Consider the following 576,716-nt stretch of genomic DNA (forward strand, 5'->3'; position numbering starts at 1 on the left):
CTCACTACTGAAAGGATTTACCATAACCATATAAACGTCCACAAACATATAAACTTTTCTAGCATTTTAATATATAGATTATTCTCTTTATGATATATTTCTTCCTCATTTGATGTGTAACTTTTCCAGTTTTTCGTGATTACATTTTTATGAAAAATGTCTTCTTCCTTTAATTTCTTCTTAGTTTTTGTGAGCAAGAATTGTACAATACTACAAATCTTAGTGTGAGTGTATGGTACCACCTTCCAACATTATCTCAAGTTTTAGTGGGCTGACTTCTTATTCTTCTGCAGTAACACATTTCTGTATAAGTCCAACTTTAAAAACCATTTATCCCAGTTTTAATAGGATGACTGAAAGAATGACTGGGGAGACAGACAAAGGGGCAGGAAAACATCGGGAGAGACATTAGAGCCATAGGACATCGGGTCAGATGAAAATGTAGGCATCGGACTAAGTATTAGGGCGCTGATGAAGGGTTGGTCAAAAACTTAAAAGACAGCAAAATATAATGTCGTGTTTCTATATTTGTATACTTACCTGGATCACTAACTGATTTTTAAGAAAATAGAATAAACTACTTCTATCTGAAAATACAGAGTATCCGGGAGGAAATAGTATTCCTCTGGAAGAATACAGGAGAGGTCATTTTAAGCAAAAATTCAATGTCCCAAGGAAGGTTGTCAGCATTGGCTATGCATTCCATCGAAAAGACATGATAATGAGAATACCAGACTTCAGCCAGCATGTAAGGACAGATTTGCTGCAATCAAAGAGAGGAGAATAGACCTATTTAAATAAGATAAGTAATAGGATAAAATGTTCTGCATTATTTTTTAGTTTTTTTAACAGAATTTTGTTTATTTTCACGTGTCACATAGCATTTGCATTTAAAATTGATTAGCTAATGAGTCCGGTTTCTATCCTCTGTCTCCGATCGTTCGTACTGCAACACAAAAGTCCATAATCCACTGGCCGCCACTGATTGTAAACACAGGTCAGTATTATACTTCGTCCACATACAGACGGTTAAGGATGTACGAGCATTCATAGGTCTCTGTTCATTTTATAGAAGGTATTTGGAAGGAAGGATTCTCGTGTATACCAATCAGTTCTTTGGTTAAGGCCTTGTACACAGAACCTATCTACATAAGACTGATTTTCCTTGAAATTTCTCTTAATTTCTTTAAGATTTCATGATAAAAAAATCCTTTATATTCGTGACTAAAAAGCACCATAATTATTTTATTAACAGCTTAATATTTTCATACTACATATTGGACATGATCCGCACAGGAGCACTAGATCAATCGATTGTAGCAGATATGCTAGCAAGCTGTTCATTTTGTAATTCCTTACATGGAAGAGATATACTATTTTTCGATGGGTAATTAATTTACCGTAAGTTATTAATTATATGTAAACTTTGTTATTTTTAAATGACTGAAGCGAGGTAATCTTACGACGATATTTTAAAAGCTGGCCATTTTGAGGGTCCAGAAAATCATTTGGAAGGGCTGGTTCCGATGGGACCCCGTGACTAAACCTCTGCATGAATTTTACCTTTAGTACGTAACGTCCTTCTTGATCTAGGTAATGAAAAAAAGTTTCAAACAAACATACAAATCAATGTAATTGAAATAAAATTTCGTATCAAACTAATTCAAATGTTTTTATTAATTTATTCCTCTCAGTTTACAAAATAGATTACAAAAGCAGAATATTGGCAGTCAATAAACTCCGCATATGCAATTGGTCTTCAAGATGGTAACAATAAACAATCGTTAGACAAGTGGAAACGGAAAGCTCTGGGCATTTACAAAAGCACTAAAATAGTAATAATAAAAATAGCAGACAAATATATCTTCTTCATCCTTTGCCCAGGTTTTTTCACTCTTTGATTTTAGTTAAAATTTAATGCAAACAATTCCACAAAAATATGATTTTAGTGTGATCAAGAAATCACGAAAAAATATGAAATTTTTTTCTAACAGGGTACAAAAGTTATTAAGTAGACGCAAAAGTTAACTCTGGCATTTTCGAGATGGTATACTATTGTGACCAAACCTGCATCGTATGACGAAGAAAAACGTTTGAACAAGAATAGTAAAATATGTTGAGACTCTAAGGACAAGATTCAAATAGTTTCAGAACTATCAAAACACCTAGCTGAATCTAAGAATTCCATTAAACAAACCCAACATTTCGCACACATCTTCTTCGCTTATAGAAAGACAAATATACGAATCATTATTCATTAGGACCAAAATTAAATCTGGACAAAGGTAATTATAATTACTTTTTTTTTCACTCTATTCTGTTCATCTTAGGATCCTTTCTGTACGTTACTTTTATACAGTGGTATGTATTCCTGGTATTACTCCTTTTATCTCCTTTCCGTTTTAATCCTTTTTACCTTGCCACTCAGGAAGGAACCAGCTGTGAGTTCCGAAACGTCAAAATGTTTAAATTTTTCAAGGGAGGATTCATTGGTAAGTACCCATTCTTTTGTTAATCTGGTCAAAGGTAGTTTAGAAAAGTAATAGCACTACATCATAAATTACAACAAATAATGAAATCTATATCTACTGTTATTGCACCAAAAAAAAAAGAATCTATAGCACTCGATTCAACACAATGCACCGAAATTTCCACAGTATTTGATTCAGCATACTTTACCAAACATGCACCTAGTTCAGTCCTAATGGCTATGTTAACACTGTTAGTTACAGTAAGGAAGATGGGAGTTCTGTGTACAGTTTTCCAATTCTTCAGAAAAATCAATACTAAATTTCGATCTTAAGTGTTAAAACTGTTATTATTATCGAAAAGAAGAAGAAGAAGAAAGAAAGAAAGCAAATGAATTGAGAAGTAACTCAGAGGATTATATGAATAAGCATATAGTGGGTTTGCGAAATAAATTTATATAGTAGAGAAATAATACTTGACGCACCACACGGGTAACAATATTCGCTCTTTTAAAAATGCACATGGCAAAGATAGGATTTTAAGGTTGCTAAATAAATGATTACAGTGCTTTGTTTTATTTCACAGAAGTGAATATTGTTGTATTTTATCTCGTTACTGTGTTGCATTACACTATTAGTATAATTTTCTGGAAAGGTAAATCAGTACTTGAGAACCAGCATAATACAAAGCTTAAGCTTTTTATTTGTCTAGTATTATATACTATGTAATTTTCATTGCAAAGCGAATTTAACATTTTCCATATAGTCTTATATACGTTTTTTCCATTGTTAGTCATCCCTACTCTATAAACCAAGAAAATGTATCTTCTGAGAACACTTTATACTTCCTTTTATCAGAAGAAATGCCATATATTTATGGCACTTGACCATATTTTACAACGGTCAAAGTCATACATGTAAAAGATTGCGTTTTACCTTGTCAAATGAACTCGGCAAGTCAAGACGTGTGCATTTTTTTTTAATTCGCTATTTAAATTTGTGTGAATTCTTAGATAAAACTGTGAAAAAAGAACTATAATACTATAAAAGAACTAGTAAAAATACTAAGAACAATTGACCTTTTTCACGTCACATTTTCATCCAAAACTGCTACTATCTCTGCTGGTGTTCCTCAAGGCTCAATTCTTGGGCCAATTTCTTTTATTATTATTATTATTATTATTATTATTATTATTATTATTATTATTATTATTATTATTATTGACATAAATGTTCTTGTTCAATTTATGTATCCACAATATATTGTACTATATGCTGATGATGCAAATGTCCTTGTAACAGTGAACAATGCAGATAAACTAGAACAAATTAAAACTAACTGTGGATTGTTTAACAAAATGGGCATCTCAATCAACTGATGATAAATACAAAAGAAAACAAAAGCACTAAATTTTCATTACTCACGTACACCTCGAATAGTACCTCCCAGTTTGATAAATTCAACTTTTGTAGACTATTCAAAATCCACTAAATTTTTAGGAGTTACAATTAACAACAGACTTACATGGGATGCGCATACTACTGATCTACATAACAAATTAAGCCGTATCTGTTTTGTGATTTATAGACTACGTGGTTCTGTGTCAAAAGAAACCTAGTTGTTGTTGTACTATGGTAAGTTTCAATCCTTGTTAAGTTATGGAATAATTTTCTGGGGAGCTTCTTCTTTCAGTGTTACTATTTTTCGTCTACGAAAAAAGGCAACAAGATCTATTTTTAATTTATCACCAAGAGCCTCATGCAAAAGGGTCTTTCAGTCAAATAAAATTTTAACTGTGAATTGCCTCTACATATACAAAAGTACTATATATGTAAAGATAAATGAAAGTAGTTTTCTTCGTGTTAACGATGTACATTCATACAACACACGACGAAAGAATAACATATTCACATCCTACGAAAACTATGCGTGCACCAAAAGAAGCATCCTTTCTATGTCCATTAAGTTGTATAATAAGCTCCCGACTTACCTGAAGGATATCAAAACCATACAGAAATTCAAAAATGAACTCTTCAATTTTTTATGTAACAAAATGTATTATGACATTAATAAATATTTGGGTGATACTTTGTAAAATTAATGTATTGTCAATAATATTAAAGTATCTTAATATTATTTGACAAGTTCTATGTACTGATCTCTGACTGATGATGTATAAATGAAAGAATAAAGAATGAATGAATGAATGAATTGAATAAAAATATTCTTCATCTATGTTCAAGTTCGAAATTACAATACGTTCATCAATAATAATAATAATAGTAATATGCCTTCACCAAATACGTTACCAGATACAACAATGGGCTTCATTACACACAAAATTATGTCTCTAACTATAATACTTAAAATGTAACACAGTTTAATAATATATCTTGAGAGAAATATTTATTTATTTATTTATTTATTTATTTTAAATTTAGGTGTTGCCCATACGTACGGTATAAATTCTAGCATGAAGAAAATTTAAATCTTATATGGAATTACAAGAAGAGTAAAGAAAAATAATAATGTAAAAAATAGTAATGCACATTCCCATTAGTATAGGTTCCTCATCAAAAATTAACTGGTGGTAGTGAAGAGACAAATTAAAGAAAAAAAATATGTCCTATGTCGCAAACTATTGTCATCAGGAATATATAATTTTATTTGCTTTATCACTAATTTTGTAGGTCTGCATGGTTTTATTGATTGATTGATGACGTAGATTGTATTGCGATCGCAATAATACAAAAAAATATTTTCTCTAGACGATTGTTTATATGATCACAACATGACATTCATGGACTGTTATGGCTCAGTGATAGAGCGTTCACCTCTGCTGCATGGGATCTCTAATTTGGTTCCAGTGGGATTTGTAGTGGACAAACACCGTGTGCGTAGGTTTTCTCGGTGTTCTTCTATTACATTCTTTTTTTATTCCAGTATTTCATTTATCGTCTCCCTTAGCATAGGTATATATATATATATATAATCATGGGACGTTAAACTAAGAAAATGATATCCCAATTTCAATTTCAGTGGAATTTTAGTCGTGAAATAACGTGACTTTCAGTTATACTTGTTTTCAGAATCACACACATATCATGAAAAATATCACAAAAATCTAAAAGTTGCCTCTGTAGAGCTGCTGCGGGACCGCGGTGGCTCAGTGATAGAGGGTTCACCTCTGGTGCACGGGATTCTTGTTTATATCCCAGTTCGCGCCGTGAGCTTTGTGGCGGACAAACACCATGTGCATGGGTTTTCTCAGGGTACTTCCGTTTCCTCCCACTTTCTTCATTCCACCACTTCATTCATTTTCATCATCACTGTCTCCTTTAGCCTATCCCACATAACCGTGGGACGTAAAACTTCATTTCGTAAGATTTCATTTTCGTTTTTGTAGAGTTGTTGCTTGTAGAGTTCGATTTTTCAGTTTTCATACTGACTCGTATTTTTATGTTTCATTTTTTTTATTTACATTTCATTTTTTGACGCATACGAGGATGGTTCACAATTCTAGGTATACAGCGGCGGCTAGTGCTATAGTTTGCATGGTTGAGCAACCGCATACAGCAAAGAATGTTAAGTATTAAAGTAGTGTTTCAGTAAAAATAAACCTTTATTTTCAGCGCAAAATTGTATTGATATACCTCTGAAGCATACAATATCTCGATTCCTGGAGTCAATCCAATTTGAATACGGACAATTAGACGCACAGATGTTATAAGTTTCCTTCACTCATAAAGAATAGTTTCAAGATTTATACACAGAGTAGTTATATATATGAAAATAAAACTATTTGAAGTAAATTTTATATCTTACCTTAAATTACGGCTTCTCTTAATTGTTACTGTTTTTACAACCCCCCCCCCTTAAAAAAAAGAAACTGTTAAAGTTGAAATTTAATTCCGTTGACAAAGGCTAGTTGCAACAATGAGCTCCACACTCTTGATATTACTAATTTTCATACATTCTGTAAATGCTCAAATAGTACTATAAATTACATTGTACTATTGTCAGTTATTTAGAGGTTCAAATTATATGCATTCATATGTTAGGATGTGTTTCTATGAATATACTACTTGTGCTAGAGTTGGCAAATAACTAGTATTTTATCGGCAGATCGGTGTTTTTATCATGCTCAACTATATCAAAACACAATTGTTCATAATTTGTTTCGAGGAGTATGAGCGAATACCCGTAATTTTGTTTTTCTGAGTTGCCAGCCCCAGATACTGCACAATCTCTGACAGACGAAGATAGCATATTTAGTATACAAATTACAAATAAAGTATGGTATTCACTTTCCTCAATGACTTTATGTATCGTATATAATAGTCTATACAAGAATTGTGTTGCATTACAAATAAACTACCGAACCAATTTAAATCAATAGGATATTTTAAAGAAAGGTAATGCAGTGAATATGGGCTAGGAACATTTGTTTTTAAAGTTTTGAGTTCTAAATTAACTTTCGATTCAGATTATGTAAACTAATGCACTTTTATTACCTACCGTATTATTATCTACCATATTATACATGAAAAGTAGTGATCGCTTAGCTGAAGAATTATATAAGGTGTCCAACGAACTTAAAAAGTTCGTTACTGAATTCCCTATGTGTCTCTGTGTGTATGTGTATATCTGTTATTTGCGAATTTTTCAATTTTGAGCCCTCCATTCGATAGATCATCAAAACCTATCTGAAAGAAGTGGTGGAATTTTTCGCATCACTCTTACCGTTCCCGAGATATTGGTAAAAAAAAGTTCCGATTTCGGAAGATTTAAGAAGTCATATCTTGGGAACTGTAAATCATAGAGAGATGATATTGGTGTTGATTAATACCAATTATTGATTCAATAATTATATAATTTATATTAATATAATTATCTATTAAATTTAATCTTTAATAAATTTAAGAGCCGTGTTGGCTCAGTGGTAGAACGTTCACCTCTAGGGCATAAGATCCTTGGTTCGATCCCAGCTCGCGTCAAGTGAGCTGAGCTTTGTGGTGGAGAAACACCGTGTGCGTGGGTTTTCTCAGGGTACTCACGTTTCTTCCCATCTTCTTCATTCCACCATTTGATCCATTTCTCATTAGCCTAGCCTCTCTTCTCTCTTCCTTAGCCTAGCCGGCATAGCCGTACTGGAATATTTTGTTTCAAATAAATTTAATATACAATTTCATACAAATTTCGAAGAAAATTAATTCCTTTAAAGTTCGTTCTGGCAATGCGTTAGTAGTAATGGCAGCACTCTGCCTAACTTTGGACTTTGACCCCGACCTTTATGACGTCATAGGTCAAAGGTCAATGACCTGGCCCGGGGTCAATGACCTAGGGGGTACCTAGGACCACCCCCTCTAAATTTTGGCAGGGGTACCTTGGCCCACCCCCTAAATTTTGGCAGGGGTATATAGGACCACCCCCCTTAAATTTTGGAAATTGCCAAATCTAAAAATTTGGTATGGTAGCCTAGGACCATAGTATGTACCTCTATCAGTATTGGGTGTCTATGTCGTTCCCTTTCATGGGTAAAAAATTGCCAAAAATTCAAATTTCGGAGGTTTTTGACCTAATTTATCCCCTTTGATGAGGTGTTATTACCCTATATGGTTATATGGGCGTATACAGGAGTTCATTCCCTTTCATAAGACATGGGTATATTAATGCACCCCTTGAAAATTTTGGAAGGGGTACCTTGGCCCACCCCTTAAATTTTGGAAATTGCCCAATTTAAACATTGGGTATTATAGTACAGGACCCTAATATGTATTATGATAAATTTGGGTGGTCCACCTTGTTCCCTTCTAGGGGTACAAAATTGCCAAAAATATAAACGTAAGCAATACGTTATACCACGTGTTTGGTTTTCGGCCTAATTTATCTGCTTGGATGAGGTCCTATTACCTTATATAGTTATATGGTCATGTATAGGGGTCTATTACCTATCATAAGACATAGGTACATTTGTGCACCCCGGAAGGGGTACTTTGGCCCACCCCTTTAATTTTGGAAATTGCTCAATTTAAACATTTGGTATTATAGTATAGAACCCTAATATAGATCACTATAAATTTGGGTGGTTCATCTCGATCCCTTTTAGGGGTACAAAATTGCCAAAATTTTAGTACAACCACGTGTTTGGTTTTTGGCCCAATTTATCCCCCTTTGACGAGGTTCTATTACCTTATATGGTTATATGGTCATGTATAGGTGTCCATTCCCTTTCGTAAGACATGGGTATATTGATGCACCCCCTCGGGAAGGGCACCTTGGCCCACCCCTTAAATTGTAGAAATTGCCAAATTTAAACATTTGGTATCATAGTATTGGACCCTAATATATATCACTATAAATTTGGGTGGACCATCTCGTTCCCTTTTAGGGGTACAAAAAATTGCCAAAATATAAACGTTGTACCACGTGTTTGCTTTTTGGTCCATTTTATCCCCTTTGATGAGATCCTATGATTACAAGGGGTCCATTTCCTATCATAAGACATGGGTATATTGTTGCACCATTCTTAAAATTTGGCAAGGGGTACACTGAAATTGTCCAATTTAAGCATAGTACAGGATCTCAATATGTTTCGGTGTTCCTATTGCCAATTTTTTTTTTAGTACAACCACGTGTTCGGTTATTGACTCAGTTTATCCTATTTGATAAGGTATGGACGGGTATCCCCTTTCAATTTGGTAGGTCTTTTCGGGTGTAGTACGGTCACGTGATCGATGATTTGGTTTTGATGCGCGACGAGGTCCCTGGTCAATGTTCTCTCTTTCAAACTAAAAAATCAAACGAAAGTTTTTAAAACAAAAATTGAAACGAAAACATTTAAACAAAAATCTTGAAATTAAAAAATTTTCAACAAAACAAATTTTGAAACAAAAAATTTTCAAACAAAAAATTTTGAAACAAAAAAAATTTCAAACAAAAAATTTTGAAACGAAAAAATTTTCAACCAAAAAAATTTGAAATGAAAAATTTTCAAACAAAAAATTTTGAAACAATAAATTTAAAAACCAAAATTTCAAACAAAAAATAATTGTAACCAAAATTTTGAAACAAAAAAATTTTCAAACAAAATTTTTGAAACAAAAATTTCAAAAATTTCAAAAGAAAAATTTTTTCAAATAGAATTTAAATCAGTTATCAGCTTTTACGGTTAACCGTTAAACTTTATCCGGTTTTAAACTATTCGAATAACAAATAAACGGTTTTCAACTATTCGATTAACAAATAAACGGTTTTCAACTATTCGATAAAGAGATGAACGGTTTTTTTCCTTTTCACACCAGTGAGTGCAAGAATTTACAAACTAAAATAAAAAATTTTTGTACTCGCTTTAAATACGCATCATTTTTGAAACAACATAGTATGTACCTCTATTAGTATTGGGTGTCTATGTCGTTCCCTTTTATGGGTAAAAAATTGCCAAAAAGTCAAATTTCGGGGGTTTTTGACCTAATTTATCCCCTTTGATGAGGTGTTATTACCCTATATGGTTATATGGGCGTATACAGGGGTCCATTACCTTTCATAAGACATGGGTATATTAATGCACCCCTTGAAAAATTTGGGAGGGGTACCTTGGCCCACCCCTTAAATTTTAGAAATTGCCCAATTTGAACATTTGGTATTATAGTACAGGACCCTAATATGTATTATGATAAATTTGGATGGTCCACCTCGTTCCCTTTTAGGGGTATCAAATTGCCAAAATATAAACGTAAGCAATACGAAGTACCACGTGTTTGGTTTTGACCTAAGTTATCCCCTTGGATGAGGTCCTATTACCTTATATGTTTATATGAGCGTATACAGGAGTCTATTACCTTTCATAAGACATGGGTATATTGGTGCACCCCTTTAAAAATTTGGGAGGGGTACCTTGGCCCACCCCTTCATTTTTAGAAATTGCCTAATTTAAACATTTGGTATAATAGTATAGAACCCTAGTATGTATCACTATAAATTTGGGTGGTCCACCTTGTTCCCTTTCATTTGTTTTCTGAGATTCACAAGTTACTGTATAAATCACTTTGACATTAACATGAAATTTATAGTAACAAAAATTAGGTCAAAAACCTCCAAAATTTGAATTTTTGGCAATTTTTTACCCATGAAAGGGAACGACATAGACACCCAATACTGATAGAGGTACATACTATGGTCCTAGGCTACCATACCAAATTTTTAGATTTGGCAATTTCCAAAATTTAAGGGGGGTGGTCCTATATACTCCTGCCAAAATTTAGGGGGTGGGCCAAGGTACCCCTGCCAAAATTTAGAGGGGGTGGTCCTAGGTACCCCCTAGGTCATTGACCCCGGGCCAGGTCATTGACCTTTGACCTATGACGTCATAAAGGTCGGGGTCAAAGTCCAAAGTTAGGCAGAGTGCTGCCATTACTACTGCGTTTCGAACATTGTCAACTGGTTTTGTGATTACCTAAGTACAGGTGCGTGTTTTCAAAATGTGTAGTATATTACGTGTAGAGAATTGTTTTTCGGTTATTGTTTTGTTTACAAAAATTAAAATATTATAAGCACTAAATTTATAGTAACAATATTAATAATAATCATCACATGGAATATTGATTCATTCTAGAATAATAAATGAAAGGTTCAAATTCAGACTAATATATTCCAAACGACAACAATACATTCCCAGTTATAATGTTTATCTTTTTGATTTAAAGCTCTCAAATGATGCTGTTGTTAGATCTTCCACAATTTTCACTCATTTTTCATGTTAATATTTGTTGTAGAGGTTCCAGTAAGACAAAGTTTATATGTAAATACGCTAGAAAACATGCACTGAGAAAAAAATGTAGGTGGCGTACTTAAAAAGATAGGTTACATGCGTAATTCCTGTAGTTTTTGGACTTAACGTACAGCAGACGTATAATTGAAAACGCATTTTTATGATACTTTCTGTATAAGTGTTCCATCTATACGTACTTCCCATACGAAACAATGCAGACGGTCAGGATCTCACATACAAATGGACGTATATAACATATAGCCGACGAAAGTAATAGAAGTATATGTATGTGATATACGGAAAACTGTTAGATGTCAGACATCCTGCAACGTCATGATGTAACATCTAAGGGCAGTGCCTATGTAGCATACGGATAACGTATGCTCCGTACTGATTTCCATAGTAAGCAAGAGGATACCGTATATTTGTACAATATACCGCTATCCGGAGAACGGATTTTTCTCTGTGTGCATTCCTGGTACTACCATAACTGTGTGCTTCAAGTTTTAAAACTAACAAGTAATTCATTGTATTATTATTATTATTATTATTATTATTATTATTAATAATAATAATAATAATAATAATAATAATAATAATAATAATAATAATAATAATAATAATAATAATTTTATTATACGGACTAAAACGGACGAAAGGTTAAAATTTATAAGTAATTTAAAAAATAAAATATTTCAGCATGTAAGGAGAACACTTCATTATCATCTCTAAAACACACCGGTTTGCAAAACTTAAGGACTAAATAAAGTATTTAAAATTTTGCGTGGTCGATGGAAATAAATGAAAGCCTAGCAACTTTTTGCCAGAGGTCTCCCACACTTGCACAAGGAGTAAGACGTTATATAAGGTGACGTCAGCATGACTGTAGCGCGCAATGGACATTTTTCCCGAACACAAAACAGTTGAATGAAAGAGATGAGACAATGTATGTCAGTCAGAGACCTGTTAAGGTGCATCGTTGTGGTATTACTCACAAGAACATGGCCCGAAGACAACGTTTAGATGACTTCACACGTTGCAGAACTTTCGGGAAACTGGAAGAAGGACGAAATGGGATGAGTGCTCAGGAGTTTAGTGTTACCCACAACATTGTTTTACGTGCATGAGAAGCATGATAAATTACTGGAAATGCTGTTTGTAGTAAATGTAGTGGTTAACCACGTTCAACTAAGCAGAGGACCACCGCTGCATTGTGAAACAGCAAAAAGGGATCGACGTCAAACAGGGGGTGCGATTGTAAACACATCTAAGAGGACTCCAAGTGGTCAAACTTCACGTTCCACAGTGGAAAGCTGACTGTATGGTAGGTGGTCTCTTTGCCCCGTGGTCATTCCTTTGACACCCGTACATCGATAGTACCGTTTAATATAGTCCCAAGAACATCGGGAATGGACCAAGGAGGAACGGGGTCGCGTTTTCTTCTCCGGTGAGAGTAGATTCAGTCTCAGTAATGACTGTACATGTACATTCGTCCGGTTAGAGGTAGGAACGCGCAATGAATCCAAGAACATTGTCGAACACGATCATTTTGGTGGGCCAATGTCCTTGTGTGGAGAGTATACTTGAGCACCCAATGTTTGAAACCGGTAGACCTACTGACCAACGTTGTTATGAGACTGTACACCTTCTCGACATGCAGTTGGTCCCGATTTCTTCTGTATGCGCGATCGCATAGAACATCTCAAGTGGTTCAACTCTTAGAACGAGAGGATATTTGGCGAATGGACTGGCCTGCCTCTTCTCTTGACTTGAATCCCATTGAACACGTTTGGAATATTATGGGGAGATGTTTTGCAGCACGTCCGGACGCACCAAGCACCATAAAGCAGTTATCAACAGCACTGATAGAGTAGTGAAACTCCATATTAGAAGAACTCATTACCAGCTATGTGAGCAGGATGGAAAGACGTTGCAGAGCAGTCCGTTGTGATCACATGCCTGTTTCACTCCTTTTGTAATATTAGCAGGGGGAGAGCATCATAAGTCACAGTGCTTTCAGTGTAAGTTATGGTTCTGTCTGTTCTTTTAATCAACTGTTTCTTTCTTGTGTTTCCTGTATCATACTGCAGCACTACTTTCTATGTATGGTTCAAATTTCAACAATCAATGCCACTTGGAAATTACTAATTTTCTTAGCTTTTTTCTTTCTTTTTTTTTCTACCAGGCTAACTCTTTTTATTCAGTTTCACTTAGGTTTTATTTAACGGGCTGCACACCAGTGTATTTAACAACTAAAGGTAGGGTCCATATATAGTACCAATATAGAAAAGCAGTGTATTTTTCGATTGGAAGCTATTTAAGGCACGAGTACATCTGGCTTTGAAATGAAACGAAATATTTCAGTTTAACGTTCCACGATTATGCCGTTTAGGCTAAGGGAGGTGATGATTAAAGCAAGCGAATGATGATGAAAGAATTGGTGGAATGAGAAAGTGGGAGGAAAGTACTGTACCCCGAGAGAACCCACGGACACGATGTTGTCCATCACAAACTTACTTGGGTGGGAATCGAACCAGGAACCCCACGCACCAGAAGTAAGCGCTGAACCACTAACCCATCGTGCTCCCTCATCTTCGGCTTTCTTGTACGATTTTCAAAAAGGGAAATATTGGTGAGAAATGTCTTGAGGAAGATTACGGGTAAGAGAATTTCAATGTGGAAAAAATTGCAGGCAAAAAGATATGTAAGAACAAAAATATTAGGAGAGAACAGAGCGTTCGTACAATGTTGAAGGAAGAAAAATAGGAAATCTTCTTCAAGAAGAGAAGAAACAAAATAATCTAAATTAGATACATCTTTTTTAAGGTTATTTCGAAATATATTGTGGTGAGCATGTAAAATTTTAGCAATAGAATGAAAATGGAGAGAATTTGGTCAACTTCTTCAGACGCTACTCAATTATAATTGGTAACACTTGATTTTGAAACAAAATAAGAGGAGAAGATACACATGAAAATTTTCAATAGATGGAAGAAGTCATCAAATATAGAATAGAGCAAAAGTCAATTTATCTGTACACAAAATTCAAGTTTAATTACAGAGGTCAGTTACGTTGCAAACGCATACATAAAATTAGTAGTTTCACTGATATTTTTCAAACGATTCTTCATTCTTAACATAAGATTGCGTGCAACGATTAGCAACAGAATAAATTGTATGATCAACTAAAGTCCGTATTGAGGAACATTTTGACTGTGTTAACCATGACTGATTCCTATAACGGTAGAAGCAGGGGTAAAAGTGAGGAGGAACGCGAGTGGACGTCGTCCCCCACTTCCAAAAATATCTATAGCGTTTCCCTACTTATAAAATAAATACAGTGGGCAAAGATAGGCACAGGAGAGGACACGACGTCCAACATTCCCTTACCTTTTCAGATCCACTTTTACCCCTGGGTACAAGCAAGTCACGACTTTATCGTAAGATTGTCTAAATACAACAGAAAAGCATAGGAGAGAATATTAAACACCTTTCTTACATCTTTTCTCATAATATATTTGGATAACCGTATGAAGCAGTCGTGACTTACATCTCTCGATAAAAGTTGTGGATAATATCAGAAACTGTTCAATATGGAAATTAAAATCATGTGTTAGCCAAATCCTTAGTACGGCGCTAATCACACGAAAATTGCTTCTGACTATGACTCTAAAAGTTTAAAGGACAAAACAGTAGAGATTGAAACCAAGCAATTTGTATGAAATGTAGAAGTAAAAGTAAAGTAGAACAAGTTACTACTATGTAACCAAACGGTGAGACCAAGGAATACCAGGAAACCTGACATTAAGAATGATCAATGGTGACAGGTAAACAAAAATATCCGAGACTACACTACACTACCCATACTAGCATCTTCCACTCTTTTTTTTAACGTATTCGCTCCTTTCCGTTGCTCAACGTGTGTTTGTCTTAGACATTTCTCGTCATAGAGTAGACCCTTACGTCATAGAGTAGCCAGCTGAAAATGGCTGTTCTTTGATTATAATGATCTGAAAATAGTTTCTTGCTATTGTCACGAAATTGAAGTTATATACAAGGTGTCCAATATACAATGCAACCCGGAGTTTGGGATAGTAGAACTTTTGAACCGGAAGCGATACACAAATAATGGTTATACCAAAATGAAGCATTGTCCATGCATATATTTTTAAACTAAGAAGCAACGATTGAAGTACAATATGAACCGCACAGTGTTGCTAGATGTAACCGAAGGTGTAAATCAATATTTTTTACAAGTCACGTAAATTGACTCATAACTCATATGTATAGATTACTGCCGTTAATTTTCAGTTTGTATAGTTGGAGTAGCTGGGAAATTATGGAATGGAAATAATTTTTCATTTCCACGGATAACTAATCGGATGAGGTCTCTGTAAGGGGTTACTAGGGGAATGGTTTTCATAAATTAACATTCTGAATTGGTAACAGTGCTGATGTTTCAGTGCATCAAAAGGTGAGTTAAGGTACTATCTACATTATCCAATTCCTGAAAACAATGAAAAAGAAACTACGAAATTATCGTGATAAAACTTTTACTTACATGCACTCGGCAACACTGCTATTCATTGAATCAAAACGGGAGCCCTTCCAGAATCTGCCGTAGAACTGACAATTCAATTCATGATGAATAGCAATGTTGCCGGGTGCGTGTAAGTAAAAGTTTTATCACGATCATTTCAAAGTTTCTTTTTCGTTGTTCTCAGGAATTGCATAATGTAGTCAGACCCTTAACACACCTTTTGATACACTGAAACATCAGCACTGTTGCCAATTCAGAATGTTAATTTATGAAAACCACGTTTTCCCTAGTAACCCCTTACAGAGGCCTCATCCGATTAGTTACCGGTGGAAATGGATTTTTTTTTCATTCCATAGTTTCCAAGCTACTCTAACTATACAAATTGAACATTAAAGGCGGAACGTCTATACGTATGAGTTATGAGTCAATTTACGTGACTTGTAAAACAATTGTTTTACACCTTCGGTTACATCTGTCAACACTGTGCGGTTCCTATTGTACTTCAATCGTTGCTTCCTAGTTTAAAAATATATGCATGGACAATGCTTCATTTTGGTATAACCATTATTTGTGCATCGCTTCCGGTTCAAAAGTTCTACTATCCCAAACTACGGATTGCATTATACATTGGACATCCTGTATAAGGTTATGTTAGGGAAATATCAAGGTACATATCCCTGTTTGTAAGCTTAGCACTACCGCTTCAAAGTGATCTCCGAAACCGTGACTTCGAAGGATAAACCTCGCCGAGAACTTTTCAAGCAGATTGGTCTCATAATATCCTTAGTACGATTGCCGAATTCCTTCACAGTAAATACGGAGCGCATGTTGAAAATTAAAAAAATAAAATAAAATAAAATAAATAAATAAATAAAGACATTCTAAACAGGCATACAGTACATAAGTTGTCATTTTGGAATTTACAAATATATTAACTTAGCTTTTTTAAAACTGTTTACTTAATTGCTTTACCAGTTTGATTAATAAATGCTTTATGAAGTTCATAACGTCGTTTCTATCTCAGTTATTCATATTCAACAACGGTCTTCAATAAGTTAATGGGTTTTTCGCATTTCTCACAGCAATTGTTTGTTTACAACACTAATAAGCAACTACGTCCACTGTCGGTACTGCATCATACTTACCTTATCAAGAAACCTAGCCTGTCTTGTGTTTGTTAGTGTGTCAGCGAGGACCAGGTATTGCAATACGTACCTGAGAGCAAAACACACATACTGCACTTACAGGATTGACGAAAGTTATCGCTTTCGAAGGGTTCCTTGTCTTTTGAAACTCATTACACTCATCTTATTTTCTTTCTCATCTCATTGTTGCTCATCTCTCATTTCGACCAATGGGCCTTCGGCCCATCACTGGTTGACCCGATATGGCGACTGGAGGACAACATGTCGGACTTCCTACGGTAATAGCTGGTCCTACCGTATCCTCTGCAGATTCGGATATCAGACGTAGGCACCGAGATTCACACCGTACCGACAATAGCTCGGAAAGATCACGATCTCCAGTTATAGGTCACCATCACGCACCATCTCCGAAACGTCATCGCCGAGATAGCATCTCAGACTCTGATAGTGAGCGCCTTAGAATCGACGACACGGAGTTCCCATCGCTATCTGACAGTACAAAACAACCAATCTATTCGTTCTTGCTTACAAATTTCGACGCAAAATATCAGAACGAAAAGCAAATATATCTCCAACTCACTAAATATTATCGGCGAGCTCAGATCTCTCAAATTGTTGCCACCAGAAATGGGATGATCATCAAATCTCCTGATCAGCATCTCGCTACCACCATTCGTAACAAGTTCAGTTATGAAATTTTTGGCAAGAATGCACAACTCTCTAAACTGACTGACCGGAGAATCAAACAGCCGCCTCCGCCACCTCACACGCCTGCTTTTTCCGTGGTCATACGAGGTGTAAATCCTGACTTTACGGACGATGAGATTCTACAAGAACTCACAGAGGAAGGGCACAAAGTTTCCAAGTGCATTCGCATTAGAAACGACCGAGGTCCCACTTACATGGTTCGAGTGTTATCTCAATCGCAGGACACCATCAACCAGCTTCTTGATAACGGAGCTTATATATATCGCAAACGGCATCGTGTCGAGCCCTCACGCACTGCACGACCAGTACCAATCCGCTGCGAGCGTTGTCAAGAATATAACACGCACACCAGCGCCAACTGCAGGAATAATTTGAAATGCGGATACTGTGCTGGAATTCATTCCACACGTACCTGTCCGAACCTGCAGCGTCCACCGCAGTGTTCCGCTTGTCCTGAACAACATCCGACTTATAGCTTTAAGTGTCAAGCTCGACCCGCACCTTCACCGGACAAACCTCACTTAGTGGCACCACTTCGCACTCAAAGTGAACCATCGACCGACCCCACTCCTTCCTCCAATGTACCACCTGATTCTCAGCCTGTTACAGTATCTCAACTTCTTCAGTTCATCACATTAACGCTACAAAACGTTCATCCTTTTCTACGGCCGCATGTACTACAACAAGTACAGTATGCTGCCCGCTGCACATTCCACGTTACCTTCAATGCCACCTATACAGGCCAACGAGTCCACTTTCACACCACCCGCTTGGAAACATCTGTTTAAAATTATGAATTTCTTCATGGATATCGTTATTATCTTTCTCAGCATCAGTTCCCTCAATCAACATAAACCTCTCTTCGAACAACTTCTTCTGGAAGAACATGCCTCAGCGTTTCTACTAAACGAAACGCATCTCACACCTCTCATGTCTTGTAAGTTCTCAGGATACCAGATCTTTCGAGCCGACAATCAAATACCAGCCCTCCGCGCCAATGGCGGCGTACTCATTGGATTTGCTTCTCAGTTACCTTATCGTACTTTCCAAGCTCCTATTTCCAACCTTCCAGAATATCTTATCACAACCGTCTATTTCAAAACTTTATACATCACCTTGGCGACCATCTACGTTCGCCCCGGCCATGCAATACCATACTCCTTTCTTCAGTATATCGCAAACAATTTTCGCCACTTCATTATCATGGCCGATATTAACATTCATAGTAGACCCGCTTACCAGAAGGCTCAATTCCAGGACTTCGTTACAACACGCATACCTTGCATTCTGCATAAACTTCCAAAATCAACACGCCCTCTCTCAGATACCACACCGGATGTTGTCATCACCTCAACTACCCTTGCCGGCAAATGCCATATCGAAGTCTTAGACCCTCTTGGCAGCGACCACCTTCCAGTCAAGTTAACTATCAAACGTTCCTTTCGACATCACTGTTCTGTAAACATTCCACCGAGGGAGGTCCCTAGATTTGACAAAGCTAATTGGGATAACTACAGAGTTCATCTCACTTCTAAGCTTGAACATCTCGAGCCACCAAATACGGAGGATGACCTATACTCGGCGCTGGATACTATCACCTCTTCTATCCATACAGCATCTGCCGAGAATATACCTACCTCGCAAGTACATCCATGGCGTCCTCGATTACCACCTCAATACCTTCACATGATCAGACGTTCTCGACAATTTTACCGAGATTACGTACGTTCAAAGAACGAGGAGGCTCTCCGCCATCACCGACAACTCCAACGTACGGTTCGAAACTACGTTATAGCCTATAAACTTCGAAACTGGGTCAAAACGTGCAATACACTGGACGCAACTTCACATCCTACCAAATACTGGAAGAGATTTAATGCATTGACTGGCAAACTCACTCGAACACCTTATCCTCTCATTGACGGTGATCATCCACTCACCTCAGATAGTGCCAAAGCTGATGCCTTTGCGAATCACCTCCAAACCATCTTCACGCCATTTCCTCCTGAAAGATCTGAACGACGCCATCCGGCATATACGTTTAATGTTGATTCTCGTCATCTTCAACCCAGTACAGAGCATAACTTTCCAGCTCATCACGAACTTACCACACCTATCACAGTTCCAGAAATTCGTGAAGTCACAGCTCGCAAACGTAACACTGCTCCAGGCATGGACCTTATCACCTACCGTCACATTAAAGAGAGTCCTTTATGTTTACTGCTCCTGTTAGCCCATATTTTCACTTTCATTTTAGTACCTGTTTCATTCCCGTCAATCGGAAAACCTCTAAGACCTTAATGTTTCTAAAGCCTAACAAGCCAGCTACCTCAGTATCATCTTACCGTCCAATCCAATTAACCACTGTTTTCTGCAAAATTCTCGAACGCATTCTTGTTAACAGACTTCATCCACATTACTCTCGCCATCGCATCATTCCACTCCATCAAGCAGGTTTCCGTCCTCGCATTGGTGTTCATGACCAGCTCTTACGCCTTACCAATCTCATTACGAATCATTTTAACCGCTCACAGCCATCATGTTTACTTCTATTTGACCTTGAGAAAGCTTTCGATAAGGTATGGCATCTTGCGCTTTTCTTTAAGCTTCTGTCCTGTAAACTACCGATGTGCTACATCCGATTCATTTTCAACTTTCTATCATGTCGCATAACATACATATCTGTAAACAACTCCTTATCACACCCTGTCTTTATTCATTCCGGAGTTCCACAGGGCTCAGCATTATCTCCACTTTTGTATCTGCTCTTCGTTGCCGATCTTCCTGCACTTCCTTCAAATGTACATCTCTTCCAGTTTGCAGACGACACGGCCTTTCTTGCTCTCGGCAAAACGATCCATCAATTGAACACAGCACTCCAATCTGCCATCGATATCTTTGTTAGTTGGTGCTCGAAATGGCGATTACGCCTAAATTCTGAGAAGACTCAAGCAATAGTTTTTCTTGACCCTAAGAGACGGTCCCGTGTCCATAGAAACCCAACACGCCTGAACCTTACTGTTCTTGATACTCCCATCAAACCTACCAAGCACGTTAAGTATCTAGGCGTTACATTCGATACTCACCTCACATGGCGTCCTCACTTAGCTCAGATTATCACTAAAGCCTACAATAGACTGAATTTTCTTCGCCGACTTTCTGGCACAACCTGGGGCCTACGAGCAGATACCATTCTCACAACATATAAGGTGTTCCTACGACCCGTCCTAACCTATGGGTTCACAGCTTGGGTCGCTGCACATTCAACCTTTTACAGCAAGCTCAAGATCCTAGAACGACACGCCCTGCGTATTGTATATCGTATAAAGCTACCCAGCCCTACACAAGATCTGTATGATCGCATCCCCTTTCCTCACATCCTGTACCACATTGAAAAGCTTCGACTTTCCTACATCACCAATAGACTGGCTCAGAAGCATCCCCTTTTCCTCGATATTCTACACAGTGATATCGATTATGCTCCACAACATCCTGTTCGCCACCCGCCACTCTCCCTCCTCTTTACTTTATACCGTTATTCACTCCCACCAAATCATCCAGATCAAGACATCGCAGCTGCCTTTGCCATCCATTCAGATTCGCACTACATCTTCCCATCATACGCACAGTAATCCATCTCTTCTAACAGGGCTCATTGTGTCTCTCATCATGATCCTGAGCAGCCCCAGGATCGGAAGATAACATGCATTCGTCTAACTAACCCTTCCCTTTACTGTGTTGTGGCGTTCAGTGCACCTCACTCTCATCTCCATCTCATCACCTATCCTAATGATTATGGCTAAAGGCCATAATGTCTGCTATGGTACTTTAATACTATATAATTTATAATCAATAAAGTTAATATAAATTATTAAATCGCATAGACCATCCCTGCTGCCTCCTTTCTATGTTAATATTCCTTCTCTTCCCGAGAAAAGGGCGTAACCCTTGTAAGGGGCTAGCATGCCTTCAGCATGCTAGCATTGTGTATTAAAAAAAAATGTCGGTACTGGTAATCAAATGTGCGTCCTTCATAGAGGACATGAAAATAGGTTGTATAGTACAGGACATCTGGCAACCCAAATTCTTAATTAAAGACATTTTAATTAAAGACCCCATCACAAACTGCATGTCATACGGGAACACACAAATAGACAAATATTCACAATCAGTTACAATGGTGCCCATCCACCCAAGGGGTTGCATAAACCCAAATTTGGCATTCTTCTCCCAAATTTACCTTCCTTCCCCTCCCCAATTTACAATTCTCCACTATGATTACACCATTTTCAATGAAAAATAATGTCACTCAAATAATACCAATGTGTGCAACCTGCGCCCTAAACTCGCCTTCTCATTTACCCATATACCAATATCTTCTTGGTAAACTTGTAACGAGCTTGTGCTACAATTAAAAAAAAAGAAAAAAAGAAAGAAAGAAAGAAAATAATGTTTGATATCATATCATGGGAAACACCCAAAATGTATTTCTTTCTTTCTTGATTGTGTGTTTTATTGCTCTATCTGCTTACTTTCAATGTAACCTTTCGCAGAGTATCTTTGGTGAAAGTGTTCCTATATAGATAATGTGTTTACGTATTGGCAAGTATTGTAATCGTGTAACATATTTAGAGAAAAAATACTTAAATATGTACATGCTTATGAAGAATGAGATAACATATCCATGTTTGAAAACACCAATTCATGTTGTTGGCGCTCTGTTTTCTTTTGTGTATTTTTGTTAGTTCTTATTTATTTCTTTTGTTAGCAGGACGCTTCACTAGTTTTACACGAACGTAGCTGAAATTGGTAAATACCTGTGTTCCAGCTCTTCAATTTTAATGTTCTTCTTTGTAAGTGTGACTTTACTATACTTTTGTAAGTGAAACTAATTTAATTTTATTTGTGTACAGTGCTATATTTTTTCTGAATGGATTTAGAAAATGTTGACGTTATGAATGAAAAAAAAAATATTTAATAGGCTGATAAATAGGTTGTGTTTTGGAGTACCAATAGTAAAGCCTTCTAGAGTGTCTTTTAGAGTGTCTTTAATAGTAAAGCCTTCTAGAGTGTCTTTAATAGTAAAGCCTTCTAGAGTGTCTTTAATAGTAAAGCCTTCTAGAGCGTCTTTTAGAGTGAGCACATGTGCGGAAGATCAACATTTAAAGAAGCGGCACGATACGAAATTTCTACCTTTGATAGAATACCAGTCCATCGGTTTATGTATCCAGTTTGAACTCCCATTTTCGTGATATAACCAGACTAAATAGTTACTTATATGATGTTACTAACAGGAGTGTCATTTCAAGTTTTCCTAGGAAAAAACAAGATTCTTCTAGGATAGAAGTAAAGATTCATCTTTTTCATCAGTTCAGCACGTTACTGTAGACCCACTCTATATATATTTGCCACTCTGTCCCCTAAATGACGCCCCTGATGACAATACCATGATGCATAAAATTCCATATAGATAGGTATAAATATAGATATATATAGATATAAATATATATATATACAGGGAATTTAAAAGTATAAGGCAGTTTGAAATATGCGTGTCGTTGGAGCCAATCATAATAAAATTAATCTATAAAATGAATAAGATAAAACGCATGTTAAAGTTTCTTAGGGCTCTTAGGTTTCAATACGTGTTCCATCTTTACGGATATAAAGAGTTATATACGCGAGACATTGTGAGGTCATTCTGTGAAATCGTATTACTCATTGGAAATTGCATTATATCTAATGGTCAATGTTTACAACTAGTTGAATAGATGTCAGTTTTTCAATGTCCCTACGAAAAGAAATCCAATAGTTTCAAGTCCGGAGAGTGGCCTACCTCTCACCGTCCAGCCGTTAGGAAAGTTTTGATTGAAAAACTGTTTAGCTTTTATCATAAAGTGGTATGCGCCATCTTTCTGAAACGCTGTATGGTTTATCACTCTTATTTTGTTCAATTTGGTAATGAACTAATTTTGATCCCACGCATAAATAACTACAATCATTAACAACATGTTCTTGCTACTTTCGTAATGGACACTTTACATTTACTTTCAGAGATTCTCTTTCATGTTCAACCAATTTATTTGGGTTCTGAATAACCTAGAAAAGACAGTTACACTATTTACCTTCTATTAATGTGAAAATATTTTCTTCTGTCGGAAAGCCCTACATTGTTTGAAAATGCCACACTGCAAACATACTTTTCATTGAACTGATAATAATTAGTTTGCATGCAAAATAATCGTCTCCTTGTTACACTTAATGCACTTGAACTTTAGTTCCCTTTCAAGTTAAGTTTCGTTCCTAGAATTTTGCATCTAAGTTTGGAAGTTCTAGCTCTAAACCAAGCTCGTAACCAGAGCACTAAGGCAGGAGGCCCAGACAATTATTGGGAAGCTAACTCACTTCACCACTGCTCTCCACTGTTTACTGTTAGAGAATATACAGTATTTATCTAAACAAACAACTGAAACTTTCAGGGGAGCTAAAGATGATCGCAGGAGGGATGAACTCCAATGGCACCTTCTAGCAGATGGCCTGCTGTAAAGATGTCCATTTTAATGCTTTTCTTGAACTTGCCACAAAGGCTTGTTGAACAAATGTTACACTTTTATCACTTTGACTACACTTATTCTAGGGGGGCGCGGTGGATCAGTGATAGAGCGTTCACCTCCGGTGCTTGGGATCCCTGGTTCGATCCCAGCTCGCGCCGTGTAGACTTTGTGGTGGACAAACACCGTGCTCGTGGGTTTTCTCGGGGTTTTCCCGTTTCCTCCCACCTTCTTCATTCCACCATTTTCACTGATTTCTCATCACCACCGTCTCCTTTAGCCTAACCGGCATATGGCGCGGGACGTAAAACTTAAAGATTTCATTTCATACACTTATTCTATCAAGTTGTGGTTTATCATTGACAGAGCTCGTTTATATATATATATATATATATATATATATATATATATATATATATATATATATATATATATATATATATATATATATATATATATATATATATATATATATATATACTTTTCTCGACCAGGATGATCAGAATTCTTGTGTGGATCACCTTTATTATATTCTTTGGATAGCAGAATCAGATTTTTACCGCAACCAACGAAAGAGCATATTTTATTTCTTTTCCAGTTGCAACGTCAACAGGCAGTGATGTTTTCAGGGGAATGACCCGGGGGAAAGACTTACTCGTCAATTCTCTTAATTATCATTTCACCTAACTCTTAGCTGTCATTCATAGATAAAAATCACATCCGCTATTGTATCAGAAATATGAATTCATCTTCTTCTGAATTCGCATTCTGGTAAAGGATGTTACCAAGAAGAAAATATCCCTTATACGGCAGATCTGACAGTATTTATATACCTATATTTATACATGAATAAGCCATATAGGCCCTACATAGTGAAGACTTGTTGACCTAAACAAAAATGTCAATTAGAACGATAAAAACTATTTCATATATTAACTTTTATTTCAAGCAACTACAGCCTACATGTATAATATACATTAGTTCAAGTGCACAAAAATCACACACATTAAAAAATACTCTAAATGTAGACTCTTGGTTATTTATCAGAATGAACCACTGGCGTGATAGCCCCATAGTGGGCCTGAGTCTCTCCAACGTCATCTGTTAGCGAACGGTTGAACTATGTCCCAACGAACTCATGATCAGAATGTTGCATCATTCTATCTCCAACAGTTGTATCAGGAGTTTTCTGGGTCTAGTGGCCGTCATGTCTTTTATTCACATGTCTCGCCAATTTGCCTCACAACGCTGGGTGGATACCAAAAATTGGGATTACCCGTCTGGACATCAAATCTGGAACTACATAGACATGAGTCCAATGCTTTAACCATTAGATTAAGGAGCCTCTCATGAACAACTAATACCACCTCAAATTGCAATGCATGCTCAGAAGTATGTTATTTTATAAAGGTAACCAAGAAAGTTCTTTGCTTTTCGCCCACCACCTTTGAACATCGATATTTGACCTAAGACGTACCTAAAAGATTAAAAATAGTTCCCATCAGCATCGACGACTTTCTGCCAACGTCCTGGAAGGTCATGGATTCCATCGCGGTAAAACTTAGTGGGCCGTGAAGCGAAGAAGGCATCAAATACATTTTGCATCTCTACTGGGGATTTGAACTGGCGTCCTCTAAGATGATTGTCTAAGTAATGGAACAGGTGATAATCGGACAGTGTCCGGAAAGTATGGAGGATGCAGTAGTGTTTCCCATCCAAGGCATAGAATGGTGTCCCAGGTCATCCTAGCGACGTGGAGCTTAGCATTGTCCTGTAACAGGAGGACCCCTTTGCGATTCAGAAGTGCTGGCTCCAGACTTTTGAGTTTTTCTTAAACACGGTTCAACTGCTGACAGTACACAGTTGCATTGATGCTCTGACCAGCTGGTAGCAGTTCCCGATGCACGATGCCGCGAGCAGTCAACCAAACACACAGGAGAGCCTTCTTCTGGTGCAATGCTGGTTTCGATTCTTTCAGTACCGGTTCAGGAATGCTAAACAATGATTACGGCGCTGTGGAGCTTCATACAGAACCCACTTCTCATCACATGTCAACACCAGTGTGAAAATTGAAGCACTTCGATGTGGGGGGGGGAGTTAGTATGTGCCTAAAATGTATTAATTTCTCAAAACATTGCAAAACAAACTTTTACTCGCAGGAAAATAGCCCTGTACAATATGAAAAAGATTATGATTTCTGTTCACAGTATATTTCTCACAAAAGACTTGAAAAATCAGTTTTTCTAATGTACATAGCGTATTAAGGTGCTTGGGTACCCTCTGTGAGAGCATCTCCATAAAGTATGCTCATAATTGTAATTTATGTAATCACTAAAACACCACGGAAAATTTAAGCTTCAAATATGCATATCTGCAATTATTTCAAATATTATGAATATGTCATCACCAAGTTCCTATCCTTAGAAAGCACAAGGAGAACGAGATTCCAGGGAAGTGTTCAGAGGTGCCTGGGAATTTCCCCCCTTTCCCCCTTAAATTACCGTAATGCCTCCTTCCCCAGACGAGTCAGCAAAGGAACACAGGTGTCTGCTCGCGTTGCCTTCTGGCCCGAAGCCAAGTCATGTGGGACCCATCGACCCAAGTTGTAGTGCTTTCCAAGTTGATGGAGGTGCTGCCGAATGGTTTCTCCACTCACACTGAATTGTAGTCCTAATTCCTCACATGTTTGGCCACTGTTCGCCTCAATTGCTGCCTGAAGATCTTCATTTTGTACATGTGTTGGTCTTTCGGTACGTGGTGCTTCTTCAAGTGTTTCGTCACCGTCCTTAAACTTGTTAAACCACCGCTGCACTGTCCGCGTATTCACGACACCCTCAGCAAAAATCTGGCATATCTTCTGCCCCACTGTAGCGGCGTTTGACCCCAGTTTGAACTCGTACAACACTCACGCCCTTATGACACTCTGTAGAGGCCCCATGTTCCTTCTGTCCTTACGCAAGTTCACGGTGTAACTGAACTGCCCCAACCATGCAGTATGTTGGATATACCCACACCAATAACTGATATTCGCGTTATCTCCAATCGCATTCAACTTACGATGTGAGGGCAGTAACAGACCTCCACAAAAAGCGACAGAACTTTCTTGGTTACCTTTATAAAAGATAACGGATGAATAATAAGAGTGAATGACTATGAAATAATTCGTGGAATGATAATGTAGAAGGAAACGGGAGAATAGCTCCTACAAAAATTGATTTGATGTACATATTTCATTTGAAGAGATACCTATAAGTTACATCAAATTAGATGGTCCATAAAGAAACAAGACTTTATTTTTTATTACTGTTTTTACTGATTTAGTTATTTAATATTTTACAGGAGTAACAAAACTAATTTTGACTTCTTCAGAACACAAGAAATCATGGTCAACACGGAGGTAACGTGTATGCTCTTCCGAATGTTGTTAATGTTTGCATTTCTTCTTGTGGTGAGTATTATAAGCAGCATTATGCGTATTGTTTCTCATACGCACATAAAAATGCTTATATTTCACAAAATTCATATTGTACAGAACGTAACTAATAATTTTAAATTTTCTGGTTTCTTCTTGTAATATGATCCTGTAAAACTTGTTAAATTGGATTATTATTATTATTATTATTATTATTATTATTATTATTATTATTATTATTATTATTATTATTATTATTATTATTATTATTATTATTTTCGGCCGGTTTCTTACAGGAAAAGGTAATAGCATATAATATAAAGAACAAAAAACCTGTTTTCTGATATAACTTAATCTTGTTCTTACACGTTAATTTTTTTCCTGTTGTAGTATCTCGGAAGATAAAAGTAAAACACTGAGATAATTATAGTATTGTACAAAACATTAAGGCCCTTCATCTCTTGTCATTAACTGTTATAAGCAACAGAAAAACAAATTAGTTTCGTTTCACAGTGTGAAACTAGAGTAGAGCTTCAAACTGTGCGAATTCAATACTCAAATTTGAATTGGTAGGTGACCAGACGTCCCGTTTTAGCCGGGACAGTCCCTTTTTTCAAGCGTTTTCCCGTTTTTTCTGATTCTCAAACGGGACCTAGGTGTTCCGTTCTTAAGCAAAAATGACCTAGGTGTCCCGTAATTATTATTCAAAATATTAATGGTCGATGCAAATTCTACATTCTTCCGTACCAACGCTCATTGGGAAAGATCAGCCGTGTCTGGAAGTGCTGAATGTTCAAACGGAAATTGAGTGTTCTCTAGTTCAAGTGGGAACTGACTGGGAATTCTGAGTGTTGAAGTAGTTAAAAGTATTATTGGGTAGTACTTAAGTTAGAACCGCTGTGTTATCACTCTTATTTGTGCATTTTGTAAATTAAAACACTACTGAGTCCCAAAATGCAATCTGGAAGTCAGATATTTAATCCCCCCCTGATTCGTATGCGTCCCGTTTTCGCAAGTAAAAATTCTTGCACTTTGAACTACTGGTTGTAATAAAATAATAAGATCAAAGATGCAACCTGTTTTTCGTACGCTGAATCCATATCAAAAAGCCGTTAGGCCTACTTGCTTTTCTCCTTACTGTTTTGTTCTATTGTGATAAAGGTTGAAACCGAAAATCGTTAATTTGAACCACTTCCGGTTAGAAAAATGAAATGAAATCTTTGAGTTTTACGTCCCACGGTTATGCCGGTTAGGCTAAAGGAGACGGTGATTATGAGAGATGAGTGAAATGGTGGAATGAAGAAAGTGGGAGGAAACGGGAGAACCCCGAGAAAACCCACGAGCACGGTGTTTGTCCACCACAAAGTTCACTTGGCGGGGGCTGGGATTGAACCCGGGACCCCAAGCACCAGAGGTGAACGCTCTACCACTGAGCCACCGCGCCCCCTACTTCCGGTTAGAATACAGGGTTAAGGGAAGATATAGAACCTATTCTTGTGACGCTGAATCGACTGAAAAAAAAAAGCACTTCTCGGTATATCTTACAGTTTTTTCCTAACTGGATATCAGTATTGAAATTGGAAGTATAGTAGTATATTTCAAACACTTTGGGTTTCGGTAAAAATTTGTAGATTATAGGGTGGGTGCGCCATATATGGAATACGTTCCTAATATGAAATACCAGACTATTTTGTGTACTATGTGCTGCCATCGAGAACACTTTACATAAACTTGTACACAATGACGCCCTCAGGCTGCACATGAGTGGTTTGCTGCCGAAAGATAACTTAAGATTTTCTTTTGATGCAGAATACTTTTTTCAAGAACTTGAGTTTTTCTGGCATATATTTTCGGGCTGCTGAATGTACGCATAGAGGCATGTATTATTGTTGAGTTAGTGATATTTAGATTACATATATAGTGTACCATAAGGGCATAAAGATTCAGTACACAGAGAAGCACGTAAGCGTGTGTAGGTAGAGAACTATCCAAAATGGCGATTTTCCTAATATAGAATACTAGCAGTATCCTAATATGGAATATTCCTAAATAGGTTCATATGTATGTGAACTAGATGTGAAGAAGAATAACTCAATTGTAAGTTATATTAGACCTTACATATTTTAGACCGAGCGTTAGCGAACGTCTCCTAGTCGAAACGTTTGGCATTTCTGTTGTTTGTTTATGTGTGTGTCTCGCGTTAACTTCTGAACACGTGAACTGATTCGAATGAAATTTTCACAGATTACACTGGCTTACAGTGGTTTTGGTGCCGGGTGTTTCTTAGCTGATTTGAAGTAGAATTGGGACGCTGAATCCAAATATGGCGTTAGTTTTCCCCTAACAGCTTTAGTTTTTGAGATATAGGAATTGCAAGACTGACCTGCTACAACGTTGAAAATTGCATAGGTGCTGTTTTACTGTAAGTGAAAAGAAAACTATGACATTTAAATCTGTTATTTGGAACATTTTGAAAATAATGAAAACCATATAAACACAAACATCAAGTACATAATAACTCTGTAACTATATTTTATAATAGTTTTTATGAATAAAAAATCAAATAATTTGTTCAAAACGATCTATTCAACACTTCGGAAGCTTCGTTTTCGTGACATCCTTGAATGTTTCTTTGCACAGTCTCTTTTTAGGTTCCAGCAGTAATCTGCCATCATATGGGCATCCCATCTTCCTTGGTAGCGGTCCTCCATTGTTTTAATATCTTGGTGAAATCTTTCACCTTGTTCTTCACTCAGACTGCCTACGTTGTCTGGGAAACGGTCCAAATGGCTGTGCAGGTAATGAATTTTGATACTCATATTACATCCAAGTTTTTGGAATGCATTAAGCATCTGGTTCACTAGCTCAACATAGTTATCAGCTTTATTATTGCCAAGGAAATTCTTGATAACTTCTACAAATGAGGTCCAAGCTCTACGTTCAGTCTCATTCATGGACTCCACGAAAGCCGGATCTTTCATGAGTTGTCTTATTTGGGGACCATCAAATATTCCAGCTTTTAATTTTTCTGTGCTGATCTGAGGTAGCTTGTTTCCCATGTAAGCAAAGCACGGCCCGTCCTTATTTAGCGCCTTTACAAACTGCTTCATCAAACCGAGCTTGAGATGTAGAGGTGGCAAAATGATTTTGTCACACTCAACAATAGGCATGTTATTAATATTTTTCTTACCAACAACCATGTCGTCTCTCTGCGGCCACTCTTTTTTTGACCAATGGTTTGCTTTGTCTCTGCTATCCCACAGACATAGAAAACAAGGATATTTTGTGTAGCCACTTTGCTGTCCAAGAAGAAAGTTCACCATCTTTAAATCCACACAAATCACCCACTGATGGTCCTGATATTTAATTTTTTCCATAACCAAAGCAATTGCTTCATATTCTTCTTTCAGTCGTGTTGAATGAGCGATTGGAATTGAGCCATATTTATTGCCATTGTGTAGAAGGACGCATTTTAAACTTCGCTTGGAGCTATCAATAAACAGGCGCCAATCATCTGGATTGTATTCTGGAAGACCCATGTGTTCTAGGAGACCTCTAACATCGTGACAGAATACGAGATTTGTGTCTTCAGTGAAAAATGGTAAAAACTCCTTTTCCCTTGTTCGGTAGAATGTGATTTTAGTTCCTTGTTCTAGTACGTTTTTCTCCTTCAATCTGGAAGCAAGTAATTCAGACGATTCTTTTGAAAGATTAAGGTCCCTAACTAGATCATTTAGCTCATCTTGATTAAACTGTTGAGGAATTGTTGACATTCCCTCATAATCACTGTCACTTCCATCATCCATGTCACAAGAATGTTCACTACGTTCGTTTTCAGTCTCACAAAGCTCTGGCAAGTGGTGAAACGTTGGGATTGGTATTTCATCGGAATGAACAACTGGACGTCTTGCTGAAGGCAGATCAGGATATGTCCACTTGTTCCGGTTATTTCTATTAATACCCGTAACATTTACCAGGCAGAAATAACAGTCATCAACATGGTTTGTGGGTTCCCTCCAAACCATTGGAACACCAAACTTAAGACTTTTTCTTTTTCCAGTTGTCCACTGTCGCAAGTGTTCAGTACACATTTTACACACAATATGTGGAGCCCACGTTTTATCTTGGTCCCCTAGGCGTACACCAAAATATGCATGATATGCTTTTTTTACAAAGTCACTGATATGTTTTCTATTGTCTTTAAATGTGTACTCACCACATATGTAACAAAACACATCAGGATGGTTAACACAACTTCTTCGACTTGAACTCATTTTATGTTCAGGCCACTAACACGGATGTTAAATATAAAGCCTTAGTATACGCGATACAAGTTATGATTTCAGAACAAAACTCACATGTTCCAACATGTCACTCCACCTGCAAGACAACAACTATGATCCACTAGCCAAGTAGAATACCAATGCAATCTAGTGGACGTTCCTGGAACTACTATATGACTAGTTTCCGTTTAGTACCGACAGATAGCAGCACTAATGAGAAAAGAGCGCCGTTCTTCCAAATAGAAATCTCTATAGAGCACAGTAGGATTTATTTGAGTTGCAGAGTTTATAAGATCATATTCAAACTTGTTATTACGAGAATATTTGTATTTCTTTTGCTTATTTTGTATACTATTGCAAGAAGCATGCAGAAATAGTGGTTACATCATTTATAATTTACATATTTATTTTGGATTGTAATATTTCTTCCACATACATTGTAACGTAAATAACACTACTGGTACAGTAGCCTGTATCTACCAAAGTAGAGCTGATAGAAAAAAACTGCTTACATTATTGGATTCAGCGCCCCACACATAGTTAAAATCAGCTCTAAAATTTTAGGCACCAAGAAAAAAATTTTTTTCTGTAGGCCTGTGTTATTTATTGGTTCAAATGTCCCGACTGCCGTATCATCTACAGTGCAAAGTGAACAGAACAGCCCGATAGTACCGATTGAAGTAGTGAGTTCACTACAGAACTACAGTCACAACATCGCAACACACGTGGTCTGAAGCCAGATGAGGCGAAAGTAGTTACAAACGCTCTACACATAAACTATTTAGAAGCTGCCTGTACCTCATTACAACGGGCCTTTACCTCATCATTGCAAGTAGTTAAGAAACGATTAACTTTCTATGCCCCGCCCAAGAAAACCCAATCGAAACAGCGAAAGGAAAGGACATCACGCAATTACAAGTTAGAAATTTAATCCGAAGAGTCAGTGAGTGACTTGAGCGAAGATCATGAAAGTTTAAGTGATTCTACTAATGATGACGATGATGAAGAATGTGGACATTGTAGTAAATTGTGGTCGCTCAGTGCAGGGGAAGAAGATTGGTTAAAATACCCAATTTGTAAAAGGTGGTCCCACGAAATATGTCCAATAAAAAGTGGAGAAAAATATGTTTGTGGCCAGTGTTTTGTAAAGTAAAACTGGAATCAAAATTTGGACACCTTAAAACACGCTAATGCAGATGTTGAACTGTTTCTTTTATATATGTCATTTTTTTTTTTACTTTATGTATCGCACGTAGTTTGCTTCACCGAATATTTCGTTTTATTACTTCTATTATTGGTCGTATCTAGTAAATATGCTTACTGCAAGGTAAAATGTATTATAGCTACTCTAAAAGTTAAAATATGTTGATTTTACAGCTTATTTCATCAATTTAGAAACATAGGTCTAATAGTGAATAAGTCCAGTCAAGTTCGATAATTATCTTTGTACTACGTAGAATTCTGGTATTTCTCCTCTTTATGTTTTAATTATCTTTAAAATGTTATGTAATTTTTGTTTACCTGTCTTATACTCCAACCAAATATGATATATAGGCCACAATGCCTACAGCCCGACATTTGGCTAATTCAAGCATGGGCATGATCTCTCCTCAGACCGGTCATCCTGAGTGAGGTATTCCCTGGTTTTCCTAAGCCCCATCAAGCGTATGCCGGGACGGTACATTTCCTGAGGTCAGGGCCGAGTCTTTTCCAATTCGTAGACTTATCTTAAGGACCGATGTGATCTCGAAATTCAAAGCTCGAACACTTCCTTTGCTCCTTTCTTTGAACTAATAAATAAACTTATTCCTTAAATAAACAAATAAATTGTTCGAATGCATTGCGCATGCATGAATTATCTAAATGTCACATTGTAGGCAGACGCGAATATTTTGTTGTAGTATTCCATTTTAAGAACAGGTAGTGTTCCATATTACGAGCGGGGTGTGCCTAATATGGGAAATTGAGTTTCTTTCAATTTTGTAATATTGTAAAAAATCAATAATGTAGAACAAACTTTCGTACTTGTATTTTGTTTTGCAAAGGTACCACAAGTATTATGATGTATAATATTTTTATTCTGGAACACGCATTTCTGAGAAATAAAGAAGAAACAAAAAGTATTCCATATTCGGTACCTTTACCCTATCTATTTTTAATACACGTATCGGTTCCAGAAACCCGTTGTAGCTATATACTACTGTTTCTGTTATATGGCAATGTGTTGAAACCGGAAATGGTTAATTTGAACCACTTTCAGTTTGCATAGGGGCAAATGGAATACATTTTATATTAGAAATCAGTATTGAATCCGACAGGACTGGTAAATTTTAACCACTTACAGTTTTGGTAGACTTGCTGCAGGTTGTGATAATATATTCTCCTAAGATGCTGAATCGATTGCGGGAAACAATTTGTTGCTATCTGTTACTGTTTTTGTTTTGTTGGTAAATGTTGTAACGGTTAATTTGAATCACTTCTGGCTTGAATAAAGGCTTAAAGGAGGAGACGGAAGCTATTCTTACAACGCTAACTCGATTCCATAAAACCGATCTTTACTATATCTTAGCGTGCTTGCTCTATGTAGACTTGTATTGAAACTGAAACTATTAGTAAATTTTTAACCACTTCCGGTTTTGGTAAAGTGTTATAGATATAATTATGATATCTTGTCTTGAGACGCTGGATCGTTCATAGGAAACCGCTTCTCGCTATCTGTTACCGTTTTTATGTTACGGAGGTAAACACTGAAACCGGAAATGGTTAATTTGAATCATTTCCGATTTAATTAGAGTGTTAACTGAGGAAATGGCATTTGTTCTCGGGACGTTGAATTGATTGCAAAGAAACCGAATCTTGATATCTTTTACCGTTTTTGCTCTATGGAGACCAGTATTCAAATCGGAAATAGTAGTAAATTTCAACCTTTACTGGTTTCCGTAAAGTGTTACGGGTTATGACTATGTGTTCTCGTTAGACCCTGAATCGGCTGCAGAAGACCGCTATCTATTTCTTTTGTGGACTATCATAAGAAATAACTTACGCTATATATTAGAGTTATTAATAAAATATTTGTTTGAGATATAAACTAAATCACATGAATCGTACTTGAAGAAATTATAGATAAATAAATAAAATATGCTTTGAGGATATTTTCGTGAAAAGTGATTTACGCAACATTGAGGATAACTAATGAAATGTGAACAAAATCATCGAAAAATAAATTTACCCTAACAACAAGCTACTCCTTGTGAATTTATTCATGATAAATTACTTAACCCATATTGTAGGCTTATTTTTATTAATAAAATATGGACAAAATTGTTTGAGTCATTTTTGAGAAAATAGTTCGAAGAAAAATCATCTTAAGAGTAAACTACTACTTTCTGGACTTTTTTTTTTTAAGGACAAATGAGTTATGCCATATTGTCGTTATTAATGAACTTTTATTTATGAAAGAAAAACAAAATCGCCTGAGTCGTATTTGAGAAAATCGTTTGGGAAAAAGTAATCCCCAATAGAAACTACCCCTTTGGAATTAGTTTTTCAGGACAAATGAGTTTTTCATATTATCAGGTATTAATTAAACATTCAATTACGAAATATGTACAAAATCAGCTGAAATTTTGAGAAAATTATCCGAAAAAAGATAAAAAAGAAACAAGATCCCTACCCTACTTCTTCTGGACTTTTCAGGAGAAATTAATCATTCTATATTATCAAGTTATTAAAGAAACGTTTACTTACGAAATATGAACGAATTCATCAAAGACGATTTTGAGAAATTCGTCAAAAAAAAATCCCCAAGAATAAACTACTTCTTTTGGAGGCTTTCGGGATAAACGAATAATGCCACATTATCAGGTTGATAATAAAATATTTGAAAGGTACAACGGGAAAAAGGCAAGTGCCAATATCTCTGTCTCCTTATCTGTTCCCTCGCTTTGTTGTTGTTGTTGTTGTTGTTGTTCTTGTTACAGCTTTTTTTACGTAATGCAGAACATAAAAGCACTTTCGTCCACATTTTCATCAAAAGTAGTCTCTCATCTATTTTTCTCTTTACCCTTTATTTATTCATGAAATATGAACAAAAGTGCTTGACGAGAGTTGTTTTTCAGAACGTTAAAAAAAACACCTCAATAGTAAACTACTCCTTGTGGATTTTTAAAAGATAAACTACAGGGTGCGGCACGTAAAACCGGCCCGTCGTAATATTCTGGTATATTGTGTTTTTGGCAACACTTAAATAATCTACCTTCCTACCAAGAGATAGCGTGTCGAGGTCGGGTCGACTTACGTGACCTGCAGCAGTCACGTGCAGCCGCAGCCAGTGAAACTTGTCGAAACCAGTTGAGAAAAAGGCCTCGTTGTGTTAAGCCGGGTGAGTGTCAGTGTGTGATAATGCCGTATTCGATATCCGAGCGTGTTGCCATTGTTGAAGGGTTCATTCTCACTGGATCTTTTGTGAAAACAAAGAATTTGTTTCGGGAGAAATTTCCAGGACGTTCTGTGCCAGCAAAAAGCACTATTCAGGAATTGATTGAAAAATGGCGGCGTACAGGATCGGTTCAAAATGCTCCCAAGAACAGACGACCATCTGTCTGCACACCTGAATTAAAGATGCAGGTGGAGGAGATAATGACAAGAAGTTCTCGAAAGTCAACTAGGAGATTGAGTCAACAGATTCATGCGAGTGAGAGAAGTTGCAGACGTGTTTTAAGGGGACTGAAGTTAAAACGGTACCGGATAAGTGTTGTGCAAGAACTGAAGGAGCCTGACCTGCAGAAGAGGGTGCATTTCTGTTCATGGCTGTTGAGCAATGTTGCCAGTGGTTTCTTGGATCCACTAATGCTCATCATGAGTGACGAGGCGTGGTTCCACCTGTCTGGGTACGTAAATTCCTAAAACAACCGGTATTGGTCGACAGAAAATCCACACGCAATCCACCAGGTAACCTTGCATGATGAGAAGATTGGTGTTTGGTGTGCCATTTCCGCCACACGCGTTATTTGGCCCATATTCTTTGAAACGACAGTGAACAGTGACGTGTATATGGGAATCCTGGAGGAGTTTTATACACACTTGACCGAAAAGGAGCGTCAGTTATGTTACTTTCAGCAGGACGGTGCAACATGCCACACATCAGCTGCATCATTGTCCCTTGTGCATGAGATGTTTACACCAGAGAGGACAATCAGCAAAGGCTTGTGGCCTCCTCGGTCACCAGACTTGTCCACGTGTGACTTTTACTTATGGGGACTGTTAAAGGGAAGAGTATACGAAACAAATCCACACACAATTGAAGAACTCAAGACCAGGATCCAGGATGTCACCAATAGCATTACAACACAAGAACTGACAAGGGTATATATGAATCTCCTCAATCGTGCTCACATGTGTGTTGAAGTGGGCGGAGGACACTTTCAGCACCTGCTGTGAAGGTGAGTAGTCATATTCAATGCATTACATTTCATTTATGTGTTGTAGTTAATCATATTCAATACATTACATTTCATTTTATGTGTTCACTTTACGGGCCGTTTTACGTGCCGCACCCTGTATTTACACCATAGTATAGTGTTATTAGTAAAATGTACGAGCATTTATGAAATGTGAACAAAATCGCCAGAGTTGTTTTTGAGAAAATCGTTCAGAAAAAAACAACCTCCAAGAGTTAAGTACCTCTTCTGGATTTTTCTAGAAAAATGACTTTTATAATATTATTGGGTTGTTAATTAATAATAATTTATTTTTATTTAAAAAAATGCAATATATTATTTGTTTGTTTTGTTTAATTATCTGTCCACTTCAGTTCCCTATACCTTTATCATTGCTTCTTGGGAAAAAAAAATATTGCAACCTTAATAATAGAGCATTGAAAGCTTATCTCAATCCTAAGCTACTGACAGTAGAATACGTGCCATTACGGAAGGGATGATGACTCATATCAAGCTTACAATTTAAAATTTGCAATGTGTATGACTTTAGAAAACTAATATTTTGTTTAAAATTATCCCTATATTTTCTCTTATATAGTTAAATATTCTGATTACATTTTAACATTTTTTTACTTTGTTATATAGTTAAATATTATGTGCTTACATTCTAGCATTTTTTTTTAGTGTAACGTCCCACGTCTATGCACCAAAGCCGTGATAGACGGTGACGATAGATGGATGATAATGCTAGAATGAAGGCAGTGGAAGGAAAAGGGAGAACCACAACAAAGCCCACGCATATGGTACCGGTATTTGTCCACCACAAAATCTACTTTGTGGGAGATGGGATCAAACCAAGGACCCCACGCACTAGAAGTGATTCTAGAATTTATTTTCGTTATTATACTTACTGTCATTTCTTATGTTTTACTGGGGTTAAAATTTGTGTTCTTAGAGCAAAATTACGATTTATATATATATCCTAGGTCATAACATATGATTTTCGCACTCAATAGATCTAATTATTTGTCTAATTTTAAGTAAGTTTAGTTAAATAGAGCTTGACTATTCGCTTCTTCCCTTCTTCTCCCCTTCGCTTCTCAAAACCGAAAATTTTGAGCTCATGCGTGGCTAAGCGGTTAGCGTACTCGCCTTTGGCGTGGGTTCGATTCCCGGCGGGAGCTCATATGGTTCCGATTTCACGTTAATTAGTAGGTCCACGTCTCATATAGTCTCGCTGCTGAACGGGACGTGAAACCCAAAATCAACTCAATTCAACTCAAACCGAAAATTTGATGCTGGGTAATAACCTCATCTGAGCATACACTGAATCAGCTTTCCATGATGTAATACTAGTCACTATACAACAATGAAGAATATGGGATGAAAATAAATGTTAGAAAGACAAAAGTCATGGTGATTGGAACGAAGGGGTCTGTGTCAAATATAAAAATAGGAGGGGAGAAAATAGAACAAGTGAATAGTTTTCGATATCTGGGTAGTATTCTTAGTAATAACATGAAGTGCGAACGTGAAATAAAAGAAAGGATAGGAATGGCGAAAGAAGCCTTTAGGAGGAAGAAAAGTCTGTTTTGTGGGACCTTGAAGAAAGATTTGAGAAAAAGACTCATAAAATGCTTCTTGTGGAGTGTTGTACTGTATGGGGCGGAAACGTGGACATTACGTAAAGGTGATGCAAATCGACTGAAAGCCTTCGAAATGTGGGTGTGGAGAAGAATGGAAAGAATTAGTTGGGTCGAGCCCAAAACGAATGAGAGAGTGTTAGAAATGGTGGGTGAGAAAAGAACACTTTTAGATATTATTAGGAAGAGGAAGAGAAACTGGTTGGGACATTGCCTAAGAAGAGATTGTATTATGAGCGACGTGGCAAGTGACCTGTCAATAAAAGCAGAATACCTATGATGATGATACAACAATGAGTCATAGCCCAAAATTTTGATTTACTCTCTCTCTATCCTAAGATAAAACATATATATGAATCGATAGATCATATATTAAACTGAACACATTGATATACAAGAGTATGGATTTTCATGCGTGGTTTTAGAAAAAATCGGAACTTTTATGGCGCTAAAAAGTATGTCGTACATTACCAATCTGATGGAGTTGATAAGTTATTATTCTACTAGAATAAATTATTTATTTCTCTATGTACTCTGCAGTGCCGTGAGGGGAAGAGGCGAGCGAGGCGACGGACCCTGGCGCCGAAGTAAGGGAGCGCAAAATTCCGGAGGAAAAAAGAATAAAATGAAAGGAAAAAGTAATAAAAATTGCTCAAATTCAAGGAAAAGTAGGGTTTATTTTTGAAAATTTTCTTATGCTTCGCGCCAACATGGTGGTGGTTCGCGGCTCACTCATATGTACAGGGGCACTGTCGTATATTCTCGCCCCGGACATTGATTTTCCACGGCACGGCACTGCTACCCTATATGAAAAATATATATTAAGTAGCAGATCGTACGTATTGCGCTTGATTTATCGTAACAGTAACACCCATAGCCTTAACAGTTACGCTCATACTACGTGTGTTTTCTATAAAACAAAAAAGTAATAAAATAAGCTCCTAATTATCAAAAAACAAAAAATGCGACAGAAAATTTTACAAAACTAAAACTTCTGCTGATAATTTGTTTAATTTTAAAGTCAAATTGTGTAAATGCAAAGATTTGAAAATAACGAGATATGTCATTATTCCCAGTGTAAACTTGAGAATTTAGAAGTGTGATTCCTACTGCGAATATCACCTCCACCGCCCCCGATCTAAATCTTTCTATCTTTTCTTTTGTGTACTACACCGTAAATATTTCTTATCTGTGTTTTACTGTACTTTATTATTATTATTATTATTATTATTATTATTATTATTATTATTATTATTATTATTATTATTATTATTATTATTATTATTATTATTTTAGGTTTTTGCATCACCTGGAACTTCACGATTGTTTAATCGAAGAATTCGTGCAAATATTAGGTCAGCGCAGGATGATACAGTTGCTGGTAATGTTATGTTTTAGTTTATTATTATTATCATTATTACTAGTAGTAGTAGCAGTAGTAGTAGTAGTAAAAATGAAAATGAAATCTTTGATTTTAACGTCCCATGATTATTCCTGTTAGGCTAACGGACACGATGATGAAAGCAAGTGAATGAGGACAGAATTGGTGGAATGAGAAAGTGGGAGTATTCTATATGAGTACCTCGAGAAAACCCACAAGCACGATGTTGTCCACCACAAACTTACTAGGCCGAGGATCGAACCAGGTACCCTACACATCAGAGGTAAGTGCTCGACCACTGAACCACCGTGGTCCCTTATAATAGTAGCAGTAGTAGTAGTAATAGTAGTAGGAGGATGAGGAGTAGCAGCAGCAGCAGTATATTTCTATCCGAGTTTCGTAATTAGTTCCAGTATACATATTCCCAGTAGAAAATTATGAAGTTCGAATTCCACGTATGTACATGTATCATTTACCTTAGATTCACACAGTCACTAGACACTGAGTGAGTAATTAATTACATGCACAACCATAACCACAGAAAATGGCTGAGCGTAACTTGGCATTTAATTTTGTTTCTCCTTTTCAGCTCTCGAAATGGAGTGAATAACACGTGATTCAAGTCGGGATCTTTGAGTCACTCTCAGTTCCATTCTCGAATGAGCATCAGCTTATTTCTAGCAGTGATGAACCCAAGGTGACAGAAAATTTCCACAGAGATTCAAAACTCTCCACCTCCTTACTGGATGATTATATTGCATTTTGTTCTTTTTATAAATCCAAATTTTAGGTACAGTCTTATGCAAAGAAACTTAGCCACCCACCTCTCTTTGAAAAGCCTTGCACCCTTACCTACAGTTGAAATTAGATCAAACATATGTGAATTTTCATTGACCAGTTCAGAGTTTTATTTCGAGCCGAAGTATTAGATTTTCTTATATGGTTGCCAATATATCGCCTTCTAAGGCAAGGTGAATGGCCATAAGTTTTCAACAAGACTACGTGTCATCAAAAAAGGTAAAAAAGAAAAAAATCTGTATGACTATGTTTGCAGGTGATTAGCTATATTGTCTTAGCTCAAAGGCAGATAATCTAAAACTGAAAGACTATTTTCTTAGACCAGTAGGAGTCCCTATTTAGATAAAACAATTAGTTTTGGATCTCTAGTCTCTGATTTAGATTATTAGATCTTCTTAATTTAGAGCTTTAATTTCAAATCAGCATAATTCCAGTCTCCAAGGTATGACTATAGAAAGAGATTTTGTTTTCCATTTTCTTTGTTCAGTGTGAAGTTTCTGTTGCAGAAACGTTAATTATAATTAGCTAGTGAAGGCTGATAGCAATATTTGTTTCCGCTCCACGAAGGAAGGTGGGCTCATCCTGCCTATGGTCTAAGGTTTCACTACCAATTCTGATTTTTTTTTTTTTTTTTTTTTTTTTTTGAAATCTGACAATTGATAAGATACCCATCATGAAACTGCGAAGAAGAGCCATTTCTGAAATCTAACCAGGGATATTAATAACGAGGTCAAAAGTAGTAGGCCATATGGCAGTTGCAAATTGTAAAGATAAACTGTTTCAAGTTTCCTTCTGTGCATCGGTTTGTGATATACTAGATATGGTTATGAAGAAGAGAAATATAGTTAAGGTGAAACTTTCTTGCAGTTAATTAACTTCTTAAAGCTCACTATCGATACTATAGATATTACAGCATAGCTTTATTTGTTTGTTGAGTTATAAGGGTCAGTTGGAATGCTGAGAAGGTAAAATAAAATAATTATTTAAAAATTCGTACTCTCATGTTAACCTTAACGTTACATGAGTCTAGTCAAAGTTAACTATTTCAAAGAGTTACAAGACGCTCATAACAGTCTTTGTCTCTTAAATCAACACGGAAGTCGAAAAACTCACGTTGGAAATGTTTTTTGTGTGTAGGAACTCTATTCTAACTCATAAAGTATCCGCACTTTGGATTGTATATAGCCAAGTTGAGCAGAGATAGCGAGAATAATTTCTTGTCTGCAATTTTAAAGAATCCTTATCTGAGCGAAAAAGACAAAAGACATTATTTTATCTCTTATACATGTTTCATATTGTAAAACTACTTACATTCTTACGGTTTCCAATGTGAGTAGCTTTTTCTTTTTTCCTCCAGGGTGAAATATAAATTATTGAAACTTGTATTTGTCACAATATTTGAAACTTGTATTTGAAACATGTAACTTACAATAATTTTCTGAGTGTGACACAGCATTCTTCTCTTGTAGATCATTATTGGAAAATGATGCGACCTTCTATTAATGGATATGGAGGAATGTTAAGTGGGTTTTCACAATCTATGGACGAAGGATATCGATATTACCTGGGTTCCCCACAACAAAACAATAATGAAGACTATCCGCAACAGTAGCAGAATATCAAAGACTCGCTTAAACCTGACGTCACTTTCAGTTTTGTTTCCATGGAGATAGTAACAATAAGATTTGTGTTCAATTTTTGATAAAAGCATGTGTTTTCGTCGTATGTTTTGGGTTTCAAGAGATAGGTCTTGTCTTTCTCCTTTGTATTAATAACCAATCATCACATTAGTATAAAAGAAACTGGAAAGTAGAATTATTAGATATTCTTAAAATCTTACAAACTAGGAACTAATATAAATTAATTCTAATCCTTTATTCATATTATACGGACAGAAACTTAAAAATAACGTTATTTACCTAGAAAATAATCAATGCTAATGTTCCTGTCGTTAAATATTTTCCCCTAACTTTCATATTTAGAATCCCGTCAAATTGAATAAATAGCGCTACGATTAATAAGAAATGGTCAATAAAACGATTTAATATACTAGAAATCATCAAATAAAAATAGTATAATACTTAACTTTAAAATGTCATACAGTAGAGTACCGAAAACTCGACATAATGTGGAGCGAAGGGTGGCCGAGTTTGTGAAAATGCCGGGTTATCGAGAATTGGGTTAAAAAAGAATAAGTACGAGTGTTTCCTCAGAAAATACAGTACTGTACTTGTACGTATTGGTTGTTTGAAAATACAACAGAGAATAAACTGCCCAATTACCCTTAAATAAAGGAAAAGCACGTACCTTATGAAGGCATAGAACCTTTACTATACATGAAAATGAAAATTAATGAATACACACTGTACAATAATTTACGTGATAAGACAGATCTCAGAAAAAAAAATACTTTATGAAGGCATAAAGCTGTCTATAATGAAAATTAATTAGCCGACTTTGCAAAAACTAGCTACTTTTTTTAATGACCTTAAATAGGTCTTGCGCGCGGGGATTTTTCGTCCTGCCAGGATGTGGCCGAGTTATACGGACTGCCCGGTTATCGAGTATCGAGTTTTTAGGGACTCTACACAAACTAAGCATGATCAGAAATGACGCAAAACTTTCTTGGATTGATTATCCAACGTTTATAAAAGTTTAATTTGTAACAAGGATATTTATTTTGTAAGTAATAAATATTACTGTCTCTAGACAACTTTCGAACTTTACTAAACGTTACTTTGGCATAATTTTACACGATTTACGTTGGTTCAAAGCCAAAGCAGAGTATATCTTTCACTATATGATTCAGCTAATCATCTCTTCCCATCAGATACTATTAACTTAATCAAAAAAATAGTTTCTTAGTGTCAACATTTTTGGTTGATATATAACAACTTAAAATCTGTCTGAAAATATATCAAATCGTCTTGTACTTAAAATATCGAAATTTATTTTATTTAGACTTTGAGTTGTAGGTTTGTAAACAGAACGTCATTTTGCTTAAATGTACAAGAACAAGCCTCATTCGCGAATACGAATTTTGTCTGCCTCAAGATATGATACTTTTATATGTATCAAGGTTTTCCTTTATCTGAAATTGCTACGATTATATCCAAACTTTATATCGTTCTCTTAATAGCAGTTATGTTGCAATTTGTAATGCTTCGATGATCGCGTTCATGTTCACGTTGATCATGTTTCGCATATTTAAGATAAATTTTCTGTTTTCCTTTCTTATTCATGTTTATTAAATATGTTTTACATAATGAACGATCACAATTAATATCATAGTAAACAGACAACTTTAATTTTAATTCATTTTTCTTTATTCTCAGTGATTATTAAATGGAATGAAAGTTTCGTTACATTTCTTACTTTTAACATACAAAAGGGGAATAAGTGATTGACTGGACCGAGACTCTAACCCTGATCTCCAACATATCATACCGATGAGTTAATCATTGCGCCACCCATACTGCTTCCTAGAACGGCCAAACACCCTCTCACTCATGTAGTCGGTGCTCTGATCTTAGACCACACTACATGAGTGAGAGGGTGTTTAGATGTTCTAAACAGCGAACTGGATGGCGTAATGGTTAACTCATCGATATGATATGTTGGAGATCTAGGGTTCGAGTCCCGGTCCAGTTAATTATTTTTCCACTCTGTATATTACTGAATTCGCACCTACAGAGGATTTGGTGTGTAAAAATAAGTTTAAATCGGTTGTTCCCTCCTTTCATTATTTCTTACTTTTATTTCATCACAAGTCTAAATGTTTTTATAATAATAATAATTTTATTTTTCTTGTTAAGAATATTAAAAAAGTATATTCTGAAATAATCGTACAATTTCTTTTTGAAACATATTGTAATACTTATGTCAATTTTGGATAATTGTTGTGTCCAGTGCCTTTGTCTCTACTATAACATTGTAGAAGAATTATCATTGTTAAATATAAAGGAAGTTTAAATTTACAGCTTTCAGTGTACACTTAACGTTCTCATATTTTCTTCACTTTTATTATTTTTATACATACAAAATACTTTATTAAATGAATTATAAATAAAGAAGAAAATATTTTGTACTAAAATTTTTAGTAATAAAAGACATAAGAAGATTATGTTGTGTTTTGAATAGATATTTAGAAAGATTCATAACCCAGTTCGTATATGATACAAGTTCGAGTTTTTGTGTTTTGCAACCTTATATAACACAAAAGTTTGAAGTATCATCATCATCAGGTTTTCTGTCATTATTGACAGGTCACTTGCTACAACTGAGAGGGTTCCATGCTCCACAGTCTTCCGCTAAACCTCTTTGTCTTCACGTACGATTTTTCTCTTGTGATATCGTCCATTAATTGTAGTCTCCTTTGTCTCTTCCCTCTCTTTCCTGCCACCATACCCTCTGAAACGTTCTTCATGATACAGTTCCTTCTTAGCGAATGTCCCAACCAGTTTCTCCTCCTCTTCTTAAAAATATTTAAAATTGTTATTTTTTCCCCCACCATTTCTAAACCTTCTCATTATGTTTTCCCCTCCAGCCAGCTAATTCGTTCCATTCTTTTCCGCACCCACATTTTGAAAGCTTTCAATCGTTTTTCATCATTTTTGTATAATATTAATGTTTCTGATCCATACAGTACAATACTCCTTACCAGACATTTTGCGAGTCTTTTTCTTAACTATTTATTCAAGGTCCCACAAAATAGTATTTTCTTTCTCCTAAAGGCTTCTTTCGCCATTTCCACCCTTGCTTTTATTTCACGTTCACATTTCATATCACTACAAATAATACTATCCAGATATCAAAAACTAGTCACCTGTTCTATTTTCTTCCATCCTACTTCTATATTTGACAGCAACCCCTTCGTTCCAATCACCATGGCTTTTGTCTTGCTAACATTCATTTTCATCCCATATTCTTCACAACCCTTCCTCAAATTTTCTTAACTTTTTTTTTTCTTCAGATTCCGCAACAAGCGCCACATCGTCTGCAAACCGTATACATGTAAACATTCTACTTCCTACTAAAATACTGTCGTCATTTTGTAAGCTCTTTTTCACTCTCTCTTCTAGATAGATATTAAATAATGTAGGCGAGAGATGGCATCCCTGTCGAACTTCCCTTCCAGTTGCACTCTCCTGTCATTTCCTCCCCTATTCTAACATTTACTTTTTGGTTCATATATGTTTCTTATGAGTCTTCGATCTTTCCATTACAACCCAACTTTCTTTATGAAGTATAGATCCTACTATTAAACGTGGGTCCCGAATCACAACGAATCTTGAATTCGGTGCAGTTGGCGCGTGTATACGCGATCATGGAAGATCAACAGTCACGTACGGGCTTTCTCAACCACCTTTCTTCTCCAAGCGATATCTACACTGTACGCATGGAACAGTGGATCGAATGGAACAAACCTTAATTCAATAATAGCCAAGAAAATGTTTCTTTATGTTTGAATCTACTCACGCTACAGAACAAAACAATTGTTAAATAGTACGAAGAAACTGTGTATGGCCTTTCATGATTACAGTGGTCTTTCTGTCTAAAGTGCGACACATACAGAAATCTTATTTAGGCCGCGGTGGCTCAATGGTAGAGCATTCACCTCTGGTGCACGAGGTCCTTGGTTCGATCCTAGCTGGCGCCAAGTGAACTTTGTGGTGGACAAACACCGTGTGCGTGGGTTTTCCCGGGGTTCTCTCGTTTCCTCCCACTTTCTTCATTCCACTATTTCACTCATTTCTCATCATTACCGTCTCCTTTAGCCTATCCGACAATAGTCGTGGGACGTACAACTTAAAGATTTCATTTCAAATCTTATTCCAACTTATTTTACTTTAGAGAGAGAGAGAGACAGACAGACAGACAGAGAACATGTCGCCCACTGATCTTTTTAGATTTTTCCATTTCTCGTAATTTCTCACTGAATTTATTCTACCATCATCACCACCTTGCCTTATTCTTCATATTCTCTTTAGTGTACACAAAAAGAAAGCGAAGTAACTATGGGAATGGTTAATGAAAATTATGCTTTTTCAAATTATGAGACCATGACTTTACCTTTCTGATTCTTTTCTTTTGACCTTACCTCAATCTGTAGGTGATTTATTGATGTTGATTACACTAGAAGGACCGGATGGGTTAAAATGACCCATCACCATATTTTAATATTCCACTGTAAACGTACTTGAAATACTAAGTGAATAATATTTTATGAATTTGTTAATGCTATTGGCCTTAATAAATTCATAAAATATTATTCACTTAGTATTTCAAGTACGTTTACAGTGGAATATTAAAATATGGTGATGGGTCATTTTGACCCATCCGGTCCTTCTAGTGTTAATTGTTGTTATTTCTCATATTTCCTTCAACTAATCTGGAATCTAATGTTATTAATTGACTCAAAGCGTTTGTGATGGAAGGACTACCTATATCACATTTTTAAAGTTTACAAATTTGTGAAATTAGAGGCGACTGACTAATTTCTAATGGCAAAGTGTTACGTCTAGTTATACATATGAGCTGACCTCATTTGAACATCCATATAGAGGCATACATTGTATAATCAGGTTTTGAACAACGCGAATTTTGTTCTAATATGATTTTTATTACTATATATATTTATGGATTGTAGATGAAAATACTGTATAACTCGAGTTTAGTATTGACTTGTGCTATGACGAAAAATAATTTATGCAGAATAGGTTGAAATTTTCATTTAATACGCCATTGTGAATGATAAAATAAACAAATAAATTCCACGTACCTGTGTGTATTATTTCTATTTTTAATCCTATTTTTCAATACTTTGCATAGTACTCATATCTTCTTCAGGGAGAACTTCACCATTGAATATTAGCCGAGTTCATAGTTACATATACAACAAACAGAGAAATAACAATTCGATTCATATTCAAAATTCTTCCTGAAGAAGATTCCAGTACTACGCAAGATATTGAAATAATACGATTAAATATACAAATAATACACACAGATACGTAAATTTATTTATTTACTTTAGTTGATGCAGAATAATCAAAAAGTAAATTTAACAGTAATTGAATAAATACGAGGCGTGTTTTTTAAGTAAGGCCTGTTGGAACATAAGTACACAACGAAAGGTTATTTCAAAAAAGTAAATGTATTTTCAGAAAGTACATACTTTACTCTATTTTTCGACATAGTTGCCAAGTTTGTTCAAACACTTATCATACCTCTCAACCAATTTCAAAATACTCTCTTCATAAAAATTTGCCGCCTGCTCTGATAACCAAGAGTTCACTGCCGTTTTCACATCGTTTCGGGACCCAACGGGAGCACAGTTTCCTAAACTTTAGGTGTTCAGAAACAGTTTTGTAAAGCACTGATCTTGACACGTCAGGAAATTCGTTTGAGAGACCTGTTATTGTGAAGCGCCTGTTCTCACGAACCCTCGCTTCAACTGAAGCCACCAAATCGTCTGTAATCGAAGAAGGGCGACCGAAGCGGTCTTCATCATGGACGTTGTCACGGCCATTTTTGAATTCTCGTACCCACTTACGCACTTTGCTTGCACTCATAACAGTATCACCGTACACTTCGCAAATCTGTCGATGAATTTCTGCAGCAGACAGGTTTCTTGCTGACAAAAACCGTATCACTGAGCGAACCTCACACGCGGCGGGCGACTTGATAGTCTTAAACATTGTGAAAGCACAGAACACAACCGTACAGGTCAGCTACAGAGCAGAAACTGAGCACAGTTGTTCCCGAGGCATGCCAGTACACGACGCACACGCTCGTTGCGGTAGGCCTGCGAACTACTAGTGTCTACAACAAAACGGACCTTACTTTAAAAACAAGCCTCGTATTTTTGTTTTGCTTTTTCTTTTCAATTTAAACCCATCGGAAATAGACTTCAAGTTTCGCAAAGCGAAGACATTTCTTGAAAGTAGTTATCAGACTATAACACTTTACGAGCTGTGGAGTATTTATGTATTAAATCTAAGGATATTTCTCCCGAGTTTTGGAAAAAAAATTATAACACTTATCTCTCCAACTACGGTTATACATATCTCGTAGAACTAAAATAATAATAAAATCTGACCAAAGCTACCAATTAGAATTACTAATCTGTAATATAATTTTAGAAATATTCCATTGCCTTCATCAGACATATTATGAAGATACAATCTAAGGCTACACCATTTAGTATATTTCAAAAAAAGAGAAGAGATCGTTCCTAACCACCAATAAGATCCTTCTTTTCATTCCTACACTTATATATTTTTAAAGTTGAGATCTATTAGAAATTTATAAGTGTGGAAAGGAAAGGCAATAAAACACACATGCATGTCTAATTATAGCTAAGATCTTAAAAAGTGAAAGTTTCATTCATTAAAAGTTGAAATCCATGCCTAATTAAAAGTGTATAACTGTGAAAATGAAATGAAGGAACTTATTGATCATTAGAAGTGACTTCCTTTCATTTTCTGTAGTCTTAGATTGTGCCTTCATAAACTGTCTGATGAAGGTAACGACATATTGCCGAAACTGTAACTTTGATTACTAATTATATATTGCCGAAACTGTAACTTCGATTACTAATTATATATTATTGCCGAAACTGTAATATCGATTACTAATTATATATTATTGCCGAAACTGTAAGATCGATTACTAATTATTGCCGAAACTGTAATATCGATTACCAATTATATATTACCAAAACTGTAACATCGATTACTAATTATATATTGCCGAAACTGTAACATTAATTACTAATTATATATTGCCGAAATTGTAACATCGATTACTAGTTATAAGTGATCGCTTTGGTCAAATTTTATTTTTATTTTAGTTGAGCGTAATTTCAAAGATAAAGCAGCGATATCTTGTAGAGGTTTGGTAAGTCCAATAAATACTCCACACTTCAAATCAGAATGATGAGCACATAGAGTACAGGCATTTTCCTGTGCATACCTATGCATAGCTGTCGTAAAAATAATTTTTAATTTTATCTAAAAATAATAAATCAGATCAAAATAACTGTTGCTTAATAAATGTTTCAATGTCAAGGTTTCTTCTGACAAAAGAGAACATTCCTCATTCTTATAAAACGCATTTATTATTGGTAACTGTACAAAAATACAACAATATTTTACAGTGTGTGTCATACCTAGCTTACTCCAACAACAAATGAAGAGAATACCTGCAGCAGGGTTTCTTGGGAAATAATGCCACAAGTATGTGCTGATGTATATACTTATTTCCTGTAATAATTATTATCACATTCATGCAATATAGATAAACTTTACGTACATTAATTTAACAGATTTGAGGGGGGGGGGACAGAGAAAAAGAATAAATCTTACATAGTTATAGCCTGTCAAAATAGCATTTGACTTGAGATCTTATTTTAAAAGAATTTTATACAAACAAATCTTACATGCATATATACATAATGTTGACGAATTTACACATATTTTGAATTGTATGTATGTGAATATGAACATTGATTATCAGTCTCTTTATTGCAAATAACATTAATGGTATTTTGAGCTTTGCTATTTGCAAATTTGTGTGAATTTAAAAACAAATTCACACGTATTATTTAAAAATACAGGCCACTCCACAAAAACATTGACTTCCAGCTTTAGAAACAGACACTAAAATATGTCACATTTAATCCAGCTAAAAATGGAGTTCTACGTAATTGCACACTTTCTATATTTAGCTCTATATTTCTATAAGATAGCCATTTAGTTTGAATGACACTAAACACAGTAAAAATCATGTAAAAAAAAAAACTGGTTAGTAGTCATGTCTTCATGTAAAACATTGTGACTAGAGAAACTGTGATTTTTGTATTTTTTTGGTTGTGACTGTGTTATCACTATATAAAAACATTTTGGTTTCACGTTTTGGCACACCACATTCTCAAAGCACTCTTTCATAAAATTCAGTTTAAAACACACACGCACACAATTTCCTTATTTGATATTAGTTATGAGCTAACATGAAGTATAAAATGTACTCCAACAAATATGTACGTTAGAATAGAATATTGGATGAATGATTGAATATATTATGATTTGAGGATCAAGTGTCTTAGATACTCTTCAATACACATGTCTCTGAAGGGATCGCACTTGAATTAATTCAAAAATATTGTTTTGTTTCAAGTAATGAAGTATGAGTTTAGCTACAAAAGAAATCAGCGTAGATAGCACTGCTTTTTTGGTTTTATTCACTTTGAAATATGTGTTGAGAGTGCTTTGAGTTTTGTCACTGCTACACTTGGGTTATATTTCTCTTCTTCTTGTCACTGTTGACAGAAGTAAGTGAGCCCTGTAGACTCGGATTGAATGGTACAAGTCCCGGCTTGTTGTTAAGAACTGGCTTTGGCAATGTAGGCGGAGGGATTTTGATGCCATTTGCTGTAAGAGGTTTCTGAACATTATCTTCCTCCACACAGGGTTCATAGTCCCCAGGACTCATTCTCACCCGAGTTGGCTGATTCTGTTCAGAATTAAGAGACATGAACGAACCAGTTGGTGGCGTACTATGTATGGGTGTTCCTCCATCGTACATGGCTGGATGAGGAATAATGTGTCCATTTTGTGAAGATGGATGTCTGCCATATATAGAATGTTGTTGATGTTGTGTGCTATTAATTTGATTTCTGTAGGTGTTGGAGCCGTAAAGAGCATTGTTACTCGGAGGAGGTGGTATCGGTGGAGCATTATTTTGATTTGCCTCATTTTCATAAGCTGCTGGCCCATAGTATGATCCATGGGTTCCATATGGACTGTGGCGTTTCTCGTGTTCATGAAGTAACTGGCTGGCGGTCCAAGATTGATATGGACTTAATATTCGTCCATTACTAATTGTACTGACAGTGTGCGTTCCATTAGGAATATGTACTCCACCATTACTAACAGGGCTTTCTTGGAGGCTGTAGCGTTTCTCAGGATACTGGAACAAATGCTCTTTAGAATCTTGTGGATCGTATTCCACAGACTGTTGGTGTACAGGTGACAATCCACCGTTCTCACCGGAAGGACTATGATTTACTTCACCGTTCGATATTCGTGGTGAAACATTCTGTGGGTATGTCGTTGTAGTAGTTGGTCCTGTAGTCGATGGAGGGGGTGTTGGCTGTTCCTTGGCGGGCTTCTTGCGACGATGTACAAAAACATAGAAGTAAACGCCCAAACAAATAGCGAGAACTACAACACCAATCACTATGGGTAAAATTATTTCCAACTCTATATCAGCTCCTGACGACACAATTCCAGGCACTAAAAGAGGTTCTGTTGACACAGAAGATGATGACTCCAGGGCCGTGCTGCTCTCTGTTGTGGTGGGAGGGGGCGAAGGAACCAATACTTTCACTATGTTAGAAACATCACCAGGAATTACATCATTATCAAATGGCCGAACAGCGAAAAATAGGGGTACATCCAAAAGCCGGGGTTCATTACTCATGTCAATGGTGAAGGTTGTTTCTGATCCTGGTCCAGCCGCTAGAGGGAAAGGAAAGTTGAATTCCCAACGGTGTGCATTCTCGAAGTCGTTTATAAGGGTTGCCATATCCTGAGCATATCGAACTTCATAGTAGTCCACTGAAATAAAAAAAGAAAATCATATTTCAAAATACAGAATTTTCGAAACTACAACCGCAAAATAAGCAAATGATTCTAAGATATTAAATCGTTAAATTCAGTAAAGAAATTTGGTTAAAAATAATATTCCTGAAAAACTAAATATTTTAAAAAGTTGACAACATAGGAAGTTTAAACATAACTGGACTTTCCAACCTATAGAATATCTCCAACTTATAACGACATTAATTATTTTTAATTATTGGGGAAGAGGTCTTACTCAAAAGTTAATTTTAATTTCTAATATTACAAGTTGGAAGACTTGAAAGTAGGTGATTACAAATCACAAGCTCACTGTACCACATTGATATTTTATGAAACAGAATCACAGGTTTAACTAGTCTACAGACTTTGGTAGTAACTCTACGGAGTTGCAGCTAGTAATTTGCCCTTGAAAGCCAAGAAATGTAAATTTGTAGACTAGTTAGTATTGTATAAACAACTATTACTAGTGTATTAGTTTATCTTAAAAAAAATAAATAAGATCCTGAGCATTTCTTAAAAGGAGAAAAAATGTTTGAAAATAATTATAAAATACTTTTTTCTTTTGTAGTAGTAGTACTAAGCATTATCATCTTGGAAATTATTTTCCCAATATGGAAATCTTCTGAATGATGCGAACCTTTTATGTATTATTTTCGCTTCTCTCAACATTCTAACTTGAGAACAAACGCACTTATAATATTCAAATATTGCACAGTGATGTTGCATATTGAAAACAAAGTTTAAAAATAAAGAAGTTTCTGTATATTCGTGTCCCAAAACCCTAGTCGTACTGTTTCTGGTAAGATCAGTGAAGTCAAGTAGTTGCAGGTCTGGTCAGATAAAAGATGGGTGACCGTTCGTACTTATCAGATTATATTGGCATTGCGGCGTCCACTCAGGGTCGTGAGGATAACTGGGGAACTACTTGAAAGAAAGAACTAGCGAACTCCGATCTATAAGGTCAGTATTAATGAGGAGAAGAGCATATGTGCGAATCACACATCAGCCTAAAGGCATGAATGCCACAAGCAGGCTGGTAGGCCCTGGTTTCTAAGAACTATTTCATTTTTTAAAAAGATTATTCGTGTTCTTGTGGAATAGTAGGCTGCCACAAATGCTTATACGTACTGTTGAATTACATAAACGTTTGATGTACATATATATGTATTGTATATATATATATATATATATATATATATATATATAATTAAATGTTTCATAATGACATTCTTATTTTATGAATTTTTTAAATGCAGCCCTACCCAATAAGCTAGATGTCAAACTTCCAGTAACTGCCAGTTCAGAGGGATGTTTCTGATGGTTTTGTTTGCCACTGTGAAACGGCGAGAAGATTTTATTTACTAGTGTAAATATATATATATGCATATATAATTTCATAAATTCATATGTAGCTAAGTCCCATACAGACTAGCCCCACTAAAATCTTTTCTTACCTTGTCTTGACTACATTCATGGTTTTCAGGGCGTTTAACATGTTTGCTTGAACTTAAGTATAAAATCTTTGAAATTAACTGTAAGATTACTCTTCAAGCGGCTTACGGCAGTGAGATATTTCAGGTCTAAAGTCAGCTAATGATTACTTTAACTACATTTGAAGAATTTCTAACGAAAATCATGAAACAAAAGTTTCATAAGAATTATCCTTTTTAGAAATTAAGCCTTATCCTGCGCATCAATCTCATATTATCAAAAATTATTTTAGTAAAGTGAGAAGAAACTCACCTGTGCCTACATCGCCATCAGCCCCTGGAGAAGTCCATGTGAATCGAACTTTCATATTGGCTGGAAGCACTTCAGCTCTTAGATCTCCAATTTTGTTTGGAGGAAGATTTCCACCCGAAGGAAAGGACTCCACCATTACCGAAAATGCAGGCAGAATCCTTTGGAATGGCACAAGTGGTTCTACGTTCTTTGGCTTAATAACACTTCCACAGCAAGATGACACACCTGGAATAATACATTGAAAAGAAATTCAATTCCAACTATCTTATAGACAAACAATAACATTGCTATTACTTTTAAAATCTAGTAGATAAACAAAAATAGGAGCATTTTTTGGTCTCAAATTGTGTATAAATAGTACAAAGAAATACGCTTTATACGGTAATGCATATTGTAATATAATGTCTAATGCAACTTAATGTAATATACTCTATAGCAGAGAAAATTTAAAATATTGACTGAATTAGTTAAATTAATGACTTATCAACAAAAAAATATTTCTGAATAAGTAACTATACAGTAATCACACATTACATAATATCTTATTAACATATATATTATCAAGCATTAAATCATATATTTATAGGAAGACGAAACATTAAATTCTGACTTCGTAAATAAAACAAGCAATACAAAGCGAGGTGATAATGTTGTACGAAATCTAATGTCTTGAAATATATGTGTAAATAGAAATAAATGATCCGAAAATAAGATTTATACATCTAAATTGATATTCTGAAAATACATAATTAAGATATCTAATGTGTTTTAAGAATATACAGTAATTATTTGTCCCAAATACTCCGAATAGCGTTATTAATTTCAAGTTGTTTGTAAGATGAATTAATGATAAAAATAGCATCTATTTTTTTTCAATGTTCTTAACCTATCTAAAACTAGATGTAAGCAAATACAATAAATAAATTATCATAAATGCTTCCTATACATAATACTACTCTTTTCTATAAAATAATACGTTATAGATTTTAAACTGTATAACAATTTTCTTATAATGTCAGAGCTCCTAAAATCATTTATTTGAACATTTTTTTGCACAGCACTGCTTGTGTAGGTTGAAGAATATTTATCTAATAATTACTACCGAAAATACATCGTAAATACATTTCATTTAGTTTTAGAAAAGATATGATGCAAATAGTATATTTTGTGATGGTAGGTATGAAATATTGTTTTTGTGAATTTAAAATGCATCTTAATAAACTATTTCAGGTCCTTCTTATGCGTTATTAAAAGTTATTACATTATTAAAACAGTATTGTTGAATGTTAATAACAAATAATACTGTAATAATTTTTGGTGGCTTATACAATGACATACCTATTGATTTATTAATTGGATTCCAAATCTCAACAACGAAAAAATTCGACAAAAGTAAGAGGAAAGAATTTTATGCATCTTACCCATTTGTTCTGGAAGTGACCGTGTTAATCTGCGACGCCGCTCTGGGTTCTGCCATGTATACGCAGTATTTCCATTATCCGTCACAGTGATTTCAAAAGTGTACATACCAGGACCTCCACGTTGTCCACTGAAGTAGCGGGAATATACGCCATCTCCCTTCGTAATATCAGGATCTGATTAAAAAAATAAATAAAATAAGAATACAGTGTTAAACAATAACGAGGTAAAAGTATTCATGGCACATGATGAAATAATATTATTTCAGTTCATATAATAACTGTATGATGAAGCTCAGAATTCATTTGTACAATATAGTCACGTTCAAAACTTCTGCAATCATAACTTCAATTTTGTGTAATAGCAATGTGTTTATACCCTTATGCAGAACTATATAAGATTCTTCAAACTTCTGTTTTACCTCTTGAAATAAGCTCTTTCATGTAATGGCGTCACGTACATCTGTTTAGAAGCCGTAAATAGACTTTAATGTAAGTTATATTCATTAAATTAATCAGTATACATAAGAGTGGAGGAGAGTGGGGTATATCTGATGGTGTTCAATGTTTATTACCAGCATTTTTTCAGCATTTCTTTCACTCTCTATGCGTTGAAATTTCCCCTGAAGAAAATCTGAAATCATCAGTTGTAGTGATGCAACCCAGGTTTTGTGATTGTTATTTATTCTCTTTAAAAAATAGTTTTAAGACTTTTTAAAAAGTGTGACAATGAAATATATATGAGAATTTTTTATTTTCGGAGAACCTGAGAACAAGAGTAGCAATCCTACTGTCCTTCTGCCTGTTGTCACGTGCATAAATGGTATAGAGCAACTTTTCACGCAGGTAACACACCCGCAAAAGAAACATGTGCATATAAGGGCTGTGATAGTAAGATGTTTATCAAATTAGCATATAACAACCCAGTTATAAAAGCTTCATATTTAGCACTTCACTTAGCAATATCTAAGCGAAAATCAAAATCTCAACAAAATAACTTTAGGAAACTAAGAATATGAGAATTCTAGAAAGAAAATAAGTTTCTATGTTAATCGTTTGACAGTTGCTCTTTTGTTGCTCACCTCATAAAAGAGAGATAGGATAATAATGATAATATTCAACTGATATGTCTCGAGTCTTGAAATAAAATACATTTATACCTTCATTTCAATACGAAAATATATTTTAAGCATTCTGTTACTTCCGGTCTTTCTTACCTCCATTTCCAGAGTCCAATAATTCAAAATGCTTCTTATATGCTTGCACGGAATCGTTTCCTGGCATCGTCACCCGGACTTCAACTTTCGCACCAACAACAGGCCATCTGCCTTTCTTCACCTAGTAAGAAAAAAAATAAATTTTGAATTACTTGCTCTTTAGTTAAATTTTAATTACATGACATTATTATGTCCTTCTCCTTATGAATTCTTGCCTTGCTGAGTAGGTAAGGTAAGACATACAGACTACGGAGTAGTTTGATTGCAATACTTTTCATATTTGTCAATTACAACAGTTTTACCAAAAATATCTCATTTCTGTCACTGTTTAACAAATTATTAATGAATAATATCTTTAATGTAATCCTTCGAAACTCAGTATTTATATATTTATTATAATTCATTGAAATTGAATAGTACTTGAAAAATAACTATCCTGAGAATGGAATCCTTAAAATTAGTGTTGAATATTTAAAGATTTCCAAGTTATTTCACTATTTGGTGTATATTAAAAAAAAAAAAGCTTTATAATACTTCTTTTGGTCAGATTCAAATGCGTATTATGATTTTATTGTCTTCAATGCGTACTCTGAATCATGTCAACAAAAATTTACATGTTCTAAAACTTACTTTTATTTTATTTTCAGTACGAGATTGTTTCCCATTATCACTAAAGTAACGAATAGTTTTTGACTTTCAAAACAGAAAACAGTAAAATATTTTCCATTTAAATTGACATTCATTGTAATTCAGAAATAAAGTGTAATATTCAGAAGAATTTTAACTACAGTTCTAGGCAGTACTGGACCAACTGCTACGTAAAAAATCTTAGCACTTTATTACATTAAATCAATAAATTCAAACTATTTTTCAATTTATTTTTAAATAATTAATAGCACTTACTATATAACGTGTAATAAAGTCAGTACTATTTTTGTCGAAAAATCAATTTTCAACAAATACCCTGCTCTTACAAGAATAAACCAATAAATATGTACGATAATATTATTTTGGAATGTATATGTAACAAAATAGCTAAATAATACAGTAATCTTACCTCTACATAAAGAATTAAAGGCTTAGAGTTGTTGTTCATACGTAAAGATGGATTATTCGTCCATACACGAGCTTGAACAATATCAGAGGACCGTGTCTTTGGTGTGGCTGTTACGAGGACATAATGAGGCTGAGGGTTGCCTAAAAATCTGTCAATTACATATGTCCATGTTCCAGTCTGAAAGAAAATGAAAAATTACATAGTATACTATATAGCATTTAAACTGGTTAGTAAAAGTAGCAAAATTCATATTACTTGTGGGTACTACTGTAGCACAATTTCCTGGACACTTTCAACGAAAGATTTGTTTACATCTGTATCCAATGCTGGAGTTTAAGAGAAGGTTTTAGAATTTTCAATTGTCTACCTAGTTATATATATATATCGAATAAATAAGCAAAAAACAAATATTATAGATAGCAATGCAATATAACGTTCGTTGAAAAAGTTGTCTATGAAGTTAACTAAACTAGGCTTGGATTTATATAAGAGTGATTTCAGTCAAGCGCACTAGTCAGAACGCTGAGGAAAGTACAAAGTCAGTCTAGCATTCAATACTATCTGAATTCTGTATCATTCACAAGATTTCTGTATTGTAAGTCCAAAAGTAAAGCAAAAATTTTAGAATGTCTAATCTCTCTCACCTGCTTATGATTAGGATAAAAAGATCGGTTAAATTATTAAATCCACTTGCTAATCGTATAGGAATGGCGCGATTTTATTGTTTATTGTATTAACCATCACAGTACATTCTGTATATTCAAAACGCATGCGTATACTTCATAGCTTTAGAACCAAACGAGTCTACCGCATGTTTCATATCTGTACTAAGGAAATCAAGACCAACCTACGTGTCAAATTTGGTCAATATTGGATGATTTATCCTGACCATTTCATTCGTTTTCATTTTTTTTTTTTTTTTTTTTTTTTAATCAATTCAAGGACAAACACGCGTTTCCCTTTAAAGAACAGAAATCAGGAAAATTAACTTTAAAAATGCACATAAATATCCATAATTACTATAAAAGTAATGGAAATTTTAGCTTTACATGGAACAGAAATCATTAAGCGGTCTAATAGTTAAAGATGCACATTTCTACCACGATAGTTGATCGAGACATCAGCATCTTCTCTTGCCTTTTTAAGAAAGTTGGTTGTTAATGCTAGGAAGAAGACATTCTATGGGAACAAAATAAACCCTGTAATCGTTGTACTGCGACAATTTTAGAGCACTATACAGTAAATCGCCATCGAAAAGACAATTCAGTTACAATTGATACAAAATTCTTTCAAATTACAGATGTATGTATAAACGGAAAAGATATGGAAGATAATTCGTGCGTTGGTCGTGCAATAGACATTTATTGTCACAACGAAGTCGGGATCCAATAGCATGCAATCTCTTCTGTAGGGTACCTTGAAAAGAGATACCATCTCTCAACTTCCTACATATTTGCACGGACAGCATCCAATATTTACAAAACGAAAAAGAAAACTTAATCGTGCGTGATGTATAGAAAAGGTACCGTACAATTTTGAAATGTACCATACAATCTCTACAATTTTGTATACAGTACATGATTATAAATTCCATAACATTTTGAAAATATTTATATGCCATTCTTTTATATGTTCTAAATATATATTTAAAAAGTACAAAATAAATCATACAGTGCTAAATCACTGCTAAGTACTCACCTCATTCAGAGAAGCCTGAAGAGTAAGAATCTTAATCGGAACAAGTATATCCAATCTAGTATGATAAACTGTCTCGGAAGGGCTAACTAAAGTCATACTTCTTATCAAAGGATTGTCGGTGTTGTGAGTAAATACCATAAATTGACCTGGTTCACCCAAAGCTTCATCAAGGTAGAAACTTCCCCTTACACTATTCCGTCCATCATCTGTCAATTCTTTCTGGTGAACCTGTAAGAATGAATCAATGTCTAGTAAATTCAGAAATTTAATATTCAAGCTTCGGACGTGGTATTACATCTTCTAATAATTACAACATGAAGAATTCTATTAATATTGTTTTATTTTTCTCATAACCATCCTTTTTTTCGTAGTATTGTGAATGTCATTACTTTGGATATTTTCTCTGAATGTTAAATTCAGGTATTATTTTGCTTCAAATTATTTTTCAGTTAATGAACATTGTTGCAATGTTAGTAGGTATGCTTTTTCTTCAAAACCAATCTACTCTTCTCCAACTAGAATTAATTTAAATGAATAAAACTTTTTTAAAAAAAACCTATTTTACATTGAGAAAACATTAAATATATCAAACAATTGCACAAAACAAAAACTATATTGGTACTCAAAATTGTTTTCAGGTTTTATTGACGAAATATCTATGTAAGAAAAATACATTATTATTATTATTATTATTATTATTATTATTATTAAACATCAATAACAAAGGCAAATACTCTTCTCTTTAACAATTAAAAAATTCTATTGCAACCATGTGAACTTATTGAAGCTATAAATGCCCAGAACCGGATATTCGAAACGTAGATTCAGATTTCAAACGGATTCAAGATTCGACTTTGGATATGAGACCTAGACTTGGATACGAAGATTTGGCTCTGGTTCCGAGTTCCGGATTTCATTAAATTAAATATAACATAGCATTCAAATATAGTTCAGTATACTCTATGTACGTATTTGGTAAGGAAAAGCTAATAATTTACTGAGTAATGTGCACATGTGAATTCCTAATAATGATAGACCCAGTCGGAGATAACCAGGACCTCAACAGAAACCTGATATTCACGATCCGGATAACAGAACTCTGCCTGATCAGCAGATCTGGATCAGTTCGGGCATCCTTAATTGGCCATCATGTAAGCTCTCCTTCAATCCATTCCCACACTGAGAATCAACGACATATTCTTATGAAGCTTCACAATAGAATAAGGAAGATAAGTTTAAGAATTTCATATTTTTTTAAAAAAATAGTTGTTACATCACGAATGGGTTTCTTTTTGAAATATTAGTAATGGAAAAATCGAATCTTCAATCTAACAATTTATATATATCATTAAATATTAGTGTTTCCTAAATTTAAACAACTGAAATAAATCTTTGTTGATAAGCAGCAGAAAAAGAACTCACCACAATAGGAAGATCAGCCCTATTTCCTTGATAAAACTCGGTTTTAATGGTGAAAAACACATTAGTGAGACTGAAGTAAGTAGAAAGGAACGAGTTATCCCTATTGTAACGGCGTTCAGTGACTGTAAATGCGAGGCCTCCTGTCGCATGTGCCAACGAATCAAGCGGACTTTGTCGTATAACACTGGGATAATTTATGGAAACAATTTTGATATCGTGATCTCTGGCTCTCTTTACTGCTGCATCTAAATCGGAAGACCTGTCAGTCCCTGGGGCTACCATGATCACTACTGAACCAGCTGGTCGATTTGATTGTTCCTCTAACATCTGCAAAATATTACATAAAAATAATTATATACTGTTTACATTCAAATTTCGTTTGGCGATAAAAATTAACTTAATAATATGTGAAAATAAAAAGTGAAAAAAAAAATCATCATAATTCTAGGTAAAGTATTCTATTACATTTGAAGAATTTTCAAATTGAGCAAAAATTTGAGTTTCGGACAATTTTGACGTTAGAAATTGAGCTTTCAGATTTATGGCTTATGAAAAACAATCACAAATAATTGTTACTTTATAGCATTTTGTGGGTACTCTCTATCTTAGTTTTAATTTTTTATACTTTTCATTGTGTCTTAAGTCATCTACTAAAATGCGAAGGAACAGTTGAAAGCGTAGTGAAGACAATGTATATTCGTATAATGAATTACTTACCAGAAAATATATAAAAATCACATACACATTGAAAAATAGGGATGTCTTCTAACATGACGCTAACCTGTACGTTTCACAGCTCTGTTCTCTAATTCTCTTATCTATTCCCCCTATCCTTCCCTTCACTTTTGGATGAAGCAATTATCGAAAATACTCCTAATGTACTTTTCTAGCGCACGCAATCACCTATTAAAATCTATGTTACTTATTAAAATGTGTTATTGATGAAAAGAAAAGAACAGAATATAATTTGTTATTGTCCACCAAATTCGTTTCATATTTTACAGATAGACTTACACTGTTTAAAAAAAAATAAGTAAAATGTTAGGTTTCATTTTCTTTCTTACTTACATTTATGGCTTCAGAGAGTCCACAATGCAGACAAGGTGCTGCTTTCTCTAATATATTATTTCTCGAATCACCAGGGTTGTATGGTATGCTAGAAGCAATTGCGTCCCGTGTGGATTCAGTAAGTCTTGTGAGGGATCTCAGGCGAACTGCACTGGTTTCATTAGCCACGATAATACCAACTTCTGTGTTGTCTGGTAAATCATACACCACGAACTTACGAATTGCTATTCTTAAGAAACTCCACGATTCCTGGAAAACAAATATTTATTGTTATTGAACATAATTATGTATACGTGATTTAAACGAAAAAAGAAAAAAACTTATAACTTCTTTAAAGAATTAGTTCTTTTTCAATTCTTTCGAATTTTAACGTGAAAGAAGCAAATTCCAATTGGACGACCAGATAAGAAAATTATATAAGTAACATATACAATATTATCTTATTCTTTTAAGTTGAACTGCGTAGTTTTCATTGATTAATATCTCGTACACATGTGTTATTTCCTAATAATACGTTTCACTAAGTGACTTGTTCATTGCTTAAAAAGGAATGAATTCTTTCAATTTTTAACATTTTAACTAATTTTGTTACGCTTCATATATTTAATTCTTCAAAATTTCAGTATCCCACGTCTTAACTACATACTATATCTAACCAATTTTTATCATAACAAACTTTTAGATTCATTTTTTATATCTACTTCGTTTCATAAATAGAACAAAGCATTTCACTCTAGCCTCCCCATATTGAATCGAATTTCAAGAAATGTGATCTCACTAGAATCTGTTGTAATGTATATTTAGAACTTAAATTTCTTTTCACGAAGTAAAATATCAATGATATATATATATATATATATATATATATATATATATATATATATATACTTAGTAAATCATAGTAAAATGGAACATTTAGGAACACCTGTAATGTAATTTTAGTATCGAATTTTCAGGTTTCCACTGCAACGTTTTAACAAATCAGATTCGATAAAGGGGCGCAAAGAGTGCATTGTTAATTGAAAAGAAAGAAATAAAAACTTACTAATTTAATTTTTTTAAAATTACTTCTGTTCGTTATTTAATATCATCAGCATGCATTTAAACAGCGTATATTATAAACTTTTGCTCTGTTCCTTCTCATATTACAAACTAACTTTCCCAATAACTGATTTGGTAGTAGGCTTAGTGAACAAGTGAATATTGAAGTTGTTAAATAAGTTATTTTATAGTTTCAAAATTATTTTCCAGGTAATAAATGATTGAATTAAGAAGTCTATATATAACGAATTGAATAGATCAACTTTTGAAATCTTCTTAAAGATCAATTTGTTAGAAATTCTAAAATTATATTGATAGTATGATGGGTAATTTCCTATCAAATATCATACAACAGCATTTCTCAAACTGTAGTCCGAGGACTACAAGTGGTTCTCGAAAAATATACAATTTTGGTCCTCTTCGATTAAACATTAGTCCATAAATAAATAAATAAATAAAATTCAAGGGATTTGTGTCTGACACACTATAGTTATAAATTTCAAAAGGTACAAATTACATATATTCTGCATATTCCAATATCTTACAAATGTATCATTATAAAATATTCTTGATAGCATTCAATTATTTTAAAATACTCTTCATTCATTATGGCCATTATTTTAATATTGGTTACTATTAAAATAGTATTTTCTTCTATTAATTCCATTACCCTATAAAATTAATAGAATTGAAATTAATGCTATTTAAATAATGTAAACACACATGCTCAAAACCCTTAACAAAAGCAATAAATTGTTTCAGAATGAGACAAGAGCAAAGGGGTTCGTAGAACATTTTGATTAATTCAGTAAAAGTAGTCCCCACTTGAAAAATGTTTGAGAAACACTGTCATAGAATATATGAAGAAAGACATGAAGAATGAAAATAGTTCTTACTCTTATTAACATATCTCTCGTATCTTCAATTAGCAGAACATATCTCGTTAGCATTTCTCGTTTGTAAGTTATTAATGGACTTGTATCCATTCCCTCATCGTTAAATATGCTGGAAAGAAAGGAAATATAACAATTTTAAATAAAAATGAAATTATTTAACAACATGAACGAAGACATTGAAATTTGATTTTGTTCATTTATTTGAAAAGAAAGCATTCTAAGTTATTACTAATATTTTATGGTGCTTCTACCAAAGTTTGATCCCAACAACTGCATGATAAGATAAACTATGGCCAACTTTAATTTGAATTTTACTTAAAATTAGATTATGATCACATAAGCAGAAGTTACATAGAGCCAAGAGCAATATGAGCTTGCCGCTAATGAATTAAATTAAATCTAGTCATTCTAGTGAGTTATCTTTCAACTACTAATTTAAATCAATTTTGAATCTGACTATTTTACAAAATATTGATCTCTTTTGTTCTTTAATTTAAAAATTAATTTGAGAACTACAAATCTACGTTGTAAAAGAAATTAGAGAACTGAAGAAGAACTTTATTTCATCTTTATACCCATTTCATTCCAATTAAAATCATAAAATAATGGTTTTTCATGGCAATTGTGTACTGTCATAACAATTTATCTTTCAAAGAAATGAAACAAGACGGTATATTTTCCCTACAACTACAAAGAAAAAAAGTACTATCGTACTTGTTCTGATGTTGATATATATTTACTTCTACAGATAAAAATGTACACGATAAATGCATTTTATACTCTTCATAACATTCTTTACGACTGTTCATTGGTTTATTTTCCCAAACACAAGGGATTAATGGGAGCGAATATAAAATAATTGATATATTAACATATATAACAACTTGGGCCTCAATTTTGGTTCCACGAGAGGCCCCAAATGTTCGATCGCGGATATTATTTGCACCTAACAAAATATTGTGACCATAGACGCAAATTTGTGAAAATAAATTTTAAAAATCCACCAAAAAATCTGCCCAAAAGCATAGTCACTTAATTTTTTTGCGTGTGTACTTTTGTCAGCAATGCGGCAAATCTTTCGTACAACAGGACATAAATTTGCATTCATTAAAAAAAAAAAAAAAAATCTCGTTCAGTTTACTTTCGGTCATTTTGGACATCTTTCATCTTTAAGATCTCTATCTAAATCCTCTTTCAGAGGTTAAAATATTCATGTCCGGGTATTGTAAATAAGTCTTATAATGTTCAACTTTTCCATGTTCTTAAATGAACGGTACAAACTTTACGTCTCTTTTCCTCACAACTTTGGCAATGGACTTGATTCTCTTGTGCTCTGAAAGCCCCATATTTTCAACGAAGTATTTGATAACTGGTGTAACAGATAGCTTATTCTGCACCAGTAATTCATATGACCGCCATTTGTCTTTGTACACTAACAGGCTTTGAAACCATTCTGCAGTTAAAAAAGTTCCACACCCATATACAGTTAACTGATTTGGCGACCTTACAGATTTTTTGTCAATTTTAGGTGGATTTAAGTCGGTTTTTCAGACCTAGTTACATTATGAAAATAACGAACATTTGAAAAATAGTGCTAATATTGCTTTTTTTTCAAACTACTCTAATTTCGGAAGAGACATGTTTAAGAATAGAATATTATTGATTAAACCTATATACTTCATCATAAAATACAAAGAAACAAGTAACCATACCTGTTTTCGAAATCTTCATGTTGTCGAATTATTTCCATGGTACTTTTCCTGTTACATATAATATTTTGTTTTGTAGGAGCATATCTATTGTGAGTATCTTGATCACAGAATTTTGTTACCTATATAATAGACATAAAGAAAGATTAATCATAGAACATAACAACAAGAACTATTCAAAATTATGGATAGTTCAGATACTTAATAAAGTAATACTCAGATAATATAATGAAAGATTTTTTTAAAGTACTTTTTAGACTCCTGATACTATGCAAATCTGTTAGCTTTATATAAAATTAAATTATGACATTTTATTTACTTTAATGTAAGACGAGATGTTGAGAAATGTATTTGCATCTATTTGAAATGGAAATACTTTGTACTACAAAGAAAATAAGCATCGTGACATATCTCTTGATTAGTATCTATAGAGTTTAAAAAATATTTTTGGAATTATTTAAAGATGATACAATCTTATTCTAACTTCTGTGTAAAATTATTACTTCTAATTAACTACATCTTTGCTAAAGCAATACAGAAAGGAAAAAGTATAAAATAGCAAAACTACAATTATTCTTCATTAAAACAATATACAACTATCAACAATCTGTAAGTATCATTAAATACAGGGTTATTCAAAAAGAAAGAACATGTTTGAAATCTGTTCTTTCTTTTTGAATAACCCTGTAGTTAACATTCCGTAAATGATTGAATTTGCCATGAATTGTTTTTACTTTGAATAAAAACTTTATCAAGTAGCTATACTTACCGCTGGCATAAACTGAGCAAACATAATTGACGAAGTTGCATCTGGATGAATAGCATTTGATATATTTCTGAAGTAATCATTGTTCGTTAAATTTTCACAGAATCTGAAATTATACGCACACAAAAAATGCAGTTTTTTAATATTTTGAATCAATATTTTACTAAATTAATAAACAGCCTTTGTTCAACTCCAGCTTAAAAATAAAGAAAAAATTCTATTTGCAACAGATACCTTTAAAGGACAAGTTTAAATTGCTTCACCACGTAACCTTATGTACATCAACTTCACCAGAATACTTTCATTTTTAACAATTTTGATAGTTCTATTGCAGAAGTGTTAAATCTGGAGCTTATTTCAGCTTAAACGTGGCACAAATGATGGAATTATAACAAAATGGCACTTCGAAAGATTTCAATCGCCTTAACTTATGTTATTACTTATATTACTTTATTAGTTTTATTTCAACGTATGGCAAAATTTACTAAATCAAGAACGAAGTTAATGTAGATTCAAGAAGAGTGAATACAAAAGAAGTAACTAAATATATTCTTTCAGTGACTAACACTTATTAACATATAGTTTAGAAAGGACTTAATTATATACTTTTATAATGGTATGATTTTATATTTCCATTGCAGATATTAAAAATTTGCGTACAAATATATTGAATTATTATTATACAAAATAGTGCAGAAATTTGAAATAAAAATTTGACTGGTACCAACATAAATGTTCCGTTTCTGATAGATTTTTTTTAACTAAAACAAATACTATGTGTAAAATTCATAAACTTATATTTTAATTACAATAGTATTACAAGAAATTAAAATGCAACATACAATTTCATCTTTTTATCGATTTTGACACTTCTAAATCGTTACAATTAGTACTAGACAAGATATATATTTGGTTTGTTTTATTGCAAAGAAAAACCAGAAAGGATAATTTTATTAAAATTTCTTATACAATTTGAATGAGAAGAACAACTTTACAACCAGTGGCGGATCTAACCCCCCAATTTTTGAATGACAAAAATAATTTAATGTATTATTTATATATTTTTGAAAGTTTATTGTAATCTCATGATATACCTGTCATAGTCTGGGTTCTGGCTGCCTCCGCCCCCAGTTTTAAGCTTCTAGATCCGCCTCTGTATACAACAAATGGTTCTAATACAATAATTTATCATACATTGCACTACACTCTCAGTACCTGTCGCGCCTTTGATGCACAGGGTCCTGGGTTCGATTGCCGGAAGGAGCCTTGAAAAATTTGAACGCATTGTGGTGGTTCGGATTCCACTTTAAAGTAATATCCACGTCTTATATTATATATGCACTGTATAGCCTCGGTGCTGAACGGGACGTTAAATTTTAATTGAACGAATAATTCTCCTAGCCTGCGACCGTTTAATTAGATTAGTTTGTTGGAATTAAAAGAAAGCGTTTCGAAAATGTGTAGAAATTCTATACAAATACGCAGATAGAATTGTATGTAGATACGCAGATGGTACGTTATTCATATTAATTAATAATATCAAAACACAAGGCGCCTTTTATGGGATAAATGGTAAGTTATTTCAATGTTTTTGCTAAGCTCTTAATAATTTAACTTTAACTTACCCAGAAGTATCCATTGGTATATTTGTGCAGCTGGTCAAATGGGAAGTCCTATGATCATGATAGCATTGAGGATAAATTGGATCATCTGCATATCCAAATTCATCAAAGACTCCATACCTATATTTTGCCCATTCGTGTACAAATGCTTTTCCTGAAATTACAAAAAGAAAAAAAAAATCATTCATATTAATAAAAGTGTCGTTTTCTTCGGCGGGTAGAAAATAATATAACAGATCTCAATTTCTGAGAAAACTATTTTTCCATTTTCATTATTTTACCTTTATTAACTACCAGTTTGTGTACAAGGAAAAATAACCTGATTTTTGTGTATTTCTTACTAATCTTCATTCTAGACGATAAAAGGGTTACTTTTTTCTGTTTAAGATTCACATTTGAAAGAGATTCTACATTGGGCATAGTTACAGAAAAGATTCCCATGTCATTTCTTGCTTCAAGATATTGAACAAGGGAAAAAAAAAAACTTACAAAAGGAAAATCAAACCTTGTGATTCCAATTTCCGAACCACAAGAATTAAAAAGAATTCCCCGCAAGCATGGTCGTTCTGAATTAATATAGCTACCAGTCTTACTTAAATGGAACGAACCCCCAAGAAAATAATCTGTATTTCAAATGTGTTTTCTCCTAACCTAGTGTCCTTTCCCAAACGAATCATCGCAAGTCAGATGATGATAATTTGGTTAAATATGCAAATTGTATATCTCAGAAACATAAAGAGAAGTTTGAATTACATACATTTACATCGTAGAAATATATGCGTTTTAGAGATTTGTCTACTTGACTTACCAAGGTCACCAAATTTGTCTTGAAGGTCTGTATTTAAGAATAATTTATAGCTCAAAGAAATAAAATCTCCTGGTTCGCCACAGCCCTGGCTCTGCTGTGTCCACGGAGCGTCGCCGAATACGGGATGTGTGGTTTCCAGTTTGATGTCAGCCTGTGGAGCTGTCTCGCCGCTTGAACTATGAGTTACTCTTGAGCAGTCAGGCCAAGTGTCCGGGAGCAATACTGTAATAGACCGGAAGTACGCTCTTCCTTCCAAAGCTGAGTGTAGGAACGATGAAGCTCCGCGCAAAGTTACCTGAAAAAAACAAACCAAAAAACAAGAAAATTAGTCACGATTCATTGAATACTTTTTTTTTTTTTTTTTTTTTTTTAAGTTAGACATACCAAACTGTTGTCTACAAGTTTGTAAAGGTAAACGTGGTAATGTTCCGGAAAGCGATTTTTTGCTCCTATGTTAAACTTAAAAGGTACAAGAGAGAAGTACAAGAATACGATTTCCAGTTGCTACAAAATTGCCGATCTGTATAAATGCAAAATCGCAGTATAGAACAATATTTTTTAGGGTGCTTCTTATGTTGCGTTAACTGTAATGATCGTTTATTATATTATTATTTTTTTTATTAACGTTTAATCTTAACTTTTTTTAGTTTACTTTTTTCTTTCAGAATGGTGAGATGGCAGAGTTACCACTGCTATAACCAACTACTTAAGAAATTTTGATGATGCTATCAGTCTTGAATATATTTTTCAAAAAGAAAAAAAAGAACAATAAAATAACCACACACACACACACACACACACACACACAAAAAAAAAAAAAAGTTCTGTACACCGGACCCCAGAGTAAGGATTCGATGTACTTTATTACACAGAATCCAAGTTTCGAAACCCCAGGACGACTGACCGTCTCAATTTTGTTTTATGGGCGAAAACCGTATGTGCTGTCTTCCGTACCAAAATTCCCTGAAGTTCTTTATAAAAAAAAAAAAAAAAAAAAAAAAAAAAGTTGATCGTCTTGGGGTTTCGAAATTTGGATTCTGTGTACCAAAATATATCGAATATCTGGTGCACAGAACTTTTATTGTGTGTGTATGTGTGTATGTAGCTGTGTAATTAATGCTTCTAAATATTGTTATGGTTTTCATTGGTTTTGGGTTTTTGAAGTGTTTTACGGGGAAGAAAAGCGAATGTAGTAATTTACATTTACATAAAATAACCTTTAAATAATCAGGTTACAATTTATTCAGTATTGTCATCAATGAGAATGATTAGAATTAATTGAAATTTACAGAAAATAAACAAAAAAAGAAGAAGAAGAACGCCAAATCTTTTTAGTATAGTTCTTTTGTCAAACTGTTCAAAATATTGAGGATAACATTCAGTAGTTGACAGACTAATGCTATATTAAAGTTTGAATGATCCCCACTTTCGGTTCGAATAATTAATCGAGAAAATAAACGCAATTGTTCAAATATTATTTAAGTAGCAAAAATTTGAATAATGAAAGGAAAATTCATAACGCCAAACGGAAATTTTATAGCAAACACACCGTATTGCCTTTAAGATTCTACATATATGAAAGAGAGTTTATATTTAGATTCAAGTTTCGCGGACCAACAGTAACAAAAGAGATTGTAATCACGCAATATAGATACTACGCACTCATCCTCATGTCACTCCATGATAAAGCGCCCCCTTTTTTTCTTTTATCAGTTTATTTCCATATATCCCCCCCAGTTATTTGCGTGCACCATTGTTCGTGATTTGAGCCTAAGGATTATCCTCTCGTGCTCTGCTCTTTATTTTCAGTGATAATTGCCACGAGGGGATCAGTTAAGTCCGTTTCTCCTGACAGCCATAATGCTTTTTTAAATGGCTCAGATCTTCACTTAAGATAATAAAAACACAAAAACCATTCGGTGATTCAGTCAGTTTTGCCCAGTTTTTATAGAACGCGATAAAAATCAAAGAATACAAAGCTTTCATAAGCAGGAAAAAATCGTGAGAAAATTGCAGATTTTTGGTGCTATATCCAACAGCTAACTCACTGATACGAACTATATTTATGTAGTTTAAACATATATATATATATATACAAGTATATATTATATGAGAAAAATGCAGTTGTACTAGTGTAGGTAGCATGTCTGTAATGTGGAATAGCTACAAGGCTAGCTATATACTGACTACGAACAAAGTTTTCATTGTTGCCTGTATGTTCATCGAAATAAAACTTCCTTTATTTTAAGATTACTGATTCATTCTTTTGATTTCACCGCCAGATCGCATTAATTTGCATAACATGCGAAACAATGAAGGATGATATTCATTCAGATTCCGTTTTTAAAACGATAAACTGGCAATTCAGTAGCGTATTACACCTGTGGCTCAGTGGTATAGCGTTTACGTCTGGTGCATGAGGTCCTGGGTTCGACCCCAACTCGCGTCAAGTGAACTTTGTGATGAACAAACATCGTGGGTTTTCTCAGGGTTCTCCCGTTTCCTCTCACTTTCGTTATTCCACCACTTCATTCATTTTTCATCATCACCGTCTCTATTAGCCTAGCTGGCATACGCGTGGGACGTAAAACTTAAAAGATTTCATTTCATTTTTTCAGTATTGCAGAATTCTGATATTACCAGGAATTTCCAACACGCCCTAAGAGAATTGTATAGTTTAGCCCAAAGTTAGTTCATTGTTAGAAACTCCACTCAACGTAAAACAGACGAATTAGTTATAACGTGTGAATATTGATAAGTTGAAAAAATCTGAAACTTCATGTTTATGGCGAATAAGGCCTATTAAGAAATTTACGTTATACAAATAGAGCAATATTAAAAATTTTTAACATTAATATGTTCTGCAAACACTAGTCAAGAATCTATTTAAATATCTATATGTTGATACAAACATGAATTCCGGAGATTACTTAAGCATACTAATATTTTGTTTTAAAGATACACCAGTATATTTTATTTTTCGTCCAACTATCTTACTAAATAAATTATTAATATTTATTTCGTTTCCCTTGTAAACGGTTTTAAAAACAAAAACTAGAACAAACTGGTAAATGTTTACTATCTTCATGGATAAAATAACTGCCTTAATTCACTTCATATAATGTTAATACTTAAGTTGTAATGAAACATCTCAAATATCAAGAGAAATTTTAGTTATTATTTAAGTGTGGTCTATTGTGTAGATATTAGAAATTGGAAATACCGTATTCTGTCAAACGTAGGGCTAAAGTTTCGTGTAATAGTTTTTTGATGAAGTGTTACATCCTTTCTCAGATTTGAACACTATAGATTAATATGAATATCCAATATAATAATATAAAGGAAAATCTATTATGATTACTAGAATTATTACGTTGCAAAAATTACTTGAAAATACGCAAAGTTTTGCATATTAGTTATTATAATGAAGTCAAATTTAATATTTCTAGAGTTGAAAATATTTGACTTCAGTAACAGGTTGTAAATTGCAGTACATAGAAAACAATCAGAAATCTCCATTTCATTAACTATGATGCCAGAATGGCTTGAGTTGATTTTGATAACTCGAAAAAAAACATACATAAAGCTTAGAAATTGATACTCTATGGTTCAAGGCAGTGGCGTATTTAGGGGTCTATCTGCCTCAAGTCCCCCCCCCCCCCGAAATAAATTTGTTATATGCACAATTTCATTAAAATTTGTCGGCACCGAAAAGGAAAAATATATGTGTTTATTCACGTGTTGTGCATAGTTCCCCGAAACAAAATCCTAAATACAAAACTCGTTCAAGATATTATGACAGATCACAATGCCAAATTTAGTCACTCGTACATTATTACTTTATCTCTTATAATCTAAGGTGTTAATGATGTTTTCTAGAGTAGGAAATATAGCGTTTATTATTTAAATAGGCCATTTACAACGAAACACCAAGCACTATAAAGTGTTGAAAAAAGGTATGAATCAGTGATCTAAGAATCAAGGCCAGGATAGAGCAATAACATGCTGATCACTTGCATATTATTAACTTGACTAATTAAGGACAATAAAAGAAAATTACTCTCTTATCTACTTCTTTTAGTAACATCCAAAGTAATATAGGAGTAATCAATTTCGACAAGAACATAATATGCTCATTCATCTCCAAATACAATTTAAAAAAGAAAAAAAAAACATAAAATACGTAATGACAATAATCAAATCTTACTAACACATATAATCAATGAAAAATTATATGCATGATATATATACATATATACATAGATAATTATACGGTAAATTCCAATGAATCATGCTGTAATTTTGTCCATATATATCGTGACTCGTCTCGTCTGGACGTCGCGTGGTCAGATTGGCTTATCGACTATCTTCGCCGGAAATCTTCCAAATTCTCGTTGCTCGAAAGTCACGCGAGGGGTATATGAAAACAGCAAAAGGAATCTGAAAATCTGTAACATGTAAAAGGAAAGCATAAACGTAAGGTGGATTTCTTTTACGAAAAAAAAATGCTTTTTGTTCTTGAGATCTAGTGTTTTTATTATTATTTATAGGCTGGTAAAATTAAGTCTTCATATTCCGCTTGTTACTTCAGCAATATCCACTTTGTTAACTAAACAAATCTGCATATACTTATTATTTTTTAACTTCAATTCAGGTTTTATATTTTCAGGTGCAGACCATGGTCCTAACTACCCATATCACTAAGTTATTAATAATTATTTTGTTGCATAGTGAAAGTAATGTAAAAATTAATGAAAATGGCCAGTGATTATAAACGATGATGCAAATATTCTTTAAGTTCTTCAGTTTGTTTTATTGTTTGCAAAAATGATGAATTAATAGTGAATTCATTAATACTTTGACGATCAATTTATTTGTTTCTAAGTTGAACGTCCTTTCTCAGCACCTTGACTACATTAGGCGTAGATATAATGCGGGATGTAACTAATAGATGTTCGTTTACTAGGCGAAATTTGGTCGTTGTTATAGAGACAGAGAAGATGGGAGAAATTACGAGTCTATCGACTTCGACAGGGTACAACACATTTATTTAATATTAAATGGATTATAGTTTCAACAGAACGATGGGAGTATAGTAATTTATAAGTCGGAGATGCAGTATCAATTATTTCGTTAGTACATTATACTTGATGAAAGATAGGAGTACCTCGTTTCGCATACTAAAGCGTTTAATGTTTACATCTTCGTGTATTTCTATACATTTTCTCTTGATATCTAAGAGCAAGCAAAACTCATAATTAAGGGTTCTTACATGTATTAGATGCAGAACAACTGTGAACTATATATTACGTATACACCCATATATTACATTAGCTTCTAAAAGACTATACAGCGTCTGCACGATTTCTTAGAACTCTTTATCCCCCCACTGTCTTTATATTGTTCACTCTTTCATGATGGTTCACTTGTATTTATCAGCCGTTTCTAGCCTAACGTAATAGCCCTACATTAATGGGTTAACTACCCGGCCATTTGTTTTTTAATTTGTAGTCCATTGATTGATATTGGTTGACCACCGGCGCCATCTTTGATTTTAGTCCGTTGATTAGTATGAGGAATTATTTATTTGTTTTCTTTGAAATGAACTTAAAAATTAATTGTTTAATTCTCCTGATCTCTTGTTTAATCTATTTAAATATGCTTTACTTTGTGAAAAAATTTAAATATTGCTGTATATGGACGGGTTGAAGTTAGAGTGGTGTGTAAGTCACAATTTTCTTTTGTTTTCCAGAATTAATGCAATACATATTGTAATAATTTTGGGTAGAAAATAGCTATTTCCTTTTATTACTATAACACCTCGTGCCATCTGTTGGCAGTTGAAAGAAACTCTAAGTCTATTTATTTATTTAAAAAAAAAAACACCATTATAACTTTAACACCATATATTTTTAATAGACTGCATTTAATGATAAAATTTAATTTAAGTAATATTAAATATATTTATAATGCAAATTCATTTCAGAAAAACAAGAGACATTTAACTACACTGAAAGAATAAATAATCAGTAAAATCACATCATTAATAGTATTCTAGTTCATTTCAAAGAAAACAGATGGCGTAGATATGCAACACTCTTAAACTAAAGATTTTATTTCAAAGGCTTTGCATATCATTACTTGCACAAATCCACATCACTGTTTGCTTGGATTGAATCAAGCAAGCACCAATTAGATTATATCGTTATGGCATAGCCTTCTACTCTTTCATCTTAATTAATTCAAATTTAATTAAATTTATTGTTTGTTATTCGTTTCTCTTAGGATGTTGATACATTATATTCATCTTATAAACCACTTATACTTATTTCCAACTTTCCCTTACAATTGTTTTCAAAACCAGCCTTTTTTTTATTAACTATACTGTGTTTTATGCACTCAATATTATTTTGTCCTTTCGGATATGACCACTATCAAAAGACGTTCATCCACTTTGTAATTTGGCTTCCCGATCCCACCTCTTCTGTTTCCAGAAAGTCATCGCTCTACACATCCGGTCTCCATGTTCCAAACTTACATATTATAAGGTTTCACACTAGCTCCTGTCTAAATCGATTGTGGTTTAACAGTTTAGTCTATTATCAGCAGTGACTTGGACTCAAATTACAAGCGTCTTCCGAATTCAAGGTTGCTGGTGCGGTTTCAAGACAATTTACCATCACCAGACTTTTTTTAAAAAGCTGTTCGTTTCTTTGTCCACTTCTGCGGAAATTAAAATAATAAAAGAACAAGTAAAACATAAGCGACTTGATAATACTAATAATACCAATAATAATAATAATAATAATAATAATAATAATAATAATAATAATAATAATAATAATAATAATAATAATAATAATAATAATAATAATAATAATAATAATAATAATAATAATAAATAATAATAATAATAATAATAATAATAATAATGCACAGCACAAATCGTAGTCAAAGAAAGCAAATTTATTTCTTACTTAAAATGTTTTTCATGAATGATACTTTCAAAACTTGTTTAATATTATTCTAACTTTTAAAAAAATCACTTTTGTGAATTAAAATTCATACTTTGCAACAAGATTTTTTATAGTTGAGTTTGAGATTTGGTTTTGCCTTCCAATGCCATACCAAAGTTATGAAGAACGAGGCCTACTATTAAGAGTCTTCATCCCGGCGAAATTAAAATACCGCTAATTTTACAGTATTTATGTGATATCTTCAAATAGATAAAAGATAATTGAAATATGGAACAAGAGCGCCCTAGACAATATTATTTTGCTTGAGGTACCGATATCACAAGTCACCTAGTGGCTTTCCGTTTTCAGCTGTTTAGAAACGCGAAAATAAATGCCGATTTTCAAAATGGCTCGAAATCGAAAGCAGATGAGTCGTGATAACGGTATCTCATGTAAAATAATATTGTCTAGGGTGCTCTTGTCCCACATTTCGATTATCTTTTATCTATTTGAAGATATCACATAATTAATGTAAAATTAGCGGTATTTTAATTTCGCCGGGATGAAGACTCTTAACGCGTGATCAAAAAATAAAGTGATTTCTAATTTTGGTTTAAAAAAAAACTTGAACAGTTGTTAAAAAAGGTTATTGAGTACTTATGTTACGACTTGATAATGTGCGTTACGAAGATTAAACCGCATATTGCTGCACTATAGTGAAATCACGCCATGCTCAGGTATCTCATTAGCTGTCAATTTTAATTTTATTTCAATATTCAGGTTTTGCTGCATTTACATTTTTCTAGTATTGCAATATGCAGTTGTCGTTAGTTTCATATCGTACCTCTTTCATTTAAATTGGTTTTTCAATAACTCTGCTCCTGCACTAAAAATACACCTACTTTTTGTTGTTCATAACAGTATGTACCTAAAAAAATGCCTTTCAGAACTAAATTCAAAATAATATTTAAAAATGTTTTCTGGTATTAGATTCAAATAATAATTATATTTTCCGCTTATCTTCGCGATCCCCGGGTTGAGAAACCCTGCGCTAGAGTGATATCTTGCTACATTTCGTAATAAAATCCTGACGTAAGAATTTGCATCATGGAGAAATAGAACCTGAGCCAAGTAGCGACGCGATAAGACACATCCATACATCTACATCCCACCCAGGTGTCTAGAATAAGCGGAATAGTTAATATTCCGCCTTGCGATCGGGAAATTCTAAAAATTCCGCGACTGGGCTTCCTGACTGAATTTTCTTCACGTTTTTTTCAGGTCCATCAAGCAAATGAATTCCGGGGTAGTACCTTTGTTATGTAACATCTCACTGATGTCCAAAAAGGCATTTCCATCATCATTATCTTCTCCTTCTTCATTTATTATTATTATTATTATTATTATTATTATTATTATTATTATTATTATTATTATTATTATTATTATTATTATTATTATTATTATTATTATTATTTCGTATCTTCGCCTAAGATTGACACCATCGTATACAACCATTAGAGATGGTAATTTTGATGACATAATATAATTACAAGTTAAATAAGTGTTCGAATAATAAATAAAATAACAATAAATTTCAACATCATTTTTTACTTCATAATAGTTATGTAATGAAAGAGTTAAAAAAAATATGTTTTTAGGTCATAACTACACTAAGTCAAAACAAATATAGTATGTATGAAAATAAGATGTAAAAACGAGATAGAATAGAAAGCATGCCTTAAGCTGACACTATTCTGTTATTGGCTATAATTTTCGTGTTCCATCTACGTACACTGAACAATGCAGATATGCTTATATGTACGCGTATAGTGTAGACAATGTTCATTGTACAAGTATGAAACATTCCAGTGACTCTCTGGCAGCGGAACTGACCAAAGCAGAATTGTGAACAATGGAAGTCGTCAACTGTGATACAGAATGAAAAAAACCAGGCATCTCTTTCAAAAGCGTTCCCATCAGGTAGCCTCCCTCTATTGTGTACGACCACTAAAAAGGTCTCTATTTCAAAATGCGATACGATTTTTCAATTACAGACTGCAGGCGTTGCCCACCTATGATGCCTGTATTCAATTTAGGAATATAATTATGCGCGTCTTATCTCATTGATGCAAAAACATCACTTTTTTGAGAAGGTCGAAGGCCCCGGCAACACATAGCAGCCGCATCATCCTCCTGTCAGCAAAATTATCTTGACAGCTCACCATGTTACGTCTTGCCCTGCGGTTTTGTTTTTTTCTCTTGTCGCGTTAGTTGCGCTGCCACTTATTAAATTAGAAACCTTTTGTGAAATTAAATAGATCATTGTTCTTTCCCTAAGAATTTTGTTTAGAAACTAAAATTCAATAATCGATCTTTCCGTTTAACAGCTTTTTATGAAGATACCCAAACGTAAAAATCGCTACATATAACGTAAAAGAAATTATTATAATTGTGTTATTTACCTTTCATGAAAGTTGTAATAAATTAAATAAGTACTATAAAAATAGAATGAGATATTGCTTTATCTATTATGCTATCATAAATGAACATCTTTCGCCTTCAAGCATGGAAGGAGAAAGAAATCAGAAAATGCCGATACAATGGTGTTGAGTACCTACACATCTTTTATTATTATTATTTCTTTCTACATGATTGATTTATATGAGCGAATTATTTTTTTTCTTTTCTTTGAAATGAACTGGAATTTTCATTGTGTCATTTTCACTGATTTCTTCTTCAAATCCAGTTAAATCAGCTTATTGCTTTCTCAAAATGAATACATACATACACATCATAAGCATATGAGTAAATGTTCTCATGTATACCCAAATTATATAAGTGGCACCAGGTTTGATCTCTTGCGAAGGAACACTCATGTCCAGAATGATTGTCGCATATCTATAACTGTTTTCTTGTAAGAATATAATTTGATAATGATTTTGCAGGGTACTTTTAATACTGACATTACGTATATAATCGCGAAATATATATTTGTGTTAAATTTCATAACAAAAGAATTATAAATACGAAAATTAGAATGAGTAAATCAAAATGTTGCTAAATAGATAAGAAAGATTTTATTTTCGTTTTGTTGTTCTTATTTACTGCTCTTTTGACTTGAAATTTGCCACATACATGTCTTTGCCGATTATACACATACTAACATTACAAGAAATACCGGGCGAATTCGTTATCAAATTATGTTCCTACAACAACATATTTATAGATATGCGACAATAATTTTGGACATGAGTGTACATATTTATGACGTTCGCAGGCATCATGAGGCAATTTGTAAGCTACTTCAATTAAGATATTTGTGCTGGACAGCGTCGTATTTGTGAGTTTTCTCTGGGTTCTCCCGTTTCCTCCCACATTCTCATTCCGTCAATTCTTTTATAATCATTCATTTTCACTAATCATTCGTCTTCTGCGTTACATTAAAGGCATTTATTTTTTTTAAAAAAAAATAATTATGAGCTGACCAACTCTAGCTAAATAAATAAATAAATAAATGAAATCTTTAACTTGTACGTCCCACCGACTAGGCTAATCGAGACGGTGATGATGAGGATAAATGAAATGGTAGAGTGAAGAAAATGGGAGGAACGGAAGAACCCGAGAAAACCCACGTGCATGGTGCTTGTCCGCCACAGAGCTTACTTGGAGCGAACGGGGATCGAACCAAGGACCTCATGCACCAATGGTGAACGCTCTTTCACTGAGCCACCGCCACCTTTCAATTCTAGTTGAAAACACTAGTAATAATAGCAATAGGAATGAATATGCTAAACTAAAAGATATCTGTCAGCTGTAGAGCTATATGCTGTCCACAAGTAAGGCGTCTTTGGTATTTTAGTAAGAGCAATGTAAACACTGAGATTTACAGCATGTAGGAACTAAACATTTGATAAAATATGTATAATTTATACAACACGCTTTAATCAAGGATATACTCTGAGAGTAAATGCGATTGTTAAGAGATTAGAACTGTTGGGAAAATTTAAATACATATATTGTTTTGTGGGTGTTATGAGGATATAGTGGATGTCTGAACCGTGGTAAGAGTACGTAAGCATAACGCAGATATCCTATCAAGTTTACTGTCATCATACTTCGACTAACAAATACTTTTTCTGACAATTATTACCTACATATTGAAAAAAAATACCGTAGTAAAAAAAAAATAATAATTGAGTCGAAACCTTCGTTATCTAAAACTGTGATCACGAATTCCTTTCTTAAGATTATAAATTAAGCATCATTGACCATAAATAAATACATAAAATAAAAAGGAAAAGTGACTGGTATATACCTTACGTGTATTTCCTATAAAAGAAGCATGCATACTAATTCTCTGAAGCTATTACAATATTTGTACTGCCAGTAAGAAAGACTCGGAGACTGGCAGTTATTTCAATAGAAATCCTAGACATTAAGGAAAATGCACACTATTTCGTAGCTGCATGAAGTACATTTAATATGAGGGACTTTTCCTCAAACTATATATAAAGTTTGAGTAAAAGTTTCTCATTTCAAATGTATCTCATTGAGCTACGAAATAGGATGCACTTTCCTTAATGCCTAGGATTTCTATTCTAGGAATAAAGAATTTTTTTTCAAACTAAATACAGTATAAAGTTTGAGGAAAAATTCCTCATTTCAAATGTATCTCATGGAACTACGAAATAGTATGCATTTTCCTTAATGCCTACGGTTCCCCACTTAATATTCAAACAGGGAAAAAACAAAAAGAAAGAAAATCGATTCCAAAAGTTGAAATCACGCAATATATGATTCATCACGCATCTTTCTTTTCGGAATGCTTGCGGCAGCTTCTCTTACAACAATCACACACATTTAGAAACAGAAGTAGTCAAGTAAGTTGTTTTCATTATAAACAGAAAACTAATTGTTAGTTTTCTAGCAGACAGACATACACACACAGAAACGAATACATAACTCCAAAAAGAAGAACAAAAGAATACAATTCGTACATATTCTTCTTTTAATATGCTTTGTAGTGTGTGTGTGTATGTTTGTGTGTGAAACTATAGACAGTCTATAATTATGAAAAATTTAACAGTCGAATTCTTTTCGTGTTTCAGTCTTTCCAGCTTTTGACTTTTCTCAAGCTTTTATTTTTAAAAATTCTCTTTTTTATATACCTTTTAATTACCACCTAAAATTCTTATGAAGTCTTTACTCAGTTTCCTCTAAACATTGTTGCTTTTATTTATTTTTTTAAAAAATACTGTAAAAACACTAAAGTAAGTGCTGAAGATTCTACCTTTTTTTTCCCCCGCTTCGTATACCTAAGGAAAGGTTTTACATGTACTGTAACTATAGGAACGTGCTAAAGTAATTTAATAAACAAAGGCAAGTTTAAAGAGCGAAAAATAGTATTAATTAATAGTAATTTCCTTCGTAATTTTCTATAATTTTAAGTAAAGAGTTAGAAAAAGAAATAAAAATAGGCTTTTTTAACTGCAGAAGAGTTTAGAAGATGCAACAGTACAAGGAAGATTTTTTTTTTCTTTGTTGCTTTGTGGTTGGTTATGACTAACGATACGCTCCTTAGTGGATAACGACAAAGGGCAGGCAGATCGTTGGTTTATCTATAAATTAGCTACTGTTTATTAATACAATACTTGTTTAATTTTTCTCTTCCAAATACAGAAAGCAAGTCGAGCCCTCCTCACTAATTTAGTGCCTGACGCGCATGCTTTTGCTGCACGTGGTCTCGATTTCGATTCTCTCTTTCTCGGTGAGAAAGCATTGAGGAAGCATTGTGGTAGTTCGGATTCTAGCTTAAACTGTAAAGTCTACGTCTCATATGGCCACAATGCTGAAAATGGTCGACAAACGAACAGACGGTCAACCTTTTTGCACAGTGCAATAATTGTAAAATTCTTATATTTTGTAAAATTTGTACGGTTTCTAATTACCATGATTTCTCTTGAAGACGTACTGGCCTAGTTCTGGCTTCGATTCCTGTAAATTAAAGAAGTTTCAGTGTTGATCAGCACCTTACATTCCAGCGCCTTACTTTTTCTCCTTGGTGAATAACATAAAGATAGATTAACAATATTTAAGTTTTGAAAAATAAGCTGTCTAGAGCAGTGTTTCCCAAAATGTTTTGACAAATGACACACTTTAGCCTATTGTATGCCTAGACATCACGACACACATTATTATTATTATTATTATTATTATTATTATTATTATTATTATTATTATTATTATTATTATTATTATTATTATTATTATTATTATTATTATTATAATCAGCATACTTAGAGTTTTATCAAGGACTGGGATTCAAGCACTCAAATCTCATATCCTTTCCGAATACGCATAAGCCCTAATATAATAAATGTTTATTTTCAATTGAATTAAAACACCGAAATTCTCTTGCGTACGCCACTGATAATAGTGTAAGACTATTGTAAGTTTCTATGAAGTAGTGACTCTATGTAGGTACAAGTAGTACTGGGCATTGCTGCTGGCGTTGACTGGTACAGTCTGTCTCAAAATTGATTCTAACTAATTGACTCATTAAATTCTAAAATCTCACGACACCCCTATGGGAAGGTATTATACTAATGAAAAATGTGAATTATTCATAGCGGTAGAAAAGCTTCTACCCCCACCTTACCCCTCAGAAAAACCTTAAATGATACTATTGGGGAAATTTCAACTTTTGAATCCAGACCTGGCTATCTTGAATGAGGTGCTTCCAGGGCTTTTACCTCAGTTTCAACAGTCAATGCTTGGATGATGTATCAATATATATACACTAGGCAACTTACGTTGATCTTCTTTCGATTTTTTTTTTAAATCGTTGATTTGTGTGAATTGACCTTGCAGATATCATTTGGAAGTTAGTTTCTTAATCAAAAATTACAAGAAGAATACTTTAAAGCACAAAAGAACTTTTTTTTTCATTTTAAACATTATTTTTCTGTAATATATATAAACACCTTAAGATAACAAGAGCTAAATAAATTAAGAAAGTTATTAATTTTTAAGTATTTATAACCTACCCCAAAAATGATGTAATTAATACAATACGAGAAGAAGGAAGAATACATCGTGGCAGTAGTTAAAATAATTTACTAGAATAACGATCAGGAAACCACATACATATCATACCAATTAGGCTGCTGGCTTCGTTCACAAAGTTGTCCTAATTTATTCAAAGAATGTCAGCAGCCTGGCTGGAGAACGCGCTGGAAGTAAAGTAGTTTCAATGATCTAACGAAAAGTTCAATTCGTGACCTCATCAACAAACGGGAAAAGTATTCATTCGTTCGTTTCGTGCGTGCTGGAATCGCCTCATGCGTTCATTACATTGAGAGTTGGTTGGCACCAGCCGAATGAGCAGTTGCGGTCACGTCTGCCCGACGACGGTCGATTCTTCGGCTGAAACAGTTCGTCTGCTTAGTTCCTGTTTCTGACGATGTTAGAGACTGGTACAGTATGGAATTATTCTAAAAAAGACTAGATCTATTTTTCAACAATGAAGAGACAACTGGTATTTCCACTTCTTCTGCAAAAGGAGTCTTTTTAAGTGAACATCACGTGCGTTTGATTGACTTCTCTAAAACTCGAGCGTAACACTGGAAGAATAATAATTGTCCAGTGTTACATCATAAGATGTGTTTACACATTATATTCTTTCGCTTCATTGACATTAAAAAGCAGTTAACCACCAGTATTTGCTAATAAGACAGTGTTCCTTTTGTAGTTGTTAAATAAAACAAACAAGATTTTAAAATAAAATATAATTTTTAAAAAAGGAAGACGAAACATTTCATAAGAAATAGCATAAGTTAGTTCTAAGTATTTCAATGCAAGCGATCCGAGTAATTGAAACTACTCACCAAAACCGACAAGCTTTTAGTACTTTTAGCTAAGTTTTGTTACGTTTTCAATTTCTCAGAATTCTACATAGTTGAAAGAACTATATTGACATTGTCATTGGATTTAATATTTTTCTTTTAGTGAGCCTCCTTTAGCATATTGAACATGACTACATCTGGCCATGCATACACCTCTAGTGTAGGGGGTCCTTTGTTCGATCTCAGCTCGCGCCAAGCGAGCTTTGTGGTGGACAAACATCGTGTGTGGGGTTTTTCTCGAGGTTCTCCCATTTCCTCCCACTTTTTTCATTCCTTTCTCATCATCACCGTCTCCTTTAGCCCAGCCGGCATAAACGTAGGACGTAAAACTTCCAAGATTTGATTTCGTTTTTTTTTTTTTTTTTTTTAATCATGCATAGTTTGGAACTATTTTTTCTCGTACTTCTAGCCATATTTACAAACACTTCAAATGTAGTAATGAATTAGTCATTTGTCTTCTTTCTAAGATGGAAACAGCCACGCTCTCTTTCTCTGTATGTTTCTCATTTGTTGTGCTTTCATAGCCCTATCTGTCATTTTGTCTGTGTCAACTGCCATTTTGTAGTATGTGTTCTTATCTCCTGTTATCAAAAATAATGGTTCTCTCTTCTCTCTCTGTAGCAAAAAAAATAAAAAAAAATACAAGAATTTTGTTAACTACGTGATTTAACAAATAAATAAAAAGAACTTCAAACTAGACTGTGTAGACCCTGTGGCACACTTACTTTGAAAGAGAAAAAAATATATATACACTTTCTTTGACTTTTTTCTCTTAATGCGTGATTAGATCTACAGGTGGAGAAGTAGATTGTTCAACAGAGCATAACATCTTATAACTCTGATGACTGAAAAAGACTGTAACAATACAATCCCGTGGATCCGTCTTTTCTTCTTCAAGAAATAACTTTTTTTGTCATTGCTTTCATATCACTCAGAGTCTCTCAGCAAGAAGTAAAATCATGCTTATTTCACGGTTCATCAACTTAAAACAGTTTTCACCCAGTCTAGCTTTGCTTTCAGTTTTTACCTTTTTTCCTTCTTTCAATTTACCCACTTGCCTTTGTCATTGTTTTGTACGACGTTGTTCAACAAACTACTATGTTCATGCTGTATAATTGAACGCTGGAGATTTCAACACCTAATTCGCATGTGTGCATAACCTAGACGCAAAAATTACTTCCTTGTCTATAAACGAAATAAATGTACAGATCTTTTTTTTTAAAATCGATATTGGCCTGTACTGAAACAAATCAGTTCTTTTTTTAAAAATAATAATAATAATAATAATAATTGTTTTTATTCTTGCTATAACAAGCGCTACTAGTACGCTTGAAATCACTGTAAAACAAACTCAAACAAACCGTGCTGTGTCAAAATTTCGGATACAGTTTTCAGAAGTTCTGAACTTGTAAGCTGCAGCTAATGTGAAGTTAGGAACTAAAGTGCATTGCTACTTACCAATTGGCTCATAATAAGACATTTTAGCAGAAAAATCTTTGACAAACGTGATGGTTCATTGTTCCTTTATGAATTAAAGTGCAAATTTCCAAGTATCTTGACTTAGTACAGGATTTCCACCTACTTCAGGTGATCACCGTGATTGCACTTCCCTTTCGCTATTACTTTATAACATTGTTATAGCAGGTAACAGGTTTGGAATCCGGAGAGTGCAGCTATTTCAATTCATAATTTATGAATAACTGTCCAATTTGGGAATTTTTTCACGTGGTGTATATCTTCTGTAATTTAAAATGTTATGTATTCACCTCTAAATTGTAATACGTTCTTGGCCTTTTTTTCTCAATTTCATGAGAGTGTCGTGGCCCCGCGTGGCGCAGTCACTAACGGGCGGTCCTGGGTTCAATTCCCGGTGAGGGTACTCGGTCGAAAAAGTGTATAAAGCTTTTCAGGCCAACCATTCTGAATGAGGTTTCGCTAGATTTTCCTCATTCACACCTGGCAAATGCCGGGGTGATATTTAACGTATACTATAGGTTCCAGGCCTCTTTCTTTCTTCTTCATTCGTACCTTCCTCCCAAAATCCCCGACTAGTGTGATCGCTGAGGGACGTCGTTCCTCATACGTGACGAAACTTCAGCAATATCAAACATAGAAAACGTAAAAGAAGGAGCTCGGATCATTTTAATTCATTCAAACATCCAATCGAGAGAAGTTATAATGGAAGTTGGATATGAAATTAACTGAAATACGTTTGAAACAGTTTTCAATTAACTGATACGATTCCAAAAGACTAAAGACTAAAAGTGGAGATCTTTGTCAATCACAATGCACAATATAAACTATCTCGAGAATGACGTACGAGAAAACATAGGCTACAATAGTCATTTGAAAAATTATTCCACCAGATGGCATTGGTGGCTGTTGATACTAAAAATAGCTAAAAGCAGAATAACGCAGAACTGAACTTAACGGTTTGGGGGGGAGTGAAGGTTGTATAATACCATAAATCGTCAGTACATTATACTACCGATGTCAATAATGATCATGTATTTTCCAAGTACTGTAAGTTCTTTTGATACTGGACTACCATCTCGGTTTTAACTTTTGCAATAGAAAATATCTGAACTACCAAGTTGTTTGTAGTGTTCTTAAATTCGTGCATAACGTTCAACAAAATAATTCCGAAAGAGTTATTTCCACCCAAAAATAAACATTCTGAGGAAAGTTTGGGTCTTTGTTTCACGTTCTCCCAAAAGCAATATTAGAAATACGAAAAAGGTCTTCTCCGGAAGATGCAGCAAACAGAGACATCTTCTTTCACTATTATTTAAATACAAATTTACATTTCAACAGAGAAAAAATTCTTGTAGCTAATGGCAGTTTCTTCAACACCTACAAACTCTTATGAAAGCTTTCCCTTTCTTCGGATCTTTTAAGTGCTTAGCAGATCCGGATTTTGCTAATGACAATGCCAGATCGTGACAAGGTCAGCGTGATTGTATTTACCAAACCATCTTAGAGACATTTTCACGGCATTTGTCAGGTAATAAAGGCCAACACAAGCATCTCTTAAATCACGAAAAAAATTCGTGGTTTCCTAAGAAGAGCAGAAGTGGGTGAACTTTGTGCTTGTTGGAAGATTCTTCTTTTTTGCATCAGTAAATAGCCAAGTTCTTTATCTTGGTGTATCAGTGTTAGTTCCTTTTGACCTAACAAATCAAGGTTTATTTTTTAAAATTTTATTTATTTTTTGTTATATTACGTACTAAGTTTATATATAAATGTAGCATTAGTTAGCAATCGTTATTAATATTGATAAAACAGAAAACAGAGGAAATGGCATTGTGTTCCTCTTCATATGATATGATTTAGCAAAAAGAAGTAGCACATGTTTTGAAAAACTTAACATTTTTTAAAACGCCATGATCTCTTCGCTTGTTCAGTGCAAATAAGCACTCAATATGGCAGACAGTTGACTCTACGTGAGCCCAGTTTATTCGCCTTATCTTATTAAATCATAATTTTTTAATTTTTAATTCACATTTTGGGTATTCCTGTCAACTTATTAATGCATGTTTACTTGTCTTTGTGTACTTCGTAACAGTTTTGCTTAGCACTCATGATAAATACAACTAAACATTTGAACACAGGTGTAACTTACACCCCGCGTTGTAAGGGGTGAGGCTAGGGGTTCGAAAACATCTATATATATAAAAGAGAACGTACAAAATCCTTTGTCCGCTCATCACGCTAATACGGCTGAACCAATTTCTTTCATTTTTGGGGGGTTGTTAGGATTTGGACCCTAGATGGTTTTTATCATATCACTTTAATTTTCAATTACCAGTGTCTTGAGATAATTGACCATTCAGGTGTCCATACGTACAAATCCTTTGTTATTAGTTCATCATAGGTAAAAATAAACGTATTTATATGCAACCCGCATGACCGTGTGACTCGGCGGGTTAACATAAATGACAGGCGCTATAATGTTAACATTTACTGCAATTTGAAAGCGAAAAAGTAAAAATTATCTAAGTAACAAAGTTTATTGCGTTCCGGGGTGACCGCAGCGAAGCGGGGCGGGTTAACATAAATGACAGGCGATATAATGTTAACATTTACTGCAATCTACTATGGCTTTTATCATATCACTTGAAAGCGAAAAAGTAAAAATTATCTAAGTAACAAAGTTTATTGCGTTCCGGGGTGACCGCAGCGAAGCGGGGTGAACGCTGCTAGTATTGTATTAATGAAAGAAACTCAGGTTATCATTTCTGCTGGGGGTCCAGTTAGAAAAAGTTACGCCAGTGTATCTGAAATATACTAACTGCTTCTGATTACTTCTTTTCGAAAAATGATAAAGATAAGAGTCATCTTATTTTATTTTTATCGAAAACGTGACTTTAAATATTTTTGTTTTGTAAAAATAATCATCATTGGAAATAATGAGGAATGGTGGCTAAAACTTTATATAATTTTATTTGTACATAATTAAGTGTTCAAAAACTAAATGTTCACATTGCATTCAATTTGCCATTTTATGTGCCCGAAATATTTACCCTATATACTCCAACCTTGTATGCAATAAACTGTTTAATCATTGTTGTCACAAATGCTACTTGGAAAGGCAATATTAATGCTACTATTAGGAAAGAAATTTTGATCTTAATCTCTTGATTTTTCAAAAGAATTGGTAAATCCCTTTTTTATTCAGTATTAATCATCCGTATTTCACTGAATTATTTGTTAAATAACTGGACCGTGAATTGGAAGAATTAGGAGATTAAAAAGAAGAAAAGGTCCCTGACTAGATCTTTGATAACACATCGTACATTTTTTGTTATTTTGTTGATCTACAGCAAGGACTTAAGGACTGTTTCATCCTCTGGTTTTTATTATCAGGATGACACAACACATTTCCGAGGAACTCGCGCCACTGCGAAACCAGGTGTGCGTCCGTCGACTGAAGAAAAAAACCTCCATGAAATTGGGTTTCAAAAAAAAAAAAAAATCTTTCTTTTCTTCGTAAGCAGAGAGAAAGGAAGATTTCTGATCAAAAGAGAAAAGAAAGAAAGAACGAAAGAAACGAAGAATGTTTCCTACTACTTACAAGCTTAAATAGCCTTTTCAGAATCTAGTGGTATGGTATCTTCCGAATACTTGGACCAAAGAAGAAGGACAAACAGAAAAACTGATCAATGAGCGTGGCTACCCAAGATTGAAGAAACGGGTCGTTAAGGACATGGGATGATAATGGTCATGTAGGAACTACAGTGAAACTTATGCATAATATACATTTTAGTATTTTGTAAATCTTTCAATTTTCTAACTGGGACCAATGCCTTGGTCCTATAAAATCCATCTCTCTTACCGTGGTTTCTTATGCAACACCACGGTTATGAAGGACGGCTGAAGCTTGAATCCGGAGTAGGAGAGGGTGCACAGAGCATCATGCTAGATCGACTCTCACAGTACATGTACTCCACCACACTATCTCACCTCCAATTACAGGACCATGTCACCAATTTGGGCTTATTTTTGAATGTCTTTCGGAGCGTATACCAGTTACATTTGATGTTTGTTTGTTGTTGTAATAAATTATGTTTGTAACAATTATGTTTGTAAATAAATAAATAAAATAAACAAATAAATAAGTCGTTGTTTCTCATATTTAACTCGCAGATATTACGTATAATGTATACAAACATGATATTTTATTTTAGTCATATTTTAGACAAGATTGCCACTAAAAAATATTGTGTTTGCCTTAGTCAGTAGTGGTTTTTGAACTTGCATTTAGACATATTGTTTTCTGACAAAATTTGGATCAACATACAGATTATTCGCGGTGCGGATTATCTGCGAGTGCCGCAATTTTTTTTTTTTTTTTTTTTTAACTATACTGCAGTAGCGCTCAATTATTTTTCGTAAGTAGTCGCTGCAGACTGACAATCCGCACGCAAGTAAGCACTGTATCTTTTAAAACTGCATTGTAAAAATCAATATTTCCAATAGTGCACGTTTTGAAGTGCAACTCTACTCTGATAAGAAGAAAACTATTGTGTTATTATGCTTTTTGTACAACATGTATTCTTTTTGTATTTTAGCATAAAACGTAATTTTTATGCTAAAATATTTTTTCTCAGTGTTTGCACCTCATTTTTTAGTCCCTTTTCGGGTTATACGTGGTACCCTTGCCACCCAGTTCCGCGGATAATCGGGGCTTTACTGTAATTGAATACTAAATTGTCCATTTTCTTGGTCCACTTGTAAAGTTGCGTTTGTGTTACTGAGGACCCATTGGTCTCATCAGTCTTCCTCTGTGAGGTATTGCAATTATTTCTTAGTCTACATGTTTGGCGCCTAATACAGCAATTATGTATGGGGGGGGGAGTGAAAAATCTGTTTTATTGCTTGTACTAACAATTTAACTTTCCCTTAGAGCCAAAGACTTGAAGGTGGAACCGTTTGCATATTCCAAACAATGACTAATTTAATATTATTGTAATATCATTTTCAAGTAATCAGTGATTTTGCATGAAAATATCGTTCCCAAAGTACATAGTAAACTGTGCTAACTCATTCACTAATTCAATTGGAAAACGCCCTTGCTTCTGAAATAAATATTCTTCCATTGAGAAATTACTACAATTTTTTAAAAAATAACTATGCAATGCTCACGTTAAACAATGTTACTTAAAATTACACAATCTAAAAACATATTTAATCAAAGTTATTTCAATATACCTATTTCAAAAAGATATGAATGCTAGTACTATATAAATATTATGTGACACAGAATATGTGTGGTTGTCATAAATTTTAAATGTGAGAAGAGTGAATTGCAAGAAATGAGGTATGGAATTTTGCAAGCTAAGCACTAGTTCGTTGTAAACAACCTTTTGAGAGCAGAAAAATGCGTCATGTAATTCAAAACTTAAAAAAAAAAGATTAAGAATGGCAGTAGTAATGAAAGCAAATATACGAAGCTCAGCAGAACGGAAATAGGAATACGTTCTCACCGCAACACCATATCATGACACCAACTGTATTCAGCGGAAATGTTTTCTATAGGCTGTTCCGAATCATTTTGTTCATTGTCAGCAGGAACAAAGTACTACATATCTATGTCAACATATAGAAGTAGTTCTCACGTTGCATGAACTTCAAAATTCCCACAACAAACGTTCAATGAAGTCCATTCAATACACATAGTATGTAATCAGTTCATTCTTTTAGTTTAACATCCCACGGTTATGCGTTGTACCGGGAGGAGATGTTTAATAAAGGTAGTAAAATAGTTACGGAAGAATTTGATGGAACAAAAATGCGGAAATAAAGAAGAGAAGCCCATGGTTACGAGATTGTCCACTACAAAATTACAAGCCTAGCATCGATCTTTTTGAATTACTTACTTTGTCCCCTCACCCAAGTTTATTTCTATACCTGTACTTAAGGTAAAGGCTACCACTGATAAAAAATAATTTACTTATTTCGAACATGAAATCTTTAACGATTAAAGCTCGCATTCAGGAAAAACACTTACGGTATGATTTGAACACAGAGTTAAGTCATGAAATTCCAAGCACGCACAATCCAGTTTCATTGTTTAAAATTCATTATAAACACACTACACGATTTTGAAAAACAGTCTATTTTCTATATTTAAGTAACTTACAGCTATACTAATGTAGTATTTTTTGTGCAGCCAAATCGCTGGCACACATACTTTAAGTCTGCGTAGTACCGGATCCGAAAACTGTCAGCGCTTACTTAACATCATGAAACAAATAAGGAATGTCTTGAATTAAGATTATATCAATCTAAGGCCTGAAAAGCCACAAACAATGTTGAAAGAATTGAAATGAAATAAAATCTTTCATTTTAACGTCTCACGATCATACCCTTCAGCACGAGCTTCCGGAAAAAAATCTAGGGTGGGGCTCATCTCTCTGGTTCGTATATTACATTTGGTATTTTTTATTTGTATTAAGAAAAATCTTAAGAAATGTAATACATTTTCGTGGGCCAGAAGGAAGCTCAGGCCCCACCCTGTCCCATCTTTTGGGCGCACATGCCCTTTAGGCTAAAGGAGACAAATGATTAAAGCAAGTAAATGATGATGGAACAATTGGTAGAATGACAATGTGGAAGGAAGGGGGAGAGATTACCTATAAAACCTACGAACACAATGTTATCTACCACAAAGTCGCGTGACCCAGAATCGAATCAGGGATCACTGTAAATATAATGACACGTGGTCAAAACTGTTTTTAATGATAAATTTTCTTTCAAAGTAGATAAAAGCCTGTGAAACGTGAGTAATAGAAGGGGTCCTTACTTGGAAAATGTCAAGAGAAAGGCTGCTCAGAGAAAACGTGGTTTTTAATTCACGATTATCGATTTTTTTATGTTTCATAACTAAATTATGAACAAGGAATGTGTCTACCATGAGTACAATCTTCTTTCAATATGAATCTTCCAGCATAGCTAGCAACCCTGTTTGTTTGGATAATGCCTCAACTACGCTTCATTGAAGTGCATCATCCGTTGATTGAAGAAAGTCGCGTAGAAAAGAGAGTTGTACGAGCAGTGCACACACAGGGTGGGAATCCTTTTCAAAACACTTCAACAGGAGGACAAGTTGGAATTGACAATGGCTCACGCCCGGCTGGTTCCCTCAAAGAAAAATATTGGTCAGGTGGTACCGCCCTTGGACAGGTAGAAGAAGAAATAATGAAAGGAGAGTTGCGGTCGCAGGTCGCGACAGAACCTCGCCTGTACTAATAGCTGGAGCCGTAGCCATTACTCTTTTTCTATTGTAGATATAATTTCGTTAGTTCTAGCTGTCTTCACAACATATGGACGTTCTTATGCGTCGTATATTTTAAAGCTCACCCGACAGATCTATACTATAACCTGATGAAGCAATAATAACGACAAATTTCACGAAGGAAAATGGAAAATTTTATGGCAGGATGTCTTGTTGTCAAACAAGGAGAACATTGGTACAGTCGATAACAAAAGTTCTGTTCCTTCTGAAAGAAATTCATTTCGTCAAACAGTATTACTATGTTTTGCGTAACGGTTTTGAGCAACACGGGTTCTGCTCTAACCATAATTTAAGAACATTATTTTATTATTTAACATAATCTACAAATTGACAATTGGAATTTTTTAAAATGAAAGCAAGAAATAATACGCAAAAAACAAAAAAAATAATATACATGTATACATGGAAATACAGTGAAATATCACTAATCCGGACACCGATTAGATGGACTTCGCTTAGTCCGGACAGGCAAAAAATGGCAGAACACAAGGTTTTAAATGTGGCTAGAGATCAACAATTGCATTTGTCATATAGCTCCATGAGAATTAATAGTATTTTAGTGTGTTTGCTCATTGTTACCAAATACAAAAATGAAATGAAATCTTTGAGTTTTACGTCCCACGCATATGCCGGTTAGGGTAAAGGAGACGGTGATGATGAGTGATGAATGAAATGGTGGAATGAAGAAAGTGGGAGGAAACGGGAGAACCCCGAGAAAACCCACGCACACGGTGTTTGTCCACCACAAAGTTCACTTGGCGGGTTCTTACCAAATACAGTACCTGTATATAATACAATTGGCAGTATAGTACAGTATAGTAATTGTATATGTATTTAGGCCCATTCCCTTTAAATGCACCGTAAATAAGCGTGTTTCGTTGCTATAAGCAGACTTTAAATACCATTATACTGCTCTTTTATCGATTTATGCCCTCAAATGGCTCACTGATACGGATCTCAGTGTATTTTTCATGGCTTTATTCATAACACTGTGCTACGGATTTCAAACTACATAAAAGATAGAATTACTCCATTAGAAACACAGTTAAATGTATCTTATGTAATATTTATGTCACATGTTCATGCTTGAAATCTTACCGATGTAGTTCAGATTCTGCGTCAAGTTAGATACCTTGAAACAAAATTTCAAACTTTTTTTTTTAATGGGATATATTCTGGAATATTTAATGCGTACGAGCAAAGATATAATGAACACATGGTATATTTGAAAGGAATGTTCCTAGTACACTTCCATAAACTATATTCCATTATTAGTATTGGAATATTTCCAACATAAGTGTAGGGAATATTTTGACGCAAGCAAGTGGATGTACGTAAATTTGCCATAGAACATCTCAAAGGGTGCATACAATATTTTTTTTTAGATTGTAATATGTCATTAGTACCTGAGTATACGCATATTCCTATGAAACCCAATATGGGAAATACCTCAAGGGGTATTGTAAAATCCAAAGACAAACCCGTATATCACGTCGGTCAAGTATATAGGTTTCTCATTATTTTTTTTAAAAAAAAACGGCACAAGCAATTATGGTAGAAAAGATAATAACGGATTAAAAAGTATATTCTTTTTTAACGAAATTGCCTTCAAACAGCACTTTTTCTTCAGAAAATCCACAATATTTTAAAAGTATTTTCCTTAAGGTTATTCATTACGTCCAAATAGTTTGTGTCTAAAACGGTAGATGGCGCCACCGTCACCAATGTTAACATATACAACTAATAAAATTAAAACAATCAAAAATAAAATGAACAATTCAAAAATTAAGCAAAAACGGATATAATCCGGTTAATGGACGTTACAAAATCTAGGGAATGGTACGTGTCGATTTCACTTATTGTTATTAGTTTCATTGTTAGAGGCCACCATTGTTAAGTAAACAATCAACTTTATCTGCCGTACTTTCTATCAGAAACTGACCAAACTTTACACACCCATTTAAGATTGAAATATCTAGGGAATGGTATGTGTCGATTTCACATATTGTTGTTAGTTTCATTGTTGAAGACCAGCATTGTTAAATAAACAATCAACTTTATGTGCCACACTTTCTAAAACAAACTGACCAAACTTGGCACACCCATCCGATTAGCACAGAGACATCTAGCGAATGGTACCTGTCGATTTCACATATTGTAGTTAGTTTCATTGTTCGAGGAAACCATTGTTAAACAAACAATTGCTGGATTTTTCCATTGTTAAATAAACAATTAACTTTATCTGCCATGCTTTATACTACAAACTAACCAAACTTGGCATACTCATTTACAATTGAGACATCTATGGAACCGTACGTGTCGATTTCACTTATTGTTGTTAGTTTCATTGTTAGAGGACACCATTGTTAAATAAAGAATCAACTTTATCTGCCATACTTTCTATCAGAAACTGACAAATCCTTGCACACTCATTTAAGATTGAAATATCTAGGGAAAGATATGTGTCGATTTCTCATATTGTTGTTAGTTTCATTGTTCAAGACCATCATTGTTAAATACACAAGCGTTGGATTTCTACATTGTTAAATAAACGATCATCTTCATCTGCCATATTTACTAACACAAACTGACCAAACTTGGCGCACCCATCGGATTACCACAGAGATATCTACTGAATGGTACCAATCAATTTCTCATATTGTTGTTAGCTTCATTCTTCGAGGCCACCATTGTTAAACAATCGTTGGATTTCTCCATTATTAAATAAACAATCAACTTTATCTGCCATACTTTCTACCACAAACTGAACAAACTTGCACAATCATTTACGATTGAGATGTCGATAGGACGGTACGTGCCGATTTCACTTATTGTTGTTAGTTTCATTCTTAGAGGCCACCATTGTTAGAAAAACAATCAACTTTATCTGCCACACTTTCTACCAGAAACTGACCAAACTTTCCACACGCATTTAAGATTAAAATATCTAGAGAATAGTACGTGTCGATTCCACATATTGTTGTTAGTTTCACTGTTCGAGGCCACCATTTTAAAACAATCGTTGGATTTCTCCATTATTAAATAAACAATCAACTTTATCTGCCATACTTTATACTACAAACTAACCAAACGTGGCTTACTTATTTACGATTGAGATATCTATGGAATGGTACGTGTCGATTTCATTTTTTGTTATTAGTTTTATTGTTAGAGACCACCATTTTTAAATAAACAATCAACTATATATCTGCCATACTTTCTACCAGAAACTGACCAAATTTTGCATACCCCTTGAAAGTTGAAATATCTACGGAATGCTATGTGTCGATTTCACATGTTGTTAGTTTCATTATTAATGGCCACCATTGTTAAATACAGAATCGTTGGATTTCTCCAGTGTTAAGTATACAGTTAACTTTTGTCTGCCATATTTTCTACCACAAACTAACCAAACGTGGCACACTCATTTACGATTGAGATATCAATGGAATGGTTCGTGCCGATTTCACATATTGTTGTTAGTTTCATTGTTGAAGGCCACTATTCTTAAATGAACAATCAAGTTTATCTGCCGTACTTTCTACGAGAAAATGAAGAAACTTTTCACACCCATTTAAGATTGCAGTATCTAGGGAATGGTACGTGTGGATTCCACATATTGTTGTTAGTTTCATTGTTGAAGGCCACTATTCTTAAATGAACAATCAACTTTTTCTGCCATACTTTCTAAAACAAACTGACCAAATTTGGCCCACCCATCGGATTTGCACAGAGATATCTACTTAATGGTACTAGTCGATTTCACATATTGTTTTTAGTTTCATTGTTCGGGGCCACCAATATTAAATAAACAATCGTTGGATTTCTCCATGGTTAAATAAACAATCAACTTTATCTGCCATACTTTCAACCACAAACTAACCAAACTTGGCACACTCATTTACGATTGAGATATCTATGGAATGGTACGTGTCGATTTCACTTATTGTTGGTACTTTCATTGTTAGAGGTCAGCTTTGTTAAATGAACAATCAACTATATGTGCCATACTTTCTACCAGAAATTAGCCAAACCTTGCACACACATTTAAGATTGAAATATCTAGGGAAAGATATGTGTCGATTTCTCATATTGTTGTTAGTTTCATTGTAAAGATCACCATTGTTAAATAAACATTCGTTGGATTTCTCCATTGTTAAATAAACGATCAACTTTATCTGCCATACTTTCTACCACAAACTAAGCAAACTTTGCACACTCATGAACGATTGAGATATCTATGGAATGGTATGTGTCGATTTTATGTTGTTGTTCTTTCATTGTTGAAGGCCACCATTGTTAAATAAACAATCGTTAAATTTCTAAATTGTTACCTAAACAATCAACTTTATCTTACACTCTTTCTACCACAACTAATCAAATTTGGCGCACTCATTTACAATTGAGACATCTATGGAACGGTACGTGTCGATTTCACTTATTGTTGTTAATTTCATTGTTAGAGGCCACCATTATTAAATAAAGAATCAACTTTATCTGCCATATTTTCTAGCAGAAACTGGCCAAACCTTACACGCTCATTGAAGATTGAAATATCTAGGGAAAGATATGTGTCGATTTCTCATATTGTTCTTAGTTTCATTGTTGAAGACCACCATTGTTAAATACACAATCCTTGGATTTCTACATTGTGAAATAAACGATCAACTTTATCTGCCATACTTTCTACCACAGACTAACCAAACTGTCCACACCCATTTAAGATTGAAATATGTAGGAAATAGTACGTGTTGATTTAACATATTGTTCTTAGTTTCATTGTTGGAGACCACCATTGTTAAATAAAGAATCAACTTTATTTGCTATATTTTGTACCAGAAACTGACCACACTTGGCACATCCATCGGATTACCACTGAGATATCTAGGGAATGGTACTTGTCTATTTCACATATTATTGTTAGTTTTATCGTTTAAGGCCACCATTGTTCAATAAATAATTGTTGGATTTCTCCATTGGTAAATAAACAATCAACTTTATCTGCCATACTTTTTACCACAGATTAACCAAACTTAGCACACTCCTTTACGATTTAGATATCTATGAAATGGTACTTGTCGATTTCACTTGTTTTTGTTAGTTTCATTGTTAGAGGCCACCATTGTTAAATAAACAATAAACTTTATCTGTCATACTTTCTACCAGAAACTGACCAAACTTTGCGTACCTATGTAAGATTGAAATATCTATCCTATGGTTCATGTTGATTTCACATATTGTTTTAGTTACGTTGTTGGAGACTACCATTGTTAAATAAACTATTCACTTTATTTTTCATACTTTTTACCAGATGCTGACCAAACTTGACATATTTACGATTCAGATATCTAGAGAATGGTACATGTCGATTTCTCATATTGTTGTTAGTTTCATTGTTGGAGGCCTCCATTTTTAAACAAACAGTAAACTATTTTCCATACTTGCTACCAGAAACTAAGCAAACTTTGCTTACCTATTTACGATTGAAATATCTATGGAATGATACATGTCGATTATCAAGGGCTAACAAGCCCTAGCCAAATTGTGTGTAATACATCAGTATGCGTTGGGATCAAACGATAATTATTCGTGATCAAACGAGCTGGACAAATTCCGATTGAATTTGTTTTCATGGTGGCTGTGGTGGAGGGGCTAACAGGTCATCGGTAAATGTTATTGTTCGGAAAATGGAATAGTGAAAAAAAAATAATAAACACATTTCATTCAGAATTTTGTTGCGGCTGTTTTATAACCAGTGTGAACTAGTTGTATGCCTCCAGATTTTTTTTTTTTTTTTTTTGTCTCAGGTGGAACGGGATGGCCCCCTACAGCGTTCTTAGAATTACACTCTAAAAGCCCACAGTGTTCCTAGAATTGTACTCTAAAAGCCCCTCCCATACAACTGACCTGTGCTTCCCAGCAGACACCTCACATTTGAACTCTGTTGAGATTCTATGTAAGTTTGTCGGCTGTACGTACAAATTTAGAGAATAAACATGTATTAGGGAATGAGAAGTTCTCGAAATAAATTTGCAAGCTGAATATTTTTTCGCGACATAAGTGAAGAGTATACCCTTGAAGAGTACCCTGGAGAGTAAGAAAGCTCTAAGCAAAATAATCATTGAATAAATATCAATGTAATCACAGTAATGTGTATATATATGGCATGTTGTGTTTCTACCAAATTGTCAGAGCACTAATTCTCTCATTTTTTCATGTGAGCGATCTCGCTATCGAATTTCCAGAAGAACATACAAACGTGTCTCGAAAAATATAAACACAGTTTCTGAATTTGCTTAAAAATTTATTAACTCGGAATAAATTATTTGCCTTCGAAATGTATACCATCTTTTATTATTTCAAATGATTGAAATGATTCAATGTTTCAAATCCTACAAAGAACAGTGAATACCTAAATAATTTTTTAAAAATGATTCTCACAAACAGCTTTTACTTCCATTTTTCAATCGATTCAAGTTTAATTATTTTGTGATAGTGCTCCAGATTCAAATACAAATGTAAAGTGTTCATTGAGATCAGTGTTTCAGAAGATTTTATTCCGGGGGCTGGTGGAGATATCTACGTATAAAAATCCTGTTATAGAAGTACAAGTAGAAGTGGTAATTTTATCAGTAACTAACTATTGTTTCATGGTCTTTCTCGTTCCGAACCAAGAAAGAAACGTGTCAGCCTTTATCGATACTGAGTCTTGAAAAGATGCTGATTTGACAACAAAATTTATATTTTTTATTGTTTTATGATGTTATTCGAAGCTAAACCATTTTTAAAATGGGAAAGTTACATAGGCCTCCTTATTTGTTGAAGTGGCGCCAGGGGTTCTGAAAAAAGGATATCAGAATAAATGGGGAAATCTTGCCTTTCGACTGTACTGACGATATTGACAAATGTTCCTATCGAAGTAATTACTGGTTCAGTCGAATCTAAGCAGTCGTTGCTGGAAGATTGCAGTCGTGTTGTGTGTTGTGCTACCAAACAAAACTTGGTTAAAAGTTGTAATTTTAATTACTTGGTATAACAGCTCTTTTTGTGGGCCTCAGCCTTTCTGGTGTTGCCTCGAGACGAGACAGAACCATTCGATACGAGACGAGACGGGCACATCTTTTCTGGACGAGACGACACAGCCATAAGTTTCGTCTTGTCTCGTGGCAACACTAGACTCTCTAGATATATCAGTAAAAGGAATGACAACGTTCCTCACGGAGCACGTGTTAGCTCTCAGCCTCTTTCTTTCACTGATGTTTGTTTACATAGTAGATGAATATATAGAGAGTAACAAAAGGATGAGATATGCAGATTCTCCTGAAACCACATTAAAATTGTAGCAGTATTTGGAGCTTTTTATAAATGGATTTACCGGGGAACTAAAATAATTCTTGGAATTGATCATACAATATTGATATATATATATATATATATATATATATATATATATATATATATATATATATATATATATATATATATATTACCCGACTTTAATTGTAAACGAATTTTGAATAAATTTGCATTCCCTGAATTCTTATACATAAAAAATATAAATCTTTTAGCGTACGAATGAGAGGCTTTAGGAAATTAGGCCAATATAATTAAAATGATACTGTCCTTTACAAAATTTAAGAAGAAGACCATGATCGAAAAAGCATCAGTCAAACTATAAAGGCCAATGGTAGCTTTTGTCATTTCTTACGACCACTATATGCACCTTATTGCGAAAAAATATTCGTATTATAAAACCGATATCGTTCAATAAGTGTCAAATTTAATAGATCTTGAGAGATGAAATTGTCATTACATCTGTAGCATAATATATTCTAGCTTTGGGACCCATGTCATTATATGACTTTCGCGATAAGTGACAAGAAGAATATAAATCCCAAGTTCAAAACGTAAGGAAAGAAACCGGCTGTTCGCCCTTCAAATTATGAAAAATGTACCAAAATGGTTGAAATTATGATTTTGTATTTCTTTACGAGAAAGAAGAATAAAAATAAAAATTGGAGCAATTATGTATGTATAAGGCCATTTTTCTTCATCCATCTTCTTCAAAGGCCATCTTCTTCAAGTTACTAAACTAACTTCAAGTGTTTCAACCATTTTTGACACATATCTCGAAAACTTTTAGTGATATTAGAGGCAAGAATACGTGGTTGATAATGAACTTTTTAATTATGTCACAATACTTTTGAACTTTACATTATGAGAAATGGCATATTCCAAAAATAATTCAGTACCACCCTAACCTGAATTTTACCAAAATATTAGCGAAAGTGATACGGTGTGCGTCGTCCAGGGTTTAATTCCCGGTGTGGCACTCAAACATTGCTGTGTTGACCAAACATCGAGAAAAAAGTTGGGAAACTAAAAGATAGCGGACTTCAATCTAGACAGCCGGCTACGTTGGGTGTAGTTGTGCTGACCACTAACACAAGCCCGCTGCAGACTCAGATCACAAGGGACTGTTGCGCCAGGAGTTTATATATATTAGTGTTATTATTTTACCTTACCTCTCAGTAGCGTAAGTAAGGACGAATGGGCCTCCCCGCAAAAATGTTAAACGGACCCCCTCTATCCACATCCATGAGTCACGTAAAATTTACAGAGAACAGTTTTGGCTTTTTATGTTCTATCTAGTGAGTCACAACTTGCTTATATGCAAAAAAAAATGCACATTATTATTATTATTATTATTATTATTATTATTATTATTATTATTATTATTATTATTATTATTATTATTATTATTATTATTATTATTATATTGTACTTTAGTTTTCGTCTATTCTGCTGTACCAACCTCGAGAGTCTACGACATCCGACATTTTTAATGAGGTGTAGTCGCCCCACTTTTTGTTGTTTGGTTCGATGCTGGTTTCACTGTCCTTTTCCCACCTTTGAAATACATAAGCACGGCAGATCGCGAAAACTCGACATGTCGCGCTGTTTCCGAAATGAAGCTCCCAGCCATTTACTCACCCTGATATATCGTCGTCCTTCCCCATTCAAGGCACAAGCACCACACTGACTAATCGAGTGAGATTCTTGTCACGTTTGGCGCGCGGTTGTGTTATGCCTTGTAGCTCTTATCTCTGCACAATGATTTCGTTCAAAAAGTAGCGAGTGGTCATAATGTTTTCGCTGGTCAGTATAAGTTTTGTTGGCATTTACTAAATAATCGCTCAGGTGTTACCGTCTTCACAGGTAAAAATGAGATATAGTTGGAACATCACAAAATTTTTAACATCCTAACATTATAAAGTTTAACTTCGAAACTGAAATGGGCCTCTTTCTGTTCTGGGCCTCTCAATGTTGCGGGCCCTGCAGGCCCTTTAGTTGCGCCACAGCATTCTCTCTACTCAGAAGGATAGGGACACATAGAAAAGTCAAAATTCATTCTGTCCATTTTTCAAACATCATACACTTCAGGGAAAAAAATCATATAATACTGATATGTAAGAAAATATTGGTATTATTTGTTTTCTGTATACAAAGAACTATTTAGGTTTTTTATCTCATATTCTGGTAATAATCGAAAAAAAAAAAGAAAATAGCTTCATGTGATAAACGGACGAAAGAAAATTTGTCAACGCGATGCGAATGACGTTCTCTGCAACCTAATTCACGTTTTTCGTACAAAAACTCTATTCCTATCTGCAAAAAGAAAAGATTTCTGTTACCCGTCAATGGGTGATATCAATAAAACGGAGAAGTTACTCATTACGCCCAATTTTGAAGTAGTTACTCGCATTGGTATCAATAAAAAGAGAACTGAGCACTAGTCGTCTCGGCTGACCTCAAAGAAGCCCCGCCCTTTTGAAGTAACCACACCTCTATTCTCGAGCCGAGTAACTACTCCGCGTTTGATATCAATAAAAATCAAAGACTCTTCTGTAATGCTAGTAACTTCTCCAAATTTGTGGAGCAAGCTAAATAGGTGACTCCGTGCGAAATATGGCAGAGTTTATGATTGTTTTGCTATGTAGCAATATTTATAAATTGCACAGAAATGTTGCAAATGGAGATTACAAAAAACACAGGTTCATGAAAGAAAATGTAGAGTAGTTAGCACAACATTTTTTAGGAGAATCAACGGAAATTTGGGGTGATGCACTACGTAATGATGAAAAGATGCGGGTTTTCTTGCTTTACGTGAGTGATACGGGATTCCAGGTCTGAATGTCAGGGGATTCAGTTGTGGCTCAAAATACTGTGTCTATGACTGCTACAAGTGTAATGGATGCGATTATTGCGAAATCTGAAAATTGATTGTTTCCGAAGGTGTGTGTAATATTCAAACAGCAAAAGGCAGAGTGGCAAGAACAATATACATTTCCGGGTGCTATCGGAGCACTCGACTATAAACACGTGACAATAAAGAAACCTAGTATTTTGGAGACGAATACGCTAATAGGAAGAACTCCTTCGTGGCTAAGCGGATAGCGTACATGCCTTTGGCATGAGAGACCCGCATTCGATTCCCGGCGGGAGCTCATATGGTTCGGATTCCAAGTTAATCAGTGGGTCCCGTCTCATATAGCTTCGCTACTGAAAAGGACATTAAACTCAAAATCAACTCAACTCAACGCTGATAGGAAGGGTGTATACATGAGAATGTATATTTTTTTATGCTAAGGTGAAAGAGGACATGTATGGTGTGAAAAACGCAATCAGATGGACGTGCTTTACGACGTGACTGGCTGGACTATTTAAAAAAGGAAACAAAGGGACCAAGTGTCTGATTTCGTTCTTAAAGCCAAACAATCTTGGATAAGACCTTGGACAACACGTGATATGCACTTGTCGTGTTAATCTTTATATTGCTGGATTCCAATCAACAGCCATTAGTTTCAAGAGGTTCGTACCCGTGGTTTCGGTATTACTTTCTTGTTGCCCGTTTTCTTTTTCAAATTATTATTATTATTATTTTTTAAATGCTCGCTCGGATATTAAAGATTCTCTTTTGGATTTGTGTCTCATTTGTAGATGTATTTGATATTTCGTTGCATTGCATTTCACTGTAATTGCTTCGGCTTTCCTTCGTTTACTTTCTGGTAATTGTGACTTTGAAAGTACCACTGGAACTTTTATAATATCCACAAATGCACTTTAATTGAAACTGTCGTTGCTACTTGTCCCTTCCATGGCGTTTAGGATACTGCGCCAAAAGTTACCCACACCGAAATGACCGCCCAATAGATGGGAGAAATGAGTAACTACTTCTTTTATTGATACGACTCAGTGCTACGTGCAGAGGAAGCGCGAGTAAACGTTCATAAATCTGGAGCAGATTAGACCTGAGTAGTGGCTTCTTTTATTGATACGAAATTGAGGGAGGAGATTACTCCAGGTGTAGTTACTCCGATTCTCAAGCAGGACTTCTCAGGAGTAGTTACTTATTTTTATTGATATCACCCAATGGCTGAGATTTTGCCCTGCGGCTGAACAACACGGCTTGTATAAATAGACTCTGACTGACCGCAGGTGCACGAAGGAAAAAAAAAAACTGTTGGATTCCTCTCCCCGCCCACTTCAATTGTGGATATCCTGGACACATTTAAACTGAGCGGTACGATCTTTCAGTTCTTCCCAGTAGAGGCGCCAGCAGTGACTGCTAAAAGAAAAAATAAGCATCTGGTGGCGAAAAGGCGAAGTGCTCGGACAAGGGAGTGGGCACAGTAACCTTAAACCTGCCATTTTAAACGAAGCTATTAAATAGGGCCCTACGGGTAAAGCAAGCACAAAGAAATTGGTATTGTACAGAAAGCCCTGGATGTAAACTCATAAGCCACATACATAAAAAGCCATGTTAGTTGGTGTTGCCTAGGCTTGAGGCAAGGTCGGAAAAGGAACTATTATTATTATAGGAAAGAAAAGAAAAAAAAAGGCAATGTGATAAGTTATAGGTCATGTAGCCGATGGCATTCCGTACTAATGGTTACAAGGAAGAGAAGAGACAGACAGGTAAGAAAAAGTTTTTCGTATCAAAATCATCTTTCTTCGAGTGGTTCTTCTTATTTTCCTTCTATCGTCGGGGGTGGATCGACATAATGGTTTCTTAACGACTGTTCCACAAAGTCTAAATGGTTATTGTACCCGGTGATCTAGTGACGAGAAATGATGGATTTGTTTTTTCTTCTTATTATTATTTTTGTTTCTTTTGGAGGGTAAGAGCAATCGCCACACTGTTAAAAATATGTGGCGTTTTCGTGTTTTGCCGTTCGTATCTCTCACGTTCCTGAGGTTTATGTTCGAATTGCTGAATCGCCATTGCCGAAGGAAGGAAATACCACAAAGGGTGTTATTATATATAGGCAAATACGGATAATTTTCTAGTTCAGTGTAAAAAACAGGTCACAAAGTAAGCTTGGGTAGAAATGGAAAGGAAATATTGAACATATATAATGGAAGAGAAAAACTTAAAATATACACGTATAGCGTGTACGTTACGCACAGCAAACGCATGCAATATGTAGATTTGGTGTGTGTGTGTGTGTTTTTTTTTTTTTTTTTTTTTTCGTTTTTCAACAGTCAGCAAAGCATTGAACGAAATCGTAGCAAAAAAGTAAACTTTTCCATGTTGTGTTATATTATTATTTTCATTAACGAAATAAAACCTTTTTCTTTTAGTTTAGTTTAACGTCCCACCTTTTAAGGGAGATGATGATGAATAAAATAGAGGAATAAAGGAAGTAGGAGGAAACGGGAGAACTCCGAGAAAACCTATGAACATCCACAGGAGTGATCTACTGGGTCTGGACTGGACCCCCTCCTAAACTTTGTAACTCTACCAATGTTTCTATACTTTCTTAAGAAAACTAGGATTGCTCCACGAGAGAAACGTTACCTTAAAAATATGATCTTACATTACATCTGTACTCTTTCATTTCTAATAAAAACAATTTAATTTTATTATTTTTGCTGAGAATATAGGTAGCAGTACTTTAAAATTACTTATTGCTTTATCGAATGTAGGTTATTACCAGTTCTACTACCTAGACATAGTGGTGGACCTCTCCCCTTAAACTTCGGACACTCCGCAACCCAAATTTCTAGGTGCGCGCCTGCACACCTTGTTTGTCCACCACACAACCGATTTGACGAGAGTTAGGAACAAACCAGGGAGTCCACGCGCCAGAAGTGAGCGCTCTACCCCCTGAGTTATCGCGACGTCAACGAAAGAAATTTTACAATATTATCAACGTTAAAAAGATGTCCAAAGATATCAATCAATAGAACTCACTGAACTGAACAAACTGATATGGACGACTGAAAATCCTCATGCGTAGTTTACGAGAAAAACGATTTTTTTGTAAACCTAAAAATTTATGCTGTACGATAACCCTTTCACTATTAAGAAACTAAAGGATGTACTGATCATGGCTTCCCTTTGAACACAATCAAGACGACAATATGATTAATGAGATGTAGCCCAAAATTATGATCAATTCTTAATTCTATAGCCGAAAATTATGAACAACTCTTAACCCTATACTATAAAAAATTTTGATCAATCTAATGTTTGATTAACTATAATATGCAAAAGATTAGAAGTAAATCAATTGATAGATGACGTTCAGTTGAAGAAAATAAAATTCTTGAGAGTAAATTCTGATGCGTAGTTTTGGACAAAATCGAAAAGCGAACTTTATGGAGCTAAAATGCCTGCCATTCGTTGCCGATAATAATTTACAGTTCTTTCCCCTGAAACAGAAGTCGAAAGTCATGAGAATATCCCGTGGAAACACGCCCTTACGGATCAGAGTAGAACAAAGAGAGCTTGAAGAGATCGATAATTTCAAGTATCTGGGAAGTATTTTGACGAGAGACGCTTACTGCACCAAAGAGATCAGGTAAAGAATTGCCCAGCTAAAGAAGCATTCAACAAGAAAAGGTCACTCTTAACTAGCAGGCTCAATATTGGACTTAAGAAGAAGTTGGTCAAGTACTATATATGGAGCATTGGACTGTGTGGTTCAGAGACTTGGACATTACGGAAGTTAGAGAAGAAATATTTGGACAGCTTCGAAATGTGCTGTTGGAGAAGATAAAATGGACAGAGAGAGCAACAAACGAAGATGTTTTAAAACGGATAGGAGAGAAGAGGACACTTCTAGCCACCATCCTTCATAGAAAGGCCAATTGGATTGGACACATCTTGAGAAGAAATTGTCTTCTTCACACCGCCATAGATAGGGTACAAGATTTGAGACTGTCTCGTCTCGAAAATGTGCTGTAAAAGTGATGTCTCGACTCGAAAAATGTATATTTTTCTATTGAAAGAGCTGTGTCGCGACTCGAATTTTGTCAGGAAAATTCTGTCTCGACTCGTCACGTGCGCATCTTTAGCCATAGAAGGAAAGATGGAAGGGAAGCGAGGAATAGGAAGAAGAACACAGCTGATCGATGATTTGAAAGATATGAGAAAATATTGGGAGTTAAAAGAGGAAGCTGAAGATCGACAACAGTGGAAGAAACATTTCCAGGCCCAAATCTAATTTTTATTTAAATCTCATTAGTCCCAGGACCTGTCGAAAGGCAGAATACCTATACCCCTAATAATAATAATTAGAAAGCATGGGATTTTTTTAAAGAAAAAATGATGTAAAAGAAAAATAAATAAAACATTTAAATTCGATTTTTTTAAAAAAGTTTTCATCTGTAGGGAACTGACACCCATTAGAAAAATAATGAAATGAAATTGAAGCACAACGGTTAAATTGAAATGAAACGAAATTATATCTTTCAGTTTAACGTTTTACGATTATGGCTTTCAGTTTAAAAGACACGATGATAAAACAAGTCATTGATGATGGAAGACTTGGTGGAATGAGACTGTAGAAGGAAATGACAGTACCGTGAGGCAACCCATGAACACGACGTTTTCCACCAAATTTACTTGACCGGGGATCGAACCCGACTCCACGCATCAGAGATAAGGGCTCCAGCACCGTGTCCCCAATGGTTAAACTCAAAAATATATTCAACATAAAACAAGCTAAGATATGTACGAATACAAGAAACACTTTTACTTGATGAAGGCATAGGCCTATAATTCAACCCCATTAACTATTTTTTTTTTTTTTTTAACAAAACTTCCCAGCAATAAGTATGTGAATTCGTTTAAATTGCAAAACAAGAAGTATGCCTATTAATCGTTCCACTAGTGGGTTACAAGGGAATAAAACCCACTGGAAAAGACCAATTATCAATCTTTTTTTTTTTTTTTTTCGTTTTTCAAATTAAACACTTGCAGAAATTAAAATCATCTGGTGGAGTGGAAGGTCAAGAACTATTCAACGCAAGAAAATAACCTCTAGGAGGGTTATTCGTAAGGTTACCATCTTAGAGTTTTTAGTTGCTTGTAATGAACTTTAAAAAAAAGAAAACAACTTCCCCGAGAAAATAACCCTTAAAAATGTTTTATATATTTTTGTCCGATCTTCCAGCAATATAGAGGGAGCCCATCAGCCAATGTTTGGAGGAGGAGTTGAAAGACATAAAACTCGAGCGCTGCGGTCGCTTGTATCCTGGGAACCACCTGAGGCTGCAACCTTGATTGCAGGAAAAGTACAAATCTACAAAAGCCTCGAGGAATCCTATAAATGTTTGTAATGGCATAATCATGTGCTTTGGGACTTACCTTCTTGGAAACAATGATGGGAGCGTTTTGCGAATGATTGTCGTTTCTTCTTTTCGAAATGTCTTTCAGACAACTACAGACCTATATTTTGTTCTTTTCCCCCCTTATACGATTACAGAGGGAGGAAATGACTGAACCAGCAGTAAGACTCATGCAATAGTATATGATCACTAAGGGATCTTTGTTGAGTCCTGTCCTGCTAAGAAGATTGACTAATATTTGCTAATACCGTATTCTCTTTCGGCAACAATTTCATTGCAGCAAATGTACTGAAGTCTAAAAGTAGATCAGGGCTCCCAAATAAGACATTCAAAGGAAATAATTTACAAGTACCATATTCGTCCTTGTTAGGAGTATTTGTGTATTTTTAAGAGTATCTGTGTCATTGATAAGAGTATCTGTGTCATTGATAAGAGTATCTGTGTTATTGTTAAGAACATCTGTGTCAGTTAGAATCACTGCACCACTGTTAGGAATATCTGTACCACTATTAGGAGCACTGCGTCACTGTTAGGAGTATCTTGTCACTATTATAAGTATCTGTGTCACTGTTAGCAGTATCTGTGCCACTGTTAGCGAGTATCTCTGACAGTGTTAGCAGTATCTGTGTCACTGTTAGCGAGTATCTCTGTCACTGTTAGGAGTATATGTGTCACTATTATAAGTATCTTTATCACTGTTAGAAGTATCTGTGTCACTGCTAGGAGTATCTTTGTCATCGTTAAGAGCATATGTGCCACTTAGAATCACTGTGCCACTGTTAGGAGTATTTGTGTTACTGTTAGGAGTGTATGTATCACTGTTAAGAGTATCTTGTCACTGTTAGAAGTAACTATGTCACTATTAGGAACAGCTGTATCACTGTTAGGAGCATTGTCTGTATTAGGAGTATCTTTGTCACTGTTAGGAGTATCTGTGTCACTGTTAGAAGTATCTGTGTCACTGTTAGAAGTATCTGTGTCACTGTTAGAAGTATCTGTACCACTGTTAGAAACACTGTGCCACTGTTCGCAGTACCTGTATCACTATTAGGTGGCAAGAAACGTCATACATCATAAAAGTTCGTTTTTCTTAATTTTCCCGAAAACTACGCATGAGAATTCACCCTGAAACATTGTCTGGATCGATTGATTTATGTCTTAACTTTGGATAGTCTTATACTTGAACAAAAACCAAAGTTTAAGACTTAATTATAATTTTGAGCTATATCTCTTCCTAGTATTAAAACGAACATTTGATGAGGGTATATACTGTATCTAGATTTCAGTTTAAGTTTCATCTTAACAGGTAGCGTGGTTTTAAATTTTTGTGTTTATAAAAGAACTTGTTTTTCTTCTTGAGAACTAGGCGTGACGATTCCCATTCACCCATATCATTTTGTTCAGCTTAATTAGATTTATCGATTGGAATATGGATAATCTTTGAACTCCTTTATATCAGTGTTCGTAGGTTTCCTTAACAAAATTTCCCTCAGCTTACTCTGAATTTTCCCTTTTCTTATCAAATTTTCCCTAGTTTGTTGGGTGTCCAATACCTGTGACAGAAATTATTTGATAATATTAATTTAGCTGTATTAAAGAAAGTGCCAACCACATTTGTTTTATGCATTTACTTTTTCCTTCACTTTTTTAAAACAAAAAATACACTCTGTTAACAATGGGTGCAATTTATCCTATTTTGATCACACACACACACACACACACACACACACATACACGCAAACTGTTCCTGTTGTATTGATTTGTCTCTGAAGGACAAAAAAGAATTAAGCATTTGTATTGGTCAATCAATCACTGCAAGAATTTCCCTGGATTTTCACATTTTATTGAAAAATTCCCTTTTTGCTAATTTTTTATTTACAAAATTTCCCTACGTTAAGGAAATTTCCCTCAAACTACTAAAACTGCTTTATATGATACTAATGTTGTAAGATTTGTTACAAGATACAACATTAACAACAATGTACCGGTAATAAGATTTTATAAAATATGAAAAGAAAGATTAGTCAGCCAACAATGGCATAAAAAACAATCTGCTTTTTTTTAAAAAGTTGTCACTGTTTATCTGAACTTTATTTCCTGTGCTTCTTATACTGATGATTTAGTATATAGACCCCAGAAAAATCTCTTGGTTTGAACTGAGTTCCATATCTTGCTTGTTTCGTTTGTCTACTTATGACATTTATTTCTTAGCCTATTTGCATCTGCAGAATTTCTTAGCCTACCAGTAGTCTACATACTTTATGTAAAAGACATTTGTTTTATTTATAAACGCAGCAAGTGGAACATTGTAGTTCTCATTTCTACACAATAGGACATCAACAAACAAATATCTAACAATATGCGGAATGATATATGTTTGTATTTTATATATATAATGGATGCAAGGACAATGGGAGAGGGAAGTAGCAAATATTTTAGATCTCTGAACTTTACAATATGTTAAGTACATCCCCCATGTCTTATTTCTGTTCTGAAAAGATGTTTCAGAAATTCAACAACACTGCATGATTCTCCTACAATGTTCTTCATCTTGTTTGTGTTATTGGACTTTTAATTCACCTTCTGGTCTCTTGAAGACAAAGATTTTCTTAGATCAAGAAGAAAAAGAAAAACAGGTATAGTTTGGGTGAAAGAAGGAGTGAGTCTTTTTTTTTTTTTTTTTTTTTTTTCTATCCATCGCCAACAATGTTTAGCGAAACGCAACAAGTTATTTCCACTTGACTTGCAAGCTAGCGTCCGTTGTCAGCTGACGAACGCCACACACGGGCAAGGTGCGACCTGCGACCCATCTCACAGCAGGTGATTCTGCTAAAGAAAGAAAGAAAAAAGAAGAAGAAAAGGTATCTATCTATGGTCGGAGGGGCAGGCGATTATAATGGAAATCGAACAAAGCTTTGCACAACTATTATGTAACAAATACTTTTTTTTTTCCTTTTTCGTTTACGATGTAACAGATTTCACTTCTCAGTTGCACTATATGTTAGAATTATATATTTTTCAAGGTTGTTCATTAGCGTATCTCAAAAACTTTTTTCAAGTGAGATTCAAATTTACTAGTCAGAATGTTAAAGACCACAATACTTCGTTCTCTTCGAAAGCAAGTGTATGATTTATGACAATTAGCCTATTGCAGGGTTTCTCAACCTGCGTGGTTTTGACCCCTATAGGGGATCGCGAGACGGTTTCATGGGGCTGGCGAAGATAAGCGGAAATGAATGAAATGACCAAATTTGGTTCTAATTCATTCGCTTTTAGGGAAGTTACCGTATCCACTATATAGAAGAAATGAATCTACTATTATAGAAATTGATGGGTGAGATCTCTGCAATAGGTATATTAAAAGTTCCACACAAGCTTATTACAAACCACAAATTATTATGCCATTGTGCTACAGCTTAACGTGGGATCCGACCACATGAACTTCCGCGGGTACATTTTATAAAATGTTAGTCCTGGAAGACAAAGTGAAAGATGCTTTTTACGTAATTTCCAAACTCTGTTTGAGATTCTCAACCATCTTTTCTCTCTCGTTTATTATTATTATTATTATTATTATTATTATTATTATTATTATTATTATTATTATTATTATTATTATTATTATTATTATTATTATTATTATTTAGCTAATGTTCAATCTAAGAGAACCATAAGGGCAGACCCCAAGAAGTACTTGTAGTAAGTGGACTACAGTTTGAGAAACGCTGACCTAAATATTTATATATAAGTCTGCCGACCAAATAATTGTTGAAATTGGTTATGGTAATCAGGAAAATGTTTGGAAATGATCATAATTCCAGACTCCTATTTACATCTGTGGCGCCAACCCTGAGAAATGGTGAGTTTGTTCAAAGTGTTTTAAGTAGTTTAAGAATGAAGTTCAAGATCATAAAAAGAAAGAATACTACTTATCATCTACCAATTTTAAAAAAAGTAAGAGAAAACACTCGACAGACCTACTTCGACACCCACGACTCGGAAAAGAGTACATTTCCTATCTTGAGAGTGACTGTGAATATTATTAGTTCAGTTTAGTTAATCTTCCAAAATAGCCACCACATTATCACAGTTAATGGCTAATAGAACGAACAAAAACATGTAGGCAATATAATAAAGAGTTCATTCCTTAATAGCACGACATTACTGGAGCGTGTTTGACAAGCACTCACTCTTACTGTTAAATATACGATAATAAGCTATCATTTTAAAGTTTTTAATGATATAATTTTCTCTGCTCCGCCCCCTGCTCTTTTAAAACAAGCACTCTCAATTAGAAGTGAATTCGGCTCGTAGAGTGTCTGTTGACAGGACATTTTAATACATCAATTACACGAAAAACTACAAGGGAGAAGGTTTCTTTTCTCGGTAAGTATACACGCAAGTTTGTCATGAAAGAATACATGTGTCAGTCTTGATAGAAAACAAATCGTGCCTAAAGAATGTTTATCTGATAGTGAGTTCCTTATTATTAAGAAAATTATATTACTTTATAATGGTTTCTGATTATCAAAAAACTGACTTTTAGTGTAATATAGCGGGAATGATTCAGGTCCTGATAATATATAATTTACTTAAAAAAAAAATCTCTTTCTTGCATCGTACTAAAAATATAATACAAGATTAACAATTACGTTGACACTGGGTACATGTACCTATACTGAACTGAACTTAGAGCTTCCTGCGAGACAACAGTTGAGGCTGTCTCGTCTTTAAAAAAAAAAAAAAAAAAAAAAGTCAAATGTTTCGTCTCACGGTCAGAAAATATACGTTTCTATTGACAGAGTAGTAGCGTCATTTCAGGTTTTGCCAGGGGGTGAGCGGGATTGACCACAGACATAAGCAAATGAAAATAAAATGAATTTTTTTAGTTTCACGTCTCACGGTTATGATGACTAGGTTAAAAGAGACGGTGGTGATGAAAAATGGATGCAATGGTGGAGTGATTAAAGTGAAAGGAAACGAGGTAACCCCGAGAAATCCCACGCACACGGTGTTTGTCCATCACAAAGTATTTGGCGCGAACTGAATTGAACCAGGGACCAGAGGTAAATGCTCTACCACTGAGCCATCGCAGCCCCATAGACATAAGAGTATCACGTTTTTTTATTAGTATTCAATTTAATAAAAAGCATAGGGTTCTCAAACTCAGGGGGAATAACTGCCCTCCCTGTCCCCTTAAATGACGTCGCTTTGACAGAGTTCTATCTCGCATCGTTTCTCGTCTAGAAACTTCTCTCTCTTCTTGTATTAGTGAGCAACGTTACCGATTATTGAGCCAAATCCCAGCTCATCAAGGGCCAGACGGTTCTGAATTGAGTGATGTGTTATCAGCTCATCGGTTATTTGTGGTTTTCTTTCTTCGAATTCACTACCTTTTAATTCAAGTAGATTCCCAAGTCTCGTATCTAAGTCAATCGGTGTTATATTTGTCTATATAAGTGATTCCCATACTTTTTATTATTATTATTATTATTATCCACGATGCGCTTAGTGTACCATGATTTTTCGAATGCATCCCAAGTCAAAGCAGAATTGTATCTAAAACAAATACATCAAGAAGTAAAACATATGTTTTAAATTCACAAGAAGTTCTTGATGCGAAGCTTTACTGTGACAGAAAAATCTTAATAACTGGGATCATATCTGCGACATTTCTAAACCTGTCATTGCAGTAAAATACGAGGATCATTCAGGAAAAAAGGAACGTGTTGGTGTAAAACAAAAAGGGAAAACGATGTATTCAGAAGATAATGTGGTACAGAAACTGAATACCTTACCTTTATCTTTCAAAATATTTGCCGACCATTTATCGTGATACCAATTTGTCTATATCGTCATTGTATTCTACAGCGTTCAATCTATTTAAAATGTCTTTCAGTTTACCAGTAGTGGGAAAATGCTTTTCAGAAAGCAGGAATATTTTCTGCAGCACACAGTATATTACATTTATAATCACTCAACTTGAGCCAAGCAGCAAAACGGTGCAAATTTGAACATGAACGGTCTATAGAGTTGTGAGTCCTGAACACGTGCGACAAAATTGACAATCCTGTCAGTATGAGGTGCGGAGTGTAAATAGTGATTTTGATTTCCATTTATTCCAGAATTTGAAACACTCGCTATCCGGAAAGCACTTTCCTCCTCCGGAGATGAGCTTAAAGACGTTTTCGATACATCGGCGGTAACAGAATGCAATGACAGTAGACCTATAGACAAACCGGTATCACGCTATGGTAAGTGCTTGAATGTGTGCTGCAAATATGTTGAAAGCAGAGTATGAATCTTTTGAACACATCCCCTGTCGCTTTTGTTTAACACAAAACGTTTCTTCTTTATCTGGATGGATGGTCCCTTAAAGTCTGCATCAGGGCATCGCGGCGCACAGTTTGGTTAAGCATGATCTACATGAAAAGAGATTTTACAGAAAAAGAAATGTCAACGTTTCCAACGCATCTGAACACAGTTACGTTCGAAAATAATCAAATTTGATTTTTTCTGAAGGCACCTTTGAGCTTGAAGCACCCAGTAGGAAATCAGATTTTACTAGGAGGAAACAAATAATGTATTTCCTTATAGAAATATGCATATTGTTTCCATGGCAAATAAAAATAGGAAACGCAGTTCTAAATGCTCATTTTTGCACAGGATAACTGAATTAATTCAATTTAATCATATATTGGCCTTGAGAAACAGAAGTGATGTCCATGGCTAAAAGGTGACCGGAGCTGCGACGTCTTCAGCCCCTTGAAACTTTCAGTAGTTTGTTTAGAGAAATATAATAATAATAATAATAATAATAATAATAATAATAATAATAATAATAATAATAATAATAATAATAATAATAATAATAATAATAATAATAATAATAATAATAGTAGTAGTAGTAGTAGTAGTAGTAGTAGTAGTAGTAGTAGTAGTAAGTGAAGAATGTAGATTAATTCAAGTTAACCCTTCGCAAGAAGCTTCTCTCAGACGTCGGCCCTCATGTCTTACAAGTTAATGTTCCGGCTACGGGACTGGTTAAAGAATAAAAATATTTTATTTAATTTTCATGTACAGCGAGCACATATCCCACACACTAATAACTACGATGCATGCTCTACAACTAAAGAAATCTGGTGAAGGGATTTACTGGAATACGCACATCTTTGTGAGGAAAAGCAGTTCTGTTACCATTATTTTGAGATTTATTCGCATCCTGTAGTACAAAACAGTACGCTTGAAATATGACTTGATATTCATTAAGTGACATTGTCCTTAATTTGAGACACAGGAAGAATAAACAATTAATTGAATTCTATTTGTGTAACTCACTGAATTAGATACATGAATACTAAACATGAAATATGATGTCAATTATACTAACGTAATCCTTCTCATTGTCTAATAGGTTAAGAGTGTACTGAGGTTCTTTTTTGTTTTCTTAACTGTTGTTGTTAATACTCGTGAATAATAAAAAGAGATCATACGAGAGAAAGGATTATGGCGACCTTTCATGACTGGCACGGTGACCTCACTTGGAGGCCGAGGACAAGCGACCTTGGAAGAATCTTCCTCCTGCCCATCCTCGTTTATTTTGCACAGCCTCCGTGTTCCTCTTACTTGTTGATATCTTCACGAGTCGTGTTTATCAACGCTGTTCGCCTCTCTTCTTGAGGCTGGTCGGGTCAACTTTCTCTTTTCAACATTCCATTCTGATGCCAAGACTGCATAAGCGATAACATTGAACATATTATTAACGCAGCGTTATAAACACGAGGAACCTGTCTGTCAAGCTTCCTTTGTGTAATACAAATTTTATAACATTACGCTGTACGAAATAATAATAATAATGGGACAGTTTTTATGCTGATGTTGCTAAAACATTTTTTAAAAAGGATGAATATACGCTTTCCCATGCAAAAACAAATCTTTATCACTAAAGAGTTGAGTTGAGTTTAGCGAGGCTATATGAAACGTGGACCTACTGATTAACGTGTAATCCGAACCACATGAGCTCCTCCGGAAATCGAACCCGAGTCTCATATGCCAAAGGCGCGTACGCTAACCGCTTAGCCTCTGTCACCAAAGAGATTAACATTTAAAAAAATGGAATTTCCATCGGACAGATAACGCACAGTTGGGTAAAATGGGGTAAGCGCATCGTTCCCATCCAATTCGTTTCTACGGCGCTCAGTTGCCTTTTAATAGATACGAGGGAAAAGCTTGTATACCAATATACGCTTTTCCGTCATATCTATTCGGTCTATCGATGCAAAATTTGGTACACGCATTTCTTAACTCCTATAGTATTTATCCCGGATTGTAATTTGGATTGTATGCTTTTACCCGGGGCCACTCCAGAGGGGCCCAAAGTTGTTGGGAGGGATTTCTGGAGGGAATTTTCCCGACATTCTCTCAATTTTTGTTGTTCAAGTACGTTAGGGGGCCCAATACATAGCACCTCTGCAAAGCCTGTTTCATGCTGAAAAGAATAAACTAAAAGTTATGACTTTTCAATGAACAGTGTTGATGCAATAGCTATTTCACTGCGAGTCTATGATTTTTAAATAGTAACAGGGTTAATGGGCCCCAGGGACTTACTCTGTAGTACCTAATGTTTTGCGCATGTACATCTTTGTTATGTTTATCGAATAGACTAAGTTTGATTCGGATGTCAGGATGATAGGTTCATGTCCGTTCCTTGTGAATAAATACGAAATGTTTGATCCGCCGGAAATTGATCACAGGACAATGATAATCAAATCCACATTTGCTAACTATTAGGGGAGAATTAATAACCCCTATACCAAATAAAAATCAGTATGTCCCTGCATTCACAAATTACTTGCAATTCACAGTGTATAAGGAACCGATCCCCGATCCCTGTCAAGAGACATGAGTTTACATTGGGTGATTTTATTAAATCAGAAGATCAACGTTTGCTAATGATTTCTTTCTTCCGATATATGGGATTTAATCATAACCAAATGCTCAAAGTACATAGTGCTCCACAAAGGAGCAGGCCCTAGAAATCACTTGATTTAGTTACAAGTGGGGAAAATTGTTTCTAGGAAATGAAATATTTTATAGATTTGAATACTTTCCAGTTTTCAGAAAAGCTGTTTGCCAAGGTAAGCAAAATAACACATTAGAATAACCTAATAATGATTCAAGAATGCTGCAGAATATTACAAATTATTAAATATTCAGAATAATGCATTAAAATAAACTTCCCCCAAATAGAATACCATGCTACGCTACTAATATTTTCCTCGGAAAAGAAGCTTTCTTACTTGCGTCAGTTCGTCCAATATAATATTTGCTATTCCTAGGTAAACTTGCATGGCATTTAGAAAATGTTTACTTCTGCATTTGGAATTTCCCGGAACATCTTTCCCAACACCGAGACTATATAATTTAATATGAAATCCGAACAAAATACTCTATATATGGAGAATCGAAGCCTGATCTCCCGTACTAAAAACGATACCAGTAACTATTTGGGCAAGAGATTGATCTAGAAAACTTGTAGTTAGAACAGTGACGAACTCTTTAAAATTATTAAAAGAAAATGAAATGTGTATCTCTTAGTGTTGAATGAGGTATTAAAACAAGGAAACGCCTCATCGTGGTTATGCCTTGCAGACCATAGATGTTCATTTTACTTCGACCTCACTCACCCTCGCCCTCGCAGTAGCAGTTGGCCCTCACCCTCGTTCACCCTCGCCCTCGCGAATGGAATTGTCCATCGCCCTCGCGCGCCCTCACCCTCGCTGTCGAAACTTGTCCTCGTCCTCGCGCACCCTCGCCCTCACCGTCGAAGCTTGTCCTCGCCCTCGCACACCCTCGCCCTCGCGGCCAAAACTTGTCCTCGCCCTCGCGCACCCTCACCCTCGCCATCGAAGCTTGTCCTCGCCCTCGCGCACCCTCACCCTCGCCATCGAAGCTTGTCCTCGTCCTCGCGCACCCTCGCCCTCACTGCCAAAACTTGTCCTCGCCCTCGCGCACCCTCGCCCTCGCTGTCGAAGCTTTTCCTCGCCTTCTCGCACCCTCACCCTCGCCATCGAAGCTTGTCCTCGCCCTCGCGCACCCTCACCCTCGCTGTCGAAGTTTCTCCTCGCCCTCGCACACCCTCGCCCTTTTCGTCGAAGCTTTTCCTCGCCCTCGCGCACCCTCACCCTCGCCATCGAAGCTTGTCCTCGCCCTCGCGCACCCTCGCCCTCGCGATAGGAGTTGTCCATTATCCTCGCTCGCCCTCGCCTTCGTGCTCAAAACTTTTCCTCGCCCTCGCGCACCCTCGCTCTCATTTCATTGAGGGCGAGGGTAATTGAGGGTGAGGAGACCTGGAGAGGGCCTCTTTCTTGAGGATCAGAGCATCAATTATTCAACCTATTTGTTGAATTATTTCCTTATCGTCAGTGGCGGATCCAGGGGGGGGGCGATCGGGGCGATCGCTCCCCCCCAGAAGAGGAAACTTTTTTATTTCATATATACAAATAAAACGCATCCCAGAGTTTGGAGCTCTTAAAAGCAGCTCTAAGTAGCAGTATTACAACCCACCACCCCCACCAGAAGTCCGTTCTGGATCCGCCCTTGCTTAACATTCGTCCTAAAGAAAGGAAACTAAACATATCATCGTATAACTTACTGTGGAACACCTAAAATGGAACAACTGTTACAATGGAGATCTCGGTCGATAGTGACGTTTACATCATTTATCAACAGTATCCAATGCCTTTACTTCAAAATGTTCCTTGAACTACGATGCAAGTATAAGTATTCAGCCACACAAGGGCGGCTCTCGAGGGTGAGGGTGAAATCAAGGTTTGATGAGTGGCGGTAGAGTGACTGCTGCGGACTATCTGTCAGAATTTAACAGTCAACACGTTGGTCATCCCTGATGTATGTAGCGTAACTGAGGAATTTGAACAAATTCAAAGGGAAAGATCTAAAGAGCTTAATTTTGAAACTCTGTCAGCAAACAAATAAAATACTTCAGAACACTATTGTTGAATTATCACTCGGAAATATATACCCACTCTAACCTATAACATGAATGACTTCATTGATTTGAATGTGAATCTAAGTTAATTGGTATTTTAAAATATAAACTGAAATGTGTCAACGTGCTTGTGAGGTTAATTTCGATGCTCAAATATTGTTAATATTCACCACTAATAGAGATACATTTGTGCTACCTTAACAATGTTAAAATTTTGATTTTTTTTCAATAATTGCCATAAATATGAAACTTTGTCTTAAGAAACTACCCTAGGGGCCAATTTGTGCACTTTATCACTTTGGTCTTGGTTCATTTTTGGCAGCTATCATTGTTGGAAAGTTTATTTTCAGTAATTCCCACAATTATGAAATGATATCTTTCAAACGTTGTCTCAAGGATTCCTTACACTACAAATACGTAAAGGCAAATGAAAAATGAAATCTTTAGTTTAAGATCCCACGATTATGCAAGCTAAATGCTAAAGGAGACAGAAGTGAATGATGAAAGAAATAGTTGAATGAGAATGTGGTAGGAAATTGGAGAATCCCCAGAAAACCCACGAACACGATGTCCTCCACCACGAACTTACTTGGACGGAAATCGAACATACGACCCTTCGAACAAAGGTAATTTCTCTATCGCTGAGCCACCGTTCCTCCCTAAATGGCACGCTCAGAGCTTAGCGCCTCCAGGGGCCTTGGAAAGATTATCGAGCCTAAAATGATTTAGCACTGACTTTTATAAATTCAACAATTAATAATGTCGTGCAAACTTTAATACGTGCAAACTTTAAGATTGTAGTAATGAAAGAAAAGATGAAATCTTTAGTTTAGCGCCCCAGAGTTATGTAACTGCTAAAGGAGATGGATGAAATTGCAAGTGAATGATGATGAAAGAAATGGTGGAACGGGAAAGTAAGAGAACAAACCTTTATTTCCTTTAGCACAAATAATTAAATGTGTAGATTAATTGATTTCCAGAAATTTTATTATAATTAGCAATTAAAAACTGAAAGGGCGATCACAAACTTTTCTTGCCCAGGACCTCGCAACAATTTGTTACACGCTGCCATACGGTACATCATTAAAACAGAAGTAGAGTGACTGAATTATTTTGCTCTGTGGTTGAAAAGTAATAATGCAAAACAGACAATTATTGACTTGAAGAGATAGGATAGTTTAAAAATTCTGACTAGGGAATAAAATCTTCATTTTTACGTCCTACGATTATCACAGTCTTGTAGCCAACCTGGAACGAAAGAGATTCAGCCCACTGAAGATTCTTTGCGAATATCATTTCAATGTGAATTTCGAACAGAGATCTAAGCATATCTTCATGCTTACGTTACGTCAAACAACTAACATATAAGGTGGAAATTATTTAACTTTTTTCATAAGATGTAATCCAGCTGACTAATTAAAATTTTATAAGCTTTATGTGTTATATGTTGATTGATTAAATGTTACACCTGATAATATATAGTCGTTACTGCTTGTTACATAGTATTAGCGTGTGTAATGGTTGTATGGGGGAGAGGAGTATTTAAACGCTAATATTCTAAAGTGAAATATTTACATAAAAATTAGGAAAATTAAACATTTTCAATAACTCCCTCTTAGACTTCGACTCTGGTTATAGGTCGATTACCGGTGATTACTGAAAGTTAATGATATTGAAATATACAAAGGAAGTTAGTATAGTGTCTAGCAAGCATGTCTGCTTTGCAGCAAAAGTCTCAGGTTCGATTCCCTTGAGTGAAGTTTGAACGCATTATGGTGGTTCGGATCCTACCATAAACTATAGATTCACGTACCATTTAGCATCGGCATCGGTGATGAATTATAAAGGGACATTAACTCTAATACGTCAAAATACAGAGAGATCGACTGATTCCCAGATATTAATAAGTAAAACTTATATTTTCCAAAACAGCAAATTACGTTAGTAGAGTGCTATTTTTTTCTAAATATAGATCATGAAAGGTTTGAAATTGTTTATTCTGTTGTGTGAGAACGTTTCTCTATAGTTAGAATTGAGGACATCCTCGAAAGTTCCCCTTCGGGAGGATGAACACTAAGAATCATGAAATTATAGGTGTAAACCTGAATGCAGTTTTACCCACTTATCTCAATAGTAATCTATGAAAATGTAAGGTCACTTGACAGATCCAAATGTAAGGTCACTTGACCAAAGGCTTAGATAATGTCCCCACAACCTCCACGATGCGGGGCCACCAACTCCAGGGATGTAAAATATATAGAAAATGTTTAGAAAGTAGAGGCGAATAACTAGGGGCTGCAGCGGGCAGGGGCTGTGTTGCAATAATAGACTATCAAAAACTTCCTGCTCAAGTCCTAAAATTTCACACGGCGTACACCATAGTCTTAAAATTTTCTCAGAGTATACGCTAGTCTTAAAAATTTCACAGGTTATATATGCTAGTTTTGAATATAGTACTACACGCCTTGAAACAGAAAGTATGCGCAAATGACTAAGATTGAGCAATACACCTTCGTATACTCTCGACTACACCCCTGAATATATGCTTTTATTTTCTTAGTTTGCTTACATACGTGTGACGAAAATCTGGGAGGAACGCGACCACCCAAGCCCCTCGTTACGACGCCCATGATTAGATGAACCATAGCCGAATACTTCAGGTAGTTTTGCTTCTTTATTTCTAAGTTTTCCTATGCTTTGCTGACTAAATATCAGTTGTCAGGGAGCTTTAAAACTTGCGATATAGAACCAAATCATTCTATTTTAATATCCTATTTAGCAAATAATAATAATAATAATAATAATAATAATAATAATAATAATAATAATAATAATAATAATAATAATAATAATAATAATAAAAACGTCGATAATGAAGGGTAACAGATCACAGAAAGAAGCCTACTGGACGCCCAAAATAGTCTCCCTTTTCAAGACTGTGCGCTGCATATTCTTACACTATATTAAAAACGCTTTCAGAGATATCAATCTTAAAAAAATAAAATAAAATAAAATAAAATAAATCTTTAGTTTAACATCCAACGGTTATGCCTTCGATGGCTAAAGGAGACTGATGGAATTGCAAGTGAATGATGATGAAAGAATAGGTGGAATGAGAAAACGGGAGGAAACGGGAAAATCCCGAGAAAACCCAAGTATACGCTATCGTCCTCCACGAACTCACTTGGCCTGGGATCGAACGAGTGACCCCTGATACCAGAGATTGGCTGTAGCACTGAGCCAACGTGCTCCCGTCCAATAATACCAATCGTGTTAATCGTTTAATTGCAATAAATATTTTCGTTTTTAGTTTTCAGTATTGACTTAATAGTTTTGCAACTGGGTACTTGGAAAACGGATAGGATTTCAATTAAAAACAGTTTGTGGGCTGGTCTAGATAGTTGCGATTTACACTTAACGTAATTATCTTAGAATGAGATTTTATTTACAAAATTGACAATTCAATTAAACCATTAACAGTAGTGATTTATAAGATAATCCTAATTTAAGATCAATTAAAATTATTGATCAACTAATAATTGACTTCGATGAAGTGGATTACACTAAGTGTTATCAATTTACGGTGTCTACATTTAATTCATTTAAAAAGTTCGTTACTGAATTCTTCGCCCTCGCGCCTTCGCTTTTCCTCGCCCTCGCGCACCCTCACCCCCGCCATCGAAGCTTGTCCTCGCCCTCGCGGATTCTCACCCTCGCTGCCGAAACTTGTCCTCGCCCTCGCGCACCCTCGCCCTCTTCGTCGAAGCTTTTCCTCGCCCTCGCGCATCCTCACCCTCGCGATCGAAGCTTGTCCTCGCCCTCGCGCATCCTCGCCCTCTTCGTCGAAGCTTTTCCTCGCCCTCGCGCACCCTCACTTTCGCCATCGAATCTTGTCCTCGCCCTCGCGCACCCTCGCCCTCGCTGCCGAAACTTGTCCTCGCCCTCGCGCACCCTCACCCTCTTCGTCGAAGCTTTTCCTCGCCCTTGCGCACCCTCACCCTCGCCATCGAAGCTTGTTCTCGCCCTCGCGCACCCTCGCCCTCGCGGCCAAAACTTGTCCTCGTACTCGCGCACACTCACCCTCGCCATCGAAGCTTGTCCTCGCCCTCGCGCACCCTCGCCCTCGCGGCCAAATCTTGTCCTCGCCCTCGCGCTCCCTCGCCCTCGCGTCACTGTGGGCGAGGGAACTTGAGGGTGAGGATGCCCTCGAGAGGGCCACCCTTGCGAGGGTGAACATCTCTGTTGCAGACTGAAAGAAGATACATGTAATTAAATGAAGATATTAGACCTCCTAAATTGAAATATTTTTAAAACGAGTGGATATAAGATTGTGTATCAACAACATAAATTTATTGCTCATGCGCCAATGCAGTCTAGAATTGCACGTTTCGATTAAGGCATTGGATCGTTCTAAGTAAACATAGCTGTCATATTTAGTGACTGGTAGCGTAGAAATGCAAATTCATAATGAATTTACATGATATGCCTCTGGTTCATATAGTCTATCCATTTGATTGAATTTTGCAAGGTGTTAGTGACCCTCTGGAACAAAGTGTACAGCACTAGGTGGTCTACACTTTCTGTGAAGCATGTATGGGAACACATAAATCTGACTCTCTAAAGGAAAAGCAATATTAACAAATACGTCCAATACTTGCTTTCAGATATTCGGATGATCTAAAGGTTAACGAACTTGTTAAAATATCTCTATTGCTACAAACATGAAAACAATACGCTCTGTACACTGTAGCAAAGACTCTAGAGAAAAAAGTACACAAACATTTTTTTTCCAAAGAAAAGGTAAAAATATTTTTATCGACCAATAGTCACGGCAGCTGTCGCCAAAAGACACGCACGAACAATCACGTGATAGGTTCATCTCGAAAAGGTATTGAGGGATGCCAAAAGGCTATTTTGTTCGGCTCGATATTTCTTAACTTTCTCACGTGGATTGAAATTAGTTTTGATGGGAGAAAAAAAACAGAAATCGAGTCCTTCTCCTTTCTTTCTTTGCGGAATTTTGAACATGAATTTTCTCACAGAATCCATATTGAGAGAATAACGCGGTAACAGTCCCATCACGGTAAGTGCTGCATGTATATAGGAGGATATGATGAGAAATTTTTATCTTTTAGTTTTGTTTGTACTCTTATTGTTCCTTACCGAATTGCAAACAACGCCTTCCACATGTGAATTTCAGTGGTATGTTAAGTATAGTAATATAATAGTAGAAAGAATAATAACAAAGCATGTATTTGGATCGGTTTCCACGACATTTCATGTTTTGAGAATACCCATACAGTGGAAGTAAATATTGGATTATTTCCTGAATCTTCATGAAATTTGCTTGTGGCTTTCGTTTTTTTTTTTTTCTCACACAATCTGGCAACATAATGAAGAAAAGAAAATAGCAGCAAAGTCTCAATTATTTGCGTTTATGAACGGCACGGCAAACATGAATAACGAAAATTGTACCAAGTAGCAATTTACAACAGATTTGTACCGAGTATGTAATTACAATAAACATCTCTATTAACGTATTCAATGTGTTATTTCTTGACTTTATCCATAATTCACCTCTAGTGTGAAGTGTTCCTGGTTCAGTCCCAAATCATGTATAAACTTGTAGTAGATGATAAGTTCTAATGGGTTTTTATCGCAATTTTCCTGTTTCCTTGATCTTCCTTGCATTAATTCTCACACTACCTAGTTTTTTTTTCTTTTTCGTAACACAGACTATGAAGGGGGGCCCCATCTTTTAAGATGAAATATATCTAGCAAAATAAACAAATTAGAAAGTTTTACAAAAATCAACAGTGACTGAAGTGAACAGCACATCGGAAAAGACTAACAGCTATTTATTATGCTGCCATCTAGGAGTGACACTTGTAAAAGTCAGTCACATCACCTACCAATGAGGAAAAGGGGTAATTTATGCCAACTTATTTAAAATAGCAAATTTACGAGACACACTGACGTGAAACTCTCACCAAAGAAAATCTACAGTGACTGAAGTGAACAGTACACGGGATAAAACTAACCGCCAAATTCAGAAGAGGCGGGATAGAGTTATCGGGATAGAGTTATTCATTATACTGCCATGTAGGAGTGACACTTCAAACTGTCAGTCCCATTTTCTACAAAAGGGAAGGGAGTACTTTGTGTCCACCAACTTAGAATACCAAATTTATGAGAGACACTAACGTTCAATTTGAACCACCGTAAGGTATACGCTTTAGCTAAACATGTTGAGCAATAATATATTTTATTGACAATTTTTAAAAAAAACATAACGTGATGGGCATAAAGCATCCCGTCTCCGTTGGTAGTGCGAGGGTTAATTTTTCGCCATTATTCACGGCATGGAAGACCTGGGTTCGATTCCCGGTGGAAGTTCATGTGGTTCGGATCTCACGTTAAACTGTAGGTCCACGTCTCATATAGCCTCGCTGTTCAATGGGGTGCTAAACTCCAAAAAATCAAAATCAAATTGTCATAATTCACTTTGCATTTGTTGTCCGAGCCTGCAGAGGATAATTGGCTTTTCGCATAGCATAAAGTCTCATATTTCACTTCATTTACTTAGACCAACCTAGTCATACAAATCGAAATTAACTTTTATAAAAGAAGAAGAAGAAGAAATGAAAATACTGTATCAAATGTTAGTCAGCAAAGTGGATAATGATAGATACATATCGATGTTTTTTCCTTTCATGTAATTTGTATAAACATTCAATATGTTTCTAAAATTATTCATGTGTAATCTAAATTACAATAGAGCTTTCATTTTTTTCTTTTAATAGCCTCTAACGTAAAATCTTTTCTTAAAACTTTCTCAACAATCTTGAAGATATAATTTAGGTTAGGCCAGTATAAATGAATATACTACTACCTTAACATGGTATTCAATCCAAACTACCATACGATAATGAAATTTGTAGTTTTATGTTCCACTAATATGCCCTATAGACCAAATGAGACATGTGATTGATAATAATGAATAATTAATTATAATGAAATAATCGGTGGAGTGCGAATGTAGGAGGAAACGAGAAGAAAACTCATGGACAATATGTTGTCCACAAACTCGCATGGACAGGAATCGAACCATACCCTAGTAGCAAGGTTGATTGGCCCACCGTGGAGATTGAGTGGGATTTGGTCAAAACGATGGGTAATGGTTAGGTGGTAAAGCAGCCATGGCTGAACCTCGCCCGCTTCAATAAAGACATTTTCATTTCATTTCATTTCATTTCATTTCATTTCATAATGGTCGTTGCGAGCCTATAGAGGAAAAACTTACGTTGCCCAACGTTGGCTAAATGTATGGTTGGCCGATCAACTATTCTCCCGACCTTCACGCAACGATACTAAAGTTGACTGTTTTCCCAACCAAGAAATGTGTTAGTTTAGTTTTGGCTAAACGTCGGGGAACCGCTCTTTTGGGTAGGAAATGGTTGCCAAAAGTGGCCAAACCTGACGTTAGGCCAACGTTGGTACGTCACGTCGCCACCATTTTCCCAACGTTGGACCAACCGATCTTGCTACTAGGGTAGGGAGTGCTCTACCACTGAATAATCGTTGTCATTACAATAGAATAGATGGGGAGAAACGTTTTATCATGCTTAAAAAATCGCAAAGACCACCGGAGACGAAAAACATGCATTTGTTTACTTATTAATGGACACGAAATAGAAGCAGCTCGTTTCCTACAATCAAAATTAATATATTTATATCGTAAAAACTACACATTATCGAAAAGCTTAATGAGATATTTAACAGACTTGTACGTGCTTATTTGATGATATATGAGTGAAAAAAAAAAGACTAGCTCAGTACGGCAGCACTGGACTTTTTATGAAGTAACTTTCCTTCGTTTGTTTCAAAATACATCAATACAAATGAACACGTGATGACAGTAGAGATGTTTTTCTTAATTATTTGGTACTTTAAAAAAGAGAAAATGGGAGGAGTTACGAAAGCGAAAGAATTGACTTTCGCTAACCATGCGAAAATGCGTGATCGAAGTGTGCAAGTCTTTCAAAAGATTTACATTAACATATTGCATGAAGATTGTATCTGGTTTCTTTCTTTCTTTAGTCCAGTCATAATTTCAATGGAATGTGGAAAAAACTTTCGACTAACCTTGAAAGATTATTGTATATTGTATTGCTTTCTCTATTGATGATATACTAAGAATAATACTAATCGAAAGCATTCAAAATTATTTCATCGCATGTGTATTAGCTTTGAAGTAAAACTATCTAGCAATTAATTTTTAGAATAGGTCTTTCCATACGCAGACTATAAAGAGTTTTTTAATCGATATGTAGGCAATCGTGCTGAAAAATGATACCAAATCTTCCCAATTGTGCTCTACCCAATTGGTATTTGATATACTTGCTTATATTTATATAGTCCTTTCTCAGTCACTGCACATTCAATTAAGGACCGTTTTTTTTTTTTAATTCGACAGAGCAAATTTTGAGCAAGGGAGGTATGCTGTTTTCTGGTATGCTTTTTATGCTACCAATCGAACTGTGAAATTAGAATTCACAAATCTTGAAACGTGCCATGTGTATAGAATATCAAATCATGAACGTTGTGTCAGAACTCGAAGATTTTGTGCTCTACGAGTTTTGAAAAAAAAAACGCTCCTCAACTGAATTGAACCAGGCGAAGTAAGTATTTGAATTTTGTTTTGTATTTATATGTTAAAAGTTTAGACGAATAATCAATAATTATTTCACATTGTCAGATCTATGGTCTGAAATTTCATTCGGAGGTGGGGGAGGTGTTCAGCTTTTGCCATTTTTAGAAGTTAAATGTCCTATTTTTCGTGAAGTCCCTACTTTGTCAGTTTCTCCTTGATTTTCGGGGATGTGGACCCCATCCTACCCCTTGACTACATTCCTACAAACTATAACAAATTTTATTTTAGAAATATTATTAAAAATCTGAGGAGCACGTATCTTCAATTAAGTAAAACTAAAAAGTTATGACAGGCTTAGATACTGAATATAACTTTTCAATATAAACTATTTAAAATAAAAATCAGTTTATCACAATGAGTATTCATTCAGTCCAAAAATGGCTATGTAATATTAAGCCATGTTTCTCATTGAATTACTGTCACCCTGATGACTGCCTTCAGTCCAACTATAAAATATTTACCTATCTTTCCCATACATTTTGTTTGATGAAATATATTTATCATTCTGTTTTGTTTTTTCCCGTTGCGTGACCCTACAATATGGCGCCATCATGAAGTCATTCATCTCTGTTCTTCATTTTCATGCGCTGACGTATTTTCCGTTCTTGGTGGTCAACAGAAAATAAAAATGAGCTTGGAAAACAAAGGTCTATTTAAATTTCACAATCTACTTCAAATATTGTCTTCAAAATAAATTTGCTTTATTTTCCGCAGACCTCCCACAGGTACAAAGTAACCACGAAGATCCGACATGTTGAAAGAAAGAAAAGTTTATATTCGGAGCATTTATCCATATGTTGCCAATTTCTATTGTAAATGTTTCTGTATTTAATATTGTCGGCAACAATCGTGATCACTGCCATAGCTTATATTAATGAAAGATGGAAATTCTATTACTTAACGATATATGTTAAAGACTAATTACCTTAACGTGGCCCTACTGTAACCTAACGAAACGAAGATTTTTGGAATCACATTGTTTTCACAGTAATATAGTATGTGTTAGATGTTTGATCCAACAGCATCATTTCAAATTTTGCTTCGGTGGGGGAATGTAGGGTTGCCAATTCTAGCAAAACAAAATTGCCGGCACCCAGCTCATAATTTTCAAAACAGATAAAAATAATTGTATTTTAAACATTGAAATACACAGATAGTTAAGCCTGACAAAATTATCGACCGACCAGCCGGTAATACATCGGCCAGTTGGTAACGATTTTGGACACATTGTGTATTTTGTTATTTGGAAACATAGTTGGCGCTCAAAATGCAATCTGAGAATCAGAGGTTTACGATCACTCCTAACTTTATATGTGTCCCGTTTTCACAAGTTCACCTTAGGCTACATGGGTAGTATGCGAGACTGGAGATTTGGGTTGAATTGACGGTGGGCGTTTATGTGATTCGGTAGAATGAGTTAAATTTCGCACCCCACTGGGAATCGAACCCATGACCGCCCAGTTGGTACATAAGCGCTTTACTGTTTAGGCCACTACAGCTCTGTTTAGGTTGACTACTGAACAATATACCGAATAATAAGTCCTTCCCCAAGCACGTGAGCCGTTTGTGCATGAGGTCCCGGGTTCGAATCCAGGTAGGAGAGGCTTGAAATTTGAAAGGATTACTGGTTCAGATTCTACGTTAAACTGTAGGTCCACATCTTACAACTTCGCTGCTGAAAAAATGAAAACGAAATCTTTCAATTTAACGTGCCACGATTATGCGAGTGTGGCTAAGGGAGACGATCATTAAAGAATGCGAATGATGATGGAAGAATTAGTGGAATGAGAATGTGGAAGGAAACGGGGGTACCCCGAGAAAACGAACGGACACGATGTTGTCCACCAGAAACTTGGGGAACACGGGGCCGGGGATCGAACCAGACACCCCACGCACCAGCCCTCTCAGTGCTGAAAAGAGACGCTGAACTCCAATTAACCAATATATTGAATATAAGAGATACAATTAGCCATAAAGAATATTGATTATTCAACCCCATATAGATGTAACTGAACATTTTACTATCAATGAACAGAACAACCTCAAAACCATTGGATTTCGAAACGCCAAAATACATCAATCACCTGAAATAGCCAAATATTATCCCACTTTACAAAGCCCATTCTTTCTGCTTATGAACAGTAGCAATACACATTAGCTTCTCACCATTATGGGCTTCTATTTTTCTCCGGAGAGAGCACGACCGAAGCGCCTTCTTTCGAAAACAAGATACAGGTATCGTGGTATTAATGGCATGATCTATTTTGTATTTGTGTGTGTGAGAGAGAGCCCCTCGTTTGAAATGTTGAGACTCAAGATATGCCGCAGACAGCATGAGTCGCTTTTGCCGCGTGGTGCGATATGACCTTTCGGAAAAGGTCAAAGTACTGCCCGCCCAGTCTGAACCGAAGAGGATCATGGGAAAAATGCGTAAAGGTAAGATCAACAATGTTGGCTATCTTTCTCAGACTCTTTCGAAAAGAAAAGGAAAGAGATAAGAATAGGAACAGAGCGCATTGATTATGTCACCATTGTTTATTTTCTCATAAAAAAGTTTTTTTTTTTTTTTTTTACTTAGTTTCACTTTCGAACAATAATTATAAATGCCCTTCCAAATGAAAACAGCTGCCTACTAATATGTGATGAAGATATTAATATGTTAAAATACCAAACTTTACGTTTTATTTGAAAATATATTGGTATTATACATTACTTATTTATAAAAGCCATAGGCGCTGACTTTTATAATAATAATAATAATAATAATAATAATAATAATAATAATAATAATAATAATAATAATAATAATAATAATAATAATAATAATAATAATAATAGGCCCCTATTATTATTATTATTTTCAAAAGTGCCTTTGCTTCGGTACTTCTAATATAAATCACATCTCGAGCCTGGCATATTATTTTGGATCGAAAGATTCAATATAGGCCTATTTCAATCAAAAAGTTTCTTGTACACCTCACATCCGGAAAACTCCATATAGTGTAGGCAAACCCAAACTATCATTTAATTCAGTATGGTGTGCTTATTCCGTAAAAAATACGAAAAATTAATTTAGGGGCCCTTCAAAAAATTTTTTGGCCCCTGATTCAAAAACTAATTATTGGTCAAGATCGCAATCTTTTGATCATTTTTTTTATGATTCCTAAAATTGTTTTTTAACAGTTCCAATAGACAAGTGGTTTTCAAATTAAGGGGAGAGGGTGGTTTCTGATAGGCATGAACAACCATCAGGGGAGCACAGGCTACTGTAATGAAATGAAAGGCGTAAGGATTTTCATTTTATTTTAATTTACGTATTTATTATTATTATTATTATTATTATTATTATTATTATTATTATTACCATGATCACCTAAACTTTCTTGCAAATGCGTTTGTATTCAACAAAATTCTAACATTGAAATTTTTGTTTTCCTATTGCAAATGCGTTTAGCAATATTGGCCAAAGGAAGAGAAAAAAACTCAAATGGGTGCTGAGCACTCTTTAGAATCTCCAATGAGTGATTTGATTCCCGGAACACCCCTGTAGTCAGCACCTATGACAGTGATAGTTTCTGGGGGGTGTCCAGGGGGTATCCCCGAATATTATTTCTTTATATCCTTGTGTATTGAAAGCCTCCCAGGGAAAATCTGACATCTCAAATGTTTAATGTTAGATGTGCACAGACGAATTGTTGTGGCTAATGAACAATTTGACACTGCGAAAATCAACCAGTTCTCGGAAGTTGAAGGAAACTGTCTGCATCCTCAATGTTAAGCCACGTTTCCACTTTACATGAATCTTGTAGGTCATAAAAAAAGACCTTGCTACCCGATCTTTCTATCTACTGTTTAGATTTTACAACTTCTTGTAAGCAAGAAAGGTATCACCACCCATGCAGCACTGCAGTCTAGTGGACAAACAATTAACCTCCTCATTAAAAACGTGTACTTTGGCGCACTCTCCCTCCTTGTCCAAAAGAATCCGTTGTTTCGGAAGCGGCAAAACTGTTTTTTTCCTTTATGTCAGCGGGAGGGCGATAACAGGTAGCAAGCAAGACGTCCCAAAAAGTTGGACACTGTTCGACTCCTTGCAAGATGGAAAAAATGTTTTATGACCCTTTCAAGACTATGTGTACACGGTGAAATATGGTAGAGTTTCAAGATTTTATTTTTTTTTATGACAGCTATAAGTTCTTCTAACGTGGCAACCCATCTTTAGGTACCATCCCGGCAGCCTTATGTGAATGAGGAAAACGCAGGAAAAAGCTCATTCAGGATTGCTGGCCTGAAAAAGCTATTACACCTTTTCGACCGAGTATCCCCATCGCTTGAACTAAAGGCGAGCAATTAGTCTCTTCAAAAACAGACGAAATAATTTCTAAACTTATGATTTTTCTTATAGAATTCTATTGGAAAACAAATAAAAAGAGAAAATGCTTCTTACTGTATACATTTCTATAAAATAACATAAAAAACAAGTTTCAGCACATTCCAAGATAGCACGAACATTAAAATTTTCCCACTAACAAGTGTTTATTAGTTTTGCCTAAAAGAGGAAGGAGGAAAGATTAAAAAAAAAAAGAGAGAGAGAGAGAGAGAAAAGAACACCATTTGTTAAGTACAACGATGAAGGAATGAGTAAATATCTTCTTGACTTTGGCCTTATCTTGACGACTCCTAATTTAAACTCTTTCAAACCTTCAATTTACTCACCCTAGGGTCCCAAATGTTTTAACCCACCCTCAAAGCTTTTTTCGCGTGTCGGAAAATGTTTTTCCCACGCCGCACGTTTTGTTATATTCCTTCTCTCGGAAAGAACTCTTCGTTCATTTCCGAGCCTCTTCGGTTCTATTCGATTTTTGTCTTCTCGTTCGTTAGGAAATAGTCAGTGCTGCCACATCAAAAACAACAATGCATGCTACAATATTTACTGTTTTCATTTGTAAGTTTAATTCATTTGCACTATTTTTCTGCATTTGCTTATGCTGTACTTAAATGTATATTGTGTCGTATATTATAGTGTTTTGTTGTGCCTTCCTGTTTACTTTATAATACTTCCGCACTCTCAGCAAGTAACTTACTCAAATAACGAAGCACAATTATTCAATAGTAGGGCTGTTCCTAATTCCGGAATTCCGGAATTTTTCGGAACGGAAATTCCAATTCCGGAATCGGAACACAGTTTCAAGACGTTCCGGAATTCCGGAATTTCGGAACATTCCGGAATTTCGAAACATTCCGGAACTTCTTATTGAAAATATAATTTTTGCTGTTACCCCGAACTGAGAGGTGTGCGCAAAGCTTAGCTTTGAAACTGGATATTGATTCCGCTGTGCTGAAGGAAAGAGTTTTGGTCCACGGCAACTGGTTTGTTTCATTCTCTAGATCCGTTCACTGTGAACGATTGCGCATAAGATTTGGAACTTTGTCTGGTTATCCATAAAGTCTCAATCATAAGTGATTCAGTGTAAATTCTGTGATTTTGTTGCAGAAATCGGAACATAGAAATTCGAGCTAGTTCTTCCCTTTAGTTTGGTTTATCTTCCGAGAAACACCTTTTTTATAAACCACTTTGTATATTCTTTTTTAAATGAATACCGACTGTATCTTTTCCATTTATACGAGGCAACCCTAACAAGAAATTGAACTGCATATCTTTTGATGTATGGCCATTGTACCTGAAGGAGGGGCAGAGAATAATTTAAAAGAAAATACGATTTTCAGTAATTAAAGGGATAGGATAGTCTGAAATAAAAATGTACAATTATTATGCTGCTGTCCGTATTATGTAAAAATATGCATTATTGATGTTACATGAACTTTTTGGAAACTAGAATCAGTATTTCATATTTTCAGGTTCAAATCACGCAAAGCTAAAATTATTAATGCATCGCTTGTATTGTATTTAGTATACTGCATGCTGCAAACAGCAAAAAATTTCTTAGAACAAGGGATTACTGTTTAATGTTTTTTGTAACTTCTATAATCATGATGCTACTGCTGTTTTTTTTAAATGAAAGCTTTATCAAGCATTATTTGCATAACTTGTCAAAATGTACAATGAGAGTAAATCGAATAGAGGTGCAAACTTTACATAATATCTTATAATTATTCACATGTACGCGCTACTCGTTTCTTGTCCTGCGACACTTATTTGAATAACTAACTAAATAAAGGTGTCTATCAGTTAAATACTAAGCATTGGAACCTACGTATGAAGATTAGTTCTAACTCTACTAATCAAAATTTTATGCAAGGTGATAAATGAATTGTGTGAGTGAAAAACATTTAAAATTGTTTTGTTGAGAAATTGTATTAATCACCAATATATTATCAATGTTGTGAAATTCTGATGTAAAAGCATGTTACTTTCTTTAAACAATTACATCGATACAAGCCAACAGAATATGTACATTTTCATACAAAGCTGCAATATGAAGGGTAGTTATGCATTCAGATGAAAGGGTCTGCACCGATGACTAACTAACAACAAGAAAGGTAAATGTTCAATTAGTATACCCGAAATTGTGAGTAGCGATGGTAAAAGTTAAAAATGAAAGAAATCATTTCGTAAATGTTAATATTCACATTAAAAGTATTAGCCTAATGTTCATATTTCGCTCTTACCAAATAATTAATTTATATCAAAAACTATTCGTACTTCGCGTAAATTGATCTTTACAAAAATTGATGTCTTACTTTCCTTGAGTAGAAAAGTTGGCGAAAACTTTCTTTCTCCTGATTTCTCAAATAAATCAGATAAAAAAGATCAATGAGATAAAAGAAGTTTGTTAAGCTAAAAGTCCATAAAGCCCATTTTATGCGATGCAATTTTCTATGCAATCTTGCATGCTAAGAGTCATGCGTTCAAATTATTTCGTGTAATAATAATTAACATTCAACTTTCCATAGTAAATTGCACGTATTTCACCTTGTTCGGAGATAGAACATGTGCAATCTACCATGGAAAGTTGAATTCTAATTTTTATTACAGGAAATAATTTGAATGCGTGTCTTCTAATTTTGCATACATAATTGCCTTGTCTAATATCGTCTAAAGTCTACTTTCCCCTAATTTTTTAAAAAAATCATCTGGGCATTTATATGAAAATTGACATTTAATACATGCCCTTATAATATTTTATCAGCATCATTGTTCTCTAACAGTATTATTTTGTAGCACAGAAATTTTGCTTTTTCTTTCAATAGTAATTTACATTTACATTTTTGTTGCATTATTTGATGACGTCTCAGGTAGCATCAGTTATACCATTTCAGGGTTTCAGTTGTCAAAATTTTCACAATTATGTATTACTCATGTGTACTCCTTGTACTTTAGATTAAAAGTTCATTAATATAATTCCAAATGACATGACTACAAATGTTTCGTGTGCTCTTGTATTGTTTGCTTAATAGTAAAACAAATATTTTGGAATTAAAATGCCAAACATGTAAATTGTTTCCTTGTTGGTACTTCAAAATACAAAATGGCAATGATTGAAAAAAATGTAAAAGATAAAGATAAAATGCTGTACTTTATTCCAATAATTGTAAATACGAGAATGCATAACTGTTTAAGACATGTTGCTACTATATTCCATAGATACCATAGTGAAAACGAGAAAGTATTTGCGAGAAAATTTGTGGGATTAAAGCCTTGTAATAATGTTTGAGAACCATTGCCTCAGGACTGTTTCGAACTTTTATATTCAAACTTCGAACTAATATTAATATTATGATTCCAGAATCAACAGTGAGCTTCAAAATTTCAGTCTTGAAAACAATTCCGAAATTCATACTTTTGAGCATTCCACAATTCCAAACTTTTGGAATGTTACGGAATTTGCGGAACATTCCGGAACTTCGAAACGTTCCGGAATTTCGGAACATTCTGGAATTTCGAAACGTTCCGGAATTTCGGAACATTCCGGAATTTCGAAACGTTCCGGAATTTCGAAACGTTCCGGAATACCGAAATTCCGGAATTCCGGAACTAGATGAATTCCGAATTCCGGAATACGAAATCGAATTCCGAACACCCCTATTCAATAGTATGTAACTTTATTGGTTGGGATCCAATTAAGAGCCCCTAGTACCAGAGGTGAGCTCTACAATTGAGTCACCATCAGCGTCGTAACTTAGATGTTATTACTCTGGGGGGGTCAAACATTAATATTTGGGCCCCCTAGAAAAGGTTATTAATATTTGGGCCCCTAAAACTAAAATCGCATATGTCCTCCTGCAAAATTCGAAAATAGGCCCCTTCTTTCCATCTTTGTCTTATTCTTTGTGCCCCCCTCCCCAGAGCCTGTGGGTCCTTCAGCACGGCAAGGTCTGTGGCATAGGTGGCGCCATAGTGGCTGCAGCTGCACCCACATTAACTTCGATTTTTAGATTTCCTACCATAATCCTTATATTAATTGTTTCCTATGTTTGGATATATTTGAGTGACTTCTTAAGTCTCTCATAAGTTACTTGCTATCATACTGTATTTTTCTTTCTTCTTCTTTTTTTTAATAGTAAAACTTAGGGATTATTTTTGAGATCATAAGGCTCAATAGTGCAAAGAGTTTTGGCAACAATGTAGGATGTGTTGTCCCATCCTAGCCTGCACCCACATTATCAATATCCTGGCGCCGCCTATGGTCTGCGGGGCCGTTACTTAGGTCCCTGGGCCCGTTCCATAAATGTAAGAGAACAATATTATTAATTCTAAAGCTCCTAATACTAGACATTTTTTTACTGAAATGGGCCCACGATTCATTTTTGTTTTATTTACCTTTTGTGTGCTGTTTTGTTTATGTAATGTAGTGAACCTGTTTGATGCTTCATTTATAATTTTATGTTCGTATCGTACATGGAGTAAGAAAATTTTGTCTTAAAGTGAGCCCCCTCGAACGGCGGGGAGTTTCCCTGGGAAGGGGGGCAGTTGCCTTCCTGCCCCCCCCCCCACAAGTTACGGCCGTGGTCACCATGCCTCCATTATCTTGACAGCATAATCGTTCAAAAATGTGTTTACTTTCCACATACACAATGTAGAGAATTTTCTACGAAATTAATTGTATCAATGTTCCACAATTAATTTTTAAATTTCGTCCACTCATTAGTTCCGCTATTTCTTTAGCCTGTATAGTCTAGGTCCACAGGTAAATCTATGATACTAATACATGTTCAAATTGTTCAGATCTTCATCATTATCTGCTCCTTTTAACATTTTGTATTAACTCGTCACGCCAAAACGCATCTTATAGCAGAGTATGTTATTACTCTTTAAAAAGAAAGGTATGGAACATGACTAAGTTACAATAAGATGTAAGATTATTCTTGTAGTATGTTGATTAAGCTAAGTTTTTTAAATTCTATTATACGTGTACTAACCGGGCCTTATTACTGTTTACTGGTTCGAGAAGAGAGAGAAGAAAAAAACTACGTTGTGATCTTTAATTGAATGCGTCGAAGCGTTACGCGATAACGGCCAGAAACCATCCTCCTACAGTGAAAATATAGGCATAGATTTTAAATTGCAAGACCAAAGATAAAGTATATAACAGGTCTTCTCCTGTGCACTGCAAACAAGAGATAAAATTGGTAATCACTGGCTACAGGCAAAATAAATGGGTAATATTGCTTCTTCATATTTAAATTTCTGCATCTACTCTACGTGACAGTACGAAACTGAAATAAATAAGCCATTGCATATTACAGGGGCAGTCGGGATATAATGACCCACTTCCACCCAGTGATAAAGTAGTTTAAGTACACAATAACAGGGGCCGCGGTGGCTCTGTGGTAGAGCGTTCACCTCAGGTGCATGAGGTCCTTGGTTCGATCTCAGCTCGCGCCAAGTGAACTTTGTGGTGAACAAACATCGTGTACGTGTTTTTTTTTCTCTTGGTTCTCCCATTTCCTTGCATTTTCTTCAATTCACGATTTCATTTAGCTATTTCTGATCATCACCGTCTTCTTTAGCCTAGCCGGCATAATCGTGGGACGGGAAAGCTTCCTAGTGGTTAAATATATGGTTAGGATAGGCATGTTTAGCGTGGGAAACCCGGATTCGATTACCAGTGTGACCTCATGTGATTCGGATCCTACGTTAAACTGTAGGTTCTCGTCTCATATAGCCTCGTTGCTGAAAAAGGTGCAAACTCCAAACCAAATAAGAGTTCCCTCGTGGAGATATGGTTAGTGTACTCACCTTTAGCACAGGAGATCTGGTTCGACTCCCTATGGGAGCTCATGTGATTTGAATCCCACGTTAACCTGTTATTCCACGTCTCACATAGCCTCGTTGCTGAGAGTGAAGCTAAACTCTAATATCATCATCATCCAATCCAACCAACCTACCATTCTTGGGATTCAATTTATTCGGTAAACATAAATTCTTTGATACTTTTAAATTTAAAAAAAAAAAAAAAGTATGGTAGAGGAAGCATTCAAATGTTCTGGAATGATGGGAATCACGATGCGATGATCATGCGTTTCCCGACTTCAATTTTCCGGAGTCAAAGATGTGGTCCTGCAATCCAGTTCCGAATATACTTGAAGGGAATATACTGTGGTAGGGAATGGCATATTCTGGGAAGATTAATCTTCCATGACGGTCTGTGCACCGGCCAGCTGTATCAGATTCAAATTCCGGTCGTTGTACGGAGACCACATTAACAGTGGGTCCCGTCTTTCACAACTTTGGGTTCTATAAGGATTCAAAACCAAACTCGAAGCCAACTTCAAACAACCTGATGGTCAACTGAAACCCTTTGAGCCTTCCTGCAGCACCAAGGAACAAAATTTCACGTTTTGGTTAAAGTGGAGAGAGGAAGAGGAATCTGTAAGATTATGTACCAATATAAGTTGAATTTCAAGTTTTTCATTAGCATATTACTATACTATTGATTAAATATATACAGTATACAGGGTGGTCCAAAAGTAGGTATACACCCCTGCATTGATTAAATATAACATTTTTGTTTATGGATTTATTTGCTACGACTGTTTCGTGTTTAAGTTATAAGTAAAAAATGTTAAGAACAAATTATAATAAACAAACTAGGTCTACCTCTTTCATAACAAAATACATTGAGCTGATCGGTACGGGACTGTATACCTACTTTTGGGCTACCCTGTATATCTAAAACTTATGGGGCAATTACATCCGTGCCCCCCCTTAAATGACGCTCTGGCGGCACATCTAATCAGAAGGTCTCCAAATACCTTCGATGTCGCCTAATAACCACTATTAAAAGAAACTTGATTCCGTTGTTATATAGGACATTTCAAAATAATTTAAATGGTAACAAAACGTTCTATGGTATGGTACGAGAAACACGTCACTGTAATGTTAATTAAATTATTTTATTTACGTTTGAGTTTTACGTCCCAAGTTTCCCTATCGTAAACTACAGAAGAAAATGAGAAATTATTGATGATAATGAAATGAAGGATGAAAACGTAATATACATAGTCTTGTTTTAAAAAAATAAAATCTGACGACCTCTTTTGTCGTTGAAAAGCCGTGTTCTGTAACTCACAGTTGGAATTAAATCAAACAAATGTGGATTTTCTTTGATCAGTAGAGATCTATATTTACAGCAAAAATATTAGAATTTCCTACTTGCGGTTGCCAGAACAGGAGCTTTTAAAGCAAGAATCAGCTTCGGCTAAAATTATTTCTGAACGATACTATACACAACATCCATGTTTTGAGTGCGATTCGAACGGTTACTTAATACCTTAACCCCCTCGACTATGCCAACCGATTAAATTAAATTCTTGATATAACAGTAGGAGAAATTATGGCTCTTGCACTGATATTATTTTTATTGATTGGATCAAAATATCCATTATATTTCAGTCAAAAATTTTCTTGTAGGCCTTATATCTATAGAACTACATATAGTGTAGTCAAATCCAAAGTATCAGTTAACTCAGTATGATGTACTTATTCCGTTAAAAGAAAGGGGGGGGGGTTCGGCGAAAAATTTTGTGGACCCTGACCCAAAAACTGATTATTGGCCAAGATCGCCATCTTTTCATCCATTTTTTGGATCATTCCTCAAATTCTTGTTTATTTATTTATTTTTGGGAAAACATATCGAGGAACGAGAACTTTCTTTAATTTTCCTCTATATCAGGCAATAATTTTTTACGGGAACCAATGTGAGGTACAATATGATTATCAACATTAATGTTGTTTGTGAATGCCGACAGATGGTAGCTCGTGCCATGTAATACTGTTGTATGTCAAATGCTTTAAGAACAAGAAAACGAGAACCGTTCACAGAATTAGAGGAGCGTGAAAACAATGCTATGTAGTGAAGAACTTTAGCACGAAATATATATATTTTTTTCATTTCTACTTCTTTTAAGTTTTCTCCTTTAATTACGACTTTTTTTTTTTTTTTTTGCCTTTAAGAAACAAATGAATACGAGTGTTAATTATGTGTTAAATTAAATACTAGAATATTGTTCTTTCTGTGTCGAGCAAACCTGAAACATTTTTGCCAACATTACAGTATACAAAAACAAACGAGTTACTGATAAAAAGGAAATTGAAAGAATAAAACAAATGACGGTTGATTTGACTTCTTTCTAAGTGTTTGAAAGGAAATATTTGTTCATATTTCAAGATTATGAAATAATATATTAAAAAAAAAAAGGCTTTGTAATTTTTGTTGCGTGTAATGAAATAGAGACTGAAGTGTCGTGCCTACATTTTATTTTACATACAGTGTAGCCAGGTACCACAATATAATTATGTCAAGGTTTCTGACAACGATAAATGTTTATTTTCTTTTGTAATAGTCGTGTGCATGAACGTATTTGTATGGTTATGTATATATACTGTATGTGCAAAAATAAGACATTTCAAAAATCAATAGAACGAAAGAATGCTGTTAATCGTGGAGTGAAAAGTAAATTTATCGGGAAAAACTTATTTACTCTTTTTAAAAGCGTAAGTTCTATAATCTGGCATGTATTGCACAAGTAATACTTTGTAGCGTGTACATTTCACATGCGTTAATTATTTGGAATTCTAAGCTTACTGGCTTTAGGCTATGTGATCTTTTCTCACATAGAAAATAATACAAATTTCATAAGTAGTCTCTGAATTTAAATTTTCACAAGGTGGTACTGCATTTTCAAAATAGAGTATTATACAGGGAGTACGCGCAAAATAATTGTCATTATGAAGTAGTTTTTCTATGGCTTCCCCTTAAGCAGAAGACAAAGGTAATTCCAATACCTGTAAATTGAGGGAAATGTGCAGCGGCGGCTCTTGAGAGAAGTCACGCCTTTAAAAAAAATTAAACTTGATTGCTATCTTTCCTTGGTTTAACTTTTAACCGACGTGGATACTTCAAAACTCGTCACTGGAAATATGGGAGCAAAATTCTGCAAACAGACGAAGAAAAAGAAGAGATTTATTATTTTTGCTTCGGAGGGGCATGATTCTCGGGTCTTTTAGTTCTCAGGCATTTGAAGGTTAATTAATGGTTATTGGTTAAAATATAGTCTGTATATTTCTGAATAACCCAAGACGAGGTTTTTGCCGCTATTTCATGCCCCAAAATATATGGAGTTGTCTTCCCCTCCCGATATAATGTGAGCTTTTCCTTTACTGGACAAAATTGCGAATTTCTATTACTCTAAGCTCTAACTTTACCCCTTTCCTCACCTACTGCTTTAGCCTTCAGCGTTCGCAGATTCTATGGACTTTTCCAGTGAAGAAGACTAAGGAAGGTCTGTGTCAAATTTGATTTTTAGTGTAGTTTCATAGAAAAATGTGAAAATATACCCCAGCATATAGACCTATTGTAGATTTTTTGGTAGTCCTTTGTATAAAAAAGGATTAGGTTCAAAAAATATACAGTATATCTCAATCTCAAGGATGCAGTTACCCCACTCTTCTGTCCTTAAATAAAACCTCTTGGCTGATCACCGGAGAGAATCAATGACTAAAAAATTGTTTCTACGGCGATGAATTTCCAAAGTTTCTTACGATATTCATAATGTTAGTTCGACAAAGGATTTTTTTAAAAAGAAAAACACCGTATCTAAAATGTTGTTAGGTATTATTTACTGAAAAATAAGTTCTGAAATAATTTGAAAGTCTTACTACAGATACAAGAACTCCAAAATTTCAGGAGGTTCCGGAGGAATTGTGTCCAGACCTGCGCTTACTTCATTTCAACAGACATGTAGCCTAAAGTTGTAGATACGTTGTTACACTTATAATAATATTTTTCTGGAATGTAATATAATTTGTAGGAACTTTCAGATTCGGTTTTCTTCCTTCCTGTGTGAAATACACCTATAGTGTTGGTTGACCGCGTGAAAGTTGGAAAGAATTCCTTCTTCCGGACGAGGTTTGAAACATAGCGGAAGCAATGTGGCCAGGTACGAATATTTCAGAGTAAAAGTTTTCATTCATACATTCTTTTCTTGTCTTTTTTTTTTTTTTTTTTTTTTTTTTTTTTTTTTTTTAAAGAAACTATTGTTGGAATGGGGCGAAAGTAAGAGAGAAATTGTTCATCTCTTGGGGCTACATGAATATAGCCTTTCGGAAGGAAATGCAGAAGGAAAAGAAAAATTCCGCAATTGACGTAACAGAAATTAAGGAAGAAGAAAAAAAAGTCATCTTGATTGTTGACGGAAAAGACTGCATTATGAAAACAATCGTCTTTTGTTACAATAGAAGATGAAAAAAAAAAAAAGAAGAGTGACATTCGCACTTCGAGAATTCGCTCAATAATAAAAACTGAAAAGTGAAAACAATGTTATAGGCCTATTATGTGCTAATTACAAATTAGGTAATTTGAATCAGAAATTATTATTTTTTAACTCCGTGGAAAGACGTCTTAAAACTGAACTATAAGTAATTATTCGTACGTGTAATCAAAAGGTTTAGCGTTGGTTTCTGGCTCGTGTAGCTCCTATCATCTCGGAGAGTGGAGGCACAATTTTTGGTATTGACTACATCATGAAACCAAACAGAAATGAACTTCCTTCAAAATTTGTTTATAATTACTTTTGAACCTAATTTAGACCTAGCGTTAATTATCCGCTTCTCAGGGTTAAAATAAGAAAAAAAAATAGTAATAACTTCCATTAGTCAGTCACTTTTTACCATTACTAAAGCGCTTCTTGATATTGGTCATTTTCGATTATTTATATACATCTCCTTCCTTTCTCTCCCCCTCCTCCAGAGCTCCTCCGTGGCTAAGCGGTTAGAGACCGGGGTTCGATTCCCGGCGGGAGCTCATGTGGTTCACGTTAATCAGTAGGTCCACGTCTCATAGCCTCGCTCCTGAACGGGACGTTAAACTCAAAATCAACTGAAGTCGCCCCTACCTCAAGTTGTGGGGTTGGATTTGGATTTAAACTGTATTGAAAGTGCCACTGTTCATGTTAGAGACCTCGAAAACTATAGATTCGATACTAAAATCGGTCATTTTGCATCATTTTTAAATATTTCCCCACCCCCTTCCTATATACATGCACAATGCATACGTCTAGCAATGATCTAGGGTTTCCTGGGAGATTACTGGTGTTCAGTAATGCTTAGGTGGCAGAAAAAAAAGTGGCATTGGCATAAAGGAGAACTGGGAATTTCATGGACAACTGGGAGATAGGGGACTCTTATGCTGAAAACTAATGTCGCCTAGGAGACGAGACGAGACAAGTAAACCTTATTTCTCATCTCCTAAATCTTGGATAAATTTCGTCTCGTCTCGATTGTCGAAGTATTCTTTATAGTCTCGTCTCGATTCTCAGACAATTTTTCTCGTCTCGTTACGAATATGAAAATGTATTTCTCGTCTCGTTTACGAGATGAGACGAGACATTTCTCGTCTCGTGGTTAATACTACTCACATCGATAATTTTACCCTTATATAGCACGTAACTATACTAGCATGTTATACAGTAATATATATGTCTATAATTATATTACATAAACGATAATATAGCTACTTACAAGTCACTGCATAGAAGTTGTAATCTACGATTATCAGTTTAACACTTACCTAAAAAGAAAAGGAGAAATCAATTAATATTTAAAATGTCAAAGTTATTAATCGTTATTGATGGTAACAAAAAGATGTAAATGAGTAACAATGATTTTATTTAATAATGTGTATAGATGATATTCACAATATTATACCTAACTTCTGTTATTTGCAATTTAAACAAAATGCGATACACAGTAGAGACCCTAAAACTTGGCACCCGATAGGCCGGCAGTCCGGATACCTCGACCACACCCTGGCAAGGCGAAAAAACCCGTGCGCAGACCCGTTCAAGGTCATTGTCGGGTATTTTTCTCAAGTCTGTCTTATAGGCTCTATGCGTTCATAAAGTACGTATTTTTCCTTTGTTTAAGGGTAAGTGGGCAATTTATTCTCTGTTGTATTCTCAAACAATCAATACATATAAGTACAGTACTGTATTTTCTGAGGAAACACTCAAATTCTTTTTCTAACCTCTTTCCCGATAACCCGGCATTTTCACAAATTCGCCCACCTCTCAGTCCATATTATGCCGAGTTTTCGAAAGTCCACTGTACAAGCAAAAATCTTAGCTCACGTTAGTACAAACACATGAACCGTAACTTCAGGGAAGAATATTTCGTATCTGAACCAGCATGTCACCGCCTAAAGTGGGAAAACACGGATATTACCTATCAGTGGCGTATTTAGGATTTTGTTTCGGGGGGATATGCACAACACGTGAACAAGCACTTATATTTTTCCTTTTGGGTGCCGACAAATTTTAATGAGGTTGTGCATATAATTTCGGGGGATTCTTGAGCCCGATAGCCGCCCCTAAATACGCCACTGTTACCTACCCTCTTCAGTCTTTCATTTTTTTCTTTTTTAACAAGACAAGATGAAGTACGTAATATATAAAATCAGACGGTTCACAATACAAGTTCGTGACCTTTGATCCTCTTTCCCTTCTCGGAACTTCGTTCCGCCATATCTACTGCCAATATTACATATTCATTGACAAATATTGCTTTATATGAATGTCTATTTACATTGTACGGACTCTACTTCTTTAAAACATCCTCCATGCGTACAGCATAAGGTTGAAGTAAAAAGCTCTTTACCATAAAAGAAGCTATACTAAGTGAAATACGTAATCGCGAACAGCAAAAAGGGTGTCTTCAAGTTTCATTCTATACTTAATTTACATTTCTAAGTTCGTCTCGTACTGTTCACATATGGTAAACATGCATTCTCTAAAAGCAAAGTTATAACTGGTTTTCTCCATTCATACAGAAAGTCAAGTGCAAAAGGTCTCTCGTCTTTTTGACGTTCATCCGCTGACTTTTTGTTGTTATTGATCATGTGGACGCGGTGCGTATACATTGTGACTCCACCCGTTAATTGATGACAATATTTCAATAGCAATAATAAAACATCGCTGAAAGAAATAACAGGAATTAGCAATGGATGTTATAAAAACGACATGAGTATGTCGTACGAATTGGGAGTCGATCAATGGGTGCATAAAACATATTCCCCCTCTGTCTTATCGTTCCTTATGTTAAAAAACCATACATCAGGTGAATGAACTTCATCCATAAGAAGGAACTATATAAAGTCATTCGCTTACGTGGGTGTCATTATAGTCTTCTAGCTCGGTCTCTCTCCCGTTACTTGGGCCAGGTTTCGGGTGTGGTGCCACAGGCAACTAACAAAAGAACGATTCAATGCGCTTCAAGAGAAGAACTTGAGAGTTGCGCCGAGAAAAGAAAGCAAAAGACATGTGTGTGTTTCAACGATTTATAAGTCTCTACGTATCTGTGCCATTACGTATACATTGAGTTCTCTCCACAATATTGTACATTTTTTTTAAAAAAAAAAATGCATTGAGATGTATCAAATCTCTCTCGCATTGACTCAGTTCTAAATTTCTTTCTTGCCATTATCAGGAAAAGAATACCTTCTGTACGCTGTTTAAGTAAACCTGAATTGTTGACTGTTCTTGGCATCCGTACACCTTCATCTCGTCGCATGGTACTTGATATGATGCTACGATGATATGATGATATGATGCATGCTACTTGATGATGTTAGAACTTGATATGAAACTTAGAACTGAAGAACTAATCTTTAAATTTAATATTCGGGTACCTACAAGAAGAACTAGAAATAGTGAACTACTTCATTGCAACACGCCTCGATTATCAATTATTCAGCGTTCTTTGTTTCATAGACTGGCTTTTGAATTTAACTCCATTGCTTCTGACGTGGATATTTTTAAATCTGAGAATGTATTCCGACAGGAAATTATTGCTATACTTACAGAATCTTAGTTTTATTTCAATTTGTTAATGCTACACTTATGGACCTTTATATAGCTTTTTGTTTACACTTGTTATTGTTAATTTTATATTCTATGTTATATAGTTTCAGTGTAAAATGGCTGCCTTGCTGAATCTGGAACTTTGACAAATAAATAAATAAATGCAATTATACTCGTACTCCATAGCATTATTGAAAGACAAAATTCATCCAGAGCGAACTGAAAAAGAATTATTTTTTCTTATTAGCTTCTACAGGCTTTATACCAATTGTTCTATGTACTTTATTAAACAATTCTTGTAATATATCTATCCATTTATAATTTCCTTGAGCATTAAACTTTTTCCACATGTTTTGTTTAAGACTTCTGCTAAAACGTTCTACGATTGTTTTACGAAGAGACATGCTCTAAATTGAGGGCTCAAAATTGAAAAAAAAAAAAAAAAACAATAGTTCATATATCACCAAGAATGTAACACTTGTATTCCACATACATTAAAATACGATATGAATGTTATTTGATATAAGAAACGACAATAGAATCTTTCATAACGTGAAAAATCAGTGTGTTTCCTAATAAACAAACAAAAACAGTATTTTAGATTCAATCAATATTTTGTATTTATTGATTATGCTGTATTTCAGTGCCGACCACCTTCATGTTTATAACAACTTCTCTGTAAAAGTATTTTAAAAATGGAATTTATAAAAAGATAAAAACAGAAAATATGTCCCAAATAGAACGTACAAGGCCACAAACAGTTATAACATTTCAATAAATACATATACTACTTTCTCCCCACTTATCATATTATCAGATTTTGTTTTGAAGGAATACCATGTCAGTTTGGAAGGATTTTGAAACAGTTTTCAGTTCCTGGATAAAAGAACGTTGTTTTTCAGGTTATCCTTCACTATACAGACATAAAGTGGCCATTACTTTTGCTTTTAAAGATAGTGGGGTTTACGGGCGTCGAGGTTGGACATTGACAGATAGGCATCGTTCATCGATAGAAGAACAGTTCTGAGCTACTTTGAAAATAGGAAGGAATGGAAGAAGTAAAGTAAAGTGGCTTCCACGGTGACAATAATGACTCTTGAACGAAGGAAGAACTAGTGTTGGCGACAGTTACCTAAAGAACTTGAGAGTCGCCTTAATGGCAGGTGAGGTGGAGTGGGGGGAAATGGAGTCAGTCAGGTGACGTCGTCTCCTTGGACCGTGTTAGAATGGAATTTCTCTTTCATAAGAACCTCTAGAAAATTTTCACCAGGTAAAAGCCCCTAAAACGGATACACCACATCCACCAAAACAAATTGTTGTTTATGTATATTTCTGAGTTGACCTTCAGGACAAACTTGTCTTCATTTCTCAGTGACTACGTGAGATAGCTAGAAACATTTTTTCCACTTTAAAAAAACAAAATATTTGACTCCATCTAGAGACAGAAAAATATATAGTGATAGGAGCCTTGTATCTTTCTTCAGGAAAATCCAATTCGAATAACTGAATTTCTCTAAGCGCTTAATATTTTCATAAACTGTGTAATAATATATTAATCGAACTTTAAAACAATCTTATTCTTTTATTTATATCTTCACACAAGTATCCGATTTCAGCTTGTTTGTCCTGACAAACAATGACTTTTAACACTTCATTCCTGATTTGTAAAAAGGATCAGGGAGAAGTTTGCTAGCTCCTCTATTCTGGCGTTCGCGTGGTATAATCACTGATAAGATGTGAAACAATATTATTAATAATAATAAACTTCCACGCTAACACCGCCAAAGGCAGACCAAGATTCTTTCAGTTCAATGATATATGGTCATTACATACACACCTATCGCTGGCTTTATAGACCACGGTTCATTATCTCTGTAACTCTTCCATTACCTCCAGTTGCCAGATCAATACTGAAAAGTTCATACCCTCTGAATCGATCCCGGACATGTGTACTAAGCCACACATTACAAGATCGAACAATATTTCAAATGAGTCAGTGCAGACCTTTAATTGGTCCATATTTACTAGGTCACATCAGAACTGGATTAGCCCATCTGGAAACGCGGGGCTTAAAAAAAAAAAGCCCCTCCCATTTCGCGTAATACATTTCTGTGGATGTACAGTAGGAAAATTATGTGAAATGTTCCATATTTTTAGTCATATTTGATCTGATGATGATCGAATTTTGTATGATTCTTTTTAGACAGCTAGTTGAAATTTTGATTAGAGTAGAAGCCACCATCCACCTGGAGGCCCGGGGTTACAACCCCCTAAGCCCCCTTAATCTGGCTCTGGATCACATGAGCTGTCTATTTGTTTCGGTGGCTAGTCCACTCTCACGGTCTGTATCAGGGGCGCACCGGACACCCCCCATAAAAAACCCTAATAATTCCATAGACATTTGTTCACTTTATTAATAAAATTATATTTGTTTATGAAGAAAAAGTTTGGTGTAACCTAAAGATTTGATCTTACACTTCATCTGTACTAATTCTTTTCTATATATACATAAATAAAAACAATCTAGGGCTATCATTTTTTTTTTTTTTTTTCGTAGAATACGTAGGCCTATAGCAGTACTTAACAGTCGTTTCGGGTGCAGAATAACACAGTTCTATAGTATTGGACCCTTTAAAAAAAAAAACACACACACACACACATTGGATCTTTCTCAAGAAAAATTTCTGGGTGCACGTCTGGTCTACAGCTTTTCTTCTTTTTAAATACTGATGTATTTTTTTTAATTCCTTCTCCGACAAACAAACAATTTATTTACAATTAGATACTTTTTTTTTTTTTTTTTGTTATAATAGAATACATACAGAACATATAGTGAGGTTCACGTACTAATCGAAACAGCGTTCGCCACAACGAGGCCATTGATAATTTATAGCATACAGACAGATACAAGACTCTTCAGAAGTTTGTTGCGGGCTTCAAGTTAATGTACCGTGACATTTCAAGTTCTAGATAACGCACCAGTTAAAGTTTTTGAAAAAAAAGAACGATATGCAGGCGGTGGAAGAACTGCAACGAATTTTGTAGAACGTTTGATGATGCATGTTAAACGTACAGCGGACAGTCTATTGTCTACATGTCGTTTTAACTCCATACCTCGTTTCTCATACCCACCGGCAGGTGGCTCTGTTCTTCCATGAAGGATCAGATACGGAGACACCAACTTTGTTCGAAAGATACAGGTAAAAGTGGAAAATATTCTAATCCCTTTGGAGATGGGCAGTCTTAGAAAAAAAAAAACGGATTTGAATAAGGGATAAGGAATGAAAATGATGCACAGAAAGAAAGAAAGAAAGAAAGAAAGAAAGAAAGAATGGCCTTTCGCCATATCGTTCGTTCTCTGTCAACGAAGTCGTCGCGGAACAAGTTTTGTAAATTGGATTTCCATATCACAGATATGCATGTAGTTAGTATATATGCGCGTGTATGACTGTTGTCCATAAAAGCATTTATTAACTTTAAAGGCTAGGCACATAACTTCTATATGAGCCATCGAAATATGATAACATCTAAAATGGAAATAACAGAAAATCGCCGTGACGAAGCTTATAAGATGTTCTGTTACGATAAAGAGGAACAGCTCCAAATTATGATACGCATTCTTTCTCTGTGGTATGTAGAAACAAAAATATAAAATGAAAAAAAAAGTCGCGGACAAGATTTAATGTTAATATTAATGATGGAGAAAAGAAATCTCCAATGACGACACTGCTATAACTATCTTCGTAAATGATAAACATGTGTTTTGCTAATAAAATTATACTGTACGAAAACATTTAAACGTAACTTCAAAACCATTTGCTCAATATTATTGCAGTATATTCAACTGAAGTGCCCTGCAGGATTCAAATGAATGCACAAATGCTGAAAAACAGTACACATAAGTTTTAAATTAATTAAAAGAAGATGATTTAATGGATATTATCATATTACCATATACGGAAATCTACTCGCTTGGTATACAATATTTTCAATTTGCCACTTAAATACAGTTGATCCATCTGAGAGACAAGCGATTTTTTTTTCCTGTGTGGTTGAAGTTTGATTCTCAAGTGGAGTTAACATTTGGTAAACACACAAAAACAGACAGCCTTAAATTAAAAAAAAAAAAAAAAAAGTAACACCGCAATGAAAAAACTGTCTAATACGCGAATGTCGTTTAAAGAGCATATGTAGCATGCGAATTTCAATTCGGCTGCGCAAATGTGCAGCTACACGGGAATGCAGCATAAACTGGATAATGTTGACTTAATGGTATACTGCGCTGAAAAAAAATGTAGGTGGCGTACTTAAAAAGGTGGTCTTAACGTACTTAAGTTCCTCTAATTTTTGGACTTAACGTACAGCAGACGTATAACTGAAAACGCATCCATCTATACGTACTTTCAGTATGGAACAATATAGGTGGTCAGGATCTCACATACAAATGGACGTATATAACATATAGCTGACGAAGGTAACATAAGTATATGCATGTGATATACGGAAAACTGTTAGATGTCAGACATCCTGCAACGGCATGATGTAACATCTAAGGGCAGTGGCTATGTAGCATACGGATAACGTATGCTCCGTACTGATTTCTGTAGTAAGCAAGAGGACTCCGTATATTTATACAATATACCGCTGCGCTGTCCGGAGAACGGATTTTTCTCAGTGTGTATAACATTCATCTATGTTCAAGATCGAAGTTTGGGTTTCGATTCTCTCAGGATTTGTACGTACAAGAGTTAATAAATAAAAGTACCACCATCTGCTTATAATAAGGTAATTTACGTACTGAATTAAACCACCACTTGAAAAAAAAAAAAGATCGTGATTAAATTGCCTAATTTAGTTATCATAGACATGATGTAAAGTATTGCTCTAATTTCCTCTGAGTTTGTGGTAATTGTTTCCGGATTGAATATCATCGCCTGAACAATAGTTCAGCTCTATAATAAAGATCCAAGTACTTTCCGCTGTAAATCTCTCAAGGATGCGTTACATTAGATACTCAGTAGTGTCCATTAAAGTATGAATTCAGTGGCCATAATAATCCATGTAATCTAAATTAGCGCATGGGCTGTGGTGAATAATAATAAAACCTATAGATTCAAGAGTTGCGCATCACCTAGAGGAAAATGCGCGATAGTTTCTGGAGGAAAATTTTATTTATTCACTCATTTTATGTATCTTCTTCGTACTCTTCATGCATAACTTTCTGTTACATAATACCCCGCTAATATTCATTGCATTACGCATCCATAACGTTAGCAGAAGAAAGAAAATACAGAATACGGAGGTTTAATATCAAATCAGGAGGTGAGGTACACTCATGTCCAAAATGACTGTCGCATATCTATAACTGTCTTGTTGTGGAAATATAATTTGATAGTGATTTTGCAGGGTACTTCTAATACTGTTACTATGTGTAAAATCGGGAAATGTATATTTGTGGTAAATTTCATAGGAAAAGAGTTATAAATACCAAAATTAGAATGAGCAAAACAAAATGTTGCAAAATGGACAAGAAAGGTTTTCTTTTCGTTGTATTGTTCTTATTTACTGCTCTTTTGACATGAAATTTGCCACATACATGTTTTTGCCGATTATACACATACTAACATTATAAGAAATACCGGGCGAATTCGTTATCAAATTATAATCCTAGAATAACATATTTATAGATATGCGACAATCATTTTGGACATGACTGTACATCTGGTTTAGTGCTTATCTTTATTCATATCAAGTTATTTTTTTAACATTGGAAAAATCACATTGTTTAAAGTATGATATCCTGTCCAATGGAAATACTGTAAATTACTTTTTAAAAATATTTGAATGTACATTTGTTCTTATTATGTCATGAAATCCGATGTTTTCAACTATTATGCTAACAGAATAACATGTATTTCGGCTACTTCACTTTCAGTTTTCTATTATAAATATATCTCTTTATCATTATAAATATAATTAAATTAAATTAAATTAAATTAGGAATAGGACGTTATAAAGTAATGCTGATTTTTTTTTTTTTTGCTTAAAATATAATACATATATTCTACCAGCAATTTTATAATTTGTCCTTATATATAATTATTTGCAGTTTATTCCCAATTTCTAATATCATGCTCCAAATGATATGTATTTGAGACATACTCTTTGTATTTGCTCTTTTTTTTTTTTTTTTTTTTTTTTTTTTTTTTTTTACAAATTTTGTTATAAATAATACATACATTGAAGAACTAGAGGTAAATCATCTTTACACCGAGATTTACAACATCAAAACTTCCTTATACCGAAATTTACTTAAAATACTGCTTTTGAAGCCAGAAAATTTTCACATTAGCTCCCGAATTCACTCAATAGTAGTATTGCTCACGAGACGGGATTTGGGGCTTTTGTGTCTCGAAAACATGCCATGGAAGTGCTGTCTCATCTGTGTTTTATTGGTAGAGCTATGTCCCGTCTCAACTGTCATCATGAAAATTTTGTCTCGCCTTATCTCGCGGACAACACTGCTCAATAGGCTAAATCCTGGATTTCTTAGTTTCTTTATTGAAAGACAGCATTCCCTTTTTAGCAATGGGGACTTACTATTTAAGATGGAATCCCACCTTAATCCATTCAATGGTTTCCGATCGGGAATCTAGCCCGGGACACCGTACACTAAAGACGCACAAACCAGCCAGATTTAATTCTGACAATCGAATGAATCGTTTAGATGAATTTTGAAGAACTGTTATTGTGATTTAAAGCTATGCGGAGACTGTCGTATATCTTGAGTATCTGCCTACAGACCATTCTGTTATTTTCTCAATTTGCAGACCTTCAAGTTTCAATCATGCCTTAAAAGATGTTTGCCAAAATTGCGCAGTGATCTGAAGTTGTACTATTTTTTTTAACTGCACTGGAGGACAAACATGACTTTTTTTTTCTTACTTGAGCGTATTCTCTCGCCTCCAGCAGAGAAAGGAGGGCACAAGGTCGACAGGAAGATGAGTTCAATTGTATTGTCATCAAGTTTTTGGAGGTGCTCTTCGTTTTGTGTGATAATGGCCTTCAGCTCTTGATTTTGAGAATGTCCGGAATCTTACCCATAAAGGTAACAAGAAAAGAAAGAAAGAAAAATAAAGGCGGCCTTTCTTATCACATAGGAGGAGAACCTCAGTTTTCTACTAGCAGACTAGTTTTATATATATATGAATGTGTACTCGTAGCGACATCAGACATTTATGAACTTGGTACACAAGAATATTTTTGCGAGGCGTCCCCTATCTTTTTCGCCTTTCGACGCCTCACGGAAACAAGAAAGAAGAAAATGTACTTGAAGAAATGAAAGCCCAGAAGGAAAGAAAGATATATACGGAATTAAAATAATGAAGAAAGAAAGATAAAAAAAAGATATTTAATTTACGACGAAAAAGAATATATTTTCAGCCACTATAATAATTTCTTTGTTATTATTGTAGAGATGTCGGCCATAAAGTACAGAGAGAGAGAATATGTATGAATGGTACATAGTAGCATTGTTCGAAAGATTTATAACTCTTTGGGGCTTTGTGATGAGGCTCTTCCTGTGAGCAACTACAACACAAACCAAGAGACTTGTTAAAATTAAAAATTTTTCTGCAATGACAAACATTTTTCCATACTTTTTTTTTTTTTTTGTTATTTATGTAGTAGGTTGCTGAAGCATGATAGCCACAGCATGAGAACTTACGTTGGTTAGTGGTTTCTCATTGTGTCTTGATAAGCTAAATTTTCTTTAGTCTAAGTAAATCATATTCTGTGAAAAACAATTTTCTTTAGAAAAAGATTGATTTTTTAAAATCACGTGTTGCATTGAATATTTATTAGAGAAAAGTCCAGAGGTCTTTTACAACGTTTCTGTTTGGCTTTTGTAACCGATAAAGACATTCTTGTAATTTAGAGATTTTGTAATTTAGAGAATATACTATATATTACATGATGTATTAGATTTCTAGTTAAATTTTCGAGGTCAAATACAAATGAAATAATTGGTAAAATAGTATATTCAGATAAAATGGAACAAACCTACATATTTGTCCCCACAATCCATGGGCTTTATTCAGGGAGCATGGTGTCATTTGCACCCCTCTGAGCTTGCAATGAATGACATTCTAGTCAATAATATTCTAATGAAAAACGTGACATGCTATTTATACTCCGTAATAGAATTCTGCCTCCTCCGTAAATAAAGTCTCCTCTCTAAATGTTGTTCATTCTAGTTTTGGATCTAAAACTAAAATCTGACGAGAATTCTAACTTAAGATGAATACATTATTACTTCAGAAGAACACGATAATTCAATGATAGATCGTTCAGCTCTAATGCGAAGGGTCGCTGTTTCGATTCTGATGCGAGTTTGTGACGGAGAACCTAGAATCCATGGGTTTTCTCGGGGTTTCTTCCCGTTTCCTCCTATATTCTCATTTCACCATTATCTTATAACCATTCACTTCCATTAATTATCTGTTTCCTTTAGCCTAAAGGTCATAATCGTAAAGACATAAAACTAGGAATTTTATTTTATTTGCTCATTACCTCTCTGTAGCTTGGCCACTTTACGTGTTAAACTATTTTCTGTGAAATCAATAATGAAGCCAGGGGAACATTTTGTCAGTGATAAGAGTGCTCACCTCTGGTGCAAGGAATCCCTGACTCGATTTCAGCCTATGTAAGTTTGTGGTGAAAAACACCATGTTAATGGATTCTATCGGGGATTCTTGCACATTGTCATACCATCAATTCCTTCCATAACCATATACGTATTTTTAAGAGGGCACAGTGGCTCAGTGGTAGATTGCTTACCTCCTGTGCGTAGAGTTTCTGGTTCGAGCCCCGGCCAATTAAATTTGTGGTGGACAACATTGTGTCCGTAGATTTTATGGGTAGTCTCGTTTCCTCCCATTTTCTCATTCCACCAATTCTTCCATCATCATTCAGTTGCTTTAACCATCTCCTCTCTTAGCCAAAAGGGCATAATCGTGGGACATAAAAACGAAAGATTTCATTTTCATATTCTTTAGCCTGCAGGTCATAACTGTAGGATGTTTTAAAGATATTATTTCATTCCATTCTTATTTCTCTAGTTGAACTCGGGTTCTATATTTCATTACAATCCGCACAAGAACAGTGTTCATTCTTTTCAAAAGTGGTAATTTATCATATCAAACAAAATGTGATTGTTTCAGTGGTTATTTCGGGAACTTAACTCGTTGATTTGGAATCAGAACATAAACAAGAGTTTTTTTAAAAATATATAATACTAATGAGAGAGAGAGAGAGAGAGAGAGAGAGAATACTTTCCTATTTTCAATCATGCATTCTCTTTTTACCTTGTTACAAATTATGAAACTAGACTGTGAATTCATTTGAAGAGAAAGATGCATATCAAAATGATTAACAACTTTCGATTATATGTTTTTTCCCTTTACCATCGTCACCTCATTTTCTTTGTCATTATTATAAGATGTGAGTTTTGATAAATACTTTGACTTCAGTTTGGTTTACTAAAGTGTGTACGTCCTTCTTTTCTTCTGAAGCACGTTAACTTTTGCCTTTCACACACGTAGCATACTCACATATGTTACTACTATATTTAACATCTGCAGAATGTTTTCCTGGGCTTTCTCAGGAAAACATTCTTTTGTCCTCAGCTGAGAGAGAAGCTTCGATGCTGATCTCGTGATAAACCGTGATGTTTCGAGATACGTGTCAGAGAGTACTTGACAGATGAAATGAAAGTGAAAATCTTTTTTCATCCTTTCTCTCTGAACTGAAGTTTCTTTTTTTAAAAAAGATGATGTGGAGGAACTCTTTCCTTGCATCAAGATTCAATTGTACAGAAACAGAGCGTGGAAGCTCAAAGGATGCGAAGAAATTTTCACCAACGACGACTACAGCAACCCTGTCTCTGTGGAATACCATATAAGAAGGTCTTTTAGACACGGCGCGCTGCTTTTCTTCCTGATTTATACTTGGACGACGAGATCCAACTAAGTGATTTACCTCATTTAAAACTATTTGGTAGGGCTACAGACAGTACGAACTCCATCTTATCAAGATTACTAGTTGTTTCACCCAAGCCTTTGGCCCGCTGTACGCTATAGGCTAAATCGTTCTTAATTAAAAGCTCTAATTGGCTACAGCAAATGCCTACGCAGCTTAAAACCCCTTGTGTAGTTAGCGTCATCTGTTAGAGTGAGCTTAACACCCCATAGCATAGGTAGCGTTGTCTCTTTGAGTGAACTTAACACTCCAAAGCGTAGGTAGTGCCGTGTAGCATAGGTAGCGTCATATCATACAGTGACCTTAACATCCCATAGCGTAGGTAGCGTTATATCTTTAGAATAAGCTTAACACCCATAGCTTAGGTAGCGTCATCTCTTAGAGTGAGCTTAACACTCCATAGCGTAAGCAGCATCATATGTTGAGTGAGTTTAACACCCCATTGCGTAGGTAACGTCATCTGTTAGAGTGAGCTTAACGCCTCATAGCGGGTAGCATTATCTATTAGAGTGACTAATTATTATTAGGACTTAGCGTGACGTACAGACTGAGAAATTTGACGTTTACTTTTATGATTTACTATTTAAAAGACAATCAGTCAGGGACGTATGCAGGAATTTATTTAGGGATGGGGGTGCAAAGCTTTTCAGGGAGTCCAAATTTAATGTAAGGATAAATTATATTAAAATTGGTAAAACTGTCTCTAAACTTAGGCTAAATTTACAGAAAAGACGGGATTTCAGGAGTCCAGACCCATTCCCTGCATATGTCTCTGACGTCAGTAACATAAAACTCGGCGGAAGCCAGTAAAGAAAAAGCAATAACAGTATATTAACATGTCACTATTCTCCAACAGAGTTGTTGTAGTCTATAACCCAGACAACTTGAAGGCAAGGTAGTATGGTGAGGAACCTTCTATTTTGCATGATGGTCTGAGCACCCATCAACTGCATCGGATTGGAGCTCCGGTAGAAGTTTGGAGGCCATGCTAATACTAGGTTTCGTCCCTCATAACCACGGTGTTTAGTAAACTCCATCAGAACTGTATATTTCAATGTAAACATTGATCAATTGATATCAAAAATCGAAATAGTCGATATATCGGTTTTCGATATTTCTTAATGTTTCGATGTTTTTGTTTTTTCGAAATTTTCGATGTTTCCAGATATCGATTCAATTTCGACTCAAAAATCGATCTAATTTTTATATCGATTTTGATATCCAAGGACCCCCCTCCTCTTCAACTATTCATCTGCCAGATAACGGACTGGATGTCGCTGTTAAGAAATTCTTGGGGTTTGTGTGAGCAGAAGAACGACATTGAATCTTCTACTGCACTTTCTTGGACGAATTTGGATCACCATCAAAATTATTTTCCTCTCTCCAAACATCAAAAACCGGACGGGGACAGATCAGGGCTGTACGTTAAACAACAAACAAACAACAGTTGTTGTAATTAGAGAAGTTTTTTTTTTTTAATCCAATCTGGAAATATGGTAGCAAAGCATGTTTCTCTGTCGTTTTCTCTACAAATACACAAAAACGTTTAATAAATTTCTAGTCGTAAGCAAAAGAAAAGCAAAAGTACAATCTAGACACAAGGGAGAAATCGATTCTTTTGTCACGCATGAACCGTTCAGGATCAACTTTTAATTTGGTTGCCTCATAATGACATACAAGATGAGGGCATTGGCTTTTTCGTACACTGTGGTGTATATATATATATATGTATATATGTAATACTCTTGGCCATGGTATACTTCAACGGAGAAGACAGGTCACACTTCTCTCGAAGCAGACTAGAAGAAACCAGCCTCTGTGGTGTATAACTGGGACCGATTGAGCCAATCACTGGCAACAATTATAAAAGATTCTTGAAGAGCGCGTGCTCCAGGCAGCCCTCAGGCACGGGAGGAAGCTCTTTCTCATTGCGCCATGGAATGAAAATGAAAGAAAGAAAAAAAAATAAGCGATTGTGAAAAAGAGCATTGAACGTGTTTCACGGTAAAGAATAGGCAAAAAAATATTTTTCTCTGGCGACAACATTCCAGATTTTATTTTGAGAATAATAAAAGAACATTTTTCTTTAAATCATAAATAACCATAACATGAACAAGTAATTCTTTAAAAACAAAATACAAAAAGAAGTTAAATAATAGCGTAACGCGGCTTTGATGGCTTAAATAAATAAGATGTAGAGATTTTTTTCCTTTTTTTTGTCTACAGTTCTGATTTTGAAGCAAATGTTCGACAATATACTTTTTTCTTCGTCTTCTTCTTTTCAACTTCTATATTTTCGATCCAATCCACTTCGAACGGGGTGGAAAAAGATTAATTCTTAAAAACCTGTCTGAGTTACACTTCCGTTCAATGTACACGTACATACATATATATATATATATTGTTGCATATTGCTTTACAAAAAGAAGTATTGAAGATATCTAATAACCGTAGATGGTATCAAATGTTAGGTTAAGAACTGGCAAACGTTACCGATTTTTTTTTTTTTTTTTGTATTATATTAACAACTCATCTGTGATTGCGATGGCCAACTGGGCCTAATCAACTGTCTAAACGTAGAGCAAATAAACTAATACAATTAAGACTAAACACAAGTCAATACAGTGCTAATAATAATAATAATAATAATAATAATAATAATAATAATAATAATAATAATAATAATAATAATAATAATAATAATAATAATAATAATAATAATAATAATAATAATAATAATAATAATAATAGGTTATTGCAATTGAAATGACATTTTGCTATAGTAGCGCCACCTAAGGCCGTCCATCAGAAACAGAAGCCAAGCACCTAGGACTTGAGACCGCTATTAGACTTAATTATTATAAAGTTTCCAGAATATCACTGTTATCACATCATCCAGATTTGCTGGGTGAGGTTCCCTAAAGTTCGGTGTTCCATAATAAGCAACTAAGTTACTGCAACCGCCTTTTGAAATAACCAACTTAATCACTGTTGAATACAATTTTCAACAAAGAATGGGTGATTTGACTACGAATCTAGTACTGAAACTTGAACAACGAAATTAAGCATCGATACATTTCATAACAACAATTAACCCGGGGAGTATTAGTACAATCCGTCACAAACGTGCATTATGGGTTCAGGCAGGGGCGGATTAAGGTTTTGGACGCCTGGAGCCCACTATTTCAAGGGGGCCCTATGCTACGAATAATTCCAGCACATAAATTTTCTTTGCTGCCTTCCACAGCCTCATAGGCTTATCGAAACACTGAGAACTATGCTGTAATATTTTAATGTGCTCCAAGTTTACAATAAATAGTTTAATTACGTTCATTATTAACAGTTAAGTGCTCATGTACTGCAGAGTAACACATAAATGCCAAATACAAGCCAAATGCTCAACAGTCCCTGTACAAACACTAATAAAGGAGATTTGGAAAACCTCCTAGATTTGCTCTAAGTAATGACAGAGATATTTCAAAGGAATTGTCACAAGCTAATAATTTGGTTTGTAATAGAGGCCCAAAATAGCTTACTCCCTCACAAAATACGTATCGTGAAGACGCTAGTGGAAGATTTAACTCTAGCGATACCGCGAGCGCGAAAAGAAATTAGCATGGATCTGAAGCCCATAATATAATAAGTTAATTGCTATATTTGAGTATTAAAGAGAGGGGCTTCCTGAGCCTGTGGGGGCCCTGGAGCCTGGACTCCATTGGTTTCGCCCTTAATCCGCTCCTGGGTTCAGGACACAATCATCACCTTCTCCAGTGATAAGAAAAAGACTCCAAAATGCTTCGTGTGGGGTATCGTACTCTATCGTACACTATGGGGCAGAAATATAGACATTGCACAAAAGCGATGTTAAAAAAAAAAAAAAAGATTGGAGGCTTCCGAAACGTGAAAGTGGAGAAGAATGGAGAAATTTAGCTGGATCGAACGGAAAACGAATGAAGAAGATTACAAATAAAAGAGGGGAAAAGAACAATTTTAGATGCAATTGAAGAGAGGAAGAGAAACTAGTTGAGACATTGTCTGGAAAGGAATTATGTGCTAGAAGCTATGGTGCACAGGAAAAGAAGGAAACGAAAGAGACAACAGTTGAAAGACAGTATTAAAATTATAAATTCTTAAATTATGAATATGCAGGTCGAAAACATTAACTGAAAACTGTGGTTGAATAGAAGCTTTTTGGTTTGTAGAATGACAGAATACCTATGATGATAATAATGATCTTAAGTACAGAATTAATTGGAAGATTCAGTAGAAATTACATTATTCAGGGGAGTTTAGACCTAACTCTTGTGTGCAGCAGCGTGTGTCTCTACCTAGCTTAGGTTGAGGAATTTATGAAAGAAATAAAGGGTTTCTTCAACAAGGTGCATCTGAAAGGTAAAGAATAGAAAGACCATATCCTTTTTCTTTTGGTGAATAGCCGCCATTTCGCCAGGGATTCTTTTTGAAATACAACAAATACAAGAAATAACAATACAAAAGAAGACCAGACAGGTAAAGAAAGAAAGAAAGGAGAATAAAAAGTTAAAATAAATTGTTAAACAAGATGCAAAAGTTGTTCTTCGGACAGAAAATATGTGTGAAGAGGCCTGAAATATGACAGTAGTACTACGTCATAACCTCTCAACCCCTGCTGTGATGACAAACCAGGGGACTCCCCATCGTGTTAAATCACACGTGCTCCTTCTTATACGAAGTGTCACCTCGTCCCCTTCCCCATATCGGGTGGACTTAAAAAGCATCAGATGAAAGCTTGGATAACGTAAATCTTGTGTGGCACTGTCGTATTCCAGTAGCGATATAGCACGGATGTCTTGGTCCAACATGCGGTCTTACGAAACTGATATGCCTTTTGCCATAAAAAAGAAGAAAAAATACTTGTGTTCTCTAGCACGGAACCTCTTGTCGACTTTTCTATCAGCTAGTGCCACCCAGTGTAGTTGTCATACATGCGTAAAGTACTCTCTATGTCTCCGTCATACTGTCTTTTTTTTGGCTCAATGCCTTGTTTTGTGTTGAATGACGTGAAGAGTTATTTGAGGATTGTATTAAACTTGATTACCCATTTTTCAGTTACCATATGTGGTAGCTACTGTACATACAACCTATAGACTAATACAAATTATAATTATTTTCCCGTTAGAAAATTTAGTAAACAATTGAAACTATTTCTCATATACAAAAAAAATCTCTATTTCTACAAGGGGGCCGCGGTGGCTGAGTGATACAGGGTTCACCTGTGATCCTTGGTTCGATCCCAGTTAGCCCCAAGTGAATTTTGTGGTGGACAAACAGCCTTTGCGTGGGTTTTCTCGGCTTTTTCTCCCGTTTCCTCCCACTTTCTTCATTCCATCATTTCGTTCATTTCTCATCATCATCGTCTTCTTTAGCCTAGCCGCATATTCTAATCGTGGGACGTAAAACTTAAAAGATTTCATTTTCTATTTCTACGAAAACGGACAAATCGAAGATTAAGCATCCTTCTAGAAATTAAATATAGACCCTGTGGTGTTTGGATTGAAATTTTCTGAAAAAAAAAAAAAAGTTATGTCCGTTAGGGTAAGGGAGACGGATGATTAAGGCAAGTGAATAAAGATGGAATAATTGATGGAATGAGAATGTGGAAGAAGACGGAAGTACCTCGAAAAAACCCACGAACATGATGTCTACCACAAACTTACTTGGTCCGGGATGGAACCGGGAACACCACACACCAGAAGTAAGCGCTATACCATTATGCCACCTTTTTTTTTATATAGAAAAGTAGTATATAGTAATTTTTTCGTAGGAATTTTTCATAAAAATAACAGCTATTTGTATGCATAAACTTCAAAACATAGTAATAGGATAATATTGTCTTACAGAAGACAGTCAACTTTAGTTTTCAAATCTTTGTACCAACGGCGGCTCTTTAGGGAAATCACACCAATAAAAATTAAACTTTTACGTCTTCAAACTAATGAAAGTAAACTCTACCTAATGTTCCAGTTTCTGCATACAAAAATTAGTACATTACATAACGTTTCCTCCATTAATTTGAAACGATAAAAGTTTTAAGTTGTAGTGATGTGATTTCCCCTCAAGAGTTCCACTGCTTTGAATGTTATAATTTTGCAGATTGAAGTTCTTGTATCTAGTGTTTGTGTTAACTCCATTTTAAAAAATCACTCTTCACACATAATTCTTGTGGAATTTTTGTTCTTGTAAGAGATAATGGTTCTTTCTATTGGTTCTGTTCTTGTGCAATTTTCAGTGGAAAATCGTTCTTTGTTCTGTAACTGTCAGTGTTAACTTCTTTTTTGTGTAACTTTTCGTGGAAACTTTTCTCTTGTACAATATTTAGCACTGGATTAGTGTTTCTTTGCTGAAAGGGATTTTAAAAATAAGTTCTTGCCTTTAAATGCAGTAACTGTATTCCAAGAAAGCTTATGTCATACTTAAAAATTTATAGCTACTATTCTAAGCTTCATATCATTTATATATGGGAGGCTCAGTGGCTGAGCGTTTACCTCTGATACGTGGAGTCCCTGGCTCGACCACCGGCCAAGTAAGTTTGTGATGAACAACATCGTGTGCGTGGGTTTTCTCGCGGTCCTCTCGTTTCCTTCCACATTATCATTCTCTTCCATCATGATTAACTTGCCTTAACCATTGGCACCCGTAGGCTAATGGACCTAATCGTTGGACGTTACACTAGAATAGTTTACTTTATTTCATTCTTCATTTATATATACATCACGTATGATTTTACTTTTTAATTGCACATAAGTTTTGATTACTATACACATTTTGGATCCAAGCTATAAAAATATTTAGAAAATAATGACTCGCATTGTGGCTTAGGTTCAATTAACCACACAATGCAAATCCAAGTGTATTGCCATACTGTAAATACTCGCATTTCATACAAGATCATTTAATTCGTTAAGTGTTAGTGAGAATAATATAGCTGCTTGAAGCTAATAGTCCACCGAAAAGTCTCAGATACCATATAAAATGAAAAGTTCAACGAAAATGCTCAAAAAAAAAAAAAAAAAAATGGTTGACAAATGCATATAAATTTACAAGAGTAGAATTGGTGGAATGAACGTAGTAAGAGATGGGAAACAGGAGATGTTCCAAGTGGACACTATGTTCTTTACCATACGCTTACATTACCTTGATTAAACCATCATGAACTATAACGCTGCTGTATGAAATCAGTTAGGAATAATATGATCTTTGGTCTACACATTGAATTTGGTAAAAATATCATGGATGGCATAAGTACCCTTAGTTTCCGAATACTTTAAATTTTACTTTTCTTGTTGAAGTTAATAATAACAATAATATCATCTTGCTAGTATTATAATGAAGAATTTGCTGATTGTATATTTCAGTATCAATTTGACCCTAATTGATGATGTAGTTCAGGCCCGTAGCCAGCCCAAAAATTTAGGGGGGCCGGTAAAAGTTAGGGGGGGCCGAACCAATCATATTATACTTCATCACCATATTATAGTTCATTTGCAAGCCTGCCATGAAACTTTAAGGGGGGGCAGCTAAAGTTTAGGGGGGTCTTGCCCCCTAGCCCCCGTGGATACGGGCTTGATGTGGTTATCCTACAACAATTTTTAGGTTTAAACATAAATAGTTTTTCTCGATTTTCTGAAAAGATACGTTGAGATTTTACACCACACACACACACCTCTACACACACACACACACAATTGTGTTCAGCTACATGAGATTTATCGATTGGCATATCTTTGGACATTTTTCTTGTCATATCCTAATAATATTGTAGAAATTAAAAGACACAATTAAGCGACTAAAAGATTCACATAAATTTAGACAAAATAAAGAAAAGAAAAGAGAAAAGAAAAAGAAAAAGGAAAAGGAAAAAAGAAGTAAATTGGTAGTACAGAATCTCGATTGGCAGACGTTATAACATTGTCTAAAACTTGGGCCACCTTGTCATTGCAATACGTTGTAACAAAACAAAATATAACAAGCCGAATTAACGAAAGCGAAAGACAGAAGAATATGTTAGGGCGAGTCGTCCTTTAAGCATCATTAAGTGGGCCTACAGGGTTCATCTTGTTAAGTGTAGGCATAACTGGACCTTTTCTTTACTGTATATAGAAAAATAAATTAAAGAAAGAAGACACCTAAGGAGATACAAAAACAATACTAATAATAATAACAACAACAAAAAATGAACCAATCAAGAACTAGTTTTAGCGGAAGCACCAGCTCGTCCTACACACTTGTAAACCTGTCGCGTGGACTAACTATGGATGGAACAAGACTAGTTTGGAGCACACACGCACAACCACTCATAACGAGTATTAAATGGAATTGAGGCTTTGAAGAAAAAAAAATCGCTGTCACTTACAGTTTCTTTCGAAAGATCTTTTGACGTCTTTCTTCTTATTATATTGTATGACAAACGAAGATTAAAGATAAGTTCAATGGAATCAAGTACTAGAGCATTATTCTTCAAGAGCAAGTGTTTCGTTTTCTTTAACATGTATGCTTAACCTCACATACTTTTTGTGGGTATAGATTTTACTTCAAGCTTCCGACGTTTGTAGTACAAGGCCAATTTTCAATTTCAATATAATGATAATAATAATACATTAACCCTTTATATATATACCAGCAAGGGCGCCCATCAGGGGAAGCAAGGTGGGGCGCTCGCCCCCCTAAGAGGAATTGTACTTGGGAAAATTGAAAACCTAATAGAATTTTTACATTAGTTACAACAAAACTTGAAACTATATTTGAAACGTTTCTTACGCTTGCCCCCCCCCTTGAAAACCACAACATGGGCGCCCTTGTATACCAGTATGTATGTTTAAATTTTTGGTATACAGTATGTAAGTCCCTCAAATCAACAAACTGCGATTTAACGGTTAGAATTTGACTAATGTAGCAAATGTAATTCGGAAAAAGAAACATTTTTTTTTTACTCTTCTAAATCCAGTTGTAAGAAGATTTGGTTTTGTTACTAATACCTATGATATTACATTAAATCATTTTAAAATTTTACATTATAAAGCACAAATTTAAGAGTAATGGCCTAACTATTTTAAATAAATATTGCTCATAACTCATTTAACGAACTTCCAACTTTACGGCCATCTTCTCGACCCAATTAGTAGAGTAGGGGGTACGGTCGGTCAGTGATAGAGCGTTTACCTCTGGTGTGTAGGGTCCCTGGTTCGATCCTTGGCCAACTAAATTTCTAGTGTTTCCTCTTACGTTCTCATTCCACTAATTCTTCCATAATCATTTACTTGCCTTAGTCATCCATCTCCCTTAGCCTAACGGGCATAATCCTGGGACATTTTATTTCAAAGATTTCGCCCCAATTAGTCCTTTAAATCATGGATTTACTGTACTTAAAATTATTCTGACAAAATTAAGTAACTGTATTGCCAAACAAAGTGGAATAGTATTAGAATAGTACCCACAAACATATAACAGAAACTTTCTGTGCCTAATAATAGAAAGAATAATAGATATAGAAACTTTGTATTATCTAACTTTCTTGATTATTAACATCACCATTTGTTTTAAAGTCGATCTCAGTAACATTCATTAAATACGTGGTTTAATGATTGTTCAACTAACACTTTTATGTAACGAATAATTCCATTATATTCAGGGACAATAGACATCAGTGAAGATGCTAAGTTCTCTGACGAGACATTCAGTAGTAGATATTTAACGGAATGTTAAAGAAACGACTAGCGTCTCTGGCATGTAAAATTTGGAGGGGACATCAAAGAAAATGATTTAAATGGTACTACCTAGCCCAACCTGTTTATTAACATCGCTTCTATTTGTTACCTTTCTGTTTACCTTCACGGACCCCCTAAGGTATATCAAGAACTCGATTACAATCGTTTCACAGCCTGAATATTATGTTGCAAATAAATATAATAATTATTATTTATATGTTATACTGTCGTTAGTAAATAAATTAAATTAGAATAAAATATTGAATATTTTGTACTTCAAAATATTGGGGGACGCGTCCCCCTCGTCCCCCCGCCAGAGAAGCCCGTGAAAGAAACCAAAAAATAATCTAATTGCAGAGAGACATTGTTACAAACTATGCCCTAAATAGGGTATATCTCGTTGAAGATTTTTCATTCATTAAACTAAACGTATAGTAATTTGCATAGTCAACAAAGTTGGTGAAACTATCCAGAATTTGTTAGAAACCTTAATTTAATCATGAGCAGAAAACTGGTTTTCGATTTTCGAAAATGGTTATCGGTTTTCAAAGCCGGTTCCTTTTTCTATGAAAATCTTATTTTCTTCGCCGTATCTGGTATCTGGAATACAATAAGATAAGAATAGGTACGAGATACAGCAAAAATCACATTGGTTTCCGTAAAAACCGAAAAAACTCTTTTCGAGAAAACCTAAAACGATTTCGATGAAAAACCGATCTGGCTTTCAAAAAGAAACGAAATCGGCTTCATGAAAGGAAAAGAAAAACGTAACTTGTTTTGAATAATAATTTCATGTTTTTCAAAAAAAGGAACCTGTTTGGGATTTAAAAAAGGAACTTTTTTTGTGAGAAAAACGAAATGTCAATTTTCATTTTTCGAACATTTTTTTAAATTAGTAGGTATATTTTGAGAAAACAAACATGAGATCAGTAGGAGTATGATCGAGCATAGAAACAACACACGCTAAGTACCACTTGAGTAAAAGTTTTACGGTGACTCTAAGCCAAGCTTAGAGCTAATCAAGGCACACAGTTAGGAAAAATTCTGACACTATTAATACGGTAACAACAATACATCTTTCTTTTGAGATTATTATTCCTCCTGTTACATTTTATTGTAATTTAACAATTTGTGTTGTTTTTGCCAATAATAAGCTGTAATTTTACTGTCAAAAAATATTCTAAAATGTACTCGTCCAATCGTAAACTCTACCAGCATGTTTCGACATTTGCTTAAGAAAACTCTTCAAAAAATGGAGATCTGTTTAAATCAAAAAGCAACAAGTTTTTAACATGTGTAGGGAACTAAAGGATGAGACACACACACACACACACACACTCGCAAAAAAGATGAATGTGTGAGAGCAAAAAAGGCAGTAAGGGAAGTTGGCGTACATGCACCTGTCGCACACATAACATATATATACACATTCTGAAATGTGTTTATGTGTGTGTGTGTGTGTGTCTGTGAGGGAGAGAGATCCTACACAGAAGAGAGTGTAGAGGGAGGGGAGCGATTTCCGAATGAACTCGATGCACCCACAAGAGAGTCAAGGTTGCAAAATCATACATTAATTATTCTTTATTTGAAACGGTTTATAACTCAGAATTATTTATAAGAAAGTTGTAACCCTCCCCTTATTCCACCTAAAAAATGAGAACGGAAAATCTCGTTAAAGATTAATTTTAGTTTAACATAAAAAAATGTTTTTCTCTCTCGATTTTCTCGAAAACTATGTATGCAGGAGAATGGATTTAATTTTATTCAGTTCAAAGAGTTCTATCAACTAATGTATGTCTCATCTTTAGAAAATATTATAGTTAAACAAAAATTAAACGTTAAGAGTTCATCATAATTTTGGGCTATATCTTATTAACCATATGTAAACAAAAGTAAACTGTTAAGAGTTAATCATAATGTTGGGTTGTATCCCATTGACTATATGGTGTACTATTGTGTTGTTAGTGTGGTAGTGAAAATCTTGATGGGGGTATAAAACAGTATCAGTTTCACCATAATTGGTAGCATCGTTGCAATGCAACTTCAATTATTACGTTTTTGAAAAAAAAAAAAAATAGTTTCTTTCTCAATTTTCTCAAAGATTAAGCATAAGAATTTACACTAACCCATATAAAATTTTGCTCAGCTCAAGATCTATTGAAATGATTCTTTTTTTTTTTTTTTTTTTTTTTTAGTTTAACGTCCCATGATTATGTCCTTAGGATCATGATAGATGAATCGGTGGAATGAGATTGTGGAAGGATATCGGAGTACCCCGAGAAAACCCACGGACATAATGTTGTCCACGAGGCCACGGTGACTCAGTGGTAGTGCATTCACCTCTGGCGCGTAGGGTCCTTGGTTCGACCAAAGCTCGCGCCAAGTGGACTTTTTCTCAAGACAAACACCGTGTGCGTTGGTTTTCTTGGGATTCTCCCGTTTCCTCCCACTTTATTCATTCCACCATTGCACTCATTTCTCACCTTTAGCCTAGCCAGCACAACCGTAAGTAGTAAAACTGAAAAAAATCATTTCAATTTTTACGATGTTGTCCATCACAAACTTATTTGGCTGGGGAACGAAACAACAATCCTACGAATCAGAGATAAACGTTCTACCACTGAGTCACCGTGCTCTGTAGGAAATCTACTGATTGGAATATGTTTCATCTTGTTAAATACGAATAATATTGTGAGCTCCTTCGTGGCTAAGCGGTTAGAATACGCGCCTTTGGCTTGGGAGACCCGGGTTCGATTCCCGGTGGCAGCTCATGTGGTTCGGATTCCACGTTAACCAGTATGTCCCGTTTCATATAGCCTCGCTGCTGAAAGGGACGTTAAATTCAAAAATCAACTGAACTCAACGAATAATATTGTAGAGTTTACATAAAATAAGTGAATATTTTGCTTTCAGTAGTGTATTCTGCCTGTAAATGAATATTTTTACTTCTTACCATACACGATTCACGTAGTAAGATACAGGTACCTACGGAGTTTTCAATACGCTATTCGATCACCCAGCCAACCACTATGTATAAGAGTTCATTTACACATACAGGCAGACACATACACACATCGTCCTCCCAGGCAATGACCACTATAAAAGTCATTACGGATAATGACAATAAAAACTTGTACGTGACACAAAAGAACCATTACACACTTCTTTATGCAGCATACGATAGTTTCTTCTGCCAACTTCAGCGATAACCACACACTCTAACCATTCATGTAAAGAAACTTGTTGTCACAACCAAAAGACGAAATTTATGACAGAAACCGAAGATAAAGATACGATGGTCAATTAGAGCATTAGGTGTTACTGAAACGCCTCTAATAGGCCAAAAAATAAAACAGTAAAAAATAACGAGTACTGTGTGTAGAATATTCTTGTTAAGATTTTTTTTTTTTTTTAAGTTATCTTTTATAATTAACGCAAGAGATGCCTACGATACAGGACTAACGAGTCTAGTGAAGAAAACCAAAATCTGCTATTTTTGTCACACATACCACAAAACGTCCCAATTAACGATGGGTGTTGACTCGCAATGTCATATGGAAGTGTAGTTCCCAAAAGACAAATATCAGGATTTTGAGTGCATACAAATTACACCCTTTAATTTAGCTACCATTTATTGCTACAATATATCATATTTTGCTGTATCGTGTACATTAGTTATGTCTTGCTATATTTGCAATGTGTTTTGTGTTTATATTGTTACACAAAGATGCCGTTAAAACAACTTCATTATCAATAATTGTTGCTTTAAATGGCGTCTTTAACCTGTCTTAGGCTAGTCTAACAAACTAAACAAAGCAAGTTAAGTTAGTTTATTTTACTGTATTATAAATGTTTAATGAAGACATAAAAATCAATCTATTTGAGGTAAACAAAAAAATGATATGATTGAGCATCAATTCTTAGTTTTTGAGATAATCAATAAGAACTTGTGTTGTAAACCTAAAAATGGATGCTAAACGCTAAGCACGCCACCTATCAAGATGATATTAATATTGAAGCTTTTCATTGTATCATTAACAAGACATCAGGGCATACAGTAAGTTAATAAGATACACCTCAAAATTATAATTAACTCTAAAAAAAAAAAAAAAGTATTTTTCAAATATTTCAACTTACTTCAGCTATAACGCTATGCAAAGGTGAGACCTAGGCCTATATGATTCTCTAGCTCACGTCGAGTTGAATAAAATTAGTTGCTTAGGAGTAAATTCTGTGATGGGGCAGCAGCATCGCCTTAAATTTTCATTTTTTTAGGAAGTGGTATGGTGGCTTCACAAATTAAACTGAGGGAAAAATATTTTGACACAACTTAAAATCCTAAGAAATATATGGGGACTCATTTTTCTGAAATGGATCGAGAATTTTGATTCATTTAAGAATTTTCTTGGGGGAGGGGTTCTTCTATGCAGGAACGTACGCAGGAATTTATTTCGGGAGGGGTCCAAAGCTTTTCGGGGGAGTCCAAACACAATTTCAGGCTAAATTATATTAAAAATTGTAAAATTGCCCCTAAAATTAGACTAAATTTACAAAAAGTCTGGATTTCGGGGGAGTCCGGACCCCCAGGACCCACCCCCTGCGTACGTCCCTGCTTCTGTGCTTCATTTATACATTCATGTCCGTATCGTGTCATAGGAATAAGAAACTTTTATTTTAAGTATCTCCCCCTCAAACGAGGAAAGTTTAAATTGGGAGGAGCCTGCTACTCCTCTGCCCCTTACAAATTATAGCACTGGACACATTACCAAAACGCAGCTTACTGTTTCAAAGTCAGAATTTTTTCTCTCTCTGAATCCATATGCTTAGGTTGCGTGCAACGTTTTCAAAAAAACTAGCTTAGGTGTTAGCCATCAAGTCATAGTAGAGCGTGAACAGTCTCAAGCAAAGTTTTAACTGAAACACACGCTTTTACACGCACATGTATATAAACACATATTACATGCATGTAGCACTAGTACCCACATACGTAAGTATATATGAACTTCTCACACGAGCAAGTCTGTCAGCATCAATGCGACTCAAGGCAAGTCGTTAACCGGTGCAAACAGGTGGCAAAGTATAAAAGCACCTCGCGCTCTATTTATTCACAACAAGTGTTACAGCATCATGTGGAACAAATGGGAACATTACTTTTTTTTTCCTTTACCTCGTTTTTAATTTGCTGCTTTCACATTATGGTGTTTATATTTATAATTCAAATGTTGTGTTTGTTTTTGTGGCTACAATGCTTGAATACTGTTATTCACTAATGTTTCTGGTATGTGGGTTTTTCTTTTCCAATAAATTAATAGAAAATGGGCAATATGCATTTTACAATAATTGTAAAACGTGTATTTAGATTTCACTTTTTCCTTCTTTCTTTCTTTACTTGTCGTATTGTGAATATATGTTTCAGTTCTGGTAATAAAAATGTTTTCTCAAGCTAATTTTCATAGCTTATTATGTGTCATAAGTTATACATACTGTATAATACTCCATTGCATACCCATTGGTGTCAGAGGCTCCGCCTTTAATTTCTGCGGAGATCATGTTATTTTGTTTACACATAACCGCATTTGTCTCACTTCTTGGAAGGGTAAGTGGATATACATAATTGTATAACATTCAAGGTTTCCAGCAATATAGTGGCCACGAACTATTTTATTTAGAATTATTAACTAGGCTTATGTTTTTTTCATTCGGAACTAAATTAAACTAGATTCCTGGCAGAATAGCCTACGGAGAGTTAGGACCAGGTACGTTCAAGCGGATACTATATGGTTAGCATATCCCCTATGAGTTTCCTCGTAGTTATTATGGTTTAGCGCACACGTTTTCGGTGGGAGAATATGTGCTTTTTTTTCACGAATATCACAAAACTCTCTAATTAACAACTACTATTACTGCTACTTTTCTATTAGTAGTAAAGTCTTGGGTTCGATTCCCGATGGGAACACTCGGTCGAAAAACTGTAAAAGCTTTTTCAGACCACCACAAAATCTGAATGAAGTTTTCCTGAGCCTTCCTCATTCACACCAGGCAAATATCGGAATAATACCTAACGTATATGTTCTAGGCTGCTTAGTTCCTTCCCCAATCCTTTCTTCCTTCCATTTCTTCGGATAGTGTGATCGCCGAGGGACGTCATCCCTCCTACATGACGAGCTAACATGGCCATAGATGCCGAAACCCCCGAAATCTAATTCCTAAATCCCTAAATCTATTACTAGTAAGAATTATTAATGATTTTTTAGTGATTTATTATCCAATGTTTTTAAAATAAATAACAATTGACTCAGCAAAAAAAAAAAAAAATCCCATATCGTAATAAAATCCACAGATTCCCAATAAAACCGTAAGTATTTATTTTTTTTTTTTCTATAGAAATATACTGCCTTATAGCATATATTCTAAAGATACGTATACAAAAACACAAGAAACATCCAGAAGCCCACAAAAGATACTATACAAAGATATAAAAGTTTAAAAAACAGTGACCTTGGACAAGCAAGAAAAAGATTTTCAACAAAGTGTGTTAAATGAAGCGAAAAGTACCTTTTTTTCTCCCTCTAACGAACTCTTTTTTTTATTTTCGTTGGAAATGTCTTTGACAAAATTACTGTTAAATAAAACGGAACGGTATTGAATTAGATATAGCTTTTATCATATTATTTTCTTGCTTCAGTGGAACAAATATATTCTAGTTTAGTTAATTTCAAAATTCTTTTAGAACCCAGCTTTCATATTGGTAAGATGCAGGGATGTGCGCAGGGTTGAGTCATGGGAATTCGGACTCCCCGAACCACCCATGGGATTCCAACTTTTCTGTAAATTTTATTCTAATTTTAGGAGTGATTTTACAAATTTTAATATAATTTATCTTCATATTGGGTTTGGGCTCTCCCCCGAAAAGCTTTGGATCCCCCGAAACAAATTCCAGCGTATATACATGTCTGGTTACGTGGTTTACATAGCTAGGTGTTAAGCTATTTAGTAACAGTTCTACACAATGTTATCATCATTATTATAGGTATTCTGCCATTATTAGCAGGTTACTTGCCGTAACTAAGACGCTTCCATGTTCGACAGTATTCCGCTAACTTCTTCGTCTTCACGTACGATTATTCTGTTTTGTTATCGTCCATTAAAGGTTAAAGATTCATTAAATAAATGAATGATTTCATTGTAGCAACTTAAAGCAAACATCAATTGAAATAATCATTCCTCCTAAGAGAGCAATAAACAATGTTTAACGGAATGTCCTTTTTAACTATTCCTGGCGAACTACAGAAGAACAAATTCTAGCAATGATTTAAATCTTCTCGACTATTAAAATCAACAAAGTTAGGTTTTATCCTTTCAATTAATATAAGGAAATGTGATTGTTGAATGGTAAAGCTCTCTCACCTCTAGTGAAAAGGGTCCCTGTTTTGATCCCAGGCCTGAGTTTGCGGTAAATAATATTGTATGGGTGAGTTTTCTCGGGATTGTCCCGTTTTCTTCCACATTTTCATTTCAACATTTTTTCATTATCATTTACTGTATTTCATTAACCATCTGTCTCCTTTAGCCTGAAGGGAATAAACGTGAGACGTTAGATTACAAATTTTAAAAAATGCAATTCCAAACTCCTTTAGACTATAAATCTTGGTATTTCAGGACGGTAGCAAATAAATGGGATTCCAACAGATTCGCAGATAATGGCAAATACAAGTATGTATGAGGAAGATGGATTGAGAATGAACTTTGAAGTGGTATACCGTATATCTTGGACTATTATCATGCTCAATATATAAGGGAAATGAAAATTTAAGGGGTCCTAGCTCCTTACATTTTCTCTTTTGTTCGGGCCTGGGATCCCGTGGTTTTTGGGAGAAAATATTACAGTTTCTTCTCGTGTCACATTCTGCCTAGACAGTTATGACCTATACATTATACGATTGTGTTTGCCATTTTAGATGAAGTAAAGATCCTTATTTTAACTAATCGTCGTTACTTTCAATAGCGGACACCCAGTTATTCCTAATATATTTTATTGATATATTGACTTTTCCGGGTCCATTTTTTTTTTTTTTTTTTCATTTTGAGGATACTTGATTCAGTCAATAAAATTGGAAGTTGCTCAGTTCTGATTGACTTCTTGAAAATCTACGAAATTGTAAGTTCTAGAATAGTGTAATTTCCCCCGATTTCCACATTTTTCTCTTTTAATGTTCACCACTTTGGAAGAAAGAAATCTGTTTTCTGGGTCCTTGAATAAAAAAGTTTGAAAAAGACTCATAAAAGGCTTCGTGTGGAGTATTGTACTATATAGGGCAGAAACATGAACATTACGCAAAAAATGATGAAAAACGACTTGAAGCTTTCGAAACGTGAGTGTGGGGAAGAATGGAGAAAATTAGTATTAGAAATTAGAAGGTATTAGAAATGGTGGGGCACAAAAGAATGGTTTTAGATCTAATTGAGAAGACGAAGAGAACCTGGTTGGAACATTGGCTAAGAAGGAACTGTATCATGAAAAATATGCTAGAGGGTATAATGGCAGGAAAGATAGGGAGGGGGAGAAGCAGGCTACAATTGATGGACGATATCAAAGCAGAAAAATCATACGTAAAGATGAAGAGATTAGCGGAGGACTGCGGAGCATGGAAGCTTCTCAGTTTTGCAAAGTGACCTGCCAATAATGGCAAAATACCTATGATGATGATAGTGATGTCGATTTTGGAAGAAACGAAGATTACTGGCGGACATAAATTTTATCAATTATTTGTCATAACTGTACGAAATATCTGGTTAGGCTAAACGAGGATCAGGTCAAATATATTGTTACTCACTCATTTCCCATACTTAAACACAAAAATAAATGAATAAAAGGTGTGAGTTGAAACATGACTATCATATAAACTTAAGTGTTATTCTAAATGAGATTTCAACGGCACCCAGGTAATTCTGTTAAGTATATACTATGTCTATCGCATGATAGCTGTCTTGTAGCTATCTGAGAAAGTAAGTACAAATTACTGTGATCGTAGTTAGAACTACAACTGATCAAGCAAGTGACAACCAACTACATATAAAGACTGCAGGCATTAGAATGTTTTTGCTTATGCTGCAACGACAAATACAGTTAGATGAATTACCCAAAAAAGGATGTAAGCAAAAATTTGAAAATGATACGTTATGTCCAGAAAAGAAAGGAATCGTATAAGTGACTATTATTATTCCTTTGTGACGAAGGAACCCAAACTTCACTAGCATTGCACTTTCCGTTCGTTTGACTGTTTAAAATAATGGAAGGCTATGTTACTAGCGTCAAACGTTAACTGGGAATTGACTTGTTGTTTGCTTGTACAAAAGTTAAACAACAGCCGTTGAGTTGACCTTCGTGTAAGTTATCTCAACATGGCAATTCCGTTTATCGCCAGGAATGGCGTCGAGTTCTTTTGGTGCTGAACTGTTCTGGTCGCAGAGAGAGATGGAGGGAATATGACCTCAAGCACTTTTTTTTTTAAAGTTTGGTATGCAAACAAACTACGGCAGAAGATTTTTTTTTATTATTTCTTTCTTCCACTATTGTTTTCTGCTTAGGTGTGTATACGTGTGTACATATTTGCAGCCATATTTCGTTGTCTTGAAGGAAGTCAGTACCGTAGTACTGAGTTAAGAGCGAGGCTCGTATCTCGGAATAAAACAATCAAGACTGTAGGCATGTGTATGTGTGTGTATATATATGGATTATAATAAAAATGCTTTCACAAAGGGAAGAGGGCACCAATAAAACCATCTTCTTTTAAGTCGTGTAAGATTATTACGAAGAAAAAAAAAGATAAGATGTTGCATTACAAAGAAATGTTTGCAACTTAACACAACCAATCTTCTGTCGTACAGAACAAATCCAAGGTCTTGTATAGAATATTAATGAAGTTTGTTCTGTTATTTTGAAGATTTAATGGTTTATTAATTGATCAAAAAGAATTATTTTGCATTTTTTGTTTAAAGTATTGATTAGGACAAAATTCAGGGGCAGGAACCACTTGACCTTAACTATGAAATAATTTCTTCAGTTTGACGGGAAAAGCTAGCTCTGATGTTGACGAATGATTAGGACTAGGAATTAGGTATCTGGGCTTTCAGCGTTTATGGCCATGTTAAAAGTCTTCATCCCGGCGAAATTAAAATACCGCTAATTTTACATTAATTATGTGATATCTTCAAATAGATAAAAGATAATTGTAATATGGAACAAGAGCGCCCTAGACAATATCATTTTACATGAGATACCGTTATCACGACTCACTTATCTGCTTTCGATCTCGAGCCATTTTGAAAATTGGCATTTATTTTAGCGTTTCTAAACAGCTGAAAACATAAAGCCACTAGGTGACTTGTGATAACGGTACCTCACGCAAAATAATATTGTCTAGGGCGCTCTTGTTCCATATTACAATTATCTTTTATCTATTTGAAGATATCACACAATTACTGTAAAATTAGCGGTATTTTAATTTCGCCGGGATGAAGACTCTTAACCTGTCACGTATGAGGGATGATGTCCCTCGGCGATAACACTGCACGGGGGAAATGTAGAGGAAGAAAGAAACGAGGGTGGAAGGAAGCAGGGACTAAATTACATGAAGTACTATTTCACAATTTGCCTGATATGAATGAGGAAAACCTCACTCTGGGTGGTTGTCCTGAAAAACCTTTTACACTTCTTTGACCGAGTGTTCCCACTCGGAATCGAACGTGGGACCGTGATGTTGACCAAGAAACGATATCAAACAGCAGAATCTTAACTTATGCGTTATTTTAGTAATTAGGGTTTGATTCGTGATTTTTGCTTTACGCCTATATAGAACTCCAGTTTATCAATAACAACCCGAACAACTATTCAGACTTGTACTCCAGATGTGCTTCTGACAAGGTTTGAGCTTGCAATCACCCGGAGGAGTTCTGTAATTACAATTGTTATCATTTGAATTGATATAATTGTTATTATTTGTATCAATTAATAGGAAAAAAAGCGTTTCCTGTTAAACTTAATGCCTTTTCAATACTGAAGTTATTTGAATTTTTAAAAATCATAATGATTCTTTGTATCCAATCACTGATATTAACACATTACACTATTTTTCCCGAGTTGTCATACCTATCATTCCCGCAACTCGAATGGATGGTAAAACTTTCAAACTCCTTAAATTGAAATAGAGAGAGAGCTTAAACGTTCGATTTCTTCTCATAACAGAAGATGGACAATATTGCCTCTCAATCCTTCATACAGAACCTGGATACAAAGCCTAAGAACTGCACCCATATGTAGCTCAGTCTTGAAACAAAAAATATTGTTTTATAGTTTTTCTTCTCAATCCTTCATACAGAACCTGGATACAAAGCCTAAGAACTGCACCCATATGTAGCTCAGTCTTGAAACAAAAAATATTGTTTTAGTTTTTCTTCTCAATCCTTCATACAGAACCTGGATACAAAGCCTAAGAACTGCACCCATATGTAGCTCAGTCTTGAAACAAAAAATATTGTTTTAGTTTTTCTTCTCAATCCTTCATACAGAACCTGGGTACAAAGCCTAAGAACTGCACCCATATGTAGCTCAGTCTTGAAACAAAAAATATTGTTTTAGTTTTTCTTCTCAATCCTTCATACAGAACCTGGATACAAAGCCTAAGAACTGCACCCATATGTAGCTCAGTCTTGAAACAAAAAATATTGTTTTAGTTTTTCTTCTCAATCCTTCATACAGAACCTGGATACAAAGCCTAAGAACTGCACCCATATGTAGCTCAGTCTTGAAACAAAAAATATTGTTTTAGTTTTTCTTCTCAATCCTTCATACAGAACCTGGATACAAAGCCTAAGAACTGCAGCCATATGTAGCTAAGTCTTGAAACAAAAAAATATTGTTTTAATTTTTCTATGATCATCGAAAAATAGAAAAAGCCTTTTAATCATTAGTTTTATTTACATAATTAAACTTTAGGCTAAAAGAGACGGATGATTAATGAAAGTGAACGATTACGAAAGAATTAAGAGTTATCTGCGAGTCGAGGCGAGACAAAATTCTCGTTGCAAGTTTCAAACAGATATATCTTTCGAGACGAGACACAGAGTACCTAGCACAGGGTCCCACATTCGATTCCAGGTGGGAGAGCTTTGAAATTCGAATGCATTACGGTGGTTCGAATTCCATTTTAAACTGTGAACCATGTCTATAACTTCCGTGACGAAAAGGGACGCCAAACTTCAATAAACAAGAATAAACACGTAGGAAAGGGGCGTTAAACCTTAACAAACAGCAATAATAAAACATGCTGAAACTGGGTGCTAAACTTCAGAAAACATGCTAGAAAGGGACGTTATATTTAACTGAACAACAACAAAACATGCCACAAAGGGGCCCTAAACCTCAACAAACAACAATAAAACATGCTGAAAAGGGGCGCTAAAGTTCAATAAACAAGATTGATAAAACATGCCAAAAAGGAACACAAAACCTCAACAAACAACAACAATAAAGTACGTCGAAAAGGGACACTAAACCTCAATAAACAACAACAATAAACATGCTGAAAAGGGACGCTAAACTGCAAATAAACAACAATAAACACGTCGAAAAGGGACACTAAACCCCGATAAACAACAACAATAAAACATGCCGAAAAGGAACGCTAAACTTCAATAAACAACAACAATAAAACATGCCGACCTCAACAAACAACAACAATGAACATACTAAGAAAGAACACTAAACTCCAATAAACAACAAAAATAAAATGTCTACTTATTGACTTCACAAATGAGGCCTTAGTAGCAAATTGATTCAATTTCGCAGTAAGAATTTCTTAATCGAACAGAGACATGCATAAGCAATAATTAATCCGCGATTTTAGTTCATACGACAGGTTGATGCTAGTGTTACCATGTATGAAGTACTCCCATACGGAACACGTGATACTTCATTTTATTTTGGAAAAGTGTCTGTGAATTCTCTTGCGAATTAGGACACTTAGTGTAACTATAGGGGGAAGGTTAATATCTACGGAAAATGTGAAGTAATTTGTTTTCCTACGATTCCGTGACACAAAGCGTGATAAAAATGAACGAAATATTACAAAGCAATAAAAAAAAGCTATGCGCTTTCTTCTTTTCCTTGCACTCATAACTGGTTCCCTTTTGAAATGCTTCTTTTTAACATTCCTTTTGTAGACAGAGAGAGAGACTTAATAATATTACTATGCAAGACGTCTTCACGGAAAACGAACGCATGTTCTTTTCTTCTTTACCCGGCATGCCACGCGGAGAAATAACGGTAGCTTCGGTCTAGTGCTGCTGATTACCCGTCCTTTTTATCTCCCTCTCGTCCCGTTCAGGGTGTACCAATTATCAAAATAATAATAAAAAAGAAAAACTTCATACAAGACGAATGAAAGAAAAAAAACAGCAAAGGTAATACATTCATTGAGGTATTACCACCGAGTTCATAATCACTAATTGTATCGCGTGGGTGAATGAAAAAAGGATCGTTGAAAGGTAACCAATTTGACCACATAACCGTTTGTTGCCTTTCTTTCTAACCAGGACATTTTCTTTTTGCCCTTGTACAATAGTATAAAATACCTACGCAGACAGCATTGTTAGATTTGTACTAACAAAGTTAATTTTCCGGTTCAGGTCAAGTAGCAGTGTGTCAGTGAATATAGGAAAATATTTGATTATTATTATTATTATTATTATTATTATTATTATTATTATTATTATTATTATTATTATTATTATTATTATTATTATTATTATTATTATTATTTTCGCCCGGAAGGAACAAGATTGATGGAAAATGTTAGAAAGATATGTATAAACATATATCTTCCCCTAGTTTCAAAACATTTGTTGACGCAAGTTCGATGTTACTGGAGATACTGTATGTAAACTCTCAACCCAATTTCAACCTTAGAGGTCATATTTCGTCAATAAAACTCCATATTATTATCGTTACCCTCGGATGCATAAGAAATAATTATACAAACTTTCACAGCTGTATACTTTATACTTTCGGAAATCTGTAGGACGCCAATGATTATTTTCTTTTTTTCTTTTTTTCTTTCTTTTTTTTTAGCCAACAGTCTCAGAGATCTGGGGAACGCAAAAACTTTCAAAGTCCCTTTTTCGCTTTCAGGAATCCTTGTCTCATCAACAGCCTACGATACAATGACAATATTTCAAAGTTTCAGTTCTTCGGAGATCTGATAATGAGTGTTCAATGAGTCAGTGAGATAGAATGACTTCTATGGACTTTTATGAATATAGAATCGAATCTATATATTAAAATGCTAGAAAAGTTTATATGTTTGTGGCCAATCTTTTCGACAGTGACTTCCTGGGAACCATAGGCTCTAGAAAGATTCCGTTTTGACTGATCGATTGGAAATTTTGTGTAGATTGTCCAGTTCTAATTGAATAGAAACATGACTATTATTTCTTTATTACATTTTTAGGAATACATTGGAAGTATTGAAATTAAAAAAAAAAGCATCATATCTTACACGTTATACATTCCAACACCACATATTTGTATACGGTGGTTGTATATCTCGTAGGCGTTTATTTTATGGCTAAATGATAATGAAAAACGAAGGATAACTATTTCTTCAGTCTAAGATTAATATTATTTGGAGTATTTTGCCCAATGAACACCATATCACGGACATTATAATTAATTGTGTATGTAATATATTTGCTTATTAGCTACTGCATGGAATAAGAAAGAAAACACTGATCATATATCAACAGAAACTCCAATCGAAAGTAGGCTCAAATCTTGCAAACGGTGCGAGGTAATGAAAAAAATCTCCCCTTTATGGTACTCCTTGCTGACTTTTATCAAGACGCCTTTGACTTGTCTCTGTAAAGGGACATGCACATATGTTGTGAGGAATGACAAGGATATTCATGATCAAATGTGAATGATGCGCTGGGTAAAGAACGCAGGTTCAGATAATAATAATAATAATAATAATAATAATAATAATGGCGACAAATGAAGGTTTTTTTTTGCGCACTCCATGTTTGATGATTCTATTTTTAAGCAAGTCATTTCTCATGTTTTCCTAATTCCCTTACTCATTTTACGTGAACCGTTATAGGTCTATATACTTTTCGATTTTTTTACTTGTGTCGGTAACATTTGATTATTTTGGTATAAATTTAAAAAGACCCAAAGTTAGTGTTATTTGTCGTGAAAATATGACAATCTTTTTTTTTTTTTTTTAACTGTCCTTTTGCACCATAGACTGGAAGACCACAATGATCAACATTGCTGTCATTATAATCGTAATGCTTATTACCATTCATCAGTCAACTTTGTTCTGACTTCCGGAAGCAAACTCCCATTTCTCTCTCTCACTCTTTCATTTTCTTTTTCTTTTTCCTTTTTTTTAAATGTAAGCGACGAATGGAAAAAAAATAAACAATTTCCTTTCCTTTCTGCGTTATATTTGATCAGCAACCGTACTGTGTGACCAGTGACACGAGAAGAAATGGTCTATTTCCCAATGGCCTTCCGTGATGTGAAATGGTTTGTTTGATTTAACCACTGAATCGAATGCAATGGAGACTTGAATGCACTTATTGTCTATCCAGATGGACTACTACCAAGTTCACTAGCGAATGGAGTCCATTTATTATTGGTCATTGAATCTTTTTTTCTTTTTTTTAAATCGGTGCCGTAGATAAAATTCTAGGTCTTCTTTATTTATTTATTTAGGGGATAAATAAATCGCTTTAATTGGAACTCAATAATTCCTTTTTTCTTGCCAATAAGATTATTAAAGGGGCTCAACTCCTTCTCGAGGTAAAATGATTTTAAAAAAGATTTTCTCATTTTGTATCATGTCACGATCCCCCTTTTTCTTCATCACATCCTCTTGTCAGCGATCCCCCCCCACGAGTAATTTCCGGTTTTTAACAGGCTTTTTCTTTATTACTGCTGTTTATCGCCTTCAAAAAATGAAATAAAATCTTTAAGCTTAACGTCACACGTTTTGTCCTTTTAGCCTAAGGAAGACGATGATTAAAACAAGTGAATGATGATGGAAGAATTGGTGGAATAAGAATGTGAAAGGAAACGGGAGTACCACGAGAAAACCCAGGAGCAAGATGTTGTTCACCACAAACTTATTTGGCCGGGAATAGAACTAGGGACTCCATGCACCAGAGGTAAGCGCGCTACCACTGAATCACCGTTCCCCCCGCTTATCGCTTACAATTGTAAGTCTTACATACAAAATAGGAATGACAATTTGAAAAAAAAGTATGGAGATAAAAAAAAATGTCTATGAAAATAAAAAGTTCAAAATAATCTTCAATAATATTATTTTACCACTGCTTTTAACTTTTCACCTCGCTTTGCAATCTCCAGTTATTCCTCTCGCATCCCGCATATTTATTAGATGAAATATTAGTAGATATCATGTAAAGGAAGCTCTATTTTCTCCTGTCACCGTACCCCAACATAAGTTCTTACCTTATTGTTCAAAATAGAGCAATGATGGTCTGCTCGGTAAAACATCTCCTGCCAACTGGGCGGCACGAATTCGAATCCGGGTGGGGACGGGAATTATCTCTCTATACCATATACCGACATTTTACTAGTAGTCTATCATAATGAAAAAACCTGAATAGTGCATATACTTCGTCACCAGTGAGCAGAGTGCTTATCGTATAGCAACAATTTTTAGGTTTATAAAAAAATAAGTTGTTCTCGATTTTCTCGAAATTTGCGCATGAGGATTTACGCCCACTCGTAACATTTTGTTTAGCTCGATTCATTGGTATATGTATCATCATAAAACATTTATTTCTGTTGAAAGACAGACAATATTATATAAGTTGTCCTTATCTACTTAGGTAGATACTACCTAGGTAGAGATAGCCAATTCCGGAATTTTTACTTTCTGGAATCCGGAAAGTAAAATCGGGAAAATTCCCGAATTCGTAAAATTCCGGATATCAAAAAAATTCCGGATTTCAGAAAACTTCCGAATTCAGAAAAATCTGTAATTCGAAAAAATCCGAAAGTTTTCCGAATGCCGGAATTTTTATGAATTCCGGATTTTTTCCGAATTCCGGAAAATTTTGGTCATCCCCAGTAGATACACATATAATGATTAGGACATCCCTAAATGTTTTCACCCCTAGCCACAGAGCATAAAGGGGGAAAAAGTAATATTTTCCATTGAACAAGTCTTGCTTTTAGTACACTTAAATCTGATTTAAATTAGTCACTGAACAAAACAATATGTTATTGTAAAAATTATTAACGTAAAACAGTATCGCCAACTATTTCTTAACGTAATTTAGGAGATATCTACGAAAAGTGTCTGATAAAGCTAAGTGGATAATTAGCGAAACTTACTTACACATTAATAACTTTTTACAATGGACGTATTATTTTGCTCAGTGGATAGTTTCAATCAGGTTTCTTTTAAAGAAAAAGAAAGTATCAGATATATTTACAAAAATGTTCAGCATTTTTTTGTAATTCATTATTTTTCTCCATACATGCATAAAAATTGCGTCATAAAAATTAACATTAGTCAATCGTAACAGGTCATATATTTTTTTTCTCGGAATTTACTGGTAACACACACACAAAAAAAGCTATTGTGACATTACTACAAACACATTCCACTCAGTTTTAAGAAAACAGTTGAGGCTAAACGTTCTTATTACAGAAGTATTTTCTTTCTTTCTGAAACAAGGATATTACTTTTTGTGTTATTGGTTCCGTTACTTATATATATATATGTGTTAGGAAGTGTAAATATTATGAAAGCAACATTACTCAAAAGCAAGCAAATAGTACGCTTTCACAATTGCAGCAGAAATGGCTATGAATGTAGTAGAAAAATGGCTCCAAGAGAGATTATTGCCGTAAATTTTTATCCTCTTTTACGAATACGCTTACCTGTGTGTTTCTTTAACATTACAACAGTAAAATATAGCTTTTAACATGCTTATTAAAAGTCCGGTAAAAATCGCTACATTTGGAATTTTTATTACTCAAGGAAACATGTCGCCTGAAGCTAAACATGATACACGCGCGCACGGGGCAATTCTTTTTAAAAACGACTCATTTCAGAACTTAAATGTTTACAAAATGTGAAGTACATTAAAAGCTGTAGTTTATTTCAGAATTCTTACAAAGAAACCTCAGCACTGACCTCATAAACTAATTAACCCTATTACTTAAGAGAATTGAGGTTCACCACCGCAGAAACAAGAAGAATATTGGATCTTATTCTGTGTGGAACCAATTCTGTCCTGATTGATTCACTTTATGTCCCGAAGGTCTTGCTTCGTATCATAGCATCTTCCTAATTATCTCATAGGGCTAGCTTTCTGATTTAAAGACCTTACAACTAGAACATGGGCTAGTTTCCCATACGAACGATGTATCCCTCCTCCCTGTTCTAAGTATTATGGAATCCTGGGAGGAGTGTCACCCAAAAATATTAAATGGCAAGATATGTCTTCTGATAGTTATTGCAAAGATCATGGAAACATTGACAACTTTTGTAGGAGAAAATTTTTCATGAGAGACACCATTTAATTGTTAGTTCTTGCACAATTAGATAAAACTTACAGTTAAATGGTGGCAATTTGAAAGGTGCAATTTTACGATCTCAAACTGATAGATTCTACGCCAGTCATTAATCATTTTGCTATAAAAAAAAAAAAAAATCCTGTGTTACAGCGGAGTAATTTAACAATATATGCCTTGAAAGCATAGGCCTTTTTATGCTAGTTATTCTTGTAATCTGAATTTAAAAAGTCCTTTTCCTAGCGATTGTAATTTCCTATTAGTTATACTACCTAACAGTATGGTATTGAAATGGTGGTTGCATAATACTGTTTTTTTTTTTTTTGAAGGAAACAAATACTGCTCTTCGGATATGAAAGTAACAAAGTAAAATTCTTGAGTGAAAATTAATACTCTGAACACGAGAATATCAAAGTACTAATCACTTGTATTAATAACAGTAGGTCTAAAGACAAAAATGATTATCCCATTTTTGTATCCCATTAAAACAAAAAATATGGACATAATTTGTTTATTTTACCCAGGGTTCTAGCCTATGTATTAGTAAATGAAAATGAAACGCAATCTTTATCCGACGGTCGTGGTCTATTGGTAGATTTTGATTCCTAGTGGCTTAACCAATTGGCATCAGAAAATTAACATGTTGCAGTTTACATGAATCATCACGACCAATTTTTGTATATTTCCAAAAATGTAATTTTTGTACTATGTAGTATTTAATGCATACTTTAGTACAAAAACTACAAACATTTTTTTTTTCAAATTTAATGTTCCACGATTATGCACCGAGACTAAAGAGACAGTGGTAATGAGATGGATGATAATGGAGGAATGGTATAAGTGGGAGGAAACGGGAGTAACCCGAGAAAACTCACACAGTTCACTTGGTGCGGCTATAGTATCGAATCAGAAGCCCCACCCACCAGGGGTGAACGCTTTAGCACTAAACCAGCGCAGTCTCTAAAACCTACGAAGTGAAGGTATGTGGATAAATAGTTTGTTTCCAAAATTCCGTAATAAAATTTGAACATGGTAGGAGGAAACACGAAACCTTTCAGTAAATGCGCTTTAATACGTTAATTTTCTTCTTCAGCATCGAGACTATTTTGGAAGAGATATATTTTTCAAAGTAAGATTCTAACCACTATTTGAATCTTTATTAGAGGCGAGTACCCTTCCCTGGGGACGGGACATCACGATCAAAACGCACATGTGTTCGTTATTTATCTACAGAGATTTTGTAGCTATAGGAAAAATAATGAAACATGTGATTGAAAGAATTTATAAAAGAAGAATCCAGAAGAATCTCAAGAAAGAATTCTTAAGACTAAGTGTTCTTCATCAAGTTCAAATGGCCTGGGCTCGATTCTAAGGACTGTTCTCATCACCTCTACCATCACTGTCTCCTCTATTGTTTCATATAGTAATTATAATAGTGGAAGTTAAGCCTAATTTTATTTAAGGGAAATAAGATCTAAGGCTATGCGTCAAATGCATAGAAATAATTAGTTTTGAATAATTACAACAATATACCAGTGCGAAGAAAATATCAATTAGTAAAGTAGGTATTGCTTGAAATATTTGTCTCGCTGTGCAGTTGCTCGTCATGTAAATCTGTTAGTTTGTAAATTAAGTGAAAAGCTTGCACTTCCTCTAATTTTGCTGAATCTGGGATTTCGCGCATCATTTATTATCATTTGTATCTTTCCCCCCCTTAATTCCATTAATCTTCCCTAGTTGTTATGTTCCCGTCTGTTTCTTCTACCACCTTCTCAACTTGGGGTTTTTTCATCTTATTTTTGCATATCTTCTTCATTCCTCCCTTTTCATTCACACAAGATTAAAGTGATTCTCCGTCCAACTTTCCATCACTTCTAATTATGTTGAAGTCCATCTCCGTTTCGTAACGTTCAAGAAAATAACAAAATCTACTTTATTCCACTGTTACTTTACATCATATCTAAACATAAGTGTCTCAATTTTTTTAATTTAATAATTTTCTTTAAGACTGTTTTTTCTTTATTTAATGCATTGCAGTTGAAGTTTCCCCAGAGTTTTTGTATTGATGTATTTGTTTGAAAAACTTTCCATTTAACGCAAATTAAGAAATCTTTCCTTTTAAATTATTCTTGGCATTATTAAAAGCAGACCAGACTAAATGCATTTTCTTCGTGTAATTTTACTTTCAGTTCCTGACTTAATTAATATAAAGTGTTATAAATAGCACTTACTTTTATGGCTATTGTTAAGCTTGATTGTGTTACACTTACGATTAAACTAATTACCACTTTAACATTAACATTATTGCTCGATATTATTTTCTGTTTTCTTTTCATTTTCAAAACACTTTTAATTTTAAATTATTACTTTTAATAAATAATTAATTAATTTAAAATTATGTTGCGAAATCTTTATATTTAAAAAAATCAATTATTCGCACCAATCAGTGCACAGGTTTGATGGATAATCTGCCTCGGATAATTCAAAAATTTGTTGATTATAAATATTGATACTGGATTACTCAGAGAACTCTGCTTTGAATTAAATATTTGTTGATAGTTGTGCAATAATTCGTGCTTTTTATCCTTATTTACTATTATTTATTTATTCATGTTTATCTTTCGGACATCTTTGGTCAGAGCAATGAAAACGAGATTTTTTAAATATATGGATTCAAGTCTGAAGAATAGGCGACATGTGCACCTTATTGAAACCAGAAGTGTTGATTAAACCACTGGTGGTTTCAGTATTGTATTTCGATAGTATAAAAACGGTTAGACTAGTTCGGAAATGGTATTTCGATATGGTTTCAAAATCCCAAGAATTGGTTCCATCTCCGTTTTTTTTTTGGGGGGGGGTACCCTTCTACTGAAACGGGGAGTAGGACGAGTTTTCGCAACGTCCGGTTTTAAATTTTAATCCCCATAGTTTTGGAAGTGCATCGTCATTTCGCCCCAGGAATCGAAACTCACTTCATTTGATATTTTGTTTCGTACTTTATTCGTTAATCCTGAAAGAATAAGTTACAAAGGCGTAAAAGTGTATTTTACATTATAGGCCCTATTAAACAATTTCTTAAAGGTAATCGCATGTTGATTAAAGTTCGTTTTGAGCAAAGATTTAACTAGTGATATTAAATTTTTACAATAATTAAATATTCATTACTTGAATAATTATTTAAATATTTGTTATTCGAATAATTTTCCTCCTGCTATTAAAATAATTTTTCTGCCGTCATTCGATTTTTTTCTTCTGCAATTCGAATAATTCTTCTGCCAGTATTCGAACAATTTTTCTGCCGCTATTTGAATAATCTTTCTGCTGCTATTCGAGTATTTTTTCTGCCGTTATTCGAAAATCTTGTAACGTTATCCGAATAATATTTCTGCCGTTCTTCGAATAATTTTTCTGCCGTCATTCCAATAGTTTTTCTGCTGCTATTCCAATAATTTTTCTGCTGTTATTCAAATGTTTTTCCTGATGTTATTCGAATAATTTTTCTGCCGCTATTCGAATAGTTTTTTGTTCCTATTCGAATAGATTTCCCCCATCTATTCGAATAGTTTTTCTGTTCCTCTCCGAATAATTTTTCTGCCTTGATTTGAATATTTTTTCTGCTGCTATTCGAACAATTTTTCTGCAGTTATTCGAATATATTTTCTGTCGTTATTCGAATATTTTTCTGCCGTCATTCGAATAATTTTCTGCCGCTATTCAAATAATTTTTCTGATGTTATTCGAATAATTTTTCTGCCGTTATTCGAAAAAATTTTCTGTCGCTCTTCGATTATTTTTGACGTTATTCGAATAGTTTTCCTGTCCCTCTTCGAATATTTTTTCTGCCGCTATTCGAATATTTTTCTGTGGCTATTCGAATATTTTTTCTGCCGCTATTCGAATATTTTTTCGGCTACTGTTCGAATAATTTTCTGCAGCTATTCGAACAATTTTTCTGCAGCTATTCAAATATATTTTCTGCTGCTTTTCGAGTAGTTTGCCTGTCGCTATTCGAATAATTTTTCTGCTGCTATTCGAATATTTTTTCTGATGTTATTCGAATAATTTTTCTGATGTTATTCGAATAATTTTTCTGCCGCTATTCGAATAATTTTTCTGCCGCTATTCGAATAACTTTTCTGACGCTATTCGAATATTTTTTCTGACGCTATTCGAATAATTTTTTTTCCGATATTCGAATAATTTTTCTGACGATATTCGAATAATTTTTCTGACGATATTCGAATATTAGAATGTCCGAATATTTGTTTCCAATATTCGAATAATTATTTGTTATTCGAAAAATTCGAAGCATTCTTTATTCAGGTAATGAATTATTCGAATTTTAATAGCACCACTCACAACGTCTTCTGCTTTTAGAACCGCATTATCTTTTCTACCTTTACTCCCTTTCCCCTCTGCTTCCAAAAAAGAAGAAAGATCTTTAATAACTCAAGTCAAAGCCAAACAATGATTTGCTTTGTTCTCATTATATGTGTATTTGTCTTAAAAGGAGACTCGCAATATGGTCAATTATTCGTGTGGAATCAACTTAACTCATCTTGGGAACTGAAGGTAGAAATAAATTCCCACAAACATTACAAGCTGATGATACACTTCAACCTGATACCACCTCCTATAATACACTCTTATTTTTTCTTCTTTCTATTTTTGCTGTCTGCGTTACTTGACTTTGATACATAAATATCTTATTTGAATCAGCAACTTGCTGTAATGGGTCCCGTGGGTGGTGCTGCTCTGAGTAAAAACCGGATTTTCTTGCATCCCTCACCCGATTTGAAGGTGGTCGCTTGCATTGGGTGAGTGGGCGCTGCATGACAAACATGCATATAATGACAACAGAAGAAGAGTACAAAGCATATACGTACATCAAACATTAAACTTAAAAAGTCGGGGGAGACAGTGTGTACAGATCTAGTCTAGATCACCAATTAAAGTTTTTGCAACAGTGAGCCGAGCAAATTATAAAATGCGTTACCATACAACACCAAAGGTCATTTACCTTGTCAAGTACTGTCAATGTGGCACGTTGGTGGTAAGGAACAACCTTATATATTTTAACGAGATACTTATAAAAGCGATGGGCTACGGTAGGAGGTATTCCTTATATCCTTATTCGGAAGAAATTGATTGAGACTTTGGACAAGGATATTTTTCATCTTATGAGCGATGAAATTTTTCCAGCTGTAGACATCTGTCTATATAACCCATTTATTTATTTACTTAACCAACTTCCAATATATAGCCTACGAGGTCAATGTAATTGGTGCCATTTACAATCAAAATAGAAATAGAAAATGAACTAAAAGGAAGTCGCTATGAGTATACTTAAATGTACTACCCGGTCTTCGACTGAGAAAACTTAGGGAAAGCTCTTCAGAAACCCGGATTCGAACCTTGGACTCCTCAATTGCAAAGAAAGAACGTTAACTAGTAATCAACTCTCATTATATATTATTATTATTATTATTATTATTATTATTATTATTATTATTATTATTATTATTATTATTATTATTATTATTATTATTCATTAGGCAATCGAAAGCAAATATTTGTATAACTAAGTGTCGTTGTGTGTATTTAAAGTGCGTAGAAACTGCACGCTCCCCCTAAAGATAATGAAGTTGTTTTCCTAAAAAAAATGTTTATTTTATTTATAATTTTATTTATTTGCTTATGACCTGTTCATAACCTTTTCAGATGTTCAAACATAAAATCACATATACAAAAAAAAAAAAAAAAAAAAAAAAAAAGACGGAACTTCATTCTTAGAAGTGACTTTCGCTTTTCCACCATATTTTGCGATAATATAGAGCATAAACTCATAACAAGAATCCCTTATTATAATAGTATGCTGTTTTAAAAACTGTATCACTAATTTTGTGACGTACCTTGAAATTTTGCTTGTATTTGATAATAGCCATTACTTGTAATCAAGTTACACAAAATAAAATACAAAATATATATTCATAAATAAATAATAATTATGTATATGTATGTAAACATCCTATGCGAATATTTTTTTTAAAAAGAAAGATCTGTTAATTTCTACTCCGTGCGCTGGCAACCCATGCACATGTAATTCCTGATTTTCACCACGGATGGCGCGCGAATCGTATTTTCTTTCCGATGCAACGGAAGAGGCTGTGTGAAGTGGGTTTTTTAAACCGTGAACTTGAAGCAGAGCGATACGATCTTGTGTGTCACAAGCTTTTGAAAGTTTTCCTGCAATTAAAAATAATTAATAAAACTAATAAAGTTAATCTTCTATGGAATATCTACCTTAGTAGCGGAAAAGTACAACTTTTAGATTATAGAAACAAATTTTTACGATTGTTGAATCGCACTTATTTACCTACAGTACATTGATTTCTCAGAAGAGAAGCCAATTAAATATTATGTACACACATGTTGAAAAGGAAAGAAATAGAACTGTTGAATTCTGCTAATTTTAGTGAAGTGTGTATGTTTACTATTTATTCGTATTGATAAAATAAAACAGCATGAAACGAATATTTTAATTCTGATATCACAATTTCTAGAGTTTTCAACATTTTAATTGGGTAATCTTGATGAATCTTTGAAATAACGCACTGAAATTCAGGTAAATAACATGCGCAACTGATTAATCGAATTGAGCATTACTATTGCATAGAACAGGGGTGCCCATCCCCCCCAAAGCTGATGGCGCACTCCCCCCCAAAACTAATAATCTCTTCCCTCCTCAAAACTCAAGTCTTCTAAAAACAATTGCCCAGTGTAGCAGTAATTTTTATAGTACTAGTAATTGTTATTTTTGTTGTTGTTTTTATTTCCTGTAGTAGTATTATAGAATGCTTGTAGTAGTACTAGGGGCAGTAGTAATTATAAAAATGGCATTACTTTTATTAGTAGTCTTGGTAGTGTACAATACTAAATATGTTCTATAAGGATATTGAAGGGAATAAAAACTTCTACATACTGTGTATGGCACAGGTATTCTTTTTTTACAATTAGTAGTATTTTTTTCTTTACAAAATATTGATATAGTTCCCTTGTACATGAAAAGTAAGACGCAAGTTACAAGTTATTGAGTTTGATACCAAAAGAAAATGTTATCCTCAAAATTAGCTTACAAAAAGAAGTGATATCCAACAAAAAACATTCCTGTAAAAGAGCCAAGTACGAGTGGCCTTAAAAAGAATTGAAATCACAAAAATAGGCGCCAAGTTCTGGTGGACAACAGTTACAAACACTCAGTGGCTCACTTCAAATTTAGATTTGAAACTTGGCTGTTGTCTGTATGGTTACCACTAGCTCACAATTATGTCAAACTATTTTATAATTTTCAACAAACAACATAGGCAAGTTTCAAATCTAAATTTGAAAGTGATTCCTTGAGTCAGTGGTGCCCACCCCCCCTTATGTCTATGACGCACCCCCCCCAATTGTCTATCCGTAGGTGTTCTTCCATGAAAAAATCTTCTTTTCGATTAATTTTACCCCCCCTCATCAAACATAGTTATATAGATTTTAACCCCCCCTAAATATTTCAATGACGCAGTTTGCGTCATAGCCCCCCCTTGTGGGCACCCCTGCTTGAGTGTTTGTAACTGTTGTTCACCAGAACTTGACGCCATCCTTTCATATAGCAACTTGCGCGGCACTTCATTCATAGAGTTTCTGAGCAGGGGGTAGGAGGATTCATTCTCAAGATTAAAAAAAAAAAAAAAAGAAATCGCATCGTGTTCCAATGTTATTCTGACGACAGCAAAATTACTTATTTGACATTAGAATAAAATTCTTCCCCAATTTTTTTATTCCCCCCAATTTTTTTCTCGATGGCACAACTTGCGCCATTCATCCCTCCTATGGGCGGCCCTTCTCTCTTAAAACGAACAAACCTTTCCTTCCATACGGCTACTTGCGCGGTACTTCATTCATCGAGTATCGAAGCAGGGGGTACGGGGGTTCACCCCGGAAATTTTTTGAAAATTAGCTTCTCAACATCGTGTTTTAATGCTATTCCGACAGTAAAATTGCTAGTTCGAAAGTAGAGTAAAATCCCCCCCAAAATTTTTCTCAATGGCGCAGCTTGCGCCATACATCCCCCCTGTGGGCGGCCCTGGCATAGAACAACCATTATTATTGTCACAGTTATTCTGTCATAACTTCACCAAAATGTACGAGGGTTCTCCATTAATATCTTCATTTTTGTGACATCGATGCAACTTACACTTCAGTAACAATTTGTAAAAACTCACTATTAACTCAGTATTCAGGTTCTAATATTCAATATAGTACAAGCTGCTATTATTATTATTATTATTATTATTATTATTATTATTATTATTATTATTATTATTATTATTATTATTATTATTATTATTATTATTATTATTTTATTAAATAATTTTATTTCAATATCTTGAGCAGTATTGTTTTTCATTTCTTTTCTTAAATTGAATTACTAATTTCCTTTACCTTACATTCTGAAAAACTATTATTTGAAAATTGAGATGATTAATCTCAGAATCTCAAACTGGCCTTTCTACCACTAAATTTGGCCCAAGCAGAAGAAGTTAATATCTGTTTTCAAAAATGAACAAATTTCAGCTCGAAAAAAAATTTTGAACCTCTATTTGAGCTGAGTGCACAGCTAAATTTAAGTTTTCAAAAAGAACAGAAACAATGAAAAATGAAATGAAATCTTTTGAGTTTAAAGTGCCACGAGTATGCTCATTAAACTAAGGGAGACGATGATTCAAGCAAGTAAATGATGATGGAAGAATTGGTGGAATGAAAAATTGAAGGAAACAGATGTAACCCAAACAGGATGTTGTGTACTACAAAAACTTGGTTGGGGATCGAACCAGCGACCCCACGAACCAGAGGTAAGCGCTCTACCATTAAGTCACCGTGCCCCCCTCAAAAATAGAGATATACATTGATTCCACGCAAAAAAAAAAAAAAGAGTGAAATTCTTTATAACAAATTAAAATTGACAAAGTTCGATTTACAATCGTTTATGTCTAAAACGATTTTTTTTTTTTCATGAGAACGAGTTAGTGTGTGATAATGATCATAGAAGTATAAAATGCAGTTCCATTTATACTGTATTTCAAACTCGGAAGATTCATCACATTTTATGAAAAAACATTAATCAATAAAAATCAATAAATAAAGAGAAATTAGTAATATTAAATTTCTTATACTTCTTGATCCTGCCTTTACGCTCCTGGTTAACCCTTTGGAAATCTGAGCGTGATAGTATGTATCGTATCGTACAACCATGCTGATACTTCAAAAAAAATTCTAGAAGGTTTCATCAAAATATGTTTGGTGCTTTTTCATAAATTAAATACACCCAACTATACATCCATGCATCATTCTTTCAAAGTTTATTTTTTAGTATAAATATGCAGTATAGACTGATCAATTCACACAAAAATATTTCCGATAAATCAATTATATAAGTAAAGTTAGCCACTAATTATATTGCTAAAACTACTTCCCAACCATATCAACTTAATTTAGACAATGATTATGATTAAATTTGAGCAATATCCGAAATCATTTATTCACCAACTGTAAGCACTATCGTTTCCTATTAGACACGACAGAATTTTCGTGAGATACAAAACGAGACGTTCTTCCAGTAGATACAAATATACTTTACGAAACGAGACATAATTTCCACGATATATTTTCGAGACGAGACATTCTTAACTTCTGTCTCGCAGGCAATTTTAGCAAGCAACTTTAAACTTTCGATATTTGTTTATAGTATCAGCACATCCTGAAATTTCAATACAGTTAATCTGCGTCAAAGGAAGTTATTTTTCTCCTTATTTCAACAATTATAATTAACACTTCTTCTAAAGAAAAACATTTGTTCATAATGTTCTTCTGCTGAACATGAGTGTGACTAATATTTTATCGGTTGCTGTAGTTCATCTATTCTAACAGCATCGCAAATTGCAACCCATAAAACAAATAACATAAATTTTGCATTATTTTAACAACTACTTGGGATTATTATTATTATATAAATTAGAAATTAGTTATAAGTGAAAAAGGAAATAACTCAGGTCCACGATTTCACGATTGAATTATCGCATCGTATCAACGCCTAGTTTCTTAAAAGAATGAAATAAATGCGGATCACACTTTCTAGTGAAACTATAATCGTTGAGATTTCCTCACTGAATTATTGTTTCAATATGGAGCGAACTTACAAACATCATATAATAGTTCATATTTATTTTTTGTTAAGTTTCATTGTAACGTTAGCAGAGTAACTGAAGAAACATCAGTAAATATTAATAAAATATAACCTTTTGGTAATAATTAGGTGCTTTAAAAGCTTATGAAAGACCATTCAGTACATTTAATTCGATTTTTTTTTTAAAATAAGGTGATTATGATTGATAACTATGGCCAATATATTCTCCGAACGACCGTAAACAATGCCAGAACCACCATGAACAGTTGGTAATCGATTTCGCTTCACAGAAATAATAAATTTTATCGTGGACTTTTTTCTTTATTGCTGGTTTGTTACGCCTATTGACTAGATTTCTAGAAGACAGAATTAACCAATTTTTAAAACCTTTATTTATGCTGCTATTTCTCAAAGAGAAACGAATTTACAATAATTTCTTGTTGCAAAACTTTTTTTTTAAAGCTACAGTCAATTACTTGTACATAATTAGTCAATTATTTGTAATTTTCTTTTAGTATTAGTGTAAGTTACAGATTTGAAAGAAAAGCTCCGAAGAATAGAAGATAGCTCCGATATCACTAAGTATTGTCGATTATGTTACAAAAGATCCAGCATTGCCAACCGAATTCTTTACCACACTACCGGCACATGCTTTGATACTGAAGACATACGGGTCGAATTTGCTCGGGCTTTCGCGGACTTTCCTCCGTACCGTTCAAGTGTATGGCTGCAACAGTGATTATTGGTAATAACTTTTTTTCTTGCCAAGTGTTACTTTTTTTTTTTTCGTTTTGTTTTTCGGAAGATGATGCCGAGAACTTTGTCTAAAAATTAAATTTGAACTTATCAAAAAGAGTAACTACAAAATACTCTTTCGCAATATATATATTTTAATCTTTAAGAAACTTACTTCTAGAGTACACAGTGCTTTCTTTCTTTTAAAAAGTTGGTGATAAATCTACATTAAGTCCAGAAAATACGGATTTAACACGTATTATACGAAACATAAAACTGCCTTATGAAACCTCTGACAAACTGAGATGGTGTGCCTAAAAATGTAACTGAAAATGCATTCATTTCTTAGATTTTTTTGTATGTACGCATTACTTTATGTAGCACTGAAGTGGATTCAGTAATTCATTTATGTATGTAAATAGATTTAATGCTTTTTTTTTCGAAACTTTTAATCCAGATTAAGCTGTATCACAGGAGTCTATACTGAAAAGAAAAGCTGAATTGGTCGTTGTCGTGCAGGTTGTATCGTTCTTCTAAGCAGCCAATATTTTTAAACTGTGATTTTAGAATGGTCGAACGATATTAGCCGTGTTGTAGGAGAGGCAATATCGTTACTTGGAGTGTTCTTTTTTGTATATTGTTGATCATCGTTACGCTTCTGTAACATTTTCTAAAATGAATAACTTCCCTTTAAGCTATTTAATGTATATTTTCAATCTTTTTTTTCCTTATTTCATTGACATTTTGATTCTTTACGTTTTTCACTTGCTATTTAATTTAAGGTTTAAATATTCGTGTAACACTAACTTATTAACTCTGTTGATGTCTGGGCGACAATTCTGCATCGTGACGAGTCAAAATAGCTTCGATCCTCACTAAGCCCCAATATCAGTCCTATATATTCATTGGTAGCGCAGTAAGACGAGCGCTTATGCGATGGACCCCTGAGTCGATCCCAGGCAATGTGATCTTAAATTCATGGGTTTTCGAGAGCCGCGGTGGCTCAGTGGTAGAGCGTTCACCTCGGGTACATGGTGTCCTTAGTTCGATCCCAGCTTGCGCCAAGTAAACTTTGTGGTGGACAAACACCGTATGCGTGGGTTTTCTCGGGGTTCTCCCGTTTCCTCCCACTTTCTTCATTTATCCATTTCCTTAATTTCTCATCATCACCATCTCCTTTAGCCTAGTCGGCATAACCGTGACGTAAAATTTAAAGATCTCATTTCATTTCCATGGGTTTTCTCAAGATTGTTCCGTTTCCTCTCACATTTACATTTCCCTAAATCAATGATTATGAAAATAATTCACTTTCATAGATTATCCCTCTTCTTTAGTCTAAAGAGAATAACCGTGGGATTTTAAACTGAAATATTTCTCTTTATTTATTATTTATTTGTTTACCTATGAAATTAAAAACAAGATTTCTTAGGGATATGTTTAAAATGTTGTTAGTTCCATTCTTTAAAGGACACGGGTACAAGTAAATAAATACATAGCCTAGATTTTGCGTTTGTAAAAAAAAAAAATCACAAGAGAACAAAAATCATGTGTAGTTTATAATTTCCTGAACTAGATTCCAATACAGTTTCTGTCTCTATCTTGGCTCTAAATTGTATACTTCTAATATCAAATGGTACTAAATAACGAAATCATTAGAAAGGCAAATGTAGAGAACAAAATATGGAACTTACCTCCAAGTTATCCAAAATCTCTGCACAGTTGTTAGGTGGAATATCATTAGCTATAGATATTACGAGTCCTTCGTATCCTCCATCCCGGAATACAACTTTGGATCCCGGCTTCCCAAAACTGAAGTCCGTTTCTAACACGAGAACAAAGAGAAGTCCAAAACACAACTTCATTTTTGTCACTGTCTGCAGGCCAATGTTTTGAATCACTAGCACTATATTGCACTAATTGTCACGGTCACTAGTACTACATAAAGTGTTTTAGTTTAGTTTGTTTACATTTGTGCGCGCTGACATATTCACACACTTCTATCAATGAAATCACTGTATTTCTTAACTGTCAAAGCACAAAAATACGGTTTTGTCTTCTGTTTCTGTGGGTTTATTTTAGACTCCAATAGTCTGTTTAGCAGATGATGGTCTTTGTAACATTGGGACTATTTGACACGTCACTGTCGTATTTCTCACACGACCAAGTTTTGACACAAACTAGAATTGTCGCTAGAACGTTTTCGGCCACAAATGACAGCTGCGGACCGATGTCGGTTTGAAAAGGTTAACACTTGTGGTGCATCTGCAAAGTAGAAACATATGCGCGCGTCTTGAGGATCTTTTTTGTGGTTCTTTCGTTTCGATAAGTGTGGTCGGTGTCACATCTCAAGCATTTTAACAAGACGCTGCTAGTGCTGACCAGATGAAGGGAAGTTCTCTCCAGCAGCCGCAGTAGGAAATGAATGAAACCTTTTTTTTGTGAGGTTGAGGAACTTCAGGAACACCGTCAACTCAGATATATGTTCGTCCACCTTGCACACATATGCACTCCTCACTGCAAAACAGAAAAAAGTGACGCCAGAAATGAATACTATGCACACTAGAGACACAACCTGAACTTACAGACAGGAAGTGGTAGTTAAGTATCAAGGGGTTGTTAAATATACGTGTATGGTAAAAAGCTTATCAGTACACTATTGGCGAGAGCTGGAGTGGTGGAACTGTTATTCAGTTCTTGCGCTCGCCCTTCCGCTACAGGAAACGGGCGATATGGTCCGCTAAGAACATTTCCGCTTTTTTCAATAATTTTCAAAAAAATGAAAAAACAAAATAGTTCACGCACTCACACACAATAACACTAAATAAAACTACACCTGAATATCCTTTGCTGACATATGTTGTGAATATTCGATGCTAAAACAGTCTTGTTTTTTACGTGTCACGTCAATGTGTTGTTATTGCCGATCTCGGCAAGTACATACAGCGAAGAGGACACCTTCACACTATCAACCACACTCTACGGTTGCCGCGCAACGTCTGCTGTTGGTTTGGTTTTGTATGTGTACGCTAACCCTGTTATGTTAACTATCGCGCTGTCTCTTGCCAAGAGCCGCCAACACTGTTTTTCCTCAGTTTTTCGATCCCGCCCCTCAATGTGCGCGCGCGTCGTCAACACAGTCCAGCGGCAAAACACGAAAATTATTATTTTACACGAAAAGTCAGGCAAAAACGACAGAGAGAGAAAAGAAAGCATGGAGTGAGAGACAAAAACCACCCGCCCGAACTGCATTCGTTCAAGCACATAATTTGAAACAGAAAAACGAAATAAATAAAATGTTTTTACGAAAAAAAAGTCTTGGTAGCATTTAGATTGTATTTTGGTGTTTGTTTTTTTCCACAATATTTAAATTATCAGTTTGTTCATCATCAGTGGACAGAAATAGATATTTTTAAAGATTTTTTTAAAGTATTACTATAAAAAGTGGACTAGCCTTCCCACTGCTCTAGTGACTAGCACTACCGCGCCTTTAATACACGTGGTTTCGGGTTCGATTCCCTCTTGAAAGAGTATTGACTGCGTTACGAAGGTTCATATTCCACCTTAAACTCTAGATTCACACTTTGTACAGCCTCGACATTGAAAAAGGTATTATAGAAATTGCAACATTTTTCCCCCTAGAAGAGGGATGTTTGGACATACTGCAACATGTTTTCGATAGTTTTAAATGTACAATTTATATACTGAATTTCACATCAACTTAAGAAAAGCCTTACATTTGTTATCTTCCAGAACACCCGAAGAACATTTTTCTAGGGGGGGGGGGGCATCTCCTTGGTTGCTATATTACGCTTGGTATTTTTTTTATTTGTATTACGAAAATGTTAAGAAATTTAGAAATATACATTATACATTTTCGTGAGTCAGGGGGACGGTCTCCCTGCTCCCACCATCGGGCGCCCGCTCCCTGACTCACGAAATAAAGAAGTACCTTCGGAATAAAGAAATAGAAATTTGAATATTCTAGAAACTGATACGTTTACCTTTATATTCTGAGTTTTATCTGTCAAAATTCAGAGATTCCCAAGATGTTCTATTCTTTATACACACACAGACAAACACACAAAATATATATTCCGTTACGATATGGAGTCATATTTTAAAAAGTTCTTTGCTATCCCTTGCTTTCGGACAAAAAGAGTGTTCAAATCTCACGTTGGCCTAGCGTTGATGAGCGAGAAACCTTAACTATTGTATGCCAAAGAAAAGAAAAGAAATGAAATCTTTCAGTTTAACGTCCCATGATCATACCCGTTAGGCTAAGGGAGACAGGTGATTAAGGCAACTGAATGATGATGGAACTATTCGTGGAATGAGAATGTGGGAGGAAGTGAGAGTATCCTGAGAAAACACATGGACACAATGTTGTCCACCACAAACTTACTTGGAAAAGGATCGAATCACGGACTCCATATGCCAGAGGTAAACGCTCTAGTATGCAAAACAAGAGGGCGTGACTGTCTCACTGATCAACTACTAGTCCAAACTGGTTAGAAACTTGAAATTTGGGCAGTACCGTACATAGGATTTACGACGTAAGGTACCGCTAAGGAATGATTTTTGGAATTTCGACATGAAAGGGGTTGGGAATGGGGGTTGAAATTGTTATAATAATATGTCCAGATGTCGAAAATTTCTTAAAGTTAGAGACATGAGATTTGGAGTTTGGTCTATTCATTTAAAATAATTAAATAGTACATGTTTAAGCGTTTTTGGATATTTGTTCTAAAAGGGAAGATAAGAGATAGAAGAAAACATAGCAGTGGACGCAATTATCATAATATGTCCATTTCTCGGAATACATCAAAATTAAATACATGACATTTTGCATTTAAAATAATTAAACATGTGTTTCAGCGCTTTTTAATATTTGAATTAGAAGGGAAGAAAATGGGTGGGGGCTGCAATTATTGTATTAAGTAGTAATACTTCAGTATTAAGCAGTAATGTGGCCCGGAGGAATATCCCCGAAGCTACGAAATCCCCGCCGGGAACATTTCTCCAAAAGCAGTCAATCTTGGTTTCTAGTATTTTCGCAGTACTACATTCATTCAAAATCTTCTCCAAATGAAACCTTCTGAAATCACCACTCATATTGAGATGTTCATCTCTCGGGATTCCTGAATGTTAGAGACATGAAAGTTGGTATTTCGGTTTGTTAGTATCAATATAAAAGAGAATAGAACTCACTTAACTTGATTTCTCCGAAAGTGTTTGGACAACCCTGCAAAAAAATCAATGTTTGCCGTTTTCGATATAAATCGTTGTTAACTTCACTCACTTGTTAGTAAATACAGAAGTTAGCATCACACGTTCTTAATACAACGCTAAAAACGCCTCTGCATAATGCCCTACATGTCTTGACATCCATATTCGTGATAGTGACAACAGCCAATACATGAAAACTGGTGCATCTCCTAGCTGTCAGGCAACCAAAATTGCAAACTATCATTTCGGGTTGCTTAAACGACAGGGTATTATCAAGGACAAGTGCCTTCAGAGAAGTGGAGTCAATTTTATTGAAATATATTGATTCGAACCAAAACCAAAACTTCGCAGCCTAACTCGCGTGCACAATTGGACTCGAGCTCTATAAATGCAGAGCAAGCCAGAACCCGAATCCAAGAGGGCGTGAACCTCAATGAGAATTAGTAAGCGCAAACACGATCGATTGTGTACTCTATTGAGAATAGCAAGATCGAGCCCTGTCGATAAACGTTTTTGGTAAGACGTCTACCTACCAATTAGACGGAAAGTGTTGCTCACGAGACGTGAAGTAAATCTACATTCTCCAGCTCAGACAAGAAACATGAGAATTGTTGTCTCGATACGAGATGAAATCAGATTAATTCATTGATTGAATTTCAGTTTAGCTCCCCGTTCCGCAGCGAGACTACATGAAACTTGGCCCTACAGCTTAACGTGGGGTCCGAACCACATGAGCTCCCGCCAAGAAACAAACTCGGACCTCCAAAGCCCAAAAGTGGACGCATGCTCTCCACATAGCCACGAGGGAGTTGAAAGAGATGAAAATCGATATTAGACGTGGAATTTCATAAGTCTCGTGCTAACATTAGTTAACCCAAGTCTTAAGATCTCTAACACTGTCTTAGTGTAACATGAGTTAAAGTTTTAAAGTATACATTGATAAAGCGATTGTACGAACATGACGAAGAGAATTTATCAACATTTGAAAATAAGCAAGTCATTTTATAATATACCACAATAATAAATATTGTGTAAATGTGGTTATAACGCGTTATATTCCAATAACCTCTAAATGAAATTACAAGCGTGTATCATAACTCTTGCAATATTCTGGTACACAACATACCTGAATTTATTACAGTACAGCGAAAGTAGATGATCATTCAAAGTATAGACCCTTGTGTTGTCTGCAGCCACCTTCATGCCTGTTCCTCGATTCCACATCGATATCGCGTCTTGTCCTTAGAGGCAAAGAAGTCACTATCATTTCCATCTCCTGCTAGTTGGTGAATCATCGTGATTTCAGAAAGTGCGCCATAGACCAAAACAGGACTATATGCCGTGTTTGACATCAATTCAACGTCCTGAAATATTTTGTTACGGTTTTCGAGCTGAGTGTACCTCGTAGTTTTGCGTTATCCTGTTGCAGCAGAGAGCAGTTTCGATTCATAAATGCAGGATGTTTTTCGTGTAGTTCAGCATACCCTCCCAACTGTACGGATTAAAGGTCGGCATTGGTGGTACGACTATCAGGAAAGAACTCGACCACCATTAGGAAAGAACTCGAATTGAATTACCCCATCGTAGTTTCACCGAATACGCGACAAAACGTACTAGCGACAAAACGTACCACCGACAAAACGTACCACTTACCCTGAGGGCTGCTTGTGAAGGGTTTTCTAAAAACACTTTGAATAATGACAAGCGACAAAACGTACCACTTGCCTGGAGGGCTACTTGCGAAGAGTCTTCCAATCAGCAATCAAATAATGTCAGGCGACAAAACGTACCACTTGATAGGACGGTATATAAGTGTATATATATATCGGCCAAAATAAGGTTAAAAGTTGAACAGATTGGTGCTGAGAAAAGTACCGATGCAAGACCAGGACTAAGACTAAGACCATACCTGCAAGATTCTCGCAACACCAAGACCATATCTGCAAGATTCTTGCCAGACCAAGACCAGCAAGAATCTTGTATATGCAATATTTGAATATTTGCTGATTTCCATCACACTTTATCCAGGCTTTGGATCAGAGACGGATAGGCATTATTAGAGGGGCGCGGGCGCTTTCTCCCACAAGGACCACCAGCATCTCAATGTCACAAATCAATTGCACAGTTTTCTTTCTACAGTAAGTCAATAGTATTAACAATTGACAATTAAAACCTGATATTCTTTCATCAGTATATTATTCTGAATTGTTCAAAATATTATATGAAGTTCAAGGAGAACGTATACTATATTACAAAATTAGCAGATGTTTTAGTGTACTAGTTTTTGATGCTACTGTGTCTATCACTTTTGCATTCGAAATATTTTTTAATAAATCTTTTTCAATAGACCAACAAAATGTTTTCAAATGTTCCTGAGACATGGTACTCGTTAGCCTATTTTTAATGTAGAATATTTCAGTTTATTTCAATTTTGAAAAATTTCTTTCACATGTTATTTGAGTTGCGGGCAAAGTCAATAAAAATTTGTATGCTGGAAACCTGGATAAGTATTACTGCACAAATTACAATTCTGCAAAATTAAAAAGCAGCACATTGGACAATTTTGCATTCCTTGTAAACAAATGTATTTTCTCCTATTCTGAATCACTTGCACCATCAGCACAGTCATTTTTCCTCGGTTGTGCTCGTCATCAAGACTGACTTTCAAGGATACCCACATCCTTCAAAAGTCCAAGTGAATACATTTATAGTATCCTTGGAAACTTCTTAACTGAAGTTTTTCAGAAAATATGTAAGTTTATCGAAAGGCACGTATGGAAGTTCTGTTACTTGGTTGAAGTGTCTAGGGTCCAAATAATCCATAAAGTATATTGCTTCTTGAATCTTGAAGAAATACTCAAAACTATTTACCATGTCCAATATTGTGTTGAATGCTTCGATGCAGCACCTAGTCATTGGATACAAGCAGCTTCATCTTCATATTCACAGGAAAATCTTTGTCCATCTCTGAAGGCGAATTGTCGACAGGTCAATAGAAAAAAGAAATCACGTTCTGTCTTCAAATTTGTTATTGGCTCATTCTGCAAAGCTTAATGCTGCATTCTTAACGGATTCAAAATCACCTCTCTACTCTTTCAGTTGGAACAGAGTAGTCTGCACCATCCGATAGGACTACACTTGCAGCATCCTCTATTTGGAGATAGTTTGACAGAGAGGTCGTCACTTGAAATATCTTAAGGAACATTACTGCTGTCCGAATTGTTTTGAACTTGAGAAGATCTTTTACATATCCTTTCGCTTTACACCTAGCTTTTGGTTTGATATGTTCTGTAGAAGCAATTTTCTTAATTGTTATGGTCAACTCTATATACAAAGCACTTTTTGGGTTCGAAAAATGACCAAACTTTTTTCTGAAAAACAGTGTGTTTTCTACCATCTTGTTTCCACAATCACTGTAAGACGCTTTTGTTAACATTTGATCTTCCAAATGTACATTCGCTTATAAGACTCACGCATAAATATCGCACAGTCATTCAGTAGAACAATGACACAGAATCAATGCAATTTTTTGTCAGATCACATATGACATGGACACCATACGTATAACTGAGTTTCTTAGTAGTTAAGCGGTTAGCGTATGCGCTTTGTCGTGGAAGACCTGGGTTCGATTCCCGGCGGGAGCTCATGTGCTTCGGATTTCCCGTAAATCAGTATGTCCCGTCTCATATAGCCTCGCTGCTAAAAGGACCGTTAAACTCAAAATCAACTGAATTACATGTGTAACTGATCATAGGTGAATTGAAAAAATCCGAATATTGTCCTTGTATGTTACTGAGTCATCGGTTGAATTTTAAATACACTTCTTAATATCAAGGTTCAACTTCTGCAGAATTTCCAGCAGTAAACCGCAAAGACACTGGCCTGTGGTAGATATGCATTTTACAATGACAACAATACTTTGTTTAACAACCATTTTGACAACATATCGTAAAACAACAAAGCACTGGCCTGAAACTACTGTATCTTGAGTAGTGTCTAATAGAACAGAAAATATTGAAGCTAGAGAGACTTTTTTCGAAATATATTCTCTGATAAGTGTGTCGATAGCATTCAAAACATAATTCACCGTGTTTAGTAAAAGTTATGCGACCACTATCCTGCTTACTTCCTCTTATATGACTCTTCTCGGTGACCTTATCTAAATTACTTTTAAGCGGAAGATCAAATTTGCTTAAGAAAGGAATAATATCCAAAAAGTTTCCATGATCTATAGCTGTGTCTTTCAGTTTATGGGCTGCTATATTTCCTGTGTAAATGAGCCATCTTTTACCAATGAGTTTCTGCACTTTGACAACTCGATACATTACCTGTCTGTTCTTCTCAACCTTATATACCGTTGTTTTACCTGTTCATGAGGAAGTAGTTTCTTAACATGAAGTAGTACGTTTTGTCGCGGATTAAATATCCGAAATGTTTTAATCTGTCCATGACAGGTTGTAATTTATATAAGTGGTACCTTTTGTCGTGGAATAAATATCAGAAATGCTTTAATTAATCCATGATAGGCTGTCATTTATGACAGGTTGTCAAAAGTGGTACGTTTTGTCGCGAAAATTCAAGTGGTACGTTTTGTCGGGACACCAGTTTCACCACCACACAGCATGGCTGGATGCTCGAAACAGCTCTGTTTGACAACCGGTTCTAAAAGTTGGCCCTTGTTCAACCACTATTTTTGCACTTTCGGATTTCGAAATAAATAAATGAATGACTAAGTGAGTAAATAACACTGTTCATCGCATATGACAACCTGTTTCTCAGCAAACGCATATCACGTGGATATTGTAGTAGGTATCAGCGCACATCTACTCTTCTCTGGCCCTGTGAGCTGGGGTGAACTCATAGGCACAATATGACAGGTCTTCTTGATAGTTTCCCTGAGTCTGTGAGGCTGACGTACTACAGCGGGCTGGAACATGCCGAGTTAGTTTCATAATCGTCGTATGTTGGTGGATGGGTTTTCTCAATTGTGTGTCGAATGACCTCACAACCTGTTACCCTGGGACAATCGGAACTTGGCTGATTTCCGAAATTTTTACAATTTGCACAAAATTTCTGTAAGTAACGACTTGGGGTGCTGTGGTTCGCTGTATCTTACCCTTTCGCATGAGAAACGTTTCAGGTTGCTGCCGCAGTGTTATCCTCAAGTTCGAACTCATACACTAACATTTCACGTATCAGACGTTGTTGACCATTCATCCTCACTAAAACTAGAACCTAACTGAAAATGCTGAGAGAGTGGCGGCCTTTGTGTTAAATAGTCCACTTGCCACCACTTCTTGGTCCACTTTGATCTTGTACTTATGGTCCATTACAGCGTATACACGCGCCTGCTATTTGGTTTGTGAAAACATTGTTAAGACTTGTGACTTAGCCTTGTAGAAGAAAAATCAGGGCATAAATTTTGTACAGTGCATAAATTTAAAAACTGAGGCGAGAAAAATTCGAGAAGAGGAGAGAAAAGTTTTTGAGAATCGAGATGAGACGAGAATTCTACAAAATTTACGAGACGAGAGACAATCCTTCGAGGATCAAAACGAGAGGAGAATTTTACAAAATTTACGAGGCGAGAAACAATTCTTCTAGGATCGAAACGAGATGAGAATTTTACACAATTTACGAGACGAGAAACAATCTTTCGAAGTTCCAAACGAGACGAGAATTTTACAAAATTTACAAGACGAGAAACAATTCTTCAAGGATCGAAACGAGACCAGAATTTTTACAAAATTACGAGACGAGAAACAATCCTTCGAGGATCGAAACGAGACGAGAATTTTACAAAATTTACGAGACGAGAAACAATCCTTCGAGGATCCAAACGAGACGAGAATTTTACAAAAATTACGAGACGAGAAACAATCTTTCGAGGATCGAAACGAGACGAGAATTTTATAAAATTTAAGAAACGAGAAACAATTCTTCAAGGATCGAAACGAGACGAGAAACAATCCTTCGAGGATTCAAACGAGACGAAAATTTTACAAAGTTTAAGAGACGAGAAACAATTCTTCAAGGATCGAAACGAGACTAGAATTTTATAAAGTTTACGAGACGAGAAACAATTTTTCAAGGATCGAAACGAGACGAGAATTTTACAAAATTTACGAGACGAGAAACAATTCTTCAAGGATCGAAACGAGACGAAAATTTTACAAAATTTACGAGACGAGAAACTATTCTTCAAGGATCGAAACGAGACAAGAATTTTACAAAATTTACGAGATGAGAAACAATTCTTCAAGGATCGAAACGAGACGAGAATTTTACAAAATTTATGAGACGAGAAACAATTCTTCAAGGATCGAAACGAGAAGAGAATTTTACAAAATTTACGAGACGAGAAACAATTCTTCAAGGATCTAAACGAGACGAAAATTTTACAAAATTTACGAGACGAGAAACTATTCTTCAAGGATCGAAACGAGACAAGAATTTTACAAAATTTACGAGATGAGAAACAATTCTTCAAGGATCGAAACGAGACGAGAATTTTACAAAATTTATGAGACGAGAAACAATTCTTCAAGGATCGAAACGAGACGAGAATTCTACAATATTTACGAGAAGAGACAAGACGAAAATATTATTTGTCGGCTCGTCTCTTCTCGTTAGCAACACTACAAACGGACTGGTTTTGATTCCCGGCGATAGAGAACTTTATTTTCCGTTCTAAAGTAATCCAGTGGTTTACCAAACTCCTGTAAAAGGAATAGCTATGGAAAGCTAGGACTAGAGGAAGCCAGAGCACAGTGCTCACTATGTATGTCACCTCATGCCCTCTTGTACTTATCGATGTAAAGAAAATGCCTTTCCTCTTAGTCGCTCTTGGCCATCTCACCCTGTGGTAAACGCTTGACCTTTTTACTGTACATTATATTGAAGTGCAGGGGGATAAATCGCCGATTGATATCTTAGGGCTGGAAACTTTCTCAAATAGACTACATACGCGTTGCATTTCATTCGTTTACACTGGAATGTTAAACAGAGCAAAGGTAAATTATTCTCATAAACTTTGCATGCAAATATCCGCAGTTTTGCTATAGTTGAAGAGAAAACATCGCACCAAGCAAAAGAGAGGAGAAAATGCCTACCAATTTCGTGTTGCAGCCTAATCATCTTTCTGTTGGCTCCGAAACGTGTTCTTTTGTTTCCTGCTCGAATTTCCAGAAATTCTCCCGATTCGTTTTGTCGTGATCTGTTCGTAATTTTGCTGAAGGCCCTTTTTTACTCACTGCTGATGAGAATTGTTGGGTGGGAGGATGGGTGGCGATCCATCGTTCACTGATCCTTTTGCCTTTTGTACCGGGAACAACGTTGCCAACTTACTAAGGAAATCTTTTACCTCTGTACATTGGAATAGAAGAAGTCAAACTCACGAGTCCTACATTGAAATGATATATCTTCTAGAGTTTCAAGCTATAGGCTTATAGGTCTTTCAAGTATTCGAATTGTTGGTTGATGTGTAAGGAACGAGGAGAAAAAAAAAAGTGTTTTTTTCTGTTCACTTAATACCTTCTGAATTTTATCATAGATTAAATCGGGGAAGAAGGGTCGCCAGGAAACATATGTAGATCTATGTTGCAAATAACGTCATGAATACTACAGAGAATGCTTACTAAAACGCTATTAATGGTGAGTAGTCATGTGCAAAGGTTCCCAACTCCTGAGGTCGGTCCTCACGAACTCAATACTTACGTTACCCGACCTCAAATATCCGAAATGAATATGCGATTGAGTGAGCGGGACATCACATTAGATCACATAAGCGTGATGTTCAGATTGCGTGAGTGTGAGGTTGAGTGAGATTGGGACGAATGGCGCTCCTTTCGTCATAGTAAGAGAATTTAAAGGATTTAGGTTAATGTTACCTATGAGGCGAGAAATTTCAAATTACAGACGAGAGGAGAAATATTATAAACTTCCTCTCGTTTTAGAAACGAGACGAAGTCATTACGTAATATAATCCTATAATAAATATGCATTTGTATACCGAGACGAGACGTACAAAATTTACTATACGAGACGAGAAAACCTTATTTTAAAATTCCAAAGGGTTTCCCACCGGGAATCGAACCCGAGACCCCGTACACCAAAGGCGTACGTGCCTAGCCACTTGACCAACGGGGAGGGAAACCACCGAGCCACTAGGGCTCCTTACTTTTTTTTTCTAATGCGCCAGCCAGCAATTCAAGTATTAGTATTGTGTTCCAACAAAAATTACGCTGTGTATAAGTATAAAAAGTCATACGTGTAGAATGGCTCTGTAAGTTCGTCTCTCGACAGGTCTCAGAGGAAAAATGCCAGAAACTGATTCGAGATATAGATTCTGTGTTGCAAAAAAAGGTTTCATTCTGAACTTTATCTCTTTGTTCAAACCAGAAGGATATAGCTACTTCTTTTAGTTAGGGATGCGCACGAGACAAGATTTGTGGCTGTCTCGTCTCGAAAATGTACTGTAAAAGTGGTGTCTCGACTCGAAAAATGTATATTTCTGTACTGGAAGAGCCGTGTCTCGACTCGAATTTTGTCAGGAAAATCCTGTCTCGACTCGTCTCGTGCGCATCCCTACTTTTAGTTTCAATATAGATCGAGAGTATTGTAGAGGACTCTGGTGACTCAGTGGTAGAGTGCCTACTTTTGGTGCATGCGGTCCCTGCTTCATTTAGTAGGTAACTTCCTAAGTTTGTGGTGGACAATATCGTGTCCGTGGACTTTCTCGGGGTAACTCCTTATCCTCACACATTCTCATTTCCCAATTTCTTCCATCATCATTTACTTGCTTTGTAACCCTTTTCCTTAGCCTAATGGGCATAATCGTAAAACGCTAAAGTGAATGAAAAGAGGATCGTAGCTTTCTAGATTTCCAAACTATGCTTTAAACGTCTCGTTGTATTGAAAAAGAATTCAGCTGTTGGCAACCCTTGCTACTGAGATTCGCTCCGAACCGAGAAACCGAAGAACACCTTCCGGCTGTGTCATGCCGTTGCAAACACACGAAGATGTTCTTCACATTTCCTTTTTTTTTTTTTTTTTTTTTTTTTTTTTTTTACATCACTTTTTGGAAGAAAAGAAGCAATAAGTCTATAGAAGAAGATCGCTGTGCTTCCTTTAGGCATATTCGTGCCATTTTTACTATAAACATTACATACTTTGTAAATATCCAAAAATTCCAATCCCACTTTCATTATCGGCAGTTAGAAAGGCATTTCGTACATATTTGAAAAAGTAAATAATTTTGAATTGTAATAACAACCAATTTTAAGAAAATGACAGCGACATAGTGAAGACGCAGATATATATATATATATATATAAGGAAACCGACATAAAGGCTCCACATATTACTATAATCCGTACGTGGTCAAAGAAGAAGAATACCACACGCAAATTATTGCCACATGCCAATCATTATGTTAACTATGCAATCATCACTCTACACATTTTCCCTCTATTTTACATACATACGCAGATACACACACAAAATGGTTATGTTCCAGTTCACAATGTTACTTCCTGCTTTACGCAAAATAGTTAATTTCAGTTTATCATTTTCTTTGGTTTCCATTCGCCTCTCAAGCATCTTCAAGACTTTTTTTTAAAGTTGTCTTTTCAACAGTAACAACGAAGGTCACCACAGAGATTGGTTTACTTCGAGTCGAACTTTTCTTTGAGTGACAAGGCTATATCGGCCGTCAAATCCTAACCATATAAACTCTAACCAAGAATGGACTCATATCTTCCACGCCAAAGACACATCCGCTAACTAACCATACAGCGTCGAGGGGAACTCGTACAGATCATCATAGCCGCGGTGGGATTAAGGATTAGTGTTACTCACAAGACGAGAAATCGGTGTGAGCGGTCCGAGGTTCGATTCCCGGTGGTGATACTCGGTCAGAAAAGTGTAACAGCTTTTTACACCGCTTCCTTCCTTGCCTATTCCTTTCTTCCTGCCCAATTTCTCGGGTAGTGTGATCACCGAGAGACGCCATCCCTCAAACGTGACGGGCTAACATAGTTATAAAGCCCAGAAATATAATTCCTAATCCTAATCCTAAGACAAGAAATAAGGTTTTTCTCATCTTGTCCCGTCTCGATTTTTGGAGACTTCTTTTCTCGTCTCGTCTCGTCTCGTTTTGTAAACTATGTATAAAATTTATATCCAGAGTTTTTTTTTCTTTTTCATTTACAAGTTATCAGAATTCTTCCGCGTTACAAAAGTTCCACGAAAGGTCTGATATAACAATATTTAAACCATATTTGCTATTGGAATATATTGTGTAATGACTTGTGTATATTTATACGTTGATAAATACTCTTCATTATATTCGTGTGATTAATTTATCAATTTATAGTTTGTATTAGGGATGAGCAAAACCGGTTTTTATAAAAACCGAAAACCGGTTACTATAAAAACCGAAACCCGAAAAACCGACATTTCGGTTTTCTCCAAAACCGGTTCGGTTTTTCACCGTAACCGGTTTCGGTTTTCTCCAAAACCGGTTCTGTTTTTACCGAAACTGGTTTCGGTGAAAACTTTTCGAAAACACGTAAGACTATTTCTGTGGAAATGGATTCGGTTTCCCGAGAACAACGAAACACCATTCTGGTCAGAAATAGAAAAAAAATTTGAAAAAAAAAACCGGAATCGGTTTTGAAGAAAACCGAAACCGGACCTGATGAAAAACCGAAACCGGTTTCGGTGAAAAACCGGTTTTTGTGCCCACCACTAGTTTGTATACTAGGAACTATGTCACACTAAAACAGTATTTGAGATCTAAGACCAAGGTGAACTAGTATTGTTCACGAGACTCGGGAAATTTACCATCTTATCTTTAAAATGAGACGAAAATTGTCATGTTTCTTTAGCCATGTTGAAAATGTAATCTTCGGCCCGTGGGCAACACTAAAAGCCAGGAACAATGCTATAGTTAAGCAAAAAGTTTTTAAAAGAAACGTTTAGACATCTGGTACATTTCTGTTATTTCCTGTATTCTCAAAATTTCTTTTCAGATTTACAAACGTGAATTTTGCTTCATTGCGTGCCATATAGTTCGTTAATAATTTGAGTTTTTGTCGGCGCTAGTTTTCTTATAAGAAATTGACTAGCGATACAGCAAATTATTGAAAAAAAAAATAATACATAATTCAACTCTTGTCCCTGGCTTTAGAGCCTTCGAAGGGTTTTTGAGTGCCACGCGGTTTTTGCTTAAGGATTGTGTGATCAGCAAATCAGCTTCCATAGACTTACAGGGTGTCCCAGAAGTAGTGACCCACTTCTTGTTATGCGCGGAAGGTTATGCTGTACGACTGATGTTGTTGCTTGTTTTGTTTGTGTTGTGGTGTGATGATGTACTTCCTTTTTTCAGTTGGCAAGACTACAAGATGGCTGCTCGCCTGATGCTTGAGAAACGTGTCTAATGCGTTCGCCTATTTTCCAAGATACACAACTTTACGGAATTCCAGTGACGAATGGAGGAGCTGTACGGTGATCCTGCGCGAAAGAGGAAGACAATAACAACGTATATGCAAGACCTATAAACAGTGTTGCAGTATTGACGGCGTGAATCACCGAGGAATTCAACAACATTCCCATTCAGATGTGCCGAGATGCGTGCAGAAATGTGAGTCTCCAGATTTTAGGCATGGATCGATGTTAATGCCCGCCACGTGGACCTCTAAATGGCGAATAGGAATTAGATACTGTAAAGCACTTGATTTTTACATAATTTCTCTATACCTACAATTTTGTTTCATGCCATTCTTGTTTATAGTATAAATGTACTGATCACTCAAAAGGTGAGTCATTACTTCTGATACACCCTGTATTTCTTGGCCTTCAAGACCCAAGTTCGCAACATTTTAAATTCAACCCACTCTCCAGTTATTTCAAACGTTAGATAATATGAAAAGTTAAGTGTCACCATTGGGAAATTGGAGTCAGGGACTAAATGCACGAGAGCTAATTATTCGACTATTATTGTTATTATTATTACTTTAATATTACTACTACCAATTCTAATAATAAAATTCAAAGGTCTCAATCTCTCAGTCAAACTGATTCCTAATAATAAGCAGTCACGCTAATAGGTGCCGCTTCTGCGCTGTCACTTGCCTATCTGACACTAATAAGTGCTCCTGCGCTACCACTTGCCTATCTAACAATAATAGATGCCGCTCTTGCGCTATCACTTGGCTAGCTGAAAAGTAGTGATGCTCCTGCACCATCACTTGCCTATCTGACACTTACAGGAATCAGTCCTGCGCTATCACTTGCTCACATAACAGTAATAGGTGTCTATCCTCGCTATCACTTGCCGACCTAACACTAATACATGCCACTTATGAGTTATCACTTTCCTATCTTAAAAATAGTTCCGCTTCTCCGCTATCATTTGCCTATTTGATACTAATAGATGCTGCTCCTGCGCTATCAGTTACTTGCCGCTCCTGTGTTATCACTTGCCTATCTAATGCTAAAAGTGCCATTCCTGCGTTATCACAGTTGCCTATTTGATACTAACAGGAATCACTCCTCAGCTATCACTTGCCTATTTGGCACTAATATGTCCCGCTCCTGCGCTATCACTTGCCTATCTGACACTAATAGATGCCGCTCCTGTGTTATTACTTGTCTATTTGAAACTAATAGTGCCGCTTCTGCGTTGTCACATTTGCCTATCTGATGCTAATAGGAATCGCTCCTGCGTTATCAATGTCTACATGACATAATGGGTGGCGCTCCTGCACTATCCCCTGTTTGTCTGACACTAATAGATGTCGCTAATTGCGTTATCACTTGCTACTCAATGATTTACATCAATGCAAAGTTGTGCAAAAAAAAAAAAAATACCTTGAGCAATTGCATAAATATGATATGGAGTTTGGAGTGGTTGGATAATAATAATAATAATAATAATAATAATAATAATAATAATAATAATAATAATAATAATAATAATAATAATAATAATAATAATAAAATAATTTATTAAATATAAACAATTAGAGGTTTTATTAAACAAAATTTTAACCTATTGTGTCCAGCGGGCAGAAGGTTCAGGGGGAAAAAACTGGTAATAATAATAAAAGCCCTCATATAAGATTCAGTGATGAAAATATAGAAATATTGACTTATCCAAATAACAGAGGGGAACATAGAAAATTTCAAAGAACTGGTATACATTATTCCTGTTTGTCACGGCACAATGGAGACGTATTAGAACCATTCTTTGCCTTGTACGTACGCTCTTCTAACAATGCCCATTTATTCGAGCGACGCTCAACCGTCCGTGGGATCAGAGACAGCTGTTGTCATGTACGCAACATATACAGTAAAGGCTACATGTTTTTCGTGCATAACCATCAGTTGGAATATAGACTGCTGAGGGGGCCGGAGAATCCAAGATCCAACGACCTGAACGAATTAATGAAAGAGACGCGTGCATGTTCCCTGTTGACACAAGCAATTCGTTCATTCGAGACAGCTTTTTAAAAAACTAATTTTGGCCTCGTTAGTATTCGCGTAAAATCTAATTTTAAAGTTATTATTGTTATCGTATTGTTTCCTATTTGAATATTAAGCAAGGCTTTATGATTTTCCTCCTCTCAAGAGTCTTGGAGGGAAACGTAATAAAGTATAACAGGGTAATTTTTAAAGGCAAGGTTAAATTGTTTTGATTGTAAACAATAAAACAAAGAATATTGTCTACTGAATGTTACTGAGAGATGAACATCGTCTCCATCAGATGATGACAGATAGATGCACATTGTTACTTCAATGGCGGATTTTGAGGGAAGTTACAACAATATAATTAAACTTTTACCGCTTTAAACTAAGGGAAGAAAGCTTAAATAACAATAAAATTATTATTATTATTATTATTATTATTATTATTATTATTATTATTATTATTATTATTATTATTATTATTATTATTATTATTATTATTCTAAGCGAACTTTATTTTCAAAATTTTGGAAAATTTTCTTACCGTACTAAATGAAAAATTAGTATTTTAATATTATGATGCAAATTTGTGGTTCATGATTAGACCCTGTTCTAACTTCGGTTTTTATCACATTTTCTACAAGGGGGAGGGAGAAAAGGTAAGAAAGAATAACATGTAAAAATAATCGGAAATTGCTGATGTTAGTGTTCAATCCAGAGTTTTTGGGATCGCTGAGATAAATAATAATAATCTCAGCATTCTTTAAGCCCAATTTCAGCCCCCATACTATACTAAGAGAGAGGGAAAAGATGTTCAAATACTTTCTATAACCTTCTTCTTCCCGTACGAAGAACGGGCATTTCAGTTAGTATTTTAATAGAATTGGGATGTGTAATACACATATACTCTCACATAGGTTTATACAAATTTCACACATACAAATGTGTTTATGCAAATTTGTATACAGAGTTTTCAAAACAACATCGACAACGTTTGGGAGGTGATTGCTGACACCAAGATAAGACAAAAAGTATAGACCAACCTGGATGTACAAATGCTTCCTTTCGTAGTTGTAGGGTGTCGAATACATGAATAAATGAATTTGAAAGATTCATAGCTCCAAAACTATTTGACTTACCGTAGTCAGGTCAAGACTTCACTTACAAGTAACACTTCACATCGTTGCTGCCGGTCTGACGCTAAACTATACATTTTCGGAAAGCACTAGTCCTAAATAGGATAACTACACAGTGCGACGGTCAGACGTTGCCGCGTTCAGGACTTATGGAGCGTCAAACATTAACATGGGGTTTATGAGAGTAACCATAGCAGTCGTATTATTTCATGCTAATTCGTCTTGCATTTGAACTCTGTGCTAACATTTGTGTTGTAGCAGTCGTATTATTTCATGCTAATTCGTCTTGCATTTGTACTCTGTGCTAACATTTGTGTTGTTTTTGTGTTTTTTAGGTATGCGTTGTAAGATGGATCCGAAAGTGGTCGTTTGGGCTCTGGTGGCCGAGATCGGGACAAATGAGCGCAATCCAAATTTGGAAGAGCAAAGGATGGTGGCACACATCAAGTCTCTTTTGACCAGCGGGATGGAAGTCGTTGAAGAGATTCGTACGCTCGGCTTCGGTGACAGTGATGGTGACCAGGGGGACGGAGACATGGATTTTGGAGACGAGGAAGACCAAGAGCAGGAGGATGCAGAGATGCCTTCGTCATCGCAGCAGTCTCATACGTCTTCCGCATCTGGCTCATCAGCGTCAGAATACCTGCCCTCTCCTGTGAAGAAGCCGAAGTTCCAGGATCAGCCTCCAGAAGACTCCAAAATGACACCAGAGCAGTGGCGCGAGTACAAGGCAAAAGCCTATGCCTACTGGACGGTAAATCCAAAAACAGGTAGGCCTTGGAACACAAAGACCGGTCGTGCTACCCACTCGACTCTGCAGAATCAGTTCAGGTATATTCGGAACATTGGCGTGCTACGTCACTTTGGGGCAACACAAGGCAAAGATGACAAGAAGACGCTGATGGCAGAGATCAATGAGGCAGTTCGGGGCATGTTCGCGGAGAAACAGCACACTGCTATCATTCACGATCGAACGTTGCGAATTTGGGCTAGGCAAACAGCTAATGAACTGGACCCTAACAAGAGTCTCAAGTTCAAGGCATCACCGTCGTGGGTGTACAGATTCAAGAAGCGCAACAACATCGTGGACCGTGCAATCACCCACAGGGTCGGCAGGACCTGGCAACTGAAAGAGTTGGACTTGCAGCAGCAGGCTGATGCTTTCGTATTAGCGACTCGCGAGCTCATTGCAAGCGAAAGCATCCCACCAACGCAGGTTGCCAATGCAGATCAGAGTAGCTTCAAGAAGTTGTTGCAGAGTACTCGCACTCTCCGTACCAAAGGAACAACAGTCGTGCGAGCGGTTGTGGGATCCATGAGCGCAACAACCCACAGCTACATGATCATGCCCGTGATCACCATGGCCGGAGAGATTCTGCGGCCGATGTATGTACTGGTGTCGGAACCAAGTGGAAAGTTTCCGGGAAACAAGCCTGCAGATCCACCGAACATCAAATCATTTGCTGGCAAAACGTCCAACATGAACAGGGACGACCTTAAGGACTTCTACGAGCAAGTGTTCTGGCCAAGCATGCCTGATGATCGGAAGAAGATCGTTTTGCTATTGGACTCGTGGACTCTGAACAAGGACGACAATCTATCGAACGCACTGAAGCCTGCCGACGTTGCGTTGCACAAGAGACTGATTCCTGGTGGTTGCACTGGAAAGATTCAGCCTTTAGATGTGCATTTCTTCCGTCAGTACAAGTCCTTTGTACGCTTTGTGACCGACACACTGGCCATGGACAGTGTCATGGATATCTGGCATCGCGATCGATTCCTGGCACTACAGTCGTTTTCACTCTACCAGTTCAGCGCACCCCGATTCAAGAACCTGATCCGGTACGCTTTCCACAAGGCTGGCTATCTGGACGAGGAGCCGGGAATGTGGATCTCTCCGCACGAGTACTGCTTTGACTCCCTCGACGAAGGTGACGTGTGCTTCACGTGCGGCGAACTACCGTTCGTCAAGTGTGCACACTGTGAGCGCACTCTTTGCATCTCTCATGCTCTGTTCGACGATTTGCACATTGATTGTACCCTTTAACTTACGCAAACAAGTGCTCAATCAGACAACGTCGATTCAAACGTCACAAACCTTGTGTTCTTCTTCGTTTCCTGTAACTCTCATAAACCCCATGTTAATGTTTGACGCTCCATAAGTCCTGAACGCGGCAACGTCTGACCGTCGCACTGTGTAGTTATCCTATTTAGGACTAGTGCTTTCCGAAAATGTATAGTTTAGCGTCAGACCGGCAGCAACGATGTGAAGTGTTACTTTAGGAACTAATGTGTGCCCTATCCAAATATCCATGTTCCAGAATCCAGCGATACTTCCGCAACAATTTTTATAGAGGTAGTTGGTGAGTACTTCATATTATATGCCGGCAGCCAAACTCCCTCTATAAAGGTTATTCCGTGAGTACATCAGGATTCTGAAGTCTGTATTTTTGGACAGGGCACAATTTAGTTCCTAAGTGAAGTCTTGACCCGACTACGGTAGGTCCTATAGTTTTGGAGCTATAGAACTTTAAAGTTAATTTTCCCATGTTTTCGGCAGCCTATAACTCCGAAAGGAAGCATTTGTGCACCCAGGTTGGTCCATACTTTTTGTCTTATCTTGGTGTCAGGAATCACCTCTCAAACGTTGTCGGTGTTGTTTTGAAACACCCTGTATAGTATTAACTCTTTGAGCGGAAATTCCTGGTGTTACAGCGTACAAAGAACTAGGGTATATGACTAACTAAAGGAGGTTTAGTAAAGCGATTGCTTAATAATCGGCTCCAATAGCCGCTTTCTAGATCGAAGTTCGTTTCTTCTTAATTCAAGTTAGATTTTTTAATTCTTCCATGGGGATACAGTGGCTCGGTGGTAGAACGTTCACTTCTGACATGTGTGGTCGCTAGTTCGTACCCCAGCCAAGTAAGTTTGTGGTGGACAACATCGAGTACATGGAGTTTCTCGGAATACTTTAGTTTCCTCTTACATTCTCATTCCACCATTTCTTCCATAATGATTCACTTGCCTTAATTAATTGTCTATCTTCGTTAGCCTAACGGGCATAATCACGGGATGTTAAAAATGTTTCATTTTATTTTTAATATCCAATTGTATCATGATTGTTAATAACAGAAATCCGAAAATTCTGTGCAAACAGCGAGGATCGAACCCGATACCATTCTTACTAACTATAAAAAGTAGCAGTGTCACAATGTACTTCACGTGAAGGAGTTTTTTTTTTCTTTTGTAAATTAATTCCTTAACAAAATAAATTTTACAGAACTTAGATTTAAATATAGCATTTTACCTTAAATTAAAAGAAGTACACTTTAAGCTGGTTGAATATTAAAAATAAAAAATATTTAAGTCGAGTAGAAAATCATTTAATTTCATTTGAACGTTGTACTTCACGCACAGATTAGTATTTTATATCCTGAGCATTATACTATCCCGGTAATCTCAACAACACTGAGGATAGTCTATATAACAAGGATGATATCTATAATTACTCCCGTAGGAGTACATAGGGAACCAATCTTTGATTGCCCACAACTTGGGATCAACTGGATGGATCACCTCCATCCACGGCCGGATCCAGGATTTTCTAACGCGGGGTGCACCTATAAGTACCAGTACATTTGAATTATATTTGATTTTTTTAAAATACCTCTAGGCATCCGTGATATGAATGAGGAATATTGTTTTGCTTGGTGAATCCTTTTCCTTTAACCTTCAGAAAATCGACTTAAACTATTGCTTTTGCAAAACTTTGCTTTCTTTTAGGTCTAAGCCACAAATGGAAACATGACGACAGAAAGTTTCGGAAAGTGTTGCTATTTTCACTGCTAGCTTCTCATTTTAGGTAGTGTATATTTACAACGAAAAGAGGGTTTACGAGTACCGGTGGACCCAGGCCCGTATCCACGGGGGGGGGCTAGGGGGGCCGTGCCCCCCTAAACTTTGGCTGGCCCCCTAAAAGTTTCACGGTAGACTTGCAAATGAACTATAATATGGTGATTAAGTATAATGTGATTGGGTCGGGCCCCCCCCTAAGTTCTACCGGCCCCCCCTAAATTTTTGGGCTGGCTACGGGTCTGGGTGGACCCCGTAAATCCGGCCCTGCCTTCATCAACGAACTTCATTCCTAACATTTGACCTTTTGCATCCTGCCCAAAATTTATGATGATCAAATAGTTCTTGAGGTTTTGTGTCTCCGGACGGACACACGGACAGACAGATTAAATAGCTATGAAAAGGAGTTTTTGGTAAATCAAACTTCTTGAAAATTGCATGGGAACTTGCAGGCATATTTACGACTTTGTTTCGGGGGGCTTTGCTAACTTTAGGGGGAGGGGGCTTTGCCTGAAAATGTGAAAATGCTGCAAGATATTTCATATACTTTACTATAGTAAGTAAGATTTCGGGGGGGGGGGGGTTCAGCCCGGAAGCAAACAGCTGAAACCGATAGTTTTGTAAAAATGCAAATACAAATTTTAGTAAAACGTAAATTTCTTTCCTGTTTTGCTAAAAGAAAAGTCAGTTCAGCCTAAACCTCTGTTAATGTATGTAACATTCATTCATACGATCGAATTTAGTCCAAGATACGCCCTTCCGTAAGTTTCGTATCACTAAGCTTGTACTCACATTCTTTTGTCCAACGAGTTTAGTACATTTTTTTTTAAATAACATTATCTAACCAGCTGGAATAATGGAAATTTGCACATCTCCGCTTCCTGACGCCACTCATTCCACCATGAAAGGACAGACACCCAAACGGCCCAAGCGACACAAGCACCCTTCTGTCACTTCCGCCCCTGTTGATATATTCTGTAACAATCCCACGGCAACGGATCTCGAGCACCTGGTGTGTGGGTGCCACCAAACAACCACATGGCATTCACACACAAGAAAAGAGGTTCATCATATGGTGCCAGTAAGCGTGCCTTTGCACATTTAAATGGGTTTAAATCCCACCAATGCCGGGCTATTTAAATAGACAAGTTTCTTTAAATGCCGAGCCATCTTATAAAAGGCTGAAGATTTGCAACACCACGTTTCAGTTTGGAATGTTGTGAACAAACTCATTATTTCTTATTAGAGATGTTGTCTGACTCAAATAGGTCATCAATTTATTAAATTTATTGTAAGGGATACCTTCGAAAGTTATTCATGAATTTAGGCCACCACCAATTTTTTATCTCTAATCCTCGGAGCTAGTTTTCACTCTCGTATAAATACAGTATTTTATCTTTCTCCCTTTTCCTCTGCCCTCATCGATAGTCTAGCGACTAGCTCGCACGCCTTTGGTAAACGTGGTAAAGGGTTTGATTCTCGGTGGGAGAGCATTAACGTGGTTGGGATTGGTCTTCTCAGCCTACCTCCTAGACCAGGGCTGGCCAACCTGTTGATCGCGATCGACGCTTATAATAATAATAATAATAATAATCGTACGGAAAATTGAAATAATAACAATATATATATGTATATATACTAAGATTCGAATCTAAAAGTAACGCGTTACATTTTAAGGGAAAGTAAAGTAACTTGTAACGCGTTACATTTTTATAAAGGTAACCAAGAAACTTCTGTCGCTTTTTCACCCACAACCTTCGAACATCGGTATGTCACTTAAGACCTACCTGCAAGATCAAAAATGGTCCTTATCAACATCGATGACCTTCTGCCAACGTTCTGGAAGGCCATGGATTTTATCGCGGTAGAACTTGGTGGGCCGTGAAGCGAAGAATGTATCAAGTGCATTTTGCTCCTCTACTAGGGATCTGAACTGGTGTCCTCGAACGTGATTATCCAAGGAATGGAACAAGTGATAATCGGACGGTGCAATGTCCGGGGAGTATGGTGAATGCAATAGTGTTTCCCATCTAAGGCGTAGAATGGTGTTTCGGGTCATCCTACCTACGTGGGGCTTAGCATTGTCCTGTAACAGGAGGACCCCTTTAAGATTCAGAAGTCTCCATCAATTTTAGTCAGGATGTTAAGGATTAAACGTTAGGAACGTTAGGACGTTAGTTCATTAGTGGACGTTAATTCATCCATCTACCGGAATAGTAGAAATCACCAATTTCAATTTTCACGTTGGTTACCGTTGAGAACAAAACGGTAATAGATAGCGAGAAAAGGTTTCCTGCAATCGGTTAACCGTTCCAAAAGTACATTTCATCTCTATCCTTAACTCTATGCTGAAACCGGAAGTAATAGTAATCATCTACAACTTTCGTTTTCCATATTGACGTACTGTATAGGGATGCGCAAGAGACAAGATTTGTGGCTGTCTCGTCTCGAAAATGTGCTGTAAAAGTGATGTCTCGACTCGAAAAATGTATACTTTTCTATTGGAAGAGCCGTGTCTCGATTCGAATTTTGTCAGGAAAATTCTGTCTCGACTCGTCTCGTGCGCATCCCTAGTACTATATATGACCAAAAACTATATGAGATAGTGAGAGCAAAAACTATATGAGAGAAGCTTTTTTGGGGGGGAAGGGGGTCGATTTAGCGTTTTGAGAACAGGTATAATATTTTCTTTTAATTCTCTACTTACAGAAGGATTGGAAAATATCAACCACTTCCGATTTCAACGTTGATCGCTATATCATAGGGTAAGAAATTAACAGATAGCGAGAAGTGGTTTTCTGCAGTTAATTAAGTCTCCCAAGACTACACTCCATCTCCACTCTAAAGTCTCTACTAAAACCGGAAGTGGTAGAAATTTCCTATCACTTCCGGTTTCAATACTAATTGAGAAAATATCACCCCAAACAAACGGAACTCCCTTATGTGCTGTACACTTGACACTGTTACTTTATTATTATTATTATTATTATTATTATTATTATTATTATTATTATTATTATTATTATTATTATTATTATTATTATTATTATTATTATTATTATTATTATTATAATAAGGTTCACAAAAGCAACATGAAAATTTTCTCTTATTTGGAGGTTTCTGTTATAGACAGTGACAGGGAGAATTACAGACATACGAGGAATTTTGCACCGAAAAAGACAATCTTCGAAAAGCATTACGTAAAAACATAACTTTTTTTTACTTGCATTGAAAAAATAGAAGGAAATACTATAACTACAAACTCATATCATTTTCATAAGTTTAAAATAGTCTGAAAACAATTCCTGGCCCCTTCTTAATGAAGTGAATGAAGTACTTCTGCTCAAGAACTATAGCTGCTTGACTCACAGAATTATCTGCCTCAACCTTTTCTCAAATGAAAATCATAAAGTCCATGTTGAACAGATGAACGATTAAAATTTTCTCTTCGTTTGTGATTGACTAACTACAAAATATATTTCTCTTAATTCTCTGATGACATGCAAGGTCACCTTTCAAGTGCAAAATAAATGGTGAGTGATAAAATACATATTTCCACCAATTGTATAAAATTATATACGATAATGAATTATACCGTATATATAAGGTTAGACTTGCCAGATTTATGAAACTCCAAACGGGTCATTATTAATGCCAATATTTCATCAAAAATTCTCGTATAAATTTTCAACTTAACAAAATACATGCACAATGAAAATTTATAGTGTACGTTTCTCGAAACAGTAATAATAGATTTATTCTTACACAGTACTCAGAATTCAAACAAACTTACATTATATCAGTATGCACAAAGACAGTATTTTGATTTGTAGTACCAAATAATAATAATAATAATAATAATAATAATAATAATAATAATAATAATAATAATAATAATAATAATAATAATAATAATAATAATAATAATAATAATAATAATAAGTCTGAGATATATTAATCTCAAAATTTGCTGTACAGTAAGTCAAATTTGGTGTTCTAATTTCACGATGTACGACCATAGATACCAACTCGTAGAACTTAAAAAGGTTGCCAGATTATAGATCTAAAATGTCACCAGGCAACAATGGAAAAAGAACTAGAAGTTGTTAAATATATTTGCAACTAGAAACTACATTTCTCCGGGACTGAACACGAGACCGGTCGGGACATCCCTTCAAAACCGGGACTGTCTCAGTCAAACCGGGATGTCTGGCCAACCTATGTAAGGTAATACTAGGTTACAGTATTACCAAATGGACTGTGGTAGATCGTCGAATTTTTTACCGTCTAAGGTAGATCATTGTATCAAATAGTTCTACCACACCTGTTCTTGACCAGTGGAGATCAAAGTTCTTTTTAGGAGAGGGCCAATGAATAAGAAAATCTTTAGGCTAGACAATATAATATATTAGAAACGACAATGGTATATTTTAATAAATTCGTGTAATAGTAATCTCTATTAGCGATTGAAGTTTGTCACAATCTGGTTCCAATTTGGATGCACTTTATTCTCAGATATCAAATTAAAAATTCCTCTATCAGTCTATTTCTAATGCAATTCTTTCAAACTAGTCCTATTGTTCTTTTCATTCGTCAGATTAGGAATTACGTCTTGCCGGATAGAAGTTTTCTACATAGAAGGGACTGCATTTGACCCACGGGTACCGTAGTTTGTCCCTCACAGCCCTAGATCATTAATCTATTTCATATGGCTATAACCATATAATACCCAAATTTTTACTTTTTTTGAGTTCGAACCTGATGGGGTCGAGTATCATGGAAGCAGTTAGAAAGCAGTTTGTAAATACGAAAAATAAATAAATAAATAAATAAATAAATAATGGCAGCTGAATACTGGTCACATATAACACAGCTAAAATCTGTAAGATGTTTTTATTATTTCATCTTTGATGAAAAGAAATCTTGTCAATAATCTCTTGTGATTTTCAAGACCAATACGCCTTAAAAAAAAAAAAAAAAAAAATCTTGTACGGTTGGTTAATGTATTCTGTGTTGATTTCGTATATAGATCTGAAGGTGAGACAACAAAACTCATCTCAGGTGAATCGTAAACTTGTCACTTGTGTGCAGGTGCCTCTGCGAAATACGTGTCTGGTTGTAGGGAAGAATCGTAAAGAGGGATTAGGGCGGTTCCGAAGTAGTGCTTGGCATGAATCCCCTGTGGTACACTCGCTGATCTCCAAATCGTGACATATCTGGGAGTTTGCAGACCTACTCTTCAGTTCCCGTCCCATTAGGTTGACCAGAAGTGTTGTTAGCTTCTATTTTGGGATGGAAAGAGTCTCTCCTTGAAGAGTCATTAAGCGGTTGAAGAATAAGTCGAAGGGTCAAAGGGGACAACTTTGGTTAACAAAAAGAGTGCTTAAACCAAGCGAAGAGTATTTGCCCCGCGGCTACTCACATTTTAATAAGGCACTTCTATCTATCACGAATGGAGATGAGTACATTCTGACGTCTGATATTAATTACTTTTATATATATATATATATATATATGTGTGTGTTGCTTTAGTTCCATTAGTCTCAGGAGGGTTTTCACGCTTTCATATATAATATGCTAGAAGTGGTCAGCTTAGGCAAGATTTGTACTGTATTCTGTTGCTTCTTTCTCCCTCTCTAAAATGTTGAAATTTTATTGGGCAGTAAAATGTTTCTTTAAAAATTAATATAACTATTGATTTCACCCTTAAAATAGCTCTGTAGGTGAACTCTGCGACGTCTCCGATACATTCTTTTCATACAGACAGAACTATTTAAAATGACTGGCCTCCTAACATGCAACCTCTTTCTTCGTATCGATCGACTCAGCATGTTGCGTTTTAATGATACGAAATTCTTGGAGAGAATTCTAAATGAAACTCGCCTTCCAAATGTTATACAAATTTTCACCATAGTCAGCACATAGGTACAGAGGATGCAAATAAAATGTAGAGGGGAGAGCAATAACATTCAACAGTATTTGTCAAATTAGTAAAAATTTAATTTCATCTTGGAACAGTTCTCAGTTGTACAGTACCAATACGAATGAACATTCATCTTTCCCGCTATCACTCTAATATTATAAATCAGCGTTTCTCAAACTCCTTTTAAGTGAGGTCATTTATATTAGTGAGTGTGAGTCTAATTTGGAGGCTATCACTCTAATATTATAAATCAGCGTTTCTCAAACTCCTTTTAAGTGAGGTCATTTATATTAGTGAGTGTGAGTCTAATTTGGAGGCTATCACTCTAATATTATAAATCAGCGTTTCTCAAACTCCTTTTAAGTGAGGCCATTTATATTAGTGAGTGTGAGCCTAATTTGTAGGCTATCACTCTAATATTATAAATCAGCGTTTCTCAAACTCCTTTTAAGTGAGGCCATTTATATTAGTGAGTGTGAGCCTAATTTGTAGGCTATCACTCTAATATTATAAATCAGCGTTTCTCAAACTCCTTTTAAGTGAGGCCATTTATATTAGTGAGTGTGAGCCTAATTTGGAGGCTATCACTCTAATATTATAAATCAGCGTTTCTCAAACTCCTTTTAAGTGAGGCCATTTATATTAGTGAGTGTGAGCCTAATTTGTAGGCTATCACTCTAATATTATAAATCAGCGTTTCTCAAACTCCTTTTAAGTGAGGCCATTTATATTAGTGAGTGTGAGCCTAATTTGTAGGCTATCACTCTAATATTATAAATCAGCGTTTCTCAAACTCCTTTTAAGTGAGGCCATTTATATTAGTGAGTGTGAGCCTAATTTGTAGGCTATCACTCTAATATTATAAATCAGCGTTTCTCAAACTCCTTTTAAGTGAGGTCATTTATATTAGTGAGTGTGAGCCTAATTTGTAGGCTATCACTCTAATATTATAAATCAGCGTTTCTCAAACTCCTTTTAAGTGAGGCCATTTATATTAGTGAGTGTGAGCCTAATTTGTAGGCTATCACTCTAATATTATAAATCAGCGTTTCTCAAACTCCTTTTAAGTGAGGCCATTTATATTAGTGAGTGTGAGCCTAATTTGGAGGCTATCACTCTAATATAAATCAGCGTTTCTCAAACTCCCTTTAAGTGAGGCCATTTATATTAGTGAGTGTGAGCCTAATTTGGAGGCTATCACTCTAATATTATAAATCAGAGTTTCTCAAACTCGTAGATTCTCAACTATAGTGTACGATACATAAGCCACTTGAATTTATTCTTTTTGTCTTTCTTTGAACTATTGTTTAGGATTATAAAGACAGATCTCGAGGATCCATTGTGGTCCGCTTACCACAACTTGAGAAACGGTGTCATAGATCAAGGAATTAAGAGAAGACGACCTGATCAGCCAGGAGCCAATGTTGTGCTCTAGTACTTTCCAGCAACTTCGGCCGTATTCACTATGCATTGTCATAGATCTCAAATTTAAACATTAGTACTGAGTATAAAATAATTATTTTAGAGATGTTTAAAGCTGGATCTTAGTTGAAAATATCCGTTAAGCTAGTGGTTCCCAACTGGTGAGTCGCGACACACTGCGGTATCGCGCAATCTCATAGAGTGTCCGCGAAATTATTGGATTTAAAAACCACAAAGCACTTAATAATTTATTAAAATTAATTTTGAGATAGACACTATTGCAATCAACGCCCCCAGCGGTAACAACAATTCTCAATAGTACATGTTTAAAGCTGGATCTTAGTTGAAAATATCCGATAAGCTAGTGGTTCCCAACTGGTGAGTCGCGACACATTGCAATATCGCGCAATCTCATAGAGTGTCCGCGAAATTATAGGATTTAAAAATCACAAAGCATTTAATAATTTATTAAAATTAATTTTGAGATAGACACTATTGCAATCAACGCCCCCAGCGGTAACAACAATTCTCAATAGTACATAGAGCAACTAATTCATAGAAACTGATAGTCTTACACTACTATAATTTACATTATTATTAATAAGAAAAGAAGTAAGTATGTAGCGATTTTGTGAGTTCAGTAAAATATCGGTAGTGAAAAAAAAGGTTGGGAACCATTACGTTAAGCTATGGAAATGCAATAGATGCCCTATTCCGGACATTGAATTAAGTGAAAATCAAAGATTGTTTCTAATTATCTCATTTTATATCAATTTTTTGAAAACAATAAAGATCATTAGAAATTAATATTATTTAAAAATAGTGAACTACTGCCTGTGTCTGTGATCAACTGCAGGAACATGTGAGGTTGATTTCCTCTTATCAAGTCGTACCACTTACTCATTCTTTCTTTTCAGTTTACAAACAGTGTTGCAAGTTTTTAAATGAGAGCATGAGAGATGAACAAATGTAATGTATAGGTAAGCACAGATCCTATTTCGTGACAGATCGCAACACCGCCAACAACTTCCCTAAATGAAACTCTTCTCTGTTATTTTAGTACCACGTTAGAAGCATTTTTTTTTTAAAAAGTTTGGTTTGATTCTGAGATAGACATTATTACTTACCAGCAGTGGCGTATTTACGATTTTGTTTCGAGGGCTTTGCTAACTTTCGGGGCGGCCTTGCCTGAAAATGTGAAAATTCTGCAAGATATTTCATATACTTTACTATAGTAAGTAAGATTTCGGGGGGGGGGGCTTAAGCCCGGAAGCCCCCTCAATACGCCACTGCTTACCAGTATCGTGCATGAGAAAACGACATAAATCTTAATATTAGGAACAAGACTAACATCGTGATGACAGGGAATAACAATTACCGCTCTATGAAAAGGAAAAGTTTTAATATTTCTTCATTATTTATGAGCAAACTGAAATTCAATGCATTTTCTCAATGTGTGTGATATAGCAACATTTAAACCACATTTTTATTATTCGAGTATATTATGTAATGACTTACGTATGTATTGTGTAATGACGTTGATAAATGCTCTTCATTGTGTTAGTACAATTACCAGTGGCGTATTTACGATTTTGTTTCGGGAGGGTCTTTGCTAACTTTCGGGGGGGGGGGCTTTGCCTGAAAATGTGAAAATTCTGCAAGATATTTCATATATTTTACTGTAGTAAGTAAGATTTCGGGGGGGAGCTTAAGCCCGGAAGCCCCCCTAAATACGCCACTGACAATTACTTTCTCACTAGTTTTATACTACTAACAGTTAAAATCAGTATCGTATGCAGGAATTTATTTCGGGAGGGATCCAAACTCAATATGAGGGTATTTTGTATTAAAATTCCTAAAATTGCCCCTAAAATTAGGATAAATTTACACAAAAGTCGAAGTTTCGGGGGGGTGCGGACCCCCAGGACCCACCCCCTGCGCACATCCCTGGTTAAAATAGTGTTTCAGATTTAAGACTTTGGTGAGCTAATGTTTCCTACGAGACTCTAAAATTATCGTCTCATCTCGAATTAAAAGAAAAAAAAATCGTTTCATTTTCGAGTTCAGACGAGAAATTTCTCGTCTTGCCTCACGGTTACATTACACAGAGCACTAAGTCAGACATAGAAAATAAGAGATATGTAGAACATAGATGGTAATGCCATTCAGAAAAAGATTGAGGGACAGAAACGACCAAATTTGTAGGTGCAATAGATTATCGGAATTAGAAAGAAAAATATTAAGGAAGACAACTTCCCTAATTCAAATAGATACTTTTACTTCGTTAATTGGTTCCGAGCATGGGGAAAATGGTCATTATTTGGCTCTTATTTCAAATCTCTTACATAATATTCTAAATCAAATTTACCGAGCTAGTGTTCAGTGTTCCTGTTTTGCAATAAGAAGTTTCCGGGTTCGAATCCGGTGGCCAGCCATTCTGAGGTATTTCCAGGGTTTTTTCATTACTTCAAATAAGAAACTGTCGAGATAAAAACTTTAGCACACTGCCTTTCATCTTCTTTTCCATCGTTGTTGGTTGTCAATTGATTTTTCAGGTTATTTCTGGAAGTTTGCTGAACAAATACCTGTGCTAATACCTGAGCAAATACAAAATGAATAACTATTTTAAGCCTCCTTTTGATTTAATTAAACTGCCGAATTCTTTCTGCTATATACTGCAGCGTTTTATTTATGGTAATTCTAAAGACCACTGCCAATAAACGTGTGAAACTAAAATTCACATTTTTCCCATAATATTTAAACATTTTGTAAATTTCAAAGAAGTCTAGCGTTAATCCTTCCTGTGGACACATTGTGTTCATACGTTCTATTACTCCAGTTTGGAATTTAGACCATGTCTATTCCCTTATCAGTGAGTTCGATCAGAAGTCCCGTGTAGACAAAAACACAGCAGCACCGCCTCTATTTGACGGCGAACTTCTAGCTTTGATCTGTTGTTTTCTTTTCCTCGGAGAGAAGATAAGAACTTGTGTTCACTTGACTTTACCGAACTCTTGCTGAGTTCCGCCGACAAAATATCAGAAGACGCGCAGTACTTGGAAGAAGCTGTGCTGTCGAACAAAAACTAATGCAAGTATCTATTGCCCTTTGTAATCATATACAGTACCAAGAATGTCAGCGACCTTTTAGGTGGATAGTTTTTGTGGGAGGAAGGGACCCTTACGTTGTAGGAGAACAAATGCTTTTTCGCACAAAGTGTCAACCACCACCCTAGTTTTATCCCCGTGTTTGGATGTGAAGTCACGTTTCAATGTTCTCTTCCCTTACCCCGCCGCTTCGTTGTAAAAACTGCTCACTTATTCCCATTCAATGGGAGGGGGGTCTGCTCTCACTGTATACTGCCAACTCTTTTGTTGGTCCAAATAAAAGACACCCAGAACTTGTGGCAGCTTTGTAACAAAAGCCAACAGAATGTAGCAAATAGTCTCGAAAACGAGTAAAGCGGAAAGAGAATGTTCTGTACTCACTGTGCAGTGCGTGACTACGTTACTAATTTTCGGGATTTCATCCTCCTAAAAGTCAAAAATAAATCAAATGCATTCTTTCCTTTCCGGAAATACATACATACGTAAAGGAGGAAATTTAACGAGTACTTTCATTAAAGCAAGGATTCTCGTTAATTTCAAATTCAAACTTCCTGCAACACAGGTACACATAGGTCTCGCGTGAGCTCGGGCTCATTAATCTAAATGAAGCTCACGCTAGCTCCAACTTGCATTCGCTCGAGCTCGGGCTTGCTATTAGCTCATGCTCGCGCTCATTACCCTCAATGGGGCCCGAACTCAGACTCTGAACAGCTATGCTGTTAAAGCACTTGTGCTGTTAATTAATGGGCTCGAGGCTGATAGAGCCGAGTTTGAGAGTTTGGATCAATGATTCTCAACCTTTTTTGACTCGCGATACACTTTATACTGAACGTCCAAGAGATGTGACACATTTGGTTGATATTTTTATTATTATTATTATTATTATTAATAATAATAATAATAATAATAATAATAATAATAATAATAATAATAATAATAATAATAATAATAATAATAATATCTTTATAATAGTGAAACCTGTAGTTTTTAATGTAACACTGAATTATTGCTGCCGCTGAAGGTGTTGACTCGTACAGTCTGTCTCGATTTTAACTAATTATTATTAAGTTCTTCATGATTTCTAAATTCTAAAATTTCGGGACACACTTTAGGGGACTGTGTGACACACCAGTGTGTCGTGATACATCGGTTGAGAACCAGTGGTTTAGCGAATAGCGTACGGTCTCGAGTTGGAATTAGCTGGGAGAATACTCACGGCAAACAAAAATTAAGAAGAATTTTACCTTGAATTGTCGATAAATTAAAACAAAAACAAACTCTTCTTTAAGTGGTATGGTATAGTCAAGCGATTTGAGACGTTAGGGTTAAATTCTGACTTTTAAGTAATGCTACCCACGAGACAAAATTTTTGTGGCAACGTACAAGAGGAGAAGACAAGGCTCTTGTAATAGAAACAGATAATTTTCGAAATGAGGCAGCATTTTCGTGCAGTGTTACCCATGAAATGAGACAAACAATAGTTTTCTCATCTCGTCTCGTAAATTTTGTAAAAATCTCGTCTCAATTCTTCAATGATCTCTTAACTTATCTCTATTCTCCAAAAGCTTTTCTCGTCTCGTCTTGCTTTGTAAATTTTTTTTGTTAAAAATTTGTGCCGTGATTTTTAATTTTAATTTCATCTATCAGTTATCAAAATCCTTCCGTGTCACGAAAGCAAGGGCGGATCCAGGACCGACTTCTGGGGGAGGAGAGATGGATTGTCATATTGCTACTTAGAGCTACTTTTAAGAGCTTCAAACTCTGAGATGGGTTTCATTTATATATATAAAATAAGAAAGTTTCCTCTTCTGGGGGGCCGATCGCCCCCCCTGGATACACCACTGCACGAAAGGTCTACGAAAGGTGTGATATAACAACATTTAAACCATATTTCTTATTGAAGTATAATGTGTAATAATTTGCGTATCTTTTGAAAATTTGATAAAATGTTCTTCATTGTGTTCTTATAACCACTTTATCAATTGAAGGAGTGAATCATGTAACATTAGAAAAGTGTTACACATCTAAAATCTAGCTAAAACTAATGTTGCTCAAGACAATCGTGAAATTTCTCGTCTCGAAAACGACACGAGAAATGTTTGTTGTTTCTAATCTCATTTCGAATTCAAAAATGTACTTATCATGTTGTTGGGCAACTCTATTTTCACGACACTTTTTGAGACAAGATTGTCCCAAATCTCGTCTCGTTAACAATACTAATTGTGAGACGAAGACATCGTGGGTAGCTTGAATCTCTCTGAATAGTATGAATATTTTCAATTATTCTAGAATTTTCTATGGTTGTGTCTGTCTAATTGTACTACGTAAATATTAGAATCGAGATGGAAGACTGGGAAGCCGATCTCAAAGTTTTCTTGGGCCCTAGGATCTAGTACTTTCTCAAAGTGTTCTTGGGCCCTAGGGTCTAGTGATCTTTCTCAAAGTTTTCTTGGGCCCTAGGACCTAGTGCTTTCTCAAAATTTTCTTGGGCCCTAGGATCTACTTATCTTTCTCAAAGTTTTCTTGGACCCTAGGGTCTAGTGATCTTTCTCAAAGTTTTCGTGGGCCCTAGGATCTAGTTATCTTTCTCAAAGTTTTCTTGGGTCCTAAGATCTAGTGATCTTTCTCAAAGTTTTCTTGGGCTCTAGGATCTAGTTATCTTTCTCAAAGTTTTCTTGGACCCTAGGATCTAGTGATCTTTCTCAAAGTTTTCTTGGGCCCTAGGATCTAGTGCTTTCTCAAAGTTTTCTTGGACCCTAGGATCTAGTGCTTTCTCAAAGTTTTCTTGGGCCCTAGGGTCTACTTATCTTTCTCAAAGTTTTCTTGGACCCTAGGGTCTAGTGATCTTTCTCAAAGTTTTCTTGGGCCCTAGGATCTAGTTATCTTTCTCAAAGTTTTCTTGGGTCCTAGGATCTAGTGATCTTTCTCAAAGTTTTCTTGGGCCCTAGGATCTAGTTATCTTTCTCAAAGTTTTCTTGGGGCCTAGCATTTAGTTATCTTTCTCAAAGTTTTCTTGGGCCCTAGGATCTAATTACCTTTGATTGAATATCTACCCGAACGATCCCCCCTTAAAGTTATGCTATACAAAAATGAAAATGAAGTGAAATCTTTCAGTTTAACGTCCCGTGATTACACCCATTAGACTAAGGGAGACGGATGGTTGAGGTAAGTGAACGAATAATTGGTGGAATTATAATGTGGGAGGAAACAGGAGTACACCAAGAAAACTCATAGATACGATATTGTCTACCACAAACTTACTTGGCCGGGATCAAACCAGGGACCTCACGCACAAGGACAAGCGCTCTATCACTGAATCACCGTAAAGTTATACAAAAATTGGCACCACCTAAAGGAAGGCAGTTGAAATTGTATGATAAAAGTAATGTATTCAGCGCCCTGGATGTTAAGGCGATGAAACTTGGTGTATGTGCTATATAGCCTACGTATTCTCATTATTAAAAGTAAGAAGGGGTAAGGGGGAACTATATATTTATATATCCCATTTTATATCCGCAAATGGCAAAAGTAAGGAAACACTTGAATCGTTTAAAAGAATTTTTGAAAACATTTAACACTTAGACCAACCTAGAATTTTATCATTATACTATGATGAAATGTGCATCCTACCAGAAGAATGGGGGTTCAAATATACCTTTTCCATAAAACACGTTCCTTCTGTGTGAAGATCGGGTATTTTAGCTAGAAAAATATACCAATATAAAGGATGGCATTCATAGGAATCAAATTCAGATGACTAGCTTTGAATATCTACTTACGCCTGTAGGCGAAAGAAGTATTACTCGCCACATTCTCCATAATTGACTTGACTGGTAACATTCATAACATCCTAACGGACAATAACATTAACAAATTGAGATACAAAAATAAGTAGATTATACGATTGTTAAAGTTTCGAGAAGAAGACATTTGGGAAACAAACAAAACAAAATAAAAATGGTCAAAAGTTCGAACAAGCAGTTCCAAACAGTAAGTGTTAAATTATTGCTTATAAGGGAACATGGGCAAAATTGTCAGCTTTCATTTAATGTTTACTTCGTACCCTTAACTTCTCCACCCAATTGATTCAACAATGTTGTACTTTTTTTTCCCCTTAGCTTCAGACTTTCGAAAATATTTGGAACAATACGAAGAGCAGTTTTTAAGAAAAAGAAAACCTTCTTCGTGTGTCCACTAATAAACGAGTGACAGGAGCGTGCTGCACTCTTTTCTTTTTTTTTATATGTATAATTTTTTTCAGATCCACTTTAGCTACAGCTATTGTCATTTCTTTAAAAAAAAAATAACCAGGGTGGTCCCATAAACAAAGAACAAGGAGTCTTGTCCAAAAAGAACTTTATCTTCCGTGTCTCCAAAACGACTCGGATGGCGTCACCTCAAAACAACTCAGCAATTTTGTGATTACCCGCCGTATTTCATTCCATGGTCACACAGTTGACATGGCAGGAAAAGTTAAATTGTTCCGTTTTTCTTTGTCTCTTCCACCTCCCCTTTCCTCCATCTCAGAGCCTTATTCCTGTAGTTTCCTTTGCGGATGGACAAAATTCTTTGACGAATGCTCTGTGGGGTTTTTATGGTACCCATAGGTTCACCACACAACAACAACAATGACAATGTGTCATTTCTCTCCCCTACGTCACCTTTATTACAGTTACCACTTGAGGCCGACACAACACGACAGGTATTTTCACGCTTTTACCACTGTGTCCTCCCGGCGGGGAGACCTCTACCACCACCCAAGAAATCAGAGTTTTGTTGGTATATGTATGCAGTATTTTTGTTTTTGCCTTGCTTTTGTTCATTTCTGACTAAATAGCATAATGTTTTCATTTTTTTTTTCTTGTTTAAAATTTCCTTATTGCAGCTTTCTACATTCCAAAATGTATTTTTCCGGTGAAGTTTGGTGCCAACAACGGTCAAACCTTCAGTGGGTGGCCTTCCTCTGAATCAAGGGAGAATTGCGCCACCAATGAGTCTATTTGCAGCATATTTCTTTTAGGGTTTCTTTTTCTTTCAGCTTAAAAGGGTATATTTCCAAGATAGAAATAGATTTTTTTTATTAAAACTCGAACTAAAAGCTCTTCTTCAAGTTTTTTTCCCTTTCTTTTAAGAATAGGTATATATGAGTATGTTGCACTTCAATTTGAAGTGAGCTCTTTTAGGAACTTTGTGTTTCATCCTAAAGCAGATGAAAACCTACCCAGTAGAAAAAGTATTATTATGAGTTGTCAATATATCATTCCGAAATAAGTTTTGTTTTCAGTGCTTTTGCAAGCTAAATAATTGAATATATCCCTGCTTTTCGACAGATTATTTCCTTTTCTTGCCCTTATTGTTTTGTTTTCAACGCTGAAAACTTAATAAATAAATTAAATTAAATTAAACATTTACGAAAAGATTAATATTGACAATTAAAACTATTAAGATGGTCTTAGAAAATTTACTCTAATTTACTTAGACTGCAAGACTCGATGCGTAAGCGTTGGTTTTTTTTTTTTTAATTTCCTTCCATTTTCCAAATTATGAGTTTGGACATCTTTGATACTGAAACAAAACAGTCTCTAGTCTACAAAAAATATTTTGTGCTAACTATCATTATGAGTGTTTAATATTCAAAGATAGATATAGAATAATTGCTTTTCTGATCCACAATTTGATAATAAATACAGTTTATAGTGTATTGAAAGCAAAGTATTTCTTTCTCTTAAACCTCATGTCAAATAATAATAATAATAATAATAATAATAATAATAATAATAATAATAATAATAATAATAATAATAATAATAATAATAATAATAATAATAATAATAGAACTGTCAGTACGAGTGGCGTACGCAGACAAGGCGGGTTTCAGAGCTTAACTCTGTTTGCGCAAGATATCGTGCTAAAGTAAACACGTGCCATATTAAGATATGTTAAAAAAAAAAAAATCACCGGGATTTATATGAACTTGGGACCTTAAACTCCCTTGACGAACTTCTGCGTACACTACTGGCCACTACGATAACACGACAAAAATATAAAATAAGGACGGTATGTCAGAGTACATTTGCTGTATGTACTGCAAGTGCAAGCACAGAACTGAACGCGACGACAGATCACTAAACCGTAACTGTCCAGTTATAAAGATTATGTCATTACATTTTTCCCCCTTTCTTTCTTTTATTTCGGTATATATGTAGTTACATGTGATGTGATGTAAGTAATAATAATAATAATAATAATGCATGTACCCAGCTGCACGTGCTTAGTATATACGAGCGCAATATATATGTTAGTATTGGAAGGATAAGGCTTCTTCCATGAGACAAAGAATCAGAGCGCAAATAGGCAGACAAAAATAACGGTGAGTGTGTGTATGTGTTCGGTTGATGTGCTTTTTCTTATCGGTTGAACATTAACAGAGGATAACAACAGCCTTGCTTTGGTTCCGCATATGATTTCGCTTATACAGTTACTTTTTTAATTCTCCTTCCTTTACTATAGCAGGTCCTATAATCGTTGACATGTAACAAATACAAATATCGGTCATCGACGAAATGACAGACTTAACATTTTACTTGACCGAAAGCTTTTGTCGGAGTTAACCAAGCGAAATGATTAACAGAAAATAACGTGTGTAGATATATGTTATTTGTTCTTGTTATACAGTCAGTCAGGGTTCTAATTATTATGCTTGGAATAAGAACATACGACAAATTTCATACATGGTTTGAATCGTGTAGAACGTACATGAGATATTACTTGAAAATTCAAAATATAACCTTTTTTTATCCTTAACTCTCTGGTAAACGTGGATCATATTCTCTCACAAGGAGACTTACGGAAGTGTCACTTCACCGATTTGAATGAAACTTTGCTTTGTTGAACATCGAAAAATAATCGACACGTATTATTATTATTATTATTATTATTATTATTATTATTATTATTATTATTATTATTATTATTATTATTTGTTTGTTTGTTTGTTTGTTTGTTTGTTTGTTTGTTTGTTTGTTTGTATCGGTAATGTTGAAGATTTAAGGGTAGAAACCACCCTTTGAACGTTAGGGGTGGTCTCCAAGCATACACCAAAAACAATCATTTAATTTAGAAGAAAACATACTGCCAGGGGGGGGGGGGAGATTAGGACAGCTGATTCAGAATCTGACATCAAAATTACAAAATTCAAAATATCGGGTCCAATATAGTGATTACAATTACAAAATGTCTTCTGGTTTGAAATTCTCTGCAATTAGCCAAGAACAATTATAGTTGGCATGGGTTACTACGAGAAGGTTGCAGACCGATTTGAAACCCTTTTCTATTGATTTAAAGCCCCTTTATTTTAACGGAATGCTTGATTAAAGTGAGTATCTGGCCTACCTCTCTCTATTCAGGGTGCTTATGTATAGTGAGTTCCCTCGCCTCTTACTATGTCAAAACTTCATATATCCTCAATTGTTGTAATTATGAATTTATTGAGAAAATGCTTCACAGTAATATTTCGTTAAAAAAAAAAGTGTGTGGTGCATAAACATTGTTTACACCAAGCTCACCTTATAGCAATAACTGTGACAAATCGGAAAATGCAGCACAATCATCTTCCAAATAACTGTTTTTGCATCACGCATATCTAATAATCTTTGAAAATCTGAGAGAAGAAAGCTGATTATGAATCAGTGATTTGGATCTAAATAAATATTATTACGGAGATGTAAATTTATGTTATAATTGTAGAGAACAATATCAGCAAATTGTATCAAGAAGTTTTTCCACGGCCTAAAGACGAACTCATCAAGAGGCTGAATTCTATCAGAGTTGTTAGTGCAGAAAGGTTTCTATTTTGAGGTACTCTTTTGTTCGTAAAATAGACTGAAAAGTTGATGAATTGTGATCACTCCACGAATCTAATAGCAATATGGACTTTACATTAGACATTGCGAGAAAAACCTCTTGAAACCTTGATCTCAAAAGACCTGATGTTAATTTTCCCGAATATGATGCTTTCACAACAGTGATAACAACACCATTTTCAGAAATTAAAGACTGTATGGTGTAGTTATGAGTCATAGATTTATTGACTGTGCCACACTTTCTACTGATGTGTCCCTGTAAACGTTATAGTGAGAAGTGTAGGGACTCACTTTAGTCAAGCATCCCATTAAAAGAAATAAAGAAAGGGGTTTCAAATTGCTCTGCAACCTCCTTGCGGTAATCTCTGCCAACTATAATTGTTCTTGGCTAATTGCAGAGAATTTCAAACCAGAAGACATTTTGTAATTCTAATCACTATATTGGATCCGCCATTTTGAATTTTGTAATTTTGACTTCAGATTCTGAATCAGCTCCCCTTCCCTCCGGCAACATGTTTTCTTCTAAATTAAATGATTGTTTTCGGTCTATGCTGAGAGACCACCCCTAACGTTCAAAGGGTGGTTTCTATCCTTAAATCTTCACCATTGCCGAAACAAAAAAATACGTGTCGATTATATTTTTGATGTTCTACAAGTGTGCAAAGTTTCATTCAAATCGGTTAGTGACACTTCCGTAAGTCTCCTTGTCAGTGCTAGACCTCTGGGAAAGAATTTAGGGCGTAAGCTTAGTTCGAGGTACCAAGATGTTGGTTTAGCGGCTAGTGAATATCACCAGGTCAGCAGCCAACAGTACAAGTAAACTTTAGGGTTGAAGCAATGTGTAGATTTGGGTCTACCTATACATCCAAATCCAGGGGCATAGAGAAGCAAAATGGTGCCTTCACCTTATAGACTAATTTGCTCTTCTAGATACTACTTTCTCTCTCTCTCTCCCTATATATACTGGAATTCGGTCCATAAATTCTTACCTAAAAAGAAGGGGAGTAAGTATTTCAGTGTTTTCGAAAATTCCGCTCTTAAAAGAGAAAGGAGAAAATTTTCAAATTTCGGACTCTGAATTTAAAAAAAAAATGCCCATATATACATTCGCTTAGGTTGGAGATGTAAAATTCGGTATAGCCCTATGAACTTTCAATTAAAAATTAAGAGAATGTGTGTTTCAGCATTTCCGAAAATTTCACTTTTAAAGTGGGACACTTTCTTCAATATCCAAATTCGATTTTATACTTTTTAAACTTTATTTTTTCACTCGTGACGAGCGGGCACTTTGCTAGTATAATATAAATTTATAACTAAAAATATCCCCTGTATATGACCTAATATATTTATATATTGGATGCAATTTAAAATGTATGATCATATAATTATCCCAAGGCTTCTTCATTTTTCTGTACTTCATCATTGTTGATTCCTAATCCATCAAGATTGACATGAAACTAGGATGATTGACAGCTTTGCGTGTGCAAAATTCAGTTCATGCATGCTTGTTCATTACGTAAATCATGATTCATGCAATTCCGTTCAATTTTATGTAGTTTCTTTCCTTTAATATCTTACAATCAGAATTCTTTGCCATATATTCAAGTTTTCACTTCTCTTTAGACCAAGCTAAGTCTCTTATTGTATCCATAAGACTTATACAGGGTGTTTCAAAACAACACTGACAACGTTTATGAGGTGATTCCTGACATCAAGATAAGGCAAAAAGTATAGACCCACCTGGGTGCACACATGCTTCCTTTCGGAGTTACAGGCTGCCGGAAACATGAAAAATTACTTTTAAAGGACCTTAGCTCCAAAACTATGGGACTTACTTTAGTCGGGTCAAGACTTCACTGAGGAACTAATATGTGCGCTACCCAAAAATTCATGTTTTAGAATCCTAAAGTACTCACAAAGCAATTTTTACAGAGGGAGATAAGCTTACGGGTATATAATTTGAAGTACTCTCCAACTACCCCTATAAAAATTGTTGCGGAAGTACCACATGATTCTGAAACATGGATATTTGGATAGGGCGCGTATTAGTTCCTAACTGAAGTCTTGATCCGACTACGGTAGGTCCCATAGTTTTGGAGCTATGGACGTCTAAATTTCATATTTTCATGTTTTCGGCAGCCTATAACTTCGAAAGGAAGCATTTGTCCACCCAGGTTGGTCTATACTTTTTGTCTTATCTTAGTGTCAGGAATCACCTCTCAAACGTTGTCGGGGTTGTTTTGAAACACCCTGTATTTACTAGCAGTAGGTGCGTTACTTTAGGAGTACAAGTACGCGGTACCGGAATCTTTTTTTTTTTTTTCTGAAATGTTATTAAAAAAGCATCTCATTTCATTTCATTTAGTACATACAAAAATAATAAAGAAATTACAATTTTAAAATAGTCTGATATAAACTATTGGAAAGCATCTACTTTAAGGATATGATACTGATTTGCTTAAAGTACTAACTAAAATTGTAAATACTAAGAATTGAGCAGAAAACTCTGGGTTGATATAGGGTAAATCTGAAAATAGAAAATTAGGACGCAAATTTTGCTAAAGATCCTGACATACTAAAAATAATACAAAATTTACCACTTTTCTTTTGCTTGTTTTTCATAGGTGAGAGGAGATAATGAAATACAACTTACCACAATCATAGATAATGTTATCCTACAACAGAAAATATGAACCTGAAGAACTTTCAGTACAGAAATTACAGCGTTTCCAGAATAACATTTCCTCCAGAAGCTAAGTTAAGGCAGCGACTAGAGAAATTAACTGAACTCCATTTCATTAGGTATCATGTTGTTTTGGAATCCTGCAAACTATTTTTTTTAAATAACATTATTGTTTAATTTTAATAACTGTATGTTAAAACTACTTTGTTTATTACAAACTAAATACAACTATTATTTAAATATAGTTCACAGGATTCCAAGACAACATGATACAAAATCAAATGCAGATGAGTTCGTTCCTCTAGCCGCTACCTTAACTTAGCTTTTGAGGGAAATGTTATTCTGCCAACACTGTAATTTCTACGGATGGCAACAATATAAATTCTTAAGGTTCATATTTTCTGTTGTAGAATAATATTATATATGATTGTAATAAGTACCGTATTGCATGTCATTATCTCCTTTTACTTACGAAAAACAAGCAAAGGAAAGTGATAAATATTGTGTTATTTTTAGTATGTCAGGTCGTAGTTTTCTTCATGTAATGGTAGGGTTGCCAAATTTCTGGACAAAAATTCCACCACTTTAGATTTTAGCGAAAATTAGTGAAACCATTTGATTAAAGGAAAACTACTTATTACACAGTATATCTATACAGAATAAGATTAACTATAAATTAAAAGTTTAGGGCATAGAATTGGTATCCTAAAAGTTAAAACAGCTAGAGTAATGTGTTAAACACACATGACACTGAAATGCTTTTTTTTTCTTTTTATGAAAAATGATAGTGGCTTAATTACATGTCACGTTTTCAAATGGAACATACACCCACAAGCCGTTGCTGTTCTCTCACGGAGACCAAAATCTCTTTCGTGATCTTTCATGTATCTATATTACCAAAGAATACAAAGCTTTTGCTATTTTCCTTGATAAGTGTGTAATCGGTACAGTGGTAAGGATATAATAAGTAGTTAGTCTATTTTCCAGTAAAAGAAAAAAAGGACATTTTGTCACATTTGTAAGAGTACGATACAGACACGGACACATTTTAAAATTCAAACTATCCGTACAAAATACGACGTCTTGCAACCCTATCTACACTATTCCAACATCTTCTAGCGAATATAAAAGAAGCTTTCTCACATAAACTTTATAGTGAATTCATCTAGGTTATATCTAGATATGTAAAAAAAAGTGGTTCTTTTAGATAGTGGTATTTCCGCATAAAACCTGTTTTTTTAAACCCTCCATAGCACGCGTGGTCAATTGTAACATCAAGCACGCGTGCGGAGTCTCATTCCGCAATATTTATTTATCTCATTTTAATGTGCGTTTTGTTTTGAAGCAATATTAAATTGTTTAATATTTTCTTTGCAATGTTTCTGACAATTGCCCACGTATATTTTACAGCACAAACTCCTTTAACAGATCTTTAAAAAAAAAAATCGCTATCCGCGGCGCGTGCTACAGCGGGTTAACAAGAAAAAACAAAAATTTTAGCTTGTGTTTATTTTTTTCTTATTTTCTATAATTTTCTTACTTATGTACCACTCTTGTCTTCCTCTATAGTTCGCGTCACCTGAATTGGCGTATGGCGTCAGCCAGTAAGCTTCCAGTGCGCTGATTCCAAACGTTCAGCGAGGAATTTAGTCTTTCGTAATTGATTTTGTTCATATTTGTGGTCAATTACGAGTATTAGATATCTAACTGAAGTTTTGGCAACAGCGCACTGCAAGCTTATTGGTTGATGCCATACGCCAATTCGAGTGACGCGGACGATAGTGGATTCTCCAATTAAAAAAAAATCCTTTACATCATTCACTACCTATGAGTTCTATGTTCAGTCTAGAGCTGGCTATCTTGATTGTTTTTCGAAGTGGTATTTCAGTGGTAGCCAGCAAATATAAGTTATGCAACCCGACATATCACAACGATCACATGAGGGTATATAGTTCATTAATGCCCTGTATATAGCAGAAAGTTAATCATATCTAAAACACAAAATGCAAGTTGTATAAAGTGAAAATTTGCAGCACCGTATAGCCTATAATTAAATCAACAATCAACATATAATCAATCATAGCTTTTGCTTTTATAGAAACTAAGTTTATGTAGAAACTTATGCAATTTCATGTTGGCCCTTTCTAGTTTGCTTTACCCTTTTCATTAATATCAATCGAATAATTACGAATACAATCCGAGACTTAATAAATAAAAGAATAAATACAGTAATAACCTTCATGAATATGTCTGACATATGCCTCCCTCGCAGAGACACACCTGCCCTTCTGGTTAACACGAATTACCAAACACATTATGAAATATCTGTTTTATTATTAATTCTGCAAGAAAAAGGAATTGAAAGTAAAATCCAAACATTTATAATTTGTAAGTATAATATGCACGATTACTCTCTTATATGCGCCATTGTATAATATATATGCACAATCCTGAATAGAAAATTGTTGGTCATATTTAATTTTATTACTTGAATATGCATTGTATGTTTAAGCTTAGTGAAACTAACCATTATAATACATGCAATGCGGTTTGTTTTAGGAAATACTTTCTACTTGACACGCTTGGAAGAATCTGGCTAAATATATCATTTAGAAATTGTAACGAGAATATTTCAACAATGCAATTTCCTAATTTATCTTCTGTAAGGATCAGATCTCTTTTGTAGAATAAATATTATATCTAGTTATCTGGACCAAGTTTATTTTTTGTACTAATTGGAAATTTGGCTATATGTGTGTGTGTGTGTGTGTGTGTGTGTGTGTGTGTCTTTCTATTATATCTTACACTGTGCATCATTGCGGAACAAGATAGGTTTGTGCCTGATACGCCATGCAGAAAATAAGGCGTTTCAGTTAAGTTTCTCTTGTCGTTATTTGATATCAATGCGGCAAATTAGTATCATCAAAGTGGATGCCAAGATAATTGCAGAAGAGAAGAAGGAACAGCAACATAGAATAACAGCGCTAAGGGGAAGGGAGAAGACGTTTGTTTTTTCTCTTGTCAGTTGAAAGTAAAACAAATTGTTATAATACTTTGAGAGAAATTAAAAAGGAATCCTGTGACTTTCTAGCAACAGTACTTAAAAGTTAAATATTAAAATGCTGAGTTTATGTGGCCAAGAAAAGTTTATATGTTTGTGGCCAGTCCTTTCGACAATGAGATCTCGAAAATCACAAGTGCTAGAAACTTGCCTTTTTCGCAGGACGATTCCAAATTTTCTGTAAATTTGACAGTTCTCATTCAAATTTTCCACAAAATAACTTCTTTATTTTTTATTCCGTAAATTAGGCATCGTTTTCACCCTATTCGCTTAATATTGCCACTAGGACGTTAAGGTTGATACCCTTGTAAAACGCAACCTGTAGATGAGCTACGTATAGCGGGTTGATGGACATTTCAGGCGCTTTGCTTTAATCACAATTACAACCTATTGTAAGCTGGCATACCTAAGGCTTGTGGATGCACAATTAGGCGTACTCGGTTATGGAATTATAATTTAAAAAATATTTGCATTTGGTATCATCTATCACTTATCCAAGTTTGCCACAACTGACCCCTACATTCTATACAATTAAAATACTACATTTATATATTTGTGTATAGAAATCTGCTCCCTTCGAGATTCTTCCTGTCTTTTACTTGGGTCTGTAAAGGGACTTGCGCAGATATACTGAGAAATGGGAAGCAGATTCACGCTCATATCAGAACTGTGCGCTGTGTAAATAGCGTAGGTTCAGCTAGTATTCATTTTAAGGTTTCTGCCGTCTTGTTGTGAATGGATTACAAAGGTGGAAGTTTCGGAAACTTCTACAATAGTGTTAGGGCTTAAGATGCCTCATCCCGGCGAAATTAAAATACCGCTAATTTTACAGTAATCATATGATATCTTCAAATAGATAGAAGATAATTGAAATGTGGAACAAGAGCGCCCTAGACAATATTATTTTGCGTGAGGTACCGTTATCACAAGTCACCTAGTGGCTTTCCGTTTTCAGCCGTTTAGAAACGCGAAAATAAATGCCGATTTTCAAAATTGCTCGAAACCGAAAGCAGATAAGTGAATTGTGATAACGGTACTTCATGTAAAATGATATTGTCTAGGGCGCTCTTGTTCCAAATTTCGATTATCTATTATCTATTTGAAGATAATAGATAATCGTAATTATCTATTACTGTAAAATTAGCGGTATTTTAATTTCGGCGGGATGAGGCCTCTTAATGAAAAAAAAAGTCGAAAGATGAAACATACCAATTGATAGTTTATGTTGAGCTGAACAAAATGACATGATATGGATGATTGTAAATCCTCATGCGCACTTTTCGAGCGATAAAAACGATTCATTTTTGTAAACCTAAGAAAATTATGCCGTACAATAAACATGCCACTTATTAAGATGAAGTTAATATTGAAATATGCAGTAATCATTATTTTCATTGTTACACTAGCGGGGACAAGAGTACAAAGTGTTGCTAATGAGTTATTGCTCAAGCTTATGATTAACTTAACAACTAAATATTAATTTTTTGGTTAACTATAATATTTGTCCAAAGATGAGGTATGTATCGATCGATAGATCCAGTTGAACAAAATAACACCCTTCAGGATAAGTTTTCATTAGAATGTTGTGCGAAAATCGAGAAAAACTGTTTGTTTTTTATTTTAAAAAGCATGTCATTTGCTGTCAATCTGAGGCAGTTGATATTTTTTATTCTGCTTATAAAGTATGTCGTTTGTTACCAATCTGAGGCAGTTTATATTCTGCTTATAAAGTAGGTCGTTTGTTGCCTATCTTAAGTAGTTGATAGTTTTTGCTCTACTCGAATATATATATAGGCTATACGAGCTTCCAAGTTGGAGGTAATGAATTACGGGTGTGATAGAAAAAGTTGATAACCAAATTGTTGGATAAACGCGATTGAAATTAGAAATTGAGCTTCTTTCCTGGCTAAACGGTTAGTGTACGCTCGTTTTGTGTGAGAGACTCGAGTTCGATTCCCGGTGGAAGATAATGTGTTTCGGATCCCATGTTAAGCTATACGTCCACGACTCTAATAGCCTCGCTGCTGAAAAGGGTGCTAAACTGAAAATCGAATCAAATTAAGTTATAAGTTAGTGTACAAAATCGCTTCTTCCCAGCCACCTGATAGGATTTCCCTATTTAATTGATCTGTATTCAGTAACTTTCTATGATACAATTGATATAGGATGATTAAATTATTGTGACGAAAGTGCATCAACTGTATACAAGATTGAAATGAGGATTATCATTTTTTTTTGCACTACATCCCTCAATTAACCCATTCATCTTTTATTGACGTATTGATTGAGTTTAACCCCAAGTGATTAGACGAGTGCTTCCCGATTGATGTGTCGTGACACACTAACGTGTCCCATAGTCCCATAAGGTGAGTCCAGAAAATATAGAATAATAATAAAAGAAAAATTGAAGAACATAGTAATGAATTAAAATCAATTTTGAGACTGACTGTATTACTAGTTATCATCTCTGGCGATAGTAAATAATGATTAGTACGGTACTACATAAGTCACTATTTTATAGAAACTTTTAGTCTTATATCATTATAATTTATATAATTAGCAACAAAATATAAAACAAATATGTCGGGATGTCGTGAGTGTTCAGTGTAGCGTGTATTGTCAGTCAAAAAAATGTTGGGAACCGCTGGCTTAAACTGCTTCCCAAACCCTACAAAAAGAACACGTTTCGTGGAATAAAAATCGCTAACTTTGATGAAAGTTATTATTTAACAAACACAGGGTGGATCTAGAAGGTAAAACCTGGAGGAAAGGGACAGCCAGAACCCAGACTATGAAAGGTATATCATGAGTTCACTATAAATTTCCAAAAATATATAAATAATAAATTCTTTTTGTTATTCAAAAAACTGTGAAGCCTAGACCCTTCCGACTCCGGGCTAGATCTGCCTCTGAATAAACAGATGTACGAGTGCAAACAAGTCGTGTTCAATGGTAGAAGGTCGTTCAGCGGGTTTTAACAACAGATTTGTAATAACGAAATTCTGTGATTACATACACATATCTACATGTTGTGTAGTTTCTCAATTTAATGCTCTACAGAAAAGTGAACTACTGGTGGTTTCTTGTAATCTATACAGGAAAGAGATAAAAGACAAACTCGACTTTTAGAAACCAGAAAACGAAAATCACTATGTTATCATCTTGTACTAAAACGTGTTGTTTCTCTCTCTTTGCTACCTTTCAAATAAATATACCTACATATACGAGTTCTGAGAATATTACTGATAAAACCAAGACTCGACGTACGAAGTCTGAACTCGATAAGACGAGACGAGATTCGACGTAAAGAGGTTTAACTCAAGATAAGATCGAGACTTGATGTACACAGACTTGATAGTTTCGTCTTATTTATTTATTTATTTATTTATACGTATTTCTGGACATTTAGCGACATCTTTGACCTTAAGCCCGTCACATATATATATAAGAGATGACGTCCCTCTATGTATACACTATCCGGAAAAAAAGAGTAAGGAAGGACAAGGCCTGGGACCTGTATTCTTATGTACCATCCCGGCATTCACCTTGTGTGAATGAGGAAAACTCAGGAAAAACCTCACTCAGGGTGACTGGCCTCAAACAGCTGTTACACGTTTTCGACCGCGACACTTGATGCGTAGAGGTTTAACTCGAGATAAGATCAAGACTCGATGAATAAATACTTCACCCGAGACGGGATCGAGACTCGGCGTATAGAGAGACTTAACTCGAGACGAGACCGAGACTCGATGTACAAAGATTTGGCTCCAGACGAGACCGGGACTCAATATGTAGAGAGAATGAGAGGTTGAAATAATAAAGTTTACTATTCTTTCTCCAAAACCTCAAAATAATAGACGATGTTCAAATTCAAATTGGGAACTCAAAACTCTTATCACATGTGTCTAATGCAAACTATTTCGCCCAGAAGGGAAAAAGAAAATCAGTTGGTTGGTTGGATTAGAGTTTGGTGTCCCTTTCAGCAGCAAAGCTATATGAGACTCGACCTACAGCTTAACGTGGAATTTGACCCACATGAGCTTGCACCGGGAATCGAACGCGGATCTCCCGCGTTTAAAAGCGAGCCCGTTAACCATATAGCCACGAAGGAACTCGAAAAACAAAATTATATACTATTTTATTAATAGGATATTTTGATCATTTTCATTGTATTATGCCTTTCGTGTTTACTTTCGACATGTCAATGTGATTTGACATATATATAAATAATGTTCCGTGACTAATTAACACAAGAAAAGGAAATTGATTTTCAGCTTTTACGATTGTCATTTTTAAAAAATGGAAATATTTCGAAAGTGACCTAAAACTCAGTGAATATATCATAGCTAATAAATTTCGTGCATCATAAAAATATTTCACTCATATTTTGCAATGAAGTGCGCTTAAAAGTGAAAGATATACATAGGTTGAAATACAGTTTGGCTAGCACGAAAGACATACAAAGTGCAATATAAGCTTAAGAAAGAAATGACATAATTACTTATGCAAGTAAAAATTCATAGTTGGAATGTTTATGCTTATATTTTTACAAATATATTATGTATTTATTTATTTATTTTGTGGTTTTTGCTGTTTGTGTCCTTATGCAATATTAAAATAACTAAGATGTTACCTTATTACTATTATTGATACATGAAGCTGAAACACAAATTTTCGCAGTTATGCAGCACGTTCCATTTTGTATACATAAGGTATTAATACTGTTTAACGACAAACTGTAAGAAGTAATTTCTGATACCAAAATAAAAAGACAAGTCCATACTAATCTGTTGTTAAAAGTGCATAATTTCGGAGCTAGTATCCTCCAAGTGTGTGAAAAACTGCATCGCAGCACGCGTTATTTTCAATACAAGAAACAGTACTCAGGCCGTCATTAACACTTCCCACTTCATCACTAACGTATTCTGTGTTCATTGTTGTCAAGGCTTGTGGACCTACCTTTAGTTCTAAGCATTTCGGTGAATTCCTTATGCCATATGAGGAATTTATTATACACCCATTGCACATTGACATTACTGATATATGCATTTTTGTATATCTTATATATGATTTCCTTTACGATGTCTAGGATCGTCATCCTTTTGGACGGCTTACGCTCCGAAATTATACACTTTTTTCCCACAGGTTCATATTAACTTTCTTCTTATTTTGATGTAAAGAATCATCTCTTACTGTTTGACGGTTTAGTTCATTAACACTCTGTATAGGCAACGTAGAACCAGCGCATATGATCGCAGGGCTGTCGCGTGGGCAGGGCGACCAGGGTAATCGCCCCGGGTGCCGCAACCGGAGGGGCCACGGAACGACAAATTAACAAAATTCAAGAAATTCAGATTATGTTGATAAATTATTTTTTAAAAAATAATGTTAATTCAGATATTTTAATAATGATCAGGCCACGGTTAAGTAAAATTTATTTATTTATAAGGACAACACAACCCCTTAATGCCCAGTTATACTGTCGTGTACATAATTATCTAACATACATTATTATACATACAGAAAGGTTCCTGCCTGTTCTGCCTAATACCTGTTCTGCCTAATGACCCTCCAGCACTTTGTAAAGCATTTTTGATTTAATCTTATCTCTAGGCAGAACAGGAATTCCTGTTCTGCCTAGATCCTGTTATGCCTAATTCACACAAAAAGGGATATTTAGATTTGAGGGAAATTTATTAGTACCTATTTCACCTTGATTTTCAAATATCATTCAAGAACTCCTTAGATTGAACACGCGAGTAGAACGAATTGTTTCATGTGACCAAATACCCCTAAAAATCACTTTTAGTATAACAAATGTAGGGAAAGTGTCCGGTATAATGTAGAAAGCAAAACACTACAATTACGTCGAGTAAAATGATTGCACAATTTATTAGAGATAAATACTTCCAAATATCTACAAAGGAAACTTGAGAAGAACAAAGTTTGCTCTAGAATAACAAAGTATCGTAAAGGAAATACAGTTTTAACTTCTTAAAGTCACATATATATCTTTTCAATTTGAGAGAGAACAAAACTTCGAAACTTCGAAACACATACTAAACCCACACACAACCTTCATTGTTATAAATGTTAACTGTAAGCTACAACGCGTACATAGGAAATCAAATCCAATCTCTAATAAATTGTGTAATCATTTTACTCAACGTAATTGTAGTGTTTTGCTTTCTACATTATACCGGACACTTTCCCTTCATTTGTTATACTAAAAATGATTTTTAGGGGTATTTGGTCACATGAAACAATTCGTTCTACTCGCGTGTTCAATCTAAGGAGTTCTTGAATGATATTTGAAAATCAAGGTGAAATAGGTACTAATAAATTTCCCTCAAATCTAAATATCCCTTCTTGTGTGAATTAGGCATAACAGGATCTAGGCAGAACAGGAATTCCTGTTCTGCCTAGAGATAAGATTAAATCAAAAATGCGTTACAAAGTGCTGGAGGGTCATTAGGCAGAACAGGTATTAGGCGGAACAGGAGGACACCTACAGAAATATACGTTTAATTATGCAAAAGTTATTGCCTGACAATTGTTTTGAATTTTTTTTTCGGACATATTAAATACAGCTACTACCTGAAATCTAACCATTTCGTTATATGAAGCACACATTCTGCAGAGAGGAGACTTATGTAATATGTTAGTTTTTGCTTTTCAACAATAAAATGTCCCAATGTTTGCTCTTCTAGTCTTATCTATTCGGATACGCAATAATACTTCTGAGATTAATTCTGGACAGTCAATGTTACCGTTTAATAATTTATGTAAGAACAACCGATCAAACACCCATCTCTTTTTTTTTTTTTTTTAATGCTTGAAAACAAATTCCTCACTAGATCTTCATAGGGGCCATACTTTGGGTAGAAACCGGTTTTCTTGTATGTAAGCATTAAAAAAAGATGAAAATATGATATTTTCTATTGCATCAGAGTATTTAGTGACATTTGGTGCTCAAACAGTACAACAGTATTCTAGTTGTGACCTCATCAAATGAACATTTAACCTTATAAATGTTAATTTTTTTTTAGAAATCCTGTTCTATCCTATAAATTAAACCTAGGTTTCTATATGCACTACTCGTTATTGCGTCAATTGTTGAGCAAAAGTTAATTTGCTATAAAAATAACTCCTAGATATTTGATAGTATTTGAAGTAGACAAAAAAAGTGTCACTTATTATATAGGTAAAGTTAATTGGATTTCCTTTCCTCGTGAAAGATATAGATTTACATTTGGGCACATTCAGGACTAATTTATTCTTATCACGCCATATTTGAACTCTCTGTAGATCCTGTTGAAGTTTCATGCAGTCATCAATTGTACTTTGGAGTATAATTTGAGACTGTCGGGAAAAAGAACTAGAGAAGTTTTAACACACAGAAGGATATCATTAATAACAAGAAGAAACAATAAGGAAGCTATATTAAATCCTTGAGGGACTACCAATAGAGTATTGAACTTGAAAATTACCGGTAATGTAAAACATCATCTAGGATTATTCTACTGGAATTCTCTCCAACCCTCTGTAAGAAGTTTTTTTTTTTAAAACCTTGGAATTTAATATTTGTATCGTTATTTGCATATTCTATGCTATTACTATGTTGATGTGTATAAAGTTCAAAATAGACAAGAATAGCACTCGATTTCAATAATTCAAATCTGTTTTCATTAACTTTTATGTTTTAACTACAAAGGTCATTCAATTTTAAAAAAAATGACATAATTCTAACTTCTTTTATCTTACATTATGATCTTACATTCCATACTTAAATCTAGGAGTATAGAATAAACTTTGGTTGTTTTTCATAACACACTTGGGGGAGACGCTTGGGAATTCTAGCCCCAGGCGCTTACAAGTTACAACCCAAGTGACGGCCCTGTATGATCGCTTAAATGAACAGCTTCTTGCCAAATATTGCGTTTCCAGATCAATCTACACAAAGTATATTATGCACTTAAAACTTTTCGAGAAACATATTTATTAATTTTACTTACAGAGTGTTCATACATACGCGAACAATGGCGCAGAGATTAACAACATACTATAGTTTCTTCTTTTCGATTGTAAACTTAAGCTTGTTTTAGTATCTTTTTTATTTTAAATTGGTGCTTTCCATTTTTCATACAGCAACATATGGGAGAATGGAAAACTGATTTGAGCCAATCAAAAGATTGCTGACTCATTTGGAATAATCAATACTAATCCTGACATGTTTAAATTAAACCTTTATCTTATATGACCCTCTTTGTAGACTACTTTCCCGATATAATCAAACGGATATTTTATTATTGTGGACATTAACAATGAGAAATAGGGGGAAGTTATCTTGAGGGAAGGGTTGCTATTATCTCCTTTATTTCAATTTTTTCCCAATGTGTTCTCCAAAAGAAGAGAAGCCCTCTTGCTGATCAATACCAAGTCAAAATATCTCAACACTTTAGTATCACCATCAATTTCTGTAGGAACTATTTCTGTAACCCATTCTTGCTCTCCAATCGATATTTATAAATAATTCAATCGGAGGTGACATACTTAAAGATATAATCTCACCATTTCTCTAGTAGAAGTGCGAAAAACCATGGGAAAGCCTAAGTCAAAATTTCTGACCGCAGTATTCAAATTCAGAATCTCCAGGTTACGCAGCAAGAAGCCTATTTATGTTTTCTGTTAGACTTAAAGTCAGCGTTTCATTATTTTAACGAGGAATTGCATAATTTATACCGTGTGCTAAACATTGTTACAGTAATGAAGTGTAGGATGCTCAGGTGGGCAGGTCATGTAACCAGAATGGAAGAAAGTTGGAAAGCTTTGAAAGTTTTAACTGGAAGTTCAATTGGAAAACGACCATTAGGAAGACCTAGGCGCAGATGGGAGGACAATATTAAGATGGATCTAGCACAAATAGGAAACAAAGTAGAAATTTGACTCAATTGGCCAAGGACAAAAGTCAATAGAGGTTTTTGTAAACACGGCAATGAACCTCCGGGTTCCATAGACCATAGAGTTAGTTAGTAGTTAGTTATTTAGTTAGTTATTTCATTGTTTAGTTTTAATACATGTCGTATGCTTAACTTGTGATTTAGAGGTAATTTTATGGCAATGAAAATCTAATTGTATTTACATACTTAAAATTGAATTTATTTTTACACACCAAAGAATATGTAACATTCCTATAAATAAAATTACGAGCAAGGTATGTAAAATAAAATATATATACGTGAGTGTCCTCATATGAAAATTTTGAAAACCAAGTACTAAGATTAAAAGCACATGAATCATTCACATCACACGTAAGCTTAACCTTTGTAAATATGAATAGTATTATTATGACATGTTTCCTAGTCATGCGATATCATGTATGACACCTAATCTCAAGATGAAATAAAACATTTGGTTTCACGTTGGTTTATTCTGAGTAATTCATAAACAGTCATACTTGTGATTGCAGTTCCATTTTGATATTCGAAAAGGACAGAGAAGGTTGAAATTACTCTAGCCTGTTTAAAGATCAATTACTCATAATTATCACTCATACATATATTATATATGAGTGATATGGAATCATCATTATTATTATTGTATGAGTGGCTCGGGAAACACAATTGTACGTCACATCTTCTAACTTTCGAGTAACTAGGGAAGAAAGTTTAACATTAGCATGCAATTCAATGAAATGAAATACCAAACAATCCATTCCCTACCATCTGCAGGTACATTTCCGAAATTAAATTACCTACATTCTGTTCTGTGGTTCGATCCAACCCGTTCCACCTAATAACTCAAGTTCAGCGGAAATGACGCTTACCATTATCTTTATATGAGCCGCTCATATATATATATATATATATATATATATATATATATATATATATATATATAGTCAGGAGCGCACCAATAAGATGGATCCATTAAGTCCGGACCCCTGAAATTCCTAACTGAACATACATTTGTACACTTTCTCAATAAAACTATGCTTGTTTAACAGAGAAATGATTGATGTAGCATGAAAATTTCATCTTAAACTTCATCTATACTCTTTGTCTAATAAAAACAATCTAGGTCTCATTTTTAATATATATATATATATATATATACAGTGGCGGATCCAGGATATGATCAAGGGAGGGGCTAAACCATAATTTGCCGTTTTATCCAGTGTAAAGCTGAATTGAAGCCCATTTTATCCAGTGTAAACCTGAGCGTCAAGGGGGGGGCTATAGCCCCGTAGCCCCCCCCCTTAGATCCGCCCTTGTATATATATATATATATATATATATATATATATATATATATATATACATAGATAGATAGATAGACAGACAGACAGACAGATAGATAGATAGATAGATAGATTGATTGATTGGTTGATTGAAGTACTATATACGATGGATTTTTTAATAATCGCTTATCGTCTTTTTGGGTGCAGAATAATATCGGTTCATTACTACATTGACGTAGTGTCTTGTAGTATTGGACCCCCCCCACACACACACACCAAAGCTGGACGTCACCGAACAAACATGTCGGGGTGCACGTCTGTATATAGTACATAATATATTATTATTGCTTTTGTACCTCAGTTTTTCTTTCCTTTCTAAGCACATATTTTTTAACAATCATATGTAGCTGCTGTGTCACTATAAATTTTTTGCAAATTTTCTATTATTTTCATTAACAAAATTAGTTTACTCAAGTGTCTTCTTCAGCAGTATATAGGGATGCGCACGAGACGAGTCGAGACAGGATTTTCCTGACAAAATTCGAGTCGAGACACGGCTCTTCCAATAGAAAAATATATATATTTCGAGTCGAGACATCACTTTTATAACATATTTTCGAGTCGAGACAGCCATAAATCTTGTCTCGTGCGCATCCCTAGCAGTATACACCACTTCGCTTCACCGCACCCCCTCGCATTCCATCCCGCGCACATAATCAAAAGATGACAGCACTTACTTCATAGTTTTTTTTTTCAAATGTATTTAGTAAGGAGCGACAAATATTCATAATAATTCAATCATATCCAAGGGAAGGATATTTAAACTTTGCCCAAAGACAAATTGAAACTGGGAAATGTTGCTTTTCCATTTAACATAGACCGCCTTACCAGTGTGGAGACCAAACAGCCTATGGTACAGTATTTTATAGTACAGTATTATTAACACGAACTCAGAATTATGACCGAGGCTTGGATCTGACATAATTGACGAGTGCACAGACTATAATGCAAAATCAATCCTCACAGTGTAGGCCGTTCCCCATCACACTGTCGCGCCTTCCAAAAGAGATAGGTGGATTTCGAGCAGAGTTGCCAACTTCAGAGAACAAAATTATGGATTTTAATCTTTAAATTTATTGCACACTACAAAAAAAATATCGTATATTTATTATGCACGTGATAATTATATGAACAAGTGTAACACTACTAATAATAGCAGTAATATATAATAAAATATTCCAGTAATCTTCAGTTTCGAACTCCAAATCAGCCTCATCTTTTTTTTTTTATCCTTATTAACAGTATACTCTGAACAACAACATTACAAATACCTCAAAAACATAATTGAATTTAAAGAATGAATGCAGGGTTTCCATTTGCCAATTCTCAAATAGTTATTTGATTTCTTTTAGCAGGAATGACTGTTAAAAACACCAGTTTGCTTAATTTATTTATTATTCAATACATATCTACAATTTATTTACACATTCAAAGACTGAAAAAAAAGTGTGCGTTCTAAAATTATCGTATATTCACTTAAATCCAATTTAAAGGTGTCGTCCCACTTGCGACAGTCCTATTAGCGGCAGGAACTGTTAACTGTCCTATGAGCGACCGATTCAATCTGTTAACTGCCGTATGAGTCACCGATTCGTTCATACTAAGATAATTGAAGAACATAAGGTTCTCTCTCTTTAACTTGTTGCATGCTAATTTGATTTAGAACCTAACAAAATGTACTATGAAAAATTTCACTCTATCTGAATTTAATACGTGAGAATGCTCTCATTACATTAACAATCTCTTATACGTTTTTCCTAATATATTTTTGAATTAATTTCTATGAATACAAAGACTATATCAAGGGGAAAACTAACTAAATATTTAGAGCAGCTCCGCTTTTGTCTATGATTCTAATATAATTAAACATTTCATGTTAAAATGATACGGAGCATAAGTTTAGCTTGAATATGTTTATGGCATAAGAAAGAAATCAGAAAGAGGTAGGGACACCCGAAGAAAACTTTTTGGGGAGGGGCATCTCCATGGTTGCTATATCACGTCTGGTATATTACTGTGCTTAGTGAGTAATTAGATTTGAATCAAATTGAGTACAAAAAGCAGAGCTTTTGAAGAAAGGGGATGTTACAACTGGATTTTCAATAATTACATAGGAATATACATTTCATGAAAATATCCTTGTTGTCTCGTTAAGTTATTTGATATGTTTTATGTCAAATCTAACTCAAAATATTTTATTTGCACTCACATTAGAGGAAAAAATATATATTTGACGAACAGTATCACTGGCACGTACATATTTCATACCAAGCTTGTTCGGGCTCTAATAACGCCAGAGGCAAACATATTTCGAGATGGAATCATCATATCTTCCATCATCGCAATGTAAATGAATCGGTCGCTCATAGGACAGATAACAGTTCCTGTCGCTAATAGGACTGTCGCTTCTAGGATTAATTCAATTTAAATTACTCGCTGAGCAAAACAATTCGTTTATTGTAAAAATTATTAACGTGTAACAGTTTCGCCAACTATCCACTTTGGCTTCATTAAACAATATCTATGGTGTCTGTGTGTCTGATAGTGTCTGATGAAGCCAAAGTGGATAGTTGGCGAAACTGTTACACGTTAATAATTTTTACAATAAATGAATTGTTTTGCGCATTGAGTAGTTTAAATCGGATTTAAATCTACTAAAGCAAAGCTTGTTCAATGGAAAATATTACATATATTGATCCGTATATTTGTACAATATACCGCTGTCCGGAGAACGGATTTTTCTCTGTGCACCATCTATGGTGTCTGTGTGTCAGATAGTGACTGATGAAGCCAAAATGGATAGTTGGCGAAACTGTTACACGTTAATAATTTTTACAATAAATGAATTGTTTTGAGCAGAGAATAGTTTAAATCGGATTGAAATCTACTAAAACAAAGCTTGTACAATGGAAATTATTACATATATTGACCTATTATCGCAAGGACATTGTTATATGTAGTACTGAGGCTTTATGGTATGATTTGGCAAGCTTGATTACAGAAGCTAAGATTTTGAATAAATCTTAATACAGTATATAAATGCTGGGCTACCAATGCCATAGGCACTGTCAACGTTTCTCAGTTCCCTTCTCCAACTATAATGAAAGAACTAGCATCTGGGATGACTTACGAACGTTTCATCATTTGCAGCATCCTCCTCACTCTTAAAAAAAAAAAAAGAATTCTAATCCTACAGGAATTACGTCGGAACTTTCAGACGTAATAGATACAAGTGAAATGACAGAAGGGAGAAACAACTCGAGAGAGGGGGATAAATAAAGAGCTTTGTATATGTATGACCTGTACATGGAATCCCATGTGTCTATCTGTCTAGCTCTTCACTCACTAATCCCTCTGGAGAATTTGCTCCCTACCCGAGCCATCACACGGTTCATGAACTTTACATCAGAGTACATCTCCAAATAATAACCACGATGTTTTCCGGTTCTCATCTCTGTGTATGAGGAAATGCTGTTTTCAATACTGCTAATTTAATGAGATCTGGTGTCTCGTGTTTCTTTTACAAAAACAGCTACAGATGTGCATGACCCTCGCATGGTTGGTCACTTCAGTAAAAAGCCAACGGGGAAAACATTGGACAAAGGCTGTGGTTAGCTACTGCTAGGGTAAAAAGCATGTGAGTCATTCATATTCTCTGGTTAATTTTCTCTATACACTTAACATGAATATCTATCTAATAAACCACAGACGGTGTTGTAAGATCATGAGAGATGCATTTAATGTCTCTTTTTGTGATCCCAGTGCATTTTACTGCTTGAATATTCAGGGGCGCTGTTTGGAACAGTATAATGTATCTTGCGGACAATACTGAAAGTGCATTGTAAATATTCACTCAAGTGCATCATCGGTGCAGTTTTGAACCTGCACCACGAGGAATGACGTTCATTAAAACTTGGCTACCCATCTGGCCATGTTTTATAACCATATGGAGAATAATTTCGTTTTTTCATTCGAAGTGAAGCCTCAAATTTGTTTCATTGATTCCCGATTATGGATAAGTGTACAGGAATTTTCAGGAAGAAATATAGAAGTATTAGATGGCCACGATTTTTCAGCAAGGTTGTGCTTTCGATTTGCAATGGATAATTAACCGACAGCGGAGGTCCAATGGGTATTGCACACCTTTGGTAGCTGGGGTCCCGGATTTGATTCCCGGTAGGAAATTCTTGAAATTTGAATTCATTACGGTTGTTCGGATTCTACAGATTCCCTGAAAGGGAACGCAAAAATTAAATCAAGCAATGTGAAATCGAAAATACATAAAACTGATTTTTAAACATATTGTAAAGCATAGTGTAGTGCATCTTATATGCATTAATGTGCACTCTTGTTAAAAAGAAAGAAAGAAAAAATATGGCACACATATCTATCTGTTTGAAAAATCCTGTATTCTTAATCACTTATAGGATTAAATTAAAGAAATGTGAATTTTCTTTATCCAACCAGGTTTTTATTTCAAATCAAAATATTATAATTTTTTATCTGCAATTACGCGAATATAGCCTTTAAGAGAGAGGTTGGTAGCCAGAGTTACTTTCAACAAGGCTCCATTATTTAATACGTAAAGATCTTAAGTACAATAAGAATGTTAAGTTGGCCTCATCTCCTATGGGTGTGAATGCCAAACCATATTATTTAGTTATGTGCTACTCTGTATTTATTAAGTTGATAAATTGACTACTTGTACAAATTAGATATACTGAATATATATTTATAGAAAATATTATAAAATATTATAGAAAATATCCCAAATTCGATATACATTTATAGAAAACCCAAGGATGGTCAATTTAGACACCGTTTACTTCATTACCTAATGTATTCAACGAAAGCTTCTAAATATAATTTTGTCTTCACACCTTAATGATATCATAAAGTAGTTTTCTTATACACATTTTTAGTTTCTTAGTTAAAAGCATTAACCCTTATCCGGGCAAGCTATTTTTGTAACGTAGACTGCAACTGGGGCCTTACCAACTCGATATGTTCATAACTTTAACTTCGACTAAAGATAGAATTCACAATTTTATGGCATCGAAATATTTATGGTATTAAGAAATTCGAAGAAAAATATGAAGCTACTGGGCCTGGGAGGCCCCGGTTGCCCGGATAAGGGTTAAGCATATCATATATTTATGATGGCCCAGTGGTAGAGTGCTCACCTCTGCAACGAAAGCATTGTATCATACGTTATATAGTAGGGATGCAAATAACCACTCGCCTGTGCGACTTTTTAATATCACGATTAAAATACCGAAGTTAAGTAAATGATTTCTATTGTGGGATGTGTTCTAGTAGCTTTCTTCATGGGCTAGTAAAATTTTGTTGGTTATTTATATCCCTGTTATACAGCCTGTGTTACTGGATACATATTTTCCAACAGTATGGCAGGAAGATGTTTACCAATCAATTTGGCTCAGACTGGATGAATTTAGCTAAATACATTTAACGAAATATGTTTAGTTGCCATCACCATACGTTTGGCAGGTTCATCCGGAACTGAACAGCAGTTACAGCTTTCTCTGTGAATATCTCATTTAAATTGATTTAACTCTAATCTTAAACTGGTTTCAACATTTATCTTATTTCTCTGCTTATTTTTGACATGATAGAAGAAAATCCACATTCAAAAAGATAAGTAGTTACAGCGTTATCAGACATAAGAGGTCAGGAAAGTTCCTAGACAGTGTTTTTGATTCGGTCATACTTTACATTTTTTGTCTCAATAGAATATTTTCGAACACCTTTCCAGAAGTCATGTGTACCACTAACAGAGGCTCGCATATCATAGATTGTGGAACCGTGACCTACAGAGTATAATGTAGAACAGAAAGCTAGACATTTAATTTCACACATATATAATGCATAAACATAGTATACTATGATCTTCGTCATTCGACTTCCCTTTTAGATAAGATATCAATCTATTCCTAATGTCTTATTAGATGGGCAATCATCAAGTTTTCTCTCTTTGCTGTGGTTGAGTTCTCTCTTGGCTAAGCAGGTAGCGTACCAGGTTCGATTATCGGCGGGAGCTCATACGAATCGGATTTCATGTTAAGGTGTGTAGATACACGTCTCATATAGCCTCGCTACTCAAACATACGCTAAACTCAAAATTAAATCTAAATCTTTTCTGTGGTTGTTATAGTCTTCTTCTTCTTTTCCTTCTCGAAATCTCGTAATTGTTCTCTTCTAGAAGTTTTTCATGGTTTATAAAAGAACAAGAAACGTGTTTGAATCCGGATTACTAGAACATATACGCTCATATATACATAAAGATTCACACAATTTGTAGTTGTGTTCCTAAACTCTCTGAATACAGAAGACTCTATTGAATTGCTGAATAGCTTGCTGTGATAGTAAGTAAATTCGCAATTCAGTTCTAAAATAAAGAAGCCCTTGTTAGTGTTGTTACGGCTGCATAAAAGAGTTTACACCCATCTCTGAATGTATATGTATATATTTTTTTTTTACCGGCAACACTTCTATGGCAAGTAGCTGTTCCTTTGTACCTTGGTAACGATGAGAGAATAGTGTTGCTAAGAATTCTAATTATACAGTGCCAACTAGTGCTTCGTGACATGTCCCAAGGTCAATGCTTTTGATGCGACATGAAATGTTCCAGATCGAACAAGGGCTTCAAATACAATAATAATAGTAGTAAAAAAAATCAAATTAATGTGTGTAAGTGCGTGTACAAAATTAATGTCCACAGTGACAACGGAAAATGAATTTTCTACAACTGAAAACAAGCATGATAATCATCAGCGATTATTAGTAGGATCGTCCGTTGGGATGACAGTAAAATTTAATGGACACAAAGCACGACATGGCGGAAGGTTCAATTCATTTGGGAGAGACGCATAATCATGAGAACGTTACAAGGGGTTTGGTACTTTGTGATCACACCAACTGTCCCTTTTTTTTTTCTAACTGATCCCATTCTGCTGATCTGCTGTAAAGGGTGTGAGAGAATAAACCCGGATTGGGTGGAGGGTTCATATCAATGTTTTCTTATCCACGCGTAGTATCTGAACAGTAGCTATCTATTCCACCCTCACTTTTCAGCCAGAACGCAAGTGTTTTCCAAAGTGTGTGGGAACTGTGTAGAACAGTGGCGGTCCTCCCCTTCAAACATATTAAAAATAAAGAAAAAAAGGCTGCCAGTTGCACATTTCTGCTGCGAACAGCTGAATCGACACCGCTACTTCGCGCTTCATATTTTTACCATTGTTTATCCTCCCATATCTGACCGTACGCCAGTATTTAGCATAGAGAAGGAGAGGGAACAGAGAATAACACACTGTGGGACAGCCGGGCCGAGTGCGATAAGCTGTTAGGTAAACTTTGGTTCTACCTTATTGAATAACAATGCTGGGAAGGTTGGATGCTGGGTTTTTAAACGTACTAAATCAGTTTGTTTAGTATGCATATAGGATCTGAGTAAATAGAATTGTATTTTATCAAACAAGCAATAACTGTAAACTCAATAGATCTCTTATAGACTAACACATAGTTTCATCTTTTTGCTTATTGCGAATATTTTCTATTAACTCAATATCCATTGTACTAGAAATTTATCTGTATTAAAATTGCAGACAACTATTCATGACTACTATTTTTTTTATCATTATTATTTCAGTGGCGGCCTTAGCGGGTAGGCCGGGTAGGGACAGACTACCAAAAATTTTGAAAAATATATAAACTCTAAAAGATAGAATAAAGAGTAAACATATTTTCGATTATTTATATTAATGGTAGATAATTATTTAACACATACCATCAACCACTGATGTAAAAGTAATTTCCTACTGTCATTAATCAATCAACTGTGTATACATATCCATAAGCGAAGGAGTGGGCCTACCTAAAATTAACATCCTAAAGCCGCCCCTCTTTATTTATTTCCTGGGTACAGAAAAGTCATCTTTCATTGATTTTAGAAAATCTTTATTGTGAGTACGCACTGCATTTACAGACTAATCAACATAGGTATTTTTCATTGGGGTAAAGGAGTACTCTCTACCAACTGGATTTGCATTTTGGATTACAATATTCATTAGAAATTGAAAGTGTGCATCAAAGTAATGGTTTTGGCATCATTCGGCACGTGTCCACAGGCTGAAAATATTTAATATCCAAACTGGTTTCTTGCATGACTGTCAAATATCTGGAAGTATGTTTCTTTTGTAATTATCGCAGTTTGTAATTATCCCGTAATTCTTGTTGACTAAGTTCAATACTTACCAAAGATTAAAGTCCAAACTCCAACTTTTTCCCTAGTTCCGTTAATCATAACTCGCGAACTGATGGTTTGCACTGGGAAATATTTCAGATGCTTACTAAACGAGTGGAGGTGTAACATCCATGCGAAGTTTGGTCAGATCGGATGTATTCTACAGGTTGCATATGGGATAATGCCTCTTGAGATTTTTCTTCTTTGTTTAAAAAGAAAAATCAAGTGAAGAGGAAAAAAAACTATAAGATTGCTTTTCCAAATATTCTATAAGGAAAATCGAATGCATTAAAATTTGCCAAGTTGAAGATCTCTGTAAATTGACCACCTTTGTAACTTAGCTGTCTCTATAACTCGGCAACTTGATTAATTTGACTCATATTTGTGCCACCGGAAAGGGTCGGGAAACATAATGGCATGGTATGTCATATTTTTTAACTTTCGAGTAAACTAGGAAACAACGTTCAATATTCCTATGTAATTCAGTGCAGTAACACATACCAAACATGCTTTCCCTGCCAACTGCAGGAACATTTCCGAAATTAAATTACCTAATACTGTTCTATGGTTCAATTCTAACCCATTTCACCTAATAACTCAATTTAACTGGAAGTGGCGCTTACCATTATGTTCGCCCGAGCCACTCATATAATCATATCTTTTTTGTGTGAAATCAAAACTGTCCCATATAGACAACTTTCGCTGTTACTTACTTGAACACGTAGCACTATACCACGTGAAGAAGTTTGTTTTGTAAGCCAAACTCCTTAACAAGCTAAATTTTATCAAGTCCAGGTTTAAATATAGCATTTTACTTCAAATTAAAATGAAGTATACCTTAAGATAAATGAATATTAAACGTAGGAAATCTTTATCTATGTGTATATATAAAAATGAAAGTGTTTGTGACTTCATCAATCTTAAACCTCTTGACCAATCTTGATCAAATTTTCAACATAGATGAGGTTCAGGCATTATCATTTCACTTTGACGGTGCAACTTAGGGGAGAGGGAGAGGGAGATATATAAAAATGATTGAAAATGACCGACATTACTGGCGAGTCCATAGTTTTCGGGGTCTCTGAGATGAACAGCGATACTTCCAATGCCGTTTAAATACAAATTCAGCCCCGCAACTTGGGGCCCAGCTAAGCGTTTAATTGCACTAGTTGAATTTAAGTTTTAATTTAACGTTGGACGGTTATACCCTTTAGGCTAAAGGAAATGGAATGAAAAGAGAATGAGCGTGAAATTAAATTTTCTGCATTTGTGATCGGGAATAAAACCTAGGATCAATTTAAGTCTTTAGAAAGTCATTTAGTTTCATTTTAAGGTTGTATTCCATTGACAGGTTAGTATTTTGCATCCTGAAGAATATAGCTACTAATCCGCTAATCTGACGAGCACTGTAAAAGTATACATCAAGCAAGAATGATATCCATAATTTCTTCCATCGGATTTTTGATTGTCGGTATCTTTGAATCAACTTGCTGGACCATCCATCAACGAACTCGTTTCCAAACGTTTGGCTCTCTGACCAAAATTAACCAAAATTTATGGTGATTTTTGAGATTCTGTGTTTCCTGGACGTACACACGGACAGACAGTGTAAACATAAAAGAAGTTTTTGGTAAACCAAACTTCTTATAAAAATAGTCAAACGAAGATTTCGTACTAACCTATCATGATTCAAAATACTGAGCTTCACGCTTTAATCGGAGAAATCTATTAACAACATTGATCCAGGAAGGAACAGTTGAGTATAATGCAAAGGTGCATATGATGTAATGTAGTAAGATAAAGAAATTAGTAAAAATGAGAGAAATGTTTGTTCAAACGTGGAACATGCACGGATAGTTATTTATAATTATTATTAATAGTAGTAGTATTTATAACTAATCTCTTTCCAGCCTTAGAAAAAAGTGGGTGTAAACAAACCCACCTGACTACCAGTGGATTGATGACCATTGATTGGTTGTTGGTCTCACTGCACTAATATCCTACCGCAACATAATCCCTACTAAAATAATAATTTCAAATGAAAATATCTGAATTTATCCTGTATTTTGTGGTAATAAACGCTATATATATATATATATATATATATATATATATATATATATATATATATATATATATATATATATATAATATTTGAACAACAAATGTAGCTTTATTTCAACATCACCCATCCCTGGACATATAGTATTTACTGCGCATGCGTATGCGTTCGCGCGCCGGCCCCACTCATTTGAAATTGTAGAATGCGGAGTGTTCCAAGGCGAAAAAGTGTTACAACAATCCACCTTCCTCTCGTGTTATAAAACACAAAAGAGAACAACAGGAACATGCAATTTCGTTTATATAACGATTTAAGAAAATATGTATTTCCAACATAACAGTATTCAGTGTCGGTGCTTTAATTATATACCAACTAACAGAGCCTTACTCTTTGGAAATTATGCGGCACACAATAAGTTAGCAGAAGATCTTACTGTTCACGTTTCTCGCTGCCGAAGCACGTGTGAGACGCGGAGTAATACATTTCGCTTTGTTTACGTCTACTTTGTTCTAAGGCTGGAAAGACCGTAGCCTATCAGTGGGGGTGACCTTGTGTCTCGAACCTACACTGAGAGGAAGAAAAGGTGATGTGCGAAAGATTCAGAAGATATTCAAGGAAGACAGCAGAGAATCGACGAAGTGGCCGAAGGGGATTAAGGGGAGGACAAGGAAACTAGCAAATAGGTCGACGATGTATTAAGGGATAGGGAGATCAATGAACCCCAAGAAGAAACGAAGTCTGATGAGGTCCGAGGGAACAGAGAGGCTGATAAGATTAAGAGAGGGCAGGGAAGTAATCAAAAATGTTGATAAGGTCCAAGAGGAAACAAAGATAACTACAAGGATGCCTGAGGAGACATACTTATGTGCATGGAGATCTCGAGTTCTACCTACAGAGAGCAGGGGAAAATGTTGGGGAGGTAGTAAATTTATATGACGCAACACTTTAATATATACTCTCGTTAGCGTAGTTGGTAGAGTTCGATTCATGGAGTTCGGACAAACTAAGCGGCCCGGATTCGATCCAAAACGAGAAGGGAAATTTTACTTGTTCCACACCGGTTCCGATGCACCTTCATAATATGGGTACATGAGAAAAACCTGAAGGTGAAATCGACAGGAGCGTCTTACTGACTACATTACCTCATGTATCGAAAAGTGGGGACCCTTTCTTTCACCCAATCTTACACTTCCTAAGGCCTGTTCCAAGTGCAGGGGGCAATTAATTATACCTTAACACGATAATAATGAGCTTAAATGATAATACGGCAAGTAGTTCTTAAGAAGTCAATCACGCATAGAGTTATTTTTTTCAATAATTAGCAAAAGGCAACACCTGATACCGATTTTGTCTAAGTGTGAGATATAAGACTAATTACAGTTAAATCCACTAAGACGGTCATTTATACCTTGGTCACATTACTGTCAAACCATAAACACATATAGTCCTATTATTTGATTAATTTGCTTGTTACTAATTAGCCTGATAAAGTTACTCATGTTGTGGCCAAAGACAGGTTTCTGCTATAGGCCTGTTTACTTACAGTGATGATTGATGATTTCAAGAAGTGACGCGGGTGAAATTCATCCCCCCCGGAGCTGAGAAACCCCGTTTGCTAGGAAATTCCTTCCGAAACCACATTTCCGTTTATGAAAATTGAGACGATATTTTCGAGTTTAACGTCCCACGTTTATGCCCATTAGGCTAAGGGAGACCATAATTAAAGCAAGTGAATGGTGGTGGAAGAATTTGTGAAATGAAAATGTTGGAGGAAACGGGAGCCCCGAGAAAGTGCATGCACACGATGTTGTCCACCACAAACTTAGCTCTTGGACGGGGATCGAACCAGGGAGCCCATGCACCAGATGTAAGCACTCTATTATATTTCCGTTTATGATTAGTATGAGTTAGCAGTATTTTTGCAGCACTACTTTTCACAGGTCCGTACCTAAGGGGCTCAGGTTCTCCTGATACTAGATAAATATATAAGTAGTCGAAAATATAAGGTGAAATCAAATGAAATGAAATCTTTCAGTTTTACGTCCCACGCTTATGCCTATTAGGCTAAAGGAGACGGTGATGATGAGAAATGAATGAAATGATGGAATGAAGAAAGTGAAAGGAAACGGGAGAACCTCGAGACGGTGTTTGCCCACCTCAAAGTCCAGACGGCGCGAGCTGGGATCGAACCAGAGACCCCAAGCACCGGAGGTGAACGCTCTAGCACTGAGCTACCGCGCTCCCCAGGTGAAATCAAGTTAGCACCCCAAACATTATCTCGGCTCCCTTTTATCTTAGTGTTCTGGGTATGGGTCACCTTTTCACAACAGACATTTTCAGTTTGCCCTGGGAAAATCCTCTGAAATCACCAGTACCCTTACAACATACCCACTTAACGATTTCGTAAAATTATAATGATTTGTTAAAAAATAAAATAACACAAGGCTGTGTGGTTCCATTCTAAACTCCAGCTTTTTTACCTCCTTGTCCTTCTACGATATATACCATGCATTGCAGTTTATACGGAAAGAGCTAAGATTTGTGTCCTTCACTGATCAAGTGTTCATGATTTTGCAAACGTACAATTCACGTAGCTCAACTGAAGCGTTTAAAGAAAGTGTTTAACACGTTAATTAAACACTGTTTACAAGTCTACAAACACGAAGAAACAGAAGAAAAGAGAGAAAAAAGTGGCTTTATGTACATATTATTCCACTTCCTGGTATATACTCTTGTTATACGTATTGATGGATTTTGGTTCACATTCGCATGCGTGAGCGGAAAGAAAGACAAAAAGGATAACAGTAAACAGTGGGTAATGTTCAAGAAAGGAAGAAAGGAAGATAAAAAGAAAGAAGAATCAAATTGAGAGTCTTCATCCCGGCGAAATTAAAATACCGCTAACTTTACATTAATTATGTGATATCTTCAAATAGATAAAAGATAATCGAAATGTGGAACAAGAGCGCCCTAGACAATATTATTTTACATGAGAAACCGTTATCACGACTCACTTATCTGCTTTCGATTTCGAGCCATTTTGAAAATCGGCATTTATTTTCGCGTTTCTAAACAGCTGAAAACGGAAAGCCGCTAGGTGACTTGTGATAACGGTACCTCACGCAAAATAATATTGTCTAGGGCGCTCTTGTTCCATATTTCAATTATCTTTTATCTATTTGAAGATATCACATAATTACTGTAAAATTAGCGGTATTTTAATTTTTCAAGGATGAAGATTCTTAAGTAAAAAAAAAAAATAGCTAAAAATAATCAACGATAAATGTTGTAGAAGCAAATATATACGTATTCTAAAATAGCCTATTATTAGCGTTCAATGTAAGAAAAAAAAGATATGTCAATGAATAGATGTTAATGGCTGAATAATATGGTAGTTCTATGCTTGATAATAAAAATCTCAAATGTATTTTTTGAGGGAACAGAATTAGATTTTTGTAAACTTAAACAGTGGCGGATCTAGCCCAGGAGCCGTGAGCCCTAGCCCCTGCAGCTTTTTTGAGTGACAAAAATAATTGAATCGATTATTTATATATTTTTGAAAGTTTATAGTAAGAGTTGTGTTGTATTCTTTACTGAAAAGTTTTTTTTTTTTTTTTTTTTTTTTTTTTAACATTAGCTAGTTTCAGTCTCAGTTTTCCTATTATGCAATGTGTAAAACAATGCATGAGGTCCACAACTTTCAGCGTCCAACCTAACCATAATATCAATCGGGAGAGAGTTAAGTCGAAAACTTCTGCAGGACCCATACAAAATGGTAAACCAGTTTGCAAACACCTGCAATCGAGAAGGGAAATGGATCACTATTATCTGTTGTGCCACTGTGTGCTGGTAGAGTGTTAGAAATGGTAGTGGAGAAATGAGCAATTTCTGATGTTTTTAAGAAGAGAAATAGAAACTGATTAGGACATTGGCTAAGAAGGAAGTATATCTTGAGGGACGTGCTAGAGGGTATGGTGGAAGGAAGGAGAGAGAGGGGACGAAGGTGATTATAATTAATGGATAATATCAAAACAGAGAAATCGTACGTGAAGACGAAGTCAGCTGAAGACCATGGAGTATGGAAGCTTCTCAGTTGTGACAAGTGACCTGCCAAAAATGGCAGAATACCTATGATGATGATGATGATGAAACGTCAACTACTAAAATCAAACTGATGCTAAATTACACTCTCACCAAGCTCGCTATTCATTACGACGCTAGTAAGACGATAATGAACACTATGGTTAACGTGACATAGCTCGGAGTTAGGATTAACTCTTAACATTTAGATTTTGGATAAGTTCCATTTGAGTTTAGCGTCTCACTCAGCAGCGAGGTTATATGAGACCTAGACCAATAGCTTAACATGGGATCTGAACCACAAGAGCTCCCACCAGGAATACTTCAAATTTTTGTTCAACTGTGATACTGTGCGAAAATAGGGCATACACGAATCGATGAATGATATGGAAGTAAAGAAAATAACGTGCTTGACGGTAAATTCTCATGCGCAGTTTTCGAGAAAATCGTAGTTAGCAACACATTTTTGTGGTGCTAAAAGGAATGCATTACTTTTTCTTACGTTTACGACAATATCATTTTTTTCTCGAAAACTACGCATGAGAATTTACATACTGTTGTAATTCATTTTACAACGTCACTTTTCACTTGTGTTGTTGAAACTTGAGACGCTGTTTCAGAGCCACAATGTACCAGAGGACACATATTCAGAGTCATAGTTCATAGGCCAAATTCCATACAAATAGTTCAAAATTTCAAGGAAATGTTTTCAATCTGCATTGTAAAGTTATTTTCTTTTCTTTCTTTGTTTTCTTTTTTTAAATTTATTTTTCTGAACCTCTATATTATCACGGTTCTCGTTTTGAATAGTTGCAAAAACACTTTTTTTTTTTTAAATAAAAGGGTTTCTTAATGAACACCCATAGATTTTTTTCTTTTTAAATGATACGGAAGAAACCCCAAGACGAATTAGGCGGATTCAGTGTTGCTTTTCATAACGGTTTGTGCTGCGTCAGATTATGTTTATCTCACGACAATTACGCCCACGAGAGGGCGTTTTTAATGTCGCCAAAGTATTTTTAGCCCTTCCTTCCAAAGATGTAAATTACACGCTTTTAACTAGTTGTGGTTTTTTTCTTATTTCATTCTCCCCCTCCTTCTATTCTTATTCTTAACGGCTTTTCTTAACGCTTTCAGTATACCAAATGGTGTAGAAGACAAACCAAAACAGTTCGTCATACAATACGATTTTTCGTTAAATTTAATGCACGATTTTCAAAATTTCCTGAAACCCTTGAACATACTGATTATCATAAATTTCCTTATTTGTCACCCTGACCAATTCTAAACATACTTGTTTGGTGCATTCATCCATGTCTAGATACCAAATACTCCATTGAATCAACTGGGCATACCCACTTTCTTACATTGGCTTGGAAAAAGTCTGCTTCGAAGCAGAAGATAGTCGTGAATTTAATTTAATAACTTTTAGCAATATTGAACTAATAACGATAAACAAGTAAGATTAATTTCACATTATAAAGCTAAAGTAGAGTTTAAAACTATGGGGTCTCAGTATTGAAACCGGAAGCGGTAAATCTAGCACTTCCGGTTGCAATAAAAAGATAAGGTCGGAAACGGAACTTATTCTTGGGATGTTGAATCCATATTAAACCAGTTAAAAATACTCGAAGAGCGTTGCCAGAACAAACTTAAAAAGAATTATTTTTTTCGAAATTTATATGAAATTGTATACTAAATTTATTTGATTAAATTTAATAGATAATACACATACATATTTGGAACCTGCGTATTAGGGGATCTATTGAATTATGAATGTATATTGAGCTCTCACTTTTTATAACGGTGTATATACTAAAAATGTAAATATAACCAGCGGCCGCCAGTTACTATTTGATATCGAAATGTTCACCATCCTCTTACGTATTGATCAACACTAATATCATCTCTCTATGAGTTACGGTTCCCGAGATATGGCTCTTTAAATATCTAGAAATGGGAACTCTTTTGACCAATATCTCGGGAACGGTAAGAGTGATGCGAAAAATTCCAACACTTCTTTGAGATAGTTTTTGATGATCTATCGAATGGAGGACTTAAAATTGAAAAATTCGCAAATAACAGACTGACCCCCCCCCACACACACACACTGACATAGAGAAATCAGTAACGAACTTTTTAAGTTCGCTGAAAATTGCTTCTAGCTATCTCTTGCTGTTCTTGCTCTATGGCGATCAATGTTAAAACCGGAAATAATAGTTTTCTGTCACTTCCGGCTTAGTGTTACTTACTACATGACAAATTCATTGTCTTGCCTTGATTCTTGTTTTATTTTTAAATCCGAGACGAGACGTGAAACATAGCAATTCACGTCTGGAGTTTCGAGACGGGAATCTTCACCAGTTTCGTGGGCATCACTACTTCATCTAATATTTTGATCTCAGACACAGTTTTACTGTTACATAGTTTGTGATGTAAAAATTTTAAATTGATAAAGCGATTGTTTGAACACAATGAAAATCATTTACCAACGTTTAAAAACATGCAAGTCATCACAAAATATATTTTAATAATAATAATAATAATAATAATAATAATAATAATAATAGACTACTGTACTGCGAATGTGAACACTTCTTTCTTTCTTCTTCTTCTTCTTCTTCTTCTTCTTCTTCTTATTATTATTATTATTATTATTATTATTATTATTATTATTATTATTATTATTATTATTATTATTATTATTCACGTACTTTTGAACTTGACACCTGACACGATTATGGGATAAGAAGGTGTATATTGGGTGGCCTAACTGCACGGCGTAAGCTGTCGCAATTTTTTTGATGCGGAGTGTACATATAAAGTTACAAAAGGAGATGAGAAAAACTCTCGAGAATCGAGACGATACAATAAAACCTTATTTCTCGTCTCGTCTCGTCTCATAGGTAGTCTATTCTGATGACAAAAGGAAAAGAGCGCCGATTTCTCTGTAAATTTGGGAGAGGGGCATTCAAATGCAGAAGGTAGGAGGATTTTAAGACAAATTGCATTCAAATTATGCCAAATATTGTATATTCATAAATAGAATAGGGGGCCCACAGGAGCTTTGGGAGAGCCCGGGCCCCCCCGCCCCTCCAGGATCGGCGCCCTTGGATTCAGATAGAGCTAAGGAGTTCTTCAACCTTAGACTTGGACTCATGAATTTCGATGAATAATCACGAGTCGAAAATTATTATGGGCAAAACCCACGATGGGTGAAAACCACGCAAAGGTTTAAGAAATGCTGTCCAATCATCTATGCATAGAAAAATGTAATATTTCTTAAACAGAAGCCTTAATTAAATTAAAATCAACGTCTATGTTATATGTACTTTGTAGTTGTGAACAAAGGACATGAAAGTTTAACATTGGTTGTTCTGGTTGTAGCTGTTTTCCACGTGCTTTCGAGCTAGTTTCCATCCCCTTTATCCATTACCCTTTGAATTCTCCCCTGAAGCCAACTTTCCAGAACCTCGTGGTAGGACATCCCGTCACACTTAATTTATTCCAGACCGTGCCTCATCGGGAATCTCTACCAGACAGCGGAACCAACAAAAGAAGATCAGAAGCTCACACCAAAAGGAGAAGAAAGGAAAGAAAAACAATATGAAGAAAGAGAGAGAGAATGGTTGAAAGTGAGATAAAACACGCTCAAAGAGGAAGGGAGAATAAACGGTTTGTTTTCTTTCATTTTCGTGAGGTGCAGAGAACACTCTGCACACATCGCTAATTTAATGGTTATAAGACAGAATAGGTTATGTCAATATCTTAGTGTTTGAATTCATAACTCCATGTTCTCGTGTTGGTTTATGATAGATTGGTAAACACAATAAAACTCTTAGTTCAGTTATTATACTTTAAGAAAGTTTTAGTTTTATAAAGACGCGGACAATTCAAAGTGGTAAACTGCAACTTTAACTTGATTTTCTATTTTAATCAAACCTAACTGCATGTTTACACTTTAATTTCAAACAATTTATTGCAAATTACACATCCCCCCCCACACACACAAATAAATAAATAAAAATAAAATTTCTGTGCTCCGGACCCCAGGGTATGCATTCGATGTATTTTGTTACACCGAATCCCAATTTCAAAACCTCAGGAAGATCGATCGTCATTTTTTTTATGGGCGGAAATTTTAGATAGTGTGGATATACGTAAGACACCCATACAAAAAAAAAAAAAGTTCTATACAGCGAACCCCAGGGTATGGATTCGATGTATTTTGTTACACCAAACCCAAATTTCGAAACCCCAGGACGATTGACCGTGTAAATTTTGTTTTATGGGCGAAAAACTAGAACGATTTTTGATAGGGAGGACACACTTTTTTTTTTTTTTACCAATAAAACAAAATTGACACGATCAATCGTCCTGGGCTTTCAAAATTTGGATTCAGCGTAACAAAATACATTGAATCCGTACCCTGGGGTCCGCTGTATAGAACTTTTTTTTTTTTTGTATGGGTGTCTTACGTATATCCACCCTATCTAAAATTTCCGCCCATAAAAAAAATGACGATCGATCTTCCTGAGGTTTTGGAATTGGTATTCGGCGTAACAAAATACATCGAATGCATACCCTGGGGTCCGGAGCACAGAACTTGTATTTTTTGTGTGTGACTGTATTATGTAAGTCTTTTTTTTTTCTTTGTATGAGATCTGAAAATTACAACAGCCTTCCTAAAACTATCGGCTAAGAAATTTCGTTTCAAGAGTAAGCGTTATGTTTCACACATTTCCCAATGTATTTAAGTTATTCTTATACTGTATCTATGGTTCTGACGGTGATTGAATTCAGCACATTATAGCCAGGTTCATCTGTGCTTTGTATCCTATTCGTTTATGTGAGAAATTATTTTTCTTTGTTATTTGAAATGATCTGGAATTTTAACTGATTTAGTTTTACTGACTTCTTCCTGAAGTCAAGTTAAATGTCCTTGATTTTTTTAAAAAAAATAAATTAGCATCATATACAAATTTAATACTAGTTAAACTAGATTTGATTATTAAATAGAGTCTATTAAAATAATATATAATAAAGTTAATTTTCAGGAAGAGACATTTAAATATTATACCACCACCAAACCACTTGGCGTAACCGCCCTTTGTGGGCTTGAGCCACTCCAACGCCATCTGTTCGCGACTGGCAGAACTACATCGAACCTAGCTGCGAACACGTGGCGAGCGTGCTGCGTCGCCCTGTCTCGTGGCATGGCAGGAGTTTTCTAGAGCTAATGGCCGTTGCGTCTTTTATTCACGCAACTCCCCAGTTTGCCTCACGACGCTAGATGGACGCCGCAAATTGGGAAGCACTGGCCGGAAATCGAACCCGAAACCACGCGGACGTGAGTCCAGCGCTCTATCCACTAGATTACGGTGTCCCCTAAATTGTACACCAAAAAATTATATTATAACGATTTTGTGTTGAAAACAGCATTAAAAAGTATAATTTATTAGTATTAAATATAAAGTATTTATATATATAAAGTATTTATTAAGATTTCACATTGCCTGCTTCACATAGTTCAATTGTTCACCGTTGCAAGCAGCACGCGCAATGTAACCAAAAATGGCTGACGCTTATCTCTTTTTATGAGTGAGCTTCCTGCAAGATGATTTGGACGGCGTGGGACTCACGAATGGCCAGCAAGAAATCCAGATCTCATTCCGTGTGATTTTTTCTTCTTCTGACGCTACTACATTTAGGAGGAGGTGCACAAGTCTAAACCTCCATTTCCAGTCTGAAATGCAGTCTGTTCTACTAAACAAAGTTGAGCAGTTTCGTATACAAAAGGAGAGGAGAGATCAAGGTTTGAACAATATATTATTGGTAAATAAACATTTACAATACTAAGGTGTACCTGTATATAAAAATCTCTCTTGTCCTAAAAGAATAGGAGTTTAAGTGTAGAGCTCTTAAGTATTCCGGAATATCGGAATACTTGGTAATGAAAATCTTCGTTCTGGAACACTGAATTCTCCGAAGTACAGAATTTCGAAATTATGGAATTTAGGAATCTAGGAATTTCGTCTCGAAGTTTTGGAAGGTCAGAATTCCGGAATCCCGAAACTTTAAGCTGACATTTCATAATCTTGGAATGTCGGAAACTAGGAATTCCGTAATTTCGAAATTTTGGAAATTCAAATGTCCGTAATATCGGAATTTCAGTTCGAAATTACAGAATATGCAAACCTTGGTCTTGTTTTTCCAAGCTTGGAATTTCAGAATTTGCAACGACGGTACCATGCAGTGTATTGGAATCTCGGGACGTTGGTATTTCGAAATCCTGGCCATCGAATTTGCGGAACTAAGGAAATTTGGAGTTTCAAATCTTAGAATTTCTCAATCTTAAAACTACATAATTTCGTAATCTTGGATCTTCAAATAACATATTAACCACATCGATATCAGCACCGAGACGAGTCTCCCTGCTATGGTGAAATTTATTTTCTTTCGCCTATTGTCAGTGGCGGAAGTAGATGTTTTGTTCCGTCCTTCTGGAGAATCGAAGGTGCTGGAACCAGTAATGATTTCAGGATTGACCCACGGGAAATTTTCACCTAGACATATCTCCGATCATGCTCAATGTGTGGTATTTTTGAATTACTACATTCACTCCTTATATGACAATTCAACCCCGAGGGAAATCTTCTGAAATCACAATTGCTCGTGACCCACTGCTTAAAAATTAAACATTCCATTTTACATAGCTCTTGTCTCATTTAATGTTCTACCTAAAGGCAGGTTGTATCATATTTAGGGCTATATGTCGTAGCGAGGTGATCATTGATGTAGTACAAAAGAACTACGATCGCCAGTTTCTTCTCAGTTTGGATTCAACATGATAAATGGAAAACGGCAAATTGAGAACTAAGGTGAAGGAATAGATTGTGAATTATATATATATATATATATACAGTGTATATACGAGTATATAATATAACTGAGCATTTATGGCTTCATTGCTTAGACACTTCAACTCATATTCCTTAACCATATTATTCGAGAAAAAAAAATGATTTTTAGTCCAGAAAATCCGGAGAGGCTAAATTCAGCAGGATTAACAGGAACTTTATCCCGGTATTTCGAAATGTCGGAAACTTTAATTCGATATTTTAGAATATCGAAATTTCGAAATCACAGAATTACGAAGTTACGAAATTTCGACAAATCCGGTGTTATGAGAGTTCCGGAGTTGAAACAGCAATTCCGAACACCTCAATTCAAGTGTTTGAACCTTACTTGACGAAATTTTGTGTACGCCACTAGAGTTGAGAACATAATTTAAAATCTCCATTCTTGAACTTTCGGGCCGTTGCATTCGGTGTCTTAAAAGTCAGGCACCTTTGCTCTGAGTATAGTGTATCTTCAACTATTGAATGAAATCATATGTATATTAGAGGGAAATTATACAGTGGTAGTACGTATTTATGACTAATAATTTATATGTTCTCTAAAGACACTCCTTTCACCATCAATGCAAGCGCATCCTATTGTTCATTGTTGTTCTCTTTGTAGTCATTGTCAATACCGAGAACGTCCTCACCCCCATTCCCAAGGTAATCTGTTTCACTTCTTGTCAGCGGCTTGTCTTTCACTTTCAAATCAACATTCCACATAACTCATCCTATCAACTAGGTGTACAACTACAACGCATTGTATTAGTTGCAGTTCCCAGAGTCAAACATGCGACTGCACTCTTCAAATCACGTTGTACTTTTTATTTGTACAATTTTTTCTTCTTGTCATATTTGTAGCACAGCATACGTCTTTCCAGGGTTATATATGTATGAGCTCTGTTTACCACATGGTTTAAAGCCGTGTCACTGAACAAGATCTGAAACAAGGGCACCGGGTTAAAATTAACTGAATGAATGAAGGTGTGCTTAGTTCTTGCCTTGCAATCCGTGAAGAAAGAAAGAAAAAAATCGAGAAAAATATATGAATAGCGTGTCGCGAAACACGTGTAGTTGGCGCGCGCGGCGAAGCAGAATAAATATAATCACGTGATTCATCCTTTCTTCTTTTTCTTCTTTTTTTTTCAAATATATATTTATCTGTTCAGTGGGTCTATATTTCACAGGTATTCATGTATCATTCCTTCATGCTAGCTATATATCTTTACTCGATCTTTTTAAAGTTATTAATTTGAATCGGTGTTTTGTTTAATTTAGCAGAATCCGCTTACCTTATTGGGTAAAATAGGACATTAGGCTATTCGTTCATGTCTGAGGGATTTGTTTCTTAACAGGCTATAGCATTTTAATTATTAGATTACTGTTATTATTATCATTAGGCCTATATGAACCAGAATTATGGTAATTGATTTAATCTTGATCAGTTGGTATTTCCACAAGAAAAAAAAATCTTCTATGGTGTTACTGTTTGTTGTATACACAGTAAGGAAAAGGGAGCTACATATAGAAATGAAATACTATTATCTATATCTATATCTATATCTATATCTATATCTATATCTATATCTATATCTATATCTATATCTATATCTATATCTATATCTATATCTATATCTATATTTATATCTATATCTATATCTATCTATCTATTTAGTGATCCCACTTCTTTAAAAATTATCTTTAAATTGTATTATAAACATTCTTCATTAGCTAAGTATTAAACAATATAATTAATAAACATATAACAGACGAATCTCATTTGTGGAGCGGGTTCCCATTTGCTCGGTCCCCCAGTGGTCATACAAGTATTAGAAGAAGAAGGCAATATTATTATGGACACTAACAATATATAATTTAACAGCGTAGGATTTATATTACTAAAGACTAAACTATAGCATCAGTTTAATATAAGCAACTGGTTGATTGGGAAGATGTTATGAGGTTATGTTGGGGATTTATAGAAATATTTTTGAAATGATATTCATAAACACGATTATATTTTAGCATCATTGTATATAATAAGTATGTATCTGTATATAATAGAAGTCGTCCTGACTGATTAATAAACGCCCGGTCAAATGCTTAAGCTAGAAATTTCAAATTTGGACAGGGCATAGATTTGTGATGTAAGAACCCACTAAAGAATAATTTTTGAAAATTGGACAGTAAAAGGAGAGATGCGGCAATTGTTATCTTAAAAGGTCCATTTCTCGAAGTCCCTTAAGGTTAGAGGCATGGAAATTAACTTTTAGGCTTTTAATTTATTAATTTAAAATAATTAAAGACGTGTTTGAGAGTCTTTCGATGTTTTCCATAGAAAGGGAGAGAAAATATTCCTTTCAAATATTCTATTAGCAAGATTGACCCCATACGCAGATGAAATTATTGGAGATTATCAGTGCGGATTTAGACGAAATCGATCAACTATCGACCAAATATTTACCATTCGTCAAATACTCGAAAAAAAGTGGGAATACAATACTCCAGTACATCAAGTATTTATTGATTTTAGAAAGGCGTACGACTCGGTTAGGAGAGAAACATTATTCAACGTTCTTACAGAACTTGGAATACCGAGAAAGCTAATTAGATTAATTAAGATATGTTTAAATGAGTTCCAAAGTAATGTCCGGGTAGGAAATTTTTTGTCCACGAGCTTTCACGTCGAAAATGGTCTGAAACAAGGAGATGCGTTGTCGCCATTATTATTTAACTTCGTTCTGGAATACGCTATAAGGAAAATCAAAGATAACAACCAGGGCCTACAGTTGAACGGTATTCACCAGGTTATGGCATATGCTGATTATGTAAATTTAATAGGGGATGATAGGAGAACAATAGAAAGAAATGCAGAGATCTTATTAAACGCTTGCAGGGACATGGGTTAAGAAGTAAATGCAGAGAAAACTAAATACATGGAAGTGCTTCGGGACCGCAATACCGCAAATTATGGATGCGTTCAAATATTAAATAATACTTTTGATAAAGTGGATAGTTTCAAATATCTAGGATCAATATTAACAGCCAAAAATTATATTCACGAAGAAATTAAATGTCGACTAAAAGCAGGGAATTCGTGTTATTATTCGGTTCAAAATCTCTTGTCATCGCGAATTCTATCGAGGAATTTGAAGCTTAAAATATACAAAACGATAATCATGCCTGTTGTTCTGTATGGTTGCGAAACATGGTCACTTACTCTGAGGGAAGAACATAGACTGAAAGTATTTGAGAACAAGATCCTGAGACGAATATTCGGACTCAAGAGGAACGGGAATGGGGAATGGCGGAAACTTCATAACGAGGAATTACATAAGTTATATGGTTTACCCAACATTGTTAGGGTCGTCAAGTCTAGGAGGCTTAGGTGGGCGGGTCATGTAACTAGAATGGAAGAAAGTAGAAACGCTTTCAAAGTCTTGACTGGAAGACCAATCGGAAAACGACCATTAGGAAGACCTAGGCGCAGATGGGAGGACAATATTAAGATGGATCTCGCAGAGATAGGAATACAAAGTAGAAACTGGATGCAATTAGCTAAGGATAGAAGTCAGTGGAGAGCTTTTGTGAACGCGGCATTCAACCTCCGGGTTCCATAGGCCATAGAGTTAGTTAGTTAGTTAGGGAGAGAAAAGAGGGAAGAAAAAAGTAAGATATGTACTTATCTCGAAATCCCTTAAAAATAGACATGTTAGGGATATGAGGAGTGTGAGGCCGGAGGCCGTGCAAATGCGGGGATCTGGGAGTAAAGTCCCCAGCTAGTATTATATAAAACGAGAAACGTCTTGATTCAACACACTAATTCCTAATAGTAAACTGTCACGCTACTAGATGTCGCTACTTGAACTATCACTTGCCTGTTTAACATTAATACATATCGGTACCTTCGGGATTAGGGATGGTATCGAGACGAGACGAGACGAGACTTTGTACAGTCTCGGTCTCGTCTCGGTTGATAAATAACGGTCTCGGTCTCGGTCTCGTCTCGAGTAAAAAATCACCGTCTCGGTCTCGGTCTCGTCTCGGTCAACAGATGCTTGTCTCGATCTCGGTCTCGGTCTCGAGTACCAAGTCTCGGTCTCGTCTCGAAAGTCTCGAAAGTCTCGAAATAAATAGTGTGAAATTAAAATAGTGAAAGTATTATTCTCGTATAGTCTGTCGTTTCCGCTTATTTTTTCCTTTCACTTTGACTTAGAATTATGGTATGGTGTACCTCTTCAAAGCTAATTTGCTAGTGCTAATGCTTTCCATGTGTGTATTCCAGGTTCATTGATCAGTGGGTATATCACCCTAAAACCCTAATAGTAACCCATATTTCACTTTCAGCAATAGTCTTTGTCTCATATAGCCTCATAACTGCCTAACCAGTAGTTTAAACTCTATTAAATTAACTCCAGTACTATACAGTTTATTTCCTTCCTTTGAATCAGAATTGTTGAATACCTCCTAACGGATAACACAACACATAGCAGCACGAATGTAATAAATCGTACCGAAATTGAAATTTTACAATTTCTCATTTATTATTTAATACATTCTGCTTTGACTGTCATTTTAAAAACAAAATATAACGTTCATTATCTTAACAAATAGGGTAACTTATTACTATAATATACGTATTTTGTTTCAAATTGATGAAATGCTTTATTACCGTTTCACATCTCCGTGTTTAATTGACACCTTATAACACGAACGTCCTGAACTTTGTGGTGGGAGCTACTACACTCATCTTTGCTATGTGAGATCTCAAGTTGGATCACTAAACAAGTTAGATTCAAAGTCCGATGTTTCGCATAGTTCGCGTCTCATTTTAAGTGCATTTTCTTTCTTATACAAGTTCATAAGGTCGTAATGCATTACGTAAGCACATATCCAGTGCCGTAACATAGATTAATCTTATTCCTGAGGTCTCAACGGTGCATGTAATCTTCATTCGAGAAAACTAATCGTGCCTTCATTACGTTGAAATTTTATATTGCTTGAAAATTACTTGCGAAACTTGAACATACATATTAGATAAGTATATAGGTAATTAGAGTTATCTGTGTCTATTTTTTCTGACTCGCCAAAACAAGTGATTCTTAACTTTCTAGTTTTCTTTTGTATTAATTTTCGTAGTTTTGCTGCAACATGATGGATTGAATAGTCAAATATATTTTTTTCGCTCTACGACTTTCATTAAATTTTGGATCCATTTTTAGCCTACCTTACCTAGTAAAAGTTATATATATATATATATATATATATATATATATATATATATATATATATATATATATATATATATATATATATATATATATATCTGAACTTTAGAGGTAGACTATGCTAAGTCACTTTTTGGTTGAAATTGAGTTAATACTTTTTTTAATAGACTGTGTTCTTTCTAGTGGTGTAATAATGTAAGTCTGAAAGCATCTTACTACTTTGTAACTACTTAGTAAGTTTCAAAAACAGTACTATAGGTCTTAGTTGAGAAACCGGTTTTTCGCTTCTTTAAAATTACGAAATTATGACTTGGTTTAGTTTACCTCCGAGGTCCAGATATAATAAAATCATCACCATTATCATAATAAACCATTATCAATCCATTGCTGGATGAAGGTCTTTCCAAGTCTTCTCCAACAACTATCTAACTTGGGCAATTCTTTTCCAGGTCACTCCTCAGTAGTGTTTGATTTCGTTACACCTTCTTGTATGCAGAGGTTTCCTAGACTGTTTTTGTCTCGTGGTATCCAATCTAGAATTGTTTTCGTCCGTCGATCATAATTTCTTCTTGCAATACGTCCAGCACATCTTCCAGCTCATATTAAATTATTTCATTAGCACCATCAGTATTCATTTCTACGTATCTGGGCTACAAATAGTTCGAATTCGTTACTTTCGGAGTACAGACACGCTACTTTTTAATCTTTGGATCTGGCAACACTGACTGAATGATTTAAATCAACACAATGTGAGATCTCCAAAATGTTGATGTTAGTGATACTGTTTTGTCCTTTGTTACACTAAATAATGTATGGGCTATTGTGGTTTTGTTAAATAACTAAATTAGAAATATGTAATACTTTACGTAGCGCAATTTGAGAAAATACAACTTTATTTTGCTTTAGCACCATTGCTTGTTTATCTAGTGGTATTGCAGAGTATTTAGAAGAATTTCCCAGCTTGGTACAAAATTTCAGCATTTTAAATATATATATATATATATATATATATATATATATATATATATATATATATATATATATATATATATATATATATATATATATATATATATATCGCAGATCCTAGGGGAGGGCTATAGAGACTATAGCCCTCCTTAACGCTCAGGTATACACTGGATAAAATGAGCTTCAATCCTACTTTCTTTACACTGGATAAAGCGGCAAACCATGGTTTAGCCCCTCCCTTGATCATATACTGGGTCCACGGCTATATATATATATATATATATAGGATGGCCCATTTTATTCTTTCCACGGAATATCTCGAAAACGGTTGAACATAAATGAACCGAACAAAAACTCTAATAGGAAATGCCACGGGGCACACCGAATGGTGTTGTCGCGGCGCCTCCCGGGGCCGCCCTTCATGGGGTCCCAGGACCAAACTTTAAAATTTTAAATGGAAACATGGGGCGAGTAATACCTCGTTCCATAGATCTTTAAAAAGTAAAAAGTGTTGTGGCAAAAGATTTTTCATATCGGTCACCGTATTCAAGATGGCCGCCAATACATGGTGCCTGTATCAGATAAAACGTCCAGTACCACTAGACTCCTAATATGAAAATAGTTGGAGATAAATGAACAGAATAAAACTCGTATAGGAAAAGCACAGAGGGTATTTATCATTTCACTGCTGGAGTATAATGCAACGGAGAAAAAGATTATTAAAGTGTAATTGACATGATGCAAAGGAGGAAATGATAGAAAATTATCTTTCTGATCTCTGTCCGTAAGTAGGTGAAGCGGGAATGAATGGTAAAATCTCAAATGAGAACCTCACTTTTATTTGCAATAGATATGATTTGTCTGTAACACTTATGTGTATAAATGACTGGTACTATAATGAATAAAAATAAAGTGAAATTCGAGTTTAACAACATTTTGCCCACCCCTGATAATTTAACGCAATGCGTGCATGATTTTGAGACATATCTGCATCAGTATGTACCGTTTCGTTACAAAGAATCACAACTGAAATTACCGTTGAAAGTTATTCTTAATGTAACTATGGACATCTCAGTGAAACTAATATTTTATCACATGCAAGAAGACATAGAAGGAAAAGAAGCGAACCAGTATCATGCAGACGACTGTTGAACAAAGCCAAAGTTTGTAAACATTGTTCTAAAATTGCATTGTTCGACAAATTTGTTTCGCATTTCAGTTGATTCATTTTTGCATCAAACCATTGCCTGCAATCAAAATGGCAGATACCATTTAACAAGAATTTTACATACTTTATCCCATTACAGAGACATTTATCTCTTATAAAAACACATTTCAAATAACTTTGTTTCGTAGATACAATTTGCAAAAACTAAGGCTCTCATTTGCAATTCCACCGATCCTTCCCGCTTCACTCACTTACGGAGTGAGGTTAGGATAAAATTCTAAAAATTAGATTTCTTCTAATCATCTTTTCGACTGTTGCAACATTCCCGAGCTATAGAATGATAAATACCTCTGTGATTTCCTATTTGAATATTTGTTCTGGTGTTTTCATATTAGTGATACTGGACGTTTTATCTGATGCAGGTACCATGTCTTGGTGGTCATTTTGAAAACATTGAACAATCTTTTGCAACAGCACTCTTTAGTTTTTAAAGATATATCGAACGAGATATCACTCACCCCATGTTTCCATTTACAATTTTGAAGTTGCGCCCTGGGCCCCCATGAAGGATGACCCTGGAAGCCTCCGCGACAATATCAATCGATGTGCCACATGACATTTTCTATTTGAGTTTTTGTTCGGTTCATTTATGTTCAACCGTTTTCATATTAGTGGTACTGCACGTTTTACTGTATCTAATAGAGGCAACATGTCTTGGCGGCCATTTTGAATACAGTGCCCGATATAAAAGATCTTTTGCCACAACGCTTTTTAGTTTTTAAAGATCTATCGAACGAGATACCACTCACACCTTGCTTCCATTTAAAATTAAAGTTGGGCCCCGGGAACCTATGCAGAGCGGCACTGGGGGGCACCGCGACCATATATATATATATATATATATATATATATATATATATATATATATATATATATATATATATATCGAGAGAGAGAGAGAGAGAGAGAGAGAGAGAGAGAGAGGATTCTATTTGCATCAGCAGTGGATTTTGTTTAGGGAGAGGCTTGAGGAACGACTAAGAAACATATGCGTTGTACGTGCAATGCAAAAAATGTTCACAAATTTATTTCGGGAGGGGTTTGAGCCCGATAACCACACCCTAAATATGCCACTGTACATCAGTCAACCGTTCTCATATTATCTAATACAGCAACGAAAGAAATTTTGAGTGAAGGCAATTTTAGTATCTATCAATATCAATATTCGAGACGAGACCGAGACTTTCGAGACTGACCTAAGTCTCGTCTCGGTCTCGTCTCGATTTATAGAGGTCTGTCTCGGTCTCGGTCTCGTCTCGGTATTTCAAAGTCCGTCTCGGTCTCGGTCTCGTCTCGGTATATAAAAGTCCGTCTCGGTCTCGGTCTCGTCTCGATAATTCGAGACGAGACCGAGACGAGACCGAGACAAGTCTCGGTCTCGGTACCATCCCTATTCGGGATTGTTGTTGCGTTTAATAACTGAGTAAAAAATATGGTATAGACTTTCAGATGGTTGGTGGGAAAACTCAATAAATAAAATTTGTTAAATGTAAACAAATAGAGTTTTTAATTAGGCACGATTTTGACCTACAATGTCCAGCAGGCCGAAGGCTCGGGCAGAAGAACTAGTAACTACTAATTTTAATACTGTTAAAATGCTCAATTTCTAAGGAAATAAAACATATCTAGCTGTAAGCATAAAGGAAGGAAACCATATTTCCGTAATGGGTTATGCAAAGGTTAAGTTGCATGGTGTCGTATTTTGTCGCTATGTCTTCATATGGTAATCCTACCTATGTAAATGGCACGTTCAGTGCATAGGGGACTCAAGTCCGCTTTTTGTCTCATTTTGGACATATTTCATCTTTGAGATATGTCTGTAGTTCCTCTCAGAGCTTAAAACATTCATATCTAAATGGCGTGACAAACATCTTGGCATTTGAAGGCGGCGCTCCAAGTTCCCTTTAAATGCTGCCAGCAAATCAGATGCCTGCGGTATTGCCACGTTTATTTTGTACACATTCACTTCAGTCTATTCCCTGCCACCTAATAGCGCTGTAGTTCGTCTGCTTAGTCAATTCATAGTCGCACCCCTTTACCACTTGGCAACGTCGCGTCAGAGCTTGCATTTTATTCGTTTAGCTGAAATGTCAAGATATTTGTCACAGGCTTTAGATTCGTAAATAACTTTTTTATAATGTAAGAAAGAGCGTTAAATTTTCATGTAGATACTTAAGCGCATACCATACAATTTTTTGTTTTTCTCTTACAACTTTGGTAACTGGAGTCGATTTCCTTCTGCTCTGAATGCCTCGCATATCACAGAGTTGTTATAAATAATTGTTTTGTAATATAGTAATTTTAACGTAAAAATTGATGAACATGATGAATAATAATGGAAGACGGCGAATGAATCTTCTTCACCGCCTAATTTCATAGTCGAATTCTTAAAGAATGCATAATTGTTGTTGAAACATGTTCGAATTACATATTCCCGTTTCTCACTGTTACACTTTCCAGTGTAAAAATGAGTTATTGCTGTATGTGGAGTTTTCATTACTAAATAAATAAATTTTTAAAAAAGTGAGAAATATACTATTACTAGAGGAACCTAATCACAATTAAAAATTGCAATTAATATACGATCAATAATATTATGAGCAGAACTTAATTTTTTTTTTCACAAAATACCTATTGTTGACTAAAATGATAGCAACGAGTCAGTATTACGTAGTAATGTATAAGCAAATGGTAATTTTTCTGAAATACTTTCGTAGTTATTAGGAGTAAATGGATGCAAATGGAGATCCTTTTCATTCCTGAATTCTGCATTTGATTAACTTCATTATGTTCTCCTTATCTTGTCTCTGTAGATTAAGTAAGAATATTCATGATTTTCATATCACACGTTGCTATTCTTCCTTTGTATTTATTTGAAATGACATTTTACTTCGAATCTAACTCTTTACATTATCTTGTACTCCATACCATTTTTTTACCCAACCTTATTCAATTTTCAATCACAGCCTTTCTCATTAGAATTCTATTTGTTAGGCATTTCCCTGCTTTTTAACCCTCTTCCAAAGATGGAAGATTAATGTTATTACTGGTTAAAAAGCCATCATTATTCTTCCCCTCCTTTTTTTTTCTCGTCCATGATTTATCAGACTGAACACAAGTTTAGAACCAAGAGCTGACAATGCAGTGAATACACATCGTTTATCCAGGAGCTGTTGTTGTATTGAGTAACAACATTATTTAGCTTCCAGACAGTCTGGAAATGGCCTTCTATTAAAGAGGGTCTTGATTGCATATTGGCCAAACGATCCCCTCTCAGCTACCAGTGTTCGCCTATCCAATCACGTAAGGGGATTTACAAGACAAAAGGAAAAAACGCGCGCGTATACTATATACACACAGCGCACTGCGTAATGCCAGGGCTTTAATCAAATGGATTGCTAGGATTTCGTTTTCCCTTTTGCCTTCTCACTCTGCTTCAGAAGATGAGTTTGTGATCGCGCTTTTTAAAACAACTTAATTCCCTGTCCTTTTGTTCGCTTTGCTGGTAGCGATCAATGTTGTACTTAATTTCACCATTAATCACCTACCCTTCTAGTTTTTCCCTTGTATTCTTTACTTTTTTCTTCCCGTTTATCTAGTATTCTCTTTTCACTTCGTGTTCATCTTGTTTCGTATTCGTTTTATTTTTAAATGTGCCTGTGTAGCGATATCCAAAACACCCTGACAGGTTAGGGGCAAAAGCTCATAAACCACCCTCGTAATCTGCCCCTGAAGCTTCTCCTATCTTTTAGTGCAGAAGAAGTTGAAAGCACAAGATGGAAGCAGACGATGGATGTTACAGATGGCTTATGTCTGCCACTTCAAAAAACTCCTTGTTCATATATGTTTCTGCTGATAACTCAGTATATATGATAGTGTTGCTAACTCAAATGGTTTGGGAATCAGACTAATTTTAATATGAACATTGCGGGCATGAGCCCAAGATTTGCGTTCTTGTTGCATTCTCCTGCAGGCAAAGTAATGAAACTCAGAGATGAGGAGAGCATTTGCTTAACATCTCAGCATGCATCTACCCCCATGAATGATTTCGGTCTTCTATATAGTTTAGAAATTAGTTGTAAAATATGTGGTCAGCACATGGTTTACTTTATTAATAATTCTGGTTTGTAGATCGAAATTTGCCACCTTTTAGTTCCTTGTTACATTATAATCCTCGGATAACATTTAAAGTCTTAGCATGTAAGTTGGACCACAACGGCAGACATGTTAACAATTTGGCTGAAGAAGTGTACCTCTTTAAGGAACACAGTACCAAAATTTCTGTTAGGAGAGCCAAGTGAGTCACTTAGCAAACTAAACGTTCTCAGAAGATTCCAGGGTCAGAGAGCATTAAAATTCCTCGACAGTCAAGGTGACTAGTACATGAAGACCTAAAATGTTAATGTAAGCTTATTGGGAAGACAAAGACATTCTTAAAATACTATCATATTCATCGTGAACTCAAAAATTTCCTAAGGACATTTTGACACCTGATGGTCCTCAGTAGGACCTTGGCTACAATACTTATCTTTCCTGTAAATCGTTTCGACTTTGAAGTCCAGTAAATTTTTTTTTTTTTTTTTTTTTTTTTTTTTAAGTTGATCCAATGATCCAAAATACAGTAGTAAGATAACTTGGGCTAAATAGTTTCTTAGGTAAGACATTCTTGGTTAAAATTTTAATCTTTTTTATTTAGCCGGAAAAATATAGTGTAAAATCTTAAGTAATATTATCTGAATTACTTCTACTTTTTCCGTATTAGAAATGTAACAGTCTTCGCAATTTATCTTTTAGTTTTCAATGTATCTTAGGCACGAAGAAAACTTGGAATGGATGAGAAAAGGAATAGTTACGGCAAGTTTCATCGCATAATAGTTTCCGCTAATTTCTCAAAATATAAATATTTTCAATACTCCATGGTTAGTTGCCATCTTTTAAATCTTGGCTTTTTTTTTTTTTTTTTTTTTTTGAAACAAAAACGTGAAAACGACACTGAAACATTTGGAGGCGCTCAGCCACTCAAAGACATTGAAAGTGTGTGTGTGGTAAAGCCGTCCGAGAAACCAGATTGCAGCGCATATAAGTAATAATATACTGTGATCTTTTTTTCTTTTTGGAAAATCAAAAGTAATTTATTTTTGTCAAGACAGAATGGAGATAAAAATAAGTTTAGCTTTCTGGCGTGGGAGACCCGGGTTCGATTCCCGGCGGGAGCTCATGTGGTTCGGATTCCACGTTAATCAGTAGGTCCACGTCTCATATAGCCTCGCTGCTGAACGGGACGTTAAACTCAAAATCAACTCAACTCAAGTTTAGCTTACAATTAATATCAGGAATCATTAATTTTTATTACAAGATAGTAAACGTTATTACTTCTTAACTACAGGAATGTAGAAGGGTTTCTTTCTCACAGAGCTAATAACAATATTTTTTTCTATAATTGAAATAGGTATAAAATACGTTGCACAGGTATGTAAGGTAGATTTTGAATATTAACAAGGGGGTATGGTGGCTCAGGGGTTGAGGGCTTACCTCTAATGTGTGGGATTCCTGTTCGATCCCCTAGCAAGTAAGTGGACAACATAATGTCTGTGAGTTTTCTCGGATACTCCCATTTTTCTTTTACATTTTCATTCCACGTGTTCTTTCACTTGCCTTAATCATCCGCCTACGTTAGCATAAAGCGCATAATCATGAAACAGTTAAAAGATTTTGAATATTAACTGGGAAAGTATATGCAGTATTTTTTTTTTAAATGGTTTTCTCGTATTATCGAACGGTCAGAAACTGTTGGGCGTGATCAGAGCTCCGTGACTTGCAATAGAGGAACAGAACTTTGGGTATCAACCTGGCAACGAATTTGGAATAGTTTAGAAAGCAATAAATAATGTTGATATATCGAAATCGATGAGCTAACCATAGGCCTCGTAGTTGAATATACGCCATCTGGTAGCCATATATATATTTGTCATTAGTGCGCCGAGGAACGTTGGTAAGTCGTCAAACTGGAAATAAAATCGGGTAAAAAGAGTAAGGTGGACCACGCGAAACTTAAGTTTAATAAATTTTTTGCAGTAAGGACACTAACGTATCCTTTTGTCGTAGGCAACCAACAATGCTTTGCTGCTGTACAGGTTTGCATAGAAGCTAGGCAATGGAATTATACAAGTTTGCATAGATGCAGTACATTAAAGTCAGTTATCCATGAAGATATTGAGGAATGTAATAAGGAATGTAAGAATGTAAGGAACTCGGCCGAGATAATTGCTCTAGCTATATATTACAAAAAAAAAATAATAATTCAAAAATTTAATTTCGTCCAAGAACTGTCGTCTGGAGTAACGGACGGACGTCCTAACAGAACAATCTTATAACGTCAACTAGTGCAATGCTAATACATTAATGTCTGTATGTCTTAGATATGTACTTTCAATATAGTAGAACTTAACTGTTACACTTGCTATGATTTTCCATCAGCTTATGTCACATCGGCAGGAGTAAAAGTGAGAGGGAACGCGGGCTGTACGCCGTTCCCTTATGTGCAAATATACAGTTTCTATTGTTCAAAGTAGTTTAATTAAGTAATTATAATCAGTATTTTGATACAAAAAGCAAAAGAAACAAATATCTATGATACTCTTCTCTTATTAGTGACTGTTGAGGCCTAGATAATTAGTCAGCCAAAGTTAGCAACATTGATGAAACAGAAAAAAATCCATGTTTAGGTACAGTAATTCATCACAGCGTACAGCAATACCTTGTATCATGGTTATGCTAACAAATAAGATTATAATATCTACAAACAAAATCTAAATTTAGGTCCAGACCTCCTCTCTTTCAAAAAGAAAGAAAATATTGTAAAACTTTTTTTAAAAAACGAGTTCGTTTCTTTTTATTTATTTTTCTTTCGTTCCAGTGGTTGAAACAAGATGCTTGCTTGTTAGTCTCTGACATTTGAGCAGAGTCGGTCAAAGGCAGCCATAGCTGACATCTTGTTGGCGTTTGACCCTTTGACTTCCCCACAGTCACACAACAAACTCATATTACAGAGTCTGCTTCACCTTCAAATTCTCGCCCCGGTCTCTTGGAATAGTTTGCAAGGGAAAAAGTTGGCCGCCTCCGCGTTGGAGGGCATAAACATTCCTACTACTATCACCACCACCATTATTATTATTATTATTATTATTATTATTATTATTATTATTATTATTATTATTATTATTATTATTATTATTATTATTATTAAATTATAATATAATACCGGAAAATATTTTTAAATATTATTTTGAATTTTGTTCTGATAGGCATATTTTTATTTTTGTATATACTGTTAAGAAATATATATATATATATATATATATATATATATATATATATATAGATCTACTAAACATTTTCAACAGGTGCAGAATTGTTTAAAAATCAATTTAAATGAAAAAGGTACGATATGAAACCAATGAGAACTGCATATTGAATTACCAGAAAAATACAAATGCAGCAAAACCTCCATATTGAAATCTAATGAGATCCCTGAGCATGGTGTGATTTCACTAGTGCGGCAATGTCTGGTTCAATCTTCGTGACCCACATTATCAAATCATTTACAATTAACGACTGTCTAACTTTTTTTAAAATCCAAAATTAGAAATCACTTTATTTTTTATTATATGACCCAAAATTAAGGGAGTTATGAAATTTTAAAAATTTTAAACGACATTCATTTTGAAACAGTATGACGAATCGAAGTCGATATTCGTAATATGAATGAAATGACCAAATTTGGTTTTAATTCATTCGCTTGTAGGGAAGTTACTATATCCACTATATACAAGGATGGATTCTACTATTATAGAATTAGATGGATATCGTGAGATTTCTGCAATAGGTATACCGGTATTAAAAATCTCACACAATCTTATTACAAAAAATAAATTATAAGAAGGCCACTGACAAGAGGATGTGATAAAATGAGGGTCGTAATAGGAGTTAGGTTGAGAACCACTGGTATAAAGGGATAACATAGAGAAAGGAATATCGAATTGCTTTTGTTTAATCAAATAAGATAAACTTTTTTTCTTATTGAAAACAACAAAAGAAAGTTACAATTGTCAAATCTCATTTTAAAGAAATAAACGTCACTTTGAACCAGTTATAAATATGTTTTTAATATAATATTTACCATAATTTGAAACACCTTTTTTAAAGAAAAAACTTATTATATAGACAGAACAGCTGTTCATAAATCCCCAGGTATAACAATTCAAGTAGAAACAAACCTTGACGATACTTTGCTGCTACAGACATTTCATGCTAACAAAAGTCAACACCTTGTACACCTCAGCATTGACGTCACCTAATGGTGCACAACAACAGGTAAGGGAACCGTGGGACCATTTACGTAATTTCATCTTCGAATCTATGATCAAAGTAATTGCAAATCAAACCAACATCGTACCTGGTAACCGTAATGTAGGGATTTCTATGTAGCCTCTTATATAAGAAATAGAGACTTTTCAGTCAACCAGTATGTAGCCCATTGCATACAGTACATCGGAATATTTTACAACAAAATAACAACGAATCACTGTCAAAGTGCTGTCATTAAAGCATTGTTAAATTACAGTCAAGCGTAGAAACCAAATGTCGAATTTAAGAAAGCACTATTATCATTATTCCTAACAACTATAAATGTAATTTACATATATTGCATATTTAAATCAGTAAGAACAGTACAATGTATATGGATAATAATGGCTATATGGGCTATATGGGTTTAGCTACTACCACCCGGTAATAAATAAACAAATAAATAAAGGCTACGAAATCTTAGTAAACAAATTAGAATGAGCTATGCTTTCAAGTACAGTACGTTTCATCACATTCATTTTTTAATTCCCCAAAACACGTTTTTGAAATGAATTTTCCTTTCCCATTATAAACATCACTTCCTGCTCTTAAACGCCCTCATAAGGGTGTTATCAGAAAACACCAGCATCAGTATGCAAACAAGCGAGAAACGAATGAATACTTTCGAGTAACAACATTTGTACAAGCTAAGGTTAAAAAAACAAAAATGTGTACAAAGGTCGAAACCCTCATAAGCATGAACAGTATAGTATGTATAATATACACAAAATATGCGTGTATTAAGGGGGAGACGAAATAGCTTGGTCGTCATAGAGTTTACTTTACTATATTAAACTCCGGTTTCTTGTCTGCAAGCAAGGGGATAATACAAACTTTACGCATATCAGGGTGTGATGAGGTTTGTGAGCTATTTTCTTTCTTTATAGTCCAAATGGAGAATTGTCGTTTCTCTTTATCTTGCGTCGGTGGCGGTCGTTTGTATCAGTAGAGTATTTTTTAAAAAGTTAAAAAAAAAAAAAAAAAAAACTTCAGAAATTACTAGGGACGTTAGGTAATTCAATAGATTTCACGCGGCTCCTACTTTTCCCTAAACTAACTAAAACAAAAATCTACTTTGCGTAGGCAGAGGACATTTAACATGATATGCTATTTTGTCCGGGGCGCAAGAAGTGTTTGGTGTGCTATATGTTGGAAAGAAATCGGAAGTTGGATGTTTGTGTAGTGGAGAGTGATCATAGGTGAAGAAGTAAGAGTGTAATGAATATGGAGAACGTGCATAGGTTATGTTGGAGTGCGATTGAAAAGATGGCTTATTATTATTATTATTATTATTATTATTATTATTATTATTATTATTATTATTATTATTATTATTATTATTATTATTATTATTATTATTATTATTATTATTATTATTGCATGGTTAGGAAAAAGTGAAGGAAGCTTTTGGGAGGATCCGTAGGAGCTCTGTCTTCCTCACTGAAATTCTCAATGAAGAATTGCTTAGCTATGGAGAATTTTGTCTCTGTATCTTCGGTTGAGGTTGATGATGAGTTGTAGTTTCATTTGTTCGTAATATGGCCTGACATCGTGTTTGTATTTGTTGAAGACCTTCCTGAGCCAGTAACGTTCTGCTCTTGATACATCAGTGATGTTCTGTAAAGTGTATAGAGGGTGATCATACAAGAGTGTAGGTCTGATGGCCATTTTATAGAGGTAAGTTTTGATTGTAGTGCTCATCATAGGATTTCTTCCTACTCGACTTAGAGCAAGGATAATTTGCATTGTTCGTTTCCTTATGTTTTGACGTAGGCGTTGAGATAAGTAATTGGTCCAGCAGAGGACTTAGATATCTTGCCGTTGTTGTTAGCGGGATGTCTTGATTTTGAATTTTAATGCTGTTTCGCGTGTCCTTAAGGAAATGTCTTCCTTGACTTGGTGGGATGAAGATTATTAGCTGTGTTTTTCGTGAATTGGGTTCCAGTTTCCGTTTAGCGAACCGTCAGCAAAAATAGTCCAAGATGAGTAGAAAACTTTGGATTGATGGGAGTGTTGTTTACATATACCCTAAAGCAAGTAGATTAGTGGTCCTATTGTGGATCCTTGTAGGACTCCGCGCTGAATAGTAATCTTGTCAACCGTGCCATTCTTGATCAATCCTTGTCTCCGATCTTCATGCCCTCCTCGTTTGTCTAATTGGTTGGTTCATTGGTAAGAGTTTAGCGTCACTTTTCAGCAGTAGCGTACGCAGTAATTTATTTTGGGAGAGGTCCAAACTCAATATGAGAGTATTTCATATTAAAATTCCTAAAATTGCCCATAAAATTAGGCTAAATTTACACAAAGGTAAAAATTTCGGGGAGGGTCCGGACCCCCAGAACCCACCCCCGGCGTACGTCCCTGCTTTTCAGCACCAAAGCCATATGAGACATGGAACTCCAGTTTAGGTGAAATCCAAACCATTATACTGTCGTATTGTGTTAAACTTTCAAGGCCCGCCGGGATGGAATGCATCAAAGTCTCGCTTGCTAACCACTATACCAGTGGGGAAGGAGGGCTCATTGCTAGTCTAGTGGCTAGCGCACGTGCTTTTGATGAATGAGGTCTGAAGATCGGCTCCTGATGGTAGAGCATGGAACCCAGTGCAGTTGTTCAAATCCCACTTTAAACTGTAGGTCTTACAAAGATCTGACAAAGCACATAAATATAGATCATTTAATAAATCAATTCAGAACCTCCAAATAAAGTTTCCCAAGAATCGAGACGAGATACAAGACACACATTTCCAACAGAATCATATACATACTTTTCGAGACGGGACATCACTTTCACGATAGGTTTTCGAGACGAGACAGACTTAGCTCTTGTCCCTGGGAACATTACCCCTAAGACTTTTGACTGTTATTATTTCTATTTCTTAGGTCATTATATAACCATTTGCTAGTTTTAGTGTTTAGCCTGAAACTATCTGCACTAAAATTGGTTTTATATCTCGAAGGATCTCAATTTTAGATATTAGAACGAGAAAGGAACAATTTTAGATATTATTAAGAAGAGAAAGACAAACTAGTTAGGACATTGGCTAAGAAAAAACTGTATCATGAGGGACGTGCTAAGGGGTATGGTGGCAGAAAAGAAAAGGAGGGGCCGAAGGAGACTAAAATTAATCGATGATATCAAAGCAGAAAAATCATTCGTGAAGACAAAGAGGTTAGTGGAAGAACGTGGAGTATGGTAGCTTCTCAGCTGCGGCAAATGACCTGCCAATAACGGCAGAATATTTATGACGATGATGATGATGACATTCTGACCAAAATTGCTGGTGATGGTGGTCCATCATGTAGATCTTGATATCTTTTGTCTTCCGAGCGAACATACAAGCAGGTTTAACATATAAAGTAATTTTAGTAAACCAAACTCCTTACAAGTAACCTACAAGATATCTTACATAGGGTAACCTTGACTAGAAAAGGAGTCAATTATATTTCAAAGAGAACTGGCAGCACACATTCTATTTCTCAGAAGTCAAAGATAACGTCATCTTTCTATTAGCTCAGCCTCCCGTGTGCTTTTCTGAACACATGGATATTTTAAATTATTATAGGTTTAATGCACCAATGTTTGATAATTTTAGCACAGCAGACGCCTTCCCTGCCATCTGGCTCCTCTCTTAACAAAGAATTAATTGTATCTAAACGCTTTTGAACAACACAAATAATCCTTTGTAATTTTTGTTTTTTTCCTTGATTAGATAACGTTGTACTTTATGCCTTTTTGAGGTTCTTGTTTCATAATACATATTGCTGTTTCCTTCCTTTTATATATTGGCTTTTAATGTGCAAGTTTCCGGAAGTAATAAAACGAAATCATAGTTTATGAAGCTTAAAATCTTAAACACGCCCATAGAGCGGCTTTCTTTAGTTTGTAGAAGCAGGCGTGACTCGGAGTAACTTAATGAAAATAAGCGTCACATGCATATTCTATTTATCTAAATTCTAGAGTGAAGAAATATTATTATTATTATTATTATTATTATTATTATTATTATTATTATTATTATTATTATTATTATTATTATTATTATTATTATTATTATTATTGCGTATTTAACCCTGTGTACCTTCATGTGCCGACGAAGTAAATAGTGACCAATAGAGTTTCCAGGGGTAAAAGTGGATCAGAAAAAGTAGGGGGACGCATGAGTATCATGCCATCCGCCGTGCCTATCTCTGCCCACTGTAATTTTTTAGGAAGTGGGAAGACGCCTCAGATATTTTCTCAAAGCGGGGCAACTGCGTCTACCCGCGTTCCCCTCACTTTTACCCCTGGTGTCATGCATGCAATACTGAGGATATAAAGAACGCGCCCTATTATTAACGTATGCTTCGACCCATGATAGAGCTGGAGTCTGGTGCAGTTGGCGGGTACACAGACCAACAACCTCATAACTACATGTCGTTCCCCATCACACTACCTCGCCTCCAAAGAGCTGAATTACAGGCCTATGTTAGTATCACCAGTTCTTGACGAAAAATAGTAGTATTCACGAAGACATGCTACTCAATGATAATAAAGAAATTGAAGAGATTTAAGTACTTAAAATTAGCAATAATGATAATAAGCTTAAAATATATAAAACGATCATGTCTGTTGTGCTGTGTTGTTGCGAAACATGGTCGCTTACTCTGAACCAAGAACGTAGACTGAAAGTATTTGAGAACAAGATCCTAAGACGAATATTCTGTCCCAAGAGAAACGGAAATGGTGAATTGCGGAAACTTCATAACAAGGAAAGGCATAATTATAGGGTCTATACCGTTTACCAAACATTGTTAGGGTCATGAAATCTAGGAGGCTCAGGTGGGCAGGTCATGTAGCCAGGATGGAAGAAAGTAGGAAATCTTTCAAAGTCTTAACTGGAAGACCAATCAGAAAACGACCATTAGGAAGACCTAGGCGCAGATGGGAGGACATATTAAAATGGATCTCGCAGAAATAGGAATACAAAGGAGAAACTGGATTCAGTTGGGTAAGGACAAAACTGAATGGAAACCTTTTGTGAACGCAGCATTGAATCTCTGGGTTTCATAGGCCATAGAGTTAGTTAGTTTTTAATAATAATAATAATAATAAATATTTGAAAGTTCAATATTGCATCTGAAATCACGAAGGAATTAAGATAAACGAGCGAAAAGAAGGAAGGCAAAGTATGTAGGGTTCACTAAGGGAAGCGTGAAGTATGTGGGGTTCACATGAAGGGGGTACCGGTAAAGAAGTTTGGGAACCATTACTATAGAATAAAAACGGTAATAGGTATAGAACTTTTCTTCTTTAAGAATAGGATTCAGAATAGCAAGAATTTATACCATTTCAGTTCTTACCTTTCAACTGAAACCAGAAGAACGGTTTCAGTATTGATTCCTACAGGACAAGAGACAGCAAAAAACGGTCTTTTGTACGGATTCAGAATAACAAGAGCAGGTCTCATCTCCGACCATATCCCTTATTGAAACCCCATAGTTCGGAAGTCTACAATAATTTCAGAATGTAAAACAGTTAACATGTTTGCAATCAGTCCTGGTTAATTAAAGCCATGTCTATTTTATTGAGCTCAGCAACTACTTAACGACCGCATTGCTTACTACAAGCGACGTTAACAAATTCCGCAATTTTAAGCAAATTCGACACCAGACAGCAACATAATTTGGACCTGTGGCCCCGAGTAGCCGAGTCGCTTCGGTGCGAGCGGTCCCGGGTTCGATTCCCGGTGGGGGCACTCGGTTGAAAAAGTGAAGCCGCTTTTTCAGGCCAGCCACCCTGAATGAGATTTTCCTAGGTTTTCCTCATTCACACCAGGCAAATGCCGGAGTGGTACCTAACTTATAGGTGCCAGGCCGCTTCCTTCCTTCCCCGATCCTTTCTTCCTTCTCTTTCCCCGGATTGTATGTTCGCCGAGGGACGTCATCCCTCCAACACGTGAAGGGCTAAATGGCCTTACAAGCCGAAAGCCCAGAAATCCAAATCCTATATCCGTAATTTGGACCTTCAGGGGGAGGGGGAAGGGGGGTTGTTCACTCTTGTAAATTTGAGTAATGTATATATGTATATTTAAATCAGGTTAAGAATTAAATTTCTGGGCTTTGGACATCTATGGGCATATTAGCCCTATGAGGGACGACGTCCCTCGGCGATCACACTGCCCGGGGAATTGGAAGGAAGAAAGGAATGGGGAAGGAAGGAAGCGGTCTCGAACCATTATGTTAGATGCCATCCCAGCATTTGTCTGGTATGAATAAGGAAAACCCAGGGAAAAAACCTAATCAGAATGGCTGGCTTCAAAAAAACCTGTTACACCTATTCGACTGAATGTCTGCACTGGGAATTGAACTCGGGACCGCTCGCCCAGAAGCGAGTGTATTAGCGACTACGCTATGTGGAGCCACGTAATTTTAATCAATAATATAAGAACATATTAATGAAAACCATGCTTATATTGGAGAGTTTTCTTCCCCAGCAAAACCTAATACGATACTACTGTATCTAACCGATAAGCCAAAATGTTTTAGTAATTTATTCTGAGAAAAACTTTCTTAATCAAGTTTCAAGTTGCAAGTTGCAAGCTTCAAGATATGACCCGTTCAGTGCACAACGAAATTAAGTCGATCTTTGGTAATTTTGGTCATATTTCATCTTTAAGATCTCTATCTGAAACTCATTTCAGGCCTTAAAAGATTCATGTTTAGATATAGTAAATAACTCTTAATTATAATCTAATGTAAAAAAACAATGGTAATGGCAAATAACTCATAGATAAGGTATAAAAGTGTTAATGGTAAATAACTCATGGCCTAATGTAAAAAGCAATGTTAATGGTAAATAATTCATAGCCTAATGTAAATAAACGATGTTAATGGTAAATAACTCATAGCCTAATACAAAACACAGTGTTAATGGCAAATAACTCATAGCCTAAGGTTTAAAAGCAGTGTTAATGATAAATAACTCATAGCCTAAAATTTAAAAGCAGTGTTGATGATAAATAACTCATAGCCTAATATAAAAACAGTGTTAATGGTAAATAACTCGTAGTCTAAGGTAAACAAGCACAGTGTTGATGATAAATAACTCATAGCCCAATATAAAAACAGTGTTAATGGTAAATAACTTATAGCCTAAGGTAAAAAAGCAGTGTTAATGGTAAATAAATCATAGCCTAAGGTAAAAAAGCAGTGTTAATGGCAAATAACTCATAGCCTAAGGTTTAAAAGCAGTGCTAATGATAAATAACTCATAGCCTAATATAAAAACAGTGTTAACAGTGTTAATGGTAAATAACTCATAGCCTAAGGTAAAAAAGCAGTGTTAATGGTAAATAACTCATAACCTAAGTTAAAAAAGCAGTGTTAATGGGAAATAACTCATAGCTTAATGTGAAAAACAGTCTTAAATTTTTCCATGTAATTAAGCGTACCATGCAAAGTTTATGTCTCTTTTTCTCACTATTTTGGCAATTGGACTTCATTCCCTTGTGCTCTATGTATAATTTGTTAATGTAAAGTCTTGTTCAGAAAATCTTGGACACCCACCTTACTTTAAAAGGCTTGATTCTGGCAACCGTGCATAGGAAATTTAAATCTTTTTGACCTAAATAGTTCTTTATGATTAGTTTTATATCTCGGTTACCGTACAGGGTGAAAAATCTGCACATAAAGGCGACCAAATCGGAACACAGGACATTCTGGAACAAAATCACAGATTAAAACTAACCACTGGCATGACAACTCTTATGGGCCTGTGTTGCTTCAACGCTATCTACTGGCAACCGGCTGAACTATTATACGTCCAGACTAGCGACAAACATGCGGTCAACGCGCTGCATCACTTTAGCAGACGTATCAGAAGCTTTCTAGACCTAGCGGCCGTCACGGTTTTTATTCAAGTGACTTCCCAATTTGCTTCACGACGCTGGGTGGATGCCAAAAATTGGGAATCACCAGCTGGGAATCGAACCCGGGACAACGCTATAACCACTTTTTTAAAAGTTAACTGAGCTATCAAACGTTCCTCAGTAAGTTAATTACCTAATTATCACTATGTTTTACTTCATTTTTACTTTTATTCCATTAACAGTGGCGGATCTAGGCCAGGGCCGGGAGGCCTAGGCCCCCCAGTTTTTTGAATGAAAAACAATTTAACCTATTATGTAGGGTCTATATATTTTTCAAAGTTTATAGTAAACTCGTGATATACCTATCATAGTCTGGGTTCTGGCTGTACCCCGCACCCCCCAGTGTTTACCTTCTAGATCCGCCACTGTCCATTAACCTATAAGAATAAGGATACGAACACAGAAACATCGAGGATAGTTAAAATTCCAGTCTCTCGCCTGGAATCGAACCCGGGACCACATAATCCAAAGGCGCACGCGCTAGCTACTAGACCAGCCGTGACGGCAGCCACTAAACTACGGTGTCCTTCTCAAAATCGCAGATGTTCAGAGAAAATTGGGACGGTTGGTAATCCTAATCACAACAAATTATTATTATTATTTGAAAAAAAAAGGGAAGGGTAACGAAGAAATGCGTCCCTTGAAAAGTGTCGCCCTAGGCTCAGACGTATGAGGGGTATGAAGAAATCAGGTCTAAAGCAGGCCATAGACGCACGCACTTGCATTACCAACATGTATGAAAGGTTTCTTTCATCAAGCATCTTGAAAGAATTTTTTGCCCACACACGTACCAACGTGCTGTCCAACATACTGAAAGTAGTTGGAGAAATGTGGAGGACGAGGAAACGCGTGCTTTTTCTTTCTGCAACTGCACGACCTTGGCATGCGACGGAGGAGAGACTCACGTGATTTCTTCCGCTGTCGTGATTGGCGGACCTAAATATAAAACAGCCACCTTGCATGAACGAGCCCCATACACGGTAAACATGCACGCAGAACGGCAAAAACATCAAACATGTTTTCAGAAGATTTTGAAAACTTTTAACATGAATGAACGAGGCCATACACGATTAACTTGCCTGTGGTTTTATCATTTTTCATACAAGTCGGGCTGTTTCTTCAGGCATGTGTTTACGTGTATGGGCTGCTTATGTCTATAGCACAATCGTTGAAGAGAAAACGTATTACGCGACCCAAAAGATGATATATAAAATGGTGCATTCACTAATTAAAAAAAAAAAAAAAAAATACTTTGGAAGAAATATTTATAATTGGTGGCTCTGAGGAGCATATGTCGCGTTGTTCTTTCGTGCGGTGTGTAGTAGAAACCACAATTGGAGTCTAAACGAATCCATTTATATGGTTAACGACTCATTCTGTCCGAAGCAGACAGCAGCTAGAATCTCATCTTGACAAATGGATGAAGGCGGTCTTCCAGATCCCCATTAACTCCACCCCGCCCTATTACTGACTTCTAATTGAGGGTAAATCGCCAGAGTCATTAACTTTGGTTTGGATCCCTGTGGTCTGTCGGTAGCTTCTGGTGAAAATAAAAGGAAGAGGACCAACGCCACATTACAAGCGAAGTTTCCGCCTTTCGCAATTCATCAATCGCTGTTGAAGAATGGATGAGCTGACCGCAATGTGACACATTGGGTCTTCCATGAACGAGACACAAAGACGTGATTTCCTTTCTCTCTCATTTTCCTCTTCTGAAATACGTCAAGAATTTTGAAGGAAGACACCAAGTGTTTCTTTTCCGTGCCAGAATTTTACACCATCTGTAAACCGTACAGAATTTACAGAGACAAAACACCGGTTTTGCCCAATTATAAGACGACCCCTCCGTTTGAAGAGGTTTCTTCAGAATTTTCTCATTTTTAACAACACCAACCTCCTTCGGGGACTGAACCCAGGATTATGTAGACAGAAAGCACATACAGCGGACATTTATCTACAAAGGGACACAGACATTATTTTCTGCCTAATATTGTTAGTATTCCCCTTGAATTACACATCTCATTTTCATTTTTGTGAAAATTGTCAACAAGGTATTTAATAAAGTATGCGAGATATTGCAGAATAAAAAAAAAACATTCGGAGCAAAGTGTTAGTTTGAAATTTGAACGTGAAAAACAATGGGGATGAATATTATTACACTGACATGGACTAGAACTATGTAGGTAATTATACAAATATGGGAAGTCCGATTATCATACAGGGGCGTCATTTCAGACTTCGCTTGAGGAGGGCAGGAGCACCACCGACATAAGACTTTCACGTTTTGTACTAGTATATTAGTAGACAATCGATTAAGATATCTGTATTTCTCAAGCTCTTGGGAGGGGGCAACTGACCCCTCCTACGCCCCTAAATGACACCCCTGTTATCACAGTCGAGAAGTTGAAGAAGGGCCATTTGGAAAATTAATCTAAAGAAACAGTTAATACAAGGAACAGAGGCGCACCCACCGGGTGCACCGAATCTGGGCGCCCCAAAACTCAAGATATATTTGTATACTTTCTCAATAAAACTATACTTGTTTAGCAGGGAAATGATTGATGTAGCATGAAAACTTGGTCTTTCACTTCATGTACTCTTTGTCTTATAAAAACAATCTAGTTCTAGCATTTTTGTTTGAAAATATAGGTGGAAGTATTTGACAATTACTTATCGTCTTTCAAGGTGCAGAATAATACCCATTCAACATTACATAGACGTAGTGGCTTGTAGTATTGGACAATTGGACCTCCCACCAAAGCTTGGACCCTCCTAACAAAAATTTCTAGGTGTGGGCCTAAGGAGGAAGGAGGTCCATTTCTTGCAAGGACATGACTATAGTGCGAATTTCAGGTTCTTTAATAAACTTCCAAGAAAATCACGAAAATACAAGTGAGTTTCGTTCCACATTATGTAATTGAAGTAGACTTCAGAACTGAGGACTTAATATTAAAACCGGAAGTCATAGATCTGTCACTTCCGGTTGTAATCGAAGGAAAAAAGTTCGAGACATATTCGCTGAAAGCTGAATCCATATCTAAACAGTTTTACGCTGACTCAAAGTTCTTGCTATTTAGGAATCAATACTGAAACTGAAAGTTATTAGGGTGAGCTAGTTTTTGCTATGTTCTTTGGGTTTCAATAGTAGAATAAGCGCTGACATTTAATTTTCTTGGTATTGAATCGTTACCAAAAAGGGATTTGTTGCTTTCTTTAGCTGTTCTTGTTCTATGGGAATAAATATCGAAACCAAAAGTTATTAGTGTCTGATTTTGAAAACGAGGAGCTATAATTTTATGTTTATGTGCCATTTTGCCCATTTAAAGTACGATTAAATTTCATAAAAGACAATTTATCCAGTGTAAATTTGGATCTCAAAGAGAGCTATAGCCATATCTGAAACTATTGAAGAGTAAAAATTGACATAAAATATCTAATTTGCTCACAGAAGTGTTATCATAGATATGGAATGTAACAAAATTGCAGCTCTAAACTTCAACAAATATTTGTTTTCTGATTCGCCGAAGCTGGATAATGTTGACAGACGGACGGTAGACATACAGTTTAATGAGATCCTATTCTTATGCGGAGCTTCTCCGTGGCTAAGTGGTTCGCATAAGCGATTTTGGTGTGGGAGACCCGGGTTCGATTCCCGGCGGGCAGTAGCGTACGTAGGAATTTATTTCGGGGGGTGTCCAAACTCAATATGAGGGTATTTTATATCAAAATTCCTAAAATTGCCCCTAAAATTAGGCTAAATTTACAGAAAAGTCGAAATTTGGGGGGGGATCCGGATTCCCAGGACCCATCCCCTGCGTACGTCCCTGCCGGCGGGAGCTCATATGGTTCGGATTCCACGTTAATCAGTAGGTCCACGTCTCATATAGTCTCGCTGCTGAACGGGACGTTAAACTCAAAATCAACTCAACTCAACCTATTCTTATGCGGTAGCCTTCCAAACTATTTGTACTTAATACTCAAACTACACATAGTAGATCTGTTACTTCCAGTTGTAATACTGTAAGTAAATAAGGTCAGAGATGGGAGATTCGTGGGACGCTGGAGTCATTCCTTGCTATATCTAACCGTTTTTGAAGGAAGTGGTATTTGATTTCTACAACTTCCGGTTGTGCTAGATGAATGCTATTAGAAATGGAACATATTCTTCCGGTATTGAATCCGTAACAACAAACTGCTTCTCGCTATCTGTTACAGTTTTTGCTCTATAGCAATCATCGTTAAAACGAAAAATCATTGATTTTTATCACTTTCGGTTTGAATACAAGGTTAGAAGCCCTTAAGTACTCGCGCGGGGTCTACACAGACCCCCAAACGGGTAAATTTTGTGTTGCTGGCCAGAAGTACTGATGAAAAAATATAACAAAATGCCTCAAAATGAGTACAAAAAAATCTAGTTGCAGCAAATACTTTTAAAAACATGTCTACAGTTATGCTACATTGTCTTAATTATGTAAAAAAAATATTTTTATTGTAAAAAAACTAATACCAATTTGGGATTCTATTGGACTATCGCGCGAGTGCTGCTGTCACAAAAAAAGGCGCGAGTACTTACGGGTTAAGGGAGATTACAGAACCCACTCTTTGGATGTTGAATCGTTTTCGTTTCTCATTATCTCTTATCATTTCTGCTGTACGAAAATTCATATTGGAACCGTTAGTAGTTGTAGTAAATTTCTACCACTTCCGGTTTTAGTACAGAAAATGTAATGGAGATAGAATACTTTCTTGGGACACTTAGTCGATTGCAAACAAATGCTTCAAGCTATCTACAACAGTTTTTGCTGTATGATAATCAGTGTTAATGCCGGAAATAGCTAATTTATACTACTTCCGTGCTTGAATGTAAGGTTAACGGAATAGATTATATCTATTGTTGGAATGCTAAATCGGTTTCAGAAAATCGTTTGTCGCTATCTATTAGCGATTTTGTTCTCTAAAGATCTATATTCAACCGGAAGTACTAGCTAATTTCTCTACTTCCGTTTTTAGTATAAAGATGCAGGTAAATACGATAACTTTTCTATATACGGTGAATTCATTCCTAAAAATTACTTGTTGCTATATGTTGAAATTTTTATTCTATTGCGACCAACCATGAAATTGAAAATCGTTTCCTTTGTCTCTGAGCAAAACAATATGTTCATTAAAAAAAAAAAAAAAAAGAAAAAAAAGTGTGCCAGTTACACCAACTATTTACTTTGACTTCAGCAGATACTCTTGATGTATCTGACGAAGCCAAAATGGATATTTGACGAAATTGTGGAGGTGTTAAAATATTAAATAATACTTTTGATAAAGTGGATACTTTCAAATATTTAGGATCAATATTAACAGACGAAAATCATATTCACGAAGAAATTAAATGTCGACTAAAAGCAGGGAATTCGTGTTACTATTCGGTTCAAAGTCTCTTGTCGTCGCGAATTCTGTCGAGGAATTTGAAGCTTAAAATATATAAAACGATAATCATGCCTGTTGTTCTGTATGGTTGCGAAACATGGTCGCTTACTCTGAGGGAAGAACATAGACTGAAAGTATTTGAGAACAGGATCCTGAGAAGAATATTCGGACCCAAGAGGAACGAGAATGGGGAATGGCGGAAGCTTCATAACGAGGAACTACATAGTTTATACGGTTTACCCAACATTGTTAGGGTCGTCAAGTCTAGGAGGCTTAGGTGGGCAGGTCATGTAGCTAGAATGGAAGAAAGTAGAAACGCTTTCAAAGTCTTGACTGGTAGACCCATAGGAAAACGACCATTAGGAAGACCTAGGCGCAGATGGGAGGATAATATTAAGATGGATCTCGCAGAGATAGGAATACAAAGTAGAAACTGGATCCAATTAGCTAAGGATAGAAGTCAGTGGAGAGCTTTTGTGAACGCGGCACTAAACCTCCGGGTTCCATAGGCCATAGATTTAGTTAGTTAGTTAGTTACACTTCAGTATATATATATATATATATATATATATATATATATATATATATATATATATATATATATATATATATATATATATATATATACAGGGTGGTCGTGCATGAATGTCGGAAAATTCGGGAGATGAATCTACAGGTAAAAACAAGCAAAAAATGTCATATGAACATTGGGTGAATGCGGCTTCGTTTGGACGCTAGAGGCGTCTGAAATGTCACCTTCCGAGGCGGCAATTTGCAATATCTCAAGAACGGAGAGAAATACGAATGTCGGGTCAAAACATATCAAAGGAAACCCCATCCGAAGAATCCAATTATGCATAAGTAATGGCGAAACAGTGGCGGCGGTAGAGGGGAGCACAAAGAAAGTGAATGAAACATGGAGAAAAGTGAACAATTTACACTGAAAAATTGTAGGAGGGAATGTTACTTGGAACATGCAACAACAAATGCTAATGAACAAAGGCAACAACGGCTAGTCTGTAGGGACATTATGGGAGGCGGATTGTAGGAATACAGTATCTTTGTAATGGTGAGAAACAGGAATGTCGGGTCAAAAGATATCAAAGGAAATCCCATCCGAAGAATCCAATTATGTATAAGTGATGGCGAAACAGTGGCGGCGCCAGGGGAAGCATAAAGAAAGTGAATGAAATCCGGAGAAAGGTGAACAATTTACACTGACAAACTGTAGGAGTGGATGTTATATGGAACATGCAGCAACAAATGTTAATGAACAAAGGCAACAATGGCTACGCTGTAGGGACACTATGAGAGGTGGAATGTTGAAATACAGTATCATTTTAACGGAAATAAATAGAAATGTCGGGTGAAAAGATATCAAGGGAAATCCCATCCGAAGAATCCAATTATGTACACGTACTGCGGAACAGTGGCGGCGCATGGGAGGCAAAGAAACTGTTAAACACTCTTAGTGATGAAACGTGCAGATCGTAAAAAACACATATGGAAGATGAGACCCAGTGTACTGTAAAAACAAGAGGTATTGTACTTACCATGGTCAACATAATGCCATTCTATAGCAGCTGTTCAATATGTCCTCCTTGTTCTTCGAGACAGACAGTTACACGATGGCGTAAGGATTCTCTGACTGGTGCCAATATCGCTGGCGTTTGCCGTAATGTGGCAAATGCAGCACATACACGCTGGCGAAGATCTTCAACATCATGCAGGGGCCGTGTATACACGAGACCCTTCACTTAACCCCACAGGAAAAAATCTAGGGGATTCAGATCGGGTGAACGTGGGGGCCATGCTTGTCTTCCACTACGACGTATCCACCTGTTCAGATATGTTTTGTTCAGATATGCACGAACGGTGTGACATGAGCGGGCAGGGCGCGATCACGCATAAACCACATACACTGTCGTGTCCTCAGTGGCACATCTTCAAGCAGAATAGGTAGGTTCTGAGTCAGAAACTGGAGATACGATATTGCGTTCAATCGCTGTGGTAAGAAGTGTGGTCCCACAACGTTGTCGCGAATAATACCAGCCCACACATGCAATTGGAAACACTGTTGATGCTTCGTCTCTACAATTGCATGCGGGTTGTTGAGTGTGCATCGATGGTGATTGTGGAAATTTGTGATGCCATCCCGTGTTAATAATGCCTCATCCGAGAACAATACCTGTGTTAGAAAGGCTGGTGATACACGGCAGCGGCGGTATAGCCAACGACAGAAACGTCGTCGGGTTTCATAGTCACCATCCTATAACGCATGCGTTCGTTGTACGTGGTACGGTCTGAGATTATTACTATGCAAGATGCTTAGCACGACTTGATGCGGAACGTGTTCTTGCCTTGCTATTCGTCGGGTACTAATACTCGGGTTCCAGGTCACATGTCGGAGTACCCTCTCTTCCAGTGGGGGTGTTCGAACGCGTCTTCGTCTCGGAATGTCTGTGTTGGGAAGGAATGACCCAGTGTCCCGCAATCGCTGATGAATATGAATAAACATCCCCGGTGCTGGAATTTGTCGATCTGGGTAGCGTTCCGCACAGAACGTGCTACCTACGTGCTTCTTCTGCATTACCTTCCGCTAAGCCGTACATCAAATGCATATCTGCCATTTCGGCGTTAGTGTATACTACCCTATTCATTGTGGTGCATTACACATAGCACTTGTCCGTCCCGCGTTTGTCAACATCAACACTGTTTCACACGACACAAAGTAAACCACATTCACATACACATGGATCACTGCACTGCCTGTACAGTGTAGCACTAAAACGCTTGTGCTGTTACTGTCATTGCTCCATTCAGTACGAATGAACTGTGCGCTGCCCTCCGCACCTTCGATGCGAACCTTCTCGTTACCCACGCTTTCACTACTCCTATAACTAACTCTACTATGCGACGCTCTGCACGCCCCCTTGTTCCACCTACTGTAGCTATGCGCCCTCTGTCATCGAACATGTATCATACAGTACACCTACAGTTGTATTCCTTGTTTCCTGATTGCTTTCAAATAGTTGTGTTTTCACCAATTTCAACTTTTCTCCGCGTTTCATTCACTTTCTTTATGCTCCCCCTGGCGCCGCCACTGTTCCGCAGTACGTGTGCATAATTAGATTCTTCGGATGGGATTTCCCTTGATATCTTTTCACCCGACATTTCTATTTATCTCCGTTAAAATGATACTGTATTTCAACATTCCACCTCTCATAGTGTCCCTACAGCGTAGCCATTGTTGCCTTTGTTCATTAACATTTGTTGCTGCATGTTCCATATAACATCCACTCCTACAGTTTGTCAGTGTAAATTGTTCACCTTTCTCCGGATTTCATTCACTTTCTTTATGCTTCCCCTGGCGCCGCCACTGTTTCGCCATCACTTATACATAATTGGATTCTTCGGATGGGATTTCCTTTGATATCTTTTGACCCGACATTCCTGTTTCTCACCATTACAAAGATACTGTATTCCTACAATCCGCCTCCCATAATGTCCCTACAGACTAGCCGTTGTTGCCTTTGTTCATTAGCATTTGTTGTTGCATGTTCCAAGTAACATTCCCTCCTACAATTTTTCAGTGTAAATTGTTCACTTTTCTCCATGTTTCATTCACTTTCTTTGTGCCCCCCTCTACCGCCGCCACTGTTTCGCCATTACTTATGCATAATTGGATTCTTCGGATGGGGTTTCCTTTGATATGTTTTGACCCGACATTCGTATTTCTCTCCGTTCTTGAGATATTGCAAATTGCCGCCTCGGAAGGTGACATTTCAGACGCCTCTAGCGTCCAAACGAAGGCGCATTCACTCAATGTTCATATGACATTTTTTGCTTGTTTTTACCTGTAGATTCATCTCCCGAATTTTCCGACATTCATGCACGACCACCCTATATATATATATATATATATATATATATATATATATATATATATTATTTTGCTCAGTGAGTAGTTTAAATCAAATGAAAATAGTTAACTTCCATCATTTCCAGTCTGAATAAGGGTTCAACTATAAGATCTATTCTTGTGCTGCTGAATCGATTAGAAACAAATTTCTTGATATCAATTATCGTTTTTCTTCTGAAATCTGTCAACAGATAGACAGATATAGCTATTCTAATGACTACCGATACTCACAATATAGCATAGTTTGGAGGTCTAAAAGTAGCGTTGTCTAAGAATGAAACATAAAAGTCTGGAAATATGAGTCGCTGCAATATGAGTCTCTGACACAGAGCAGAAAGTGTCGATTCGAGATGAGATTAAATTGTAACATACTTCTGTGCAACACAATGTAGGTACCATATGTAGGCCTATTGATTCATTGTAGTCGATTATGGGACGAAAAGTCTCACTAATCCTAAGTAAAGCACTTTTCGATACGTAGTTAATAAAAATCAGTTTGTAGGAAAAGAATGGTTGTATAACAGTATTTATTACTGTTATAATCACAGGATATTTTAATGTCCGTTGCTAACTTACAGAACGCTTACTACACTCTCTGAGTTGAGACAAGCATTGTTTTTTCCTTTTACTATGGATTTTTTATGAGACATAAAACAGTAGTTATAGAACATATTTATATGTTGAGTAGCATATGAAAGTCAGCTTCATCAACACATGTTTGATTTTATGTTTGTATTTATTTTTTATATTACTATATTGTTGTTTTTGCTATATTTATTTACATGAAATTATAATAACATCTTAAGCAGTGAAAAGAATCTATACTTCAGGTATTTCATGCATTCATTTAGTACTCTGAGGCAGAAATGGCAATTTTGTAATTGTAGCTTATTTGGGCTCACACGAACTCAGGCATACTACATTCAATGGATCTCCCCTTACTAATAACAATAAGATTCATGCTAGCTTGAGCTTTGAATATATTAGCTCAATATATAAGGTTTGAATATATTAGCTGAGTATGAACGGTGCGGAGAAAATCACTTTGACTTAAAAAAAAATAGATCTAGATGTCACTGTGTTAACAGAAAGTATAAAGAAAAACACAATTTCAATTCTGGAAGATTGTAGCTTTCAATAGATGTTTGAAAGTTCTATTAATTGTATTGTATATCAGAAAAGTGGTATTACTAAAAAATGAACATATGACTGTCCATTTGTGCACGCCGATTTGATTGATTGTGATAATTTGGAAAATTATCCAATCAATAAAACCAGGGAAACACAAACCCTGAACAATAAACAAGTTTATTGTCGGTCTCGATAGCAACAGAGGTTACGCGCGATGGCAGAGAGAAATACCACACAGAGACATAGGCCGTGAAGCGGCTACCTAGACATAAAAGGCACACTGTTTCAATAACTAAACAAGAGAACTGTTTAGGTATTATAAACTATTTATTTGAACTAAGGTAAGTTAGACACAAGTGGAAGTTAAATTCTGTCTGCAATACTGATGTCGGCTGACTTAATGAAATAATAAAATGGACAGAATGCAAAGAGAATGGAGGGTGATAAAATTATGAATGAATTTAAGAAAAAAAAAAGGTAATTTAAGGTATTCGTCCACCGTTCCCAAGAAATCGTTTTACTTAACTTGTAGTTGCTGGAAGACGCTCAAGGACCGCAATTATGTCTGCCCCTTCTTAGCCCACGTGGTGGATTCCTTCTTGGAAGCTGTCTTCTCCCGGATAGTTTCCTCAGCTTCTTCTTCGAATGATTGGCTCTTCAACTGGAGACTGCGTTGGACTGATTAAAATAATGACTTTATATATCACTGATGCTATGAAGAATTGGAGCTTGTCACTGGTTTCTGAGAGACGAATCCGAGTCGAAAATGAGAGTCGAATGACCTGAATCGCCAAAAAATGAGAGCGAGGCGTGGGTGTCTTCTCTTTTTCTTTCCGCTGAGTGGCTCGCTCTTAGGCTTCGTCGCGCTAGGCTCGCCAACTTCCAACTGGCCTTCCAGTTACCCTCAAGTGAGTTGATGAGTTAAGGACATCATCCTGATCCTTCTGTGAGCGTGGACGCTCACAGATTGGTGCTCCGAGAGGAAGAACTCACGACGAAGAAGATCCTGGTATACTTGACAAGATGTGGGTGAAGATTTCTTGGTCACAGTGTACGGTTTGAAATTAATGAATTGAAATATTACAATGAATTTGAATGTAAAGAAAAAGTTAATTACAAAGGTCACCCTCTTACAAATTGAATTTTGGTTAATGGGCACCACCCTTACATAATGGCTTGAGAGGCTTCAAAAAATATTTTACTTTATATGATTTTTAATTTAATTGGTGTTGGTTGTGGACATCTGTCAATGCTGGCTCGTTTCTTGTCTTGTGTGATGGATGATCTTGTTCTCTTGATGGAGTTGAAGCTGTGAATAAGATCAAAACGAAAACGAAGTTTTGAGTTCGCTGCACTGTACACTGATGGGGGGGGGGGGGTAAAAACAGGTGATTATTTACACTTATACATATAGATTTACGCACTTTACAATATATATATGTTGTATGCTGCAGCGCATTTTGGAGAATAAATTATGCGATTCCTCTCCAGTTACACATTATTTTATACACTCATAAATATGTGGTTAATATAGTATGCAGTTTATGAACGGACTTCAATGAAATGATTATATAGTAATATACAATCAACTTGGAGATAGAAACAACACTAATTAGATCTACTCTTATAATTTTTGTTATTTATGCACTTAGATGCAGGTTTGTCTTTCTCTTTCTATTTTTTTTTTTTTTTTTTTTTACTGACAGCCGGCACCGTTCGTGACGCACTAACATGATGCACTATTGGAATGTTTGTGCTGTAGTTCCGTGACAAAATGTGAGTTCGACAAAACTCGACGCACTTTGAACTGGATACGCTTACGGTTGTTGCAGAGTAGCGTATGAAGCACTGTTCGGAGTGACATGACGATGCACTGAGGAGTTCTGACCGCATTGGCAGTTTGTACTGCACGACACTTTAGTGAAAGATGACACTGATGTTCTGTTGAGCACAGTTCGAGGCACTGTATTACACTTTTGTTGGGTCGGTTTGGACGTTATACAAAGGACCAGTGGAGGAGAATGGGGGGTATGCGCTTAAAATTAGTTATTAAATGTGAATGTTATATACTACAAGGGAAGGTGACAGAGGTGGAAAATTGAAGGAGGAGGGGGGGGGGTTGAGTTTACTATCTAACCTCGCTCAAACAAAATGCGTGTCCTAATCGTCTCTGTCAGCCGTATTCGTCGGTCCCACGCCCTGCAACCATTTCTCTCTCATCTCCGCTGATGGCTTCCAAAGATTCAGATTGTCAACAGAGTGAGTGCCATGCAAGGAACCATCTCGTAAGTCTAACAACTCGAAAGCCTTATTTCCCACGCGTTTGTAACAGAGGAGGGGCCCCAGATACACGTCGAAAAATTTGTAAATTTGTTTATTAATGGCGCTACTCGCTGGATGTGAGCGTAAGAAAACGAGATCACCTTCTTTGATTGTGGGCAGCTTTTCGCCTTTTTGCTGCAATTTGTCGTTGCGACGCTCGATCTTACGTCGTCTCTTGAGATCGGCCATAAGTAAACGTTTACGCCAAAAGGAAGCGTTATCATTGGAGTCTTTTTCTTTTAATGTGGTTTGCCATATTCGAGCGATGGCTATACTAGGGTCGTCGTTAAAATGTATCTCTACTGCTGACATTCCAGTGGACGAGGAAATGGAGTGATTCAGCAGTATAATTATTTGAGATACAAAAAGCGTCCAGTCTTGATGTTTCTGTGAACAAAATAGGCGAAACAAGCGTGACATGTCTTGATGAATGCGTTCTACCGGTGACGAAGCCGGATGGTAAGGAGTTGTCCGCAGATGTCTAATGTTATATCGAGATAAGAAGCTCTTAAAATGATTAGAAACAAACTGTGGACCATTATCCGTTAACACCTTTAATGGTACTCCTAGGTGTTGAAAATATCTGCTCTCTAAACACTTTACTATGCTCTGAGTGGTTGCACTCCTCAGACAATATGCCTGGACTAATCGTGAGTAGCAATCCATGACAGTGAGCAGAAATGTTTCGCCTTGCCTGCCACGTGGGAGAGGACCATATAAGTCTATAGAAATTAATTCGCCTTTAGAGCTAGGAATAATGGATCCCATGGAAGGTGCGGTGGGGATCTTTTGGTGTTTCGTGCGCATGCATGTGACACAATCATGAATGTATTTTGCAACATCCTTGCGCATTTGTGGCCAGTGAAACGCTCGTGAAATGCTGGAAAGAACTTTGTCTCTACCGAAGTGACCCATGTTGTGGTAAGACTCTATGACTTTGGATCGTAACTGGTGTGGGAGACAGATGCGAAAACGATCTGGGAAGCGAAAGTCTTTTATTGTGAGAATGCCATCTTGCAGTTTATATAGGGTGTCCCAAGATCTTTTACCACGGTGGGTCGCTGCGTTCTGTTGGGTGTCGCTTGACGTAGAAGGCATTTCAGGTGACGCTGTTTGAGACGCAGACTTTGCTTCAATATACTGAATGATGGGGTGGTAATCAGATTCACTGCGTTGCATGTCAATAAGTTCCTGTCTGGTGACACGTGTGACGTCATCGTTCAGCACATTGAGAGCGTGAGTTCTCACAATTTTGTGTTCCAATGAAGGAAGCAAGCGTGTGAATGCATCAATACATTCGTTCTGTCTTCCCGGGACGTATTCTATTGAAAAATCAAAACGTTGAAGTTGGATGAACCAACGTGATAACCTGGGGTTCCATGAACAAACATTGTTCAGCGACGTGAGTGCCTTGTGGTCTGAAAGGACCGTGAAATGCGTGCCAAGTAGATATGCTTCCCACTTCTTTACGGCGCACACTATTGCGTAAGCCTCAATTTCCGTTATGGTATATTTGGACTGAGCGGGGGATAACATTTTCGAGAAATATTCTATGACACGCTTATTGCCGTTCTCATCAACTTGAAATAAGGCTGCAGCGACGGCTTGTAGATTGCCGTCCGTTTGGATGAAAAACTGTCTGTTATGGTCTGGAAAGGACAGCATAACGTCTTCAATGACGAGATTGACAAGCTTATTCAAAGCGATTTCACAGGCCTCAGTCCACTGCCAGCGTGAGTCCTTTTTCAATAAATTAAAGAGAGGTGCTGCTAAGACTGAAAAACTGGGAATGTAACGGCGGTGCCATCCAATAATGCCTAACCATCTCCTAAGAGATTTCACATTGTGAGGCTTGGGGAGGCGCTTAATGGCGTCTGCAGCCTGGGGATTCTTCTTGTATCCTTGGGAGGTGATATTGAAGCTTAAAAACTGTGTTTCATTTTTAAAGAAATCACACTTCGACAAGTTCAGTGTCATCCCTGAACATTTGATTTTTCCCAACACTTTATCCAACAAAGAAAGATGCTCAGTGGGACTAGAATTCGCTAAACATACATCGTCGATGTATCTTATGGTTTGACGTGATAACTCGTCACCTAGCACATGGTTCAAACACATGTTCAGGGCAGTGGAGCCGTTCTTCTGACCGTTAGGTACTACAGTGTACTGGTACTGCGTTCCGGCATATAAAAATGCAGTATACGGTCGGGACTGGGGAGAAATTTCGCATTGTAGATAGGACTGAGAGAAATCTAAAGTACTGAAGAGATTTTTGCCACTGAACTTGGCGAGAAGCTCGTCTATTTTCTCTGGCCTTTGGTGATGTAACGGTGTAACGGCGTTAGCACCTCTTAAATCCGTTACTAAACGGATGGATGGCAGTCCATCTTCTTCCGCTGATTTCTTCAGCACCACGTGAAGCGGATTTAAATGTGGGGAAGAGGCCTTTTCGATCACCCCAAGGAAAAGCAATTTATCTATCTCACGGTTAACAGCTTCCCTATATTTGTAAGCAATGGGATAAGGTTTTCGTACTATCGGTTCAGTATGTGTGATACCAAAGTCATATTGGAAGTCTCGACACAAACCGGGAAACTTGGCGAAAACGTGACGATGTTTGATTAGTATATCGGTGAGATCCTGTTTGTATTCGGGTGGGACATGGGAAGATTCAACCGCTTGAAGTATTTCAGCATCAGTAGCAAATAATTCTGGGTGCTGTTCTGGAGATATACCCCGTCCATTAAAAATGTTATTACTTTCTTCTACGCAAGTACGACCTAATGCTACTAACTTCTGGGAATTTACATTCAAAAAAGTTTCGTCACCCTCAAGAGTGACATCGTCAGGATCGTAATGCAACTCGTAGCTCTCGTCAAAACGATGTTCGTGGTTAGAATTTGACTGAGAGTCAACAGACGTACTGACACATATGTTGTTACTATAAAACTGAGTATTATCACTACTTTTGTGTTTTTCTTTCGCACTGGCCACTGGCAAAATATTTAAAATAGCGCAAAAGTCGGAATGATGAAAAGTAGCCGTGCAATTACCATAATCAAGTATAGTACGCAGTTGTGAAAGTGCATCTAGTCCAAGAATAATTTGCTCGTTAATATTAGGCACTACAAGAAATGGTATGATAATTTCTAGTTGACCAAGCTTCACGGGAATAGAAATTCTACCCTTTACATGGGCGCGTTTGCCTCCGTGGAATCCGACGAGTGATACGTGAGGAACTGGTTCGAGTCGCGGTGACGAGACAATAGTGCTTATTTTAGACCACATGTCTTTGCTTATGAGGGAACATTCACTTCCTCCGTCCAACAAGCACGTATATTCTTTACCTAGAATATTTACTACGACTTTCGAACTGCACGTGCATTCGAGAAAGTCTAACTGCTTATTCGAAAGGGTCTGTATTTCATCCTCGCTTTCGTTGTCATCGTCACTAAGGTTAACAAACTGAGAAGTATCACTTCGTGGGTCTACACATAGCAATGACTGCCTGACGTAAAAGGTCTTATATTCAGTTTTACACTGGAAACTAGTTCCTTCACTGGAGGATTCACTACCACGGTTCACGGTGTCTAAGCTATTCTTGACCTCCGTACCAAGAAAGCTGCGAGTCAGTTTAAATGCTGCTCTTGTTGGTAGTACATTTCATCGTCACTTATAGGGCGTCGTGGGGATGGCCCGCGATTCTCGTACTGGGAATCGTTTTCCGGTTCCGATGCAGGAGACTGAAATCGAACCTGCGATTGTTGGGAACGGGAAGATTCCTGTGTATCACGTGGTTGTAAGCTATGGTTACGGTTACGGCGTCTATTACGTGCAGCCCGTGCTGGACGTCTGAGGGAAGTACGAGAAGGCTGTGATTCAATTAAGTGATCACGGTTCCTGCGAGAGGTTTCGTCATTCTCAAGCGCAACGTGATTAACTTGCCTCTGGAACGTGCGGGAAGGAACGTGACTATTTGATGCTGGAAAATTCTGTATGTTATTATTACGGGGAAATTGAGACGAATATGCAGGACGAGGGTTGTTGCTGAGGCGAGGCGCTGAATATCTACTGGAACCGGGCGCCGCGGAACGGGTGTCTGTCACTGATCCCTGTAACGCTTCAAGCCTCTGAACACAGGAAACAAAGTCATGAAACCTCTCGTGTTGTGTTGCCACCAGGTAGGTCTGAAATCGCGTAGGCAACAAAGGAATCAGAGTGGAAATGATTTCCGTGTCAGAAATAGAAGGACACAAAGCTCTAATGTCTTGAAAACGACTCACTACGAACAATTCGACGGAGGTGTGACGAGATGGCGAAAAATGTTGCGTTCGCAATAAAGTCAGTTTATGTGCGACTATGAAGCTATTCTGATAGTGTGCTCTTAACTCAGTTCGGAATTCCTGGTAGTTTCGAATGTTCGTTCTGTTTAACTGAAACCATGAAAGGGCGTCACCTTCGAGGCAGAACTGCAACAATTCTAGATACTGTGAACGAGGAACTCGAAGAAATGACATCTCGCTCTCAAATTTGGCCAAAAACGTGTCAGGTAATAGAGAAGCACCAGTTCCCGAAAACTTCGTGAGGTGGGCCAAATCAGAAAAACGGACATTGACGCGAGGTGTAGGGTGACGGTAACTTTCACTTTCTGACCCTGAGGATTCACTTTCATAGGCCTCATCCTGAAATTTTGGGCTAAGGTCACCTTCGCATGCGGATGTCGCCTGTGAAAACTGGGCGGATCGAGAGGGTGTGCGACGTTGCCTGGCACCGAACAAGGGCACAGTGGCGGGTTCCCTTACATTCAGAAGATGCTGGTTTTGGGAAAAGTTGTCCCCTTGACCCTGCATTTGAACGTGTTCCGAAGAACGATAGTGCCGTTCTTGTCTATTTTCTAGAGCTAGTAAACGCTGATGCAGCTCGAATTGACCGGTAAAAGTTTCCTGGCGTAGTGCCTGGACTTGTGCTAGCACAGATTGAGATTGGCGGGTGCTAGCATCACGGTTTCTCTCCATCTCGCTTGTAAGATTCGATATGCAGTCGTTAAAGTTCTGAGCGAAATTTGTAAGGGAATGGTCAACTTCAATAACTCTGGAAGAGATATGACTGTAGGCGTTCGCGCAGTCAGATTGTACTGATTGTGTGGCTTTAAAAATGACACCCGTTTTGTGCTCCAAATTAAGAATAGCACTTTTATTGTTAGCAACTACAGTTTCTAGGCTAGAACACCGGTTATCAAGGGATTGGATACTCTTCCGCGTTTCTTCCAGAGCTTGCTCAGTGTGTTGCATGATTGAAATGACGACGTCGCACATCGTCGATAGTTCGCTTTTAATTTCCTCGTTCGCGTCACTAAATTCTGAGCGCATATGGTTCTCAATAGCTGTCATTGTTCCGGAAAGTTTTCGTTCTGTGGCTTGTAGCTGTTCATTGAATTCTTCCGTGAGCTCTTTCTTGTTTTCGTTGAGCTGGTCAACGAGCTCTTCCTTGTTTTTATTGAGCTGGTCTGTGAACTCTTCCTTGTTTTTATTGAGCTGGTCTGTGAGCTCTTCTTTATTGGATTGCAATTTTTCTGTCAATTCTTTTGACTGATCATCCATAAGGGACTTCATTGCTTCTTTAAAAGTGTCGATGTTCATCGCCATTTTCCCACAACGTAATATCATACACTAATGAATGAGAATACGATCTTTCTCTATTTGGGAGGGCTACTCGAAGAATGATGAAATGACTTAGTAATACCACGAAAATAACACTGTTTGAGAAAAATGAATTAGGAATGAAATGAACTTATGAACGTGATGCTTGTGGAAACAAACAAGGCGATGATGCTAGCCACGTGGTCGAAAACTTTCCTTAACAAAGACTAACTCTGTGCCTAAATCAGCGGACATAGAATGCACTTCACTCACGACTCTAGCATATTCCATACACATACATACATTTGACTTCTGAATAAAACACCATAACATGAAAATAATGCTCTACAACTACTAAAATGGATGAAAAAATGGACGAATGTGAATGAATTACCTGAAATACGGAAACAAAATGCAGAAAACAGTATAGAAATTTTGAGATGTTCGCAGTAAATATAGAAGGTGAATCAAAAGACGTTAAAACTATACTGTATCGGTTCCCTCTCTCTATAACGAAGCGTGAAATGGTTGTTCTCTTTATCTGATGGGTCCCTGCAAAATCCCACACTGTGTGCCAAATTAAAGCTTTTTTTTTTTATCGAGCACGGCCCTAAACCTGCCTCCTTATAGTAAAACTGCACCTGAGTCTCATAATCTTCATATTTGTGCACGCCGATTTGATTGATTGTGATAATTTGGAAAATTATCCAATCAATAAAACCAGGGAAACACAAACCCTGAACAATAAACAAGTTTATTGTCGGTCTCGATAGCAACAGAGGTTACGCGCGATGGCAGAGAGAAATACCACACAGAGACATAGGCCGTGAAGCGGCTACCTAGAGACATAAAAGGCACACTGTTTCAATAACTAAACAAGAGAACTGTTTAGGTATTATAAACTATTTATTTGAACTAAGGTAAGTTAGACACAAGTGGAAGTTAAATTCTGTCTGCAATACTGATGTCGGCTGACTTAATGAAATAATAAAATGGACAGAATGCAAAGAGAATGGAGGGTGATAAAATTATGAATGAATTTAAGAAAAAAAAAAGGTAATTTAAGGTATTCGTCCACCGTTCCCAAGAAATCGTTTTACTTAACTTGTAGTTGCTGGAAGACGCTCAAGGACCGCAATTATGTCTGCCCCTTCTTAGCCCACGTGGTGGATTCCTTCTTGGAAGCTGTCTTCTCCCGGATAGTTTCCTCAGCTTCTTCTTCGAATGATTGGCTCTTCAACTGGAGACTGCGTTGGACTGATTAAAATAATGACTTTATATATCACTGATGCTATGAAGAATTGGAGCTTGTCACTGGTTTCTGAGAGACGAATCCGAGTCGAAAATGAGAGTCGAATGACCTGAATCGCCAAAAAATGAGAGCGAGGCGTGGGTGTCTTCTCTTTTTCTTTCCGCTGAGTGGCTCGCTCTTAGGCTTCGTCGCGCTAGGCTCGCCAACTTCCAACTGGCCTTCCAGTTACCCTCAAGTGAGTTGATGAGTTAAGGACATCATCCTGATCCTTCTGTGAGCGTGGACGCTCACACATTGACCACACTTTAACTCGTCCATATATATATAAGGTTTGGATATATTAGTTGAATATACGAACATAAGGTTTGAATCAAGGATGTTATAAATAGAGTATGTGCCCATAGGTATCTTTATCGTATTAAATCGGTGAAGCCAAAAAGCAACCGAGAATCGGCACGTCTGATTGGCTACTCTCGTTTCTGCCATCGTCTGATTGGCTACTTTCGTTTCCGCATGATTGTTGGCTCAAAACATTGCGATCCTATTGGGCGGAGTGGGCAGAGTAGGGGTGGCGAAACTGTGACGTATGGCTACAAGATTTTGTTGTAAGGGCAGATCCTCTATTTTATAAGATCCTTGGTTTGAATATATCAGCTGAATATGTTAAATTTGAATATATTAGCAAAATAAAGAAGGTTTAAATACATCAGCTGGATATGTAAGGTTTGAATGTATTAGCTGAGTATATAAGGTTTGGATATATTAGTTGAATATACGAGTATAAGGTTTGGATATATCAGCTGGATATGTGAGGTTTGAATATATCATTTGAATATAGAAGGTTTGAAAATATCAGCTGAATATAGAAGGTTTAGATATTTACACTGAATATGTAAGATTTGATTACATCAGCTGAATAGCTGAATATATAAAATGTGAATATATACGCTGAAAATATAAAGTTTGAATACAAGAAATGAATATATAAATTTTGAGTATTTCAGCTGGATATATAATGTTTGAAAAATCAGCTGAATATATAATATTTTAATTTTTCAGCTGAAGATTTGAATAAATCAGCTGGTTATATAAAATTTGAATATATCAGTTGAATACATAAGGTTTGAACCAGTGGTGTACACGGAATTATATCCTTTCAGGACAAGTGTGATTTTTGAATATACATATAGATATAGATAGATAGATAGATATAGATATATGTAGTGGCGGATCCAGGATATGATCAAGGGAGGGGCTAAACCATAGTTTGCAGCTTTATCCAGTGTATACCTAAACATCAAGGGGCCCGCGCCTATATATATATATATATATATATATATATATATATATATATATATAGGCAAGAATCCCCTCATATACTCTCCATTCATTTGACAGTTGAATATATAAGGCTTGAATACAACTGAATATATAAAATTCGAATATATCAGCTGAATATATAAAATTTGAATATAACAGTAGAATATATAAGGTTTGAATATATCAATTGAATATATTTATATAAAGTTTGAATGTATCAGCGGAATATAAAAGGTTTGACTATACCAACTGAATATGTAAGATTTGAATATTTTAGCAGAATATATAAGGTTTGAATATGTCAGTTAAATATATGTTTTGAATGTATCAGATGAATATATAAAGTGTGAACATATCAGATGAATTTATAAAGTTTGAATATATGAACTGATGTAAAAAGGTTTGAATATGGGCTAAATAGGCCTAAGAATATAATTTCATCCCGTCTTGCTGTCCTCCACAAGGCTCCCGTTAGATTGATCTCAATCTTGAATTCATTAACCTGATTGGGCTCGCACTCACTATCCTCACTGATGTTCGCACTCAATAATCTCACGTGGTTTGTCCTTGTTTTAACTAAGGCTCTGGTTCGCTCTCCACTTACGAGTATAGGGCTTGTGCTAAGTTATTGAGCTTGAGGCCGACTGAACCCGAGAGCCAGGATCGCAAGTTAGGATATATTCATTACATTTACTTCTATTTTACGTGCATTACTGTTTTTAACATAACGAATTTCCTCAAACTCGTATTGTCCTCTAAATCACCCTAATATTGTGTTAATTGATAGAAACTTAAAGTGCTTTAAAAAAGTACAAACTTAATAAACACAAAATCAAGAACTAAATTCTTCTATATGGGGTGAATATTGTTTACCAGTCTAGTTATTACATACGAAAAATAAGGAATATATTAGTGATAATGATCCACAACCTGCCACTACTAATTTAACCATATTCAATGCAGTTTTGGTCTCCGTACAGTCGTGTTCAAAAATGAAATGCTCATAATGAAATTCTTTTCATCAAAAAATTATAGACGACTTAGGGGATCAGATGCTTTTACAAATATTTTACTTTAATTTTGAAAGACACAACGTGCAGAGCACGGAGAGAATATTTTTACGCACCAATGTGCATCATATTGCACGCTTTAATCATACTTTTTTTTTTTTTATGAGATTAACGTGTTCATAGCCGGTATTGTTTTCTGTTTACATTGTCTCCTGTAATGCAGTTCTTCTGGAGGGGAATAAAGGTGGTGAACCGACTTCTAAACTGTGAGGGTTGATCATTCATGATACTCTGTGCATCTGCCAACTATACCGGATTCAAGTCCCAGTCATGGTTTGAAGCTTATGTTATTAGTATCCGTCTTTCATAACCTTGGGGTTGCACAAGAACAAAACACAAATACTCAAAATTTATTCCCAAAGGTGTTTGAATCTACATATTACATAGCCTATTTGATTTTACCTTCTACACAAGAAATGTTAAAGAGCATTTTCCATATACAATAGCGAGGAAGAACAACTGACTGTTTGGAGTTTGTAGCAAACAACAGGTTAGAACCAATCATCACCATCATCATAAGTATTTTGCCATTATTGGCAGGTTACTTGCCTCAACTAAGAAGTTTCCATCCTCCACGGTCTTCCGCTAACCTCTTCGTCTTCTCATACGATTTTTCTGTTTCGATATCGTCCATTAATTGTAGCCTCCTTCGCTCTTCTCCCTGCCTTTCCTGCCACCATATTCTTTAGCACGTCCTTCATGATACAGTTCATTTATAGCCATGTCCCAACTTCCTCTTCTTAATAATACTTAAAATTGTTTTTTCTCCGCCATCATTTCTAACACTTTTTCATTCGTTTTCCGTTCGACCCGCTAATTCCCACATTCTTCTCCACACCAACATTTTAAAAACTGTTAGTCGTTTTTCATCATTTTTACGTAATGTCTGTGTTTCACGCAGTAGATTAGTGCACATGAAATATTTTATGAGTTTTTTTTTCTCATATCTTTATTCAAGGTCTCACAAAATAGTCGTTCCATCCTCCTAGACGCTTCTTTCGGGAGTAAAGAATTCGGGAAAGTCCGTCTACAAATACTTGATGCCCGATATACTAAAATAGCAGGAATTTATATCTACAAGAACGCAACACTATATTGGCTTCTATGTAGTTAGAACAATTGAATCAGTGAGTGAAAAAAAGAGAACATTTCACAACACTTTACTTTTGGGAAACGAAAATCAAAACCTCTTACCAGAAATACCGTGGGTTATACAAAAGAGTTGTATGTTGTTCGTACCACACGTTAAGATCTTTCATTTCCCAAAATATCAAAAACATAATGAAACTGAATAATTAGTTATACAGAAGTTCCTATTGTAGAATATTCTTTAATTTTTGGAGTATTTTGTTTTTTTTTTCCCATTCATCGATTACATTTATCTAAAGTTAATCAGTTTTAGGTAATAACCTCAACATTTGACTGTCGAATGGTTTGAAACTCATTAGTGATCAAGCCTTCGCGGTTGGAGAATAAGGAGCGTAATTTCAAGTGTTGCTTTAGAGGGAGTGGAGGCAAGATTAGTGTTGTCCACGAAATGAGACAAGAAACAAGGTTTTTTTGTTTCATCTCGATCTCTAAATTTATGTACTTAATTTATGCCCTAACTTTTTTCTTAATTTAATGCACAACATGCTAGAATCCTTCAACGTTACAAAAGGTTCACGAAGAGTGTGGTATACCATTTAAATCAGGGACGTAATGAGCCCTATACTAGGAATGCAATGGATGTACCCGATTGCAATGAAATGAGCTGAGCGAGCTTAAACTACGTAATCATTCCTGGCCATTATGCAATAATAAATGTCATTTTTAATTGTTGACAAAAAAATCGCGTGAAAACTTTTTCCCCATGTTAAGTCTATGCAAGCGTTTTTCGGTCATTATTCCTCGATGGTACATCGACCTATGCTGTCACTCAGCACGACATACTTTATCAGCGTGCTAAGTTTGGTTGAGATCGGCCAAACGGTCTAGGAGGAAGCGTTTTTCGGTCATTATTCCTCGATGGTACATCGGATTTTTGATTTCGACCTATGTTCTCACTCAGCACGACATACTCTATCAGCGTGCTAAGTTTGGTTGAGATCGGCCAAACGGTCTAGGAGGAAGCGTTTTTCGGTTATTATTCCTCGATGGTACATCGGATTTTTGATTTCGACCTATGTTGTCACTCAGCACGACATACTCTATCAGCGTGCTAAGTTTGGTTGAGATCGGCCAAACGGTGTAGGAGGAGTTCGCGGACAACCAAACGGCTAACCCGAGTATAAGAGCTTCGCTTCGCTCAGCTCAGCGAGAGTAAGTATACGGCGTATACTCTCATGTTATTTTTATAGTCCATCGTATATTTCACTTAAATTTACGAAAAAAGCGAGTGTATTCGGAGATTGGTACACACAGGACCGGATCCAGGATTTTCTGAGGGTGGTGCACCAATATCTACCAAAGTAACGAATCCCACTGAAACTCTTCAAAGTGGGTGGCATGCGACAATATTCTTCACCCCTGACAACGCTGATACATAGAACGGTGGTGGTGGAAAGTTAGTATTTTAGAGTGTCGCAAGTGATATGCCGGAAAAAAAATATTCTATGCTCCTGGTTGCTGTTTTCTTCCCTGCTTGACAATTGTATTGTTTTGCTTGGTGAATTTTTTTTCCTTCAACCTTCAAGAAATCAACTTAAACTATTGCTTTTGCAAAGCTCTGCTTTCTCTTAAGCCCCTTACGGAAAAATAATGACAGAAAGTTTCGCTAAGTGTCACTATTTTCACTGCTAGCTTCTCATTTTAGGTAATGTATATTTACAACGAAAGGGGGTGCACCATCCTAAATCCGGCCCTGGGTACACGTTATATTTGCGAAAAAGTCGAGCGTATACCAACCAAATATTCTAACATTTTATCAATTGATTTAAACCATATTTACTCGTATTATTTCAGTGTAATGTGTAACTTTTAAACATTGATAATGCTCTTCATTATATTTTTATAATCACTTTATCAATTCATAGGTTTTATACTATGAACCATATAACACTAAAACTGCTTTTTTTGAGATCTAAGACATGGGTGAACTAGTGTTGTCCTCGTCTTGTCGCGATTCTCGTCTCGAAAATAAGACGAGAATTCTAATATTTCTCGTCTCGACTCAAAAGTTGAAAACGTACTCTTGTCTCTTGGGAAACACTAGACAAAATTCTCTTCCAGAGTGCGAAATCCTGAGGTATGGGGGGACTTCCTCCCAATTTAATATTTTTTGAAACGAAAATCTCCCATTAATAAGTTACTAGCAGGTGAATAAAGTGACATTATTGTGAAAAGTTTGCAAATTAATTACAGTAATTAATATGTAAGTAACTGGTGAACTAATAGTTAGTGATATCTCTAGTTCCACATACAGGGTGTAGTCAGTAAGTTGTTCTAGAAGAACCCGATGCCATTTTCAGGGGGCTTCTTAAATATACTAAAAACAACCAAAAAACATCTTTCAAAACAAGATAACATTAAAAAGTTACCATACATATATATGTTAATACATACAAATAATATTGTTATTATTAGTATTATATTATTACTATGCTACCTTATTGAAACATAGATGTTGACAGTGCCTAAAGTTAGAATCTGTGTTGTACCCAGGGGTAAAAGTGAGGGGGAACGCGAGGGGACGTCGTCCCCTCACTTCTGGAAAACATCTATGGCGTCCCCCCACTTTCTAAGAGAATTACAATGGGCAAAAATAGGCAAGGGGGACGGTGTGACGTTATGTGTCCCCTACCTTTTCAGATCCACTTTGACCCCTGGTTGTACCGATAAACAAGCAAGCAAACAAACAAAAAAGTTTTGGAAGTCCATTTATTTGCGTTTATAAAAATGTTTTTTTTTTTCTTTAATCCATGAAAAAGTAAGATTAAACTCAAAGAATGTTACGCAAATTTGAAACTGTGTTTGTAATCAAATTATGCAAATGACAGTAGCCTAACAAAGTGAATGATCTATTTCCATTTTTTTTTTAATATTTTACATGTTAACGTGGTTTAACATTTTAATTTTTTCTTTCATTATTTTATTTTTTATTATTCATTATTTTATTTTATTTCATTATTTTATTCTTTCATTTTTTTATTTGTTGTAAGTAGTAAAAATAAGTTTAATAAACACACAACAGACGAGCCGAATTTAATGTACCAGAAATTCTTTGGGGGGGGGGGGAGGAGGAGGAATGAGGACTCCGTCTTCAGAGCCTAAATTGGGTTTGTCTGTAAACTGGTTTAATATTAACAGCACATCAAGAATATTTAGTCTACAACATTCCTGTCCACATAGTTTAGACCTAATAATTATGGATTTTCAAACATATGAACTATATGTCGAAGCATTTCAGTGACTGTACAGTTCTTTTAATACACTCCCCTAACACTTCGACTGTCATCCTATATATACATTAGGACGGAATGCCCCTGTCTTCTAAATGACGCTCCTGGTTGAGTTATACTTGGTTGTTGTCAGTCAATAAATTTAATATTTTTAAATATATACAGTGGACCCTCTCTTAACCACTCTCTCTTTAATCGTCTGTGGGTCTAACCACCCATTCCTCCAAGAAATAAGTCATTTTTGTAATCAGCTGTGCTCAGCTCCATAATGATGTACCACAGAATAGGCCCATATGCACTTTTCTTCGTTTAGTAAATGTGTTTATAAAACAGAACTGTACTTCATTCAGTATTGTAATCTCAATAGTATTTTCTTGTCACTTTTGTGTTTTCTTCTATCAATACATACACTATAAATACCTGTGTGGTATGTGTTATAGTTTAGTGTGGTTTATTCAATGTGCGGTATTTTGTTCAATTGTCACTTGAGAAGATTTTGATTGAAATTTCCGAATCTGGTGAGTTAAATTCATTGAATTATAGTAGGGTACTATAAACCTTTTTCTTAACTATTATTCTATATAAATATTGTGCAATGGTGATTTTCATTTTAACCGACTATTTTCTTACCCGACCAGGGTCCGGTCCCATGGTGATCGGTTAAGAGAGAGTTTACTGTATATATACATTCATTTTATGAGTTTTAACGTGTCCTTGCGTGCACAAGAAGTTTTTTTAAATTAGTATGTGCAAAAGTTTTTTGTGTGTTTACATTAAGTGCGCAATATTGCCAATACATACCTGGATACAAATGCTCTTATGCGACGTTGCGAAATAAATACGTATATGCATATATGCATACGATCCTCGTGGTCAACAGGTCATATAGCATGAAGTCAAGACCTTCAATAAACAAGAAACAATACAATGTGTGAACACTGGAACACCACCACCACTACTTTGTTTTTGTTCGTCTGAACAAATAAATAGAACAAAAAGACAAATCTAATACACGAAATAGTCACGCTGTTAGGGGAGAGAGCACGGAATGACTCAAAAAAACATTGACTACAAAGGTTACTTCTTTTTAAAACGTAACGAGTTTTGCGACGGCGCAATTGAAAAGTTTCGGTTTCGTTGCCATGCCAACGACATGCCAATGTCGAAGGAAATACATTGATGATGACGGGTCAGCAACATTGACTGACTGTGGTGTGGCTAGCGACGATTTAATGGAATAACAACCGGGGCCAGGCAGCTCCTAGTACTTCCGGCTTATTACATTGTAAAGGAGACGGATATTTGCTCCACCGGTCAATCGGTTCAGGCCCCAAAGGGAGGATATCAGAGGTTGCTATTTATTGTATTAGTACCTTCCACCACCACTCATTCTCATGAAAGTTGTAAAGGTGTGTTTATCTAATTATAAGAGAGGTTCTTCATTACCCTTTCATTTGCACTAATGGAAAAGGAAAACTTAGCACTTCCATTGTTATCAACATTGCACTTGCCATATAGAATGTCCACAAAAATTTTCTCATTTGGTTATTAATAGGATCACGCTAGTAGTCTTATAAGGTTGTAATGTTAGTACTACGTCTGTCCGTTACTTTACACGAGAGTCTTGAACGAAAGTGAGTTTTTGAAATCTTTCTTTTTTGCAGTAGATAGCTAAAGCGATTTTCTTGGCCAGCTCGTTAATGAAGACAATTCGCTATCTTCATGGCATGGGTAACGGTGACCTTAAGGGTGGCTACCCTTATCCCCAAGTAGCAAGAAACCTTTCGGTCAGTTGGCGCGTGTTTGGCTTTTGGTTTCTGCGCTTGCCACTTCAGTGCGTGCTTGCATAAAATCTGCCTTTTGTTGTACTTGCAAGCGATACTTTAGATCCTTCGCAGAGCGTTATAGCATCACTGATCGTTCATTGGCTATTGACTTACCGCCATAGTGAAACACTTGCGTCATGCTTGAATGGAGTTGAATTGATTTTAAGTTTAATATACCTTTCAGCAGCGAAGCTATATGAGACGGGAATCCGAACCACATTAACGTGGAATCCGAACCACATGAGCTTTCACAAGATTGAATGCAAGGTTGCCTCCATGTAGCTTCGTTACTGAAATCCAGCTTAGCATGTTTGCACGCTTTCCAATCAAGCCGGATGCAAGCTTACAACAAGCGGTTTGCAAGGGCCCCTTCATTCACACATGAACTTTTCGTGTAACGTAAATATGTAACTCTATGGCATGGGTCAATGAAAACATGACCCATGATCCACTGACCCATCACCCACCGTGATCCTACGATCCACGACCCACCACCCACGGTGACCCACTCATGAGATACTAAATTTTTCGCAAAAATTCGGACCCCCACTATCATCTTAGGATATGTATTATAATGAAAGCAATACGATAATGTCTCAATTGGGATTGGGGCTTAACTATATACCAGAAGCCATTTCATTTGGCTTTTACGTTTGTCTGTGATGATTACGCACACATAGTTACATTCATTTTTTTTTTTTTTGAATTGAATGTACATCTCAGATAAGTAAATAGAAACAAATGAAAAAAGAAGAAAATGGAGGCCTTGAACAACATAGACAACAAAATATACTCTCTACAATACACTGAGCTGAATGGGTCGGAGTGAGTCATGGTGGGTCGGAGTAGGTCACAGTAGGTGGTGGGTCGCAGTGGTTCACATCCTCTTGACCCACTGTCCCACTCACAAATCTTGATTCACTTCAGTCACGACCCACTGAGCCATTCCATCTCTGTTTAAGAACTATCAGTTGCATAACATCTAGGCGAAATATTATATTCTTAATCTGTATTATAAATGCTAGTGCATTTATTCGTTAAAGTACTTTTCGTGTGGTCCTCTTTACTGTCTTTAGAAAAGTTTTTTACCCTTTAGCATTACCATACATATTACTGTGGTCTTACTCTCATGCTTTGCTGCATATTTTTCTTTGTCAAAATATCTATATCAGTAGTAATCAATAGATGTATCGCTCCACAAATCTCAATAAAGTGCCAATATGTTTACATTAGGGGAAGACGGAGTAATAAGAGATACTCGGGGTAATAAGAGACAAAGGTAATTTAAAACGTTAACAAATTTCAAGTCATATATCTGATTTTTTGTGTATATATACTTTGTTACTGGACAGCACAATAGAATTTTTTCTTCCAATGTACAGGAAAACTTCTGAAAAATATTTGTTTTAATATTTCAGTTTTAATATACAGGGTAATAAGAGACGCTGCCCAGATTTCTTTCATGCTGTGCATTGTTATTAAACTTGGAGTTACAAGGGATATACTTAAGATGTATTGTATTACCTTATCTTTTTACATGTTTTTATTTTGGCTACTTTTCTGTCAATTGCCATGTGAAAATTAAGTTTAGTGAAAGTCGTATTTGAAAGTTAAATGCTTTTAATTACAAACTGCACAAATCAAAGCCTTTCATATTGTACAGTGCATAAAAAAAATGATTTATTCCAGTAAAATAAAGCGTCAATTACTATTGGTAAGAAACGGCATACTTCTCAGCGTCATAAGATTTGTATTTTTTATTTTATCGAAAACTACACATAGGAATGTACTCAGAAACATGCTGTTTTCTTCAGTTCGATATCATCCTTCTACTAATATGAGTTTTATATGTGCACAATTTTAGTTAAACAGAAATTAACATTTCAGAGTTAATGATTAAATTAGGCTTTATTTCATTAACCACACTCTATATACAGTCGTCTTGCTAGAATTGTAATGAAGAGCTTAATTTGAGAGTTTATTTTAATATCAGTTTCACCTTAATAAGTAGCATGTTTCTTGTACCGCATCAATTTTTAAGTTCACAAATAAATTGATTTGTCTCCATTTTCTCAAAAATTACGCATCAGATTTTAGTCACATATTTCATTTTGTTCACTCAATAAGATCTATTGATTGACATGTGTCACATTTTGGGACATTCTCCCCTATTTTCCCTCGTTAAACGTTAACAATATTGTAGAATTCAACCTATTTTTCCTAAATTAATAGAAGGCCCAGCCAATTTAATTGTGGGAGAATGATTCATTCTTTTTGAAAAGACTATATTTTCAAAAGTATTACAAGCACACACATGAAAGATACCGGTATATGAATAGAAACACAAACTCACCAAGTTTGTATTGTGTATTCCAGGTGGCAGCACGAGGAGGGGCACAAAACAGGGCAATCCTTCATTGGCACATCTCACATCGCTGGATTGAGCGTATTGGTGACAATAACCTACCTTTGTTCCCTGGCTTCCCAGATCTCCTGATTTAACGCCCTGCGACTTCTTCCTGTGGGGGTACGTTAAGGAACTTGTTTACATACCCCCACTACCGCAATCCTTAGTCGAGTTCAAAGAACGCATCAGCGCTGCAGTGCAGACAATTGACAGTCTTATGCTACAATATGTATGGAATGAGCTCGAGTATCGTCTGAGCATGTGTCGTATCACCAAAGGGGCACATATTGAACATTTGTAGAGGATGTATAAACTTGGTGAGTGTGTGGTTATTTTCATATATCTTTCGTATGTGTACGTGTAACACTTTTGAAAATATAGCCTTTTCAAAACGAACGAATCATTTATGCTAACCCTGTAATTCTTGTTGTTAATCCATTATTCTGTTTGTTTAGAAGTGGCGCTTCCACAGCCTCCATCGACGGTACACCTTTGCAATTCAGCCATTCTTATAACACAACCTAGCGTTACTTCCTGTATATTATGGGTAAAAATTGTCAAAAATTACCACATTCTTATCCATACTATTTTATGCATTTTCTTTTATTTGTTGGTGTAATCATGTAAGAACTCGAGAGGTTTCAATTGTGTTTGTTTCATAAGCATTTAAAAGCTGTATCTTTGAAAAGAAACCAAAGAATATAGACTTTTTTTCTTTCTTTCTTTCTTTTTCTTGCAGACTTCAATATTGAGTTCAGAAGAGCAGAATGAGATTACATCAGGTGCTTGGACTTGTGGCTTGGTTTTACAAACTTTCGTCCTGCTTCATCAGTTCTTGGGTCTCCAAGTTCCCAACGCGTCCAGGCCGCATGGGAATCTCAGGTTTTAGAACACCGCCATTTTCCCACCAATTCCATTAATGTGGAACCAACGTTTCAACCAGGGTTCCCACCAGCAAGACCACTCATTGCCTGTGAGGAATTTGCTCCACAATACACTCACCTATCTGTCTAGAGATTAATTTGGAAGAAAGCATTGCGACTTTAAGCAGACTGCATCTATGTGCTTTATATTCTACACTGGAAATAAGATAATTTTGGCTAATGCGTAATTGTAGCTACAGGCTGACAGATTGACTTATTCTGGAAAACTTAATTGTTTGAATATGTTTTAAAAATCGTGTTTACAAAAGCTAAAATAATTATAACTAGGGCCGAATTGTTTTAAAAATGCACTTATTGTTTTGCGTAGCATAGTCGCTGACGTTCTCGCCTTTGATGCAAGCGGGTCCGGGTTCGATTCACGGTTGGGATACTCGAAAAAGTCGAAAACTTTTTCAAGTCATCCTAAGTGAGGTTTTCATCATTTCGACCAGACAAATGTCGGGATAGTACCTAACATAATGGTCCCAGGTCACTTCCGTCCTCCCCAATTCCCCGGTTAGCGTGGGCGTCAAGGGACGTTATCTCTCATATCTGACTGCCTAACATGGCCATAGAAGCCGAAAGCCTAGAAATCTAATTCGTAATCTTAATCTTAAAAATGCATATCTGCAGGCACGTAGCCAAGGGAGGGTCCGGATCCCCCCCCATTCGAGACCAGAAATGAAAAAATTAAGGAAGGAAAAACAAAATGAAATGAGAAGAAGAAGGATCAGCGTTTTAAAAAAATAAAAACTACAGGAAGCTTTTGATTACTCTTTCTTATCAGGAGATTTATATTACAGTACATGGTGGCAAGGTGAGCGAGGTATCCTGGAAGAGTCAGGGAATTTGAAATTTCTAGAAAAGTTACGGAATTCTCAGAATTTCTGCTACTAGACAGGGAGATTTCAAGCTTCCAAAAGCATAGTGCCGTTCTGTAACAGCATGGACATTTTTTTATCATAATTTTTCGTCGTCGATCCTTGCATTATCAAACATGTTATTTCGAAAACAATTTTCTACTGATCCTTTAACCTGTCATTTGGAACCGACAATAGTTGACGGAATAATAAAAATAAAAATTTATGTGGAAAGAAAGTTTTGTTAGCACTTGATTCAACAGAGAAAGGAACGCAGATATTGTAAAATATTTTACAAGACATTACTGTATTGAGTATATACTTTTTATAATAGTGAATATGTACTTTTTATAATAGTTGAGGTCATAATGAAAGGAAAATTGTTATATTTGAATAAACAGAGGAAGGATGTAAATATTGTAAAATCTTCTTCAATATTTTTGTTTTTCTGTATTTTACTCGAGATTTCTTCATAGTTTGTTATTAAAATACTTGCCAATATATCCTCATTTTATTATCCTAACAAACTAATATATGTTGATAGTAAAGTAGTTTAGATCGACCAAGCTCCTGAGCCTTCAGAATTTCATGTCACGCGGCTCCCTGCTCCTCCCCCCGGTTACGAAACCTTGGCTAAACGAACCAATATATGTTCCAGTAAAATAGTTTAGAATGATCGAGCCCCTGGTGTGATGACCACAGTATTTCATGTCACGCCCCCTCCCCTTCACGAAATCCTGGCTACGTGCCTGATATCTGGATATGCAAATGCGTATTGTGAAGATTATTGCATATTCTAACGATATTTGCGTATTTTTGCTGCATATATCTGAAGTTGCGAAACCATTTTTATACTGTATTCCTAAGGACCTGAACCGGTAGTTCCGTGTGTGTATTCAATATCCATTAAAAAAATATTTTTCTTCTGGAGTCCCTAATGTTGTTCTTTGTGGTGATCTTGTGGCGTAATTTGAACGACAATTTGTCCTGTCGTCTTGATAGTGTCATAATAAAATACTTGATGACGGGGGGGGGGGGGGTATATTTTCATATAAGTTTCACTCTAATAGGTTGTCGTACACCATTAATTTTGATTTGAGCAAGAAGAAATGAAGTTTGTGCCGATTTTCCGGAAACCTACACGCAAGAATTTACTCTCATGCTACTCATATTGTTTAGCTCGATGAGATGTATCGCTTGATCTTACAAGGGCGGATCCAAGGGGGGGCTATAGGGGCTATAGCCCCCCTTGACCCTCAGGTATACACTGGATAAAATGGACTTCAATCCTGTTTTACACTGGATAAAGCGGCAAACTAAGGTTTAGCCCCTCCCTTGATCATATCCTGGATCCGCTTATATATATATATATATATATATATATATATATATATATATATATATATATATATATATATATATATATATATATGTATCCGATAATCCAGCGCGTTCGGGACTTACGCAATGCCAGATTGCCGGAAATGCCGGAATATTTTGTAGTGCCTCCTTCCATCGCTAAATGCTAACGAAATCGTAGACTGAATATACGTATAGCATGATATTTGCCAACAAATATTGTTTACCAGAAATAATTTATAGAATAATCATTCCAACTCAAATGTACAGTACAACCAAAACAATATTAATTCTACATTTTAAAGAATGCAGACTGATACAGAATTACTGTATCAGTATCGAACCATCGCGAACGCTTTCGAGTAGCGCTTGCAGACGTGATTGTCTGATTTGAATTGCACACAAGCATTTACAGCTGAAAAATAAATAAATAAATAAATAAAATCCATCACGTGAGTATCGGATTGTTGGATGCCGGACTAACGAAAGTCTACTGTACCATATTTGGATATTTTTCATTATTCGTTAATATGTAGAATATTTCTAATGGTAATTTGCGCCTTGTAAACATTGATATTTCTAACGTAGCCAGGAAAAGTGTAGGTATGACAACGACGCTCCGCGAAATTAGTATAGAAATCAAATTGTATTTACTATGGCAAAGGTGTCATACACAGTACATATGCACATTCATATATACTGTATATAGGAGTACTATACATATTCCTGTGTATACATACAAACGCACGTAGGAGATATCATCACAATGCTATCATAAACTTTTAAGTTGATGTCCTGTAGGAAAGTTTCTTCTTAATATATATAATGTCCTTTCTTGTTTCTTCACGTCATAATCTTATATTTGCATTTAGAAAAAAAATGTATATTATATTTCTTAGCTTCATAGTTTCTTTTCCACTTCACCGGTTTCTCTATAAAATTATTGACTATTCTCTCCATATCACGTTTCTCTTGTGCGTCCGTTTGGATGGAAGGAAACACACAAGACATTTTTCTTCTTTGTTTTGAAATATGGAGGCGAAGCACTACGGAAACAAAAGTCACAGTGTTAACTTTTACACAACTACGCGCTTTGTATATGATGTTTGTCCAAGAAGCAGTTGTTTCGCTCGCGATTATTTATCTAACTGAGAAAGAGAGAGAGAGAAAGAGAGAGATTCTTGTCATTTTACTTGCAGAAGTCGTTTTGTGTGTTTCAATTGTAGTCTTTCAGCTGCTTTTCCGTTTCTCCACTGTACGTACTTATTTGACTTGCTGCCACGTTAAGGTAAGGATTCGTCATGCACCACCAAAAGCACGTTTCATACAAAAAAAAAAAAAGAATAAACATTCATTCAATTTCTACTACTTACGGTAAGGGGCATAGACAAAAGGCTTGGTCTTTAATTAAAAGATAAACTACCGTTTTCTAATGCAAAAATTAGTAGGATCGTTAACTGCGAGACGAACAGAGAAATTTATTCATTTCTAAAGAGTAATGTTCTATTACAGGTGGGTGTAATATTACATCTACCATACGCCTCTCAAGAATACAATAAAGTGTATAATGGTACAAGCCCACGACAAAGAAAAGCACGGAAAGACAGCATCTGGTAGAGTGAATGATGTACATCGTCAAATACAGTGTCTCTGGAAAGTCGCGCAACCCGAACTTTGGAGCATCAGAATTTTTGAGAAATAAACACGAATGTAATAAAACTGCTACCTAGAAATAGCCTATATGTATATTATCGAGTTAATGAAAGGTGGCTTCTGACAAGCTGCACATGTTGTAAACAAAACGAGAGGGAGGATTGTTCGCCAATCACAGCAGTATTCTTTCCCGCTGTTGCTAGGCAACGAGGGTCGTTGACCGCGCTGTTGCCGGTACTTGAGACTACTTGTTAAACGTCGTAAGTTTGTCGCCAGAGCTGCTGTCTCTCTTGCGGAGCCTCTGGCAACAGCGCCTCCAATACTCCACGTGCTCTACCCAATTGTCAGAAGCCACCTTTCCTTGCGGACACAATAGATATAAAGTCATGAGGAGAGAGTTTGGCATTTGCCCTTACACATGCCAGAAACATACGAAGGCGATGCATTTTTTTTTTTTTTTTTTACAAAACGTGAAAAATCACGATTTGGAGACAGATCTGGCATTATTTGTGGATAAATAGGAATGCTAATGCGCAGGCTGAATGGGAATGCATCGTTCTGAAAGAAGAACGAAACATTGGCACCAAGTGCAGACATCCTACGGCCTTAATAATCTAAAAAAAAAAAAAAAAAAAAAAAAACAAAAAAAAAAAACTTTTCTCCGGCATTATGGCGCAATATGGCAATACTGAGTATATCAGATGGTCTCAATGTATGTGCTGGTTAGATTATTACAAACGAACAACAAACTTGCGAATGTTTGATTAAGGCATTACCAGTGATAGGTAGATTATTATTCTACCCCAACTTTTTCAACTTTCTGATTTGTTGGTATCAGTCTCTCCTAGGATACAAACAAAAACAATTAATGGACGATATCAAAACAGAAAAACTGTAAAACTGTACATGAAGACGAAGAGGTTAGCAGACGACCGTGGAGCATGTAAGCTTCTCAGTTGCTAGCAAGTGATTTTGCCAATAATGGCACAATACCTATGATGATGATGATGTTCCAGTCACATATGTTGACACCTTCAAGTATCGTCAATGTTGTCGTATTACGCGATAATAGGTATACCAGAAAACAAGTATTCTTTACGGCACGCCATTTTCCTTGTTGTGGGATATCTGCACTTAGTGCCAAGAGCATTATTTCATCCAGTCTACCCACTAACATACTTATTTGTCAACAAACAATCTCACACCTGTTTCGTATTCGTCACTTTTCCTAAATAATAATAATATATTTAACACCCAGCATAATATATTAGTATCTATCGTTTCTATTCTCTGGAGTTCAATATCTTTAAATTCAAGTTGCGGCTCTATATGTCCAGAATCGAACCCAGAATCACGCATACCGAAGACACAGTCGTAAGTCATTCACTATATACACCAGCATTTCTCAGATTTTCCTAAAGGGGAAGGACACTTTTATTGTTCTGAATGTTCATTGTGTATCACCTTTCGAAAACAAATGTACTTATTTATTGGTTTCAGCAATGCCAGTATACTTATTTAAAAAATCGTATTAATTTATTAAAATTCTATTTATAATACAAACATATATATCAGTCTGTGAATAACGATAATATGCAAACATAAAAACGTTTAGAAGTTGCCGGTTGCATAGATTTAGGATAAAACATTTGGATATTCTTAATCCTTATTATAAACGCAAGATGCCTCAGTTTCTCAGTTATGCCAATATCTAATACAGGGTGATGCACGAAATGATTCACCATTTTTTTTAATGAAACTTTTATGAGTAAGAACATTGCAATGAAACTAGTGTCCAAAAAGAGAATGCATTATGAAGAAATGTTCGAATGAAATACATGTTCAATATGATTTCGAGCTTTTTTTAAAGCGAACATGAATATTATTGATTGCTTGACGGCACTTGTATTTCGTAATTTCACTGCACGCCTGAACAATGTCTTTTGAACTCCATCAAATTTTGGGGATCTTTCGGAAATATATATATATATATATATATATATATATATATATATATATATATATATATATAACGTAACCGCCACAGAAAATAGTCACATGGGTTAAGATCTGGTAAGATCTGGATTTTGAAGGGGCTAAGTTTGTCCGTCTGGAAATTAACCTGGAATCATCCGCATGATGGAAATCTCGTGCAAGTAATCTAACACAATGTTTGCAGTGTCCAATCTTGCACCATGCACTTAAAACCACTGTGTGTTGATGAGCAAAGGAGTAACAAACAGCTTGGTGCAAGGCAGCATTACTCTTTTCTCATGACATTATTGAATTTCAAACAAGCTGCTTCCATGCAAGTTCAATATTGAAACCGGAAATCTTCAGGTGACAATAGATAACAATTTCCAGTTACAATAGAGAGAAAAGGTTAAAAAACTTGTTCTTCACTAAATCTATCAAAAACAGTATCTTGCCTTCTCCTAAAATTATTACTAGATAGAAATCAATAGGGCCTATAGGAACCGGAAGTTGTATTACTTTCTTACTACTTCTGCTTTCAGTAGAAGAATAAGCGCTTAGATGAATTATGTTCTTGGGATAATAAAAAAAGACCATTTGATGCTCCCTATTACCGTTTTCACTATTTGGGAATCAATATTCGAACCGGAAGTAGTAGTGGATTTCTATCCACTTCCGGTTACAAAGAGGAATAAAACTGGAAATGGAATCTATTTCTGAGATTCTGAGTCCACATCGAAAAACTACTCCTCGCTATCTGTTATCGTTTTTGCTCTATTAAGATCGATATCGATCGATATCGATCGATACCGATCGATATTGGAATCGGAAGTAGTAGATTTTTATCCCCTTCCGATTGCATAGGGAAATAAAATTAGAAATGTAGCCAAAAAAAACTGTCTCTTGCTATTTCTTAACGTTTTTTGTTCTATTAAAATCGATACCGAAACAGGAAGTAGTTTGAGTTTCTCTTACTTCCGGTTTGAATAGAAGGCTAGAGGAGCTAGAACTTGTTCTTGGAGCACTGAACCAATATTAAAAAAACGATCCTATTGTCCCTTATCTTTTTATTCTTGTACTTATCGACAGACAGACATACTGATAAAGGGACAAACAAGTTATAGCCTAGACTCTATACTTATGCACAGCATAGTACGCAATAGTTGTGCTATATTATATCGTCCGGCTATGCTATATTATGTCGATATACACTTAGACTTCCTACTTATACATAGCAAAGCTTGGAAGTCTAATAATTCTGTTCATCTAAATTATCTTCTTTATTTTTTCTTTTGATTATGACTGTTGTTTACAAACAATTTTAAAATAGAATATCAGGAGCTGGCACGAAGATCAGACATTTAACAAAGAGCATTAGCGGAACTTCGTTAAAAAGAATCTATTCAAAAGGTAGTTCATAATCAATTAGGTATTACAAGGTTTATGTTACATACACGTATAATATTTAGCACGAGAGTGTGCTTTGATGTTTAACACGTGACCACTAACTCAATTAGAACATTAAGAATTAGATCAGGTGAAGGCTACTGCAAGGTCTGCTGACTATCTTTGTTTTATGCTCACCGTTACGTTTCTTTAACAAAGATAATGTTGCTAATATCTAAACAATTTTGTTTAAACTAAAATAATACGAATTGACAAGAGCAGGAATTCTTCATTGGAATGACGACAGTAAAAAGTGAATAACGTCTTTAAATTATTATTATTTTTATACTCGCCATGATGCCGCTCATTCTTCTCCAACTGTACAATTTGTATGTATAAGCAATTAGACTACATCAGTGATTCTCAAACTTTCCGATAACGCGGACCCCCTCTGGATTCGGAAAGTGATCCGTGGACCCCCTTGCAATTTGAAATTTCACATGGTATTAAAAACTATACTGATTAGAATTACCACTAACAAGAAAAAGATCAATAAAAATATTGCAATAAGTAATTTATTCTAGAAATACATGATTGTTTCCTAGTGAACGAAATTTCAATTGAAAATACAGTGAATTTTAAGACTGAAAATCAATGTACTTTTTTTTTTCTTTAAAGGAAATTCACTTGTTAAACAATGTTCTCAAATGTGGGGTTACTACTATGAGGAATGAAATTCTTTCTGTTTTTCCATAAGTGCAGTGAAATCCGGAATTAGTTTTTTCACCATCAATCTTAGATACGATTCCACATTAAGATGATTTCGCTTTCAGGCTCTAATACTGCAAGAAGCAGAAAAGGTCTGTTTACTTAAGTGAGCTGTAGGGAAAGGCATTAAATGTTGCAATGCATTTAGAGACAACTCTTCATATTCACAGGACAGAAATTTAGTAAAGTAGAAAAACATTTAAATTTACAAACGTAAGTATAATTTCTAATTGTTTTCTTTTTAGTAACTGAAAAGAATACTTCTTGCATAATAGCTGTGAGCTCTATTTTATTATAACACATTTCAATTTTTAGGCGTCGCGAACCCCCTGGCTACATCCCATGGACCCCCAGGGGTCCGCGTACCCAACTTTGAGAACCACTGCACTACATCATATATCGCAAGCTTATTTATACTTTCTGACATAGAATTACACTCAATTTCCGAGAAATTGTGAGAAAACTTCTACACTGTATACCCCGTGTAGCATAGTCACTAACGCTCTCACCTTTGTAGGACTGGTCCTGGGTTCGATTCCTGGTGGGGATATTCGGTCGAAAAAGTGTAAAAGTTGCTTCAGGCCAGTTATTCATAGTGAGTTTTTTCTTATTCTCATCAGACTGTAGGATCTAACACAAGCACTTTGAAATAAATCAAAAACTTTCGTAATAGCTTCAAGTTTGCCTTCTATTCTTGCCTCACGGGTAGCCTTTTTATTAAACCTAATGAAACGCCCTATTTGTTTGAACCTAGTTCGAGACATAACAATTGGAAAGAACGACATCCTAAAATCATTAGTTATTGTCCAAAGTTTCTCAACTAATATTTTGTATCCATGCGAGACGCACGCTGCTACAATAAAGCTATCCAAGCACGAAGCTCTGCTCGATTTAAAGGCTCCTATTTCTTCTCTTTTTGATTTGGTTTCTTGTTGCATTCTTCATACACTTTTATAGTTATTTTGGGGGGGGGGGATCAGTTGTAGAGCGTTCACCTCCGGTGCTTGGGGTCAATAGTTCGATCCCAGCTCGCGCCGTGTGGACTTTGTGGTGGACAAACACCGTGCTCTTGGGTTTTCCCGGGGTTCTCCCGTTTCCTCCCACTTTCTTCATTCCATCATTTTCGCTCATATCTCATCATCACCGTCTCCTTTAGCCTAAGCGGCATAACCGGCATGCTGGTCAGTGAGCGAGTAATGATTTAGGATACTTTATTCATAATAGTAAGAGACTTAAGGAACTTCGCGCTCCTTAACATTAAGTGCAAAGGTAGACATAAATACGTTGATATAATATACATATATAGGTGTGTTATGAATATCATAATGTAGAAATAAAAAAATAATAACAATAATAAATTAGAATCATTATATAAACAAATATCATAAATATAAATCTGAGGAAAGCAAAAGCTAAATGATTGTTCGTGGGAGTATAGTGTTATAATGATTAATGGAGGTGAGTGATGAGATGAGGTGCGAAGCACAGGACAATACATAGGAAAATATTAGCAGACAGATGCAGTTATCTTCTTTCCTAGGGGGACTCTAGGCTATGATGAGAGACGTAATGGACTCAGGTTAGTATGAGGAATTTACTGTGCGTGATATGATAATAAAAGCGACTGAGCTCCAACGTCTAACTTTTGATTTACGGTTATTTGTGATTTCACGTTAAAGACAAATATTTTAAACTGTGTGTACATTATTTAAATAGACCTTTTTCATAAAGCTTATTTTTTAAATTATTGTTCAAAGGCTTCGTATAGGGTGTGGCAGAAATAGTTAGACGATGTTTTTTTTGCAAATTAAATATTTTAATGACCTTTTATGAACAAAAGTTTTACATGTCCAGAATGTACAGACAAAAACATTACATATGGTAACTACGTCTTGAAATTACGTCGGTGATGTGTGCACCATGGTTATTCAAACAGATCTCTGCACGTTGCCTCACAGCACTCAGTGCTCGTTGAGCCATGTCCAGCGAGGTTTGGTGGATTGCATGTTGAATGGATTCACGCATATTCTGTAATGTTGCAGGTTTTGTTGAATACACTTGTTGCTTCAAGTAACCCCATAGGAAGAAGTCACATGTCGGTAGGTCGGACGACCGTGCAGGCCAAGGAACATTGTCGCGACGAGAGATAACCCATCCTGGAAACATCCTCTCAAGAATGTTGATCGATGTAATTGCTGTGTATAACGCGGCCCCGTCTTGTTGGAACCACATCTGTATAAGGCGACGCCGTTGCAGTTCTGGGAGTAAAGAGTTTCCGAGCATGTCCACATATCGAGCATACGTGACAGTTACAGTGTTACCATCCTCGTTATTGAAAAAGTATGGTCCAATAACCCCATTAAAATAAACACCACACCATACTGTTACTTTACGGCTATGAAGGGGCACTTCATGCAACAACCTTGGATTTCTGGGTGCCCAGTAACGGAAATTCTGCTTATTTACACACCCATCAATGTGAAAATGAGCCTAGTCGGACATTAATAGCCTCTGTAGAAAGTTTGGGTTCTCATTAATCATTTGCAAAGCATATTGCAGAATTGTACGCGAACATTAAAATCCTCAGGGAGCAACTTTTAAATCATATGAATTTTGAATGGGTTGAAGTGTAGGTTCTGGTGTAATATCGCCGCATACTCCTATCTGACATGCCAAGTGACAGCATGCTGACGAGCTGAACGCCTTGGACTTCTAATTAATGCTTCTCGAACCTTCTCTATGTTGTCTGGTGTTCTCACTGAACGTCGACGACCTGGGGATTTCTTTGATTTTGCAGAAGCCGAAGCTCGGAACTTTTTCACCCAATTAAGAATAGTTTGTCGTGTTGGTACTTGTCCATTTCTGCCAATGTTAAAATGACTCCGAAACTTACGCTGCGTAATTGTTGCAGAGTCTTTGTTCTTGATGAAACACTCCACTGCAAAAGCGCGATGTTCGTCCGACCAACGCTCCATGGCTACTGACGGAAGGCTTACGTAATTCTTCCAATACTGCGCACGCGCACCGAACAGTCGAACAAACCTACATGCATACACAATGCTTTGAACCACTTTACAAAACAAAACAACAATGAGCACGTTAATCTATCGGATTACGTTTTCTATGTTCATTTTACATCTTCTAACTATTTCTGCCGCACCCTTTATTTTAATAAGACTCTCCAAAATCAATGCAAATGAACTGTGCTGCCATCTTTGGAGTTCTTTCAAACTATACGTTTGTGGTCAATCATTTCGACAATGTGATCTCGGAAACCACGGGCTGTAAAAAGATGACGTTTTCACTGGTCGATTCCAAATTTTGCGTAGATTTTCCAGTTCTAATTGAAAATTTAAGAAAACATGGCCATTATTTCTTTATTACATTTTTACGGGTACACTGGAAGTGTTGAAATTAAAAAAAAACTAAAGCATCATATCCTACGCATTATACATTCCAACGCCACATAATTGTATGTAGGGGTTCCATATCTCTCAGGCTTTTGTTTCATGGCCAAATTATAATGAAAAACGAAGGATAACCATTTCTGCAGTCTAAGTTGAATCTTTATTGTTTGGAGTGTTTTGCCCAATGAACACCATATATCACTGACATAATAATTAATTGTGTATGTAATGTTTTGCTTATTACATCCTGCATGCAAGAAGAAAGAAAACACTGATCATGAGCTAGAAACTCCAAGTAGACTCAAATCTTGCAAACAGTGCGAGATATTGAAAAAATAATCGAAAAAATCTCCCTTTTGTAATAATACTTGCCGATTATTTTTTAATAAGACGTCCTTCACTTGTGTTTGTAAAGGGACATGTACAGATGTTATGAGAAATGACAAGGAGATTCATGCTCATATGTGAATGATTATGATGCGCTGTGTAGAGAGCGCAAGTTCAGCTGTCTATAATTAAAATGCTAGATTTTTGTTTGTCAGCAATCCTTTCGACAATGAGATCTCGAAAACTACAAATGCTAGAATCGTGCCGTTTTCACTGATCGATTCCAAGTTTTGTGTAGATTGTCCAGTTTTCATTCAAATTTTCAAAAACCATGTCGTTATTGTTCTATTCAACATTTTAGGTGGCGTTTTGAGCCCATAAGGTTAACATTGTTGCAGGCCGAAACTACGGTGTTAGGCAAGCAGTAGAGAAGTTACGTATGGTGGGTTGACGGACATTGCAGGCGCTTTGCTTAAATCTGAATTGCAAAACCTATTGCATGCTGGCAATTTCAAAGGCCTCAAGAGACGCAATGAGGCGTACTTGGACTGATATGGATTTATTAGAAAAAAATATTTCCACTTGATATCGCGTTACTTCTACAAATTTGCTACAAACTCACTCCAACATCTATACATAGGAATTCACTTCCTTTGTTAGTCTCCTATCCTTTACTAGTGTGAGTAAGGAGACATGCACAGTGGGAAGGAGATTCATGGTCATAACAGAACGATGTCCTGAGTAGAAAGCGCAGGTTCAACTAGTATTTATATAAAGTACGAAGTAACGCTTAAGAATATAAACAATTAAGATGTACATTTATTACATGAATATTAAATTTATCGTTTCAATACTGAAATAAATGTGAGATGCTCATCCAGTCTGTACAAGATAAACAGTACTCAACATTTTTTTATCAGCAACTTAATAAATCCTCATAAAGTTCATTAATATTCATGGGGTACCTTGTGTCCCTCATTGTAACCAAAAGTGAAGACAAAATTTTAGGTGGCGTGAAAGTGTACAGTAGGGGACCTTAGGTCTCCAAACACTTATAACAAATAAACTAAGAGGTTCGTAGGAATGACCATCACATGAACATATGTATACTAGGGATGGCCGGATCCGGATCTGGCCGGATCCGAAGATCCGGATCTGATTGGGTCCGGATCCTTTGGATCCGGATCTCGGATCTGGATCCGGATCTCGGATTTCGGATCTGGATCCGGATCTCGGATCTGGGTCCGGATCTCGGATTTCGGATCTGGATCCGGATCTCGGATCTGGATCCGGATCTCAGATTTCGGATCTGGATCCGGATCTCGAATTTCGGATCTGGATCCGGATCTCGGATTTCGGATCTGGATCCGGATTTCGGATCTGGATCCGGATCTCGGATTTCGGATCTCGGATCTGGATTCGGATCTCGGATCTTGATTCTTATCCAAACCCACATCCCATCCAAATTATGATAAACATGAATATCTAAAATTCGCCGAAAGTAATTTCACGAAGTCCTGACAGTGAAGAAGAGAACAGAAAATTAAGACGAATATTGACAAGTTTATTTGTTTCCTTCATTCTACTCTAAAGATCAAATGTTTGGCTTACTTAAGAAAAAAAATGATCCGGATGAGAGCTCAAATGTCGAATCTAGTTCCACTCGGTTGCAGGACCGAGATGAATATTTAAAATTCCTCAATGCACCTATTTCATTGACAGTTAAGAAAACATAAACAGTTAAGACAAGTATTGACTACTTTTTACGTAAATTTATCTTGCTCAGTCTGCTCAAAATATCAAATGTATACCCTACAATTAGATTTAATAATTATTTAGTAAATCACAATATGAGCACCGAGAATAAACTATGAATTTTGGTGCCTCTTATCTAAATTTGAAATTTCGGATTCATACATAGAATCAGGCTGAAATATAAATATTTGAGATCTGGAAACCGAAACATGTGCTAGTACCAAGATCGTAGCCGTTTGTACAGTGGCGTATTTACGATTTTGTTTCGGGGGGAGGCTTTGCCTGAAAATGTGAAAATTCTGCAAGATATTTCATATAGTTTACTATAGTAAGTAAGATTTCGGGGGGGAGCTTAAGCCCGGAAGCCTCTCCCCTAAATACGCCATTGCGTTTGTACCTAGGTAATGCGAGCGAAAGGCACTTGCACTAATTCCGCATGTAGTTTGAGGAACACGAGAAATTAAAAACAGATAAATATTCTTTTTCAGGAGTAAGTCGCGCTTTAACATGACTTTTCATGAGTGTTGTGTTCAAATATGAAAACTGTAATGACAACTTGTTTGAAATAAAAAACCTTTTCATTTTTAACAATAAAATTAGGTACTTTCACATTGGAGAAAAATTAGCAAGGCACATACCACTAATTAGGGTGCTGATTCTTATGGAAGCTTTCACTTGAACCGGAAGATTTCCTCATGTTAGTATCGGATTGCCACAATTCACCTTGCTGAAAGACGTGGTTTATCAGGAGGTCGGACAAGATTCTTTTGAACGTAGCCTGTAGACTGCTTCTAGTCTCAATTATTCCCATATAACAAGACTAGCCATATACATAGTTGGTTCGAAATAAGTTAAAATATCACTAATTGACCTTAAGGGGATAATCGTGATTTAAATATTCGTAAATCAGAAGAGATGTGAAAGTTAAGCGGTAAAATAAATCCGATAATTCCGGAATAAAGAGATTTATATGCAACCTAATGATAGCAATAAAACTCTTTATGTAACATTTTCAAAGCTAAAATTAACAGTTATCTTCTTGAAGAGGGTTTACGGCAACATAGAATATTACAAATCCAAATCCAATTATTATAAGTAGTACCTCTGACAGCCCTGCATTTCACATCACCATCGCCCTTCATCCTGACAAGTGGGCAATTCACTTACCCACAATGACTTTTCAGGCGTTCCAGTGACATCAATATCTCAGTTTGGGTTTGGGATCATGCTTCGGTGAACCTTGACTATCACCATCAGCAGCTATTAGAGAATCAGAACTTATTTCTGTATTAGATAATGTGGGTAACTATAGCTTTTCGTCTATAGAAGTCGGAGAGTGTATGGTATTATCGCAGGAAATATTTGATGCATAAAACTTAGATTGTCAGTATTTAGGAGCAACTTTTAAAATAATCTGTTACTGTAAATGTGCTACAGATTAGCCGAGAAAACCCGACAGCCATAGTCGAGTGGTCTGCGGCATTAGGCTGTGGATCCTTTTACTGTAAATGTCTTGCATTCAAATCCCGCTTCAAATGAACGTAAGCCCGATGGTAGGAACCAAAGGACTGTCGTGCCAAGAATTTAATTTGTTTTAATTATCATAAATGCCTTCTTTATTATTAAATTTTATCCAATATTTTCTTTCCAACCAGTTTGCGAAACTCAAAGCTAGCTACTTGTTTTCTTTTTAATTCATGTTCATAGTTAGCACAGCTAATCACTAAGGAAAAACAATCATTTCAATAGAATTTGCCTCGCGTCTTTCGTAGCTCTGTTATTTTCAGCTTTTTTTTTTTTTTTTTTTAAGCTGAATGGCGTTTTATCACTTTCCCCTCGCTTTCCCTATTTTTTTTTTTTCTAGTTTTACCTATGTTTCTTTGCACGGATATTGTGCCTATATGCACGTGCTTAATGTGTTCGTTTACAAAAGCGGGCCATTTCCCTGCCACTATAGAAAGTAGAGTGCCCTGTATCAGAGAAATATTAATTGACGTATGTAAGTGAATATATCTGTGATGAAGTCATAATTTCTCAGTTTTTGCATCGCACATAGTTTCCTCATCCTCATTAATCTCTTCACCCCCGCTTCCTGAATTCCAGTTCTGGTATTCTTTCTTGAGCAAGGCCTATGTAATGGGAGACTGATGTCTCATGTAGGCTTATTAACTATATCATCAGCAATAAAGAAAGTAGGGTTTAATTTGCACTAATTTTAGAACATTACGTTAATTAAATAATGATAATAATAATACGGAGTGAGCTCAGGCTACTTGTTAGGATTCTTGCTTCGCAATTGGATTATACCGAGTTCGAATTCGGAGACCAGCTATCCTGACTGAGGATTTTCCAGGGTTGTTCCTCAGTTATACTGGGAAAATGCTAGGTTAGTACCTTGATCTAAGGCTCTGGAGACCTTCCTTCCATTCCTTTCCCAATGTTTTCATCTGTTGATTATTACAGTGTAAAGTGGCCTCTGAGGATGTATCTGGTAGCTTATAGTAAATAAACAATAACGACTTAATATATCTTCACGAAACGTGTGGGTTAATTTAACTATAGCCTTACAGTCACAATAGATAGCTAAAGTTTTAATATTAATTTCCTGACTTTTAAATACTATTTTCATATTGTTTCAGCTTTCAATTATCTCATGTATGTTCCACCGAGAATTGAACCTGAGATCACATGAAGAAATGCGAATATGTTAAATATTTTTGAACACTAATATACAAAACACAAAACGCTTCAATGATACGATGCATGGATATGTTTTGGTTACGTCCTGCAATGTATGATTAAAGAAACCTGGAGGGTGAAGAAGAAATAACAGAAATCTCTTTTATATTTACTCCTTCAACAAACTCCTGACCTCAGAAGGGCAAGCCATAAGTTAGGTAATAAAGTCGTACAACGAACACTTTTATTAATACTAATAATACTACACAACCATATCGCTCTCCTGAAATTCTCGTGTGTATGTTTAAAGATCTACTGTTGTTCCACGCCAACCAGTCTATATTTTTTGTTGTACCTTCGAAGTGAAAGATTTGTTGATGGTTGGACTCTAGTGAGTCAGAAACTACTATTAATAAAGAGTTTGTTTTGTCCAGTATTCCTGCAATTAGAAGGGTCTTATCTAAAAGATATTTCATTTGTATATGAGAAAATAAGAAAGTTTATATAAGAAAGTAAATATTGCAAGGTTAAAATAACATAAAGAACAAAGGTAGCACAAACGTGTTATGAAAACATTTAAAAGCACAGCATCCTACTATATTAGTGAATCCGAAAAAAGTTTTGACGAATTTTAGATATTCAATTTTATCATCACAATTTCAGATGTAGGTTTGGATACGAATCAATATCTGAGATTCGGATCCAGATCCGAGATCCGAATTTCGGATCTAGATCCGAGTTTCGGATCCAGATCCGTGATCCGGACCCAGATCCGAGATCCGAGTTCCGGATCCAGATCCGAGATCCGAATTTCGGATCCAGATCCGAGATCCGGACCCAGATCCGAGATCCGAATTTCAGATCCGGATCCGAGATCCGGATCTGAGGTTCGGATCCGAGATCCGGATCTGAGATTCGGATCCGAGATCCGGATCTAGGTCCGGATCCGAGATCCGGATCTGAGTTTCGGATCCGAGATCCGGATCTAGGTCCGGATCCGAGATCCGGATCTGAGTTTCGGATCCGAGATCCGGATCTAGGTCCGGATCCGGCAAGATCCGGATCCGGATCTCACTGGATCCGGGATATCCGGATCCGAAAATTTTTGGCCATCCCTAATGTATACTTCAAAAATATTAATGTAGCTAAAGAAACAATGCTCTAAGAAAATAGCACACAAAATGATTTCAAAAAATAATAATGTGGGGTACCCACTTGTCTGTGCGAGGGTAACTGGTAGAAGTGATTTTTTTTAATATATTGGTTTAAAAGTTTTTAAAATCATTTTTTAAAAACTAGATTGCGAGACACACATACTAGTTCGATTCAAGGTGAAATTGTTTCAGAACAAAATACCATTGAAATACTAACTTGAGACATAAGCTAATGTGTAGCAATAATTTCTTGATAATAACTAGTCCTTAATGTATATAAATTGACCCTTTATTTTTTTAAAATATATACTCTCTGCACGTTTAACAAACTGGTCTTGTATAACTAGTGAGCTTTTTGCTTTTGTGCTTGTTAATTCATTGCAAAAATTTCAAGAAACCGGGCGGGCAGAGTGACTCGTAACGTGCACTGAAGCATGAACCAAAAAAGAAAGATTGTTGCCTGGAATTTTTTAAGTTTTGTGTACCCCTTGTTATCTCTTCCTTATGTTTGTTTCGTTTTAGCATGCTTTTGAATTGTTTTATACTGTACATAATACCTTTGAGCTAAGAATATATAAAACTACCATTTTGCTTATTATTACACTTTATATCTTTCTTTCTTTTTCTTTTTAACCAATGAAAATGAAACAGTAATTAAAGGTCTAAGAGACTATTGATCAGATTTGTGCTCAAGGAAGTAGGAAGAATAGAAAATAAATGTTAATATTCTTTTTATTTTAAACAAGTCATTTTCATTTGAATTATTTTTACGATTTGGCTCTTTAGTTAGTATTGCTTATTAATGGAGTTTGGGCATAAAAAGTGGTTACCCGCTATACTATAGACTATACAGAGATTGTTATGTTATTAAATGCTACTGGAAGTGACCGTTTGAAAATAATGCATAAAAAACATTATAAATGAGTTTAAGCAAGTGCATTGCATGTAATATATAGCTTCCATTATTTTGGGCAAAAATAATGCTGTGACCCAACACAATGCACTATAAAATAGGAAAAACAATACCTATATGTATATTTAACATTAAAGGGAAACCATTCGAATTACTCAAATGTAACGAATTTTTATGAATGAAACTATAAAAAGCATCTTTATAGTTTATAATGTTAAAATTACTACAGTTCAGGTTCTAAAAGAGTTAAAATCGATCTCAAATTTAAGAAAATGATAGTGTTAACATAATAGGCTAAAACAACTCATTGACTACTTGAATGTAGTGAAGTTATTCAACCTATTTCCCTTTTAAAGTAATTTAGTTAAGACATTTTAAGAAATTACGTATAGACCCAGGAAGTTAGATTTCATGGGTGAGTTCTTGGTAGGCCAAAGTTAAAATCTGATAGCGTAATTTAACGATGTTCCATTAGATTTATGCTATATTGATATGACCATAAACACTATGACAAAATATGACCTATGTGAAACTAGAGTTGTGTTGCCGTAGAGCTACGGTGGTGTATACGTCAGATAGGTGACTTTTGTTCGATTCCCGGAGTGGATGGGAATTACTTTCTCGTTTTATCCTTTTCCAATGCGGCGCAAAGGTCCACCCAGTATCTGTAAAATGAGCACCTTGGTAAACGCACTGTTTTGGATAAAAGTGAACAAAGGGAGATGCTAACTACACAGAGGTACTCATCCTTCTGTTCCCCTCCCTCCAAGAGCTGGGGAGCCTTCTAACATTACTATTCTCAACTCAAATGTACCATTTTATCCCTCAAATTTACCAATTTCCAGTTTGATCGTACCATTTTTAATGAAAAACTATGTTCTTCCCAAATAATCTCATGGGACAATGCAACATTCGCTCTAAAACCCACCTGTCGGCATCCCTGTGCATAACCTTTTACATATGCTAAGCCTAGTAAGTGTCGAGCACAGGTGCACAACAATTTTTTCTTTTTTTTGGGGGGGATGGGTTCAAAGTTTAAGAAGTCCAATACTACAAGACACTATGTCCATGAAGTACATTGGGTGTTATTCTGTACTCGAAAAGACTATAAGTATTGTTAAGTACTGTCATATTATATTCTCAGAAAAAGAAAACGGAAATAGAATGCTTTTCTATGAAAAGGAAGGGTAGAAATAAAGTAAAAGATCAAATCTTACGGTTACATCAATAATTTTTCTGCTAAATAAGTAAAGGAAAGGTATATTTTTATTACAAATATATACCGAATGAGGAAGTTTTTAGAGCTGGTCCAGACCCGACGGACTTCCGTGTGAGTGCACCCCTGGTAGAGCCTAACCTCCACCCAACCCGTGGGATTCATATAGCCTGTACCGAATGATAGGAGAGGGACTTTAAGTAGTAGTAGTAATAGTAGGGTTACCATATGACAGCCATTTGGCGTGGGAAACCTGGGTTCAATTCCAGGCGGGAGCTCATGTAGTTAGGATTCCACATTAAGCTGTAAGTCCACGTCTCATATAGGCTCACTACTGAAAGGGGCGCTATATTAAAAATCAAATCAAATTAAATTAAACCATATGACAGCCTTCAAACAAGAGAACATAGGATTTTCGGATTTCATAAAATATTTAATATTACTCAATAAACGGCATTTCAGCATAGCAAGAAAACAATTTATGGAACTAAACATTTGCAAAGGGATCGCGGTGGCTCAGTGGTAAAGTGTTCAGTTTTGATGCGTGGGATCTCTAATTTGATCTCAAGTGTTTTCTGGGGACAGGCACGTAGTCAGGATTTTGTGAAAGGGAGGGGGGGTCCGTGACATGAAATACTGTGGTCATCACACCAGGGGCTCGATCATTTTAAACTATTTTACTATCGACATATATTGGTTTGTTAGGACAATAAAATGAGGATATATTGGCAAGTATTTTAATAACAAACTATGAAGAAATCTCGAGTAAAATAATAATAATAATAAAACGCATTGAAGAAGATTTTGCAATATTTACGTCCTTCCTCTGTTTATTCAAGTATAACAATTTTCCTTTCATTATGACCGCAACTATTATAAAAAGTGCATATTCACTATTATAAATAGTATATACTCAATAATGTCTTGTAAAATATTTTACAATATTTGCGTTCCTTTCTCTGTTGAATCAAATGCTAACAGAACTTTTTTTCACATAAATTTTTATTTTTATTATTCCGTCAACTACTGTCGGTTCCAAATGACAGGTTAAAGGATCAGTAGAAAATTGTTTTTGAAATAACATGTTTGATACTGCAAGGATACGATGAAGAAAAATTGTTAAAAAAATGTCCACGCTGTTAAGAACGGCACTATGCTTTCGGAAGCTTGAAATGTCCCCGACTATTAGCAGAAATTCTGAGAATTCCGTAACTTTTCTAGAAATTTCAAATTCCCTGACTTTTCCGGGATATCCCGCTCATTGACCACCATGTATTGTAAGTAATACAAATCTCCTGATAAGAAAGAGTAACCCAAAGCTTCCTGTAGTTTTTTTTTTTTTTTAATTTTTAACGCTGATCCTTCTCTTCCTCATTTCATTTTGTTTCATCCTTCCTTAATTTTTTTCATTTCTGGTCTCGAAAGGGGGGGCTCCGGACCCCCCCCCCTTGGCTACGTGCCTACTGGGGATTGTCCGGTTCTCCTCCCACTTCCCGCATTCCACCATCTCATTCATTCTTATCATCATCATTTCCTTTAGCCTATACGAGGTAATCGTGGTACGTAACGTTGAAATATTTCATTGTTAAACTTTTGCAATACCTGTAAGTTTCTCTCTTTTGCACTTATAGCTGGATGTATTGTATATAATAGAAAATTGAACATTGTAACAACATTAACAATTACTTATAGGTATATGAATCTTTAAGTTGAAACAGTTACTTTTACCCCCGAAAAAAAATCTTCCTTAGAGCTAGAGAAGAAAGAGGACGTCTGGTATCCGTAAATAGTAGTAGTAGTAGTAGTAGTAGTAGTAGTAGTAATGTTGGACCGAAGTTCTATCTAGTGATGTATTGCTAGATAGAATATTTGATAGATATGTGCACGATCATTTTCAAAACTATAGTCTAGAGTATCCGTATACCCATTCTTATACCCTCCATTACATTTCAGCCAATATGAGCTGAACAGCTGAACTATGAAATTATAGTGTGAGTATACGACGAATAGCTCCCTATACTCCAAATAACATCTCTAGTTCTACCTACACTGTATTGGACTTAAACTATCCCTATAGCTTAGATAAAGGAATTATGATGAGATGGTTGTTTTTCTTATCCAATCCACTGAAAGAAATTAGAGTTCGATCTTTTGGACTGATTCGAGAGCTTTAAATAGAACACCAAAACCTGACACACCTTATCGTATACATCACAAGGTCCGTGCACCATTTTTTAGTTATCCTGTCCAAAGCATTGAAGAACAAGCAGAAAAATGGCGGGCTACTCAAAACCGCCGCCAATAATAATTATATGGCTAGTATAACAGACTCTTTAATCTATTTACGATGGACGAAATTCTCTGCACAATTTTTAATTATAAGGTGGCTATCGTACATGACAAATTTGTCATACGATAGAAGACAGGATTGCATTAAGAAAAAGGACGATATTCTATTGTACTCTGCACTACACGTAAAGAATACTTAATAAACTGTGATTCTTTAATCTGACAGGCTTATGTTACATTAACGATACCCATGAATGATGAGAGTAAAGGCCTCTCAGTAGTTTGACTGATTTGTTCGCACTTCAGCATCAGCCGCCCATTTACCATTGTTACAGACAGTAGCATTGTTGATTAAGAATAGCTATTTAGTTTAGTGATCGTTTTTTTTTTTCTTTCTTTCTTTTCTCGGCCTGTTGGAGGTAATATTTTATATTCCGAAGCCTGTTGTTGTCTATCCATTGTTATAAGAGGACATCTGTATTCATGTCTTCCCATGTACTTGATTTGCGGTGACGTAACAACGCCCTGGTGCTGTCGAAAGAAAAGAAGATGGGGGCCGGCCGTCATCTTAAACTGCAGCCGCTTTAAAAGGCACTAATCACTTCTTAATCATAGTAATTATTACTGATTCCTTTTTCCACTGGTTGATTTATTGAGAATTAAAAGACGTCTGCAAGAAATAAGCTGAGACGTTTTTTTTATTTTTCTTAAACTGAAAGAAACGAGTTTTGTGTATATATGTGTGTGTATTGACCACGCCTGTTCATGTACATATTATGGAAGGGAAATTAGCGAAAATTTTATGAGACAAGGTTTTGTCCATACTATTGAAATATACATTTAACTGGAAGAAACGCCATTATAGATGATATGGGGTTGTCCTTATGTTTTTCCGTCACACCTTCAAAATCATTTGCATTTCTGAACACCAATTTTAAGTTTACCTTCCAAGTACAACAAGAACGAGTTCATTTTAGAAGAAATTAACCATCTTGTTAGATAAGTCCATGTACAGAGATGGCTTCGACAATACGCAGCATCACTAGTTATTACAATTACTAACTTGATGAAAATGAAATGAAATCTTTGAGTTTTACGTCCCATGGTTATGCCGGTTAGGCTAAAGGAGACGGTGATGATGAGTAATGAATGAAATGGTGGAATGAAGAAAGTGGGAGGAAACGGGAGAACCCCGAGAAAACCCACGCACACGTTGTTTGTCCACCACAAAGTTCACTTGGCGGGGGCTGGGATCGAACCCGGGACCCAAGCACCAGAGGTGAAAGCTCTACCACTGAGCCACCGCGGCCCCCTACTAACTTGATGATATATATATAACTTGCATTATATATTTTCAGGAAATGCAGAACAAAGAATGCATTTATGAGCTAGAATCTTTTAAAAATGCCCTAAAAAGTGTAACTGGAAGTTAAACAAGTGTGTTTCGTTTCACAGTGTGAAGATATGGTAGACTTCCAAAATATGGGAATTTAATATTCAAACTTGAAGTAGTACATTTATAACTACTAATTGCAATAGATTAATAAGATCAAAGATAGAACCTGTTAATTGGACGTAAAAACAATATCACAAAGCCATTACTTGTTATGCCTTAGGACTAGGCTAGTCGACAAAGCGTTACCCCCCACAGTGAACGCGGCCTAAGTGGCTAAACGGTAATTTTAGTTTCACCAAAGTTGTAAATCATACTATGAGCCAGTCAGGGTTTCCAGGTCTTTTCTTTTCATTTCCCGCGCCAGAAGTGGTAGACCTGGATTCGATTCTAGGCAGGAGGTTATGTGGTTAGGGTCCCACGTTGAGCTGTAGTTCACGTCTGATGTAGCCTCGCTGATATAGTCGAAAGAGACGAAGCAAGAGGCATTTTCTTAAAGATATCCTCTGTATCGAAAACAAATATTAGACCCCAATCAATAACTTCCAACTAATAATAATAATAATAATAATAATAATAATAATAATAATAATAATAATAATAATAATAATAATAATAATAATAATAATAATAATAATAATAAATACTTTGTTAAAGTTGTGCCAACTTCCAATATACCTAATATATACCAAACCTTAAGGCGCAACAAACAGTCCGAAAGGGCCAGGGTCGCCTATGAGTTATTTTATGGGGTGGATGATGGAACAATTGCCCTTAGATGGTCTAAGCCATAGATGTGTGCACAGTAGAAAGGCGGAAAATGCCACCTCTAATAGTTTGGTACTTAGGTATATCGAAAATGTTTTAAACAGCAAAGACCATAATTTTAAATTGAGATTCAATACATCTTATTCTCTTTCCAGTCTTTGAAATGACCGAAAAACTACGTTGCCAAATTATTTCGAAACTTAGTTTTGTAAAACAAACACATAATGTTTCAGTTTCCAGACATTTCTTTCCATGCAGCTTAGAAATATTCCTGGGAAAGATATGTTTATTTTATTTTATTTATTTATTTTAACTGTAACTGCTCGTGTTTTATCAACTTTGTTCTGAAACTGAAAATAAGGTGCTAAAATTGGTAGAGAGTAGGAATTTCAGAAGAAGCCAAAATCATGAAAGGGAAAAAAATTAAAAGATTAAACCAGAGAATTGGTTGAAAATATCATGATGTAAATTTTATACTTGGTGGCTTGGAATTTAGCGGTCCTTTCAGCACCGAAGCTATACAAGATGTAAACCTACAGTTTAAGGTGGAATCTAAACTACCTTTATGCGCTGAAACTTTTCAATTATTTCCCACAGGATTCGAATCCGGAACCCCATTCTCCAAAGGCACGTGCATAGCTAGTAAAGTATAAAGTAGTGTAAATGGAATTTATTGATTGTGGTCTAATATTTGTTTTCGATACAGAGGATATCTTTAAAAAAAATGCCTCTTGCTTCGTCTCTTTCGACTATATCAGCGAGGCTACATCAGACGTGAACTACAGCTAAACGTGGGACCCTAACCACATAACCTCCTGCCTAGAATCGAATCCAGGTCTACCCCTTCTGGCGCGGGAAATGAAAAGAAAAGACCTGGAAACCCTGACTGGCTCATAGTATGATTTACAACTTTGGTGAAACTAAAATTACCGTATAGCCACTTAGGCCGCGTTCACTATGGGGGGTAACGCTTTGTCGACTAGCCTAGTACTTACTGTTTTGGTTGTATGGCGATAAAGGTTGAAACCAAAAATCATTACTTTGAACTACTTCCGGTTTGAGTAGACGGTTATGGGAGAAGATAGAACCTACTATTGTGAAGCTGAATTGATTACGAAGGAAACAGTATCTCGATATGTCTTACTACCCTTTTTGCTCTACGGAACTCAGTTTTGAAACCGGAAGTGGTTGTAAATTTCAACAATTTCCGTTTGTGATAGAGTGTTGGAGATTTGATGGTATATTCTTCTGACACCCTGAATCGATTACAGAAAACTACTTGTCGCTATCTAGTATCATTTTAGTTCTGTGGCGAAAATGTTGAAGCCGGAAATACTTTATTTTAACCACTTCCGGATTTAATAGAAGATTAAGGATAAAGATAGAAGCTACTCTGGGGAAGCTGAACGCATTGACAAAAAAAACTATCTCGATGTCTCTTACCGTTTTTGCTCTAAGGAAATCGCAACCGGAAGTAGCAGAAAATTCCAATCATTTCCGGTTCTGGAAGAGTGTTGCGGGTTGTGATGATATGCTCTCTTGACAACCTGAATCGTTTGCAGAAAACAGCTTGTTGCTATCTGGTATCAATTTGTTCTATGGTGATTAATGTTGAAACCGGAAATGGTTTATTTTGGCCACTTCCGGTTTGAATAGAAGGTTAACGGAGAAGATAGTACCTATTCTTTGGACGCTCAATCAACTACGACAACCACAACTCGATATCTCTTACCGTCTTTGCTCTTTGAAAATCAGTATTGAACCCGAAAGTAGTAATACATTTCAAGAATTTCCGTTTTTGGTAGAGTATACATAGTATGTTGTCCTGAGACGTTTAATCGATTACAAAAATACTTCTCGCTTACTGTTACAGTTTTCGTTCCATAGCGATAAAGGTTTAAACCGGAAATGACTGATTTGAACCACTTCCGGTTTGAATAGTGGTTTAATAGAGAAGATTGAGCCTATTCTTGTGAGACTGAATCGATTGCAGAAAAGTACATCAAGATATATTATTATTTTTTGTTCTGTCTAGATCAGAATTGAAACCGGAAGTAATATTAAATTTGCACTACATCCGGTTTTCGTAAAGTGTTCAGTATTAATCATGTTACGTTGCTTTGTGACGTTGAATCGTTCGCAAAAAAAAAAAAAAAACTTCTTATTGTTACCGTCTTTATTTTATGGCGATAAAAGTTGAAACAGGAAATGATTAATTTGAAGTACTTCCGGTTTGAATAGGGAGTTAACGGAATAGATGGAACCTACCCTTGAGACGTTGAATCGACTGCAAAAAAAAAATATATATATATATATTGTTTTTGCTCGGATACCTGTCAAGAAACGGACAAAGCCGTTCTATAAGACTACCGACACTTATGTATAGCGAAAGTTTGGAAGTCTAAAGAACAAAATATTCCTCATATGTATCATTAAAATTAATTCGCTACCCTTTTGTATTACTATATTGTATCACACCAGTAACATTTACAGCATTGCATCCTTGTAATCATGGACATTTATATTTTCTTTCCATCCAGTTCATGACTCATATTTATGTTGTTTTCATAAATCCTTTTCACGTAGTTCTTTCTTCATTTAGAAGTATCAGGGAGAGATTTGGAGGTGTATTTTTCTTAAAATGCAGACAATTTCACATTGTTCAGTTTACTCAAAGGAATGTTAACACAGATAAATGTCTCCTACAAATCTTCCAAAAACATAATGATTTAATGTACCGTACAGCCCAAGGAGTTGTTGCATTGTTTTTTCGGTATGTTTGTTTCTCTGCACACGTACTTGGGCAGTGAATTTTCTTTAGTTGCAAATGCCGTATTACACACAGACCATACAGTCATTAATGCCAACTCATGAAAAAAAAAAAAAACATATTGTGGGATTTTTTTTGACAATGATTGTTTATAATAGGATAAAGGGAATTTTCATTAAAAAAATTGGTAGGATTTATGGGATTTTTCATATATCTACTCCATTGACGCCAACAAAATTGTCTATGGGTGAGTAGATAAATGGGTTTTCAATAAAAGTAAAAATAATGCTAATTGTCAAATTTTGTTACTTTAAAATTCATGTTAGTGTTACGTAAATTATGGCTTGGTATATTAAAAAAAAAAAAAAAAGAGAGAGAGAGAGAGAGAGAGAGAGCAGAATTAGCGGGAGAAGGTAAAACTAGAAACGTTCAACTTCCAAAACGTGCCATATGATACGAAATGGGTGAAGGATGAAATTTATTAGTTTTATCACATCCAGTGGAAGGTCATGGCACAAAAGCGTGATGGAAACGCCAGGGGCGAATCCAGGACGGACTTCTAGATGGGCCGGTGTGTTGTAATACTGCTACTTAGAGCTACTTTTAAGAGGCCTTGTCACTGTGAAATTAAAATACCGCTAATTTTACAGTAATTATCTGATATCTTCAGATAGATAAAAGATAATCAAAATGTGGAACAAGATCGCCCTAGGCAATATTATTTTGCACGAGGTACAGTTATCACGAGTCGCCTAGTAGCTTTGCGTTTGCAGCCATTTAGAAACGAGAAAATAAATGCCGATTTTCTAAATGGCTGGAAATCGAAAGCAGGATAAGTGAGTCATGATATCAGTATCTCAAGTAAAATAAGATTGTCTAGGGCGATGTGGTTCCACATTTTGATTATCTATTTGAAGATATCACATAATTACTGTAAAATTAGCGGTATTTTAATTTCGCCGTGATGGAGCCTCTTAAGAGCTCCAAACTCTGAATGGATTTTATTTATATGTAAAATAAGAAAGTTTCCTCTTTCGGCGGGGAGAGGGGGACGATCACCCCTGGATCCTTCCCTGGGAAATACTAAACACATAACAAGATATAGCTAGTTTCATGAGCATTTTGAATTGTCTCTTTCAATGAAGGAAAATAGGTTCATACGCTGTTTGATAAACATACACAATCGGAATTTTTGGATAATTCACTTATATATTGAAGAAGACGGCTGATATACCCTAATTTCATTGTTCTCGTATTCAAAATTGTGAAACTTTGGTACCATGGTATAGCTTGGGAAATTCAAGAGCAAAACGGGAATTTCTGCCTCTCGAGTTGGGATTTTATAACGTTTCAGGTTGGCATCACTGCATCACTATCATCAGTAGAAAATATAATTCTTCATGGCAAAACCTTTTCCACGATCAAATTCAGAAACAAAACTCTTCAGTTTCGAAGTCCTTTAATTCTAAGCATTGTGCAAAAATAAAGCTGCACACTATTCAAAATTGACTGCCTTAACCGTTAATCTAGCTTACAAATGGTCTAAAACCTTCTACACCACACAGTTAAGGGCGAACGGGCGAAGGGCAGTTTCGTCAAAAGGTTGATATAAAAAGTTGCTAAATGAGAGATGATATTACTCCACTTTTGGGTGAAAAACTGCTTTTAAAAAGTTAATTGTGAAATCCGTTATCAATATGTATTGTTCTAAAGTTTCAGTTGTGATTTATGAGATTTATAATGTTTTCAACAAGATCATGGTATACTACTATTATCCTTCCCTACCCATGTGTGTGTGTGTGTGTGTGTGTGTGTTTGTGTTTGTGGCAAGGGAAGATGTAATTCATCAATTCTCAATAATGCACAAATTGAAGAGAGAGAATAGCTGGATATGTCCTTTCCTTTACTTGAAGTGAACTTAACTTACAAAATATTGTGTTCTGTTTAATTTTTAAAAATTTTCCGGAAATGTTGAGAAAATAGACAGTTAAAAAAGGAATAAATACTAAAAATGCGCATAAATATGTCAAAAAATTTAAAAAATGCACCTTTATACTCAAATTGGTTAAAATATGCAAAACAGAAAAGTGCGTCTTCTAAATCATTCAATTTTCAATGAATGACTAACTGTACCTGCGCTGTCTACTTAGCGCATCGTTCTGTTATGACCATGAATCTCCTTCCTGCAGTGCATGTCTCTTTACGCACATAAATAAAGAATAAGAGATTCACAAAGGAAGTGAATTGCTGTGTAGACCTATCGGTATTGGAGTGACTTTGTAGCAAATTTGTAGAAATAACGCGATATCAAGTGGAAATATTTTTTTCTAATAAATTATATCAGTCCAAGTACGCCTCATTCTGTCTCTTGAGACCTTTGAAGTTGCCAGCATGCAATAGGTTTTGCAATTAAGATTTAAGCAAAGCGCCTGCAATGTCCGCCAACCCGCCATACGTAACTTCTCTGCTGGTTACCTAACAGTAGTTTCGGCCTCAATCAATGTTAATCTTATGGGTTCAAAACGGCCCCTAAAAAGTTGAATACAACAATAACAACATGGTTTTTGAAAATTTGAATGAGAACTGGACAAGCTACACAAAATTTGGAATCGACCAGTGAAAATGACACGTTTCTAGCACTTGCGGTTTTCCAGATCGTATTGTCGAACTAGCAGTTTAATAGACTAGCTGAACCTGCTCTCTCTACACAGCGCATCATTCACATATGACCATGAATCTCCTTCTCATTCCTCACAACATCGTACATGTCCCTTTAAAGACACAAGTGAAGGATGTTTTGATAAAAGTCGGCAAGAGGTATCATAAAGGGAAGATTTTTTTTCGATTATTTTTCCAATATCTCTCACCATTTGCGAGATTTGAGCCTACTTCCGGTTGGAGTTTTTAACTCATGTATGATCAGTGTTTTCTTTCTTCTTGCATGCAGTATGTAATAAGCATACACATTACACACACAATTAATTATAATGTCAATGAAATATGGAGTTCATTTTGCAAAACACTCCAAACAATAAAGACTCATCTTAGACTGGAGAAATGGCTATTCTTTGTTTTTCATCATTTGGCCATGAAACAATGCCTGAGAGATATAAAAACCCTATATACAAATATGCTGTGTTGGAATGTATAATTCATAGGATATGATGCTTTGCTTTTTTTTCTTAATTTCAATACCCCTAATAAAGTGTAATAAAGAAATAATGACCACGTCTTTTGAATATGCAATTAGAACTTGACAATCTATACAAAATTTGGAATCGATCAGCGAAAAAAGCACGTTCCTAGCACTTGTGCACAGAGAAAAATCCGTTTTCCGGACAGCGGTATATTGTACAAATATACGATATCCTCTTGCTTACTGCAGAAATCAGTACGGAGCATACGTTATCCGCATCCTACATTGGCACTTCCCTTAGATGTTACATCACGCCGTTGCAGGATGTCTGACATCTAACAGTTTTCCGTATATCACATGCATATACTTATGTTACCTTCGTGAGCTATATGTTATATACATCCATTTGTATGTGAGATCCTGACCGCCTACATTGTTTCATACGGAAAGTACGTATAGATGAAACACTTATACAGAAACTATTATAAAACAGTCAGTTATACGTCTGCTGTACGTTAAGTCCAAAAACTACAGGAATTACGAATGTAACCTACCTTTTTCAGTACGCCACCTACAATTTTTTTTCTCAGTGTGGTTTTCGAGATCCCGTTGTCGAAATGATTGGAGACAAACATATAAACTTTTCTTTGGAGACAAACATATAAACTTAGCATTTTAATATATAGATAGTTATATCGTATTCTATTCATTTCTTCAGAGAAAAAGATGCAAAATCATTAACTCCTAACTGTATACATAGCCATAAGTCTAAAACAAGAAGTCTTGGCTGATTAATCAATGCCTAGGCCAAATTGCTTAAGGTATAAACTTGAAATTTGAAGAGTACATAGGACTTTTTTTTTTTAAGTTTAGCGTCCCTCGATCGTGAGCCAAGGCTGAGGGAGATGGTGATGCTGAGACGATCCAGGTGGGTGATAATAGTGGAGTAATGAAAGCGGGAGTAAACTAGAAAACTCCGAGAAAAGTAATACACACGGTGTTTGTCTACCATAAAGCCCAATTGGCGGGATCTGAAATTGAACCAGGAGCCCCAAGTGCGAGATGTAGGCGCTCTACCACTGAGGCACTGCGGTCTTACATAGAATTTGTGACGTGATGAAGAATTATTGAATCTTCAGCATGTAAGCGGTTTCAATAATCATAAAAGTATATGTTTATAAGTTTAGAGACATGAAATTTGGTATTTGAGTTTTTAATTAAAAATAACTAGACACGTGTTCCAGCGTGTTTTGATATTTGTTGTGCAAGGGGACAAAAGAGGTTGGGAGAAAAAGGGATGGAGGTTAAAATTATTATATATGTCCACATCTTGAAACCTCTTAAAATCAAAACATGAAATTTGGTAGAGTCGCGGTGGCTCACCTCTGCTCATGGAGTTCTTGGTTCGATCCCAACTCGCGTCAAGTGAGTTTTGGGGTGGACAAACACCATGAGCGTGGGTTTTCTCGGGGTCCTCCCATTTCCTCCCACTTTCTTCATTCCAGGTTTACCTTCATTTCTCTCATCGCCTAGCCGGTATAACCGTGGGACATAAAACATTTCATTTTATGTCATGAAATTTGGTATTTAAAGTTTTCTTGTAAATTAAATACGTGTTTCAGCAGTTTTTGGTTTTTAGGGAAGAAGGGAAGGGAAGAAAAAGGGGTGGTGTGTTTCACTTAGATACCCGTACGAGATGTTCGAATTTCGTGCAAAGCTCGAGTTCAGACAAATCCTATATAAAAGATGCTGAAGGAGGAACGCTATATATTCCCCGCAGTAATACATTGGGACTAGTATTTAGTAGTTTGTCAAGAATTGTAATTATCCTATGGTACGGTTAGCATACCACATATGTAAAACGTTACGAAATTATTCTTTTCTATCTCATTTTAAAGAAAAAATACTAAACTAAAATTGATTGAGCAGAAAAGAGTTGGAAGCACACCTAAAACTACTACTACTACTTCTTTTTAATCCCTAATGAAAAGTGACGAGTCACATTCGTGATTCATAAATTTTGATTCTCATTTTCTACAGGCTTTTACTGTAGAATCCTTGTCTTATGAAAATGACAATTTGCAGAGTTTGCGGAAATACAAACCCAGTCCTTACGTAGTAAAACCACTGTGTTTTGACAAATAGGAAAAAAGAATCCATGAACATAATAGATAGGGAGATGATGGGGTATGGCCATCTTTACAGTGGTTGCAGTGTCAGCAAGCGACAAAGAACAACTCCAACCTAAGCAATGGCTGATTTCCATTCGGGCGCGTAATAACAAGAAGTTGTCATCCAGCATCGCTTCTTGCAACATCTGAAATCTACCGTAATTATAAGTCTGCAATCGCCTACCTTGATATCATGATTCAACGGTCCAAAGGATTGTCTCACGACCATCTGAATGCAAGAATACACTAATCATGCGACCCTGATTAATAGGTATTGGTCCCGACTTTGTTCCGGTTTAACGTGAGGTGATGCTCGCTTCATTTGTTCATATGACGTAATACTGCGAGAAGCAAGCACATTGTTGAGTAAGTTCCCCTTCCCCCCTTTTTTTATTTGTGATTGTGGCTTGAAGGATGCAAAATACAAAGAAACGACTTCAAGTACTACTATGCAATGCCAAATTTACGTACATTGGCCTATGGTACTCATAAAGGGATCGTTTACTGAACTTGTTTCGAGTTTTTTTTTTTTTAAACATACTCTTATATCCAATTTTGTAGAGAGAACCTACACTGCTAAATGAGTGTAAAGGAACATACTTATAATTTGTAATGCTAAAACTAAAGCAATGGAAAGATTGATCAATGATAGTGCCCTCATCTTTGGTGTGAGGAGTCCCTGTTTCGATCCTCGGCCATTCTCGTTTCCGCGGGTTTTCTCGAGGTTCTCCCTTTTCTTCCCACGTTTTCATTCCACCAACCCTTTCATAATCATTCATTTTCATTAATCTACAGGGCATAACTGTGGGACGTATGAGGGTCATTTAATGTGTTCCTCACATTAACATGATTACATTTTCTTCAATATAGTCCTTGTCTGATCGGTGAATACGCTTCCAGATATCAGGTAGACGTTAGGTACTATTGAGAGTCCAACTGAGAGTCCAACGTTGTCTCTGAAGTAGATCTTTGGTTCTTGGGAAAAATCAAAATCGCAAGTAGAATATAGCGGGTGCTCCAGTACTTCCCAACCCTATTTTTGTAAGAGACTCTGTACCGCATGGACAGCATGACATCTGACGTTGCCATGAAGCCAAGGGCGCCGATTTCTCTGTAAATTTGGGAAGGGGGCGTTCAGATGCAGAAGGCATAAATGAGGATTTTAAGACAAATTGCATCCAAATTACGCCAAATATTGTACATTATTAAATACAATAAGGGGGCCCACATGAGCTTTAGAGGGGGGGCCCTCGGCCCCCCAGGATCGGCTCCCTTGCATGAAGCATAATTGATTCAGGTTGCAGATGTGGTTGCTTGCGTTCGTAAATGTGGCTCAGTCACGAGGGATTTACGGTAACCTCTGGTGGTACATTATGTGAGAGGGTAATGCCTTCGTGGTCATAGGACATTATCACCATGACTTTAACATTTGCTGGTTCTTGTATGATCTTTCTTGTTATTTCGCTATTCACTGGATTGACATTTTAAATATGGTTCGTAGGATCTCCCCCATGTTTCGTCAATCACAACACAATGCAGAAAATCAGTATCTTCATGCGTATAACATTCAAGAAGTAAGCGTGAACATTCATATAGCGTACCACTTTTACACATCCGTCAGAATATTCTGTACCTATCTAGCTGCAATCTTACGCATGCCGAGATCAAATGTTAGCATGTGGCTCACTGACGCAGATGAAATGTTTGGCCCATTAGCCAGCTCATTACACGTCCATCGTCAGTCATTTTCGAGCAATATTCGCCATACTTCCATATGACGTTGATCTGTAGCCATTCGAATACATTCCCCACTACGCTCTTTGTCTACTGACTGGCGCCCCGCCTTGAACCCCGTAGCCCATCTCGCAACCGTTCGATAAGGTAGAGCACTGTTACCGCACGCCTCACTTAATCTTTCGTGGATCTGACATTCATTTCGAGCTCATTCCATATGAACTTGAAAACACGTTGCTCTGCATTTGTAAACATTGTTCAGTGAGGTATGTCACACACCTCACTTTAATATCATGCACTTAGCACACATACCGTAATACGGGAACACGAACACATCATCACAATCACTACAATGGGCAGGAATACATTACGTTTGTCCAAGGCATAAAATGACAGGTAGCCCCAGTTCACGTTTAGCGTTCTGATTGGATCCCTGTCCGTGATGTCTTGTGGAGGAACTTTTGCCTATCTTGAAACAGTAGGGTAGGTTTGGGTGAATCCGGACAGTTCTGATGTTTCTTTCTTTTACTGCTACCCCGCTAAACGAAAATATCCAATACTTCGTCATATTATTTAATGATATGTTGATATGCATGTACAACTGAAATAGTTTTCCTGGAATGACATGTTAAGAAATAAAAAATAATTTTCTGAAAGTTGACAAACTCTTTGATTTGCAAATTTGGAATGGTGAATCCGGACAGTAGTGTGGCGATTCCCGTGTAACGTGGGTTCCTGTCACCACGGCAATGCGCGTCCTCAGGTTGCGGATCGACGAGAAGACCTCTAGACATAGAGGTTAGCTGCGAATATATTGAATAAGCAGTCGCGAACAGACGACTAGGAGTGGTCCTCCAGCTTGGGGGTTTGGGTAGGGCTAACAACTTCATCCTGTAAAAAAAAAAAAAGAAAAGAAAAGAAAAGAAAAAGAAAAGAAAAGAAAAGAAAAGAAAAAAAAGCACTTGTTCAGAAACATTCACAAAAGCCTCGGATAAGGAATGATAACTTGGTACGACCTCAGAAAAAGAAAATAGACATGAGATTTGGAACATGGAATGTTTGAAGTCTTTTTAGGGCAGGCGCGTTAAAATCCGTAACGAGTGACTTAGAAAAATACAGGATTGACCTAGTAGGAGTTCAGGAAGTTAGGTGAGAAGGAAATGGATCTGTGAATTCCGGAAATTTTACGTTCTTTTACGGGGAAGGAAATAAAAATCACCAGTTAGGAACAGGATTTTTCGTTCACAATCGAATATTACCAGCAATTATACGGGTTGAATTTGTTACTGACAGACTTTGTTTTATTACTCTTAAGGGACAGTGGTGTGATATTATTATTTTAAATGTACATGCTCCAACTGAAGGTAAGGATGACGATATAAAAGACAGTTTTTATGAAGAAGTGGGACGGATATTTGACCAACTCCCGCGATACCACATTAAAATTCTATTAGGGGATTTCAATGCGAAGGTAGGACGAGAGGATATTTTCAAACCGATTATAGGGAACGAAAGTCTGCATAAGGAAAGTAATGAGAACGGTGTTAGACTCGTGAACTTTGCAACATCCAAAAACCTAATCGTGAAAAGTACAAAATTCCCACATTGCGACGTTCATAAATACACTTGGACATCACCAGACGGAAAAACACATAATCAAATTGATCACGTTCTAGTAGATAGAAGAAGGCAATCTAGCATAATTGATGTCCGGTCGTTTAGAGGGGCTGATTGTGACACTGATCACTACCTGGTAGTAGCGATAATACGAGAGAGATTATCGTTGAATAAAGGTAATATTCATCGTCCGAAAACGAAGATATCTAATTCAAAGAAATTAGAAGACAGCCAGGTAAGAGAGGAATACCAGATTGAACTTTCGAATAGATTCTCGGTTTTAAAAGATTAGGAGTGCACTAGTGTTGAGGATACTTGGCTTGAAATTACAGGTAGCATTAAAAGTTCAGCAATAGAAAAATTGGGACACGCGCAAATACGTAGGAACAAACCATGGTTCGACCAAGAATGCATTAAACTAGCAGAGAAGAGAAAACAGGCAAAATTACGGTGGCTACAGAATCCGAATGAAATAACTACACAAAATATCGCAGATATCAGGCGGGAAACTTCCAAAACTTTTAGAACAAAGAAACGCGATTTTTTGAGAGCTAAAATTAAGGAACTCGAAGATAATAGTAAAAATAAAAATATTCGGGACATGTATAAGGGGATCAGCGAATTTAAGAAAGGCTATTAACCTCATGCTTATATATTAAAGAAAACTTAAGGAACAGTTCTCACTGATACGGATAGCATCTTAAATAGATGGAAAGATTTCTTTGACGATTTGCTGAACACGCAGCCAAAAACTAATGTGCGTGGAGAAAAAGAGATACACACCGCAGAACCGTATATTATAGAACCCAAGGGAATAAAAATAGAAACAGCTATAAAGAAATTAAAGAAACACAAATCTCCGGATGTAGATGAAATTCCGGCTGAGTTAATTTTAGCTGGAGGGGAAAAATTGTGGAACAAGATACACAAACTCATTCTCCTTATCTGGAACAAGGAAGAATTGCCACAAGAGTGGAAAGAATCAATCATTGTTCTAATTCACAAGAAAGGCGACAAAAACTGACTGTAATAATTATCGAGGCATTTCTCTTCTGTCAACATCCTATAAAATCCTTTCAAATATTTGATTAGCAAAATTGACCCCATACGCAGATGAAATTATTGGAGATTATCAGTGCGGATTTAGACGAAATCGATCAATTATCGATCAAATATTTACCATTCGCCAAATATTCGAAAAAAAAGTGGAAATACAATATCCCGGTACATCAATTATTTATTGATTTTAGAAAGGCGTACGACTCGGTTAGGAGAGAAACATTATACTACGTTCTTACAGAACTTGGAATACCGAGAAAGCTAATTAGATTAATTAAGATATGTTTAAATGAATTCCAAAGTAAAGTCCGGGTAGGAAAATTTTTGTCCACGAGCTTTCACGTCGAAAATGGCCTGAAACAAGGAGATGCGTTGTCGCCATTATTATTTAACTTTGTTCTGGAATACGCTATAAGGAAACTCAAAGATAGCAACCAGGGCCTAGAGTTGAACGGTATTCACCAAGTTATGGCATATGCTGATGATGTAAATTTAATAGGGGATGATAGGACAACAATAGAAAGAAATGCAGAGATCTTATTAAACGCTTGCAGGGACATGGGTTTAGAAGTAAATACAGAAAAAACTAAATACATGGCAGTGCGTCGGGACCGTAATACGGCAAATTATGGATGCGATAAAATATTAGATAATACTTTTGATAAAGTGGAGAGTTTCAAATATTTAATATCAATATTAACACACGAAAATGATATTCACGAAGAAATTAAATGTCGACTAAAAGCAGGGAATTCGTGTTACTATTCGGTTCAAAATCTCTTGCCGTCGCGAATTCTGTGGAGGAATTTGAAGCTTAAAACATATGAAATGATAATCATGCCTGTTGTTCTGTATGGTTGCGAAACATGGTCACTTATTCTGAGGGAAGAACATAGACTGAAAGTATTTGAGAACAAGATCCTGAGACGAATATTCGGACCCAAGAGGAACGGGAATGGGGAATGGCGGAAACTTCATAACGAGGAAGTATATAATTTATACGGTTTACCCAACATTGTTAGGGTTGTCAAGTCTAGGAGGCTTAGGTGGGCAGGTCATGTAGCTAGAATGGAAGAAAGTAGAAACGCTTTCAAAGTCTTGACTGGAAGACCAATCGGAAAACGAGCATTAGGAAGACGTAGGCGCAGATGGGAGGGCAATATTAAGATGGATCTCGCAGAGATAGGAATACAAAGTAGAAATTGGATCCACTCGGCTAAGGATAGAATACAGTGGAGAGCTTTTGTGAAAGCGGTATTCAACCTTCGGGTTCCATAGGCCATAGAGTTAGTTAGTTAGGTTGGCGATTCCGGACACTAAGCTTTGAAGGAGAATATATACATGATAGGTATATTTTAGCTTACTATCTTGCTACAATAACATTCTAACATGATAAGTTCAGAATATAAATACAAATACATCATAAATACATACAAATTACTAACATAGTAATTTTTGTACTAATTACTGTTGAAATTGTAATCTAAATGAACACTAGCGTAACTATCACTACAGCGTTGAATCATGTAACATTGTAATCACATTTGTTTCCACTAGAACTACATTGTACTACTGTTTTTTGCTAGTAACAACTAGAGTATTAGTAAAATCTATAATATGTGTGTACTGAGATAATGATTTACTTTTCTTGCGATAATGACGTCTGCCAGTTTCGTGAAGCACTAGTCACAATTCGGACACATCGTCCACAGCTGAAATACAGTTCCTTTCACCTCCCACACATCTTTCATGAAGGCAGGTCTTACCCACAGTACAGAACACCAAGGAACCGTATTTGCTTGATGATGGTGCTTAATAATTCTTCTCACAAAATTCACAGTTTTCACCCATACCTTCGATTGTGTTTGAGGAGACAGTTTGACACAAACTGCATTTCGTGATACTTAATCTTCTAGCAACGCCGGACCTTTGGGATGTGGGTTTGCGAGAAGCAACAGAAGGAAAAGATAGGAACTGTTTAACTGAGGACTCTGAAGGCGATTGAGACGTGTTTGGGGATGAGTCTGATGACACAGAAGAGGAATTGTTTGCAGCTGCTGGCAGATCACGTTTATTCGACAAAAGAAATTCATGTTCCCGAACTTGTTGCGGATCAAATGAGAATATCCCAGATAATGCAGCCATTCAGTAGTGTAGAATTTCTGACCACCTTATGATTAGCATTTTGTAACTTAGTTGGGTTAGTAGATCCTAAGATAATTTTATAGCTTCTTCTGGTGATTCCTCGGAGTCCATTTATGGCAAAAATGAATAGACGCTAGATATAAGCAATAGACCTCACGTACTATTTCACACTCATAAACGTGAAAAGCGAGAGAGAAGAGAGTGTTCTGAATCCTCTTAGTTCATTAATTATATTGTCCGGATTCACCTTAACGTAATAAACGTGTCCGAATTCACCCTTCTATAAACGTCCGGATTCCCCGTTTTGAACACTGTAAACTTGTGTACGCGTAGAGCAGGCGCGCGCAAAGTAATAAAATTCTTCCAATATGCATCTAGTAAAGTAGGGTCTTCGCTTCGATATGTCTTACTTAACCATTTGCTGAGAGGGAACCACTTTTGTGTAAAACTTCCACTAAAAAGTTACATCAGGTCAAAAAACGTGCAGGAACTTTCCTGATTCTTCTTCTTTCCCCCATCGTCGAAACTATGTATAACAATCTTGCATTTCCTACTCAGCACTGAACTGTAGGAAGATACAATGCTTCAAATGAGCTTAACAGCAAGTCCACATTACACATGCGAACAGTGGCGTCGGAAGTATTTTTCAGCTGGGGGGGCAAACTGCTGTCTAGAAAATAAACACGGGAATGTAACATAGGTAGGATAATACGAATATATGTTTGTAATATAACAATAATTTGATTTGATTAGTTAATAATAATAATAATAATAATAATAATAATAATAATAATAATAATAATAATATAATGAAGCTGTAAACAGTTTTGTGAGAGTGAAATTTCCATCTATTAGAGGCATCTTAGTTTACATCTTTAGATTAATTAATCCCGTGTCAGTTTTGTGCTGGATTTTGGTCTGGTGCAGAAATTTTTCAACCACTGAAATCAAAATTAAAATCATATAAAATTGTAAAATTTGTATTGCTCACAATGATTGTTTGTAAGTACAAATTTTACTATTTTATATACTGGTACATATTTTTAGCTGTATTGGACATGGTCATACGGACACTATTAAAGAATCTTAAAGCTACTTAAATCACTTGGAAACGAGGAAATTAAAATTATATTTTTAAAAATCCAGTTCTGGTGTTGCAGTACACTGTAATATTAGAAATTGCTATTTAGAACTACAAACTTTGTAGCACCTTATAGTAGAAAGTGACTTGCACACTATAAAACAGGCTACATAATTAAGTAAAAAATAAAAAAAAAATATTTTTTCTACCTACTTGACTTCGTACCAGAAATGGAAAAATGGAATTTTCACTAAAGACTTCATAAAATGTCTATACAAAATTCAATTACACTAATTATCCAGAGTTATTTGTATTTTTTACTACACTTATTTCAGTATATCCAGTTTGTTATTACATTCACCTCTCTTCCTAATCTCATTATATTCACTTCACTTTACACTAATAAAGTACGACACAATTAATAAGAAATAATTCAAGTTTATATTGAATTTTAAGTGCTATTTTGTAATTTAAATAATTGGTTATAATACGCATAATATTTTCACTTAAGTAATTCTACATTTATTTATTTTCAGAATTGACCAATAGTATCTTTTCTTTCGCTTGCCTTTGATATGAATTCTCTTGCAATGGCGTTTAAATCTGGTCGCTACACATATGCAATAACAGCAGATGAGCCAATCTTTCCTGCGTCATGGACGTCCTCAAATACAGTATGTCTTTAGACTACGCAAATAGTAACATCATTTCAGATTTGGCTTCGGGGGGCAAGACCCCTTGATATATGTAAAATTTCGCGTTTTTCACTGACTTACTACTATTCTATTGATAAAAAATATATAAATCTCACTCAGGGGGCAAATGCCCCTCCCTGCCTCCCCTAAATAACGCCCCTGTACGCAAATAGCTGAATGATCTTTCGCAAATGCTCAAGAAGCTGGCATAGTGAGAACGAAAGTTCCTAGACGAACAACTTGGTCGAGAAGACTGCGAACAGTTGGGGTTTCAGCACTAATAGTTTTTAATATTCTGATCGTCATCAGCGACTCAGTCGGCATCAAAGTGGGTGGAAGCAGCCTGAGCTGAGCTCATAATCTATCCAGGTTAAAATCCGACAAGTGAACTCCCAATTCCTGCTTCAAATATTCTCTTGAGAGAGGCCCACCAGCACATATAGCTCCTCCAGAAAGCCTTCTAGAGTTTTATGAGTTGTTTGAGGCCTGGCTGATTTAAACGACACTGCACTTCATTCAACAAAGAGTCAATGATTTCGAAGTACATTTTTCGAAGATCTGATACAGGTTCTAGAGTAGCTGCTATAGAAGGATTATCAGTCTCTTCCAACCTAATTGGTGTTCTCTTTGATCTTGATGAAGTGGGCAATTTTAAGTGTAGTATGTCTGCATTTTCCTTTGCTTCCTTATAGATGTTTTCAAATGCACTGTCCGTTCGTTGCTCTGAGTGTTGCTGCTCTTTTAGCTCCAGACGCAGAAGCTTCAGAATTTTGAAGCACTTTCGCCAGTTGTCCGCAAGGTACAAAAGCACGTATACTGACTATTAGAAAAAATATAATTCCGAATTTGTTCATTCGTTTCAAATGTCCTTTTAGAATTACTTTTTGATCATCGTTTGGACCACTTGTATTACTGATGATTCTTTTCGAACGTGATTTGAATTCGTTTGTAGTAGATTGAAATCTGATTAGAGATTTTCGCCTAACACACCAGCGAGTAGGACAAACAGGTAATAAATGTTTAGGATTACTTTTCTTCATAGTTTTACAGGGTTCAAGAACAATGTCGGCGTGGGTATATTATCTATCATTTTGCAGAATCCAGGTTGATGTTTCAAACGTCTTTCACTATGGCCCGCACGTCTCACAAAGGTTCGCATTTTCGTGCTACTTCTTGCAATGGAAGATCTAATGCATGATTACTGCAATGAATGTATACAGCTTTCGGATGTTGAGCCGAAGTTATCTTCTGCACACCACTCACTCGTCCTGAGATGATAGCTGCACCATCATGACACTGTTCGCGTATATTTTCTGCATTCAAGTTAGGTTTCGTTAGAATATCTTGGATCGTGAATTCTGTTTGTGGGGTCGATTTTGTGCCATGTGGGGTGATCATTTCCATAAATATTTTGTTGGGTTTCATGAATCATCAGAGTCAATACAGCGCGCACAGATACAACTGTTCTTTCTTTGAAATATCAGTCGTGGAGTCGGCTATGGAGACTCTAAAAAATGGAGACTCTTTAACTTCTGCTACCATGTCTCTCTATATTGCATGTCACATAATGTTTAAAATTCTTTCAATGAGCACTAAGCCAGTTATCCTGTCGATTAATCCATTGGTTGAGAACAGGCACATCCATTTTTCTTTCATCCAGGAGTGACATCAAATTACCCGTACTATGCAAATGTCCACTGATTGCTTGACCACTGCGAGCTAAATATCTAACACTACTAGTTATTATAAGCAGTGACTGTCTTTCTTATTCTTGATTACAAACTTGGTCTGAAAGGAGAACTGAAATAGAGGTTCTGTTTCTGCACTCATATCTGAACCCTTTCACTACCACTGGGATATGTGTGTCCCACGATACATTCTCAGAGAACCCCTGTAATTTACCACATTTATTGCTATGTTCCACTGGTAAAGAGAAGCCCGCTAATGGTTCACAGAATTCTTATTAATATTATCCAATAGACAGTAGTGGAAGTGAACGTGAACAATGAAAGTGATAATGGAACAGATGAAAGTGAGGAACAATGTACTAGTGATAAAAGTACATGTGATGTACTGTAATTTGGAAAAGGATTCCGAAATGTAAAATATTTGTAATCATAAATACGACCCAATTGTTTTTCTGACAATATAATTTCATAATTAAAAATACAAGATGATCATTCATGTCAATACCACTGGGACATAAAGTTCCGACGTAAAAATATCAGAGGGGTACATAATGTCCCACCCTTCCCACATCGAAAAACGAAACGGTGGAAAATGTTTTTTATATATATATTTATACGTTTGAAAACAACTTAAAATAGCCATATATTAATGTTTTTCACTCCGAAAAAAAATGGTAGTGAAAGGATTAAACGAACGGAACAATAGAGTTCGCATTTTTCATATGCTCTGAATTATTAATCCTACCTTATACATTTTTCCTTCTCACTATAAATCTTACTGCACTCTGCATATTGTTTGTAAGAACATTAATTTAACTTTATGGGAAATGTATTTAGTTCCTAAATGTCCTGTTACTCATTTAAACTGTTATATTTTTCAAACTTTAAAATCTCTCTCGACGACTCGTTTCATATTGCAGACTTACGATTACTTTAAAAAAATTTAAAAGAATTTACAGTTTTTTGAGAATGTACACCAATGGAAATAAAGAGAATTTTCAATTCTTTTTCCTAACTCTTTCTGTCTAACATGGGGGCAGAAAAAGTGCCCGGTCTCTTGTTTCAAAGAGAAAGATGAATCTGGAATAGATATTTTTTTTTCACATTACTATAAAAAGCAAAATTTAGTTCATATAATCAGTGTTGTGTAATGTTTCTACAGTCTGAAAGTGAGGGGGCAAAAAGGGTATCTTGCCCCCTTTGAAAATTTCAGGAGGGGCAACTGCCCCCCTTGCCCCCCCGGTTCCGGCGCCCCTGCATGCGAAGAACAGTGTTACCGTAAGCTTAGGAAGTTCGGATTCAGCGACTGTCTGGAACAGGGACGGCGCCAGAAACGCTTGATGGGGTGGGCGGAAAGAGGCGGACCTATTGTTGAGTGGGCGGGCAATGAAAATTAGAACTGGGCAATGCAGACTTTTTTTTTGACAATAATTAAGTTTTTATACTCTAGTTAGCTAAGGCTCAGACCGAAATAGGGGAAAAACAATGATGTCCAAAACAGCTGTCTTGGCCTTATAGAAGGTACAATTCCGGCATTCGCCTAGTGAGATTGAAGAAATGCAGAACTTAGGATGGACTGCGGGAGTTCGTGGCTATATGCTCGACCTACCGAATTCCGCGTGCCAGACACACTACCTCTACTTCCATTTTTTTAAAAACAATAATAACGGTGTGTACTGTGTAGTCGATGAAGTTCAAGACAGCTTTACCTCCTCTCCCTCCAAAAATGCACATGAATGCATAGAAATAAAAGAAGGTTCAAACAACGCAGACTAACAGATAATACTCTACTTTTCGTTAATAACATAAAATACACAATAAGTAGGTAAAGTAAAACAAGGATAAAATAGGCTGCTGCAAACATTTTTATCTTTGAAGGATTTATTACAAGAAAGCAAGAGACAAAATATATATATATATATATATATATATATATATATATATATATATATATATATATATATAAATCATTTATATTTTCTGTCATATATTTTAAATTTGTGCACATTTGATTTTTTGACGTGATCTCTATATACAACAGTAAAGATCTATGTTACTAAAAGAATAGAGAAATTCGACAGCATGATTGTTTGATCATATCTTACACAGAAATCTTTGAAACTGAAACTCAAATTAGCAACAGACTATAAATTGGATAAAGAAGTAAATAGCAATTAACAAAACTTCATCATGATCCACAGAAAGATCAACGTGTTTTAAACTATAAAGGGCTAATCACGTAGTACGAATAAGCTTATAATGAACTTTTATACCTGCACTTTAATAAAGTGCAATGCGTCGATTTTTATGTCCAGCATCGAATGCGTTTACCACATCCTATACAGCAACACGCATTACAAGTTTTCTTTCTACTGAAAGGAAACAAAGATAGTTTAGGCGACCGTTTACCATTCGATTTCTTAGATATGTTTTAACCCGTCTAAGACACGAGGAAGAACGTTCGTACGGTGAACTAGATACAGGACTGGTGACAGCAATTACGGCTAATTTGTGAATTTCATAAAAAGCAATTTTGAAGCGATCCATCACTTCAGTAAACTGAGAAACGGAGGTAATCTTACATTGCTTTTCCTCCTCATAACGTTTCAAAACTTTCGGGAGAAGTTTCATTTCCACCGCTACACTATCGACATCACACCCATAATGACGTGCAAGTGGTTCAATTTTTTCACATGAGAGGAAGTGTTCACTTTTAGGGTGAAGACCGCTTATCTCACATAGAATACCAGTATTTTCTGTAAAACGCATATTCACTTCTGCAAGTATTCTGTCAAGCACAGGAAGAAATATCCTAAGTCTGTATTCTTCCTGGGATTGGATATCTTCTTCCTCAACCGATATTTGCTCAGTCATAATATACTGACGTAAATGACGGTACAGTGATCGTATTCTGGACATTGGACACGTTACAGATATACCATTATTTTCAGCAATACTCAAAGATTCATTCCCAGTGGCGTATTTAGGATTTTGTTTCGGGGGGGGGGGCTATGCACAACACATGAATAAGTACTTATATTTTTCCTTTTTGTGCATACAAATTTTAGTGAAGTTGTGCATATAACAAATTTATTTCGGGAGGGACTTGAGCCCGATAGTTACCTCCCTAAATACTCCACTGCGTCATTCCAAATTTTTTCGAACTCCTCAACTGTGTTTCGAATATCAATAAAATAATTCACTACACTCTTCATAACTAACACAGCATCAGCCAGTGTGCTCTCCTTATTTTGTAGATAATCTGACAATCTTTCAAATTTCCAACAAAAAGTTTGAACAAGTATAGTTGGAACACATACTGAAAATTCACTTCGAAATCGAACACTTCAAATTGCGAATCCCGGTTGTCACATGTATTTGTATTTTTTGTCTTTTTCTCTATTGAAGAAGAAGGATTGTCACTAACGTCAACGGATTGAAAAACGCGCTTCTTTGATCACGAGGAAAACACTGAGCCTGAAAAGAAATCGCTGATAAGTTTTCTTCGACATATTACTGAACAAGGACCGACTGCCGAGACTTCTGAACGCAACAGAGATCAATTCAACAATGCTATATAATAAGGGTTTTTACAATCTGTTTAATGCTACACGGGTAAGACATGGGGTACATTGCTGTTAACAATTGCAAGTTACAACCCTTTTTTGAGAAGCTATCGCGCCGACACAAAGCACTACTCCCCTCCCTCTCTTTCTGAAATGAGACAATAGACAATACTGCCCAGTCCTATCTATTATTTAGTCGGATTTTTAAAAAGCACTGCCTTCTTTTGCAGCCCAGCACATACAAACACCGGCGTTCCAATAGCACGATTGTGTATATTAAACTTTAATTTATAAATCACGACTTTTGGCATCATTATATTAGTACAAATATCTGTTCATTGTTCATTGCAGAGTTAAACAGAATCCTAGGACCTATTACTTTAAAATAGAAAGTAATAACTATTGTTTTTGAAGTACAGGATGTCATCTTCATTATTCTACTTCTGTTGGGGTGGGCGGATGGGTGGGCGGTCGCCCACCCCCGCCCACCCTTAATGCCGTCCCTGGTCTGGAATCACCCAAACTTACTACTGTATATACCAACTAGCGTATTAACGTATACAGTATTTCACTTGCTCTCTTGAACGATACCTCGCGATACCCAAGGATGTAAAATAAAGAATCTGCCCATATGTATCTTCATCCTATTAGCCAACACCCATATATGTTGGCTCAAAACGTTGTGATCTTCATATGTAGACATGTAGTGTGTCTGTCGTTTTTTTTATTTAAGTTGTTGCTTCAGATTTCATGAGTGTACAAATAGGAGTGAGAAGAAATTAGCCGAAACAACCTTTCACAGGTAAGAACATCTCAAATCATAGGATACGTATGGCTGTGACGTATGATTTCACGATTTTGTGGTATGAGCAGATTCTCTATATTCTAACATCCTTGGCGATACCTCCAACTGACGTAACCGACTGCAAAGTATCCTGGGAAAAATGATAACAGAAAGGCTGAATCGAGAGTCCCCTGACGTTTGTCATTTATCTACCGAGCAAACGACGATCGAATGAAAACAGTGTTGTCACTTCTATCTAAATGACCCTTTTAAAATCAGAAAACTAATTTAATCTTTTTCAAAAATAGACTACACGTGATGAATTTTGAAAGAAGATACTTTTACAAGTAGATATTAAAATCTTAACTAAACGCAAATCATAGTTCCAGCTTGCTTCGTTCAGTAATCTACTAAAGCCAATAATTCAATCACATAGTTTGACCTATTTATTCTCAACCTATACCATTACTATAATCACTGATCATAAATTCAATTGCATTCCACAAACTATCTTTCTGAACTTTTATCACAATCTTCAATCTCATTTCATACAAATGGCATCTTCATTATAATCTTGTCTGATCAATCTATAGGCCATATCTTGTTTATTGCATATCCTGTAAAACTTTCTCAAATAAACATAATAGTATGTGCCTGATTTGAAAGCAATTTTTTTGACATGATCATACATCCAACAGTAGAAAATAGCAGTAGTCTAATAAATAGATGAAATAAACAATTTTCCTTTAATTGATTAATTGCTAATGTCTTATTGATTAATTACACAGTACATCACATACGAAACACATAAAAAGATTTTTAAAACAAAAATTAAATATGTATAAAAATAAAATAATAAGTAATATAAAAATAAAATACATAAAAAAAAGAAAAATTAAAAAGAGTAAAATAAAGAATGAAGAATAAAAAACTTATATTACTTTTTTTTAAAAAAAAATCCTAGATTGATATTATCAGGGCTGAATCATGGATAAAAGTGAGAGGGAATGGTGGCTATGCCGTCCTCCCACCTTAAAAAAAATATGTGCGGCGTCCCCCCAGTTCCTAAAAAATTACAATGGGCAAAGATAGGCAAGGGGGGCGGCGTGATGTCATGTCGCTACCTACCGTCTCCCTACCTTTTCATATCCACTTTTACCCCTGGGCTGAATTAACTCATCTGGAGACTAGGGACTAGAAAAATATGTGGCCCATGCAGACTTCACCTAATACATTTCTGTGAACGTACAGTAGGAAAGTTAAGGGAATATGTTTCATATTTTTGGTCATATTTTATTTTATGATGGTGATTGTAGCCCTATCTTCATGATTCTTTTTAGGTAGCAAATTGAGATTTTGTTCAGAGAGGGGCCCCTGTCCACCCAGAGGCCAGGGGTTATAGTTCCCTAAGCCCCCCTTAATCCGGCCCTAGATATCATGTATCCAAATCTTTCACAGTCTTATGTAATCTGACTATACGCTATCTTACTCAAGGTGCGAAATCATAACTGTCAAGATATATATATATATATATATATATATATATATATATATATATATATATATATATATATATATATATATATATATATATATATATATGTGTGTGTGTGTGTGTGTGTGTGAAGGGACGTAACACAGGAATGTTTAAAAGATCTTACTAAATTGCTCCCAACATAGAGAATTCACATACGTGAATATGCATAATTATTAAACTATATAAGATTAGGGAAACCACTAACCACTAATTCACCTGTTACATATAAACTACTGTAACTAATTTATGAACTTTTGACGATAGTATAACTTTATTAATTCGCACTGATTTATTAGTAGTGGGAAAATTTTATTGAAAAAAAAAAAATATTAAGTAGAGGAATTCTCCCAGAATTTCACACTCTGGTCTTATCTACTAATTTCATATTCCACATAATTTATTTGTGGTAATAAATGTAGTCCAATTTCCCGATTAATATAATATAAAATCATTATACCAAACAAAATATATTAAAAATGTATAGTTAAAGAAGTCCCTACCAATTATGACGCAACCCCCTGTAGAACAATGAAGAATAACAAATAGTACAAAGTGCAGGGGATTGTGTACAACGATGAATTTAGTTTCTTAAATGAATGCCATTAAGACACTAACTGTTCGACAAGATCAAGCTCAGATCGTCCGGTAAGTATGTAATCGCCTTACCAGCTAACAAGTAAACATTTATTCCCAACAATCCGGAAACTGTGCATATATTTATATAGAGAGGGTCGGGAGGAAATACAGGTAGACAGCAAACGATTGGGAGCGGAGACCCTTAAATCTGTGACCGAAAAACAGGTCAGATTCGTCAGAAAGAGAATGAGATAGGTGTCATAGGGTCAGAGAATGAAGGGAGACGATATGCCTGATGGAGGCATGTATGTCAGTGCATATGTGCATCTGCACATCAGCTATTCTCTTCCTCTGATCATCTCGTTCCTGACCTGTCTGTCTCATGCTTTCCGCGCCTTATCGCAAATCTATAGGGAAAGAAAAACACTTTACAAAAGAAACGAAGTCGTGTTTCGGTGATCCACAAGTTGATTTTTTAAGGAGTTGGTTTTATCAACCTAAACTAGTTTATACAATTACCTCTGTTTCCGTGTGTATGTCCATCTGGGAGACAAACCTTGTCCGCGTGTTCTGAGACAAAATATCTCAGGAACTACTTGATGGATTGCCATCAATTTCGAACAGGATGTAGAGGGTTAAAAATTAGGAATCTTGTTCGTTGATGGCGATGATCCATCTACTAAATCATTTCAGGTTTTTATTTCGATCAATATATACCAGGGAAGCAAGAAAGTTCGTGCGCTTTTATACTATGGAAGAAAACTGTCAATTACAGGATTTTAACGGTTTGTTTATTCGGCAAAATAGCCTCCATTTGCTTCTACAACCTTCTCCCAGCGCTCAACAAGCTTGTAAATGCCAGTTTTGTAGAATATTTGTTCCGAGACTCGGAAAACTCAGCAACTGCATTTTTGACGTCTTGTTCAGTCTTGAACTGCCTGTCACGCATAAAGTTGTCTATGGCCAAGAATAAATGGCAATCCGAAGGGGCGACATCTGGGGAGTAGGGAGGATGAGATACAAGCTCCCAACCAAGTTCTGAGATTACTTCCAGCGCCTGTTTTGCGGTGTGAGGGCGCGCGTTGTCCTGGTTATAGAGCACACCTCTTTTGTTTACTAGTGCTGGCTGCTTCTGGGTCAGTTTGGTGGCTACCGTTCTCAGTTGTGATGAGTACAGATCTTTGGTAATTGTCTTACCACGTTCCAAGAATTCGTAGTGCACGATACCGTTTGTAGTCCACCAAACACAGAGCAAAACCTTGTGTTGATGGATTTTCGGTTTTGCAGTCAAAGGCTTCGGATCATTCGGTGATAGCCAATGGTATGACCGTTTTTTATTGTCATACATGACCCACTTCTCGTCACAAGTTATTATACGGTCCAAAATTGGACAGATTTTGTGTCTCGTCAACAAAAATGAACAGATATTCAGTCTTAGAACTTGGCTCATAGCGGTCAGCTCGTGAGAGACCCACTGACCCAGATTTCAGGTCTTCCCCAACTGATGCAGATTTACCCGAATAATTTTCCTGCTTACCTCGAATCGGTGAGCAAGTTTCTCGCATGTTTGACTGGAATAATCTTCAATAGAGGCCTTCAGGTGGTCCATATCCACTGATTTAGGCCTCCCAGAGCGAGGCTTATCTTGAAAGGTCTCGTCACCAGTTGAAAAGGTCTGGAACCATTTTTGTACTGTACATTTACTTATTACACCCTCTCCGAGCGCAACACATATTTTTCTAGCTGCTTCTGCACCATTTGTCCCCAATTTAAACTCGTAAAGGAAACAAGCTATAAAAACTTCATTTGACATTGACATGATCACGAGCGATTTTTACACACTACACTGACAAATGCGTTGTTATATTCACCGTGGCTGATGCGTCAATGAATAAGCTTTCCCAAACAGTCAAAACTTTCATGCTACGGGGACAGATGTCGCAGCAGCAGCCAAATGGAAGCGGGAGTGGTTCAAAAGCGCACGAACTTTCTTGCTTCTCTGGTAGAAAAATCAGTGATGTTCCGTACATTATATTTTTACGACTACTATAGTAATTGTACTGTAATCTATAGATACTTTACACTACCCACCCATAGTGTAGACTATGTAGACAACATACACTATAATTAATGTTAATTTTCTTATATAGAAACTAAAATTCAACTGAAAAAAAAATAAGTGGAAATTGAGAATATGTGTGCACAAATTCAAAAAATTTTAGAATAAATTCTATTATTTTACAAAGAAAAAGGAATATATAAAGTATTTTTTTTCTTCCGTGTTACATGGAACTAAAGTATTATGAGTTTGTATATTGGTATCTGCTGTGTAATCCACCATAAGACAACAACTGAACAGATCACAACAACATACTCGATGAGCTTACCAAGGGTTCTATAATCTATAGGAAAATAATGTAAACTCGTAACAGAGTGCTGCGTTCATCTATCTTCACTCCGTTAGAATCAAACTCTACCCGGGCTATTACAAAAGCTATTACATTGTGCAAATTTTCCTAGTAGAATGTGAAACCGGTAATTTAATAAGAATATTTAAGACATTAAGAAATTATTTCATATCCGAAAGAAATGCTAATCAATATTTTGGAAGAATTTAATATGCTAGTCATTTAACAATGAACCTATGCACGGATGACGGAAGTTATACCAAAATACTCAAAAGCAGGGAAACAAATTACGTTAATTAGAAATAGCCAAATTATGTTTCTGATACACTTGTAATTCTTGCAGAAGATGCAACGCAAAGAAAATTCCAATTTTACTGTTTAAAAGAAATGTCCTTTGCATTGGCCTTTTCAAAAGTAACGAAAGCAGGGCTATCATAATGAGTAGTAAGAGTCAAGTATTATTATGCAATAACAGTAACACACTTTAGAAGTATTGAAAATAGATGACATCTACAGATGACTTTTATTTCTAATATTTATGTTGGAAAATGCGAAGCAACACTCTTACTAAAGTACCACATTAGAGAATATAAACCAATATAATGTATGTAGAGTACATAGAGAGGGTGCAGACATCTTGTTCGATCTGACACTATAAGCAGCGCTACATTATTTCCATATTACGCCTATCGGAGTTATATGCAAATTTGCACATTACAACGAATTTCTTGCACTTTTAGAGGGAAAGAACTACCAATCTCAATTTCTAAAACTGTTTCCCAACTACTATGAGATGTATGTTATTTAAAAAAATTAAAGTAGCATATCAGATTTATTACGTGTTGTCTACAAATATTACGTAGTCTACGTTTTTATATTGTCTACGTGTTGTTTACGTGTAAAAGTAGATTATCGATTTTTACGCGTATCCGTACATCACTAAGTAAAGAAAACCGGTAATACACGATAGCGATAAGCGGTCTCCTGCAATCGATTAACCGACCAATAAATATGTTTAACTTCATCCCTAACTTTATACTAAGCCGGAAGTGATACAAATCCGCAAAACTTAGAGTTTCAGTGTTGATTTATGTAGAATAAAACGATAAGAGTTAACGTGAAGCGTTTCTTTCGTTGTATCGATTCGGCGTTACCACCTTCTCTCTTGTTCTCTATTCAAACTGGAGTGGCAGAAATCAATCACTTCCGGTTTCAACGTTAATCGTTATAGAGTAAAAACCATAATAAATAGGCAGAAGCAGTTTTCTGCAATGAATTAAGCGTCACAATAATACATCCACTCGAATCACTCTACTAAAACCGGAAGTGGTAGAAATCTACTATAACTTCCGGTTTCAATATTACACCAAACTCCTTTACGTGCTCGAGCTCTTCCATGGCTGAGCGGTTAGCGTACGCGCCTTTGGTGTGGGAGACCCGGGTTCAATTCCCGGCGGGAGCTCATGTCGTTCAGATTCCGCGTATCATATTGCCTCGCTGCTGAACGGGACGTTAAACTCAAAATCAACCCAGCTCAACTCCTTCACGTGGTGTACACGTGGCACTACTACTTGCTTTAGAAAAGCCTTCGCAGGACATTATATACTAAAGACAACTGAATGGCATGAAGACCCCACAGGGCTTAAACCGATCAGCCGACGATTTGAAATTCGATTGTGTGGGGTTAGCTCATTATCAGTTCCACCGTTGTTCACCAGAGTCCGCTACTTCTTTCATTCAAGGAGTTACCCAACTTTCATTACGATGGTGGGTGGATTTCTAACGCCTTCTGATTTACCCCCAATAGTCAGCCATATAAGTACTGGCTAGACATTGCTTCAGTTGGTGATCTTAGAGATAGTGTTACCCGTGAGACGAGACGGTTAATTTTGTAGATGTCTCGTCCCGATTCTTAATTAAAAAAAAAAAAAAAAAACTTTTCTCGGCTTCTCTCCAAATTTTTCTTGTCTCTTTTTGAAAACTTATGTACACATTTTAGTCCTGCTTTTTCGTTAAATTTCGTCTAGAAGTTATTAGAATCCTTCTGTGTCACAAGAGTTCCACAAGAGATGTGACATAATTACATTTAAACTATTGATGATTTATTATTGAAGTACAAGTATATTGTGTAAGTACTTGTGTATCTTTAAACCTTGATAAATGTTCTTCATTGTATTTTTATAGTCACTTTTACAGTTTATTAAAACAGCGTTTCAGGTATAAGAGTTGAGCGAACTAACGTTGTTGATGATCATGCCAAATTTCATCGTTTTGATCCTGCCGAAAGTACCTAAAACATTTTGGGGTGTAGAAGATGCCCCATATGAAAAACATGGGAAAGATTCTTCAGTTCCCTAAAGTTGGATTTTTTTTTATTTTTGGTGATTTACTTGGGCAACGCTAACGAAAACATATAAGCGTACCGAATTTGAAGTTTTTATTCCATTTCCATGTAAATAAGTTATGAGATTATAAGTTAAAAAAAATGCCCATTTAAATAACATGGGAATTTCTTCATCCCCCCTTTAGAACCCCTAAAGCTTAAGGACATTCACTTTTGGCGCTTTTTTTTCTGCTAGTTGGTCCTAAAAAGCTACAATCATGCCAAATTTCAACTTTCCACGTCAACTGGAAGTACCTCTTTTTTTATGTCAGTCAGTTTATTAGCATATTATTAGAATAGTTATTAGGATAAAGCGGTTCATTTATAATAATAGCAGTAAAATCTCAGAAATCGTTAAAGGCAGAGAAGCGAGGGAGAGAGAACAACTCCAAGGTGACCAGACGTCCCGTTTTAGCCGGGACAGTCCCTTTTTTCCAACCGTCGTCCCGTTTTTTTCTGATTCTCGAACGGGACGGCTAAATGTCTCGTTTTTAAGTAAAAATGGCCTAGTTGTCCCGTAATTATTATTCAAAATAAAAATCGTCAATGCAAATTCTACTCTCTTCCGTACCAACACTCGTTGCCAAGGTTCAGCCGTGTCTAGTACTTCTGAATTTTTAAATGGGAATTGAGTGTTCGTGGTTCAAGTGGGAATTGAGTAGGAATTCTGAGTGTTCAACTAGTTAAAAGAATTGGTGGGTAGAACTTGCAATCGGGAACCATTATTTGTTGTGTGGTACACGTAAAGTTAGAAACGGTGTGTTATTCCTTTTACTTGTGTATTTTGTAAACACTGCTGAGTCCCAACTCAGATATCCCCCCCCCCCCCGTAGCCGATTCGTATGCGTCCCGTTTTCGCAAGTGAAAATTCTGGTCACCTTGAACAACTCCCTAAATATTTTGTAATATCACCGGATTAACAGTGTTGCCAGCCCATTATAAAGTTTTTTTTTTTCAAATGGCACTGTGTCAGATCATTGCATATTTCAAATCAACATGTTAAACAAAAACCTAAAATGCAATTTATTTTTCACTGTTACAAACTAAGGATGTTATAGTATCACAAACACAAAATTTGGAAGCCTCTATCACATACACAGCACAACAGAAATGGACAGGATAATGCACATCAAAAGTACCTTAGCGTTGGATACCTTGATTATGGTATGACTTGTTTCTAATGAATAGAAAGAAATTACAAGGGCTTAAAAATTTGAATTTTTTGAAAGAGTTTATTTCGAGAAAATATTTAGATAGGTGTAATATTTTTAGTGATGAGCGCAAGACTCTTGGTCTTGCAGTTTTTGCAAGAGTCTTGCATGCAAGACTAAAACCAAGACCAAGACCAGGAATCCCGATGCAAGACCAAGACGAAGACCAAGGAGTGCAAGACCAAGACCAAGGGGTGCTAGAACAAGACCAAGATCAAGACCATGCCTGCAAGACCAAGACCAAGACCAAGACTCTTGCGCAAGAGTCTTGCACAAGTACCGGCTCAGTGGTAAAGCATTCACCTGTGGTGGTGCATGGGATCCCTGATTTGATCCCAGTTTGCTCCATGTGAGCTTTTTTGGTGGCAAACACCGTGTGCGTGGGTTTTCTCAGTGTTTTCATGTTTCCTCCTACTTTCATTCCACCATTTCCTTCATTTCTCGTAATCACCGTCTCCCTTAACCTCCGTGCATAATCGTGGGACATTAAACTAGATATGTCATTTCATTTGAACATCGGTGTTGAACATCGGTGATTCCGTACATCATTGTTGCCGACTACATGGGTATGGCCTTAGCTCCGAGGCTCAAGCATCAGTTGGAAAGTTTTAACGTGTGTTCATAAAATTAATATAGAAATAACATTTTCAATCATGACATTGACAGAAACTTAGTGCATGTGACTGCAAGATTGATTTCATGGGCTGATGCTTATACGTTGAATAATTGCTTATCAATATAACTTTTAGCCTCCTTAGGTATACGCCACATCGAGGATTGGGCGATATAACATTATACAACAATAAATAACCCATATTTGCAAGTGAGAGTGATTTTGTACAGTTATTTGAAATACTTGAAATACCGTTATTTTGTATTTCTAATATACAATACGTCAAAAGTATTTATAGAAATTGAGATTACACTATAGACACAGACACTTCAGTCGCTTTCAGTTTTCACTCAAATTATTCTAAAATATTAAGAGGTTTGATTAGAATCATTATTATTTTAATTTTTCTCTCTCTTTTATCGCAAATGCTGCTAAACATATCATAATCATCATAGCTATTCTGCCATTATCGGCAGGTCACTTACTGCAACTGAGAAACTTCGATGTACGGTGTTCCTCAGCTAGTCTCTTCGTCTTGACGTAGCAATCTTCTGTTTTAATACCTTCCTTTAACTACAGTCTCCTTCGCCCCTCCCTCCCTTTCCTTCCACCATACCATCTAACACGTCCCTCATAATGCAGTTACTCCTCAGCCAATGACCCAACCAGTTCCTCTTCCTCCTCTCAATTACATCTAAAATTCTTTTCTTCCCTACTGCTACTATTTCTAACACCTTCTCATTCGTTTTCCGTTCAACCCAGCTAATTCTCTCTTTTTTTCTCCATGTAGTTTCGAAAGCCTCCATTTTTTTTTTTTTTGTATCACTTTTGAGTATTGTCCACGTTTCTACCCCATAGAGTACCCTACATATTGGAATCAGTAAAACAAAATCTCAATATTTAATTGGAGGTTTGTTCAATACAAAAATTAGCTAATCGTGGTTGAAAAGAAAAAAATCTGACACCTTTAGAGTGCAAAAATAATTTTGCAATTCATGGTATTTAAGTAATCTGTGCCGTCTTGATTTCCTTTCATGCGTCTCAAGGGTAGCCTCCTAGTTTGGGAACCAGTGGAGTACTGGATCTGTTAAGAATATAAAAAGATTATGAAACGTTATGATTTATCTCAAAGTAGTGAAGCGTAGACACCCATTGAAAAAATAAATAAATAAAAGATCATCGCCTATGTTGTATATTATCATCATACTTACACGAAGGTGAAATATATTACATTTAGAAACATATATTGTATTTCTGTTAGTACTGGCGCATTGTAGAATTTATTACCCCTTATATCCAGAGTAAAATTTACCTATGAAAAGCATAAAATTTCTTAAAAGCAAGACTTGCAAGACTCTTGCAAACAAGATTAAGACTGGGTGTGCAAGACGAAGACCAAGATTTTGGGTTCAGTGCAATACCAAGACCACCCGGGTCTTGGTCTTGGTCTTGCATTTGCTCATCTCTAAATATTTTGTTACTTGTAGGTTTGCAATTGGCAAACAAATCATTTTGCTGTTTACAGCACTTCGATATCTCAAACTATTCTGGAGGTATGATAAACATTGATAAAGTTTGCAACACTGCTTAAATCATATAATTGAGAGAATTTGTAATTATAACTATTAAAAGCTTTTGCTACCAACAATCATTTTAAATATTATCCACAAATACGTCATTTCCAGCAGTGTTGCGCTTGCGAACTTTATCAATGTTTATCATATCTTCGGAATGATTTGAGATCAGTGGCGAAGCGTAATCCCACAAGTAGGGTAGACTCGATAAACTAATATTCCCATTTAGCTCCACTACAAATATTTTGAAAGGCAGTTCATATTTTCTTCTGTCTGTCATTTGCAGTGAGCAATGAGGGAAATTTCCTCCTCACTTGCTGTTTTCATTTCCTGCATAGGCCATATTTGAAAAATGGAGAGAGAAGAAAAGAAAGTACATTAACACTGTTAGCCGTCAAAATTCTTGGATAAGCGTCTGTTACTTGCATTTCCCAATTTAAGTAAGTATAATACCGCACTTAATTAATGCATCACGTGATAATGACTTCACTAGAAATATAAGCTCAGATCCGCTTCAGACCAGAAGTGCTCAGAAGAAATTTCATTTGAACCAACGCTTCAGCACTCACCGAAATTTTATAGCATTTTTTTTTTATTGTTTTATATATATTTCAGAATTTTTGCATTTCCAGAAATAAAGTTAGAAAAGCCCTTCCCGAAAGAAGCAAAGCCACTGGAAACAAAATCGTAAATACCCCACTGATTCTGTGAAATGGACAACTCAACTAAAATTACACACATATTTTATTATACTATTTTACCTGTACGGTAGCGTTTGATAAATTTATACACGTGATCGATGTATCAGACTTATATTTTACAAGCCATTATGAACCAGGCCCTAAATAGGGCAAAAACAGCTACTGTGAACAACTTCTGAGAGTATATACCTAAATTAAACAAGTTATCAGTAATAGAAATATATAATTCTATAGAGAAATTTCATACTCTACATTAAAGAAATTATTTAATAGCATATTAGCATTGAAAGATGTCTTCAACGTTAAAACTAAACTCCCAGAGCCTTCGGACCTTCCCAAGAATGCGTTCATTCCCCAGCACTAATAGCTTCGCTCACTGACCAGCATAGCCCGTAAGCCTGTCTAGCGAGCTAGTGAGGCTCAGATGGAAGTCTTCAAGTGTTTCCAACCCACTATTTTTTATACCGAAAAACCGAAATATTGAAGTATTGACTCTATTTTGTAAGAGACAAAAGATAAATAAAGTATACGGTAGAAAACAGGGTAGGCCCGGTCTCAGAGCCTCATAGTACTCTTCGCCACTGTTTGAGATATCATAGTGTTGTAAACGGCAAATTGATTTGTTTGCCAATTGCAAATGATACAAGCAACTAAATACTGTATTATAAGTACCTAAACATTTTTTCGAAATAAGCTCTTTCAAAAAATTCTAATTTTGAAGCCCTTGTAACTTCGTTCCTATTCATTAGAAACAAGTTATAGCGTGATCATGGTATCCAACGCTGAGGTACTTTCGATGTGCATTATCCTATCTATCTCCGTTATGCTGTGTGTGTGATAGAGGCTTCCAAATAGTGTTGCCACGAGACGAGACAGAACCCTTTTAGACGAGACACGAGACGAGACAGACTACTTGTCCCGTCTCGTCTCGTGTCTCGAAAGTGAAAACGCCGGCGGGAATGGCCAAGATTGAAATTGCCAGTGGTCATATAGATTGCAAAATGAAAATTCCCTTTGTGAGAAAACATGTTGAAAAGCCTTTATAGAAACGTTTTCTCTATCTATTGAATGAAACAATCGTGATACATGAGCTTCCAGGAATATCATCCTTAATGTCTTGTCCCCAATTCCCCTTGCTGTAAACTGAGGAATTCTCATTTTTCTCATTTCTGGCTGGAATGATGACAAAATCAAAGACGGAAGATTTTTACAAGGTCAAGAAACCGAAATACCACCACCATCTATTCAATTAGAAAACTGGGTAAGGTCTACACTCATTAAGTTCAGGCTGAGATGGCGAAAGAGAACAGAACAGACTACACTTGTCTTTATTCTCTGGTGGCGGTATTCTTTTTCTTATATGAACCGAAAACGGCAATTGAAGTATGTCATCTTGCAACTAAAATTTTGTCTTCTCTCTCTCTCTCTCTCTCTCTCTCACACACACACACACACACACATACACATAAAAACACACTTTTATCATTTTACCAATCGCTCGCTTATTATACAGCAGTCATGTTGTAAAATTCACCTCTTCGTTTGGAAGGCGGGCAAAGGACAAAGAAAGCAAAGATATTATCGACGAACCCTTCAAATTGCTTGCTTTCAGCAAATTTATGATACTAATAATAACACTTTAGGTGAAGAGGTTTAACAGGGGGACCTTCGTTTTGTTACGCGGAAATGTTTGATCTGACCAGAGTGCGAAATTGGCCTCTGCTTCCATGTTGAGAGGAGGGGAATACTTCCCTTTCCTAGTGAATAATATTCATTAGGATCTGAATGGTTCTTCAGAAATGGTTTCTTGCAGAGTGTAAAGAACATTTGGTATAATATTCATGGAACTCCATTGAAAGCAGAATATATCATGAGAATGATCAAAATTCGAACAATGAAGAACATAATTAACAGAAAAGAAATAGGATACCCAAACCATGTTTTTAAACCTGCTATAAAATGTATATCCTATATTTTTTACTAATTCCTTACTCCCATGAAAGTATCCTGGGGAGGATATTCTCTCCAATTTTTTCAGACTGAAATCCTTTTATTCCGTACGATTTCCCCCCTGACACAATACGAAAAAACAAAATGCTGTTAAAATCCATACACATGACCCTTCCGGGACTCAATCCGGGGCTTTCAAGCCGATGGTCTATCGCCGCAGACCGCTCGGCTTGGTATGAAGATGTACGTTGTATGATTTCGAATAGATCACGACAATATAAGAAACTTTAATCCAAAATGGCCACCCAAAAATCAACTTTTTTTTTAGACCACTAGCTAATCTGGGTGTACTGCCATGAGTTTGTTTCACAAACGGGGCAACCATCACATAGTAGCACACACCCTGCGGTTATGGGAACAGATTTGAACCATGGAGGTGAAGACTGGCTCCAAGCATTCTTTCGTCCGATGTGTCGTTCAGCTAACATTACTATGGCACTTTAAGTAGAGCTTACTGTGCAGTAACATATAAAATTTCAATCAAATACTTTCCATTACTCAATAAAATTATTTGGTTCCGAGCTTTTTTTAAAAAAAATAATTGCAACAAGTCTAAACATGCTAAAATGGAAAGTAGTTTTTGGATTGGTATGGGTTAACACTGTGAAACCTAAAGGCTGGAATATATGAAATCAAAGTGTACACACATATCTATCTCTCTATTTATCTATATATCTTTCCATATCTCTCTCTCTCTTTATATATATATATACAGACACTAGTATGGCTGATAGTATACGATAGTATACGATAGGAGATGGTGACACCTTTACATCGAACTTTGCTTGTCGTGTAAACATTATTTGACATTAGTGTATTCATCTTCGACGTACCAATGAGCAATTTACTGTATATTCGTGTATTGAAACTGGTGAAACAAATTTCAATGTTTCAGAATGTAAAAAAAAAAAAAAAGCCAGGCTCGAGAAGCCTCAAGCAACTAATAGCAGAGATATATTATCTTGTAAACTATTTGTCCTTGCCTTGTGAGCTTATTTGAATTTATTTTTAAGACCTTTAGGCAACTTTGGCTGAATGGATGATGATGGAAAAATTAGTGGAATGAAGAAAGTGGTAGGATACTAGACAACTTCGAGAAAACACACACATTCGAAAAATGAAATGAAATCTTTGAGTTTTACGTGCCACGGTTATGCCATTTAGGCTAAAGGAGACAGTGATGATGAGTAATGAATGAAATGGTGGAATGAAGAAAATGAGAGGAAAGGGAGAACCCGGAGAAAACCCACGCACACGGTGTTTGTCCACCACAAAGTTCACATGGCACTAACCGAGATCGAACCGACTACCACATACACCAGGGTGAAGGCTTCACGGTGTAGATACCGTGACATTTCTTGTCTTGTGTGTTCTGGGTAATACTTGTAACTCAGTTGTACCTTGACTAGCATGGTGCAGCCTGCTACATTTTACTTTTGTTCCCACGGTATGCTTCTATATTTTTTACGAGACCAAACGAGACAAACGAGACAAACGAGACGGGACGGGACGGGACGGGACAAGCACATTTTTCCGAGACGAGACGAGACGGGACAGCCTGAAGTCTCGTCTCGTCTCGTCTCATGGCAACACTACTTCCAAACTTTGGATGTTTGTGATATTATAACATCCTTCGTTTGCAACACTGAATAATAAATGTAATATTTTAAGTTTTTGTTTGACATGTTGATTCGAAATATGTAATAATCTGAAGTAGTGCCACTTGAAACAAGCATAACTTTATATTGGGTTGGCAACACTGTTTATCCGGTGATGTTACAAAATACCTAGGATGTTGTCCGCCCTATAGTTTTTTAGTGTAAAATTTCGCTTCTCTGCCTGTTACGATTTCTGAGATATTTACTATTATAATTATAAATGGACCACCCTATATATGTCATGTATGTAAACAAATGTTTGTGTGTGCATGCTTCTGAAGTGCGTTCTGGGTTCGACTCCTGGTATGGATGAAAAATTTTCAATTTTGGCCCAGCATCGTAAAGCGACTGAAAGTCCACAAACTAAAATCTTAGAAAGGTCTCAGTAATAGTGTCACCGGAGACAGTGACTTGACCGTACATCATATAATGAAACTTGCGCCACCCAATAGGTCAAAAACCCTTTTTGGGCTAGAACGACCTGCAAGTTAGCAGATTCAATACACAAAAGTAATGAGTAATAAAAAGGAAAGGAAGATTTCTTCCAAGTGAACTCATTCCATTGGGGAAGTTCAATTTTTCCGTAGCAGTGGCTTTGGCTACCTGCTTTTACAACCTTCTTTTATTTTTATAGTTGGCTGCGAAAAGCCTTGGACAGAGCAGTGGGCGTGATCCAGGCTGTTTAATGATCCGTTCCTCTACCATTCAAGGGTTATCTTCATTCCTTCCACCTGATGGATCCAGCAAAGGAGTTGGAAGCCCAGTTTGTCATGCGGTGCGCCGCTACCGTCACGCTCTGGGTCAAAGGTCATTCTCATCCAGACAATCAGCTAGCACGGCATCTGTGAAGCTACCGGCCCAACTTCTTAAGTGTTGCAAGCTCTTCTACGCTCATTATTTTTTTTCTATAGATAATGAAATCTTCCAGCATGATTGTATTTGTAACAACGTAATGTTACAATGTAAAGAAAAAAGTGTTCGTGCAAGAGTAATAAACAACCTACCAAATATTCTCACAAAAGAGTGACCACCATGAATAGATATATTCACTTTGGATCACCTTACAGGAATATTATTAGTAGTGCTCTAAATGGTCGAATTATTAGTGGCGTAGTTTCGGTGTGTGTAGTTCCGGGTTCGAATACCAATTAGGGTGCACAATATATTTGTTTGCCAAGCATTGTCAAAAAGTTCAAATTAAGAGGCAGCGGATTCTGATCTGCAGAGCCAGAAATAGAGACTTATGAGCCCATAACATATTATTCAATTAAAACTTTAGCCGACCATGGCTTTCTGTTGCCTATAGTGTCAAAGAATTTAGCTCAGAAGCATAAACTGACCGAAGTGGATTCAGGTTCATGATTTTATTTTTTTCTTGGAGGGGGAGGTTACGTTCCATCTTGTTACTTTTTTTTTTATGGACAGTTTCGTTTCATTTTAATTTATATTAACGGCATAATTTCAATTGAATTCACAATTCTATATAGAGTTTATGCATGCTTTTATGGTGTTTCATTCTATTACATGAGATGATAAAGTTAATTCATGCAATTCTCTACAACACTAATATAGCGTTCTGTTTTATGAAAATTTCTACTCCGAATCTAATTATTAACATAATTATTTTATAATTCTTGGAAATGCAATTAAGGCAAAAACATATATATATATATATATATATATATATATATATATATATATATATATATATATATATATATATATATATATATATATAGGAGATTTTTCATAAAGTTGATCACCTCTAATTGTTTAATCCTTCGGGATCAATGAATATTGGTTAATTAAGGCAATGCTAGTATGACTGTTATCGTTCATTTTAGTTAGACTAATATTACGACTCCTTTAACAATATTCTTGTTCAGTTGTGGATTGTGAGTGAACGTGCTACATTTGTTTTCTCGATCTGAAAACTTTGGAAAATTGTTTCGCTTTTAGTCACAGTGCTTAAGTAATTAAAGTTCATGCTAGTACATTATTACAATCGATAAAGCATGTTCAAAAGATTGTTTTTGTTTAGATATTATGTAGCTTTGCAAGTTACGAAGATTGATCATGAGTGTTGAGAATCTAGTGTGGTGAGGGTTGTAATATGAACTCTTAGAAATGCTTAGTATATGAGCCCTCAAAATTGACTGCTGAAGAAGAAAAAGAAAGCTCAGGCAAAGGGAAAGAACTGAAAGATAAAAAAAAGAGATGATACGGTTTATTAAGGAAACTAACTAAAAGACAGCAGGAAGCTGCTTGAAAATTCAGATAATGAATCATCAGGTATCGGTTCTTCTGGAGAATTGTCATAGAAACTAGGCCCGTGCTGGCCCACCGGGACACCGGGACGTGTCCCGGTGCGCCCTCCGAAATATCACGGTATAAATAAAGGTACAATTTTTTAGTAATAAATTCTTATAGTTTTTATTGGTAAAGAACCCGTGAAAGCTGCAGTGCGCCCTTTACATTAGGCGCCCTTCGAGACCACATCAAAGATTAACGATTTTATTTACTCTTCTGCATTGCACAGTTCTGCACAATAAATACACACAGTTACTGTTGGCCAAGAACCCGTGAAAGGTGCTGTGCGCCCTTTACATAAGGCGCCCTACGAAACATCACATTATAGATAAGTGGTTTTAGTTATCATGTATACCAGCTTTGTTTAATACATTCAAATACTGACTGGTAGTACAGAACCTGTGAAGAATACAAGGCGCCCTTTACATAAGATGCCCTGCGAAATATCACATTATTTTTTTAAAAATTTTATTCTTCTGTATTTCAGTTTTGTATTATAAATTCATACAGTTGCTATTGGCAGAGAACAGGTAAAGAGTATAATCACTTACAAAAATATTACAAAGTTATACAGCTATAAAGCGAAAGAATGTGATACATCAAGAATAGTTCGGATAGTCAAACGTACGCTGCATTTATGTAATACTACACTGACACTAGTCTCTAATTTACGATTTTTACGGCATTGAAGCTTTCACAGTCTTAATATGCATCCATATACCCGAGCATATTGATTGTTCCTGTGTGTTTTAAAGCAGTGTTCGGATAATCAGTACCTGTTGTATTTCTGAAATATAGCTTTATTAAATTCCGTAAAATGTGTTCTTCCTGTCACCACGGCACGGCGCGTACTCAGGTTGTGGATCGAGGAGAAATCCTCTGGGATATAGAGGTTTGCTGCGAATATACTGAGTAAGCAGTCGCGGACAGACAAGAGCTGATCCTCCAACTTGAGAATTTGGTGTGAGGCTGACAACCTCATCCTGTAAAAGAAGGATTGTTCAGATAAGTTCGCAGAATCCTCGGATCAGAACTGATAACTTGGCACGAACTCAGCAAAATAAAATCGACATGAGATTTGGAACATGGAATATAAGAAGTCTCTATAGGGCAGGCGCGTTAAAATTTGTAAAAAAATGAGTTTAGAAATAGAGGTTGTACCTAGTAGGATATCAGGAAGTTAGATGAGAAAGAAATGAAGGAGTCAAGTCGGAAAATTTTACGTTCTTTTACGGGGAACAAATTAAAAATTACCAACTAGAAACAGGGCTTTTCGTTCACAAACGAATACGTAATATCAGCAATTACATAGGTTGAATTTGTTAATGATAGATTTTCTTTTACTTCTCTTAAGGGTCGGTGGTGTAATATTATTGTTTTAAATGCACATTCCCAACAGAAAATAAGGATGTCGATTTAAAAAATACAGTTTTTTACGAAAGAATAGAACGGGTATTTGGTCATCTTCTTCAATACCATATGAAAATTCTGTTAAGCGGTTTCAATGCGAAGGTAGGACCAGAGGGTATTTTCAAACCGATTATAGGGAATAAATGTCTGCATAAGAAAGGTTGTAATAACGGCGTTAGACTCGTGAACTTTGCAACATCCAGAAACCTTATCGTGAAGATTACAAAATTCCCACATCGCGACATTCATAAATATACTTGGATTTCATCAGACGGAAAAACAAATATTCAAACTGATCATGTTTTAGTAGACAGAAAAGAACAGTCTAGCACAACTGATGTTCGGTCGTTCAGAGGAGTTGATTGTGGTAGTAAGAGAGAGACTATCGTTGAATAAAGGAAATATTCAATATCTGAAAACGGAGCGGTTAAATTTTTTTAAAATAGAGGAGAGTCAGGTGAGAGGAGAGCCAGATTGAAGTGTCGAATAGATTCTCGGTTTTAGAAGGTTCGGAGTGCACTAGTGTTCAAGATACTTGGTTGAATTTAGAGATAACATTAAAATTTCAGCAAAAGAAATATTGGAGCACGCAGAAATACGTAGGAACAAACCATAGTTAAACCAGAAATGCACTAAAGTAGCAGAGAAGAGAAGCCTGAAGAAACTGTGTGGGCTACAAAATCCGAACGAAATAACTACATAAAATTTCATTGTAATCTGGCAGAAAACTCCTAAAACTTTTAGAACAAAGAAACGAGACTTTTGAAAGTTAAAATTAATTAACTTGAAGATAATAGTGAAAACAAAAACATTCGGGGCATGTATAAATGCAACAACGAATTTAAGAAAGGCTATCAACTTCGTGCTTATATATTTAAAAAAACTAAAGAAACAGTTCTCACTGATACAGATAGCATCTTAAATAAATGGAAAGATTTCTTTGACGATTTGCTTAACACATAGCCAAAAACTAACGCGCGTGGAGAAAGTGAAATGCATGCAACATAACCGTATATTCCAGAACCTAACCAAACAGAAATAGAAATCGCTATTTAAAAAAAATAAACACATATCTCCGGGTGTAGACGAAATTCTGGTTGACTTAATTTTAGCTGGAGGGAAAAATTGTAAAGCAAGACACACAAACTCATTCTCATTATCTGGAACAAGGAGGAATTACCACAAGAGTGAAGAGAATCAATCACTGTTCCAGTTCACAAGAAAAGCAACAAAACAGATTTAATAATTACCGAGGCATTTCTCTTCTGTCAACATCCAATAAATCCTCTTAAACATTGTATTAGCAAGATTGACTCCATACACAGATGAAATTATTGGAGATTATCAGAACGGATTTAGCTAAAATCTATCAACTATCGACCAGATATTTACCATTCGACTAATACTTGAAAAGAAATGAGAGAATACAACATTCTGCCACATCAATTATTGACTCTGGTAGGAGGGAAACATTGTACAACATGCTTACAGAAAAGGTAGATTAATTAAGATATTTTTAAATGAATCCCAAAGTAAGGATCGAATAGAGAAATTCTTGTTCACGAGCTTTCACGTTTAGAATGACCTGAAACAACGAGATGCGTTGTGGTCATTATTATTTAACTTTGTTCTGGAGAACACGATAAGGAAGATCAAAGACAGCAATCAAGTCCCAGAGCTGAATTGTATTTGCCAGGTTATGGCGTATGCTGATGATGTAAATTTAATAGGTAATGATAAAATAATAGAAAGGAATGCAGAAATCTTAATTACCGCTTGCAAGGATATAGGCTTAAAAGTAAATGCAGAGAAAACTAAATAAATGGAAGTTTATCGGGATCGTAATACTGCATTTTATGGATGCGTTAAAAAACCAAATAATATTTTCTTTCGACAAAGTGGATACTTTCAAATATCTAGGATCATTATCAACAGACCAAAACCATAATCACTAAAAAAATTGATGTCAACTAAAAGCAGGAATTTCGTGCTATTATTCAGTTAAAAATCTTTTTTGACGCTAATTCTGTTGAGAAATTTGTAGCTCAAAATATAAAACGATAATCATGCCTGTTGTGCTGTATGGTTGCGAAACATGGCCACTGACTCTGAGGGAATATCGCAGACTGAAAGTATTTGAAAACAAGATTCTTAAACAAATATTTGAACTCCAAAAGGAACGGGAATGGGGAAAGGCAGAAACTTCGTAAGGAGGAACTGCATAATTTTATACCGTTTACCAAACATTGTTAAGGGTCATCAAGTCTAGGAGGCTCAAATGGTCAGGTTATGTAGCTAGAATGGAAGAAATTAGAAACGCTTTCGAAGTTGTAACTGGAAATCCAAATAGGAAAATGACCGTTAAGAAGACCGAGGCACAGATGGGAGGACAATATTAAAATGGTTCTCGCAGAGATTGAAATATAAAGTAGAGACTGGGTTCAGTTTTCTAAGGACAAAAATCAATGGAGAGCTTTTATAAACGCGGCAATGAGCCCCCTGCGTCCATAGGCGTGCTATATTAAGTTGTCGATACGTTTAGCTTATTTTTGTTTGACAAAAATGTTATTACAGGAACTAAAACGTTTTTCGCTAGTAAAGAGGATTTCGATTGGAGGTTAGCTATTTACGTTAATTTTAAAACAAATTTGGTGGTGATTTTGATATAAAATGGCACCCATACTTTTTTTCAAAGTCTCTCTCTCTCTCTCTCTCTCTCTCTCTCTCTCTCTCTCTCTCTATATATATATATATATATATATATATATATATATATATATATATATATATATATATATATATATATATATATATATATATATATATATTCCCGTTTGTATGGGCGCCCTTTTAGTAGACTTGTCCACCGCCCTCATTAGTATCCCAGCACGGCCCTAATAGAAACACCAATCGGAGTACATATCTGGTAATCAAGCAGTTGGTCTGTTCTGAGAGACAATGTTCGGCAGAGAACCGAATATGGAATGAGTCATGTCTGAAATGTGGGAACACAAAGACTACGTTGATGCCAGAAAGATGTTTATATTTGTACCTTTTGCAAATAAACATTACACACGAAATCTCGTAAAGCTTTTAAAGTTGTTTCTTATTGCAGTGGTGCCCATCCCTCCTTGTGTCCATGACGCACCCCCCCTCAATTGTCTATCCGTAGGTTTTCTTCCATGAAAAAATCTTCTTTTCGATTTATTTTAAACCCCCTCGAACATATTTATATAGATTTTACCCCCCCAAATATTTCAATGACGCAGTTTGCGTCATAGCCCCCTCTGTGGGCACCCCTGCTTATTGGATACGTTTTTAAATTTATTTTTAATTGCCCTTGTCATTTAGGTTTATAATGACTTTTTCAATGATCTTGTAATGAATGAATGAATGGTTTTTGATCGCTTCTCACCTTATAATATCTTCCTTTTCACATTTTGTGATGGATAAAATGTTTTTTATGAACAAATTTGTCATATACCTATCTAAAACAGTTATTTTATTTATTTTTATTAAGGGCCCATATTACCAGCGAAATACTTTTTTTTTTTTTTTTTTTTTACAAAAGGACCTGCTTTGATTTTAATTTTTTGTATATGTATTCTTAAAGTTGTTCGAAATGATTATATTATAACATTAGTTTTATGAGATTGTAGTTAATGGTTTCATAAACGTTCGAATAAGAACTTTAATACTAAATTTTTAAAATATAAAGGACAAAAACAAAATAGGGACTCATAATATCACCTGTAACTCTATTGTTATATCCTGCATGGTTGTGTTTACAAAACCCAACATGTGCTTCTATTTACAAACTACAACCAAGTGCATCTTATTATGGGATTACTATAGCTGCAGACGACGGAGACAACAGCGACGCCATTTGTCACATGACGATGAGGGAACAGCAGCGCCACAGCAGAACTCTAGGAGATACCTAACCCAAAGCCTCTAGCTTGCTTCGGAGCTCTAGGTTTTCCTTCTTCCCGCTTATATTGCTTCGGAGCTCTGTCGGGATTACTCACCTCAGTCACCTAGCTTGCTTCGGAGCTCTGTGACTCTTAACTCCCTTTGTGCTTGCGCGGAGCATTGGAGATTCCTAAACCACTCCACCTTGCTTGCTTCGGAGCTTTGTAAGAATCCTGCCCTAGGCTGCTCGGACTTTAGGTCATGTTTCTCTACTTTATATTAGAGAATTTACATTATTGTAATATTTCTGTAAAATAGTGTTCATAGAGGATTTTATTTAAAAAAAATAAATAAACGGTAGTGAGAAAACGATTCCAGACTGTAAATTGCTCTACCTATGCTCTAACTACCCCTGGACAAGTAGAACTTTACATTATAAATACGCCTATGTAGATCATGACCTAGAACTATAAACATTACAATGCTTAGACCCAAATTGTAAGTGCTCTACACTATTGTATGCTATTGACGGTTTCTAGTTTTTCCAGAGAAGCGAGTTTCACTGATCCATGTTTAATATTATTATTATGTTTCTTCTTTCTGTAACATTTTAAGTATAAAAAGTAACCAGTTATGTAAGTTAGATACAAAATAAATAATGTAAAATCATCCATAACACTCACCCCCATCAGGATCCTGCCGCCTATAGTCGGACAATTTGTGCATGCCGACCACATGCCGCGGTCGGATTGCCGGCGCCGGACACCGGCGTCTTTCCGCTCGATTTTCGACCGCGACGAGCAAAAAGAGATTCGTTCACCAATAGAAAACAAAGAGAGTTAGAAGGTAATTTGTTGCTTTAAAATACGAATTAGGGCTTATATTTCCCTCGTATAAAGCTTTCTCGAAACAGTCGGCAGACAGTCGGACGACGACTGCAAAAAGAGACTGCCGGCAATTTCTTGAAAAGCGACGTCGGCACGACGTCGGCGAAAGTTGCAATAACGCGTACCAGCGGCAAAGAGTCGAATTTTGGAAAATGAATAGAGCCTGTATCTTCTTTAATGATGAAGTAAAAATTGAAACTGTCCGAAGTTTTTTCTTGTGGGTGGGCTCTAATTCCATAAAATATGTCTTGTGAAAACGGAGTCGGCAGAAAGTCGGCATACAGCGGACGGAACGACAGCGTCAAAGGATGGTTGTAAAGACGTCGAAACGTTGACGGCGTGCCGACCACGAAAAAGGTAAATGCATGAAAAAAATGTAGTAAAGGGACTGCACGTAAAGGGTATATGAGAAGTAAATACTTAAAATAAATTACAACTACGAGAGGATCCTTGACAAACATTTTGCAAGGAGACGGCAAACAGCGGACGGCGACCGCGGCAAATATTGTCGGAAAGACGCCGAAACGTTGGCGGCCTGCCGACAAGTAAAGGAGCCGAAAGAAGGTCGGCAAACAGCGGATGGACCGACCTTGAAAAGATGCTCGGACAGGCGCCAAGCCGCCTTTGCCGCTGAAGAGCCTGATTGCAGAAATCGTAGTCTGGTTGCGCTGTCTGTATGTTCGGTTCGCGTTCTTCATTTGTCACATTGTGATGCAGTGTGGGTAAAGTCCTTCAAAAAAAATTCGTTGAGATAAGTTTACAAATTGGGAAAATAATGTTTATCATAAAAATATTCATTCATTGGAACTGTACGCAGTTGCTGGTTAAGCAAATACCACGAAAACATGAAGTGAGAGAGTGGTGAGTTAATTTAATATTATTCATATACATTTGCATATATTATTGCAGTTATTATGCATATACATGGGGTGAGTTAATTTAATATTATGCATATACATTTCAAATTGTCATGAATTTTATATGTTGTGTTACATATGTTAATTGTTGCTGCGCATGAAAAAGATTCGGTTATAGTATGTTCCCGCGCACTGGCGTCTCTGGCATATAAAATTTTTGGGGGGCGGGTATCAAAGAAAGTAATTTAAATGGTACTACCTAGCCCAACCTGTGTATTAACTTCGATTCTATTTGTTGCCTTGCTGCTTACCTTCACGAACCCCCTAAGGTATATCGGCAAGTCATTACTTTAGGCAAGGCAGTGACAATAACCAAGTCATCTGAACTGGTTCCCGCAATTATAGTTACAGTTCCCAAGAAGGAAAGACAGAAAACAAAGTGCCCTGCGGGGCTCTAACCCGCCTTCACTCGCTAACGCTCGTTCGGCAATACTATGTACTGACAGGATATCATTGCCTTGCCGAAAGTAAAGAGTTACCGGTATATCAAGAACTCGCTTACAATTGTAGGGTCCGCGCTGGCTCAGTGGTAGAACGTTCACCTCTGATACTTGGGGTCCCGGGTTCGATCCCAGCCATCGCCATGTGAACTTTGTGATGGACAAACACTGTCTGCGTGGGTTTTCCTCGGGGTTCTCCCGTTTATTTACACTTTCTCCATTCCACCATTTCATTCATTACTCATCATCACCGTGTTCTTTAGCCTAACCGGCATAACCGTTGGACAAAAAAATTAAAGGTTTCACTTAATTTTTATTTACAAAACGAGGGACAGTTAAGAAACTGTAGTACATTATTTTCTTTTTGAAATTGCAAAAGTTTACATGTCTTAGTTTTTAAGATAAGTGTCTTCTAACTCAACGCCAATGTATTTCTGCACAGTGTACGAAAGCTGTATTTTATGTTTACAACTGAAGCGTTACTAGTATGAAACCATAAAAAGTGATATTGAAAAATGTATGATTACCAAAGCCCATATGTTTTCACTACCGTCGCTTACGCGTATACCCACCGTCGCTGACGCACTTGTTCCCTTCGGACATACCCCCGCGCTGCCGCGCGGGCCCATCAGCGTTGCCCTGCTCTGACTCAGTTATATAGAATTCGTGCTCTTTAGTGGCCAACTAGCACCTGGTGCTAAATTATCTTAGAGAAACGTGGACAATTTCTCATAATGCTTGTGCCATGACAAGGTTTGTGTTCCTTTAGTATTCTCTAGTATTTAGTGTATCTTTAGTAACCTAATAAGATCCACTAGATTATATACTGCAGGACTTGTTTCACATGTGAGCGAAAACTTCCAATTAAAAAAAAAACAAAAAAGGAGAAATGAGGTAGTGGTTAAACGCTCTTGTGTACAGGTTTACTTGTGGCGCAATACTAAAAAAAAAAAAAAATGAAAAATTATAATTCTTTCACCAGTTTCCTTTTATTGTCCCCTAGTCGGTTTCAAATGGGCGGAATATATTTTACTTGGCATAAATAAAATTCAAGGGGGCCTCTAGAAGTAATTGTTGAAAAATTATAATTCTTTTACGATTTGCGTATAAATAAGGCTTCCAGATGTCTAGCATAAAAACAGCGCAAAAAAGCACAAAACAATTTGTGCTGGGTGGCCACTAAATAGCACGAATGCTATCGAACCGAGTCAGATAGGGCGAAGCTGGTGGGCCCGCGCGGGAATACGTCCGAAGGGAGCAGGCACGTCTGCGATAGTGTGTATGCGGAGAAGTGAGGGTAGTGGAAGGAAGTGCGTTTTGAGAATAATACAAGTTTCAACAACACTTGTTGTTGTTTCATACTAGTAACTCTCCACTTGTAAACAAAATACAGGTTCTGCACGCTGTGCAGAAATATGATGCCGGTGTACACGGTGCAGAAATAAGCCGCCCGTGGAAAATAACATCTACTAGAGCCATTTTTCATATGCACTTATTTGTTTTATTCGTCGTAAAGCACTTGTAATGGTTTAACATTAGTAAACGTAAGATACAGTTGTATTACATTGTATGTAATTAAGTTACCTGTAGAAATTCGTTCCTTATAAACATGTCTTTTCATGGAAAGTATTGAATTTTACCTGTAAATCTTCCAAAATGTAGTGCACCAAAACTACACCTGCACCAGACTGTCTTATTTTGATTTTTTGCTGGTCGCGGTGGCTCAGTGGTAGAGCGTTCATCTCTGGTACATGGGATTCCTGGTTCAAACCCTGCTCCTGTCAAGTGAACTTTGTGGTGGACAAACACCGTGTGCGTGGGTTTTCTCGGGATTCTTCCGTTTCCTCCCACTTTCTTCATTCCACCATTTTCATTCATCTCTCATCATCACCGTCTCCTTTAGTCTAACCGGCATAACCGTGGGACGTAAAACTCAAATATTTCATTTTCATTTTCCGAGTGTTAACCCTTTCTCCTGACCCTGTTTCACGATGTGTAGGTACAAAAACTTGGACATCGGAAGTTTGAAAAAATGTAACAATTTAACATTAACATCTGTAGAAAACCATTAGCGACTACTATTAAAACTTTTTTGAGGAGAAAAGCTCATCATGAACGAGGGTTTGAAAAAACCCGGGCTTTTTTGAAAAAGCCAAACCCACCTGGGCCCATTTTTTCGGGTGTTTTTCGAGTTTAATTGGTTTTTTTCGGGTTTAATCGTTTTTTTTTCGAAATATTTCAATGTCTTTGGGGTAAAAGTGTTAAAATGTGATTTATATTTCAATATTGTCATTGTCACAACTTGCAACAATTTTCTACTCACTGCCGTTTTGAAAAAATGGTCGCCATTTTGATTATTATTATTTTTTTTTTACATTGGACCGCCGAGAAAATCTACACAGCAAATTTAGCATATCTTGTGCTTCTACCGTCAAAATTTCAACTTAAAAGACTGAAAATTGCGCTTCGTAGCGTAGATACTCGTTCATTTGACAAAATGTCCACCATTTTGATATATTACGTTGGTATGCCGCCAAAGTACGTTGGAGTGAATTCCTTCAGCCGATAGCAACGCTTGGAACAGAAAACTAGGTGTCAAGTCAATAATGTGGTATATCTATAGCTTGTCAATGGGTGATATCAATAAAACGGAGAAGTTACTCATTACGCCCAATTTTGAAGTAGTTACTCGCATTGGTATCAATAAAAAGAGAACTGAGCACTAGTCGTCTCGGCTGACCTCGAAGAAGTCCCGCCCCTCTAGAGTAACCACACCTCTGTTCTCGAGCCGAGTAACTACTACGCGTTTGATATCAATAAAAATCAAAGACTCCTCTGTGATGCTAGTAACTTCTCCAAATTTGTGGAGCAAGCTAAATAGGTGACTCCGTGCGAAATATGGCAGAGTATATGATTGTTTTACTACGTAGAAAAATTTATAAACTGCATAGAGATGTTGGAAATGGAGATTACAAAAAGCATTATAAGTTTATGAAAGAAAATGTAGTGATTAGCACAACATTTTTTAAGGAGAATCAACCGAAATTCGGGGTGGTGGACTACGTAATGATGAAAAGATGCGGGTTTTCTTCAAGGGCGCCGATCCTGTGGGGGCCCGGGCCCCCCAAAGCTCATGTGGGCCCCCTATTGTATTTATGAATATACAATATTTGGCATAATTAGAGTGCAATTTGTCTTAAAATCCCGATATATAGACCTTCTGCATCTGAATGCCCTCTCCCCCCAAATTTACAGAGAAATCGGTGCCCTTGGTTTTCTTGCGTTACAGGAGTGATCCGGGATTCCAGGTCGGAATGTCAGGGGATTCTGGTGTGGCTCAAAGTACTGTCTATGACTACCTGAAAATGGATTGTTTCCGGAAGTGTGCGTAATATACAAACAGCAAAGGCAGAGTGGCAAGAACAATATACATTTCCGGGTGCTATCGGAGCACTTGACTATATACAAGTGGCATTAAAGAAACCTAGTATTTTGGAGAGTAATACGTTAATAGGAAGAGCTATTTCGTGGCTAAGCGGTTAGCGTACATGCCTTTGGAATAGGAGACCCGCGTTCGATTCCCGGCAGGAGCTCATGTGGTTTGGATTCCACGTTAATCAGTGGGTTCTCTCTCATATAGGCACGCTACTAAAAAGGACGTTAAACTAGTAATCAACTCAACTCAACGTTGATATAAAGGGTGTATACATGAGAATGTATTTTGTTTATGTCAAGGCGAAAGGGGACACGTATGGTGTGGAAAATGCAATCAGATGGACGTGATTTATGACGTGGGTGGCTGGACTTTTTTAAAAAAGAAAACAAAGGAGCCAAGTGTCTGATTTCGTTCTTAAAGCCAAACAATCTACAAAGACCTTGGACAACACGTGATATGTGCTTGTCGTGTTAATCTTGATATTGCTGGATTCCAATCAACATCCATCAGCTCAAATAGGTTCATTCCCATGGTTTCAGTATTACTTTCTTCTTTCCTTTTTTTATTTTTTCTTCTTTTTTATTTTTGTTTTATTCTCGCTCCAATATTAAAGATTCTCTTTTGAATTTGTGTCTCAGTCGTAGATGTATTTGATATTTCGTTGCATTTCACTGTAATTACCTTCAAAGTTTCGGCTTTCCTTCGTTTACTTTCTGGTAGCTGTGACTTTGAAAGTACCACTGGAAACTCTCTTAAAATATCCACAAATGCACTTTGGCTGAAGCTATCGTTGCTACTTACCCGTTTCATGGCTTTTAAGATACTACGCCATAGGTTAAAAACAACGAAATGACTGCGCGATGAATGGGAGAAATGAGTAATCACTTCTTTTATTGATACGACTCAGTGCTACGTGCAGAGGAAGCGCGAGTAAACGTTCATAAATCTGGAGCAGACTAGACCTGAGTAGTGGCTTGTTTTATTGATACGAAATTGAGGGAGGAGATTACTCCAAGCGTAGTTACTCCGATTCTCGAGCAGGACTTCTCAGGAGTAGTTACTTATTTTTATTGATATCACCCAATATCTCTTCTCTGAGATCGGCTTTCGAAATCATCGAATCTAATGCCCTGAGTAACAGTAAAAAGCTCGTGTAACTCATTGCTGCTCTTACGATTAGAATTCCTGTTCCGTCACATGTCCACAGTGATCGTACATCATCACGTGCTCCTTTCTTTTGGCAATCAAATAAAGACGTCGAAATAAAGTCATTAATTTTGCTCTTGAAGTTGCTGTACAGTTGCAGTGCGTTCTTCGCCGAAACTTGTTCGTAATTTATCCAAATAATTGTTAGTACATTTTACAATTTCATCAATCACGGCTATATCGATAAATTTCGAAAAAAAAAAAAAAAACTGTTTACTCAGTGATACCCTTAGCAGTAAACTTCGGTTCTAGCATCTTTTTCACAATGTTTTTACGCTTTGTCTTTGCTGATGCTGCCAGTTACTATTTACATTTTGTTTTCCTGTCTTTCCCAATGAAACAATATTTTCACTGTAACTGTAATTCACATCCATATCGTTTGCATCTGAATCTGCATCTACACTGTTCTTATCTGCTTCACTATCATGATCAATATCATCTTCATTCACTTTTTCATTACTTCAATTCGCATCACTTTCAGCAGCCACTAATTTTCGATAGTTAACATCAGACTCATCATTAATATTGTCAAGCCACTTCTCTATCTCACTTCTATTCAAGAAGCGAGACGTTGCTTAGAAAAACAAAACTTCACTCATAAACAATAATTATCACATTAACGATCGCGCGTTGGAAAATTTCAAACTCCATAAAAATATATGTTTGCTAGTGTTATCACGGAACTACTCGCGCGTTTGAAAAAAGCAAACGCAGACGAAACTATTTCCTCAACCTGTACTGGAAGCTACTACAATTGCAGCACGTCAGCGAGCTTTAGGGTGAAAGAGGGGAAGGAGCCACTTGAGGAATAGCAGTGAGGGTGACTCCGCTAATGCGACCCCATTCGTAAAAATCATTAGTTTTAACTCACCTGTTTGCTTTTTTCCAACAGCGCGAGTGACAAAAGGTTAAGTAAAAGTTAACTGTTTCGACGTAATTGAATTCTTCATCAGTGACTATAGTTTTCATTACTCTTACAGGTTTTCTTGTAACATATAGCGTCTAACATATAGCGTTGAAGCCGGTTCATTGCAACAAGGTCTATTACACTGTGTAGTTTGGTTTGGTTTTGGTGTGATGAAGTATATTTTCGATTGTAATAAATATACGTGATGTGCCAACGCCGTACACATTGAAGAGTATATTTTACAAAGCATTATATTTGTTCTATTTTAGATAGTTCATTTATTTCTGGAAGCAAGGGGAAATGTTGCTCAAGAAATACAGAAGTGTTGCAATGGAAGAAGACCCACAGAGAGCAGTAGCGTAGCCAGGATGTGTGTTTGGTGGGGCAAGTGCTGTTATAGGTACATATGGAACAATTCCAAACAAAAAATATATAAACATAAAAATATATAAAAAAATTACAAACATCAAACTACATTGTCGGACCTCTTTGGGGGCCCGGCCTCTCTGGGCCCCCCTTCCCTACGCCACTAACGGAGAGTATTGACAAAAATCATATGTACTAACATCCTTAAAGATATTTGTGAAGAGTGGTAGGATATATGTGGGACTACAGTTTTTTTTTTTTTCCTTTTAGAACGGGTGAATTTCATTCAATCATAACATTTGTAAAACATTTCCCATTTTAATGCGGTTTATTTCAAATCACACGGGAATTATGGTCATCACTTACCTTTGAAGCGAATATTGAGAATTACGGCTTTGAAATTGATTTTTGTTTTGCCAATATTACCTTAGTCTCCCTATCCTGGTTTTTGTCGTTAAATTCTTTTTTTATTATTACTTCATCTTTTCTATGCAGTGTTGTAAAATTTTCTGTATATCTCTATATTCTCACAATCCTGATTCTGAGCTATTTAAATTCTACATTACTATTTCATAGGTTTGAAGTTTTCTTCAATTATAAAGACAACTGTTGTTTGATAAACTTTTTTTTTTTTTTTTTTGCGTGGAATCAGTTAAGAGAGAAAGTGTAATTATATTTCTCAGAGTACAAGCTCCTTAACGGTGAGGTTCAGTACCATCGCCTCCTTTCTTTTCTATCCCATTGATTTGTAGGGGAAGTATTCTTCCTTTTCTTTGAAATGAATAAAATTTTTGATGTTCTGATTTTACTGATTTCTTCTGAATATCTATTTAAATGTCCCTTGCTTTGTCAAAATGATCTTTTAGTATATATAAGTATATTATTATTTAAATTAGATGTCATTTATGAATATTAAAAACATACAACACAGAATTTTGTTTCCACAAAGTAAGTGACATTTAAATAGACCTGAAGAAAAATAATAAAAAGTAAAACCCTTAAAATCTCAAAGAAACAGAGGAAGATTTCCTCGTATATATCAATGGGCTAAAAAAGAAAAATGGCTGAGTTATTCAAGACAAAATATGGATAGCAGGAATTCTTTAGAATAATATAGTGCTTTTTTGAACATTGTAATCACTTCATATATATTTGCTTTTCTGATTTTACATACTGTATGAAGGCTATCTGTGTTAAAATTCAATGTTATGGAATGCTACAAATTTCTGTTTAAATAAAAAAAGTAGTAGTACATCCGAAGGTATATTACATATAACTTCTAAATGATGATAAGGTTCATTACATAGGCTAATGTATATAAGTTAATACGATGTGCATTGTATTTTGTTAATACAATTTGGTGTGTTTTTAGTGCTAATATAGACCAGAAAAAATTGTGATCTTCCCTTCATTTATTCTCTTAAAGAATTCCTTTAAAACAAAGGATCTTTGCAAAGTATTATGTTAAAACACTTCATTTATTATGTAAATGACTTCATTAACCTTTTTTCTCTATATAATGGGTATGCACTATGAGTATACTGTACATGTGGCTGTTTTATTTACGATATAAATTATTTTCTCACATTTTTCTGTTTCATTGTATACAATTAATGTATAAATCATATAGGAACGCATTAAATGAACAATTAGTTACCTACTTAATTGTTATTTTATCTTAATATGATTTCCACTTTTAAAGTGTATTTAAATAAATATTTAAGGCATAGAGTTAGAACTGACAGCTTAGTCGTTAGAACTTGTGTTTAGTGCATTTCAGTGTTTGGTTTCTACGAATATAGTCATGGGTGTAAGCAGACAAGTGATCGCTCCGGCCACTTTTTTTTTTTTTTTTTTTTTTTTTTATATACCAAAGTTACAACAAATGCAGAGACATTTTGGCTTGGCTGCTTGGATACACGTCTCTGTTTTCCATATATTGACAAACTAACATGGTTACTGTCCACCTTTTTCTTGTTTACTTTATCCTTTTTTTTTTTTTTTTTTTTTTTTTTGCGTGTAGGCTCGGTTTGAATCTCTCCGCCACCACATACCTTTTATTACAGTATTTTTATTTATAATTTTTACTTCATTAATTTTTATTTAAATCTCATTTTCCATTGGGAGTGTGACCCCTGTACTTTAAAAAAATTTAGAAAATCATTGACGTTTAAAATCCTTTTCCAATAGTTGATGGGAAAACGACAACCTAAAAAGACCGTATTTCCGACGGATTGCTGCGGCTTTTATTTATTTATTTTTTTTTTCGAAGAAAGCGTTTGCAACTAGCAAATTTTGATTGCATAGAACAGTGTTGTTCCTAGTGGTCGTGATAGTGAAAGATGTGCTTTCAGGGGGAAAATGTACTGACTGTTATAAGTTTTTCACATTAGGCGCACAGACATGTTAATTGAATTATTCTTAACGTTCATTATTAGCTGCTCAGTTGTTATTTTTAGTTCGCTTTTAAGCATTTGTAAGTCATTCCCAGATACTTTTCCTCTATATAGCACTTAAATCGTACTGAGAATTGTAGAAATGTACTGCGTATGTACCGAGTGCAATATTACTGGTGGGGGGGGGCCGCGGTGGCTCAGTGGTAGAGCGTTCACCTCTGGTGTTAGGGGTCTCGGGTTCAAACCCTACTCCCGCCAAGTGAACGTTGTGGTGGACAAACACCGTATGTGTGGGTTTTCTCGGGGTTCTCCCGTTTCCTCCCACTTTCTTCATTCCACCATTTCATTCATTATTCATTATCACCGTCTCCTTTAGCCTAACCGGCATAACCGTGGGACGTAAAATTAAAGATTTCATTTCATTTTTATTACTGGTGGGAATCCGCCATGATTTTCATTGCAGTGCTACGCATCTTTTCTGCTGTCTGTCGATTGGTCGGAAAGGCAACTTTCCACCGGCGGCGCTGGCGCATTTTATGCGCCTTTCCGGTTGTTTGCCGACTGCTCGAAAGGATCTCTTTTCGATGTCAGCTTCTCTCTCCCACAGGCGGCATTCGACCTCTTGCCGCAGTCGAAAAGTAGCCCTTTGCCGACTGGATATCAACCCTTCAGGAAGGCAAAATTTTCACCACTTTTTAGAGTAGCTTTGCCTAAGTTTGCCTCCGTGCTATGATTTCTCATGAAGGGCACAATTGCTAGTTCTGAAAGTATATAATACTTCCATGTCCCATTCAATTTCTTGTTTTTTGGCTGAAAGTGCTGCAAAAAAGCAAAAAGAACAAATTTTGTCCTGGGACACACAAAAAAATGCAAGTATTATACTTCAAGAACTTCCAAGGGTGCTCCTTGTCGAGAAATCATAGCATGGAGGAAGACTTAGGCAAGACTAATGTAAAAGCTGATGAAAATTTTGCCTTCCTGAAGCGTTGATTTCCAGTCGGCAAAGGGCCACTTTTCGACGGCGGCAAGAAGTCGGATGCCGCCAGTGAGAGAATCGGGAAGCCGACGTCGAAAAGAGGTCCTTTCCAGCAGTCGGCAAACAGCCGGAAAGGCGCATAAAATGCGCCGGCGCCGCCGTCGAACAGTTGACTTGCCGAGCAGTCGGCAAACAGTCAGAAATGAGCATTAAATGCGCCGGCGCCGCCGTCGGAAAGTTGCCTTGCCGAGCAGTCGGCAAACAGCCGGTAATTAGCATTAAATGCGCCGGCGCCGCCGTCGAGAAGTTGACTTGCCGAGCAGTCGGCAAACAGCCGGAAATGAGCATTAAATGCGCCGGCGCCGCCGTCGGAAAGTTGCCTTGCCGAGCAGTAGGCAAACAGCCGTAAAGGTGCAGTAAATGCGCCGGCGCCGCCGTCGAAAAGAGGCCGGCATAAGGAGTCGGCAGAGGGTCGGAAAGAGGTCTTTCCGACTGTTTTGCCGACTCTGGCGGTCGGCAACAGTCGGCAAAGAGCCGGCAAAGGGCATTATTCTTTACGATTTTCGACCGCTTGCCGCCTCGGCAAAAGGTCGGCAATTTTGAACAAGTAGATCGTCGTGCCGCCGCGGACGGGTGCCGGCTGCCTACCGGCGGCCTGCCACCGTCGACGGCGGCAATCCCTCTTGCCGACCGCGGCATCCTGATGGGGACACATTCCCTATGTCATCCACAATCTTGTGTCTCAATGTGGCCTTCTTTTTCATCTATTATATTGTTTAATGCTATTTCTCATCCCAGCACTTGTAATATCGTTTTACACTACAAACATAATACTTCCAACACATAAAACTATATCTGTGGATTTTCTGAAGATACTTGCTCTCACTATTACAATTTTGCTTGTAGAAAAAAAAAACTTTTGGGTAAATGATATAGGAAAAAGACGCGTCTTAAAGAAGTAGATAAGAATAATTCTGACTACTTACTTGGCTTACAAAAATTGAAATGAAATTTCTACTTGAGATTCCTACTCTTATGCCTTTTTAACACTTTCACTATCATTGTTTCTCGGAGCAAATAACATTAATGTTCGATTATTTTGAATATGGACTTCGCAAAAGTAACAATAAGCAACAAGTTCACCAGCTATTTCTTTTTGAACTGTAGAAGAGGTTGTATGTGTGTGTGTGTTCACTGGTATTTTTGTGTGGGTATGTTCCGATGGTAACGAAATATCCTATATTTACACTTACATGTATTGGCATAAAAATACTTGCAATATGATTATAATTACAGAAATTTGACAAGCTGGAAGCTTAGGCATTTGTTCCGTTGAAATCAGTCCTCCTGTAGATAATATGCTGAGAAGCAAGTTTTGCCACTGGTTGCACTAAAACACCAAATTACCACTTGTACGAGAAACTGGTGGGACACATATGCCCCAATGGTAGTGAAAGGGTTAATAAGATGAGTGGTTATGAAATAATTGGTGGAATGAGAATGTGAGAAGAAACAGGAGAACCACCAGAAAACCCGCAAACACGATGTTGTCCACCACAAACTCAAATGACCGCGGATCGAACCGGTGCCGTGCCGTGGAAAATCAACGCCCGAGGCCAAAGTATACGAAGACGTCCCTGTACATATGAGTGAGGTTGACAGACCAGCCGCGAAGTGTAAGAAAATTTTCAAAGATAAACCCTGCTTTTCCTTGATTTTGAACACTTTTTATTACTTTTATCTTCCATTTTATATATGTGCACATGCATTTTCCTAACATGAGTAACATTACAGGACTACTTCCTAAAGCAGGAAGAGGATTTAAGTTCATACTACTTTGTACTGATCAACAATATTCCAAGTAATTTTTCCTCTCTGTCTTTTTCTTTCCTTCTTTTCTTTTTTCCTCCCGAATTTCGCGCCGCCTTACTTCGAGGCCGGGGGCCGTTGCCCCCTTATGGCATAGCACTAGATCGAACCAAGGATCAAAGGTGAGAGCTCTACCACTGAGTCAGCGTGCATCCCGTTGGCTTGGGTAAGGATTGGATACAATATCGAAACTTTCTTTCTGCTACATTAAACCCGGATTTGTTAAATCAAAGAATTACTTATAATAGTTTACTAAAGACTTTTTATGAGATTCTGGATGAGTACACCTACAAATAATTAAACGATGGCAACACTGTGTTTGATATTTAACAAACCTGGCAGTAGCCACCCATAGAGTCCTGAACATTTTAATGCAGCTTTCATCCTCCCTGGATGAGAAACACGAAGTTTGTTTGGAAACGTGCTAAGAGACATGGGCTAACCAGGTGCCAAGTTGCCGCAAACTGTGAAGACCTGAAAAAAAAAAAAAAAAAAAAGTAACATATATCAGGCTAGTAAATCCGTGATAAAAGGAATGTGAGAAAAGGGAGATCTTCAAAGAGCCATCTCCGCCCTTCAAGTGTTTTGTAATCCTATGATGGGCCTTCTTTCTTCCTTTTGACGAAACCTGACTAAACAACTCATATTTTCCATCTTTAACAAGGACTTATTAAAGACTCCACATGAGTGAGTGCCTATTAAAAAACGCACGTAGTCTCAATTTGAGGTAAGATGGATACATGCAGATTATCGTGAATAGGGAACTGTTATCCTTCCTTCACTAACATTATTTTTCTTAAAAAAGGAGAGTGTTCACACGCTACCATGCTATTTTCGAACAAGTAGAAGAACATTATGGATTGGTTAGGCCATTAAAAGTTTTCACTCTGGTTGTAGCTTTACGAGCCTTACGTGCTCAAGAAGATATACCATACATGTACTCCCAGTTGTAATATGATATTATGTGGAAGGAAAGGAAACACTGAATGCGCAGATTCCTAACATCTCGGTATGCGAGATATCAAGTGTGACACACTGGGGTAAATAACAGGAGGCTCATGTGTTTCGAGCTTATTAAGAGTAAGAGATGATTCAACGTATAGATAAATTTCTTTGGCGAAGGAGACCTGGCTTCGATCCCCAATGGGGGAGCTCGTGTATTGTGATTGGGAGACCCGTAGGCCCATGTCTCATATACCCTTGGTGCTGAAAGGGATGATAAACTCCAATTCAATCAACTTCGTATTATAATACACTAGCAGACTGCACCGTTCTTCGCACGGGGAGAATAAACTTCATTTTGGACATAAAGGACAATGGAGGCTGAATTTGGATTTAAACGGCATGGAAAGTGTTGCTGTTCGTCTCAGCGACCCCGAAAACTATGGATACGACACCAGTATTGGTCATTTTTGATCATTTTCTAATATCTCCACCCACCCCCTCCCCCAAGTTGCGGGGCTGAATTTGGGCTTAAATGGGATTGGAAGTGTCACTATTTATCTCAGCGACCCCGAAAAGTATGGATTCGACACTAATATCTGTTACTTTTAAATATCCCCTCCCTCGCCCTTAAGTTGCACCGTCAAAGTGAAATGACAAAATCCATTCCAGAGCCGAACCTCGTCCATGTTGAAAATTTGATCGAGATTGCTCAGATGGTTCAAGAGTTACTAAGTCACAAATATTATACTGACTTTCAATTAAAGTAAAATTCATAATTATTTCAAAATTTATTTAACTATGTGTTATGTTTCATTTTAGCCATGTTTAGCATTTTTCTTTTAATTTCACATCACGTCACCTATAAAGTGTTCATACACCAAAGTATGTTATACATATAAAGGATTTTATTAAAGGACTTGCATTGTGTAAAAAAAACAAAGATAACTACTCTAAATATACGGTAACTTTAGAACCTTATGAGATCAACCAGAAAAGTTAAAGAAAAAAATATGCAAGTGAAATACATATCGGGATTTAAATAAGTAAATACTTTACGTTGTTCTGGAAAAAATGAAATGAAATCTTTAAGTTTTACGTCCCACGGTTATGCAGGTTAGGCTAAAGGAGACGGTGATTATGAGAAATGAAAGAAATGGTGGAATGAAGAAAGTGGGAGGAAACGGGAGGACCCCGAGAAAACCCACGAACAAGGTATTTGTCCACCAGAAAGTCCACACGGCGCGAGCTGGGATTGAACCAGGGATCCCAAGAACCGGAGGTGAAGGCTCTACGACTGAGCCACCGTAAATTCCAGACTTTAAGTTCTATGGAACCACCACTGATTGATTGTTTGATTTAGAATTTAGTGTTCCTTTCAGTAAGTTATACCAAATCTACATGAGATCTGAACGTAGGGTCCTGCCACACCAACATTCATCAGAATTCAAACTCGGATCTTCTGCGCTGAAGACGCGTACGCTTACCATATGTTCAGCACTAGATGTTTTCTACTATTTTTAGTGGTACTTTTACACAGTGTTGGGTAATTTATTTGTAAAAATGTAACACGTTACAAGTTACTTCACTTTCCCTTAAAATGTAACGCATTATTATAGCGTTACTTGCCCCCAAAGAGTAACTGTTACCCTACTTTGAAAGTAACGCGTTACTTTTATGTCCGCAGCTTTGAATATGTTAAAAAAATGTTATTACTTCAATTTTCCGTGCTAGTACTACTACTACTATTACTAATACTATTATTATTATTATTATTATTATTATTATTATTATTATTATTATTATTATTATTATTATTATTATTATTATTATTATTAATTATTAATTATTACACATTCTGATTTTCTCCGATCATCATAAATGTATAGAACTGTAGATTGATAATAGAAGCTCTGCTATATCCTTTCACGCCGTCAGTTACTTTATTGTAAATTTAACGTGCTTCAATGTCTTTATACACAAAATATTGCACGTTCTGAATCGCTTTATGTAGATGCGAGAACAAATTCTTACTTGACAGCTATATGAACATTTTCTTATATGTAACACTGACTAAAATGCCATACTGCGTTAGGAAAAATGGCTGCTTGTTATTATTATTCTGCTAAACTAATTATATAATTATAACGATGTTGTTATGTAAAATTAAAAATACAGAATATACAGAAGCATTACACTACAATTAATAAAATGAGTACACATGAACTGGGGGTGAATCAAAACTTGTCAGTAACTCTAAAATCGATACATGCTTTTTAAAGCTAGTTCTTTTAAATTCAATATCCAACGGGACTCTAAGATATTCAAACTGATCTGAGAGAACTACAATAGTACATACCATTATCAAACTATTTTCTAGTAATCGAGTAGGCCTGCTCATCAGAACACAGTTTATTCATATTAACCCCTTAATGCACATCCTTAATTATGGCATCCCAGCTGTTGATAAATATTTCCCGCTGCAGCACTCCAGACATTTTAGTTTTAAATTCTGTCCATCATCATCCTCAGCTTTTAAGAAAAAGTATTCTTTCAAATGTTCCAACTGGTAAAATATTTTCGTTCTCCATCTTTATAAAAACAACGCCATTCAAAGTAAAATAACTACTATTGCAGTCGTAGCTCACTCACTAAATGTCTTCATTTGGAGCTGTCACAATCTATGACAAAATCTTCCAAGTACTTGCAATATGTGATTTCTTTGAGGCTGTGCTCATTTTTCAAAAGCAGCAAGTGACACTAAGATCTTATCTGTTTCTCTGTGTCGGTGACTGACTGTCAGTCACTGATATATTTCATGCTCCATTCTGAGAAATTCACTTACAGGAAAGAAACATTTATTTACGAAATGAAAATATACATATATTGTAGTTACTCATCCGAAGTCTAACGCAAAAAAAAAAAAAAAAAAAAAAAAAAGTAACGCAAACAAGGTACGTTACTTAAAAAATAGTAACGCGTTACAGTTACAGTTACTTTGCAAAAATGTACTGCATTACTACCAAACTTACTTTAAAAATAACGCATTACTTCCGTTCCGTTACTTCCCAAGACTGCTTTTACACCAGTATATTATATAGGCATTATTCACTATAATATGTATTTCGAGTAATTTTGGATAAATTCCTTCCTTCTGCCATTCGATTCTTGTAGTCTTATTCTATTTTTCCAATAGGCCCCTACTGATAAGCATAAGTAATAACATTTATTCATTTTTTTTACAGTGTAGTGATCCAAGAAACACTTTAGCTACATTAATACCCTAATCAGTCTATAGCTCATAGCCAGATTTGGCGTGGGTCAATGAAAACTTGACCCACGACCCACTGACCCACCACCCACCATGACCCACTCTGACCCACGACCCACCATGACCCAACACCCACCGTGACCCACTCTGACCCACCACCCACTGTGACTCACCATGACCCACCACCCACGGTGACCCACTCTGACCCACCATGAACCACTCTCATCCACTTTGACCTACTCTGACTCACCAAAATCCATCTTCATCAACTCTGGTTGCACTTGTAATAAAACAATACTGTGAAATTGTCACTAATCGGAGTTTGAATTTCTAGTCAATCGCTCAAACACCACTCTGTTACAATAACGGTGGATCTGACCTTTACGATATAAAATGGTAAAGTTTTGTCAGTGAGAAGATTGAAACAGTTCGAGGTGGGGGGAAATTAGTGTGTGCCTAAAATATACTTGTACTAAGAGAGTATTCTTGCAAATGTTAATTTCTAAACGCATTCCACAAGAAACTTCTATTCGCAGGAAAATACCCTGTACAATATGGAAAAGGTTATGGTTCATCAGTTCACAGTATTTTTCTCACAAAAGAGTAGAAAAATCAGTTGTTCATAGGGTATAAAGGTGCTCAGGTACCCTATGTGAGAGCATTTCCATAAAGTATGCTCATAATTGTAATTTGTGTAATCACTAAAACACGACGTTAAATTTAACTTACAAATATGCATAATTGCAATTATTATGAATATTTATTCAAAGTAGTTTACCTAAAGCAAAGAAGAGACTTACTAAAAATTAGGTACAAAGTTGAATAACACAAATAAGCCATTAGTAATACAAGTATACATTTTCCATAACTCGTAATTTTCTACCTTAAAACAAATCTGAAATCGGATTTATTTCCTGTTGGTAACTTTTTGGCGGTAAAACATCCGCAGTGGAATGATGTCTATCATTCAGCCAAGAAATAACTAGCTCGTCTACTTTGAGCATGTCTAGCGGTGGGCCATTAACATTGATGAGCAACAAGTTAGACAATGTTTGAGCACTTAGGCTATTTCTAATATCAGTCATCTGTAAATTCATAAGGGGAAATCCCCATTCGCACTCTGTCGTGGATTGCCCTGTGCTGTAAACGCTCCTTATAATAAACATAATCTTCAGCAATTATTATAGCAGAAAGCAATGGATATATGAAGCCAAGCACTGTATTTTTTGTTTCTGATTTTTTTTCTTAAGGCGGCAGACTACTAAATATTTTTGAAAAACTAATAATTTTTCTTTTGCCCCTTTTTCGTAAGTGGGAAGAAGTAATAATATGTAACTTACCACAATAATAGACAATGTTATTCTACACCCGAAAATACGAATCGGAAGAATTTTCAGTGTTGCCATCCATAGAAATTACAGTGTTACCAGAATTTGAATTACTCAAAAATCTAGGTAAAGGCAGCGATTAGAAAAATCAACTCAACGGTAATTGATGACTTATCATGCTGTCTACCTTTCTTGTTTACTACTTTTTAAATAATATTTCTATTTATTTTATAAAACTTACATAAATTATTACAAAATAAATAAGTTATTAAAAAATAAATAGAAAAATTATTTAAAAAGTAGTAAACAAGAAAGGTAGACAGCATGATAAGTCATCAATTACCGTTGAGTTCATTTTTCTAGTCGCTGCCTTTACCTAGATTTTTGAGTAATTCAAATTCTGGTCACACTGTAATTTCTATGGATGGCAACACTGCAACACTGCAACACACAATCTTCCGATTCGTATTTTCGGGTGTAGAATAACATTGTCTATTATTGTGGTAAGTTACATATTATTACTTCTTCCCACTTACGAAAAACGGTCAAAAGAAAAAAAATATTAGTTTTTCAAAAAATATTTAGTAGTCTGCCCCCTTAAATAACATCGATCGGTTTCGATCATTTTTACAAACCAACTCACTACCAATTTTCCATATATAGAAAAGTGCCACTCCCCCACATAAAGGAAAATTTTAAAAAAATGCTAGGACATATTCTGTTTATTTTCAATAAAGAGTTAATACACTGAATTTCAGCTCCGTAAGTTTAACGGCTTGCGAGATACTCATTTTTTTCCCCGCAAAAATTCGGATCCTCACTACCTCCTTAGGATATTATGCATTATAATAAAAGCAATATAACAACCCAATTTGGATTATGGCCTAACTATATACCAAAAGTAATTTCATTTGACTTTGCAATTTGACCGTGATGATCAGGCACACATAGTTACATTCAATTTTTATATAATAATTTATATATTACAGTGATTCAAAAATGTATTTTTTCAAGTAGTTAGCTCTAAAAACTCACAGGTCTCGAAAGCCAAGTAGTAGTATAAGTCCTATTGCTATTATTACTATTAAAAATAACAATATCCAAAAGTGCCTGAAGTTCTTTTTTCACTTGGTTAGATATACTCACCTCAGGTAAGCAGACAGAAATAAGTGGAAAAGGAAGGGAAATGAAGGTGTTGAAAGTAAAACGGAGACAAATTTAAAGTCTTCAGAAGATACTGTCTGCAATGCAGTGAGCAGAGATGGTCGGTAGATCATACTGAGTCGGTGGGTCGAAGTGGGTGGTGGGTCGCAGTGGGTCACGGTGGGTGGTGGGTCACATGCTGTTGACCCACGACCCACTGACCCACTCAGAAAACTTGACCCACTTGACCCACTGACCCACCGACCCACTGACCCACTCCATCTCTGCTCATAGCTATGACCGGTCAGATGAGACTTTCAACAGGGTGTTACGTGGTCAGTGAATTGTTTCCAACCTTTCATTTCTGGTTTCCTAGACCGCAATACGCGCGTTGAGATCTCTTGGCCTTTTTTTTATGCATTTCATTGTACATTTTTTTTTTTCAAATTACTATACGATTTTATTAAATGGAAGGCATGTTCACATTCAAAGCTTTCTCTAAATATATTATCTGAAATATAGTAGAGATAATAAATAAGATGAATATGCTATTGTGCGCTGATGATCAATTACTCTATTTAAAGCGTATCTTGAAGTAATTTTGGGATTCCCAAGATAATGCCATTTCTGGTTGGATGTTCACATAATGAATTGTGATCTGCTTTGAGGAATGCTTCTGGAATGTTGCAACTCTTCTGCCAGCACATCCCTAAGATATACAAAGAAATTTCTTAAGGTATATATTCCTGCTGGTATGTCTGTAGGATGTCATCAGAATGTTCAAATATTGGCAAGAAATTTCTTCTCTGAATCTCAATATATATACAGTGTGTCCGTAAAGTCGAGCAAACCCAAAGTTTGATTGCGTATATCTTTTGATCTAAAAATGATAAAGACTTGACACTTCAAGTAAATGTAAGCATGTTCTATGTAAATATTTTCCAGATTATTGCCAATGCTGGAACTTGTAACGTTTTTGTGTAGTAACGAAAGAAATTACCGTAAGTGTAAAATAAAAAAAATTTGCAAAATGAAGAAAACCAATATTCAGTTGCAGAAAACTGATTTCCTGCGGGTGAATTCCTGTGTATATGTACAGTATGCATCAACATTTATCCATTGGTGCGAAAATGTGACAAGATTGATTCAGTGTTGTGGCAGGAGCGCCACCACATCGCCTCATGCCTTTAGCAACATCTTTGGATAGTTCCTCGGCTTTCCCGGCAGGTTGTAGCACAGAAACCAGGGCGGTAGCAGTAGCAGGGACACAACCCGCACCGGAGGGCAGGCTCGAAGAAGCTGAAGCATGTCATGGAAGAGAGTTAAACAACGAATGCGCCAAGAACAGTAGATTCAGTATTTAATTGAAACTATGTATGTGAAATGCAACGGGTGGCTGGATCTCACGATATGTATTCAACCTTAATATTCGTACCTGTATAGTCTGTATCCGTCATCTGTATATAATTTTGTAAAATATATATGAAACATTTAAAAATCTTGATTATCATTTCAAAAAATTAGAAACCATCTCACCAGTCCACATGTCATCTGCGCAACCAAGGTAAAATGCACCCTCACATTTGCTCCAACATAATTGATAAAATGAATTTTTATTCAAAAATTTGCGATCACATGATTTGACTTCTGGCCAGACGGCAACTCGAGCAGACATCTGTGTTTCTCTGCTGTCTCGTCTGAAGAAGGAGCCATTTCTGGACAGGGTGTTGATATGTGATAAGAAGTGGCTCCTCTACGAAGCTTCACGGCGCCGCCATCATTGGTTGGCATCCCATGAACCGGTTCCAAAACAGTCGAAACCACCACTGCATCAGGAGAAGGTCCTCCTGTGTGTTTGGTGGACTGTTCGCGGCATCGTGCATCGGAAACTGCTACCAGCTGGTCTGAGCCCCAATGCAACTATGTACTGTCAGCAGTTGAACCATGTTCAAGGAGAACTTAAAACTCTGGGCCAGAACTTCTGAATCGCAAAGGGGTCCTCCTGTTACATGTCAACGCTAAGCTCCACGTGGCTAGGATGACCCGGGACACTATTATACGCATTGGATGGGAAACACTATTGCATCCGCCTTACTCCCCGGACATTGCATCGTCCGATTATCACCTGTTCCATTCCTTGGACAATCACCTTAGAGGACGCCAGTTCAAATCCCTAGTAAAGGTACAAAATGCACTTGATACCTTCTTCGCTTTACGGCCCACTAACTTCTGCCGCGATGGAATCCATAGTGTCCCAGAACGTTGGTAGAAGGTCGTCGATGCTGATGGGGACTATGTTTGATCTTCCAGGTACGTTTTAGGTGACATATCGATGTTTGAAAGTGGTGGATAAAAAAAAGCGACAGAGCTTCCTTGGTTACCTTTATCCATGTGGACACATTGACAGGCTTCGCTGTGCACTGTCTTTGTTAGCCATTCTAAGTAGCTTACGATCTTCGCTCGCCAAGACCAAACAACTAAATGAGAAATTGGCAACACAGCCGAGGTCATTCACTTCTTCTTTCCCCAAAGTAAAAAGGATGGTTTCCTCCTCAAGAGAGCGGTGGGGGTTGGGTGGGCGAAGTGTGTTTCACGTATTTTCCGAAGACACAGTTGAAATGGAAAGGCTCTAACCCAAGGTTGGCTTCTCTGCTAAATGAGGTTGTGATGATCGTTGGTGTCTATGACCAGCGGCTTCTTTGACCGATTTTATGCTATAGTGTGTATGTCCAGTGGCGCCTGTAACTTGCTCCCGTCGCGGGATGGAAACGAAGCATTACTTGGAAATCAAGTATCGGGAATAAAAACAATTCTGATGTAGTGGACATCTTGTGGGGCGATATCATAATTTGAAGCACAATAGTAGAATTTTATTTTCAAATCATAAACGGCGGTAAATCGAGACTTGCGATAATCGAAACAGCGATAATCGAGATTTTTTAAAAAAAAGTCATTATAATAGATGAAAAGTACTTGAACTTAAGATCTTCAGACAAAAGAAGACAAACAACATTGATATGGTGTACTTAATAATTAGATGCTTATTGTTAATTGTAATATATATCACATCAAGCATCAATGTTTGTTTTGCTGCTGAATAATTAAGAAATATTTCTTTTCTCTCTCTGTCTGTTTGATGTGCATAATAACCTAATTTTTTTCAAACACAATTTTCCCAAGCGTAATGTAATCATCATGCAAGTAACTTTTGCTTTTTAAAGAAGAATACTTTAAAAAAAAGAAGAAAGAAAGAATAGAAAACTACAGTATTGCGTGCAAATAATCAGCCAATCATAAAATTTTCACCGCTTTAAGTCTTACAGCTAACACTTGTATCTTTCAGAAGATAAGCATGTGAAACCTTTTTTTTTCTTTTAAAATCATGATATGCCGCTCTGCCATAAGAATAAAATAGAAAAAAAAAAAAAGATAAATGAGCTGATTTTAATCATGGGTTTATAGACTTTCCAATAGTTTTTCATTGCAAAATAATTGCTCACTGTTACAGTTCTGTACATCAAAATTGAAAATCGATTGTTAACTGCAGTGGATGATGGGAAATTCTGTTATCCATTTCAGATGAGACTCATTAACTTTAGAGAAAGTGAAGAGGAAAAATCGAATCAAATGTATTTACTGAGAGAAAAAAGAGAAATCATTAGCGTATATATATATAATAAGTTATGACCCATTACAGAACGTAATTAAAATACATTAAAATACAAAAGGAAAAATGGGTTTTAAAAAAGCAGTATGTGGATGAGAACAAAGATCAATCTATTGATGGTGTCTTGTTGTCAAGTGCAATTCGAAACAATTGAAAAGTAATTTCATTTTCTACAGGGAAATTTCTGCGAATATTATTACGCTGTGAGATTAGCTTTATTTGTGATATAAGCTACTATGGTATATTGCTTCTTTTATTGCTGTTACTTAAGAGGCCTTATCACTGTGAAATTAAAATACCGCTAATTTTACAGTAATTATGTGATATCTTCAAATAGATAAAAGATAATCAAAACCTGATAGCCCTAGACAATATTATTTTGCATGAGGTACCATTATCACGAGTCACCTAGTAGCTTTCCGTTTGAAGCCATTTAGAAACGCGAAAATAAATGCAAGTTTTCTAAATGGCTGGAAATCGAAAGCAGATTATATGAAGATATCACATAATCACTGTAAAATTAGCGGTATTTTAATTTCGCCGTGATGTGGCCTCTTAAATAAACGAATTTTGTCCTTTTACATTATGCAACTATGGACCGGCTTCCAAATCATATATATTTACTATTGATGAGATAAGTAATTTCGTCACTTTTGCTGTCAACAAAAAAGAAAGGCACCGAATGTAAAAATTTTCAGCTTCAAGCAATACGTCTGCCAGATGAACAATGCCCAGATTAATGTGTGTTTATATTTATTTTCATGCAAATCTATTTCTTTTCCGGCTTATTTTTGATCTCGTTGCTCTTTAAAGATTTTTCCCTCGTGAATTTAGACAAAATTTCAATTCTCCTTTTCATTTCATTCACCTCTGGTGCATGGGGTCCTTGGACGATCCCTGCTCGAGCCAAGTGGTGAACTTTCTGGTGGACAAACCGTGCGCGTGGATTTTCTCGGGTTTCTCCCGTTTCCTTCCACTTTCTTCATTCCACCATTTCATTCATTTCTCATCATCACCGTCTCCTTTAGTCTAGCCCACATAATCGTGGGACGTAAAATTTAAAGATTTTATTTCATTTCACTTTCTCTTTCATTTACAATATTGAACGCGAAACAACCATTGTGGGTTGGGTTCCATATGTTGCATTTTTTAAAAAAAAAATTGTTGGGCACCCACCAGAAACAAATGAGATCAGAAGTGCGTCATTATACTGGAAGCACACGGCTTACTTGACTCAACCACTGAGACCTCAAGCTAGGATCTTATAAAATAGAGGATCTGGCCTTGAAACAAAATCTTGAAGCCATACGTCACAGTTTCGCCGCCCCTACTCTGCCCACTCCGCCCAATAGGATCGGAATGTTTTGAGCCAACAATCATGGCGGAAATGAAAGTAGCCAATCAGGCGATGGCGAAAACGAGAGTAGCCAATCAGACTTGCCGAGGCTCGGTTGTTTTTTGGCTTCACTAATTTAATAGGATGAAGATACATATAGGCAGATCCTCTATTTTATAACATCTTTGACCTCAAGTGATAAACATACTTGGATATTCCTTTGGTTTTCAATAAAGGAATAAGTGCTGGAATAAAATCTATTCTTGGTGAACTGAAAACAGAAACAATCTATTTCTATCTATTATCGTTTTTGTGGAATGGGAACAAAATGTTAAAACCTCAACTGGTTAAATCTACATTTCCGGTTACAATCAAGAGGCAAGAGCAGAAATGGAATCTACTTATTGGACGTTGAATCCACATCAAGAAACAGTTTCCGTCTATTCTGTTTCAGTTCTATGTTGAAAACGGAAGGACCAGATTTCTACCACTTCCAGTTTTACTCGTAATAGAGTGAACTGGAGGGAGGACCTAAGAAGAAACACTGGTTTGGACCATATTTTGTTGTTCAATAGACTTCCAAAACATTTGGATGTTGGTAATTGAAATTTCGTACAAATGTTCTTCTTAGAGTCTACATGTTTGACTGAGGGAACAGCAGGGCCGGATCCAGGACCGACTTCTGGGGTGGCGGTGGGATGTCATACTGCTACTTTTAAAGGGCTCCAAACTTTGGGATAGGTTTTATATATATATATATATATATATATATATATATATATATAAAATAGGAAAGTTTCTGGACCCGCCCCTGGGGCACAGTTTACTAAACGTCCACAAGATCGCGACACACTTGTTTTTTTCTCTCTTCATGATTATTATTATAAATAATTGTAAGTGGCTATAAAGTAGTGACTATATGTAGTACTGAGCATTATTGGTGCCGCCTAAGGTGCTGGCAAGTACAAGGTGTCTCAAAATTGATTTTTTAACGAATTATTACATATTTCACGAGCTTTAGATCCTAAAACGTCGAGACTCATCCTGTGGTACTGCGCGACCTGAAGCTTAACATCGAACAGGATGGAAAAAGAATTAATCGTTCTCTTGCTCTGGAAAGTTGAAATTTTGTCCAAATATTCTCTTTATTTCGTATGACGTATTCTTAAGGCTCCGTCATACAAGCGAGAAAACTTAAAACCGAGGAACAGGGGTAAAAAGGGCGTGATTTTTGAGATGTTATTTGCGTGGCTTTTACCACTGACGTAGCAGATACGTCACGAGATTGACAGATTCTCTCAAGCCAAAATCCCTTGCACCGCCGCAATGGTCAGAATCCGAGTCAGGAAATAGTCCGTACATTCTACACGTTGAAGCCAACGGCTCAGCTGACGAGAAAGTCTTGGACTTGGGGGTGAAACAAACTATTCGTGTGGGGCGAGTGCTGCGGAAATTGTGGTGTGGACGAGAATACGTGAAATCCCGGCGAAGACCTCTTTTGTCCTGTGTGCTCGCAATATCTGCTTCGAAATGCAACGGGCAGGGGGAGGGAGAAGTTGGCACTTGCTTGCAGGGGGTAATGCTGAAAACCTGTTTGGCTCGAACATAGAAGCATCAAGTGCCCATCAGCCAACAAATCCATCCATATGACACGATTGCCATGGGGCATAGAAGAGCCATTTCGAATTGTTCAAAGTATGCGAAGAGAAAAGAAGGGTGAGGGCAGCCCCCTGCAAGATAATACCGAAGACTTTCTGACGACCCATAATCAACATTCTCCGTAGCAGAATGGTAGATAATTTAATTATAACTAGGGCAAGTATATATGGGGAACAAAACAAAATACATTAGCTGTTCATATAATGAGAAAAATAACGCTCTTGACTTTCATCGTAAAAGTATTTTTGGCATTCTTGCTGTTTGCTGTTTTAGAACTTTTCTGCACATTTTTCGCGCTTTTCAGTTTATTATTATTATAATTAAGAAGAAGAAGAACGCGACTACAGTTTCCCTACTGTTTTTCCACAAGTCGATATAACATTCGCACTATATAAAAATTGCACTACAGTTAGGGTGACCAATCGTCCCGTAAAAACGGGATTGTCCCGTTTTTTCACTACCATTCCCGGTGTCCCGAAAACTTCCCCCGGGACACCAAAATGTACCGTATTTAGGTACATTGCGTACAAGAAACCTTCCGAATCGCTAAAATTTCCTAATTTATATTATTATTTTCTAAGCTATATGATTATATTGGAATATGTCTAATTACTGAGCAACGTCATTACGACGTTTGCAATATTGGATGTGGTGGTTGCACTGTTTTCCCTCCTAGGCCTCCCCGCTCCGCAGACGACAGCGCAAGGGGCTGAAAGTCTTATGGAGAACAAATGTAACCTGTTTTTACTCTGTTTCGGGCGGTGAAAGATTGAGGAGCTGTCATCAGTACAGTACAGTGTTTCCGTGATTTGACTAAGATGTAACATACTTCCATTTACGAAAGGTGACCAGAAGTATAGAACTATAAAAGTGAAAGTAAAAAAGAAAACTAGTTGTAAATGAAACAATGTTTAAAAGTAAGACAATGCAAATAAAAGGAGTTGGAATCCGATGCTGAGAGTAATTATAAATCCTGTTGATGATAGATTTGAGCGCTCATATATTTTTAGTAATGTTTTCAAATATTTCATTTTTTGTTAGCTGAAAAAGTGTAAATTTGCCCTTTTTTGTGAGAGATTCAAAATGAGAGAGAGAGAACGGAGAGGCTAAAAAATATATTTAGGGGAGCAACCTATCCAGAAATAAAAGGTGTCCCGTTTTTTCTAGTTGACGATTTGGTCACCCTAACTACAGTTCAACAATGACCTCTCGTGTGAACCTATAATTTTGTTTCGCTTTATCAAACATATCATAAAAGTATTGCGTAGGTATAATTTTACGTTACAAGGAGACGTACTTTAATTCAAACTTATTTTGACGTACTTTAATTCAAATATTTGTAGTAAATCTCAGCTAAGGTACAGTGAAAATAGCATATTTTAGAATAATATTTGACGTCATAATATATTTTAAGGCTCTTTCAGTGCATTTTCCACGTTTATGACAAGCATTTTTTACGCGTTTTTTGTTTATCGTATTTTTTAAAAAGCGAGTCGTAATTATAGCAAATATCTGAGCTCTAATTACAAAAAAGACTGCTATATCTGTGAATAATGTGTAAATGCATACAATCGCCAAAAATTCATGAAATGGAAACCACTGTGTTACACACTTTATTCAGTATGTGCAATGGTTGCGTTTCCGAAACCTTAGGATTCATCTCTTATAGGGTTCATACACGGTCCACGGTTTGTGCAAACAGTTTGACCGTGTATGGAGCTGTATGAACTGTTTGCGCAAACGTTTGTGCAAACATTTTCCACATCGAACTCGTTCGAAAATTGTTGATTCCTATTGTTGAATAAATTTCGATAAAGTTCAATAAATTCTCTCCAGAATTGTTGATTCCTATTCATTGACGCTATAGCGCAAGTAATAAGCGTCTGTACATTAGGCCTCTTACTCGGAAATAAAGCTCGTGTTTGCACAAACATGCCCATACACGGTCCACGTGTTTGCGCAAACATCATGTTTGTGTAAACAATTTTTGAACGAGTTCGATGTGGAAAAAGTTTGCACCAATGTTTGCGAAAACAGTTCATACAGCACCATACACGGTCAAATTATTTGCACAAACAGCCTTGTTTGCACAAACCGTGGACCGTGTATGGGCCCTATAGGTAGGAGACCTTATGTAGAAACGCTGTGGCGTTAATGAATAGGATTCAAGAATTCTGGCAAGAATTTATTGAACTTTATCGAAATTTACCAGAACTGTGAAAGGTAAAGAGTGAAGATTATAAAAACAGGAATCTGAAAAATGCGGCCTCACACGTTTCTATAACAATTTGTCCAAGCGTCTGGGGTGCAATGGCTGTTTCAAATTTAAGTTCTCGTACGTGTTTCCGCATGCAAGATAATGCAAAGTGTCAAAGAACTCGCTCGCGAGATACTGCATCTTTCATATTTGTATCCTGTTCTCGAATAAGAGGAGTACCCATTTCCAATATTTCACCAAATATAGTTGAATCCATTCGTAAATAAGACCACAGTCGAACTTATCTCAAGCTCGACAACAACCATGTAGCCAAGGGGGATTTAGGGGGGTCAGAATCCCTCCTTCGAGTCCAGAAATGAAAAAAAAATAAGGGAAGATTAAACAAAATGAAATTAGAAAAAAAGGATCAGCGTTAAAAATAAACTACAGGAAGCTTTTGGTTACTTTTTCTCATGAGGAAATTTGTATTGCTTGCAATACATGGTGGCGAGGTGAGCGAGATATCCTGGAAGAGACAGGGAATTTGTAATTTCTATAAAAGTTACGGAATTGTCAGAATTTCTGCTACTAGTCAGGGAGATTTCAAGCTTCCGAAAGCATAGTGCCGTTGTGTAATTGCGTGGACATTTTTTAAAATCATAATTTTTCATCGCATCCTTACAGTATCAAACATGTTATTTCAAAAACAATTTTCTACTGCTCTTTTGATATGTTATTTGGAACAGACAGTAGTTGACGAATAATAAAAACAAAAATTTATGTGGAAAGAAAGTTCTGTTAACATTTGATTCAACAGAGAAAGGAACGCAAATATAGTTGAGTTGAGTTTAGTTTATCGTCTCTTTCAGCAGCAAGGCTATATGATACGTGGACCTACTGATTAACGTGGAATCCGAACCACATGAGCTCCCGCAGGGAAACGAAGGAACGCAAATATTATAAAATACTTTACAAGACATTATTGAGTATGTACTGTTTATAATAGTGAATATGTACTTTTTATAATAGTTGAGATCGTAATGTAAGGAAAATTGTTATATTTGAATAAACAGAAGAAGGGCGTAAATAGTTTATAATTTTTTTCACTACGTTTTTTTATTATTATTTTGCTCGAAATTTCTTCATAGTTTGTTGTTAAATACTTGACAACATATCCTCATTTTATTGTCCTAACAAACCGATATATGGCCAAATTATAATGAAAACCGAAGGATAACAATTTCTCTAGGCTAAGATGAGTCTTTATTGTTTGGAGTGTTTTGTTCAATGAACAGCATATATCACTGACATTATAATTAATTGTATGTGTAAGGTATTTGCTTATTATATACTGCATGCAAGAAGGAAGAAAACACTGATCATACATGAATTAGAAACTCCAATTGAAAATAGCTCAGTGGTATAGCGTTCACCTCTGGTGCATGGGGTCCTTGGTTCGTTCCCAGCTCGCGCCAAGTGAGTTTTGTGGTGGGCAAATTCCGCATGCGTGGGTTTTCTCGGGGTTCTCCCGCTTCCTCCCACTTTCTTCATTCCACCATTTCGTTCATTACTCATCATCACCGTCTCCTTTAGCCTAACCGGCATAAACGTGGGACGAAGATTTCATTTCATTTTTCAACTGGAAGTAGGCTCAAATTTTGCAAACGGTGCCAGATATTGAAAAAATCTCCCCTTTATGGTACCCCTTGCCTATTTTTATCAAGATGTTCTTCCTTGTGTCTATAGAGGAACATGTACAGATGTTGTAAGGAATGACAAGGAGATTCATGTTCGTATGTGAATGATGTGCTGTGTGGAGAGCGCAGGTTCTGCTAGTGTACAGTTAGAAAATTAGTTGAAAATCGTTTATCTAAACTAAACTCGTTTTGCTGCTTCCTATCTGAACAAAAGTTACTTTATAGTTTACTCCACCTTCACCTTCATAGGGCCAAAAACTAACTACCTTTTTTTCAGAATTTAAAACAAACTTTTTTGCTACTTTTTCCATGTCTACTTTGTCTAACATTGTTTTGTGAACATAGCAAACTGCTACATGGTTGAGCCTCTTTTGCGTCATACTTAACCTAATGTACCTCAAATCTTGGGGGGAGAGTGGAAAACGGTTTTACAAATATTGAAGGACATGTGACGCCAGTGTTTCGAACGGAGAATTTGGGTTCACGAATCTGGTAACACCCATTGTTATTGCTTCGACACAGTTGCCATCAGAGCGAGCCGAAGCTCTTTGAAAAATAATTTTTGTTTTAAGCTTGTGTGAGTGGCAATTTTTGTCTGAATACAGAAGAACCTGATTGGGAAGAAACGAAAGCCAGTATGTGAAGAGAGCGACCAACATATAATTAGAATCAATCAATCAATCAATCAATCTGAACCCCTTCTTTCTTATTTTGGCCTTGCTTCTGCGCTCATGTAGATACATCCCTGCTTTCTTCCTTGGCTTCATGTTGGGGACTTCAGTAAACTCTTGAAATGCACACGTCAAAAAATGTTACACCTGTCACACAATACACACAATAATGCTGCTTTCCCTTGCCAGCAGACGTCGCATGCGGATCTTCCCTCGCGAACTACTTTATTGTATCCCTCCGAATTCTACTGTGGGTGGGGCTTAGGCCCTGTCGAACTTTAAGCACAAGATGTCGCTACAGTGCAGAGAAACTTTACGCTGTTACAAGGGTTTCGTTTTCCACGTGCAGTATCGATATATCAAAACTGACTTTACAAGTTATAGTGCGAATGTCAAGTGCAAAGATCAATGCACATTTCCTTCAAAACGGATTTTTATTAGCATGTGGGGTTCTGGAGATAATTGCATGTGAAAATGACGTTTATTCCCCATTTTTATACCAAATTTACTCATTAAGGATGAAAATTTTTAAATTTTTGTTCTGAAGGATATGTGCCGACATGTTTTGTGAAGAATATAAAAAAAACTCCATAGTTCTATCTTTAGTCGTAACTGAGAAAAATGTTGAAAACGGAAGGTCTGTTCTGCGCGTTTTTGTGGAGGTATGGAGTCCTCTTAAGCAATTCCACTACAAATGTCTTTTAAAATGTTTTCCATTATTATTACCAGTGGTCGAAGTGAGACGGTATGCGGTGGTATGCCATACCACCTCTGGTTTTTCCAGCGATGAAGGCATACCGTCTCTGTTTTTTTTTTTTTTTTTTAATGGTTAAAATATACTGTCACTGGAAAGTAGATGCTAAATACCTTGAATCAATCCATTTTTATACATAGTAATTGACGAATAGGTTTGCACGCAAATATATTTAATTTCTTATGTAGAAATAATTTCTAAGTTGACAACGCCGACATTTTTGTTATTTTTTCATTACCTTTTATTTTTGAAATGATGTGTCTTCACAGAAGTTCACCTAGTTTATATGTTGATGTGTTATATTGAACTGTTTCTTTGTTAAGTATGTGTGTGTGTGTGTCTTCTTGCCTTAATGCATATAAATGTCGTGTTTTAAGCATGGGGGGATTTAGGGGTTGTCTGCTGTGCATGTTAGACCTTCCGGGGGTTTGGAATACCCTACAATCGAGTGGGGGCCGGGAGTTTTCCCTCAGGAAATTGTTAATATTCTAATTCAGTTTTTCAGCATTTTCGTGTATAATTTTATATAATACAACATAAGAGGATACTTTTTTAAATATATTTTTTTTTTCACAAAATTGTTGGTGGGGGATTCAAGACTCTCCATATATCGCCCCGTAAGTAAAGAGACACTCTAAAATGGATTTCAGCATTATGCAAATAGAAACGCAACCTTTTAGGTAAGATACCATCATCGAATGTCAACATGTAGATAGCCGGTATGTCGAGTCAAAATCGTAATAAAACATACCGCCTCTTGCTTTTTTCAATTTCGAATACTGATTATTACCAGTTTTTATTATTATTATTATTATTATTATTATTATTATTATTATTATTATTATTATTATTATTATTATTATTATTATTATTATTATTATTATTATTATTATTATTATTTGAAATGCTACAGATCAAGAAGTTGATTTCCCTAAAATTTCAGACCAGGAAAAGACAATTAAAGGGTACCTTTTGGAAAATTCGCTTTGACGAGTGTGAATGTTATGTAACAAATTCAACGAAATGGGCAAAGTCTTGCGGTTTCGGATGCAATACATTGACTTAACTTGGTGTGTAATCTTTGACAAAATACATTTATGAGTCTCTGTAAAATAAAAAGATTTAGAAGTGATAAGTATTGACTAAACTTTATGCCTTACAATTTGTAATAATTTGGATGAATATATCTTTTCAGTGTGCGAGAAAGTGATTTGACTGGATCTTGACGTTGTAAAATATTTACTAACAATTGCGTGAGTGTTTACTTAAACGGAGACAGAATACATCTTTAGGACAGTTGTTTCATTCTTTTGCTCTGAAAATTGTTGACAACGAACTTCGTATGGGATTTCTCGTATAGTCATGTCCAAAATTATTGTAGCATGTCTATAAATATGTTGTTCTATGAATATAATTTGATAACGAATTCGTCCGGTATTTCTTATATTGTTAATGTGTGTATGATCGCTAAAGACATTGTGTGGCAAATTTCATGTCAAAAGAGCAGTAAATAACAACAATAAAATGAAAATAAAAGTTTCTTGTCCATTTAGCAACATTTTGTTTTACTCATTCTAATTTTCGATTATGCACATAGTATCAGTACCCTGCAGAATCATTATCAAATTATATTCTTACAAGAATACAGTTATAGATATGCGACAATAATTTTGGACATGAGTGTACATGTGATAAGTGTAACTTAGTTAGTCTAAAATGCTAATATCGTGGCTTTCTGCTCTCTAGATTCATTTCTATACATCAATGCTTCTCAAACGGAGACACAGTCTAGTGTTTAGAGTGTTCGACTCACGTCTATGTGGTCCCAGATTGGATTCCCGGCCGATGCTTCCAAATTTCGGTGTCCACCCAGCGTCTAGAGACAAACTGGGCTGTCACGTAGAGTAAAATACGTGGTCTAGAAAGCTTCTGATAAGACTGTTAGAGATAAACTGGGGAGTCACGTGAGTAAAATACGCGACCTAGAAAGCTCCTGACAAGACTGTTAGAGATAAACTGGGGAGTCACGTGAGTAAAATACGTGGTCTAGAAAGCTCCTGACAAGACTGTTAGAGATAAACTGGGGAGTCACGTGAGTAAAATACGTGGTCTAGAAAGCTCCTGATAAGCCTGTTAGAGACAGCGCAACACAGTTAACTCAGCACGTATTTGTTGCTAGGCTGGACGTAGTTAAGTCGGTCGCTAACAGATGGCGTTGGAGCGGCTCAGGCCAACAAAAAAGAGCTGTTACTCCAAGTGGTTTGGTTTCTTGGTTTTAATACTTCTCAAACAGTGGATCTCGTAATCGTTAGAACGTTATTTTGCTGATCCATTGTAGTGAACAGTTTAAATGACAAATATGTAGGAATAAAAATTGTAATGGTCTTTGTTAGATATAATTTAAGAATAACTAAAATCAACTCCTCATGTTTACATATAATCCAATTACTAAGAAAATCTTCCGTCAATGGCGGATCCAGGGGGGGACGATCGGGGTGATTGCCCCTCCCAAGAAGAAAGGTTTTTATTTTATATATAAATAAAACTCATCCCAGAGTTTGGAGCTCTTAAAAGTAGTTCTAAGTAGCAGTATTGGAACCCCCCCTGGATCCGCCCCTGTCTTCCATTAGGTAAATGTGCACACGAAATATGCTATCATAACTATTATTATTATCATTACTGCTGCATCTCGATTTAAACTGATTTCAGCTTAATAATCTAACGACTGTCTGTGGCAAGTGCATATTATTTGAAGAGTTCTTTTCCAAAGAATTTCCTGACCATGAGACAGATATCCACTATTATTAATTTTAATAGGTTTGTTAGGAGTTATTTCGTGTTTATTTGTTCCAGTTGCGTCATAGTACTTGTAGGGACAATTGCTGTAGCTGAGATAATGGTTGGTCTTACTGTAGCTTTCTGACATATCCATAACTTCTTGGTTTCGTCTGCCAGTTCTTATTTTCTTAATCAATGTTGTACGTATGTTTTAAGTCAATGGTACCGTTACGTTTATGAAACTTACTTCCTGGTCTATTTTATTAATAATAGTGTATTATTATTATTATTATTATTAAAATTGTGGAGGCGTTAAAATATTAAATAATACTTTTGATAAAGTGGATACTTTCAAATATTTAGGATCAATATTAACAGACCAAAATCATATTCACGAAGAAATTAAATGTCGACTAAAAGCAGGGAATTCGTGTTACTATTCGGTTCAAAATCTCTTGTCGTCGCGAATTCTGTCGAAGAATTTGAAGCTTAAAATATATAAAACGATAATCATGCCTGTTGTTCTGTATGGTTGCGAAACATGGTCACTTACACTGAGGGAAGAACATAGACTGAAAGTATTTGAGAACAAGATCCTGAGAAGAATGTTCGGACCCAAGAGGAACGAGAATGGGGAATGGCGGAAACTTCATAACGAGGAACTACATAGTTTATACGGTTTACCCAACATTGTTAGGGTCGTCAAGTCTAGGAGGCTTAGGTAGGCAGGTCATGTAGCTAGAATGGAAGAAAGTAGAAACGCTTTCAAAGTCTTGACTGGAAGACCCATAGGAAAACGACCATTAGGAAGACCTAGGCCCAGATGGGAGGATAATATTAAGATGGATCTCGCAGAGATAGGAATACAAAGTAGAAACTGGATGCAATTAGCTAAGGATAGAAGTCAGTGGAGAGCTTTTGTGAACGCGGTACTGAAACTCCGGGTTCCATAGGCCATAGAGTTAGTTATTATTATTATTATTATTATTATTATTATTATTATTATTATTATTATTATTATTATTATTATTATTATTATTATTATTATTATTATTATTATTATTATTTATTAAGGAAAGGAACAAAGATAACTATTAAATAATTGTCAAGTATTTAGTAATGAAGTATTTGGTGAAAGGAGAGAACTTTATTTACTAACAGTAAGTACTACTAGAATTTCTGTTACACGTTTATGTTTTCTGGAATTTGTGCATGACATGTTTTGGTACATTCATCTACGAACTTCCATGTTTAAAAAATCAATATGTACAGCATACTTCGTGATCACTGCTTCCTTCACACTCTACAAGGTTATGTCAAGATCATGTCAGTCACATAAAGTTGCATAAGAACGAGTTTCTCTCGGAGTCAGGTACAGTCAACAACTATTTTATGCGCTGCAGTAACACATTCATTTATTTCTCTGTGTACACATTCTTGTTCAGATGTTTATAGAATGAAAGGAACCAAACAGAAGGATGGACCAAATGAATGTTTAACTTCGTTAATAATTGTCATTCATTTGTTCTGAGTGACAAAATACCTTGTTTGTATTGATTGGGCCTAGATAAACTTACAAGATATTTTTCTTCAGAAAAGTATTATTATGATTCTCTTTGCCTTTGGGCTACACAAATAGTGGTTTTAGAGTTGCATATTCCTCCAATAATCCTTGACAGATTCTACGTGACTCTAATATATACTATTACATAATAGTTTCGATTTATCGTGGATGTTCTTTGTTAAACCATTAAAAACCTTAAATTTTTTAAAGTTACAACTAACTATCGTTGTCACTGACAATCTGATTAACTATCATAATTCAATTTGTCCTTATGCAACGGGCATTTGTATTTCTCAACTCAAGCAATGAGTTATTTGAAAACATCTTTTACTCAAGCTCGATTTCAAACTGGGAAAATTGTGTTTTACTTTCGTCCATGCTCATTCTAATTGGACAAGCTTGCGGATATACTAAATCAATTACACGGAACTGTTTTTTCGGAAATTCTCACAAGGGTTTCTAAAGGGTCCAAATGGATGAATCGAATTGAGGGAAGAGACATGGCGCGCCTGGTAGAGGGTATGAAAATATGTGTATGTGCAAAGTTATAGCGGCTGAATGCCATAAGAAACGGAATGGGAGGGCGTCAAAGTTGGTAGGAGAAGGGCTATGCTATGTTACAGAAATACATCAAATAAACTATTGAATCGTAAAAATAGTGAAAGACAGACAATGCAAACGGTGGTAGTTTCACATATTGGCAAAAGAGGAATGGGCAGAGTAGATCACAAATCTCCGCCGCCATCTTGAAATCCGCCATTTTGAAATTTGTGATTTTTTTAAAAATAGAAAGGTGGACATGCGGCATATGTGTTAAGACTGTGTTTTGATTAGGAATGCAATAATGCTGTCCATTTTGTCATATCACTAACCGTTGATCAATTATGTACGGTTTTATCCCTTTGGATATCATCACAACACAGGCTCAAAATGACGACTCTGTGCAACAATGGTGTGTATCACACTTCTCTTCCACTCCTCATGCACAGCCAGCAATGTCTTTGAACGAACAGAAGCACATGCATCCTCAATCCGCTGCACAAAGTATAGTAAATTCCAGATCTTGACGAAGTTTGTTAGGGATTGAAGGTGGATTCCCGACGCCCGTTCCATCTCCCAGGGAACTGTTGTTCCAAGAACGCCAAGCCCGTAATGGGGAGGGGCTTCATCCTACTGAAAGAACGTTAGATATGAACCGCCCTTCGACAACACTGACTACAGGATATCCTCGTCCAGCAGCCGTAGGTATTGGTTGACTTTCAGAGTGCTATGGATGAAGAATGAGCCAATGACTCTCGTGCCAAAATATTACACCATATCATAACCTGTTGACCACCAACCATGCCTGATGTATCATTCCAAGGGGGGTTATTGTCACTCCAATAGCGATGGTTTTGTTTGTTTACTTCTCTGTTGATTTAAAAATTCGCCTCATCGGAGAGCAGCACGGTCAAGAGGAATTCTGGATTGGTTGCCAGTTGTGCTGTTGTCCATTCTGCAAACTGTACCCGGCGGTCTGGATAGTCCCCTGTTAAACGATGGTGGAGCTGCAGTTTGTATGAGTGGTACTTGCTGGTTGAAAGTACGTATCCTCCGAATGGGCGTTCGACTAGCTAAATATTCCTAGGATAAACACCGTGTGCTACGCTGGAAGCTTTTCCTGAAGGATGCGAGTACAGCGACCGTGGTTTTCTCATCTGTAGATTTTTCGGACGACCATACGATGTCTGTCATCCACAGAATTCGTCTCCCGGAATATGCTGATGAGTTTGGCCACACCATTGAGGGACATAGGCTCCCTTTCGGGATGTAGCGCATTAAACTCCACAGCCACCACATGCGGGCTGCGATTTTCACACATCAGGATGATTGCAATATGTTCATGGGTTGTCAGCACCATTGGTTAGTCACTGGAATCTGCAAAGATAAAACAGGCCATATTCATCAACGGTTAGTGATATGACAACATGGACAGCATCATTGCATTCCTGATAAAAACATAGTTTAAATACATGTGGCGGAGAGGTGTTTGACACACACTTATTATAGAGATTTGAAAACAAAATTCAATTTTCAATGTAAGCTTGAGAATTTTGGAGAAGTTCTGATATTCAATATCCCTCTTTAATATAACCAGTGTGCGAATTACCGTTGGAGGATGAGGGTACTTCTCCCCCTTAATCACATTTTGGTCTTCTTTTCCAATGAAGTTAACTTAAGAATTTCTGCCGGGGACGATAATTTTCCTCTCTCAAACCTGTTTATTGATAAAAAGTTTGAGTACATTTTCAAATTCCACTGGATTTTGTCCTTTTGTGTCATTTTAATCTGGTAGCTGTATTCGAAAAGAAAAATGTAGATTATTGGTTTTTGACTTCTAATTTTATACTCTCAGTTAACACATCATCCTCCGGTGTAATTATTTTATTGTGGAAATAAGAATGGGAAGGTAGACAGCGAGAGAAGTGAAATCTTAGGAAGATAGAATGAATATATTGAGGACTTATTTGAGAATAGAGACAAACCGTGTGGCCTAGATGTTGAAGTTGAAAATGAAGTACACCAGGATGATAAAGGATTTAGTATTCTTCAGGATGAGCTTGAAAAAGTTATATCTATATGAGATTAAGAATGTAAAGGCAACCGTGATAGATAACATACCAATCAAATTCATTAAGAATATGGGAGACAAGGGAGAAAGAACTGTCTCAATGTTGCAATGAAATATATGAAACAGGAGAGTAACCAAATGACTTTATGAAGACCACAATTATACCAATGGCTATGAAATCGAACCCAGAGGGACGAAGGATTATAGAACTATTTGTCTCATATCGCATGCAGCTAAAATTCTGCTTCGAATACTGAACAGGAGGTTGTATGGAAGAACAAATGAAAAAGTTTAGGAGGAACAGTTCAGGTTCAGGAGAGGTAAGGGCACAAGAAATGAAATTTTATTATTGAGGGTGATCGGTGATAGATTTTTTGAAAAAGGGAAAGAGGTGTATGCTGTATTTATTGATCTAGAATAGGCTTTCGACTGCATGAATTAGGGATTGTTGTTGGGAGTTCTAAAGAAGGTTGGGTTGGAATGGAAAGATCGAAGACTAGTAAGAAACTTATATAGGAATCAAGAAGTAAGTGTTAGAGTAGGGGAGGAAATGACAGAGGAGAATGCAATTAAAAAGGGAGTTCGACAGAGATGCTATCTCTCGCCAACATTATTAAATATTAATCTAGAAAAGATAATGAAAAAGAGCCTAGATAATGAAGATGGTATTTCGGTAGGAGGTAGAATGGTTAGATGTACACGGTTTGTAGATGATAAGACAATTATGGCGGAATCTGAAAAGAACATCAATAAGATGTTGGAAAACTTGAGAAAGAATTGTGAAGAATATGGGATGAAAAAAAGTGTTTTAGGACCCATACACGGTCCACGGTTTGCGCAAACAGTTTGACCGTGTATGGTGCTGTATGAACTGTTTGCGCAAATATTTGTGCAAACATTTTTTATGTAGAACTCATTCGAAAATTGTTTACACGAATATGATGTTTGGGCAAACACGTGGATCATGTATGGGCATGTTTCTGCAAACACGAATTTATTTCCGAGTAGGAGGCCTAGTATACAAACACTTATTTCTTTTGCTGTGGCGTCAATGAATAGGATTCAAGAATTCAGGCAAGAATTTATTGAACTTTATCGAAATTTACCTGAACTGTGGAAGGTAAAGAGTGAAGATTATAAAAACAGGGATCTGAAAAATGGGGCTTCACATGTTTCTATAATAATTTGTCCAAGCGTCTGGGGTACAATGGCTGTTTCAAATTTAAGTCCTCGTACGTGTTTCTGCACACAAGATAACGCAAAGTGGCAAGCAATCTCTGCTTGGGAGATGTCGCATCTCTCATATTTGTATCCTATTTCCGAATAAGAGGTGTAACCATTTCCAATATTTCAGCAAATATAGTTGAGTAGATTCGTAAATAAGTCTACAGTCGAAATTATCTCAAGCTAGGCTATTAAATTTTGTTAACCGTTTTAGATAAACGATAAACTAGACCGTTTCTTGAACCACTCTTTCATCCACACCCTCGTGCTTCAATGGACATGTTTACGCGATCAAACTCAAAATTGAACTGAAGTTTGTGCAAACAGTTGAACAGTGTATGGCCGAGTGTTTAAGCGAACACATTGTTTGGACAAACATGATATTTGCACAAACCGTGGATCGTCTATGGGTCCCTTTAGAAAGACAAAAGCCTTGGTGATGGGAATTAAGCGATCGGTATCAAATATAGAAGTAGGAGGGGTGAAAATAGAACAGGTGACTAGTTTTCGATATCTGGGTAGTATTATTAGTGATGATTTGAAGTGTGAACGTGAACTGGGACAAGAATAGGAATAGCGAAAGAAGCCATTAGGAAGAAGAAAAGTCTGTTTTGTGGAATTTTGAATAAAGAGTTGAAAAAAAAGACTCATAAGATTCTTCGTTTGGAGTATTATACTGTATGAGACAGAAACATAGATATTACGCAAAAATGATGAAAAACAACTTGAAACTTTCGAAATGAGGGTGTGGAGAAGAATGGAGAGAATTAGTCGAGTGGTAAACGAAGGAGAGGGTATTAGATTTAGGTATTATTAAGGAGAGGAAGAGAAACTGGTTGGATGATTGGCTAAGAAGGAACTGTTTCATAAGGCACGTGCTAAAGGGTATGGTGGCAGAAAAGAGAGGGTGGGGTCGAAGAAGGCTACAATTGATGGACAATATCAAATTAGAAAAATCGTACGTGAAGACAAAGAGTGGCGGAAGACCATGGAGCATCAAGCTTCTGAGTTGCGGCAAATGACCTGCCAATAATAGCAGAATACCTATGATGATCATGATAGCTGTCGCTTGGAATCATATTTTCATACCCTTCAGTTCGTCGTCGGAAATTAATTTCGATGTCGGATTTTACTAACTGCGTATATTGAAGCTACGTATAGTATGTACAATGTAAAATACTTTCAATTCTACATTCGAACACGATTTGTAAAGGTTAGATGCCGGTGTCTTAGACAATATGCGGAACCTAATTCGTACACTAGATATAACCTTGCTTCTGGATGAATCTGTAACCCCTTTAATATATAAATAAATCAGGTTCTTTCATCAATAAAAGATTTAATCCCGAAATGATTTTCTTTAAACTCTAGTATCTTCCATAGTAAACTGCTCTTAGAGGAGCAAATGACCAGATAGTTTTATCCATCCCACATATGGCGAATTTTTACTTCCGCGTTCATTACCAAATACAGAATTATCAGTGACTATAAAGAAAAGAGAATGACTCAAAAATTCCTGTAAATGAGAGTGATAAAGGAAATTCTTTCTTCTTTTAGAAATTAAGATGATGAAGCAAGTACATTAACCTTGTAATTAAAGCCGCTGGAAGGAAGGACAATACTTGGAGCTCGGAATGGCCGTTGTAATGGTTGCGGCCCAGAAGATTCTTTGGCTCTGCTGGAAAAGCGCTGAGAATTTCACAGGTGTGGCTCCACCGAACCTGCTCTCCACTGTTATGATCCAACTGCCCAGAAACAGACATAAAAAAAAAGTGAAGATCATTTTTTGCATGACCATGAGAGCGGAACCTTTATCCTGCAATCATTTGTACTTAATAATGCACATTTAGTGTATAACATAATAAATAGTGCTCCAATATTACCTTAATTATACATAACTAAATTATCATGCTATAAAAACTATCGAAACAATATGACATGTATATGTGAAAATATTGATTTGAATCCAAGGCGTGAGTAGTAAGGCTATAATATAAAAACAGTTTATTTACAGTTAACACTGATAACATTTTATTTTGGTATCAAGTCTTCCTTAAGCTTTCAGTTTTATTACGAACTAGCTTCGCTGAGATAAGTTAAAAGGAATAAAATTCTAAACGAAAATTTAAAAAAAAAAATCTAAAATGGAAATTAATTGGATAAAGCTGAAATAAAAACGTATTGTAATCAACTGGACAATAGCGCAACAAGAACAAATGAAAATTTTGAGTAAATTGAGTGACGATGGTTGACTCTTACGACGCTGGTGGAGATTCTATGAAAATTAAAATCAATGCACATGCGCAGTGACCGGTTACAACAATGAAAAATTGGCTCCAATGGAAAGGAATGGAAACTTTGATAAACAATTACCTCAATTTGTGGATTCATAATAAAAACACATCTCTACCTTAGAGCTTAACTATGTTTAAAAAAATTCATTTCAAACCCTTCAGCTGTTCAATCGTGAAAATACAGAGCGTTCAAAAAGTCTCTTGACACCTGAATCGTGGCAAGCATGTTTGGAGGCTCATGGGGGATATTTCCAACATTTGCTGTGAAAATGTGTGTGTATATGCTACGCCCTGTACATAGTGATTTTATGCCATAAAATATAATAAATTTTGAGTAAAATAATTTTCTTGTTGCTTTGAATATGTGACAATTCAGGTGTATAGAGACTTTTTGAACGCTCTGTACATCACACAACATCGATATCATTTATATATACAGAATGTGGCATATTGTTTGTAAAGGAATAATCAGAAGCAGCATCTTGTGGAAGCTAAACCTCAAGCTTACGTCATTTCTTGACTTTCCAACCTCACTTAGACTCAAATTGGTAGCCTCACAACACTTCTTGTCCCGCGTTAAGTTGTTTTATTTAGACTCATATAAACACTTAATAAAGTATAAAGTACCCTTTAAGTTCTAGTAAGTAGTTAGAGTTACTGGTTACTAGCAAAGAAGTTCGAGCTCTGGTTGTGTACAATAATTTTTCATTGATTTTCTAAAAGTTACTCAAAGTCTGCTTACATACCGCATATTAGCCCGAATATAAGCCGCATCGTAAAATTTGAAGGAGTGAAAAAAAAAAAAGATGATTCCCAAATATAAGCTAAGGGAGGAGGGAATACTGGTAATCATTTACTAGCAGATTTAGTAAAATATAATTAGGTAGATTCATATTTTATTCTAAGCTTCGTGTTGCTGTCTTTTCTGCACGATCTTTCATGTTGGCGACAAATCAATAGATCCATTTCAATAGAAATGAATAGTGGTAAAAGTTTACAGAATAACGAACACAATCTTAATGCTAAAATCAAAGAGTACGTTATGTTATCAAGAAAGACCGGCAGTTTCGAGAATGGTCTTGTTACCATTGCGGTATCCACAATACGATCAGTTTCTAGGATTTTATTGGTGCATTAGCGCTAATTCAAGATGCGAATCAGCACATTAAAAAAAAAAAAATGATATGACGAAATGTCATAATTTTCGTAAAGTTGCCAATATAGGATGCATCCCAATTTTTACAACTGAAGGGCTCGTTGCAAGATAGTGCTATGTCACATTTTGGCCGAAAATAAACCAAGGGTTGCTTGTGGATCTTAATCTGTAGTACTTTGAACTATTGATAATAATTTCCTAGAAATGTTAAGGGATAATAGCACAAGTGCTATAAATCTGTGTTGCCCCTCTAAGTGTAACTGTAAACATTTTAGCATAAACAACCTATGCCACGTATCAGAGCTATATCTACATGGCGGAAGCTATACAAGTAGTGTTTAAAAAGCGTGTAAGAGAAAGATTATGTTATATAGACAAAGAAAATGATATTGAAAATTTACTTCGCAGTAGTGAAGAGAAATAGTTTCTAAAGCTAGTAAAGATTGGTTGGAACAAAACGAATTTAAGGCAAGTGGAACATTTCCTTAAATATACTGTGGCTTAGCACTGTTTCTCTGATTCAACGTATGCTCCTGCTTGAAGTGATACTATATTAAAAATTAACCATATTTTAGAAATTATAAAGTAAATCCCTCATTGGACGATTCCTTCGAAGGTTATGAAGGCTATTTGCACCACTGAACAATGACAAGGTAATTACGACATATGTTACAAGGAAGGATGGTCATAACAATAAATATACAAGATTTGTTTTACACTGCATTGGTGTTCATATCCCTATTATACATCAGCGGCCAAGAAAATAGAATTTAGACAATATAGCATCAGATAACGTTTCGTCAGCGTGGTAAATCATTTGCACATGCTTTTGTCTTAATTTGGTAGGAATATCGTTGGTTATGTATAGAAGGGGTGACGTTAATCTTTCTTTTTAATTGTAAGGAGACACAATTTGTAAATTGTTAAAATCTACAAGATGTTCAAAATTTGCAGATAGTCCTCTTAAGGCCATTTCCTCATTTAAAAAAAAAAAAAAAAAAAAAAACTTAGTATAAAGAATACTTAATTCAAACGACTGAAATATCTTGCAGGGTTAACTACGTTACTCTTAAACTGAGATACAGGTAGTTGAAGAATATGGCTCTTATGATGGTCAGTGACGTAACTAGGGGAGCAAACGGGGCTTGTGCCCCGGGCACCGGATTGGAAGGGCCAAAAATTAGGCAAATATTTGGGGCGCGATCTGGTTTTGTTAGTCAGGAAGGCGCTGATGCGAGTTTTTGCCCCGGGCGACAACTAGTGTAGTTGCGTCACTGGTGGCCGTGTGCACCAACGAAGTTCAAATGAGTATCTATGCAAATGAGCTCAAAAAATTGAACTTTCTAACTTGAACGTAGGTCAGTGGATTTTATTGCACTATTGAAAATTGAAATTTTGTACATTTGGTTCAGTATTGTAGACTGACCAAGATCAAGGAAGTTAAACCTTGAAAATCATCCGTTCAAGCTTAAACTTAGTTCACTCACCATTTGATCGAGACTTAATGTTGAACGTCGTTCAACAAACGCACTTTGTTGATGCACACGACCGTTAGTATTCCTTGAACACATTAGTATATGTTGTTTAACAAATTATTTCTACTACAATAGGACAAATTTAGTATTACATTAAACTTACAGTATGAAGTTTGATGTGAATAGGCTAATAATATTTTTCTTACCATTAAAAATGAAAATTAAGTTTATGTGAAGAATATATGAAAATATAACTCTGTAATGTTCAGAGAAAACATTGTTTTACTTTGAATATGTTTTTTGAACTTGCATAGAATAGAAACTATGGTTTTAATCAACTCATTAAGACATTTAGTGCTCTCAATATTTGTTCATATTCATCTTACTTTAAACATTCAAATTTAAGTATCTATCAAGAATATATAAAGAAAAGTCATTAAACTGGAAAATATTGAATATTATGAAAGGTTGATTAACATTCTTCTGAAGTTACATTAATGTAGCATATCATTACAGAAACGTACGCAGGAATTTATTTCGGGAGGGGTCTAAATACAATTTGAGGCTAAATTATATGAAAATTTCTAAAATTGCCCCTAAAAGTAGACTACATTTACAAAAAGTCGAAATTTCGGGGGTGGTCCGAACCCCTAGGAGCTACCCCCTGCGTACGCCCCTGGATCATTATCTTACCGGAATCCATCTTTTAGAAATAAGAAAGCCTAAGGGAAATATATTGCTATAGTACAATTTTCAACGCTAACCTTACATTTTCTTAAAAAAAAAAAAAAAGTTTAGTAACTTAAGTTCAAATATATTCAAACTTGAACTTGATTGATAGAAGAAATGTGGAATCTTCCATTATAATATCATTTTCCAAGATGAAAATGAAACTGTTATTTGTAGAATTTTTTTGACAACTTAAATATCGCTTATCTCGAAATCATTCAAATGAGACATACAGTGAAAAAAAAAATGTAATTAAATTGTCAAATAGCAATGTAAAATCATTTACCCTTTATATTGTAAGTTGGTATACATTTCCTCATATCAAATTGCAAAATTTGCTGTGTTATTTTACAAATTTACATAAATTTATAAGAAAGTGTGATATTTTCATTGATAAAAATGTAATTTTACACTATTTCACATTAGTAATTTTACTTTATAGGTGTAAATTGATTTGCAAAGAGGAGTGTGGCAAACAGATTGTCACCGTCTTTTTGTAAATTTACCTGATTTTTTTATTTATTTATTTATTTATTTATTTATTTATTTATTTATTTATTTTTTTACAGTGTAGCTTAATTTTGCTCTGCGCTCTTCAATTGAAATTTGGATAAAATGTACGGCTTTTATTCACATTATGTTCCTCTACGTTAAAAATTCGTATCACTGTTCTAGAAAATACAATCTACTTTGTTATTATTTTCGTGCATAAGACTTATTCTAGTCACACAATTTCATTAATTTCTTTGAAAATCTTATGTAAAATCATGTAAACACTCTAGAACAGTGGTTCTCAAACTTGTTGTTTCTGCGAACCACATTAAATAATAAAAATATTCTGTGGCCCACCTACTTACGTTGACTTTCTTTCTCAATAACTGTAGCATATGAAATTGTATGCATGGGCAAAGAGGATTAAAGTGTTTCCATAGAAGAGTAACACAGAGTTAACACTACCCCCGACACAATGTCCTACTCCATGACAGATTTTGACTCACCCACTCTCTTTCCATACTAACCTAGCATCTCTACTGACTGTACAACAGTGCAGGGCTCTGAGTAACCACCTTACTCTTCATCTCATTAACAAACACTTCCAATTTTCATCTTCTGAATAGTACTTTACAACGTATGTTTCTGCATCATAATACGATTTTCATAATTATAAGGAAAGCGTCCCGTGACTCACTAAAAACGGCCCGCGATCAGCTAAAAAACGGCCCGTGACCCATACTTTGAGAGACACTGCTCTAAAGTTTGCCAGACTCAATTGTGTAATATGCATAACAAAAAATGAAGGGTGTATTTACAGAGTCAATATTCCTGTGATATAAGGCACTCTGACTGGTTTGGGTACAAAACCTCGCGGCCAGAACCTCGCGGCGACAACCTCGCGGACCAAAACCTCGCCTGGCCAAAACCTCGCCTCCCAAAACCTCGCGGCCCAAAATCTCGCCAGGCCGAAACCTCGCCTGGCCAAAACCTCGCCGCCCAAAACCTCGCGGGACAAAATCTCGCCGGGCCAAAACCCCGCCTGGCCAAAACCTCGCCGCCCAAAACGTCGCGGGCCAAAATCTCGCGGGGCCAAAACCTCGCCTGGCCAAAACCTCGCCACCCAAAACCTCGCGGGCCAAAATCTCGCCGGGCCAAAACCTCGCGCCCCAAAATCTCGCCTGACCAAAATGTAAATGTTCCAACAGATGATAAGGATGACGGTATAAAGACGCTGTTTCAGAAGAAGTATCACGGGTATTTGACCAAGTCCCGCGATACCATATGAAAATTCTATTTCTGTATTAGAGGATTTCAATTTGAAGGTAGGGCGACAGGATGTTTTTAAACTGGTTATAGGGAAAGAAAGTCTGCATAAGAAAAGTAATGACAACTAACGAGGTTAGTTTCGTGAACTTTGGAACATCCAAAAACTTAAAATTTTAACAAAAATCTAATAATATTTATGAAAATATGAAACAATATATGAGTTTTTACGACGTCCCTTGATTATGTCCTATAGGTTAAAGGAGACGTAGATGACCAGGATAAAGAAAATGATCGAATAAAGAAAGTGGGAGGAAACGGGAATAACCCGAGAAAGCCCACGCACATGATGTTTTGTATCCTATTATTATTATTATTATTATTATTATTATTATTATTATTATTATTATTATTATTTGTAATGTGGAATTGCATATTAGGAAAAACATTGGGTAAATTTTAAAGAAAAGTTTCATTCGCGGCGAGGTTTTGGCACGGCGAGATTTTGGGCGGCTAGGTTTTGGCCCGGCGAGATTTTGTCCCGCGACGTTTTGGACGGCGAGGTTTTGGCCACGCGAGGTTTTGGGCGGCGAGGTTTTGGCCACGCGAGGTTTCGGCCCGGCGAGATTTTGTCCCGCGAGGTTTTGGGCGGCGAGGTTTTGGCCACGCGAGGTTTTGGCCCGGCGAGATTTTGTCCCGCGAGGTTTTGGGCGGCGAGGTTTTGGCCACGCGAGGTTTTGGCCCGGCGAGATTTTGTCCCGCGAGGTTTTGGCCGGCGAGATTTTGGGCGGCGATGTTTCGGCCGCGAGATTTTGTCCGTATACCCTCTGACTTGCTATAGAGTTAAGGAGCCACAATCTTTATTGCTGATCCAAGCCAATTAAAGATAAAGCACTGGGAGTACCAAAATAAAACGTTTTGGAATTCCCTTAACTAGAACTTCGCACCAACTATACAATTCTTGCGTCTTACCTTCCATCAACCAAAGTTTAAAAAAATCTTTGATTTCAGCTCAAACAATGAATGAGCAGTGAACAATGGATAAGACGTTTTTTTGACATTTTTCTGGAGAGCAAAACGAGAAACGTTATGCGTCTTTGAGTGGAGTCACTTACGTGGAACTACGATCCACTAAACGAAGTGAATTTGTTAAAAAAAAAAAAAAAAAAAAAAGGCGTCTCGCTTCGTTGGATTTGTTTAATTGGATCTAATCAGAAAAATGCACTTGTTTCCTCGTCAGTTTTAATTTCAACGATGTTAACTCAAATTGTTCTTTTGTTTCGTCTTATGTAGATCACATGAGAGATCGTGTATTTGGCAAGAGGGCATGGGAACAGCCGTAAATTACAGAACTCTCCAAAGTCCACTCAGCGTTCATTCACAATCTAACACATTCCAATTGTTGGATTTATATAGCACTCAACGCTAGGAAAGTGAAGCATTACTATAATATGAGAACCAAGGGGAAATGTTCTAAGTATATTAGATAACTTAATTATGCAGAGGATAACTCCATTCTAGAGAAAGAATATTCGGCGGTAGGAAGTACAGTATAATCTTTTGCAGTTTTTAGTTAGTTGTAAATTTTTCTTATAAATATTCCTAATGATTTTCATGGGGTGGGGCAATTTTCTCGTTTTCAGGAGCGAGACATCGATTTAGCTGGGTGACGAAAACGTGGGTGTCTTATTGCGAACAAAAATTCTTATCATAACAACCAGTGGCGTATTTACGATTTTGTTTCGGGAGGGGCTTTGCCTGGAAATGTGAAAATTCTACAAGATATTTCATTTACTTTACTATACTAAGTAAGATTTCGGGGGAAGGGGGCTTAAGCCCGGAATCCACCCCCTAAATTCGCCACTGATAACAACTATCGAGGAATAATTATACGTATCTGAAAATCCGTAAGAAATTATTATTATACCTTGTACTCTATGGGCGTGGAAGTTGGTCATTAATACGAAGTAACTAACACATGCAGAAGGGTTTTCAAAAATAGTCTTGAAATCGCTTTTGACTACTTCAGTAGCTAAAACAAGTAAGTGCCTTCAATAGACGACGTCCCAGGTTCTATTTCCGATACGGTTAATAAGGTTCCACTTTAAATTAGAGGCTTTGTCCGATATAGCTTTACTATTGACTAGGAAAGTAAAGATTCAAATTAATCAATTTGGTATTGATGTATTCACAACGGTTAAGATCGTTTCAGGACTTGGTTCTGTCTATTTGAACAAGTTTGTTAGGTGTAATCCTGTAGTGTTGATAAGTACTTACCTACTGTATTTCCCTTTTCATTCTAGTGATTTCGACTCTTCAATGTTAATTGCAGTGCTTTCTATTCCAATCCAGTTTCCATTAACTTAGAAGAGGAACTTTAAGCAAAAAGAACTGTATATTTTGGGTATTTATCTTCATTCTGTTGATCTTTGTATAAAAGCCAAGTATATATTGAGTATTAAAGAATCAAAATGACGCACATATATAATAGATATACCGGCCAAAAATTAATAGAAGTACTTCTGTAATGATACAAATAAATAAATAAATAATTAAATAAATAGACAATAAAAATAATAATATACAACTTTAGCAGTGAAGTAAGTAAGCGCCAGGTGCAAATGTAAAAATCTTACTTGTTCGTATTTTCATCTAATACTAGTCTGGAGGTGACCCATGTAAAAATTTACGACACCGTAACATTTAGTATAAAGTTTTTTTTCTTTGCATTTTATGATAGTTAGGTGCTTCAACCTTCATATTAAATTTTATGACGGGTGCCACCCTGGCAGGCACTCGTGGGCAATTCACGTAACCATTTCAGATTTCCAGTATTTCATTAGGAATCTAAAGGTTCTATTTAAAAATAACAACTTAAGCCTGTAAATGTCACAGTGGTATATATTATATATCAGTTGATTTACAATAGAAAATGATGTAAGCGCACATGGGAGTAAAAGTTCACAAAATTACCTTTTCGCGATTTTTCATTTGTTGTGTGGCAAAGCAAAAAAGAGATTTGAGGGAGAGGTCAGGTTAAAAAAAAATGTACCGACTGACTTCTAGAATTACACGCTGAAAAACAATGAAGCACATTTTTTCTTTTCTTTTGTTTGTGTCATTTGTTTATAAACGTAGTAAAATGTTTTGTTTTATTGTCTTAGTTTGTGCAGAAGAAACGAGCTGATACAAGGTTCCTTTAGATTCTGAACTGCTGAACTAGATTGTTCCAGACTAAAATACAATCAAATATATTTGTGCTAGTATATTAGTGATGCACGTCTTATATGCCTTTCTTTTGTTTTAAAAATATGTGTAAATGACATCGAGATGAGCGAGTTTTTTTAATGTGGAAAAAACGGGCATCTCATTATCGCCGGAAGATCAAGAATTATTTCTATCATTTCAGCAAGTAAAGACAGAGAGAAGATGGCTATCATACTACATTGGAGACACTTGTTTGTGATTCCGAGGACCGAATCATCAAGGGCGCCGATTTCTCTGTAAACTTGGGGGCCCCATTCAGATGCAGAAGGCATATATATGAAGATTTTAAGACAAATTGTATTCAAATTATGCCAAATATTGTATATTCATAAGTATAATGATGAGCTTTGGGGGTCCCGGTCCCCCTCAGCCCCCCAGGATCGGCGCCCTTGCCAATCATCCAATGTCACAAAAACTTTGTTTCCACATACCCTGTATACAAGTAGCACATCCAGCAATCTCTTAAGAGATCCAGCGAAACTGTAACATTGGAAAGACCAATGCCCAGGAAGCTAAAGTCAGATGTCCGACCATTCGACTTTCAGAAACATTGCTTTTGAAAAGTGTATCTGTTTTTATGGAAAGCGTTCTGTCTCGTTTCGTTATGTGAGTAATCATATCTAAAGCTGAAAATCTTTGCTCCAGATATCTCTTCCTTTTCATAGAATTGGTTGTTGATTTGGGTTAGTAACATCCCTTTTCAACATCTAGACTGCACAGTATATAAAAGGATCTCCAATTTAAATTGGGATACGAACAATTATTCGGGTTTATATTGAAGACACACTTCCACCGTGAATTGAACCTAAGACCGCATGGGCAATAAAGTGATAAGTTTTCTTGTTTACTAACGATATTATTGAGTTTTAAAAAATGCATTGCAGAAACTAATAAATAAAGATAACATTGAGATAAGAACTTTAAAATGCAAGTAGCCCAATATTGCCGCTTTGCCAAACATGAGGTGAACCATCCACATATTTCGTGTAGTGTTACAACCTAATTTGTAACACGCTAAATAGTTTCTAAAGGAATCCTTTTGCGGAACCCGTTATGACGGTCATACGTGAAGAATTTTAGCTTGTTTGTTAAGGTCCGTGGCCACTCATTTTGTAGTTTAACTGAGTCCAAATTAAACAATACACAAAAGGGAAAGAAAAGGAAAAAGAACTTTCTTCCGCAAACTCCACCCGACAATGTGTTCTGTTGGAATAAAAGCAATGACAAGGTGTGTGTGACTGTTTAATAAGGAACTGTCATCCTGTTGCCCGTGTTGAATGACATTCTTTTCAAAATCAATGACCTGAATACACAATATTCTTCTTTCTCGTAGCATCATCACAATATCATGTGTTGGATTGCGCTGACAAGTGAGTAACAACGAAATTGGTATATATTAAAGCAAGTGTCGTAAACTAACTCTGTACAAAGTAAAGGAAATACCAGATTATCTAACCCATACAATCCAGGCTTCATATTATATCAGTGAAGGGTACTGGGAAAAAACAAGGAATGTCCATGTATGTGCTTTTTCGAGTGCTTTGTCCCATCTGTTGGTGACTCTTGGCACTCTTTGACTGTCTATGCCATACATGCGTAGATGTAGAAATGTTCATGTAAAAAGGGGCAAAAGATATCATAACCCTATTGTTTGTACGCGGTTTTCAATATTAAAACGCTGTTTTCTCGAAAATGCAGTTTTGTGACATTCCTTGTTTTTTCCCCTTACCCATATAGTGGCGGATCCAAGAGGGGGCTATAGCCCCCCCCCCTTAACTCTCAGGTATACACTGGATAAAATGGGCTTCAATCCTGCTTTCCACTGGATAAAACGGCAAAATATGGTTTAGCCCCTCCCTTGATCATATCCTAGATCCGCCCCTATATATATATATATATATATATACACAGAAGGACATGGACTACTCTCAACATGCTACGTGCAAAACAAGGATGTTGTAACTTCCTCCTCAATAAATGGAACTTGTCACAAAATTCAAACTGTCTGTGGTGCCCTGTAAACAGTGAAGTGTATTATCTCTGTGTGTTGGGTTTTCAAGTTCAGTGTCTTCTTAGAAGACATCCATAATCTATCAAAAGAAGGATTTTCATGGATTAAGGGACCCTTACCTTAAATTTGTAAATATGTACACTGAGAAAAATCCATTATCCGGACAGCGGTATATTACGGAAATACATGGAATCCATATGTTTACGACGGAAATCTGTACGGAACATACGTTATCCATATAGTAAATACGTATTGCCGTTTTCCCTCTTAGATGTTACATCATGCCGCTGCAGGATGTCTGAGATTTAACAGCCTTCCCTATACTACATATGTATACGTATGCTACATACGTCAGCTATATGTTACATACGTCCATCTGTATGTGAGATCCTTACCGCCTATATACAGTTCTTTCTTTCATACGGAAAGTACGTACAGATGGAATACTCATACGGAAAGTATTATAAAACATTTTTTTCAGTTATATGTTTGCTGTAAGTTGTTACATATAGTCGTACGTTAAGTCCAAAAACTATAGGATTTACGCACGTAGCCTACGTTTTTACCCACACCACATAGTTTTTTCTCTATGTAAATATTTTTCGCTGTAGCTGTGTTTCATGTATTTATACAATGTTTTATTGTTAAGATGGATCACTAGGTGTTGTCGGTGCTATGCTAAAAGCTGCTTGAATAGTGCGGTGTTGCCAAATAGTATAGAGTGTTTACTGATGCCAGATAATAAAGGAGGTAATCATGGAATTCTGCTTGAATACTTAATGGAGAAATTATGATTTTTTATCCTTGTCGCAATTCACAGCTAAGTTCATCTTCTTGAATCCAGGAATTTTCTTATTGCAACTACCACAGTAAACGTACAGATTTGGCAACAACGCATTATGACGTTCTGCGCAAATTTCTTCTCAAAATCTATTTCCTTAAATGTAAATTAATATTTAAATAAAATGTGAAACGTAACACGTAAAACGATCAAACAATATATCTATTTCGTAATAAGATCGTTACTTTAAAATACTTTGCACATACAAATAAACATTTCATAAAATTGAACACTTCTAATAAGATCTAACAGCAAGTGCCATCTTGTGTGCTTATTGTAAAACGAATCAAATATTTTCTTTTATTTGTTACATTTTACGATATCAGAAGACACAACCAAATAAATCAGTGTCCTGTGTTGTAGCTGAAACATAACTCTATCTTATAGTGCAATATTTATAATATGTAACGTTTCATTGCGCAGTAGTTAAGGCAATGAGCTAAATACGTACGGACTTCCGGGTGGTGAACCACCTTAAATTTCTTTCCATTTGATTTCTATAAATTTGTACTACACGCATAAATAAATAAATCTAGTCCAGAAGTGGTAAAGCTAACCGCGAAAGGAAATTTTCCCAAACCAAATCTCAACACACTAAAAATTTCATTACACTATCATAAATTACAAAATAGCATAATTTTAGCAGAAAATTCTGCTTTACAAACGAATTTTGTAATATTCGTATCTTTCCTCCATGCAGTCTACGTGCAAGGGTGTGCCCTTGTTGCATAGGGTCCCGGATTCGATTCACAGGAAAGGGTATTCAAATTTTAACGCATTACGGTGATTGGAATTTCGTCTTAATGATTTTGAGAAACCTGCCTTAACGTTGTTGAGTATCTTTACTATTCAAATCATTAATTTACATGGCGAATTATTTTTAGTTTTTCTTTTCCTTTTTTTTAATGAACTGGAATGTTAATCATTTAAATTTAACTGATTTCTGCAATGTTTAACGTGTAATTATCAACTCTGATCAAGTCTGTCCATATCTCCATTCGTCCGAAAGAAAAAAAATCTCAGAGCTACTTAATGGGTCAATATTAATTTTAGTCACGATGTAGAAGGTTAAAAACTAAGAATGGAGTTCGTTCATTGAGATCATATTCAAGTCGGAAGTAACAGAAATAACTCACTTCCGGTTTTACCGTTAATTACTATAGTGCAAAAATGGTAATAGATAGTGAGAGGCGGTTTCTTGTAACCGATTAAATATCCCAAGAATACATTTTTCAGTATTGCATAACAGGTACCATCTTCTTCCAACCGTCTGTTCAAACCGGAAGTGGAAAAATCAATTACTTTCGGTATACATGTTGATTGCTATAGAGTAAAAACGGTTTTAGATAGCGACAGTTGGTTTTCTGCAATCAATTAAGCATTCCAAGGATATATTACGCCTTTATTCCAATCTCCCTACTGAAACCAGAAATAATAGAAATTACGACCGATTTTGGTTTCAATATTAATTGAGAAAATATTAGTCATACAAACGAAATTTCTTTACGTCGTGTGCACGTGACACTGCTACTTGTTTTTACTATACAAATTGTTATATTCTCAAGTTTACTGGATACATTACAAAGATTGCCAAAACCAGCTTCAGAATAACACTAAACATTACAACGTAATTGCACTGCACTGCAATTACATTACAACGTAATTGCGTAATAATCACGTTACAACGTTATTATTATATACTCATATTTTCATTATTAAGGTAAATAAAATTTAGTTTGACTTGTGGATCCCGATTTTATCGCTCAAGAACTACCAGAGGTGCGTGGACCATAGTTTAAGAATCGCTGTTCTAATTTATTGCTCCTGGTGATGCGTTTCTCTTCTCTTTGCAATTGAAATACTATCATGAATTCATAGTTATATTCAGTACTATTGTTTGTAATGTTTGTGATCGAACTTTTTAACCGGCAGCGTTATAACATAGTGTGTTTTTATGTATGATGATAATAAGAAATCATATTCTTAGAATGTTATCAAAACATATGGGGAAAAATAATGTTTTAGAGAGGTTCATCTTACATTTCGTTCCGCTAGCATAAAACAATGTAAAACTAGATACGATAAATTCAAAAGCACGTATTGTATTGTCTGCGACGAAAGAAACAATCATGTCTTCTATACGCTCAGTATTTTAAGGTATGTTCTTACTTTGTCGATAATTGTACAAACTCAGCTTTATTTATCTATATGGAGAACAGCACTTAGATAGGAAAGTAAATAAATAAAACATACAAGATTATAAATATTTTAACAAACGAATGAGTTTTCGTCCTTGGCTTGTTTATACATTTGCTTTCAGGCATTTATTTAAATTTTTGCCTGCATTTAATATACGCACCAGCAATAGACTTTACAAGTTTACCTATCTTATAAGCAAAATACTTTACAAGTTTGCCTATATTATAAGCAATAGACTTTACAAATTTCCCTATCTTATAAGCTATAGACTTTACAAACTTACCCATGTTATAAGCAACAGACTTTACAAGTTTGTCTATTTTGTAAGACTATGGTGAATGGGGCTGGCCACCGACACGTTATTATAAAAGACAGTACCTTCATTCACTTATGTTGTGGGTCCAGGTAAACGGCAACTTTGCATTTCAGTTTAACATTGGGCGCATAAAGAGTGTACAGCCCAAACGGCTCGTCTGATTTTTTTAAAAAATCCTTCACTTTAGATTGAAAACATCATATTTGGAGACAGTTTTCCCTCTTACATTTTGTTGTAACTCTGATAATAACAGGGTTATCCTACACAATATGCTAAAAAAAAATGTTCGAATATTATATAACACTGTTTCTGGACCTCTCGTAACGCGATGGGATTCTGAACACTTGTAAACGAATTAAGAAAACAAATCAGTGCACTAATTTTGTACATAAATTTACGAAACGAAACAAGATGATAAAAGCTTTTCAAGAACCGAGACGAGACAAAAACTTGTCAGTCAGAATTTGCGAGACGAGAGGAGAAAAGCTTACTTCTCGTCTCGTCTCGTTCATGCGGCAACACTAGGTTTGGGTAAAATTAGAGAATCATGCCATTTACACTTGTACCTTTCTTGAAAATGCTTCTATTGCGGAATCTATTGCCTAACGAGATGTACTTCTAACTCATGTACTTACATAACTGAGTTCCCCTTCTTTTTCTCCCCCCCCCCCAAATAAAAAAGTGATACCAACAAGACAGACAAACAAATTGTTCCTTAGGCAGGCAAGTGGAACGTTACTATGTAGATGGTGAGTGTTTTTATTGTAGATATATTAGTAACGTGACTCTTGGGTTTTGTAACTGTAAAATACGTGTAATGGAGATGCTCTGCTACTGAGCGATCCATCCATCATCGTCCGGTGATCTGGGCTAATTTCCACAGCGAATGTCACGAACGGACGCGTTACGGTTTCCTCCGCCGTGGATTGAGATCACGTGCGTCTTCTTTCCTAATCAGTTACATAGAGTAGAGAAACCATCTGCTTGGCGGCGAGAGAAATAATCAATTGGGAGATGTAATTGTTATAGAAAGCACAAGTGATGCAAGCGTAAAGAAGATATTGATTCTACTACAATATTATGTGGGCGAGGTTCAATGGAAGTCATGAATTCTCTGTTCATTACATGCAACCTCTATTTTCACTATGCAGGTTCATTTTTGATAATGGAGTAACAGAATTTCGTGTCTGCAATCACAATCTGAAGTGGATTTTGAAAGGCTAACTAGAATGCACTAGTTGTGAATCTTTTTCATATCATTGGTCATGTAAACTTTTAAATAAAGAGTATATTCTCATAAACACAGTGTGTTGGTATTATTTAGAAAAAAAAAAAAAAGCTGAGAGAGAGAGAAATATAGAATAGTAAACATTGCAAAGCTACATTATGAAGACCTGTTCTTCATTTCTATTAAGGTCAAATATCATTGTACAGCCTATGTGAATCTTAAGTGAACCATATAGTAGTAGCAAATTAACAGCAAATACATGTGACGCTATCTGTATCTAACAGATTATGCACCATGGCTAGTGGAGACAGGGATAATGAGATGAATGAAAATTGTTGGAATGAAAAAAGTAGGAAGAAACGGGTGAACTCCAAAGAAAGCCCACATGGTGGGACCTAGGATCGAACCAGGAACCCAATTTACTAGACATGAGAGCTCTACTGCTGAGACACCGCGGCCCCTCTAGTACACTTGTGAAAGTTGATAGATTTCCTCTCTCTCTCTCTCTCTCTCTCTCTCTCTCTCTCTCTCTCTCTCTATATATATATATATATATATATATATATATATATATATATATATATATATATATATATATATATATATATATATATATATACTCTAAATTAGTTTTCTATAAATTATTTTATGCGAAGAAAAGTATGTAAATCGATCAATTTATTCAAAAGATATTCAACAAGAGTAATATATATGGGAATTTTCTTATTCCTGAGAAGACACGGGATGAAAATTTGACAAAATTTACAACACAAGACGATATAACCTCATTTCTCGTCTCGTCTCGTCTGAATACTAATTTAAAGATAAATGTGGCCGGGAATGCTTCTACTGAAGTATGGAGTCTGGAAGGAAGGGTTTGATTTCGCCCTCTAAACTTCCCTGATGTAGCGGTTACTGCCTCAATAGTAGTGGTTGAGATCGCATGCTATGCCAAATGGTAGTTTACACTATCATACCTGTCGTCCGACAGCTATATCATTTGTAAATGAAGCCTAGGAGATCGCTCTTATCACGATAGCATCTAACACGTGTGTGCAATCACTATATCACTATATACAGGGTGCGAATTACCGGGTGGGATGAGGGGGATTTTCCCCCTCAATCGCATTTTGTTCCCCCCCAAAGAAGCCATGTGAAGTATCCCCACCGGGGATGCTCGCTTTCCCCGCCAAACTATGCTCAGTATAACTCCAAATTTCTTCGGAATGATCGATGTAAACTATTCAGTTTTGGTCATTTCTACTTACCATCTAATTACCCACTATTTTCAAGTTGTTTAGTTGAACTATATTATTATGACTACGGTTGTTACTTGCAACTGTACCTTCGTACCCTTTAGTTCGTCATCGTTCGTGAATTTGAATGTACTAATTGCGTATAACAAAGCCACATATGGATTTATAAATGTTCTTAGCGGTTAGCCAAGAAGAAGTAAACAAATAGCTTCTTTCACCATACTTGGCGAAGTTCGGACATGTCATATTCATCCTCTATATTTGTATCGATTATCATCTTATTTTAATTTTTGTTATAACATGTTATTTCATTTTCCAGTATACTCTTTATTAACACATGGTCTTCATTCCCTAGTAGTTTGTGTGTATGCAACTCAAAAGTTGCATTTAATTTGTGATAATTAGCATAGTAATCACTGCCTTTTACAGTTTACGGAAATGAACTTTTGAAACTGTACTCAAAGTCTGAGATATAGGTATTCTGTTGTAAGTATATGTTTACGTACATGCTGTGGATACGCTCCTAGTGAGCAGACATGTTAGTGAAGGTGATTTTTAGGTGAATAAGCGCATAATTGAAGATTTGTTTCAGCATTTGTTAATACGACTGGTTCTCCGTGTCTGTATAAGCATTTCAACTGGAGCGTTTTTTTTTTTAAAGTTAACCCTTCATTTTTCCATCTTTCTTTTCGCTGTACAGTATGCTGTCCACGCTAATAATGTCTGAAAAGCTTTATTTGAATAACATAGCCCATAGTGAAACTCATCTTCAATTTAGCAGTAAAGTAATTGTAAGTGTTGACTTCCTGAGCCCCATCACGGAATCGATATTTGGAAGAAAGAAAGTCGTGAAGAGCGCAGCTTTAGCCTGGAGTAGGAGCACAAGCTCGAAATTTGAATTGAGAGATTTTAAATATTTGGCCTTCGATTTGACCTTGATGTCAGAAATCTGGACCAGCAACAATCCATTTCTAGTTTGATAGGCTAATATCTAGATTTTCTTTATTTTTTTTATAAAGTATGCCCGGTTTAACTGATAATTTTAGTGGTTTTCATAAGACTGTTTATTATTATTATTATTATTATTATTATTATTATTATTATTATTATTATTATTATTATTATTATTATTATTATTATTATTATTGCTACCCGTATGTAATAACGCAAAGTGGAAGATTTCAATATGAGTGGGAAAATTAACATATGCTTGTGACCAGCTATCGCTCGGGCCGAATTACTAATTAAATAAACCTTAAAGAGCTACGGGGACAAGAGTGAGTACAACCTTTAAACACGTCCAGAAAGGTTTGGTTGGGTGTGTATATGTCAGACAATATATAGTTATTGTCAGTTATTGTCGGTAGATTTATTAAATTAATAAATCTCTTTATTTATTACAAATGTCACACACACACACACACACACACACACACACTTATATATATATATATATATATGGAGGCTCATTTAATCCTTTTGTAATTTGAATCTTCAAATTTATGTCCTGTTGGCCTAATTTTATCCCCCCCCCCAACATAGATTATCTAATTCGCACACTGACTATATACACTGTTTAATTCGCTCAAAAACACTCAATACGTCAACAACGATCTTCAAGCTCTCATTGTAGTCTGAAACGTTCTTGCTCAGGTTAATGGAAGCCTACGCAAAGGTATGGTTACCGCTAGTCCAGTGTTCAGTAGTCGGCATCAAATTGTCGTCACAGATAAATCCAAACTTGTTTCCGTCTTGATTTAACACTGTGGACGACCGGACACTGTACGGTTCTATAGTCTTATGCAAACACGATATATCAAATCCCGTGATATTGTGCTGTCCGTTGCCTCATCGTCACTGAGTACAGCTGTCTTCTGCTCATTGATCCCACTCACAAACCACTATCGTAGTGTCATTTCTTACACATACACCAATTTTACAATATGAGGAGCCACTGCTTCATAGGCCGACTATATGGCCTCATTAAAAGCAGTCTTTGGGAGGGGAAACTCGAGCAATGAGTTCTAATTGGAAAGTCTTTGGGTATGAGGCCTCAGTGATAGATTTAGAAGATGGAAACAGGGTCTTGGGTAGGGGTCACACTGGCTCAGTGAATTGCCCTAACCACTGATCTGGTGGCTAGTTCATGTGCCTTTTATGTACGTGATCCCGGTTTCAATTCCCGGAGGGAGAGCCTTTGGAATTTTGACTGTCTTCAATGTTTCTATGTTCGTGTTCCTGTTCTTAAAGGTTAATGGAAAAAAGTAAAACGAAGTAAAAATAGTGCTAGTTACGACAAATTATGTTACTGAGAAATGTTCGCTAACTCAGTTTACTTTTTAAGGAAAGGTGACAGAGGGCTCACCTCTGGAGCGTGGCTCCCTGATTCGATCCTAGTAACTTTGTGGTGGACAAACACTGTGTGTGGGGAGGGGTTCACGATTTTCTCCTGTTTCCTCTACTTTATTTATTCCACCACGTCATTCCTCATCATCAGTATCACCTACCTCAGCCTCGGACTCGGTGCATAATCGTGGGACGTTAAACTAAAAATAAATACTTAAATTGTTCTCTAACAATCAGTAATTGGCAGGAATGTCAAACCTATCTTAGAAGTTTCATTTCATTTCAAGATCTTGGTTAGGCGCAAAAAAAAAATAATAAATAAATACAGTAAATAAAATAAAGCCGTTTCTTTTGTTCTTGTAGCGATAAACTTCTGGTTTTAGTTAGGTATGTATTGGTACGCTTGATGTATTTCCGTATGTGTTTCGTATATCGTACTATCACAACACATCAAATTAAAATTATAATTAAAATAAATAATTAAATAAACGTACACACGATAATATAATGAGCAATAAAAATAAACTACAACTTCGCTCGAGTGACCACAGCGATTACATAAAAGGCAACAACTCAGGTACAAAAAGAAGTGCTTAGTGCTAAATTGCACATAATAACCAGCACGTGAATTCCTTTATGGGATCATAATGGAAGTCATTTTACAGCCTCCAATTTTCTAACTATACCATATCAACAGTGATTAGTTTTTTTTTCTTGTTTTGCGAATAATGGGAGGAGTTCACAATTTATTTTACTTTTTGTCCTTTCCCTTTTTGGTTAACAGGGCAAATTATCTATGATTCTTCAAAAAGTAAAAATAACATTTAGATTTGTAATAGAAAAGTCCTGAGTTCTAAACAAACGACTTAGAAAGTAATTTTACGAGGTTTTGTCAAAACTGCCAGATTTCTCTACTTCAAATATAGGACGAGCGTAGTAAAATAATTATTTTTTTAAAAAAGCCTGAAAGCAGATTTCTAAATATATATCCTACATGCAATGTGAAAATTATTTTGGCATATTACACTGCTCTACAGTGATTTTGCTGTTTGGAAGCTATTAAGGTTTTCTTAATGTTTTTGACTTAAGAAATCCAAAAATGTAGTTAGTTTTGCTCTATCACGTACAGTTTTCTTAAAATAGAGGGGAGGGGGAGAGAAAAATAACCGTATAAATGTATATTTCGGAAGAAGTACTGATTATAACTACAAATTTAAAAAGATACTTTCGATGGCATAGCCTTGTGATTATCTTTGAATTTGTAATTAAAGACGTGCAGTTACTTATTCTGCTAACATTGAAAAAATATGTACTGTATCTTGTAGCACTGAATGATATCACAACGTGTTACACGCTGGGAACGCAATAACAGCGCTATGTAAGCTGTGATTGCGAGAACTATAATGAAGAGGGATGGAGGCTATTCATTGATTCCAACAAGATAAGTTTGAACAGTCTGCTTCTTCACAACAGCAACCAACAACCCTCTCTATACCCATTATTCATTCTGTACATTTAAAGGAAATTTACGAAAATATGAAAATGTTTTAAAAAAATAAAATAGGAGGATCATCACTGGTTATTGTGCGGCGATCTGAAGGTAATATGTATGCTTCTTGTACAGCAGTAAGGGTACGCCAAATATCCGTGCAACATTTTGCGAATGGAACAGCAGAAAACGCAATAAACACTGGACTCAAATTGATTGTCAGCAATTGAATTCCACTATCAGGGACGTTGGAGAACAATAATGTTGGCGGATTACTGTTGGAACGTTGGTACGTGAAGATTCACGAACTACTCACAAAAGGAAGTCTAGTTTTAGGAGCTTCCAAGTGAAAAAACAGAGACAAAAATGAGGTAAGTTGTTTATCAATGACCTTAAGCGACGAAAATACGCTAGTTCTCGCCTGGGGCAAAAACGCACTTTAGCGGCTCCCTGACCAACCAAACCAAAACGCTCTCCCCAAATATTTGTCCAATTTGGGCCCTCCCAATCCGACGCCCGTGCCACAAGCCCCGTTTGCCCCCCTAGTTACGCCACTGATGACCTTAATTATTTAGAATATCGATGTTCAGATTAGTTCTGACGCAAAACAATGTTCCTTTGTTAGAAATATATTGTCATAATGTTACTCTATATTAGCAGTGTTGCTGTGTAAATAGCACAATTTACGCAATCATGTTTTCCGATTTGTGAAAAAACCTGACGTGATGGGGAAAAAACTAATTTCATTTTCGTAATTAGCAACCTCAAATTATATAAAATCAGGTGTCAAATCAAAAACAGCTTTCAAAAAGTTTCATTTTGTCGAGCAGTGTTATATATATAATTTTGACCATTTTGATTAGTAGATATTTTACGAACTTCCTAAGACCTTTTTAAACACCAATTGGTATTTAACAATGATTTTCATTAGCAGGTACGTACGCAGGACTATATTTCGGGAGTAGTCCAAAGTTTGTGTGGTTAAAATTCAAAAGTAGTATAAATTATATTATAATTTGTAAAATCACCCTTAAAATTAGACTAAATTTACAGAAAAGTCAGGATTTCAGAAGCAGGTCTGGACCAGCAGAACTTATCTCCTGTTCATTAGCGTGTTTATGTGCTGATTTGTAGGGATGCATTCGAGTCGAGTCGAGTCGAGATTTAAGCCTGTCTCGACTCGTCTCGAGAAAATGTTGTCTCGACTCGTGTCTCGACTCGAAAATATGTTTCTGTCTCGACTCGTGTCTCGACTCGACAGTCTCTGTCTCGACTCGACTCGAATTCGAGTCGAGACGTCTCGAAATTCGAGTCGAGACAAAATGTACGAGTTAAAATATACGCACACATCAGCCAGACCATCATGACTACCTACCTAATTGTCAGTATGTCGATTTTTGGCATGGATAAAAACGGCGACACGTCTTGGCATACACGCAATGATCCTTGATAGGTCGCTGGAGAGAGCTGGCACCACATGTGCTCACTCAGGTCACCTAATTCCCGTAAATTCCGGGAAGGGGAGCGATGTGCTCTGACGTCACGTTCAATCACATCCCACAAGGGACATCACTCAATTGTCCGGCTCCAATTTCAATGAAACTTTTTTTGCTGATAGAAGGCATGTATGCATCATTACTTGTGATGACAAATTTTTGCCATGGTGCATGTTTTCTATTTTTTTAAATAACTTTTAAGAGTTGTGATATGTTATTAGGGATTACTACAGAAGTCCCTTACTACCCTTTGTAAACGGAGCGTTAATGAAGAAAAGTGAAGAAAAACCATGTGGATACATATAAGTCCTGGGGGGAAGTCGTATGGTAGATATGATCTTGATGGCAGCCATCTTGAAATCCACCATTTTGAATTAAGGTGAAGTTTTCAAAAAGGGAATAGGGTAATATGATACATAATTTCGGGCTAGAATTTAATTGGAAAAATAATGGTGAGGTTAGTTTTAAGATACACCCATTTGGGGGAAAGTTACAGGCATATTAATTGTTTTTATTTACTGTGTGCGTAAGTCCCTTCTTACTTTCGTCTCAAGACCTGTAAATCGATCGCAACGGCAGAGCCCGGTTTCGCACTAGTGTTTAGAAATCTTTAAACTCACTTGAGGCAATATTTGTGGATTATTGATTGTATTTTGCCTTTAATTAAATTTGAACCCACTTCATGATCTTGTGTAAAGTATCACTAAAAGAGAATTTCTGTTTTTATGGAGAACGTAAGCATGGCAATTATAAAAGGTGAGTAAGGTGCGTATGTATTTATAAGAAAGTCTTTTGTGGTTCCCCCAACCTATTCTTTAGTTGTTTTTTTCAAAATACTCATATCTCATAAATAAAAGAGCTATTATAAAATCTCTTACCACTATTCTTTAATACTTATAAAATTTTATTTATTGTAAAAGCACTGGCGAGATACTTCTTAACGCCCACTAAAATTATGGTGGAGCTCCTTCGTGGCTAACGGTTAGCATACTTGCCTTTGGCGTGGGAAACCTGGGCTTGATTCCCGGTGGGAGTTCATGTGGTTCGGATTCCACGTTAATCAGTAGGTCCAAAGTCTCACATAGCCTCGCTGCTGAACGGGACGTTAAACTCAGAATCAATTCAACTCAAAATTATGGTTTTGACTTTATTATGATGTCATTAGTTTAAACGCCCAACTGTCCAGTAATTATAAACATTGACTACATTATAAAATTGTAATTTGTGACGACTAAAATATCAGAAATTAAAGATTATTCTTTGGGCTTTGGAACATTTTGAAAAACGTGAAAAACTGGTACTGCACCGATACAACACACCTTTTGGATTTGTCATAACATGTCTTACATAGCTTTGGTTCGATTCTCAACACGGACTGCAACTACCCGTTAAATTGTGCACCCGAAAGGCACTCTTTGTTAAACCTCGCTTATCACCGCTCATCTTAATAATATATATAACTTCACCGCGAAGCAAATGTTGCATTTCTCTCTTTCATCCTAACACAAAACAAAACTAACCACAGCTGTAACACGAAGGAGCTATTTCGAAAAGAAACAAGTTGTGCTTCATAGAGATGTGTACCAAATGATAGAAGTATAAAGTATTGTTTTCTTTCCTGTTTATTGATATCAGTTGGTGTTCTTAATGAGTTTACTTATTAGTTTAGAAAGAGTATATATGGAATTTGGACATATATTGTACGTATTCTCCTGAGAAATTGATGAGACCAGAAAAGTTATAAGGACAGATGGAATAGGTTTAAGCGCATCTACGTGACTTTATCAAATATTTATTCTCCGTAATGGTACCACGCGGAAAACTTGGTATAGGCCTACTTTTATCTTTGCCTCCCTCAGTTAGCTGTTTCGTATCATATATATCGGATGGTTTTGATATTTCTTCTTATCATTAAAACAACAATGGTACCTGTGTGCGTGCAGAAATGCAAAAGCACAAGGTAACTTCCTATTTGTTTTGAAAACAACAAATCCATTTCAGGTGTGCGAGAGAAATTGAGCACAGCGAGATCGGGTGTTTACTCACGGTCAGTTCGCAGCAGGAGTCCTTGGTAAAAGATTTGGCTATCTCGAAAACACTCGCAAAACCTTACAAATACAAAAGACTGCGCTTCAAAGAAAGTTTCAATTTTCTTTTAGCATCTTTCTTCAGCAAAAGAGTCGGTTCATTGTATTCGAAAAAGGGAAGGGAGAAAGGGTGAATTTATATTTTATGTGGGAGGTAACGTTGTAAGTAGTATAAACAATACATACCGCTTCCGACTCTGTACTGAAGCACTTCCTTTAGCGGTATATCACTAGATCTATCCTGACCCTCATCCCACCTCAAGTTGTAAAGTAGAAAGGACAGAAGTATTCAACATGACTGCGCACTTGAGTTTCAGTTCACAATACGAAAACCAGTGAGCAAGTAAACAGTCTTTTGTAGGATCGTGTTTTACTTCTTGAATTTATTTTTGAACATTTCTGTGAATTCAACAACAGAACGCAGTAGAAATACGGACTAGTTTTTACTCCAACCATTACTTTCGCTCCAACCCAGGGATGCCACATTTATGATTTCGTACTAGATTTAGTGATTTTACTATTGAACTAGTGATCCAGTACGTACTTTGGGTAAATAGGCACATTCTAGTGATTTTTTTGCATTTTTTTTCTGATGCAGACAAATGAGAAGGAAATGGTTCTTAAAATAAAAGGAAGAAGTATATTGCAGCTCAAAACAAATGTAGAAACCTTAAATTATTTTTTCTTTTCCCTCTGACTGAATGAAACCCCTGCTGTGTAACGACCTTAGGTAAACAACGGCTATCTTTGGTCCGCTACCTCCTTTTGTTAGCCAACATGAGATGGGTTACTTTTTTTTCTGGAAGAAAGTGAAGAAATAATTATAAAGCACATTTATGTTTTGTCAGGCACACAGGTGCAGTCTGTACTTGTTTCCTAACGAATTTTAGCAACATAACATAAATGAAACATATGTACCAGAAAATAGAGGCAGTACAAACGGAAGTTTTCATCTGTGACACATTTGATGAGAAATATGGTTAGATGTCACGTGCAAGCAATCTAAACATGTCCTATCCTGTAATTCTATTCGTATGTTTATGTAGGTGAGACTGAGAAATCAAGAAACAATAATAACTGGTTTTCTTCCAGGGGAAAAATCTAAATGTGAAGGAGTGTTACACTGGGACTTTAATTGCGTCCTTTGTACAAGATTAACAAGTAATAGCAATTTTTTAATTTATTTTAGTTCTTGGGGAGAGGAAGATGGAAGCGAACCCTCGTAAGGACCTCTGCAAGGAAACATGAATACTATCCGCCATTGTTTGTTACATTACACAAAATAGTTTGATATATATATATATATATTGAGTTTTAGTCAGGGTTTTCATTCTGCAGGAGAGGGGGGGATAGTAATACCTGACGAACATTTTCTATTCTCAGAGTGTTGCAATGATAGCATTTCCTCCATTATAACTTGGCCAAGCTAGTTGCATTATATGTAAGGATTAAGTTAGCCTAAAAAGCTTAAATTTCTATGGCTGTTTTACTCTGTACCCATGTTTCTCATTTTCGGTCTACGGGACTCAGTGTCCGGAAATTTTCGATGGCTTCCAAGTCGGAAAATAAGTGTATCAAAGGCATATATATTATATCTATGGTTATATGAGGCATGAGTTTAAAGTGAGATACCGGTAACAACTTCATGAGCTTCCACCGTAAATCGAACCAGAGTCTCCCGCGATCAAGGCGTATGTGTTAACCATACAGCCACGAGGAAATTCACATAAGCGCACACACATATATATTGTTGAGTTGATTTTGACTTTACCGTCTCTTTCAGCAGCGAGGATATATGAAATGTAGACCTACTGATTAACGTGGAATCCGAACTACATGAGCTCGCGCCGGGAATTGAACCCGAGTCTTCCACGGCAAAGACGCGTACACTAGCCGCGGAGTTCACACACACACACACAGAATCAGAGTCCTCACACATCAAGGGTGAGAGCTGTGCCACTGAGTCACAGCGGCCACGGGGCTAGGTCGAGTCCACTTTACGTTCATAGTTTCTTAGTACATAAATGTTACGATTATGAAATAGATTTTCCTTAATGAGCTGCATAAAAACAAAAGCTTTCGAAATGCATTAAACAATTAGCTCGATTTGAGTGTGAACTTAAAGTTATATCAGAGTGTAAATACGGATACGCACCAAAGCTCGAAAACTTAATACACTATTTCTCCTATATAGTCAGCATGTATCAAGCAATCGTTCAGCTTTCATTTGAGAGGATGGAAATCGAAGGCCCCTGAACAACTAGGTTACTAATGTGCGGAATGTATTTATCTTACAGTGAACTGCTTTGATGCCAAGTGGCCTAACTCCAAAATTGAAATTTTCCAGGAGTGAAAGTTGAAGTTCAATATCTCATGAACAATCCATATTTCTTTTATGTTGGGAACCAAAACCATAACTACTGTATCTAGTTCATTGTTTTATAACTTAGTGTTTACAAAAATCCTTTTAAAATACCTTTTCATAGAAGTGAATGGTACTTATCTGTACTAGTTCTTGGCATCCAAGCAGTCAATTTATTGTAATACTAGCTTAATATACCCATTCTTCGCATGGGGGCTGTATTTGGAAGTCAACGCCTGTGGAAGTATCACCATTCATTTCAGTGACCGCGAAAACTATGGATTTGACACTAGTATCAATCAATATGGGCTATTTATACACGTCTCTGTATTCCTCACCCGCTGACACCCGTGGCCCGCATACAGTAGTAGCTGAATTTGCAAGTCATCGCTGATGGAAGTGTCACCATTGATCTCAGCAACCGTGAAAACTATGGATTTGACACTAATGTCGATCAATTTGGATTACTTTTACTACATGTCATCCGTAGCTCGTGATATGCTGCAACATATTAAAGCCTCAGAATAGTTGGGCAAGCGAATAATCCAGAAGTTACGTAACCCTATTGCGTTCATGGGAACGAAAACACAATAATTATAACTATGCTAAATTACTATAGACTACCAACTGCTCATTCAGAGAATTTATGAAGTTCACTTTATCGCAATAGTTTTATACAAACTAGATTTAGACTAGGGATAATAGTTTTATACAAACTAGATAATCAATTATTATTATTATTATCATTATATTTGCAGTACAACCAAATACAACGACATTAACTATTAGTTATAATTAACTGAATTGAGCTGAAAATTAAATCTTGATCTTTAAAGATTAACTATTAATTTTATGCGTTCTGTATCTTTCTGAAGGAATAAAAGCTGGAATTGGTTTCAAGGCTGCTTCTGAGTGAATACTTTCTTCAAAATAATATTAAAAATTATAGAAAGATTTTCGAGACATTCGAGTCGAGTCGAGATTTTTAAGAGCCGTCTCGACTCGACTCGTGTCTCGACTCGAAAATTCGAGTCGAGAAATACGTTTGTCTCGACTCGTCTCGAATTTTACAAAGTGTGTCTCGACTCGAATCTCGACTCGAATTCGAGTCGAGTCGAGTCGAGATTCGAGACATGTCTCGACTCGAGCGCATCCCTACTGATTTGTCATTTCTCAGCAACTGTTTGTCTTGCAACACTAGCTTGATTTGAATTAAGTTTACCGCCGGGAAAAGAACCCGGGTTTCCCACGCCAAATGCTTGCATGTTAACTGCTTAGCCATGAGGATGTAATACTAGTAAGCAAATTCAAGACATGTGTGCCCTAGGGATGCGCTCGAGTCGAGACATGTCTCGAATCTCGACTCGACTCGACTCGAATGCGAGTCGAGATTCGAGTCGAGACACACTTTGTAAAATTCGAGACGAGTCGAGACAAACGTATTTCTCGACTCGAATTTTCGAGTCGAGACACGAGTCGAGTCGAGACGGCTCTTAAAAATCTCGACTCGACTCGACTCGAATGTCTCGAAAATGTTTCTATAATTTTTAATATTATTTTGAAGAAAGTATTCACTCAGAAACAGCCTTGAAACCAATTCCAGCTTTTATTCCTTCAGAAAGGTACAGAACGCATAAAATTAATAGTTAATCTTTAAAGATCAAGATTTAATTTTCAGCTCAATTCAGTTAATTAGAACTAATAGTTAATGTCGTTGTATTTGGTTGTACTGCAAATATAATGATAATAATAATTGATTATCTAGTTTGTATAAAACTATTATCCGTAGTCTAAATCTAGTTTGTATAAAACTATTGCGATAAAGTGAACTTCATAAATTCTCTGAATGAGCAGTTGGTAGTCTATAGTAATTTAGCATAGTTATAATTATTGTGTTTTCGTTCCCATGAACGCAATAGGGTTACGTAACTTCTGGATTATTCGCTTGCCCAACTATTCTGAGGCTTTAATATGTTGCAGCATATCACGAGCTACGGATAATATATAATGTAACATTTGTTGTAAATCACATATTATGATACGAGACTATTTTACATAGAATATCTTATCTAATATAAATAAAATAAAGAGTTTGTTTGTGTGTTTGTCTGTCTGTCTGTGTGCGACCTGGGGACCAGACGAGTGAACCGAGAGTTCCCAAAATTTGGTCACGGATACCTTAGTCCAGGCCCCAGATCAAGACGAAGCGTTTTTTTAAATTTCGAACCAGGGGGGTTTCGGGGGGGACGTTTACTGGGACCGACCTGGGGACCAGACAAGTTGACCGAGAGTTACGAAATTTTGGTCACGGATACCTTGGTCCAGGTCCCAGTCGAAGGCGAAGCGTTTTTGTCAAAATTGGAACCAGGGGGTCTCAGGGGGGCGTTTAGCGAGACATGTAGTAAAAGTAATCCAAATTGATCGACATTAGTGTCAAATCCATAGTTTTCACGGTCGCTGAGATCAATGGTGACACTTCCATCAGCGATGACTTGCAAATTCAGCTACTACTGTATGCGGGCCGGGTGTCAGCGGGTGAGGAATACCGAGACATGTATAAATAGCCCATATTGATTGATACTAGTGTCAAATCCATAGTTTTCGCGGTCACTGAAATGAATGGTGATACTTCCACAGGTGTTGACTTCCAAATACAGCCCCCATGCGAAGAATGGGTATATTAAGCTAGTATTACAATAAATGGACTGCTTGGATGCCAAGAACTAGTACAGATAAGTACCATTCACTTCTATGAAAAGGTATTTTAAAAGGATTTTTGTAAACACTAAGTTATAAAACAATGAACTACATACAGTAGTTATGGTTTTGGTTCCCAACATAAAAGAAATATGGATTGTTCATGAGATATTGAACTTCAATTTTCACTCCTGGAAAATTTCAATTTAGGAGTTAGGCCACTTGGTATCAAAGCAGTTCACTGTAAGATAAATACATTCCGCACATTAGTAACATAGTTGTTCAGGGGCCTTCGATTTCCATCCTCTCAAATGAAAGCTGAACGATTGCTTGATACATGCTGACTATATAGGAGAAATAGTGTATTAAGTTTTCGAGCTTTGGTGCGTATCCGTATTTACACTCTGATATAACTTTAAGTTCACACTCAAATCGAGCTAATTGTTTAATGCATTTCGAAAGCTTTTGTTTTTATGCAGCTCATTAAGGAAAATCTATTTCATAATCGTAACATTTATGTACTAAGAAACTATGAACGTAAAGTGGACTCGACCTAGCCCCGTGGCCGCTGTGACTCAGTGGCACAGCTCTCACCCTTGATGTATGAGGACTCTGATTCTGTGTGTGTGTGTGAACTCCGCGGCTAGTGTACGCGTCTTTGCCGTGGAAGACTCGGGTTCAATTCCCGGCGCGAGCTCATGTAGTTCGGATTCCACGTTAATCAGTAGGTCTACATTTCATATATCCTCGCTGCTGAAAGAGACGGTAAAGTCAAAATCAACTCAACAATATATATGTGTGTGTGCTTATGTGAATTTCCTCGTGGCTGTATGGTTAACACATACGCCTTGATCGCAGTAGACTCTGGTTCGATTTACGGTGGAATCTCATGAAGTTGGTACCGATATCCCACTTTAAACTGTAGATCCATGCCTCATATAACCATAGATATAATATATATGCGTTTGATACACTTATTTTCCGACTTGGAAGCCATCGAAAAGTCCCGTAGACCGAAAATGAGAAACATGGGTACAGAGTAAAACAGCCATAGAAATTTAAGCTTTTTAGGCTAACTTAATCCTTACATATAATGCAACTAGCTTGGCCAAGTTATAATGGAGGAAATGCTATCATTGCAACACTCTGAGAATAGAAAATGTTCGTCAGGTATTACTATCCCCCCCTCCCCTGCAGAATGAAAATCCTGACTAAAACTCAATATATATATATATATATATATATATATATATATATATATATATATATATATATAGATATATAGATATATATATATATAACTATTTTGTGTAATGTAACAAACAAACAGTGGCGGATAGTATTCATGTTTCCTTGCAGAGGTCCTTACGAGGGTTCGCTTCAATCTTCCTTTCCCCAAGAACTAAAATAAATTAAAAAATTGCTATTACTTGTTAATCTTGTACAAAGGACGCAATTAAAGTCCCAGTGTAACACCCCTTCACATTTAGATTTTTCCCCTGGAAGAAAACCAGTTATTATTGTTTCTTGATTTCTCAGTCTCACCTACATAAACATACGAATAGAATTACAGGATAGGACATGTTTAGATTGCTTGCACGTGACATCTAACTATATTTCTCATCAAATGTGTCACAGATGAAAATTTCCGTTTGTACTGCCTCTATTTTCTGGTACATATGTTTCATTTATGTTATGTTGCTAAAGTTCGTTAGGAAACAAGTACAGACTGCGCCTGTGTGCTTGACAAAACGTAAACGTACTGGATAATTATTTCTTCACTTTCTTCCAGAAAAAAAAGTAACCCATCTCATGTCGGCTAACAAAAGGAGGTAGCGGACCAAAGATAGCCGTTGTTTACCTAAGGTCGTTACACAGCAGGGGTTTCATTCAGTCAGAGGGAAAAGAAAAGATAATTTAAGGTTTCTACATTTGTTTTGAACTGCAATATACTTCTTCCTTTTATTTTAAGAATCATTTCCTTCTCATTTGTCTGCATCAGAAAAAAAATGCAAAAAAAAATCACTAGAATGTGCCTATTTACCAAAAGTACATACTAGATCATTAGTTCAATAGTAAAATCACTAAATCTAGTACGAAATCATAAATGTGGCATCCCTGGGTTGGAGCGAAAGTAATGGTTGGAGTAAAAACTAGTCCGTATTTCTACTGCGTTCTGTTGTTGAATTCACAGAAATGTTCAAAAATAAATTCAAGAAGTAAAACACGATCCTACAAAAGACTGTTTACTTGCTCACTGGTTTTCGTATTGTGAACTGAAACTCAAGTGCGCAGTCATGTTGAATACTTCTGTCCCTTTCTACTTTACAACTTGAGGTGGGATGAGGGTCAGGATAGATCTAGTGATATACCGCTAAAGGAAGTGCTTCAGTACAGAGTCGGAAGCGGTATGTATTGTTTATACTACTTACAACGTTACCCCCCACATAAAATATAAATTCACCCTTTTCTCCCTTCCCTTTTTCGAATACAATGAACCGACTCTTTTGCTGAAGAATGATGCTAAAAGAAAATTGAAACATCTGTGTCTAAACTTTCTTTGAAGCGCAGTCTTTTGTATTTGTAAGGTTTTGCGAGTGTTTTCGAGATAGCAAAATCTTTTACCAAGGACTCCTGCTGCGAACTGACCGTGAGTAAACACCCGATCTCGCTGTGCTCAATTTCTCTCGCACACGTGAAATGGGTTTGTTGTTTCCAAAACAAATAGGAAGTTACCTTGTGCTTTTGCATTTCTGCACGCACACAGGTACCATTGTTGTTTTAATGATCAGAAGAAATATCAAAACCATCCGATATATATGATACGAAACAGCTAACTGAGGGAGGCAAAGATAAAAGTAGGCCTATACCAAGTTTTCCGCGTGGTACCATTACGGAGAATAAATATTTGATAAAGTCACGTAGATGCGCTTAAACCTATTCCATCTGTCCTTATAACTTTTCTGGTCTCATCAATTTCTCAGGAGAATACGTACAACATATGTCCAAATTCCATATATACTCTTTCTAAACTAATGAGTAAACTCATTAAGAACACCAACTGATATCAATAAACAGGAAAGAAAACAATACTTTATACTTCTATCATTTGGTACACATCTCTATGAAGCACAGCTTGTTTTTTTTCGAAATAGCTCCTTCGTGTCACAGCTGTGGTTAGTTTTGTTTTGTGTTAGGAGGAAAGAGAGAAATGCAACATTTGCTTCGCGGTGAAGTTATATATATTATTAAGATGAGCGGTGATAAGCGAGGTTTAACAAAGAGTGCCTTTCGGATGCACAATTTAACGGGTAGTTGCAGTCCGTGTTGAGAATCGAACCAAAGCTATGTAAGACATGTTATGACAAATCCAAAAGGTGTGTTGTATCGGTGCAGTACCAGTTTTTCACGTTTTTCAAAATGTTCCAAAACCCAAAGAATAATCTTTAATTTCTGATATTTTAGTCGTCACAAATTACAATTTTATAATGTAGTCAATGTTTATAATTACTGGACAGTTGGACGTTTAAACTAATGACATCATAATAAAGTCAAAACCATAATTTTGAGTTGAATTGATTCTGAGTTTAACGTCCCGTTCAGCAGCGAGGCTATGTGAGACGTGGACCTACTGATTAACGTGGAATCCGAACCACATGAACTCCCACCGGGAATCAAGCCCAGGTTTCCCACGCCAAAGGCAAGTATGCTAACCGTTAGCCACGAAGGAGCTCCACCATAATTTTAGTGGGCGTTAAGAAATATCTCGCCAGTGCTTTTACAATAAATAAAATTTTATAAGTATTAAAGAATAGTGGTAAGAGATTTTATAATAGCTCTTTTATTTATGAGATATGAGTATTTTGAAAAAAAAAACAACTAAAGAATAGGTTGGCGGAACCACAAAAGACTTTCTTATAAATACATACGCACCTTACTCACCTTTTATAATTGCCATGCTTACGTTCTCCATAAAAAACAGAAATTCTCTTTTAGTGATACTTTACACAAGATCATGAAGTGGGTTCAAATTTAATTAAAGGCAAAATACAATACAATAATCCACAAATATTGCCTCAAGTGAGTTTAAAGATTTCTAAACACTAGTGCGAAACCGGGCTCTGCCGTTGCGATCGATTTACAGGTCTTGAGACGAAAGTAAGAAGGGACTTACGCACACAGTAAGTAAAAACAATTAATATGCCTGTAACTTTCCCCCAAATAAGTGTATCTTAAAACTAACCTCACCATTATTTTTCTAATTAAATTCTAGCCCGAAATTATGTATCATATTACCCTATTCCCATTTTTAAAACTTGACCTTAATTCAAAATGGTGGATTTCAAGATGGCTGCCATCAAGGTCATATCTACCATACGACTTCCCCCCAGGACTTATATGTATCCACATGGTTTTTCTTCACTTTTCTTCATTAACGCTCCGTTTACAAAGGGTAGTAAGGGACTTCTGTAGTAATCTGTAATAACCAGATCACAACTCTTAAAAGTTATTTAAAAAAATAGAAAACATGCACCATGGCAAAAATTTGTCATCACAAGTAATGATGCATACATGCCTTCTATCAGCAAAAAAAGTTTCATTGAAATTGGAGCCGGACATTTGAGTGATGTCTCTTGTGGGATGTGATTGAACGTGACGTCAGAGCACATCGCCCCCTTCCCGGAATTTACGAGAATTAGGTGAGCTGAGTGAGCACATGTGGTGCCAGCTCTCTCCAGCGACCTATCAAGGATCATTGCGTGTATGCCAAGACGTGTCGCCGTTTTTATCCATGCCAAAAGTCGACATACTGACAATTAGGTAGGTAGTCATGATGGTCTGGCTGATGTGTGCGTATATTTTAACTCGTACATTTTGTCTCGACTCGAATTTCGAGACGTCTCGACTCGAATTCGAGTCGAGTCGAGACAGAGACTGTCGAGTCGAGACAGAAACATATTTTCGAGTCGAGACACGAGTCGAGACAACATTTTCTCGAGACGAGTCGAGACAGGCTTAAATCTCGACTCGACTCGACTCGAATGCATCCCTAGTGTGCCCTATACAATCTTCATGCATGAAACGAATACAAAAGGGCTGGCAACCCTGTGTCAGACTCTTTAGAAAAAATGAAATGTTTTATTCAAGTATGACCACAACTATTATTTTACGAATGCGGTATTTAATATTAATTTCTCGCTCTTCAAGATAAAAATAAATGTAAATAAATAATGTTTAGAGAAAGGGGAGGTAAGCTAAAGAAATTGAAGGGAAGAAAGTAGAGAACAAGGTGCCAAGATTTAAGTTTATCTAGTACTGTTAATGAAAATCTGAAATGTGAACGGGAAACAAAGTAAGGATAGGAATGGCGAAAGAAGCTTGTAGAAAGAAGAAAAGGTTTTAAAATTCGGTGTGGGCCATCAAATCTATATACAGGGTGTTTCAAAACAACACCAATAACCTTTGGGAGGTAATTCCTGACACCAAGATAAGGCGAAAAGTATAGACCAACCTGGGTGCACAAATGCTTCCTTTTGGAGTTGTAAGCTGCTGAAAACATGAAAAAATGGACTTTAGAGGTCCATAGTTCCAAAACTATGAGACCTACCGTAGTCAGGTCAAGACTTCACTAAGGAACTAGTATGCGCCTTATCCAAATATCCAAGATTCAGAATCCTGCAATACTTCCACAACAATTTTTATAGAGGTAGTTGGTGAGTACTTCAAATTAAATGATCGTAGCCAAACTGCCTCTATAAAAATTGTTGCGTGAGTACCTTAGGATTCTGAAATATATATTTATGGATAGCGCACATATTAGTTCCTAAGTGAAGTTGACCCGACTATGGTAGGTCCCACAGTTTTGGAGCTATGAACCTTTAAAGTTCAGTTTTTCATGTTTTCGGCAACCTATAACTCCGAAAGGAAGCATTTGTGCAACCAAGTTGGTCTACACTTTTCGTCTTATCTTGGTGTCAAGAATCCCCTCCCAAATGTTGTCGGTGTTGCTTTGAAACACCCTGTATATAAAAATTGAAGTCACTATGTATGAAGGTATAGATCTTGATCAAATTTCCCATACAAATATAGTTCGAGCCTGGAATGTTTTTCATCATTTCACATTGACGGTGCAACTTAGGGGAGGGGGAGGGAGAAATATATATATAGAAACAAATAAAAATGAAAGTAACTATGTTTGTGACATAATAACGCTTGAACCACGTGACCGATCTCGACCAAATTTTCATCATATATGAGATTCGGGCCTTTGATAGTTTTTATGATTTTACTTTAACGATGTAACTTAGGGAAGGGGGAAATATTTTAAAATGATTAGAAATGACCGATATTAGTGTCGAATCCATAGTTCTCGGGGTCGCTGAGATGAACACTGACACTTCCGATGCCATTTAAATCCAAATTCATGTCCGCAACTTGGAGGAGGTGGAGGGGGAGATATATATATATAAAAATAATCGAAAATGACCGATATTAATATCGCATCCATAGTTTTCGGTGTCGCTGAAACGAACAGTGACACTTCCGATGCCATTTAAATCCAAATTCAGTCCTTTATGTCCGAAATGAAACGTATTCTTCCGTTGCGAAGAACGGATATTCTAGTAAAGAAATAAATATATATTGAAAAAGTATTCAAAAATGTTGATTGTTGTGTGTTGTTGTGAAGTGTTGAACTGTATGGGGTCGTTACAAATTAATAACGAGAAGAGTTGGAAATAGAAATGTGAAAAAAAAAAAAAACAACAGGAAAGTCGATCACAAAATATTAGAAAAAAGTAGTAGTGTAAAGAACAATACTGGGGATAATTACAAGAAGAGAAAGAAACTGGTTAAAACATTACTTGTGAACAGGTTTTATTATTACGAACGATGTAAGATATAGTGGAAGGAAAAAAGGGGAGAGTGGGAGAGAAACCAGATTAAGAGATTAGATCAGATTAAGAAAAGAATTAGGTCATAAATTTTGAACGGAAATTTACAAAACAAGACGAGAAAAGCTTTTCGAAAACCAAGACGATTTGAGAAGTAACTCTTCGAGACTCGAAACGAGACGAGATTTCTTCGAAATTAACGAATCGAGACGAGAAAACTTTAATTTTCGTCCAGCGTCGTGGACAACAACAGTAGTTACATTGACGTTTAGAGTATTAACTAGCTAAACCAGCACTCTCTACATGGCGCATCATTCACATATGAGCATGAATCTCTTTGTCATTCCTCAGAACATATGTACACTCATGTCCAAAATGATTGTCGCATATCTATTACTGTCTTCTTGTAAGAGTATAATTTGATAATGATTTTGCAGGGTACTTTTAATTAGGGATGGTATCGAGACGAGACGAGACGAGACTTTGTAAAGTCTCGGTCTCGTCTCGGTTGATAAATAACGGTCTCGGTCTCGGTCTCGTCTCGAGTAAAAATCACCGTCTCGGTCTCGGTCTCGTCTCGGTCAACAGATGCTTGTCTCGATCTCGGTCTCGGTCTCGAGTACCAAATCTCGGTCTCGTCTCGAAAGTCTCGAAAGTCTCGAAATAAATAGTGTGAAATTAAAATAGTGAAACTATTATTCTCGTACAGTCAGTCGTTTCCGCTTAGTTTTTCCTTTCATTTTGACTTAGAATTATGGTATCGTGTACCTCTTCGTAGCTAATTTGCTAGTGCTAATGCTTTCCATGCGCGTATTTCAGGTTCAATGATCAGTGGATATATCACGCTAAAACCCTAATAGAACCCATATTTCACTTTCAGCAATAGACTTTGTCTCATATAGCCTCAGAACTGCGTATACAATTAAACTCTATTAAATTAACTCCAGTACTCTACAGTAGTTTATTTCCTTCCTTTGAATCAGAATTGTTCAATACCTCGTAACGGATAACGCAACACATAGCAGCACGAATGTATTTAATCGTACCGAAATTGAAACTTTACAATTTCTCATTTATTATTCAATACATTCTGCTTTGACTGTCATTTTAAAAACAAAATATAAAGTTCATTATCTTAACAAATAGGGTAAATTATTACTACAATATACGTATTTTGTTTGAAATTGATCAAATGCTATATTACCGTTTCACATCTCCGTGTTTAATTGACACTTTATAACACGAACATCCTGAACCTTGTGGTGGGAGCTACTACACTCATCTTTGCTATCTGAGGTCTCAAGTTGGATCACAAAACAAGTTAGATTCAAAGTCCGATGTTTCGCATAGTTCGCGTCTCATTTTACGTGCATTCTGTTTCTTATACAAGTTCATAAGGTCGTAATGCATTACGTAAGCACATATCCAGTGCCGTAACATAGATTAATCTTATTCCTGAGCTCTCAACGGTGCATGCAATCTTTATTCAAGAAAACTAATCTTGGTTCATTACTTTGAAATTTTATATTGATTAAAATTACTTGCGAAACATGGACATACATATTATATAACTATATAGGTAATTCGAGTTATCTGTATGTATTTTTTCTCACTCGCCAAAACAAGTCATTCTTAACTTTCTAGTTTTCTTTTGTATTAATTTTCGTAGTTTTGCTGCAACATGATGGGTTGAATAGTCAAAAACATTTTTTTCGTTCTATGATTTTCATTAAATTTTGGATCCATTTTTACCCTACCTTACCTAGTAAAAGTAACATATTTAGTTTTAGTTGATGAACCGGTTTTTCGCATCTGTAAAATTACGAAATTATGACTTGGTTTAGTTTACCTCCGAGGTCCAGATATAATAAAATCATCACCATCATCATAATCAACCATTATCAATGCATTGCTAGATGAAGGTCTTTCCAATTCTTCTCCACAACTATCTAACTTGGGCAATTCTTTTCCAGGTTAATTCTCAGTGGTTCTTGATTTCGTCACATCTTCTTGTATGGGGAGATTTCCTAGGCTGGTTTTGTCTCGTGGTATCCAGTCTAGAATTGTTTTCGTCCGTCGATCATAATTTCTTCTTGCAATACGTCCAGCACACTTTCCAGCTCATATTAAATTATTTCGTTAGCACCATCAGTATTCATTTCTATAAATTTTTAATCTCTTTAATCTTTAGATCTTTTTAATCTTTGGATCTGGCAACGCTGACTGAATGATTTAAATCAACACAATGTGAGGACCCCCATTTGGTCTAGCGGCTAGCACTCTTGATTTCGGTTCGCGTGGTCTGGAGTTCGATTTCCGGCAGGCGTAAAGTTGAACGACCGAAGTGGTTCGGATTCCACTATAATCATTAGCTCCACGTCTCTTTTAGTCGCCCTAACATAACTGTGGGATGTTAAACTAAAAACAAAACAAAACAAAAGTGAACACTGTGTATTACTAACTGTAAGTCCTTGAATAATTGCATATAGCTATATGGTATAGATCGAGTTTGAGGTGGTCGGTGGTCAAACTAAAGCAAGTGAAATGTAATAGAGTGTAATTAGAACTTTTAATTAAGCACGCTCTTAATCCAAAGTGTACGCCAGGCCTAAGGCTAAGGGGAAACAACTAGTGTTACTGAAAATATATCAGTTACATTTAATTTCAGTTACAATTTGCATTTACATGTATTGCTGGAACGAAGACTTAAACATTAACATTATAAGTAGCCCAAAGACTATGAAAAACGTTGTCTCTTGAAAGCATTCTTGCACCATGAATCAAATTACGAGTAATTTTAAAATATTTTGCAGTTTATCTATTTGCACATATTTAGAATAATATTTAGCAATTTATTTAAGTGAGCAACACTGCTTAAAATAATGTAACTGCGACTTGTAATTAAAACCACCAGAAACTATTGTTGTAATGTTATAGAAGTAAAGGAAAGCAATAATCATTATAAAAATTTAATACAAATACGTCATTTTAAGCAGTATAACAATCACTACCAATGTGTTTGGTATCTCTGAAACGATTTGAAATAAAAATTGTTGTAAACGGCGTTATAAGCATTTAAGTCTTTTGGAAGCATCTGCATGATGAGACGTGATATGTCAGCGCGTTTTCGAAGTAAAGTCTTTAGAAACATTTAAATTTTCCGTTTCTTGTAACTTTGTTCCTTTATTCATTCGAAATATATTATACGATGATCACAGTATTTGACGCTAAGGTACAGTTGATGCGCATTGCACCGTCCATGCAATTTGAGTTATTAGAGATTTCCAAGCTACACTAAATAATGTATGGGCTATTGTGGTTTTGTTAAATAGCTAAATTAGAAATATGTAATGCTTTACGTAGCGCAATTTGAGAAAATACAACTTTATTTTGCTTTAACAACATTGCTTGTTTATCTAGTGATATTGCAGAGTATCAAGAAAAATTTCCCAACTTGGTACAAAATTTCAGCATTTTTAATATATATATATATATATATATATATATATATATATATATATATATATATATATATATATATCGCAGATCCTAGGGGAGGGCTGTAGGGACTATAGCCCCCTTTGCCGCTCAGGTATGCACTGGATAACATGGGCTTCAATCCTACTTTCTTTACACTGGATAAAGCGGCAAACCATGGTTTAGCCCCTCCCTTGATCATATACTGGGACCGTGGCTATATATATCCAGGATAGCCCATTTTAATCTTTCCACGGAGATATCTCGAAAACGGTTGAATATAAATGAACCAAACAAAAATTCAAATAGGAAATGCCATGGGGCACACTAAATGGTGTTGTCGCGGCGCCTCCCTGGACCGCCTTTCATGGGGTACCAAAGCCAAACTTTAAAATTTTAAATGGAAACATGGAGCGAGTAATATCTCGTTCCATAGATCTTTAAAAAGTAAAAAGCGTTGTGGCAAAAGATTTTTCATATCGGTCATCGTATTCAAGATGGCCGCCAAGACATGGTGCCTGTATCTGATAAAACGTCCAGTACCACTAATATGAAAACAGTTGGAGATAAACGAGCAGTCAGAAAGTAAAACAGGAAAGGCATTGGGCGCATCGAATAATGTTCTCGCAGTACTCCCAGGGCTGCCTTTCAAGGGGGCCAAACTTAGAAATTTTAAACCGAAATATGGGTCAAGTGATACGTCGTTGGATAAATCTTGAAACACTAAACAGTGTTGTGGCAAAAGATTTTTCATATGGATCACCGTTTTCAAAATGGCCGCCAAGACATGGTGCCTGTATCAGATAAAACGTCCAGTACCACTAGATCTCTAATATGAAAATAGTTGGAGATAAATGAACAGAATAAAACTCGTATAGGAAAGCACAGAAGGTATTTATCATTCTATGGCTCGAGTATAATGCAACGGAGAAAAAGATTATTAAAATATAATTGACATGATGCAAATGAGGAAATGATAGAAAATTATCTTTCCGATCTCTGTCCGTAAGTAGGTGAAGCGGGAATGAATGGTAAAATCTCAAATGAGAACTTCACTTTTATTTGCAATGGATATGGTTTGTCTGAAACACTTGTGTATGCAAATGACTGGTACTATAATGAATAAAAATAAAGTGAAATAAGGTGAATAAAAATAAGGTGAAATTCAAGTTTAACAACATTTTACCCGCCTCTTCGCCCCTGATAATTTAACGCATTGCGTGCAAGATTTTTGGGACATATCTGCATCAGTATGTACCGTTCCGTTACTAAGGATCACAACTGAAATTACCGTTGAAAGTTATTCGGAATGTAGCTGTGGATATCTCAGTGAAACTCATCACATGCAAGAAGACAGAAGGAAAAGAAGTGAACCAATATCATGCAGAGGACTGTTGAACAAAACCAACGTTCGTAAACATTGTTCTAAAATTGCATTGTTCGACAAATTTGTTTCGCATTTCAGTTGATTCATTTTTGCATCAAACCATTGCGCGCAATCAAAATGGGAGGTGCCATTTAACAAGAATTTTACATACTTTATCCCATTACAGAGACATTTATCTCTTATAAAAACACATTTCAAATAACTTTGTTTCATAGATACAATTTGCAAAAACTAAGGCTCTCATTTGCAATTTCCCCGATCCTTCCCGCTTCACTCACGTACGGAGTGAGGTTGGAGCGATAATTATCTCGGAGTTAGATTTCTTCCTTTCCATTATGGCACTTTCATTCTAATCATCTTTTCGATTGTTGCAACATTCCCGAGCTATAGAATGATAAATACCCTCTGTGATTTCTCATTCGAATATTTGTTCTGGTGTTTTCATATTAGTGATACTGGACGTTTTACCTGATGCAGATACCATGTCTTGGTGCTCATTTTGAAAACGGTGACCCATATGAACAATCTTTTGCAACAGCACTCTTTAGTTTTTAAAGATATGTCGAACGAGATATCACTCACCCCATGTTTCCATTTACAATTTTGAAGTTGCGCCCTGGGCCCCCATGAAGGGTGGCCCTGGGAGTCTCCGCGGCAATATCAATCGATGTGCCACATGACATTTTCTATTTGAATTTTTGTTCGATTCATTTATGTTCAACCGTTTTCATATTAGTGGTACTGCACGTTTTACTGCATCTGATAGAGGCAACATGTCTTGGCGGCCATTTTGAATACAGTGCCCGATATGAAAGATCTTTTGCCACAACGCTTTTTAGTTTTTCAAGATCTATCGAACGAGGTACCACTCACCCCTTGCTTCCATTTAAAATTAAAGTTGGGCTCCCGGGAACCCGTGCAGAGCGGACCTGGGTGGCAACGCGACCATATATATATATATATATATATATATATATATATATATATATATATATATATATATATATATATATAGAGAGAGAGAGAGAGAGAGAGAGAGAGAGAGAGAGAGAAAGAATTCTAGTTGCGTCAGCAGTGAATTTTGTTTCGGGAGAGGTTTGAGGAACGGGTAAGAAACATTTGCGTTGTACGTGCAATGCAAAAAATTATCACAAATTTATTTCGGGAGGCGTTTGAGCCCGATAACCACCCCCTAAATACGCCACTGTACATGAGTCAACCGTTCTTATATTATCTAACACAGCAACGGAACAAATTTTGAGTGAAGGTAATTTTAGTATCTATCAATAACAATATTCGAGACGAGACCGAGACTTTCGAGACTGACCTAAGTCTCGTCTCGGTCTCGTCTCGATTTATAGAGGTCTGTCTCGGTCTCGGTCTCGTCTCGGTGTTTAAAAGTCCGTCTCGGTGTATAAAACTCCGTCTCGGTCTCGGTACCATCCCTACTTTTAATATTGATACTATGTGTACAATCGTGTACAAATGTATATTTGTAGTGAATTTCGTTAAAAAGAATTATAAATACGAAAATTACAATGAATAAAACAAAATGTTGCTAAATGGACAAGAAAGTTTAATTTTCGTTTCATTGTTCTTATTTACTGCTCTTTTGACATGAAATTTGTCATATACATGTCTTTGCCGATTATACATACATTAACATTATAAGAAATACCGGGCGAATTCGTTATCAAATTACATTGCTATAACAATATATTTATAGACATGCGACAATAATTTTGGACATGAGTGTACATTTCACTTTACAGATACAAGTGAAAGACCTCTTGACAAAAATCGGCAAGGGAGTATCATAGAGGGGAGATTTTTTTCAATATTTCGCAGTGTTTGCAAGGTTTGAGCCTATTTCCTGTTGGAGTTTCTAATTCATGTATGATCTGTGCTTTCTTTCTTCTTGCATGCACTATGCAATAAGCAAATACATTACATACATAATTAATTATAATGTCAGTGATATATGATGTTCATTGGACACAATAGGGGTCAAATAAAGATTCATCCAAACAAACCAAGCAATAAAGATTCATCTTAGAAAGGAGAAATGGTTATCCTTCGGTTTTCATGATCATTTGGTCATGTAGTAAACGCCTGAAAGGTATGCAACCCCAGTGTACAAATATGTGGCGTTGGAATGTATAAGTCGTAGGATATTATGTTTTTTTTAAAGATTTCAACACTTCCAGTGTACCCCTAAAAATGTAATAAAGAAATAACGGCCATGTTTTTTTTTAATGCTCAATTAGAACTGAACAATCTACACAAAATTTGCAATCGATCAGTGAAAACTGCATCTTTCTAGATCCTGTGATATCTGAAAAATCACTGTCGAAAGGATTGGCCACAAACATATAAACTTTTCTTGACCACAAACATGTAAACCTAACAGCATTTTAATATATAATATATAATGCGACTGAATTCCATATGACATATACAAAGAAGAGAAAATAATAAACACACTTTATTTTAAGCGATCTTGAGTGCGATAAAATTATTTCATATCCGAACTAAAGGCTTGTGGAAATACTGTCAGCTGTAAAAAGTCCCCCAGCAATTTGAAATTCCTGAATGACGGTGACACATAACTATATCTCTTCTTTTCACGAAACGGAAACATACTTTTGCGGATACGCCCAAACAGGAAAACTGTTCTTTTTCTAAATGGAACATCAGCTTAAATAGAACAAACAGAACTGAGATAAGTAGACGGTTATTTTCGGGGGTGGAGCACTATGTCAATCCCTTGCACTTCCGTTTGGAATTATAGCTGTGTGGTTTATTTTTTACCTACACGCTAATGAGATACAATTACAGAACTTAGCCTTCAACTAACAAATAGCAGCAAAGAGGGGCTTTAAAGAATTTAAAGGTAGATGGACATTTATTCATTTATTTATTGTAGTATTAACACATGAATACATTAAATAAAATCTACAGAGTAGTGAATATACTGCACGTATATTAGAAGTTAATTCAAAAACTAATGGCCTAATTTCAATAATAATTTACCGTCAAAGGTGCTTACTTTGATTCAGTGGCGTACATAAGGGAGGTTTCCGGATTTAAGCCTTCCTCTTGAGCAAGTTATTATGCAAAAATAAACATCTACCTTACTAAGAGATACTTACTTATATCTGAAAAAAAATTAACTTGGGAACTTAAGCCCCCACCCTTTTACGAAATTCTGCGTGCCCTATGGATTTTACCCAAACTCATGACGTCATTCCGACCTCATGGTTACTCGATTTCAGAACCCCAATTTTTGTTTCTATGTCACAATATCAACTTCGACATCACGTTCCCATCATCATTCCGAACTCGTACTCAATCTCGCTCACTTTATGAGGCAAAACTCGAGTGAGTTCCGAACTCATAAGCACTTATGAATTCTAGCATCCCTGTTTACCACCTTTTATTTATTCGTGTTACAAAATCTACTGATTTTCCAGATCAGTTTGTTAATCATTCTTCTGATGAGAAAGCAAAATCCTGCTTTTTCTTACAATCAGAATAAAATATACACGGGCCCTATCTTAAGTGCTGCACTCAGCTGAGGATAATGTTGCTGTTGGCACATGCCCATGGCGGGCCATACGAAAATGACGAAAAAGATGCTGCGTTTTCAATACAGAATCACCTGTCATGAGAAATGTTCCCAAAATAAACGCTCGATGTTGTAGATTCCATGTTTCCATTGTTACTGAATAACCTGACTAAGAACTGCTTCGACTCCGACTGCACATTGAAGACATAGAAGTTATTTAAAGAACTATCACAGTAAATAAAAATGATATACTTGTATCTATAACACATTTCTTTAGCTGTGGAAATTTAGTGAGTTATTCTAATTTCAAAATCGTCCAACTCTTCTATTGGATTCTGTAGTTGAAAATCTCAAAACAATTTTGGAAATTATAAAAGCAAGTGTGTTTCACTTTGTATCCTAGAACTGAAATTTTATGAAATTTATTACCCTCAGTAAAATATTCTTGTTGTTACATTAGAGAAAGATTAACTAATACGAATTTTCTTCTATTATTGGGAAAATAAAATTAAATGAATTTTAATATTACTAATTAATATTACTTTAAAAATGTTAGTGTACTGTTTTTAACATGTTGTCAAACGTAAAAAAGAAGAAGAAAAAGAAGAGAGACAGAAATTTGCTTTCGCAAGTAAAATGAAATCTTTCTGTTTTACATCCAACGGTTATATCGTGTTAGCTGAAGTTGATGATGCGAATGAATGAGATGGTGAAATGAAGAAAGTGAAAGGATCAAGAGAATTCCCTGCACACAACGTTTGTCCACCATAAAATCCACTTGATGCGAGCTGGGATCTTCCCAGAGGGAGCTCATGTGATTCGCTATAGGTACACGTGTCATATAGTCTCGCTGCTGAAAGGGACGCTAACCTGAAATCAAATCAAATCAATGCAAGGTGGGACCACACGTAACAGAGGTGAACGCTTTACCGCTGAGTCACAGCTCCTCCTCCTCACAAAGTTGCTTTCGAAGTGGTCAAGAGTTCATAGAACATTCTCACAAATAAAAGTGGTCCTCGCTTGAAAAAAGTTTGAGAAACGCTTTCATGTAGGAAACATAGGGTCATTTATGAAAAACAAAATATATTGAGAAGATATCAACCATAAGGAGTATGAATTCATTACGTTGAACGCGAACAAGAAATTTTTATTTTTAAAGAAAAAAAAAGAAAGAAACGAGGAACGAAGAAAGAAACAAACATCCTCTATTGCTCTGTAAATAACACTACTTTCTTTCCAAACAAGTATTGCTAAATTTCGTTTTTTTTTTTTTTTTTTTTTTTTTTTGTCAATTTCCTGTTTTCTTTTATGAACATATATAACTATAAAAAAATCTAATGTAGTAAATCATCCAAATTTTCTTTCCAACTGAAACACGTGCATTTATGCAGAGACTATTACTGGAACAATAACACTTGACCTAACGCTGGTTTCGCCGGGGAATTCTCGATCACGTTCAAAATTACAAATGGAATGAATCATTTGTGTTTTTATGGTTATTTCTGAAAAGTTCATAAATAGAAAAGCATAATGTGAATATCATTATTCATTAAAGAGTAACTGAATCATACATTTAATCTTATGTGTCATGGTCTTCCGGCATTTGTTATTATACGAGGTGACACACAGATCAAGGAATGGGCATGCGTTTCAACTGAATGTCATCACACGGTCATACATGATGAACTGTCGATGACAGTGCGCCTTTGTGTCAATTGGACAGAAGTGTTAAAAGGTCACTAAGAGAAGTTCATACGAATATAATTTATTGCTTCCTATCTAGCTATCTTAAAAAAAAAAATCGCCAAGTTTGCATACACAAGACACAACGATTTCTCTCTCTCTCTCTCTCCTTTAATTTTCAAACTAACAGAAAATAAAAATCAATATCATTATTTTGACTTCATATCGGTCTTGTATTAGATATATAATACTATGAAGTCTTTGTCCATTGTTTGACATCGGGTCAAATTGCACAACATCTACTCAGAACGAACAAATTCAAACACACCGACCACTTTGTTTGATAAGTACTATCTGTGCACTAAATAAATTAAGGTTTAACATTTCAAAACGTCCTTTGGTTTCTATTTCTGTCTCCTAATTTCGAGCTGCGTTAGAGAGAAAAGAGTATTGCGATTTTCAGCTATTAATATTTTAATAATTTTTGGGGGGAAGAAAATCCAGAAAAAAAAAACAGTTTACTTGTTGGAGCGAGAAGATTTAGAACCATTTTCTGAACAATGACATGCGATTTGGTTCATACTTCGCAAGTTAATTCATACCAGTAATTATATATATATATATGCATATGGAGCGCCCACAACGTTGTTATTCGCCCCTGCTTTCTCACTCCCAATCGTAAACTTCATTACGAGATTCCCAAATTTGCTTCCAATTGTCACATTTTGTGCAGTTTTACCTGTGAGTACTGCTTCATGTGAGAGAGGCTTTAGCAGTCTCAGGAAAGTTAAGACTCCCTATAGGAATGCACTGAATACTGACACACTGAATAATTTGCTGACAATTTCCATTAATAACACTTCACTTAAGAGTCTTCATTCCGGCGAAATTAAAATATCGCTAATTTTACAGTAATTATGTGATATCTTCAAATAGATAAAAGATAATCGAAATGTGGAACAAGAGCGCCCTAGACAATATTATTTTACATAAGAAATCGTTATCACGACTCAATTATCTGCTTTCGATTTCGAGCCATTTTGAAAATCGGCATTCATTTTCGCGTTTCTAAACAGCTGAAAACGGAAAGCCACTAGGTGATTTGTGATAACGATACCTCACGCAAAATAATATTGTCTAGGGCGCTCTTGTTCCATATTTCAATTATCTTTTATCTATTTGAAGATATCACATAATTACTGTAAAATTAGCGGTATTTTAATTTCGCCGGGATGAAGACTCTTAACGGCTTTGATCTGAAAACTGCAACCGATAACTGGTACTTCAGCACAGAGAGAGAGAGAGAGAGAGGGAGCGTTACACAAACGTGAAGTCTCTTAAGGTAAGATATCTTTTAACATGATGAACTGTCGAATTCAAAATTGATAATCCTGAATCTAATTGCCTGATTTTGAAATTCTAGGCCATGATGTAATCTCTTTCTTTGTCAAACCAAAGATTGTAGAGAGGGGGGACTTATAATTTGTATGTGAGAGATACTGGCGAACGTCATTTTTGGATTGACGAGTGCGTCTGACTTTGAAATTTTGCGCCCTATATATATATATATATATATAATGTGGCCTAAGTCGTTCCTTTAGAAAGAGGGCACATGGGTAGTTTACTCTTAAATTGAATTTTTCGGATGATTTTGAAGAACTACTCAGGCGATTTTTTTCTTTATATTTCGTGAATAAATATTTAATTAATAGCTCATCAATCAGGGACGTCCGACCTTAAGTTGATTGGACTGATTGCTCCTGCTTAGGAGCTGCGATCAAAATTGCTACAATAATTGTTCCAAATTCGGCCCTGCATCTTTTAAGGCCAGGGCTGCCTCGTATAAGTTACTTTTCGTACTTAAGTGGCGGTTTACTTTCAAATGAGTTTACTTTCGGAAAATTTTCTCAATAATAATAATAATAATAATAATAATAATAATAATAATAATAATAATAATAATAATAATAATAATAATAATAATAATAATAATAATAATAATATGACGATTGATTTTATATTTTATGAATGAATATGCCATTAAGTCTTACAATTTGGCATAGGCAATTTTCTCATGAAAATGTTCACAAGGGGATAGCTTTCTCTTAGGATGAATTTTCTTTGGACAGTGTTTAAAAAAAAAACTATTGTAATTTGGTTCACATTTCATACATAAATATTTCATTACTAATTTCAACATGAGACGTTTTAATTAAAGGAGGCTGCGGTGGCTCAGTGGTAGAGCATTCACCTGTGCTGCATGGGGTCCTTGGTTCGAATCCAGCTCTCGCCAAGTGAACTTTGTAATGGACAAACACCGTGTGTGTGGGTTTTCTCGAGGTTCTCCCGTTTTCTCCCATTTTCTTCATTCCACCAATTCATTCATTTCTCATCATCACAGTATCCTTTAGCCTAGCCGGCATAACCGTGAAACGTAAAACTTAAAGATTTCATTTTGATTTAATTTTTTAATTAAAGAAATGACAGATACAAAATTTAGAGAAGTGGCTCGTACCTTCTTCTTCTTCTTCTTCTTCTTCTTCTTCTTCTTCTTCTTATTATTATTATTATTATTATTATTATTATTATTATTATTATTATTATTATTATTATTATTATTATTATTAATTTTAAAACACGCAGATACATAGGAATCCGACGCATCGGATTTTGGTAGATTTATTTAATGATAACTTAAAGACATTTGAATCCAAAGAAAGTTACCGAACAGCTTTCAAAGGAAAACAGTGAAAGGGAACAAATTATTATTGTGAGGACACTTGTCGGTCTGTCGATATCAGTGCATCTAATCACCTACAAGTACACAGGTCACGGCTGTAAACATATAGAGACAAATTTGTCTGCGGCGTACACCTGTAAATCTTCCAGTGTCAACTGCTTGTCTGGCTAGTTTTAAGAGACAACTTGACCGACTGGGCAGTATGTTAAGATTTTTTTAAAAAAAAGAAACGTATTTAGTGATAAGGAAAGGCGGCAATTCAACTGCTGGATTGAATTTAAGAGTTAAGAAAGCAAAGTGACATGAAATACAGTACGAACAACAAGAAAACATGAAATCTTGATTGTAAGCACGCTTCCTATCAGTCTTCTTTGCTTTTATTTTTTTATTTATTTATTCATTTACCGTCTATTTCTTTTTCTTTTAAACATCTTTTTTTCGTTCTTTGTACTGTACATTTTTTTCTCCAAACTTTTCTTTTCGTTACATTTTTCTTGTGCTTGGTTTCTGTATTGTGTGTGACGAACCGAACCGGTTTTCTTCGCTCAAAGAGATCGCCAGGGGGCAGCAGTGCGGAAAGTGGGCGGGGCTTGGAAGCGCGTGGCATCTTCAGATGAGAGCATCACGATAGAATAGAGTAGGGAAGGGGAGGATAAAAAATGCACTGAATAATACAAACATTTACTTTGTATCTTGCATAATGTGCATTTGCTTTATATATATATAGGTCTACAGGAGTACGGATACAGAAACACACACACAGCACGAAAGAAACAAGATTACATTATTAATACTTGTCAAATAAGTTGATTGGATCTAGTAGGAAGTAATTTGTTAAAATACAATGCAAAAAATGAGTAAATTTAAGTACCTAAGGGACAACAGTAACGTAGGAGAACGAAATCAAGGAAGAAATAAAAATCAAGATTAAAGGCGAGCAATGTTAGTACTTCGCCGAATATTTCTTATCGGGTTTCATTACCATGGTTTAAACCAGTTATTTTTGAGCTCCCTGAGGCTATATGGTTAATTCATTCGCCATCGGAGCGGGAGACTCAGCCTTGATTCCTGGTGAGAGCTCATGTGGTTCGGATTCCATGTTAAGTATAGGTCACCGTCTCATATATCCTCGGTTCTAAAGGGAAGCTAAATTCTAATCAAATCAACTAATCAGCCAATTCAAACTAAATAATCGCTGACGTCATAGGTTTCTGCTTCTCTTATCAGTAACATTACACGGAGAGGATAAGGAGCTGTCATTGAGGAACTACGTTGTGAAAGGCATATCAGAACATTGAAAGCACAGTCGATAATTTTGCAGAGGCAATACTCCTGAATCATGACTACGCGCAAGTGCACAGTGCTATAATCCGCGTCACCCGAATTGGCGTGTGGCATCAGCCAATAAGCTTGCAGTGCAGTGTTGCTAAACCTTCAGGGAAGAATCTAATCATTCATAATTGTCCACAAATACGAACAAAATCAATTATGAATGATTAGAGTCCTCCCTGAAGGTTTAGTAACAGTTCACTGCAAGCCGATGCCACACGCCAATTCGAATAACGCGGACTATAACAATGAAGCTTAAGCCAGGCTTAGCTTCTTTCAAAAGAAAATAATAAACAAACGAAAGAAATGTCGTTACGGTTTAAGTTATTTTACTGAAAAAAGAACGTGTTACGTTCTTCGTTTCCTAAACAAGATCGAATTTGTTCCATTATAATCCTTTTTGATGTTTCCTTCATTTTATGAGTATCTTTTGCCAGAGCAGTATTACAAACTTAACAGAAAGTATACTACAACTCTAAAGGTAAACTATCAAGGGCAAAGGGATGAATTCTTCCCCAAATTTAAGAAAGTCTGTCACAATAACTTGTCTAAATACGTAAATTAATTAATTAATTAATTAATTAAAAGTTCGATTTTTATGAAATATGGTATTTTAATTGGCACTTAAAATTTTCTGTTAGTTGGGGTCCGAAATCGGTCAAAAGTGAGGTAGAAAGAAGAAGAAAAAAATATTTTGCTCGTTTCTTCTATGCACAGAACAATTAGTACTACTAGCAATGTAGAATCGAGGGAATGGTTTCTTTTTCTTTTATTTAATCATCGTCTTATCCTTTCATGATTTTAGTAACTTTATTCCTTTATTTTTTTCATTTTTAAACGAAATTTTTGTGGAGTATATTTTTTAAATAAGGGGAAAGAGTTGAATTTGCTTCTTCACTACTGACTTATTTCCACTTCAAACAATAGGGATTTGAAAAAGCTTCATTGAACATAAACACTGTATTCTATCTAAGTCCTATAATTTTGGGGTCGTCCTACTTGCGACAATCTTATGTGCGACAGGAACTGTTAACTGTCCTATGAGCTACCGATTTGATCTTTTAACTGGCTTATGAGTTACCGATTCATTCATCTCTCGCAGGACTTAACAGTTCATCTAGCTATAAGGGATTATATCATATTGCTATACCACAAGCTTTGATGTATAACTCTAATAAGAGGGAAGGCGGATTAAGCAATTAGTTTACGTTTTCGTAGCTTACAACAGATAGGAGGTAATTTTTAGAGTTTGTTTATAGTTTGGATTGTTTAGAGTACACTGCGTTGTAATTGGTGGGATTGGTTGGGAATAGCCTATCAGATGTAAGGGACCTCAAAAGCTCTCTTTTATTATTGAAATGTTTTTCTAATTTTATTCATAGATCCTAGGAAGTCTAAAAAGTAGATAATTGGCGAAACTGTTACACGTTTAAGCTTTCCAAAAATAAAATATATTGCTTTGCTTAGTGAATAATTATATTTGAATTAAATTAAGTACAGAAAGCAGAGCTTTTGAAGAAGGAAGATGTTACAATTGGATTTTCAATAATTGATTACATAGGAATATACTTATGGAAATACCTCTGTTGTCTCGTTAAGTTATATAATATCTTTTATGTCAAATCTAACTCAAAATTAAGATATTGAGTTAGATTCACAGCACAGGGAAAATATATTTGACGAACAGTATCACTGGCACGTATATTTTTCATAGCAAGGACGCTAATAACGCCAGAGGGCAACATATTTTACGAGATGGAATCATATCATCTTCCATCATCTCAATGTAAATGAATCGGTCGCTCATAGGACAGGTTCTTGTCGCTAATAGGACTGTCGCTTCTAGGACTAATTCTATAATTTTCATTAAAGCTATCGTCAGTCATATTTAATATATATATATATATATATATATATATATATATATATATATATATATATATATATATATATATATATATATATATATATATATATATATATATATATATATATGTATGTATGAAGTGGGGGAGGACTTAAGAAATTCACCCCTTTATTCTCAGTTGATTCTAAGCTTAAAGACTGGAAATGATTAGGAAGCCTCAGAAGGTGTATCCCATTTTCCATCAAAATCGAGTTTTATTTTTCGAGTTAACGTGGAATACTTTTAATTTTAAGAGGTGGGGATGCGGATCTATCTTTATTCTTCATTCATTTGAACTCTATTTCGCAGAAATTATTGTAAAGCTTCGGAAGAAATTTGAGCAGTATTGCTTCAAAATCAAATAGTTAAACGCGTTATTTCAAATGGGGCATTCACTCTTACATTCTTGAGAAATTGACCCAAGTAATGTGGTGATTGAAAGGCCTCAACGAAAATATGCCTTACTGCAGTGGTTCTCAACCTTATTCCTATTACTACCTCCATTTTGTCACATCCTCTTGCCAGTGCCCTCCCCCCCCCTTTCAATTTCTGGTTTCTAATAAGCTTGTGTGGCATTTTTAATATACCTATTGCGGAGATCTCACGATATCCATCTATTTCTATAGTAGTAAAATCCGTTTCTTGTATATAGTGGATACGGTAACTTCTTTAAAAGCGAATAGATTAAAACCAAATTTGGTCAGTTTATTCATCTTCCGCGTATCTTCGCGACTCCCAGATTGAGAAACCCTGCCTTATTGTATCAAAATCGAATAATTTTGGAGGAAGTTATCAAAGAAAATGATTTGTTATAATATTACAATATTTATACAAAGAAACTTTAGAAGTTTATGGAATTTACTCCTTTTTAATCTGCTTATGCTTGGCAGATTTCAATCGGAGCTAACAGACATGATGGACAAGCCCTAAATAAAACATAAACATTTATCAAAATCAACATTTTACATAGTTTATTACGGATAATGATTTCATACGTATGCATATGTGCTAAGTTGCAATATCGGGTGTATTTTATCAACTTTATTCTCCATGGATTCTTCCCAAAAAATATAGTTTTTTTTTTTTCAGATGAGTGGAAGGGCAAGTTTTGTGAGAATTATAACTGAAAAGACAAACAGACAGACATAAATGTTGGTTGAGTCGACTGATAAAAGGTCGCTACTCTCGTTTCAATTAACAAGAAGAGAAGATATACTTGTCCTGAATATATACACATGAGAATCATCCTATTTCACATCTCACAATCACCTATACTTCTATAATAATTACGAGTGTAGTATGAACATTATTATTATACTTATGGTAGCTCTGCGATATGTAATTCTACAGTTATAAATCATATAACAAAATGTATTTTAATTTAATGTAGGCTAAATTATGGGATGTTAACAGGTTTTGAGGCATAAGATATATTATTTTCGTTAGAAATTTTAAGTATTTTTTTTTTTAAAAAAAAAGGAAACAAAGAACACATGTACAATAAACACTTAATGAAGTAATACCAGCACCTCTCAAATTTCACAAAAACATAGCCGGAAACAGGAATTTGCAAGTTACTCATATCATACATAGATACGTCTTTTGCGATAGTGCCCAGTTCGAAAAAGAAATATGAAATCCAATTATTGGTCTTGTAGTGGTTGAGTTTAGCCTAATGGTTACAGCGGACGTGCCTTTGTTACGTGTGATCAATGGTTGAAACTACGATTACAGTAGAGAATCCTTATTGTTGCTGAACGACTTAAGGGTAATTTGATTGATAGGCAAGGGAAGCGAGAAATAAGTATGGGAGCCAAAATACTTACGAACTGAACTCTCTCTCGCATTACAGCCCATCGAGAGACTATGGTTGGTAAGACGGTTTCCAGTTGGATGGCATATAGATGACATATCAGCTTTAGTAATCGCTATTTATGGCTTTTTTGAACCAGAGTTCGATGCTTCTTAATTCATATCGTTTTCCAATTTTATTTTGATGAATAGGTGTGCACGAAACGAGACAGAGCGCTTTCAATAGAAACACATACACTTTCCTAGTCGACAAATGTTTTTTACGGCATCTTTTCGAGACGAGACACCTTCAACTCTTGTCTCGTAAGTAACCCTAACTTCGATGTTGAGTTAACAGCAAGAATTCTATCCGAGAGGGAATCACTCACGAGATCAAACAGATAATCGATGTGCACTTTCAGTTTCCGTCTATACGGAAGTACAAAGTAAACCTTCTAGATGTTCTACCCTGGTCTAGTAACTAACGAGCGAGTCTTTGGTGCATGTAGTCAAAGATTCGATTCTCTATGGGTGAACACTGAACACATTCGGTGGTTTGGATTTCATCTTGACGCTATTTTTTTTTTTTAAAGTACACTTTTTGGCTCTACAGATTATTAGGGATTGTGACTAGTGGTAGAAATAGGGCCGCTCAAACAGTTTGAGCTTCCTAAAACCTATTGTTTCGTAAATGTAAAAGAAGTTTACTAGTCAACGCTCTCCGCATCTCCTAGGTTCTAGTTACGCTTCTGAATGATAGACCTGATAGACCAGGTAGTGCACATTTAAGTAGGTAATATGTGGTACACGCTTTGACTTTCAACACAATTATTTATTTTCCTATGCCAGAGATGTTCAATAGTACTACCCATAAGAAGACAAGACGAAATGAGAAATAATATTGTCATCGTGCATCGTAAATTTTAGCCTCGTCTCGTTTCGATTCTCGAAGAATTCGTCTCCAAAATATTCTCGTGTCGTTTTGTAAATTTATGTACAAAACTTATAGCCTGAGTCTTTTTTTTAAAATCGTCTATACCTAGAAGTTATCTTGTTTTACGAGTCCGTGTGAACGGAATCCCCATAAGTGGATAGCGAGCTAGAGTGTGCGGCAATTAGGCTAGTGAGCGCAAGCACGGGCAAGTGTGAACCCCAGTAATAGCTCGGAGATAGTAATTCGGAGCCTTTAGTGAGGGTGAGATAAAGCTAACGCGTTTTTCACAGAAGCCATCGAGCCCGAGCTCATGCGAGAGAATCCAATCTAACATGAACCCGAGTTAACTCCGATTGTATATAGAAGAGATATTAATTTCCTGGCCTAACTACACATAACGAAAACTGTGAGCCAGAGCGTATTTATTGCCTCTACAATGCCAGGGAATGTGCGTAGTTCTTGTGTAGTTTGTGTAATATTTTCTGTATACAATTTCACGATACAGCGAAATTTATTTCACAATGAAAAAGAAATTGAAATTAAATATTTAATTTAAAATCCGATGAAACTAATCTTCAGCAAAAGGAGATGACCGATTGGCTACTGAAAGCGAATTATTATGAAATAATTGGTGGAATGTGAATGTGGGAAAAACAGGAAGAACCTCGAGAAAATCCACGACAAACTTGCATGATCTGGGATAAAACCAAGGACCCCTCACAGCACGAGCTGAACTCTCTACTGTTGAGCCACCGTGTCCTTCCTCCACCCGTAAAAAGATTAGAAACCAGATCTAACGAAGAAAATAATTCCAAGAAAATAACAGAGCACGTGCAGAACTACATGAAATAGGCACTTGTCTATTGTGATCCTGTGATAGTATAAGTAAATGTATACTCATATATATAAGCGTAATGTTGAACAGATATAACCTGAGGATAACTTTTTTCTGTCACGACATCTTCCATCGGAGATCTAATGGAATGGTTGGGCAGGTGCGATGTTGTTGGTTGTCCGCCACCGTTTTGTTCGTGTGCACTGCCCAAGAGATTCGTTCGTGGTGTTGCCATCTCATGAGAGTCAAACAAAGCATCTCTCGTTTTCTGGATCTAAGAACATCTTCCTCTTTCCCTTTCTTTTAATTTTCTAGAAAGCGTGAAGATTAATGCGAAAGAAGCACGTGAAAATTTATGACATTATCCAAAACATGTGCGTTACTGGAGCTTCTGGCGAGTGGCAAGTAAGAAAGTGTGAAAAATCGTGGAAAGTGTAGATTTACATAAGCACGAAGTTGTGAAGAACACAATTATAATATAGAAATACTTTTCTTAAATTAAAAGATAAAAAAAAAAAAAATCATACATTCAAAATTTCATGCTCTTCATTAGTATTTATTTACAATTCATCATCATCTTTCAGTTTTACGTCTCAAGGATTTTGTCGGCTAGGCGAAAGGAGACGGTGATGATGAAAAATTAATGCAATGGTGTAATGAACAAAGTGGGAGGAAACGGGAGAAACCCGAGGGAAACCACGCACAGGATGTCATTTGCAATTATCAACAGTCCTGTTAGGGTACAAAGACATTGTAGAGCACTTAAAACTAAATATTTTATTTCATGCCAATATTTCAATTTCTTATTCCTAATTTTTATTCATAGCACTTTTCATTATTGTATAAAACTTCTTTATCAATCTTCTCATTATTATCATTCATTTTCCTAATCTTTCTTTATAGCACTTTTCATTATTGTATGATAAGACTTCTTTATCAATCTTCTCATTATTATCATTCATTTTCCTAATCTTTCTTTATAGCACTTTTCATTATTGTATGATAAGACTTCTTTATCAATCTTCTCATTATTATCATTCATTTTCCTAATCTTTCTTTATAGCACTTTTTCACTTCTCATCATTATCATTCATTTTCCTAATCTTTCTTTATAGCATTTTTCATTATTGTATGATAAGACTTCTTTATCAATCTTCTCATTATTATCATTCATTTTCCTAATCTTTCTTTATAGCACTTTTCATTATTGTATAAGACTTATTTATCAATCTTCTCATTATTATCATTCATTTTCCTAATCTTTCTTTATAGCACTTTTCATTATTGTATGATAAGATTTCTTTATCAATCTTCTCACTATTATCACTCATTTACATTTATCTTTCATCACCTTAAGCCGAAAGAGGTATAATCTATGTTATTCGACCAAACACCCCAATCCATTTCTATTTTCCCATTTAATTTCATTATACTTTCGAGACTTTATTGCAGAATTCCAGTTTTTGCATGGTATCTTCCATAAGCATTATGTTACTACTTGTATTTATTATTCGAAACATTTTCACCTGATCAATTTGTGGTCAATGCAATTGAACAGACATCACTTTCGGCTCAGTCCATTATGTAAATAGAACTTCAACTGGAAATCCTACTGATCGCAAGCTACGATTTGATGTCAACTCAATGGTAAAAGGTTCTATTTTCTGGGTTCGATTGCATCTGCTCGACCAACACAATCGTCTAGATCACCTAGTGAAAGCTTGTGTTGCAGAACAATTCTTCAGCGGGAATGTATGTGCAAAGGGGAACGCAAGTTCAGATCAAGTATTTTTAAAGTAATGATACAATATTATTTCCAAAATAATAATAATAATAATAATAATAATAATAATAATAATAATAATAATAATAATAATAATAATAATAATAATAATAATAATAATAATGAATGGTTTGTACTAGAACATGCTGAACTAGAAGAGATTTAAAACAAATTAGGTTAAAAATTACAATTGCTTAAAACAATAGACTAAAATTATATACGGCGGAGTCTGTAATTCGAAGTCCAAAGGGCCACGAAAAAAAGTTCGAATTATTCTAAATATATGCATTGCTAAATACTTAAGCGAACAAAGCTGCTGTAGAACTCCCTAGTGACTAAGCGGTTAGCATACGCGCCTTTGGTGTAAGAGACCCGGGTTCGATTCCCAGCGGGAGCTCATGGTGATTTTGATTCCACGTTAATCAGTAGGTCCACGTCTCATATAGTCTCGCTGCTGAAAAGTGTGCTAAACTAAAAATCAAATCAAAATCACTGTACTTACGTACAAAAGTAATGTGCAATTGACGTACTGTGCAGATATTATTTGAGTAAAACAAATAGCAAATTAACTTGTACATAAATTAAGACACGTACCATGGAAAAGTACAGTAACATACACTGAATTAACACACAAACCCATATACACGAGTAATAACCTTAATTATCTGTTCTCACTTAAAGAATCGCGGGATCTTTGTTTGATTTGAGTTGGTTGTTCTTAAACTACCAACACAACCTTCATTTTCAGTTACTGCGTTAAGAGCAAGTTATTGTAATTTGTTACGTTAAGAGTAAATTTAGTTGACATTCAATAAATCATCTTAAGAATACATCATCGTGTTCAAAATTTTCAACCATTTCTGAAGCTTCAGGTGAATGTTGACACACACCTCTACTTCACCTCCGATCTCGTCTTTATCTTCTTAACCATCAGATAAAATGTGTTTTTCTGTAACTCTTCTTTACGGCTGACTTTGGATAACAGAAAACTAATTGTAACTGTATTCTCCTGTTTGTAATCAGTCCAGTACTAAACATTTTTTGTACTGTGTTACTTAGAATTATCCAAACAGGAGGTTCTAAATTCCTATTTACCCATTATTATTTTTTAAACCATTGTTTTCAATACAATTTTCAAGAGGAATATAATTTTGTTCAAATTATTATTCAATATATCCTAATTGGGATTAAAGAGAGTCCGCTGTATACAAAACACAGCATAGAATGTATTGTTGCAAAATTTCTCCTCTTGTATATTATGAAATTACAGGATGACTTCAAATTAATCAGAAGAGAGCCAGGCTACAACCAACATTCAAGTTTGGTTGAAGTAATGTAATAAAATCCATTGATTGAATTCGGTCTGGTCGATTCGATTTAGCACAGATATTATATATATATATATATATATATATTATTTGACTATAATTAGAGATGCAAGGGGTAGCTAAAAACCGGCTTGTTTCGAAATCCAAGACGTTTTTACCAATGAAATATTTGGCCTTTAGTCTAGGAAATTTTGAACCTTTTGCCTGGGAAATTTTGAGATTTTTGTTTGAAAAAATTTGGGTTTTTTGTTGTAGAAACTTTGGGCTTTTCTGGGGAAATCTTGGGTTTTTACCTAGAAAATTTTGCGCTTTGTGCCTGCGAAATATTGGGCCGTTTTGAACTTTTCGATTTTAATAAAAAAAAAAAAATAAAAGGATGCTCTACTTTTCTTTTTCCATTATAACATGAGAAAAAATTTTATTGCTATACTTCGAAGAAAAGAGTAGAACATTTAAACCTCAAAAGAAAAATGGTCATTAGGTAGGAAAGAAAACAAAGCAAATTAATAGACGCAATGAGGTTTCTAATTTCAATAAATTGTTTCTAAAGTTCTTAGAGTAATATTCCACAAGAAAAATATTTTAGTAATAATAGTTATAACTAGTTATAGTGACTTAGTTTAATAGTGTTAGCAATAACTTTTCTGAAAGTGTAAAATAGTAGTTACATTTCGTGGAACAATATTATGGTTTACAATTTTTGCTAAACGATACACTTTATGCAAACTAAAACTTCACTTAGTAACGTCTTAGGAGCTAATGACATATTTTATATAGGAGATTACGCGGAACAAGTATAGCTATTTATATTATTAAGATTGTTGAAATGAAATAGAGAGGCAGTAAAAACCCAGTATGCAAGTTTAGTATTTTAAACACATTGAAACGATATAATAATGTAGAAAGAAGTAATTCTGTAAATACTAGCGTTAAACTAACAACATACCCAAAACTGCCGTTAATAGTTTTAAATATGTAAGAGCAACTTATATTGGGTTCAAAATAAATATCTAAATTCACAGTAGAGCTTCGCAACGGAGAACGAAATTTAAGTGTAATTTTATATCAAAACTAAATGGGTTTTGCAGTTATGTTTTCTGATTTAGGATACTGTCTTCCTTGACTGCCACTTTGTATTTAAGTAATCCTTAACATACGTATGACAGGCAACCGGATCGACACCTATGATATGTGGGGTTGCATATCTTCGCTTGCTTGCAGCTGAAGGAATGCCAGTTTGAAAACCAGTCAAGGTAGTCTGAAGTTTCAGTCTCAGCCTCAAAATCCGACTCACAAGTAGTGAATGTTGTAAGGATAATTTTTTAAAGTTGTAGAATCCACGACAGGAAAACAATAGTGGATCTTGAATAAGAAAGTCACAAAAAAATCTAATTTTCCGCCCCCCCCCCAAAAAGAAACAAACAGACTTTTTATGGAAAAAAACCTTCATTCCATAAAGACAGCTATTTTGCATCTCTCAATATATTTCTCGAAGATGAGACATGTGTAAATCAGTAGATGATATTAAGCTGAACAAGAACAATAACGTGCTTTAGGAGACAAATTTTCTCTTTTAGCTTTCGTCAAAAATTTAGAAAACGAATTTTTATAGCGTTAAAATGTATGTCATTCATTGCCAGCAATAACGGGAAATTTCTGTACTCCTCAAGAAGCTGGAATAATAATAATAATAATAATAATAATAATAATAATAATAATAATAATAATAATAATAATAATAATAATAATAATAATAATAATAATAATAATAATAATAATAATAATAATGTAACAAAAAACATTTAAAAATATCAATGGTATATTTGCTGCATATGTCGTACTACTATCAGAAAAATTATATGTCGAATAATCTTATTACCTGTTCACTATGTGCTGAAAATGTAATAAGTACATAAGTTGTGCACAACACAAATACAATAGTCTGATGTGAGTCTAGAAACACCAGTCCACTGGTAAAATGAATAAATAACATAAAAATGAAGTTGTCCACCACTATTCGTATCATTGCATTTTATACCAGTGGTTCTCAACTGATGTGTCGCGACACACTAGTCCCCCTAAGGTGTGTCACAGTCCCCTAAAGTGTGCCACGAAAATTTAGAATTTAAAAAATCATCAAGAATTTAATAACAATTAGTTAAAATCGAGACAGACTGTGCCAGTCAACCCCTCCAGTGGTTATGTATAATGAAGATATCAAACAAGTGTGTCGTAATGTCCTGGAGGTTCACTAAATTGTTATTAGTAAAAAAAAAAAAAATGGAGGACCATTTAATACCAAGTAACTAAGCCTAGCTCCAAATTCCATGAGTTGCTTCTCTGTCAGTTGTGTGAAAGTCACGTTCTGATCAGGGATTGCGATGTGTAGTGGAAGAAGAAGAAGACTGAAATCATTTTTCTGGTGGAGTGGGTGGGAAGGGAAGAAAGAGTTGATGCAACAACCGATAGATGCTTTCCTGGAGAGAAGTCTCTTCTGGCGAGCGACCACCTTTTTACGCTGGACCATCAGATCACAAGAGCAGGGAGGGGAGAAATGGATCGTGACGTGACATTCTAAATAGTGCAAGACAAGACAAGAGGAGCATCTCAGGTAGGGTAGGCGAAAGGTCCACAAAGGAAACAGCTAAGTAAGCACTTTTCTATGGAATCTGCTGCTTCTATTGCCTGATCATGATGGTGATGATGGACCATTTTGTGTTACTTTACAATAGTATTAGCATAACCCGAAGGACGTCAGTATTTATTTATTAAAAAAAAAAATTAAAAAAAAACATGTCATACATGAGACATCTACATTTTAAGGAGAACAACTTACATGCTTATTTAATTTTAATTGGTCCTGAATTACACTTTCTTTATGAAAAAGATACGGGACTATGTAAAATAATATGTAACTATGGGCTCTATGTCAGTGGCTTCCAACCTTGTTTACCTGCCGTCCCCCTTTGTAAACTCTCCATACTTCACACCTTCCTTATCGTTGGTCATATGCGTTTCTGTCTGACCCCATCTGCGATTTCAGATGAACCATTCAATTCTCAAACCTTCTTCTTCTTCTTCTTCTATTATTATTATTATTATTATTATTATTATTATTATTATTATTATTATTATTATTATTATTATTATTATTATTATTATTATTATTATTATTATTAGGTATGTACGCAAGGATAGGCCAATAAGATCAAACTTTCTTGCTCCATCAATCACTTCCATGCTAAATAACCATAGTGTACAAATGTATGTTGAGTTAGGAAGTTTTGGAGGGGTCCGTACCCGATGGACCCTAGGGCTGTTCCGATAATCGAGTAATCGATAACAATTCGATAAAATTTCAAAACCGTTTCATCGATAAAGAATTTTAATTTTATCGAATTATCGAACTTTCGAGACTCCCGAAATGTTCGAGACTCTCGAAATGATCGAGACTCCCGAAATGTTCGAGACTCCCGAAATGTTCGAGACTCCCGAAATGTTCGGGACTCTCGAAATGTTCGGGACTCTCGAAATGTTCGGGACTCTCGAAATGTTCGAGACTCTCGAAGTGTTCGAGACACTCGAAATGTAAGAAACATTAGACAACTTCGAGACACTCGAATTCTTCGAGAGTCTCGAATTGTTTGAAAGCAGCGATTACAGAAATATATCAATATGATCGCATTTGTCGAGTCGCTTGAATATTTTGAAAAGTTCGGGATTATCGGAGTGTTCGGAAGAAACAATGAATTCGAGGTTATCATAGTTGTATATAATATGTATTACATATATGCAGAGTGTTTATTTTAAAACTTCTCTCCTTAGCAATGAAGTGAAGGAAAAGTTTTTTCCCCACAGATCTGTATAAGGTTTAAGCAGTCTGTCAGAAGAGAGAAAGAGAAAGAGAAAACATGCATCACCTGAATGGAATTGGAATCCAAGACACCATTAGTCTACTAATAGTCACTTTGCCGATTGCGCCAATAACGGGGCAGGCAAAAAAATAATTTTAATATGATTTCGAGGGTTTAATTTAAAGTTCTGTATAGAGATAGGTACTGATATATAGGTAGAGGTAAGGAAAGTCGATAAGGCTGAAGACTTATCAAACTTCCGTTTCGAAAATTTACTCTCCGGCGCTCGAATGCCTTCGAGTATTTGAGATTGTCGTGAAACAAACCTTGAGAATTTTGGGTGTGAAGCTCCCTATTACAGGCCGTTCTGTCTGTCTGTTTGCATGTGGCATCCGACGATAACTTTCGAACGGATTGTCCGATTTTGATGGAACTCATTTTAAAATGCTCTCTTTTGCTTTCACCAGACACCTATTGTTTTGGTTGCCATACCACAAGGGGATTTTTCCCGAATTGAAGTATTTGTTCTTACTTTGGGCGTATGCGTGTGAAAGCTACGATAACGCTCGAATGAATTATCAGATTTTAAAGAGGATTGGTCTAAATGCATATGTCAGGTATCTGTTGCTCTTGGTTACTTTACGATATTTGATTTTGTGCATAAGATGCCGTGCGGCTCTGGGTATTACCAACCTCAGATTCAATGCGTACCTGAGAGGGGGGGATGCGGCGAAGCGTGGTGCCGACAACACCACATTCATCTACGACTGAGGGCACACTCCCTACATGCCCTCATGGCATGATGCTATGCACAAGGGAGAACTTTACATATGACAGAACGAAGACTAAAGGAAAATGAAATGAAGTGAAATCTTCCAGTTTAATGACCTACTATTATGTCTGTTAGGCTAAGGGAGAAGTATGATTAAGGCAAGTGAATGATGATGGAATAATTGGTGGAATGGGAATGTGGAAGGAAACGGGAGTACGTCGAGAAAACCCACGGACACGATGTTGTCCACCACAAACTTACTTGGTCGGGGATCGAACCAGGGAGGGACAAAAGGGATGAAGGGGAAAGGAGAAAAACACACATCCTCTGACTTACATTTCAATGGCTCTGATTCAATTTCCATATCAAATTAAAATAACTTCCGATCACTTCTTAAGGAAAAATAGAAAACATTATTTCCTCAAGAGTTCTTTTAGCTGCTTCGTATATTGTTGCAAACAGCCTTTCAAAGAAAGATGGTCGTGCAGTTACTTGCTTTGCAGTTGTTGAAAGAAATATTAGACCCTATCTCTCCTGTTGTGTCTTGCATACAATAGACTACTTATCATTGTTTCTTTCTTTTAAGAAACAAGAAGCCAATGTCTTTAAAACCGATTACGATTACATTGCACTTCGGTTGTAATCAGATTTCTCTATGGGAAACAAGGTTATACTGCTAATTCAAGCTGAAACAGTACTGGAAAGTGTGTTCAAGTACTGAAGTGAAAATGTCAGCGAAAAGATCATATGGGATATTTGGATCATTCTGAAACTTGGATATTGGATAGGGAACATACTAGTTCCTAAATAAAATCTTGACCGGGCTACGGTAGATCCTATAGTATTAGAGCTATGGACCTATAAAGTTCATTTATTCATGTTTTCGGCATCCTATAACTCCAAAAGGAAGCATTTGTGCACCCAGGTTGGTCTATACTTTTTGTTTTATCTTGGTCTCAGGATAGGGTTGCCATATTTTGAAATTAGAAAAGCGGGGGATTCTAAACCGTAAGTACTGATGTGAATTTGTGTATTAGAAATACTGACGATCCTTCTGACTATTTTTTTTTCTTTTGTTTTAGTGATTTCTTTGTTAAGTGACACTTCCAATGTACTTTTCTAACAAAACTAAAGTAAAGAAAATTTAGTTTTTGCCTTTAATGTTTTATTAAGTTCAACAAATGTGAGTCTCGAATTGTAAAGTAAGTATTAAATAACTATTACAGTAAAATATCTCTAATAAGAATTTCTCTAAGACAAGTTTTCAAAAAAAAAAATAAATGCAAACGATATATGGCAGATGTTGTTCATACGGTTTTCTCTCTAAGGAATACAAAATAATTTCTAAACTTTTATCGTAAGAAAGCTAAAACATATTTAGGAGTCTTGGTCCATCTCTTATAAAATTTCTGATCATTTTCAAAGATTTCTACTTGAAACCATACTAACATACGAAAATACCACAGTTTCACAATATATGAAATACAGTATAAACATTTTAAAAGAAAAAAATACTAATAATGAATCTAATCTAAACAATATGCTAAGGATCCGTAGGTTCAATTTGCAATCATTTCTGAATATATAAAGACTAGTTGAACATATAGATTACGTAACAACATAGACGTGTTCAGTTGAACTGGACAGAATGTTATCAAAGAAATACGCACCCATGAGATCATACATTAATATTCATGGGTTGAACCAAAATGTGTATGATTATGCCAAATTTTTTACACTTTTCATTCCCTTTAACCTTCTTTAAAAAATCTCGATGGCATAAAATCTTATCATAAAATTCTACGCATGATACGTCTTTTATATTGTACAAAACCAGTAGTAATAATTTGACAGTTCTGGCGTTCATCTTGTTTCTGTCATCTGTCCATTCGCGATTGAGATTGACACAGAAATGTAGCGGTTTACGTTGAATATAACAACACTTTATCAACAAAGTCGCCTTAGATTTTTCTCCAATCCGAAAAAGCGGGTGGTTTTTCATGATTAAGAGATGATTAAGCGGGGGACGAATATAAGACCTGAAAATCTGGTGGTATCCGCTAAAATTAGGTAATGTGGCAACTCAAACGTTGGCGGTGTTGTTTTGAAACACACTATATAAAATAATGCACCACGTTATTCTAAATTGATGCAAAACTCTTACGTTTTTAAAACCTACATTATTCGTCCAGGAAGCAATCTAACGACGCCAAACGACGCTTCTGGATCCGCTAGTGTGTGGATTCATCATAATGTACAAACCAACTGTATAGAACATATGGTACACTGTATATTCACTGTCGAAGAAATAGATTTATTTCCGTTTTTCACCTTCATTATCTATAGTAATGATTTCAAGGTTTCCCCCGCGTAGTCTTATCATAGGCTACGTCCTAGATTCAAGCCCGATCCGGAAAATTGTCTGGGATTAACTAATGCCCGAAATTTTAGGGAAAATGGAAGACTGGGAAATTTCGCTGTGTTTGGTCAAGTGCTTGGCTTGCAATTCTGTCTTGTGCTGATATTTATGAAAAAATCAATAACGATAAGGTGTTCTTTGCAAGAATACTTTACTCAGGAAAATAATTAAGACAATAATATAAAAAATATATTTTAAGTATAGAAAATGAGCATAAGCATTTTAGGAAGTTAAGATTAGACTTTTCTTAACTTCTCAATAAACAGACACACCATTCTTAAAAATATCCAGAAATTATGGTAATCCTACCCCGGGAGATTTTGAATACACGGACGGTGAAAGTAGCAAAAATACTAGTAAACCACGGTGAACATGATCAGAGATATGTTTGTGGGGAAATATTCCTCCTAAACAACCCCTGAAATCACCACTGATTTGACTAACATTTATTTTACTGAAAGGCTAAAGGGGGAGTTTGCGCCCAAAGCATCATCATATCTGATTGCGGCAATGTGTGAACTAGTGGCCATTAAGAGAAAGCAAACACGACAGAAGATAATACATTTGGCTTAAAAATAAAATTTTGCTATAACATTTTAGCAACACCGTGCGTGATTAATATGGTTGAGGTGTTGGGCGTATACTATATCGTATGAAGAGCAAATTACCATATTTGTACGTTTAAGACCGTATCTCTGGCAACACTAATACACTAGCTGTTAGCAAATAACAAACAAGAGATAAAATTCAAGGAAAAATGAACGCTTGTGTGTGTGTGGGGGGGGGGGGCAGGGGACGAAAAAGCAATCCTTTTGTGCACGCTTTCCTTTCTACTCGCTTTCCTTTGCAATAACTTATCAGATAAAAAAAGTTGTTTGACTAGTTTGGCTGCAAGAAGGAATCATTGGAGAGGTGAAGGAACCGAACTGTCCATCATTACTTTTGATAATACCCGAAACTTCGATAATACCCGAAACTTCGATAATACTCGAAATTTCGATAATACCCGAAACTTCGATAATACTCGAAATGTCGATAATACTCAAAATTTCGATAATACCCGAAATTTCGATAATACCCGAAACTTCGATAATACTCGAAATTTCGATAATACCCGAAACTTCGATAATACTCGAAATTTCGATAATACCCGAAACTTCGATAATTTCAAATACTCGAAAGGTTTCGAGTAACCGATGACAACTCGATAAATTTTCAGTCCCGAAGTTCGATAGGTCCTCAGCCTTATCGAACACCCCTAATGGACCCCCTCCGTGGATATGCTCTGGATCAGAGAATAATCTATGTAGTTTCTTTGATATTCGATTACTTTCATTGTTGAGAACACTTATTTTTAATTCTCACGAGGGATGGTCGTGGGGTGTTACTCTGACTTAATATCAATACTATACTCATTCGACTCCTATTTACATATGAAACAATTAAGCAACCGGAGAAATCCTTGATCGCAAGCGTGTTTGAATTACGAGCTTTAAAATTTCAAAATTGAACGCATTTGTAAAAAGTTTGAAGTAACCACTTTTTTAAGATAGAAGCTTTATTTTTGGTATCGGGGGGTTTTCTTGAGTACTCAACACAGTGGTGAAATCAAAACTTACGTATTTTGCAAGATAAGAACACTTGTTGGGGATAAGTACAAGTGCACATACAACAATATATTCACTTTTGAATATCTGTTCTTTCCTCTGGATCATGCTGCTCCATCTTGATGCTGTGTGTTGAACAGTCAATTTCTACGAACATAAATTTTGAAGACTTCATTCAATAATTTAAGGCCATGGTTCCATTCAACAGACGAATGTCGTTATAAAATATATTGTACTTGTTTTAATTAAATAGTTTACATTATGATACATATACACATAGCCTTCTCAGATTTTCTCAGATACTTCGTTGAATACACCCATGGTTTACAGGTACATGTATGCAGTTTCTCTAAATATGTACATAATTGTATTTATTACGTACATGTTAGTATGTTTGTTTTACTTTGTCTAATTCGTTCCCAACCTGCATCCACACTACCAAAATTCTGCATCCGTCACTGGCCGCAAACAAATGGTTTAAGATGATTAATACAAAAATAGTAGGAAAGGGGAAAAACTCATTTATAGAAGATTAGTAACATTCAGTATTTACACGATAATTTCCCTCGAATACGAAAAGAATTTAGAGCATTTGCGCTAAAACAATTTCAGTGTATCGTTTCTAGAGTAATGCAAAAATAGTATCCGCTGGGTTTACTCACTCCCCTATAGAGAATCCAATTGGAGGTTTATGGACGTAAGAAAGTTGAAAAGGAGCACCTAGGTTTAGAAGGGGTAAGGGATCAAAAGAGATGTTATTGAGTTACTAAGAGTAATTGGTGAGAAGTGTATAGAAAAGGATAAGGTGATAAATGCAGTGTTTATTGATCTGAAAAAGACTGGTAAACCGGAAAATGCTGATAGAACTTCTAAAGAAGATTGAATTGAAATGAATCAAAGATGTGATCAACAAATAAAACTCACAGAGAATTGGGAAAGGAATGACAGAGGAGAATGCAATTGGAAGGTGAATTCGACCGGTAAGAATGTTGCCTTTCCAACATTATTTATCTTCTATAGGTAGAGGACCTAGACATAAGTCTACAAGAGAAAATTGTATCAATAGAAGAATTATGTGTAAGGCAATATGAATAATATAGGATGAAAATAAGCGTTAAAAAGGGAAAAAGCAATACGAATAGAACAAAATGGTCGGTATCAAATGCAGAACTAAAAGAGATAAAGTAGAACAGGTGACTAGTTTCCCATTCTTGGGTATTACGTACTATTAGCAGCGAAAATATAAGTGTGACTTTAATATAAGAACAAGAATAGGATTAGCAAAAGAAAAATTTGGGAGCAAGAAAAAATTATTTTGTGGTCTTTGAATAGAGTTAAGAAAAACACTCACCAATTATACTAATATATATACACACCAATTATACAATGGAATGTTGTACTCTGTGGAGGAGAAATATGGATATTCCGCAAAAGCTGAAGAAAAATAAAAATATAATTCTTTCAGCGTGTGAGTGTAGAGAGAAATGGAAGAAATTAGCATTTCCGAATAATAGAAAAGAAAAGAATAATATTGAATGTATCATAATTTAGAAAAGGAATACAGACTTGTAGTGGCGTTGGATAAAAAGAAAATCTATCCTGAGTGAAGAGAGAGAAAATACGGAGAAAAGAAAAAGAGGTGGAAAAAGGGCGAAAAAGACAAAATTAAAATGAATGATTACTGCGTGAAGACGAACGAGCCAGCTGAGAACTATAATGCATACAAAGTCCTGAATTTTCGGAAAGAGATCTGCCAGTAATGGAAGAATATCCATGTCATTATTATTATTATTATTATTATTATTATTATTATTATTATTATTATTATTATTATTATTATTATTATTATTATTATACAAGTTCGCATTCTGCATTTTGTTGCAAATCAGAAAGACTTGCACCTCAGTATTTTCAGAATAGTGCTTTTTTTAAATATTTGATTTCTTCTGTAGTTTAGTTTTTAAAAAAGCCAAAGTAGATGAACCGCTGCAGAAATTAACTCAGTTTTAGAGCCACACGAAACTGTATCACCATCATAACATCCGAGAGTCCTTTATCTAACCTGCTCTACGCTACACTTATTGGGTTTAATATGCGGCACTAACTTTGGATCCATTGTTCATAGTTTCCTGCTTGTACTGTGCCTTAGCTTGGCTGGGCTTAGACAAGTGCATTTATCTGGTTTTGGAGCATACATACATACCTCTGTATTTCTCGGGTATAGAGACAAAGAATCATCACAAGTTAATGCTCATAGGCTAATGATTTCTTGACCTTCTCCATAGAAAGAGACGTTAAGAAATAATGTACAATGCTCATATATAGCTTATTCATACATGCTCACACGTGAAGATAGTCCTTTGATATTTTCCTCATACCTTCTCTCCGTGAGTAGAGTCAAAAGAAGATTGGTTTACGTTAACGAGCCCTCTTGATTGGAGATAAAACGAAAGTTTATTATAAAAAGAAGGATGTCCATCATTCACAATATTAGTTGTTTGTTTTGTATTGTCTTGTTTCAGACGGATATTCAGGGGGGGGGGGTTGTCATTGTATTTTGGACGCTTTCGTCATTGAACTGTTCATCAGTGTTCTTATCAAAATGAGCTTCATTATTCTGAATAGAACGTGACAATTCATCATTCAAGAGAAAGAGAGAATAGGACCTGATCGTAACCATGTGCATGACGCTGTTGTTGATTTTTGATGATGATGATACTTCTGGTTTATATCTATCTACATTGCACACTCAGTAACTTCATCATTGATGACTGTCTTCACAAAGATCTTTTTCAGTTCTTAACGAAGTCTTGTGGGACGAACCTTTTGTTCTTTCTTTCTTTTTTTTCTTTTTAAACTCATCAGAGGGAAAAAACATATCTTTTTTCTTTATTATCTTGGTATTGTAATTCAGGAATACTACGTTAGTTTGAACGCATGTCTTTTAACCTATAGTTTGATCAAAGAAAATAATTGTGTTGGTTTTATAACAACCTTCCATCCTTCTTCTTAAGGAGTGGAATGTTTGATTGTTGGCTCAGAAGACCAAAATTGATTATACATAGGAAATGTCTTAATCTCTTCCTCTTTTGGTGTATTTTTTTCTGGTATCATCTGTAGATCAGAAATGGGCGGATAAAAGCTACTATATCATACAGTGATCAATAATCTCCAATTAAGGTAGGTTGGTGCATATATTCCAGAGCAGTAATTCTCAAACTACCCTTTCTTTTCAAGTCAGGACTAACTTCTATTAGTCAGAATATTCTACGAACTTCTGCCCTTTGATAGTAAATTTGTAACTTTAAAAAAAGTCTTTCGACCATATGTTAATACCTATACATACATATATTTTAAAAATAACGCTAGCTGAACCTGCCCTATTTACACAGCGCATAGTTATAATACGACCATGAATCTCCTTCCCACTTCTTACTGTATCTGTGCAAATCCCTTCATGGACACAAATAAAAGACAGGAAGACTCTCAAAGGGAGTGAATTGCTATAGACAAACATAGAAATGTAGTATTTTAATATATAGAATGTTGGGATGAGTTTGTGGCAAATTTGGATAAGTAATAGATGATACCAAACGCAAATATTTTTTCTTGTAATTCCATATCTGAGTACGACTTATTGTGGGTCCACAAGCCTTCAAAGCTGCAGCTTGGAAATAGGTTTTGTCATTCAGATTACAGCAAAGCGCCTGAAATGTCCATCAATCCGCTATACGTAGCTCCTCTACTGGTTACTTTTCACAAGGGTATCAACCTAGTGACTATATTAAACTACTAGGTCCAAAAGGACGCCTAAAATATGGAATAGTAAAATAAAGATAAGTTTTTTTTTTTTTTTTTTGAAAATTTGAATAACTGACAAATCTGCACAAAATTTGAAATCGGCCAGCGAAAACGACACGTTTCTAGCACTTGTGGTTCTCGAGATCTCATTGTCGAAAGGAATGGCCACAAACATACTTATAAACTTCTCTTGAGCACAAACATATAAACCTATCATTTTAATATATAGATTAATTAAAATTCTCTTGATTTTATTTTTGTATTAATACAGGGTGGCCCAAAAGTAGGTATACAGTACCATATTGATCAACTCATTGCTTTTTATATCATTTCTTATTGTTATCCATCAGGTAGACTTTGTTTCTTTGTCATTTGTTCTTAATGTATTTTTACTTATATCTTAAGCTCGGAACAGCCGAAGCAAATAAACTCATAAACTAGAATGATCCACTTGATCAATGCAGGGTGTATACCTACTTTTGGGCCACATACATTGCTTTCTTGTATACATTGCTTTCTTTTAATAATTGAAGATTATCAAGAATATTTTATAAAGCAGTTAGGATAATAGATTTCATAAAACGTCAGTCCTTGGAAAGATAGTGAGAGACACTTGTTTATGTAATTTTCAATTTCCGATTGGTTTTGTGTGATAACCAATTCACTTGAATATTATATTTTCCCTGTCATTTTTGGATTAATGTTCAATCTAAGAGGAACCACAAGAGCAGACCTCGAGAACCAGTTTGTAAAACTCTGCTCTAGATATTTTTGTATATACAGTAGAAGTCTTGGTAATTTAAATTGGATGAGATTGAAGTTGCCACATTACTAAAAACTAGGATCATGTACAAAAGAAGAACATATTTGTAATTTTTAATATTTTGTATTACAAATACAAATTAACGATGTTATATTATTTTTTTTAAACCAGCTTAGTAATACAATATTACTTTATAATATACAGTTACACCATTACTTTGTATTATATTTAAAATTACCTGTGTATCAATTTGAAAATGTGCACCGTATCTTCGGAAGATTTCGGGGAATACAACTGTTCTATTTTATTTATATTTAGATGTCAGTCTTTAGAAATACAGTCGACTACGAGACAAGAAGTTTCTCGTCTGATATCGATTCTTGTCTCGGAAACCAGGCGAGAAGGATCCTTTTAAATTCGAGACAAGACGAAAACCACGTCTCGTTTTCGAGACAAAAGAAGACGAAACGAGAAATTTCATTTCTCGTGGTCACCATTAGTATACTCAAGCTTTAGATCTCGGACACTGTTTAATGTTACATAATTCATAGTACAGTATAAAAACTACAAATTGATAAAATGATTATTCGAATATAATGAAGAACAATTATCAAAGTTTAAAAATACGCAAGTTATTGCACAATCTACTCCAATAGTAAGTATGGGTTAAATGTTGTTATGTCACACCTTCCCGTAACCTCCCATGATGCAGGATTCTGATCATTTTTAGATGAAATTAAGGGAGAAAAACCTTTGGCATAAATTTTGCACAGAAAGTTACAAAACAAGACGAGAAAAAAATTTCGAGAATCGAGACGAGACCAGGAAGAACTCTTCTAGAATTGAGACGAGGCGAGAAAACCTTACTGCACATTGTAACATACATTATTATCGGTGTCCAATGACATAACCAATAGAATATCCAATGACATAACTCAGTTTAAGGACGCTAATTGTGAATGGTCGATTTTTTTAAGTGGCTCGGATCGGCGGTTTTTTTTTTTCAGTCATACTTCTGGGAAGTGTTGCCCTCCGAAGCTAAAATAAATTAAATTGCGACTACACGTTCTTTTGTCGCCATTTTCCCAATAGTATCCCAGTACAACTTTCTCATATTTTATTTCCGGAACTTTGGGGGGGGGGGAAGTGGGGAGAAAGTCTGGCTCGAATTATATGAAACATTACATTATCAAGACCCGAAATATCCTTACTTTACTCTAGTTCTTTGTTGAGAGCTGTGTTGCTATAAAAATTCAACAACTACCGATTTCACTTCACAAGCTGGGGACACTGAGAGTTGCTCGAGACGGTTGTGTTAGAGCAGATGGTGGCAAAAACTGTTTTAGTTGAAGCAACTGCAGTTCTTCCGTCCAATTTAGAGCAATACTTTGCAAGCAATGGTGCAAGTCGGTGGTACAACTCAGTTACTGCATATCAAAGAGTGCTTAGATATTAATTGTAAATAATATGACTGAAATAACGAAGTACTGGCATGCATGAATATTATACATATGCTCTTTGGTTCGATTTCCAATGGACCCTCACGGGGTTTATATCTTACGTTAAATTCTAATTTTGTCTGATATGTACTCTCTAAGAAGTCAAGTACATTTTTATTGTGCTATAATCGAAATTCTTCCTGTCCTGTCTCATATATTAAGCGTATGTGAGAAACAAATGAATTTTGTATGAATGTATGATCAAGGCTTTGTATTTGAACGTGATATGTATGTAAAGTTGTTACTAGGAATTTTCAACAAAACACTTCCTATATATGAATTCTATTGTATAACGATTTTATCAAAGAAATTGAAACTTAAATGTACAAACGAGCAAGGAATATCTCAATTAGTCTGAAAGTGTGATTTGACCAATTTCCAGATATTTCACTGTGAAATATCAGGCAGTTCGAGAAGTCAGAAATTTACTGTAAAAATTCCAATAAGTTGCAATCAAACATTCAGGGTTGTAGAACTATAAGGATATTGGAAATATCCACAGAATTTCCTTTATACTTCAATAATATATATATATAACAGATCATATATAGATGTCCATTCAAAGTGGTCCTGTGATTATTCTGCAAAGAGTTCAGAATTGTCTCACAGAAAGTGTCGTTTTCGGACATAAGTAGACACGTAAATTTACACAGGGTGTTCAAGTGACGTCTCGTGGGCATCTTAGAATCCTGAGATTGACAACGAAGGACGTGTCTGTGCTACGTACAATTTATTACTCTCTTGCTTTAGCCTACAACAGTGTTCCGCAACTTTTCTCTGCTCGCGGCACAGCATAAATTATCCGTGATTCAACTCGACACACCAAAAAGTTATTCCTCTCAGAAACACATTATATGCAGGGGTAAAGGTGAGGGGGAACGCGAAGGACGGTCTTCCCGTTTCCAGAAAATTTCCGTGGCATCCTCTCACTTTCTAAAAAAATTACAATAGGCAAAGATAGGCACGGGGGACGGCTTAACGTCATGCGTCTCCCTACCTTTTCAGATTCACTTTTACCCCTGATTATATGATACTATTATTATAAATGCGTATTGAAATCAACTTTTTATTATTATTAAACAGAATTCGAATTGTGAATTTATTAATAATTTATGAACATGAATTAATATTTATGGTGGCAGATAAGTGTAACAAATTTGAGCTCCATATATGAAGTTATTCTACTGTAGAAAATACAAGAAAATACACTTTTTGCTATCGTTATTAAAGTAAATAATTGTACTCATAATTTCAATGTGATACGTAGGTCTGCTTAACCGCGCATAGCCGTTAGATTTGTGGATTAATCGTTCACAATGCAAGTCCCGTTCCTTCATCATTTTTGAGTCAACGACGACTCGAAAACAATTTGAATCTTTCCCTATTTGATGTTTTAATTTTGCTCAACACCGTGAAGTCAGTCCATATAAATATATAGTTGAAAATAAACTCGACGATTGATTTTGTCAGCCGAAAGAGGATTCCTTTATTCGCTAGTAACCGAACCTAGGATTATTTTTACCATCTCTTTAAAAACCGCATTAACAACGTTTCTGCTATTGTGTGGTTTCTTGCCCTAGAATAAGTTAGCTACCTGTACTTTTTTTTTTTTTTTTTTTTTTTTTTTTTGCGAAGCACGTACTGTATAAGTCATGAATAGGGGACGGAAGTTTATGACCTATAAAATATAGATTTATGGTATATACCCTAAAATAAATTTAAAAAATGACCTAAAATTTGACGAAAAATGCGTGTGAAAAATGACATAAAAAATTTGAAAATTACGATTATATTTGTAATTCTAACTTAAAAAAATGGTAACAACCATACAAAATGATGGGTATCGTGTCCACGATACCAGGAGAATAAGGTAGCATCTTCATAGAAATATGTAAGATTGATTTTAAATGAAAATAACCAAATAAAATATAAATTTAAACAACTTAATGGTTAAGACAGATGCAGTAAATTATTCAGCATCTCTGCCTACTATGTAGTATGGTGTGTTTCCATGTTCTAGGCGTTACTGCAAAGATAGAGAAATAATACTTTCATGTTAATCGTATAATTCGCCTAGAATTAACAAAATTGTGTATGAAAAATTGGAAAGTGAAAACCAAGGATACAACACTGTTGTACAAAGTATAATCGTGGAACATTAAACTAAATAATTAATTTTATTTCCATGTGTTGTCAAAATCGATTGAAGTCATTATATTTTAACCACAGAGGTTTTAGTAGACAATGTTTTAGTTTTCAGTTGATAAAATGTGACCACAATGGCATTTTGGTTAATGAGAGACGGAAATGAATTTGACCTTTTCTTTGGGCTATGCTTTACACAGCACATCCTCCCCCATATCACACTCACGTAAAAATATACATCTACAAATAAGTTTGCCAACAGTTCTTTTTTTTTCTTGCTAATTCTTCCTTTTTGCTTTGTTTCAACACAAATAATGTAAGAGAAGAGATTGAATAAGGATGAAAGAAAACAGAGTAGGAAAAATGGGTGGACGTCTACTGGACGAAGAAGCAACACCAAAAAGACCTACGCTGCTCTTTGTGGTTGATTGTTGAACCATTCTTCAACACCCATCTTCATTTCTTCCACCTCATAAACTCAATTTAAAGAGGAGTTGTTGAAAAAAGAGAAGTATCCGCCCACCATATAGCACCTGACTTAACAGAATTACCTCCACATTTGGTGTCTTGTATATAAGTATATATAAACTATATACATGTGTGAGTGTATGTATGTATGGCTGTGCCTTTGGTACCAAAAGAAATAAAGTCACTCAAGCGAACAAACTTTGTGGTGGGTCTCCTCCTGTGCGAAGTGTCCTCAACTTTTTGATTATTTTTTTTTTTTTCTTAACTTCATCTTATTATTAAAATCGAAGAAGGCGTTGGTGACTAAGCCGAGAGGTCCGAACATGCCCTGACATTAATGGAAATAAATACTGTTTGTTTATATCTGTAGTGACACCAGAACAGTTTTCGTTTGTGCAAAAATTAAACTCATATGCCACCAAAAATGTGTCATCAAGGTTGATGGTTTCTATAACAAAATGTTACAAAACAGACACAATATAATTCGATAAAAATCCAGTATAAATGTCGTTTTAAATTGTAATGCAGGGTGGTGCTACTTTCTTGGAGACATGACATTTATAGAAAGTGGGAACGTGTTGCATGTTCAAGAGTGTTAGTTTGCAAATCACATGTTGATGTATGTGGCTAGACAGAGGATCGTGTTTTTCAAGTGAATTAGCGATAAAAACAAAAAGAGTGATTCAGTGCAAAGATCAAATATAAGCATAAACGGTATTCTTCCTGCTTTTTGTAACTCAAATATTGCACGAGGGTCGTTCGAAAAGTAATCTCCGATTGGTTAAAAAAAGAAACATCAAAGTAAATAAGAATAATTTATTATATACATCTGAAAACTACTTCTTTGCTCTAGTTTTCTACATAGTTTTCATAAACATTCTAGCAGCTACCGTATCTCTGTACTAGCTTAGAAATTCCATCAGCATAAAAATCTCCCTCCTGTGCCTTGAGCCAGCCTGTGACCTCATCTTTCAGCTCGTGATCATGGAATTTTTATGGGTTCATACCATTGATGGTTCTTTAGCTCGAAAAGCTCCGAGATTGTGAAACGTCGATTTTCACGAACTTTTCCATCAATTTTCAGAACGAGTTCACCAGGGACCACTGATGGCCTGCCACTCCTCTCTTCATCATGAATGTTTGTTCGTCCACTTTTAAATGAACGAACCCATTCACGAACAACTCCTTCACTCATCACACTTGATCGATACACGACACAAAGCTCCCGATGAACAGCTGCTGAAAAATATTGTTTTCCTGTAAGAAGATGTATAACAGTTCGCACCTCATACTTGGCGGGGTTTTCTATTGCAGCACACATTTAGAGACGCTACATAAATGGAACTGGTGATCAGACAACCTTCACTCTATAATGGCTGGATGCAGACTGATCTACCGCGCACGTCTGTGCAAAGATGGTAGCGCAGCCCCCACTACTCACACAGTGACGACTCGGAGGTTACTTTCCGAATTCGCCTCGTATAAATTCTGATTGAATAAGATTTCTGATTCTATATTACTTATGATTAAATATTCAAATTACGTCTGAAAGAAAAATAGCGGCGATAATGAATCAGTCACTATGATAAACGGATAATCAGAAGTAATTATTTAAGTAGAGTTGACCATAACACAAGACGAGACAGAAATTTCGTGTCGAAATACGACATGAGATAGTGGTCTTCCAGTAGAAATAGATACACTTTCCAAGCAGTGGCGGATATAGAATGTAAAAACTGGGGGAGGGGCAAGCCGGAACCCAGACTATGATAGGTATATCATTCCCGATGTATATTAAGACTAGGTTGGACGTTGACATTATGAACATCAAGTATTGTTTTACACATTACAGAACACAAAAACTGCAACTGAAACTATATTTAACGTTTCAAAAATTTTCCAATAAAGAATAAGACAACATCTAGTATAAACTTTCAAAAATATATATAAATAATAACTTCAATCATGTTTGTCACTCAAAAACTGGGGGCCTAGGCTTCGAGGCCATGGGCTGGATCCGCCACTGCTTCCGAGGCGAAACATCACTTTCATGGCCTGTTTTTAAGGAGTTTGGTTTACTATACAAGACTTCTCTATAGACCAATATTTATTCAGTGCGTCTATCTGTTTGAGAGGCCAAAATATCTCAAGAACTACTAAATGGAGTAAAAAAAAAGAAAAAAAAGAAAAAAAGAAAAAAAAAAGAAAAAAAAGCATACCATCAATTTTGGTTATAATGTAGAGGGTGATTCGTTAATAGAAGTCATCCATCCACCGGAAGTGATAAAAATGAACCATTTCCAGTTTTAACATTGATTGTCATAGGAAAAAAAAAAAACAGTAGCGAGAAACAGATTTCTGCAATCAATTAAGAGTCCTAAGAGTATATTTCATCTCAATCTTTAATCCGCTACTAATACCGAAAATGGCAGATATGCACTATAATTTCCGATTTGAATATTGATCTACATACAGCAAAAACGATAAGAAATAGCAAGAAGCTTTTTTTTTTTTTTTTTAAATCGATTTAGCATTCCAAGAACAGGTACCATTTTCTTCCTAAACCCTGTATTCAGATCATTATTGGCAGAAATCAACTATTTCTGGTTTTAACGTTGATCACTATGGAGTTAAAAAAAAAAAAAAAAAAGTAGGTAGTAAGAAGCTGTTTTCTGCGATCAATTGATTCTCCTACGAATATGTTCTATCCCCATTCTAATCGCTCTCTAAGAGCGGAAATGTTACTGCACTTTCAATATTAATTGAGAAAATATCTCACCATACAAAACCAGTCCTTCACGTGACACTGCCTGAACTCTTGTCTCGCATAAAATCCTACGTATAAGCAACGGATGTGTTTAAAATTTTAATCTCAAAATTTGAAAATTAGAAGTGTTAGTAGCTATATCTTGTAATTCAACATTCATCTAGTCCATCCGGTTTAATATTGTTAACCTAAAAATATTCCACATTTCCATTTTAATTTGATAACTACGTACTACTACCACTACTACTACTACTATTATTATTACTGCTACTACTACTACTACTACTACTACTACTACTACTACTACTACTAATAATAATAATAATAATAATAATAATAATAATAATAATAATTATTATTATTATTATTATTATTATTATTATTATTATTATTATTATTATTTATTGTTCCTTAGTTTGTTTTAAGCATTATAAGATTGCATTATATCTATGTCATACAATTTTGAATCCACCAAACAAAAATTAAGATATAGGGATTTCTTTTTTTTTCCTCTTTCTGTCTTTCTTTTTCATTTTCTAAAGGTGTCGATGTGTATACTTACGGAAAGAAGTTGCAGCAGTAGACCTACAACAACCGAGCACATCCCTTTCGAACATGAACGTATATATATATAATCACAAATAATTGTTTTATGGTTGTGGAAGTATTGTCCTAGCAGGATAGCGCGTTATGCTGAACCAGAGGATGGTTAAGACAAATGCCCATCCTAAGATTTACTGGAGACACAATGGTTTAGTGGTAGAGTGCTCACCTCTAGTGTGAGAGATCTCTGGTTTCTTCCAGGCCATGTGAGTTTGTGGTGCGCAACTTTGTGTTCATGGGTTCTCTCGTTTCCTCGTACACTCTCATCCTACGAATTATTTCATACTCACTTTCAATAATCCTCTGCCTCCATAGCTGCCAGTGGGTGTACTACAACATGCAATAAAAATAAAGATCTGAATTCTAAAAGTGTGGATACTACTTAACCTCCCTTCTCTTGATCAATGAAGTGCTAGTAGGTGTCTCTGGCATCGGTGTGTTCTTCGCATCCTGATAAATGTATCTACGTTCTAGTCCGAAAGTAAAGCCAGTTCTGTTATAGATGCTATTAACAGTATCTAATACAAATCTAGTATGGGTCCATATACCCTATCATTATAGCATTCTATTTTGGAGTAACTCGGCTGAAACCAAATCTATATTAAGCGAAAACAGGCTATTCGTACCATTGGAAACTTATATTACACAACAGGCTACAAATCGTACTTTAAAAAGTTAATGATATTAACAGTTCCATCTATTTACATATATGAACCGTCCGTTTTCAGTCTAATGCAAAAGGAAGATGAGATAAAAGATCATCATTATAACACTAGAGATCAAAGCAAAAAGTCTTACTTTACTGGATTGTCACTAGTACAACAGGGCCCCAGACATATCACAAAATATTCAGTGCTTTGCTCAATCATATTAAAACGGAGAAAAACTTAAATAAATTTAAACAAAACTCGAAAACGGATCCAAAAAAGAAGGACTTTTATAGTGTAAAAGAATACCTAGAAATATCTGTATAACAATGCAAAATATTTTCCGTACATTTGTAATCAGAAATACTTCTGAAAATCGCATTATGTTTTATTATAATCTTACGCAAATATTATGTATGAACTGAACCCTCCTAATACCATGTATTGGTTACATGGAGTAAATAAGTAAAATAAAATATAGTAGTTTTTTGTTATTATATTGAAACCTACATGAGAAATACAGAGAACAAAGCCAAGACAGAAATTACGAGTTCTAATTCACATATGAATCTTCCCACCCCATGTAGTCGTAACTAGATAGTTAGGGTAATTATAAAAGGAATTACCATCAGCAAAAAAAACATCGAAGTAAGTGGATAAACATTCAAATCGTAATCACGATAAAAAGTAGTACGTATTTGAGGCAATATCGTAATTTCTATAGCAATTATTGATCTACAATCTACTGAGTTATTAAAACTTCCAGTCATCTAACATTGAGTCATTCATAATAATATTAGAGGAAACATGGTGGCTCAATGGTAGAGCGACTACCTCTGCTTCATGGGGCATTTGTGGTTGACAACATCGTGTCCATGGGCTTTGAGGCGCTCCCGTTTCTCCCACATTTTCATTCCACCAATTCGTCCATCATCATTCACTTGCCTTAATAATCGTTTCCCTTAGCCTAAACGGCATAACTGTGGGACGATAAACTGAAAGATTCCAAAGATAACAGTGTTAATCCAAGCTATTAGTTGTGTGGTTAGGTGTGTTATATTAGTTTTTTTTAACGTCTTCTCGTAACATTGTTGACCTGACCCTAAGGTACGGTTATGTATGTTTGACTACACATCAAATAAACAATTGCCTGATAGATCACAAAGGGCGATGAGTGCAGCCTTAAGCCATTTGTTGCGAGAGGTAAAACAAAATAAGAGCATATTTCGTATACTTCATTATGCTTTTGGAGCCTCGAATACCTTCAAGCACTAAACAAATTCCTTAGACTCTCAAACGAAATCCACCCAAAAAATTGTAACAATTGTCTTTCTGACAGACAGAAATGCAATAATTGATTCATGTCACGAAGTGCTTGTAAAGAAAAAAGTAAATATCCCAAACACGTAATGTAGATATTTGTTAGGTCATAAATTATTAGATTGGAATCCACAGGCAAATAACACTATTTAAGTACATAAAAATCTACAAGAAATATAGCACGCAGAATGTAATGATTTCAATATTCAATTTTAAAGATTTTTACGTATTTCACTAAAGACCAAACAAAGGAGACTTTTTGTATTTTAAAACCAATTGCTTTAAGCAATAACATTATTTTTGTTTCTCTACTTCCGCATTACTTTTGGTTCATTTATTGGAATCGATCACACATGCACAGACACAAACAAATTACCATTTCATCATGTAACAGATACTAAAAGATATCTTCTTGTTTGATGTATGCATAACAAGAGTAGTAATAAACAGGAAGTAAGACATAGGTTTTGCCAAAGAAACAGAATAACACGCAATGCATTTTCTTTTTTGGAAAATTTCCCGTGAGAGAATCAGCAATAAAGTTTGGTGCTGGTGCATGCATATGTGGTTTTACTGAAGATCTTTAATAATAAGAAGGAGCAGCAGACGAAGAAAGACATCCTGGGTAGAGTTACAAAAGGAAGAAATGATCGTTGTAAGTTTCAGTCTTCTTTCGGAATATATCAAGGTGGATCCCCAAGATCCAAAGCGTACGACTTGCCCTATGTAGGTTGGTAGTAGACCCTTTTTACCTGAACGACAACTTCCTGGAGACAACGTGGCAGCTATCAACAGCCCTCTATTCCATCTTCTCCCATTCATTCATATCTTCTCTTATGCTTCTACAAAGAACTTCCTGTTAATGGACGATAGATAGAGGAACGACTAGGTTAAAGGGATTGAAAGCTTGCTTAACGTCTGCAGGATACCGACCGCCATTGTTAACACACTTGTGCTACGTCGAGACAAGATTTTTTGAATGGATGCATCCTAACGTATTCAGCTGGTCCACAGTTGATAACGAGTGGAGGTGGTACTCATATGCTTTCCATCTCCATTCAAAAACCAGAGGGTTTAAAAAAAAAGAATTGGATTTTTTTTCAGTAAATGGCGTGGTACGATCACAACTTCTACTGTATGACTTGCTCAACTACATTCTATAGGCCAGCGGTTATTTGATATATATCTTTATATGCATTGATGCCCCTCAGCTGGCCTATTTTATTTGCTTGCTTTTTAATCTTCTCTTTTTTTGCTCTTTTCTCAACTACTACTGTGGATTCTCCTTGTCTGCACGGACTTTTGCGTGAAACAAGTATATTATATTATTACGTCCACGTGCAGTCCACACACTACACTTACATATGACTAAGAAGGATGTTTTTAGTTTTTGTCACCGTGGTCGCTCATATGGACAAGTTTTTAACTTGCAGAAGAGATATTTAAATTTTTGCACGTGCTTCGTCCTTTAGAAATACAAATATATAGATCTTCAAGAATACCTTAAGATGTATCGCAGAACAAATAGAGTCCTCTTTACTATTCATTACTTGAATATTGTGGCACATTCAGACTACATGCTTTATTTCAATTCCAACATCATGAGGAGATCCGGGGAACCACTATAAGAAAAAGTACCTTACTTTAAACTTTAAAGATCTCCTAAGGACATCGAATATCTATCATTTGTTCTTTTTGGCCCATTGATTTACATGGGAAATTATTCTTCTCTTTTCTTCGAAATTAACTTTAATTTTAATGAATGTAGTTTTATTGATATATTCTTTAATTCTATTTAAATGTATCTTCCTTAGTGAAAGTTAAATTTCGTTTTATATAATTTTGAGACGTAATAATGAAGCATAATTTAAATAAAAATATATAATGTAAATGCGGGACTAATGAGCAGTTCCAACTGACACATTGTACTTGTTACTTGTATTTCTCATTAGAGCAATGTGGCCAGTTAGTCTTACAAGGAGACTTACGAATGTGTAAGTCGCCGATTTAAATGAAACTTTGCATATATCGAGAAATCATCGACATGTATTTTTTATTTCGGCAATGGTGTGGATTTAAAGGGTAGAAACCAGTCTTTGAACGTTATGGGTGGCCTCCAAGCATAGACAGAGAACAATCATTTAATATAGAAGAAAACATATTGCCAGGGGTGTTTTAAGTAGGACAGCTGATTCAGAATCTGAAGTCAATATTGCAAAATTCAAAATGGCGGATCCAATATGGTGATTACAATTACAAAAAGTCTTCTGGTTTATATTTTGGTTTCTGATAAAAAGGGGATTGACTGTAGTAGCTTATGGTAGCCAATCAGGAATGAGGGATTCTTTTCGCTCTCTCTTATATTAAATCTGTCATTATTTGTGTATTCATAGTGTCTGATGAAGCCAATGTGGAAGGTGTCGAAACTGTTGCACGTTATATTACTTACAATAAACATACTGTTTTGCTCAGCGACGAATAGTTTGAATCAAATTTAAGTCTGTTAAAAGAAAAGCTTGTATAATGGAAAATATTAACAATTACAAAAAGTTTTCTGGTTTGAAATGCTCTGCGGTTAGCCAAGAACACTTATTATCATATAGATTTACAGTCGGAATCTTCCTAGAAATTCATTTCTTTTAGAAAGCCTTTTTAACTTAATCGATTCTTTGTATCTCCAATCATCGTAGTTTATAGGTAACAGAGCTGTATTACTCGGTGCTGGTTCACTTTAGGAGTGCACAACCATTATGGCTATAAATAGGGGGTATGCAGTGATATATACTCATGAGAAAGAAATCGTAAAACTCTGCTAGGTGGTTACTACAAGTAAGATTACTGCATATTCGGATTCAGAGCAGAGACAAGCTGTTGAGCCTCTCCAGATTTAATTTAAAACATTTTAATTTTAAAAAATCTTGCTTGTTTCTATCAGTAAAATACACTAGCATTATCTAGTAGTTATGATACCATAATCAACAGTCATAAATTGAAGAGTTACAGTTCAAAACCAGTTTTATCGTGACTATATGGTTAGCTTACACGCTTTCTACTCGGAAGATATAGGTTTAATCCAGGTTGGACCTCATGTGGTACGGATTCCACATGTCGTAAATTGATGTGTGATATAGCTTCAATGTTGAACTGGACGGAACTTCAACCCAATCAACCAAGTACTTTGTGCAAGACTGTGTAAGTACTTTAAAAAAAAAAAGAAAAAAAAAACTAGAATAGAACAGAAACTATGCTTTCGCTTTAAAATGTGAAATTGCGGTAGGCTTTCAAACTATAGAGATCCGCTACTGAAAGTGGAATTTATTACATTTATCCCTTCAATATAAAGATACATTAGAGATAAGAGTACGCCTAATTGTTTGAATATCGAACTCATTTTTTAAAAAAATCTCGGAATCTTTTGCCGATTTGCTTCAGGCCTAGGATGATTTTTATCATTTCACTTTGACGGTACAATTAGGGGAGAGGGAGGGGGAGATATATTAATAAAAATGATTAAAAAATGACCGATATTAGTGTCGAATTTGTAGTTTTCGGGATCGCTGATATGAACAGTGGTACTTCCGATCAGTGTTTCTTCCAGATATGTTTTTAGGGGGGCACTGCCCTCCCCCCGGAGCTCTGAGAGTGTCTCTCCGGAGGAAACCAAAATAATACGTCTATAATATAATAATAAATAGAATAGTACCAGCAGTGCCCCTCGAAATACGAAGTGTGCCCCCCCGGAACATAGTTTCTGAAAGAAACACTGCTTCCGATGCCTTTTAAATCCAAATTCAGCCATGCAACTTGGGGAAGGAGAGGGGAAGATATTTAAAAATGAACGAAAATGATCGATATCAGAGAGCGCATCAGTAATAGTAAAAAGAGACTGACTGATGAACATATTACTAATTTTGGGGAGCGCGGTGGTTCAGTGGTAGAGCGTTCACCTCCGGTGCTTAGGGTCCCTGGTTCGATCCCAGCTCTCACCGTGTGGACTTTGTAATGGACAAACACCGTGCTCGCGGGTTTTCTCGGGGTTCTCCCGTTTTCTCCCACTGTCTTCATTCTACCTTTTCACTTATCTCTCATCATCACCGTCTTCTTTAGCCTAACCGCCATAACCGTGGGACGTAAAACTTAAAGATTTCATTTCATTTTTATTAGGCCTAATAATTTTTCTTATTTCAACCCGCTGAAGCGGGTAATTGACGCTAGTAGAGAAATAAGAAAAGAAACCGACGTCGGACGCTATTCTTGCAGAGTTAAACATACATTTAAAAAGGAAATACTATTACCATTTATGTTGTTATTGTTTTTTTTTTTTTAATTTAGCGTCCCTTTCCACCAATTCCGAGGCTATATGAGGTGTGAACTTACAATTTAAGCTGAAATCTGAATCAAATGGTCTTCATATTTTGAATGCACTTCCTCCGGGAATCGAACCCGGGACTACGTGAACCAAAGGCGCACACACCAGCGACTAAACCAGCGATGGAGGTTATTATTGAGTTTGGTCTAACTTCTGTCTACAAGCAGACAAACATATGGAGTCTTTCCATACGACTTCTTATTATTTGTATACAGCCCTCGTCTTTGGTGGTCAGAGGTCCCGGATTCGACTCCCAGTGCGGGCACTCGGTCGGAAAAGAGTAAGACTTGCTTCGAGCCAGTACTCCTGAGTGTGATTTTTCCTGGTTTTCCTCATTCACGCCAGGTAAATGTCTGGATGGTACCTAACCTAATAGCTCCCATTCCGCTCCTTTCATTTTCCATTTTCTTCCTTCTCCACATACTCGAATAATGTGCTCGCTGAGGGATGTCATCCCTCAAACATAATGTGTTCAAGGCCATAGATACCGATAATACCTAGAAATATGTATAAATATAACACAAATAAATTCTTATTTATACATACTTGGGAAGCTGAAAAAAAAACAATAAAATTTACAATGAATTCCGTAAAAATTGCAAAAAAATTGCAAGCGTACACACATTCCTCTGTTAAATATGAACATACTGAAATATAACATGCACAATAAATTCATATGGATTCATATTAAGATAATGCTTACTGTTTACAAACAATCAATCAATACTTATTTTACTACTATAGTAAAATTAATCGTAGCAATTTAACATAACAGCAATTGAAACATAATAATGTGTCAACATACTTGGCAGAAATTCTCAGTAATTTTAGTGTAAAAACAACTTTATAGACGAACACATTCAAGAATAGCCTGGCAACACTTTCTAGTTCAACTTCAATTACTTTCTTTGTGATAAAAGTTGGCCCTGAAGTGTTTTATTAAGACTAGAAGCTGCATCCGCTGGACGCATTCTTATTAATGCTTCTGTACTTGCATCACTATCTGATGGATTTAGCTTCTACCTCACAATGGAGGCATTGTTTTTTGCAAGGTGTAACACACAGAGATAAATATCTCCAGTAATGAAATAATGCTTCTAAGCAAGTGTCTTTTAAGAAAATCAAAATATTATTTATTTGACGATACTCCATCATTAAGATGATGGTGATAAAACAGTAAGTAATTGCTAAAGTTTACAAGTAACTAAAAGGAAAGAAGGAGAATAGATACTAGTTACTCCAATATAACGCTAAATCTTACACAATATTTAAGGGGAAAAAAACTTAACAGAGACTATTCAGCAGTATCTGATAATGCAGAGGATTGGTTGCGAATTTCTTTACTGCTTTCAAGAGGGAAAAATACTTGTTTACAACTTTCGAATATTAATCCATTTGAATACAGTTTTTTTTTTCGATGTATGACATACAGTGGGATCAAGCAAACATATAGCTAGGAAGTGACCAGAAGGAGCTCTCAGCCTTCCTGTGATCATCTTCAGTCCCCCTGAAACTTTCAGTTGTTTGTCGATTTTAATTTACTCATCTTTGAACGTAAGGTGAACTCAAGTTAATCCTTAAAAAAAAAAAAAAAAAAAAAACTATCTCGACCTCCTCCCTCTATTTTAGTGTTCTGGCCACGATCCTAAGTGAGATTCAAAATTTCAAAATTTTAAAAACTTCCTTCTAACATAAGTTGGAAATGACTGCAGGGATTGAAATGAAATCTGCTTTATAGTTATTGAAGGTGGACCTTATCTAAGAGGGCATATCATCAACATGGTGGCTATCTTGCATGGTAACTTTTTAGCCTTAAACAACATATCACATGACCCCCTTTCCGTTTGAAAAATGTAAGTCAGATTCAAAATAGCGAATTTCAAGATGGTCATCATGGTGGTTACACTCACCTTTAGGTATATTCCCACCCTCAAGACCCATAGTACTAATTTTATTCCAATCCCTGCTGGCATTTAAACTTACAAGGGTGTATCGAGACTTTTGTATCATTCTGTAGAAAAAAAGATATAATTATCATAAATTTACTACTATGGTTGATTGGCAGTTCATTTGCTACAAACCGAACAGAGACTCCGTTAACCTCTTCGTGTCCGCTTAGAAGATACAGTAGGAGCTTTAATACCATTTATTTACTACCTGACTTAAAGAAAAGGAAGCTATCGATTTGACCTGTATGTATGTTTGCGATTATTTCGAGAACCGTTGTATTATATTGATAATATCGATGAAAATTTTACTAATTTAATAAGCTATTTCCATTTCCAAGAAAGATTGTTACGTATAAAATACTTTTAAATCGAATAATTCATTAATTACTAATTCTAATATTTTGTTTATTTGAAAGACGGAGAAAGAATATAGTTGTTCCACTTACCGGTAATTCATAATATCCTGTAAGTTATGCAGCTCTGTACGTTTCTGGAGTATTTTGGGTTGCTTACCAAATAGGGACAAGTATTTTTTTTATGGTTGAAACTGTTTCTTTTATTCGATAGAGAAAAATTCAAACTAAAAAAGCAGAAAATAATAATAATAAGTATATCTGTATCTACATCTATCCATATATATATATATATATATATATATATATATATATATATATGATGTTATACTAACAAGAACGTTGTGATATTTCGATGTGGCTTTTCACTAATTTAATGAACTATTCTTACTTACAAAAATATCTCTATAGTTTTTATAATTAGATAGTAGGACTACGGAATGAGACTTATAAGATTGTATTGTTAGTATTTTACTCTGTATGATAAGTAATGAACAGGGACGAATTTCTAATTTATGTGTGTGTGTGTGTGTTTTAATAGATAGCTAGACCGATTATCTGGGCCCAGTTCATTAACGGAGTCAATCAAATGCAGATTGACAATGTGGGGACTACTTCTTTGGTACTGGTTCTCATTATCTTTACCGAAGTTTATATCTATATCTATATTTATCTCTCTCTCTCTCTCTCTCTCTCTCTCTCTCTCTCTCTCTCTCTATATATATATATATATATATATATATATATATATATATAGACATAGACATATGATGTGTGTATGTTCAGACATAACCTCGACATACGTGAACCGATTTTGAATCTTCTCTTTTGTTTCAAAGAGTAGTTTCCTGTTGATTTTGTGGAAAGAAAATGGGTAAAGATAGTCCTTAAGAACAGTATGATAGTCATAAAGAGTGAAATTGTTCACAAAAACAAGAATATGAAGTGCAAGCATTAAACGTAACATCTTTTAAGCATTAAACTTTACGTAAGTTTATTTAGTACGACTTCATTTTTTTTTTTTTTTTTTTTTTTTACAGACATGAACCACTGGACTCACTGGAAATTATCATAACCAAACTTCCTTCATCAGATGAATCGCTCTTGCTCGTATCTGCCTACAACAACTACGTAGATCAACAGAAGTTGAAGATCTCCGGAAGCTCCTTCTCATTGGACCTCGTGTTCGAATCGGTAGTGACATTAACCCCAAGCTGGCATTCTAGTGAGACATTGCTAACTGGCACTCTCGAGTGATCAATGCCACTGATTTTACTATAGAAGCCCACTTGGCCGAATTGAACCTACCGAGCCTACCTTGTTTTCGCATGCCAACGGCTCTCCTGACGTTTTGGAAGCTGTTCTCTTCGCTAACTTCACCCTTATTCCAGATCCGGTATCGGTCAATGCCCTGGCTTCTGACCATAATCATGTTATGCTAACTATTCAACAAGATTACACAACTCCACACTACCAATTTTCAGCACTACAGACGACGGATTCGGATGCTTATTGTCTCTAGTTACATCAACTCATCGATCTTCATCAGTGATGAAGCTGCCGCCCAACTCACAGCAGCTATCAGCAGCACCTACTCCTTGGCTAGAGTTTCATTCAGCACATCTTATGCACTAACACGTGATGACCTTCGTACGAGAGCCATTATTACTCTAAATCGTTAGGCCAGGAAGAATGTCAATATATCAGTCATCTACTTTTTAAAACACCCTATAACAGCATCTCAAGCAAACTCAAAACTTGCTTACGTCACCTTCAGGAGGAAGCCTGGAACACCATGATTTGCACTCTTCACACACACAATCAAGACTTCTGGCGCTCTGGTCGCACTCTTTCTTCTGCTAATTACTACATAGACCGATGGGTTTCGTCTTTGACTCACTCAGTAAAGCAGATAGTTTTATATACCAGTTGAAAACATAATTCCAACCCAACATCGATCCAGCCGACGAACTAACCAACCACCATGTTCACCGCTAGCTTCGATCGATAAATCCACATAAGAACATCGCACCTGATCAACTGTGCAATCCCCGTTAGATTGTGGCAGTGCTTCGTCAGATACCTTCTCATAAGGTCCAGGTCTCGACTGCACTTCAGTACTAGCACTTAAACGAGCCTCCAGGAAACTTCCAGTGCTACGCTGCCAGATCTTTAATACCATCCTGAAAAATAGTTACTTCTCTGCATCTTGGAAGCAGGCCACAGTTTGCATACTGCCGAAGGCAGATAAATACTTTATTTCCTCAAAATCACTGCCCCATAAGTTTACTTTCGCAAATCAGTAAAGTCATCGACCACTTCCTTTACCGACGTCTGCTCATGATTGTCCACCACCAGTTCGCTTCCAGAAGACATTCCATTCCACCAGTTCGCTTTCCGATCTGTTTTCAGCACTACAGCCCAGTTGACAATAATTATCGAAAAGACACACAGAGTTTTAATGACTGACTCCAAGTAATAGCAGTTTTCGTTTTTGTTGCACCCGCTTTTGATCATGTCTGGCACGAAGGTTTACTCTACTAACTTTATCAGCTGAAAATTTCATCTCCTCTCATTGTTGTAGCCAAATCATTTCTGCAAGATCGATCATTCCAAGTCAGTACGAGTCTACATTGTCAACCAGCTTCCGACAGAAACTGGATTCAACAACATTCTGTCTTTTACTGCTCCTTTATAAGTTCTATACCACTGGCTTTCCACTACTCCATAAACCTACGAGGCCACCTTTGCTAATGTTGCAGTAACTTTCACCACAACCGGAAATCTAATACTTGTGCAAAATCGCTGATTTAATGTCATTTAAACCGAATTGAGGACTGGACCGAACACTAGCGGATACATATTAATCATTACAAAATTTCAATGATTGTTATATCTAAGAAGCCCCACTACCAGTTCAACTAATATTCAGGAACCAACCACTTCCACAAGTCACAAGCATCAAATATCTTAAAATTTATCTGGACAGCAAACCTAAGGAATCGAGTTCGTTGATAGTGGTGATACAACTCAGTTGATCCCTAGCTATGGAGAGAGTAAATAAAGTGTCTACCGGCACTCGTTCTGGTCATCATCGAAGGTGACCTTGTTATGGACTGTCGTTATGAATATGATCAGTCCGTGAGGTGTTTACAAGGACTTCAGAAGAAATCCACTAAACTGTCAGATTTCCCAGTCATCTGACGATCTATCCTTTACAATATAAACAGCTCCCCTAATGAGTGGGGACTCCATCATATGCATCTGAGCATTATAAGGCAAGCTCATCTCTCTTTTGAAGAACATAGCCCTAAGTTACTGAATCCCATGGTGTAATCGCAGTCCAGAAGAGTCCAATCCAAACAAGAAACCCCAGGATAACTCGGGTAAGCACGAATCCTAACCCTGGCTACATATTGTCGTTCAACCAGCACCAAGAGGTACTGCTCAGACGCCCACCCAACCACTTTCCAGACTCAAAGACACGCTCTAACTCGACAATTTGGGAGGTATACCAATGGCTTATCTCCCCCGGAAGGAATATAGGATATCAGCTCCTGCCTACCTCATTTTACGGAAGATTTACACTGTACATTATATGTACCAATGGGTGATATAGACCTTCCGCACTTGACAGATGTTCTCATTTGAAAGGCCTCAATTACTCTTCCCCGGTAGGTGCGCCTACACTATTCTGCCTCACTCTCCTCTGAGATACAGTGGTGAGCTACCATGCACACTCATGAGCCTGAGGGTTCGCTCAATGGGTGCCTGCTCTGATTCCTTGTTTCCTTCAGTACGGGATCCCATCACCACTTCCACCTATGTCCATCGCTTGTCGGCTAGGACTCTATGAGGAAGAGCCAGGCATAGAAGACGATGTTTCATTTGTTTCAAGCCTGCGTTCATCAGCTCAAAAGGAAGAGTTTGACATATGACCACCACGTTTGACTTGAGTCCCCTCTCTGTTTCTCAGCATAGGCTTGAATAAAGACAATAAAAATAATATGGACAATCAAAAACAGTTCCACATGTATTGGTAGTAATTATGGAGATCATCCTTGCTGATAGACTACTGGCAATGCAAAATACTAGTATGTCTGTACAATGAAACTAAATAGCTTTCAACCAAACTCATTTACGTTGTGTACAATGTTACATGTCTACTTGTTTCACAGTCGATTTCATAGGGAGCCGACAGTGACAAAGGTTGTTTTATCGCAAAAACGACTGTATTTCCGACCTTGCGTCAGTTATCGAAGACTATTTCAATTGGTATTTGATTTTATTATTATTATTATTATTATTATTATTATTATTATTATTATTATTATTATTATTATTATTATTATTATTATTATTATTTTGTGTAAGTGTTTTGCTCAAAGTCAGGATCTGGATATATTTGATCCATCCTGGCCCACACAGCGAATTTTGGTCTTAAAAGCCAGGAATACCACCAATTGCCTTCTGCTAACAAGGCATTTTTCTGACTATAGAGTCCTTCGCAGGCTGGAGGAGAGAGTTTAGTTTACTGATTCATGATACCCTCCAGTTAATAACTTTGGAATGAGGTCGATGCCATCAATAGAATTTACCAATACTGCAATGAATCCACGAACGCCCTTGTTCGTGTCTTAGAAATTACACATAAAAAAGTAAATAAATAAAAAATCGTCCACTTTCTTTTTTTCTTAAAAAAAAATTGCGTGTTCACGCACAATCGTTTTGGCTTGCGACCAGACCACGGGCAGAGTATTTTTTTTTAAAGTAAATATACATATCGTGAATGTGGACGAGCGGTTGCCGAATCGCCTGCCATATTCCCTCCTCTTCGTTTCTTAACCTGATACAGTACTTACGAGTACATATATGATTTGGAACCTTTTTTTTTGTTCCCATTCTGAGTCATTAAACAATATGCAAATGAACCGAGAGCCAACATATCTATCTCCTTAGTGCAACACGCAAAGATGCCTCCACCACATGCACACATACATATTCTCTACATAAATATCTAAATATTCATTCCGACATTGTAGCTTAAGGTGACACTTTCTCATTTTTACAGAATTCTCAGGAAGGAATGTTTGGTTATTTCCAATTTATTTGTTCCCTTTTCTTAACCTTAAGGACACTTTTTTTAGTTTCTAAAATTTAACTTTTCTCTCTCTTTTTTTAAAACATGGCAATCATCTAGAACTTTGACTTTTTAAGACTGGCACGCACTTAGTTCCCCAACCTATTTTAATGTTTCTTATATGTCCTCAATATATGTTTATGTAAAAATTCAATACTTTTTCTTCCTTTCGTTTTAGCAGTTCAATGCTCTAATCTGAGTTTCTTATGTTTGTGCTCAGTTACTGCTTGCAATTTGCTCTCTTGAGACTTGTAGTAGAAAATGCTGTAAACATGGCGTTTAATAGACTTCATGGGCTCGGTGGCTCAGTGGTAGAGCGCTCACTTCTGGTGCATGAGGTTTTTGGATCGATCCCACCTTCTGGTAAGCAGGCTTCATGGTGAAGGGTGTACGTGGATTTTCATTCCATCATTATCATCTGTCTCCTTTATAGCCTTGGAGCATAAATTCCAACGTTAAAATAAAAATGAAAAATGGGAAAGAAAAAAGTATTTTCGTCTTTGCACAAGTTTAGCATATATAAGGTGTTTTAAAACAACACCGACAACGTTTGGAAGGTGATTCCTGACACCAAGATAAGACAAAAACTATAGACCAATCTGGGTGCACAAATGCTTCCTTTCGGAGTTATAGGCTGCCCAAAACATGAAAAAATGAACTTTAAAGGTCCATAACTCAAGAACTATCGGACCTACCGTAGTCGGGTCTAGGCTTCAGTTAGGAACTAATATGTACGCTATCCAAAAATACATGTTTCAGAATCCTAATGTACTCACGCAACAAGTTATACATTAATTCCATTATAAAAAGGATTTACCTCAGACTTACACATAAGGGGGGGGGGACACAGTGGCTCAGTTTTAGAGCCCTTATCTCTGGTAAGTGGGGTCCCTGATTTGATCCCCATCCAAATAAGTTTGTGCTGAACAAGATCGTGTCCTTGGAGTTTCTTGGGGTTACTCTAGTTTCCTCCCACAATATAATTCCACCAATTCTTCCACCCTCCTTCACTTGGTTTTATCATTGGTTTCCCTTAGCCTAACAGGCATGATTGTGCTACGTTAAATTGAAAGATTTCCTTTCATTTCATTTCCACATAGACTTCTTGGAAAGCAGAAATTACCAATTTATAACAAACCATAAGAAGTGAAGAAGTAAGACGTGGTATATCCTTAACTCCTCTATGATTTGAACACAAACGATAAACATTCACGTTTTCTCAGTCTGCACTATTATCCATCTCGAAGTTTGGACTAATAATTGCCTTCTTCTAAAGAAGTTTTCTCTTTTCTCTGTGGCTGACCATGTATCTTTATGTTTATAGATTCCTGAGCAGAGATGTCCACGTAAGCATGAGTGCTATAAATGGATAGCGAGCCAAAGCAATGAGTATGAACTCTGTTGATGTTAATGAGCCCGAACCGTGTATATAAATGAGCGCTAGACCGAGTCTAATTGAAAATAGTGAGTGAGCCCGAGTTGGAGCGAGTGCGAGTCTGAGTCTCAATGAGATAAGTGAGTACGAATCCTGTTGAGAATAGTGAGCTTGAGCCACGATTTAAAATGGTCATCTCTGCAAAGAACTCAATATAAGTTGACTGAGAGCTCAATACATAAAAAGACTGACTGAGCAGACAAGATGGCAGTATACCTGATACTGCGAGGTTCATTGCTATTCGCCTCTTCATACAAGATGAGTTCATAAAGTAACCGAACTTTTACAGAAAACACCCAACCACTTTATAAATATGTTACCGCAATATGATAACACTGGAAAAGCTAATCCAAGCTTATCGTTAGTGTCTGTATAAACCGATTTAATACAGTTTATATGTGGGTAAGTGTACGACAAATTGGTGTAGACGTGAAGTTGTTGTACGAAGCACTCACATCAAAATAATACATTTTACCATAAAGTTTTGCTTCAAATTTGATAAAAGTTTTATCGCTGCAGCATTATCCAGAATCCAAACTTATCAATGGTACAGTCCGCAGCAAAACACCTGCAACATGAGCATGTAAGTTTATTGTGAAACGACGAAGTCTTTTGCTCCAAAATAAGTGTGCAGAGGAGGACGTCGAGATTTCTCCTGGCGTGATTCGTGATACTTAGACGTTATGTTGATTCCCTTGGCTGTTAGGTGTAGTTTCACAATAAACTTACATGCTCATGTTGCAGGTATTTTTGCTGCGAACTAAACAATCATTTCAAATATGGACACGAAAAGGTAAAGGATTGTCAAAGATCAGAATTTACTTGAACGTCAACGAATAAGGAAAATATGGAGAAATTTCGTGCACTGGTGAGAGCTGATATGATAGTCTTGTAACCATCCATCAATTGTCAACCATGCTTCAGATAAACAAAGAAAGGTTTAGATTAATTTTATCCATGAATCTGAAAATGATGGAAAGGTGTGCTTCTTTTGAAAAATGCCTTCCATTTTTGTTATTACAGCAAAAAGCTAGTAGGAAACGTTACTGTGGCTACTACGGTACAGGACAACTTCTTAAAGTGCATCGTAGCGGGGAATGAAACTGGCGTTAAACAGTTCCGTACGACGACTTCACATTACATGCATTTGTACGCTTATCCAAACACAAACTGCATTAAACCGGTTTAAATAGCTTCTAATAGGAACTTAGACGAAGGTTTTTCCACTGTTGCCATACTACAATAACATTGTTAAGGGAGTTGGCTATTATTGTAAAACTTCGGTTACTCTATGGGCGTGGCTTGTATACAAAGTTATGTTAAAGGCAATACACAAGTGAATGTAACTTTAATATTAATTGCTTGAATGTAACTTTAATATTAATTGACAATGATCATTCACATTGCACATGTTGGTACAGTAATAATGTATAAATTACTTATTTTCTTCTTTGCAGGTAAATGGTATACAAGTCTGATCTCATATGCTGGAGCAATATTTAAAAATGTACTGTATCGGTGGAATGAAACTTTTATGTCTTTATGATCTTTAAACAAACCATGAGATGGAATCAAATCACACTTCTTTTTTCAAAATCCGAGAAGTCTAGAAGCCACAATATAGAAGTCTATATGAAATAAAATCCTGATAACTTTTTTTGTTAATTGGCAAGATTACCTCCTTAATTTTCCTTGATTTTCTGCAATATGGACTTACCGTGAGCAGCAAATGGTGAATATACTCAACAAGCACAAGGAAGCCACCACGAGAAAGTGTCTGAAAAGAATTTGAAAACGATGCACATTGTTTATCATGACACATACATGATTGCATCAAATTACATCATTTTCAAGTTGAACTAATCATTCTCTCTACCCACCGTACAGTCCAGATCTTGCGCCCTGCGGCCTCCACCTGTTTGGTCCAATAAAGTATAGTAATTGTGGATAATGATTTCGTTTATTATGGGTTTTAGCGTTTGGGTCAGTGCCGAGGCCACATAAGACGTGGGCTTAGAGCTTAACATGGGATCCGAATCATTCCAGCTTCCTAACGTTAATCGAACCTACAGTAAGAATTTGACAGCACAGAGAAAGTGAAAGTGGGTTTAAAGAAGTGGGTACAACAGTGTGCTTTCATTTAAACATACTGTTTGAGAATTGGGTTGAACAACGATGCAGAATGTACGTATCGCTGTAGATAGAGTGTTAGATAACTAACCTACAGTTTAAACGATATATGGCAACAAAAAATACGCTCATTTTCGTTACTATTTTCCGCAGAACTGCGGGTCAGGTTTTAATTTTCTATATTCTTTTGTCTATCTAATTAATTAATTGTTTCTGCCACCTTGTCCTCTCGATCAACTGTCCATAAAATCTTTTGTAGTACAACAAGAATACGGATCCCCATTTCATCATAGTTAGCTACAAATTATTTCGCTTGTTCTTTCCATACAATAAATGTTATCTTCTTGAGTTTCTGGTAAATAAAATTTGATATGATTAAGAATTGTGTTTAAAATAAAACCAGATCACTTTGTTACCCCCCGATTTGTTGGGACTCAAGATGAAGTATCACTTGCAGTGCTATTTGGACCCCGCTTAAGGTATTTGATGGTTCTGAAATTACACAATTATTAATTTTTATAGACAAAATATGAAACCATCTCAGGTTGACTCTTTTCGGACCTCCTCTTGAAATGTGCATCCCAATACAATTGTAGAAAAGGTAGCACATACGTAAAGGCATAGATAGCACTCTTTGTGTAAAAAGAATTATTATATACTATATCAATTAGCATATATACAGGGTGTTTCAGATAAATCGTCCAGTGCTTATAAATCCGAAACGGCTGAGAATAAAGAGATGAAACAAAAACTGAGATAGGAAAATGTCATAGGGCGCATCACATGGTGTTGTTGTGGTGACCCCCAGGGCCCTCCTTCAAAAGGGCCCAGGGGCCAACTTCAAATTTTCAAATAGGAACATGTATTGAATCATACCTCATTCAATAGTACTTGAAAAACGAAACAACTTTTGTAGGAAACAATTTTCGATTTGGGCCACCGTTTTTAAATGGCCGCAAAAAGTGGGTCCTATATCAGATAAAACGTCCAGTGCTTATAAATCCGAAATGGCTGAGAATAAAAAGATGAAACAAAAAGTGAGATAGGAAAATGTCATAGGGCGCATCACATGCTCTTGTCGTGGTGACCCACAGGGTCCTCCTTCAAGGGGGCCCAGGGGCCAACTTCAAATTTTCAAATGGGAACATGTATTGAATCATACCTCATTCAATAGTTCTTGAAATACGAAACAACTTTTGTAGGAAACCATTTTCGATTTGGGCCACCGTTTTCAAAATGGCCGCAAAAAGTCCTGTATCAGTTTGAAGTTGGCACCTGGGCCCCCTTCACGGAGTTTCTTGAGGGTCACCACAACAACACCACTTGATATGCGTTATCATCGTTTCTATCTCAGTTTTTGTTACATCTCTCTATCCTCAGCCGTTTCTGATTTAGATCTATAAGCGCTGGACGTTTTATCTGATACAGGACCCACTTTTTGCAGCCATTATGAAAACGGTGGCCCAAATCGAAAATTGTTCCCTACAAAAGTTGTTTCGTTTTTCAAGTACTATTGAATGGGGTATGATTCAATACGTGTTCCTATTTGAAAATTTGAAGTTGGTCCCTAGACCCCCTTGAAGGAGGGCCCTGGGGGTCACCACAACAACACCATGTCATGTGCCCTATGCCATTTTTTTTATCTCAGTTTTTGTTTCATCTCTTTATTGTCAGCCGTATTGAAACAACCTGTATATATATATATATATATATATATATATATATATATATATATATATATATATATATATATATAGCCGCAGATCCAAGGGGGCTATCTATAGGGCTTATAGCTCCCCTTGACTCTAAGGTATACACTGGATAAAATGGGCTTCAATTCTGCTTTACATTGAATAAAGTGGCAAACTATGGTTTAGCCCCTCCCTTGATCATATCCTGGATCCACCACTATATAGCCTATATATATTGAGGTATTAAAAAACATAACGATATACGAGGTATTAAAAAACAAGTCTGAATCAAGAATACGAAATATGCCATTCTCATTATGGTAGCTGTACGAAACGAAATCAAAGCGAAACAGTAATGAACGGAAAGTGCTTTGATTTTGCATTAAATCACATTCATTGGGCTGTTAATTTAGGTTGTATGGAAAACCTCACACACTGAGAAGAAAAATAGCTATCATCCATATAAAGAAACCTGCTTCAACTCATTCATTAATTTAGCAGGACTTAAATATATTTGCTGTCACATAATGGACTAAGCTCTACTTATTTACTTATGTAAATTATCCATAATTACTGGGAGATCTACTACGAGTTAACTACAAGACCAGAAGTGGAATCCCAAGCTGGGGAAGGTACTTAACAGATGAATGTTTATTTTTGGCTACACAGAGTTGACTTTCTTTCAATTACAGTAGAATAACAAAATTTCGAATCTCAATATAATGAGATGTTGTTTAACTATAATCCGAGTCACCTATAAAGACCCGACTGCTAAGAAATAGGAATTCCATTCCCAGTTTATCCTTGAAGTTAAACAAAGTTTATTTTTGCTGATCGCTGTAATTGAGTTCTAATTATTTCTAAAATATTTGTTCTATTTATTTATTTATTGTTCTTCGACAGAAAAACGAATTTCCAATTACAGAAAGTACAAAAGGTAGTTGTAATATAGATATTTCATTTAAACACAAACAAACTATTTGCTGAGCAAAACAATATATTCACATTTAAAAACTACATACGTGTGAGAGTTTCGCCAACTAACATTTTGGCTTCATCAAACACAACCCTGGTCTGATGAAGCCAAAGTGTTAGTTGGCGAAACTCTCACACGTATGTAGTTTTTAAATGTGAATATATTGTTCTGCTCAGCAAATAGTTTGTATGTGTTTAAGTATATACAAAGCAAAGCTTCTACTTATGAGAAATTTCATACATTATAAAATGCATATTATTAATCATTATTCATAGATGTGAACATAAAGTTATTGACTAAAATAGATATATGACAAAGACAACAACGACTATTGTAAAAGTATAAAAGCATTAAATGTTACTCTATTACAAGTGAAAACAGCATTATATACAAGCATAAGAAATACTGTATAGCCTTATTCACATTTTAACAAAATATAGGGTAAGCTTTCCCGTAATTGGCACTGCCCAGTTATTTGGCATTTCAAAGAATAATATCAAAAATTAAGATATATACTAAACTGACAACTTTGGTTTGGTTCCCTCCCTTTAGCCTGGTCTTCAGTTGTTGTTATTTGCAAGTGGCGTCAACTTAGCTCGACATTTGTTTTGAAATAATTGCGTGTATTTGGAAAGCTTTTTTGATTTTCAACATTTCTGCCCAATTCTAAGCAGGTAGGTTAAGAAATGCACTTTCATTATTCTGTTGTTATTTACTGTTGTAATAAAAGTATAATACATGATTGTCTTTCAACGGTTAGTTATACCTTTAAAGAAGTGGATTACTTCTTCTTGCCAACAATGGTCAGATCGTTTCATGTTTTCAGGGGGTGCCAATAATTGGTATTGCTAATATATTTAATGTCCATTTACTTGGCACAGGGGCCAATAACTGGCATTTTTATATAAATATATTTTTCATATTTTAACACTACCATTGTTCTATTTAACGCATAAGAATTAAGATGCTAGCACTCTTACTTTGATAGCTTTATTTCTACCAGTTGTTGGCACCAGTGCCAAGTACTGGCATTCTGAGTGCCAATTATTGGTACAAACTTTCGGTGCACTTATAGTACCTATTTTAACTATTGATCTTCGTTGTCTTAGTAGACCAGGAGAGGTTTAAAGTCAGTGTTAGAACTTTTATGCGTAGGTCTACGCTTCATTTTGGCTTTTTTAAAAGCCGTTACTCGATAATGTAAGAAGAAAGAAGGGTAGAGCAAGATTTCGTGGTTATTGGAATATAGTCTAAAATGTTGATGTTGTCAAGAAGGTGTTTCCAGGGCCGGTGTAGAATTTATCTTTATCAAGTGTCTCATGTTCACAAACTGTAATCTAAAAGAGTCAGTGACACTGAATGTTGAAAATTTCTGTAGTTGCACGGATGGAAAGGACAGTTGTAACATTAGATAAACATAGGCGAACATTTTAAGCACTGACATTCTTGTAGTTCAGTCTTTCCTCGTTACTCCAGAAGTCCAACGCCTTCATTTCTGCAACGCGCAATTTCTGCTCTTCTCTTTTTCTTCATCGTTTACCACTGAATTTTCTGGATCACACAAAATGGCTGGCTGGTTGTATTACTGTTTTTTTCTTTGAGGAACAGTGGTAACCTGGGATCACATAATGCTTCTGGCGCTTCTCTACACTTTGTATAGTCGACTGCTTACTCCTGCTCAATTCCTTAATTTTTCTGTGATACATGTAGGTTCTATTTAGAAATCCTTTCTCCATCGCCCAATAGAATTTTAATAGTTCCACTTTCGCCTCCAGCTCTACTACTACTGCTGCTAATATTACTATACCTACTATTATTACCGCTATTTCTATAGTAAGTAAGGCCACAATTGCTACTACTAGTACTATTACATCTACTTCTAGTACTATTACAGCTAGTACGCATATTAAAATAGCCCTATTTTGTGTTCATATATATATATATATATATATATATATATATATATATATATATATATATATATATATATATATATATATATATATATATATATATATATAGATGATGATCAGAAAAATGGAAACACCTGAACGAAATTGCAACTTACCAGATTAATATGGTGTCGGGCCACCTTTCGCCTTCAGAACAGCCTTGATGCGACGTGGGATGGAGGCATAGAGGTCGTGAATGGTAGCAAGTGGAATTTTGCACCATTCCTCGTGCAGGGCATCGGCCAGTTCTGTGAGAGAGGATGGAGGTGGCCGGAGTCATGTTTCCAAGACGGACCACAGATGTTCAATTATGTTGAGATCTGGGGATTGGGCAGGCTAGGGGAGGTGTTGAACTTCATCCCGATGTTCCTCAAACCACGCTTCAACAACGCCAGCTGTGTGAATGGGTGCATTATCATCCTGGAAGATGGTGTCGTTGTCCGGGAACAACATCCGGACCATAGGATGCAAGTGGTCTCCTAAAATTGCGACATAATCGTTGGCAGTGATTCGTCCGCTAAGTGTGACCACAGGACCCAATGAAAACCATGATATTGCGGCCCACAGCATCACCGAGCCGCCACCATGTTTCACAGTTGGGCGGAGACACTGCAGAACATAAGTTTGTTTGGGCGTTCTCCACACATAAACACGGCCCGTGGTTGGGAATAGGGTGAAGGATGACTCATCCGACCATATCACACGTTTCCAGTCCTCAACGGTCCAAGTTGCATGGTCGCGGCACCATTTGCGGCGTGCGAAAGCGTTATGGTCCCTGATGAGCGATTTGGCCCGTGCAACACGACTTCGTAAGTTCATGTCATGTAATTCGCGGCGGACTGTGATTGTCGAAACAGGGTGGGGGAGGTGCTGATTGAGTTCCACCGTCACTTGCTCCGCAGTGGCACGACGGTTCTGCGTGACAATGCAATACCCGGCGTGACCTGTCACTCATGATTTTCTTCCACCCACTGTTCCGCTTCCCCGATGTGGTTTTCCCGTGTGTTGTGTAGGCCGTCATCACCTTCGACACTGTCCCATGCGACACACCTAACACAGTAGCCACTGCCGTCACACTCACTCCACATAACCGCGCACCAACAATTTGCTCTCTTTGAAAATCTGAGAGGTCTCCCATTTTACACTACCTCCGTCTAATGCAGCCACTGGACACTGCTGTTCCACTGCGCCTGACGTAGTATGGAGACCGACCTAACACACCACCACCAGCGGTCCGGCGCTGTGAGCGCCACGACACCACTGCCAACCCATACATCTGACGTGTTGCCAACTACAGGTGTTTCCATTTTTCTGATCACCATCTATATATATATATATATATATATATATATATATATATATATATATATATATATATATATATATATATATATATATATATATGTATATATATATATATGTGTGTGTGTCTTGAGGTCCGAAGTAGTCTAAGATCACGGAAGAACAGGAAACTTTGTAATTTTTATCCATAAATACAGAATAAAACCTTGTAGTTAAAACGTTTCTCAGTTTTATTTTTCTGAGTTTTTCATAACTTTAATTGGGTATATATTCAATTTTTATTTTAATACTTTTATAATTACAATATATTCGTATTGTATACTACTTAATGATAGTTTGATGAATTAATGCTTGCAATAACTGTAAACGTTTTAGGATAAGTAAGCCTAGGTCTACTATGTAAAGGTGAGGTGCCAATAACTGGGCATCAGGTGACAATAATTGGTCAGTGTGTGCCAACAACTAGGCATTTTGAGGTTCTCAATAAAAAATATATTTTAAAGGAATAAATACTTTCCGTTTTCGCTATGTCTCACTAGTTTTCACTTCAGAAAAGGTGTAAAAGTTTATAAAATGACTCAACCCAAAAATTGTAGCGATACAATACGCTTATTTACTTTTTTCTTTAAAAAATCCTCTTAAAGTGCCAATAACTGGTATGTTTACCCTATTTCTTAACTTCTTTGAGCACAAAGACATAGGTAGTGCTAATTCCGTATATTTGTTCAGCATTAACATACTATTGAATGTGAGCAGGCGTTCCATTTTCACCCGAATTATTCCCTTTTTCAGAAATTCGTCCGATTTTCCAAGAAAGAAACAATGGGACGCAAAATATCCCTTTTATTATAATAAGCGTTTGATTTTTGCCTCGTAGTTACGTAGTTACATTTCCGTTTAAATGTTGTTATATCACACCCTTAGTGAACCTCTCGTGACGTGAAAAGGCTCTAATAACTTTTAGATGAAATTAAGAAAAAAAAAATCAAAGAATAAATTTTGTAAAATACATAAATTTACGAAACGAGACTAGATAATTTTCCAAATGAGACGAGGAAAGCTTTTCGAAAGTCGAGAAGAGACAAAAAACAATTCTTTGAAAATCGAATTCCTTGAGATAGTTGTACAAAAACTTAAAACGACGAGACGAGAAAACAATATTTCTCCTCTCGTGCGTAATACTAGTTAGCTCTACTACATAGCATTGATATAAAATGAAAAATGAAATATTTAAGTTTTACGTCCCATAGTTATGTCGACTAGGATAAAGGAGACGGTGATGATGAAGAATTAACGAAATGGTGGAATGAAGAAAGTGGGAGGGAACAGGAGAACTCCGAGAAAACCCACGCACATGGTGTTTTTCTACCGCAAAATTCACTTGGCGAGAGTTACAAGCACCCCATGCAACAGAGAAGGTGAATGCTCTACCACTGAGCCACCGCGACCCCCATCTATATATATATATATATGCATATAATACTCCGAGAAGGGGGAAATTGCACACCCTTACCCATCCTAATCCTTCCTCAAATGTCGTTCCTATTTTGAAGATCATATTCTTGCAACTGTAGATAGAAAACTAATACTTTGACTTGGGGTAGAGATCTGAATTGGTCAAGAAAGTTTCACACATGTTTCCCTGAATCTTATATGTGGATAAAAACACGTCTTTACAGAGAGAGGTGGGTGTTTTTTTTTTTTTTTTTTTTAAAGAAACAAGACTGTACCTATAGCAAACTCTGTCTCTAAACTGTTTAAAAGAAATAGTGTGCAAAACAACATTTGTATTGTTAAAATAAAAGAAAATAAATAAATACAATCAATCCTAAGTCTTTTTATGAACTTACTGCCATAATGACCTATATATTTATTTCTTGCATCTTTACTTCCGTAAGAAAAGCATTTGCTATATACATGTCACACGTTAAAATAATAAAAAAAAAAAGTTGTAGAAAAACCTCACGTATTATATGACCTTTCATTGAAGTAGAAAACTAAAAGATGAGGTCGTATCACATACACCGTATGACCATGTTTTTGTCGCGTTTATGTATATGCCTTCCCTTCTTCAAAATAATGCCATATCTTTTTCTCACATTCCGTTCTGTTTGGCTGATTTCTTGGGTATAATTGTCTTCTCGTTTTGTGGACAATCCACATGGCCAAGAGAATTGCTTCAATTGATGTCCTTTGACAATTTTTTCTCTCTTTTTTTTCTTTCCTTTTTGATTTCTTTTTCCACTATCTCCTTTTAAAAGTGTGTCAAGTGTACAACGGTCCAGTGATTGGGTACAATTCCTCTTGAAAACCTAATTTACAAAAAAATTAGCTGTGTAATATATTATAAAAGACATTTCCCTACTTCATCAATTGATTAGAATGCAAGTTATTCAGTCATGCTGAGAAGAAAGGATCACTTCAGAGATTTTTTTTTTTTTTGGTAAGAAATCATTTCTGAATAATATTCAAAAAAACAAACTTCAATTGATAATTCGGACAGCCTGCAGCGCCGCGTTAGTCTCTGTAGTTTTTATGAAGTATTTTTACTTTAGAGTGGCTGTACAAAGGAATAATTGTTCAATCTTTCTCCCAGTGCCCGATGGATCATTTCACGTAACCAATCATCTCGTCCAGTTATGACTGATAAATAATAAAATTTGTGTCCGTTATTTTAGGCAAAATCGGAGTATGTTGTCGCATTTGCCGCATCAACAGACTTGTCGTTCCGGGTAAATACAAAGTTTCCCTAAGATTTAGAGTCTGCAAAGATATTTCATGTCTAAATAGAGACGTACTTACCTTTATGGACTTAGGGATGCTTAACGTTGTTAAGTACAACAGTTTTTTTTTTAATCTTCGTTTGGTTACAACTAACGTCTCTATAATATATACAGGGTGTTCGTGAACTATACTGTCAAACTGTAAGAGATGATTTCTCACATGAAAAACAAGATAAAAACTTTATATGGATCTGTGGGTAAAACATTTATGGATTCAGAGTTAGGGCCTCCAAAAGCATGGATAAAAAATACATCGCAGCACGAATATAAGAAATCATGGAGCGGCGGTCCATATCAGCGTAAAGGAAGTCTTACTTAGTACCACCCACAAAAACGATACGAGGCAGAACTTTCGCATCAAGACATGAGACGAAACGATGGTCTTCTAATAGAAATAGATATCCCGTACATTTCGAGACAAGATTGCACGTTTAGGATATCTTTTCTAATTCTGACAGCCCCCAAACCTTGTTTCATGGGCAACATTACTCTGTACAAAACACCTTATCGTCGCTACTAATATCTAACAAGTTAAGCCATAACTGAATGTGAAAGTTGATCGCTTAAATCTTAGAAGATGGATAGACCCGTAAGAATTGGCACTTGCTTACTCAAAACTTTATATCTAATATATCTCCGCCGAAATTTAAAGATACAATAATCTAACTTTGTTTTGTGTTAATGGTTTTACTCATTTATGGCCTCCAAAGGAAGAAGACCAGCCATTGCTGCAGCAAGAGGTCTCGAGCAGAGAGAGTTCTACTGAACTAAACAGAGGATCATGGCCTATAAGTATATGAATCGATTCAAGGGAGGAGTCATTGTTGTATGAACTATAAAGGAAGTATATATCGTGCTCAAAGCTTCAAGTGTTGCATAGTCAATATAACTCTTTGATTGAGAGATCCCACAATTGTCATCCTACACCAGGGTTCCGAAGAGATTTGTTATGGCACTCGAGATGGGCAGAGATGGAGTGGGTCAGAGGGTCGTGGGTCAAAATTTGTAAATGAGTCATAGGTCGTGGGGCAACACAACGTGGCCCATTGCGACCCACCGTGACCATCTTTGACCCACCGACAGGGTTGTTGGAATTTGAATTAGTCCTAGAAGCAACAGTCCTATTAGCGACCGGAACTGTTATCTATCCTATGAGCGACCGATTCATTTACATTGAGATGACGGAAGATGACATGATTCCCTCTCGTAAAATATGTTTGTCCCTGGCGTTATTAGCATCTGAACAACCTTGCTATGAAAAATGTAGGTGCCAGTGATACTGTTCTTTAAATAAATTTTTCTCTCTGCTGTGAGTGCAAATAGAACTTATCTTAATTTTGCACATTAAAAAATATCCTGTACATTATCTACAGAGAGTGTGTGTGTATTCTGACAAACCCTGCTTTCCGCAACTTTTAAACACGGCAACACCATGACCAATAGTACGTTGCCAGTCCCAAGCATGGATAAAGTGTGAGGAGTAGTTAAGGAAAAATATACATAATATTATTATTATTTCTAATTTTATTTCAATGTCTCATGATTATGTACCACGGCTACGGGAGACTGTGATGATATGGATAATAATGGTAACATGGTGAAACCACCCCGAGAAACCTATGCACACGATGTTTGTCCACTACAAAACGCGCTTGGCGGAAGCTGGGATCGAACTAGGAACCCGCACCAGACGTGAACTACTGCAGTCTCACACGGGAATTCCATAATTTCGTGTGTATAGTAGAACATATATGCTTAAAATGGTATATTAAGTAGGAATATGGCTTTAAATATACGTAAAATTTTACAAAACCCAAAAATTACCCAATAAAACCCAATTTTGCCCAATAAAACACAATTTTACCAAATAAAAACCACTGGGCTGTTTTTTTTTAAAAATGGGTTTTTCATAACCATGCCCACCTACGTACTATGACCCACTCTGACCCACCGATCCACCGATGCATTGTACACAACATCTTCTGTACACTGATGGGTTTGTGTACGTTTTACTTTCAAGGCCTCCCTTTGCTTCCTTTTTCATTTGTTGCTATTTACTTACCTAAGACATTTAAAAGAACTTCAGGGACTTTTTGATATTGATATTTGTAATTGTAATAATAGCAATACGACTTACTACTTGGCTTTCGAGACACAGCCTGTACGTTTCTAGATGAGCTGACTACTGAAAAAAATATATCTTTCAACAAAGAAATAGCTAATTATACAGTAGGCCTATATGAAAATTAAACTGAAATTAATCACAGTGTGAACCATGGCAAACACTTTACCATTTTATATCGTAAAGGTCAGATTGTAACAGAGCGGTGCTTGAGAGATAGACTTCGATTAGTGGTAATTTCATAGCCTTGTTTTATTACAAGTGTAAACTCTAAATAGTGGAGAGGAGGACGTGGATCATCTGTCAGAGTTGATGACGATGGGTTTTGATGGGTGTTGGGTGAGTGTGGGTCACTGTGGGTCATGGATCAAGTTTTCATTGACCCACCCCATCTCTAAAGATGGGTAAGGTTAACCAGAGTAGACTGAATTAATACAAGATAGAATCCAGTTGAGGAATTTTCGTTTCTGTGGGGATGAACCTTCACGTTTTTGAAGCCATTAAAAAGAAAGGAAGAAAAAGATTTCCCCACATTTAAAAATGTACGCGGAACTTGCATTAGGACATTCGGCAATGCAGATAAAAAAAAAAAAAACTAAGAAATAGGACACCTTCCTGTGCAAGGTATTCTCTTCCAAAGGAAAAAAAAAAAATTGAGGTCAGGGGTTGGGGTTTAAGATTCGTATTATAAAGACCTCTGCAGAGCATTGCACCGACTGTTGAGGAGTTTCTTTATTTGAGAACTAAAGGAAATCTCTTTTCTGTCTCCATAGGACGTACAGGAAGAAGAAATTTATGAATTGAGTGGAATAGAAAGCCTGCGGTTCAGAGGCTTATGCATCACATATACGATTCCTTCACATTATTTTTTTTTCTCCTGTGGGGGAAGAGAGGGGCAGATGAAAACCCACCCCTGCGGATGGAGAAGAATCTTTTCTTTTATTTCTCTGAGTTTTTCTTCCGTTTCTCTGTCCTTGTTTTTTGCCAACATTTTCGTTTCTTTTTTCTACGCCCCCAACGGAGATCTTGATTACGCTTTAGTGGCTGGAAGGCATGGAAGAACTAAAAGGAAGTATTTTCTCACTTGGGGAATCACTCTACAACACGCATTTATAGCTATGATTAACCATAGCACTCGCGTTTAGCATGAGAAATACAAGTAATATAGTATATAGTAGAGTATATAAGAATAACATGTAAGATTATCTCATTTATGATTCACTTCCCCAAAGTTTCTAAAGTCATATTTTTATTTCATCCTTGTTCTTCTTGAGGCCGCGGTGGCTCAGTGTTAGAACGTTCATCTCCGGTGCTTGGGGTCCCAGCTCGCGCCATGTGGACTTTGTGGTGGACAAACACCATGCTCGTGGATTTTCTCGGGGTTCTCCCGTTTCCTTCCACTTTCTTCATTCCACCATTTCATTCATTTCTCATCATCACCATCTCCTTTAGCCTGACCGGCATAATCGTGGGACGTAAAACTCAAAGATTTCATTAAATTTTTTCTTCCTTGTTCTTCTTTTCCACCGATTTTCTTGATAAATGTGGTTTCATTATCAGGACTCGGATTTATATGTAATTAAAAAAAGTCTGAATGGGAATTTGGAATAGCGGAAACTTTATAACGAAGAACTGCATAATTTATAACTACTTAACGGCTATTATTCTGCATCTAAAAGGCGGTAAGTAATTGTAAAATACTTCCACCTATATTCAGACCCATAGCTAGGGGGTAGGCGAGCGGGGCGCTTGTCCTGGGCGCTGATAATAAGGGGGCGCCGAACGAGTAAGAAGAAAGGAAAAGTGTTGGAAAAGAGTAAACGACACGGCTACCCGTATTGGCCTATTAAATCAATATTATTGTCAGTTTGCAAAGAAATAGATTTGTTAAAAATTTTATTGCTCTCTTCGCTTGCAATCCAAAGGTTTCAATAAATCACAGTAAGTTTTTACTTATTATTTAAACATTACAAGAAAAGCTGCTTCTCATTTATGTTAAAAAAAAAAAAAAAAACGCTTGGTAAGGTGAGTGTAGGGGCGCCGAATTCTACTTTGTCCAGGGCGCCGAAATATCTAGCTACAGTTCTCCCTATATTTTCAGGAAAAAATGATAGAACTAGATTGTTTTATAAGAGAAAGGACATAGATGAAGTGTAAGATCTAATTTTCATGCTACATCAATTATTTCCTTTTTAAAAAGTATAGTTATATTGAGAAAGTGTACAGATGTATGTGGAGTTAAGTTTGGTGTTTATATATGTGTGTGCGGGGGTGGGGTATCAGGGCACAGTGGACCCCCCATGGTTGCGCTCCTACACTAACCTTCCAAATATATATTTTCCATATGCGAATATGCACTTTTTTGAAGAAAAAAATCTAGGCCCTAAAATTCTGTTAAAATCGAATAATTCATTTGTCGAATGCACTGTAAATTAAGAGGGGCTAAATTCTCACTAGAAATAAAACATGTGCGTTAAAGGCTACCGAGTTCATTATTCAACTATATAAGCAAATAATTGATACTTTTTAAAATATGGAAGGAGGAAGAAAAATGAGAATTTTCAGAACTGTTGATCAGTACAGAACTCAGACAAAACCATACTGGGTTCAGTGTTCGCACACGAAGCCTTCAGTGGTAGATAGATAAATGTTCTGCTACCGAGTCATACTTCCATAAACAAGTTGATGTTTCACGTTCAAGCTTGTTAAAAAACGGGAATGAATTATGTTTTAAAAAATACATGCATGCTTAACATCTTTATCTATTTTCCATTCTGTAGCTGCAGCATGCATTGAAAACAAGCATGGACCGCAGTCATTGTCTTTGCATGTGATGTTGTATAGTTAAAAGGACGAACAAAAACAATCATCACCAATTCTATTATTCTCAACAATTGGAAATGATGTGCCAATAAAACGTCACTTCTTATCTTCCATATAACCAGTGAACAATGCAATTTTATGAACTCGAAAAAATAATATAACGCTTAATAACGCATTGTTGCAGGTAGCTTGCGTTGTAAATCTTCAATGTAATATTTGTTGTTATAATTATGCTTCATACTTAGAAGATTACATTTGAAAGAATTATGAGTTGCTTGCTGGAGAAATTGTCCGTGTTCTTTGCTATTGTAATTGTCTTCAAGAGTTTTCTTGTTTTTTTCTCTCTATATGTACTAAAGACGCCATACCATTCCCCCTTCCCCCTTAAAAGATGTCCTTGGGTCCAGATTTTACCATACAATGCCATCTCGCGAGCTAGAAGAATAACACACGGTCAGCCTAGACTTGACAAATGGTAGCATTAAAAAAAAAAAGAAAAAGAAAAAGAAACATATCGTAAATTAGATAGTACAATACACGCAAAAGAACCGTGGAAGAACCAGAAATGATCGTGTGTGCATGAGCGAAGAACGTTCTGTTATGCAAGTGGTTCGTACGAGAGGGAACAAGAAAACAATAAAACGATTGCTTCTTTTATCACTGCGGCTTTTAACGATCGTTTTTTTTTATATATATATATAGATATATATAGTGCATGAAGAAATGGATCAGCGTAGGATAACTTTCCGTATCGGTTTATATTCACTGTGAGGATTTGATTTAGGAAAAATTAACCGCCTACGACGATACATTTATTCAGGACAGGATTAAACTTAAAATGATTTCCAACATCAAACGCAATAGGCATTTTAAATTTTAATCATATTCTTAAAATTAGTTTATGATTTGCATCTCCCCTGTCTCTTCTGTTTAGTTCACAAGGTAACCGATTCAAGTGTGACACGAAATTGTGAACGAGTTTATACGCAAACGAAGTATTTTTTAAGTACAATTAAACCCATTAGAGGGGAACACCCTCGATCTCAACCGTTCTGGAGATATAGAGGGATAAGGAGAAATCTGGTGCTCTAATATTTTGTGGATTTTCGGCTATATTGCGAGTGAATATGCTTGAAAATTGCATTGAAACTTTAAGAAAGATGCACCACAGCGAATGAAAGTGGTGTTGAATGTTGAGGTGAGTGGCGTAGCTTTTACCCGGGGCCGGAAAAAGAAGGGGCTATCAGGAATAACAAAGGCCATTGACACGAAGAACAAAATTGTATTATATATTACTTGCTAATACATCATGTCTCTAATTCGTAGAAAATGAGAGAAGTTGATATGAAAATGTATTAATTATATTGCCAAAGAAACAGAGAGATATACGTTATTATGTGAACAAAAATACAAAGTCGTATTCTGTACAAAAGTGCTATAGAAAAACAAATCAAGTAATATGAAACATAAAAACATATTGTTGCAAACGTAAGTACGACAGTGTGTAGCTGTGTGACACATATTAAAACGCAAAGTATGATTCAATAAACAGAAATGGTATCTTCCCCTTGAAAAACGAAAATCTGTACGTCTTATATACTGTGTATTACATACAGTTCCGATCGGTTAATAATTGTAGAAATTATAAATGTTTCGTAAGTTCGGACGGCTACCATCTTCTACATTTTTAATCCCACTTGACTGATGATGCTTTTATTCGATTCAGCGTACCTATACATAGATACTAGGAATGCAATGGATATACTCGATTGCAATGAAATGAGCTGAGCGAGCTTAAGCAACGTAATCAGTTTATTGTGACTTTTTAAAACAATCAGTATTTTTCATAACAATCGCACAATTCTTCGTCTTCACCTTTTGTTCCGGCTAAAAAAAGTTTAAAAAATCGTTAATTTGTTTTTAAATTGTGATTAAAATTGTAAATTTTTACGCTAAAAAAATAAAAGGGCTTCGTCGGAATTTTTGAAAATCACGCGCAGATTTTAATTGTTGACAAAAAAATCACGTGAAAACTTTTTCCCCATGTTAAGTCTATGGAAGCGTTTTTCGGTGATTATTCCTCGATGGTAGATCGGATTTTTGATTTCGACCTATGTTCTCACTCAGCACGACATACTCTATCAGCGTGCTAAGTTTGGTTGAGATCGGCCAAACGGTCTAGGAGGAGTTCGCGGACAACCAAACGGCTAACCCGAGTATAAGAGCTTCGCTTCGCTCAGCTCAATTACACGTCTATTTCAGGCAACAATGGAAATTCGGTATTTTTGCCTTGTCCCTCCAAAACATTCTTCCCCTAGAAGTTTTATGGACTCTTCGATTTTGTAACCTTCATGTCTAAGACAACGTATTACTACATTTTCGTGAATGAAGGAATTCTTCCTTTTTAAAAGTCTCTTTTACTTGTAGTATCCTACATATTCAAAATTTCGCAAAATATCGTAGCACCAGCCTTCCCCTTATTCCTTTATATCTCCGGAACTGGAACGGTTGAGATCGAGGGTTTTTCCCTCTAATTATATCAGACTGTGTGCGTGGGTTTCCTCGGGATTCTTCCACTTTCTTCATTCTACCATTACATTCGTTTCTCATTATCACTATCTCCTTTAGTCTAGCCGGCATAATCGTGGGACGTAAAACTGAAATATTCCATTCCATTTTTCTTTTCCACGGACTTATTAGTATTATTTTTCATCCAGAACATTATACTAACCCGCTAATCTCAACAACAGTATTGGGTTTGTATCAAGCAAACGTGATATCCATAATTACTCCAATAGGAATACATGCAGAATCCATTTTTGATTCTCCATACCTCTTGCATGCATCATCATTTCCATCAAAGAACTCGAGTTGTTGTGTTGATTTTAGTTTAGCGTCCCTTTCAGCAACGAGGTTATATGAGACGTGGATCTACTGATTAACGTGGAATCCGAACCACGTGAGCTCCCGCCGGGAATCGAACACGGATCTCCCACGCCAAAGATCAACAAACTCGAGTCGTAAATTTTGATCCATTGCATCCTGGCCAATATATATGGTGATTCAGTGGCGTATATAGAGGGCTTTCGGGCTTAAGCCCCCCCCCCCCGAAATTTTATTTATTATATTAAAGCAAATGACATATCTTGCAGAATTTTCACATTTCCAGTTAGCAAAGAACCCTCCCCAGCCCGAAACAAAATCGTATGTACGCCACTGTGGTGATTCATCAAGTAGTTTTTGAGATTTTCTGTCTCGAGGATAGATACAAAGAGAGAGTCAGGCGCACACCCAGATTTTTTTGTTGGATCAGGATTACGATTTAGAAATTAGATTTCTGTGCTTTTGGCATCTATGGCCATGTTAGTCCGTTACACATATGAAGGATGACGTCCATTGGTGTTCACACTATCCAAGGAAAAGGAAGGAAAAAAAGGATTGGGTAAGAAAGGAAGCGGCCTAGGATCTATATGTTAGGTACCATCCCGGAATTTGCCTGGGGTAAAATAAGGAAAACTCAGGAAAACCTCACTCAGGGTGGCTGGCCTGAAAAAGCTTTTAAACTTTATCGGCCAAGTGTCCCCACCGGGAGTCGAACTCGGGATCGCTCGCACCAAAGGCGACAGCATTAGCGACTACACTACGCGGGGCCACAGAATTTTTTGTTGGAAGGGGTTCAAGGTTTGGAGACCAATAATATAAGACATTATGTTTAAGTAGTATCTAACGTGTATTATTCTACAGTAGTAAATTAAAAAAAAAAAAAAAAGATAAGTAATTCATTTTTAAATATTGGCACCTACATTCTTTAGTTTGCATCTAGTATTTTTCTGCTAAACAAGTATAGTTTTATTTTAAGTAAGAAAATGAATAAATACATTTCAAATTACGAAGTTCGGGGGGTCCGGATCCAGTAGACCCCCGTGAGGCGCCCTGGACAAAGTAAATATATAAAAGAGTTTTTGGTGAACTAAAACTTCTTAAAAATTAAGGGAGAACAACTTTTTTCTTCCTATTTTCTCGCATTGTGAAACCTACAATTGTCGAAGAAAGGCTTAAGAAAGAGTCGAACATGGAGTGAGGCAACTTCTCCATTCCTGGACTCAACAACAACTGCTTTCTGTAATTCTAGTCATACGTTAGTCTAGTCTAGTGTTCTGGGTTTCTTATACGATTCAAGGAAAAAAGATTGCTTGCATCTTCTTGCTTTTCTTTTCTTTTTCTGAACTACAGAACAAGCGCCAACCCAAATTGCAGACGCTAACTCAATCCTTTGAATACGAAAAAACTCTCTATTCCTCTCTTTTTAACCAATCTTCTCAAGACGTAACAATGGATGTCCACCGCAGGAACAGGTCCAAAAGATGTGTTCGCTCCGTTGTCGTTGACATGGCATTACAAGACTCGTCTAGTATTACACGGACCGTAAAGCCAAGATTTAAAAGATGGTCTCTACTCAAGCACACGCATCACACACACACACACACACACGCATACATGTTGCTGTTTCAATTTGGTTGGATCTTCTTCACTGCCTCACACTCTTGCTCGCAAGACACATACACACAAATAACTAAGTTGTTTTCTGTCCTGGAATATTCATGACTGTTGTGTGTGTGTGTGTGTGTTCGCTGGATTCTGTAGGCACTGTTCGTTGGAGCAAAAGAGGATGGGGCGAACTTGCGAGAGAAGATTGAATATCCTGCCACGCAGAGTAGCCACGGGCGGACAACAGCTCTTGCACTCACATACGCCCACGACGTTTCTCTTGAGAAGTGCTTCAAGTGCTCTTCAAGGAACTGAATATATCAAGACACAACGTGGTGTAAGATCGTATGATATTTCAAAATATAACAAACAAGAATTGACAAGATTCTTTTTTTACACATTATCAAAAATATTTAGTGTATCAGGGTCACAAAGACCTCCTTGGTGGTATAAAGTAAAATACTTATATTAATTTCAAAATGTAATTCTGATTAAGAACTAGGGACGCACCAAGAAATTTTAGTTTGCAGGGGTCCAAGCCTTTTTTTTTTTTTTTTTTTTTAAGGGGGATCCAACACTACAAGCCACAACGTCTATGTAGTATTGAACGGGTATTATTCTGCACTCGAAAAGACGATAAGTAAATGTAAAATACTTCCATCCATATTTTCAGGATCAAGGGATAGAACTAGATTGTTTCTTATAAGAGAAAGAGTACAGATGAAGTGTAAGATCAAATTTTCATGCTACATCAATCATTCTTCGGTGAAACAAGCATAGTTTTATTGAGAAAGTGCACAAATGTATATTGAGTTAGGAAGTTTTGGAGGGAGCCCGGACCTGTCGGACCCCCATATGAATGCGCCCCTGCTAAGAACCTTTCCTCGAATTGCAGTAAAATAACTTGAGTTTCAAGACAAAGTAACCATTAATATTGCATACACTGTAAAAAATTTCCAAAAAAAAAAAAAAAAAAAAAAACGGTGGCAATCTGTTTGTCACTCCTCTTTGTAAATCAATTTACACCTATAAAGTAAAATTACTAATATGAAATGGTGTAAAATTACATTTTTATCAATAAAAATGTCATACTTTCTTATAAATTTACTGCAAATTCGTAAAAAAAAAGAAAAAGAAAAAAATTAGCAAATTTTGTAATTTAATCTAAGGAAATGTACATCAACATACAAAATGAAGAGTAAATTTTTAAAAAATTTATTTGTATGGACTTTACAACTGATGCGTTATAAATTAAAATATATACACACACTAACGAAAATAAATGAAAATACATCAGATTATGAAACTGCCACATACAAACATAAGAAATAGTTTTAGTATTTTAAGGAATCTACAGTTACAATAGTAAATAATATACTCTGCTAAAAATAGTAAAAAGGACCGCAAGTGGAAGTTTCAATTTCGTCCGGTAGATGTCAGCCACTGGAAGATGTTTGTTGCCATCTGATTACGGGATGTTATTCTACAATTATACACTTTTGTTTCAATAGTAGAAAACGCGTTATGGATAGTCAACGTTAAAGCCATAGTTGCCTGTGGTGAAGATGTTTAATAAACTGACTCCATTAAAGAATTTGGAGGAGATAAAATAGCTCATTCAAGAGTTAGGGTCTATTATGTGAACTGTACTAACATCACAGAGTCATATCTCCCACTGTGTGATCATAACTACGTTAAACCAAATCAAACCACTTGACGTGGCAACAGGCCCATATCCACGGGGGTCTACAGGTAGCCGGGACCCCCTAAAATTTTTACTTGTCATCTAAAATTTTCACGATAGGCTTGCAAATGAACTATAATATGGTGATAAACTATAATATGGTTGGATCGGGCCCCCCAAATTTTTGGGCTGGTTACCGGCCTGCGTGGCAACCCTTTGTGGGCCTGAGCTGCTCCAACACCATCTGTTAGCGACCGGCTGAACTACGTCCATCCTAGCCACTAACACGTGATCAGCGCGCTCTTTCTCCAATAGAAGTATCAGAAGCTTCCTATAGACCTATAGTCTTTTATTCACTTGACTCCCAAGTTTGCTGGATGGACGCCGAAAATTGGGAAGCACCGGCTGATAATCGAACACGGGTCCATAGGGACGTGAATCCAACGCTCTAGCCACTATGTTCTACGGCAGCGTTTCCCAACCTTCTTCAACTTGCGGCACACTACAAGTGTAACTTGAATTCTCGCGGCACACTCATATAGATATTATTATTATTTTCTGGAAATTTTTCTGCGATTACTGATATCCTTTTCACAGAGAAGAAAGGTCGATCACTTGTTTTCCTTCGTGGTAAATCATTATGCTTATTTTTCATTGTAATTTAAAAATAGAAAACGATTACAATGAAGTATAACACTCAGGTTTTTAAAAATACGCTATCTTTTTCGAAAACTGTATCCAAACTTTCATTAAAAGGAAGATCATTAAAGAACAAAGAAACAAATCTCTTGTACTTTTAAAACACAAATGTAGGTCATTTGTATCCATGTTTGCTTTGTCGAAAGGATTGATGATATTTTAAAATTTCCATCTACGAAATAATCTGCAACAATAAAGAAGCAATAATGGTGATAACAATGATAACAAATACTTTTCTAACATGTACAGAATATTAACAGAGTATGAAACTTAAAATTATAGATTCATAGTAAAGGTTCATAGCAATGTGAAACACATATATACATTTTTCCTCATAATGTGAGACTCAATGACTTGCAATTTGATTGTAATAGAATTAATAATTTTATTTCGATTTCCTCGCGGCGCACCACAGTGTGCCGCGGCACACCGGTTGGGAAACGCTGCTCTACGGTGTTCTCTATCATAGTTACGTTGAAACTTTTATTCTTCTGGATCTCCTTTATCCACAAACAGTGGTGTCATACAGTCAGTTGAGCCGAACCGGTTGCTGGAATTTCTCAGCTTCATGGAAATGGTTGTTTTAATTGTCTCTTCGCCTTTAGATTCAGTTTTATGTAACGGAAAGATAAGAAGCCATTTTTAGATAATTTTAGGGTAATGAACACGAAAATGACAATTACAATGCGAAATTGCTTCTTGTTTTAAAATTAGGGAAAAAGGGGGAAAATCAGAGATAAATGGGAAATTATAATTTTAACTATATTTATTATTATTAATCTGTGTGAAGTTTCCATTAAGTTTGTCTCCAATATTTTTTTTCAGTTATTCGCAAGTAACGCAAAATTTACGACTTTCAACGTAATTTTTCTTGAAATCAAGATTTTGCACATTCGCCGGTTCGTGACGCATGAGAAATTGGATATTCGCTAGTTCCTGAATACATCGACAGAATACATATCATATTGTATGACTTTAATAATAATAATAATAATAATAATAATAATAATAATAATAATAATAATAATAATAATAATAATAATAATAATAATAATAATAATAATTATTATTATTATTATTATTATTATTATTATTATTATTATTATTATTATTATTATTATTATTATTATTATTATTATTATTATTCTATTTGTCCAAAGAAACAACGTTTATGAGACTAACTTAATTTACGTACAGCAAAAATGTAATAAAACGTTCAACAAATTGTAATTAAATATCTATTGTGTTATTTCATGTTCTTAGTTCTTTTTTTAATTTGATGAATAACACAGGTGAAGATTAATAGGAAAAGCGGAATTTGCAGAGGTAAATCGAGAAGAAGAATGCCCCAACTGTTCAATTTATTTTTTGTGTACACATAGATGAGCTGTGCCACAATAGTCCAGTATAAAAAGAGAGATACACTCTGTAAAGAAAAAATAGCGACACCTCAATTCTCAAGGAAACTTACACAGAAAACCATAGTTGCAGCCGGCTAGAAGAGGAATAGAAGGAAATTATGAGTGTGATAAATCATTTCCATTATCTGTGACACCTATGGTGTACAATGGCGCTTACTAATTATTTATGTATCAGTAATATTCTCTCCAGATGGCACCTGAGAGCGTCTCGTAAATTATTGGGGTGAGAATTCTGCATTGCATTTGTGATGTGTAAGCCCAGGTAATTAGCATTTTGTGATTGCTCTATGCTTTGTAATTGTTTGAACAGTGTCAAGTAGCAATATTGTTGTTGTGCAGTGTTGTTTTTGTATGAAATTGTTGCTACATGTGAACTGTAAACAAGTGTGATTGGTAAGAAGTCACGTGAACAAGACATACTTCTTGCTTTGCACAGCTAAGTTAAGGGAGATGCCTGGAATACTCAGAATTTACCATTCGACGGCAGAAAGAGTAATTCACAAGCAAAAATAGTATAAGAAATCATCCCTTCGTCAACAGTGTAATAGAAAAAAAGAAAGCATCACCCAGAGCTGATCGCCAAATAAAATCAATGGCACTGCAGAATTAAGGAATGACTTCCCCAAAAAATCGTTTTGATCTTGGAACTGCAGTCAGTCGTACGACTGTATTGTCTTAACTGTATGAGGAGGATATTACGAAGAAAAAACCGTCTGGGAAGTCGAAACTAACAAAAATACTGAAGACTTCAACACGTACGTTTGTGAGGCAATATGCTACTTGGACTTATGACAAATGGAAGCATGTTGTTTTCTCCGTTAAAATGTTTAGAATAGTTGGAAACGATAGTGGTGTGAAGTTGTGGATACGAATGAGCGAGAAACTTGATACGGATTTTGTTTAAGAGATGCAAATATTCAGTTAGTGAGTGATGGTGTGGGCTTGCTTCAGTGTCAAAGACTCAGAACAATTGATATATGTGAAGAGTCATTTGATGTACAAAAATGTCTTCAAATTCTGGTACGTAAAATTCTTCGAACAGCTAAAGATAACTTTCCTGAAGAAGATATGGACTACTTCATTTTCCAGGACGTAAATGTTTCATGTCAATGAACGAAAATCGTTAATACGGTGTAAGAATATGACTATTCAAAAACTCATGTGGCCTCCAAACTCACCTGACATGCATCCAATTGTAAAGTTTGGGTCGATATGAGCAGAAGACTCAATAGACAACTATCTCGGATAGAATAGAACTCTCGGAACAGATAATCCGGGCGTGATTCCATGAAATCAAGGTTGCATTTTGCAATAGCCTTGTCACCAAAAGGCCTCGACGATTACCCTGCAAGTCCTAAAGCCCATGGTCCACATACGAAATCTAGTTTGATGTATTGTACCTCTCAATGTTCGTACACAATATGTCTTACTTTTAAGAAATTACGTTTTTTGTTTTGTGCTATTATTGTTGATTTTTCATACTTTTATGTATAATTCTTCCCACAGTCGTTTTTGCTGAAAACACACATGGCTACTAATATATGCATATAAATTCATTATATGCATATAAGAAACCTGAAACTGCGGCGCAAGTATTAAGAATGAGCTGCTCATTAAGAATATGCATTGTAATATCATCAGCAATTCATGTAAAAACTCATATTGGTTAGTGTATGTTGTGAAAACCATATCTGAGCGAGTGTCGCTATTTTTTCTTTACAGAGTGTAGCACCGAGCTCTGTCCCCTTTGCACCCGGCGCTTTTTCCCGTGTCCAATTTCACTGACGAATAGAAAACAAAAACCCCTTAACACAGGTGTTTCTTTCTCTAAAAGCGTGGGAATATATCGTAATTCCGAAAATGGGCTTTGCACAATGGTTCCTTTTTTCTGTCGCTTTTTTTATTTTATATTTTGAAAAGCGACTCAGGAATCTTTTTCTTATTGTTGGTTGACATTCTTCTGTTCTAGTAAAAGGAGTATGATGACCTTCCGGATTTGATCGAAACTTGAGAACACCGAGATCATTTCAACATAATTCGTCCGCTGCATTCACCCTTTTTCGTCTCTGTACTTCATCAAGGTCATGTTATTCTACATTCAAACTTCGAAGCTCTGACAGTAAATGCTCAAAAGAATACTAAGCCTGTGTAGGTATTTGCAAACTCAATATATGTAATTAGATTTATTATTATTATTATTATTATTATTATTATTATTATTATTATTATTATTATTATTATTATTATTATTATTATTATTATTATTATGCAACTTTTCTGTACTGTTCTACAAATTTTAGAAACTTTTGTGTAAAGGAGAAGTAAGCAGCCCTTTTTAGGTAATTTTAGGGTGCTCAACACAAAAAGGACATTTAAAAGGTTGTTGATGATTTTATTTTTTTAAATTAAATGTCAGTTAACGCAGTAGAGCGTGACTCACACATTAAGACATTTTCCGAATTTTGACTGCAACAATTCATTTGATTTTCCGACTTAAAAACTGCATTAATTCAATTTAATCATTTGAAAATGGGACAAAGTCATAACCATCTTTGGATTTGACTATCAATATTTCTACAGTAATTTAATTCCAAACTTAAACTGTGTTGTTTCAGTTTATTTGAAAATGGATTGATGATTATGCGGAACATGAAGGTTTTTGTTGTTTAGTATTGAGACAAGAGCCGAAACCTTATTTAGATTTGAGCAGTATTATTATTTATGTAGCCGCAAATTAGTTGGTGTGCATACTACTAAAAGGAAAGAAGTGAAACGAATACAATTACAACTTTCAATTAAAGACGAATTTAATCTATGGCGTATAGCAAGGGGAAGGGTTCGCGGGAACAGTTAGTGTGTATAACTTTCAGATACTTCATAAAGTGGTTAGGCAATCAAATTTGCACCTGAGATATGCTAGGTTGCATAACTTACACTTGCTCGCGACTCAAGAAATGCCAGTTTGAAAACCAATCAAGATCTAGCCAGATCCTGACTGGTCATAGCACTCACAAGTAATGAATGTTATAAAGCTGCTTCTTTAATTGTAGAATAACTATATAAAAACGAGATTTGTACTTGAATAAGAAAGCCACAAAAATCCAAGGAAAGCGAAAGTGTCTGTTTTTTGTTTTCGGGAAACTTTTATTTGAAAAAAAAAAGAACTTTATCTCCCCAAAATTAAGTCGACTTTAAGCATCTCTAATCTCAACACTTAATGAGTTTTACCTGGTATGGTCACTCGGTCAAAAAGGTGTTACAGCTTTTACAGACCAGCCATACTGAGTGAAGTTTTTCCTGGGTTTTTCTCAATCACACCAGGCAAATGATACAATACTCCCATGTCGCTTGCTTCCTTCCCCATTCCTTTCTTTTTCCCCAATTCCCCAGGCAATGTGATCACCGAAGAACGTCATCTCTCATATGTGTGACGGGCTAGCATGTCCACAAATACCGTTTAAGTCCTGAAATCTAGTTCCTAATCCTAACTTTGTGCCTAGTGAGTTTAGCCAACAAATTGACAATATGAGTGAGCTATATGCTGTATGACTTAATTGAAGTCATCGTTACTACTATCATTGAGATAAGTAATAATAATAATAATATACAAATACCTAATAATATAAATATATAGTAATAATATTAACAGTAAGTCAACATACTACGTATATTAAGCATCGAACCGGTTGTTAAATGATTACGAGTAGAATGAGACCACTGCACTAGCTAAACCAAACCAACAAATACATAACGATGACTGCATTTTGAAATCCTAACATGAATATTAATTTCCTTTTTCTGAAACGGGGATAAAAGGACGATGCAAAAGAAAGCGTCGATTCTGTGAACTTATCATCAGAGGCATTCCATGTGAATCTTGTCTTTCGCTACGTGCAGCGTTTTCCATTGAAGCGGAATCATGTTTCTGTTGATAAGCAACCCACGTTCAAAGTGACAGAAGTGGATGGACTGTTGACGCAAGGACTTCCGGACGCTCGCATACTTTTCTGTCCTAACAATACAATGCAACGAGGACAACTTGCAGTGTTGCAATGGGAATTTTTAGTATTATCATCATCTCAAAAGTAGAGAAGATTTGTACTTGGTTAATGATGTATGTTTACTATTACAAATTATTAATATTGTATGTTTTAAATTCTCGACCAAATCTACTAGCTACAGTAGCACATATAGTATTAAAATTTAAATGAAAAGCATCTAATTTTTCGTGTTTCAAACGGCGGCATTATTATTATTATTATTATTATTATTATTATTATTATTATTATTATTATTATTATTATTATTATTATTATTATTATTGTTATTATTATTATTATTAACTAACAGAATACCCGTTCTTCGCACGGGGAGAATACGCCTCATTTTGGACATATAGGGTTGAATTTGGATTTAAACGGCATCAGAAGTGTCACTGTTCGTCCCACCGAACCTGGAAACTATGGATTCGACACTAAATATCGGTTATATTCGATAATTTTTAAATATCTCTTCCATCCCCTCTCCTAAGTTGCACTGTCAATGTGAAATGATTAAAACCATCCCAGGTCCGAACCTCATCTATGCTGAAAATTTGATCGAGAGATCGAGATCGGTAGTGTGGTTCAATATTTATTAAGTCACAAATATATATATATATATATATATATATATATATATATATATATATATATATATATATATATATATATATATATATATATATATATATATACAATTAGCGCATAAGGCATAAGAGAGTAATATTTATTGTAAGGAAACTAAAGAAAAACATAATAGTTCCTAATGCGTGTGGTGAGTTCAAGTTACAATGAACCGTGTCTATGAACCAGCTGCTGTTGCCTATTCGGAAACAGGTCATTAATTGTAATATAATTTTCAAAACTGTAAAAATAACTTAATATTAGCATGCGTTTAACATAGGAAATATCATGTTCATGAGGTTCCTCGATACTCTCCTGTTTCCTTCTACATTATCATTACGCCTTTCACATTATGATAAAATGAGTGCTTTACTTTGCTTGTAAACCTTATGCAGTAAATAGTCTATAAATTTATGCATACGTTTTGTCTATGTGTGTGCAAAATCAATGTTTTAGTTTGTATATGACTCACTTTTTCATTGAAATGTATGTATTTGTATTTGAAAGTGATGTAGGCCTACCTATATATTATTTATCTCCTAGTTATTTTTATTTACTCTTTCAATATATGTAATTTATATGCATGTATTTAAAACTTATGCAGCATCTAAAGTAATCGGAACTTCTAAGCTCTATTTTGGGTGAATTTTCTTGAATAAATAAATATCAATGAAAATATCGTGGAAAAACAAACAACTTTCGTAGGAAAAAGCTTATTTTGTGTGGGGTACCCACATAAGAAATGACCACAATTTACCTGTGAACTTCTGCACAACCACACGCTTTATCTTATATATATATATATATATATATGAGACAGAGAAAAAAAGTTCAAAGGGCTCAATATTTTGAACTGCGGGGAGAAGGGAATTAGTTATGCTAATGTACATTTCTTACTATTCATAAATGCGTCTTCAAATTTGTTATAACGTCATATCAAGAAAGTGAATAGTATTTTGTAAATCTTATAAATTAAAATAAACAAGTAATATTGTATCAGTATTCGTCGGTTCGCGAAACATATATCACACTATTTTGTCACACTTATACCAATCTCCCATTTTGACATTGACAACCGGTGAAACATATATAAATTCCTCTTTAAAAATCATTCCATTATCCATAGTGCTCTATTTATAACTTCACAATATTTTTTTCTTTTACATACTAACAGTTTTTGAATACCAAAAATTAATGTTCTGCTATATTATTACCCTCTACGCATAAATACTTTATAATGTACTATACAAAGCAATCGCAGTAACCTTCACCCACATGTATGCGTCATTAGAGCGAGAAAAGGATATGTTACTTTTTCGCAATCAGTGGTTAGGACAATAGATATCCTTCAGATATATTATTAACTGAACGCCTGTGATGACAGCATCATAGAAGAAGAAGAAACAAGTACATTTTCATTGTATTCACAAACGAATTTTCTGGCAGCACGTTCTGAAACTTTTAGTTAGGCAGCATTTATTTTTGGTTCGGATAAATATATCTAATTGCAAAAAAAATAAAAAATAAAATAAATTAAAAAATTAAAAAATAAAATAAAATAAAAAATAAAAAAGAGCAATCCCTTTTTGTTATAAGAGTATTAAATATGCAGATACAATAATAATATAGATCAGTGTACAGTAATATAGATTCTTCCTGGATTCGATTCCCGGCGGGCGAGCATTATGGTAGCTAGGATTCCACCTTAAATTGAATGTCCACGTACCATATAGCTTCATACTGAAAGGAGGCGCTAAACTTTAACAAATAAATAAATTTATTAACTACATAGATAAAGTAATCGTATCTCAAACTTAAGTTCTATAACTAATACTGATAAATGATAATGCACCTCAAGGACTTCAAGTACATTGGCGTAGCGAACATTTTCTGGTTCCCCGTAAATCAACAATATAGCCTCTTCTAGTCATATTGCTAATAATAATAATAATAATAATAATAATAATAATAATAATAATAATAATAATAATAATAATAATAATAATAATAATAATAATAATAATAATAATCATCATCATCATCATCATCATCCCAGTAAGCAAGCACGTCTACAGTATAGGAAAGGGGGGCAAGAGTACGCAAATTTCAATTAAACTTATATATTTTGGTAAAAAAATAGCTACAACGGAAAACTTTTACATGGAACACAAAACTTGAACTCTCCTTTACGAAATGTGAACTCAACTTTTATATACCTCTGTCCTTGGAGAAACTATAATGCATAAAATGAAAACATTCAAATTCGTACTCTTGCCCCTATATGTGGGGCAAGAGTACGAAATCAAAGAGGCAAGAGTACGCACCCAAAAAAGTATTAACAATTATCAGAGATGAAGGTGCCTACTCCTTCATATGATGTGCATTGTTCATGCCACCATTCATGGCATCTTGCGCACTTGATCCAGTCTTCTATTGGTGGATCACTGTAGATGATATTGTATAATGAACACTCGTACACTACTTCCTCACTGATCTGAGGAGTTATCTTCGGTTGTAGCTTTCTTGGTGCAAGTTGATGTTTGCCTTTTCTCTTTGGAGGGCGCCGTTTCAGAAGTAAGTTCTGTTTGAAAGGAGAGGATGTCAGAATCTCTGATTGACCTCGAGAAGATCAAGATTTTTGGTTGTGGGCTTGGTGGCAGTCGGAGGAGGATGACAACCACCAAAGTGGTGCATGATGTGCACGGTGTAAGCTTACCACCAATGAAGATACAGTTTTATTGGTTGGAGGTTTGGTAACTGATGAACGAGCAGCCGGAAGAGGAGTGATTGATGAGGACAATCTGCATGAGCTTCTGCTTGCTTCTAGTGATTATCCAGCGTTACTGGTTGAAGGTTTGGTAACAGATTAATGAGAACGAGGAACCGGCAGAAGAGTGTTTGAAGTGGACAGTCTGCATGACCTCTTGCTTGCTTCTAGTGAGAATCCAGCGTTACTGGTTGAAGGTTTGGTAACAGATGAATGAGAACGAGCAACCGGCAGAAGAGTGTTTGAAGTGGACAGTCTGCATGACCTCTTGCTTGCTTCTAGTGAGAATCCAGCGTTACTGGTTGAAGGTTTGGTAACAGATGAATGAGAACGAGCAACCGGCAGAAGAGTGTTTGAAGTGGACAGTCCGCATGAGATCTTGCTTGTTTCTAGTGAGGATCTAGCGTTACTGTTTGAAGGTTTGGTAACAGATGGAGGAGGACGAGCAACTGGCAAAGGAGTGCTTGATCTGGATGCGCCGCATGGCCCCTTTTTACTTCCAGTGAATCATCCGATGAACGATTTTGGGCTCTATTCAGGTCTGATGCTTGATTTGTTGCTTCAGGAATGCTTCCATCTTCAGAGCTGGCTTCTACATTTAAGTCACATCACACACTGTTGAATACCAGGAATTCAGCGGGCAAAAACAGGAGCGATCTAATGGTTTCAAATTATGGCTGGTATGGGGTGGTAAACTCAACATCACTATCCCATTTTGCCTGTAGAAATCAATCGCCTCGATTGAAATGTGAGAAGTCTGATTGTCAACAAGTAACAATACCGTTTTCGTAACCGAATTTGATCGCCCATATTGGTGTAAATAAAATAACCATTCTACGAAAAGTTGTGAGTTGATGAACCAGAATCAGATATCATTCCCACAGAACCCGGCGACCAGCCATCGATTAATTCTTGTTTCATTCGTTTTCTGGGAAATATCTGGGGATAAAGGAACCAAATGCACTCACCAGGAAACAGCTATTATGTTAACTCCAAAATCACTAGATACAGTTTTATTCACAACTGATTTTTAGTCGACTTTTGGAATTTTATGAAGAAACGTATTTATGCCAGTTTCGTATATGTTGTAGATATCCCTTAGATAAAAGCCGTTTTCTCTTACAAGATCTTTTAGACAATAAAAAAAGCGTTCAACTTGTGGGTTGCTAAAACCACGAGCTCTCCCCACACCAGTCTTTGAAGGCTGTCGCAAAACAATAGTCATATGTCTACGACGGAAAGACTGTCCAATCTCTTCCTGCCATTCGATTCGCATGGCTAAAGGATATGGAGCAACTAGTTACGTTCAGCAAAATTGTATGCCATTCTTCTTAGATCTTTTAAAGTTAAGTCATAGAAGAATTGATCCAGTAATGTGATATATTCCACTAATTCGTTCTCCATTTCTTCGGTAAATAGGCCTACTGGCTTTATTGTGCCTAAAGACGTTGCAGATTCTCATTTAAAAAAAGAAAAGAAAAATCCTTAATTCTCCTTATATCAGTAATGGGAATGCATAGGATACAAAAAAATCAGATATTATTTAGACCCTTTATAAAAATATATTTCCAAATTTGGCTTATTGCATCAGTTACAGAATGCTTCTCACCTACGAGGGTAAATTGAAAACTTCTCGACCTACCTTTGATGAAGCTACATATTGTCAAATGTTAGTTTAGTTTAGCTTCATATATCTTTATAGGATCCCATACCAATCATTGGACTGATACCGTCTTATGCAGAGTCCTGTAACGTATGGCTACTAAAGGACTGACTACTACAGGAAACATATGGTAGTCGAACTTTTTAGTATGGCACTAATCACGCGTCAGAACGACTCTGCATAAGGCCCATTGAAATTTATTACTGACAACTACTGACATTTAAAATAAAAGAGGGCAAAGCGTAGCATTTCTGAAACCTGAATAAAATAAGCAAGCGTAATGTTATTCAATAACTGCAGATTTAACTATCTCACACGTTTATCTGTTTCGAAAACTCAAACACCACCTTAGATATTTTATGGAAGGAGTGGTATTTAGAATAACAATTTATCCCTCGTACATAAGAAAATATCAGGATTCTTTAGAATTCTTAACGTTAGAGGCTACATATGGAAACCAGTATTCGTAAAGTTTGCCTTCACTCTCTATTACAACGGAATCTACATTCTTTTTTGATTGTTAGATCTAAATCAAATTGGATTCTTTTTTCATAGAACAGATGGGGCAAGAGTACGCACGCGTGCCCTTGCCCCGTCGGTATCTGCGTACCCTTGCCCCCTCACTACAAATTGACTTTCCCGTGATGTTGTACAGCCAACTGTTGGAAGAAAGTCAATTTACTCCACCCTGTCAAACATTGGATATGTTAGAAACTAACGCTTTATAGTGCTTTGAAATCGTTAAAAAATTGTGTAAGTTATTCATTAACTACTTATGTCCCAATATTATATCAAACTATCAGAAAAAACATAAATACTTACCTAGATAGCTTGTAGTTTGCCGCAGCACACTCAAATTTGTTTAGGTTCTAGACGCCATTAACATCAAACTCCACGTGACGCATTATTGCCATACGCGAATATATTCACCTGATTTTAGGGAATCGTATTCTTACCCCCCACGTACTCTTGCCCCCCTCTACTCTAAGTCTAAGTTTGCCCTTAATTTCCCTTGATAGACTTAACCTTAGAAATGCTCTCTGTATATGACTTAGCTAAGTGTAAATGTCAAGTCATTCTTGAAGTCCAGATAGCTTGGACTTATTAACCTGTGTATGCTTAGACCAGATGTAAGAATGAAGGTTGCGCAAGAATGTCTACGTGTTAGACTTATTTTTTAGAGGTTCTCTCTGTGTATGGCTTTACCAAGTGTAAATTTTAAGTCATGTTTGACAGGTGTGTCAATTTAAAGGAATTTTAAGGTTAGCCTTATATTATGTAGCATTGTCAAGTCTGAAACATGTTTGCAATCGATGAACTAGCAAGTTGCTATAGCCTTGATTAGGTCTGCAGTCATGTAAATGCAAACTTGTGTAGACCTACAGACTTGACCTTGAAGGTTTGGGTAAGGCTGTTAAAAAGTCTATAATGCTATTAGGGTTAATAAATCCATGAATAAGTACACATATGCTCTGGACTTGTGGCTACCATGCACGCTTTTGGTGTAGAAGGTCCCGGGTTCGATTCCTGATGGGAGAGTCTTAAAAAATTTGAACTTCTTTCGGTGGTTCGGATCCCACCTTAAACTGTACTTCCACGTCCCACGTGGCCTTTCTGCTGAAAGGGACGCTATTCTCCAATCCAATCATTCAACCATAATGAAAAGTGTAATTAAAGACTTCGTTTATATAAACCTAGTGATTAATATATATTATTACCTTAGATTTGATATTATCTTTTTATTTTACTTGCTTTTTAAACGACTTCAAAAAATAAAGGTTTCCAATTTGATCTGTATGAGTGTACGTAGGTAAGTATATTTGCAATTGTATCGAGAACCATTAGACATATTTCGTTACGGCTTTCACTAACCGAAAATGCTATTTCCGAGTAGGCATCATGCCTATAAAATATTTTTAAAATAATAACTAATTAATTATAATAAAAAAGAATCAAATAATTCCTGTTGCACTTATTTAACAAAATATCCTAAGATATGAGGCAACCAAATAATCAACAAAACAAGGTGGATTGCATATAACCAAGGAGGTTTAAGATCTTTTAATAACCAGTTTTCTCCAAATTTATTTATTGGTGATAGATACTTAGGTCAATGGCGATGTTATATTGCTTACAAATAGGTCTTGCTCAACTTTAGCGAAAAACAACTTGGACATCAATTTCCAGTGCGAAAGCAAATGAACCCCTCTTTTTTGCTTAGATAACATATTTTGCCCATAAACAGTACTTTTTAAGGGAAAAATGACTGACTCCAAACACGCACTAAATAGCAGAAAATAAAAACTTGCATTTTTTAAAAGAAAAGTATGAATCAACTTCAAAAATAAAAAGCACTAAAAGACACAAGTTAATAAAGGTGCTAAAAACCCGAAATGTGTATTATATATAAATATTTTTTAAGTTGTGCCAAGTTAAATATATTAATAGCTCTCAGCTTGGCACAACTTAATATTTACAACTGTTTTCAAGAAATTTCGTAAGTATAATTGTTCTGAAGAACTTTCGTAAGTAATAATTGTTTTCAAGAACTTTCGTAAGTAATAATTGTTTTCAAGAGCTTTCGTAAGTAATAATTGTTTTCAAGAACTTTCGTAAGTAATAATTGTTTTCAAGAACTTTCGTAAGTAATAATTGTTTTCAAGAGCTTTCGTAAGTAATAATTGTTTTCATGAACTTTCGTAAGTAATATTGTTTTCAAGAACTTTCGTAACCAATAATTGTTTTCATGAACTTTCGTAAGAATTAATTGTTTTCAAGAACTTCCGTAAGTAATATGATAATTGTTTTCAAGAACTTTCGTAAGCAATAATTGTTTTCAAGAACTTTCGTAAGTAATAATTGTGTTCATGAACTTTCCTAAGTAATAATTATTTTCAAGAACTTTCATATAGTTTTTAAATTTACGTGTCTAACAATTACAACGTCGTAAACTGTGCATCGAAATCTCTGGTCTATAAGAACAGTTTCGGAAACATATTAGTTTACTTAATAGCAATTTCTAGATACTAGCTCGCACATTTCCTATATTTTCGATGGTCTTCATGGTCTTTAAGTTATTCACTGCTAGCAAAAGCGCCCTTTCTTAGCACCGAACTGAATAGTATGCAACCCTCAACACATATAGTTTGGGTTGTCTAACTTGATGGGCTCCTGAGATACTCTATACCAGGATTTCTCAACCTGGGGTCGCGAAAGAGTTTCACGGTGGTCGCGAAGATAAGTGGAAGAGATAAATATAATTAGAGTCTAATACTGGAAAATATTTTTAAATATTATTTTGAATTTTGTTCTGATAGGCATACTGTCAAGAACAACAAATAATCGGTCTACTAAACATTTTCAAAAGTTGCAGAGTTGTTTAAAAATCAATTTAAATATAAAGTGATACGATATGAAACTAATGAGAACTGCATATTGAAATACCAGAAAAATACAAATGCAACAAAACCTGGATATTGAAATACAATTAAAATTGAAAGCTAATGAGATACCTAAGCATGGTGTGATTTTTCTAGTGCAGCAATGTCAGGTTCAATTTTCTTTACGCACATTATCAAGTCGTTTAAAATACTCAATAATTTTTAACCCCTGTCCAAATTTCTAAGGTAAAATTAGAAATCATTTTATTTTTAATTTTTTTTATCACATGACCCAAAATTAAGGGAGTTAGGAAGTTTTAAAATTTTCAAACGGCCTGTATTTTGAAATAGTATGACGGATCGGATTCGATATTTGTAATTTATGAATTAGCTGACCAAATTTGGTTTGAATCCATTCGTTTGTTGAGAAGCTACTGTATCCCCTATATCCAAGAAATGGACTCTACTATTGTAGAAATAGTTCGATATCGTGAGATTTCCACAATAGGTATATTAAAGATCCCACACAAACTTATTACAAACCAGAAATTATAAGGGGGTCGCTGGCAAAAGGATGTGACAAAATGGAGGTCGTGATAGGAATTAGATGGAAATCCATTGTTCTATACCTTTTATACCTGCAGAATGCGTGACATCTCCCAATCACCCCTCGAGTCGATAATCGAAAACGGCTTCGTACGCGATAAGATCTGTCTCTGTACAAAATTCGGTGGCTCTAAGTGACTCCTTTTTATGCGAAAATCTGATAACAGGCAGACAGACGTACATAACCACCAACCACTTGGAATAACAGCCCTTTGTACGCCTGAGAAGCCCCAACGCCATCTATTAGCGACTGGCTGAATTATGTCTAGTCTGGTCACTAACACGTGGTCAGCGCGCTTCATTGCCTTCATTGACTCCTCAGTTTGGCTCAAGACGGTGGGTGGACGCTGAAAATTCAAAAGCACCGGCTGAGAATCGAATTCAGTACCACCCAGACGTGAGTCCAGCGCTCTAACCACTAGACTACGATGTCACTCAACAGAGGTACGCAAGCATTCTTTTATACAGAGTGTTTCGAAACAACACCGACAACATTTGGGATTTGATTCCTGACACCAAGATAAAACGAAAAGTATAGACCAACCTGAGTGTACAAATGCTTCCTTTCGGAGTTATAGGCTGCCAAAAACAAGAAAAAATAAACTTTAAAGGTCCATATCTCTAATACTATGGGACCTACCGTGGTCGGGTCAAGACTTCACTTAATAGCTAAGAAAAGGCCTGTGACAAATATCTTGGCATTTCAGCTAAACGAATAAAACGCAAGCTCTGGTGTGATGTTGCCAAGTGGTAAAGGGGTGTGGCTATGGGTAAGCAGACTAACTACAGCGCGATCAGGTGAGAGGGTATAGACGTGGATGTGTGCAAAATAAACATGGCAATACCGCTGGCCTCTCATTTGCTAGCAGCATTTAAAGGGAACTTGGAGCGCCGCCTTCAAATGCCAAGATGTTTTTCACTCCGTTTAGTATGTGCCCTATCCAAATATCCATGTTTCAGAATCCCGCGGTAGTTCCTCAACAATTTTTACAGAGGTACTCCAGAGTATTTAAAATTATATGCCCGTAGTCAAACTGTCTCTATAAAAATTATTGCGTGAGTACCTTAGGATTCTGAAACATGGATTTCTGAATAGCTCACATATTAGTTCCTAAAGTGAAGTCTTGACCCGACTACGGTATATCACATAGTATTAGAGCTATTGCCTTTAAAGTTCATTTTTTCATGTTTTTGGCAGCCTATATAACTCCAAAAGGAAGCATTCGTGCACACCCAAGTTGGTCCGTATTTTTCGTCTTATCTCGGTGTCAGGAATCACCTCCCAAATGTTGTCGGTGTTGTATTGAAACACCCTGTATAATTGTAAGTATCAGAAGAAAATTAAAAAAAAAGTGTCGGGGGTACTGAGCGAAGAGCCTTAATAGACATTTACTTAAATTTATTAATAAATTTATTATTATTAATTCTAATACATTATTCAGCTAACTCGGGAAGAAATTGGTCTTCAACAACTTCCATGGGCCCTGTTCATTACCCATATTAGCCAATTACATCCTTGCTTGAGAGGAAAACAGTTAAAACATAATATGACATGACAGTTCTTTAGCAGTGTTTTCGAATGCTGTTGGTTGGACATAAGTTCAAAAATTCTTGCATGGCTAAAGTTCATGTTGGAACCATCATTCAACTTAAAAAAAAAAAAAAAATGTTTATTTATTTCGTTAGTTTTTCTTCTGCGAGGCAGATGAAATGAGGTCTTGCAGTTAAAGAAACAATGGTAAAAGAGAGATATTTCAGTCAGAGAAAGAAGAGCTTGTATCTCGACTAGAGATCATGTGGGCAATTAGTCTTCTACCACGTGAAATGCGAGCCCAAACAGATAGCGGCAGCGGTCCACACAGAGGAATTCCTTCTTGGACTTTTCTTTAAAAAAAAAAATCATTTTGGCCTTCATTTCACGTATGTTGTTATAAAATAGCCTCAGTCCAGTCTGGCATTTTGAACTATGGGTCGTTTATGATTTCACTTTCTTCTATGACTTCTTAGTTAAGTTTCTCTGACCTCTCATGACTTCTTTGTTTGTTTTATTTTAACGTTCCTTCTTTCTTCTATACTTGGATGACCTTTTTGTCTTATATTTCACTAGGTAATTCTCCTTCTGATTTCTTTCCTGTTCTTTAAAATCAGCTGAACACAATAGGAACAAACAAACAAACAAACAAACAAACAAACAAACAAAAAGTTAGATTCATCTTAAGATTGTCCTACTATCTGTGCCTAGGTCTTCTTCATTGTCGCTTTCCTATTGAATTTTCAGTTAAAATTTTGAAAACGTTCCTACTTTCTTCCATTCTGGCTACATGACCTGCTCACCTGAGCCTTTTAGGCTTGATAACCCTAATAATGTTTGGTAAACAGTATAGACTACGCAATTCCTCGTTATGGTTTCCAGCATTCTCCTTTCCCGTTCTTCTTGGTTCCGAATATTCGTCTCAGAATCTTGGTTTCAAATGCTTTCAATATGTGTTCTTTCCTTAGAGTAAGCGACCAAGTTTCGCAACCATACAGCACAACAGACATGGTTATCGTTTTATATATTTTAAACTCCATATTCCTCGACAGAATTCGCGACGACAAAAGATTTTGAACCGAATAGTAACACGAATTCCCTGCTTTTAGTCGACATTTAATTTCTTCGTGAATATGGTTTTGATCTGTTAATATTAATCCTGTTAGATATTTGAAAGTACCCATTTAGTCGAAAGTATTATTTGATATTTTAGCCCATCCATGATTTGCAGTACAGTGAAACCTCCCTTAATGGATACCTCTATAATCCGGACACATTTTTTGTAACGGCAAAAGTATATGTTCCCTTATGGAACAAAACACTCCCTTTTACGGACACTCTCAGATACCGACGCGGACAGTCCTTCCCCCTCCCCCCCAGACGTTTCAATAACCTCTTCATAACGGACAGGAATTATCCTCAGTTCTGCGATATATTATTTCTCACAAGCGTATTTGTCATGAGTCTAGACCTGGTGAATCATCAAACAGAACAGATTCAAACTGAACTTGAAATTCTTTTTTTCTGTCCGCAATAAACCCCTTTCTGGTGGAAATCCTTAAAAAAATAATTCAATACGCGATAACACTCATGCAGGTCAGTCGTATGGTCAAGAATTCTATGCGAACTACCTTCCCTTCCCTAACAAATTTAGTTCTTTTTCCTCTAGGCCTTACATCTTTCCCTACAATTTCATAGATAACAAAACAAAAATTGTTTGTTTTACAATAACATTTTCAACGAGCAATGTTTCCTCTCTTATTTTATTTTATTTTATTTTATTTATTTATTTTTTTGGGGGGGGGGCAAAGTATAATTTTTCTTTTACTTATGATACTGGAACAAGTCTGGGTTGGAGTTTTTCCGGCTTCCCTTTTCACTTTCTCTAAGACTATATTCTTTGTGATTGGGGATGGGTCAATAAACATATGT

The 576,716-nt window shown here is 35.8% G+C and overlaps 1 protein-coding gene and 1 long non-coding RNA gene across 2 annotated transcripts; one reads left to right on the forward strand and one right to left on the reverse strand.

Moving 5' to 3' along the window:
- Positions 1–50,240: 50,240 nt before the first annotated feature.
- On the reverse strand, positions 50,241–199,000 carry LOC145662249 (calcium-activated chloride channel regulator 2-like). Its single transcript, XM_081727631.1, has 14 exons — positions 197,632–199,000; positions 69,249–69,543; positions 68,444–68,594; positions 66,822–66,924; positions 66,056–66,174; positions 64,344–64,452; positions 62,407–62,655; positions 61,339–61,665; positions 59,917–60,144; positions 58,219–58,395; positions 57,162–57,282; positions 55,948–56,121; positions 54,527–54,751; positions 50,241–52,759 (listed from the first exon to the last, which is right to left on the reverse strand). The coding sequence occupies exons 1-14, from the start codon at positions 197,800–197,802 to the stop codon at positions 51,426–51,428; spliced, it is 3,783 nt and encodes a 1,260-aa protein (XP_081583757.1). The 5' UTR covers positions 197,803–199,000; the 3' UTR covers positions 50,241–51,425.
- On the forward strand, positions 104,382–331,385 carry LOC145662258 (uncharacterized). Its single transcript, XR_014127021.1, has 2 exons — positions 104,382–104,887; positions 330,455–331,385. It is a non-coding gene; the product is annotated as an uncharacterized LOC145662258 (long non-coding RNA).
- Positions 331,386–576,716: the final 245,331 nt, after the last annotated feature.

Source organism: Thermobia domestica, chromosome 1 (genome assembly GCF_964235325.1).
Source record: "Thermobia domestica chromosome 1, izTheDome1.hap1.1, whole genome shotgun sequence".
Taxonomy (NCBI): Eukaryota; Metazoa; Arthropoda; class Insecta; order Zygentoma; family Lepismatidae; genus Thermobia; species Thermobia domestica.

Coding starts and splice junctions, on each gene's coding strand:
- LOC145662249 (XM_081727631.1), bottom strand. CDS start 197,802: ATGAAGTTGTGTTTTGGACTTCTCTTTGTTCTCGTGTTAGAAACGGAC. Junction 60,145..61,338: donor GGGCTGATCTTCCTATTGTG/GTGAGTTCTTTT, acceptor TCATTCTTACAG/GTTCACCAGAAAGAATTGAC. Junction 57,283..58,218: donor CTTTAATTCTTTATGTAGAG/GTAAGATTACTG, acceptor TTTTCTTACTAG/GTGAAGAAAGGCAGATGGCC.